This window comes from Pezoporus flaviventris, unplaced genomic scaffold (genome assembly GCF_033815535.1).
Source record: "Pezoporus flaviventris isolate CSIRO_AGI_PZ_B2104156 unplaced genomic scaffold, CSIRO_AGI_Pfla_v1 ptg000057l, whole genome shotgun sequence".
Classification (NCBI taxonomy): Eukaryota; Metazoa; Chordata; class Aves; order Psittaciformes; family Psittacidae; genus Pezoporus; species Pezoporus flaviventris.
In genome coordinates this window covers 255,784-832,499 of record NW_026892605.1, presented here as the reverse complement: position 1 = coordinate 832,499, position 576,716 = coordinate 255,784, and the positions used below count along the sequence as shown (strand labels likewise).

The 576,716-nt window shown below is 38.8% G+C and overlaps 3 protein-coding genes across 7 annotated transcripts; 1 reads left to right on the top strand and 2 right to left on the bottom strand.

Moving 5' to 3' along the window:
* Positions 1-25,369: 25,369 nt before the first annotated feature.
* On the bottom strand, positions 25,370-32,100 carry PLK2 (polo like kinase 2). Its single transcript, XM_061469345.1, has 14 exons — positions 31,833-32,100; positions 31,235-31,342; positions 30,946-31,062; positions 30,615-30,744; positions 30,251-30,338; positions 29,756-29,851; positions 29,337-29,535; positions 29,095-29,242; positions 28,590-28,687; positions 27,813-27,936; positions 27,303-27,543; positions 27,074-27,203; positions 26,875-26,985; positions 25,370-26,760 (listed from the first exon to the last, which is right to left on the bottom strand). The coding sequence occupies exons 1-14, from the start codon at positions 32,049-32,051 to the stop codon at positions 26,569-26,571; spliced, it is 2,001 nt and encodes a 666-aa protein (XP_061325329.1). The 5' UTR covers positions 32,052-32,100; the 3' UTR covers positions 25,370-26,568.
* Positions 32,101-77,106: 45,006 nt separating this feature from the next.
* RAB3C (RAB3C, member RAS oncogene family) lies at positions 77,107-204,180 on the top strand. 2 transcript variants are annotated; one of them, XM_061469373.1, is made up of 5 exons: positions 77,107-77,256; positions 85,425-85,652; positions 127,529-127,647; positions 186,904-187,028; positions 201,854-204,180. In XM_061469373.1, exons 1-5 carry the CDS (start codon positions 77,233-77,235, stop codon positions 202,039-202,041), a joined length of 684 nt encoding a protein of 227 aa, XP_061325357.1. In that variant the 5' UTR covers positions 77,107-77,232; the 3' UTR covers positions 202,042-204,180. The 2 variants fall into 2 exon arrangements, with proteins under 2 accessions (XP_061325357.1, XP_061325358.1); XM_061469374.1 differs by lacking the exon at positions 85,425-85,652 and having other exon boundaries at positions 77,114-77,256.
* A 38,443-nt stretch (positions 204,181-242,623) lies between these two features.
* Positions 242,624-522,754, bottom strand: LOC133277500 (cAMP-specific 3',5'-cyclic phosphodiesterase 4D). 4 transcript variants are annotated; one of them, XM_061469351.1, is made up of 15 exons: positions 521,253-522,754; positions 363,405-363,596; positions 347,615-347,651; positions 342,574-342,647; positions 341,390-341,439; positions 289,090-289,202; positions 255,069-255,162; positions 251,578-251,750; positions 250,478-250,576; positions 250,232-250,396; positions 249,811-249,910; positions 244,975-245,129; positions 244,354-244,476; positions 243,701-243,883; positions 242,624-243,091 (listed from the first exon to the last, which is right to left on the bottom strand). In XM_061469351.1, exons 1-15 carry the CDS (start codon positions 521,297-521,299, stop codon positions 242,681-242,683), a joined length of 2,016 nt encoding a protein of 671 aa, XP_061325335.1. In that variant the 5' UTR covers positions 521,300-522,754; the 3' UTR covers positions 242,624-242,680. The 4 variants fall into 4 exon arrangements, with proteins under 4 accessions (XP_061325335.1, XP_061325334.1, XP_061325333.1 ...); XM_061469350.1 differs by lacking the exon at positions 521,253-522,754 and adding an exon at positions 399,559-399,983; XM_061469349.1 differs by lacking the exon at positions 521,253-522,754 and adding an exon at positions 383,668-383,896.
* Between the last annotated feature and the right edge of the window lie 53,962 nt (positions 522,755-576,716).

Genomic DNA, 576,716 nt, shown 5'->3' with positions numbered 1-576,716 from the left:
TCTGTTAGTGAGTTTATGTTCAGTATCAGCCTACAACATATAATGAAAGAAGTTGTTGTGTATCATGACCATATTCTAAAGAATAAAAGCATAACTATTTTCAATAGCTGAAATTATTATTAGGTCATCCAAGTGAGGAAATGATAAACGCTCTTAGAGAATGTAGCACTCCTTATTTATGCACAAGAGGCACCTGCAAAAAATAAATCCCAATGACCATTTAAAAGCAGGTTTTCCTTTTGACGTCTAAATGCAACTCAGATATGCATTAATTAGAATTATTCTTGTGGTATGAGAAGAAAGAATCCAACAAACCAAACTTGTCTAGATAATCACCCTGCTATATTATTATGTAATAATAAATAGAACTAGAACAACATTTTAAAGGAGACTTTTGCCACAATGAAACCATTGTATTTGGTGTATTTATGCAATTTTTCAAGAAGAATTGTTTCTTTGTCTTTTTTAGACCTAACTTACGCAGAAAATACATGACTAATTGCACTTGTAGGACAATTTCTGCCACCTTCATCTACTTCTATCGGTATGTCTATATGTCTGAATGACAGAAATGTATACTTTTTACTATATGACTTAGAAGACACAGGACAGAAAGCTTAGCCAAAGAGGGATTGAGAAAAAAATCTTGTGTTAAGCAACTATAGCCATCTCCTCACCATGAAAGCATGATGACTACCCACTGCATTTCACACTGGTGACTCCTTTGAGACCATACAGGGTGCTTTTCAATCCAAAATCATTCCAGTCTGCAGTATTTCAGCTCCATGCCTCTAATTGTGGGTGCTATGAGGAGAGACAACATAAAATTATTACTTTCAGTCCTGACTGCAATTTTCACAGCAAGAAATCTCTGAGGTTTCATTACAGAGTCTTTGCGAGCCACCATGGAGGCATTGAGAGCTACAGCGAAGAGGATTTTTTTCCAAGAGCTTTTTCTTTTAAAGGCAAGTTACAACAGATATCTCAGATCCTACCTCCAAATTGCAAGCACTGACTCCCATGCAAGCTAACCACAGTGGAATTCCTGCTGTGGCAATTGCATTCATAACACTTAACCAAGACATGAAATACTGTAAAAAATATTCACTGAAGTTTTAGATTTTTGATTATCCTTGTTTGCTAAGCAAATTATATATTTTTGTTGTCTGCTTCTTTTCTCCATCTGCAATTAGAAGATGTAATGCCAGATGGAGGCAAAAATGTTGCTCTTGCTATATTTCTGATTCAGATGTAACTCATACAAAAATATCTTCAGATTCTGCTCCTAAGAAGTAAATCCAGTTACAAGTTACAGTGGTTTAAGGGAGTTTCCAGCAACATGAACATGTGAAAGCTTAGTTGTGACCTGAAGCCCATCCATCATTTGTGCTTTGCCCCTTAAGGTGAAAGCAAGTAGAGGTAACCTTACGCAGATCTCACTTATATGCCATGTTGGGACTGAAAATGCTGTTAACAAATGGATTATCCAAATAGGTTAATTTTAACTTTGTCCATGAACAGAGAAAAACACTTCTAAACTAAAACACAACTGATAGTACTGCTAGGGGTTCACTGACCCCAATCGCTTGTTCAGCCTGAACAAAACTTTTCTGGTTGATTTTAATGTGCATAAATTTAGACAAGGACATTATCTCCCCACAGTCCCTCACCAGGTACAGAGGTAATCTGGTTTGTGTTTTTATAGTGGAAAAAAAAAAAAAGACAGAAAGAGTGAGCGAAGGAGAATTTATGTCAGCCATCATGATTAACTGCTCATAAGTGTTACATCCACATCTCCATCAGTGTCAAGTGATGGAGTTTAAAGATGTCAGAACAAATTAGTATAAAAGGGGTACTGAAAATGAAGCTTTATTCCAAAAGGCGTGATGGGGGGGGGGGGGGGGCGGGGGGAGAATTAAAGTCATTTAGCAATTGCTTGAGAAAGAAAATCCAGATTTCTTTCCTGCCACATTGTGTTCTGTCTGGCAATACAATGTAACATATTTAGCAACATGTAGGCAATACAACGGCAGGCCACAAAGTACCATGTTATCCTTTCCGTTATGCGTATTTACTTAAACATATATATATGTATATACATATAAAGTCAGAGAAGTAATTTAAGAGAGACACTTGTTTAGCATTTCCCCTTCAAAGAACGCAAGACAAATAGCACATTTTTTAAAACCAATACAGCTGATTTGCAAACTAACTCTGCAAAGAAGCAGGGTCTGTCCCAGCCTTCTTGCTAAAACCTATTAAAGAGTCAGGTGCTAACTGGGCCATTGACGCTGCTGACTGCATAACAATCAGCGAGCATCTCCCTTTGTTTTTTCACCTTTGTTTTATTTTTTGTTATGTTACTGTTCCATAATCACAACTAATCTTCAAAACTGACAAATGTTGCATGAGAATTTATCAATGAACAAGTCTAGGACACTTCCGTGCCAGACAGCTGTTCCTGTGTCTGGGTTTTAACATCATGGCCACATCAACAGATTTAAGGCACTAGCAGAGTGCCAGTTTTACATTTCAGGCTTTGCTGTTGTGCCTTTAGATATGGGTGGCATAGGAGAGAAAGTGTTTCAGAAAAAAAACAAGAGAGAACATTTGTGAATGCTATATCCAAGTGTCCTTGGAACTTCTGTTGAGGGCCTTTCTCCTCCTGCTCAAAATAGGGCATTTTATGTGCTTGCTTTTCCAGATTTTAATCTCTCAGGCTGCAATCCAGCAAACACTCATGCATGTGATTAACTCTGACTACCCACATGTGTGAAGTGCTTGCAGGACGGGGGCTTTAATTTGTTGTGACAATGTCATGGGAAAGGAGCTAAGTGGCAATATGTGAGGAGAGCTGTGTAACTGAGGCCATTAAGAGCAGGCTGTGTTAACCCTGTATTGGGCAAGACTGCTAATGACTCCTTCATCTCCAGTGACCAGTAAGTAGTTCATGTTACACTGTGTTTTGTTTCTGGAGATTCCAGGATCACTATCAAGAAATTCAAAGGAAAAGACAAAGAATCTCATAATTATGAAAATTTTTATTTTGAGGATATTTTTTTCCAAAGGTTTCCTATTATTAGTTGACTTGTGATTTACCTGTGGGAGTGTAATGGCTTTGCTCATCTGTCCAGAATGGAAAAACAGAGACACACTGAGTCTCTGGCATTCCTGAAAATTGTCATGCACATAGTGAAGAGTGTAGCTACTGCGTTTATGCAGCATGGTGATATGGACTCTTTCTCTATCTATGATCCCCTGTGCCAGATGCAGTTGGTCTGCAGATTAGCATGATTCCCTCGTTGTTTGCATCTAGGAGAGAGAGCAGGAAAGAAGTCACAGTGCTGAGTTCTGTCCAATATTCAGAAGAGCTCTGTTTTGAGGTATTTTCCTCACTTTAGTGGCACAACAACATATAACTTGCCATAGGAGTAGCCCTTACAATGAATGTTAAGAGGTATCACAGCAAAATGGAGCAGCCACACACATATCCCAATCAGCCAAAAATGACCATGCTGTCTTATGCTGTAGAGAAGACAAGACCTGATAATTGGCAACCTGACTCAGTTTCAGTCATACCAGTTTACAAAACAATGATTTCTCTGAAGTTCTGCAAGTTTTTTTCCTATGAAATGATATTATTACTGTTTGGCCTATGTTGCAGTTACTGGCTGTGTCACCCTAAAATCTATCACTTTTGTCTCAAGTGAAACTTCAGTATTGCTGTCATCATCTTAAACATTGCAGGACAAAATAATTTTTCATTTTAATCACAATATAGTAAACCTTAGCAGATAAAAGAATAAGCAGAACTTGTAAGAATATACGGAAATATCACTGAGAAATTGAGAGAGAGTGGGTCACAAGCATTTGTTCCCAACCTGCACTAGCACAAGGGACTGTAAACACTATCTTGCTGTTGTAATTTAATGAAAACAATTTAATAAGAGAAAAGAATACAGCTTCTAAAAATAGGAGTAAAACTAATTTGTTTAATAGAAATTGGACAACATAATGCAAACACAATTTTAGCAAGTGGTTGAGTCTCTTATATAACCCCCTGCTTAACTAGACTGTGGGTGCCTGAGGAGATTCTGTAATCATAATGTATAACCAAGTGACTTACCTCCAGTTTTCAGTTCTATGAGCAATTCATCAGCAGTTGGAAATGAAAACTTCCTATGAAATGATTGATTCACTCCAGAGGTGTCCATCACAGAGATATAAAAGATGTAAAGCCAAAAGGGATTTCCAGGTGTCAAACTGTAAACCACTGAGTGATAACATTATTGTGCTTATAATTCTGCACCGAAGATAGTTTTATAAAGCAAGTTCTGTAAGCAATGCAATGGATAAAGTGTTTGCCTATGTTTTCCTGAAATGTGGTTAGAGTCTTCCCAAGGAAGAGCATGCTCTGACTGATGTTCTCAAAGAGTTTTTGCCCTACTAGACATTCAGAAACTGCTATCATCCAGACAGGATTTGCATTTCCTTAATCTCTTATTAGGTGTATGACAGTAGGGTCTATTTAGTCACAAATAGACAACAGAATTTTTCTTCTGGCCACATTCAATGGACTTTTGCCAGATGAAGGACTGTTGTTCTGTTGCAGATTTTCGATAAATAGAATGGGACAATGTTAGTACTGAAAAAGCTTTAGCGCACTTGCATATAAATGCAGAGTCTGTGATGCAAACACATCTGATTTCAAAAAATCAAATAACTTTCTGTTTCAATTCTGAAAGAGTACTGGAGTATATAATTTTTTTTTTTTTGTGGTTGTTTATTTGTTTGTTTGTTGGTATTTAAGTTTGATTACAAAACTAGATTACTTATCCAAAGATTGAAAACCAGGAACCCAGCAGACATGATACATGGTGCCATCTAGGACCAAGTTACAGGTTCTGAACACATTGAAACTTCTTCCTGGTCCAATGCAGTTCAGATACCGTATGCCTGAGAAGATGCAGATCGGCATTAGTATGGTGCTACCTAAGCTAATTTACCTAACTCCTCTGTGACAACTAATTAGGGTGTAGCACTGTGCTGACATTGCAATTCCATATCCAGTTCGGGCATTAGCTAAGATACCTCTGCCTGTCACTGAGTTGCAGGGTGTACACCCTGCAATATCATTTCTAAAGAATGTGATAGTGCGGAACACTATCCTATGCTTAAATTTTAAATCATCAAAGCTCTTAGCATATGCTTAAATTACGAGATTATTTTTTCCCCTGTAGCAGAGCCTTTAATCTCCCAAATATAGAGATGTGAAAAGACCCAGGGAGATGAAACACACTACCACAAATTAGATTCATACCCTCCTTTCTGTTAGCACAAATGGCTTGAATAGCCAGCAATACTTTTCTAATAACACAGGTAAAAGAAGATGGAAAAATATGCCATTTCACATCTTGAAGTTTATGTGGTATACTTTTTTTCCTTTTTACACATTGTCCTTCTAAAAGGAAACCCAGTGGATGCTTACACAGCCTCTAATCAATCCATTGTCAATAGTCACAGAGTCATAGAATAGTTAAAGTTGGAAAGGACCTTAAGATCATCTAGTTCCAACCCCCCTGCTTCAGGCAGGGATACCTCACATTAGACCATGTTCCCCAGGCAACATAACAGGTACCAAGCAAAAAACCAAAATAAGACTAAAAAACCCCATCAAACAAACAAGCAAATAAGCAAAAACACAACGTAAAATCTCTAACAGATTTATGGTTTGTATCAAGGCTTCTGGGTTAAGACTTTTGGGTGTGTTTTGTGAAACATGGACGTTTGCCTCTGTTTTTGTGAAACATACGAAAGTTGTTCTTATAAAGGTGGTCAGAGTCTGAAATTAAATGGTCCCCTGTGGAATATCTTTCAATTTCCATACACCCAAGGCTTTTATTTTCTTCCCACTGGGTTTTTCTGAATATAGGAATTTTAATAGCTTTATACTAAGATGCTAGGTATGTCTCCCCTGCACAAATATGTATACTCAAGACAGCATGCTAACTCAAAAGCAAATAAGGCTGCCTCTATCCTGTTAACTTCTGTACACCTTGGATCATCCCCAGTACCAAGATTTGAAATTAGGTGGCTGAAATTAGCCAGAATTTAAGATCTCTCACTGCCCCAAACACAATGATTGCATCCCATCTGCCTTCTGGGAATGCTCCTTAGACCGCGCTAATTCCCCTGCCATGTTCAGGAATCGTTTGGCTCAGAGTTAGCTGGCTCAGGTTAAAGGTGTGCCCAAGTCTAATGATCTAACAGTACAAACAATTGAGTTTCAGTGCCCAGGAATGCTGTCTAGCACTTTTTAATTGAACTGTATAGAGGAGTCCAACAGTCTACCACTGAGAATACAGACTTCTGGACAGCTGTATTTACTCTGACTGTCTAGCAGGGTTGAGGAGTCTGAACTGAGCTCTGTGGTGCAGACAGAGAACTGTTAATCAAATTGCTCTTTAAAAGTTCCATAAAATGCTGTTGTGTAGATGAGATATGTCCTGTCTTGTTCCAAGCACTAGACACTATTTGAAAGGAAACTGCAAAGACACTGTGGCATGAGTGGCCCCATTACATCTTGCAGTCTCTACCCACAGCCTTCTTTATACGTATAATGCCAGTTGCGGTGTTCTGTTTTACCTGACAGACATTAAAAGTGCTTCTGTAGTACATTACATTAAGAAACCTTGATTTCAGACAGGATCAGGCTCTCTGCAGAGGCTTAGCCATTTATGTATTCTGTGATCATACAGAAGTGGCACAGTGACAGACCAGTCCCGTGGAGATTGTTAAACACCTCAGATAGCTGTATGTTACTACACAGCAGTATAGATTTAGCAGCATGGGCATCTAGATGAACTATTTAAGAGGCCTTTTTGCAAGATTTTCATCCAACAACATTTGCGTAAATACTTCGGTTATCTTTTTGACCTCAATGTTAGTAACAAAGATGAATTTCTGAGTTACATGGTCTCTGCCCTACCACTAACAATGGCCAGCACTAGTTGCTAAAAAAAAATAGGTCTGAGAAACCCCATTACAGACAGTGGAGAAATCTACAGCAGGAAGTTTCATTCCACTCTCAGGCAATTCTTAATTGATCCATATCCTAAAGCAAAACTCTTCTTATGCCCCCTGAAAAACTTACCATCTTCTGCATTTATACAAGTGCCCAGTGGCTTTTGAATTTTTTCCAAGTCTTGGCATCGCTGAATCTTTTTGCAAATAGTTTTCCAGGCTAAATATCTTTTCAGTTTTAATGTATGATGTAACTTTAGCATCATTGGATTTCTCTCCATATGACATGCTCTTTGATTAGGATATAGGACCACAGTTTACTTTCACTCAACTATTCCTATCTGTACTATCTCCCTCTTATTGTTTTCTTACCTCAGTATTGCTGGCATTTTCCAGACTCTAGAAGGAAACTGTTTCAATAATACATACTTGATAGGATATGCCATTTACTCCCTACAACTCTGCATCAAGATTTGGAAATGATCATCTTCTGTGTGGATGTTGCTAGATTTGTAATAATTTAGAAAGTGCTTTGGGTTTTTATCCAGGGTCTTGGGTTCTTCTTTTTTATATATAGTGAGAAATTTCACATTCAGGTGAAAAGAGATCTCTTGTTGGGAAAAATCTAATTTATGTTGTCTAATGTTGTCTAGAAGAACAACTGTAAGAAATAACAATAATTAACAATCAATAATTACTAAAAGATAAATTGGCAAAGATCAGTCATGAGACAACAGAATATGTTACCTCTGTTCACATGCATATTAAATGCAATGTCCGTCTTTGTGCTCTGAATTTCAATCTGAAGCAGAAACAGTATGCTTTTCAAACAAATTACAATTATACGCTCTGCCTAAGAACAAAAAGAAGCCAGGATGTTAGTCCTGCTCTTTTCCTTTTCTTCTCTGCATGCTTGGTGACAGTGAGAGAGGAGGCTGCAAACTCTGCTTGGATATAAACCTTGAAGGACTCTCTGACACAGACAAATAACCTCAAACAACTCCTTCAAAAGAAGTATTTCATACTGTTCTATTCTTACAAATGCCTACTTGAATAGCTATGTTGAACTATTTCTCCAGTTAGAGAAGCTTCTAAATGCCAACTTATTTCCTTTAATTTATCAACCTTATAAAGACCTGTGAAACGAACTTAAGTATAAGATCTGTTAAATGCAATCACAAATATCTGTTGTCCAGAGACCGTGTTACCAGGGAATTTAGCGTGACATGCTAAGATTTAACTTATGGATCTAAACCTGGTCCCTGAGGACTCAGCTGTAGGTACCTTTCATAGCATAGCATTGTATAGCATGTTGTAGCATAGCTGCTTTCTCTACAGAGAAACATCAACAGACCAGTTTTTTGAATAAGGCATTTATGAGGATCAGAATCTGGTCTTCAGTGAATAAAGTTTATAAAAGAGCTGGAAAAATGTACATGGCTCCTGGGCAATGAGCTGCACAGATGTGGAAGATGGTATGCTGCACTAAGGAGTTATGCACTACTGAAGGAGTTTCAACCTTGTCAGCCAAAAGGTGTATCTGCATGTGGATCACTGAAGACAAATTGACAATATTAGTAACAAATTACTATGTTTGTACTTGTTTTTAATCATGCTTCCTTGTCTTTGTCAATAATCATTTTATAGCAAGGCAAGGAATTCTTTATCAAACTGCATAGGGTACAGTACATAAATAGAAGCATCTCTGGCCTGCAGAAATCACTGCAAATTAATGAACGCTTCAGGATTCTTGAAGTGTTAGCCTTTAATCCTGAGAAGAGAAGAAAATGGGTCATCCTTTTCCAATTGTCCTGCAGAGAATAAAATCTGGTGAAATAACATGAGCTTGTTAGTTTCAGTTGATAATTTCTACCCTTTTTACTAATTGTCAAATCAGTCAGCTGAGAAATGCAGTGTTAAGGGTGTAAGAGAACAATGCAATAAGGGAAAAAATCCTGAAAGATATTTTTAGACAGTTTAATACAATGAGGAAAAATGTCACAGTGTGCTGCTGAACAGAAGTTAAAGAAAACATGTCCATCCCCATAGGGTGTTTGAAATATATATCAGGGACACCATATGTGTATTATGTGCAAATCAGATATGGTTTGAAGTGCATCTTACAGAAGCATTTTTTCAAAGCTAATTATCGATCACCAATTTAAAAATACAACACACAAAATTAAATAAACAAGTTAATTGCCCAGCTCTTCATCTAGAGCAGCTAATTTATCCCTGAGCATATGAGACAAAAAAAGCATTACCTCAGATTTGTTATGCTGTTTTAAGAACAGAAAGAAGAAACTGGAAGAATAGACTAGGGACAGTTAATCCTGAGGAAAGGGTAAAGCAGCCAGGTGAAACATTCTGTCAGCCTTGGTGACAGAAAAGGCACTTATTCCCTCTCCCTTTAGTACCAATCTGAAAAGATCTGAAATCAGAGGCCTATGCTGAGATAGAGAGAATTATTTTTTTTGTTTGTTTGTTTGAGGTTTTTTGTTGTATTTCTTCTTTGTTCCTTCATTCTGGCCAGTGATCAGAAGTCATCTCAAAAAGCAGTGTCAAGCAAAACAGTTACTAGGCTGCTTTTGTGGTCTGTTCCCACAGCATCCAACAGACTGGAAGCAGCAGCACAGAACTGGAGCAATACAGGCCCCAGCCTAGATCACAACATCTTGTGGCTACCTTCAAGATGCTTCTCTTGATAGCAGCTGCTAGATGAGTTGGCATGGAGTAGCCCCAGCTGTTCTATAGCTTCTATGCATTAACCTCATTGGGGTTTTTCCACCAGGGCTTCACCTACTGTTTTGCATTGTAAAGGGACTGACATCCCACTGCAGCCAGCCAGGAACTGTGCCCACTGCAGCACTAGAAGGATCAAGGATCTGACATGTGCCACGCTGGTTTCACTGCAAATAAGCAGTGTCCAGACTGTGCTGTTTAAATAAAAGAGTGCATGAATTCCCGTATTAGATATTCACATTGTATTAGCCAGAAGACAGCAGTAAGATGTTCAGTTACTTTGGGGGAGAACAAAAAGTGTATTAACATGTTTATCTGTATACTTTAAAATAAGATCAAATACTCATTAACCATTCATAAAAGAATGTAAATGAAATGAATTTCTCACAGGCAATTTTCAAACACAGGACTTCTCTACTTCAACCAAAACCTTTTGCCATGGTACTATGTTGAGATTAAATATGCATTTAAATTTGTGTTTTCCCAATGCCTCTGCAGAAAAGCAGTTACGTTTTCAGAGTACTTATTTTTTCTTCTCCTTCTAACCCTGCTTCAGACCCTTGTGGCCACTTTTCCATCCTTACACATCAGGTGATATAAGTAGGCTATATTCTGTTCATAGTCTACCTCTCTACAGCGTTTTCTAACAACTTCCTTCCAGTACCAGTTCCTGAAAGCATGGGGTATTTAATAAAATCAGGATTTTTTTCCCCTTTGTAATTTATAAACTATTCAGAATAACATCAGTTCACTGAAAGAATCATGCTGCTTTCTGTGTACTCATCTGAGGGAGCCCATGTTAAGGGAAACAAATTAGCTGTGATACTTATCTAAGAAATATTTCACAGTTTGGACTAATGTCAGTAAAAAAAATATTGAAGGAGTAATCCTATCCTGTTCTTTAAAAGTTTTCCCTTTTTCTATGGCCTCCTTAAACTTGATTTGCACCACTTATATCAGAAGAGGGGTAATCTTCTATAAAGTAAGAAATTACAAAAGGCCTTCCATTTGATAACATGTAATATTCATTTAGATTGCAACTATGGCTATAAAAGGTGCAGGAGAAGACAGTGTAAAATGGATCAGGGAGGGTGGAAAAGTACAATATTGGTACAATATTGCTGATGTAAAAAATTACCTTATCGTGACACTTTTCATCATTCGTGCTGATGTTGGTTTGGCACAGGAGAACTGTCAGATGGATAAATCTGCTCTAAAAAGCTGAAATAAAACATGAGGTGGCTTACATTTACCTAATGAATAACTGTACTTCAGTAGAAAACAAAAAATTCATGGGTTTTAGCAAGAAAATAATCAATGTGTTTGCAGCATTACTGTTGGAGAATGTTAATTTATACAGCATGATAATTCCAAAAGAGCCAGGCTGTTAAATAACAGATGCCTATACTGGACGGTACATTAGAACCATCTGTATCTTCAAAGACAATATGAATTTACAGTAGATTTGACCTTGGAAATATATCACATAACATCCTTTGTTTATGAGTGCAATGCTTTTTATAAAACTCACAGCAGTGCTTATAAAAAGGCTTTGAAATTCCTGACTTTATTACTTCTAAGTACTAAGTAAAATAAATATCAAGCCTTACTCTATGGCAAGAAGCTTGAAAGTCAGTAGCAAGAAGACAAAATTAATATTCTGATCATACAGTGAATGTTTATTTCAAGCTTGAACCACTAAAATTTAAAAATTACATGCAATTTTTTAATTGCTTCAGAAAACCTAATCAGCAAGAAACTTCCAAAGAAGTCTGAAGGTGACAACTCTGAAACAGATTGAAGTGTTAAAATACTGAGCACTGAGTATTTAACACTTAGCTGTTTACCAGAAGTGGGATCCACATTCCCAGGCTAAGCATGAGGACAAGACACCTCCAAAAAGTTCTGCACAATGAGACATAGAAACTTGACAAACTTAACAAGAAGAAATATCAAAGACAAGTGTTAAGATTTATACTTCTGAAGAACCTGGACAACACCCCCAGTCTGTATCAACGTCGTGGCTCTGTTTTTTTAAAGATTGAGAGGTCTGAAACCTCACTTTGAGGCAGTTGCCTACAGCTGCCTTCCTCTCATAACTCTGCCATAGGCTTCCCTCGCTGTGCCAGTAACTCACAGAGCTAAGAAAGACCAGACTGTTGACCATCAGTCCAACACCAGAGATGCTGAAAGTTACATCTATCACAAGTTTATCTTCTGACTTCATCTGCTAACTTTGTACCCACTGAAGGAATACTTTCCTTCACTTTCTAAAAGACATTTTATCCTTCACCAGCAGGAAGGATTTTCAGGTAATACTATGCATTGGATAAGTTTTTACTTCTGCAAACTAGCAAAACCTCTTCTTAATAATACTGTAGCACAGCGAAATGTGTTCTCCACACATAAAAATCCTGGAGGAGTCTGTAACTAGAGAAGGTTGGACAGGCATGCCAGAGAGTAGAGACTATTTCTTGTCCATTAGAGGGATAAGATACGTTACATTGTCTGACTGTCAGGATGGGAAAGAAACCATGCTGGCCACAGTCCAGGAACATTTATGCAGGTCTCCTGTAGGTGGTTATACAATTCATCATGGGATTATGTCTTTGTTGAACATACTGGGAGGGTCCAACATGAATCTGTCAAAGGAAAATAACACTTGACCAACCCGAGTGTCATCTCTGTAGAAATGACTGGCTCTGGATGAGGTGAGTAGCGGATGTTGTTTATCATGGTTTTGGCAAGGCTTTGGTGTGGTTTTCCACAGAACATTTGAGGGTGAATTCTGCGTACGTAGACTGCAAAGTGGCTGAAGAATTGGCTAGTAAGGAGGGTTTTACCATTGCAGTGGTCCATAGTTAGAAGCAGCATTCTATGAAACTCAAATGCATGGAAATACATCCATTTCTGGTTGGGCAATAGAAGAAAGACATTTGGAGCCTTGCCCTTTAAATCTGTTGTATAAAAATAAATAAATGAAAATTAATACATTGTTCAAACACCTTAGACTTCAACAGAGTACTTACATAAATTAGAAATGCAACTGATCATTCCTGACATTGTTTTCTTAATGAAAACTTACACAGTGAAGAAAGGTTTTGCTTTCTCACCCATGAATCTAAGACAGATTTGCATATAAACACCAAAAAGATAACATTAATGTCTAGTATTACTTTGAAAGTACTTCAAACCTGCAAAAAGCCTGTGTTATGAACCTCGCTTACCACCATCACATAAAGAAAGCTTACTTGATAGTGCCATGTTAACCACAACTTACATTTCTTATACTAGATTAGTGTCCTAGGTCATTGCAGAGCAGTTGGTAATTTTAAGTGGTCTGATGCAGCCAGCATGTTTCTACGTGAACTTAAAGAAGTTTCTAAAGAGCCTGAACATAAGAAAACACCAAATAAAGAACAGTTTATGAGTGATCTAAAGGCAAAGTCCCATAAAACCGTTGAGATGTGAGCCAGTGATGGTTACTGAATTCCTACCAAAATCCCCTTGGTACTTTCAAATCTGCATGAGAATTATTCTTGTGTTACAACTTCCTCTTCCAGATAAACAGACTTTCTCAGACCTAAAGTCTAAAAACACTTCTTTACACTACTAATATCATATATATTGCCTATGTTGGGAAATTATCTGAAGTATTCCTACAATTACCTTCCTATCTGGAAAAAAAAATAAAAAATTATTCTGTGGCTGCTTTTATGTCCAATGAGAATATATAAGAATCTATTTCCAAGTGGGGGCAATCCTCTGCAGTTAGACAACTGAGTTAATAGGACGCGTGTACAGTGTCCAGCAAGAAATTCTTCCTATGCCCTCGGAGTACTGGCACAGCAGGGAAAAGTTCTGAGAACTGCCATAAGGGGGCTGGGAAGTGAGGCATGGCACCCATGGCATATCTCCCTAGCCTCACAGGGCATATCGGCAAGTGCTGTGTTCCTTTTCAGCCACAATCTTGTCAACTAATTTTAAAATGCCTCAACTTTCTTCTTCACTATTATACTACCACAGCTTGGTTCCTCATACAAATTGGCTACATTGTTGAGCACATGCTCAAACTTCAATTTAAGCTGTGAATTAACCATCTGACTATCCATACATACCTAGGAAGCTTGCACTGGTGTGCAAAGTACTCACCCAGGTTTTATTTGGATAATGCTATCTACAATAAGTCTAAAAAGCAAACAAAAAACTACAACAAAACCAAAAAAAAACAACAAAGCAAAAAAATAAAAAAAAATACAAAACAAACAAAGTAAAACAAACAAAAAAATAGCAAACAGAAAACCAACCAAACAAACCAAATAGTTTGAAGGAAAGTGAGGGGGCATTGTGCTCCCGCTGTGGGCAGCCTTCTACCCAAGGCACCTATTCATTCTTCACTATTCCTCTATGTTAGCTTCCCTAAATTACCAATAAATGATATTAAAAGGTCACATAAATCATCATAGTCTCTACATCCAGGAAATCGCCATGCAATCCTAATCAAAATTGACAAACCTCAAGGAGAGGAAGGCATCAGAATTTAACTGTTCAGTTTTATTTGTCCATAGCATACCAGGGAACTGACACCTCTCCTTCCCTTTTCCCCCCCTTTCCAGATATATCCTACTTTCATAGATTCACACAAATAGCAGATGGATAGGAGATTTTATTTTTCAGTGTAGCATTAATTATTGCTCTTTCATGGGATAAACAAAAAAGAAATGACACTATATTTTGTGAGTGAGAATAAAAACTGAGATAGAAGAAATAGCTATGTGAATTTTAGTGTGAGCAATTTCAATACAAAATTAATTTCACAAATAGAGGTGTAAACCACAAAAAGAAAATGGGAAATATTTAGCATGTGAAAACTAATGAGTCTTCTAGCTGAGTAGCTGCAGATAAGCCGACAATATGTTAAAAGAAGTGTTAAATCACCTGTAGCACAATGAAAACATTCTTAGATTTTCAAGAGGCAATAATGAATTGGAATGTCTCAATTTTGTTTGTTTAATGAGGCTTCTTCCAGGAACCAGAAATGCTCATCCACTCCTGTAAAACATATTTTCTTTCTAATCTGGATGAAATGCTTACATTCAAGTGTTCTAAAATTCAGCTCTGAGTGACATCACTTTTTTTGTAATTAATAACATTTTAGTTGTAGTATTATAATTTTATATATTGAAGTATATAGTATTTCTAAACCACATACAGCGTGGAAAGATTGTTTAGCTTGTAATCTGCACTGGCACTACTTCTAATACTAGCAAACCAGAGCAAAGAATAAGACTGTGTGGCTGGCAAAAAAAAACCTGTGCTTTCTGAGGAACCCTAGTGAAGTCAAATGAAGGGGAAGCCAAAGGCATGCGCATTCACACCAAAGGTGTGTGATCCCTTTGTAGGCAAGCTGCAAAGACTAAAGAGCACCAAAGTAAGAATCGAGACAGCAAGGAAAGCAGCTGATAAAGAAGCACAGAAAAGATGGGATGTCAGCCATGCTTGTCAGGTTCTACACAGTAACAGTATCTCCTGTATTAAATTATTAGGTCTTAGTATATATATATGTAAAACAACAACACATACACATATTTAAAAAAAAAAAAAGGGCACAAGCGAGAGGACTTTACTCATATTTCTTCAGTAACTGACTGCTTTTCCCAGTGTTTAATACCCAATGTTTCCCTAACTGAAGGAGGTCAAACTGATCCAGAGTTTCCAGAGTTAACTATGTTTCCCATACAATAAACCCAAAGAGTCACACTTGATGTGCATGTACGGTAGCATATGTGCGTTGATATTGACTCACACTTGAACACTTGTAAATGTTTAGCATCTCTGATATAAAAAGAAAATTTCTCTCTATTTTTAAACCACCTTTCTTAAGTTGTCTTAATAAGATAACATTCCCTTGGCAGAAAAAGGAAACGGAGCCATGTTTGGATAGACTAACTTGTGCTTTGACATTGGAAAGAGCAAAATATCTCAGAAGGCTTTGAAAAGAGAGTCAGAAGACCTAGCACAGGAACCAGCAGAGAAAGGAAACTGGGCTTACCTGGAATTTGTACCTGAATATGAACTTATCTTATCAGACAAAACTTTTTATCAGGAATTTTGGACTATTGTCTATTTGAGTTTGGAAGCTCTCCCCATCAGCTACTCATACCAAAAAAAAAAGAAAAAAAAAGAAAAAAAAGAAAAAAAAATGGAAAAAATCAAAGATTAGGAAGGCTGGTAAAAACTAGGAGCATTCATGAGAAAAACAAAGTACAGGCAGCTATCACCAATTTCCATAGCTCAAAAAAGGCAATTATCCTGCCTCAAAGGAGAAGGCAAGTTTTGCATTTCTCCTGAGGGACGCATACTCAGCCACAAGCATCAGGCTCAAAAACCAGCTCTTCACAAGACAGCCTTTGAATCTTTGTTCCAGAGCTCACTAACTTCATATTCAAGCCATGCTACTGGCAGGGGAGTCAGAGGGAGCACACTTCAATGAATGTGTGGTACACCTGAATGCAAATTCACACTTCAGAGGACATGTTTAGAATTGCCTATTTGTTGCAAATGTAAACACTGTGTGAAAACACTCTAGATCTAGAACTGAAGGTTTCAGAGTTGGTGGCAGAGTCAGTATGTTTACACAGATGGACACAGTAGGTGTGATCTCCACTACCCGTTCCAAGCTGACTGAGTGTAAGCCAGTGTCCTGGGTTCAGCAGTAGCAGTTATGTTTGTCCTTCGTGGTAGCTGGTGCAGTGCTGTGTTTTGACTTCCAACCTGGGAACAGTGCTGGTGATACCGATGTTTTCGGTTATTGCTAAGTGATGTTTACCCTGACCAAGGACTTTGTGAGGCTCATGCTCTGCCAGGGAGGAGGGGAAGCTGGGAGGAAGCAGAGACGGGGTGCCTGACCCAGGTTAGCCAAAGAGGTATTCCACACCACAGCATGTCATGGCCGGGGTGGGGGGTAACTGGGAGTTACCCGGAAGGACACGGGCTTCCAGGTGGGACTCATTTCTTGGCCGGTGGTATTGTATTCTCTTCCCTTGTTATTTTCTCTTATCATTGTTGTCGTTGGTGGTAGCGGTGGTGATTTGTGTTGTACATTGGTTGCTGGATTGTTCTTGTCTCAACCTGTGGGAGTTGCACTCTTTCGATCCTCCTCCCCATTCCTCCGGGAGCGGGGAAGAGGAGAGCCCGGGGGGGAGGGGCTCGATTGCTCTCAGCCCGGCACCACTCACTGGGAATGAGTGAACAAGCTGTCTGGCTAGGGTTTAAACCACGACAGCCAGCTCCATCTGCAAGCCATATAGCGGATGTACCCAAGATGTCCTATTTCAGGGTGTATTTGGGTTAAGAGCTATAAGGACCAGAAATGTTTGTTACTGATCAGCTTAGAGTAAAAGGCCCATCTGATTCTGCCTGTGGAGATATGTTCTCAAAAATCATGTCTCTGAACTCAGTCAAGCTTTGTATTCAAGTTAATAGTTTCAGGTTTTAATGGATCTTAGTGGTGTCAGATCAGGCCATATCACCACAGCTGTGTCCGGTTACCCAGGTGTGTGATCCAATGGCCTATGTCTCCTACTTTGCCAATGCCAGCAGTCTCTGTATCTCGGTCCAACATCTGTCTCTGTGTTTTCTCTGCATCATGTCCTCTGCACAGAGTGCCTATCCTGAGTTGTTCTGCAAGGTCAGTGTCTTGAATTCTCTTAAGTTCATTCTCCAGACACGCTCCTTTCACAATACCTTAATAACATCAACAAATAAGACATACGTCCTAATTAGAATAGAACAACAAACAAACCCCCTTAACTGCACTATACCAAGCACCGTCCCTTGCCAAGTGGCCACATAACCCTATTGTTGTTCCTTCTGTCATTCCTCACCACCATATTACTCAATAATTATTCTGTGTCTATAATTAGTTCACACTGCTGCAATACAAGATACTAACTCAGCTCCCTGGGCTTTTCCTTGAAGAAAAAGGTGATTTCCTCATATCAGAAGGATTTATGCAGAGGAGAGCAGCCACTGGTGGCAACTGCTCAGCAAGTCCCTCAGGAGAAGGGATGTCCCTTCTCTTCAGAAAGGTACTTAAACACCCATAGAAATCGTCAGCACTAGCCACATTCCAAAAAGCCTGCTAGCTCAGGCCCTTAGCTAATGAGATCACTGGCAACAAATACAGCTTTCCTTTCTCACTGTGGTTCTCCTGGTATCAGTGGAACTGCTAATGTGATGCAGGTGAATGTGATTTATCCATAAGAAGCACCTAAAGCAATAAGGAGCACCTACTCCATCATTGTTGGGAATCACTTATCATAGAATAAGAAAAAGAATATCCTTTTTACAATGAGAGCAGTAAGTGAAGTTCAGAGAAAATTACAAGACTCCTTTACATTTCTTCATTGTTTTATTCAGAAAAGAAGTAAAACTGTGCTGCAATTTGCTGTGTAGTACCTGAAATACTGAAAGATTTCTTCTAAATTTAACTTAAAACCATGTTATGGATTTACTCACCCATACATAATATTAGGTAGAGTCATTTTACTTGTTCTCTGTGCCTGCTATAATCTTACATTGTAAGAATTCTTGAAAGCATGAAATTTAAAAGACTTGTAGATTTATGGGGTTTTTACATCTGTTCACTACTAGAAAATATTGAATAACTGATCCCTTCCTTCTAGTGAAGTCAGAAAGCCTTTTATAAGCATTATTGAAATTAAAAATAAGAAAATGCTCTGTTGGCTATCAAAGAGGGAATTAATGAAATGTCTAAAGGTCTTCTAAATGGCAGAAAATACACTGATCACATTTTCCTCCATCTTCTAGTTTGCAGAATCCAAATGGGTTAAAACCCAGCATTTATAAACCTCTGCTAGTGAACGTAACTACAATTACAATGTCCAGTACTCTACCTTTGGAAATGGTAGAACAAAGGTTGTTTATACAACATAAACTGATCCCATGATTAAAGGATCACCGTTTGTTTTTCTCAGACCATGGTTTCAGTAAATCCACAGCATAATTCCAATGCTTGTGAAAAGAACTGGGGTTAATTAGAAAATACCATGTCTGTCTACAGGACCTTTTCATGGGTTTGACTGCATTTTTCTTTTCCTCCCCCAAAAGCAAGGACATCGCTATTCTCAAATTCCTCATCCTCCAAGTTTCTACTTTGAGACCTCAGGACCAGATTAGAAGAAACATTGAGCAAGAGAAGGAGCAATTGATACCATTAAGATCTCTGAACATTTGAGAAACACTGGAAAAAGATTTTAAACTGATAAATTCCTTCTGAGCTCTGTCTTACTTTCGCAAAATGGACATACTAATCCCCCTTGTCTGTCAAGCTTGTTGTACATAGCAGTGTGTTAGTATCCAGGAAGAAATTCTGAAGTGGCAAGCCCTGTAGAAGAGCTCCTAATTACTAAACAGATTCCCAAAATGACCTTCAGCATCCAGGTATGAGCTGGGTGGATATAACATTCAAGAAGGAGAACCACACTGTGAGTCACAGAGACAATGATGCTACAGACTCTCATTTTGGGCAAGGCCCCTGTTTCATGTTGCTGAGTTGTTACTCCTTCCAGGTAACTGTATTTCCAGTGTCTGCATGCCTCCTTGAAGTCTATTTATCTCACAAACTGCCTTCCTGTTTGTCTGTTCCAAATATTTCAGATTATCTGAGCTCTGTATGTCAAATTTGTGATATCTAGATACACAGGAAACATTAAGTCTCCAGCTGTGTGGTATATATGCTGTTGCTGTTACTTAGCTACTGTGTTTGGTTTTCCCCCTACTTCTCCAGTTACCCTTGTAAAACAGGAGACAAGAAGCTTAGTCTTTTCTTCTTCATTTTACTTTTCTCATTAAAGGATAGATGGTTACAATGACTTTTTGTGGTACTTCTATACCTGAAACAATCTGAAATGGGAAACCTGAGGCAAAAGAAACAATCTATTATAAAGACATTAAATTATATATAAATTAGAAAATTGAAATTATTTACTTTCCCATTTATGCAGATAATGAGCAATCAAATGAAAGCAGCAATAACCAGAAAGACAGAAAATAAACCATGGTAAAGTACTTGAAAACAGAAAGCTCTTTCTAGTGAAAGTACCATTATGGAACAGGTACATCATACAAAAGTCACAAATCACTGCTAAAAGCTTAGCCTCAGAAAATCAATGGTTGGTTCCAAAAATGCCACTCCTATTCCATGCACCTCAGACAAAACCCACCATATCCCTGGTCCCCCACCCCACATAGTCTCTGACCAGTCAGGAGCTCAGCTTCACGGTGTTTTAGCTGCCATGCCTGTTGTTTAGTCATTTGCCTTCTTCCCTCTGAAGACTTCTAGCAAGGATACCAATTAGTGCAAATGGCTTGTAATTAGCGGTGATTTTTGTAATGTGGATACCTTCTCAGTATGAACAGGAATGAGCCACCAACTCATTTCACATGAGGCAACCATCAGGAGGTAAAGATTTGCAGTTAATAAAGGCCCATGTGAGAACGAAACCAGTGACTCAGAGAAGTAATACATTGTCTTGCAATACTGGTCCCCAGTGCTAGCACCTCTAATCTAACTGGATCATTGTTAATCCTTTGTTTTACTGAGAATGTGAAAATTTTCTAAACACTTACTTCACCTTTAATTTCCTCAGAGATGCATATTGTGTGTAATAACTGTGCTGCCTCCTGACATGGCACCTTCTCCATTACGTGGAGGGGAATTCACTCTCCCTGTGAGCCTCCTGCTTTTGCCTGTCCTGCTCGACTCCCATCTCCTCCTCACAGCACACTGACTGTGTCTACTGCCTTCACTTTCACACTGCTAATCCTCCACTTGACCCACTTCAACACTACTCTCATCTCTCCTACAAGCACATGTGGAAAAGCTAATAATAAGTAACTTCAAGTATCTCCCTTCTGTTTTCAGCTCCATTTAATGTGAAAAGGCTCTAATTTCTCCAGGATTTTGAACTTCTCCACTTGACCAGTTCCCTTCTCTTTTCTTGATTCCTGTTGCTGTCTTTTCTCTGATCACAATGCTTTCTTCCTCCAGTATTTCCCCTCTGGTCCATGACTGCTTTTATCAACAGCACAGAGTGCTGGCTGGCTGTTATCACCCATTACAGTACCAACTCTTAACAGCTTTCTTTGATACTAACTTAGGAGATGCCTGAGCTTCCCTCCCTCCCCCCACTCCTTCCCTTTCAGTGACTGATAATGGGTCTTTTCCTCTGTGGCTTTTATTCACTATAGTTTACTCCTCCAAAGACCCCTCTCTTCTTCCCCTCCCAATGCTGCAATGACCCTAACACATGCAGCAAAGATGGCTGAAAGCAGGCCTCTGGGCCTGCTGCTTGGGCTGGCCTCCTGCTGGCACAACAAGCGTCTCACCTGGCTGTCTCTTTTCTCCCTGCCTCCACTTCCTTCACAACGTGCTTGCTCTGGGAGCCTCTGCCTTCCAGGATCTCCAGGCCTTCCCCCATGTTCTCTTCCCAGGGCTGCCTCCCCTGAGTCATAGCTCTCCAGCACCTTCCCTTCCTCCTGGTGTTATGAGCCCCCTCACTTTTTCCAGAACCCCTCTGTAAACCCACACATTCCCACATACCCTCTTGTGCCGTGACTCACCCTCCCAAGCTAGCCTTCTAATTATTTATAATTAACAATAACAAGAAGGAACTGACATGATGTGGAGATGATCAGATGTGAGGCTGAGAAACTCTCTGTAAATGCTTAGAGAGACAGAAACAGCATCATATACTACTGAATAATCCTATAATCACTCTGTGTACATTCCCCTTTCCATAACCCCTGCCTGACACTATCATGCCTTGCATCCTCTTACGAGGTACCTAACCTCAACTGTAAGCAGAGACCATCCAATTTCATTTCTATAGGTGCGCAGGACTAAGAGAGATCGGGACATCTGAAAATCACAGAATCGTGGGCTAGCTTTTTTCATTCTCTATGTAAAACATCATACACAACTGTTGCAGCCTGTGCTAATATATAATAAAAAGCATTTAAATTACCATGAGCTTGTCTCAGCTGCCTTGGATTCTCTGTACTAAAAAGTCCAGCCTTTCCAGTTCTGTCTACTTACTGTACCTCTCATGCATTTTTTACTGCAGCTTAATGTGATGGCAGGCATGAGAAGCTGGCCTTGAGGATGATAAGCAAATTGGCTTTTTTCCTTAGAAGATTAAACTTGCTTTGATGACATAACCTTGCTTCCTTTCTTCCACTCCCATTAACTATCCTTCTCTGCTGCAGCTTACTTTAGAGTGCACTATACTTCCCCCTTCTCCTCCCATTCAGAACCAGTAGTCTTCATTCACTGGAGCCAGAATCCCACATCAAAAGCCATGCCACTTTCCCTCTTCCAGCGAATGTCAATCCAAAGCCCTAAATCTTGGAACTTTTCAACATTTTTATTTCTAGCAAATGAGGGAAAAAAAACCTTAACACCATAAGTTATAAATTATAGAGGTTACTTTTAAGAGAAGAAATTTTTGTGCACGTCGAAATTCTGTGAATTGTCAGAATTTGCCTATTAATTTGATTCTAATGCCTGTATCTGTGAAATCAGTGTTTGAAACTTAACTGGGAGTGGGTGAGTAAGCATTTCTGGCCTGCCACAAAATAAGGCACTACTACATTCTGGCAAAATCCTGAGGAATTCATTCAGTTCTTCCACTCAGAATCCTTTTGTAAAGTACCTTATTATTTTTTAATCTCTGACTAAAAAGTGTTTAGTAACTCCTTATATGGGCCAGCAGAGTACCAGTAATGCCTCTGTGTAAGGTACTATTGATCTCATCAACTCTTTAATGTTTCCTTCATGGCAATTCAAGGTGTTTCTTCAAATACTAAGTAGAAAAGTGGAGAAAACGGTCAACGAAGACACCACCTTACTTCTGTTCAGATCACATATACATGATACAGACAATGTAAAATGTAGCTTTTTCCCTATGGTTGTACAGTAGGAAAAAAAAAAAACAGGTTCATACTTAGCCCAAATCTATGTCACTATAACAGAATCTTTCAAATCAATTTTGTTTCTATACTGAAAATAATTTACATGGATAAATCCCAGAGCTAAATCTTCACGTTTCCAAACACTGATAAACCATGATATTTGTTTCCAATACTGTATATTTAAATGGAGCTTAACCTCTTAAATTGTGTATATTAGTCTAACATTGTGGCAATTCAATCAAGGATATGTCTGCCACTATTGATGTTAGCAAGGCAGAAAGAATATAAAACTAAACCAAAGACATGCATGATTCTGGCTGTTATGGGCAGCTGAAAGATCATTCTCCAATATATTTTCAGCAGAAATAAAATAGTTTTAAAGTGACTGAATCTCTTTCTAGTTTCCTGAGTAAGCCGGACAATAACAGAAAGTTTGTTCAATGTTGCAATATAACCCTAACACTCAATTTTTTTTTTTTCTCATATATGGTACATGAGGTGATTTAATGAAATTGAATGATTACCAAATGCCCTAGAACACTTGAGTGACTAGTGGCATCACTGGGTAATACATTACATTAACATTGAAGCATGACTTGTTTGAATTGTTTCCTTGACTTGTTTGCTACTGGCAGGTTAGCACACTGGGCTGTTCAAGTACTCACGTATATTTGCAAAAAATGTATTTTAAGATTTGATAAAGATGTTTTGAAGAGTACAAGAGTGTTTTTTTTCTTGGCAATGTTATTTCCTGTGTCCACCAGCAATACCTGAGAAACCTTTGTGACAACTTTCACCTAATCCTTTAATCTCCACATTTTCATTCAAGTACATATGCTTCTAAGCTAAACACTTATGCTGTGTTTGCCGTTGTTTTCAACATAAAAGATTAGAATCACTGTCTGACAAGCATAAAATTCAGACCATATATTTCTCTTGCAAGAGAAGGCAAGACATTTGTTATATAAAGTGGGCAAGCACTTTTCTAATATTAATCTTCCTAAATGCAGAATTACAAAAGGGGTGTTTTGTGACTGGGTAAAGAAGGTCAATTAGAGCACTACCGTGTCTTATTTAAGACAGGATCCACCCTGGGAAAGAATTTCAGACCCTTTGTTCCTGATGCAAGTTCTTCTATTACAAATTTAAAAGCAGCTTTCCCTCCTTGGGCTGAGGAACTAGGGCAAAGTTAATATACTTTGAAATAGATATTTCAGATTAATCTGATCTAAACACCTCTCTCATTTTGTAATATGACAATAAAAAGTGAGGTTGGGATACATAGCACTAACAAGAAAGATAGATTTAGAAAGCTCCAAGCATTCTAGTTCCCCACATATATATTGCATACAAATAACTGATTCCCTTAACTGTATTTGCATGAGGTGCATTACAACTGTCCACAACCAACTAGGATCCTACAACATTTGGATTTGGAGCCTTTACATCCACTGTTAAACATCCTACACTTGAAGTCAATTTATTTGCTTACACTAGACAGAATTTTAGCCATCAAAAGGTAATTCTGGTGCTCAAAGAAATTATAACAGCTGAAGGTTCGTACTTTCTCTAGCACACAGACAAAGAAAGAACTGTTTTTCCCGTTTGAAGAAGCACTATAGTTCAAGTAATTTTTGTGTTTCAAACGCACATGAACTGCATGTTTACTGGTGTCATAAACAAAAAGTGAGATCTTACTTTGTCAGAGAAAAAGGCTTAATAGTGGCTGTATATGTGCAGGAAAATAAGGTAAGTCATGGCCTCCCAGGGATAAAATCAATCATTACCTCTTGAAGAAAGCAGACAGCTGGGAAGCTGAATTCTGCTCACAATAGCAAGTATGTGTTTAACTTCACTGAACTGCCTAGAGTTACATTAATGAACCTATCTGAAGAACTCAATTAGGTGTTCCTGTCTAGACTTGAGAAGTTAATAAATATTACCTAATGCATGGTATTCGTTACAAGCAAAACAATCACATCTATACACACTTACTGCAAGCGGAAGCAATCCAGTGATATCTCCTCTGCTCACTATTTTGGGTTGACATCTGTACTTTGTTTAGTCTGCACTTTATATTTCTATTGACTGTCTGATCCTTGCATTCAGCTACTTTGATTGAAACATGGATAGCAATTGAGGGGTGTCTTTCTGAACAGACCTAATTCAGTTATGCAAAGATTAATCCAAATAAGCAATTGAACTACTTGCTGCTGCATCAGAACAGTTGCTTGAAGACTTCCGTGTTTATGTGGGTCCAGGTGCCACATATTATCTCAAAACAAGCCCAACGCACAAGCACACATTCCTCCCCCTGCCTTCCACCGAGTTGAGTCCTCAATAGTTCCATCTATTTGTAAAGTTTAACTGACAAATGGCATTTCCTTCAGTTTAGGAAAACAATTGCTCTAATAATTGTATATTTAGTAGCAATGGGATTGCACTAAGCAGCAGGCCATTCCTATGGTGCCTTCAGCTATTTTGAACTACTTTATGGAGGATTTATGGAAATACCATAAGTGGTATTTAGTCTTAGCATTAGGTGACCACAACTGTTACTATCAACTTGGTAGAATAAGCCCAAATGAATCCTGGTAGAATAAGCCCAAAGTCAGCCTTTAATCTTCTCACCATTTTGATTTTACTTCACTAGGGTTACCATTTAATCCAGGGTAGAGAGACACATACAATAGAGCACAACGGAGGGCAGCAATAGGCATGGACAATTCATTCTACCATTGAAGTGTCAGAATACTTCAATCCCCATGTGAATATGAGCAGGGCTTCCATGGTAAGCAAGAGAAGGAAGCTTATACAGCTAGTTATCGTAGTTACTGTCCACCAAGTCCCAACCTGAAACAAGGAATTCTATTCAGTCAGTGTAAAACATCAATTCTGGAATGTAATATCTTGAAAAGATCCATACTTTTGTTTTTAACCCCTATGACAACAACCAAGAGTCAAGGCCTACATCATTATGCCATAGGTTCCATCAGCAGTTTGTTTAGGGTTGCTACTACAATTAGCAGCAGCATATTGATGCTTGTGACTACAAGTGTGCATAGGCACGGACAGACTGCTCCATGTTAGACTGTCATTCATACCCTGACCTGTAGCAGACTCTTCAAAAATGGCATAAGGAAGGGAGACCTGCAGATTTTTGGTAACGAAAAGCAAAGCAGGTTAAGTTGTACTGTAAAAAAGAGTGGAGCATGATGCTTCAGATTTCCATTGTCTTTATTTAAAATGCCAAGGTACCAAAAAAAAAAAATTTAAGAAAAAAAAAGTGTAATAAATATTTCACTTTAGGCTGTAATAAATAAAAAAAAAATTAACAAGGAATGCACTTTGCCAGCCACAAGTGTGGGAGTTTTCGAAAAAACAAGGGAAAAAAGATAATATGGCCATAGTTCACAGTTAAGCAGCCAGAAGCTGCTTATTACAGCTATTCCACAATAATGGATATCCCCGTCCCTCCCTTTCCAGATGCATATTCACAGTTTAACTCCACCAGAAATGCTCTCCTACAGAGCAAGCAGTCACACTCTGCTCAGAGTTCAAGTCAAAAATACCTTTAACAAACACGAAGCAAGGAAAACTATGGTCCGAAAAACTCCTTGTCACACCAACTTAGTCCAACAGTAGGTTTAGGCTTCTGTCTAATAGATGTGTGCCCAGCACACTAGGATAGCCAAGTTTTCGTACCACCACACATCCATCATCATCATCATACTAGTTGCTCCAATATCCCCACTGTAGATTTCACAGTGAACAAGAAGGTCCATTTGGTTTAATGAGTCAGTCCCTTCAGTTACATCGCTGAAGCAGCATGTTCAGAGCATATTCCATCCTGTGTTTTAGTTCCAATGAGCATCCAGAAACCAGAAGAGTTGTCAGACGAAACGTTGTGGATATCCTCTCTTCATTGATGTAGGTAAGGAGATACTCCTCACTCTGACTGCAAATGATAATTTTTGTGTGATCATGATAGAAGTTCACCTGTAAAAGAAAAAAGTTTGTTTGCATACTTTCTCCTCAGTTTTTGGCACTTACCTAGTTTTATTGCAATAAGGTATTCCAAAACATTTTATCTGGTGCTGCTACCAAACTTACTTGAAACGTGCCATCATTGAAGAGCATCATTAATGCTTTATCAGATTTAAGCCACTGTAAGAGATAAAGCCTGGGTCTGCGTACATCAGTTAGGCTTGGCAAATCTCCTCCCTAGGGAGGGAAACAGACATTATGTTAAGCATTTAGATCACATTTAGCATATTTTTACAGTTCAAGATCCAGAAGGTGCTGAACTTACATCCATGAGGTTCTCTTCCATATAGTGAGAGAAATACTTCAGTACAGTTACTTGGCTAATGAACTGTTCAGGAGCCTCTGCGGCTGAGAAGACAGAGCACTGGCCTAGCTCAGCATAGTAGTGGACTGTCCTGTAAAAGGAGAAATAGAGTAAGGAGTTAGAGATGACATAAAAGCATTTCATGTTTAAGTCTCCTTAGATGACTTGTCAGTTTTGTAAGCATTCTTACTTTTTGTCTGGCAAAAGGCTCATATGTGCCCCATTGTTGAAAAGGACACCAACAGTGTGATCTGACAGCTGATACCCGAAGCCATACTTGTTAGAGTAGTCCACCCATTTTGTAACCCACTGGAATGATGTTGTCAGCTGTTCTTTGGGAATGCTGTCTGCTTCTGGCATGTTCTCCAGACATCCTCGCAATACCCTTGCGACTGTATCAGCAACACTTCCCATGGTACTATCTTCCAGGCCTGAAAGAAAAGGACTATTAGAGTGACAAGAGCATACAGAGAGCAGGCTTTCGTTCTAAACCTTCCAGTTATCTAGACTGTAATTTTAAGAATTTTAGCCTTTATGGCTTCCCAGTTTAAATTCTTCAAAAATATTGGCTCTAAAATCTACCACATCAAAATAGGGGGTCAGGAGGAAAGCAGTTGTTTATTTCAAGCTGCTAAGTCTGAGACATGAAATAAAGTAAAGGCAGCATTTAGAATTAGAGATTGCATTTTGCTGCACTTACATTCACTGCTACTGCTGCAGCTTCCCAGAGTTCCTCTGACTATCATTCGAATTGAGTCTCCAATCTGCTTAGTTTCTGGCAATGCTCCCGGCTTCGCTACTGTTGTGGTAAGAGGCTGGATCTCCTGGAAGAGATGTCAGACATGTAAACATCAAACATAACACAAGCCAAGGCTTATACACAAGTTTTGCATGGCTTTCCTGTTTCTCAACAAATGACAAATTCCAGGGAAACTGGTATTAATGTTTCCAGCAAGCACAAAGAGCTGCTGTTTGACTGAGTTTCAAGAAGCTGAGCTTAAAGAAACACACCAGGTCTTTCCATTCTTTAGATCTTCAATTTGCATCTTACATGCTAGTAATCAGTTCTCTGCTCTCCTGTCCTAGCAAGAGAACAGCTGTGTGCAGGTCTGAACACCAAATGGTAAGAGTTAGATCTCAGCAATTTGGTCTTTAAGAAGTCCTAGTTAATCATAAACTGAAGCCTTGTATTTCGAATATTGGGAAAGAGCACCTGACAGACAAGTTACCACACAGACAACAATGGAATCTAGGCAGATACTATAATTACTTAAAAGCCAAAATTGATAGTCTCCGTACAAAGGCTACCATTCCTTGGTGAAGCTTGGTTAAGCCCTCTTAAAGCAACTCTGCTAATCATTTAAGCTTGATTATGCTATGTACAGCCCCAGCTCTGATATCCAAGTCAAATATAATTTAATTATAGCCACTCCACCCAACTGTTATTGGATTTGAATTGAACTACACTTGCGTTTACCTCGTCTGTTCTGTGTTTGTGGGGCTGCTGGGTTATCGATGTCTTCTTCAAATCATGTCTGAGCTTGTAGATTTCTTCATCTTCTTTAGCTAGTCTGTCTGTAATACATGAAAAAGAAAACTTTATGCTACATCTGCAAGTGCTGTTCAACTACAGAAAGCCTAACAAATTAATTGCAGAAAGTACATCATCTCCCTTCAGTAGCTTCTTCCAAACCTGCCATAGTTTCTGAGAACAGCAGTGCCATTATACAGACAGGTAAAAGACTACACTTTAAAAGGCATTACAGACTAACAGATGGTCAATATGCAAAAAAGAAGCATTTAATTATGTAAGTTGGTGTAGGCTGCAGGCTACCACCTATACTTATTGATAAAGATGTTGAAACTAACCCATAGAAGCTCTGAGAAATACGAGTGCTCCATTGCTATGTCATAGCTGTACATTACTAGCATGACATTGATGGCGTAGAGATAAGTTTCAAGCATAGCTACAATTCACTTACTATGTGTATCGAAGTATTTAGCTTTATCCTTTTTACCACCAAAGAGAGCAGCAGCTGCCTTTTTGAAGAAATTTTTAGCAGGACTTGACAAATGGAAATCTGGAACGGTGTGACAACAGCTGGCAGAAAGTCTATCAGGTGTAAAGCCCTGTGGAAAAGTTACATGAAAAAATATTTGTTTTACATGACAGTGCATTTTTGGGGTGAATATTTTTTCAGCCAGAACACTAAACAGCACAAACCTGTAAGAAAAATTCATGTCGAATTATCTCATCTAAGCTGGGCCGATCTTCAGGGTTTTTTGACAACATACTAGCTATTAAATGTTTTGCAGGTGCCAAGAGAGATGAAGGCAGGCTGTATCTTGCTTCCCTTATACATCTGTATGTTTCTTTAAGATTTGTGGTCTCAAATGGAGGTCTTCCCAAGAGCATTGTATACCTATTGAAAAGCAAAGGAAACCAATTTTAATTATTTTACATATACACAATACTTTTCTACAACTACAGAAAAGGCTTTGTCTGTTTCTGGAGAATTTCTGCACTTGGGCTACACACACAAGAAGCACTGCAAACTGACGCACTACTGCATCCCCTTTGAACTCTGAGAAGCCTAAGCTCGTGACAGAAATATTTAATTTCAAAGGCAGAGAAGTACTTACATTACACAGCCTAAGGCCCAGATGTCAGATTCACAGCCATGCCCTTGTTTGTTGAGGACTTCTGGAGAGAGGTAATTTGGTGTGCCACATATTGTTCTGCAAATCAAAGAGGCCATAGAGCTGGTTAGTACTTCAGATAGAAAGAGGAAAGAAACTACTTTTCCTAGAGCAGTTTTTCCTCTCAAGCTCAGACAAGAACTTGGAGACTCCTAAAAAGAAGCTGTATCAACGTTAATAGTGTAGACGTGTTTCATGGTGTCTTCATGATACAAGAACAGCAGACTCATCTCTGCACTATTCGTCAGTCAGGTAAACTGCCTCCGGCATTTACTATTATTCAAATGCTCAGAAGAAAGCAGAAATCAAAACCTGTTTTCTAGAATGGGAAATCTTGATCCCAGAAGCAAATATCTTTTGCTATGGAATGGGATTTCTCATTTTTAAATTAATTTAGTATCATTTACTACTAGACTTTATACTTTTTGATGCTCCTACCTCCTCCTGTGCTCCAGTGGTTCCAGCCTAGCTGCCAAGCCAAAGTCACCCAGTTTCAGTTCCATGTTCTCATTAATGAAGAAGTTGCCTAGCAGACAGAGAAATTCCAGTTAGTCCTTTTCTTGCAAGGTAGGAATGCATTTGCCACAGGTGCTGAGTCATACTTTGTTCAAAGCCATAAGCTAGCCAAGATTTTTTTTAAGTATGAATGCTTAGTGTCACCCTTTAAGCACTCTAAGTTTCCACTGTAAAGACAGACTGAGCTGATTCTATTAATTAAGCTATCACCATATAAGTGTAAAGTGGTACAATGTCAACAGGGATACAGGAGTGTATTTTGAAATAGTCAAGGTGCAGAACTTACCTAGTTTAAGATCTCTGTGCAAGATTTCCTGTTCATGAAGATACTTTAGCCCTGACACAATTTGCCTGAGGTAGTATCGTACTTCTGGTTCTGTCAATACCTTCCTCGCTTTTAAGATGTGAGCCATTGACTGCAGAGGAAAAACAAAGGCAGAAACGTCATTGAACATTCACACACAAGATTTACCTTAAGCAAAGATAAATCAATACATGGAGAAACGAGAACTAAAGAAGCCACAAAAAAAAAAACAAAACCTTTTACATATCACACATTTAAATTAGTTGTAGATTCCAGGTAAGTAAATACTGGATTTCTCCCAGTTGATGCTCACCCTTCTACTGCAGTACTCCAGAAGAATGTAAATATTCTCTCGGTCTTCAAAGTAGTGGTAAAACTGCACAACATGTCTATGATTAAGCATTCTGTGCAGCTCAATCTCTTTATCAATCTGAAATGACAAGAAGGAGGGAGAAAGTGTTGTTAGCCTGGTGTCTACAAGGTTGGGCAGACAAGTGTATCAGAACCATTTCAGGAAAAGGGCTGGGAAATCCAGCACACAAAGAGTTGGGGGAGGTAAGAAAGAAGAAAAAAGAAAGAAAGAATCATTCATGCACACACACCTTTTCCCTTTGATGAGGTTTTGCTACTCTGCTATGAGGAATGATTTTTGCAGCATAAACTTTATTTGTTGTCAAATCCGTCATCTCATAGCACTTGGCGAATCCACCCTAGAGAGACACACGAGAAAAAGGCAATTATAGCAGGTATGAAAGAGTCTCACACTTAGTCATTCACCAGCTCACGTATTAGTCAAGGAGCACAACTTCCTTTTCACTGGACAATTCGGTAAAAGACCGAAGGTCTTAGGTTCATCGCCTATCTGAAGGTCCGCGTTGCGCTCCTTGTCGCACTCCCCGCCCGCCGCCCCCCCCCCCCCCAGCCCCGCATGCAACATCAAAGCCATTTCTCTGGCGTCGCCCGAACTGAAAGGCAGAATTCCGCTTGTATTGAGGGCGCAGATGATCCGGACCCGCTGCGTTCGGACGGGGCAGCGCGGGGGCAAACTCATCGGCGGCCAGGCTGGGGCCGGCAGCGCGGCGCACCCTGCCACCAAGGAACACAGCCCCGTCGCACCGCGCTCCGGCAGGGAGGACGGCCAGGACGGGGCACACCGAGGCCGCAGCCCGGGAGGAGGGCACGGTCCACCGTGGCCATTACCTTTCCGAGCACCTTGCCCCGACAATAGCGCTTCCCCGTTGTGGGGTCGGTTATAATCCGGGAGACCTCAGCGGCGGGATGGCCGTGCTGGTGCGGCTGCTCGTCCGCCTTCTTCCTTCGCGACTCGCCACCGGCCGCTCTGCCCACTGCCGCCTCGCAACACTTGGCGCCGCCGCTGCCGCCGCCCGGCGGGTAAGCTATAGTCCTCAGCAGCTCCATCCCCGCGCCTCGCCGGCTCTGCCCGTTCTGCCCGACTTGCTTTGCTTTGCTCTGCTCGGCCCCTTCCTTCCCCTTCCCCTCTACGCACTCCACTCCCGACCCTCTCCCAACGCCGAACAGCGCCCCGGCTCGTCCCTTATATCGCTGACGGCGACTCCGCCCCGGCGCTCCGGGACGGCCCCTGCCGAAGCCCTGCTCCGCCCGCGCTGGCCCAGCCCCGGGGTGGCCAGAGGCAGCTAGGGCAAGCTGGGCTGCCCTCCTGCGTTTTGTAGTGCTCGGTCCTGCCCGACAGTGCTGTGGCGGCGGCAGCGCAGCAGCTCCGCAGGATGGGGCTGAATCGCTCCCGAGCCCTGGGGCAGGTGGCCGCTGCCTTTGGGTCTCCCCGCGGCTGCAGTGGCCGCTGTGCCCCTCAGTGCCCGGCGGCGGAGCTCGGCGAGTGCAGCCTCAGCACAAGGTGTGCTTTCCGGATTCTGCTATTGCTCCGTGTGGAGCAACGGCAGTTCTGACAGATGATCAATGCTGTAGCCCGTATGAGCAGCCCCACTAACAAGTGTCTGTTGCTGCACACGAGGATGGGAAGACAGCTTTCCCACCTATGCCTAAGCAACTCCACCACCGCAGAGAGCCAGGGCCTGTTTTTATCTCAGCATAAAACTGAGGCTCATACACTTAACACAGATAGTACAGGTTATTGGGGTGCATGCCTCAGTGCCAAGGAGCTACTTTGACCCTCGTTCTGCATGGAGAACCTATGTCTAGTGACACCCTCCATAGCTGCCGGACAACAGCCAGCTCCAAAATCTTCTTACAAGCAGAAGCATCCCAAACGCACATAAGTTAATTTTGAAGACCCCTGAAGGCAATTGTAGTCCAGGACCTCTGATGTAGGTATTTGCATACAGACAGTTGTTGAAAAGTGAAGTGTGTGTATGGGAGAAAGTTTTGAAATATGAAATAGTTTTGCATTTCTCCCTTTCTGAAGATGCAAAAATGCTGAAGTTCATTACTTCCTTAATTTGTTGCACATTTCTGAATATTATTTGCTTGCTGGCACACACAAAGAATATTTCATTGCTGGTCAAAAACAAAGTCTAGTTGATTTAATACAAAGACTCTTAGCACATGTAACTGTATAAATTATTTCAGTGTCACTCTCTGAACATCCCTTATTTCAGGTCTTGAAATAACAGCAAAATATACTTATTTTCCTATGTCAACATAAGGGTGAATGCTCTAACAGAAGACCCTCAAAACAGCAAAAGCGCAGAACAACATTTCTCGGCATAGGTATTACATTATGAAGGTAACCGTGCGCAAGTGTCTAATTTATGGGATTATGTACACTGCTACCCATCCACAGTATTTTACTGGACATGGGATCCTGCATTCAGGTGTCTTACTTCCAACCTTTCTCTGCAAAGTCTAGTCAAGTCATGTTAGTATTCCTCGTGTTTAACCATAGAGCTAGAGGTTAAAGAAGGAAAAATTGGCATACACAGACAGTACTCAATCCTCTGCCACTCACCCCTTGGCCATACAAGCATTGGCTTCCCAGGCAAATATCGCTTCCTTATGCAATTTTACTTTCCCCAGATTAGTATGCGTTATTGTGAAATAGGTTACTTAACGTCAACATGATTTCTTGATGCTTTGTTTTCTGTCGGTAAATTGCTTTGGTTTGCTGTGCTGAAAGACGTGTGAAGAAAGAAAAACCACGTTGGATAGACGTACACGTTTTCCCTCCACTGGAAAGAAGTGGTATTGCACATGGCAAAACTCGAATTTAAGAGCAGGCTTTGCCTGGTAAAGGATATGGGGAGGTTGTTAAGATTGCTTTCAGGAGGGCACGAGCACGTGGTTAAAGCTGAATATGCAAAGTGTTCTGCTAGCCAAGACTACGACTCTATTCTCTTTATTCTTTGCTGAAGCAGAGTCTTGAAGCTGTGTTCTCTCTCAGTTACAAAAACACGGAGGCTGCTGAGCTGCCCCATGCAGTTCAGTTATTCTAAGACTGCTTCTCCCAGTTTGGCACAGGTAGTATTTACCAAATACTTGCTGCATGCTGCCAATTTTAGCATACTATTAAAAGGAAAACCTGTTGCAAATATAAGAGTTTTTGACAGCACTCTTAACCCCGATAATAAATTGCGTTTCTGCCTCTCCTGCCTCTGAATTTGCTCCATCTTTTCTTTTCTCTAGTCTTTCTACCATCTTGCAAATTCTGCTTTTCTTTCCAAGTCCAAATATGCACAGCTTATCAAGTAACTCTAGCTCTAGGTACCAAACTCAATATTTTAGTGCTACAAAGGCCTCTAAAAACTTATCTGCTGGCAGTTACATTTCTTACACTGCTTACGTTTCTTAGCTTCTGTGGAGAGCTACTGGGTATTTTGCAATTAATATACTTCACTTTCTCCTTCTAAAGCTGTTCTCTTGGATAAAATAACATCAATACAAAGGCTTGAAACTGACCCTTTCATATCTTGCAAAAGGAAAGCCATCCTAGCCAGTGCACTGTAATCTTCCCCTTTTTCTTCCCATTTACATCAGCAGAGTGCTCAGGTGTACCTGCAGCCTGGACGAGAAGCTCATTTGCAAGCTAGCTAAGATAGCAGCAGCTCTGAAGCCAGATCAGTATGCAGCACTGCAGCTACCCTGCCAAGAAACAGGCCTGAACTCAGGCTTCAGACATACTTTCTGTCCCTGGCCGCAGGAAAAAAAAAAGTAATTCCTTATCCCTACAGCTTCATTTTGGCAGAAGTGCACAGCTTTTTCATAAAAGCCTGATTACTGGGGGTCTGGGAAGCCTGGGTATGCATAAATCCCTGGGTCAGATGAGGAATGGGAATTTGACAGTCCTAAGTGGCCTAATTACAGGCTTGTGGAAAAAAGCTCTTGGCAGGAACCACTCGTTCTTATCTTAGCATTGGGGAAAAAAGGTGTTTCAGGACTTTAATTTCCAGAAATAAATGCATTAAATCCCAGATGTCCAGCTCCCTGCATATTAGAGAGCCTTGAATTTGCCAGGGCAACCAAGTCCGTGAAATCAACACCATATACCTGGCCTCCAGACTGTCTCACAGCTGACCTTCCTTCCTGCCATGACACTAATATATATGCATTTGCATCATCAGTGTTCCAGCCTGAACCAGTTCACAGTGCTCCTTAGTCACACACACCGACAGCCCTGCATCCCTTACTGGGCTCAGGTGGCAGCACACTCTGGCTCGGCGCGCAGAGCTGGCCTTTTACCAGGCTGGTCCCTTCACTTGCTCTCTGCTACCGAAATGTCTGCTCTCGGGCTTCTGTTTAGCTACCGGCAGAGCTGTGATTTTCAGTTAGCCTGTCATGGAGTGCCCTCAGCTGCTGAAGTGAAGTTATGACAATTTGTACGAAAAAGTAAGTGTATTCTACAAGGAGATGGGACAAACTTATGAACCCCACTAATAGCATCATTACTGGAATATGTACCAACTTATGTGGGTGATAAAAATTACACAGCTTATTTCTAGAACATCACCCTACAGGAACTGTTATTAGAATTACACATTTCACAATCCTTTGAGTCTTGTCAGAGGAGAATAATTATGTCTGAAGAAACTAGTGCTAATCTTACTGTGTTTTAGTGATTGACTAAGTCTCATTTCTCCTTTTGACTCCTTCTCTAGCTCACCCCCCTCATTTCGTTCTTCTAGTTTATCCTTTTCAACCCCACCAGCTCCGTAACATCATTTTCCCACCATCCCATATGGGTCGGTGCATGCTCTGCTTTTGTGTTCCACGCTTTCTCTGTTCACCAGGGCACTTGCTGTTCTGCTTCCAATAACGTACTCATTGCATAGTGTGTGGGGTATCTGGCATAGGCTGCTTCACCATATAAAGTTCAAGGCACATGAAAACTGAACTAGATACAGAACTAAACACTGCTCTGATGATCCCGTGCAGTTTCATTGTGCCGCTTCCCCTGTAGGATTTTGTCACAAATTATCCTCACGTACAGGTATGATACAATTTGCGCTCCCTAACTCGCTGCACAGCTAACACAAAGCACTTGTTTCTGCTGTAAGTTGTGTGTCTTCACTTCCCTTCTTTGAAGCTTGGCAAAGTTTACAAAGACTTCAATTCTTCCACAGTTTTATTTGAAGTGATCTACTAATTAAAAAGTAGGTAAACTACCAAAAGCTTAAGGCAATCCTAGGTTTTCACAGAAAAATCTCAAGAAAAGAGGGTGCTTAGCCTAGTGGTCACATAGACTGTGCTAAGTTTTTTGTTTCTTCTGTTGGTGCCACTAGTCTGTTCCCACCCTGTTGGTTCAGTGTGGGTTTGCTGGGGCCAGCAGGAAGGCAGGACTGCAGCTGTGCTGGTTATAGGACCCTGAATTAGGTTCCCAAGGACACAAAACTATTTTCTGGAGTTTAATGAGTACTTACATGGTCAGGATGGATGGATGGCTCTGAAAGATCTGCTGCCAGTGCAAAGACTGAGTATGGGAAATAATATAGCTCCAATCAAGTGTTAGTATCAAATGAAGTCAGAGTCAAAGAGACTCAGATTTCTCTTATCCCTCACTACTCCTACACTCATTCGCTGTGCTGCTTTGGTAGAGTAATGTCTCACATCTTGATTTCAGGCACTAGCCCGTGCACTCAGGAAGTGCAGTAACACCTTCATACAGCACCTACTTCTAACAGTGAAGTCAAACCACAGGTTTGCACACTATGGTTTTTTTCTCATTTTGTTTTTTCACAGCTTGACTTGTATTTCTTGTACATCCCAGGCCAAAACAAAGATTATACTGACCTCAAAGTTAACAGTATTGCAAAAGTAAAGGCCCTGAAGCCTTTGCCTTTACTTCTAAAGTTCGATCAAAATTGTTGTTTTAAACTTTGCAAGGTTAATAGATAATGATGTGTTTGCACAGACAATACTGTCAGATACATGTTTCCCTCAATAAGATTCTCTGCAGCCTCTATTTGAGCCCTTGCAAATGTACTGGAGAGAACCAAGAGTGCCAACTGTATTACCCATCCATAAGAAACAGTTTAACCTAATGACAAACACATGCAAATACTCATGCAGTATCCTGTAGGAATCACACACACCCTTGACTCTGCATTTCAGTGTGAACAGCTCCTAAGTGCTCACTTAGTCAAAGAGTGTCTGTCCATGAGATATTTAGTGAGACAACCTGGTAACCTGCCCATCTTTCTGCCAGCAGCAGCTTTCTCCAGATGCTGCTACTGCTTCTGCTGAAGCACTGGTGATTTTCAGTATGCTGCTGGAACTTGGTGGGACCAGGATTTAAGATATCACGTGCCAGTGAAATAATAGTTATGCCCAGAATTAGCCTGCCTCCCATCTAAAAGATCACTTGGCCCATTATGCAACTGCATCAATCATGCAGAAGGAACAAGGACCTGTGATGGTAAAGCATCATGCCTAGTATTAGACACACTTGGCTTCAAACCTGAGGAACGATCAGAGTAGTGTTTTGTGCCTTGAAAGAGCTATCTATATTCTTTTTCCTTTTTTTTTTTTCCCTGTAGCCCTTTGCAGTGCCCAGATGCCTTAAACATAAAACCTCCTTGTCAAAGGAAATTATGCCAAAGGGTAGTCAGAATCCTCTATATAGAACAAAGAGTTCACTGCTTCAGTCAGTTGGTTTCCTTTCCTGCTCCCCTTTTCCAGTTTCAGTGTTCCGCTACTGCAAAACACAGGACAGGAGAGAGTTTCCTACTGATTAGGCTTCACATTGATTTCCTTTCTATGGGTAGGAAAACAGTTTCCTGAATCCATAGAGTAGAAGTTAGTGTTACTGGTTCTCAGATAACACAAACAACACAGGAACAGAGTTCTGAGATTTATGGGATAAGAGCACATGTCAGAGGTTATCTGTTTCCATGGTGTTTCTTTCAGTCAAGAAAAAACATACCTGTTTTTCATGTACATGGTTCCAGTAACTAGACATGTATAGGCCACATCTGACTATATATTATAAACATGAAGCACAAAAGAGAAGAACAAGTATTTAGGAGATTGAAAGCATTTGCTGCCTTATTTTCTGCAATTAACTAAGCTTGTAGAACAAAATGAGTTAATGTTTTGGCAGGCAGGAGTACAAGTCATTATTTCTATTCCTCAACAGTTGTATATAATATTCAGACTCAGCAAGAGTGATGCATGTCTTATGCATGCCAAGATACAGTAGAACTCTTGGAAGTTACAGTTGAAGGTAGAAGAGTTGATAGTTTATAGAAAACTAAGTTACTGGATAATTACATGCAAGCCAGCACTTCCTTTCAGTGCTGCAGGTACTACAGAGGTTCTTTGCTACCAAAGCAAGACATGCCAGAAGCAATCTTGAACAGAGCAGAAGGCACAACATGACACACATGACATTCAGAGGTTCTGTAGAGAGCTGAGAACCATGCTTTTCAGTAAGCTGTTTTTTGTCTTGCATACATTAGAATTTTTTCTAAATGTACTCTAATTTCATTTTGCTTTATATGTAGATCACTACAGCTTTTCCAGTTAAGAGTAGTTTCTATATTTCTGTAAATATTTAAAAGTGACTGGTGCTATCTTTCATTTACTGGAGACACTTGTCCTGACTGTTAATCTGAAGAGTTGAATCACGTGTTAAGTAAAGTCAGTGTATCAAAAAAGAATCACATGCAAAATGTGGCTTCTAATGAAGGTTAAAGTATCTAGGAAATAAAGACATATATATGCTCTGCTGGCCTTTTTAGGAATCAAAATGAGGGCAAGTAGTGCTTAAGACAGGATGGATAAAAGAAAACATGAAAAAAAGCTTGCCCTAAATAGCTAGGTCTGAAAGTGAAAATCCCTCACTAGATGTTTTTTTTTCCAGCAGCTCCCTTTGATCTTTCTGTTCCACCATCCTTTTCTGATTGAAGCTATTATTAGCATTTGTCACCCAGGGAAGGTAGGTATGCCAGTGCGGTACTTTTCTCTTCCTGACCTTAGCTGCATGATCTTCCAATGGCCAAAGACCTTGAGCAGCTGTTGGACAACTGCTTTTTCAACTAGGGAATCCAGTACCTTGAATAATGCTCCTCATCCGTACAAGGGAAAAAGAACAGGGGAAGGTATTTGTCAAGTGCAAACAAAGCTAGAACTAAGATTGAAAACCTGCTGGCAAAATGACTAAATCCACTAGCTAGAAGGGTAAATATTGCCCTCTGAACAAGGAAAATTTGTCTGGGTACAGCTGCTGACTGCACAGACCAGTCACAGGCTGTGCAATAAAATATACACATGCCTCCCAGCACCATAGCAGACACTTTCCTGCAGAGCTGCATTAAGAGAAGAAATTCAGGAGTACGAAAAAGGAAAATGATAAATCAGTTCCACAGCTAAAAACTGACCCAGGCATTTTGTCCAGCACAGGGGACATTTTGGGGAAACTTTAGCTCTATCTAATCTCTATTTTAAGTCTAAATTTTGAGCACTTCTGGGTTGTGTGTTCTTTAAAGTTGGCCTTTAGTATGCTGCATCACTTGACATGGGGCAGTTGTTTTTAAGTCTTGAGAGCAGTTACTGTTGGCTCATATCAACCACAGGGAATTTATCGTGTAACAAGTACATCACACTGGCTTGTCTAAAGAGTATAGTCGTAGCCCACAGCAGATGCAAAATAATGCAGAAAGATATTGCTCAACTGAACTTACAACATGGTAAGAATGTGAACACAAGTAGCTGTGTTTCTGTGATGCCAAGAGAAGCTGTGGTACCTGGCAAAGAGTGAGCCTTCAGAAAGGAAGTAAAATATTGCAAATATAAGTTTAGCAACAGGATGGGATAGCTCAGCCCACAACATGGATTATTGGAGTTTTGAGATGGAGCTGAGCTAATTTTAACTCTCATTTCAAGTAGAGCAGGCACTTCCTCCAGTGAAAAAGTAGCAGTGACCTTCACAGTGAACTGTGAGGTTTCTTCTATTGCATTTAGCTTCTATTTAGCTTCTATTGCATTTAGCTTTCAAAGTTCCTGCTTCTATTTTAGACTTTGAGAGTGCTAGAAGACCCATTTCTTTTTTTAGATACCTCAACCTGAGTAAATAAAAAATGTTACCTCTCGCTTGTCTGGCTTCTATCTTTAGACACTCATGGCAGAGATAGTGCCTCCAGAAGCTTGCTGTTATATTCTTAGTTAAGTAGTTCATTGCCATTAGCCTTATAGGAAGATCTGAGGATAATGGAATCAGGAAACTTCTGGCTCTAACAGACATGGACAGTTTTCAGTCATCTCCCAAATGGTGACAGGGACTCATGGTTAGGGTTCCAAGTAATACCCAGTTAGTAAGTAAAATGTATGAAAGCAAACCTTCTAAATCACTTCCACAGAAAATAACTATTTTTTTTTTAAAATAGAACTATTCTGTGGCTTGTTGGCTCCTTGGTGATGGTGGTTGTGGTTAGACATACAGTGCTTAACAAAATACCTCTTCTAGAAGAGCAGTGCTGATTGGGAAGGGCAGAAAGAGTGAGCAGCATTAAGAAGTCCTAAGATGAGAAACTGTGGTTCCTGTCCTTTCAGCAGACAGGCTGTTCACATTTGTATGCACTTTGCACAAAACAGGAAAAGGTCACTGAAGTGGGAAACAATGTGGTTGAATGTTGTTTTGTAACTACATTAGAATGCTTTAAAAAGATGCACTAAGATATTAAATATACATGGCCATTCATGGTTGCAAAAATTGTTTTCAAACACACTTCAGTCCCACACAGAGCATTTAATCAAACACCTACTTTCGAGCTGTCCTGAGTTCTGTTAGACTGGTCCCCAAGCATGTCTTTGTGCAGAAAGAAACAAAGCAGACTGCTTAACAATGTCTCTGGCCAAGAAGTGTGCATGCCCAAGTCTATACACATCAAACACTACAGACTTCATTGGACTTTGTCAGACCCAAGCTTACCAGGTTATTCTCCCCTGTCAACTCAATGCATTGAAACATTTGTCACGAGTCTGCCAGCAGAAATCATTCTCCTGCACAGACCTTGCCATGCCTGACAATATTTACTAGTTACTGGAAGACTTGCTCTAACATTGCAAGCACAGGTCTAATTCTGACTCAGAGAAACTCTATTTTCTGATATCACGTTTCCCCATGGATTACCACCGGATAACAGACTTGTCATAGTGATGAACTCAATGCACAGTTTCATCACTGATGAGAGCACAGAACTGACCAAAGGAAAAAATAAAGACCGTATTGTATTCTGCCTGAAGAAACAACAACTGAAAGAACACCAGAAATTTGCATTTGACTGATACGCATTTATTCTGGGTTGAAAAATAAATATAGCTATTAAGACTTTTTTTCTAGAACTGATGGGAGAAAACTGTTCTGTCCCCTAACCTTTACCTGCTTCCCCTATCTGTGACTGTTCTTTTGTTTGGAGGTTGTTTGTTTGTTTGCTTTCTGCTTTTAAACTATCATACATTCTCTGAGTCACTGTGCCCCTCTTATGCGTTTTAGATGAGTGATACACTGTGCTTCACTAGTTTCTTAAACTAAGCTGACCTCCATGAGTCAGTCTCTCAGGCAGCTCTTAAACTGTCCTTCTCAGTCTAAACCCTTTCCAGCAACTGCCTGGGGCAATCTCCCACTTGCATGAATTCAACCAGCTCACTTTGCTCAAGGACAAGTTTGAAAAGAAGCATTTTCAAGTGGAGGGAAAGTAAAACTCTTGAGAAAAACCTCAAAACTGACATTGCAAACATCAGGAAAGAGAACGTGTGAAAGCATACAGAAAATTAACATTGTGGCGAAAGGAACGGAGAGTAACCAAGTTGTACAACCAGTGAGAACAAAACAATGCAGTAAATCCAGAGGAGAGACAGTATTAGAAATTGCTGCTTTGCAAGAAGCTGATGCCAAGCACTAAGCTAGATGAACTGTAAGATTAACAAGTTTGGGATCAGATAGATACGAGTTGTCTTGCCTGAAGTAACTTCTAGGTGCTTTCTCCCTCACTGCTGCCTGAGAAGGAGCAATATATTCAACAATCCTCCTGAGATCCTACATTAAGCAGCATTTACTGAATTACAAGGGGGTTAGAAAGGGAAGAATAGAGAGAGTGCACATCTCAGTTAACAGCAACAGGCTCAGGAACTGGCAAACACCTTGTTCTGTGAACACTAATTGTACAGCTGCTTGTCTGAGGGCATCATTCTGTGCCTCACAGAACAGCCATTTCATCAATGGAACAAAGCAGCGTCTCTGAGGGAGTTGAGATACTCTCCAAATAACAGTTATGAAGACATTCATTTGTTGCATGTTGTCTGAACAGATTTGATTCGTTAGTGTTCAAATTAATCTCGGGGGAAAGGGGATAATAAAAATCTGTCCCCTGTGTTATAATCTTGTGAGAAATTATGAGCAACTCCTTGGTCAGGGACTGCAAACAACAGATTGACTCGGGGAAGTTGTAACGTGTTTATCTATAGTTACATTTTCTTGTATGCATGCCTCATGGCTAAAACCAGTATATTCTCCCCAGACTGAAGAGAGAGCTTTGCACCTGTAGAGACATGCTGACTGATCTGCTCAGGATATCCCAGTTACACTGTACCAGGGCCAGAGAGAGTGTGTGCACGTGCAACTGGGACACAGCTCCACAGACAAGCAGCATGCAAACAATTAATCAGGAAACTCATCCGGCTGTTTGGAGTTAACACAGGCTAAGCTCACTTGCAGGGCAGTGGAAGGATAGGAGGGATCTTCTTGCTGGGTGAAAAATGCTTTTTTACCATTAAACAGGACCCTATTTCAAACAGTATGAGAAGGGGATAACTTAATGATATAAGCTCTCTCCATGACTGTGTTGAGCCCCAGACCAGGTAAACTTCTGGTCCGTTCTTCAGGGATTGAATCTTGAGGGCCACAGCTATGATCCCTGCATCACTCCCCCTCAATCAAACTGGTATACTCTGGCACCAGTTGGCCATTTCACAACTGCTCCACTGAAAATACTTCAGTAGGAAAAAAACCCACATAAGGCAAAGGGGAAGAAAAAGAATACTGAGAGACTCTGCATGTGTTTTTTATCTAAAGGCAAATTTATAGTCCTACCTTTTTCGGGTATGACAATCCCCAAAAGCGTGATTCCCCACTACCCAAGAGAGTGATTCCCACTGATATTTCTGCAGATACCCTCCTAGAAATGATCTCCTTTGGCAGACATAACAGCTTCAAAATGAGCTGAACTGCCATGTCATTGAAGTGTTTCCCGAGAAGAGCATGACCGTTCATCTCCACCTCTAGATGTATGATGCTTAACAATGGTGCCTCCAAACAAGTCCAATAAATACATCCAGCTGCCATTTAAAAAGCCATCATTTCACTTTACCCTTGTGAATTCTGAATATGCAACTAGAAATTCATGCCAGAAAACTTCCACATTTGTGTAAACTCCCCCAGACACAAGGAATTCATCTGTGCTCAGTTCTAAAGAACACGTATCTGTTAATGAAAGCCGTAACTGTAAATGACAGCAAACTGCTGTTCTCCTATTCCATGAGAGGATTCTTTTTTTTCCTGGCAATAAGTGCACAGCACAGAGCCACAGGAATTTTCTAAGAACTGTCTTGCCATAAATCATTCCAAATAGATGTTGAGCACACCTGTGTCAGCCCACCCTCCCCTTCTGCAGCTTATTAGGAAGTGCAGGCACTGCCAGGGTGAGAACACCAGAGGTTTCTCCCTCTTAACACTTCCCGCTGAGCAAGAAAGCCAAAGTACATCTCCCTCCATAATACCAGGATATAGCAAATGAAGGCAAGCAGCTTAAGCAGAGGCCGAGTATTTTCAGTCCCCTGTTTCTGAAATAGAGCCCAATGCTTCTCTTCACTGTGAAGCGCAGACACATGAACAACTCATCAGTCCAGGTCTGGTGCAAGGCCTCCTGGCTTCCTCAAAATGCAAAAAACTTCCTATAGCAGCAGTCAGATCATCCATCTTCAAAACTCTGAATTCAAAACCATTTCAACGCATGAATAAAGACCTTGAGTCCAACTTTTTCTCAAGTCTGTCTATCTAAGTTTAAGTGGAACATGCAATGAAAGGCAGAACATGGCACATTACTCTCAAGAAACACATTGCTTCCTTCCAAACAGTTCCTTTCAACCACTTTCAACCAGCAGAGAGAAAGGTATATTTCTGTCCTCAACAAGTGGCCCATGGTCACGTAATTAATAGTCCCAGTGCCAATAGGTCAGGTATTTCTTTAATTGTAATGCCTTCAAACAGCTCAACTGACGAATTATGTGAACTGTGACTGATGAAAGGCAAAGCAACACAATGATTTATTGTCTTTTCTTAGTTAGTAAAGTTATGTGGACCTTGAAGGATGATTAAAGGAAGTTTTTATTATCAGCAGTGTTAAAAATTGTAACTTGGCATTCCAGGTGCAGTGTTAGCTCATAATTGACTACACTTACCTTTCTTTCTAATAAACAAAATGTAGTAGCAGGCCTAAGCCCTAGTTATGTTTTGAATATCTGCCTGAGCACATTTGGTGCTCAAACAGATCTCAAACATGCAAAATTTAGGGGACCTGAGAAAATATCTGCATGAATAATACTGGCATCAGGAAAACTCTGTACAGATGCAGGTACATGAAATTCAAAAAGGGTAAAAGAAGACGACAGGAGATTAAGAACAAAGCAGTGATACCTGCTAAAAATTTCTAGGTTCCACCTCTCACAGATGTTAGAGAATACCTTTTATGAGAGAGAAACCACTGTTCATAAAGGTTTTTGTTCATGCGACAGTGCTTATGAAAATCAAGTCTGACTAGCGAGAAGCACTCATACTTTAGTAAAAGCAAAGCAACTTGCAGTTCAGTTTTAAACCATATATATGCAGGCTACCACTTCCACCTACTTGTGGAAAAATTCATTAATACTAAGACATACCCAGAGACATACTCAGAGAAGACAGTGTTTAGCAAGAATGGCTCCTCAACTTCTTAAAGGATTCACCCACTGCAAGAATCACTAGATTTTTCTATGCAAGTAACTCTCATAATCCAAAGTAAGCCCATACTTGCTGGGAGATGTCTCAGCAGTAGTGCACAATAAGGATAATGACTTTGTTTTAGAATGTGCAGCGCTGGACTGGTGATCATTTATTCAGAGGCTGTCTTACTAAGGGATATGGCTACTGCTACAGTCTGCATTTTGCTGTTACAAGGCAATTTTAAACCCTTATAAATAGATGTTGTCCTGGAAATGCATAAGCTTTGAAGGATAATCAGCTTCCTTCCAGTTCTTTTCCTGAAGACTCAGTTCCCTCTGCTTCCTCTGACCCCCATGCCCAAGATTTTCTCACCTTTGGAAGAAAAACTACAGACAAGCAAAATACCACGATGAAATACTGTCAAAGTTTCATTTTTCATAGACTTATCTTCTTAAAGCAGTGTCTTCCACACTTACATACTCATCAGCCAGACAAGTATTTCTATACAGGTAAACTATAGCTGCAATAGGTAATAGCATCACTTCCTAAGTTTGAAGGGGTTAAGCATTAAATCGTTACCATGGATTAACATTATTTTTTGATTTAAAAGTTCTTGTCCTAGTATATTATGAAACCAAAAGGGAAGAAAATAGAGCAGGTATTTATCTGGCAGCTAGTTGATTATTTTTTTCTATTCAGGTAAGAAACCAGTAAATAGTTAAAAATATTATGTGCAAGGTCATTTTTCTTAATGAAAGCTCTATTAAATTCACATTGTGTTAGACTTGTTATGTCATTGTTTCTGAGTAATCTAAGTGTTTGAGATTTTCATTCTTTTCAAAGAAGAACTTAGTGAAAAACAAATGTTTATGCTCAAATCGGAAACCTAGATCCAAAGAAAAAGATTGATACACCTATAAAGAGACAGCAGGTTGTATAATCTTAAATGCGTATATTTGCTTTTAAAATATAAAGCTATTGCATGCATTTATTAACAATTATTTCCAAGTTGCATATATTACATCAGTTTCTGAATTCAGCTCATTCAGTCATTCAAGGTACAGAGGTCATTTTGCTCTGCAGTATGTTGCTGGTGGAGCAAGTCCAGAGGAGGCCACGAGGACAATCAGGGGACTGGAGCACCTCCCGTATGAAGACAGGCTGAGAAAGTTGGGGCTGTTCAGCCTGGAGAACAGAAGTTGTGTGGAGACCTCATAGCAGCCTTCCAGTATCTGAAGGGGGCCTACAAGGACACTGGAGAGGGACTCTTCATTAGGGACTGTAGTGACAGGACAAGGGGTAATGGGTTAAAGCTTGAACAGGGGAAGTTTAGATTGGATATAAGGAAGAAGTTCTTTACTGTGAGGGTGGTGAGGCACTGGAATGGGTTGCGCAGGGAGGTTGCGAATGCTCCATCCCTGGCAGTGTTCAAGGCCAGGTTGGACAGAGCCTTGGGTGACATGGCTTAGTGTGAAGTGTCCCTGCCCATGGCAGGGGGGTTGGAACTGATGATCTTAAGGTCTTTTCCAACCCTAACTATTCTATGATTCTATTAGTATCCTCTTTTCCCTTTTCCGTATTTCCCAGGCACAACCACACTGTCCAACTGCCTTTAAGGTATGCTATTTTTGGTATGCAGTAATGCTCAGTAAAAGCAAGAATAGATATTTGTACCCTTTTCTGGCACAGAAAGGCAGCCTGTCTGCTAACATCAGACATCTGTTCCTTTATATTGCCCACAGTTCAAAAGCAGAGCATTAAAGACTGTCAGTGTTGAGTTCAGTGTTTTCAAACACCACTTAAGTCTGCTGGACTACCATGAGAGATGTTTTTTCCTGTGAGGGTGGTGAGGCACTGGAATAGGTTGCCTGGGGAGGCTGTGAATGCTCCATCCCTGGCAGTGTTCAAGACCAGGTTGGACGAGGCCTTGGGTGATATGGTTTAGTGTGAGGTGTCCCTGCCCATGGCAGGGGGGTTGGAACTAGAGGATCTTAAGATCCTTTCCAACCCTAACTATTCTATGATTCTATGATTCTATGTAGCCAGCAGCAGAAGTAATTTTCTGGACATCTCTGGAGAGGACAGTGGATTTAGAGACCCTCTGTCCTGACTCTCCAAGTGAAACTGGAATTGCAAAGGCAGTTGCAAAGGGGTTCTTTTTCAGAATGAGCCTAACATAATCACAGCAGTCAGAATAACTGCCCCTACACTTAATCACTTTAACTGCCTTTTTTTTTTTTTACCCGTGTTTTCCAGACCCTTGGAAAATATTAATATACACAACATCCCTTGCTCATCAAAACACAGAACAACTTTAATACTCATCATTGAACAGGTGCTAAATGAGAAGATGATTACAGTTTCACATGTGCAGTCTTGTTTGTTGCAGTGCATTATAAATGAGAATGAGGTCTGGACCGTAAACATCTGCTTTTGAATGCCCAGTTTTGGTGAGCTATTGAATCCCATGTTTTTCTTCATGCAAACATTAATCAAAGTTCCAGCACCCTGATATTTTTTGTGTTTTTATCAAAAACACGGCAGAAAAAGTGATGCCATTTTAAGAGACTTTTGCTGATCCCAGCATGACAGACCGTTTGGGAAGTCCATCTTTCCCAGGAGGCTGAGCAGAGCAGCCCCTGCTTGCCAGGACCTCCTGGGGGCTGCCACCCCTTCTTGCCCTCCCTCTGCACCTGATGCAGCCAGCACAGAGGCCACTCCAGACGGCACACCTGTGAAGGAAGCTTTCTGTTGTGTCAGTGGCAGAAGAGGAGAAGGAAAAGTAAAGAAAACCTCCTTTGAGCTGTAAGAAGGCAAAAGCAGGAGAGGCACTGTTTTTAGCAGGTAGTTGTTTGGACACTGACACGAGAACCTGTTGTTGTAAGATATGTAGTACTATAAATAGTACATTTTGTTCCTTTTCGGGCTTCACATTGTTTAATATCTGCATTTAAAAATAACATTTTCCAGCTTGTTTACTCAGCTCTTTCCTTCCAGTTTATTCTGTTATTAATTACAATTGGAAGCGATAAAAGCCCAATAGCACAAAGAGCGCTTTGCAGCAGCCAGCCACCCTCCCTTGCATGGTGGATGGTGATGTCCATCAGCTTTCTTTTACACAGAAATAAGAAATAAAACAGAGCAAAGCAGAATCAATGTCTTACCACTAAAGACTGCAACTTGAGTTGTTAAGAAAGAAGGAACAGAAATCCCTTTCTGTAATTTGCAGCAAGAAAAGGTACTTTAGATGAAGTCTATGGAATTACAACATGTACAACACAGCTAATCTGTGTTCTTTCTGTACAGGAGTCAAAATCTCTTAACAACAGCAGTCTAATTCAGTTCAAGGAATTTTCTGTGAAAGTACTGAAGTCAAAGACTTTAAAGGCAAGAATGCCTGATCAGGTGCCACAAAACACTGGCCCTTAGGAGACTACTGAGGGGGGTGCTGTCCCAGGGCTTGCCAGACTTACCTAGGCTTCTCTGCTGATGGCCTGCTGAAACATGCAGGCTTCTCTTTTGAAACTAAATCTTTGACTTCTAAAAAAAAAAAGAGTTTATTCATTAAGGATTAACTAGAGAGAAGACATAGGGGAGGGTCAACTGTAGAAAGCTACCTTTTAGTGATTGCCTTAACAGCATATTGGTGTGCAATCTCAGGTAGACCGACTTACATTTGAGCTGAAACTTTGAAGAAGGAAAGATTGTATCATCTTCCTCAAGCAAGGGAAAAAAAAAAAACCAAACAACCCAAACCCCCTAAAACACCACAAACCAAACCAGACATTTCTGGGGAGGTGAGATGTGGTTATGAAAATTCTAGTCTTACAATTTCTCAAGTGCTTTGTTTCTCACAATATGTGTGGCTGCCAACACCTGGGGTTTTGTTCCATCTTTTGAAGCAGGGTGACTCATAATCTTTAGGAAGAGATGATGTTTGCGTTCAATGTTTGCGTGTACACTGAATGGGAATAAACAAGGTAAAATAAGCCTTTTATCCTTCTGAATAGACTAGATGAGGAAAGCACAGAGAGAAAAATACATGGTGTATTAGTGGCTGTTCCAAAATAGCTTGAGTGGTTTGACTTTTACAGTCTAGGTATAATAGCATAGTTCAAATATGAGTTAACTATTTTGATGATAGAATTAAGAAAAATCAAAGTTATTATGAGATTGCACAAATTTCACAGGGACAAGGTAAAAGACTTTCCACTATCTAAACAAGATTGTGACAAGAAGGAAGCAGGCTTTTTAACTACAAGTAGGAGGGTTATGTGTCTCAAAACTGGATTATCTGCTGACTTCTTCAGAAGCCTATCTGCGAGCAGCCAGAAACCTAGACAGTATTCTGGGCAGCAGAGTGGTACAAGAAGCCCTCCCCATTCCCAAGGATGAGCCTAGAGGCTTGAAAACAATGAATCTTACTATGAGGGAAACAGAGATCTGGCTTTGAGTTTACAGTACTGGTTTTATTCTGCCATCAATATTGCCATTTGGCAGTAGCATTGAGAGAGTTTTCCCAGAATGGCTGAGAGCTACAGAGGCAGTGTCACTGTTTTGCACAGCATCACAAATTATTATCTGTGGATGATGATGTCTAACCTAAGGACAATTACTTTAATGGTGTGTTGTTGCAGGGTAATAGTGGGCAGAGAATCATAGAATGCTTTGAGCTGGAAGGGACCTTCGAAGCTCATCCAGTCCAACACCCCTGCAATGATCAGGGACACCTTCAGCTATATCAGGTTGCTCAGATCCCTGTCGGACCTAACGTTGAATGTTTCCAGGATTGGAGTATCTACTCCCACTCTGGGCAACCTGTTCTAGTGTTTCACCACCATCACAGCAAAAAATCTCTTCCTTAAATCTAGTCTAATCTTCCTTCTTTCAGTTTAAAACCTTTCCCCCTTGTCCTTTCTCTACAGGCCCTACTAAATGCTTTGTCCCCATCTTTCTTCTAAGCCCCCTTTAAGTATTGAAAGGTCACAATAAGGTCTCCCCAGAGCCTTCTCTTCTCCAGGCTGAACAAGCCCAGTTGTCAGTTGTCCAGTTTGTCATCCACCAGTACCCCTAAGTCCTTCTCTGCAGGGGTACTCTCAACCCCTTCTTCCCCAGCCAGCATTGATACCAGGGGTTATCCTAATCCAGGTGCAGAACCTTGCACTTGGCCTTGTTGGACTTCATGAAGTTCACATGGGCCCACTTCTCAAGCTGTCCAGGTCCATCTGAGTGGCAGGAATAGCCATGATTTTGTTTAGGACAGCTTTCACTCAGGTGAGCAGTCTTGCCTGCTCACTCCTTTGGACAACCTCTCCATGTTACAGACGTTGATTCACTGCCTTCGTAAGAGCTCATCTTTTCAGGGAGGAAACCACAGTACATTGAGTCTGTTGTTTAAACTGGACTGCTCCGCTTCCTGCCTTTTGCCTTGTTCAGAGCTCCAGGTTGTGATGAGAAACCCCAGGTATGCTTAATGCAACTTTCTTGTTAACTATTAAGAAGCAGCGAAAATGTTTTTTATTTCTTGTATTTGAAGTTTTTGCTATTGTGAATTTTTTTTCAAATGATGTTACTATTCAAATGGCCTGGTTTAGTTTTGTTTTGATCCTTTAGCAATATCATGTCTTCAAAATCTTACAAAAGAAAAAGAAAACAATGGTATGATATGGTCCTGAAGAGGATTTAAAGTAACTGACTTTACAGCCAGACCTCATTCATATTCCGCTTGCTGGAAGCTGCCAAGGGAAGATAGTCTCTCAGTCTGAGATCTATGTACATTTGTCTGAACTTCTCAGCCAGATTTCAGCAGTTCATTTTCACAGTTACCAGCAGGCATCAACAAAATGAGCTCCTTCCTCTTCTGAGCAGCTAGGCTTAAAAAAATCGGATACACTGGTTATTGCCTTTTACCTGAAAATCAGAACTGAATAAAAAGGACATTCAGGCAGTAAATTATCTACCTAAAAATTACTTTTCTCCACATGAAACCTAATTTAGCCACTGGGGTATTCATCTTAAAACTGCCCAAATTTACACTGAAGTATACTTCATGCTTTATCCAGGTATGTGTGATACAGAGGCATAACTGGAATGTCAGTTTTCATTGTTACTGCTGTAATCTTACACCATGATGCTTGTGTTATCATCACAAGTTGAGAAAGCAGCAGGTAACCTACAGGTTTTTATCAGCAAGCCTAACAGGATCTAAGCATTTTGATTACAAGCTTTCTCACCTAAATCTGTATCTAGCAAAGCATGCTGTCTCCATACAACAAACAAATCAGTGTAGAGAAGGAAGAATCAACAAGTGAAACTGGAAACCTAGCTTTCACTATGATGGTGTTATTCCTTCGAGGTTTGTTTGTATTATGCCAGACTTCTACAGTGCATAATAATTTAGATCCCAGATCAAGAAATGCCAGAGGGTTGGTGTTCATAATGTCCTCCCTGTATGGAATAGAAGATCTCCCAGAACGAAAATCTTTGGCTGGAAAAAGCCAGACCTGAGTGGTCTTACCTGATTAGGTAATGAAAGCTTTATTATCTGCTCTAAACATAAGATGCAGCATACTTTAGTCATGCATTGTCTTTCCTGTAGCAGAATTAGTAAGCTCCTTACCGAAACCTATGTTGTGTAATATTAAAAAAAAATAGATAAATCATCAGAGAAAGATTCATCAGAAGGTTCTGAATCTTGATCTATTTCAAAATATAGGCTGGTTATTAAAGGAGGCTAACTGGAAAATTAAAGGGTAGAATACATGTTGCAGCTGTAACCCTTTCAAACTCTGCAGTTATCCCCAGGGACCCTTTTGTTGGACTTGTGACACTTGATACTCCTCCTTAAGCTATTTCTTCTACCTTCAATGGCAATAGGTGTCCCAAGACCACAGTAACCTTTCCTGAACCTCAGCTCCATCCTAACGCCTGTTTCTGACATTCCTCAGCACCCTGCTCTTGACAAACAGGCCTTTCACAGGCATTTTCACCATGCCAATCAGCTTATAAAGGAAAGGAAAATCATGTTTTGCAGTGCCTGATGACTCAGTTATCTCCCCAGATCATCCAGATGAGATCAGTGCTGTCTCTTTCTGATAGTCCCTTTCTAATAGGGGGAACTGGCTGTTTTACCAGTATTCCCTCCTTACCTCTAAGAGACTGAGGGTGCAAAACCCAGCCCTCCTTTCTAGCATACCCTCAGGCTATACCCTTAGCAGGCTGATCTGCAGCTCTAATGAAGAGGTTTTTTTTTTTCCTCTAAAAAAACCTTGCCGATTGTAAGTATCTATGTCTGAGTTTTATTTGCATGAACAAGCTCCATACAGAGGAAGACTCTGAGCCCACAGGAACCCATGGCTTTGCTGATACAAGATGTACTCCTGATGCAAAGCTCTATGGCTTGCAGAGGCTGTTATTTATTCAGAAGCAGCTTCCACGTCTCTGATTACTTTGAAATCATTGGCAACTATGATGAAAGACAATTGGAGAATATAAAATATTCAGGGTTTTTATTTCCTTCAGGATGTACTTTTTTACTAGACCCAAGTGACCCACCTTTCTTATCAGATTTAGGTTTGCTTCTGTTGCCGGGGAGCTGGAATAACAATTGCAGCTGTCTGATGCAGATCATGAGCCCTTTGCCCTAATCCCAGATGTCTAAATAAATTCTGACACCTTGCAGGAATATTTTTGCAAATAGTGGGCAGGGTAAGTATGCCAGTTATGTACCTTGCTTTTGCTTGGTTTATAGAGAGAAGCAAGTGATATTAAAATGAGCTTCCATTAATTCACCCTGAATTGAAGTTTTCATATTCCCCAGGTTTCCTTACATTTACATCTACAGATGGTACATGCTTGTTGTGCTGCTGAAAGACATAAATAAGATTTTTATCTCCTCATCTTATGGAAGTGTACAAAGAAATATTAGACAAAAGGGTATTATCTGCTTTTGCTGGACAGATTTCAATAAAGCATTTGTAGACTGCCCCAGCTGTGTTTTGGTTTTCTGTTTTTAATAAGATGACAAAGCGGCTCTGATTTAAAATGATGACAAGGACGGATCTGCTCATCTCGTATATCAAATTGTGCAATATAATTTGACCTCCCTTTATCTTGGAGGATGTACTTCAGCTGTGCAGTCCCAAAAGTTCCTTTTGTGTGTGCTCTCCTTCAGGGTAAGGGAAAAATGGAGTGAGTTTCCTCAAGCTTCAGAAACCTTGACAGCGATAAAGACTCGCTTTAATAAGCTGCAATGCAAGCTCTAAGATCTTAAACAAACAGCACTCAGGAAAACATCTAATTCCAGCAAGAGATTATAATGATAAAAAATAAAGCAAAGGAGGAAAATGGGGGAGATGGGAAATAAATAAAAAAGTGGCTGACTAACAAAAGCAAGTACAAAATTATATTCTTTCTTCCTCATATCTAATGTAAGACCAATCACATAAGCATCTACAGTGTCATTTTCTCGTTCCAGCAAACATGTGTAGCATGAAAATCACTGAAATGGGCAGTGATTTAGCCTGAAGACCAGGGACTGAAAGGATGACCAATTACCTCTCATCTTTCACAGAACTGTCCACTCTGTGACAAGAGCAATCCCGGTTTAACACTGCCTTAGCAGCTCTTCCCTTCTAGCCTCAGCTGGTGAGTCCCAAAGATCTTGTTATTTGTCTAGGTTATGGAAAGCTGTAAATAGCTCCTAAGGGTGAAATTAAGGTTGAGAGAGTCAAATAGTGCTATACTGAGTGTATATGCATTCATGATGCCATCTGCAGGGTTCATTTAAAACTTGTGCTTTAAGGTAGACCCGTAGCTGATAACATTGAACTGGAACCCACCTGCAATTAGGAAGTGAATCAACACCACCAAGACTATTCCTTGCAGGTTACTGTCCATCCTATTCATAGACATATACTGCTAATGCTTAAATAGCCTTTCTGTTAGAGTTTCCCTCATGGTTGAAACTGCTGCAGTGTAAGCCCATCATTCCCAAATCCCTTTCTGGTGAATACAGAGAATAATTGCTTACTTTCCTTCTTTTCAGATATTTGAAGAATGTAGTATTGCTTTCCAAACCAAACTTTTTTTTTAATTCCTTTCCTCACACAATGCCTCGATGTCTGTCTGTATCTGCTGCCTGGACTCCTCTGGATACTTTCCAATTTGCCCAGAAGCAAGATCATTGTTTCAGAACAGCAACCAAAGCTTTGCAAGTGTGCCATGCAATGGGAGAACTGTTTGGTATGTCTCCCCAGCTCTAGACATCATATTTTAGCTGATCCTATTTTTCAAAGTATTGCTCGGTTTTTGTATAGTGGTGTTAATCACTCGATGTTCTTTAAACTCTTACTCTTTCACAGAAGTGCAGTACAGTCAGTTATTCCATTTCATAAGTCCATGCTCTTGATTGTTCCTATTTCCATGTGTGGAAATTACTGATTTCTCTTCACTTGTTCCATTCTAGTTTTTCCAGTTGATTCAGTTCAATTTGTTGGGTTTTGGGGTTTTTGTGGTGGGGGAGGTAGGGCAGGGACAGAAACACCTTGCACAGTTTTCACAATTGGTATTTTCAGCAGTTTAACTGGAGAAAAAAAGCCTCTTTCATAACTTTGCTCTCTTGCATTAGGGCAATTAAGTGGCAAAAGCTAGAGAATTCACCACTCAGGGTAATTCTGGGCAGTATCAAGGACAAGGAAGAGACATACACATGGCAGGCTGTGTCTGTGGTGATGTTCCACAGACAAACATGGAGATCACATCTAGGGTTTAGATGGGATCTTTATATTGCAAAATCTCATCCTACCAGTGAAACTACATGGCTTTCTGTATATGTGAAGCATCCCTATCCCATGCCTTCCCTGCAGCTGTGCCTGGGCACTGCCTTAGGGGTGCAGGTTGGCTGAGCTGTGAAGCACACTAATACTTAAACACTTGGGATGGCCAGACCTCATTCCTGTGCTCAAGCTCGTGCTCTAGGTCTGTTGCAAAGATGTAGCTGCAGATCCCTTTGGTGCTTGCTAGCTTGCTGCTGCACTGATAATTTACCATTCAACCTCCCTGATAACCAGGACTAAGCAGCTGAACAGTTGTAACATGGATCCTAGTTTTGGAAGGATAATATCCATCCACAGCACAATCTCTTGTAGGTAGAGATGTGTTTTATGACGGCTTATAAAGTCAGCTTACTATCCTCTGCTAGCCAGGCCTTACAGTGACCGACAATGTGATGGCACCAGAGAGCTTTCTGCTTTGTTCTTAAGTCAATCTAAAGGTTCAACATCAATCCCCTGAAAGCAGACTATTACAGGACATTTTTTTCCTTGCATTTGCAGGTGACTAAAATAGCCCAGAGTGACTTGCTGTAACAGTGCACTTAGCATCCATCAGCCATTAAAAAACCCAGAAATAGTCAGATAGTTATATATCCCCATGCTCTGCCAATAACTGTCACTCCCACAAAGATCCATGATAGTAATTTAGTTACCATAAAGAACACTGTTAATTCAGCAGACATGCAGAGAATAGTACAAAAAACTCTAAGCTGAAATGACAAAAGTGTCAAGACAAACAGGGCTTCCAGAGTGAAAAACTAGCATTTATTAAAATATTTATATATACTTATAGTAATGTATACATGTTAAAATATATGTGTATATGTATATATGCATTTATATATCCTCTATATTTGTAGTCTGAACTCTGAACACAGACAGCAAGGTGAGTCCTAAATATCTGGGCTCATGGATGTAGTCTTATCAAACACATTTTGTAACATTTTGCTTGTGGATTTTTGAAAAGTAGTTGTATTTGTCAATATGAGAATTGTACTGAAACCTTCAGGACTTCACGTCTTGACCAACATAATACATTATTCATCTATGAAGCACATGCTGGTTTTTATCAACAATTACTGTATTCAGCAGGATTCTTCTTGTTTTTAAAAAGGAAAGAGCAGGCCTGAATCAGCCTGACCAAAACATTGATTCATTAGTAGGAACTAATGGTTAAAATTAGCTTGACTTCCTACCTAAAAAACCTTTTGCAACTGAGGTAACCTTTAAAACAAGGTTAGCCTGAAAGATCCTGGTGGCTCAGATACTGTTTTCTTGGTGGGTATGGCTTCTTTGCACACTTTTTTGGGTGCCTTGTCAAACTGCTGCCCTACAGAGAGTGCCAGGTAAGATTGTGTGTGAGTGTCAATGCTAATTTCCCATAATGTCAAAAATAATGGCTAGATATGAGCTCTAATTCTATGCTTTAACCTACAGGGCATTTATATCAGAATTGCTGACTTTTGTATCTTGCAATGATCAGTCCTATGGGTTGTCTCGAAATGAAATGAATGTCGTTGTCTCTTCATATGACACTGTCTACCCTCAAGTAAGGACAGTTCATCTGCCTTTCTTAGATAAATAAACCTATGGTTTATCTATTTGTTGGTTCCCTAATGCTTTGTGTCCCTTGCGTTTTCAGTTTTTCCTATTTTCTTCCTCCCTTCCTAGCAGTGGTCTCAAATCTCGGACAATGGTAAAAATTTTAATAACTTTTTTTAGCTCAGAAAAGGTAATTGAGTCTCCCCTGTCCTAAAAATACAAATACAGATCAGAGAATTTTCCTTAGTGGTGCTTCATTTAGCCCTAACTAGCTTTTGCTTGACCTGCTGGTTTTAAGTAATTTTAAAAAGTCAACAGTGTTGATACTTGCTTTCCACCACTTGGATGTTTTTGTATCTCGTTATCTGTTTAAATGCTTAATTGTTCTTTCTGTTAATCCTGCACTATATCCTGTTTGAGCTTTGCTGACTTCAGCTTCAAACTTCTTTTATCTTGCCTTTCTCTGCTATACTGAAATAATGTGCTACCACCAGAGCACATTATTAGCTCCGTTAGCTGTGTCTGCAGAGTGAAAGTAAATCATCTTACCCTCTCTCTCGATGCTAAATCAATTGGGCATAAGTCAGAAAAACCCCAAACAAAAACTCCAGCATTTTTTTCTGGCATTTCTGAGAAGTAAGGGTTTTCAACTCCTGTGCAGGTGAGTGATGTTAAGTGATGTGCTTGATATAGCAAGACTGTATAAAAGAGACCCATAGATGTATATTATATATTATATACATATAAGGAGATACATATATATATATAATGGGTATAAACTATTTTGTTGGCCTGAAATGGTGCAGGTCAGACTCTGACCATCCGTATCACTCTATCGTATGTGGAATGGCATCAGCATCCAACATTTTAATATCCTTTTGCCAAAGGCTTCTTTGCTCATTAAGACTGTATAAAAGACAACAGGCAGAGAGAAAGTGTCACCTTGAAATGCCTGATGACAGTATTTTGAAAGCCTGTTATTTTTAATATAATATGACTACCAGCCACTAGAGGCCCTCCACGTCTAAGAGACTGGCTGAACCAAGAAGCTGTAAAATATCTGTCTGGTTTAATTTAGTGTACACAGAGGGAAAATATTAAAATTATAAGCCACCTAACTGAAAAGCAATATTCAGAGTGTCTGCGTTAGGCACCTCTGACAGGATTTGATCTCTTCTCAGCTTCTGTGTTTTTCAGAAAAACACCCTTGATATTAAAGTCCCTTTGCTTAGCCACATCTTTTCATTCCTTGCTCTTCTTACTGTTTTCTGAGTTGCTTACACTGAAGTATGGATGCTAATCTTTTAGTCTTTCTGGTGTCAGTGCTCAAGACACCTAGTCTGGAAAGCAGAAGGAGACCATGGGACCAAAGGGGAAGAAACAGAAGCAGGACACATAAGCAGCACTCCCTTATGTCCCTCTCCCATTTGAACAGTCAAAATAAATTAGATTGGATCTGCCAAAAAAGTGTGGACTCAGACCTGCTCATATATATTGTGAGTGCTTAGGCAAAAGCATAAGAGTAATTCTGTGACTCTTCACAATATAATTCTGTGGCAGGGTATTCATAATTTTTTACGTTACTTCTATGCCGGAGCTTCAACCTGCATTAAGGTTTTGCTATGTTTAGTGCTTTTCAACCAGCAACACGTATTGTCAGTTTATGATGCTGCTCCAGCTTTCAACTCTAGAGGGCAGGATTTGAAATGCATTGATATACTGACGAAAGTGGCTGCCAAGAGGAAAATGATCCTTTGCCTTGTGAAAAGACTAATATATTGTGCAAATCTGCTTCCTGAATGCCAGGAGTGCTGAATGCCTGGCCACCTGTGCTGCCATGGCTGTCCTCCTCTTTCAGACAAGTGACAGTGAGGAAAATGTCGTGTTTCTCAGGTCTCACCTGTTTCAGGTTTTTTAGCTATGCAGTGTTTTATGGCTATTAGTTTTTCAATGTTGTAGTCTTTAGTGATGTCATAATATTCATACAGAAATTAAAATAGGATCCAAATTGGAGGGTAAATGACTCTTCAGGATTGTATTTAAGTGAGAGTGGAGTTCTTTCATGAGACTTGCACCTTGCTCAAGACAAAACCAACCCTTTGAAATGGCCCAGCAAAACTTTGAAAGTCATGTAAGATCAGAAGTGTCCTTGAGTTTACTCAGGCCAACAATAAAAAGCAGAAGAGCTATGTGCTGTTGGGAACATTGGAACACATGAAGGATGAAGTAATTTCTCACTGTGCTAACACCACCACAGAGGAAAGCAGATCTGTGTGAAGGAAGGAAGCTAATATTCAGCGGGACAAGAAATACGTTACTCAATAAGACTCTAAAGAGTTGTACCAAGACAACAATACTGTTTGGGGTGGACAGATCCTGACCTGTAAACAGCATGATTAATATGGAGGGCCTGTTAGAGATTACCAGCTTTAGAACTTAATAAAAAGTATTTTGAGATGGAGATGTGCCCAGCTTTGTGTTTTTCTTTAGTCCGTACTTCTTCTTTTCACTTTTAAAAAGTCTATTTTAATAAGAGCTTTTTCTTGTACTTGACTATTAATGAACATCAGGTACTGGCTGATTAGCAAGGAAGGTAAAACGTTTTCTACTTTTGCTAGACGGAGTGGTAGGAATTAAACAGAAACTGCAGAAATTAAACAGAAATACTGGCTGAACAGGAAACAGATTACAAGAGATGAGGCATAACTGTGGACAGTGGGGAAGCTGAAAGAATGCCTGTGCTATATTAATCTTCCTAGAGGTACAAGAAGTAGAAAAAATAGGTGGCTAAGGATATCTGTCAGCATTTGATTTCATTGAGATTAAGATGTATGGAGAGCAGACCTTCCTTAATCTTTCTTTTCTCTTTCCTTTATTACCTTTCCCTCTACACACATGAAATTGTGGAGGGGGAGAGAAAACATTTGTAAAATGTTTGAGCTGCTCTCCAATCTTTTCTCCCAGATGAGGTTGGCAGGGAGGGAGGGAGTGAAAGACTTGAAGGCCTACCAGCATGTCTGCCTTGACTGTGCAGACAGCACAAAGCCCATGGGAACTCAGTGCAAGTGCTGCAGCACTTTGGCTTTAATGTTAAGGCACAGCATCATCTGCATGTGAAACACGTCACGAGCTGAGAAATGTTGGTGTCTGGTCAGGAGCCAGCAAATCCACAGAGATGTCCCAGGGTTTGTACTGCAACGAAAGCAGGGGTAGCTCTGGCCTATATTCTTTGCTTAATCTATCTGTGACCTTCTGAGGGACATTTTCCTGCAAAATCGTGTTGATGTGGCCTGAAGAAAATTCAGTCCCATGGTGATGGAGTGGACTATTTCATTCTGCTTGTGTCATGACAAAACCTGCCTGTGCCTTGTCTCTGACAAGATTTTCCACTGCAGACAGACTCTGCGCTGTGAAAGGAAGCCTGAGATAATTTTCTTCAACCCTTTCCATCTAGGTACTTATGTCCGCCTCCTGAGTGTGTCTTTCTAAGTCCAGCCTAGGGAAGAGGGAACACAGCTCAAGGGTTTCTGAGGCCTTTGCAAAACTCTTCTTTTCTTTGGACTTCGCTCTTTTTAACACAAGTTAAGGTGTGGGTAGAAGACATTTGGGTAGACCAAATTCAGATATAGCATCTGGTCTTTTGCAGAGGCATGTCAGTGTTGGGCAGAAGAACTGGTAAAACTTGCCTTGAGAAGCCCTCTGAGAACTGAGGTGACCACTATCTCATGTGACGCATGAGCTCAAAATAGTTGTTTCATGGCCATCATCAGAGCCAAGAGGAGGGCTCACTCTCTGCAAAGATAAATCTGTATGAATACCTAGTGTTTCATGGACTTCAATTCTTCCAAATCAGTTTGTACAGACATATATAGAGGAATCTTTACAATTTCAAACTCCATGCAATGAGCACAGAAAACATTAATGCATTAAGCACCGCCCCCCCCCCCCCCCAAAAAAAAATAAGGCTGTCTGTGCAATAAAATTCAATCCCTTTATGCGGCTACATTTACGATAATCTTCTCAATTTCAGATTGCATTCATGTCTCATAATTTTGAGATATTTTCTCCCCACAGAGATGGAAAATTTTAGCACAGTTTCACAAACATTAGAAGCTGCTGACAACTGTCTTACAATGGTGGGTGTTTGGCAGTGCTGGGGTAAGCTGTCAGTCCCATTCATTATAATTGCTATGAAGCAGAGTGAGGCCAGCTTCTCCATTTATCTCATTCATTTTTGCCATTGTAAAAGAAAACAAAAGGGATTTCAGGAGTTTGATTATAACAAATTAATAACTCTTTTATCATAATCCTGCCAGACTTTTCCAGGTAACTCCTGCTTTAGACTTCATGCCTTTTGTGAAATCCATGGCTGTTTGGAAGGAAGGAATGGAAAGGCTTTTACTTACAAGCTCCCAGTCTGTATTTCTTGAAATTGCTACAGCTGCTAGAATTGAACTTTGGTAACTCATGTCAGGCTCTTCAACTTATGCTGATGTCTGGTCCTTAAGGCATTTATTTGAAAAGTAATTGTAATTAATATGCTTTCCCTTAGTGCTCAGATGTGCACAGGTTAACAATTACTGAGAATGGCTCGTTACACAACTGTATTCCTGTATTCAGTAACAATAATGATATGCTTCCCCTTTGTTCATAAAACTACAATTTTAATTGAACAGTCTATGAGGAAACATATGTAATGAACATGAACAGTAAAAAAATAGGGCAAAGTCCCCAGTGATCCACAATACCTGTTAAGTAAATGAAGTTGAGTTTGCTGTTGCCAGAATGCAAGCTGGAAAGAAATCTCTGCCACTGCTTTGAAAAATTCTGTGAAAGGAGTTAGGGTTAAATTCTTTTAGGTCAAACAAATGTAAGGATCTCTTTAGCCTATATTTTCATTGTCTAAGTGTTTTGGCTTGCTGAAATTATAGATTCTGGAGTGTTCATGCTTTTGTTTTGTAAGCAAATTCCTTCTCTTAAATAAAAATTTCTTAATCAATGTAAAAAATAAAAGTATTATGCATATGGAAGAGAGCTGATCATCTTTACTTTTCAGAATTTTGTTTGCATACCACCTTAGCATTGTTTAGTGGATGGTCAGACCACTTTACAAGGAGTTTAAGCTTGCTGTTAATTAAACGTTCTTAAAGACACTCTTTTCCACATTAAATGATTGAAAATCATGGACTGTTTTCCTGATAAGTAAATTTCAACCTAGGCTACTATTTATGCCCTATCATGATAGTTGCATTAAACTATTTTTGCAAAGCATTTCTGAGAAAATTATACACAAACAATCGAGTTACTTCATAAGCTTGTCTTAATGAAGATCAGCTAGAGAAATTAAAAGGTATTTGCAGTAGCAAACAGAGTTGCTGAATCTGATTCTCTGTTCCTATAAACTCTGTATGACTGCCTGCACTTGGGCAAACCAAGTGGAATGGGTTACCCTTGAGAGTAATGGTGTGAATGAGTACACACTGTGCAAAGCTGCAAAGAAACGGCAGCCTTTACTGCTGAATGAGACGTCAGATGCAGGCACTTTGCCACTTTCAGGATGGACTTATAGGACTTTTGGTGGTTAAGACTTTTCAAAAGCTGAATACTGAAAGTTGGGTGTCCAGCATAGAGCAGAAGAGCACTTTTATAGTTTATTTTGTGCCCTGGTTTGGATTTCTTGCTTGTCTAATTTAGGGGGCTGGGAGAGAAAGTGTAGTAACAGGATTTTTAAGTTGGTAGGTACTTCTAGACTGCCACATTGCCATGTATTTTAAACACAGATCTGAAACTCGGGTGCAGCCCTTTGATGAATTGTCTAAGGGGAAAAGTCCACTTCAGAAAGCGTTTAGAAAGTGTTAATTGCAAATGTTATCAAATAAGAAACTGGCACATGAAAAAGGGAGGAATGGTCTTTCCAAGTAACGTGGTGTCCTGAAACAAAATGCTTATCTAGAAGACAGGAGATTTAATGGTAGGGTACCTAGTACATCCATATATGATGCTACTCTTTGACCTGATTGCGTAATTTGCATGAATTAATCTATTTATTTATTTTGGCTGTCCCTCTGTCATGGTCCTCCTGGATTTTCTTACTGTTAGAAATGATTCAGAAGTTTTCCTGCATTTCACACCTTTGGATACTGTGGCTAGTTCAGAAACAGGCTTGGAAGACTGGGAGGGTTACAAAGGGCACAAAGAAGGGGGAAGTGAGCACAGAATCAAAAACTCTCAGGTTTGAAATTAACACAGGAGGGAAGTTAACTTGTGTCAGGGTCTGTGGTCAGATGAAAGTTGAGGGAAGAAAATAGTAAGCGTGGAGAGCAGAGATGTGTCTGTGTGGAAGGTCAAGCTGCAAGGGCAAGAATCATTGTTCTACTTAGGTATCAAGTTGCTGCAAAACTAGACAGTTGAAAACAAATGAAGAAAAATGAAATCCCAGCCAGTATAACATTTTAATATGTTAAAATATTTACCCACTTCTGGTTTAATGTGGTCATTTTTCCCTACACATGAAATTTCTGTATTGAGATTCCTTTCTTGGTTCCTTTTAGCTACAACAACATAACTGTCAAAAGGATAAGTGAGAACCAGTTCCAATTTGGTCATAGGGTGTGGAAATGCACACAAAGCTGGGAGCTCTTAACTCTTAAAATTGCACAAAATCTGGTGGACAAATTTAACGATCTGATGTAAAATCGTTGATGTGAAACTATCTATGAATAAAAACTTCAGGACAAATGTTAACATGCGACACTGATCAGAAGATGATCAGAAGTGGCACAGATGTTCATCCCTTTTATTTCTACCCAGCTGTATAGCATAGGATGGATTGGGGAGATTCTGTTTGGATCTTTCCATCACCAAACATGGGGACAGCTGTTTTAAGAAGGAAAGTTAAAAAGCTGCCCAGATTTATATTTAAAGTGTGTGAAGGTGGTGAGGCACTGGAATGGGTTCCCCAGGGAAGCTGTGAATGCTCTGTCCCTGGCAGTGTCCAAGGTCAGGTTGGACAGAACCTTGGGATGCATGGTTTAGTGCGAGGTGTCCCTGCCCATTGCAGGGGGGTTGAAACTAGATGATCTTAAGGTCCTTTCCAACCCCAACTAGTCTATGATTCTATTCTATGATTCTAAATATTGGGGCATATTCTGAAGAAAAAAGTAACATGAGTACTCAAAAGTAATATATGACATGAGGAACGGTACAAAGCTGTTGATGGTCTTACCTAATTGTCATCAGACCCAAGCACTTTGACGCTATATTTTCAAGAGAAGAACATTTGTTGAGTAGCTAAAATGTACTGAACAGTAACAAATACATTAAAATTGTTTTGGATATATGAACCTTTGTTTTAATAAGTGTTTAATTTGAAACAGTGTAAACAAGTTGGATAATGAGATTGAGTCAAATATAATCAGAGGCTATGGGGAATGTTTATTTTCCTTTCTGTGTATTCAGACACTTGCATGCAGCAGTTAACTCCTGCAAAGCCACAGAAGGAGTCCAGTATTAAGAGTGAATCCCGTATGAAACAGACCCCTGTGGCTTCAATGGGCAAGCAACATAAGCAAAGATTAGTTAAGTCTGTAAAATTATCCTACAATGCTGACTATAAGTAAAAGAAAACAAGTCCCAAGCCCATTTCGAAAGAGGCTGTTCAGTAGCAAAGACACGCTGACCTCATCGAAATTAGCAAGAAAACCACTGACTTTTATGGACCTGAAATTCAATGAAGTCTCCAACACTTCAGCTGCTCATCTGAAGTAATTTTTATACTAGTTCAAAAGCAGAATTCCCTATACTTTTGATACACCTTGTTAAGGGAATGATCTATGCAACACAAAAACTACTGTCACTGTACTGACATTGATGATTAAGATCCTGACAAATCTTGTTTCTAGCCTACCTAACTGAAAGAGCCTCTACTAAACAAGGGGCAAACAAGTAGTGTGAGGGAACAGTGCAAATTATTTTTCAAATCCCAGTTAGTTTAATCTAAAAAGAAGAAAGTCATTGCTCCATTTAAATATGGGAGACTAACCCTCTCAACTATACAGTCAGCTTGCAAGTTGCAAACCTCTGAATATTTTATCTGACCACACAGTCAAACTATACTAGCCTATATAAGCCAATTATAGCATAATATAGAATAGTTTGGGTTGCAAGGGAACTTTCCAACCTGACCTTCCAGACTTTCCTGCCACCTCTCTGGGCAACCTTTTCCAGCATTTCACCACTATATAGCCAAGTTGACACCGTTTAGCCTATATAAACTAAGCTGTTCCTCAGCTTATACAGGCAGGATTCTTTGGGTGGAAAGGTGCAAAAAAACCCGAAGAAATAGAAGAGGTCATCAGTGAAAGATAATAAGATTTAAAATACTCATAGATTTTTTTTTCCCCATTTGTCTCAGCTTCTGGAGGAGAAATGTTCAGTGGGGGATATCTTGTAATGACATAATTTATATCTGTTAACACAAGCCAAGAGCTTTGTTTAGCTGCTTATTATTTTCTTGTTCACTGCTCCAACCAGTTTCTCCTCTCAGTTACAAGAGGTCTGCTGAAAGTGATAGTATGTGAGGCTCAGTTGCAGGCATCAAAGGCGTAGTACAGACAACTTAAATATATTTGCTGGACATAATAACATGTGAGAAGTCAATTCTGATTGCTCAGAGGTGAATTATGGGAGGTTGTAGTCATGACCTTGCTTGGTAGTTTGCTGACAGTTAAGTAATGCAGATTCAGACAAATACAGGGTTAAGCTATTTTCTCATTTCTTGCTGGGTTAAGAGCATTTAAAAAGAGACAGTGCATATGAGCCAGCACTGCCCACTTACTTACAACTTTTTTTCTTCTTTTGTAAGAGAGAGTTCTATGCTGTTGACATTGTTTCTCCAGAGAAAGTCTTTGAGAAGGGACTTGTCAGCTTTTCCAGCTTCCGTTTGAAAGTAAATACCAACATTTCCATTAGCAAATACAGAAAGAAATGGTAGGGGAAATGAAGTAGTAAGAGTTGGAGACCAGCCTGAAAGAACTGTACCATGACACCAGCCAGCCCAGAAGCGACATCAGCCTTTACCAGGGTTCTGGGAAAGAGCTGGCAGGAAAGGAATGTGGAGGATATAAAGGCTGTGTTTTAAAGTATCCTAAAGAAACTCAACCTTCCTGCAATCCCTTCATGAGGCTTAAATGATCTTCCATCTCCCTTTTTCAAAACAATTATGTTTTATATACAAAACTATTAGCACTTGTATGTTTATCACAGTGTAATAACTTGACTCTGACTCAAAATGAACACTCCTTTCCTTAACCATCTATATTTATAAGCTTAGCCAAAACTATTCTAAAAGAAAGGAAACACACTTTATTTGTGTACCTAGTAATTAAACATTGGCTGGTCTGAACTTGAAGGCAATGTATATTATGCATAGTTAATGATATTGTCTTTTTTAAATTTATCAAAAATGCCACCCATAAATAGGAAGTAACCTATGATAGCTACATATATATTTCAAAAGATATTGCTCACTAGAAGCTAGCAGTAATCACCACTTTACTAAACTAGTATAAGCATTATTTTAAGTTATTACCTGGAAACACAGACTTTTTTTATGCTTGCTTCCTCTGTGTTTAAGAGATTTTTGATGCTGTCAGTAGTTTGGTCTTACAGGAAAATTGGCTAAGAAAAGTTAAATTTTTAGGAATTGCCTTTTTTATTTCTGACTTTAGAATGGATTCTACAATATACTGCAGAATAAATACAGCACAGCTTCTTGTTATTGTGTAATAGAGAGCTACTAACTTAGACCTCTGTTAGTTAAATTGATATCTGCAATACACAAGATGCGCAACATAAATGTAAATTAAAACCTCCACTGTGTCTGTTCAAGGTAATGTATGTCTGATCTATACGCAATTTTGCTTAGCACAGAAAAAATATTCCATACTGAAGATGCCTTCAGAGTTTAATTCTGTCTGTTCTCAGTGTTTTTACCAAGAAGCAACTGAAGGTGGTTATTAGGGAGAGACCTACAGAAAACCATGAGGAAAGCTTAAAGATCGATAGCTGGTGTCTGACACCATGTAGGTCAAACCTGCTTGAGGACACCATACAAGTCAAAGGTGCGCTAGTAAGTGTGTTTCATTACTAGATGCACTCAACAAGATTACATACATTTACTAGAGCCTGAAATATTGATATAGACTACATACTCAAGCCTTGGAGTACAGAGCTAGGGACTTGTGAAAAGCAGACTACCTCAGACAGCTGAAACCTGCACGAACAGAAAAGTGCATAGTGGGTAACCAGATTTGTTCTTTCATGGAAAAGTGTTGTGAAGTAGAGAGCACTAACATGTTTGCATTTGAATCTGGAATGGTTTTGCTTATGATGTGCAGCACTTACAAACTGTGCCTTGTTGTCAACACCAGCATGGTGACACGTGCTCACCAGCCACTGGGAAATAATGTTTCTTACCTTTCTTGTATTATTCCTCTGCCTTCAACCCCCTACACAAACACAAATAACTTCTGCACAAAGTCATTACAGAAAATCAGTTTCACCTGAGTGTCCACATTTATATGAATTTCCAGTGTCTCAGTTGTTCACGCTGGTGAAATGTGTTTCTCATTCTTCTTTCCATTCAGAGCCTGGCACTTCACCAGTGTACTTTCCTGAGTTGCGGAAGAAGTTCAAGTAGACTTCTTGAAATTCTTCCATGTGACAACCCTCTCTCTTTTGTAAATATTGCTGCTGCAAATCAAATAGAATATGGAGCCATCTTCTACTGAAGAAGAGCAGCAGGTGCCATCTCTGTGATAAACCTTGACTCTAGAAGCTAGGTAAACCAGCCTCTTGAACACTGGCATGGCTGACTCAGGACCTCCTACATACATATAGCATATTGATTAATATATCTGCTTTTCCTCTATATAATTGAAGCTCCTGCTGCCTTTTGTCTTTGCTTCCTGATACATTGCTTTTAGATAGCAACGTTATGTTTGTTTCCTGTGTAAAACCAATTATTCATGCAGTGAAACTATTTGCATTTGAGAGGAACTGCAAAATGCAGTAAGCACATGTGACAGAATACATGGGTACAGGTCTCAGGCAGAAAAATAGGTTCATCAGTCTCATTATTCCCATAAGAAATTAAATCAAAAGGTTTAAAAATACATGGAAGACAAGTTTTGTGCTTGTCACAAGTCACAATTTTGATATTACATTTTTCAGATAAAACAGAAAATATATGTCTTCGTCTTCACGTTCTTTTAGTTAAAAGAAAGGCCATCTGGGTTTAACAGATGACTTCTTTATTCAGTTCAGTTGAAAGGAATTTCTTGCCCTTGCAAGGCCTCTTACAAGCTATTAGAGCTCAGAGGTGTGATGGCAAAAGATCCATGCATGAAAGATACAGTATATGTTTCTCCTTTGAATGCATTTTTCTCCCTCTTTACTAATGTCTGACACTGCAGCTATTTGAACAGTAGAACTCTTGATGTAATGCTTTCTCTGCATGTCCTTAACCAGAGTGTTCATTGCCATTGTTGGTTGACTGAACTTGTCATATATTTCCATAGCTGTCATAGAGCTGGAATGATCTGGGACACTGGATGAATACAAAGAGGTTGACATTACCACAGTACGTATGTTTTTTACTTTACAAGGCTGACGGGTGAGTAATTATGAAGGCAGTCCTAGTGACAAATGAGATTGCCAAGTGACAAATGAGATTGCCAACCACAAATCTACATTTTATATTCTTGAAAGTAGAGCCATATGACCTTGCTTTGTGTTTCTAACCAGATGAGAGTAATAAGATACTAAAATCTGAGGAAGCAGAGAGAGCTTAAGATAAATTCTTCCTTATGCATGTACCTATTCCAAGAACATAAAGAATAATTCACAAACTGGAAGAAATTGCAAACACAAACCACCAGGCCTTGCTGAAATCTAACCAGAATATCTCAGTTGATAAGTTTTAAACTCTGTATGCCATGAAGACTTTTGTTTTCCTTCTGCTATGAAGTGAGACTTTGAAAAATATATATAAAGAAACCCCACAAAACCAGAAAAATACCCAAAACACCAGAAAACAAACATTGCCTAGAATCTTGCATTTTCTTGAAGGAATATTTTTACTTGAAGTTATTTGAACTGGCAAAATATTGTCTGAAAATATACCCCAGAGAATGTTAGCAAACCCAAAAGAAAATTAAAATTGTTCCAGCACAACATTCTCATTCCTCTGCATTTCAATATGGTTACAAGAAATATAGGAACAAGCTTCTCATCGTATAGAGTTCCAACTGCCTAATTGATTTATCTTCTTCAGAAAGTGTATAGGTAGATGCTGCTGCAAGAATAATTGTTGAATCATAATTGATTTTGCCATTATTTGTATCTATATCTGTATCATCTATATCTACATCTATATCTATATCTATATATATCTATATCTATATCTATCTATCTATCTAAGGAAGAAATTCTTTACTGTTAGGGTGGTGAGGCACTGGAATGGGTTGCCCAAGGAGGCTGTGAATGCTCCATCCCTGGTGGTGTTCAAGGCCAGATTGGACGAAGCCTTGGGTGGCATGATTTAGTGTGAGGTGTCCCTGCCCATGGCAGAGGGAGTTGGAACTAGATGATCTTAAAGTCTTTTCCAACCCTAACTATTCTATGATTCTATCTCTCTTTTACTGAATCACATTAAGCACTGTTTTCAAAGAACATAATCTTATTAATTTCCTCAAGATCTTTTCTGTTGTTTTTTTTTTTTAATTCCTCCCAAATCTTGTTTTTTTCCCTCCCTAACACCCTCAACATCAGCACCAATTATGATAGGATAACAATAGTATCATATTTTACAGAAAAGAAAATGGAGACAGAAAGACTTAAAGCCACACAATGAATCAGTGGTAAAGGTAGAACCCAACCCCACTTTCAAACAAATTTCCAAGCACATTCATTCTTCCAGAACATGCAGCTTGGCATTTTGATTGCACTTGTGAGAACTAAACATGTATGCAGATTAGAGTGCCTTAAGCACCCTAGAAATGATGAACAGGGAAGCTGAGTGCTGAGAGTTTCACTGCAGCAAGACAGTGTAAGGAATCCTTCCCTGAGGACTGTCTGTTACTCCTCCTCACTACAGGCTGCTACTGCAGTGGAGAGCTAATGGAATGATTTGCGTGAGTGCCCATCATCAACTGGTCAGAAACTGGCCAGCTCTGTGCAATGTCTTAAAATGACACAATGGTTTCTGTAGTGAATAACACTGTGGAGTCTCTGGCCAGCTGCCAATATTTTGCTTGATACCTTACAGAGAAATCATCACGGTAGAAAGGGGTTTGTTCGCAAAATATGAATCTCTTATATCCCATCGTTATATACTTGCCTTTATAGTCTCACTTTCTACATATTTTGGAGGTTCCAGAGCACGTGGGACAGACCATGCAAACAGCCTGATTGTCTTCCTGATTAATTCCTTCTGTGTGCCAAATGAGCATTCCCCTAGTATTGCCAGCAAAATGAGCTAAACCATGTTACTATGGCTGAGCCTGCGCTTAGATTCAGAGGTTCATGTTGAGTTATTATTTTGGTGATAGGTACAATTTTGCAATGAACAAAAGCAAGAGAAGGAAACAGACATTAAAAATTTGGACATACTCACATATGACAACCCCCCCTTCCCCTCCCCCAGTGCTTTTTCCAAACAGATGAAAAGATATGATAGGAATATAGGTTGTGATGATTTCTCTGGAACAGTTAAAAAGCAATCCTTTAATGGAAAATAATGGTGACCTAATGTTAGGGGCTACTGCCAGCTCCCTTGCATGATAATGTACTGCACATATAACAAGGAAGAAGGTGAAGTGTGGAAGCATTTAGCTTGGAAATAAGGAGTAAAATGGAGGCAGACAATATGTTGTTAATCATATATGGAATCTACCAACCACTCAACATCTCTACCCTGGTGAAAAATGTTACTGGCTGCTTTTACAGACTCCAAGTGATGCTTATGAGCTGATATGACATGTAAGACCAAGCTGGGGCTCCTTATTTGATTCTGAATTTCTCTCAGACTTGAGAGAAGGTGGATGCTTCTAACTGAAAGCTAACGAGATCTACAAGGGATCAGCATCTCACAGAATCACACCCTCACATTTGACCTCTAGAGGCTTATTCTTCATCGGCCTGATGAAACAAGACTGATGTCTGAGTAGGCCTAGTGATTGGCTTTTAAAGTACCTAGGCAGAATAGAAAATCAAGTAATGATTCTTTTTCTTCCTGAGTCAGGCATAGCTAAGGGACCCAAAAATAGCTATTTGGTTGTTTCCTGCCACAACATCCTTTTCTAACACAGCTGCAGAGTATTCATGGGAAGTACTTGATAAAATCACCATGATATCATTAGCAGCAACTGTGTTTCTATCTTGAAATGCTTATTAGATGAGAAAAAACAAGTAAAATTAAATTAGAGCTAGAGGTCAATATATATGTGTATTTTTTTCCTGTTCCCATTCATTTTTACATTTCCATTCATTTTTATATATTTGACTGAAAAAAATGCCATCTGCCTATACACTTTAAACTGTTTCTCCTTTCCACCTTCTTTTTTACTTCAGTCTATAGTTACTGTAGCATAAACTTTCAAAAGAAAATCCAGTGAACTGTAGATGAACCAGCAAACTGTAGCAGTATGTGTGACAGTCATTTCCATTAATTATTGGAAGCTTTATGCTGACATCATACTGAGGGAAGACATACAAAAAAGATGCAAAATTCATTAACACAAAATCCCTAGAAGTCTCATTGACAGTGTGTGTGTGAGATTAAAATAAAAGTTAAGATTATTTCCTTAACCAACCAGCCTTACACCAAGAGTACAAAAAACCCCAGCAAATCAGCTTGTTTGGTCTGAGAGGCCAAACCCCTTTGTTTATGGCTGCTGCTTCCCTTGGTCATTCTGCAGAACTCAACGCAGCCAGATCCCTTACACAGCATTTGCTGTTACGCTGTTTTAACAACTGTTTCAGCAGTGCACAAATGATTTCACAGGAGGAACTGCGTGAAATTCCTGCGAGAGCAGTAGCCCCAGAACCCCTGTCTCTAAGTCATCTGATGGATCTGAGCTGTTGTCAGCACTGGGACACCAGCGTCATCCACTGACCATCCAGCACTGTGACTTGGTATATTATGGATCTGACAAAGCTCTGTTGTTTGTTGTTGTTGTTTTTTTTTTATTGTTGTTGTTTTGTTTTTTTTTTCCCATGTTTAAAAATTTTGATAGTTTAAAAAGTTTGATAGAAACTAATGCAAGATCTTTTTTTTCCATCAGAACTTCCTCTTGTCTATGATGTATCTTGCGATTAATGGTACAGAGCATGAACAGTCAAACAACCTCATATACAGAAAGCTTAGGAAGAGGACGCTTTAAAATGAATGGGAAGCATGCTGCAAAAGCATTACAAAAGCAATTTAATTTGTAATTAAGGTGTATTTTTTACATGACGCAGGCACTGCTACTAAGTATCTCTACAGATTTATGCACAATTCCAAACTTGGGTTTATTTCTATTATTTGAATAACCTTTATAACCTGTTCCATCATGAAGAATATACAGTGCTTTGGTCTTCATCTTGAATGGCATGCAGTTCCTGAGTTTAAAGCCCTTGTTCAGAAAACAGCTGAGCAGACGTTTTCAAGGTTGTTAAAGTTACACTTTGCACCAAAAATTGTGCAGGAAGACTTGAAGTACCTCTTCCACTCCAGGTAGCAGTTTGTCCCTTGCCTGCAGAGACATGCAAATGCACAGTGGTGTGAGTGCTCAGATTAGGTGTTGACTGAAGTCAAGAGTATGAAGCTTTTTTTCTCCAGCCCCAGGACATGTACCAAAGCGAGATACCTACAAAGGCTGATGCATAAAATGCCTGTTTGATCTCCACAGACCCAAGTGAGCTTACTGAAGTCAAGACAGCAGGCTATGCAACAGAAAATTAAAAACAGTGCAAATTTTCCCTCTTCAAAACACCAATGAAACTATTGCACGTAGAACATGAGGATGCAGGAAATGTAATGGCATATCTGGTACTATGACCCCATAGCCATGGCAACAACACTGCAAAGACAGATCACCCAGTACTCATTTCCATCAATGGCAGAAATGTAGTGATTTACACCGGTCCCTTACTCACAGAATTAAAACCTGCATTTCAGTTCTGTGTCACAGTTTTAACGCTTACAGGGTTTAACAAGGATGAGACTGAAAGTATCATCTATTCTAAGAAGAAGTAGAAGGAAAAAAACCCAAAAACTTCACTGACAGGAACCATTTATTTGTCTTTCATTGTAATGCAGACCTGTCAAGTCTCACATGATGAACATCAGACTTGCTCCTTTAGTCACTGCTTTCTCATTCCCCATTGTGGCATCTCCAGTTCATGCATCAGCAGCATCCTGTCATGCTGCCTGATCTGTGAGTCTCATCCGTTGTGATTTTAAGGACTCAGAGAGTCTGGAAAGGTCACAAAACCAAGCATTGGTACAGCAGTGAAGCATCTACATCTGCTGAAAAAGTAGCAACTTCCATGGTTTACCCCATGACAATATTCTATGTAGTTTATCTGTGTTCCAGCCTGAGGAGAAGTCCCCACAGATTTTTTGCAATGGGCATGTACTGTAAAATTAGTGTTTTGAGCAAAAAACAAATTGCATTACAAAGATTGAAAAAAATGTCCTAAAATCACACTGTTCTACATCTAAATAAGGCAGACTGACCATACTAGCTATCTCCTGGGCAGCATGCTCATTCTAAGTTAGCTTTTGTGATAACATATATTATTTGAATGACTATTTGCCATCACCTAAGGCAAATGAAAATTTCTCCTTTTCTCCTTAGTCCAAATTAGCAAATAATAATTAACTTGTTCTGTGCATTCCAAGATCCAGCATTTGATGTGAAAAAATAAAAAATTAAAAAAAAAAAAAAATCACTCCTGCTGAGTCTTAGCAGAAGAAAAGGAGGTAGTATAACCAATGTAACTGAAAACCTGAACCGATGCTCATGACTACTTCTGCAGTTTCTACTGTTCCTGGTTAAAAGAATTAGGTATTTTATTAAACTGTATATTAGCACCTGGTGAAAATAGCTTGTTCATAGTAATTATGTACAGAAGAGAGCTTCAAATACACCATGTTCCAAAAATGTTTACATAATGTAACACAGTGATTAGTGATCAACAGAAAAACCTGCCTCACAAACACAGCACTCTGTGAACAAGGGTATTAAGGAGTATTGTCACAGCATGCCAGTGGACTAAGATGCTTGAGATATAAAACTGTAGTTCTGTCTAGCATTATGGAGTTCAATTCTGGTCGATTTCTTCTCCATACTATCTTCAAAAGCCTCTGAAGGAGACAGCAAGAAAAGGACAAAAATGCTGCCAGAAGACAAATAATAAACAAAATCTGAGGAATTAAAAAAAAAACCTAGTATGGTCTTTCCAACCCGCATGCAAAGTGTCACCATTACTTCTTGCATTTTTATGCCTTTAAAAATTAAGCAAAGAAACAGAAAGGTGCTATTTTTGCGGAGATACTGCTAACTTTGACATTTTTAGTGAAAAAAAAGCTGATCCCTTGCTTTAAAGAACAACATATGACAATCTAAAAACTAATCCTACTTTATGTTCTGTTGATAGTTCCCTGTATGGCGGTTTTAGGTGAGAGGTTGCTTAGAGACTTCAATGCTAAGATAAATGTCAATACAGTAAAAAGATGTGGAGGATGTTTGTCTTGGGATAAATTTGGGAACCCAGCACCAGTTAAGTCTTGCAATTTCTAATACAGTATCTGCAGTAAATCTACTTTAAAAGTTTAATAGAATAATAAACTCAGAGTATATGTTCTCTAAATTCTGAAATAAAAAGCTTCTCCGAGTACTTTAATCCACTGTTTCAAAAATCTATTCAGCTAAAATTTAAACATTACAAAATGAGAACTGTTTCATGAAAAGCTATAGTTTCATATATTCATGATTGCATAGTATATTACTTTGTTAAAAATAAAGCTCCATAAACCAATATTTTAAATAAAAGGGAGATTTCTCTGTTTTTCCCTAATTGCAACTGATAGCAAATATAATGTTCCATGCTTTCAGAGTGAAATGGTTGTTATTCATGATTTTTTTTTGCATGTATCTGTCTAAAAGGAAGAATAAATCACATGGATTAAAAAAATTACTCTTAGCATGCTCATGCATGCATGCACACATACAGGTAGTCTAAAATGTTGAGAAAATTGATGATGTCTACATGCCTGTATTATCAGAAAGAGTAACATTCAGTGTTTCGTGCCAGAAAGAACTGGCTGCAAATATGCATGATGGCATATATCATTCCTTTGAACAAACCTCCACTTAATTCCTATTTTTATGTTATGGTGAGGTAGGTTTAAATAGCTCTAAAGAAATTAAAAATCTGCAGAGCTAGAATGAAATTTCTTCTGACATACACTTTAATCCATATTGATGTCTCTATTATACAATTTGACTATGTCCTAGATCCCAAAGGTGATTTACTTTATACAACACATACCACATACATAGAAGTGGGTAGCCTGCAAGGCAGGCTGTTTTCCTGCTGCCTCAGACACCGCAGCTGCCTTCTCCTGCCCTTCCCTCCCTGCCCAGACAGCATCCAGCTCTCAACCCTTGGGCTGACATCCCAGCATGAGCCACCTCTGCTGCTTACACCCATGGTTCATCTTTACCCTTTCAGGAGTGGACAAAAAGCCAAATCTAAAAGCTGAATGCACCACTATTTATATATTCTGTCATTTAGAAGGAAGGAAGAATTTTAGCTGACTGAAACCAAACTATTAAGTTCCTGATGCCAGATTTAGCAGCCTGACATTAGATGACCCAGGGATTTTTGGGCCCAGCCTGGACTTTCACACATTGTTTACATGCAGGCTATGAAGACACATTCATGTATGAGTATTACTCACAAGTAGGTTACAAGACTGATCTGCTTATTGGCTTGTTTTCAGTATGAGTGAGAAATCCAGGATTTAGTCATGCTGACCTTGCTCTAGGGAGTAATCCTTTCGACTACGGATTAATCCCCATCTGAACTATGGATTGACATTCCCTGTATGAATGAAACTTCCCAAATAGGACCAAACAAATCGAAAGTTTTAAAAAATTCTGAATTATTCCTTTGGCTCTTATTCACGTAAGAATTTGTGTATGATGCACTGTCATAACAGAGTCCTAGATCATATAAGGAACAATTTCAAGTTATTTCACAGGTTGCTGTGTCCTTTAACTCATTTTAGCATTATGAAGTCTTGAAGTCTCTGGTTTAGTTTATGTCTTTAATGCCATTATTCTTGTAACATTAGTACCCCTTATATACAGATTGTTTACAATGGATACCTCATTGCTGGGGAACACAGTTTTATGCCCCATCCCTGGCAGTGTTCAAGACCAGGCTGGACGGGGCTTGGAGCAACCTGGTCTAGTGGAAGGTGTCCCTGCCCATGGCAGGGGGAAATAGATAACCTTTAAGGTCCCTTCCAACCCAAAACATTCTATGATTCTATGGTCCCATATATTTGGGCCCCAAAATGTGTATGGACTATGCATTAGAGGATGGGGTTATGAAAAATATGACGTTATGCCAACAAAGATGTTTAAAACACCTTCTTGGACAATAAAAACCATGCAGAAGATGTGCTTTTTGGCTGCTTTGTTAACATTTCCTCACGATGACCTCCATACTGCCATCAAAATTGAGTACCACTGCCCAGAAGCAGTGACACCATGTCAACGTTGGGCTGCTGCCATTGAACAACCCTGACGCCTGCCTGCTACCGTTTGTCAAAGGCTGGAGAAAAATCAGGTGAGGAAAGCAGGGACAACCAGAGAAGACCAAGAGAAGTCTTGGTGTAGGCAGGGGCTGTCACTACACCACAGAAAAAGCATTAACCAGCAGCCACCATGCCGAAGGGTGCCCGGCCTCGCTCAGCCCCAGGGCTGCCTGTGGGGGAACGGGGACAGAGCCCGTGAGCGCGGAGGACCACTACTCCAGGGCGCCCCCTGCTGGCAGGGAGGAGCGACTCCGCCCCGGGGGTGGTCCAGGAACACAAGGTCGAGACTTGTCCGTGCAGCGCCGGTGCTTCCCGGCCACCACCCCCTCGCTGCCTGCCGTGGTGCAGGCCATGGCCCGGGAGCAGCGACTGTCTGCGGCACTCCTTCGACCGACTTCCGCAGCCCTCGCTGCCTGCCGTGGTGCAGGCCATGGCCCGGGAGCAGCGACTGTCTGCGGCACTCCTTCGAGCAACTCCCGCAGCCCACGCTGCCTGCCGTGCCAGCCGCCGGCATTCGGAAAGGACCCTGCCGGCTCCTCTAGCTCCGTTGCTGCTTTCCGCGCCCCCCATACCGCCACCGTGCCCTGCCCCGCCCGGCGTGTCACTCCGCCACCGCCCTCAGTGGCCCCCACACAAGTTCTCAAAGCGCTCCTCTCGCCCTGCCACCGCCCCCTGTGCCCTCCTCTTTGGCGGTGGTCCGCGGAGTACGCCGGGAGTTGTAGTCCTTCCTTCCAGCCCCGGCGGCTGCGGGCACGGGGGAGTGGGACAGAGGGACTACAGCTCCCCGGGGTAGGCGGGAGAGAGGGGCGGTGCCGGGGAGGAGCGGGGACAGCTCCGGTGCTGATCGCGACGCGGGGTTTCAGCAGAGCCCGGGCTGACGGCGGCGGTGGCTGTTGGCGTACGCGAGCGGGTGGCGGCAGAGCGGGCGGCGGGCCGCGCTCGGCCATGAGGCACGAAGCGCCCATGCAGGTCGGTCAAGGGCCGAGGCCGAGCGACCCGCGAGGGGGGGCGGCAGGCGCAGCGCGGCCGAGAGCCGGGCTCCCGGGGGGACGGAGCAGGAGCCCCTCCGATCTGCAGCGGCATGACAGGGCCGCCGGGCCCGCTGGTGGCCAGGGGGTGTGAGGAGGAGGAGGGTGAGGACGCCCCTTGTGTGAGGGGAGCCGGGAAAGCCGTGTCTGTGCCACCAGCCGGCCGCGAGTGGGTTTCAGTCTCATTCGGGCAGCCTCAACTGTGTTTTACAGACACTGCCCGTTGAGCACTGTTCCCTGGGAATGAGCGGGTGTATCGTGTTGGGGGATGAGGTCCTCCCTGGATGCACAGGAAGTTGCACGGTATCTCCACCTGTTTCTTCAATGAACGGTTATCCTCCTGCGCGAGGCTCATGGCCAGAACTGGGGATAGCAAAGAGATGGCCCCTTTTTAGCAGCTCATTTATATGTAAAAGTATAATACCTCTTAGTACTGGAGAAACAGATGTTGTAGAGATACTGGTTAGGTTATGGAGAGTTTTTAGCAGTTACTACCTTATGGAACAAACCAGTTTACACTGAACTGTACTTCAGTTACTTTTTTGATAGAAGATCAGTCGTGTTACCAGTGAATTGGTAACAATCAATCCCGCTGATTTTAAAGAATGGAAAAAGCGCTTTGCAGGCTGTTGTGATTTAAGTTATAAAGTACAGCTTTCTTAGCTGATATATTTCCTGATGGATGTCTACTCCATCAGTAATAAGATTTCAGCCTGAAGGGAAGATCAACATCTTTTCAATACGCATGCTCAAAAAGAAGTCTGAAATCTTAATTTATCCTAATAAGGACTTGGGTTTGCTTGACTTTGGAGGGAGACCGATAATCTTATAAATCTTTTGCAGAGCGATTGTTCAGATGACACATGCTGAAACCTTTTAACTAAAGAAATGCACTAGAAATAAGCTATTCTTCAGTAAGAAGGTCTTTCAGTTTTCTGATGGGAGAACAACAATAATTAGGATGCAGTTTAAAATACCCAATTCTGCATGCTACATGCATATGTTGGAAATGTTTTTGTGGTATTTGCAACTTATGTACACACGCTTATTGAGGTACTGAAGTGATGCCTAGTACGTATTGGCTTTGGAGAACATTTCATTAAAAGCAAATTCTGCTAATAAAGGATGACAACTACACTTTGGTCACTATTGCATTTGGTGGTTTTGGTGGGTGTTGAACTGATGTTATTAAATAGTTGTGGAAACAAAATGATGGCACAGCATTATAATAAAATCTAAAATCCAGATAGAAAAGAAAAATATATGTACTTGACACATCAGAGAACAGTTTCTTGTTTTTTTTATATAATTAGACAAATCATAAAAAAGTACAGACAGAATTATTGTTAAACATAATGGAAGGAAAGTTGTCAAAAATCACACCCTAAGGGTAAAAAGAGATAGCAGAGTGCTGTAAAAGACCCTAAAATTTCCACTTTTTCAAGGCTGCTGAAATGGCCAAACACTGTCTATTTTTAAGCATATCTCATCCAAAATAATAATCACAAGCATCTGGATTTTTCCAAGATACGAAAATGCAGTCTAGTAGATGAGGCTTAATTTTCTGTTGTTTCTGCATGATTTTTCTTCTTTCTTCTACTTACACTATTCTCAGCATACATTTTGTCTTATTAAAGATTCCAGTAAAACTATATTTATTGGAGATTCTTCTTCTTAAGAGTCCTTTTGTTTTCCAACATTAGCTAATATGGTTGATCCTTGTTCAAATATGATATAGACTGGCTGACCTAATTGCTTGACTTATCTCTTTAAGCTGTCTGATTTCCTATTACATGAAATGAAGTTTCCTTTTTGCACACAACAAATTTATAGATCAGTGTGTTACAGAGCTACCATCTCTGACTTCTAGAACAACAGAAGGAGTGATCAAGTATATGTCTCTTGATCATGACAAAAGCAACTCTGAGAAGAGTTTTTTTTCAAATTTCCATCAAGAAGCAATTAAATAGAAAACTAAAAAGTTAAAGTATTTTAGCAGGATGAGAAAAGGGGCCTGTGTGGTGTCACTGTCTTTATATTTTTATGAATTCTTTGTTTGAAGCTCATGCCATTTCTCTGTAGGCAAGAAGGGCCAACAGTTACAAGAAAGGAAGCCCAGAAAGTCCTTCCAGAAGAGGAGTCACCTGGTATAAAAGTTTGCTGTTGTCATCTGCTGGGTATAATTGGATCTGTGTCAGAGTTTGTAACTACTTTTAATTTTTCTAGCCATGTTTTCAAAAACAGAAGTTAGTCTTAGTAGTTCTTATGGCCATGAAGAGGGCTTTGGGTTAGAAGTCAAAAGCGATGAACTCTCTTTTTCTGAAAAACATGGAAGTCTGTGTGGTTTGTATTCATCTGAATTTATTGAAATGTCTGTGTAGCTCTCAGCAGTTTTCCGTAAGGCTTTCTTGGTACTTTCAGAAGTGAAGGTTCAGTGGGAATTTCTCAGCGATTCATACACTGATTCATTCACTTCAAATTTCACTCCTTAACTGATTTGATTGTAGCATTCTTAAGCTACCCTTTTCGTGGAGAAGGTAAATTTAGGTTAAAGAATGATAAATGTGGGATAATGCTGTAACTCACCAAAAGTAGATTCATCCATATCCACGTGCTAGAGCCTTGCCAAAACTATTCTTTACTGCTGTTCTTTACTGTTGTGTTCTGCAGTCCTGGGCATCTGCCAGCACTGTGGCCACATCCATGCTGCTTCTACTGATACGAAACAAGTAGAGTTTCTTTAAAATGTGTTAGGATTCCACCTCTCTCTATCTTCTTGATATTCCCCAATTTGGCATTTCAGTACACTGCTTATAATAAAACTTTGCGTGTCTAACTTTTCAGACTGGGTTGTGCTGGTTATGCTGAATATGCTTACACATATTCATGAATCTAACCTCATAATACCTTGAAGCAGATAAGCTTCTCTTGGTGCTGCCAAGTACATTGATTCACAAGCTGTGCTCTGCAGATGGCTGGCAATCCGTATATTCCAAATAAGTGGCTGGCACATTGTCCACTGAACTCTTAAGTCTTATGAATTACTAGTTTAATTTATTAAGATGTAGCAGTGTGTGTGACAGTAATTTCTATTAATTACTGGAAATTTAATACTGAGGAAAGACGAACAAATCAGATGCAAAATACATTGACACAAAATCACTAGAAGTCTCATAGACAGTGTGTGTATCTGATAAAAAAAAGTTAAGATTATTTCCTTAACCAACCAGCCTTACACCAAGAGTAGAAAAACCCCAGTAAATCAGCCTGCTTGCTTCACAGGAGGAACTGTGTGAAATTCCTGCGAGAGCAGTAGCCCCAGAACCCCTGTCTCTAGGTCATCTGATGGATCTGAGCTGTTGTCAGCACTGGGTCATCAGCATCATCCACTGACCATCCAGCACTGTGACTTGGTATATTATGGATCTGACAAAGCTCTGGTTTTTTTTTTGTTGTTGTTGTTTTGTTTTTTTTTTCCCATGTTTAAAAATTTCGAGATTTGATAGAAACTAATGCACGATCTTTTTTCCCATCAGAACTTCCTCTTGTCTATGATGTATCTTGCGATTAATGGTACAGAAGAGCATGGACAGTAAATTAATTATTAAATGCTCAGTTAAAAATTAGATGATAAGGATTTGTGAGAATTGGCTGTGGCCTGCATCTGTGGATATTGAGGTATTAATTGAGAGAACACGAGAAGTAAGAGTTGAAGCAGCTTGCTCAAGACATAGAAAAAAAGGAAAGAAAAAAGTCATAGGATACCCCTGAAAGAGTTAGGAATAAACCCCAATCTCTAGATTATTCATCTGGTATACCTTGAAAATAATTGAGCTTTTCATGACTGGGTTATGTTGTCATAGTGTTCTTATAAATACAGAGCATGGTAACATTTTGACTCTGGTGGTGACATCTGATCTGCACATTAAAGACAACTCATGCATCCTACATGTGGTCCAGTGAGTTACAAACATTAAATTTTCCAATTGTATCTCATTGTTTCAATATCCATTTATTATGTTTAACTAACTATATTTTACAAAATGCAAAAAGGTCACTTCACAGAAATTGAGTGTGTAGGAAGTTCAGGTTTTTTTGAAATAAAACACTGTGAAGTGCACAAAGGAGTGAACCTCAATATTTTCAGTTCCAGTTTTTCTTGCCTTTTGCATCATATTCGCCAGGGCAAATTCATCCTGCATTGGGCATTCACAGTGGGGTGTATACATAAGTGCAAACTGAAGTTATGTGCAGCTCAGGGAGCTCATGGCATACTGCTCTACTTAAGTGAGAAAGCTGATCAAATTGATTCTGTCAATGAATGAGGTCCTCTATGGCCATAAAGAGATTAACACAGCCAAGTGTTTTGTTATTATTGTGAAGGTGAACACATACTTTTTCACATTGGTTCTCAACCCTGCCCTGTTTTAACCTGTTCTTTTGAGATCAAGGGAACAGCTGAGCACAAGACTTGAAAAGTACCTGGGTCTGATACAGAAAACTCTGCCTAATGATAAAACTCTTCTATGCCAATAAATAATGGACATTTAGGTATTTCAAGATGTGCTGTAAGCAGGGAAGCCATCCTTTTTTGTCCTTGGACCATATTCTAGCTGTGGACATATCTACTCCTAAATCCTCTAGGAGGCTGGGGGAATTGTACCTGCTCCTAAATTCTCTAGGAGGTGGCCTGAGACTGCCTTTGGTACTGAAATCCTAATGGATGTAAGGATCTGAAATAGGGACTCCTTCTACAAAAAAATAAATATGCAGTATGCTATTGAAAATACTCTTATACATTCTGTCTTCAATTCTACTAAATGAGGACAAAATTTTATGGCAGAGAAAAGTTAATGTGTTTTGCTGAAATTGATGGGTGTTTAATATATGCATTCAATCATATGAGAGAACTTTGTGAAAATAAATGAAAGAGTTTTGCTTTCTTGGAAACAGAATATCATAATGTTAGTGAGGTTGGCATGTTTATTTGGTTCTTGTCCATGTATGTAGTATTTAATTACAGGTATGAACATGTCATTCCTGGTGATTATTTCCAGCATTGTTTCCAAAGGAAGAACATAGCATCAGCACTGTCTTCTTCACGTTTCTTTGCCAAGTGCCTCCATAGTTGGGACAACTCCTGTTAGGGGTGAACTGACATATTAATACATGAGCAGGAGGGCTGCAGTGCATCCCATAGTTACTGGAAGTCAGCAGCTTGCATTTAAAACAGAGAAAACACTGCAGAAATATTCCAGAAGTTCAAGAGGACCAAATATCTTGGGTTTCCCTTACAGTCAGCAAAAAAATAGAGACTCTAGAGTATCATTTAGGGTGGGAGCCTGATATAGGTGATGTGAGTTTGTATTCTGAAGAATCTGTCTTTGTGCTTAGTACACAATGAATAAGTTGGGGAAGTAATAGCAAGGTCTTAACACATGTCCTGAGTTTGATGTTCCTCCAGACTCATGAAGGCACTAGTACTTTTCTAAAAGTCATTTGGGTTTTGGACACAAGAAAGGATCGCTATTGGTAATCTAGGGAGACTGTCTCCCTAGGCTAAAGTGGTCTTTTCAAACATTTTGAATTATTATCAAGAGCTCATGATTTCTCAGGTGGGAGGTACAAAAATTAGTCCTTTCCCATGCCTTTTCTGTGCCTTCTGCCTTCTGTAATAGCCAGGCATGCTTTGAAATAGAAGCTGGCTGCACTTCTGTGTTTAGCTTGTCCATAATTCTGCCTATGACCCTGCAAGTAATGAATCCATAAGCTTATGGCATAGTGAAGATGGTTTTTGGTGGGGTTTTTTTTTTGGGTTGTGTGTGTGTGTTTTTTATTTTTACTACTATTTTTTAAGAACTATTAAGGAAACTATTCCATGGATAATGCACATAAATTTAGAGGAGCACTGAAATCTGTCTGTGGGAAAAATCTGCATTTAAAACCAGCCACAGGAAACAAGTTCTTACTCAGTAAGGCTACATAATGTACAAAATTTACCCAGACTGTTGTTAGAATCCAGGTCTCCTGATTCCTTTCCTGACTGAATCATACTGTTTCTGAAGTAATAGGCATTAAAGTATATGGTGATGATTTGTAAGGCACATAGGACTGAAGGCAGCAATGAAAGTTAAACTCCCTTTTTGTAAACCTTAAGTGAGTTGAAAAAGCTATGTGGGAGGCTTCCTAGGACATCAAAAAATCAAGAAAGGAGATTATTCTTCTTGCTAGAAGTGGTTTCCAACCTCCGGTTTCAGCTGTTGCATTGCAGGTAGGAGCCAGAAGGGCAGCAGAACCGGCTGCTGGGCAAGTGTACAGGTTGCACACTGGCATCCCCAGCCACTTCACAGTCTTTTGGCTGCTGAAATTATTGACTTGTTGCAAACTGTTGCAAACACAATGTCAACATACTCTTACCACTTTATTGCCAGTTGTGATTAGACAGGAATAAGCAGCATTTGATTTTCTTTTTCTCATGTTCTAAGCAAAATATCCCTGAATAGTTTAAAAATGAGGGAGAGTAGTGAAGGTTAACATGATCTCCTTTTGTCTAGAAATCAGAAAGTTATAAAAATAGTGGTGTGTATTCTAGGTAATATTTAGGGTTTTGTTCTAAAACTTCTTTGTTGCATGTCTGTGAAAGTGAATAAGTGCTAAGGCCAATGCAAGTACTCAGGGTGCAAGCACATAGGTACCCAAGACTGCATTTAATCAAGATCTTTAGTCACTACCAAATAAAAGGCTAATTCTGAAATCAAACACTCCCTACTGCATTTTTTATGGAGTACAAGCTTATACTGACTTTTTTTTCTCATAAGCTTGTTATTTCCATTGTCTCCTTCAGGACTTTTTGTCCCCACTTCTATATGCCTCTTCAGTAGCTCAGAGAAGCTGGCATACTGTTATTTGTGCTATGATACAGCAGAATTAGCTCAGAAAATTTATGCCATAATTGAAATTCTGCTGAGAAGGTGGATTATTGTGCAGCCCTCACACTGTTTCCAGCTCACCACTCTGACTGCTCACATGTACTCCGAGATGTCTAGCTTAGAAAGGTTTGAGGTGACCTGCTTTTCTATAAACCTTTGTGTTAGGATATTATGTCTGTCTTCCTGCCTGAAATCAGCATTCAAAAGTGCTGACCTTGGTGTTGCCAAACTCCAAGAATTTAAAATCATGCCAGGCTCCCCAAAAACATGAGATTTTTTCCCAAAAAGCACATGAGGTGAAACACTACCTAGTTCTAAGGTCTTTATTTCTGCCACCTGATTTTTTAACATCCCAGGCAGAATTTTGGTCAGGTTTTAAAGTTAATTTCTGCAACTCTTCTGAAAGCCAGAAGTGTATTTTTTTTATAAATGGAACCTGTGATTTTTGAAGTCCCTAGAGCAAAATAGCCTTGCTGTTAAGCAGTGTTCAGTAATCTGTGCTGATTCAGCTGTTTTATATGGATTAGAAACTGTATTTTAAGGACTCAAATTTGAAAACATTAACAACTGATAGCTCATATTAATTGCAAATTCCAAACTATAAATAGAGTAAAATTGGAAAAAAAAAAAAATTTCAGAGGTATATACCAAACTCACTATTTAATGGCATGATAAACTGAAAACTGGTAAAGGCAAAATACTTTGAATACAGTGATAGGCATTACAAAAGCCAGCAGCATATTTACAGTAAAATAAATGATTCAAGAATTTTATCAAATCTAAAACATGTTAAACTTTTGTTTGGAAAGATATCTCGTGTCATAACACAGCATGCATCTCTTATTTCCTTCTTGTTCAAGTGAAGTATCTTTGCTTGTAATGTCACTGTCTGGCTAATTCATCACATCTTCTGAATGTAGCTCTTTTAATTATATACACAAGAACTCCCCCAGATTTTTAGAATTATTTTTTTAGTACCAGCCACCACGGACGTTTGCATTCTCGTTTGCAACCAGAACTATTACCATGGATACAAGAACCATGAAATTAATCAATCATCTGTGAACTTCTTCTTGAGTTCATTAATATCTGATATCAAAAACTCCAATAAAATCTGAATGTTTCTGGTTTTATACGATACAAGAGACAATAAACAATTTCTTTTCATTTTGAATTACAGATGGCATCCGCTCAAGATTCCAGATATGGCCAGAAAGAAACATCTGACCAGAACTTTGATTACATGTTCAAACTGCTCATTATTGGCAACAGCAGTGTTGGGAAAACCTCCTTTTTGTTCCGATATGCTGATGATTCCTTTACGTCTGCATTTGTAAGCACGGTTGGGATCGATTTCAAAGTAAAAACAGTTTTCAAAAATGAAAAAAGAATTAAGCTACAGATTTGGGTAAGCCAAAACCAATAATTCTATGAACTAAGCAAGCTGTAGCAGTTTGATAGCATTTAAGCTACCATAGGTTTGCATTGAGTATCACAACCTTTATGTATATATATACGTATATATGTATATGGCATAGTAATGAAAAAGCAGTTAATTATTTCCTGTATAATTTTTGTGTCTTGAATAATAGAATATAGACAGTATTTTTTAGGTATTGAAGTACAGTAGAATATATATTCTGAATTAAATTCCATTAAGTAATAGCACAGGTTGACAAATAGAGAGGCAGTGAGGTATAAGCAACTGTGGAATATATAGGCTCTTGAAACTGATACATGGTATTAAAAAGTGCTTTGAAATACCAGTTAGGTATTACATTTCTTACCACAGAAATTATAAATTCACATAGGACCTATGATAGTGTCTGAATAATGGAAGCATAATTTTTGGCCATACTGATCACTGAAACATCTTCCTGCAGTTGGTGAAGAAAATATGTGGAAAGAGAATGTACCAGCTGTGTTGCCCAGATATACAAAACCCCTCATCTCTTGCCTACACCTTAAAGATGATAGAAAGATGCCAACTGTAGGGAAGTGTGATGTCAGCAAATAGGTGTTCCTTTATGTAAACCATCCTCAGAAAGAAAGGATAGCCAAAACTTATTTATGTCAGAGCCACTGATGCTCACATCTCCTAATTCTTGGGTGATAGGGTGATACTCACTTAAAGGAGAGGTGGGGATAGCAGAACATTTAACAATACACGACCTGCAGTTAAAGCTTTAGGTCTTTGACGTTATTTGTGGGTGCATGAAGAGTTTGAGCAATGTTTCCTCAGTGAGGTATTCATAACAGCCGTATTAACCAAGATTTTCTTTTTCTGTGCATGAATACAAGTAATCTAAAAAATTATTTAACAATGGGTAGCCATTAAACCTCAGGAAACCTCAGCTCAAGTATGACGTGTTTGGAACAGCAGGTAAATTATATTAATATGGCAAAAAGTGAATTTCCCAGTTTCCTAGCCTATGTCTCATTCATGTCTCTTTAGGTAGGCTTCAGCCCTTGATATCTCAAATCATTTGTTGTTCTGTGCCCTTAAGGAACTTGAACGCAAACTGCCTTTCAGCATTTTTACGCTTCGATTCTTGCTACTATCATGGGTATAACAGCTACATACTAGGTAACTGTATGTCATATGCATGCTTTCACTGCAATAGCTTGCTAGTTTCGCTGTAGTACTTTAATGCTGGAGATCATGGAGATAAGTTGCATTGACATTAGCTTATAATTTTTTATACTGGAACAATAAAATTGTGTTCACTTTAGTCTTTACAGTTCTTTTAATCAGCAAGTATCCTCTACAATAGATTTTTATGTTCATGTCTCTCCCAGCAAAAGCAGCAGCATTAGTTTACAATGTTGTATTAATGTGATTAGTTTGACAGCATTATATTTCTCATAATGCCTTTCCACAGCAGACTATAAGTATCAGCTTGGCTCAAAATCAGTCTGTTAATTTAAATGTGTTTAGGGCTATCCATGGCATAGGGAGGATGTAGCAACTGTATTCTTGCCAGCTGGAATAAGCTTCCAGTTTTAGCAAAATGGACATTTTGTTGTTTTTTTAATGAAATAATATGCAGAGTCCAATCAGACTCTGACAGTCCTTGCCTGAAGAAACCTGCAATTGAAGTCAGTGTAACAAATACAAGGTCTCATGTCCCTTAGGAGCGATGGAACTCATCATGGAGCTCAGAGCATGGAAGAGACCTTCCTAAAGTCGCCTACCAGCACATAGATTTAGAGACACCTCTTCAGATCTTAGTTTCATGATAAAGTTTTTACCCCCAGTCAGTGCTGCATCTTAGTGTGCTGGGGTTCTTTTCTCTTGGTTTTTCATAAGAATTTTAATGCCAGTTCTTAAAAGACCTCGACATTTCAAATTAACTCCAACTGCAACGGCTCTTTTCTTGCTGTTTGCACTTTTTAGATGGAGCATTCTGCACTGGAGCATCATGCTGCAGTTTTACTTGCTATTAAATTGGTTGACTGTTACACCTCTGGGACCTTAAATAAAATCTGTTGCGTATCTGAGAAAGCTATTCTACTGCTCAGAATCTGAAATAGAGCCCTATTACCCCATCTCGTAAGCTATATCAACAATCATATTCTTAATACGTAGTATTTCTGTATGTAACATCTGTCTATATTACATTATGCTTTATTACTTTTCTTTGATTATGCAGATGTCTTTCTAAAATGAACAGCAGTCCTGCAGTATCCATTCCCATTTCAAACTGCATTTATAAAAGAGCATTTATGTTAGATAAAATATGAAATTGAATGAATCATAGTGAGTGTGATTTGATGATAATTCTGAGTAGAAACATGTAAGAGGCTAACACTTCCTTTAAAATAACTAGTAAATTATGGGGTGACATTGTGATAACTGTTATTCAGCTTATGTGAAATAAAATGTGCTGAAAAATCTCACAGGATGGAATAGTTAGAAGAAACTGTAAGTACAACTCTAAAGTGTGTTGTGAATGACAAGATCAGAACTGTATTATTTTGCCATGTAGTGCACTGAAGAAATACATGGAATGCTGCTGCTCTGCTCTCCTTGCCTGGCAGTAAGATACAGAAATGTGTAAATAGCAATGCTGTTAAGTCACCAAAATTCCCTAGCTAGCAGCACAGTTAATCTAAAATGTCCTGTTGTAATTTTATGCATATTATTCTTGGATAGACATCTAAACTTTGTGATTAATAGCCCTTTCAGTTGGGCATTTTGTGTTCAACTTGAAGCTTGTTGGAGCTTGAAACACTGATTGTCTGAAGAAAAGGTTCTCATGTGCTTGCTAGTGAAGGGTACAGATTTGTTTGAAAGTCATTGTGGGCAATCATGAAGCAGAGTCATTATTTCTTAATAAAATTCACTGCGTGGTTATCACAGATGAACTAGACGGGGTTAACAGATTGAAGTAGGTGATGTCTTACATACTAGGATGCCCTACAGGTCTTTTGTTTGTTTGAGTTTCTTTCTTGCTTTGAGGCAATGTTGTCTTCTTCTTGGATTCAAAGGACCTGAATTGAATTGTCTTCTTTCATTGTTTAAGTCAGGGAGGATGGGGCTACCTTGAGTACTTATATTTTTCCATATCAGAAAGAGCCTGCTGGGAGCACTGTAAAATTTAGTGGGTTTTTTTCTAAGCCAAAGACCTTTTCACAGCATTTCTTACTGAAATTGAGAGAGGTTTGGAGTTCATGTGCTGTATTGATCAATGATAGCACATTACCTTGTCATAGGACCATCAGCTATCCTGAAATTTTGTTTCATAGCAACAAATAATGTAACAATTTTTGTATGGACATTAGGAAGACAGCATATTAACAGGTTGTTACCTTTTAAAGCATAGAAATCTATTTAAAAAAGCATTTTACCTAAAAAGGTATCAATTTCTTAACAGAAACTGTAAGAAATTTTAGAAAGGAATTGTGTCTGTGTGCAGCACATATGTGCATAGGATGGAAGTCCATCAGAGGGCTTTAGGGTGTTTTACAGTATCAAATAATAAATAGCAATACATTTTTCCTCCTTTAGTTTTGACCTAATAATAATAAAGGGATGGATCTGGAAGCCTATAAGATTCTTTCAAACTGCTAGATTTCAAATTATGTTGAATTGAAAAAGCAGTATACTTGGTGTACTTTATTTCTTAGAAATACTGGATTCATTAATCATCAGTTAGTTGTTTTTTTTTTCTCCTAGTTTTTGTAGGTCAGTGTTCTCAACAACAAACACTAAAGATGCACAGCCAAGGGAAAGCCCATTACAGTACAGACAGTATTATAGTGTTCAAATCTCAGTCAGAGAACTGCGAGGAGTTTTTAGTCTTTGTATATCTTGGGGATCTTAGTTACTTCAAGAAGTTGTATATTTTTCTTGAGGAGTTCTTAGTGCTCTCTTTACATTGCCCTGTTTATTCTGTGTTCTGTTTCTTATACCCATTGTATTAAAATTGGACCCGTGGATCCAATTCAGCTCAGCTTTCCATTGTTTTAGGTAAGTAACCAAGAGAAAAATGGATATATTAGATGCATCCATTATAACAATACACATCTTGGAAAACTACGCAATGTATTTCTTGTATAGAGCCAGGGCTCGGTCTTCAGTGTGTCAGATCTTGGCAATGTAAAAGCTGTACTCAGTTCAGGTGGACTTCAGTGCAAAGAGCATATATGCTTTGTGAGACTGGCCATGTTAGCCGGTGAGAGACTTTTAAAATTTATATGCTTTTATTTAAAAAAAGTAGAACTGGGTATTAAAATATTTATGTGACATTACAATTTTATTGCTATAAAAGCACATCTTGAGGTTTTAAAACATTGGCTTTAAACCCAACTGAAAAAAAAGTTGGGTTTTCACTTCAGCACCCTGGCTAGAGAGCCCTGTAGCCTGATCCCATGTGCTGTCTGTTAGACTTGCATGGACCAATGTGATTGCAGACTCCTGGCTTCAGGTAGTTTGGAGAGGAAACTCGAGGTAAAAGCCCTGCAACTTCAACTAGCATTAAATTCCACCATTTTTCTCAATATTCCAATGGTTTTGTGAAAGTATTCTGAAATACTTGGTCAAAGATCTTACTTTTCTTGCAAAGTTCTGTGCTTTAAAAAACCCTCTGTTGCCTACTTCAACAATTTTACTGTGTAGCTTTGCTTGCAATATAGAAATAAGTTCCCTGTGATCAGCTTAGCACTATATTTGCCATCACTGGACTTTAAATATTCTCTGACAAAGAGTCCTGTTATCAGTAAAATGATACATCTCTATTCAGAAGCAAAGATTTAATTGGAAAGAGAAGGTGGCATTTAGCATTGTTAAAAGTTCTAAGAATTATCTCTCTTTTTAAGTGCAAATTTCAATGGAGATTATTTATAAGAAAGTGACTTAGTTTAAAAAACTTTCTAAACTCTTTTTTATAGTGTGTTTTAGGATGTTTTCCTCATCAGACTCCTGGAAAATGCATCCTGCCATTGTTTAGGCAAATAAATCATTGTCCTGCCAGACCTAAGGTGGTTGCAGCTCCCCCTAACCTGTGACCAGGCAGTTTAGTATAACCTTTTCTCGTCTGCCTTTGCCTTCCACATCATGATCTGCAAGCCACCAGCTTTTCCTACATAGGGAAGCATGTATCAGTGGAAGAACTGCCAGGGACTATCATATAGTTGCTTCATAGGCTCTTTAAAAACTGATGATGAGAAAGAGAAAGGAAAGATAGAAAGGTCTTTCATACACCTGTACCAGAATAGCAAGATTTTTGATTTTGTTCAATATGAAGAGGCAGGATGGAAAGGAAAAAGAGAATGGAACAATTTTGCTGTGATATGGGTCTGCAGCAAGAACCTTAACCTTGGACTAACATTGAAAAACAAGCTACCTTAATTGTTCAAGCTCAGTAAAACCTGGAGAAATCTGACAGTGTACTTTAAACTGTGAGATGCAACATATACTTGCTAAGCTATCATTTTAAGAATCAAGACTAAGTCTATTTCTAACATGAAATTAATGTTGACAGCATTTATCAAAGTGAAATCAGCTGTTCTGCCAGGTCCTGTGAACCATTTTAGCAGCACATTTGAGACATCTGTACAGCTGCAGTGACTCTACCCCAAAAAAAAAAAAAAAAAAAAAAAAGGCCCATACAGGCTCTTCACTGCATTTTAATAAGATTTGTGTTGTAGATTAGAGCAAAATGTTGCACTCTTGCTGTGCAGTTGTTACTTTGAAATCAGAGGACCAGAGCCTTGGACGAGAGCCATAATCTAAATATCATGAAAAGAGGGATGTAGAAACAGTATTTAAACCTCACTTTTGCCTTCTCCTGCTGCTCAGTGCAAGCTGTTTCCTTGTGCTGTGGTAGAACAGCTTGAAGCCATTCTGAAATTATGCTGGGTTGAAAGGGGCACAACTGACTGAGGGAGGATGGGGGTCACACAAAAGCAACTAATTTTTATTTAATGCTAACCAATTTACATTATGTTCTGGAAATAAGCTTAAGTGCATTTTGTAAGAAGCCAAGAGCAATAATAGGGTCTGTGTCATGTCAGGATAATGTTTGTAGTAGCTAACACATTGTGGACAGCGCATGCAGCTTTTATATGTGACATAATGACATCAGGCAAAATAGCATCTATATTTATGTTATTTCTTGGTCAGCTAAGAAAAATCAGTTAGAATATTGTTGGATTTTTTGTAATAGAGAAGCTGCTTTTTCCACTTTGCTTTCTTTTAATTGCTATTGAAGGCTAATCTCCTTCAGTCTTTTCTGGATATATTGTTCTCTTGTAATCATCTAGTTTTAACTCATTTTTTTTTATTATTCACTGCTTATAAACAAATTAGTTCATTTTTTCCTGTTATGACCATTTATTGCAGTTTGAGAAATACAGAGAATTCTGCCTCAGTGATTTCAATCAACAACTCAGACGGAAGTTGTGGGTGGTGTAATTTAGCCAACTTGTTTATACTAAAATTAGAATGTTATGTTGGTATAGAGAGTTCTTACTTCTGTGCCCATCATGTTATTATTTAGGTGTATTTCTAAAAATAAAAATAAGTATGTTACAGGAAGAGTGACGGTGGAAAATTTTGCCTTATATAGATTGGATACTATTGATTTTGGTTTTTATTTGGAGGTAAAGCCAACCCTGAGGAAAGGAATATGAAGTAACCGCTCACAGGGATTTCTGGTTTTTCTTTCTAGAGGGTTTGGTCTGTCACACTGGCTAGCAAGGCCTATATCTGTTCAGCTTAATGAATCATTCTAGGATGAGCTGAGCTAAAAAAAAAAAGCCTGTAAGGGTAACGTTATGTACCTCTATATTCACCCATATTAGGACTTGTACTTTCCATAGTGTCCTGAAATCTGGGACTGCTTTTTCCTACCTCTTCTCCAAAAGTTATTAAAATTCTAATCATCATATGAGACTTCTTAACAGTGACAAGTACAATTTACTTCAAGAATAATTTCTTTGAAGAAATCTGTTTGTGGTTAGGGTTCCTAGATTTCAGAGCATACGATCACAAGTGAGATGACTTCAGCTATGCTGTGAACTAGAAATATGAGAGTGAAAGGTGGAAGTATCTCAGTCATTTGGATGTAAATGTAAGATTCTTTAATGGCATGAACAAAAGAAATTCAGGAAATTTCCTGAAGAAGATGGAGTTTAGTAATGAAAGAAGGGCGGGGAAGAAACTAATGGCAAGCTGATTTGAAAGGAGAAGACATCAGAATTAGAATGCATGGTGGAAAGGTTTTAGAACTCCAGTAGTAAGTAAATTTAATATGTAGTAGGTATATGCTAATAAAACTTTCAAATGATAGTAAGTTGAGATGTGTTAACAGCAGGGAAGAGGTTCAGTATATCATACAGAAAAAAATAGTGACTTTCAAGTGTTAAATAATAGAAATGGAATTTGATTTAACATTATGAAATTGGGCATTTGGGGAACAATGACAAGAAACTAGAAGTTACTCAGTTAGCAATGACTGAAGAAAGGCACAATCTGGGTATACAAGAAAAGAAAGCATTCCTACCAACCATCCAATGAAAACCAGTTAATGACTCTTCCATGAGCCTGGTGAAGTATTTCCACAGGAAATGGGATCGTTCCATAATCTACTGCACTGGAGATACTTCATATGGAGAAAACTAAAGCAGAAGACGGGTGCAGAAAAGCCCTCTTGTAATGGGTAGAGTAACTAAAGGAAATAGGAGGAAACAGAAAGCATGACTTTTTTACTATAGAAACAAAGGCAGGACTAGTGCTTTGTTTTTTGACTAAGTAATTTTTATTTCAATAAATATACTTGTTTATGTCCAAAACACATAGTTCTCTCCTGAGAAATGGTTTGAATGGGGAAAATGTGTGGACAGTCCTGTTACATTACATCATTGTTCTGTTAGAAGAAACCTGTCACAAACAGGATTTGGACTGATGGTCTGTATAACAGACAGAAGCATGAATGAATTGCCTTAGAAAGCATGTGTTTAGCTGGGCTGGCAAAAGGCACATGCAGTGTTCTGAAAGCTCCCAATTGTTCCCTCCCCAAACATACAGTGGAAATTAATGATTGTATAATAGCTTGAATATGGCAGTGGTCTTACTTGCAGTCCCTCAAGAACTCTGGTATTTGTTTTGCTTCATGTCTGTGAGCTACCACGCTTCTTCCTGTTACTACTTAGGCTGAGTTTCTCTTGGAAAGTCTATCCATGCAGGTCCTAAGAATGCTTTTTTTTTTTTTTTTTCCACAGCACTGTTATTCAGGCAGTTTAATGAAATGAGGGAGTCACAATTGTGTCATTGGTTGGCTGCATCCCCTAAAAAATTGCTGGTGGAAGTTAGGAAGAATCGTAACAGAGGTGTGACTCAAGAGTGATCAACAGGAAATCGATTTGGTCATCGGCTGGGAGACAAACTCATGAGACAGGAGCTGAGGGTGAACATGTCTGCTGTGTTGCAGGTGTTACAGAATCTATCAAGACAGAAAGACATTAAAAAGGTCATGTAATAGCAAGGGGGGAGGTAGAGTAGCTTTGACTGGGAAATGGAAAGGCTGAGAAAAACAGTATCGTGCTAATTAGAGAGGAAGAGAGAAAGAAATTACGTGATTGAAGCATATGGGAGGAGTCCTGTGAAAATGAACGTCAGACCTGAAGCAAGAGAGTAATTAACAGCCTGAAGGATAAAAAGACCTTATAGAAAAGTCAGATAGTCCAGGAGAAATGCCTCTGTGCGGAAGATAATGAATTCCATTATGATTATCTTAAAAGGTAAGTGGAGGAAACAGTGATTGAAGGTGACATTTATATGTAATATCCTTAATTGGACGTGAGCTCTGGGGATTAAACCCATATATATTTACAACTAAAATCATGGGCACTTTAAGCCTTAATTGAACAGCTAAAACTACCTACAAAAATGTGCTGTTGTAAACTACCTATTCAAAAACCTCGGCTATAGAAAAGGAATGAGCCTGTGATTTTAAAGGTATCGAAAAAAGAAAACCTGAAATCTGTTCATCTACGCTCTCAGTCCCGTACATGTGGACAAGCAATAGAAGTCATTGCTAAAAGAATGCTGCACATGCCAAAAGTTTAGATAAGGGGAGTCTGGGCAAATTTGTGTAAGCGGTACTCACTAAAAATGGCTTTAGACATAGAAGCTACTTCTAGCTCAGGAAATCACACAACTGCATGTGTTTAGAGGTTAGGGGTATGTTAAAAAGAACTATTATGTATGTCCACCTTGCTGTTACATTTTTCCCTCAGCATTTAATCATGAACATTGTTACTGTGGATACTGACTAGATATACTTTTGATCTGACCAAGCAAGATTCTTCATACATAAATGTTTATGTACCCGTAAAACAGGTCAGTTCTTTTCCTTCTTCCAGGAAAAGCTTTCATGCTTTTTATGAAGTTGTATTTCCTAGCTAGAAGAGTGCAAGAAAATTCAGTTACAGACATTTTAATACTCAGGCCTCTGTCATGTACAAATTAGCCATAATACTTTAAAAATAAAAGTATCTAGGGAAATAGGAATTTTAGCTCCCTATCCCTTACAACAAGGTTTTCTGAGAGCTGTCATGTAGTAGTTCATAAGTAATCACAGAAGAAGTTGGAGGTGAGGCATGGCAGGACTGCAGTCTTCTTGCTTCATCTTGTGATGATTAGGAAGGATTAGGAACTGGGTAGATTCCAGGAAATCTTATGGTAGTATTTGTGCTTTGATTCCCATTTTTAAAGGATTGCTAAGCAGCTAAAATTGGTAACTATTTTGTAGTTCTTGATAGTTTGTATAGTATCTTTCTTTTGTTAAATTATAAGATTTCTTTACTTTTTTTTTAAGCCCCACATATGACAGTCTATTTCCTTCTGAATTCCTTTAGAAATCCTAAACCCCAATGAAGTGGTTCTTAACCATTAATACTTGGATCCATGGTGTCCTGTAGGACAGCCAGGCATGGTCTTTAAAATAACTGCAGATTGAAATATAAAATTCAGACTTACACATATAAGCAAGGAAACAAAATGAGGGACTATTAGTAGCTTACATTAACTCAACTTGTATTTAGCTAGAAATAAGACTCTTTTGGGGCATCTTTGAAAAATAAGTTTAGTAATCTTGACTTAGGAAGCCCTATTTTCCCTCTGCAGACAGAAATACTACTATCTTCTACATGATTTGCAATAACTGTTCTCTCTTGAGCTCTTAGTTTCTTTTTTTCTTCTTCCTTTGTATGAGCTAAGGAGTTCACTCTGACCACAGCAGACTTGATTCTTTGGGATTTTCCTTTTTGTGTTGCCAGCTAGGAAGTGAAATTGTATGACTTTCCTTCTCTTTGCATATAAAAAATAAGTAAATGTGTGCAACTTCTTTATAAAAGTGGGAGAAGGTTTTTGGGGAAGACTGGCTTAGGCTTAGGTAAGGAGATTGTTTATTCTGAATGTTATGGAAGGATGCTAGAGGCTGTCTCTGGTGACAATGACTAAAACACTTTCATCTAATATATCTTTTATCTCAGTGTGATCACTGTATAAAGCCAAGTTTCCAGCACACAGTGTTACCACATAAAGGGTCCCAAGCACAAGCAATGACACAGGAGCACATCATGGCAGATGTCATGTAGTAGAAACAGGCAATTTTTTTCTAAGCTATTTAAAAATTTTCTTTTTTCTTTTCCCTTTTGCTTTTTTAACCTGATTTACTTATGTGTGGTACAGTGAGAACGAGTACTCTGTGGATTTTTCTAATTCACAGCCGAACTCCAGATAAACTGAACTCCAGATAAATCTGGATTTTTTTCCTCACTATGTACAGAAGTACTTTGGAAATAGGATAATTCTGCGGCCCAGGAGAATTCACTTCTGGCAGCTGTTTCTTTCAGATTGTGCAGAAAGGAACCTATGTTAATGATTTGCCCAAGTATAACTTTAAACAGGCAAAAATGAGTGTATTTTGCTTGTGAGAATTTGAGTTTTCAAAAGTAGCATTCATCTATGGCTGTTTCCTTTGGAAGCATATAGTTAAATCCACAGGTACACTCCAGTGACACAGGGATATCTTGTTTAGTGTGTTTACAAACATAGTCTACTTAGAATGAATTTATTTTATTTTAACAATTAAATTGGTAGGGTCATCCATATAGCATGCCTTCCATTAATTTGTCTAACTAAATATAACTCCAAATCTAAGTAATATAGGATTTTTTTTTTCCAACTGCCATGTGTATTTTGTCAGTGGTATATGAACAGGGGTTTTAAATGTGGTTGACAGTTTCATAGTTTTTTATCAAGTATAACTTCTAATAATAATAGAACAAATCCTCCTTTATGGCAGGCCATTTCCAAGTCTTGAAGAACCAATGCTGAATTACTGTGATTCATCCTCTTGGTAACCCAAATTGTATCTCCAGGACTGCCAATGTTACAGCATTTTGGAGATTAATAGGCTCTGCTTTCTGTTTCTGGAAGGGATTTTGTAGTCTGGCTTTAAATAAGCTGCAGAGGAAAGAAATGTTTAATAACTTTTAATGTCCTTTAAGATCTTAATTAAACTTTTCCTTCATCAAGAACTGAATCACCTGTAAATCTAGCTAAGCAATTACTCTATAATTTGCATCTCTTGTGAACAAGTATAGCTAAACTCCTTAAAATCAAGTAAGGATTTAGGAAAGATTTTAGCTTAATTTCAGCAAAGAAACAGACGAATTTGACATTTATTAAGTTCAAGAACTAACAGTTTTATCAAGTGCTGTGTCTATTGTGACTGAATCAGCAGCTGTGTTGTAAGAAAGTCAGTCTCTGACTATCAGAATATTTTCTCCTACAAAGCCAAATTGAGTGATGTTTTCTGGACCTATCCTGATAAGATTTCCACTCAGATAAGCTTGTGAACAGAACCTCCAAACTGGTGATGTTTGCTCCTTTGAACAAGAAAGCCTTCAGAAAAGCATACAATAGTAACTTCTTGTTTTATCTGTTCTGAAATTTTAACTGTTTATTAGATTGTCAGTAGATACACATCAGTGTCGTTCCACCAGAATGGAAAGAGCCAAGTTAACAAGCTTGGTAAGGTGGAGATCCAGATTTTATAATGGAAAATGGTGTGGTAGAAGTAACAAAGGGGAACCAGAAACTTAAGATCTTAACTAAGATTCAGTTGTCTGCTTCAAGTCTACCATGGCTTTATAACTGGTGGTCAGGAATATCTATCTTCAGAAAATTATTTATTCTGTCCTAGAATAGGTCTCTCAAGGAAAAATTACCTGTAAAAAAAAAAATCCTTTTTGGATGTGTATGTTGTATTAAACAGAGAAAGAAGTAGGCCTGAAATGTAGTGAAATAGATACTTACATTTTAGATGGCTGAATCCCACCCTTAGCAGGGTTGTCAAAAGTATCCCTTTGACAGCAAGAACAACCAGTGATTGAGAGATTACTCGTGGTTTAGTTATTGATTTTCATTATTTTTGCAAAAATCTGTATGGTGTAAATTAACAACCATCAGCTCACTTCGGACAGGTTGTGACTAACAAATGATATTAAAGAGACAGACACTAACCGACAAATCAGTGTTATGCATGCAGACGCCTCCTTTAGCTGGATGCCATTCTTGAGATGATGCCAGTGGTTAATAACATAAGGCATTTTTTGTTTATTAGAACCATGTTCCTATGTTCTTATTTTGAATTGAATTGTCTGGAGAAGAAAAGGATTTTTTCCTTTTCAGAGAAGGAAAATTAAGATGTGTACTCAAAATATTAGTCAGGAATTTCAGAGCTCAAAGACATGAACTTGCTGGAATTGTTAAATTTTTGAGGGAGGGGATCATAAAGAGAGTGGCCATTAAGGCAGAATTATTAACCAAAACAATAAAGCTTTCAAATCCCACCGTGTGTGTATAGACAGTAGCATCCACTGTATGGAAAAAAAAATTACATTCATGATTTTGTCTAATGTGTCTATGAAGACCAAATGATTGTCTAAATTTTATTGTTCTCAGGGGTCTAGCTCAAAAAACTTTTGTGGCAGAATCCAGAATGTCTGTAAAGCTTCTATACTTTTAGGTCCAGAAAATGTTCCTGATGCTATATTTTTACAAAATGGTGGAGAACTAAGAACAGAACACATACAATTTGTTTTGGGTTCAGGATATATTTTTCAGTCTTTTGAAGACAGGTCATAAATACCTGTTACAAACTAATATATTCAAGATCCTCTGTAAATCTCTAATTGTTTACAGGGAGCTGGTGTTTGTGATGGATGCTTACCATGGAGAGAGAGGCAGCACTTCCTTAAATTTGCTATTTTATCAAACAATTCTAGGCCTGATTATTCATAAGTAAAAAATACTTTTGTTTCAGTCAGTGGCATAATGCCTCATAAAGAACTTGCAAGGAGATAGTATGATTTCTTAAGCCTTTTAAAATGTTTGAATGGCTGTTTTTAAAAATGCTTGTAAAAGTTGTCCTCTTTCCCCAGAATCTTCTGTAAATAGGCATGTTTTCATGTTTGGAAAATAATCATACAGATTTTTCCAATGAGCCAGGCAGCCGAAGGACTCCTGAGGAAAAGCTGAGAATAAGAAAGAAATTTAAAGCAACCTGGCAAGAATTTCCTTATTTTCTCCTGTTACCTGTGGGAGTGAGCAAAAGTCTGCGCTTCATAACTACGGCTTAGGACAAGAATATGTAATTAATCCTCTCAGTGCTCAGTTCTGCTCACCAATCCATTTTCTGATTTGTTTCTGTTTGTCGAAGAACACTGTGTAATGCCTGCTGCAATCCTTTCTGTTAATTATCTGGACTGTAATTTAATTGTCCCTTATATTGTTCTGCATCAGAAATCTTAAACAGAATTTTTTTCCTAAAAGCTAGGCATTTCCCTTGAATGTTGGCCAAGATTTTGCAGCATATGTCCCAGGTAAATGAGCTGCTTGTGAGACTAATCAGTTTGGTTTCTCTTTTTCAATCTGTAATAGGCTTTGGCAGAAATCTGTACTTTCCTGTGTCTTTTCAAAATTATTTCTGGAGCATTTCAAAAGGAAGAGTTATAACTCATTTTTGTGATTTAGCCTTCATGCCAGTAAGCTGCTTACTTGCATGAAAATAAAATGCTTGCCTCTACCATCCATGAGTATGTGTTCAAGAGAAGCTCTGTTATTTGCCTTTGTACTCCTCCTTGCTCTCAGGAGCTTCCAGAACTGAAATCACTTACAAGTGAAAATCCCAACTGTCAGTCTTAGATCTCAGTTCTGTAGTCTTACGTGAGTGATTCCTGGTCACACAAATTAGACTATTGCAAATGAAGATGTTACATAAGCAAATAATGTCTGTGAGATCAGGTCCATATTACTTACCCATTTCAGGTCTGCATTTGCAGTCATTCAGCTTTGAATTTTACCATCAACTTATCTCATTTGAGTAATGGCTAAATATATTTCTGCCTAATAATAACTAATTCCTGGTAGCAGCTGCCTGTTCTCAAATCACATTCTGTACCCATGTGCCTGCAATGCATGCAGTTAATTATGACAGAGGACCTGGAAATATTATTAGAGTCCAAGCACTTAGAGACCCTCATTAACTACATACAGGGCTACCTGTGTTTGGTTTCATTGTCTGCTTAGTGTGATCTGTGTAGTATTGAGTCTGCATAGAGAAAATTCTGAAGAATTAACATAGAGAAAGAAAGCATCTAATTTTCACTCTGTGGAGGACAAGAATGCCTCAGGATCTTCAGAAATAGGAGAAAAATTCATACTGATATCTTAATTTTAGGGTGTGTCATTTCTGATTAAATATCTGAAATATCAATGTTAGATGAATGTATATGTTCCTTCTTGTTACTTGTCTTAAAACTTTATTACATTTTATGAGGTATGTTAATGCTCTTTAGGTTCCCTACTGAGTTTTTGAGAAAGGAAGAAGGAGGAATAATATTAGCTGAGGGATGCACTTATAGACTCAGGAAACCTACTGCTTTTCACAACTGTCATAACTTCAGGACGTGTTAGTCCTCTTGCTTGTACACACATCACCTGCTTATGTAGGGTATGGCTAGGGTGTGACCCTTTTGCATAAAAATAGCTGCTAGGTAGGATGAAATAAAAGAGAACAAACCATATTTAGGAGCAGAAGTATGCTATAGTATTTTTCCCCCTCTTAAAATATTCTCAAATATGAAAGTGTCTCCTCTCTCATTATTGTTTCTTTCTGTGAGTGCCTCATTTTACACTGGATAAGGAGAGCTCTTTTTCAGTTCTTGAAACATGGAATCAACATAACTTTTCCACTGTTACGACATATATCACTGAACCTCTTGTATTATCCTTGTAGTTGCTGGGAACGGGCTTTTGGCAAGAAGTTAAATAGTGGTGTCTTCTCCACAATATTGACAAAGCAACTGAGGCATGGAAGTTGGTCGCAATTTGCCCAGGATTACAGAACAAAGCTGTCATTAATCAGCTTTCCTCTTTGACATTGTTTCCACCCATTGCCGTTAATTTCTCAGAACATCTGTGAAGTAATCAGCATATGGCCTTCCTATGTGATTGCTAATGAGCTCATTAAAAGCTACATAACAAAATTCCAGTTGCATGTGATTTTTACCTTACTTTACACTGGGCTTCTAATTACTTGCAAGCACTGTACGAAATACTGTGGCTTAATAACTTTGCAGTCTTATTCTCTAATGTTATTTGAAAATAGGAATTCAATGGGCAGGGTATGCTTAGCATGGCAGAGAAGTTTGATAACTTTTGCTTAAAGCAACATTTTTCCTCAGGCCTTTGATGTAAAGGACATGCTAGGGCGTAGTTCTAACAGTAAAATAATGGATTCTGTAGAAGTTAGATGTACCTAAAAAGTGTGTAGATCTTGTGCTAACTCTTTGTATAGGGATAGATATCACTTTTAATCCTAAAATTTTGGCTTGCTATCAGAAGAAAATGGGACTATTTAAATAGTGAAGAATTTCTAAATTCCTAAAGATTCCCCACAGAACAGCAGAAGTCACTGAACTGTTTTCATGCTAAAATAGGAACAAATTTTCCTGTCTGTCAGTACTTGAGAAAAATAGCAACTAGGAAACTGGAAAATACCGTTTTTCAGAAAACAGTAATTCTGCATTCATATGTTTTACTTTGTTTTCATGTGTTTCTTTCCCTGCTGCTTTTCAAGACTTCACAGTGAGTGATTCAGTTTAGTTTGACACGCTTACTGTAAGCTAAACATATTTGTTCCTTGTGTTTTCTGTTCGTAAGAGTTAAACTCCACGATCGTAGGAATTATGTGGAACTAACAGCATTAATCATTCCACTTGGATGGATACTGCAAGTAGCTGATTTAGTCTGCTGCATTTTCAGTAACTAGCTCATTAGGTTCCTTCTCCTATCATTGTTTTGATCTTCATCGGATCTCTGCATTTGCAGTGGCTGGATTTTAAATAGAGACCCTAGCATAGGTAAAAGGTCACAACTTTTCATTTTAAAACTAACTCAATTTTTAAGCACATTCTTTGGTTTTACTATAAAGCCCCTCTGTCGCTGGGATGTGGACTGGTGGTCTCTGTGAACTGTGCATGACACAGGTACATTCTTGTCTGTGCAGTCTCCAAGGTGGCAGCAATTGGAGCAAGGCTGGTGTGCAGATGCTTCATTGGAACCGGTGCCTCAGGACATCTTTATGGTGCTCTTGGGCTCGGGACAGCAATGTGCAGAGATTAATGCGAAGTTGCTGACAGCTGGGAAAGAGTTATTTTCATCACCTGATATAAACAGATATCCCTTCTGTATGGGGTAGATAAGGGACACATACTGAAGTTGCTATGGCATCACAGATCCCGTGCAAACTTTCAGGATAGTCAGTGTGATGTAAGTATCCCTGCTTATTCTGTCAAAGGAATTTAAGCTTATTCTGTTAGAGGAATATTATATGCTCCTTGCAAAAATGTGTGGTATTAGTGATATTCCTCCCAAACCAAATCAGTCTGGGCAAGTAGATTCATTATGCATCCATTATCCACACAGAGCTGTAAATGGTTTGGGGTTACTAACCAATTATAAAATGTGCAGTGTCTTGCTTTTCCTAGATATTTTCAAAGAATTTTGGTTACAGCTTCATTATATAAATTTTTTCATGCTGTTTCCAAATTCTTTCATCAGCTGTCCAAGTATAAGGCAGATAGCTTAGGACTTTTTTTTATTTTAGAAAACTCACAGTTTTAGAGTAGGACACTAGATGACCACCTAAGTCTGTGTTATTTGTTTGGTTTTTGTGGACCTACCCTGACCTAGATGAGCACAGAATCTGGTCCAATATTAATTAACACATCAGCTAATATACTTGAAAATTATCTTCCTTATTCCTCATTGCCTCTAAGTAATGAAAAAACCCATGAACATCAAAGTCAATACTTCTCTCTAATGGAGCAATGTGTATTATTTATAAAGGTATCTTCAGATTGAGATAGACTTTCTGAAGGGTCAGTTTCTTGCAATTGTCACAGCTGGGCAATTGTCATGAAATCAGAATTAATTGCTTACGAGTTCAAATTATATTAACAAAACAAGGACAAGGCAAATTTGTCATATCATAAGCCACTGAAACATGTCACTTCTTGGATGTATTTAAATCACTGTATTTCTTGGGACAGTTTAGCACTTGTTGCTGCCTTCACTGGTCAGGCTGTGTGACTGACAAACCTTGCAGTGTCAAGATTCTGTATGCTGGCAACATGAAACCATAAGGATGACAGTCCTAAACAGGATTACTGTTGTGGTGATTTGGTATAAACTACCATGCACAGCAAGTTGTTTTGTGCTGTAACAGAGACTACTCTTGAGACAGCACCTATGTCTGACTTAGATAAGACAAAGACACTCTGCTTTATTTGCCACATCTTAATAATAGTAAGGCTGCCTCTCCAGGCATGATTCTCCGTGAGGGACAAACTAACGACTGTTTCATAAGCAACAGTTATCACACTAACACATTATGCCTCTTCCACTGTGTTTATACCTGAAAAGAAAAGATTTAAATCAGTCATTGTCGGCAGGATGGGAAAACTATACCTACGTACTTGTGTTATAGTTTTCCAGGTGCATCCATTTCAGACCTTTCAGAACTCAAAATGGGATCTGAATAAATGTGCAAACTTGGGCAAGAAGAACATACATAAAACAATAGCAATGTTACTGTGTTGTCAACTGAAATATGCTGCAATATATTTATAGTAATTAAAAATGCTTAAAATCTATGTTAATTTTGGTTTTTTTTTTCAGTGTAGATGAAATTTTTTTTTCTGGTCCTTTGCTTATGCGATTCAGTGGGATTTCAAATCTGAACTACATTATTTACACTTACAGCAGTGTAGTATCAGAAATCAGTTTGCTTTTTTTTTCCTTTTTTTTTATTTTTATTTGGTAATTAAGCATCACCAGAATTCTGAAGATGTTAAACACCTCTGATACCCCTTAAGGCCCAACAACTTCAGTCCATCTTGGGAAAAGAAATTATGATGGAAATTCTTTGGAGAACCTTCTTTCAAAGGAATAGCCAAGTATTAGGCTTCTTGTCTAAGACGGATGGGGAAAGATAAATGCCATGAATTAAAACAGATTAAGCTTCTAATTAGAAGGCAGCCTGGCCAGTACGGCCAAGTTGGAGTGAGTCCAAGAAAAATTAATATGGGGGAGAGAATAAAAGTCAGACTCATTTACCAGCTACAGAGAAAGACAGCTGGGGGTACTTGTATCAGTCTCTTATGGAGCGCACAAGAGACCAAAATCAAAGAACGGTGTTGCCAAATATGCCAGTGGATGAACTTCATCCAGTGTGGGTTGCCTTTTAATGGCCAGAAGAGTCCTTGGAGTTCAAGCGGAACTGGTTTCCTTAGCTATCTTCAAGTTACTGTATCTGTTAACAGATAAATAATTTTACCTTTGGTTAACTTCAGTCACTGTATACAATACACATGTATACATGTTGTGTGGTCTTTAATAATATACATACTACATAGTGATTGACCCTTGATGCTGCTGGAAAATTTATAAAAGAATTCTGTAACACTGGAGACTCTATTAGCAGGAGCAGACCCATCCTTATTAAACTGCACCCATGATACTGTGTTGAGTTCCTTCTGCCTTTCATCTCCGTCAAGATACAAGAATGTTACCAACTTACCAATATCCATTCAGCAGAGGGTCACCAAGGTGCTCAGGGAGATGGAGTTCTTGCCCTGTAAACAGAGTCTGAGGGAGAGACCGAGACTTGATCAGCCTGAAAGAGGAGAGGTTTCAGAGGGACCTCAGAACAACCTTCTCATACCAGTAAGGAGGTGTCAGGCTTTGTGTAAGGGAATGTTTTTTTCACCATCACAACAGTAAAGCAGTAAAACAGGTTGCCCTGAGAGCTTGTACCATCTTAAGTTTGGAAGTTTTCAATATCCAGCTATAGCTCTAAGCAGCCTGGCTTGATCTTGCATCTGACCCTGCATGGAGCTGAGGGCTGGGTTAGATGATCTCCCAAGGATCCTTCCAACCTGGATTATTTTATGACATTACCATTAATTATGAAAGAGAAACTGCATAACTGATCAGTCTGTAGTCATGATTTACTGCAAAAAGTTGCTGCAATGGGATTTGAATTCTTAAGATGCTTAGAATTTCATAATAAATTTCTATGAAACTGGAAATGCAGTTATGCTCTAGTATCTTCTTCACACTTGACTGTAAATTATTTTTCTGGTGTAGTTCTGTTGGCTGATAATAATGTAATTATTTTTTATTATGCTCTCAGCTAACATTGATGTCCCAGCAGTACTGTTGTCTTAGGTATTACTGTGTTATATGAAGAGTATTCTTTTGGATAAAGTGTAGGTATTCTGATTTCTTATGTGCTATGTGTATGTAAAGGAGTTCTGCTATGGTATTTTCCTGTTGTAGGGTGCCAGTATTCCAATGGTGTAGTGGGGAAGAGTGACTAAGGGTATGCCCATAAAGTCAAGTTAAGAGGCAGGATGTATTTGGTCAGGTAGAGCACTGTAGAACTACCTCAATTCTGTGTCCATCCCTGTAGGTATGCTCTGCAAATCAGATTGAAATTGGTGTGCAAAGAGGGGTGAGCCCTGCTTGGTTTATTGCCCAATGGGCCTAATTAAGTTTGCAGTGACATGGCACAGAGAAAAGTTTTCTCTCTGGGACTATATAGTATATACTCCTGACATCCGTGGAATGGGGATGCTGGAAATGATCCTTATGAATCCTTTTGGGATGTGTGAGAAATATTACACCTCAGCCAACTGTTAGTGTAAAATAAAATCAGTAATATGCAGAGAAGCTTCATCAGTTGATTTACACTGCAGTAAAAACAAACAAACACACAAACAAACAAGACCCCCCCAAAAAAACCCCAACAGCCCAGTAAAATTAAGAAAGTAAAGTTAATGAACTAAAATCCACAAAGTAAAATCAGTATTATCAGTTTAACCTCCATCAGTTGATTAATGCCATAGCAAAGCAATACCATCATTTCTGTTTGCTGGCTGGATGACTTAATTGCATATTAAAAGAAAGAAACATTTAAGGATATGTCCGTAAGAGGCAGTTTAAGAGACAGGGTGTATTTGCTCAAGTAGAGCACTGTAGGACTATCTCAGCTCTGGGTCCATCTCAGTAGATATTCTCTGCAAATCAGAATGAAACCAGTATGTGAAGAGGGATGAGCCCTGTCTGGTTTACTGCCTGATAGATCTAATTAAGCTGCACTGACATGGCATGCAAAAAAGTATGTGCAGCTGTTGTGGTTATGTGTGCAAGCTGCAGTAAAAAACAGTTGTGTGCATCTTCATATTAACAAAACAAGTGTGTTCAGAAAACTGTGAGCAGGGAGTGTGCTCTGAACATAGCAAATAGAGCAGATTAAGAACTCAAATTTCTCCACAACAGAACAAAATTAGTAGCTGCTGTTTGAATTGTGACTCAATAATATTTCAGGAGTCCTTCTACATACCCACCAATATCTAAGGTTCCTAGGTGGCAGATTTGTGATTTTGTTGCCAAGCTGCCACTGAACCATGATGCATGTATGTCCTACATGAACAGCATCCTACATGTACAGCATCCAGGGAATCTACTCAGTTATAGGTTATCCTGAGAAAGCCTCTGCTGTGTGCTGCAGTACTAAAGAGTTGGACTTAACTGTTCTTGTCTGAGTCCTCTCCTTTCCCCTACGGGAAGAAAGCAGGGCTCAGAAGCACTTGCAGTGTTTGAAGGGAAGGGGGAACAACCTCTGAATGAGGGATCATGTGCCAGGCTACCAGCAGATGGAAGGAAAAGCAGCATGTGATAGGAAAACAGATAAAGCAGAGGACCAGAAAGAATTGTGGGAGCCAAAGCTTATTGCCCAAATTGGTAAGGTTCATATGTATGTTCCTGTATGTTGTATCATATAGAGGAATCCAACTCCCCATAGGAACCAACTCAAATTATCATCTTAATATTTATCTAAGTTCCGTCTCAGACTACCATCTTATTCATGCTGAGCTGCTTGGATTTTATTATATTAGTAAAATCCATGTAAGGTAAGCGATATGCGAATAAAGTGATAGACAAGACTGTTGGCTTAGACACAAATTGCTTTGTGCGGCTGTCAATCAGCACCCCTAGTTCCTTTTCTGCTGAGCAGCTTTCCAGCTACTCTTCCCCCAAAAAAACAGCCTGACATCTGTGGAAGAGGCAGTGAATGGAGAGCAGAAGCAATTCCATTTGAATTGGATTCTGTTTTAACTTGCTTGTGAATGATTGTTTTCACTATTGTTCCAGATCTGCTTCTCAGTAATTAGCAACTGAGGAAAGTCCTAATCTTTTAATTAATATAGGGATATATTACAGAGTTGAATACTAGCTCTGCATGTGCAGATGGCTATCTTCACTATGAACTGTTATGCTTTATTTTCAGTGGAGAAGCATGGAATAACTCTGCTGGAATATAGATGTTTCTGTGGACCATAAGCTTACAGAAAATGTTGTAGCAGAATGGAAGGTAAAACTAATTATTCATGTTCTGTGAGTGGCTGAGATGAATAGAAATTGGCAGATCCTGAAACTGAAACCCAAGAATGAAGGTCTCAGGGATCGATATTTTTGTCAGCGCAAAACAACAAAACTGGCAAGGGTTTGGATTTCTTAATGCTGAGTAGGAGTACACCACAAACTTTCTCATCCTCCTGACTTTTCTTGACTAGGACTTTCTGGTTGCCACATGTTGGAAAACTGTTCTCTGTGAAGGGTGTGGAAGGAAGAACTGTTGAAGGGAAAGAGCTGGAAATTTTCTTTCTAGTGGAGTAGTGGTTTTGGCTCTCTGCAGTCAGTGTCAGGATCTCCTTCCTGGGCAACAAAGGGAAGGAAATGTTTTCTCTCACAGTGTTGATTTCCTGTAGGATGCAGTAAGAAAGGAATCACAAATCAGATGGATTATAGTTAGGAGATTAAGGAGGAAAATATTTCAAGAAAGATAACGTTACTCTTCTTTTGAGATAGCAAATCTGATTCAAACCACTGAAGAAATAATAGGTTTATTAAACCATAAATTCCTAATGACACACTCCTGTCAGAATTCCCATATTCTGTTTTGGCTTCCCTGTGTTCCCCTGAGACCTATGAGGCATGCGCTTTGCCTTACTAAAGAAACGTCCAGTAGATTCTTTCATCCCATTTTTATGTTAACTTTAGGTTACTTTTCTATAGAGAATATAAAAGGATATGACTTAGCCCAGTTTAAAAAGCTTGTATGCCATTTAAAGAATGTCATTATCAGGCTCTAACTCAACTGTCAGCCATTCAGCTAGGTTCAGTTAGCATCCTTAGCAGCTGACAGCCTTGCAAATCCCTGCCAGCTAAGGACTGGCCTATACTTTTATTGCTCCTGTCTTTAGCTCTGTTCTGATCTGTGTATCAGCTTCTGCACCATATTCTCCCAACCCACTTAGGTCTTACCATCATCTTTGTTCCTGATCTTGTGTTCTGTCATGTTGATGGTGATACCTCTTTCTTAGTCTGACTAACTTCCTTAGTCTTACTTCTGTCATGCCTGCTTCTAGATGCAGACCCTGCATTACTCTATGGTTGGCATTCCTTAGGTTTTTCTTGCCTTCAAACCGTAGCTGACATTGCAGCCAGCTACACCTTTGCTTGTGCTCCTTAGCCAGACTTCTCATAACTCATTTGCTTGACTGCTTAGCTTTTCTTTCTGGTTTGGCCACACTTCTCCTGCTTCGTCTCGAGGTATTATATTTAAGCTGGAGCACACTGATGCTCAACTTTTGCCACCCTAAAGTGCTAGCTTAATTTGTGTTGTAAGTTAGCCTTCCAGTCCCAACTCCAACAGTGAGGACAAAATTCAGAGGATGCTGATGTTTAAAAGATAACAAGGAAGTTGAACAAATTTGTGTGGAGAAGGGCTGTTTACATGCATGTATCTGAATTGACTAGATATTCTCCAAATATGAAATGACTAGATATTCTCCAAATCTTCTTCACAATTTTCTATTTTCACAGCAGCAAGCATGTAAATTTTCCCAATATTTCTTATACAGCTTTATTTTGCAGGCCCAGCAGGATCTGTAGAAGGGAGGCTTTTAATGTGGATGAGCTCTCAGTCATTTTCTGTCCACTTCAGAGCTGATTTTACACCAACATTAGTTTTAACCCTAATTTTGCTGAAGCAGGGAAATGCTCAAGGCTAAAAGATGATAAAACAAGAAATTCCACACTTTTCTCAGGACAGAGTGTGGTTTTCTGGGAAAACAGTGCTGGCTGTAGAGCACTGAGTATTTTACCACTGTTGCCGTCACGCTATTTCATAAGAAAGCACTGATCTTGTATGAACCCTTTTGCTGGATCAAATTTGTTTGATAAATATTTGTAATTCCTTTGTATAAGACAGCTTTATATCGTATTTACCTGAGTCATTCTAACCTTACATTAAACCAATAATGTCTGTCATTGTGCAAATTATATATAATCATGATGTCAAATTAATTTCTGTAAGGGTGCATTCTGGGTAATTCAGCACAAATGTGCCAAGCTGCCTGTTCAGGATCTGGATCATATTTATACTGAAATGTATTCCCACATATTTGTGGAAACATAAATGTCATTAGTAAATATCTCAGAAGTTCCTAAAATATAGCTGAAATATAAAGTTATAGAATCAGAGAATAGTTAGGATTGGAAAGGACCTTAAGATCATCTAGTTCCAACCCCCCTGCCATGGGCAGGGACACCTTACGCTAAACCATATCACCCAAGGCCTCATCCAACCTGGCCTTGAACACTGCCAGGGATAGAGCATTCACAACCTCCCTGGGCAACCCATTCCAGTGCCTCACCACCCTAACAGAAAGAATTCCTTCCTTGTATCCAACCTAAACTTCCCCTGTTTAAGTTTTAACCCGTTACCCCTTGGCCTGTCACTACAGTCCCTAATGACTCCCCAGCATCCCTATAGCCCCCTTTCAGATACTGGAAGGCTGCTATGAGGTCTCCATGCAGCCTTCTCTTCTCCAGGCTGAACAGCCCCAACTTCCTCAGCCTGTCTTCATACGGGAGGTGCTCCAGTCCCCTGATTGTCCTCGTGGCCCTTCTCTGGACTTGTTCCAGCAGTTCCATGTCCTTTTTATGTTGAGGACACCAGAACTGCACACAATACTCCAGGTGAGGTCTCACAAGAGCAGAGCAGAGGGGCAGGATCACCTCCTTCAACCTGCTGGTCATGCTCCTTTTGATGCAGCCCAGGCTAAAATACAGCTGAAAAGTTCTGGCAGAATGCAGTTGCTGTGATAACTACATATATATTCCACAAGTCTTGATAAAACAGACTATATAAACATCAAGCTATAATGAACAAAACTACCTTCCTAGTCATAAGCTCATGGAGGAAAGCAATGGAAATGCATTCGTTTGTTACTATCCTTGGGCCTTGGATAGGTGCAGGGAAGATTGATATTTTCTGTATCAAAGTGTAGTGCAAATTCCTTATCAAGTACAGGGGTTTTCTCTTTTAAAAAAATAAAGGCTGCAGGTGTATATTACTGTCTTAATATTCCTTAGATATAGGTTTCATTCATAGATGGACATATGGAACTTTAGTATTTCAGTAGAGTAACCTTAATATTTAAGCTGAGAATTATGTCGATCTGTTTTCTAGGAAACTGAAACAGCTTTTAGATTTTTGCATAGGAGCTTTTGTGGAAGTGCTGAATTGGAATAAATTATCCACGTTTAATGGAGACAGTCTAAAACATTTCCTCCCCCTTAGTAGGAAGCTATGGGTATATTGCAGCATGAAGAAATAAATCCTTTACCTGAAATATTATTGGTACAAATCCAGGAATACCTCTGTTTTAAAAAATGATTGTTTTAATCTAAACTGCCTGGTATGAAGAAAACTCTGAAACTTTTCTGGTGAATTCAGAGTACAGAGGTGTTTTATGTTTTTCTTGTCAGATGGTTTTATGAAGATATATAATTTTTTAAAAATATTTTAAATTTCTCTGTCATCTGGCCTACCATAGCTATTCTAAAGGAATTCTAAAAGGACATGAAGAGCTGTTTCTTTAGATGTCTGGTGTCAAGGTAATTTCTGTAGTGATTTACACAACAAACAGTAAATAAATGATACTCTTGGCAAAATAGGCAGTTGAACCTTAGTAATGCAAATGATGTTATGCAGCTCCCCCCCCCCCCCCCCCTTGAAAAACATCATTAGGAAAGTAAATAATTAAAATAATAGTGTGCTCTACTGCTAGAACTTGCATTCATTTGAGCTGTCCCTTAAGGACCTAAAAAGACAAACTCCTAAAAGAAAAATAAAAAACAAAGGAGTTGGTGTTGATTCAATTTGTCATAACTGAAATTATTCTGAAGGTGCTATAAACCTAATTTTATAGCCTTTTCGAACTGACTTATCTATTTCATCAGGCTTGATGGCAGTCTTGGTAGAGATGCACATCAATATAGAACCTTTCAATAGCTCATGAAAAGATGCAAAGAAAAGATGTATAGAGGGAAAAACTTTAAGATAAACTAGCTGTGCTATGTTTACAAAGATAAACAAATAATTGACACCACTCCCCCTATCCCCCCACTTTCCCCCCAATTGGTTAGGGGCTCCACAAAGAGAAAAAAAAAAGGACTCTGAAAGGACAGAGGTGAGTGGTCTTTTTTAGTACTGCCAATTGTAGCAGGTTTGGTCAGTTCTTCTTGGACAAATATTGGTTGTATGGTTTAAATCACAACATTTTCACTCTTTGACTAAATGGGAAGTAAATCTCTGGAGTAAATGTTAGGAGAGCTACACAGACAAGAAATAAAATACTCAATGTGAGTGGTGAAAACCTTCACACTAAGAATTCAGAAGGTCAGCCTGGAGGGTGATGAACAAAACTAAGAAAACTTCAGAACCATCTACTCATTCTCTGGGTTTGAAGCACAATTATTTCCTGCAAAGTGTTTGGAAGAAAAAAATACATGATAAATGAAATAGACTACGACATTTGCTTTCCATACAGTTCTCTGCCTAAATACACAATATGGAAAAGTACCTATTTGCAATGATGTAGAAAGAAAGCCATCAATCAGATGAGCCTTAATAGTTGTCTTAGGGTAGATTTTATATAGGAAGAAAAAAGTAGACTGTGAAGTAACTTGCTTTATTTTAGCTGATTTACTTGGCTCTACAAAGAAATTATTTCCAAACCTATCCACCAAGGTCAGAAAGCAATACAAGTCTAACATGAAATAGTAAGAAAATAATATAAATCTAAAATTCTACCTTCTGTACAACTCACTTTGGATGAATATGCTAGACAATCTATTCTAGAAATCTCTGGGAACTGTAATTTTGAACTTTTTACTTTTGCGAATTTGGAAAATACTGCTTTGTGATATCATAGGCTTAGAAGATCTGAAGAAAGAACATTAAATGAGACAGATTAATTCATGGGGACTGTGTTTACAAAATAAACCAAATTCAAGAATATGTAACACAGAATAGAAAGGCCTATTGAATGGCAGAAAAATATGAGTTAAGCCATTCAAGTAACAGATCCATATTTCACTTGAAAAAGACTAATACTGATCAAAACAGATCCATATTTAACTTAAGAAAGACTAATACTGATCAGGTCTGGTACACCTGTCAACAGTATTTAAAAAGAACACTTAGTTCTGTCTTTAAAATTCAGAGTCCATTTGTTTTGGCCCAATACTCTAATAACATTAGACATTCAAATTACTCATGGAGACTGTTGTGAGTTTTACATAAAAATTACATGTTCAGGCTCCCTGTCTTTGAACTTAATTCTGTTGTTCCCATTTGTGAAATATTGCATCTTGATAAGATAGTGAATTACACTGAAGAGGAAGCTGCAAGTACTGTGTAGCAACTTCAGTTTCCAGTGACAAGAGAGACATGCTGAATGAGTATCCCTCAATTGGAAAAATGCTGTTTCCTCAGCATGGTATTTAATTTGTTTGCACCTAGTAATACAAAGGTAACACTTGGACAAGACTGGAAGGGGTGATTTAGCAACTAAGGGCACTGAGAGGCAGTATTTCCTGACCTTGCAATAGCGGTGTAAGTTGCAGATCTGCCAAAGGCATATGAAAAAGAATGGGGGATTGTGATGGATATCAAAGTTCTGTGCTAAGCTGGTCCTTTGTGAGAGTAGCTGCATTTCCTGTAACATTGGCCATGTTTTTCATGTCGAAATAATGTGTGTGCATATCTGTATTGTCACTAAGTCCTTTGTTTTGTTAGTTTCTTGATATTTAAAAGGATTTGAAATATATTTTCTGAATAGTTGTTTGTTTTTTTTTTTTCTTTTCGCAAAGGTTTAGTGCAGGAATGGATTATTGCTCACCTCAGTCACCATTGATACAAATTAAGTAGGTATTTCATGATCTCTAATTTCCAGTGGGGTTCAGCTCTGCAGTTAGTCTATTTAAAAAATAAGCTGTGACTTTCAGTGTGTTGCCCAGGATTGTCAGTTCAAATGTCCAGTTAAAAAAAAGAAGTTCTGGGCCTGGTATTTCATGTTTTAGTAAACATTTAAAATCTTGGTCTCCTTTTAAGTCTTTTTGTTTTAAGTCAGTATCACTGTCAAAAAAATACTCTGCTTTTTTCCTGTTTAAATTAAGGATTGGCTCATTCTGCTTTTATTCTAAGCTGAAATAAACATAGTACAGTACAGTTGCATATGTCAGATATGGGGAAAATATTGCCTGTTTCATATAGAGATTCAGTCCACAGCTCAGTGGCTATCCTCCAGCATATAGATGATGGCACATGCTGTTGGGTTTTACAGCAGAGAGGTTTATCATTACTGTGTTTACTGTTTGTGTTCATATGAACTTATCACACACTCATTTTTTTTGATGTTTCTTTACAGCACAGATTAGAAGCTTTTGCAGTTTGGGGGTTTTACTGTCTTTTTCCTAGTCATTAAGGCAGAGATTCATGAAACACAAAACAATTTTTAATTATTGTTAATATTTTTAAGTTTTCCTCAGATTGTCCTCTAGAATTCACTGTAGTATATATTAAATACTGTGATTCCTAGATTTTAAAACTGGGAGACATCACTATAGGCAGCAGTTTTTTTAAAAAAGCAAATATAAGACAAGTCTAGCTCAGGAATTCCTTCACCTAACCCAGTGAAATGCATTAAAACATCTGCTGGATTTAAGTGGCTTCTATGTTCTCTCTCTGTATGTTGAGTAACCAGTTTATTCCTAGTCTCTTGGAGGTCTTGGTGGTTAAAGAATTTAGCCAGGATGGGAGAATTCAGTGCTCAGTGCTGCCAGGAGTCAGAGCCACTGTTTTCATCTTCATGGAGAAAGTCCAACCTGCAGGCTCTGGAGATAAGTCTTTTCCTTCCATGTCTCTCTGTAAAAGACGTAAGTCCCAGAATCATGGAATGTTTGAGGTTGAAAGGGACCACCACAGGTCATCTAGCCAAAACTCCTGATCAGGCAGAATCACACAGAGCACATTGCTCAGGATTGTGTCCAGACAGCACATCTCTCCAGCCTGTCTAGATGTTTCTGAATGACAGCACAGCACTCCAGGGATCAGCCACTGCCTCAGTTTTGTATGATCAGCAAACTTGCTGAGAGGCAGTCTACCCTTCATCCAAGTCACTGATGAGTAAGTTAAACACTGGACCCAATGCTGACCTTTGGAGGACACCAATAATTAGAGGTCTCCAGCTAGACTCTGTGCCACTGATCACAGCCCTCTGAGACCTGCCATTCAGCCACTTCGCAATCTGCCTCACCGTCCACTTTCCAGACAGCACTTCCTGAGCTTTCCTATCAGGTTGTCGTGGGAGACAGTGTCAACAGCCTTAGAAGTCTTCTCCTACATCTGTCTGTCTCACTTGTAGGATCAAAGTGAATTCCTAAGGCCAAAGACAAGAGAGTTTATTCACTAGGAGAGGGGAGTTGAGATTAGAGCACTTTCCTGAGGAAGTGGGAAACAGTTGTTAGCCATTGGACTGGGCAAGGCACTGAGCCATTTTTTATCCTTCCATTGGTAAGAGCTATAACTGTGAGGTTCCTATATAAAAATGATCATTAACACCATAGCCACCTCAGAACTGTGGTTTTCATTAGAAAAGAGAGGTGGCAATACCTGCAGTACTTCATATTAGTCTTTTTCTGTCATTTTTTCAGTTGCTCAAGGACTCTAGGAGTCAAAATTTTATATAGAAATGGTGACTCCAACCCACCATTATAATTCATCTTAGGCAATAGTAATGATCTTATGGCTTATTTTACCTTTAAGTATCTGACTAATTCTACTAACAGAGGATTCTCTAAACAATATGTTTAAGATTGTATGTAAGTGCTGTGCTGGATCAAATGTTTCATACCACACAGGACTGGAGCAACTCAGGAGATACTTGGCAGTTCCTGGGCTTTAAGAGAGAAATCTTAATCATGTATGTGTGTGATGCTTCTACAAAAACTGGATAATAGCAAATACCATAAGTATTAACAAGTAAATTGCCACAGATCATTAGGAAATATATTTGAATATCCAAATAGCTAATATCTATACTCACAGCTCATACTAAACAAGGGAATGGAATTAAATGGGGAATGGAAAATTTGGCCTTACACTGAATTATCTTCTTTAAATAAAGCCAACACTTCTGTGTTCAACTACTTATTGACTGTGTAGTTCAAATGACCTTACTTATGTTAATGTAATTTATAGATTGCCTTCTGAAAGCATTTGGCAAGTGTTGGGAACAGTATGCAATTCACGATTAGGTTAGCTTCAGAGCACCACTTCATATTACACAATACACACTTTTGCATAGACAACATCCAAATCACAGTTACATTATTGCATTTTATTTGCAGCAGTGCCCATGCTGTGCTTTTTGTTTTCCAGAGGCTTGCTGAACTCTTGCTCTAAGCAGCTCAGTGTGCTACTGACCATAGGCATAGCAAGGAGCAATTTGCAATAGCTGAGTACAAGAGGTCAGAGGCTCATTGTAAGCAGTATAACAGAAGAATATAGCAGAGGACTTAAGTTTAATAAGGCTAAAGGTCTTGGTGCTGAGCTAAGGGAGCCCATGCAAAGTGGAAGCAAACACAGGAGAGACGCAGATGAAAATATAGTAGTGTGGATGAATGAATGGACGAACTGCCATACCTGGTAAGGGTAATTTGGTTGTGCTTTGCTGTTTTGCAATCCACATCTTTTCTCCCTTAGTGCAGTGGCATGTGGTGTACAATCAGAGCTGCAACATCCAACTGATGGAACCCAAACTGACAAATGTTGGGCTGTCATATGTGAGTGGTGGCTGCCAGCTTGGACAAGAGATACTGCGATTGAACAGGGGAACTTTCTTCAGAGCTTAAAACTTGAGATGCTGCACTGCACTGGAGCTGAACAAGGAAGCCTCATCTGCAACAGGTGTAACAAATTCCTCTTAGAATCTTGGAATCACAGGATGGTTTGGATTGGAAGGGATGGTTTGGATTGGAAGGGACCTTAAAGATAACCTAGTCCAATCCTCCTCCTGCAGGCAGGGACACCTTCCACTAAGGTGGATTGCTCAAAGCACCGTCCAGCCTGGCTTTTCTACTGATAGTGCTAGAATTCACACTGCGACGCATCCTCATTACTTGTGGTTGCACAAATAATATCCATTGTTATTTAGTATGTAAAAGTGCATGTTATATTAATCCAACCTATAACCTAACCCATAAATTATATCAGATCAGACAACTCTCAGTTTTCAAAGGATTTTTAAGGATTATTCATTATGTCTTTTTCAAATGAGAAACATATCACGTCAGTTTGCATTTTTTCTTAAGCAGGTACAGGGATCATAACTGCTGTATATTTTAATTCACTACCATACTTTTAAATGAAAATCAAAAGAATTGTTTACACAAGTTGCCGAAAATTGAAAAATTCAACATGAAAATCCTGTATAGGTACAGAAGAGAAGTTTGGATTTTAGAAGTTTGAAGAATATGTAACTTCCTGCAGTATCCATTAACTTTGATGGTACTTTGCATCAAAGAAAATGTAGTACAAAACAAAGTACAAAATGTAATGCAAAACAAAGTACATCCATCTTGGCTAAAATTCCATGTCATACAGATCACATTTTCTTCATACTGAAGGTTCAAAGGGATAAAACGGGAGAAGAATCATTATGTTACCCACATTTATTTGTGCCCCATCAGTAAAGATGACTTTGAAATGAAAAGCATATTTCACTACTTCAGGAAATGTATATCATTTCCAGGTTTAAGTAGTGAGTTCTGTCATCTTCTAAAATTGCTGTTTGTGATGGCAGGTGTTTGGAAAGGACCTGTTTCCCCTCCCTCCCTGCTCCGTTAGCATTAGTTAGATTTAGCAAAATCAACAACTTCTGCTTGAGCTATGTGCTGTGGGCTGAAACATGAGCCCCTGGGAACCCTTGTGGAGCTGACTAATAAACAGCTCCGGCAAACTGTCCTCCTCTTTCTTGCTTCCTTGAAGCGGCAGTCTTTGAGCATGCTTACACATGAAATGATCAGGATTCAGATTATTTTTTTTTAACCCCCTGCCCTGCGCCTGTGTATTTAAAGGTATATCAGAAAAAAACTCCTTTCTGTGGCAAATATTCACTTTGATCTTTGTTTATTCAAGTCTCCTCTTGGGCTGCTGTTCTGTCTTGTCAGTCACAGTAGCATTTTGTCAGCTGATGGATAATAATTCAGTTATGTCTGCACAACTGGAGAGCATGTCTCACAGTTTAATCAAATCAGAGTAGAAATAATCTTCAATTTTTATCTAGGATCAAGGAACACATGGTTGAGTGTCTAATAATGCAATTTACAGTTAATCTGCTGGTCAATGTTATATTCCGTGAAAAGATTACTGGGATTTCTATTCAGGTTGCAGCAGCCAAAGGCAGAGATTGGATGCAGTAAAAATGCATGTCCACCCAAAAAGATGCCTTTTGAAGTGAAAGAGGCCTGGAGAGGCACATTAAGGAACTTGAATTGTTTTAACTCTGCTGGGTACTTCACAGCTGCTCTATCAAGGGATTACTTAACATGGCTTTTGAAATTATTTTAGTCTAATCTGTATGTGAAAAAGATTCATTTGATTGGCTATCATTTGCATTGAACTTTATATTTTCTTTGGTACATAATATATGGAACTGAAATTATTACAATGTCTTAGTACGCTTGCATTTCTGATTCATATTCCTGGCTTTAGGTCTTCCATAAGATAACTCTACTTTTTGTTTATAATTAATGAAATGTAAATGTATATATCGTAGAACAATGTATATACTGTAGAACAATTATGAATAGGTGTATTTTCTTCTCCTCATTCTTTGATGAGGTCAGTCAGGATTTTGGGACTGCAGGCACAAATTTCAGTGGGATGCTGCTGTAGTAGACTATGATGGCTTCAGGAAGCTGCATCTTATTTTTACTGAATTTTTTAATTAGAGAAAAAATAGCACAGTGTATAAATTGAAGAAGAATTGTTGTCATCAAACATTTACTGCTTCAGTAGTCAGTGCATCACTGTTAGCAGGAAAGACCTTTGAAAATTATTTACACTCAATTTGGTTTTAGGCTCTTCCTCTACCGTGTATAAGCCCAGTGTCTGGTTTTGTCGTAGCTGGTGCCTTAATGTAGCTCTGATTATAATTATACTTGCTGCAGATTTCACAGCTGGTCATTCTTCTGCTTCCATTAGACTGTAATTTCCTATTCCTTTATGATGCATTAAGACAGAATAACTCTGATTACTGGAAAAATACCTTTAGTTCGAAAATCACAGCTGAAGAATTACAGTAATTATAGTACATCATATGTGATCTAAATCCTACCTCAAGTAAGTATTTATAACAGCATGTTTTATTTTATTGAAATAATTCCATTCAAAATTTATCAAATAACCTATGGCAATCATTCTGTCTGATAATACATATAAGAATTACAGAATGTTTTTGGGAAGAAAGGCAAATTTCATTCAGGCCTTCTACTTTAACAGGTTAAAAATCTTTTCATTCCATTTTACTTTGGTCTTTGATTTGACCTTCTGATGACATTGCAGTTTCAGGACTGATAGAATTTCTCCACTTTATTTGATCAGGATAAATAATTTTGGATCTTCCTAGAAGATTAATTAGTTTACTAATTATATGGTCTAGGTTTTATGTCTTTAAACATATATTTTGTTACTCGAAAGAAAAAATAAGCACAGATATAATTACAGCTATTACAGCTACGTAAGCAAGATGACTTTTTTCTCTAACTGTATTCTGCTTGAAAATTTAATGTTACTGGGTGCCTCAAGTCTGTCAGTGTTTAAGAAGTATTTGAACAATGCCATTAATAACGATCTGTAGCTTTTGGTCAGCCCTGAAGTGTTTAGGCACTTGGACTAGATGATCATTCTGTGTCCTTTCCAACTGAAATATTCTGTTCTATTCTAATAGATATGGCAATTATGCTTTCTAGTAAGACTGTATTTTTCTCAAAAGTTTGAGTTTAAAACTACAGGTAATCAGAATCACTAAACATGATTATACGTATGCTAAACACATAGCTCATAGCACATGGAGAGACTGGGGAACAAATGGAACAGCAATTTAGCTGAAATTTAATTTAACCAAGACATTTCATGTCAGAACTGCCAAAGAAGAGAATTCAAGGGTAAGGGCACTGTACTTAAAATAATGTAAAATTCATAGATTAATCACACCTGACATATTTAATTTTTATCTATAACTCTTTCTTTAATAATTTACAGTTTCAAATTAGAACAACATAAAGCTCATGATTAGTCGATGTGGGTTAAGCTGTGTCAGCTGTTGAGCCATTTTCAGAGTAAATAAATACTTTCTTGTGAGAATAAACTGTGTTTTCTTAACTTACAAATCTCTCATCAAATAGCAAGACATTAGAAAAGTGTTCTAGCCATAAGCTTTCTATATGCAGCCATGATGCAGAGGTATTTATTCACAAGCAAGAGAACACAGAGGAAGAAAGCAGAGTTTGACAGAGACTCCTGCAAACACAGCTCTCAACAGTTCTGTGTTTGGAGGGAACAGCTCCCTGAAAAGCATGAAGGGGCTGGACTGCTACAGGGGAAAAGATAGGGGTATTCTATGCCTCAGTACAGCACTGGCAAAGTTCTCCAGAAACCACCAGGTGCTTTTTCAGCTAAGTCTTAGAATCTTAAAATACCTGCCTAAGGTATGATATGCAAAGAGCTACCAGAATTTCTTAAAGTATGTTTTATGTCTGCCCCAGAAGACAGCGCCTGGTACAGTCAGAGAAACAGGTTACCTGCAGATCTTCCTACAGAGAATCTTCCAGACAGCTCTAAAGTAGCATTATGTTCCCCAAGGCGGGAGGAATCCCTTAGCACAGACCACACTGTAGTCCAGCACTTTTATTCTGCAGGTTTTCTAAAACACTGAGCTATGCCCATTAGGAGCCCTCATGGAAGTTCTGAATGGAACTGGACTTCAGCGATGGCTGAACTCTTCTAGAAATATTGCATTTATAGTTTCTTGCTTAAAAGAAATGTGGCTTGTTTTGTCTTACAGAGTGCCTCTTTTCTTTTTTATAGGTAACTGAGATTTGAAAACATTTTTATGTAGAAAGGATAATAGTAGTTCTAATGAGCCTTTAAAAGTGTTTTGTAAACTTAATATCCTGCATTTTTTACTCGTGGAAGCTTTGGGAGCTTATTAATATTTAAAAGGAATGTACCCATAAGAGAAACTTCACTGTGGATTTAAATACAGAGGTTTATCACAAGAGAAAGCAGAGTCGGAGAGAGAGAGTTTCTGGCAAGAATGATTGGTTTATGGCTCTAAAAGCTACTTTGTACCACTAATTCATTTTTCTCTTAGAGCTGGAGAGTTACAAAACTATGCTTCAAAAAAAAAGCCCAGAACAAAAATGTGCTAAGCTCCGTGTTGTCACGAGGAAAGAATTATGTTCATAGTTCTCAATAGCTAAGAGGTACTTGTCAGCTAATCAGCAGACAAGGATTTGCATAATATTGTATCTTGATGATATTATTATGCAAATTTCTTCAGTGCAATGAGCCACTAACATAAAGCTGTTTTCAAAATGGCTGGTCAAACTTTTCTCTATCCAATGAGCCCACCTCATCCTGAATAATCAGGGCAGGTTAATTAAACATGAGTAATGAATATCAATAGAGAAAGCCATCTTCAAGATGCAGAATAGGACAGAATGACAAGGGAGAGAGAAAACTGAAAGCTTATTCTTCTTATTTTATGCATAACAAGTTCTAGAGAGAAGTAGTTAATCCAAAATATTTATAAGCATATAATCAGAGTACAGAAATGGGAAGAGGAAGGGCACTCCAACATACCTTGATGTTGTTCTCTGTTTTTGTAGTAATAGTCAGCTTGACTCTGAAGATAAAGCCCAGTGTTTTTGTCTATGCCTGCTAAAAGAAAGGCAAATGCCTTTAAAAACTGATGGAAGATCAGACAAAGATGTAGAAGCTTAGTACAGCTGTAAAAATTCCCCACCAAAAATAAAAACAAAACAACCCAACATACAAACATACAAAAAAACAAACCAACCAACTAACCAGCCAACCAACCAACCAACCAACCAGAAAACACCCCACATTTATCAAAGATACCAAGTGCTTTAAGTCTAGAAGAGCCAGTTTGGAACACTGGTAAGTTGGAAGTACTTCTAGCAGTCACCAAAGCCAACTGAGAAAAAGACTGAAGGACTGTAAAGTGCCTGCTTCATCTATGGATGAAACAGCTCTGCTTCTTATTTTCCTAATAGGCATAAGTCTCACAGCATTAGGATTGACTCTTGCAACCTATCCTCATCTCACTGTATGCATGATGACCACAGATTGTTTAGCATCTACATTACCAAGTCCACTTGTGGAGCTTAACAAGACTTTCTGGCAAGTCTGAAGAGTATCCATAGTGTATTTGAGTTTCAGATTTCTAAGGTTATTGTTATAGAGTTAACATTCCTTTGTGTCCTTTTGACTCAAAAGCAGATTGCTCTGATTCTCTCAGGCTTTGCCAGAATCCAGTGCCAGATATCAGCATTCTAAAATTATTTTGGTTTTAGTAAAAGTTTTATTCTTAATACAGTAATTTCAGACCATACTAAATGCTTTTTGTTTTTTTTTCATCACGGACTGGGACATATTTTTGTCTCTGACTACAAAGATTTTTTAAAAAAGTTTAAAAGTGGCTGTTCTTACAGAATCACAGGACTCTGGGAGCAGGAGCTTTAAAACAAATGATCTAACAGCTGCATTACACAGTATGTCCAAAGATGGGGAAGAAGGAGAATAAGAATTGATCCTCACCTGCAGCAAAGCAGGACAGGGCATGATCTGAGCGAAGACAGGACCCAGAGGAAGCTGCAGCTGATGGTGGGAAAGGAGGGAAGCATGTACTTAAACAGCAGTAGGACTCAAATCCTGTGTCAGGAGTTGAGAGCAGCTGGCATCAAGCTGTGCTGGAGAAAGGAGGCAGGGATACCATGGCTTTCCTAAACTTTGTATTTTAGTAAGGCATGGTGCTGAACTGCAGAGAAGGAACACTTTATGCAAGTCTTAAAAAAAAAGGAGAGAAGAAAGAACAGGAAAAGAGAAAACCAGTAAATTTAAAAGAAAATTAACTTCAGGCACAGTCACCAGTTGCATGGATGGAGCGAGGTAAAGCAAATCTGACAGTAAAGTAGTTTTACAACCCAACTTGGGAGACAAAATTTAGTGCAAGCTCTGCCCCATCTTCTGCTGCCTGGGCAGCCCTCCCAGGCCTCTTTCTAGTAGCCACATTTAGAGTAATGCGTCTCCCCACGGCCCTGGCACCAGCTATTTCCAGGTGGCTCTGTCATGCTCCCATATCCCTTCCGCACAGTGAATGAACTGTCAGCTGTGATTTTGATCAGAGTTCTAAGGCCTAGCATATAGGTCTAGCAGCTGTGTAATGGCAGGCTGAGTAGCTGGCTTTTCATACTCCAAATGTTTTTTTGAAATAGATACATATATTTCTACAAACACGCACACATGCTCAAATGCAGACCCATGTGTATGTGTATATATACATATACGCATATGTATATGTGTGTATATATATATACGCATATGTATATGTGTGTATATATATATATGCATCTATACACACACACACACACACACGTATGTATATACAAGATGGAATTTCAGGAAACCAAAGCCATGAAAAGTCTGGAAAGAGCTACTGATGGGAGATAGATATATAAGCAAAGATGGAGTAGGCAATATGCAGTGTTACATTGTGTGTGCATACGTTAGCTCTAGAAACTGCTTTGAACTGTGTTTTCCATTCCTAGTTGTAAATGTTCATATCTCTGTGTTCCTACATGCCTAGCATTTTCTGTTGGAAGTGCTATTTGTTGAGAAATGGTGCTCCTGGGATAGTCAGCTCCTCTTCCTCCGTGTCCTCCCCTGACCAGTTGCTTCTGCTATAAACCCATGGCTGCTCTTCCTGGGTGGTTAGCAGCAGGCTTCAGGTGGGTTTACGCCTGTCTGCTCCCCATCTCAGGAGGGTTGTTGCAGAGGTTGTCCCTTGCCCCTCTCAGAGCAGCTGTCTTACTGGTTTGTTTGCTTTTCATACTTTTAGCCTTTTTCCCTGTGAGACCCCGGAGATCCCTGATGAAAAGAAGGGAGCTGTCTTTTGTGCTGCCCCAAAAGAGAGTTTAGATTTTCATTCACTTAACTGCCTCGAAGAGAAATAGGAGAAATTAGAGAAATGCAGTCTCTTTGATGGATTATGTAAATAGCCTTTAAGCAGCAAGAGAAGGAAAGAAACAGGGAGCTCATAAAGGAGCAGCAGTTGATTGTTGTTCGAGTTTCATTTACCTTAACAGAGAATTTTGACCCACAAAGTGAGAACTCATCCAATTCACATTTCTAATTTTATCTTTCTGTTTGCTTTGTCTTCAAATATTGTGGATGTAAAACAGATATATAAACACCATCCAAGGTATCCTCTTCTATTGCTGTCAGGTTTTTGGGACATAACACAAGCTGTGTTGTGGTATGAGTAAAACTTGTAACGGGGCGGGAGAGAAGTAGTGCATCTAGAAGGATATTTGTATGTTTAGCATACAGGATAGAAATGTGGAGGCACAGAGTCACTCAAGCATGCTACAAAATAATTTTGCGTTTTACAGACTGAATTCCTTCATACCAAGCTCATTAGAAGTTCTTGCTGCCAAATGCTGTTTTCTTTCACCTTCAAAACTGTCTGCATCAGTAATGAGTAACTCCACTTGGAAGTTATTTACATAAAATATTGTTCTTGTCAGTGATGCTGTGCAAGTCAAGGGTGGGAGGGAGAGCACACACTCAGCAAATGAATTTAAAGGCCTGATTTACCATATTTCTCAAAATTACTGGTATAGGCTAAGCTGGTGTGACAGATACTGGGTGAAATCTAGCAGGAGTTGACTGTAAGGGGGATTTACTTCTGCTGAGTTAGCTCAGCTAAGTGTACTTCGCAAGCTTAAATATTGTTTTCAAGATTACTATCGGAACCTTGGTTTCTCTGTTTTGTATTTTGAGACTTTTCAAGCCCCATAAACTCTTAACTTCATGTGGAGTACAAATTCTTCTTGAGCCTCCTAGGTTATTATTCCTGAGTGTTTCCACTTGCACAGATGGCTGTGACATTGTATCTCTCCGTTCCTCTGGGAGCATTGTTGTCAGCAGCTGGTGCATTCCCCATACACAAATGCCTTCAATAACATGGCAGTTACACAGCAATAATGAGAATCTGTAGGAGATTTCCCATGAGATTATTTAAGGGTTGCTTCAAGGGAGAAGCACGGGACCAAACCTGGTTCATGTGGTTATTATAAAAATGACTAATGTATCCTGGCTTTAAAGTTCATTGTACTGTCAAATTCATAACAAACTCAAATGAAGAGCCAAAGTAATCTAGACTTATCTATCTCATAGTTTTTATACATTTATACATTTTATATTTTATACATTTATAGCTATTTATATACATAAGCATATATATACATGATAACTAGATAGATAGATAGATGAGGAGAGTCATCCAGATACATACCAGATCTCTGTCTTCACCCTGACACAGAAAGAGTTATTTTGCTCTCAATCTACGTCTCTGTCATTCTTATTTCAGTGCATATATATATACGTAATGCCCTATGCAAGATCTTTACTGGTGGGAAAGGTTTAGCAGTCCTTTTAGGTATTGAATTTCTGGAAAAAAAGTGGTTAATTTTTGTAATATGAAATTATACATATCAGGATGTGGAGCATAAAAATGTTTGCAAATATCTAATCTCAGTTATGGGTGGGATAATTAATATAAACAAACAAACAAAATGAAAATGTCCTAGAGACATCAGAGCACACCAAGTGTACAAGTCTGAGTATTCCAAATTCTCGGGACCATGGGCTGTTAACCAGCATGCTGTATGCAATGCTCAGAAACTGGATAATTTCTAAAGTACTATGTCCACTGAACCTTATAACTCTGTGATTTGATATCTGAAATCTAGTGCCTATTAAAAAAAGAGTCACTAAGATAGGATCACCTAACCAGAAGCTGATGGAATTGTGGGAATTTTATTGACAACAGAATTTATGAAAGTGAATATAATATTTGAAAATATTTCTTGCAGCTGCTAAACCCTTTTTGTTTTGTTTTAACTGAGACTAATATTCAATTTCTCCTGACAAATGGTGTTTTGAGACCACTAATGGTCAGAGAAAAGGAGCTGACTTGAGGACATTTATGAATATATTCTAATCAGAATACAAAGGAGATGTTTATGAATATATGGAACACAATTGCTTTGATTACTGATATTTGGGTTCATTTCTTACATGATCATAAACACTTCCCTACATAATTTGTACATTAGACCAATTAGAATTTTTAGTTGCATTCCTATAGCAAGTGAATGGAAAATAATACCAACAGGAATGTAATTATCAATGCTTGAAACTAATAAACTCCACTTTATTCGTGGTCATCCATCTATGCCATGTACTGAAATACCACTTTACAAAATTTTCTTTTTTGTCTGGATTTATCTTCTTTTACACTCATGTTGTATTCCCTGTAGTCAGGACTGCGTAAGCCTGCACTAGCTACCTTTAACTATGTACAGGAAATAATTGCTGTCTTGTATAGGAAGCATCCCTGACTTATGTCTTTATTGCTAGGGCTGTTCACTCTTATCTGCAGACAAGTTTCAGTGGAAATCACCTGCAGCAAAATAAGATTTTCTTCAGTAGCAGTGGGCTCCTGCTTGTCATACCGTTGCATTTCAAACCATATATGTCTCTGACAAAAAAGCAGATAGATACTGCCAAAATTTATTTGAAAATCATATCTTTTCTGTACAGAAAGACTGCATGCTTGCTACAAGCCATATTTTCCTTGTCCCTCCCAGCTTTTTTCTCTAATATCAAATAAGGCAGCAAAACGTGGCAGTAAACCTTATTCCCTTAAAGAAATACAAAGAAATGGTTTTATATGATATTTCTTCTGCTAAGAAATTATTTTATTCAACGTTTCAATGATACCTTTATCTTGCTAGCAGACCTATTGAGAATGAACTTATCTGAGTATTGGAATATACAGTCTTAGTGAAAGAGTTTTAGTACCTTAATATTGAGTAATACCACCGGAAAATCTGGGAGCAGCTATCTGGCCTCCAGACTACAGTTCATATAGGCTTAGCCAGCTCAGAGTATAAAAACAAAAATTTAAGGGTAGTCTGTCCTATCCAGAGAGACATAACCTAACCTTCTGTGAGACATGTTGTCTAACTTCTGCTAGTTTTACATCTTGAATTACTGAAACTACAGTAAGTTTAAGTAGTAGCAGCTGTAATCAAGAATACATTTTTCAAGACTGGATAGAGAGCATCCCTTAGAAGGAAGAACTTGGGGGTTCTAACTGACAAGAAGGATCATGCCTTTCAGTTTCTCTCTGCTCTCACCTCATGACAGAAGGGATATGTCCCTCCTATTATGATCCAGTGCAGAATTCTCCTTTTTCCTGTTATTCCCAGTTTTCTTCCTCTTAATTAGTTTTATGAGTAGAATTGCAGAGTTATACCATATTGTTGTCAGAGTGTTCTTTCTGTTAAAAATAATGAATAAGGATTTGTCAATTATTTGCAACACATAAAAATTCTGTTTGTTATTTCAGGACACAGCTGGTCAAGAGAGGTACAGAACAATTACCACAGCTTACTACCGGGGTGCAATGGGCTTCATTTTAATGTATGACATCACGAACGAAGAATCTTTCAACGCTGTTCAGGATTGGTAAGTAAAACTTGGAATTCATAGTAAGTGGCATAGAGCATATTTGATATCACTCACCTGCTGTGACAGTGCAAGTTGTTTTGGAAAAATTACCTCCAAATGCAGTGCCCAGGTATTCCTATACTCAAATATACACTGGGATTTTTTATGGACAGACAATGAATACTCTAAAATGTGTTGCATATAGTTAATTGTAACCATTGTGTTTTCTGTGATGCTGGCTAATGTGCGTTATTCATACTTCTAAAACCAGCAACATGCTAGTGTGGAGAATAACTGCTAAGACACAAAAAGTGTTTCCATATTTTGTGGGAAAAAATGAGAAACCATTTGTGGGGTTGTCTTTTAATTTAATTTTTCTTTATGTAGTTTTTAACTGTAGCTGGTTATACATTATGTTGCCAGTCTTGTGCCTCAAGCATAAAAATGATGAGCAAGCTTCCTTAGAATAACAGAACCTAAAATGGATGATACTTTTATTACCTTTTATTATGTGGATTTCAAGATGTCTCCATAAAAGTGTGTCATTTCAATCAGACGTGGGTCAGTCAGGATCCAAACAATCTAAGGCTTTTTTAAGTAAAGCTAACCCAAAAGGAAAGCTAGAGTTAACTCCCTTTGCAAGTTATTTTAATATCTAAGAGCCTCCTAGCAGTGCTCTGAGTGATACAAATAGCATTTGTCATGTGTGCTCCACATGCTGTCTTGCATAATGTTCCCATGGGAGAACTGTGTTTGACAGAGGATTTGGTTCAGAGTTTGTGTGATTTGTTCAGTATGCTTCTTTGGCTTTTATTTATTCATTTATTTTAAGATATGCACTACTGTGTACTTCTTTTGGGATGGAAATGGCAGAAATGTGTTTCACACTTAAAGGCAGTGATGCTGCAATACTGGTTTCCAATAGGAACTGTTGCCTAGCCTCAGGCTCTCCAAGAAAAAACTTTCTCTGTTCATGCTCTCCTACTTATTATTGTGGTAGAAAGCATTACTGAATCCATGGAGCACCTTCTCTCTCTACATCTGGAGGGTTTTTTGGTGAGCCTGGTCATTCAACACTCTGAAAATGAGAACTGAGAACCTTAGCTTAATTCTGCTCTACAAGAAATGGGATCTTTGGCTGTATGACTGTACCAAATTGCTCTTGTGAACATCTTTCCATTTACTAGAGAACCAATAAGCTTGCATGACTAGGACAGACCAAACAGCTAGCTTTTGGACAATTAAATGTATCTGAGAGGAGTCTCTGCTTGACACTCAATTGAGGAAAACATGTTTTCTCACTGTGACTTGTTATGCCAAAGGGATGTTCTACACATTTTGTGCATGCTGGAGGCATCATGCTGAGCGCTCGCTGTTACACATTTGTAGTTCACAGCAGTACACAGTACACACAGTACACAGCCATAAACACTGCTCTGTTCAAGAAATAAGACAGAATCCTCTTCCTAACAGGAGATAGCTGAAAGTATTATTCAAAGATGCTGCCATTAAGGTTTAGCAAAGCCAGGGAAATCAAGTAGTGCACCCAGCCTCCCAGCTGAACCTGCAGTTGTAGCTGCCAGCATCACTACTTCCTCGGCCTGCCAACTGAAGCACTTTCTTGGTTTGCCTCTGCTGTTCTTTCTTCATGGGCCAATTCTGTTCAAGCACTGGGTTTACTGGGTAATAATGCCTATCTAGGAGCAGCTGTAATCTGCAGATCTCATTGCCCTGTCCCTGGGCAAACCAGATGGCATGCCATTTATTATCTAGCTTCCTCCAACACAAAGGTTTCTTTATAACAAATGTAAATATGAGTACTTATTATTAATTTTCCCACTTGTTTGTTTTCAAGCCCCCTAGATCTGGTATGGTTGGCACTCTTTGTCCACTGGTAAAGAGTAACTAGGCTTCATAGTAATTAAAAAAAAAAAATTAAAGAGAGAAGAAAATATTTAAAAGCTATGGAGTTCTTAAAAAGGTTTGTGAAATGTGTTTTTTTAATCCTTTTTTATCCAGAAGCTATCCAAACAGTTGGCAGCCACTATAGAAATTCAGTGGACAGGAGGTATTGCATTATTATGTGCTGAGAGTAGTCATCTGCATGATGAAAGGGATGACAGAGAGGCAGAGTGCCTCACTTGTCAGGATGAGACATACATTTACTTGTAATTTTTTTTCTTAATTTCATAAGCTCAGTTGCTGCCCTGCTGCTCTTCCTCTGTTTTGTTCCTCCAATCTCATAGCTGATAATTGATTTTTATTAGCTTATGTGCCAGTCTCGATAGTAATTACAAAACTACAGCATGCTTCTGAACATGAAAGAAGTTAAAGAAAACTCACAATCACAAATGCTGCACAACAGGAAGTATGGCTATGCACATGTATCTATGCAACTGTGAAATATCTGGAGGAAGTGGGAGCTTTTAAGCCTCTCTGGGTATTAAAAAATTCCTTTCTCTGTGATAAATGTGCCTCTGATGGCAGTGCTGCCATTTCATATACATGCACAGTGGATCAAATGCATGCTCAAATCACATCAGCTTCAAGGCTTGATCTAGAAACCATGCTGCAGTCAGGATGATGAATCCACAAGTACCATTTAGATTTGGATAGAAGAGCTTAGTTTAAATGTATGCTGGGATGATTCTTTAAAAGCAGTTAGTTCAAAGTGATTGTACTCATACTGAAAGGCATTTTTTTCAGTCTGAGGTCTGGCAGGTATTCTTCCTTTATATAACAACAAATGGATAGTCGCATTTCTAAATGGCTAGGTCAGCATGAGCCTATTCAGCTATAAGAAATTCTATATCTAATTTTAATATTAACATTTTATATTAAAAAGAAAAATATTATCTGTAACTTTATCAAAACCTATTAGCACCAGTATATATGCAACAGTGTAGTAGCCAGGCATTTGGCTGTCACTCTGAGACTGAGAAAGGCTTTAATCTAAAAGCTTAGCTAAATGACTTGAAGGTCTGATAAATTTCAACCGTACTGCAGACATTTCAGAAAACATTCACATCTTACCTTCCCTAATTAAAATAAAACAACTTTAAAGATTGCAAATGACAGTAACAACAAAAGTAGGGGTTTTTGAGATTCAAAAACCGTTGCATGAGAAATCTTGAGTTGGTACTTTTGATAGTTCTGCTGTATGTACACCCAGTCCCTTCAGTCTCATTCGGCGGATGATGCTAACAATACACTGCAAATGCTCATGTCCTATAGTTGTCCGGTCACTTCAGAACTGCTGCCTTACAGGGTATGATCAATTGACCTGTGCTCTCTGAATAGCTCTGTTCCGTATGTGGTTTCACATGTACTACAACAGATGCTGTTTAGATGAGCCTGCCTAGACAGATATTTCAGACTGACCTACAAAATTGACAGGTACTTAATAATTTTCTACTATTTGCATATTTTTTGTATTATTCTTAGACTTTGTCAGCAGTTAGTCTAGATGTTCAAAAACTCTGATAACATAATTGAAGAGTATTTCTCTTCAATTTCAGGTCAGCCTCTAAATGCATTTCCTCTGTCAAAAATGCCAGTGGCAGTAGTCACAGCACTGAACAGCATTCTGATTTCTAGATACAGATTTTCAGAAGTTCACAAGGACCAACAATTTCTGTTTTTATTCAGGGAGAGCACATGTGTGCTGAAAATCTTGCTGCTAACAGAAACAGCAAGTCAAACATGCTTTGACACAGCAGATCTCCCGTGGAGCTCTGCTCAGATTTTGAAGCTGCCTTTTCCAGGAGTCTCTCTACCTGAGAAATGCAGCTAATACTCTGCAAGTGCAAGGTGTATACCTTGCAGTAGCTTGGTGCATGTTTGTCATGCCGTCCTAAACAAGATGCAGATTTGGAGAACAGATTTATTTTCCGTAAATGGGAACCACTAGGGCATTGTTTTCTGCCTGGCTGAGGTTTAAATTAGAAATAGAGAATAACTAAAAGAGCCCACTTTGCTGAATTCTTCAGACAGTATCCATAAGTTTCAATAATTAGTGCAATTTGATTTTCTTAAAAAACTCATTTTTATTAGATCTGAAGAGGAAATGTGTTGAGAGTGACTCCAGGTCATTTAAGTGTGTATTTGGTTTGGTATAGTTTAATGTCAAAGTGTTTTCATTCATTCCTCTTTTATACTACTACTGCCTGTAGCATTTATGTTTGTTAGCCTTTTTCATCATTACGTTCCACTAGGAGTTGTTATGCTTCCTTTCCTCTTAGTGGTTCAGTCCTCATGAGGTTTTAGCTATATGGCAGTGTACAGTAGAAAGGAGAGCATGAAAGGTTTGCAGCATCTTTGCAAATGCTATCAACTCAGTATGGTGAGTTCTATAGAGTGCCAGGGAAATAAAAACCTCTGAGTTGAAGTTCAGCCTGTTTTTGTAAATACAACCTTTCCAGACTTTAAATGACTGGAGGCAAAGATTTATTTACATGCAGGGCATTTCTAATGCAGTGTCTCTAACTAGGTCAGAAACAGCAGGAATGTAAACCATGATCTAAAATCCTGAAGTTTTATGTTTCAGTTGGAACCCTACACTTGAAACTGTGCAAAGTTTGAAGGCTGGACAGGGACAGAGAGTACATTGTGTATTGTTTGCACTTACTTGAAGTTTCTCCTCTGCACCTGAAAACATTGTTCCAGCTTCAAGTGTTTGGCAATATCTTTATCATTGTCTGGTGACTGCTGAAGGCAATGCTGTGGAGGGCTTCCTTGTGCAGACACTCAGATTTTGAGAGTTCCATATTGCTGAAGGTACAGATTCAGAGATGCTTCCTCGGGGAGTACAAAAGGCTGAAAGAGACAAAGAGGCTTTGAGTTACTGTTACAGTCTGTATTTTCTAAGCCTGTAAAGGTCTACAGAATCACTTCTTCCTGCATTTTTGACTGAAGCCTGTGGGAGCAGGGGCAACAGTATCCTAGGAAAAACTTTGATTGCTCTTGAAAAAATAAAATATATATCAAAAATGATATTATAGTTATTTCTAAATGTCCCCATTGGAAAGGATTATGGTTACACATCTTAAGAAATTCAGAGGGTCTTCCATGGAAGATACTTCTCTGTCATCTTTTTTCACTGGTGTCATCTAAAAAGTTCCCTATCATGAGTCTGCTCAAGGCCATCACTTTTGAGAAGAAATCAGCTAGCAGAAGGTACATAAACTGTCTGTTTTATGAAGGAGACAGTGGCATAGGACACACCAGTTAATTAGTGATTTTAAGAAATCTATTTACTGTTTACGTCTGCATTTCTACAGGAACTATTTGCAGAATTTAGTACTGACCAATATGCTTGGAGCAGCATGAAAATTATGTTAATTTCAAACTAAAGTCCAGAGAATAAGATACTGATCGAGCATCCTTCATGTGTATCTGTAGCACTTGGGATATGGTTAATTGGGAATTGGGTCTGGGTAAAAAAAAAAAAGAAATGAAACAGTAGCCATCTAAGACTACAGTAGCTCCTGAACTGTTGTGTATGAGTTCAACCATTACCAGAAATGGTTGGGTTGTTGTTTTTTTTTTCTTATAATATATAGGGCTGAATTAAATTCTCTTAAAATGAATTCTTAAATTAATTCTTGAATTAAATTCTTGAATTAAAATCTTCTCAAAGTATCATTTGAGATTGTTTAAAGCAGAACCTTAAAGAGTGACTATGTTACAAGCAATTCAAATAACGTGCAGCATTAAGGCTTTTCAAAGTATAAGCATTCACTACAATATGGCATTTGGCAGCTGGATGTGCCAGTATTAGTTGTCATTCTGGCCAATATTGTGGAAAAAATGGTTCCATTTCTTCAAACTATTATCTTGCTCTTTCCTTTTAACACCTTAAGTAAACGATAAGTTAGTAGATATGGCTACAGTGCACTACAATTTTTTTTCTATCATGTCTCTGTTGGCTTTTTTTTGAATTGTCATTAAGAGAAAAAATAAAATTGGAAAATACATTAGCATGTTAATGAGTGAATGTAAGAAGTCCTGAAGGCAAATTAAGTGCGTTAAGTTAATGTCAGCACTGCGACATGCACTTCTAAAGGACATATGTTCTAAAGGTTACCTTCTTCTTGCTTCCACCTCTAAAATTTCTGTCTTATATTTATGCTCAGCACATGCTTGATCTACAGACAGGCTATCTTACCTCTCAATACTGAACTTAATTTTCTCATTTAAGAAAAATCTGTATTTGCTGTATATCAGAGAACAAATCTGGAAAATGCTTCTAGGCAAATTTAATCTCCATCACCCTTTGCCAAAGCATATGACCTAACGTGCAGAGCACAGATGCAAACCATGTATGCCATTTCCTGTATGTGTCCTCAGGAGCTCTGTCCCTTTTGGCTCTCTCTGGACACAAAGTGCATCACGTCCAGTGGCGATCCATGCACAAACTGAGGGAGTCTGCCACGCTGGTGACAGCAACCTCCACACAGCAATGCAGCTTATAGCCAGCTGAGAAAATATTCTGATGGAACATGCTGATATTAAATGTGTTAATTCTGCTTGATATGGATGGACTTAAGCAAAATCCCTGTTCTTTGACACAGTTATAGTTTTCAGCCAATCAGGTGTCAGAAGTTGTGCATTGGTGGATAGCTTCATGTTATTGTTCCAGTTTAAAAAAAAAGAATGAAATGACAATATTGCACAAATTATACTCTGTGAAAATAAAAAGGTGAAATTTTAGGATTAATATTTCAAAATTGCCACAGTTCAGTTGTTGGTTTTTTTTTTATTTGTGTCTTAGTCTTCTATGAAAGGGGACTGGTATTTTATATAGACTTAAGTATAGGAAGCAAAAACACATTTTACAATATGAAATATTGTTAGAAGTTGAAATTTCATAAAATTTACAGTTTTCCCTTTTAATGTCCACTATTGGAAATGGACTTTTGTTATGCACAGAATGACACTAAAATTCTTTCCATTTTTTTTTAACTTTTAATTCCTATAAGAACTAAGTCCAGTGATAAATTGGATATACTTTCTCACTTAAAATAGTATCAAGACATTTATCAAGTTATTCTTAGTGCAACATTAAAACATTTAAAATGCGTTTTAAAATATTTAAGCAAAACTGTGTTACAGGTCAAGTTGCTTAGCCATTTTTCAACCATTGTTTGATACGGAATTCCTTATGCAGTAAATGAGATATGGAAAACACTTCTCTGAGATGACATTTTATCTTTTCCCTCAAAAGTCCGTCATCAAATTTTGACTCACAAATGCTAAACGTGCTAGCTCAAACCACCTATTTCCTTTCCAGTTTCACAGACCCACTACAAAGTCTTCCAGCATGTCCAAAAAACAGTGTCCCGGCATTTCAAACTCGAGGTCAGGCAAATCCCTGGAGGTTGGAGGAGCAGCATATACTGCAACTGAATCTTCCTAAATAAAAATGGTATCCGTGATGATAGGAAAATGTTGCAAATGGAGTGGTTTATGTTTTTAATTACAGGTTTCTTTGATTTTCAGCAGACCACTCATGATGGACCACAAAAAATTTTCAATGTCATCCAAACTATTTATTTGTTGCTTGAAGTTTTGTATGTGCCAGAGAGTGATGTATTAGCTGCTCTTATCAGTGACTGTACCAAATACATGGCTTTAGGTTGGCCTGGAAAACTGTCAGTGACAAAAGAACATGCACCTGTTTTTAAAGTCCTTCCTGATAAAATGTCTGATGTTAGCCTTAAATAGCATAATAGCCTGGACAACATTGATTTGATGAAGATATATTCTTCTCTTTTTCTTTCTACTAAACCTGAATTCAGATATGCATAATATATATGGAAATTCATGCAAATACTTATCCAAGTAGTTTTTGTCTTGAAAACTGTAAACCTATGACTTAAAGTTTCAAACCACATCATAAAATGTTTTAAATAGGTTTAGTACTAAAAAATTATTCATGTATTGTAGCAGTTAATCAAGAAAGAGAGCTGTTAAGTTTTTATGACATTTTTCATTCTTTCCTGTTTCTATGTTCTTAAAACATAGAAAGAAACACACTTGTGGAACAGAAATTATCCATAAGTGGGGTTTGGTCCTATTTGCTCTTGTTCACACTTGCTTTTTTCATGGGGACTAAGCACTTCAGCAGAAAGTCCTACACCCCTTTTGAACTTCCTTCACTATAGATGTGCCATTTTCTTGTATCAGGGTCATATTCAATTGTCCTTAGCAGCATCCAACCGTATTAACACTGCCAGTGGGGAGTCTCATATGAAAAGCAAATACTGCCTGGACAGAATTGTCTCAGAGTGCTCCATGTCTTTTTTTTCCCTCAAATTTGAGATCAGGCAGCAGTCATGAAGTTATTGGCAGCAACCACTCACCCAGGTAGATCATGCCCAGTCACTGCAGGAGTATGCTTCATGAACTCACCAGCAACACTGAGTCACCCTTGACTTCCACTGGACCTAGCTGGCCTAGTAAATGGCTTAAATAACTGCCTGTTCTTCCTTTTCTTTTCAGCTTGCATGGTAGTTGGTTAGAACTGCTGTTGGCCGTAGCTAGACATGACTTAGTCCAGCACCACTGCATGGATTTCATGGTTTGCAGCCTCTGTGTTAGCACTGGCTGCAGACTGGTAACTACATCATGAGTATGACTGCACCTCCTCTACAGCCTCCACCCTACAGATAAGGGCTGCAGTTCTGGGGATTCATTCCTTCTCTTCATGTTAGAGCCATGCAGTAGTAAGGAAGCCCTCATCACTCCTTTCCTAGGCTGTTTTTCCAGGTGACAGTCCTGTCTGATAGGTCTTCTATTTGAGAAAAGTCTTTTATTTGGGAAACATTACAACATAGCAAATCATGCTGGCTACCATCTACATCTGCAAGAGGAGAAGCCTGGCTTAACTATCTCCATACTTCAGTTTTAATTCTCAGGAGCATATGTGGCGGAATTATACTTTAGTGCGTTTCAGCCCATTGCTCTTTATGATCACACAGCAAGAACTAGAACATACCCATTTTGTAGGCTGCTCTCTCCCAGCTAGCAACTGAACTGAACATGAATAATTAATAATAATAGTGCAGATGTGACACTGTGAACATAAACTTGCTTTGTTGGGCTGAAAATTTCATAGTAGAGTTTCATTGCATAGCTGATGAGGCAGTGTACGCATTCAGTCATTTAGAGAACTGTTGTTAAATAAAGGAGTGTCTTCCATTCTGCACCAGATCCTTCTCTTCAGGTGTGGTCACAGACAGTTGTACTGGGGTAGATAGAAGCAAACCAAATGATCAGATTAACATCTAAATGCTGCTGTGCTGAACTGCTGTCCATTAATTATACTAAAATACTCTTAATGAGATGTCGTGGTATTTCAGGTTTGTCTGTTTTTCCTATGATAACACTTCTATTTTTCAAAAACTTAAAGTGGAAAATTCCTCTGAGAGGTCAGTGGTAAGCTGGTGGAGCTTATTAGAAAGATAAAAAAACTTACCATGGTAATATAACCTTATGCTAAAGGAGGTGCATGAAAGACTGATTCCAACATTTAATCTAGGGTGTCTCTTTATCTTATAGAGAGACGCAGCCAGTAGCAAATAAAACAAAACCTGGCATGTTATCATCAGCTCACAATATTTATTTTTGTTGATAACAGATGTCATAAAATCTTGTGTCAATGATAGTTTTTATTGTCTGAACAGTAACTAATACACTTTTTATCTCCCTGTAATTGTGCATGTTGACAAAGTTGCACTGTCACCATTCCTAAATGAAAGCTCTGCTGCCAGCCAACACGTGAGTTTTATCAGTGATTCAGTAATGTCCCTAAACAGTTCCCACTCTCAGCTCAGGTTGTGAAAGATTTGCTTTTCTCTGTACTCTAAATCTGTCATTCTTAACTTCAAAGGAGTTATCATGGCTCTTGCACCAAACTCAAACACCGAGATTCACTGAATTAGATATTCTTTTGGTATTTCAGATTTGCAGTTATCCTGTGGAACAGGATATATGTCAGTAGCACTAAAGGCTGCAGTTTCATTTATATAGCCTAGAGGTTATTTGTTCATAAAACAAACAAAACTGAGACTACAACAAAACTGCTGCAGGTCAGCAGCAAAGCAGTGTACAGCCTTGTGGGCAGGCTGAAGAGGTTTAACTGAGTTCCCTCTCCCTCATTAGCCTCCTCACCACTGTCCGCTTCCTTTCTCATGTTAGCTCCTCTGCTTTTGATTCCTTCTTTTCTCTGCATTTGATTTCAACATGGTTTGTTTAGAGTGTCACGCACTGGCAGCTCTAAAAGGATGATAACTATGTGAGATACAGGCTGTGTGTGGGTGAGTAAAGCAAGTTTTATTGGAATTCAGCCCTCTGATCAAGCAGGGAAAGTTCTGTCAATGTTCTTGTATTGAAACCCAAACTGCAAGGTGACATGGCAATGTAACCAGTAGTAGTGGTTATTTTCAAAGCATAACTTAATGCTATTTAGGTATGGTCTGCAAATGAAACAACCTTTATGGTGTCTTTCATCAGAATATTGTAAGACCTTGACTGTTAAACTAAGACATTCACACTGAATGCTTAATAATGAATGCTTTCTGGTTAGGAAAAAAAAAAAAAAAAAGAGTTCTATTTTTCAGTCCCATTTGTTGTTTGAGCCAATGCCAAATCCACACACATCAGGACACCAGAGTACATCAGGGCATTAACAACTTTTGGAAATTTCAGTTTCTGTTAAGTTGTGAACAGTGACTTAAATGAATTTAAAACTATTTTGGTGGTATATTCCAGCTGGCTGCCAGAGCAGATTGCATGGTGCTTGAAGACCTGCATATTTAAGCTTCTTAGGAAGATCAGAACACAGATATTTTCCAAGCAGACTATGTCTGGTACAAATGCAGCATACCTATAAAAAAAGCATTACAACCTAGCACTGTCTGATCATTACAAAAAAAGTCAAGAAGGAGTTTACAACAAGAAATCTCTTTTCATCGTATACAGGTTTGACCACAGCTGCTACTCCCCAGCACTTATGGTTAGCATAATTAAGACCATTTTATAAGGCCATTTCTGTGACCAAGCTGGTCACGAATTTGTTCTCTTTTCCATCATTATCAGGCCCCAAAGGTCTTCTGAACCAAGTAAACAGACCAAACATTTCTTTTTCCCTTCCCTACTGGCCTCAAGGTTCTTGGGTACCAAGTCAATTAGTCTCTTCTTCACCAGCCTTGAAAGTCCCAGGCACCCTCCCAGCCATGTGGTGGTCCCATCACGAAACAGGGAAGCATAACTATGCCCAGAGCACTGCCCATAAAATTAAGAAGTCATCAGTGGGGAACCTGGGCTGGATGTGCTACTGGACAGTGAGACAGGATGTTCCAGTGGCTAGGGACACCTCCAACGTCATCTGCATCCTCAGATGACTGAATGACTTGTATTGTTTCACATGATTCTCAAGTCTAGATTAAGATTGTTATACTGATAAAGGAAACCATGTATAAAGATCTGACACAGTCTACAGAGGGTTTAAGATTTTAGAAATAAATTCAGGTCTAAATGGTTAGAAATCTAAATGATTTAGAAATCTTTCTGGAGAATAAGTAGGACAGAAAAGCCTGCCTTCTTTTTGGGCCAAGGTTTTGTGTTTTTGTTAAATAGGCTTTAGTGGAAAGCATGCTTCAACACCACTTATTTTTCTCCAAACATCATGTGCTACCCTTGCAGAACTGTCAGTGAAAACAGGGAGCCTTGCAGGTCACAAGCTGCTTATAAAACTCTGCGGAGGGACCAGAGGAGGGATTGTCTTTCTTCTTTAATTACCTTTTGTGCCAACTACCAGATAACTGAGGACCATCTCAGTTCTCAGTGGCTGAAGATGCTGCTGTTTCCTTTGAAACTGCAACAGAAAGATGCAAATTAGCTATGATGCCCCAGTGATATTCTGGTATAACACTATTTCCAACACTTAAGCTAATTTGCTCTACCTAAATTTGGGTATCACTGTCCAATGCTTAGTTCATACGTATGGACTTTAAGTACAAATTACTCCTGCAAAGTCATTGCACTTCTTCCTGTGAGAAATCCTAGCATACTTAGCCTTATCAATTTAGGGATGTTAATTGAAAAGGGTCAGGCAGCGACAGCTCAGTGATCATATGTGACAAGTATTTAATCTAAAGAGTGCTTCAGAAGGAGATCGTGAATAATGGTTGTAGTGGAATTGGGGAGAGGGAATTACAAGGCACTGGATCTGTCCATAACTTCTGGAAACACTGAGTGAAGAAGGAGATGCTGCTACATATCAGGTCAGCTCTAACTCTACTTGGGAAAATAGGTACTTCAATCTGTTTTTAACTCTTTCTTGCTATTATTGGAATTTTTAAAAATGATTCTAAAGTTTTATTCACACATGAAATCACAGGAAGAGTTGTAGCTGTCCAATGTTCATGGCAGGAATGGCTTTTATAAGCTCTCAGCTCCCCTCTGTGTGTAGCAAACATGCTATGCCATGTGTTCACATCATAAAAGGAACATACTCCAGGCAGAATGTATTTTATCTTGAAATACATCCTGTCACTTGCACGCTAACTCTATTTACAGTGCTTTGCTCACAGCAAGTGAAATGAAAGTGCTACATCAATTGAAAACAGTTGATAGGGAATGGCTCACTTGGAAAACCATAATACTGACAAAACTGGTTTCAGGCCCAGTTTGGCAGAGACAAATCTGCATGACCTCCCCAGTTTTTCCATATCTGCTTTTTAAACTATGCCCTTCAGACAGACACTAAGCAGCAAAACTAGCCTCTGTCATAAGAGGTGCTTGTTTTTACTGCTGTTCCTGGAGGGCAAAACTCTGTAGGAAATCCATATTATTGAACAGATGAAATTTGCACTTAGTTATGTGCATACATTAGCAGAGGCAAAATGTAGTAAAGGAAGAAAAAATAAAGAAGAAAAACCCCACATAAATTCTCTTTCTAAACAATTCTGAAGAAAGAACAGAACTCCAGCAGTTTCTAGTGCTAGTAAGTGAAAGCATATTACCCCTCACTTTCTACAAACAAGATTATAGAACTGAGTGTTACAGCCTGTGGGAGAAAAGGAGAGAACAAAATATGAGCCAGCTGGAAATGATGGGGATGCAAACCTTCCTTTGACTGATATTTAATATCAGTCCTTTCAGTTTTGTCAGCTGGGAGAGAATCAGCAAACACATCATGAAGACCCAGTGACAAGTCACCCACAGGAAAAATGCATCTGTGATTAAAAAATGAGAGAGAGACATAGATTAAAATTGCATGTGTGTAAGCTGTGAAAAGTTGGGAGAAATAAGAAATAACACTTTTTATTATATTTTTAGATGCACAAATTGAAATTGGCCATCTTGGCCTCTCTTTTTATTTGGTACAGCCTTTATAATATAAGCTTTCAAGCGACAGATGCTCAACACTTTCTATGGCAGTTGAGGTTATATTTCTAAGCATATTTAAAGACATTTCCTTTATAGATCAAGGAAAATTGATATTGGTAATTTATCTTGAATACAAACACTTAATCATTTTTTATAATCTTCACAGAGTTTTTTTGCCTATGTGTGTATTCACATGAATAGATTACAGAAAATACAAAAGTAACCAAGATTGCCTCTAACTGGAAATTCATACAATATCTGTTAAGAGAGATTTATATTCTGAAAGTCCTGGGTGTTTAAAATGTCATTTCAGTCTTCCTGGAGACTCTTCCCTGTGTTAGTTGTGCAGTCAGAGCTTAGATATATAAACAAAAGCATGCGAACATTGGCTAGGGTTTATCTAATGGCTTTTTGTACTGTCTACCATAGTAAAACAGTCTTCTGGACCCAGTGTGTTACTGGGAAAATAAAATCTAATCTTTTCCTCACATTTAAGTTAAGGTGTCTTCAGTTTTGCCTTCCCAAAGGAGAAAACTTTCAGGGCTCCTACTTTGAAGAAGCTTGGGATAGGAAACAAGCTTTTTTGTAAGACTACGCAAACTGCAAGCCTTGAGCTAAAGATTAATCTGTTTTCATTTCAATTAATGAATTTCTCAGTAGAGTCACACAGGAAAAATTCAGGCAGAGCGTACAAGAGCTGTCCCACCAGCTTGATGTGAAATGTCTCAGGAAGCAGAAGGGAACTGTGCAAAACTGCTGCTCTCTTAAAGAGACCAAAAGTGCTCTCCTGCTCAGCAAACAGGGAGTTCAGGCAGACAGTGAAAATGATATGAGGCCTTGCCTCCTTTTTAGAGGGAGAAAATCCCATATCCACAGGAATGAGGCTTTTAAAGAAGGGATCCGAAAAAAGACATGGGTCCTCCAAGGCATCCATGAAGCAAAGGTGTTTGTCAAGTGTGGTGGTTATATTGGGAAGCAGATATATTGCTAGTAGAGAAAGACTAGAAGGTGATTAGACATCCTTCAGAGCTTTCTTAAAGTCAGTTTCTGCAGTAGGTGGAGGGCAGCAGCTCTTGCTGGGGGGCACAGTCCTCACAGCAGGGCTATCACAGGGCTGCAGGAGGTATCACAGGGACCTGCAAGAACAAGAAAATGACGCTAATCAGAGGGAGCTGGGTGAGGGCTGGGGAATGAGGCAGCATTGATCATCTCCTGCAGTTTGAGCACCTGTCCCCTGATTGTGACTGGGGTGGAGCAGACGGGCTCACGTACCACAATCACAGGAGAACTGCTGCTGGAAGCTTGTCTTTATTTGGAATTCTAGTTATTGATCTTTATTTAATCCGTACATCACCTCATGCTGATTTCTCTCTCTCTGCCTTCTGTACCCTCTAGCCTATTGACATCTTCATTTTTCTTGGTGTTCTTAGTTTTTCTCCTTAGTGCAGGACACCAGCATCTTCTTGAGACTCCTCTTCCAAAACTGGGGTTTATCCCCTCCTCACTAAACTGGCTAAAGGCTTCATGGGAAGGGATAGGGAGAAATGGAAAAGGCTTTTGTTAGGAAGGAGAATGCTGCAGACTGACAGCATTTCATAAAGTAGAAGGAGGCTTGTAAAATGTATTTAAAGAAGTTTTGGAGTGGTTCTCTTTTCACTTAGGTTCTGCCAGAGCCCACTGCTGAACACATACATACCGCCAGAAAGTATCTGAAGCAGCTTTCTTATGTTTCAGCCTGAATTTATGTAATATACAGCTGAAGCTGACTTTTCTGACAGCAAAGGTTATCTTGAGAACAATGCCGCAAAAGACCAAAGAAGGGTGTTTCAATATTGATCTGGTATATTCATAGCATAAAGCTGAAGCTATTAATGACAGTCCTTTCTCCACAACATTGCTTCCTGAGCACTAAGGGCTAGAATGCACTTTCAAAGCATGTTCAGCTTAAACCAGCAGGGAACTATACTATTCAAGAAGCAGTGCTGGAATGGCTTAGAAAGCACAGTTATCCACACAAGTATGGGCAGCACCCTTCTGTAAGAGCTATTCAACCTGAGCATGGCTGGTAACCCACACTGCTTTCTGAAGGAAGAACTTCCAGTGGTTGAGTTCATCCCGTAAGTTACAGAAAGGTCATGAAGGTTAAAGTCTTATGTTAAATTACTGGGTAGGTTAAGGCAGTTTGTATTTTCATGAGGTGTGCAAAGTGAGGACAGCTGGATACTGTCTCCCATGCTCTTCTGTCCTATTACCGTATACAAAAGGAGTACTTATGTTTGATCTTATGGCTTCCAGACTAAAGCTGCCTCATACGCTGCCAGCATATTCCCCAGCCATGGACAGACCTACCTGGCGTATGCCTGTGCCTAGCCAGTCTAGCAGAAGTAGGGGAGCATTTAAGTGTAAAGTTGCACTTTCTGTGCGAGTTGGATTGAAGTGTTAATGTAGAATCCCACAGATGCCGTAGGTCCCTGTCACAGCTTTATTACATGGGTTTTGCCTTTGTAAAGGCAAAGGTCTTCTGATATGCAGCAGTCTCTCCAAAATACAGCATACTGAAACAAGTTTCTAGATTTCATTTTCTTTAATCAAGGAGTGGTGAAAAAGAGTAAAAATAAAGCTTTACAAGCTGCAAAGCCTATCAAGGCAAAATATAATATAGGCTTATTTAGAAAAATACTTGAATCATTAGCTGTCTTATTCTGTAATGGCTAGAACAGTGGTGTTAGAACAGTGTTAGAACAGAAACATAGGGGTTTTGGTATTTATAACATGGGACTCAATTTGAGAGACCAGGTCTACTGGAGGCTGGTGGAGCTGGTTTAATGAAAGAGCTGTTTTGGCAGGAGGCTTGCCAGGCTGGTCAAGAAAGGTTTAAACTAGATGTGTTGGGGGAGGGGGACATCATTCCATCCCAACACTCCCAGTCAGTAGACAACATCTATAATAAATGCTCGGAGCAATGCAGAGATATCCCAGCCGCTCCAGCCAATGAGCCGGCTTCAGTTGGAGCTCGGCTCAGATGCCTCTATACAAATGCCCGTAGCATGGGGAACAAACGAGGAATTAGAGATGTGTGCATGTCTATGGGGGTATGATATAACAGGCATCACAGAAACATGGTGGGATGGCTCCTATGACTGGAGCGTTGGAATGGAAGGTTACAGGCTCTTTAGAAAAGACAGGCCTGGCAGGCGGGGAGGGGGAGTTGCCCTTTATGTTAGGGATAGGCTGGAGAGTATGGAACTCTGTCTGGGGACAGGTGAGCAGTCCACAGAGAGTTTGTGGGTCAGGGTTAAAGGGAATATAGCTATGGGAGACATTACTGTGGGGATCTGTTACAGACCGCCTGATCAAGGAGAACCTGCGGATGAAGCACTCTATAGACAGATGGGAAAAGCCTCACGCTCGCAGGCCCTTGTTCTCATGGGTGACTTCAACCACCCTGACATCTGTTGGAAGGACGGTACGGCCCGGCACAAGCAATCCAGGAGGTTCCTTGATTGTGTAGAAGACAACTTCCTTCTGCAAGTAATAGAGGAGCCGACAAGGAGAGGTGCCATGCTTGACCTCCTGCTCACCAACAGGGAAGGGCTCGTTGGAAATGTGACTCTCCAGGGCAGCCTTGGATGCAGCGATCATGAGATGCTCGAATTTGAGATCCTCAGGACAGTGAGGAGAGTGTGCAGGAAGCTCACTGCCCTGGACTTCAGGAGAGCGGACTTTGGCCTCTTCAGGAACCTGCTTAGTAAGGCTCTATGGGATATAGCCCTAGAGAGCAGGGGGGCCAAAGACTCTTGGTTGATATTCAAGGATTACCTGCTACAAGCTCAGGAGTGTTGCATCCCAGCTAGAAGGAAGTGCAGCAGGAGGGCCAGGAGACCTCCTTGGATGGATAAGGAGCTCCTGAGGAAAATTCAAATGAAAAAAGAGGCTTATAAAAGGTGTAAACAAGGACAGGTGGCCGGGGGAAGAGTACAGGGATGTTGTTCAGGAAGCGAGGGACCAGGTTAGGAAAGCTAAGGCCCAGTTAGAATTAAACTTGGCTAGGGATGTTAAGGATAACAGGAAGGGATTCTACAGGTGCATTGTGAATAGACAGACTAGGGACAACGTGGGCCCTCTCCGGAAGCTCTCAGGAGAACTGGCTACACAGGATTTGGAGAAGGCTGAGGTTCTGAATGACTTCTTTGCCTCTGTCTTCACTGGCAAAGGCTCTGACTGCACCACCCAAGTCTCGGAAGGCAGATGCAGGGACTGTGAGAATGAAGACCTTGCGCCCACTGTAGGAGACCATCTTAAGAACCTGAACGTGCACAAGTCCGTTGGACTTAATGAAATCCATCCACAGGTCCTGAAGAAGGTGGCAAATGAAGTTGCTAAGCCACTGTCCCTCATATTTGAAAAATCATGGCAGTCAGGTGTAGTTCCCAACGACTGGAAAAAGGGAAATATAACCCCCATTTTCAAGAAGGGGAAAATGGATGACCCAGAGACTACAGACCAGTCAGTCTCACCTCTGTGCTTGGCAAAATCTTGGAGCAGATACTCCTGGAAGGCATGCAAATCAAAAATCATACGCATGAAAATTAACTTGGTGACAGCCAGTATGGCTTCACTAAGGGGAAATCCTGCCTGACCAATTTGGTGGCCTTCTATGATGGGGCTACAGAAGTGATGGACAGAGGTAGAGCAGTTGATGTCATCTACCTGGACTTGTGCAAAGAGTTCGACACTGTCCCACACGACATCCTTGTCTCTAAATTAGCGAGACATCAATTTGATGGATGGACCACTCGGTGGATAAAGAACTGGCTGGATGGCCGCACGCAAAGAGTTGTGGTCAATGGCTCAATGTCCAGCTGGAGACCAGTAACGAGTGGTGTCCCTCAGGGATCGGTGTTGGGACCAGTCTTGTTCAACATCTTTGTCGCTGACATGGACAGTGGGATTGAGTGCGCCCTCAGCAAGTTTGCCGATGACACCAAGCTGTGTGTTTCGGTTGATATGCTGGAGGGAAGGAATGCCATCCAGAGGGACCTTGACACGCTTGTGATGTGGGCTGATGCCAACCTCATGAAGTTTAACCATGCCAAGTGCAAGGTCCTACACCTGGGTCAGAACAATCCCAGGCACAGTTACAGGTTGGTCAGAGAAGAGATTCAGAGCAGCCCTGCGGAGAAGGACTTGGGGGTGTTGGTTGACGAGAAACTGAACATGAGCCAGGTTCAGTGTGCGCTCACAGCCCAGAAAGCCAACTGTGTGCTGGGCTGCATCAAAAGGAGCATGACCAGCAGGTCGAAGGAGGTGATCCTGCCCCTCTACTCTGCTCTTGTGAGACCTCACCTGGAGTGTTGTGTTCAGTTCTGGTGTCCTCAACATAAAAAGGACATGGAACTGTTGGAACAAGTCCAGAGGAGGGCCACAGGAATGATCAGGGGACTGGAGCACCTCCCGTATGAAGACAGGCTGAGAAAGCTGGAGCTGTTCAGCCTGGAGAAGAGAAGGCTGCGTGGAGACCTCCTGGTCTTCAGGTACTGGAAGTATCTGAAGGGGGCCTATAGGGATGCTGGGGAGGGACTCTTCATTAGGGACTGTAGTGATAGGACAAGGGGTAACGGGTTAAAACTTTAACAGGGGAAATTTAGATTGGATATAAGGAAGAAATTCTTTCCTGTGAGGGTGGTGAGGCACTGGAATGGGTTGCCCAGGGAGGCTGTGAATGCTCCATCCCTGGTGGTATTCAAGGCCAGGTTGGACAGAGCCTTGGGTGACACGGTTTAGTGTGAGGTGTCCCTGCCCATGGTACAGGGGTTGAAACTAGATGATCTTAAGGTCCTTTCCAACCCTAACTATTCTATGATTTTTTGATTCTATAATGTATGTACACACCCAAAATGTTTCCATATTTCCTGTGCTTATTCACCCTATTAATAGTGCGTTTTTGTAGAGGAGTCATCCTCAGTCTGTCCTAGATTTGGAATTACTTGAACTAAAGATACTGATTTCTATTTTGAAATAAAGGATCTTTACCTAGTAGTGAAAGTCACACGGTGAGGAATGGCATCACAAAGTAACCATTTTCATATTTGGATATATTAAAGGTTTTTTTTTAGGGATCACTGATATGACTTGGCTAAAAACTTTAGGAAATGCAGCACTTCTTTCTGATATGGTAAGATTTGAACAGAAAAACAAGCTTAATAGATTCTGCATGAGAATACTAGGGAGAGAAATTCTCAGAAACACAAGTGTTTGGATTCACTTTTAAGCATTATTAAGTCAGTTAGTCAATATAGATTTAATTACCTTAATTTTTACTGTATTGCTTTGGGGGGGGAGGGGGGTGTTTATGCTGAAGGCACTGTCTCACTTTCCTGGGTATACTTAATTGAAAACTATTGATTCATTTCTTTGGTTGCTCTCCTTTTCGATTTTTTGTTCTTTTTTACAATATCATGCACATAAGAACCTGCTGCAGAGGGAGCTGAAGTCCTCCACACTCTTAAAAGTCAGCTTTAAAATGTCTTTTGCTCTCTCATTTGCAGCTCTAGCTAAGACCATCAAAGATTAAATCAGCCAATCCTTTCTAATTATATGCCTGAAAAACATGGAATATTGCTTATTTAATTTTCAGACATTAATCGGCATTTTTTAGCATTTCTTTTAATTACCATTTCCTAGTGATTTGTTTTACATTAGATTCTGCATTCATAAATAAAAAACAAAGAAACTAAAGGAGTAGAAAGAGAGAATTTTTATAAGGAATATATATATGATTTATTGTGGAGTACCTGGTTTCCATCTCAGCCTTAGCAATGAAGCCTGCTGAGAAAGTCTCAGAGTTTTTCTCAGAATTTAGATAATGTGGAAAGAAGCAAAAAGCATGAAGAAAATAGTATTGAATCTTTTCTGTCAAATCAGGTGACTATTTTGTTGTGGTTTTCTGCTTGTTCTCTGCACACATAACCAATACTTGAGGGACATAGATTATTTCTTCAGGCTTTGGCTTTTGGAGAGAACCATATAATAAAGGAGAAAGCACGTGTGCAAAATAAAAGGCACAGGTCGAATGGCTATAAAGGGGCTTAGGAATGTGAACAGTGAGAACCATGCTTAAGAAGGATAAAGAAAAATATTAAGAATCTTTTCATTTTTTTGAGGGAAGAGAATTGAAAAATAAAGTGGTCCTGATGGGCTTTCATCAGGTCAGTAGTATTGGCTGTACTCATTCCAGCCACTTTCCATTTTGGGAAACTCTCCATAACTTTGCTAATGGCAGGCAAGGGGTGCACATTTTGTGCCAGCTCACCAGGACACAAAAAAGCAGTATTGCTCAGCCTCCAGGCCAGGGGCAACTTAAAGCCAACAGAAGTTGTCGTGTTTAGAAACCACAGGAATCCATTTGATCAGTCGGGGCATATGCCAGGGCTGGCCAAGCTTCTGGACCACCAGTGTCCTTCGCATTGTCAGAAGAGCTTTAGCCCTTCATGGGATGTGGTTCAAGAATATAAACCTGTCAAGTTTTAAATAAATTCCAGACAAATTCTAAGACAAAATGTCATGTTCAAGGTGGAAATATGCCAAAATGTATGCCTCCTGACATGTATAAAACTGTGGAGATGAAAAATGAAAATGAAATAGGCTGAAGCTGAGGTTGTTGCTTCCTTCAGACATTTATTGCTGTGTTTGGTGCATTGATTCATTGCAGCAGCTAATTCATAATATCCACTTATTTAAATAAAATAGCAGGCAATCTTATCTCTGTAACATAGTGAACAGGTGACAAATATGGTATAAAATAGAAACAGAACCAACATCAGAGTGCCTGTTAAGCAAAGCATGTCCAACGGTTGGTGTCTAACACACATGAAAGAAGACAGGGACAAATGATATGTCCAGAGCACTTTATTGTCATTTTTAGATATGTATGACTGTTATAGGAGTACTTGGAAGAGCTACCAGTAGAGTAACATTTTTCAATATTCATACTTGAAGAAATAGTTTCAGCTCTTCAGTTGAAGCAACAACTTCCTCCTGATTTTTGATGTTGCTCATTTCTACTAGGCTATGACCAAAAAAAGGAAAAAAAAAAAAACAAACAAAGAAAGGGGAGAATGGAGTTACAAACACGAAAGTACTAATTTACAAAGGATATGGACGGGTTGCCCAGGGAAGTTGTGAATGCTCCAGCCCTGACAGTGTTTAAGGCCAGGTTGGACAGAGCCTTGGGTAACGTGGTTTAGTGTGAGGTCTCCCTGCCAATGGCAGGGGGGTTGGAACTGATGATCTTAACATCCTTTCCAACTCTAACTATTCTATGATTCTATGTTATCTGCTTTAGGTAAAATATGATCTGTGATGATACATCTGTTGTCGAATGTCCTAGGAAGGAAGGTATTAATCTTCAACTAGACAGATTTGATAAGAATAATGGAAGGATATGAGAATGAGGTCTGTAAAATACATAACTTACACTTGCGTCTTAACACATGAAACAAAAGTCAGACAACTGGACTTCAGGGGCATTATGAACTGCAGAGAGATTATAGCCTAATTGTTGACACTCCATATGAATGATTTTTATAATGGATTTTTAAACTCTATTGTAAGAGTGTCAATAATTATCTGATCTGTACACATCATACACTGAAGAAAGACCTAGAAATAAATCCTCTGAAAATTATTTTCAGCTATGCTTTGCCAGAAATGCGCCCAGCATTTTAAAGACAAGTAGATCCTTCTATATAGGCAGGGAGCATATCCTATCATCAGACCTGCAGCTGGCTACGTTATTGGGCTAGGCAAGTCCTGTTTCTGTGGCCAAACTAAAATAAAATATTTCAGTCAGTCCAAGAATCTTCTCTTTTATCTCAAAAAGATTATTATTACTGAGGTAAGAACTGGGGGGAGAAATATCAGAGTTAAGAAAATATTTTGTTCTCATTTAAAATACCTGAAACTTTGTGGGGAGAAGGACTGTTGTCTTGCAAAGGACTCCATTTTGTTTGGTTTCTATGGGTTGAGGTTCAGAGTTACTGTTACACTTTTTTTGGTATTTTAAATTTTTTCAGACCTTTACAAAGGACCATGATGATGACTTTTAAAAAAATAAATATAATAACACAATCTCAAAAGCTATATTTCAAAGAAAATTCTGGGTTTTATGAGAAATTTTAAAATAAATAAAATCTGGGTATTTGAAATGCTGGTTTAATGTATTTCCTTGCAAGAAACATACCCTACCACAAACAAATCCATCTGTTCTCCCTAGAAATTACTCAAAAATGGATGACTTCAGAAAATATGATCTATACAACAACCTAAAAAATGGCTCTAAAAATCACATTATCACTTAGGTATGATGATATGAACTAACTGTACATTAGGCATGCAGTCCAATCCTATTTTCACAGTATTGCTTTATGCAGTTCACAATTATCTTCTTTCTGTATCAGATTCAGTTGGTGAGGTTTTTTTCTTTCCTTTCTTTCTGTTCATTCCCCAGCTTGGCTTTTCCATGATGTCAAGAACAGAGTAAAATTCACTCAAAATAGTTCAGACTGGATGATAATTGGTATATATACCAGGCTGGCAACTTGGCTGCTTTTAGGATGGGATGTCATGTGTGATGCTGCATTCCATTGTATCACTTAAACATCCAGATGACCTAGGAGGATTCCTAACTTAGTAATATATGGTGCGGTATACATGCTTTCCATCTGTGTTTCTGTGTGTATAATCCCTACATTAATTATCTTCTGTTTTCACTTTCCTATACTCTGAAGTTTAATAGGATATGGCGAGAAAGGCAGATTTAGTCACAGTTGTCCTCTGTTGTTAATGCTCTGCATTAAAGGTCTTATCAGAACTGAATGGCAGTTGTAATAGGCTTAATGGAAAAATACCATGTAAAATGTTGGTTCTTATAAAAATAAAACAAACCTTTGGAGCAGTGAAACAAATCTTTGGAGCAATAAAAGAAGCCTTTGGAGCTGAGGACATGGAAGACAAAATAATGCTACATATCTGATGGGACTTTATTTCAGGTTTGTAAGTTCTATAATAGAATAGGGAATGGCTTGTGTCCATAAACAATTGTGTACCTTTATTCATTAAATAGCTATTGTAAAGAAGATAATATGTTGGCCAAAGTATTTTTAAATGTTCATGAGTACTTCAAATATATTGGAAACAAATTCTTGTCAGGGAGAATATTGCATCTTTCTACTTTTTTCCCCTCTGTTTGTCACTATAAAGGCTTAAAAGCATAAAAGAAACAAAGTAATATATTTAAGCAAATACTCAGTGTTGATAGGAAGACCTTTTTGTACAAACTTTGCCAAAAGTTCTACCTTAAATCCATACACAGCAGTTGGAAATAGGTCAATACCGAGCATCTTGTTTGATTAAAGAATTCAAACCCGTTTCCAAGGTAACCAGTCCCATACTCTATAATATAATCCCTGCCATCCTTACTCCTGTTTTGCAAAGCTGAGTGCTTTTTTCATTTCCTGAGATATAGTTTGTACTTTTACACACAGATGTACATACACACCACATGCTGCTTTCTCACCACAGTGATGAAGGAGACAACAAAGGTAAATAGGAGGTGGTTAATATTTAAACTGTTAGTGTAGGTGTCTCAGTAGCATCTTTCTTAGAGGTATGGTAAGTGGTGCCAAGCAGCACTCGAACAAATACCTCTTACAGGAAAGGCAGATTAATTTTGGATGAATTCCTGGGTACTTGGATGTCAGGTCATGGCAGTCTTCTTTGTTCTCTGCTCTCTACACAACCTAGGAAGGATCCTGTATTTTATAGAGAGTAATGAGGATGTGTCAACAGAGGCAAATGATATTCAATTATACCATTTAATGCATAAAATGTCATCTTATCTGTTGCATTAGGTGGTTGCTCCACACTCCTGATAATAGCATGTAAAAGCAGAACACTTACTTTAGAGTGTTCTCTGCACATTCCGCACACCTTTACACACATTAAAATATTTTCTGCAAAAAGTATGAAAGATAATTCTTTTTTTTTTAATCATTTTTTCTATTGAGACAGTAAGCCTTTGGGAACATTGGAACACAAAATGTATGGGAGGAGAACACGAAAGAGTACAGAGTGAAGGGAGACAATGAAAAAAAGCCTTGCAAAATACCTTTTTTATCTGGAAAAAAAGCATGTACACTGTGAATGTTGCCAGTATTTTACAGAAAACATATCCAATTATAATTTGTTTTGGTTTATTTAAATATTGATAACACAGGCAATTTAGGATTTCCTAAATGGGTCTCAGAGTAAAATAAAACTAAGCAATTGCTGCAACATGGAAACAGCTCATACAACAGGAGATGTATCAAATCTATGCATCACTTTTAACAGAGGACTTAATAATGATGTAAAACACGATCTTCTATGTAATAATCCAATAGTAATGCTCTAGATCTACTATTCTATTAATTATTTAATTCACTGGCACTAATAAAAGAATGTCTTACTGCCTTAAGTAATTCGTAACAGAATTCCCTGCAGTTTTGATGCACATTTTTAGTTTAGCTCTTGAAAATCTAATTTATTATCTGGAGCCCTGTTGTATCACTTTATAGAAGATACTGCCTGTGACAGACAGCATCTCAAGTAAAAGAAATGGGTGAGCCACTAAGTAAATTTCTGACAAAGCCTCCATATATATGTGAATACAGTCTGCTTAAGATAGCCATGCCTTACATTTAATTTGTAACACCAACAATCAACTTAAACTTCAGTTTGAGAGGGTGTTGCAATTGTTCTTCTATTGACAGAGTTAGAGAAGAAAGCCACTGTGATGGGTAAATTTAAGGTTTGCAATTGCTTTAGGTAACTTCAGTAAAGGTAACTTTCTATCTGTAATGGAAGTTCTGCAGAGTTTTAGCACAGGGTGCACAGTTCAAAGAGAAGCAGAGAAATGGATTCATGTTTCTGTTATGAAAGTTGTATACTGTAACAAACTTTTCTGGAAAATTTCTTAATCAGCATAACATACATGATAGGTTTCTGCCTACATCATCAGGAAAGCAAAATGCATCCTTTGTACATGGGCATATATATTTTTAAAGTACATATTTTAAAATATTCCTTACTGATATATCTGTATCCTGTTTGGGTCTTATTTAATTTAGCTCACAAGAGAAGACCTATTAATTGTATTACTTTAAAAACCACTGATTATCTCGATCATACAGAATTTATAGAACCAATGCCACCTTCATGCAGTTCAACAGTGCAAAGTGCGAAGTCGTACACCTGAGTTGGGGCAATCCCAGACACAGCTACAGGCTTGGCAGAGAAGTGATTCAGAGCAGCCCTGCAAAGAAGGACTTAGGAGTGTTGGTCAATGAGAAACTGAACATGAGCTGGCTTCAGTGTGCGCTCGCAGCCTGGAAAGCCAACCATATCCTGGGCTGCATCAAAAGGAGCGTGACCAGCAGGTCGAAGGAGGTGATCCTGCCTCTCTACTCTGCTCTTGTGAGACCTCACCTGGAGTATTGTGTGCAGTTCTGGTGTCCTCAACATAAAAAGGACATGGAACTGTTGGAACAAGTCCAGAGAAGGGCCACAAGGATGATCAGGGGACTGGAGCACCTCCCATATGAAGACAGGCTGAGGAAGTTGGGGCTGTTCAGCCTGGAGAAGAGAAGGCTGCGTGGAGACCTCATAGCAGCCTTCCAGTATCTGAAGGGGGGCTATAGGAATGCTGGGGAGGGACTCTTCATTAGGGACTAACGACAGGACAAGGGTTAATGGGTTGAAACTTAAACAGGGGAAGTTTAGATTGGATATAAGGAAGAAATTCTTTCCTGTTAGTGTGGTGAGGCACTGGAATGGGTTGCCCAGGGAGGTTGTGAATGCTCCATCCCTGGTGGTGTTCAAGGCCAGGTTGGATAGAGCCTTGACTGACACAGTTTAGTGAGAGGTGTCCCTGCCCATGGTAGGGGGGGTTGGAACTAGATGATCTTAAGGTCCTTTCCAACCTAATTATTCTATCTTTGTATGATTCTGTGTTCAGGAAATTCTTAATCTGGGGGAGTTTTGGAGCTCGTCAGTCAATGCTTGTCTTGGTAATTGCTCAGATTACTTCTGGATTGTTTTTACCTTTGATACCTTGTTATATTTCTAGTCCAATGTTAATTTTCTCTCTCTCTTCATATCTAGCATTTTCAAACTCTTAAAAGTCTCTTTACTTTATATAATTATTGCATACTAATCAATGTTCATTTGTCTTTGACCTTCAGACCTGTGTAAATATGGACGATTAAGCAATACGCTCAGTTAGTTATAATACACTCAATCTATCCTAATTTAAATGATTAGTCTAAGACAGTCACCAATGCTCTATTTATAATCAGAGAAGAGAAATAAGAGCCCAGGAGGGGAATTTCATCTACCAGACTTTCACAAGTCATTATACAGTGAATCAACTGCTGTCTGACAGGTCCTGTGCTTTTGCTTTGATTATGGCAGGAGCCATTAGAGTGGATGCCTAGGTTTTCAGGGGCTGAAGTTACTAATGCCAAATCCTAGCCTTGCTGTATTTTGTTTTGGACTTTGGAACACAATTGCTCACTGTTCCACGAAGAAGTCATGTAAAAATACCATGAGATGTTCACGATCAAAATGTCAGGACATGGTATTTAACTAGCTAACTAAACAAGTATGCATTTAGTAGCTATTCATGGATATAGATATTTTGTGTGGGTTTGGGACACAGAGATGTTTCATCCACTTTAACATATCATTTCATTCTTGGAACGTGGACCCTCAATTTATATCAACTATCTTGGTTTTGTCTTTTGTCACAATTTTATTATAGACGGGCTTTGACAGTTTGGGAGATTCAGAGACTCATCATGTTTTCAAATGTGGTGCTGTAATGCATATAAAGGAATTTTCTCTGAAATAGAGTGTACATAGCACATCTGCAAAGCACAAAGGGAAATGCTGATGTATGCCTGGGTGACTTAATAAGAAGTGCAGCCACCCGAAATGCCATAGAAATGGATATTCAGAACCATAGTAAGCCAAGCTTGTCAGCTACATCACTAAGCAAGATGCAGCATGACATCAAAATGCTCCCTGCCAACGGGACTCTGGGAATCCCAGAATAGTGTCTGGTTCATAGCCCTGTTCTAGGTATCGCCCATGCGTCACTGTCAGTGCTTACAGTTCCTCATGGTCTATCCAACTTGACTCCAGCTGAGGTTAATAACTTATTTTTCTTTGTATCTGTTTTTTTAAGTATTAGAATACTGTTATTATGTTACTTCTTCTAACATCCTTTCTAAATTAAAATTATAATCCTTTAATATTTGTTCACAAGTTTCTAAACGTCTGATCTGTCTTGTTTCTGTCCTCAGTAAGCCTCCTACATTATCTTAAAATGTAGGATGCAAAACAGAGGAGAAGTCCTGCAAATACTGAGTAGAATGAATAATCTTTGTACTTTATAACACCTCTTAACTCTGCCAAGAGTCAGATTTGTTTTCTCACTGTGTTACACATACTCAGTTTTCAGTTGCTGCAGACCCAGACTCTTTTTCTTTAGAAACTCCATTTAGTGAGTTATTTCAAAGCTTATATTTATGCATTGGCTCTTTTCTTCCAGAAGGTAACACTTTGCACTTGTCTGTATTAAATTTAATCTCATTGATTCCAGATTGCTCCATCAGTCTATCAAGACCATTTAGAATGCTGATCCCGTTGTCTGAAGCACTTGTACATGCTTCCCTCCAGCTTGGTGTCTTCAGATTTGATTGGTGTCTTCAGATATGATCAGTCTCTTCCTTATTCGGTCATCCAAGTCATTAATACAGCAGCAGATAGAAACGCACTGACAGCCCATGTTCAGGGTGCCTTTCTAGCTTGACAGTGAATCATTCATAACTAATCTGAGGGCAGATTTTAATTTTGTTCAGTTTCTCTTCTGCATATTTCTTTTGCTGCTGTATAGAAAATTCCTTTTACATGTTAATCTTACTAAAATCAAGAGGAATCTCACTGATTTTCTTCTCTGTACCTGTCAGGTTAGTTTGCCTATCAATGAAGGCAACCAAATTGATCTGACATTCTATGTTACTGACTTAGCAATGTCAGTAACCCATCTATGGTGGCTATGTCTTATGAGCTTGTTGTACCTAAGGAGCCAGGAAACTATTCTGGTGTTAGGTATTTCCAGGCGTCAAGTTCACAATTACTTGGCTTCTGCTTTTTTAATGTATTTTAAGCTTTCCAGTTTAATTTAATTTTAATTTCTTGGGACCTGCTCCACGAGTTCTCAAAGATAATTGGTAATAGTTTAGATTACTTCATTTCCTTAATACTGTAGGAAGCATCAGGCTCTGCTGGCTTAAATATGTCTAAATTGCCTGAACATTCATAGAATCATATAATCAACTATGTTGGAAAAGACCTTTAAGATCATCAAATCCAACCATAACCCCAGGACTGCCGACACCACCGGTAAACCATATTCTTCACATAAAAATATGAATGGGTTAAATGCGTGTAGTGAAACTGAATTTTGACTGAGTCTAGACAAAATGGTCATACTTTGTACAGAAGCACTTAGCACAGGGGTAAATCTTGGAGATGACTGACTTCAAAGCCTCTTGCTAAGGGGTATCATAAAATACTGTGTGCATTGAGAGTCGGAAAGACAATGATTCCTTGACTAGCGTGTGTTGCTCACAGTTCTGAGCAGTCATCTGTAGTTCTGCATAACTTTCCATCCATTTTTTATTTAACAAAGATATTTCAGCCAAATGGCTGGAGGAGTTTTACATACCTGTTAGGACAGACTTCAAGTTAATGTCATATCTTTCTTAATCCTACTTAACAGTTCTACATCCTGCAGTTTCTCTGAGTAGGAATGCCATAACGTAAACAAAAACAATTTTGGAAAAAGACTACATATGTTACATCCAAGTACAAATGTCAAAATACCTTAGTCCTCCTACAGAAGATCTGTTTTATTTAAGCATTTGTCTGTTCCCTAATTCTTCATATAATTAGTAGAATCACTTGTAGTGTTAAAACTGAAAAAATAGGGTGGTCTGAGTAAATCCTTTATTTTTATACACAAATAAAACCCCAAAACATTTCCAGCATTCACAAGGAGTGGAACAAGTGTTATTGTAAGTGTTATGGTCTAAAGACGAAAGAAGAGAGTTGTCAATATGCAAAGACATTAATTTTATTTAAGCCACTCAGTGTGCTTGAAAATTGCAGGGAAGGCTTTGAATTGCCTCAGACTACTCAAAATGTAAGCCACAGTAAGGAAGGGTACAAATAGATATGTTTGCAATGCACAATATTGTTACGAATATTTATAAAGGAAAGGATTGGCAAGCTGGAAAAAAAACAACCCATACTTTATCAACTTACACAATCATTAAATAAGAAGGATCTTCTCCCACTATGTAATTTATTTGCTGTAAACTATCCAAAAGTATTCTGTCACTGAACAAATCCCTGCAGGATGGATTTTGTTGCGTTTCTCTGACCCCACAGCTATCTATGTGAGACAGAGGAGGAAGGCACTGATTAACTTCATTCCCTCTAGCTCTTTCATAATAACAAGTTGTTCAAGCTCTCCTTCCTGACATCTTCAGAGAACATCAGGTTTCTGCTGGGTATGGATTCAAAGATTTTTAATCAGCCTGTTCCACTAATCTACAATTATTTGGAAATTTGTCCCTTCAGTGCTTTCTATTTTTGTAAGAACTACTTGACTATGAGAGGGTTAAAAGCATCCCTATTATCTATACTCATCAGAAGGCCTTGATTTAGGTAGTGCTGTACCCAAGAAGACATTTCCACTTTGTTTGATTTAATGGAAAATAATTAGAAGGATAGAATTAATTTCATGTAAAAGACTGAGATCTGGAAAAAATATTCTTAAATACTCTTTTTTGAGGCCTACAATTTTGTGTTACGTGCTTTTCTCAGATAAAATTATTGTTGTTTGGCTTCCATCTGCTACATATTAAATAAAGATGCCTTTTTTAACTCTTTTTTTTCCATCAGTTACCACAAAATAAATGAAGACTTTCATCTTCCGTGTTCATGTGCCCTAAACTCATAACTATCTTGCAGCTAAGACACCTGAAACGCTAGGACAGGCTTTCGTCCAAGTACCACGCATCCATAGTCTGTTCAGTTATTCAGTCCACTATAAGACAACTGAATAATTGTTAGTACTTCTTTGAATATTTAAAAAATAACAACAGTTTTGCAGAAAGAATATCACACGCTTCTGTCAGTGAAACTAATACATTCACTTGTCTGAACCAAAAATAAATACAAATGAAGCCATCATTTGCTTTAGGTGAACAGGACATAAAAGCTGCGATTTCCATATCATACAGTACACTTTTGCTCAAATCTTGTTTATATCTCTTCTACAAAAATAAAAATTTAAATAAACCAACAAACCCCAAAAGAAGGCTGCCTATAAAACCATACACTTCGCAGTAAGTAATTTCTCAGTGTTTTCCTCCATCATTTTATGCATGCAGCCAGCATTTCGCTTGGCTATTCAACTGTTGCAGCATATTGAGCACCAGTTTTCATTAAGCAGATTGCAGTGACACTTGAGGTTTTTCCTAAGTGATTGTAGTTAATTTAGACTTCATTAGAGAAGATGAGTAGTACAGATTGTCCCTTCTAATGTGCATATTTTAAATTTATCTACACTAAATTTTAGCAGCAAGGACTGTCCATTTAAATTCCTTTACTCCTGCAGATATTTTTCAGTCATCTCCCATCCTGATAATCTAACATGGATTTTCCTTGTGTTCTCATTTTACTTGGTTTTTCAGAATGTTATTTTTACTGTTTCACAAAATGCAAGGTATTGCTGCTCTTTTTTCACCAAGTTAAATGTTGGTCTTCTTTTCTTCTTCATCTTGTGTCTCTTAGCCAGCTCCTATCCTGTGATGATAGTGCTTATACTATACTGAACTGCTTTATTTACTACACAAACAGCTGCAATAGCCAGAAACATTACTTTTCTGCCTCAGCTATCTGTAACTGCTCTTCCTCCATATTATTCCTGCTAAACACAACTCAGCAGAACAAAACTCTTACCTGCACCTCAACGATCTTACAGTCCAGTCACAGTTCATCATCAAACAAGCTTGCATATACCGTTGATATAACTACATTATGTTTAGTCTTTTACGTGAAAACTCCAGCAGGAACAGCAAAAATATGACTGGGATTTCCTGTGTCCAAATCCTTAAGCTTCTTTAAAAGTTTCAAACTTTTTAATAGTTCAGACAAACTATCTGGTCAACCATCTGGTTCGTAACTAAGAGGAAAACAAATATGAAACTTTATAGAAAACATTTATGAACTTTTATGAATATTTGAACTGAGTACAATTTTTTCTTCATAATTTTTGTGCAAAAGAAATGCTAGTCTCTTTAACCTTGCAGAATTGCACATAAAATCCTTGAAACTGCAATAAATGTCAAGAGTCCATATTGGTTATATTTTATTACCAAAGCCTCAAATGCTCTGAATTGGGGGTGTGATGGGTGTGGTGTATTTCATGATGCCTGTAAAGGGCCTTACATCATTCTGTCATTATAGCAATAATTAGGAGCAACTTTAAGCATAGGTGCTTTGCTCTTTTAGTATCATTCTTGTATCAGCCCATTACATTCTCATGTCTTCCTCCTGCATCTAGGTCTGGTTTTGGTTTCCTCACTTGGCTCTGTTTTGGCCCCAAAAGTGAGACAGCAACAAACTAATACTATATTGTAATCCCATGTGCTTTTCTGTAACCTGCTGATTTAGTCCTTAGGCTTTTCCTTCAAGCATTTGCAGCTCTCTTTGTTATTGTCAAGTCTGAGGGAATATGTGGTATACTGTTGTGTTGATCAGTATACCTGAATTAAAATAAAAATAAAAATCCCAGGCAAAAAAAGTGAACGTAAAGCTTCAGCAGAAGCATAAGACTTAAAGATATAAGACAGCATGAAGAAACACGGGATAACACTGAAACAGTGAGAATTAGTGTAATAATTTCATTCATAGCATCCCAGCTGGCTATTCATTAAACACAGACATCACTATACAGGTTGTATTTCAGCAGAGATTTAAAGGGAGATAGCATCATGTTGGTTTTTACAAAGGACAGCTTCGGAGAGTATGTGAAGGCTGCTATTAGGATAATGAAACATGATTGGGGTTATCAGTAAGGCTGAGGTGATGGCATCATAAAATAAGGAGAACAGGAGGGGGTTTGTACAGAAGTATTCCAGCCAGAAGGAGTACTATGGGATTTCAGAGAAAAAAAAATGGCAGCTTTCCTCAATTTGTTTTCTTTGGTACTGAAAGAATGAGCCAGATCATGTCAAGATCACCACAAAGTCATAGAATCATAAGGTAGTTAGGGTTGGAAGGGACCTTAAGATCATCTAGTTCCAATCCCCCTGCCATAGGCAGGGACAACTCACCCTAGACAATGTCACCCAAGGTGAAACATGTGGATGTGTGACATCCAAATATCATACAATATGCTGGAGGCCATTAGGAATCCCTGAAAATGGGAGACTTTTTTTTTCTTCTCATGGCTTGTGAGCAGGCTTAGAAAAAGGAATGGTTTAGTATTTGCATCCACTTAGTGTATTTGTGAGAGGTCAAGCTGAACATAGTTCTAACCATTCTGTGGCTATTACAATTGACAGTACAAAAATAGACTTGTAAAATCCATATTGAGGCACTTTAACAACTAACCTTGCTCAATAGAACTCAACATCTGAATTCAAAGCGCAGGAGAGTGTGACTCCAAATTTTAGATGCCCTTTCTCTAAATATTGTTGTCATCAACTCTTGTTAACAGAACAAAATACATTGCAAAAAAAAAACCAAATCAAAATCTGCTAGGATTCTGCCGTTAGTATCTGTCAGTGATTTATATATCGATACTTCATATTACAAGTAAAATACTTCTCTTGTCCTCAGTGTGCAAATTAAAAATTGTGATGTGTAGCTTTTGTTTGACCTCTCTAACTGAGGGTGTTAGACCTCCTGCTCTTCACAGTGGGTCCTCAGGACCACCTGTGCCACTGTACTCCCTGCTGTGGATTTACAGTCAGCAGTAAGACTGTGTGTTAGAATTGGGGTTAGAGCCCAGTTGTCCTGCTGCTTGGAGTCATACACTTAAAAGGGCAGGCAACACTGACAGCTTTACCATGAATGCCTTAGCTAAAAACACGCCCAGAAGGAATGAGCATGCTGCATGCATCAAGTATAATTTGGGGTAAGCTGGTGGTTTACACCATCTTTCAGGGGTCAGGATAGGGGGCATTGTCCTCAGTTTCTTTCTACAGTGGTATAGAGTCAGAGAGTCATAGAATGGTTTGGGTCAGGAAGGACCTTAAGATCATCCAGTTGCAACCTCCCTGCCATGGGCAGGGACACCTCACATGACCATGTCACCAAAAGCTCTGTCCAGCCTGGCCTTGAACACTGCCAGGGATTCACCACTTCTTTGGGCAACCAATTCCCTCACCACACTCACAGTAAAGAACTTCTTCCCTATATTTAACCTGAACTTCCCCTGTTTAAGTTTTAACCCGTTACCCCTTGTCCTATCACTACAGTTCCTAATGAAGAGTCCCTCCCCAGCATCCCTATAGGCCCCCTTCAGATACTGGAAGGCTGCTAGGAGGTCTCCATGCAGCCTTCTCTTCTCCAGGCTGAACAGCCCCAACTTCCTCAGCCTATCTTCATACGGGAGGTGCTCCAGTCCCCTGATCATCCTCGTGGCCCTCCTCTGGACTTGTTCCAACAGTTCCATGTCCTTTTTATGTTGAGGACACCAGAACTGCACACAATACCCCAGGTGAGGTCTCACAAGAGCAGAGTAGAGGGGCAGGATCACCTCCTTCGACCTGCTGGTCATGCTCCTTTTGATGCAGCCCAGGATATGGTTGGTTTCTGGTCTGGTTTCTGGTCTGAGAGTGCACACTGAAGCTGGCTAATGTTAAGTTTCCCATCGACCAATACCCCACATCCTTCTCCTCAGGACTGATATCAATCTAGTCTCCGCCCAGACTGTATTTGTGCTTGAGATTGCCCCACCCCAGATATAGGACCTTGCACTCTGCTTTGTTGTGCTTTGAACGTGTCCAGGTCCATCTGGATAGCATCCCTTGCCTCCAGTATATCAACCAAACCACACAGCTTGGTGTCATCAGCAAACTTGCTGAGGGAACACTCAATCCCACTGTCCATGTTGCAGACAAAGATGTTGAACAAGACCGGTCCCAACACCAACCACTGAGGGACACCATTTGTTACCACTCTCCAGCTGGACACTGAGATTTTGACCACAACTCTCTGTGTGCTGCCACCCAGCCAGTTTCTTATCCACTGAGTGGTCCATCCATCAACTCCATTCTCTCCAGTTTAGAGACAAAGATGTTGTGCAGGACAGTGACAAAGGCCTTGCAGAAGTGCAAATAGACAAGGTCAGTTGCTCTGTCCCTGTCCATCAGTTCCGTAGCCCCATCACAGAAGGCCACCAAATTGGCCAGGCAGGATTTCCCCTTAGTGAAGCCATGCTGGCTGTCACCAAGCACCTTGTTGTTTTTCATGTGCCTTAGCATGCCTTCCAGGAGAATCTGCTCCAAGATTTTGGCAGGTACAGAGGTGAGACTGACTGGTCTGTAGTTCCCTGGGTATTGTGGATGGTCTCTCCCTTCCCCCATTCATTAGCATTTTTACCTGCATGAAAGAAGGGCCACGAGGATGATCAGGGGACTGGAGCACCTCCGATATAAAGACAGGCTGAGAAAGTTGGGGCTGTTCAGCCTGGAGAAGAGAAGGCTGTGTGGAGACCTCATAGCAGCCTTCCAGTATCTGAAGGGGGCCTGTAGGAATGCTGGGGAGGGACTCTTCATTAGAGACTGTAGTGACAGGACAAGGGGTAACGGGTTAAAATTTAAACAGGGGAAATTCAGATTGGATATAAGGAGGAAATTCTTTCCTTTTAGGGTGGTGAGGCACTGGAATGGGTTGCCCAGGGAGGCTGTGAATGCTCTATCCCTGGTGGTGCTCAAAGCCAGGTTGGACAGAGCCTTGGGTGACACGGTTTAGTGTGAGGTGTCCCTGCCTATGGTACGGGGGTTGGAACTAGATGATCTTAAGGTCCTTTCCAGCCCTAACTATTCTATGATTCTATGATTCGAAAAAGTATTATGTATTTTTTTTAAAGCCCTGAACAAAGGTGAGGGATGGAAGCATATAAAAAGATCAATTTTGTATTATTACATTACCTACTGTTTCTCTGCATGAGCGTTTTATAACATAAGTCATTTATTTGATTGCTAGGTATGCTTAAAGGAGTTGGCCAGAAAGCTTTGAACTTCACTGAAGTACAAAAAGCAAGCTGTTCATTTAATCAGCACATTTAATTCATCCTGCTTTGCATGCTGTGCCACACTGTCTTCTTTCCATATAAGGATTCCGTGGTATCTTCCTGCAGCACCCCTGCTTCTCTTCTGAAAGCAGCCAAAGATGGCTTTGTGCATATTGCTTGTGTATGCTATAGGCCCAACTCCTTTTCGGTGTGCAATGTAGCAGCTAGCTCCTTCTCATATATCTCTTCTCTTCAGGTGAGTTGTTTATATTCAAGTTGTTTTGTTGTTTGGTATGGTTTCTTTTTTTACACATTGTCTGAGAGCATGTTCTTAATTTATCTTGCTTTTGTATATTTATTTTTGCTCTGTGTGACTAAGTAGGAAGTGAATCAGCAAACTGAGTTTTGGTTATATTAAGTATTTATATCATTTATAGGGGTCTTCTGCCTTTAGATATTTCTTTTTGTTTAATATTGATTATTCATTAGATTTCTCTTTAAGCAGCCATTGTTTAGAATCCAATGAGGGTTTTCTAATGCTATGCAAAAATTTTAGAAAAACCTTCAAGGCAAAATTGAAGATAAGGATGAAAAATTTTCTAGTTTAGCAAACATATTATATTAACAGAAATACAGCATATTTGTCCTGAGCTTTAATAAGACTGGGGGTATTTGCTTTTTCTCTCAGACTCGCTCACTCACACACAATATATAAATACGTAGCATGCAATTTACAAATTAATAGGACCTTTTATGTCACTTTCAGTGTTCTCTATTTTTTTATCTGATTTACCTTCTTATTCTGAACTGTTTAAGGACAGTGTGGCAATTCAGCCTTCAGAGATTACCTGGCACAAACATTAGAAAAGATACTTGATTATCCCTTAGCATCTGTTCATGCATACCCCACTTAACTGGACAGGTTTTAGATAACTCATAATTTTTATTCAGTCACACCCTCTCTTCCATTCTAAATCTTTCCCCTGACAGATGTCCAGAGCTAAAATTTGTTTGTGAAATGATTGATCTGCTCGCAAATCATCTAATAAACAAATGACTAATGGGAAAATATAATATAGATTTAAACCTTGTCTAAATTCTCTACTTCTGTGTGGAAGACTGAAGCTACCAATGGTCCTTTGGTGGTCATGGGATTGCTATGTGAAGCACTAGGTCCACGGGACTAGCCCTGTTTCTTTGGAAGCTCTCTGCATGCTCCCTAGTGGCTCTATGGCCCTCAAGAAAAAGCAGTGCAGTCGCATTGCAGTTCATTCTGCTTCCCCTCCCAAACCTCCCACATCTGTCCTGTAAGTTGGCTTTGGATTGCATACATTCCTTTATATGGACTATCTGAGAGGTAGTCTTGTGTTCTTTGAACATAAGTCCCAATGAGACTGAGCCACCTGCTTGAAATTTCTTCTTTTTCTTCTTTTTTTTTTTCCCTGTTACTAAGGCACCATTGACCTTCTCTTACCGATTGCTTGATCCCACTGGCAGTTCCCCAGTCTGCAAGTCCACAGTCTACAGTACAAAAAGCCTACTTACAGACACCTCATGTCAGTGATAAGAGCTATTGGTAAATTCTTCATGTTAGATAGCAATATGGAGATGGCCATTTAGCTGTCTTGGGCAAATCTTGGAAAGAAGAATCTACACTCAGACCACACTAAAACTTGGCAGGGCTAGGGACTAACCCTTAAATTCCTTTTGTAACTTTGACCAGCAGCCTTCATACCTATAGGGTTAGACAAGCTCAGAGCAGCCCACATGGCTAAGAAGGCAGTGAGGGCTACCTGAAGGTTTTATATCCACTGATTTCTTGCTCTAGTCCCATCAGATGCTGACAAAGACATGTATAAATGAAGCCAGCTTTGCTGTAACCTTCAATTCAGCTGTGAGCAATAGAGACCTCACTTTAAAATGTTGCTATGCAGAATTTAGATTCAGTGAAACCCAAGAATTTTCCTAGATGAAGACAGCAATGTCCTCTCTTTGTTGTGGGACCTGGTGGTTAGTATTATCAGGCTTTTCAGATACATTACTCCTTCCTTTTAGTCTTTCTTGTCCTGCTGATGAAAACGTGGTTATTTTCCAAATACACTTATAGTCCAACATAAGTGCCACTCACAGACAAACGGTCAGATGAGAAATTCTCCTCCCTGTGGACTTCCGAATAGGCCTTTCTGAGCTACCTCTAGCAGCAGTGAGTAAGGCTGTTAATAGCACTTGTGATTCTGGTTCACTGTGCATACAAGAAGTAGCATTCCTTTTGCCTTACATTGTCAGGAGTTTTAACAGGATTGAAGTTTTACCTTTTTGAGAAAATAATGAATGCTGAGATTCTGCATGGTGAATTGAAGCTTTAGAAATAGGGAATGGAGTACTGCCTCTTGAGTAGTGCTTGCAGGCTTAATATAGATGATCTAAACTCAGTGGAAGAAATGAAGTTTGTTTACTTCAGTATGTTCTCTTTCTTCTTCTTTTCTCTCTACCCCCTCACCCCCAACCCTGATCTCTTTTGTGGCAGTTTGGTTAGTTTGTGGGTTGAAGACAGAATTTGCCTTCTTCTTGAATAGATGTGATTACATTTAGGTGTGTTTAGTGCTTATTTTGCAGCTCATTCTGGGCATAGTTAGGTGGTACATACAGAGCTAATCACTGCAGCATTTAGGATTCTCACAAGGGATTCTTACTGATTGTAAGTGATCCACAGAATCCCATTTTTCTAATTAAGTCAAGAGTCCCTGTCAGTCTCTGATCCATGGCAACTATAGGTCCCTGCACCTGCTGTCCTTCTGTCTCCATACTGGTGTTTTTACATATCTCTAAAGATAAGGAAAAGGCAAAGATGGTCCGACAGCTTGGTCCAGGGTCGGGATTATATTCATAAGCTTTCCACATGATCAAGTAGCATTACATTGGCATTTCTCATCTGCTCAGACTAGGAAATGTGCCTAGACCTCCTCAGAATTCTTTATGTCCATCCGTCAGGTGTTTTTTACCACTTGCCTTGGGGATGCTTGGTTTAGACTGAAACGATATGAAAGAATATGAGGGGAATAATGCTCTGTTCACAGCACAGATGAAAGAAGAGAGATGAAAGAGGTCTTCTGCTCCTTCTGAGAAAGAAATCAGATAGGGAAGACTATAAATGAAAGGAGGAGAGGAAGCTGAATGGCAGGCGATGGTGGCATCTTGCCCCATACTGTAACCCTTCTGTAGTTCTGCAATACACACAGAGATGTCCTCAGAGTCTGCCACAAGCCAAGCCCTGTGTTTTTCCTTCTTGAATTACAAATAGCAAACATGCCTTAAGGGATCAGCCTTATTAGAACTGTTCCATAACAGCAAAGCTTACGTAAGTTCACTAGCTAAATTTTCTCCTGAGTGTTACAGCTCCACAGAAATCTTTTTGGTATAAGTCTGTTTGGATGTTTGCTAGTTCATACCTGTAAACTAGAGGTGTATGGGGAATCTTCACCTGATACTGACTGACAAATCTGTCTATTAGTGAGTTCTGTAACCCTGGAGACCTTGACAACATCCAAAGGTGTGGGTGAGACCCCTCAGAATAAATTCAGCTGATATACTGCAGGGGTCCATATCCAAATGAAATGCATGAGGATCCCTGCTAGTCAATAGCAAGAAACAGACACTTTTCACCCTTTACTCATCTCATTCTAAAGTAGTTGTCTAGAACAGACCAGATAAATTGCACTGAAAAAGAGCTCTGCCAGCCCATCTGTGTCAGAGCTGTGAAGAGTACTGAGTCTTAACCTATCTAGCTCTGCCAAGAGGAAACTTTAATAGGGATGTGGTTATATGGTCAAAAGTTTTACTGCTTTATTTTGATTTGCTATAGAATCATAGTTGGCAGTGCATGATAGTTTATCACATTACAGGGCAAAATACCACTTTGTTTATATAGTTATGTTCACACTGGAAGCACTTTCTAGTAAAGTGCAGTCATTTCCTCTACTCCATGCCTTATAAAGACCTGCTATCCAGCTCATTCATTCATACTTATTTGCAATGGGAGGCCTTCATTTCTGGAACAGTGCGTAGGAAATGTTTTATTTGTTTGATTTTCCAATACGTTATTTCACTCTACATTCTACAATTGGGAATTCCAGCAAATTTAATACAAAGTTTCCTAAAATAGGGACATCCTTTTTCCAGATACTTACCGTATATATGGCAAATATGAATCTGCATCCATGCTCTGGGGACACAGAACAATTACAGTGATGAGTTTTTGATTTTGTGATGCTTGCCCTTACAAACTTCCTACCCAAAGATTATTGTCTACCGAAGCGCTTGTTTTATGCACACAGTTACATCCTCCGAGAGAAGGAGACAGTTTTGTCTACCTGCTGAAGTCAGTGAGGAAGTGTCAATAAGACAACATTAAGCACTTCTTGATTACTGGAGAGGGAGAGAAGCTGTAATCTTAAAAATGTGTTAACTAATGTGGTTTAAATAGTATGCTTTAAAGTGCTCACAGGCAGAGTGAGATGGACTTCAGTTTATAAAAGTTCAGCATGAGCTCTAGGAGAGGTTAGTTTGTATCATATTGAAATGCCACTGTGTTCAGTTTTCAGAAGTGTTAGGAAGTTTTAAATCTAATCTCCAAATTTTTTAATAAAAAGTTATATTCATGCCTACATAAGTTGTCACCATACTCAGGATTTTCTTTTAAATCTGATTTCTGGGGTCAGGGACAAGCACTCTACTTTTGGTTTAAGACTGTGATAAAAAACAAAATTCAAGTAAATAATAGCTAGAACTTGAGAGGCAAATATATATGTATGTATATATCAACACAGTCTTTTTTATTTGTGAATCAGGCAGCGGCATTACTGACATTCTGAACGAATACTCAGCTTTTCATGTTTTATAACCTTTTCTCTTGCTTTTATTTTAATCTTAGAAATAAAATCTATAGTCTAAAGCCTCCTGTCATCCTCTCTGAGTCAGTGGAAACCTGCAATTTACATACTTGCATGGTGAGTCAGCAAGACAATCCTGCCCCCCTGTGCCAGGCAGGATGTAGACACTGAAATGGTTTTTAACTGTTGTCTTTGCCTCCCGGCAGCTCTCACAAAATGAATTTCAATCAGCAGTATCCCAAAAGCAAAGCATGGCCAGACTCATTCACAGTTTACCTTCACGGCCTCAAAGAAACAAAACAAAACAAAACAAGAAGTTACAATTCTACAACTCGTGCTGATCTGTTTAAACAGTATCAGTAAACAGTGAGATTAAGGTAGTTGCCATTTTGTCAGTCCAGTTTCAGGTATCTGTGAAAAAAGGAAGCTCAACTGTTCACATGAAAACTAAGCCACACGTACCCTTGCTCAAAATTTCAGACCTCAAGTCTCTTGTGCTTGCAAGTTCACAGCCACATAGGACATTACCTCCAAAGAGATACTGGTGGAATCATATTTCTGTGCCTGGGGTTCAAGTACAGCTCTGAATGTTTCCTTTGCTTTGCTTCCAGGAGATTACAAGATGCTGATAGGATTTATGCCAGTTCTGGTTTAAAATTTACTATTACAGAAGTAACATATCCTTGATGTTTTACTAAAACAATGCTGTCTATCTTACCAACAAGAAGTAAAATATCTCACATGATAGCCCCAACACGTGGCTTGCAAGCTGGATGAATCCTTAACAAGGACAGTTCATGATAATTTACCACAGGTGGCTTCAATGACCTAGTAAGCTTTTTCAGTGATTAAAATTAGGTCTGATTGTTTTAATCCCTTCATTAAAGCATGAACACAGGCATTTCAGAATACAGTATGTGTGTATATAGGACTGAGTTGTTTGTGAAACATGAGAAAAATAACCCAAAATGAACTAACAAGATCAGACAAAAGAGAAGCAATAGCAGAATTGATTTAAACTTCAAAAAATGAAAGCTAAAACAATGGAGGAAATAAAATCCAAACCACTGGATTTGGGAAGTGAGAGAAACTTGGAAGGCATTCCTGGTGAAAGATGCAGAAAGGGATTAGCAGCCACAAATAGGCAATGAATTTCATAATGAGATATGACAACAAAAAGTCAGGGACAATCCAGAATTCCAGAGAATTGTTTGGTAAGAAGTTCTCTAAAATAGAGACATCCTGTTACCAGATACTTGCCATATGTATTGCAAATATGAATCTGGATTTGCTATTTAAAAGAGAAAAAGGAAAACTAAATAACTGTGTGACCCAGATAAATTATAGCTACGAAACTATCAACATTATTACAAACCAGAATAACTTGACTGCAATTGTAAAAGCTTTGCTACTTCTAAAATGCCATTGCTGTGCAGGTGCATTTTGGGGCTGAAGGCAAGAGGCTAATAGATGATCCAGAAGTGCATAAGAGGCTCTTCAGCAGTAAGCATAGTTCAGTCCAGGGTTCAGGGAGTGTTGCTGGTGCAGTGAAGAGGGAATGTTAGAGAGGAGCATGTGGGACCAAAAGAACTTACTCAGCATTGGTATTGCTTGCTTACCTAAAAGCACATCACTCTGAGAAAGCAAAATAGCGAAGGTGAGGACATATACATATGTGTATCTGTTTCCTTATATATATCTATATGCATATATATAGATATGAATACAAAATGGAAAGAAAAAATATTTTTTAAGTGACAACAATTTTCTCATTCACTTAAACGTGCAACATGCTCAAACAGATGCTGTTGTTGCCTCAGCAAATGACTTAAATACTCCCTTACTTCACAGCTATGTTTTTTAGATAACCAGTTAGGATCAGCTGTATCGATTAGGATCATTAGTCAGAGTTCCAGTGACAGTCAGTGCAATCAGCATAAACTGGTGATAAATAGGATCATTCATCATTATGGAAGCAATAGTCAGGAGATGTGCAAGTGCAGACTGTGTGTTGCCTTCTGTTGTTTCCATTAATATTATTTTCCTGTAAATACTTTTTTCCATTTCATTTCAAGCCCTGTTTTTTATAATTTTGTGCACTGTGCATGTGTAGTACTAGCTTTGAAAGATGATAATTTAATGGTGGTTTCTCAGCAGGGAGAAAATTAAAATGTACCGCCTTTTGTCTGTGTGGTGAGTTGCTAAATCACTTCCCACAGTATGACACAGCTTGCGGCATTATACATGACATAAAAACTCTTCATTAACATGTGACATTTCTGTGTCCCTCTGTGAAAAATGTGTTATGTTATTTGGTCTGTTCATAAGTAAACCTTATTGTAGGCGAAGATTTTGTACTCCTGTGAATAGGAATTAAATACTGAAATGTATATATATATCATGACACAAGATACAAGGAAGTAGGCTGGAAGGTCTCTCTGCCCTCAATATCTAGATCTCTCTGCCCTCAATATCTAGCATGTTATTTGTTGCCTCTTCTCTACTGTCTGTGTAAACATCTGTTCAACTTCTCTAAACAAAAACCTTGGAAAAGAAGTATATACGACTCATCAGAAAATGAATGAAGTACGGTTGACTTTTACATGGAATTTACTTTCTTTTATTAATTCTGCACACCTTCATGCAAAGTCTGCCTTGCTGAGCAGTAGGTCAGAATCTTCCGTACAAGACATCTGCCTCCATGACAAAAAAGCCTCTAGGGTGTGCAATAGTATGGTGGCATATTGTGTATGGGGACCTTACTCTGCCTGAGGCTGTTCTTCAACTTACTGCTGGCTGTTTAAGTGGCAGTTGTGGTGTGCTGGCTGTGCCCATACAAGAAAACACCTCAACTGGTGGGCTTCTCTTCTGAAGAGATGGCCATCAGGGCTCAGGCACAGGAGCTACTGTGGAGAAAGGATATGGAGTATAATACTGACTCTGAGCACAGTTTTATTTATTTATTTATTTATTTATATGTAATAACTGCATAGTTGGGCTTCTGCCACACTGATACTGAAAAGTAGTGTACTTGACAGAAAGGAAGAAAGTAAGATGCAGAGATTGTGCCAAAGATGCAAAAATTAATGACATCTGTAACGTGCTTAATACAAATTAAGTGTGCCCTGCAGGCTCCTGGTCCTTCACTGTAACTCCAAGTAAAAGAGCATACATAAGAATTACAGTTTGAACATTATTATCTTTTGCCCACAAAAGGTAATATGCATTTTGACTACCCTTCTGGCTGAAAATGAACCAGAAATTTGTTAGTGTCACACTAGTCATGCAGCTTCTGCATCACTGATTTATATTCCTCCAACGGAAGGTTAAAGGTGTAGCCTTTCATTGCATGGTGTGCACTCTTTTGCTCTGCACAAGGAAGATGAAGTCTGTCAGAAGGAAGTGGTGAGTCATTGGTATTTTTCTGGTTTCTTCAAGATCAGCTTATTTCACAATCATAAGGCATTTTCCAATTCATTTGCCCTTTAATCCAGACAGAAAACGTAATAATGTCAGTAACAATAACTGACACATCAAATACAGTCAGTACTGTATTTGTACTGGCCAATATTCATATATCACAGCCTGTTGCAAGAATGAAGGGGTTGATATATCCCATTTTTGCTATTACATCCCCTCCTCTCTAGATCCTTTCCCTTGCTGCTTTGTGATACTAAAGGTGGAAGAAACTTATTTTGTTAAATTTTCCTCTTCTTTGTCCCCCTCTAGCCATGTTCAACACTTCTGTGTTGCTAGGTCATCTGAGTCTGTTCTCTTACCGTATGTCAAAAAAACCTTTCAGTGAGCAGATGCTGGTACCATCATTGAAAATGTGCATCACAAACTCAGTATATATCACCTATTCTGAATAGAAGCGGAGAGGCTAGGACACCCCCTAGATTTTAGTCCTTCTGTCAATGAGAGGGACTGAAGTGCAGTTTCCCTGTTGTCACAAATTCATCTACCTAAGCTTTTTGTTTTGATAATTATTTCCTTTATTGATTGCTTTTCTTGGTCTTCACTAATTGCTTCAATAATTATAAAGGGCTTCATGAATGCAAGAGGTGAGAGAATTTGTATTGGCCACAATCGCTGAGCTTTTATGGCCCTCAGCTGGAGTGTGCCAGAATGATGAAATGAATAAAAATAATTTGAGTTTAAAATCTGCAGATATCCAGATCTTCTTCATCAGAAAGGGAGAAAAGATCCTGAGCTATTTCTCAAAGCTCTGTTTCTCAGGGCTTTGTATGCCCCCACCTGCTCACCACTTCAACAAGTATCTGGCAAATGTTAAGGTCTTATTTTTATTATTATTGATGTTATTACTAATTATTTCTAGTATATTTCTTCTATGCCAGTAACCATGGCCATAAAAAGTTTATTATTCAAGTACTCCAGGGCTCTTCTGCCTTGGTTTTGCTCAGAGTGCTTTGTGTTTTTAACCTCAGCACTGTCTTCAAAATCCCAGTCAAAAAGTTGAGCTGGGTTTTTTTGGTTGGTAGGTTCATACATTTTGGATGGCTCGTCTCCCACTAATAGTGGATTATTTATTGGAGAACAGATGGAAAGCCTGAAGCAACCACTTTCCATGCCCCTTCCTGCAGCAGGGTCTGAGCACCAAGTGCAGAGCAGCTGGTACAAAGCCAGCTTCCAAATGGCCATCAAGATTGAGCATTGCAATCATTTAATGTGCTGTATAGAATAATCCTATATGGGCCCCATCTCCATCATATCCCCAAGAAAAGTGGGATAGAGAGAGGAGATGGAAAAACTAGATGGACATTCATAAGGCAAATAACCTATCACGATTGCTGGGAATAATAAGATTTTAGGAGACATATAGGAGGACATGGGGAAGCAAATGGAGCATATGGTACACACAGAATTATGGTAGGATGAGGGAGACCTCAGACTCACTCTATGGGAAAGACGGCTTTAATGGGGAGAGTTCCAGAGGTCGTAACAGAGAGGGAGGGTAGGAAAGGGCTCCTGACACAATCCTATCCCCTAAAAAGATGGCAATAGCAAGCTTTCCCTTGCTATCCCAGTCTGTGTCAAGGGGTGGAGAAGGCTTTGCCATACCTTCCCATATCATAAGATGGGGACTGGGGCAAGGGAGAAAAGATACCCTCAATTACAGAAGGAAAATTATGCCTCTTGAAAATGCTGGAAAGCCAGCCTTCCTGCTCAGAAGTGCATTTGGCACGGTCACTTGCAAATAGAGGGAGGAAGTTCAACTATCAGCACTGAATGCTTTTGGGCACATGTCCAAATTCAGCTGTTTCTTGACGCCCTCACCAGTTACTTAAATAAACGGAGAAAGTTTTAGAAAGGAGTCCACCCCAGATCCTGTCACTGTACTGTGACCTCTGATCAGCTAATGGGCTTTGGAGGCATCATGCTATAGACAGGGATATGACAATCTTAACAGTGAACTCAACAGTAACATCAAGAAATCAAAAAAAAAAAAAGAAACAAGGGTTTTGGTAGAGATTTTGTTAATTTGGTTTTGGGTTGGTTTGGGTTTCATTTTTTTGCTTTGTTTTGTTTTTCTTTGTTTTTCTGGTAAGATGATAATGGTTATAGTTGGACTTGATGATCTCAAAGGTCTTTTCTAACCTAGTGATTATATGATTGATTCCATGATGCACTCCAGTTAATTGTGTACTCCTTTCTGAAACCAGAACGTCAGCAGTACAACATGTTCCTGAACTTGGTGAAATAAACATTGTACTCAGGAGTGTTTTCATTAGGGTGCTTCTCTGCTGTCAGTGCATTTGACTTACTACATAATTCATCTAAAGAGCTCTCTGACACTAGAGCTTTGTACTTCTAGGGATGACAGACATCCTTAGAGGGTTCTAGGTCCAAACAGTGGTGTGTAGATTGCAGCTGTCTCTAAAAGTTCATATTCCTGATATGTTTACTATATGGGCAATTCTCTATAGAATTTATCTGTTTGCTATCCTTGCTGTCTGTGGGTAAGAATATACTAGAGATAATTCCAGGTTAGATTAATGTTTGTTCTGGACATATATGAGTCAGTAAGAAAGTGATCCTCTGGAGATGTATACAGAGTGAACCCTAAGATATACCAACAAGTGAGTTCAACCTGAAACGTATTGAGTATAGCAAGGTGCAGGTTTGGCTTCTGTTGCAGTTTCTCCAGGGTACAATGCTGTGTTACTGTGTGTAGCTGAATTTAAGTCTGAACCCTTATGGGAAAATATATCATGCTGGATCTGACAGCTAGAGAGAGGCAAGGCATGCTGTGCCCCCAGCCAGCACAGAGGCTAAAGATGTACTCCCAGCAGGCATGTGCACACAACATGCTGTCATGTTTTAAGCCCAGCCGGCAACCCAGACCCACACAGCTGATCGCTCACTCCCCCGCCTTCCTCCCCCAGCTCCTGCAGGGATGGCGAGGAGAATCAAAAGAATGTAAGTCCCATGGGTTGAGATAAGAACAGTCCAGTAACTAAGGTATAACACAAATCACTAATGCTACCACCAGTGATAATAATGATAAGGGAAATAACAAGGGAAGAGAATACAGCCGCTCACCACCTGCCGACCGATACCCAGCCCGATCTGAGCAGTGATCTATCCCTTCCAGGTAACTGCCCCCAGTTTATACACTGGGCATGATGTGCTGTGGTAAGGAATACCCCTTTGCCTAGTTTGGGTCAGGTGTCCTGTCTCTGCTTCCTCACAGTTTCCCCTCCTCCCTGGCAGAGCATGAGACTCAGAAAGTCCTTGGTCAGAGTAAACATTAGTGAGCAACAACTGAAAACATCGCTGTTATCAGTGCTGTTCCCTGGCTGAAAGTCAAAAACACAGCACTGCGCCAGTTACTAAGAAGGAGAAAAATGACTGCTGCTGCTGAACCCAGGACAGTATCCACCCTTTATTCCATACCATTCACGTCATGCTCAGATCCCACATTTTTCAACATACCATCATTCTTGTGAGACATATATATATATATATATATACACACACACACAAAGAGAGAGAGAGATCATTACTTAGGGCATAGACCAATCCCTATAAAGCTGCTGAGTTCATCTGGTCCATGATGTCAGGCTCCATCTCCTGTAAGTCTTTCAGAGCAGGAGACTCTCTCTGTGCAGTGTTGGATTGTGGCCTGCTGGTGACACCGCAGAACTCGTCTGGTTTCATCAAAGTTCCTTGTTTGTTGGGATGATGGTCGGAGGGAAGTCAGGGCCAGTCACTGGTGACCTGAAGACATCTGGTTGGTGGACTATAAAAGTGCTACATAGCAGGCAACAGCATACAATTGAGTTCATTGTCCGTTTTCCCCCAAAATCAAATCCCCTTGAGGTACACATCGGACTTCCCCATCTTCCTGCATTACCCACCAAGTATATCTGGGTCCCTGAGCAAAAGCAATCCCACAAGTGGGTTTTCCTTCACCTGAAGCAGGAATAACCCAGACTGTCTTCCCCAGCAAGTTCTTTCTGTGCACCACAGGAACTTTATCCCCTTCTACAGTATGTGAAAGTTCTGACTGGGCTGGGCCAGCCCTGTTGGCAGATCCTCTGGTGTTGACTAACCAGGTGGCTTTTGGTAAATGTGTATCCCAATGTTTGAAAGTCCCACCATCCATTGCTCTCAGTGTAGTTTTTAACAGCCCATTGTACCATTCGATTTTCCCAGAGGCTGGTGCATGGCAGGGGATGTGATATACCCACTCAATGCCATACTCTTTGGCCCAAGTGTCTATAAGGCTGTTTCAGAAATGAGTCCCATTTTCTGACTCAATTCTTTGGGGTGCCATGTCTCCACAAAATCTTTTTCTCAAGGCCCAGGATAGTGTTCTGGGCAGTGGCGTGGGGCACAGCATATGTTTCCAGCCATCCGGTGGGTGCTTCCACCATGGTAAGCACATGCCACTTGCCTTGGCAGGTTGGTGGGAGTGTGATATAGTCAATCTACCAGGCCTCCTTATATTTGCATTTCAGCCATCGTCCTCCATACCAAAGAGGCTTTTAGAAGGATTTGGATTATTTTCCTCCCTTTCTCAGAAACTTCTTCTGCTGTATCACCCCACACAATAATGTCACCAATGTATTGCAAGTGTTCTGGAGCTTGCCCCTGTTCCAGTGCAGTCTGGATCAGTCCATGGCAGATGGTAGGGCTGTGTTTCCACCCCTGGGGCAGTCAGTTCCAAGTGTACTGGACGCCTCTCCAAGTAAAAGCGAACTGTGGCCTGCACTCTGCTGCCAAAGGAATTGAGAAAAATGCATTGGGAATATCAGTTGTGGCATACCACTTGGCTGCCTTTGACTCTAGTTCATACTGAAGTTCTAGCATGTCCGGTACGGCAGCACTCAATGGTGGTGTGACTTCATTCAGGCCATGATAGTCTACTGTTAGTCTCCACTCTCTGTTAGACTTTCACACTGGCCATATGGGGCTGTTAAAGGGTGGGCGGCTACTGCAGATCACTCCTTGCCTCTCCAGTCTATGGATCAGCCTATGGATGGGAATCAGGGAGTCTCGGTTGGTGCAATATTGCAGCCGGTGCACTGTTGTGGTCATGGTTGGCACTTGCTGTTCTTTGACCTTCAGCAACCCCACAACAGAAGGATCCTATGAGAAACCAGGCAAGGTGGACAGTTGCCCAATTTCCTGTCTCCAAAGCAGTGATACCAAAAGCCCATCAGTAGTACCCTCTCCTGAGGTAGTCTATGCCAAGGATGCATGGACTCTCTGGACCAGTCACAATAGGGTGCTTTTGCCACTTCCTCCCAGTCAGGGTGATTTCAGCCTCCAGGACAGTCAACTCTTGGGATCCCCCTGTCACTCCAGAATGGGTTCCACCATGACAGCTTAATGGCATCAGGGTACACTGTGCACTGGTATCTACTAGAGCCTTATACTTCTGTGGGACTGATGTGCAGGGCCATCTGATCCACACAGTCCAGTAAATCCGATTGTCCCCTACCTCCACCTGGCTGGAGGCAGGGCCCCTCTAATAGTCATCACAATATTGGCCACTTACATCTGGTAGACAGGGATTAGTCTTCTTTATCACAGGAGCTGGAGTAAAATCAGCTCTCCCACTCCATCTGGGAACCTGCTCACCAAAGACTGAAGCCGCAGCTTTCATGGGATGTTCATCCTTGACCTTTGTTCTCCTCTTCAATTTATGCACCCGTTCCTCCAGAGCTTAGGTAGGTTTTCCATCCCACTTCCTCATGTATTCTCCGTGGTCCCGCAGGTAAAACCATAGGGTGGCCCGTGGCGTATACCCCCTATATCTTCTCTCTCAAGCAGTAGGATATCTGTTGTTAATAGCTGAGATGTGTGTTGGTACACGAGTAGCTGGATAGATCAGATTGATCGTCTCTCAGTTGTTTGAACTCCTGGGACAGTTTTTCCACACCTGAAATGATGGAAGGGGTGAGATTGTCTTCAAACTCTCGCAGTTTATGAATCATTTCATCCACTGTTAGTGGTACTATGTCATTCCAGGTTACTGCTGCCAAGGAATGGGCATATGATGACGGTGCATTCCATGTAAATTTCCACCACATGGGTCATGTACATTCGACTTCATCTGGATATATGGTTGCATCCCTCGCATCCAGCCTGTGATAGATCATCTCTACAATGGCTGATTCCCTCAGAGAATGGATGCCTTTCCCTAGCGTAGTCCACTTGGCTGAACGACTCATAACATTGTCCTTGTATGGAAACCTTTCTTTCACAGCTGCCAAGAGCCGCCTCCAAAGGCTGAAGGACTGCTTCTCTTTTGCAATTGCTTAGTCAATTCCCCCTTCCCTAGCAAGTGATCCCAGCTGCTTGGCTTCCCTACCTTCTAGTTCGTGACCATCAGCCCCATTGTCCCAGCATCGGAGCAACCAGGTGATGATGTGCTCCCCTGGTTAACAGGTAAAATCTTTTCACATATTCCACAGCTCAGTTGAGGTTTGGGGTTGAGAAGTCACCTCTTCTTCTTCTTCTTCCTCTGATTCACATAATAATAGCTCCTGATCAGATGCTGTCCCATGTAGTAAGCGCATTGTTTCTTCATCTTGCTTCTTCATCTTTCTTGTCTTTTTTTTGCTTTTCCCCTTGTGTACAGGGGCAACCAATATTGGTACGAACTGGACTTCTGATTTAGCTGCAGTGATTATCACTGTGGCTGGAGTGGCTGCAGTATCTATTGCTGGGGTTTGGGCAGCTGCTGTACTTGTAGTTGGGGTTGGTGTAGCTGCTGTGCTTGCAGCTGGAGTTGCTGTGCTGTCTGCTGCAGTCGGAGTCTGAGTAGCTGCTGTACTTGTCGCTGTCGCTAGGGTTGGTGTAGTTGCTGTATTTGGAGTTGGAGTAGCTGCATTGTATGTTGCTTTGCCATCAGATCCAGAGACATTTTTTTCCCTTTGAAGGTGCTGGACGGTCTTGGACAGGACTCTGTAAGCACAGGCCAAGCCCCAGCATGTTGCCATGATTTGTCCCTCTCTGGTATGACCAGGACAACAACACACCTCATTTAAGTGTTTTACAAATTTTGCACTTGTTCAGTGGTGAGGTTCTAAAGCACTGGAGGCGCCCACTGGCCTAGATACTTGCCCATACTATCCCACAGACCCTGACACTCATGACTGTCCAGCCTCGGGGAAAATCTCTTGATCGTCCTATATCATCGTCTAACCCTAGACAAGACCCAAACCCGACTCTGCTGAACTTTCAAGATCAGACAAAATGGTCTTGGGTAAAACACACTCTGTATGCGTGCCAACATGGTGATCCCCATCACAATCAGCAGGCAGATGTCAAGGGTACCCAAAGGCCATTCAAAACCTTCAGAACTCTCAAATGATGCTGTAAATGGTCTGGTGGGGGAGCTGGGAAGGCAAGGGAATGTCTTCTTCACAGGTTGACCACCCAAGGAGGGGAAAAAAGATGTGTAATTGCTAAACACTTCCATTATATACCTTGCAAAGTATAGAGGTGATGACCACACTGGGAACGCAAGCCAGATCAGTTTCATGATCAATGACTCTATTGTATTACAAGTCATTACCATAAAGTACAGTGAAACAAGAACCTTAGCCAAGCCCCCCAGCTGATAAACACACAGCAAATACTGGCTGTAAGTAAGGTACGATATGCTGGAACTGTGAGATCAAGAGCAACAACTTTGAGAGCCTATAAATCAGCATTGTGATGAGTGACTGTTAATCCAAAACAATAAATGCTTATCACAAATACTACTAGGCACACTCCAGTCAGATCTGTCGTTATCTCAACCCTTCGAGTCCCACATTGGGTGCCAAAAAGAACTGTCATGGTTTAAGCCCAGCCAGTAACCCAGACCCCCATAGCCACTCACTCACTCCCCCACCTTCTTCCCCCAGTTTCCGGAGGGATGGGGAGGAGAATCAAAAGAATGTAACTCCCATGGGCTGAGATAAGAGCAGTCTAGTAACTCACGTATAACACAAATCACTACTGCTACCACCAGTAATAATAATGATAAGGAGAATAATGAGGGAAGAGAATACAACCACTCATCACCATCCCGACCCAAGCAGTGATCTAGCCCTTCTGGATAACTGCTCCCAGTTATATACTGGGCATGACGTGCTCTGGTAAGGAGTACCCCTTTGGCTAGCTTGTGTCAGGTGTCCTGTCTCTGCTTCCTCCTGGCTTCCCGTCCTCCCTGGCAGAGCATGAGATTCAGAAAGTCCTTGGTCAGGGTAAACATTACTGAGCAACAATTAAAACCATCAGAGTTATCAGCGTTGTTCCCAGGCTGAAAGTCAAAAACGCAGCACTGCACCAGTTACTAAAAAGGAAAAAAATGACTGCTATGGCTGAACCCAGGACACATGCAAGTATGACTGATGGCTTGGCTTGGCTTCATGAGTGAAGATTTTTGAAGGGCTTTAACCACGCTTACTACAAGCACAATGACCAAGGGCAAGTGAGATATCCAAATCTGATTGGAAAAAAGGCTGCTTAGGCAATCAGGAAGTGTCTGACCATGACTGTCAACTCCTGAGCCAGTTTGAGCTGCCCATGCACTGGTCCGCCCACATGCAGCGTTGGATCTGCAGCTTCCCATGCACCTTGTCACATGCCGTTTAGACCCTCGCCCATCCATACAGAAAAGTGACAGTGAGCCCTTCCAGCCTGCGCAGTGGATTTTTTAGGTGAAGCGCAGCTTCCACAGAACACCTGAGGTTTAACTGCCACAGCCTAGCTAGCTAGGACGGTGACAGCAAAGTCCACAGGTCATAGGTTTTGTAAGAGTGTCCTTCTCGTTGATGCAAGACCATACAAGGCTAGACGAGGTCCATCAGCCTGGGTTTGAAGATAGGAGTTTTCTTTCTCCTATGAGGAAGGCCTGACTTTGCTAACGAAGATTCGGAAAGACCTTTACCCATGCATTCTGAACAAGACTGTCATCTCCTGGGTCAATCACAAGCTGACACAATAGCACAGGCGTCTAGGTGGGTTCTTAGAGGCGTTCAATCATAAGCCCGCAGATGGCAGCCTCGCGCCAGTGGCTCCTCAGCTGAGTGCATGCACCTGGGGTCTGAACCTGCAATTCCTCTCGTACTGAGCAGGATTACTATTGCAACAACACACATATACAACGCATATATATACATATATAAAGGGCCAGGCACACACATCACAGACACACAGGCTGCTCCCACAAACACAAACAGCACCAACAGTCTCGTCCTGCTCCCCTCCCTGGCAAAGCACCATGGAGTTCCGTTACTTCCACATCTGTGTAGACACGTGCGGCATGGGTCCCTCCATCAGCTGGGTTTATATGCTCAGTCTACCCAGTAGCTGCCCCCTAAATCCCATTCTCTCCAGTTGCTGGCACCTGGACATAAAAGACTCCAGTGTGGACCCATGGTGATGGGTTTCATGCTTGGACAGTGGGGCTTGGGCTCTCCTGGGACAGCCCTGTGAGTGGCCTCAGTGTGGTGTCCCTTCTCCTGAGTCCTTAATTTGGGCTGTCATCTGACTTTGTGCCGCTGTGCTCCTCTGGGCTTGTGGATGTGGCCATTTGACAGTTTGATGCCGCCTGAGATAGATCTGGAAGCAGTCAGGGCCAGGATATTGTTTGGGCTCTTCCACTGCCATTGTGTCTCTGAGCTCCTTTGAGCTTTTATCACATAATTTAATGTGAACTGTCTAGTTTCCACAGTGGTAACGTCACACCATTGCTCCTATGTTGTTCTGTGCTAGGCATTTTGGCTTCTAGCATCTCAGCTACCTCAGCGAGCTGGGGCTGCATATTTCTGAACCCTAGTCCATTATGCTGTGCAATTCCTCTTGTAAGCTGCCCACACAAGCACACACAGGCATCCTGACATTGTTGCCAGGCCAATTATTTGAAGCTTTGCATGTTCACATGTGCAGGGTCACACTGCTGCACTCAGGTTAGTCTCCTGCTTTGTAGAAAGTTTTGTTCTTTCATAGTTGGATTCAATCTTCCTGCTAGAACCAATTTCTTTATTAAACTGATTCTTTTATAGGGGTCAAGCAATCATACCTGAGAATAGATCACAGAATCACAGAATCAGGGAATCACAGAATCACAGAATGGTTGAGGCTGGAAGGGACCACCAGAGGTCATCTAGCCCAACCTCCCTGTTCAGACAAGGTCACCTTGAGCACATTGCTCAGGACTATGTCCAGGCAGCTTTTGAATATTCCCAGGGAAGGCAGCTCCACAGCCTCCCTGGGCTCTATTACAATGCTCAGTCACCCTTACAGTAATGAAGTTCTTCCTCATGCTCAGGTGGAACAACCTCTATTTTAGTTTATGCCCACTGCATCTCATCCTGTCACCTGGTGCCACTGAGAAGAGTCTGGCTCCATCCTCTTGGTACCCTCCCTTCAGATACTTACCAACATTGATCAGATCTCCCCTGAGCTGAACAGGTGCAGCTCCCTGAATCATTCTAGTAGCCCTTTGCTGGACTTGCTCCAGGAGCTCCATGTCTGTCTTTTACTGGGGAGTCCAGACCTGGACACAGTACTCCAGGTGTGGCCTCCCCAGGGCTGAGAGGCAGGATCACCTCCCCAGATATGCTGGCAATGCTCTTCCTAATGCAGCCCAGGATACCACTGGCTTTTTTGGCCACTGGTACACATGCTGGCTCAAAGACAGTTGTCCACCAGGACCCCCAGCTTTCTCTCCGCAAAGCTGCTTCCCAGCAAGTCAACCCCTAATGTGCACTGGTGCATGGGGTTATTCCTGCCCAGGTGCAAGACCCTGCACTTGCCCCCTCGGGGGGCATCAGTGGTTAAAGGTCTCCAACTAGATTCTGTGCCACTGATCACAGCCCTCTGAGATCTGCCATTCAGCCAGTTCTCCACCTCACCATCCCCTTGTCCAGCCAGTGCTTTCTGGGCTTTCCTGTGAGGATGTCATGGGAAACAATGTCAAAACCTTTGCTGAAGTCCAGGTAGGCAACATCCACTGCTCTACCCTGATCTATCCAGCCAGTTGAGCCATCTTGGAAGGCAAACAGGTTGGTTAAGCATGATTTCCCCCTGACGAATCTATACTGAGTACTCCTGGTCATCTTCTTGTCTTCCATGTGCTTAGAGATGGCTTCTAGGATGAGCCATTCCACAACCTTTTCAGGGATTAAAGTGAGACTGACTGGCCTGCACATGTAGCCCTTTAAGCTTGTACTTAATCTTTTCCCAAAAGATAATGTGCTGTAATATTACCTACTGCTTCTCTGTCATGAAGATGCATTTCACTATGCTTGGTTGTAACCAGAATTGACATTTCTTTTTTTACTTGAAGGGGTTTAGAGCATGATAATAGTGTCTTTGGTCATTATAATGGTATGTTCACCATTTTAAGCACTGTAATATTCACTTTGAAATTTGTGTGCTGATGAGAGTTGAAGTAACAGTGGATAGCTTTGCCTAGGAAACACTGGTTTTATTCTCTTCTTTAGTAAATGACAGTGTTATAAGTGGCAGCAATACAAAATGTCGTTATATCCTATTAAATTAAAAAGCAGTATTTTCAGAAAAAATATTTTGTTAGTTAACAAGTATTACAAGGCATTTCCTAGGAGCAGATCCAGGTAGCGTGGTAATACTGAAGCAGTGTGCATCCAAACATATGCCAGAGAGAAGAGTTTAATTTTTCCTTTCCTTTAGGGTTCATTCAAACAAAGTAGGATATTTTTGTTCAAAACACAAAACTATGTTTTGAGCAATTTTTTCAGATAGTATTTCATTCCATCAAACAAAATAAAAAAAACCTCCATAGTATCTTTTTCAGTCTTCTGTCATAATAGTCCAAAACTCTTTTGGAGGTTTACGTTTTTTACAGTACTTTAAACCAGCAGTGGAAAATAAAGGACTGTTTAGTTAGCACTCAGCAAATGCTCTTTACTGACAAGGAATACGGCAGAATCGTAGTATGTGGAGAACAAATCTCACATTGATCACTGAAAGTAATGGGTCATTGAACTCTGCATTAATCTGCTCCTCTGGTGTCTATACATTATAAAATTCAAGCATGTTGCTGATTGTCTGCCTATTATGCAACTAGAATGTAAAAGATTTACAGGGTAAATTACTATTGAAATACACCAGGTCACTGAGACTAAACAACTGCTGTATTTAGCTTACTGCAAACATTAGTTTTCCCTTTTCATGTCCTCAGTCTTCCTGAGGCTAAAGTTTTTTACAAGGACAATGGTTTGTGTTTTGGATTAATCAGACACCTTGGTCATTTGAAAGGTCATATATGCAAGGAACAGCAAATTCTCTTTTTTAAATGACCTGTGGAGAATTATGGGAATCAAAATCTGCAGAAGCCATTAATGGAAATGTATGTCTACAAGGAAACATGACAGTGATAATCCTATTAAATTCTTTGAATCTAAGCTCCTACTTATGTGGGGTTGGGTGGGGATACATTTGGCTGGTTTTCATAGTCAGTTGCATTTTTGCAATATGAAAAATGCAAGCCTTTGGAATTGTAATCAAGGACAATCTGATCTCTTGTTGCTTAAAAAAGTCTTCATAACTAGAAGATGAGACATAAGGAAACCAGATCAAAAAAAATCTAAGAATAAAGTAAGTTGCTTTGGGAATAATAAGCATTTGAATGCACATAGTTCAGAGAATGAAAAGTCATGTCTGACTGCAGTAAAATGAAAGGGATTACATTCATGAACAAAGAAACTCATGTAAGGCTCTGGAGCAAGAGTCTGAAAAACAAGGCTGAGTGAATTCTCTTTATACTGGTGTGATTCTTCAGGTTGTATGTCTTCATCAATTTCTTATATTTCACCTTTGCAGAGTACTCACGTAGTTCCTTCTGTAAAGCTTAATATTTTTACTGTGTATTCTGCTTTTGAAATTTTCAATTTCCTCTTGACATAAGAGGAATGAATTGATCCTCAACTCATAACTGTTCAAAGCTAAGCTCTTTTAGAGACCCTAATGGACTAACATCCTCTGACGTTTGAGCTACTCCTATTTGCAAAGTTGCTATGGTGACAAATGAGGTTCTGGTTTAAAAAAAAAAATAGTAATAATTCTTTTTTTGCTTAACTGCAAATTCCAGAAGAACTCAGCATGGTTCCAGAACATTTCTGCCAAAATGAATGCAGGGTGCCCTTTCTTTCTGAGCACTTGTATCTTTAGTGAAATTTAAGTCTACAGGGTGCTTTGGTTACACTATCTTATGATGGCTTACTCAAATTACTATCAACCATATTTAAAATAGCACAGTGTTCATTTCTTAAAGGACAGATCAGGGATTGCTCAAGGTAACAATGTGTAGCACTAAATGCCTGGGGCTTGCTTCAGTTACCTTTTCCTTGTTCTGATGAAGTAAAACAACCCTGAAGACAGTATGATCCTTTACCTTAAATTCCTCTGTCTGGCACTGCAAACCCATCACACATGGCTTAAAGGTGCTTAGACTCATGCCCTGTGGCTCTGGCACGGTGAGCAATGGCACTGGACCCAGGGTTACAAATATAGCTGTAGCAGTTTTTACCCATGTTCATCCCTCTGGTCTGACAGTAAGCAAAGCCAGCTGAGGCAATTTGATCCATTTTCTGTCTCTCAACATCATTAAATTTTTTGTGCATGAAGCATTTTGTAAACAGGGATCTGAATATGTAGTGATAATGGCTGTTACAAGAATGGATCACTAGTGAACTTAGCACCCACACAGACCAGCTTCCAAAGCAGGTGACAGATTTTTGAAGCTGTTTCATATTTTCTCACCTAGGGCCCTGATACACAATAGGATTCCCTTCCAGGGTGATCTCTCCTAAATGTGTAGCAGGTTGGTTTCTATTTCAGTGCAGTTTTTTTAAGTACCCTGTATTGTTCAAAAAGGGGAGAAGTGAGAGATGCTTTAGATAATTTTCTCTCTCAGTTGATCATATGGGGACAGAAGAGATACTAATATTTTACCGTTATTGAGCAGTTGACTGAGCAGCTGACTCAGAGCTTAAAGCCAGACATAGTCACAAGTTCAAGGCAAAGAGTAAATGCTTAGAGTAAGCTTGCTTCACCATGAGTTACCTTCTAGAGCAGGTACTGCTCTCTGTTAGAAGGTGGTAGCCAGCGGCTTCACTCCTGGCTGAGCTTGGAGCCAGGACATGGAGGTTTCCTTTCTGCAGAGCAGGTCTGAGTATCAGCAGAGTGGTGGCAGTCAGCAACTGAGGAGTGCCTTGAGTGTGTTCCCAAGTTGCCCATTAACTGCATTTCATTCAGACTGAAGAAGAGCAGTATTTTACTCTGCACATGGCAGGGGGTTTTAACTGGATGATCTTTAAGGTCCCTTCCAACCCAAACCATTCTATGATTCTAACAGAGCTTTGTACGGTAAGCTGTTTCACCACCACTACTGAAGGTGCCATGGTGTTTCAAGGCCTAAGACAGTCCAATTCACCTGTAGTCATGTTTAGCACTTATATAATTTGAATGGGAGGTAAATCAAAGTTCAAACTCAGCCCATGTCCGTGGCTTAATGTACAGTGTAAACACTGCTGTCATCCATATAGGCCAAAGACCTATATTGGAACACGCTGGAGAGAAACAACAGAAGGAAGACAGAATGGTTTTGAAGTTTTAAAGATAAATTTAGATTCTGATTTTTAAAAAGTGAAAGATGGCAAATGAATAAGCTGTTGATTTTGTTTCAAAGCTCTGTTTTTTTTATTATAAGGTTTGCATTAAAATGTGAAAATTCTTCTAATTGTGTGGGTGAATGTTTCACCTGTTCTTTCTAAAAATAGAGGAAGAATGTTGATGGCAGGAGAAAATATTGAAAAACTGCTTTGTTTTAGCATGCAAAAGTAAAACCTGTGATTATATTATTCCTGAAGTAATAATTCCTGACAGATAATCCTTAATTTATTTGAAATCCATAAATAAACAGAATCATGTTACCCTGGATGTCAAAATCAGTATTGTCTTTTTTGACTTGCAACTATTCTGTTTGAAATTGATTTAAGGGGAATTTGCTTTAGCTTCATTCTCTTCATTCTCTCTCTCTCTCTGTCTTTTTTTTTTAAGGTCAACTCAAATCAAAACATACTCTTGGGATAATGCCCAGGTTATTTTGGTCGGTAACAAGTGTGACATGGAGGATGAACGGGTAATCTTCACTGAGAGAGGCAAACATTTAGCAGAGCAACTTGGTAAGAAATTACAAAAGCTTTATGATTACTTGTGAGAAATCACAAAGTAACATCACTAATTGCTACAGTACTTGTAATGAAATGTTTGTGACACATTCACTGTAAAGGAATAGTCATACACCACCTCCCTTTTGTTTCTGCAGGCTGAGGTCTGAAATGTCCCTGTTGATACCACTAATACTGTAACCTCATTAGAATGGACATGTGTCCAGGGATGACCTTATACAGAGCTGCGACATGTCTGCCATCTAAAAGTGTCCACAAGACCAGTGCTGGCTTAGAGGCCAGGTTAGAATAAAGGCGTATCTGACAAAACATTACTAATTCTGATCCTGATTATGGCCTTTGTGATAACCAGAAAGACTAGGCATGTGTCTGTATATATACAGTATGTTTAGATAGTTATAGATATAGGCAGATGCATCTGAGTGAGGGGAACCCTAAAAAAAAAAAACCTCCAACAAACTAACAAAAAAAAGAAAAGAGGAGAGAGTGTGAACTACACGTCTTTGCAAGATGAGAACATTTAGGTTATGATTACCAGTCATCCAAACCAGAATGACGCCAATATCCAGCTTCTACTGCTAATAGTTCAACTACTGCACATTCACACAGGTGTAAATAATGTGAACCTCTGTTTCATAAAGTCTCTACCTAGGAGGCAGACGTTGTCCACTCAGAAAACTATGGAGCTGTGACATCTCTGTTCTGTTTCTGCCCAGCAGTGGTATTCTTTCATACCACGAAAAGTTCTTGAGGTGACACTGGCCAAACTGCAATGGAAAATCTCCACAGCATCGTCTTAATACTAATACCAACCTTTTTTTTTTCCTTCAAACTTGCTGTCTCTGGAGAGCATTCTCAGCAGGTGTGCAAATCAAACCCTGTCTTCTGTGCTGTACTGGGCATACGTTTATTACTGTTTTTAAAACTGGCAGTGGTAAAGGCTCAGTCTGGTGAACATCAGTGTAACCACAATCTCCTTGTCATTATTCTTATATAGGAGCTTAGGGGAAAGGGTGTTGTAAGAGTAACTGCATGGGAAACTGAGAGAGATGGTGCCTTTTCATAGTATACTACCTCTGCTGGATCTGATCCCATGCTAGTGCTTCTTAGAATAGAATCACAGAATCATAGAATCATTAGGGTTGGAAAGGACCTTAAGATGATCTAGTTCCAACCCCTCTGCCATGGGCAGGGACACCTTACGGTAAATCATATCACCCAAGGCCTCGTCCAACCTGGTCTTGAACACTGCCAGGGATGGAGCATTCACAACCTCCCTGGGCAACCTATTCCAGTGCCTCACCACCCTCACAGGAAAGAATTTCCTTCTTATAACCAATCTAAACTTCCCCGTTTAAGTTTTAACCCGTTACCCCTTGGCCTGTCACTACAGTCTCTAAAGAGTCCTTCCCCAGCATTCCTATAGGCCCCCTTCAGATACTGGAAGGCTGCTAGGAGGTCTCCATGCAGCCTTCTCTTCTCCAGGCTGAACAGCCCCAACTTCCTCAGCCTGTCTTTGTACGGGAGGTGCTCCAGTCCCCTGATCGTCCTCGTGGCCCTTCTCTGGACTTGTTCCAACAGTTCCATGTCCTTTTTATGTTGAGGACACCAGAACTGCACACAATACTCCAAGTGAGGTCTCACAAGAGCAGAGTAGAGGGGCAGGACCACCTCCTTCGACCTGCTGGTCATGCTCCTTTTGTTGCAGCCCAGCACACAGTTGGCTTTCTGGGCTGCAAGCACACACTGCGAGCTCATGTTCATTTTCTCATTAAGCAACACCCCCAAGTCCTTCTCTGCAGGGCTGCTTTGAATCTCTTCTCTGCCCAACCTGTAGCTGTGCCTGGGATTGCTCCGACCCAGGTGTAGGACCCTGCACTTGGCATGGTTAAACTTCATGAGGTTGGCATCAGCCCACCTCACAAGCGCGTTAAGGTCCCTCTGGATGGCATTCCTTCCCTCCAGCATATCAACCGAACCATACAGCTTGGTGTCATCGGCAAACTTGCTGAGGGCGCACTCAATCCCACTGTCTATGTCAGCGACAAAGATGTTGAACAAGACCGGTCACAACACCGATCCCTGAGGGACTCCACTCGTTACTGGTCTCCAGCCGGACATTGAGCCATTGACCACAACTCTTTGTGTGCGGCCATCCAGCCAGTACTGTATCCACCAAGTGTTCCATCCATCAAATTGATGTCGCTCCAATTTAGAGACAAGGATGTCGTGTGGGACAGTGTCAAACGCTGTACGCAAGTCCAGATAGATGACATCAACTGCTCTACCCTTGTTCATCAGTTCTGTAGCCCCATCATAGAAGGCCACCAAATTGGCCAGGCAGGATTTCCCCTTAGTGAAGCCATGCTGGCTGTCACCAATCACCTTGTTGATTTTCATGTGCCTTAGCATGCCTTCCAGGAGAATCTGCTCCAAGATTTTGCCAGGCACAGAGCTGAGACTGACTGGTCTGTGGTTCCCTGGGTCATCTATGTTCCCCTTCTTGAAAATGGGGGTTATATTTCCCTTTTTCCAGTCATCAGGAAATTCACCTGACTGCCATGATTTCTCAAATATGATGGCCAGCAGCTTCGCAACTTCATTCGCCAGCTCCTTCAGGACCCGCAGATGGATCCCATCAGGTCCCATGGACTTGTGCATGTCCAGATTTTTAAGATGGTCTTGAACCAGTTCCTCTCCTACAGTGGGCACAAGGTCTTCATTCTCACAGGCCCTGCATCTGCCTTCCAAGACTTGGGTGGTGCAGTCAGAGCCTTTGCCAGTGAAGACCGAGGCAAAGAAGTCATTAAGAACCTCAGCCTTCTTCAAATCCTGTGTAGCCAGTTCTCCTGCTAGCATCCGGAAGGGGCCTACATTCTCCCTAGTCTGTTTTTTATTTGATATGTACCTGTAGAATCCCTTCCTGTTATCTTTAATACCTCTAGCCAAGTTTAATTCTAACTGGGCCTTAGCTTTCCTAACCTGGTCCCTAGCTTCCTGAACAACATCCCTGTATTCTTCCCAGGCCACCTGTCCTTGCTTACACCTTTTATAAGCCTCTTTTTTCAATTGAATTTTCCTCAGGAGCTCCTTATCCATCCAAGGAGGTCTCCTGGCCCTCTTGCTGCACTTCCTTCTGGTTGTGATGCAACACTCCTGGGCTTGTAGCAGGTGATCCTTGAATATCAACCAACAGTCTTGGGCCCCTCTGCCCTCTAGGGCTATATCCCATGGAACCTTCCGAAGCAGGTTCCTGAAGAGGCCAAAGTCTGCTCTCCTGAAGTCCAGGGCAGTGAGCTTGCTGCACGCTCTTCTCACTGTCCTGAGGATCTCAAATTTGACCATCTCATGATCGCTGCACCCAAGGCTGCCCTGGAGAGTCACATTTCCAACGAGCCCTTCCCTGTTGGTGAGCACGAGGTCAAGCATGGCACCTCTCCTTGTTGGCTGCTATATTATTTCCAGAAGAAAGGTGTCTTCTACACAATCAAGGAACCTCCTGGATTGCTTGTGCCGGGCCGTACCGTCCTTCCAACAGATGTCAGGGTGGTTGAAGTCACCCATGAGAACAAGGGCCTGCGAGCGTGAGGCTTTTCCCATCTGTCTATAGAGTGCTTCATCCGCAGGTTCTCCTTGATCAGGCGGTCTGTAACAGATCCCCACAGTAATGTCTCCCATAGCTATATTCCCTTTAACCCTGACCCACAAACTCTCTGTGGACTGCTCACCTGTCCCCAGACAGAGTTCCATACTCTCCAGCCTATCCCTAACATAATGGGCAACTCCCCCTCCCCGCCTGCCCGGCCTGTCTTTTCTAAAGAGCTGTAACCTTCCATTCCAACACTCCAGTCATAGGAGCCATCCCACCATGTTTCTGCGATGTCTGTTATATCATACCCCCCCTAGACATGCACACATCTCTAATTCCTCTTGTTTGTTCCCCATGCGGGCATTTGTATAGAGGCATCTGAGCCAACTGAAGCCGGCACATTGGCTGGAGCAGCTGGTGTATCTCTACATTGCTCCGAGCATTTATTATAGGTTCTAGCAACTGGCTGGGTGTGTTGAGATGGAATGATGCCCCCCTCCCCCAGCACATCTAGTTTAAAGCCTCCTTGACCAGCCTGGCAAGCCTCCTGCCAAAACTGCTCTTTCCCTTCTGTATCAGACCAGCTCCACCAGCCCCCACTAGACCTGGCCTACAAACTTGGGTCCCGTGTTCAAGACACCCAAACCCCTGAGTATGACACCACCCTTTTAACCATTTATTAACCTGGCCAATCCTCCTAGCTTTTTTTAGGTCCTCCCCTGTATCCTGGATAATTGATGAAAAGATCACCTGAGCTCCAGAGCCCCTAACCACCTCCCCCAGGGCTCTGTAGTCCTTCTTCATGTTCCCCAGGCTACTACTATCTATATCCCTAGCACCCACATGTATCACCAGGAGTAGGTAATAGTCCATGGGACTTTCTAGAGCAGGCAGCCTCTCTGCCACATCCCTGATCTGTGCCCCCGGTAGGCAACACACCTCCCTTGAGACAGGGTCTGGCCGGCAGACAAGTGCTTCTGTCCCTTTCAGTGTAGAGTCCCCTACTACTACGACCCGCCGCTTTTTCCTGGCAGCACCAGTAGAGATCTTTACCAGTGCATCAGCCTGTTTCTGGCTCGAGTGCATTTCCTCATTAGCCCCCTGCAGGACAGCAAAGCGGTTTTGTGTGGGGACAGGGGATTTAGGGGGAAGCCCCTTGCTTTTGGTGTCCTTTTCCTTCTTTTTTTTTTTTTTTGTCACTAATTCCCAGCTTCCCAAGTTAACGGCCTCCTTCTTTCCTTCATGAGGTAGAGGTGAAGCTCGAGGCCCCTGCACAGTTTGGGCCAGGAGCAAGCATTCCTGCTTCCTCTCAGCTTCCCTGACATCTCGCAGCCTACTGACAGCATCCCGCAGCTCAGCCCCTGCTGCAGGAGCACCTCCACCAGGGAGTACCGAGTGCAGCCCTGCCCATTGCGCACCCTCCCCTCACCAGACCAGTGCAGGCACTCTCTACACCCCGAGCTCTGCACTGCAGCCTCCCCTCTCACCGGCTCTGTCTGGGTGCCTACGCCGGCCACCGCCGGGGCAGCCAGAGCAGAGCTCCGGACGGGGCCCTGCTCATACGCCGAGTGCTCAACATCCCGCTAGCGGGCCCGCGCAAACCGCCTCGACCCGCTCTGTTCGCCGCGCTCCCTGGGGCAGGTTTTTACCCAGTCAGGGCTGGTGCCGCTGCTCCTGCCTCCTCCCCCTGTGAGTCCCTGCTCGCTCTGTCAGCTGAGCTGGCGGCTCCTGGGCAGGTCCCGTCGAGGACTTGAGGCTCCCTCGGTGGCTCTTGGTGCTCTGAGTTGAGGCTCCTGGACGCTGATCTCCTTCCCGCCCCACCGCTCCGGTGTTGAAGGCGTCCTCTCTCGAGCTACTCACCTCAGCAATTCTTAACCTATGCATGTTCATAGCTTGCTGATCTTATTTCTTAAAATATTTTTTCTAGTTGTACAACTGTTTGTTCTGGTAAATAATTTAATCAGAATAACATATCTTCCTATCGCATTTATCTAAATACGTATTATGCATAAAAGCTATTGTTATGTCTAAATCAGCATTACGAGTAACAGGTAAAATATACGTTAAAATTACCATAAATTAGTCCTTTAAATGTGACAGAAAAGATTTAACAGCAGGTTATGTCCATAAAAATTGCCAACATTTGTCAAAAACAGAATTTCTAAACCTGTTTCAACAAAACCAAAATAGTTACTATTGTGCCTGCTTTAACAGAGAATAGTTTTCTTTGCAGAAATACCTGTCACATTATATATTCCAATATATATTTCCCTTTGTTAGCATTTCTAATATTTACTTATTTACTAGGAGAAAGGAAAGTGTATTCAGTGGAAAAGAGATCAAAAAAATGTGATTCTATACTTTCACCCCCCATTTAGCCCAGGCACTAAAATGGCTGGCAATAAACATAGATTTGCAATGTAGATTTTGAAGATTTCTTTAATTTTAAAGTGACATAAGTAACCTGAATTTCTATTCCTTAAACTATTTTTCTATGGAAAGATTAATGCAGTGAGTTAACAAGGAATCCCCAAGGTCATGAATTTAGCAAGACAAGAAGGAACTTTGCATGTTGTCAAGAGTCTGCAGCTGTAATAAACAATGCTTGCAAAAATAAAAAAAAGAAAAAAAGGAAGAGTAATGAGCTAGGTATCAGCTAGATATCAAAACTCATGTTTCAAGCTTTAAAGCAAACTTTAACTCCTGAGATTTAGAATTCAGTCTTTACGGGAGCAGATTATCCTCTGTTCCAGTCTCTTCTGTGGGGTTTTCCTTTTTGAGATATATGTTCTGTGGCTATCTCAAGGGCAGATAGCTGTATCAGATAAATTATGGCTCTGATCCAGTATGTTTACTGTGCTCAGACTGCACACACAAATGTTTATATCTTCTCTGTTTAGCTGCAATAATTTATTTAATCTGCTTAGAGATTGTGGGATATGGTGTCAGGAAAAGCAGAACAAGTTTCCCTGAACCAAATTGTCCATGTTGGCCAGTTTGAAGGACACATGTGTTGAACACTTGGGACTGTCTTTTCTTTCTCTGCTAGTTAATTGATAACATCTCTTGTGGATAAGTTTTAAAAATAATAATATAGATTTTTTGTGTCCAGCAAGACATTTCAAGACTGTGAGCCCTTTGAGCACCATGGTCTGAAATGTTTTGCAGCCACAATTACAAGCAAGCACAATGCACGACTGCTGTACAAAGAGCGTGTTTTGAAACACACTGTTCTCAAGTGTGGTTTTATTTTCAGCCCTGGTTTATTTGAAGTCACTGGCAAAAGGAATACATGTACGTTTTGGGCTGGGTTTTCAAAAGGTCAGAAAAAAGCATTGGGCATTTAACTCTCCAGGAATTACAGTGTCCTGTTGAGACCAGCATTATTGGAAAATTGGGCCTCTTTTGTTGCTGCTGACCTCATTTCCTTGAATCTCACTGCTGGCTTAATTCTCAAATGTAGCTCAAAACAAGTAGTTTAGGTCAACCAGCAATGGGCCTCGTTACCTGCCAAAGTCTGTCTAAACTAGTCAAGTATCCTGTCATAATACTAACAGAAGTTCACAAAAAACAGTGGTTAAGAAAACCAGATCTGACCTTGAAGGGAAACTAGTAGAATGTTTATCAAGGCAGAATTTGTCTCCTTTCCACTTTAGTTTTGTTTTTTTTCCTAAGTTTGTTGTTAATGATCTAGGGCATGACATTGGTGATACCATCACTGATCATAGCAGCAAGCAGTAGGTGCCTTGTGTAAGATATAATAGGACAAACATATTGTGATACTTTACCAGGCTGTAGCAAATTATATTCGTGGGTCTCATGAACCAAAGGCAGTATCTTTATATTCAATTGCTCTTTCATGATTTTTAACATGGACTGTCCATTGATGTCTTTGAAACCATATAAAACCTTACCATCCACAATATCTTATAAACATGCAGTTTATCTTCACAAGATTCACAAAGCTATCAAAAACATGATAGCTTTTTTGATGCTTCTTCACTGTTATATTCTGAGAAACAGTGAACAATTATTTGCTGTTACCTGCTCTGTAACATCAGTGGTTTCAGAGACTTTTATCATACCCCTGCTTTTTCTCCAGGCTGAAATTCCCAGACTATTTCATCATTCAAGACACAAAGACCATCTCACACCTTAGCCATTCCTTGTCACCCTATTCAGTATTTTTGTAAGTGGTACAGGCTTTTTTAAGAAATTGATTCATGGCTGATTAACATAGTAACATCATTAAAATAGTAATGAGATTAAAACACACATGATGAAATAAATGCAGTTGAGTCATGTAAGTTTACCTCATAGAGATATCTTACCAAGAAAATACAGAAATGTGACATATCAGCCAGTCGAGAGAACTAATTAATGTAATGTTAATATTGACATGGGAATCATAGCAAACACATTTAAACAATATATTCACTAATAATTACCTAAAAGAGTGTGGAAAGCCCTGTCTCTTCATTGTTTGCTCTGAGCACTATATGCACTGGCCATTGAGAGTAATCCCAGTATAGTCAGTACTCATGTACTTTAAGGCATTTAGTAAAAGAAGCTTGGAACTTACAAGCAAAATATATGCATACTTCCCAGCTGCATTACTCACACAGTTTTCTGACATATTCATCTCATATATCTCAGCTGAGTTCAAAGTTTCATATGTTCATGAAAGTGTGGTGTCATCTGTGAGAACAGAAATAAAACGAATGACTCACAGATGGCATCAGTTTCTTGGTTCCTTTTATTCATGGTCTGTATGATATATTGTGATGTACGTTCTTGCAAAGGATTAGCAGGCAGAGGTGTGCGCAGAGCTTTGAATAGACTAACTGCACATGCAACTGGACAGTTGCGTATATAGTTTGTCACAGAGTTTATGACGTTTTGCTATGCATGAAAATTAGCTGTGTAATTGTATATGTGTTCTTCGGTTGTTCATGTGCTTCTGCACAGCTCGTGTTTGTTATGTGTGTGCTACAGATTAGTTCAACACGCATGAGTTTTTAATTGCAAATATTCCCATTTACAAAGCATATAATCTATTTTAAACGAGGGCCTCTAAGGTTGCTGCAAAAGTACAATACTGCCATAGGTCCAGACCAGCCATAGGTCCAAATTCTTCAAATTAAACCCATTTAGCACCCCAGTAAGCCTGAAAATAGAGTACTTGTTAGTGCTTCTACAGGGTGCAATTTAGCATTTAGCACTTCTTTGTGATCTGACCAAGCCTGCAAGACCAGGCCTGCTGCTGAGATAGGGCAGGAACATGGCTGGTTTCTGAATCCTGCCAGGGCTGATAGACAAGACAGCAGCTCTGCAGCATCAAGACCAGAGTGAACCTTCACTTGGTTGGGGTATAAGCCCTAGGGGTGATGTGTACATTAGGCATTTGTGGGTACACTGGGCATATCAGCCATCTGTGAGCTTAGGCAGCAACTGAGGAGGAATTTTTAGGACGGTAATTTTGGCATCTAAGTCAGGAATCAAGTGGGACTTGGCACCTCAGCACACAACTTACTAGAAGAGCAAGTTCTGTTTTGCCTTCATGGCAGGCTGGAGGCTGTGGTACAGAAGGCAGGGTCACCAGCAAATTGCAGAGAATGGACATATGCTGCACCTAACTTTTCATTAAACATGAAAATAATTGTGTTGTGCAAGAACATGCGTGTTCATAGATCCATCCTTCACTGGTTTTTACCTCTTTTTAAAGGGCAAATATTAGTGCCGGAGGAAGGAGACAGCACTGACAGACTGACATACACCAGAGTCTTGTTTGGAAGAGCAGAGCAGTTAAAAGCGCCTGTCACCAGGATGGCTTTTTACAAGGAGAAAATGCCAACCTGATGTTGCTTTCATGCATTTGGAACTGCATTACAGGAAAGTTACTTAATGAGAAGGAGAAAAAAGGGATTGTGTTTGCTCCACAAACATCTCACGCAAACAAGCAAAAGAAAATCCTTTGGCAGGAGTCTAGTTAATTGCCCAAATGCACCTATTTAAAAGGTATGTGGAAGCCACAATCAAAATCAGTACAACTGGAATTTATATGGAAACCTGCTGTTCTGAAAGAGCAGAAAAGAAGGTGTTCATTAGAACATTACTGCTCCTCAGGTCTGTCCATTCTGCCACAGCTGAGAGTCTGAGAGTCCTCCTTTACCTTTTGTGTGTATATATATATATATATATATATATATTCACACGTATATATAAATTGGCCACCCTAAAGGTTGGATAAATGTCTAAGCATTTCTGTTAACAACCTTTACATTAGTTCTACCCAGAATGGTGCTAAAACATTGCTCTTTGCTGAGGTAATATTAGCAAAGTCCAATTTGGGGGCTTAATGTCATTTTAATACTTTACTAAACATAGGCCAGCCTTTGGGCTTGTTTAGACCACAGAGGTCCCATCCAACTGGTCTACAAGTACTGCTACTACAGAGTAACACCAGGGCACCTAAAGTTGCTGCAGAAGAATAATCCTGCTATAGGTCCAAACCATGTGTGTTGTGCTCATGCTGCACTAGGTACTAGGGTGTTACACAGAGCACAGTGTAACCAGGTCTGCTACCACAGTTGTGGGTGTAGGAGGTACTTTGAAGAACATCAGTAGTCTCTGGCTACTTCCAGCCCAGTTTCCCAGTTGACCTTTGCAATCCTGCCATGTGTGTCTGTCTCTCTTTGAGAAAGCAGTAGAGGTCTCAAATATATTAACAGTTCTGAGGAAGTGGACATCTGAGGAGGGGAGAAAGGGCCTGCACTTGCCTTGACTGACAGCCTGCAGTGTGAATGCAAACTGTTCACAGCAGGCAAGAAGTGCCTACCAGCACCCCGTCAGAACTACCCACAGAATCCAAGAAAATAAAGCAAAATCCAAGAAAATAAATCCAAGAAAATAAAACTCCTCCACTTTATATGCTATGACATTGTTAAATAATTCATTCCCATGGTTTCCTAGATTTTGCCTTTTGTACACCACTGTGTGACAAAGGGAGCAGCTGCTTCTTGCTCTGATGTTTCAGTCTCCTACTACTCAAAATACTGGGTTCAACAGGGCACTGGCAAGAGCAGTGCTAAAAATCATGTTCAGGCTTGTCTTCAAGAAAGGATAGTTATTGCAGGAGCACATCCTTGAGAACATTTGTTAAACCTAACATCAGCGGTGGTAAATAAAGTTGTCTCGGTTTTGGACAACCACTCCGAAACCAGAAGGTCTTCTTAATCAGCTGGTGAAACATGAACATAGTTTGTCTGTATTGACTGTGGAATTGTGCTTAAAATTTGCTGTCTTGTGTGCCCTCTTGATGCACATTTTCTCAGGAAGATGAGAGGGTGCAGAATGTTCTTTGCTCTGCATGCAGGTGTCATTTTTTCTTCTTTATTTTTTGAAAGAACCATAAACAAGAGTTAATGAGCATTGATGAAGGAACCTCTGTGAAGTCAGGACAAACACAAGGCAGGGAGAGAACAAAGTCAGTAATTCATGCTGTTTATGTGTTTCAGGGTGGTTACTACTCTGTGTGCATTATATCTCATCAGATGAACAACAGCACCCTGTTGATGTCTTGGCTGCTGCATGCTGCTGTAGTGCTCTGTAGGGGCTGCTGAGAGCTTGCAAGCTTTCTTTGAGTCAATACTTTGGGAAGAAGATAGATAAGGGAAAGAGACATAGTGTAAGAACAGCAAATGGAAAACTAAATTAAACACAAATAAGGCATTTAAATTAGAACATCCTGAGGCATTTTCCATCCACACTGTTCATATGTTCAGGAAGCACTTTGATATTTTGGATTTAGTCAGTTTTATCTTGTCACAGTTTAAGCCCAGCTGGCAACTAGGTGCCACACAGCTGCTCACTCACTTCACCCTTCGTCCCCAGTGGCATGGGGAGGAAAATCAGAAAAAATGTAAACCCCCATGGGTTGAGATAAGAACAACTTAGAGAGAGGAAGGAATAAACAAGTGATGCACATTACAATTGCTCACCACCAGCTGATGCCCAAATAATTTCCAGTAAGCGATAAGTCCCTCCTTTATCAAATTCCTGCAGTTTATGTACTGAGCATGACATTATATGGTATGGAATACCCCTTTGGCTAGTTTGGGTCAGATGTCCTGTCTCTACTTCCTTCCACTTCTTGTGCACCTCATTGGCAGAGCTGAAAAGTCCTTAATCAGGATAAGCCCTACTTAGCAACAACTAAAAACATCAGTGTGTTATCATTGTTGTTTTCACACTAAACCCAAAACACAGCTGCTAGGAAGAAAATTAACTCCATCCCAGCTGAAATGAGGTTCTCTTCTGCCTTACTTACCCGCTTGCCTCTTGGGCTTTGTCATTTCTTTGCAGTACTCAGCTGTGCTAGGTCTCATCCACATCAAACAGTACAGATCATCACAGGTGGTAGGAACATGGTGTTCTTTGAGCAGAACCCTGGGCATCACCAGATTTCCTCACTCCAGCTTTACAGTGTTATGGAAGATTTTTTTCTCTGTTAATAACGAGCAGTGGAAAAAAAACTGAAGAAAGTATTAAAAGGCAGAGATCTGGGGCCCTCATACACATGCATTTTAAAAGCTTATGGTGTCTAAGCACTATTAGTAAAATAATTGCAAGATGAGTCAGGAGGAGAGGAAAGGTCAAGTTCTACAAAATATTACATAAAATGGAAAACAACCAGAATTCAGCCATTTATTACATGCACACTCTGCTGGGAAAAATGTTCCATATCTCTTTGAGCTTCTGAGATAGAGTTTCTGTTGAACAAACAAATGAAAAATAAACACCACTCTAATTTACTGGGATCTTTTGCATAAGGTAACTGTCAGTGAGGAACTGAATCCCCTGCACAGAGTATTCAGTGGCTGGCTGGGTGGCAACATGAGCTTCTGTTGCAAGGGTCTTTGCAATGATGTCTTCAGCTACATCAAATGAGACTCTGTGAACTCTTGTTCTGCTAATTCTTGTAATCTAGCTAGTCCTACTTGCCCACTACATACCATGATCATTTGGCAGTGATTACTTTAAACTGTATACAAAGCATTTCTTAACTGTCTTCAGTCAAAAGACTGTTCTGTGTGAGCATTTCTGCATCGACAAGAACTGTTTCTACACCACAGATCAACTACAAGTGTCCTACCTATGTGCAGCTGAATCCATTCTACTACAGCAGGAACTGCCTGGGGGAAGCCCACCAGCATAACCCATTCTCTACTTAGGATGTTTATCAGCACATTTAAGCATATAGTTCCTATAATATCATCTATGCACAGCAGAGGCTGACTGGGGGGGGGGGGGGGGGGGGGGGAGTCTCCAGGGCTGCCTACCTGTACAGTTCCTGTAAAGACTATAGCAAATACTTTGTTGTGGAGGCAGCTGGGAGTTCTGTCACTTTCTCACGGGTCAGTGCATTGTCTCACCTATGCAGGGTCTAGCCAGGGAGGCCCTGGATCGCTCAGGTAATTAGTGATTAAATTGATGAGATTTGTATACAGGCATAGCCTGATACTCAGCTACACCACTACTGTGACTGCAGTTTCCTTCTTATATCAAAATCATAACTGAAATTCCAGTGAAACTGAGATTTCACCACAGCTGTAGTGTCTTACTTTATCTGAATAAGTATGTTTGTGCTTGAGCACACTGCATGCCTCTGTTTTACTTGGAGAATGGGTGCCTCTGAGTTTTTCACAGTGTTTTTATGCAGAACATCCTAACTGTGGTAGTGGGGCTCTTTTCTCTATCCTGCCCATGTTACAGTATTTCCTGACATGGCTCTCGTCCCTTCTTTGTGACACATATACCTGTCATATCTACCATTCTGTGATCATCTCATGTGCCTATTATTCTGTCTTATTAACTGTAAAAACTGCTCCCCTCATAAATGTCCTTAAAATTCATTCTTTTTCCTGTCATCTTCTCCAATGCTTTGGTGTGCTATTTCTCAGGCATCCTCTCACTGTCCCTCAAACCTTCTGCCCTTTGGTCCTGCTTGTTCCTCTTTGGAATGGCTGCTTTCCTCCTGCTTCCTGTGAGCTAACACTAACACTTATGGAATTATCTGACTGTGTTGCTGTACTAGAGCTGCAGCCAGGTTTCAACACAGAGCACTGAAAATGTTGAGAATCTTCCTTTCCCCAGGCTATCCCTGAGCATTCTGAACAGTCTTTTCCTGCATGCAGCACAGCAAGTGAAGCTACACTGGCTTTCGCCACTTTCCTTCTAGTTTGGAACAAAGGATTTGTGTAAGCCAACCTTAATTAAAAAGGCGATGTAGATTCAAAGCTCTTTCCAGTATGATGTCTTTAGATGGTCTTTTGTTATGAACAGTTTTCCTGCAAATATTTTGCAAGGAAAGCAAGAACATGGGATGAGCCAGCACTGGCAGAAGGCTGCTGTATTGCAGGCTGATCAGCAAGTTGCAAACCTTGCCCAGAGGAAGGAGGCAGACACGGAAGATTAGACATGGGACAAATGGACATGGAGAAAAGAGCTTAGAAGAACTGGCTCTGTTCCATAAAGGCTTCCAGTGTCCCTTAACCAGGATAGCTCAGATTTTTGCCTTTGGAGTAGTCGTTGGGAATAAATAGCTAAAAAGTCCTTCCATGTAAACTAAGGAAGTTTTCTTCCTTGCATGCATTCGTGTATTTTATTTTCTTTTTAGCTTGGTTTGTGGCACTGGGAGCCCCTTTGCTCCCATGGATTCACCTCTAACATAAGTAGATATCAAATTGCAGCAGTTTTTAATTTTCTTGCTTGTTTCTTTACCTGGTTATTTCTAAGTATAGTTGGGTTTTTTTGGCACCAGGTTAATGGCACAAATGGAAGTGTCTGTTTCCAGCTGAATAATGTTCAGAATAGAGATGGAACAGCAGATTATTCCTTCTCAATGAGTGGGTACATAGGGCATTTCTAAAAAAATAATGCTGTTAAACTGGTGACAATTTTTTAATTAAACTATTTTTAAGTAGAATTTGTCTAAGGGAGTGGTTTTGTCCTGTTCCTGACTGGCTTGATATAAACAAATACCACTAATGTACTTACTTTTTGTTGTGCTACAGTTTTAACTGCTCTTCCAGTACCACTCTCTCTTGCGCATGCTCTCACATTTGCTTTCTGAGTGTGTGTCTGCTTTTCCTTGCCCAGGAGAGGTTTGTATATTTCTTGGAGACCCTGGAATATGCATTGAACATAAACGTGTTGTTTATTTTCTTAGGATTTGAATTTTTTGAAACAAGTGCCAAGGACAACATTAATGTCAAGCAGACATTTGAGCGACTCGTGGATATCATCTGTGACAAGATGTCAGAAAGCCTGGAGATGGATCCAACCATTGCTGCCAGCAAGCAGAACACACAGCTAAAGGACACCCCTCCTCCACAGCAGCCCAACTGCGGCTGTTAATGCAGCTATCAGCAAAGGCAGCTCCAGTGTGTTCAGTGGCCAACAGAGTATTTGTGAATGGTCTATACGCCTTTATTTATACTGTCTTATTAATTTATTTGGGAGAAAAATCTTTTATTTTACATCAGCAGCTGGTGGAGAATGCGTATGGAGGTGTTGGAATGGTTGTTAGTTTGAAAGGATGATCCAGGTTTTAGCATCTGGCTTTTGCATGCAGGATGGCTATTAGTTTCTCTTTTATTTTACTGTTTCACATTACACTTACTTCAGCTGGTGCCATGTTCTCAGACCACATTTGCCTAGAATTGACTCTTGCTTCATCAGTTTCAAATTATATAATTGAATCCTTAGGGCTGTGGCCAGTGTGGCTTACAATACACTTCCTGATGCCACTTGCATTTTCTCCTGACTGAAAATCGATTTAGAAACATTACTTTAGAGACAAAATCCCTCATTCTGTCCAGCTCATTTGTATAAGGGACACTTCCTGGAGTATATTTCCTCGGCAAATCTACACTCATTATGTTACACATCCTGGACGACTGGAAATTGCAGAAGAATTTCCAGAATAGCATTAGAAGTTAGTTCCTGGACCCAAAACCACCAAACTTTCCTGTGAGTATCCAACTGGTTATGGGTATTCAGTGCAGACACTCAGATATTAAGTACTTCATCCTTTTTTTATAGATAGTATGTTTATATTTCCCTGGGAGCTGCATGTGTTATCTAACACCTTTCTGATACTGAACTTAATTTCTCATTCCATCATTACTAAGATTCTGGTAGTACCTACCTAGTACTGGAGGGCTAAGTAGCTCATCTACTTGCATGAGATACTAAACACACAGTTTTATATTACCCCGTGACAGAGTCAAATCCATTATGCTTGGTTGTTCATGGCCAAAAACTGTCTTGTCACATTGCTGTCAAACCTGCCTATTAAGTTTTCAGGAATTTTCTCTCTCATTCAGTCACTGAGACAATAACCACCGAAACACAGGCAACACACTGCCTGTATTCTACTCAGACCTATTGCAAAAGTGCTGCTGGTCTCAGTGAACTGGAGTTTGACCTCACTTTTACTTTGGGGATATTTATTTTGACAGGACAATCAGAGTTTCACAAGATTTTAAAAACTTTAGAAGTAATAAAAATTGTCAAAATTTCTGGTGTTAGCCTGAATACATTCATAAGATCAGCAAAAGGCTGTGAAGATAGCAGAGTAAAATACACAAATGCTTTTTTAATAACATGTCAAAAACAGTCATATTTCACAGTTTTTAAAAGTAGTCCTAGTAATTGGTGGCAGTTTCTTACATTTGTGCCCTGGAGTACTTTGTACAACTCCTTTACTTGCGTCATAATGACTTTTTCTAACTAAACAGCATAATTGAAGAAGCGTTAACTGTTTTATTGTTCCAGTTAGACAGAATTTAGGACAAGGCTGACATTTCTTAAACTGTCTGCAGTGGAAAAAATCAGAAGACAAATTAGAAAAGGAAGTAACACAATGTACTGCAAACTGCTTAAAGCTGCAAAGAAATCCCTCTACGCAAATTACTTTTTTTTAACATAGTTTATATAAATCCTGAAACACACTAGGAGAAAATAGCCACTTTTTTTTACTGATTAAATAACCTATATACACTTTTGACACAGTAACAATGATTTTGAAACAAGGCTTATAGAGCCATGTAAAGTGGATATACCATCAGGGCACTACATTGGCTGCCTAACTTAAATGAATACATGTTCTTTCTTCAGTCTGTGGTTTTAAACCATGTCTGTCCTGTTAGCTAGTTTACTTAAGCATTTGTTTTCCTAGCAGACATGGAGGCTGGTCTTCGTTTATTTACCTCCATGAAGAGAAAGCACTGTTCTCTTTGGGGATGGTGAGCAGCCAGGTAGAAGAGGCATGTGTCATCCCAACTGTAACTTTGTCTCTCTCCAGGGATGCTGCTTTTCTTTCCACCATCTGAGGCAGCATGTTGATAACTGTGCTGAGAGACTTCCATTAATATGTTTTCATTCATTACATACCAGCTGCTTTGGAAAAAGAAGTTATAAGAAGCTGAGGAAACTTTGTGTGAGATGGTAGGAGTTTTCCCATCCTTTTCTTATTATGTGCAGTCGTTGGTGCTGGAGCAGGGAAGTCTTGAGAGAGCAAGTTCAACCCTCAAGTCCTTTAGAAAATGTTTAGGTTGTGTTATTAGTCTGAGCCATCTCAGGCAAGACAAGGAGAGAGGAGAACATAGTCACATCTTACATATGCTTGGGCATATCCTGGGTCATGCAGCATGGCTACAAAGGCAAGTATTCTTCCAGCTTTTCTCTGGGGTGCTTGCTGCAAAATGTTCATCTTCTGTGCACATCATAACAAGGAAAAAAGACTCCAAGATGCATCTTGCTACAGCCACACCTTGCTTATACTGCATTGCAGTGAATTCCAGACCCCACCTGGTGACCATGCAATGAATTCTGGGACATCCATGCCTCTTTATGACCCTGTAGTCTCTAATTAGTGATGGCAATAGCCGTGTTAGCATGTATCTTTTTAAACAATTTGAGTAATAGATAAATAGCTCTTAAATAGGATGAATTAACTGCTTTAATTTTGCATCAAGAGCCTGGGCAGAAGAGGATCAGCAAACTCAAGCAGGGAGAATCTCTCCTTTGCATTTCTGAGACAACCAGCCTTCAACATGTCTCCTGCATGGGATGGGGAAAGCAGCTGCTGGAGTAAAACTGTTCATTAGAGTGCCAGCCATGTGTTGTAAAGAAAAGGCTCATCTGAAGTACAATAGCAGAACCAGTCAGTATTTAAAAACTCCTAGGATCTTTGTATTGGCATTCAGACATGTCATAGACTTCAGAATTAGTCAGATTAACTTGTTAAGTGTTCACATCAAATCCTGGGAGGTTTTCAAGACCAGACTGGCTGAAGCCCTGGGCAAACTGCTCAGACCTCTTAGATGACACTGTTTTGAGCAGGGGGTTGAGGAGGATGACCTGCTGATGTCCCATCAAACACAATTTATCCTATTATCTCTTCATCTGTAATTGAAAAAGTTGGAAGTTTAACTAGAACTTTTCTTAACAATCAGGGTTACCTACTGAAAAGTAGGCTTTGATTTCTGTTACAGGTTGGCTTTTGCAGCCATGTGTCTCACAGCAATATTGAGATTTCTGCTAAAAAATCTGCTCACATGTAGATCATGTACCTCTCAGATGGCCATTGCAGAAACAAAAAAAGACAGGCTTTTAAGTAACTTACTATTCCTTCCCCAGATATTTTAAAGTCTAGTTTGAATGCTGAGGAAACTAGCAGGATTGGGATTTTCATTCTATTAAAAATGGTGTCTTGGCCTTTTTATCAAATGCAAAAGGCCAAAAGCAGCCTGTGCCAGTCTACGCTGGCTTCTCTTGGCTTATGTGGTAGAACTGCAATTTTCTTAAATGCAAGTGAAGTTAGGCTGAATACTTTTGGAAATCCCATCTCTAATCAAGGACCAAAATTTAGTCAATCAATGGCACATTATTTACACATATCTAGTAGTCACTGATTATGAATTTTTGGAGGAGACAAGCAGGATTTGGCTAGAACCCTGATTTATCCACTGGTGCAGCATAGCTCCATCAAGAGAAAGTAACAGGCTAAAAAGCATTGTATTCTAGCAATGGAAGAGGACTGTATGATCAAATTGAAAACGGGGATAAAATAACCAAAACTACTTTCAATCTCATCACAATTCTTGGTGAAAACATACTTGCACGCTGTACTAATTTGTTGTCACTCTCAGGACAGAAATAACACTGAATGTGGTGGAACCTTGGTCCAGACACAGACAGCCTCTTCAGATTTAGGCCAAATGGTGAGATATAGTGGGTGACACACCAACCACGTTAAATTTCCGATTGATTAGATGCCTTTGGGCAGAGGCTTCAGAGCTCCATAGTTCCAGCTGAATTAATACTACGCAACCCATTTTATGAGTTATGACCTGGACTAAAGCTTTTAGCAGCAGGCTAATCCAGTGCATGAGTAATGCACCACCCGTATGCTCTGACAGTGTCTTGCTTGCTGCATGGTCAGCCTAGGGCTCAGGAAATGCTTCAGGAGCACAGAAGCACATGGGACGTGACTGATTCCTGCAGTGCCTCCTGGCACTGATCGATGTGCCGAACAGCTAGCAAGCCGTGCTGTTTGAACCTTCAGATGCATGGTTTATTTCTGATAAGGGTTCATGTTCACAAGTGTTCTGGTCCTTATAGTGTAACTAACTGTATCTTTTGTTGCTGTTGTTTTGTTTTGTGTTTGAAATACATATAAGCTAGCCTGACTTTCTGTCAAAAAATCACTCCTTCTCTCTGAACAGCTGTGTGACTGTTACCTGAAACTGTTTGTTCCTTCTTGCTTATACTTAATATAATGCCTAGAGGAACTACCTGATCAACTGCATCTATGTGGCCTTTCCAGAGCACCAGTCTGAAGGATTAGGTTTTCTGTCCAGTCTGCTCAGCTCTGTATATTCAGCCATACCACCTGCATCTTCTTTATTTTAGGAACTACTTCAGGGTGCACAAAATCTGCTGGAATTTGTTCCTAACTTTGAGAATGCTTTGAGTTTATCATTTTTAGGAAAAAAAAAAAAGGGGCACAAATTCTACATATGGTGATGATGCCTTTGTTTCTCCAATAGCAGATGAATGATGCTGCAGCTGCATTCTAAAAGAAGCCTCCCTCTCAAATTCCACCCGTCCCCAGCTACCCGTTTCAGTATTTCTGAGAAGCAAGTTTTAATACTTGCATTTTTAAGGGCATCAACCAAATTACTGTTCTGCTGATGGGCAGATTCCTCCTTGGCCTGTTTCATATAGACAGACACATGCTGCATGAGCCTAGTTCTTCTTTAGGATAACAGATTTGGGAATATGAGACCATGAGTATGTAGATCCTCATAGATAATTCCTCAAGTGATACAAAGCAACATGTCTTCACTTATGCCAGCAGAGGAGTGAGTTGTGTTGATTTGCACCATTTAATTTTTACCTTCTAATTCTAGATTTTCCAAGGTTCATTGTTTGTCAAGTCTGATTTAAAAAGGCAATTTGTTTCAATTATTTGAATTATTTCTACCAGTTTTCTTTATAAGGGGTGAATGTATTTGACCTTTGCAATATGAGCTTTCTTTTCTTATTTTTTTTTTTTAATTTTTTTTTTTTTTTACTTTGTTTATCAATGGATGTTCATTGAAGCAGAAATTGCAACTACACGTGTATAGTATACATATATACACAGCAGTGCATCTTTGGTGCTTATTCAGTTCCCACTGTTACTTATTTGTGTTCAGTGCAGACTTTCCTAAATGCCACAGTGGAATTCATCTATTTATCTATATTTATTTATAAATTCACATTAGCACCAGAAACCACCTGGGTAACATCTGCAGACCCAAATTAGGTTTATTATCAGTGGTTCCAGCAGATGTAGATGACTTGTCATTTGTAGAATAAGGTACCTCGTATTTGAATGGGGGAGGAAACAAAAGTCCTAATCTTTCAGTGACTTCAGGATCATGCATAACATGCAAAGAAGAAAGCTAGTAATAGCTCACCACTTCTGGTGATAAATTTCCTCAAGTAATTCTGACATGTACCTGCAACTCGTGTTAAATGAAATGTTTGTGCTGTAACTCCTGTTTAATATTTTGTCAGTAATGTCAGATGTGTTGTGGCTCAGTTGTACTGTCAGAATGTGTAACCTATATACTAGTGCTTGTGGAATTCACATCTTAAATGTTGCATGAAAATGTGTTATAAAAATAGTTATGTTTTCTATTTGTTAATACCTCAAAACTGAGGAATTATGGGCCAATAAGTGCAATATTTAACTATTTACTCAGTGTATATAAACTTGTGTGAATGGGAGAAGTGTCATGTATGTGTGATGAGCTGTTGATGATGTCTGTGTGACTTAAGATTTCCAGTAGATATACATGTCTTGTAGTAAAATTTGTATAGTAAACACTTTACAAGTGCAGTGTAAAAATAACCTTAAGTCATTTAAACTATTTTCCATATATGAGCCAGCGGTTAAAGATATTTCTATGTTTACTGCAAGTGCATGTCAATTTTACTTTTAGAGTTGTGTCCTGTTTGAATATTACCATGTTATACCAACACAACTGGGGATAGCTCTTTCAGTAAGGAGATGGCTGTAAACTCTCTACCTATATTTTTAAAGCATGCTCTCTAGAAGCATTAGAAGAACCTTCTATAGCTCAGCAATTATGATGAGTTATTTATTCTTAAAGAATCACTTATATTTTCCTCTGATGGTATTTCATATCTTGTAGCATGTATTCTCTAAACTGACACAGTTAACTCATAATAATTTCCTGAAATATTAAATAGGGGTACTCAGTGCTCTTGCAGATGACTCACAAAACTTCAGTTGATGCCCTGAGTTAATATTTTTAGGAACAGCTTAAAGGTCACAGTGAAAATGGGCCATCACAGTGTACAGTGACCTTAATCAGTCACTTCTGACAGTTAAATTTCTTTACTTTTCTAAAAAAAAAACTTAACTTATTCCTAAAGATGGAAGATATATCCTTAAATATATTGACCCAGACTCTTCACACAGCTGTTCAGTAGCCCTCAATGTTGAAGAACTCTGCTGTTAGCAGTAAACTCTACTGTTAGCAGTAAAGCTGAGGTATAAGCTCTGCAGCCCAGAATCTAGCCATAAAATTAAAAGGAGACACCCCATCATTTCTTTTTCCTTCCCTGTTATCCTTGCATATTTGTAATAGTTCTCTAAGTACGTTACTGTTCAGCAAAATCCTCGGGTACATGTGTCACCTTAAACCCTGACTCACTGATCTGCTATGGGTTCCCAGCTGTGCCCACTGACCCTGCAGAAGGGCAGCTCATTCTGATAATTCTTGCTACATCTCTGGTTTCAAAGGAAAGTGTTATTCGCCTTGGGACTTTGCTAAGTAGAGATGTGCCACTGAGTCAAGGCCAAGGGGCGCAACTCGTTTTGCTTAACAATCCTGACATCAAATTATTTTTGTTAGTACCATATTAAAGGGTACATAAGTAGATTTTCAGTTTTATCTGATGCATTTTTATGACAATGTACAAGGTTGATTTAGGTTTGTTTGGGGTTTTTTTTAGATTAGCTTGGTCAGGAAAAGAATTAAACTCTTAAGGCTCACTGGAAACTAGTACAATGGGTTTCCTTTCCTGTCATCACATAGTTTCTCCGAGAAAGAATAGCCAGATTGCATTAAGTAGCGCAGGATGGTACTTGGAGTAACCTGAGCAGCCCATAAAATTCTCCCCGGTTTTGTATCTTCTGCCATGAAAACTGCAAAATTAGACAGACCAGAGTGAAATCAAAATGTGGAGAGAAATTTGGGATTGCCTAATAAAAAAAAAAAAAGTAATTCTTGGTATCTTTGTAGCTGAGCAGCAGACAAGTAACAGTCACAATAGGATGTGCCACTTAAATACGGATATGCAGACTGCTACAGGGCTGATGATGCCTAACCTAAACTTTCTATTGCTAACTGACCTGAGTGTTCAAGGGCTGGCAGATTATTTTACCTAGCATTTTTATTATTCCTTACAGACATGTGATTACATACGCAAAGAAAAATGCTTGCCTTGAAAATATGTAGCTGTTCTGGCTCCCTCAAGCTAGGTTGCTTACTGACTTGTTCTTGAAGAAAAGTTGAAGTACTTGCTTAGGATACATTGTGAGGGGGTGAGACTCAATCTGTCCCTCCTCCCCCGACCCTTACTGCAATATAGTTACTGTGTTTCTAAAAAATATATTAGTTTAAAATGCTGCTGGGTGACAAATTTTGTGAATCTTCCACATACATCCACGGGAGCTCTTGTCTGAATGTGAAGTACAAGTTTTATCCATGTGCAGAGTTTTAATTCTGTGTGGAACTAGAGACCATGTGTATTCCATTGGATATTCTGTTTGTATGTGACTTCTGTATACCAAGTGGATTTTGTTTGTTTAATTTTTTGTTGGAAGTTTTATTTCTTTTTGTGATTACAATAAATATTCAAGAGACTATATTCATGAATATCTCAATCGTGCTGACATGGTCTTACCCCCCCCTTCCCCATCTATTTCCTTTCACTTACTAAAACCCAGAGAGAATAACTTCAGTTTTGAAAAAATAAAGGACAACAATACTACATCTGCCATAATTAGTTTCATTAATACCCTCTCAGCAGCACTGTTGAGTCGTAGTTCTATCTGAATCCCGCAGAACTCACTAGGAACTTTGCCCTAGAAGACTTTTCCCTAGGAGAAATGCAAGAGAAAGCATTTCCCCACCAAAAGTACACTTGTCTCAGCCTATACAATGACACCTTAAAATGGAGTGAAATTTTTTCTTTTGATGTTTCACTGTATAAACTGTTGAATAGTGTCTGTGCCTTTTGGATGCTGTTACTAGTTGGTCAAGTGATCTTAGCCTGAATGAGCCATTTCAGTCGTGGTGGGTGGTATTTCACACAAACTGTGATGTATCACTGTCCAGGTGCTGCTTTTTTCTAGGTGCAAATACACACCTTTGTGCTAGTTTGAACCCTGCTGTGACTCCTGAATTTATCTTCCTTGCACACACTGTCCTCTGTGCCCCCAGTTCCTGCTCACAGGAGTCCCACAGCTAACTCCTTTAATGCACGTTCCCTCTGATAGCTCTTCTCTGTCTCAGTCAAGTCCCCTGTTCTTCTAGTGTATTTACATGTCATTTACAGAGTAAACATTTCCTGATTAATGCCTAGTTCTCACGCAATACCAAGTGCTTCCTATCTTATTGCTTATGATCCTGTATCTCTTGGCAGGTTTCTGTGCAGCTCACTGCCCTCAAACATTAAACTTCTTTCTGACTCTTGTCATCAAATCACCTCTGAGTATGAAATGCTGTCGTTCCTTCCAGCTTCCAGCAAATGTAGTGTCTTTTCCATCCACCTTCCTTATGCCAGTGCTTTGTGAGATTGGCCCTGATGTACTTGCTGTGCACACAGAAGACAAAAGAATGAAGGATAAGAGGGGGAGGATAAACAGGGAAGAAACATGATTTCTGACAGATAGCTTGGAACAGAAAACTTTTGAATTGCTGTAATTTTTAATATATTTGGACTTCTAACGCATAGGACTAGAGTAGAGAAAAATCACAGATGGCTAGATGAGAATGATGATCTAGGATAAAACATGTCTCAACAGCAGGTGTTTCTTACTCAAAAAAAAACATTTTTATCTTACTTCCAGTCAGAAGTCTGGAGACAGAGACAGGCAGTTCCTAAATAGCAAAGAAAAAGACGTCAGAAAAGATGCAACAAAGGGGAGATGTAAAATGGCACCGAAAAGATTCCCAACTTTCAAGTATGAAAGGGCAAACAGGCAAAAATATTCCAATGAGGTGAAGGTGGATGACTCAGCAATGTGGTCCACCAAAATCAAGAAAGAAACTGTGGGTTTACACCTGATTAATGGGATTCTGTAACTGGCTGAGAAAACTGAGGCAGTTAAGTGAGAGGAGTTTTAACTGGGTTTTGTGCAGATCTGTACAGCTCTCAAGCTGTAAAATTGATGACAAAGATACCTTCAAAAATCTTACGAGCTCTCATGCAAGATCTTGAAGAATGAAACTGTAAGTCAAAAGATTTACAGCTTAACTGGTTGACATCAGGAAAAGATGTGCTTTAAGCCATGGTGAGCTCAGGTAATTGGTGGCAGGCACAGGCAATGTGAAGCTGGTGTGAGGTCCTGTCCTCTGTAATGTCCTAGCCAAGAGGCCTGCCTAAGGTCTGGTTGCAGTGCTTCACTGGAGCTGGAGGAGATGGAGATGCTGGTGAAGTGGTAGGATGAGGAGATGCCCCAGCCAAGTGAGTAACCAAGCCTGAGAGTGGTCTCAAGCAGCTCTGTAATCTGCCACAGTGGGGTGAAAAATGAGATCAAGCATCATAAAAAAAAAAGCCATGGAAGGGCCAAAGCCCACCCAAACCTAATGTTGCGAAGATAAAAACCATCATCTTGGAGAGTTAGAACCTCCAGTATTACACTCTTCACTTTCTAACAGCTGCCCCAAGGGAGGGTATCTGGGGTTTTCCCTAGGCGGGAGCATACTGTCTAAATGATACACTGTCTTTTCTTCATACCCAAGCACATAAAAACAGTTACCTTGGGCAGGCAAATTATCATCACTAATGACTCAGTGCAGCTAGCCCTATACAACTTGGCCATGTATAACATGTGCAAACAGAAGCATGTTCATAGCAGAGCAGCCTTCCTCTGTGACCCGTGGTGGGTTTTCTGAGGCCCCAGGAAGTGCATATGCACTTGATTCAAACCAATGCCTGTGGTTAGAAAATAAGCATACACGTAGCTGTAGAGCATCTGAGGATGCCACACAGGATGTCTGCCTCTCACCAGCCGCTTAAAGTTTTAAAGCTTCAGTAAGGTTTTAGGAATATAATGTCAGGCAGCCAGCAGCTTGGCCTGCTTCTCTTTCAAGAATTTGTACACAAAGAGATACAGCACATGTTCATTTTTACTGTTTTCTGTGACACTCAACAAAGCAAATGAAAGCTCAGACCCTGACCCAACACTAGCAGATGCCTTATGGGTCAGCATAGTGCAGCTTGAGCTGCTCCCCACACTCCCAGCCAGCCTTGCCCTGCAGCAGCTCAGGCAGCATCTGGTGTATGTCTCAGGTGGAACTTGCCTTTGGGCCATCTCTTTATTTCTGTTGTGAGACAACACCAGAAACTGTGTAGAAAATAAAGCCCATTTCAAACTACAGTTTCTCTCTTCAGTGAGCAACAATAGGAAGACAAGTTTTATGATGTCTTCCCAGCATGAGGGCACATAACCCTCAACATGCCACCTGGCAAACCAGAACAGAACCAAGATTTTACTATGTAACTATAGTAAACATGCAACAAATGATACCTTGCATCTGTACAGGATAGAAACACCTGCAAAAGCATTACTGACAAGCTGGTTAAATGGCCTCCTTTCACCTTGAAAGGAGTGGGGACCATCTGTCAGGACGGACGGAGGTAACTGGTGGCCATTTCAAGGCTACAGGAGGTCCCTTAACCCAGCACATACTTAGGATTTCGGACACAGCCTTTCATTTCTTGATTCCTGTGCTTTTGGTCAATAGGCTGGCTGCTATCTACTTTTTTAATACAAGTGCTTTCCATGCCATGGTATTACAGCACATAAGCACCTTGCCCTGGGATGAGAATTCCCCTTCTGCATGTAACTCCCAGTTTTCTTCTATTAATTACTTTCTTGAAATATGAAAGCAGGGATTTTTCCTACTACATTAGGAGATAAGGTCTTCACCATTACATTTTGGGGGGAGCCAGAAAGACAACTTATTAGCCTTCTAAGCCTTCTCTCTTGCATTACCAGTCTTGGCTAAAGGTAGTTCACACCTGCACAGTCCCATAATGCAAAAATCACTAACTCAAAGTGCAGGTGCCTGGCAATTGCTTCCAAAGCAAAATGGAGAAAACATGTTTTGGGAATGTGCTAGCATCCCCCTGCTAGCATCCCATGTTTTGGGAATGTGCTAGACTTTCCCCCTGCTTTGAGCTCACTAGCTGGCTAATTCTAAGTGAACTTTAAGCAGCCTTTGTGTCTCAGTTCTGGGGAGGCAGATGCTTTTTCCTCTATTCACCACTTTTATTCCAAAGAGAAACTGTGACCTTTTAATGCTTGGATTCTCGGAAACAAGCCTTATTTTTTTAAAATCATGTTACATAACCAGAAAAGCCATTCACTGTACCAGGAAAGGTGTGGGTAAATGATGCTCTCAAACAATAAGTCACAGCATATGTGCATGATGATGATTGTGAGAGACAAGCCACAGCAGGAAAAAGCAGCTGGGCCTGGATGGTTTTGACAACCACAGATACTGTGCAAATCCACTTCCAAGTATGAGCAATGGAAACTAAGATCTCGTGGGCAGCCTCTTTTGTTGTTCTCTGTTTGCCTTCAGCCACCCTTTTACGACCCAGCCATGAAGTTTCTGAGCATTGCATTTGTTTGGAAGTTGCTGCTCCAACCCAGAAAGTGGAGAGTCACACAGTTCAGCTAATGATTTCACCTCATAGTGCTGAAAGAAGGTGTGGGAAAAGGGAAAGAGAAAGATGGGTCTACGAGACCTTCACAGAATCTTGGTGTAAAAACAATACTCTTCAGAAACAGGAGTAAAATGAGTAAATCTGGAATAGCCTACTCCCTTTGCCCATTTTGAGGTGCTAGGGCTTCTGGCAAGTCAGAGCCACGATGTGTGCAGTTGGTAAAGATTGACACGGGTCTTACACCCTGGGCTATACATGACTGGGTACAGAGATCACAGGGGTTAGTCACCAGGACTTGCTGCTGCAGCCCCACACTGCTGTGGTCAGCGCGGCCAATCCCCAAATTGGTTAGCTTAATTCAGCATAACATTGAACAAGGCAGAAAGGAAAATTTTGCATGAACCCATCAGCACTCATCAGCACCATGAGGGATGGGCCCAACTCTCATGGTGCTGATGGGTGCTGATGAGCTCATGCAAAATTTTCCTTTCCCCCTTGTCCCTGTGTACTTTTCTTTGCACTGAAATGAAAATCAGATGCCAGAAATGCATTTTAATTGACTGTCACTTCTGGTCTAACAGCAAAAACCTGCCCTTGTGTTACCCAACACCCCATACAGGTGCTACAGCTCAAATCTCTCCCGGCTTCTTCCCAGCCCTTTTTTCCCCAGGTCCCTTGGGACAGAGCAGCAAGTGCCTTTCTGCTCTGCGGTTTTTAATTGCGTTAGATAGCCCTCTAATGTGTGTGTGCCGCAAGCGCACCTAACTGCGCATTGCAGCGGCTCAGGCACCCATTCTGGGACCTGTCACCTGCCAGACAGCAGAGGGCACACACGAGGGGAAAAGTAGCCTTTTAGTGTTGAATTGCCTAAGAGAAGGCAGTTGAGAGCAATCTGAATCAGGAAGTGACATTCCTGACTGCGCCTTCAGGCTAAGGGGTTGCTGCTGGCCTGCTTGTTAGAGTGGCGGTTGTTGCTACCTTTGTACTTGCTATGGGTATTACTGTGATCACCAGACCCCCCACCCACATCCCCACCTTATTCTTGCATACCTGAGTGGAAGACACTTCAAAAGGAGCTGGCCCAGAAACTGCGACTCTAAGTGTCATGTTTGGGGTTTTTAGAAACACCACAGAGACCCGTACTAGAAGGATTCAGGGCAGAGGGTAGAGGGCAGAGGCTGAGGCTGAGGCATGCATGGGGCAAAGTGGTCACCAGAGGGGACCCTGGGCACAGACAAGAGGCCACTCTGGGATATGGAGCTGGAGCTGGGCAGCAGCAGGACAGGTGGCACAGGCATGCAGAGCTGGTAAACACCAAATCAGGAGAACGTGGACTTTAGGAAATACCTGACAAAGAGAGGACAGCAAAGAGGAGGAAAGACATGGAGGAGCTAGCAGAGTGCCCTGCTGATGAGAAGCAAGAGTAGAGTCTCATGGCAGAGCTGCTCAGGACACTGCAGCTGCAAGTGGCTCTGAAGCTGAATGTCACATTGAGATGTTGATAGGGGTGTCTGATTTGATTAAGCAAATGTGTGTAAAATGCTTTCATTAAGACATGACTTTTTTAATTTTACTTAAAAATGAGGACAAAAGAAGCCAAAACACTGTAATCCTTTACAAAGGCTGGGTCTGGGGAAGAAACAATCTGAACCTCATTTGTTCAGTGAAGAAATTTCTTTCTTCAAACACAAATCTTGATTTTTCAGAGCATTTTGCCTTGGGAGCAGTTTTTATCGTGTCAGCTTTCATGGGAAGTAGTTTCCATTTTTAAGCCACTGGCTCCACACCAGGCTGCCACTCAGCCTGGTCGATACATCGAGCTGCCCCACGATGTGAAATTCTCTTTTCCCACCGCTTTGATCTCTGTAGTTGGGCATCAAGCCTGAGCACCAGGGCAGGCTCCATTTTCTGGCTCTGCACTACCCCATTGTTTGCTGCAAGCTGCAGGCCAAGCCGGCATGTGACACGGTCCCTCAGTACAGGATAGAGTGATGCTGAAGAGCATCACTTCATCAAAGGGGCTCAGCGAGCCTGCAGTGCACACTGCTGTGCCAGTGACCACATATAGCTGCTTTCACCTCTCCCCTCTGCCTCAGCGCACAGCTTTGTGGTACAGAGGGTATGCATTACATACTCCAGGAGCAGCCCAGCTCTAAACCCAGAAGGGATTGTGCCCGGTGAACGCTCATTTTGCCCCAGCCCTGTTCCGGTGTTTGCTGCCTCTCGGGCAGCGTGTCGGGGCTAATTCACACCCTCCGAGCTGGCCCGATGCGGGCACCAGAGGGAGCGTCGGAGCTGCTCATCGCCCCAGACCTCAACGGGGCATGGCCGCACCAGGACGGACCCGCAAACCCTTTCCGCCGGCAGGGCTGCTATCCCTCTGTTCTTTGCTGCTGCTTTCATCTGTAATTCCCTGCAGCTTGCCCTCAGGCGTGAGCGCCGCGCTTTGTCTTCCCTCCTTTCTCAGGAGCAGAGGGAGAAGGGCCGAGCTCCGCACGTCGCAAGTGAGCGGCCTCTCTTGGCCACGATGTGGCGACAAGGCTTTTCCTTTAAAGCTTGCAGACATCCGTGTCTGATACCCTTTACCTGTCCGGATCCAAGCCTGGGAAAGGTTTCTTCTGCCCCTTCCCCTTTCCCACGCGGACCCCTTCCTGCTTCGACCGCAGCACGCATTTTGACGGCAGCTGCTAACGCTTTTCAATTCTGTCTTTAATTATAGATTTCAATATTGTTATTCCCCTCATTTCCCAAACTATGAGTCTGACTCCAGGAAAACTGTGAGATAGGCGCCTAGAAGCTATATAATATATTGGCTTCATTCCTTCTATTGTCTGGTGTGTAGGGTTTTTTGTCTGTACTCCAAGTGCGTCTGTGGTGTGTGTTTAGTGCGTTAAAGAGTTGCTGCTTGGGTGAAGGGAAGCAAGAGCAAGGAAAAGAAATAATTTATGCTGTCAGCTCTCCTGTATACATAAAGAAAATTGATCAAAGATGCTCTCCCACCATCCTTCATGGGCACGTTTCTGCCTCTCATGGGAGTCTCTGCCTTCCCATTCAAGCTCAGCACCGCATCGCTCCATCTGCCCTGATGGAGACCCCCATATTACTAGCCTTGCTCTGAGCACCGAGGGCTAGAAACTCCCAGGAGAGTTCATGCCAAGAGACTCTTTAATCATTTCCTACCAGCTTCAAGACAAAACATTATGGTTCCACAGACAGAAGCACCTTAGCTTTGACAAGCTTTGAGGTTTACCCAAAATTCTGTATTTTTTCAGACAGCAAGGTTAGTTGTGCAGTTGCCAACTGTTCCAGGTGGGCTCAAAGGGAGACCCAGACAGGCTTTCCTGTTCAGGTTCTGCAACACAGCCAGAAGGACAGGATGCTGCTACATGGCACCCACAGCCTGTGGTGGCTCAGGCAGGGGCCTGGAAGGCAGAGAAAGCTTCCCACCCACAGCTGCAGAGAGGGGGAAACACACAGCTTTAGAGTGGGTCTGTGATGCACAGTGTACTGTTTGCATGTGCAGAGGTTTCATGTCTGTCTCCACCATTTCTTGTCCCCCTTCTGACCCCGGGGATGGGAGTGGACAGTCAACTTGGTCCCAGTGGGGACATAGGAAACACCTTACTACCCTTGCTTGTAACCTAATGCATCCCACTCTTCAGTGGAGAAAGCATTCTGACATGCCATGGGAAGGGGGTTTGCCAAGATAGCAAACCAAAGAAACCTTACACAGTGTATCAGAAATGCCTTTATCACACTACAAATGGTCTCTTGCCACCTTTGCTTTGGCACATGGCAGGCATGCCCTGCACGAGGCTACAGACTGCAGAAATGGTGCGCTCCAGTGCTAATTCGTATGGTATTATTGCAGTTCACACACTTCCTGGGGTTTCTCTTAAAAGCCTAGCCCTAAGACTACCTCATCAGGATATCTGTGTAGTTTTTACAAACCTGTCACCCAGAAGAAGCCGGGTCCCCTTTGAGCTGTGGTCCTCCACGTGGGCAGTACAGTGCATGGGGATGTGGAGCGATCAAGGACAGAGCAGCACTACCCTGCACTGAGCAACGGCTATGAATGTCTCAGTTCTCCGCATTCTTCCATCTGCCCCAAAGATGTGGGCCACCAGGTTTGGAGGCTTTGAACTGGCATTTAAACTAGCTGGAGGTTTACAACTTTGAGAGAAAGAGCAGATGCTCCTAAATCACAGACCTCCTCCTAAGATACCAGAGCAACTTGTTCCATTCCTGTATGGCAGAAGATGCTGCTTCTCTCCTTGCATCCACCACACCTAAAATATCACACCCTACTGATCCAGAAGGCAGGGTGAGGTCAGATGCTTGATGCTCCTGCCTTCACGAGAGAGCCATGTGGGTTCCCCAGCCCCAGTCTCATGGTGTTGGTAGGGCGGGTGGCCAGGAGCACAAAGGCAGGCTTCATGCAGTGCCTGGTCTTGTCCCATCTTAACCTCTTTTGCAAGCAACACAGAAATATTTCTCAGCAGGGACAGACACAGGGCATGAATCCCAGTGCTGCCTTATGACTCCAGACAGGATGATGATCTAATTTCAGAAGACTTTTGGGGGAAGAACATGTGCTCTCGCTCTTTGTGTGCCAAAGTGGCCAGGAAGGATGGCTGAAGATGCCCTCATGGAGGGCTAAAGGAGGGGAGGATTTATGTTCCATATAAAAATCTACTAAAACTATGGTTTTCTCCCTCCCAGTCTTCCCCATTACTTTATATTTAAAGTTGTGACTCCTTTGTACTCCTTTTTCCCAAGGGAGACAGCCTGGCCCAGCACACAACCACAGACAGCTCTGCCAATGTCTAGATCTGCTGGGGCTGTGCTCCCAGATCTCAACATGCTGCCTTCATATGCCTGCAGCCAGTAATTAGGAGAAATAGTGCAGCTCTAATTTATACAGCAATGACAGCAATCATTGCCCATGAGAGAATGAAGCATTAAAAAATGGAAAGGCAAAACCTAGGAAATGATGGTGGAACAGAGCAACTCACTTGAGGCATGAATTCACTGTGCAGTGGCTTCTCCTGGGGAAGACTGCTGTGACCAGAACAGCCAAGGGACTTGCCATGTCCACTTGCGCCCTCTTATGACCCTGCTGCATCTTGGCCATCAGTTGGTTTTAGTACCAGTCAACGATTTTTTCTCTCTAGGAAAGAGAGCTGTGTTGTAAAAACCTTGCTTCCCTGGTGGGCCAAGAGCATCCTGGGAGAACTCATCCCTGCTCCCAGCATCATTCTGGTTCTGCTTCCCCTTCAGTTTCCACCCACAATCAGTTTCTTGGCTTAAACTAAGAATGAAGACTACTGGTGAGGCCCAAGGAAGCACAGCGGGGCATCAACACAGAGCAGGGCGGCAAAGGTCACAGGTACCTGACAGAGAGAGGCACTTGCAAGTGTAAGGGGTAGCATGGCAGAGGTTGCAAACTTAGACCTTACTGAGATATGCAGCAGTGAACAAAGCCATGTGAGAATTAGGAATTAGCAGGTGCAGAGCAGGTTTTGAAAGTTTGCAGATACTGTGTGACGAGTACCAACAGTAAGAAAAAGGGAAAGAGAAAATGGGAGCTGCTTCAGACCATGAAGGCATCTTAATTTTTGTACAAGGCACCTCTGTAAATACTCCTTTTTGACTGAGAGGAGATGCTGCCCTGCTGATCTTCTGCAAAGGGAAATACAGCTTTTGCAGTCCAGGGAGGGCAGAGTGATAAAGACTGCACACTGCATGACCTGTCATCATCCACGGTCATGTCCTGTGGCTGTCTCAATAGTCCCTACAACAGAACAGACCCCCAGGGATGACACCATGCTCTCATGAGGTCAGCTGCTCCCCTGCTGCTTGCTCTAACACTGAGTGATGGCTAACATAATCCAGGTCCAGGAATCCCAGTAGCCCAGGAGTGACTTTGCACGAAACTCTGCAGCAGAATCCAGCAGTCCCAAGGAGTTAGAGGGCCAAAAATACCTTCTAGAGATCGTAACTACATCCGCAAAGGGAGCATAATCTGCTTCTGCTGTAATGTCTCTGCAGAGAGCCAAAGGGCACAGATGAAATCGTGTAGTGTCCTCAGCAGCAGTCCCTCCCAGGGAAACCCTGAATGGAGAAGAGCCTTACAGGGTGAGAAAGACATTTCGTATCATTTTAGTGGAAAATCACTTCCTTGGGCTCATGGGTTCTGACTGTTAGCTCTCCCACATTCCTTTAAAGCTAGAACACACACTGACATAGAAAGGAAAAAAGAAATGTCTTGGACTTGCCATGACATAATGCTGATTATTTTGCCGGAGCCTTCCAGTTCTTGATGCCCTAACAGATTCCTCCATAACACACCACTTCCAGCAGGTAGTGGTTTCTCACAGAGTTCCAAGTGACCATGATCTCATGACAACTAGAGCATAACTCTCAAAATATAAATTATTTATTTCAAACATCTGATTGCGATCTTCTAAATATTCTACAGTCTCTTTGATTCTCCAGTACATAGGCTGAAGCCTCTTTTTTATTTTGTAGTTTAGGCTTTTGGAGATTCAAGTTTTACCTGTTATATAGCCAGTGTTCACCAACAAATGACACTTTTTTCAGGTTTAAAACAGAAGGAAGTCTTCAGTGAAGATAGCTGTGTTTTTGCTATCAGTTATCATGATGTCTGTCTCTGGAGCAAGTTCACAGTGTGTAACATTTTCACTTTTCAGCAAAGCAAAAAGCCTCCCGAGAGAGGCAGCCTCCTCTCTGCTCTGCTCCTCTGGCTCATCAAACACTTTTCATATAGTCATGGTGCAAACGGAAGTTTCCAGAAAGAGCAATTCTTAGCATAATCTGATGAAGCCAAGTTATTTTCCAAATTTTTAACATTCTTACATGACTTTTTGCTCAATTTGTTGGTTTGGGTTTTTGTTTTTATTAAATTTTGAGTCATCAAAGCAGCACTAATTAAAGTCTACTGTCATTATGTGCTAACAAAGGTTGCCTTGCTCCTGTAAACAGGTCAGAAACTACATGAAAAGAAAAACAGCAGAGTGTATAAATAGAGGTGTTCAGTACAAGACACTGGTAATTATCTAACATAGCACAGCATACCAATGAGTGCATATTAAATATGTGAAGTTTGATTCACCTTTCATGCTCATGTTAAACAAGAACTTTTCAGTAAAATTGCAAAATTTCCTACTGCAAGGTTATTGGCTTGCAGTGCTTTATTTCCAGAAAGGGCTTTTTAATGCTGCTGCATGTAGAATGAAGGCAGGAGTGTGGTGACCAGTAGGTGTGTTACTTGCTTTGGGATACAATAGTGGTATAATGGTTAACCACAAAATGCTTATTAATGTAAATGCTGAAGAGTACTTTAACCTCTTGATTTGCCTGCATCGAGATCTGTGGGTGTGCCTTTGTTGAAGATTTAGGAAAACAAGCGTGCATGGGGGAGAGGAAAGAAGATTAAAAGCTAAGCCCTGAGGAAGAAGCACTGCCAAAGTCTGTGTAAAAACAAATGCACAGAGAGAGAGACCAGTGCAGGTGGGTCTGATGTTATCATATGTGGTTTTGCTTGGTTTGGAGAGGAAGAGGGACTTGAGCAATAGTGAGGAATCACTGCAAGAAGGAGTCTGCAGTGTATGTATTCATAGAATCATAGAATAGTTAGGGTTGGAAAGGACCTTAAGATTCTTTAGTTCCAACTGCCCTGACATGGACAGGGACACCTCACACTAAACCATGTCACCCAAGGCTCTGTCCAGCCTGGTCTTGAGCACTGCCAGGGATGGAGCATTCACAGCTTCCTTGGGCAACCCATTCCAGTGCCTCATTGCCCTCACAGTAAAGAACTTCCTTCTTATATCTAATCTAAACTTCCCCTGTTTAAGTTTTAACCCATTACCCCTTGTCCTACCACTACAGTCTCTAATGAAGAATCCCTCCCCACCATCCTTATAGGCCCCCTTCAGATACTGGAAGGCTGCTATTCAGAGCCTTCAGCTGCTCCTGCTTAGACCAAGGACATTGATATCAGGTCTGCAGCTGTCCAGAGGGGTATCCATGCACCATAACTTCACAAAAGGCTGAAACTATTCGTGTTCTGATATTGTCTCTCCAGTCAACCCAGAGCAACCACAAAAGTACTGCTTTTCAAAGATCAGCTTAGTGTATGTATCAGCTCTACTTTGTCACACAGATAGGATCAGGTACCTCCACCAATCACTTCCTTCCCAAGACCACTTGTATGTATAATTGCCTGTATGTGCTTCACTGTGTTCTTCCCAAGCTCTAACAAGGCTTTCTAAAAACCCACATTGTCACCATGCTGTCCTTTAGGGTCCTCAAAGATCTTTTCCCCATAGAAATGCCCTGTTAGATGTAGGGAAGGTGTTGACCATGAATATATCTTTATACAAATAAACCCTGCTGTTATCAGGCAGAACCATGATAGCTGTACTGAGCGATTCCTCACTCCACATGAAAGCCTGAACATTTGTCCAATGTAGAGACCTTAGGGTTGGGTTTCCTAGTCCTCAGCAGTGTCCTTGTGCCCTTGCTCAGACACCCACAGCTCTCCTGTCATCCCAGCTCAGACAGGGCTTGTGCATATAAGCAAATTTCACTTCTGAAGATGAATAGTAAGAGAATGATTCATAGTGCATCTGGGAAGCCTGTCAGTCCATTTCTGATAAAAAAAAAAATACCCTCTAGAGAAAGAAGAGTCTTCAGAAGAGTCAGTTCTCCAAAAGAAAGATAGAACACTTCAGCATAAGAGAGTACAAGAAAAGTCTTCCAGCTACTTCAATATCACACTGAAAGATTTTTTTTTAAGTCAAACACCACTTTGAGTAATCACATGTGATTCCAAGAGCTGAAAAGGTCAGGTTGCATGATCTAATTACTATCTTCAAGGTCTGTGTGTGGATAAGTTAATGAGGAGGGAGGTGGGAATTTTAGCTCTTTTTAGGTGGATGACTTCAAAGTTGAAACTGCAAAAAATTCCTGCCTCCACTTCTGGTATCTATAACATTTCTGTCACCAGGAATGAGTTTCTTCCCCATGTCACTGGCTTTCACCGGAGGATTCACACATCGTCTGGTTCATATGTGCCACACTAACTACAGCCTGTCTTTAAAATAGGCATTTATGAGTCACCTGTCATTCCACTGTGCTCTGCAAAAACCACACTTTAAAGACGTAAGACAAGGGCAGGAAGAAGCATACTCAAAGCCCCTGAATCATTTCCTCCGATGTTATCATTGTCAGGGAGCCCAAAGGTGCTGCACATTCCTGGAGCAGTGCAGCCTGGTTTAAACACTGTGACCACACCTGAGCATGGGTCAGGGCTACTTTACTTTCCTTTGGGACAACAATTTTGCTCAGAACCTCTGGAAGCAAGAGTCAGATCTCAGGGCAACGTGCCCAGATTCCCACTGCTGCCTGCCGGGCTGGAAAGCCTCACATGTTTTCCTACTGCAGCAGCTGCTAAAACATCGGAATATCTGAAGGGGGATTGGAGGGGAAGAGGGAGAAGAAATCCCCTCATGTGCCCACAAATGTGCAATTTTGTTTCACTGTTCTGTGAAATCCTTCTGGCTTTTAGCTTGTTTTCACATGGTAACATGTTAGAGCACACGCTTTCAGTACTGAGAGAAAAAAAAATCGTGAATGAATTTACTGCCTCAGCTTCCCAAAAGCATGCCTCAATCAGTTTTCCATTGCATGCATTTAAAGCTCTCCATGTTTCCAAAGAGGCCTGCTAGCTTCAGATGGAAGAAAAGCCATGCTTTGGGGGTCTATAACTTTTCTACACATGCCCCCTAGGGCCTGTATAGCAAGATTTTTACTTTAAATTGATGGAATTATGTTAGGATCAGGTGACACTGCCATGCATTATTGCAATGCAATACTGGTGGTGTTGGAGGTGATTCAATAGAAGCAGTGAGCTTACAGTATAATATTCACTCTCTAGTTCCTGTCATTTTCATTAGGAGCCCGGATTTCAAAGGCACATTTATCAGTCTAGTTACAAGACAGTGTGATGAAATTTGCACCTGCATGTGTGGTCCAGGAAGACCAGTGCTTCACTTACACTCTACTTGTAAGCAGTGTTTTGAACAGCTTAGTAATTTGTATTGATTTTGGGGAAGAATCACACCCGTCTTTGATATCAATCAGAAGTGAAGCCACTGTACACATGGTGGTTTACAGTTATCTTGCCAGGTCACAGCATGGATTCAGCCCTAGCCATGGCCTCCTTGGGAATGTCATGAAGATGTCAGCTTCAGATCCCTTTCAGTTTCTGACATCCTAAATGTGCTGGGTGGAGGACAGGGTGCAGGTCAAGCTGAAGAGCTCAAGCTTTTGCAGGAAAATGAACACATAAAACCAAAACATCTTCTTGCTTATGCTTTTTTACAGCATTGAGCCATGCAGAGAGCAAACAGACACTTATGGCTGTGTATTACCTTGACCCTTTTCACCTTTCCCCTCCCCAAAAATCTTTACGGTGCTGGAAGTTGTCAATAGAGCAGCCCCAGGAACAATTTTTGTTTTCATACCAGGATCTTCTCTGTGTGGCTGAATAAGAATCTGGGTAAAGATGCAACGCTGCTACAGGAAGTGAAGTCTGGGGCTGTTGGGGAAAATTATTAGTGAAGTTGGGAATTGGATTTCAGTCCAGAAACCTTAGGAGTTAATTTTATCACACAGAACAAGGGAGCTGGGTCTGGCCAACACTAAGTGTTGCTAACATAAGCAATCCAGGATTATGCTTTGCCTTGGTCAGACTGATAACCATGTGTTGTGGAAAAATGGGGCAAGGGAGTATTGTAATTCTGCCTTGGACAGGCTGGCACAGCTCCCGCTGCTTTATTGGGCACTGCACACATACACCTGAGATCCTCGCATGACCTTGTGCAGGCTAAAGAAGCTATCCATGCTTGCCTCGCCCTGCCACTGCTGCTTCTATTCACAGGTATTTGTATCATTAGGTGTCACAGTGAGAACGCAGACAACCAAACACTGTCTTTTTTTTTAATCCCTATAAAAACTTATCATTTCATGAGCCCCCTTTCTTGACGAACTACACATACCTGACCAGAAGATACAGGTGAGAAAAGGGGTGGGGGACATAGCAGTCATTGCTTCACATGGTTTAGCATCAGCATGTCACCAACACGTCAGGGGACTCAGCAGAGGCAGCAATAGCAGGTGACTCACAGGCGCTGTGTCTGTGCTATTGTACATCCTTGGTTCAGGTAGCATGTTTGCTCATAGGATTTTATGTGTTATGCAAGTGAGATGGGGGATTTGTCAAGGATGAATCTAACTGGGGTTGGCTGTCAGCATGGGATCTCCACCACTTGGTTCACAATCTGCTTCCCTCACTTATTGCTGGGGCTGGGTACAGAGCAGAGAGGCTCTGCATGGACAGTTCCCTGAAATGATGGAGCCCAGAGGTGGAAGTCCTATTTGCAGGTCTGTACAGCTGCATCCATGACAGAGAAGGGCAGATGCCACAGTGTGCATCACCCCTGGAGGAGCACCTGCGCTGGTGTGCGGCTCACTGCATACACATGCCCCAAGGAGCTTGTTTGGCAGTCCATGCCACACAATTCACATCTTAATACATGGACTCTGATCTAGGTCAGCAGTCTTGCTCATTAGGGCACTAGCTGACACAGGCTGCAGGGAGAACTACTTTGCAGTCATTGCTTTTCTACATCCCTAAAGGCAAATAGGTCTTATGACCATCTTCCCCCCTTCCCCCTTTTGCTTTTCATTCCAGCGCAGCAGAAGGAATCTTTTCAGACACAGGATTTCCCAAGGAGTGTCCTCCTCTCTGTCAGGTGTTTTTCTACAGAGTGAGTCACGAGTGTCCTGGACATCTGGTGGCATGATCTCTGCTAGGTTGGTAGCCCCCTGTTCATTTCATCAGTAGAGAACAGCATGCTATTTTCATTACTGTCTCTAATTAAATACTGGCAGGATATCCAGGAGTAGCACTGAGGCACCAAGCCAAATTTGGCTACTAGCACATGTTTTCCCATGTTCCAAGGGAACTCGGGCTGCAGAAGAAGTTTCTTTGGTTGGGAGATGCCTCTATGAGGAGGCATCTCTTACTTCTCCAGGGCCTTTTAGGTCCTCTTCCCTTGCGATGTAGAGATTCCTGTAGGAGCCTACAGCCCTGCTGCCAAGCCAGCCAGTGTCCTGGGTCTCCATTTTCTGCTTGAAGTTCAGACGCTTGAAAGTGATTTCTGCAGTTATTCAGTTGGCCTCATTTGCATTTTGTCTTGGTGTCCATGTAACACTACTTGCCCAGACACAGTCCGTGGACCATTTTGCCAGGCCAGAGGGCTTATCTGACTGCCTGTAGACAGTGCCTTCCCCACAGCACTTCTAAGGAGTCCAAGCTACCTGCCTTAATGACCACATTCCTGGTGCCAGCAGGGCCGGGCTCAGAGGCTCACACCAAGACAGTCCACAGTAAGGCATGGTGTCTGCATGAACGCCTCTTCTTTGCCACTCAACCCCATCTGGTTGGAGCTATCTCTCCAAATACAGTATAAGGAGAGGTAGAATCAATCAGGATTTTGGAATATGGTCCAAGTCTATAGCCTTAGTTTTAATACGTCTCTTTGCAGTTAGTGGTAAACCTCTGCCCTGTCCCTCTTCCAGGCCAAAGCAAACAGCTTTAATGCAGGCAGAAGATGCTGTTGCCCCACCAAACAGATGCAGGCCAGAAAACAGGCTTGAGCTCAGGTTTCACCCCTTTCCAAGTGGACCACCAGCTTCTTGTTCACTTAGAGCCAGCCTTGACAAATTTAGACACTGCTGGGCCTCCTTGAGCCATCCCATAGTTACACCTGGGCACTTTGGGCTGTACTACTTTTTTGTTTGTTTTCACCTTACTCCTATGCTGACATCTGCCTAGACCATCCCTCTATTTTTTGTTCTGGTTGAATTTCTCCAGGTAACAGAGAAGGCTTCTGGGTGTTTCAATGCAGTGTTGTCCTTTGCACTGATGGACCACAGCCCTGTGTTCAGTGAACAACAGAGAGCCCATGTGCATGCACAGTGAACCAATCCCCTCCATCCTGTATGGAGCTGTGGATAGAGTCAGTGTGACCACAGCTACACCCATCTGGGTGGGTAGGAGCATACAACGACAGCATGATATTTACACTGGGCAGGCTTCTATATTCTCTGATGACCATCCTCTCCGCTGTTTGAGAAGCTGCCTGCCCATTTCCTCTCCAGACACAGGGGAAGGGAACGGGCACCCAAACGTTAGTCATTTCAGTGCACATTTCCATGTCTTTGTGCAAATACATGTTCAGTAGTGGTGTCATCAGTGATGCTGGGTTTTGCATTGCAGTGATTGAGTCATGGGCAATGTTCCCTGCAGGTGACTGTGCTGTGGGAGAGGCACATTCCCCAGGGTTACAGCAAGCTGGTCAGGAATCCAACATGCTCAGTACCTACTTCATCCAGTCACCAAAGGGAACCTTGAACCTCCTGATACCTGGAGTAACCAGCTTATGCTCTGATGGGAGAATGGGGCCAAAATCTTTTTGCATAAATGCTGCAAGGGTTTATTTCTAATGCAGCATCAAAGATACGCTTTATGGTTGAAAATGCTTGCTATTGAATTGTTTACCAGGCAGAAATGTCTGAGGAGGATGTTTCTGGGAGAGTGAGTGCCATGAGAAATTTGCTTAGTATGTATTTATTTACCTATATCACTCACTATATGTGTCCATTCCAAACTAGGTAATATGGTAGAGGTGAGTTGCCACATCCTAGCAACAGTAAAAAGAGCAGAACAACATCCTTTGCAGTGCTTAAGCAAGAAAGTTGAAGGTATGAGAGTATCGAGGTGGTGACATCTGAAGTACAAAGAACAAAACCTTCCGAGACCATGGAAAACAAGAACAATTGAATGTCCCAGCCTCAAAGGAAAAGACTCATGTGCACAGCAAAATTGTGAGAGTGAAGGGAGTTATTCAGAGAAAAGGTGAGAGAAGTGATAATGAAATATCATGAATATGATGAAATGCAGTTGAAATACGGATGACAAGCGTATTAGTTCTGCACAGCTGCAAGACAAATAGTTTTGGAGGGAGGGCAGACTAAGGCTGAAGCTCCTCTGGCTCTGCAGATACTTTCAGCCCCTTTCCTCCTCACAGAGGCCAAGTGTTGCTCTGGGGAAGTGATTTTGTTGCAGCCTAGCTACTGGAAGAGGAGGTTATTTAATCCCTTTATGAGTGCCCAACAGGAAAAGGAGTGAAGGTTGGACGGGTAACATGTTTGGGGGAGAGTGCAGAAGCTAGGAAAACGCATATGCTGCCAACAGAGCCACAGACCTTTGTCCATAGAAGAGCCTTGGTGGTACAAAAAAAAGCACTGACACTAAAAGTGCTCCAGCTAATGTGCATTATTTGAGCTAAAGGGAGTTGGAGTCAACAAGGCCTTGAGCTAAAGGGGGTTGAAGTCAACAAGGCCTTGAGCAGCAATACTGGCAGTGAATCCCAGGACAGCAGTGGTAGAGGAGTGTCAGTCCCTTTTACCACAGCCCCTGCAGTAAGTTCCAAGCTCACATGGTGTCCCTACTGACAACCCAGGAATGCACTGATGATTTCAGATGAGCACAGGATTAATTCACTTTTGTCTTTTGACTCATTTGGTAGTTTTTAAGGTGGCCCTATTAAAACTTACTGCCAATGACTTTGTTACGAACAAAAACCAGACATAATCAATGATAGAGTTCTGCAATTCCGTTTTAATCAGATCCTTCTCTGCTCTCCTTCTTTTAATTTAAATTTAAATTAAAAAAAAAAAAAAAAGAAAGAAAGAAAAGATGACACATTATTTTATCGCTCACTCTAGCCCGCATAGCCAGCCTCTGTGCCACTTTGACACTTCTTCTGCAGCTAGGATGAACACACAAACAACGGGACTGTGAGCTTGCTCCATTCCTCTCAACTGAGTGTTAAATTCAATCTACTTTAATCACTAAAATGCCATCACCTGTTTGATCCTTGAGACTTTCCTGACCACCCCCATATGCAATGTATGAGATCCTTTTAAAGTTCAAGGCAGAGTTAGTTCTGCTGAATGATTTCCCCATGGCTCTGTGATTGTGCGCCATTTTAAGGAGCTGTGTCTGAGCTGTGTTCTCAGGTAAAATGAAAGAACATCTTAGCTTGTGTGCACATGTGTATGTGTAACTCCTTAAGGGTCTTAAATCCTTCTTCTAAGGCATGAGCATTTTGCTGCTTGTGTCTGGAGCAAGGGGGATCATGGCTCAGGACTGTGTTCATCCCCCTGCCCCTTTGCAGCAGAGCTGGAGGAGTGAGATCAGCCACAGCAGTGCAGGGTCCTCCACTAGATCTTGCAGAGGTGACAGGCAGAGGTAGTGGGCAGAGGTGAGTTCAGTCAAAGCCTGCAATTTTGTGTTGTAGCTCCCAATAAACACTCATATGTTCCTTCTCGTTGATGCCTTTGCAAGGATGGTCTCTTCTTATAGACAGCCTGACCAGATGTTCGCTCCAAGTACCAGCTTGAATTGCTCCAGGTAGACTCCCTACCCTTGGCACTAATGATCTGTGCAGGGCATCTGTTTTCTGCTTTGTGCAATTGCTCCACAAGAGAAACATGTTCACCTATACACCCATGGAGACCTTCACCTTCCCAGCAGGTAACAAAGGGATATATGTATTCCTTTACATATATATGCTTTTTCACACCAAACATAGATTATTTCATATGTGTTTCACTGATAGAAACGTAATTAGCTTACCTAAGATACTAGTTTAAAGAGCTCTGTAAGCAATAGTGATTTCTGTACTGTAAAAGCCTTTTGGAAAGCTTTAGCACACAGACATGCACAACAAATTCCATGCTCAACTAAAGCTTGCTAGCTGATGCCAAACATCAACCCACTACCTTGACATGGACATTTGCTCAAAGTAAGCAGACATTAACTTCCCTCTGGATTGGCAGAAGTTGCTACTTTAGTCTTGGTGAGAAGAGATGATAAAACAAGTTGTAGAGGGACTAAAATAGGATCCAATCTGCCATGCCCACGGTGAAGCTGTTCACAACTGCTGTTCACCAGAGCATGACTCATTCTATGCAAGCTGTCCGGTAGACATTCCTCCAAGAACTTTTTCCCTCAACATCCCAGAACCATAAGAGTAGGAGGTCCCTCCCTTGCACTATGAACAAGGCATGACCCCTCTCTCAACCTTGCTGAACACAGAGCTTTACCCCTACTTTAAGGGTGCTCCCAGCATCCCTTAGTCTACTGTCTCCCTCTCTGCTCATACACAACCTGGGAAATGATTCCTCAGCCAGGATTATGCCCACCCTGCACTGCTTTGCCCCTTCCATCAGCCCTCTCCAGGAGGTGGCCAGGTTGGAGGTGACAACCAGGCAAGCATTAGACACTAGAAATTCTTCACTATGAGGGTAGTCAGACACTGGCACAGGTTGCCCAGAGAAGCTGCAGCTGCCCCATCCCTGGCAGTGTTCAAGGCCGGGTTGGATGGGGCATTGAGTAATCTGGTATAGTGGAAGATGTCTGCCTATGGCAGGGGATTGGAAATGGATGATATTTAAGGTCCCTTCCAACCCAAACCATTCTATGATTGTACAATTCCATGAAGCAACAGAGCCAGGCACCTTCACAAAGCAGGTCTGGGATGTTGCAGAGTGCCAGGGCTGGGCACTTCATCTTGCTGTAGCCTGCTTCATGAACAAAACTCAGGCTTTTTCAGCTGATAATTAAGGGATCCTCAGAGGCCTCGTGCTTCTCTCTTCTCTAACAAGCATGGTTATGTTACTGCGAAAACCTCGCTGCAGATGTCAAGGTTGTCTTTTCTATCATGTGCTTGTTTTCTCCTCTTAGGGAACATTTGTTTCACCTTACATGGTAGGCCCACCTTTTCTCACACTTCTGGCTACAGCAAGAGGCACAGATTCCGTTTACTTCTTTCACACTCAGCTGTCCTTTACAGACCTTTGGTGTAAGAGCTGCTGTGCGGATCTGCAGACGTGCTCTCCCCTTTGGCTGTGACAGAAAACAATGCAGCGCAGCACCACTTCCCCCCTGTATTAATTATTAATAAAGCTGAACACTGGAGCAGTTCAGCTGAAGCAGCACAAAGGAGAAAGGCATGATTCATGCCCGCTCTCTCTAATGCCTTCAGAGTAATTCCCTGGATTCCCAGTGACCCACAATTAAATCCCCTTTCCCTCCCCCCCCCCCTTTTTTTTTTTAAATCAGAAACAAAACTCTTGCCTGAGAAAATTTTTATTTAGCAGTAGCAGAATGGTCTGTTTATGACTCCATCAGGCCACAGACAAACCAGCCCCACTGTGATACCTGAAATGCAGTATATAAATGTAATATAAAGCCTGCTTCAAAGGTGATTTTTTTCATGTGTTGATCTATTTTTCACAATAATACGTTGCTTTATATTGCATAGAATACGTAGAGACTAGCATGCGCCCAAACCAGCATCACCATCAGCACACAAAATACCATTGTGACAGCTGGAGACCAGCCCAGCAGCTCCTTCATGGCAGTGGGCTATGCAGCCCATGGTCATTGTGCAGCCCATGGTCATGGTGCAGCCAGCAGCACCCCTGCAGTGAGAGTGGGAGCCCACTTCATGCTTCTGTGTAGCTGCTGAGAGGGAAAAAGGGGAAGAACTGGAGTTTCATCTCTATTCTTCCTGAGTCCAGTACAGCAGAGGAAAGCTTGGGTACCACCATGAAGATACCTTATGCCAAAAGGAGCCAAACCCTAATGTCTGTTCCCCAGGAAAAAAGACACTTAGTGCTGCCAGGGAGGGCTGTAACTACAAAGGAGAGCTGCAGGACTCCACAGAGGCGGCAGAAAACTGTTCAAGCATACATAAAATAAACCTCCAGGCTTTTCAGATTGTCTGAGAGTAAAGAGTACCTGTCAAGGGCTTTGGGTTACCTGTCATGAGCACAGATAGCCCAAAGCCTCACCCTGCTCTCCACGCCAATCCCCCCTCCTCACTGCAGCATCGCCATTGCACTCATGGTGATATTTGCTGCTCACCAGGCACGAAGCCCTGAGGATTTTGCCAGACTATCAACCTGCCAGAGAAACATCCTGCATCACCACACACACTTCCTCCAACCTGGCAGCTCATGCAAACAGCCCATCTGGAGCAGATCAGCTCCAGCACTGCCACCGCAGGTGTCCCACAGGAAACAACACTGGGGCCTTGACACCATCCCCACTCGTGGAGCTCCAGGACCAGCAGATCCAACAAAGCAGAAGACCTGAGGCTTGGAACCACCTGAATAAGACACGAAGGCAGAGTCAATCTGCAACAACATATTTTAAAAGGGCATCCCTACTAGTCTCTCTGGACAGTTGCAGGCAGTGAGAAGCGCTGGCAGGTTTTAATACTTACGAAAGTGGGGCTTGCACAGGGAATTTTGGTGGGGATAAAAGGGATAATGCTATCAAATGCTTCTAATGAAGCCCGAGTTTGAGGGCGGCTTTGCCTACCCGCAGGAATAAGAAAACAACCATGACCAGTTCAGTCACAAGTCATGCTGCTGGAGGCTTTTTCAGCTTAGACAGTCTAATGGATAAATTGTTTGTACACTAATGGTGTTCACTAATACTAATTACTGACTGTGGAGGAGGGCACTAGGCAACAGCCTGGGTCTTATGGCTCCCGCAGGACGGCTCCTACAGCCCTGCTGGGGACACTGCCTGGCACCATGTCTGGCCTGGCCTTGCAGTGCTGTCAAAGGCTGCAGATCAGAGGCTGCAGTTTGGTGCAAACAGCATAGCATCTTCCTCCCATTTTGGGAGACTCTTTGAATTTACAGACTGCTCAATCCAATGCTGTCTGGCTTCAAGTGAGGGGCAGTGATGCTCCACAGCAACCCATAGGAGCACAGCAGGTTTCCCTCCTGCTGGCACCACCTGGGAGACTTTTAGGGGTGCATTTCAGCCTCAGGGCACTGGCAGTTTCAGGGGAACCTGTCCCTTTGATGACTGCAGAGCAGCTGGCACCCACCCCGTGTGCTGCATTCAGCAATGAGCAGCTGCTCTGGATAGGTCCAAGCAAGTCTGCTGCAGCACTGTGAGCAAGAGAGCAACTGTGCAGCCCAAACAGGTACATAACTGCCTCAGAACACAGTGGAGTGTTTTTGTTGAGATTTGTAGTTCTTCTATCCTCTCCAGAGCAGCAGAGCGCCTGTGGTTGAGACATTCCTTGAGTGAAGCTTTGTTCCTCCATTCCTCCCATTTCTCCCTCTCTGTCCTCAGTCCTTCCAGCCCCTCCGCTACTTTTCAGCACAAAGGCCCAGGTACCTACAGTAGTGAGGGACTTCAGAGATCAGAGGACACAGCAGGAGGTTGTGTCTCTGCTAAGAAGGGTCAAAACCCTGGGCCAGATTGCAATAACTCCTTTCCAAGCTTTTTCCCTTTTTTCCTATAAATTTTCTTGAAACCTTTTCCTTTTCTCCGATGTGTTTCCCTGAAGGTTTCATACCCGACTTCAAGGCAATCACAGACAGAGGTTTGAAGGGTTTCAGTGAGATCTCATTAGCTAATTGCACCTGAAGGTGACTTACATGAATAATCTTCAGCAAAGCCGGTCGTGTTACAGAAAGAACTTCTAAACAAAACCCCACTAGCACAAATAAAAGAATAAAGCAACCCCCAGCAGACACCCACTGTGAGCTAAGCACGCTCCTACACACAGACACTAATCTGTTCAATTAAATGTAAGTGTACTGGAAGGTGGCACTCACTACCTGCACTTCTCCTCCTTCCACATAGCACCTTGACCCTTTCCACAGGCAGCAGGAGGGCGGGAGGCAGAGCCCCGAAGAAGGGCATCTGCCACTCATTTTATATTTGGAACGCATTGAGCCATCATGCTTCTCTGATTGACAGTACTCACCAGGGAAATGATGCCTCTGGCAAGGACACTTTTCCCTCTGTGGTCCAGGAGAGAGCTGTTAATTGTAAGCGGTCGAGTCCCCGTAGCCCCCCGCCACCACAAAACATAGCGCACTTATCAGCTGCCTGCATGGCTGATCTCTAACTCTGGAACCTATGAGCCAAATTTTACAACATCTAGGGGCCTAAATTTCTAGTAGTTTCACGAAATAAAACCCAGCCAGCTGGAGGAGGAGAACCCCACACGTGCATCTACCCATGCAGGGGGAGGCTCAGCTCGGGTTTTTGACTTTAGGAAACACACCAGCGCTCTGGCATGTGTCCAAAGAACTGCCTCTCCCTCCGGGCAGGGAGCGTTTCCTGCAGCACCGGCAACACAGTGCTCCCTGCTGCAGGGGTTTCAGCATGGGGTCACCCAGGGAGCAAGAAATTGAGGGAAGAGGCCAGGCCTCCCTCCAGTTATTGTTTGTGGGGAGTGTCTAAACACTAAGCACAGGAGGGCAGCTTTGCAGCTCCTGCCTTCCTTAGGGATGGGGGAAAGGTGATACGTGAAACACAAGCTCCAGGAGCTTGTGAGGTCATCCAAGTGCAAAGTATAGCAAATAGCTGTGTGTGGACCTGCAAGACACATGTTTGAAAAGGGACACACACATCTGTGTGCAGCTTAGTTATGCCACAGAGCAGAAAGCAGGAGCCTGACTACATGAACTGCACCCACTCCTTTCTGAGGCAGAGGCATCCCCTGAGGCAGAGGCATCCTCTCTCCTAGCTGGGCACAGCCACACTGACCAACACAGTGAACCATCCCCATCACACTCAGCTATGTGGTGATGGGAGAAGGAAACCAAAACCCAAGCGTATTTTGGAGTAAGAGAAAGAAGCAGACTAGCCCAGTCCTTTTAGATGTCCTCACCCCTCCGGCAGCCTAGTTGATGAAGGCTATTAAAAAAATGGGGTGAGACACACATGCAATTACACCCTGCTGCATTAGTTCAGCTGAGGAAAACAGGGCCAGTTCTGTACTGCTAATGCAGGATGACACTCAACTGCTGTCATGAACAGCACAATGCAATGGTCAGAGCACTGCAGCCCCATTTCTGCTTCCTGGGTGGCTGAAAGACCAAACCCCCACATTGGCATTAGGAAGGACATAACTGCCAGCACCCCTAAATCCAGAGTGTCCTTTCCCTCCTGCAAGCATGTGGGGAAGGACAGTGCAGAAGGTTAACAGAGAATATCAGCTCAGACCGGAGGCTGTTACTAGAAATAGAGACAGACAGAAAGCTTTTTGCCTGCAAATACTTGGCTATTTTGCAATAAATAGCCCTACTGCTTTACGGTTTGACAATTACTGTAATAGGAAACGCACTTTGAAATAGCACTTCCCTCTTTCACCCCACACCCAAATCCCGTCATTTGCAGAAAGGACCAGCTCATTCTCAGGCAGAGCTAAACCAAAGTGGAATGCACAAATCATTAAACACCCTTAAGGGTAGGACCTGTGGCTGTAAGCAGTGTGTGGCTCCCAGCACACACGGCACACTGCTTACTTGTAACAATGATGTGTCCCCGGGTCCTGCTCCCCAGTGAGGTACCTTCAAGCATAAAGAATGAATGAAGACAGCTGATGCAGCTGCTCGGTCCTGCAGCCTGAATTTGTCACACATCAGCATCCACTGAGTTGGCTCCTTTGACAGCAGCTGGCTTTGCTGGCTAGACAAAAAGATAGACTGAGGGACTATGAGATTCCTACCCCCACACGGTCAAACCTTCTCTTGGGTAAGATCTTAACCTGATCTTAACCTTCTCTTGGGTAAGAAAGATAAATAGGTCATGTTCCTGGGATCCTGCTAGACAGCAAGAGTCCAGGTTGTTAATATATTTTTCCATGGCATTTTTTTTCCCCATCAAACTGAATCCCCAAGCATCACTGCCAATCCTGAACACCGTGATTCCAACAAGATCCTTAGCAGTACTGAAGTTTGTTTAGACAGACTTCCATTTACTGCTTTTCAAGCGTTTTTTTTAGCCCTTTTACAGGCACAGATTTGTAAACAACATTTCTCTGTGGCTGCCATCAGCACAGCATCATTGCACATGCACTGTTTCACTTACTCCTTTGGCTAGGACTGCTTCTTTGCTTGCTGCAAGCTTTGTCTTTGTGATATATGCAATAAACAAACACATACAATTTTAAAACCTCACAGAGTGCTTCTGCTCTCCTTCCATGCCATGGCAAAGATCCTAAAACCGAGACTGCTTGATGTGGGACCCTGTAACAAACCCAGGAGATCTGCAGTCAGCTGGATTTTAAAGGTATCTCTACATCAGCTAGTCCTGCTCTTTTCATCAGAGGGGCACGTCTCTGCACTTAAGCTATCCCCTGTATCAAACAGGCTTTGTAGCAGCATTCAAACCAACACCACACTTTAGGAGGTCTACCCCTAGCCACGGTTGGGACAGTCAATGCAAGCCACTAACCATAGGCTGAGAATGTGATGGGCTATGCACAGTTCTTAGTCTGTTCAACACTTCAGCCAGTCAAAGTTTTGAAAACCGAAGTTCATAAGAGATTTGGAGTATTAGTTTTATGGGAAGTTTCAACCACCAGAAGGGACTGAAGTTTTTAAGCCACCTTTGACTCTGCCTAGCTCCATGTAATGATGGCTTATTGGCATTTGCCATAAGCCAAGTCCTACATGCGTGCAACATGTGCCAGCTGTACTTTGATTACTATGTGCTGCATAACCTGTGCTTTCTTTTCCAGCTTCTTCAGATAAAAAATGGTCTCCAATGACAATGAGTATAAATATTGATACTGTACTGAACCTTATGAAATGAGACAGAATCAAACTCCAGGCCCAGGGCTGCCTTTAATGTTATTTTAGTTGGAGGTTATTTCCCTCTGCCCAGGTTTTGTTCCCAATTTGTCTCTGATTTCTGACTGGACTTCCTATCCCCCTTTATTGTCTCTGCAGACAGCTCAACTAGTTTGACAGGAGGAACCTGGGTATTTTCTTCACCCTGCAAGCTGAACTCAACTGAACTAACTAAAGGCTTTTAAGGCTTTTACAACACCTCTGAGCAATTTTTTTTTTTTCCTTTTTTTCCTGGGAAATTAAGCAAAGTTATTCTCAGCTGGTAGAGAAACTGGGCTGGTCATTTCAGTGAACACAGCATGTCCTAGCAGCTGTGACTTTTGCTTGATCTCTCTGCTGCATTGAAAACAAAAGAAACTCCAGCTATTTAGACTATTTGTCTCATTAGGAAATAGAGGAGTCATTTGTTCAAAAATGCATTCAATTCCTAGAGCAGCATCTGGCTGCAGTGAAACACAGGATTCATTTTGGCTTTGCTCTGAAACTTGCCGATTCTGACGTATTTTTGCCATGCACAAAGACTGCTGCCTGAGGATGTAGGAAGCAGTGAGTTAATCTTGCTAGTTTTAGGCTTACCATGTGCGCAGCTGTGGTACCTGAGCTGCTTACTGAAAAGGTTGTAGTACTGCCAACACAAATCTGAGATTTCTTCTTCCCTTTATAATAGCCATGATGTATGTAAACCATTTTCCCATTAGGTCTGCTGGGAATACGTGAGGATGAGCCTGCCAGGAGTGACAGGCACTACCCAGTTTATCTGCCTTCCTGTGCCCAGCAAAGCATTCATCAGCCTCTTCTGCCACCACGGTGTGATTAAAAAGGGTTCTAAGGATGGGTATTCCTTGCAAACTAACTCCAAATCAAAAGAAGGCTCTAAGCAACTTGAGGAAAAAATTGACATAATCTTTTTTGTATTCAATCAGAAACTATTTTCAGTTAAGCAAACAAACAACAAAACCCTCACTCCTCTCACAAGGAGACGTGCATGAAACTCACTTCAGCAGCTGGACCTGCATTAAGACCACTTTCTTACTCAAGACAACTATAATTTATTAACTTTATTTTAAAAAATAATTTATCACCAACTTACTCAGAACCAAGGTTGTCTGGTCAATATTTAACTATGGTACTGGTGGGGTTTTTTTTGGTACCCCAGAGTATTGCTCCTCTAGGCAATCTGTACTCTTTCAATTTCTTTAAACCTGAAGTTTTATTCTCTCAGGATAGTCTGCTTTTGCCACTGAAGACAATGGTAAAATTTCATGAAAACTGAGACCGTATGCCTTTCTATATAACTATACAGCAGCTTTATGGATCAGACTTCTTTATGAAATACTACATTTAATTGACTTTGCTGATTTGCCCCTACATTTATTTTGTATTATCTATGCAAAACAGTATGATGACAATTATTCTGGAAATATGCTATCTCTTCAGATGTCACAACTATGCAATGTATGTAAAAAATATTTCACTTGCAAAAGAAAAATCGATAAAGTAACTAGGCAGAATCAAACCATGCTTTTATTTCCATTGCATATAAAATTTCATATGAAGGTACTGATGTACATTACTATCCCCTATGCAGTAGAGAGGCTAAGAAACGAGTGAAAGAATAGTCATGTGCAATGTTCACACAAGTTGCCACTCTCAAGACATCCCCAAAGAAGAATGAAATTCTAAGAGTAACAAAAAAAAAAATAAAAATTGTTCAGGACTTCTGTTGTTGCAGTATCCATTTTATACCATTATAAACATAAGCAATCAATTTCCTTTGGGCCAGGGCTGCTAAAATCTACAGTTTGTGTCCAAAGGGAGGCTTTGTTTTTCACTGAAAAAGACTTTTTCCTTTCCCAGAGAAGTTGCATGCTACAAGGGCTGGGCATCGCTGGAACGGAGGAGAGGTGTTAACCTCACTCTGACGAAGTCATCAGCTCCAAGTACTCTGGAGCAACATGACAAGTCAAACAAACAGCAAAAGATGCTCAGTCCAACCCGCAAACTTAATTCTAGTGTTATTGAAAGATATAAAGGTTTACCACACTCCTGTAGATCTAAGTGCATTATGCTCTACACACCTGAACAAAGCCTTATATATATTTATATATAATAAAACTTCAGCTGTTTTAACACTAATATTGGTGTTGGAAAGTATTTCGAAAATTAAAGCTGTCTTTTGTTCTGCTTTATGGATTCTGTATATATGTGATAATTTGTGCTACTGAATAAAAAGGGATATTACAGATGACTGTAAAAGTGTACGAGTTATACCCTTATGCATTAAAATCAAGTGCTTATTAGAGATGCTTTCCAAAGCTGTTTCTGTGAAATTCAGTACCGAATACAGCATCAATTTTTATTTTTTTTAAGGAGCAAAAAATGGCTGCAATTATCCCCAGTGATAGGCTGTAAAAGGATAATTGGAGAAGCAATACAATCACATTGCCAGGTGTCTGGAAAACCTTGAACTTCCAGTAGGCTCTTGAATTAAAGCTCATTGTAGTATCATGCATATTAGCTTGTACAGGTAACCCCATCAGTCAGGAACTAAAAATATGGTAGAAATGCCCAGCCCTAGCCCCATGGCTACCTTACTTTCAAATGCAGCAAACAGAAGGAAAATAGTTTTTAAAGTTAAGGCACAGCCCTGGGACCAAAGACCTGCAGCTTTTTTAATCAATACATCTTTACATACTTTATACTTTTCTTGAATCTTCCATAAACAAGCTCTAAGGTGACACTGAATATATTAAGAAGAAACAAACAAAAAAAAGGGAATATGTATAACACAATCATCATTCTCTCGCCAAGAGTTTCCAAAGATAGCAACACCATCCGGAGAAGGATGATGTTATAGTAAGAACTGATAATTTACAGTTAACATTACAGTATATACATTACAATAAATACATGGTTGTAAACAGACAAACAAGACTGTATTACAGGTAAGGTCATTTGGTGAGAAAAACTCATGGCACAAATAAAATAAATAATGGGTTTAGAAAGAACTGTCAAAGCTTTCTGTAAAATCCATTTCAGTCAAGTGTTTTAAACTTCTGAATGCTATTTGTTCTATTTATATTCTTTCATTATCATTTTAATAACACAAAACAATTTAAGAATTCAAATACAGCATTATTAAGTACAGTAACTTGCAAGCTAAAGTGTACTGTTACAAGCAAGGTGAATTTTCTTCCCACACACACATTCAATAGCTACTCACTGCATTTTTTTTTATGGCAAAAATATTCAAAACACATAAAGCCACTTGTAAATTGTTTTGTTTTAAAGCAGTGTACAATGCTAAAACACACTTTGGCAAAAGAGGAAAAAGATTGTACAATGCATTATATCCCCAGTTCTAAGAAACGTTATCTTTTCTCCGATTGTCCGTATACATGGATGCATTTCTCACAATATAATGTCATTCTCTTCATTTACTTTCAATTAGTGCAGATACAAAACGTCTTCAAAAAAACCCTATTGGTATTTCAGAATTCATATTGCTTTTCCATTATTAAGGTTCCAGGCACTCTTGGGGACTGAAAGGACTTTTAAATGGATCAGGTTTAGGAAGAAATGATGGAGAAAAGTCAAAAACTGAGAAAAAAAGCATGAGTTCTCTATATTCTCTTTCCTCCTTCAGTATCTTCTGTGCTAAAGCCCTGTGAGGGCTAAAAAAACTATGATCTGGATATAGAAGAATGCAAAATACATTTAAAAACTAAATTATTAACCAATCACTTTTATTCTAGATCTCAGACACTTAACCGCCCTTCCCCCATATTCGTATCTGCTAACTTATTACAAAATGAATCCAAAGGAGAAATAATGGCTGTTGCTATCTTCTTTTGTTAAGAAATCATCTTCACATTAACATTTTACAAAAATTTTAAAGAGTAGGAGTCTGCTAGCTTCCCTAAGCTACTATTTCCCGTCTTATATGTTCAAACCTGCAAGCAGAGGAAATGACAAATATGAACTCCTACCTCTCTTTAACTTTTCAAGTTACAGAAGCTTTCAGTACCCACCAAACTGAAAAGCAGGATTCCCAGCACAAGCTGGGTAAAGGATGAAAAGGTCTGAGATTGAAATAATGTGGAGTAAACAACTCTCCTGATGCATTACTCATTATTTAAAAACATAAAAAGACAAGACTGACCTGGCTCTTCTTGCAAGACAGACATGAAAAAATAATGCTATCATTACTATTATGTTATACACAGATTAGCAAATGGTTTACTAGATTATTAACACATAAGAAGTCAAGAACGAAACAAAATTTGAAATATTACATTAATGCTTTTTTTTTGCCAGAATAAATATCCCATACATTATATTAGCCTGTTCTGATTTAGCAGTCTACAGATCCCAGCCAAAAACAGTCTGGTAATCACTTTTCAGAGGGAGAAAAATTTTACAGCAGAAGAACTGCTTTTTTATTAAGATGACAATTCATTACCTTTCTTTTCTAAGTCCTTGACTGCAGGACTAGAGCTCTAGTCCTGCAAATCCTAGTCTTAGTGGTCCAACATGGTTTTGGTGGGACCACTTGTTGTAATAAGACAGAATTGGCAGGATCAGGCCACTACAAGGGCAAAATCAAAACATAAGTTCCTGTAATACATTTGGGAAAATTGTGATGAAAAGCAAACACACAAAACAAACTATCACCCTGCAAAAGTTTTATGTAACAAAGGATATTAATGGAATTCACTAATATATAAAATACTTTTACAGCTGAATATTACCGTGAGATTCTAAGGTGCAAAAAATATAAGGAAAGGAGAAAAAGTATCATCCAGTGTAGCACAGATTTGTACTGAAAACTCGCAAGTTACTCTTTGTGAAAAAAAAAAAAAACAAAACAAACAAAAATGAAACCAAAAAAGAAACCAAAAGCAGCCCAACAAAACAAAACAAACAACAACAACAAAAAAGTGGCAGATGAAGTCTGAAAGTGTTTTTCTTTAAATATAATACCTCAGTATAATTAATAATAAAAGCTCTACAAAAGGCCTCTCTTCTACATAATATACAAAATGCAGAGGTTAGTGCAACCCACTGGGCACACTTTTTTCAATCACAATCAGGAAGATTCAAAATCACAAAATTAAAATTTTGCAATTTTCATAGCTCATCTTCCTGTTGGTAACAGAATCATGTTGTGTCTCGTTATTTATGACATTTGTTTTCCAGTAGGAACCTCAGTTTATTTTTGTCTGTTTCCTTTCATGACAAACATCCAATGCTTTGCTTGAATTCAAAAATTATCAAAGCATATTAGCATTCGGTTGACAGCTGCTACTCCTCTGAAAACATTTGCTTTATTTAATCCTACCTGACAAATGGAGAGCTTATGAAGATGTAGTTTATGGATGTTCCCACTCCTGCTTTCTGATGCCATGCAGGTGAAAATTTCTTTTTCAATATTCCTGAGTGCCAAACTGAATCATCAACATCAGTTTTGATCAACAAACATCCCTGGAGATGACACTGAGTTGTGACTACGATTGTAGTCTATGTCATATGACATAGGCTACTGATGACATTCCAAAATCCATTACCCAATTAAAAAAAAAATAAAAAGAGAAAAATGAAAATAAAAAGAGAAAGAAAAGAAAAGAGAAGGGAGAGAGCAAGAGAGAAAGAGACTGCATCCTCCTTGCTACGTGTTAGGAGTATGGTCTTCTACCACACAAGGTTCTGTCTGGTTCTCCTCCTCTTCTACTTCTTCCCCTACTTGCTCATCAAGAGGAATTTCAGTGGATTCTGAATCCTGGGTGCAAAGAGTCTTGGAGTCACTGCAGCTGGTGTCTTCTTCTACTTGACTTCCACTGTCCTTTTCTGTGTCTGACTCACCATCTTCCTCCAGTGTTAGTTCAAACTGGAATTTTTCAGTTTGAGTCTGCTTACTCTCTTCCTGGTCATCAGCTGCAGGAGAAGGACTTTGAGGGATTGTGCTCTGGTACCATTCTCGATTGTCCTCCAGTGTATCTAAGATTTCCTGGGCATCTGGGTGAACAAGATCTGCCCATGTCTCCCACAGAGGATGAACAATATAGTCTATAAAACCCACCTGTTTCAAATAATACAAAATGAGGATAAGCTCTTATTCACAACCGTGCTTTTAAATCACATAAAATATGAGAAATACAGCACTAGTAAGGCACACTAGATATGCTACCCTAAGGTGGCTGAAAGGAAATCATGCTGGTTTTACGTAGTAAATAGGGTCTTTTACATTTACGTTTACATTTTACATTTACATTTCACATTCAAAAGTCTGATTCAGGATATTGGAAAAGGACTTGGAAAGCATTTGCTCTCAAATGAACTGTTCATTCCAAACAACTCCACTGCATTTACTGAGCCAAACTGTTTTGTATTTAATTCTGTTTCTGAAGGAAATCTTAATGAGTGGCTGTACAACAGTCTTTTGACATGTATACTACATTTGACTTATGACAGTGATGGAATCTCTTCAGCAAGGGCACTGTGATGCATTATATTTTCATAGTAAAAAAATCTCAGCTCCCCTTTCTTACTATTCAGGAGCTGAATTAATTTACTAGGAAGAAAAAAAGGATATAGTGCATTCAGAAATCAATCAAAACAAGGCTACAGACCATGATTTTCTGTTAAAATGTCATACTGTGTTATTTAACTACCTACTCAAACCAATTACCTGTGATTTTTCTACAGATGCATTGTGCTTATCACACATGGGACTTATCTCCATTCCCCTCTCTCTTTCCCGATCTCCTTGCCGAAAAAATTCCTCCATAATTCTGTCTGTCCATTGGCGGTAGAGATCAAGTGGCTTAGTTGGATTGCTTAGATCTGCACAGTGCACCATATTCTGAAGAACCTAAAAAAGATTGAACACTGTGGTGTTATTACACTGGAAAAAGAAACAGCTCCATTTACACTTTTGGTGCCTGTGAAACAGAATCTTGAAAATATATGTAGTGCAATATTTATTCTAAACAGCAAAAACTTGGGTATTTAGCTATTTTTCACACTTGCAGTAATAGTCACGAATGACCTCATTTCTGTTGCTTCTGCCTGTATAAGGCACAGAAAATCTTTGAGAAAACAACCAGTCAGGTGCCAATAATTTGAATAGAAGGCCAAAGCCTCATTTAGTCCAGAATTACTCTAGTACCTCATTACTCTCTCAGAGTCACACTACAGGGAGGAGTCACTGTCAAAGGGAGTACAGGGAGTCATGGTGTAAGAAAAGACAGCTGATCTAATCCATGCTGGAGAATGGGCAGGCCAATGTTAACTGAGGATGTAAACTGATATAAGTGACCATTTGCAGGTGAACTTTCTTACCTGAATTCTGTCTGAATAGTTATCAAGAAGTAGGACACCAGAACTGGTCACTTTTTTGGTTTCAACCATGGTTTTTAAATCAGCCAACAGATTCATATGCTTAGACATGTCTGTTGCAAGTACCTTGAAGGAAAAAAACAAATAAACATTACATAAATTACTGATTTTTAAAAATATCTTTAAACACTTAAACAGTTCTGGGGTGAACCCATATTTCCTGTGTCTTCATAGACTATAAAAGTGAGCCACGTATGCCACCAGTGTTGAAAACAGTAAGTTTTCATTTTGGTTATTTCAACAATACGACAATATGATTGTTCAGAATGATGTGATCAGCCTAAATTCATCATCAGATCAGCAGTAAATTTCTGTGGTGGTGAAAGAGTATACATGTCAGGACAAAATCAGCTTGAAGGAGGATAGTGTACGTTCTGAAAAGGTATAGATAGTTGTTGAAACTGAAAACAGAACACACTATTCATGTTAGGATAAGACAATATATAACTTCAAACTTTTACTCGATTGGCTATGGGTCTAATGACATGCAATTTGTCATAAAAGCTTCTGTGCTTTATTCAATTTGCTAGCACTATGCAAGAGGGACTCTCAAACAGAACTCACAATGTCAATGACCATTTTCCTCAATGATTGCCTCTGTTTTTTGCTCAAATTCTGGAAAATGTCACAATTTTCTTCCTGCAGCAGCTTGAAGCCCACAGCTAAATGATGATTCTCCAGTACCGATGAGTCATTGTACATCAAGGCGAGTTCAGAATCTGCAATAACAATTGCAGGGCAGAAAGTTACTATAGTCTGTGCTTCTCTGCAGCCCCTTAAGATTTTTCAAATTTATTACATTCATAAAGATTTACAGAAGAACTTTTAGAAACAGAGTTCTTGTAGTTCACACAGTATCAAAACTTACAGATTAGTAACTGAACATCTCAACAAATAAAGGCAAAGTACTTTGAGGAAAGTAGAGAAAACTCTTTGCAGTGAAGCATGTATACATGTCTGGAGTAGCAATAAAAAATACAAGGAAGGTATTTTTCAGAATGCATTTTTATATCTGCATGAGGTCACATGGAAAATATATGCTTAACTACACCTGAACTAAAACAGATACTGAAGTTTTCTCTTCTCATGCCTTTCTCCACCCCAACTACTAAAATTCCATTGTTTAAGACAAGTTGCAGCTATCCAGCACGCAGACCCAGAAATACACAGCTAAGGCCTTGCTGCAGGTCAGGCACAGAGCACACATCTAGGTTTTCAAACCACATTTTTCTGCAGTTAGCGAGGGCACTCAGATGCCTCACCAATTAAGCCAATGGGTCGTCAGTCCATGACAACTGGATATTTTGAGAGGAGGTTGGTAGGATGGTAACAGCTATGCTTTTTGTCTTTTTCTTGGAAGGTCATGTGGCTTGAAAATGCAAGTAGTGGCCTTGCCTACTGCCACATATTTGAGTGTGGTCAGCACAAGACGCTGTGATGCTGCCTTCTCCAATAGAGTTTTCTTAACTCAGGATGTTATGAGAATAACATACATCTTCCTAGCAACGCTTACGCTAGGCACACAGAGAAGGTCTGCATTGGTCTTCTAGACCTGCTGAAGATCTAGCTCTAACAAATAAAAGCAGCTACAACAACTTTCTGCACAGCTTTGGTTTATACCCAGGGATACCAAAATGTCAGCTTACATATGTTTTAAAACACAGCTTGCAAATGAATCTGCCATAGAAACCAAATACTTTCAATGCAATCACACTTGTCATTTGTGAAACTAATTTCTATTTATTACAGCTGTTCTATTCTAAATCTAGCCATATGTCAGTCTATTCTACTCTGTCCTCTTCTTCAACAGCTTTGTTTTAAAATCCCTCTGGCTCAATGGGGTGCCTCTAAAAGCTCTACTCTTCAGATTTCATTAGTCTCATTATCCATTCTCCTGCTGTCTTAGATCGATCTTTTGAATTAGGAAACCTTTCCTCTACCTTTCCTTATCCTGATGGCAGCAAAACCATAACAGCAAAAGGAAAAAGAAAGTGAATTTGTCAAATGATCTTTCATTTTTCACAGAACATTTACAAAGCTTGCCTACTTACAAATATGTCAGACACCAGTTTATTTTCCTCTCAAAACAGCCTTCTGATGAGCCCCAACTGCAAAACACTAGACACTGCCAAAATACTTTGGAAGAGCTGGAGCTACAGTCAAGAGCTAAAATGTGCCCAACCTTGTAATGGAGGTGAAAATCAAAGAAAATTCCCCCTTAGTAATCTCTGTAACACATTACAAGCTTTTCAAGAGTATTTGTCTGGAAGGTCAGAGTCACACTGATCATATAAGCATCACCTCTGATGCTAATATCTTTGTTTATTCTTTAATACCATTCAAGAGAGATCAGCTTTTCAGACAATTGTGTAACAGACTAAATCCTTAAATAGGGAAATAATATTCAGAAATCACATGCAAGCAATTATAAAAAATAAGCAGAAATATGACAAAATGTACATACTTTAAAGTACCTGTAAGTCTTTCATGCTTTCTAAAAACATATTCTTAATGAAACATCAATACATTGTGTGGTTCACTGGAAAACAAAACTCAGTGGAAGCAAATTATCTTCTACAAGTTAGGAAATCTAGCATTTAAGAGACCTAGGTGGTCTTTATCGGTGTCCCTACAGTTTCCTCCTTGCACACAGGACTCAAAAGGGATAAAATCCCTTTGTCTTTCAGCCTGGCAACAGCAGTTCCAGTTAGTGATGTTACCTGATTAACCGAGAAGCCTTCTCTATCAAAAGCTGAATTGAGAAAAACAAGGCATTTCTTCTAAGGCATTAAATGAGTAGCATCAGAATCATCCCTAACATAGCTGAAGTTCAACTGTCTTCATAGAAGTGAAAGCTTTATGTACCACTACTTGTTCCTTCCAATAGTCGGTCATCCTGCTTAAACTTAAAAAGCTCTGCTGTTTCCTCACAGCACCTCAGAGCCACCAATATATCCCAGTATTCAATCTGTGATTAAACAAATAAAACTTTACTCAAACATTTAGGTATTACACACTTTCATGCACAAGGCTTGATTCACTTCTCTTCCTAGACAATGCTGTTGAACTGTACTGGTTACCAAGAAATCTAAAGTCAATCCCAAGCCTTCTCCATGCAGGTGAGTCATCAAATCGAATTTCACTATAGGGTGGCCCTTAGGCCATTAAGGGAAATAAAATTAGATGCCAGCTAAACTGGAGTAAAGATCTCATTTGAACGTAGAGCAGCAATGAGTCAGAAGAGGAGCTCCCTTCAAACTATACCACTGATTCAGGTCATGTTATTTTAGGACCAGGGCAATAGATTCACCCAAGTGCTGAAATAACAGTATCTAAGAATGTGCAACCAGATGGGCCAAATACACAACCCTAGGTATGCTTCCATTTCTGTAGTTTTTTCTTCTTATGTGCTTGGATTGTTAGTATCCAACTTTTTTAATTCTGGGTCAGTTATAAAAGGAGTTGTCAGACAGCAAAAGTAACATCATATGACAGAACTTGCACTGACCTACAATGTGTTACCCACTTACACTAGTAATATACACCACTGCAACCAAATCAGGTTGCACTGGGGCAAGAAGCCCTTCAGTGTGCCATGGCCAGGTTCAATGAAGCTATAAGTGTTTTCTTCTAATAGAAGACTAAAGAGGTAGGGAGGTTCCTGTAATGCTGCAGAGAACAGCCTTGAGGAATGCAGAACAAGTACACTGGTTTTCAACTTCAGAGATGACATTAGGGTCTCATTTCATTAGGGCTTTTTCCCTGCACATACAGAGTGCCAGCAAGAGACTCACAAAAGAATAAAAATTAAAAAATAAGTTTGCAGGGACAGGCTGAGAAAATTCAGTCCACAACGCATGAGTATGTAGACATCAGAAACTAAGTACAGCAGCCAGGGAGAGACAGAGATGCATCTGCCAGTCTGCTTGCTTCTGAATTTCTTAAAAATGTATGGCTATCCTTGGCTGTATTATATAATTCCAATATAAACACAAACTGTTGTCTTCCTTTTTGGATTTTTATTTAATTGCCCCGCATTTTTCTCCCATTTCTCTCCTGTGTGCAAAGCATTTGACACTGACCCACATGACATCCTTGTCTCTAAATTGGAGAGACATCAATTTGATAGGTGGACCACTCAGTGGACAAAGAACTGGCTGGATGGCCACACACACAGAGTTGTGGTCAATGGCTCAATGTCCAGCTGGAGACCAGTGACAAGTTGCGTCCCTCAGGAATTGGTGTTGGGACCGGTCTTGTTCAACATCTTTGTCGCTGACATGGACAGTGGGATTGAGTGCGCCCTCAGCAAGTTTGCCGATGACACCAAGCTGTGTGGTTCGGTTGATACGCTGGAGGGAAGGAATGCCATCCAGAGGGACCTTGACATGCTTGTGAGGTGGGCTGATGCCAACTTCATGAAGTTTAACCATGACAAGTGCAAGGTCCTACACCTGGGTCAGAGCAATCCCAGGCACAGCTACAGGTTGGGCAGAGAAGAGATTCAGAGCAGCCCTGCGGAGAAGGACTTGGGGGTGTTGGCTGATGAGAAATTTCACATGAGCCAGCTTCAGTGTGCACTCACAGCCCAGAAAGCCAACTGTGTGCTGGGCTGCATCAAAAGTAACGTGACCAGCAGGTCGAAGGAGGTGATCCTGCCCCTCTGCTCTTGTGAGACCTCACGAGAAGAGAGTAGAATTTGGAGCACTGTGTGCAGTTCTGGTGTCCTCAACATAAAAAGGTCATGCTGCATGAAGAAGGCTGCATGGAGACCTCATAGCAGCCTTCCAGTATCTGAAGGGGGCCTATAAGGATGCTGGGGAGGAACTCTTCATTACAGACTGAAGTGATAGGACAAGGGGTAATGGGTTAAAACTTAAAACACAGGAACTTTACATTGGATATAAGGAAGAAGTTCTTTACTGTAAGGGTGGTGAGGCACCGGAATGAGCTGCCAAGGGAAGCTGTGAATGCTCCAACCCTGGTGGTGTTCAAGGCCAGGCTGGACAGAGCCTTGCGTGACATGATTTAGTGTGAGGTGCCCCTGCCCATGACAGGGGTGTTGGAATTAGATGATCTTAAGGTCCTTTCCAACCCTAACTATTCTATGATTCTATGATTTAATGTAAGCCAACTAATTTCCAGGAGAGAGCACATCCAATACACCGGAACAGACCCAGGCTTATAGTTCATATCTTAGTAATTCTTGTTGTAGTGTACTATGTTAATCCTTCATAAAGTTACAAAAAATGAAAATAATATCCAGTTTAAAATACAAACACGTATCTATTTACTAGTAAAGTAACAGCAGCAAACAAGGACTGAACTATGTATTTTTTAGGTGCTATGTGCAGATCTTGCAACAAATTTTTGAGAAAAATCAATGGACATCAAACTTACTTGTATTGATAAGAAACTGGTTTGAAACCCCGGGATGATCTACATCATGTATCGCACTCGCAAAAATGGCTGCAAGAATCTCCAAATCAGTGAACACTGCCTAGAAAATCATGAAACATAAATGGCAATCACTAATCAATGAAAAAAGTGCTTTCAATCTGTACTATAGATCCCTATATTGAGGGAATCCCATTTTAACACTATCTTTCATGAGAAATCTACTAACTGTGGTTAGTGAGAATCCCCCGTGGGAAATAATGACAGAACAGGATGTAAATATCTTTAAGAGAACAGAATTCATGACAAAGTGTTAAGATTTAAAAAAAAAAAAAATATTGCAGAAACTAAGATCTATAATATTTAGTTTAGAAGAGTCTCAGTATGTCCCTTTTTCTCATGCCTGCATCTTTCCCACTTTTACCTCTAATGCTGGTGTTGACAGCAGGACATGGGTTGACTGAACAACATCTGCAGCATGTATGTTGTTGTGATATGCCACATCTGAATGGTAATGGTCTTCCAGGGTCATTAAGTAAGTTATTAATGTGTCCACTGGAATCTTAAATGTTTTTAGCAAGTCCCGTTCCTAGAAAAAGAGAGACAATTAAGATTTCAAAGAACAGGAAAATCACTGAGATAAGCAAAAAGCAGCACATCTGCTACTTGCCTGAAAAATGGTATGCATGATGACTGTCAAAGGTCTGTTTCCAGATAACTCAGCTACTCTGAAAACCTGGAGGCCCCATTTATTCACATCTTCTAGTTCCTAAGGCAGAATCAAGCAACAAACACGTTGAAACGTAACACAGATTCGAATGATTTTTGATTGAAGCAGCTACAAACAGCAGACCCATCAATATTCAGACCTTGTTACTGTGGAAGTCATATGCTAAAGCTTGGATAGGAGGAAAAGCTGATGCTACTAATTTTGTAATACTGGAACCCACAGCTACTAACTTTTCAGCTTTTAATTCACAGGCAAGACTGACTCGTAAGTGGATTGTATCAGGAGTTAAAACACCACACTATCTTGAGTGAGCTGAACTGACACACTTTGCTATCTCACTGCCCAGTGACAACAGAGTTCAGAGAGGAAGATGCGGTTCTGCTGCTGCCTCCCTGGTTCTCAGAAACACCCTTCAAATAAAGGTGAGATTCCTGAAAATACAGGGATAGGCATATTCCAAAATGTTCTAAAATTAAATGAATAATCACTTTATGCCAGTTTTAGATTACTGCCAACTACTTAGCTGCTGGTGCAAAAGTCACAGGGAATGTCACTAAAAATAAAATCAATAAAAACCAAATGAACAGAAAAATACAGCTAAAGAATGAACAATAAAAACCAAATGAACAGAAAAATACAGCTAAAGACCAGACCTTTAAGAATAGCTTTAATTCTATACACCAGTTGTGCCTTTTCAAAAAACATGGGCCTACCATGTATTTTCATTCCTGTAACAGTACATGGTGGTTTTACTCTTCATTCTTCAGATATTATTATGAATAAGCAGCTTTAATAATGCATACACAAATGCTAACTTACATTCCAGATGTAATTCTGTTCATGTGGAAACTAACCTTTATGGCCTAATTCTGATTTTACTTATTATTATTATACTTCACCCAATTTATATTACTTAAAGTAAGACCTTTGGTGCTACAGGTAGAAATCAATGGTTATAAGCAGAGGATAGAATAATACTGACAAGTTCACCCTCCATTTTAATTCAGCCATTTAAATTCAAGGTTTTATATATTCTCTACCTTGGCAAGACTCTCTTCATGATCTGTTTTAACTCCAAATCGGGGAATACTAGAATTAGTTAGGCTGGTGCTGTGCATGAGCTTTTTGACTCCACTGATCTGGGACATCGGCCTCTTCTTTTTCTCTTTCTCCTTCTGTGCCGGAGATGGGATTTCAACTTCATGTTGTTTGTCTTAAAGAATGACAAATAATAATATTTAAAGTATTAAGTACAAATATGTCTGAATTCACCACTGAGTTGTATCTTACGGATATTTTAATTCTTACGAAAACTTTTTTTATGTTTGGAGATTTTGCAACAGGTATTTCACATCAAGAGCAGTAAAACCATGAACAGATAAACAAGACCTATACCTCAGTAAAAGCAGATCTCAATTTCATTAATTGCTTCATTATTTCTGAACTGGCTTTAAATTGGCTGATTTCCACTTCTCCTGTATCCCCCCTAGCACTGTAGGGAGGGTCAAACTTTTCATGATAAAAATGTTACTGCAACTAAACAGAAATCTAAGTACCCGTTTTGCAAGGAGATTCAAAATGTTTTCTTTTCCAGGAAAAATATTCTCTGCAGACCCATTTCAAAACCAATGAAAACAGTATTTCATGTAAACCTTTAGAAAACTTCTTCAGGACTCAAAGGACCCAATATTTGGGGACTGGTCCTGATTGTGCTAAGACTATACAGCTTGGAAAGCCTTTTGCCAGCCACATGTACAAGCACTCTGCATGCAGATGCAGTTTGCGCCAGCAGCACAGTGCATTTCTTCACCTCCCAGCCAGAGTAAGTAATAACAACAAAAGGACTGCTTCCCTAAAACCCAGTGCAATTGCTGTGAGCTTTTGCTTCCATAGCAGTGTCAGCAGCACCACTCCATACACCTCATCAATGTACGTGCCAGCAAAACTTTAGACAAGGATTAAACTGAGAATACATTTAGAATGTTTAGGGAATTGCCTGCTGTTTGCTGCAGAAACAGTACAGGGGTACAGACCACTGCAGATATCTGTAGTCCCCAAAGAAACCCAGGAGAGTGCAACAAAGGACTCTCCTGCCAAACCTCCTAGGAATTTGCATTAATTTTGATTCTTATTCATACTACATTTCAACATAAAAGTTTTAATGACTCCCTCCAAATGATCTCTTCTTTGCTGAAATGCATCAGCATCTTTTCTGGTCCTCAGGAAATAGTCTAGAAAAAAAACAGGAAAATCCAGAAAAGATGTTTCTAATGTAGAAGCCAAGAAAAAACTAAGACTTAAAAAAAATACCTTAGACCAAAAGGAGTACATCTTAAATTAAAAAAAAAAAAATTGGTGTCTTTAAAACATGTCTATTTTTTCCTCCTGCAAATACTAATTTTTAATAAAGACACTGAAACCAGACAAAGGTAGCAAGTCCATCCCTAATTACCAGACTGCTATTGTGTTTGCTTCTTCACGTTTTCTTTTTTTCCACCTTTATTTTTTTTTTTTAAATTACCCTTCAGCAGTCTCATTTACTGGGCACTCCAATCCCAAAGAAATCACAGTGAACAAGAGACTGCGGAAATGTCATCAAGCTTTAGCCTGCAGCACTAAGTTTCCTGATTGCCCCCACCAAGCTCTCCTCATACAGACAATCAAGAAAAGGGGGAGGCGGAGTGCTGCAGCTCTTGGCTGGTGCAAACGGCCAGCAGATGAGGATCAGTGACTCGTGTTCATGCTTTGATGTTTATGGTTTCAGTCATATTCACAAAGTTTAGGCCCATCAAAGGGAGGTTCATAAGCTGAGCTGTCAGACCAACTCAAGTGAAAGGAAGTGTCTGTCTGAATGACTTTAGATCTCCAGAGGAATTCCATGGGACTGCCTCTGCTTTTGTAACTATGAGCACAGAGGGGAAAGGATTGTTCACCCGTCTGAACATCTGGGAAAGACAGCTTGCCATTTTGACCCCAGTTGCGCTATGCTCATTGGAAGGTTCTCTTACATTTGCCATTCATAGGAAAACAGATTAATTACCTGAAAAAAAAACTTTTATATTATTATAGTCAGTGTAGGATCCTTAGTTCTTACACAAGGAATATATTTGTTGTCATTATTAATAACTTCATACATGTCATATAGCCCCCTACTTGGGAAAACAGTTGGGTTGTGGGGTTTTTTTGAAGAACAGAAAAACCTGTTTTCTCATAATATGTTACTAACTTCCAAATATTAGCAAGTCTGTAGATGTTCAGGAGATAAATTATGTATTTAAAAAAACAGCTAACTTGACTCTACAGTTTTCTATGGAAAGAATGTTTTCCCTCTTCACATTGTGGCTCAGAACTTACGTACTTTGCATATATTGAAAATACTCTATTTAAACAATAACTCTGTAGATGAGGTGTTTTTCCACATTGTATTCCTCTTGTACCTACCATTCTAAGTATCCTAGTTTTTTCACATAGCCTCAAAACAGTACCCATAGCTCAGTAACTTAGAAGTGACTGCCTTCCGGGCCTTTTTCTGCTCAAGGCTGATGTCTCATGTGAAAGGCTGACAGATGCATTTCATTACCATGTCAAAATAAGCCTTAAGCTTTCAAGCAAAGGCAAGCAGAAACTGGTATCTCAGGCTTTCCAGCTTAAGTGTGTCATCTTCTAAGGCAGCTGTACACTGTGACTTTCAGGATTCCTGAAAGTGAGCAATAGTGGTTCTCCATGATGGAGGCTAACCCCTTCCTTATTGTCTGAAACCCTGCTGTGCCACAGTGCTCAGGCATGCTACTGCAGTCATGGGTAAATTCAACAGACACAGTAAGTGATCCATTTAGGATACAGTAACAAGCAGGGGGTAAAATGTAGTTTAAAATAACTTCTTATTAAGAGAAAAAAAACGCAAAAATAAGGAGATAAATAAACATGATGTATCTTAACATGTATGACTGGCACTTTTTAAAGTACTTGTTATCCTAATTTAGATGTACTTTTTAAATGCTCATGAGCCACACAGATTCTCCTGGCAGCAGTCTGTTCAGATGTTGACTTAGTCATATTTATCTACCTGTTTATGGGCAAGCATGGAACACCAAAGCATCAGAACTGAGTGCTACAAGATTTTATGAGGTTACTTGTGCTTGTGTGCTTCCAGCACACTGAAACCTCTTTGCAGTAACTTCCATAAGGGAAACAGAGTGGAAGAATTCTTTTAAATATACAATTAAATCATTATAAATTCATTTCTTAATGCAGTAGCAATATAGTAGCTGTAAAATGAAAATACGTATCTGAATATTTATCTAATTACACACACAGAGAAACCACATATACAAACTAATTGAGCTGTAGGGAAATGGATCTAATATGATCTTTCTGCTCAAACACTGAACAATGAAACACACAGTCTCTGAAAAGAGAAATTAATATGGAAAGCTACTTGCTTTTAAGCTCTACCCCAGCCCAGATATTTAAACAAAAAAAGAAAAAAAAAGAAAAAGGGACAAAATATTAACTTCCCTTATAGTCTTACCTAAGAAAGTGTTTGATATATATTCTGAGACCTGGTTGCCTGATCTGCTCATTTCAGATAGGTGGGTTAGCTCCCGGTTCAGCATTCTCTTGAACTGGAAAACAAAACATAGCAAAAAAGCATGAAGTTAGTGATCAAGATGCATTTCAGTCAGGATGGAAAAACACAGTCAATTTGTAATTGGGGAAACGACATGACATGAAGAATACATTCTACATGAAGAGAACTATGAAAGCAGAAAAATAACATGCAGAATTGTTCTACCCTACTAATTATTCAGGAGTGGGACAACATAATTTTATACCTCCTAAAATACTCTACAGTGATTCAATTAGGCACAGGATCCTTCTAGTAACTGAAAACTATAAGACATATGTATACACAAATAATTAACTTTACTGTCTCACAAGTTTCTTATTTTAATTTGGAGAGAAAATACAAACATACTTACATAGGACCATTTCTTTACTATCATTTTCTTATTGTATTTGTAAATTAATTTATTTGTGCATTTTTTTGCTACTCATTTTGTAATTTTTTCAAGTTTGTTTTATCTCTCATCATTAACCTATTCAAATATATTTGACAGCACTGCTCAAAACAATCAAAATATCTTACCGATTACCTACATATCAATATGAATAGAGGTAGGTTTTGTTGCATCTGACTTAAAATTATTACACTGGATCAGCTCAACAACTTGAGCATTGCACAATCTCAGAAAATTGTGAGTATTTTTATGAGGCACTGAAGTATAAAACACCCATCTATGGAAACACCATCCCTTCTAAGTCTGCAGTTCACTCTAGGCACTCTATAGGATAGAAGTGGACATGAAGGTTCGCTGAAACATGTAACTGGATTAGGTACTCATTACTGAGCCTTTCTTGATTCCTCCTAGATTTCAGAGTTAAAGAATATTTTGTGGCATCATGTTAGACAGGTTAATTGCATAATACAGTTCTAGTTATCTTACATGCATTTTCATTTACTATAGCTTCACCTTGGTTATTAATAAATAGAACTCAGCCCTACTTACTAACTTTCAAACAACTACTGCCAGTATAAAGAGTATCCATCACTACTGAATTTCACCTCCCATTATGCTATTCTTTCATTTTATTATTAACAGTTCTGTCACCTTTTTTTCTCTTAACAAAGCCAAATGATTTGTGCTATTTTCAGAGTCATCTTTCACCTTGTTCACCCAGTTATGACTATTCATTACATCAAGCAATAGCTATGCTTAGTATATACCCCTGTAAAAATTCCTCTATGTTGAAAACTGGTAATTTATTCTTCTTCAAAGGAGATAAAGCAGTAGACTAAACATTAACCACCCCCTTTCCATCCCACTGGAATCATCAAAGCCCTTTCTTCAAAGAGGTCTTGCATAGTGAAAGGTGTTATTTTCTTCACAATGTCTTTGTAAGTCACCAATTACCGTATTGCTCACAGTGTGCCAAATAAAAAATACCTTTAATATAACACTCTAACCATTATCCACTGCGTTTTCCTGCCATCTTGACACGCCATCAGCTCAGGAAGCTCCTGAGCTACAAAGACTGAATCCTACTTTAGTCACAAGCCAAAGGCTCAGCTTTGATCTTGGATATAACTGTGCTAGCAAGTGCTCAACACATTTCTGAAAATTAGAACCATACCGCAAATACAGCTACACATACTATGAACTATAGGGCTATACATTCCGCATGAAACCAGCATTAACCTATATACTGAGACCTAATGTTTGTCACCAATGTCAAATGTTAAAAAAAGTCAAGCTTGCCAAACAGTAAAGTGACTGGTCCAAAAATCGTATTTTTAAAAGCCCATCTTTAAACTTTTAACACATACTTAAGTCACTCTTGCATGCTTTTTCTCCTGATCCACAATGGTGAGAAACTGAATTATTTAAGGCAAAAACTGAAGATCTCACAGAATGACTCGTCTCCAGATGGTATGCAGAAGTGTCAGCTTTAAATTAAATATTGTGCATACAAATCTTAATATAATGTAAGAAGTTGATGAAATTGCATTAACTTCCACACGTCATCAGTATATCCATTACCACTCCAATGTTCTCTCTTTCTTAATTTCATACAGCTAGTTCACTGGATACCAACTGAGCAGTCTTGTCTGGCTGTTTCCTAGTAAGCCATTTTAGATGATGCCCAACTTTGCCATGCTGGTTTTGCTGCACAGCAACACCCCTGGGTCATGTACCAGACTTTGGAAAAAGACCATCTAGCCACCAGTGATATGTACTCTTCAGGAAATATCCTTACAAGTTTACAAACTTTGAAAGGAGAACAAATTCATGTTTGTTTGCAGCTACTCAACACAACAAACAGGAAGGATTTTTTTTCTTTTTTCCCCTCTTCCAAATCACAAATTTCACTGCAGGGACAAAGCAGGTTTGTTATTGCATACTGGGAATCATCTCTGGGAATCATCTTATGAACTTCTTGAATTCTTCAAGATTTTCCAACTAAGTACGTATTTTACGGATGTCCACAACAAGTGGAAGATGCACGTCAGTTTCTTGTAACGCTATGATCCCCACTAGTCTGATGCAAACCCTTGACTTTCCATCTCCCATCACTCCTTAAGTCACCAGAACAGAAAAGCTCAACCATCATTACAAAACATGCAGAACAGTCTGTGCTGTTGATGAATATGGGTGCAGAGCGGAACAAGTCCTCCAGCTTTTGCAAGGCCTTCCTGCTAACAGCAAATTCAACAGAAGTCTTTGCCTTCAAAGAAATACAGCAGCATGATTTCCTCACCCTCTTGCACATGTTGCTGATGCCACAGCACCAAGACTTTGACATTTATTTTGAAAGAAAATCTGGACTAAGCAGGAGTTTAGAGAATTTTAATTTTCTAATTATCTGACAAAGCCTTACTACTCTCATACACACTGAAACAGAGGAAGTTGAAGACCAGACAGCAGTTCCTGATGCAGAACACTGATGCTCTTTGAGAACACAAAAAAACACCCAAAAGACATAAACAGTGATCAAGATATTGAGACATTTTTATTGATTATACCCTACTTCAGTGTATGTGTATGTTACTTAACCATCTGATGTTTAATAATTTGGCCTTTGGGGGAAAAAAGTATCTTTTTTGCTAAGAACCTCCCCCCAAAAATAAAACAACCAAAAAACAAAATCAATACCAAAAAACACAATAGAACCAAACCTGAAGCCCTACTTCTTCTTGATTTATTTCTCAAAAACTTCATTTGGGCTCAAGTGCACCTACATATAGTTTCTGCTTCAAAGAGTGTCAACTCTTCACAACTACTTTGTAATGAAATTCTGCCTGTCACATGGGTCTCACAAGACCTTGCAGCAAATCACAGAGAAACTTGTTACATCTGTGAATCAACCTTGCTTCAGTTATCCAGCAAGCACCTTTTAAGTTCTTAAATTTGGCACTTAAATACTTATAATACTGATAATTACTCTTATTATTTATCCTCTCTTTGCACTTTATTCAAAACATATCAAAGAAGACATGAAACCACCTTCTTGCTAACTGTAAATGTAAAGATGGTATTTTAAAAAAGAACTAAAATAAACCACCCCAAAACCCAAACAAAACAAAAAAAAAACCCAAAACTAATCACAATACATGAAAATTCTTGATAATAATAAGATTTATACCATACACACTTTATTTATTGATATCGGCAGCTCAGCATGGGGAGGAAGCAGGTATTTTTGGTGGATCTGTGCATATACTGTATTCTTCCTCAGAAAGAAATATGTTCCCACATTAAGACTAGGCATTGTTAGATTGAAAATGACATATATATCCCTTTGGAATATCACAGTCCTTGACTACAGTCTAGGAAATCCCCCCCCTGGAATTTAAGAGGCTATAAAATGTCCATTAAAGCAATCACACAGCTCTTCGCTGATGAATACTGATGTCACAGCAACACAGCAGCAAAGTATTGTCTAAAAAAGAATCCTAAAAACATTTCCTTAAGCACAATTTTTTTATTCAGTTTGACTCCATCTGGAGTCAATTCATGGCCATGAAAAAGCTTGGACTACATGCTTAATATAAATGAGGTTTACTGATTACACTGTACACACAAAAAAAAAAGTAGAATGTTCTTAAGTTTTTGACTCAGTAACAAGAAGCAGAAGTAAATATGCAGCCCGCAGTTGTGTTGTGAGACAAAGCATGCAGAACCATTTTGGCATGGATGCCCCACCCTGGCAGGGCCTCTTCCACCTAGGCTGCCTGTTCCTGAATGTCTGATGTGCTTCATTCCAAAGACACTCCCACTACAACCTTTGGCACCAGCACAGAAGGTGAAGCTAAGGCTAAAAGATACACCATGGACCAAAAGGCCCCATCTGGTCTGTCCTTCAGTCTGGGTATTGATCAAGCTCCAAGGCCATGCAGGCTGGAACCACAATGGTCAAGAGCATCTGAGCCTTTCATTGTACCAGCTCCCAAACTCACATGGTGATAAAATTCCAGTTTCTGGCTGCCTCTTCTAGGTAACATTTCTAAAAGCTTACATAAATAGAAAACATCCATGGAACATTCATTCAACACCTGGAACATTAAACTTACATGACTGTATTTTGTCATTGCTATATACCTATCAATGTGATTTGAAAAAGATGTTTTGTAACTCAAAAAACAAATAAACTATTATTTTACTGGATGTGAAAAGTTTTGTATTCTACAAAACCAAGAAACTTAAAATAGGACAGCCTTACAAATGAATGTAAGGCTTCTGTCTATATTGCTTATCAATGCAAAGCTTTTTTATTTTAGCATCATTCCTGCTATATAAACAGCAGTCTTGACTGAAGATCTGAGTTGGAAGCTTATATATTTAATTAATATCAAGCTCATGCACTAGTTTTTATACATAAGCCATTGCAAGGTACATTATCTCTAAGCTTTGCATTGTGATAGTGGTGCTTCAAGGAAAGTTAGTGAAAGACAGGGATAAATGTTCCATATGACAACCATTCTCCAAGACATAATTAGACTAAGAGCAAATAAAGTACAGCCTGTATCATACAGAAATATATGTATGGTAAGGGATGTAAACATCTATAATGATCCCTCAGACTAATATATTTCATTATTTCTTAAGAATAAATACTCTAAGGCATTGTTTTGAATGTCACAAAAGGCAGATATTTGCCTCTCAAGAGTTTTTCTATAATGCGTATACTGTGAACTCAAAATGCACTGTACTAAAATTGTGTTAACTAAATTCATTGTGTATAGACAATATCAGAAACTGATATAGAAAACATTTTACCCATGTGTAATCAATTTAAGCTACCATGCTCTCTTCTGAACTTCAACTGGGAAAAATCTATCCATTTTAAAGGCTGAACTGTAAGAGTGAACATTTTTTGAAGATTGCTGATTGAATTTCTCTAATTTAGTAAGCAGGAACATGACACAAGCTGCCTGGAAATGCAGAAAATACTCCATGGTAAATTACAATAAATACCTCACTTTTAACTGAATGGAAAGTAATTTCATCTTATTTTTTGGTAAATGACAAAGAAATCCACCTAGCTAGCATATTGGGATTCAATTCTTTCTCAAATGACTGATCAAAATCCTTAGGAATATAATGTAACAATTCTGCATTAGCAGATAATGGTCACAATGACCTAATTGGATACAATGACCTAATGAGGTGGGGTTATTTCTATTAAGAAAAAATAAAATAAAATTATAAAAGTAGATATTAATACAAAAATGCATACGAGATTGAGTTGTGTTAATATAATTTTTGCATTATTTTTAGTCATTCAATTCAATACTCCCATTATTAGTTCAGGAGAAATCAAAATTATCTTTTAAACGGGATGACTTGGAACAATTATTGCACGTCAAGCATAGGATGATGTTTCTTTTTCCCTCTTTACACACTTGAAGCAGTTATAAAGGCAACATCATTTTTTAAGTACAAGCACTTAACTAGGGCTAAACCCCAAACATGGTTTGGTATTAAGTAAATTTCAGTTCTGTATGTTGACATATTAATTCCTTGGTGCAAAACTTTTCCACGGAAGAAATAAAAGCTTATTTAACTCCATTTTCTAGCACTATTGCAGTTTCGAGCTAGTTCAAAGATGCTCTATATAATAATGTAGATCAATATTAGAAGATTACAGTTTCCAGTGTTTTAATCAATACGGTGTCAGAGAGGCTACAAAAAATGCTGCTGGAACATACTGTTGACAATTTCACATTTCTTCAGCTATTAAAACCAGTATGACTCATGCTTTCACTCATTATCCTCAGCCTCTTTACCCATGCTGTCCCCTATTGCATAGTATTGCAGTTTTGAGGTTTTGTCATTTTTTTTTCTTTTTTTTAATCTTTTAATGTCTAGAAATACAAATTTGCAGCAGCCTTTTTCTAAAAGCAGTTCTAAAACTTTTGAATTTATTTGGCTTTAGACTTGGTCTGATTACCCAGTGAAGCAACATTTTTTTAAAGTCCCAGCACAATTTCTAAGGAAGACTGTGTACTGTGCAGTTCATTCTCATTGCTGATCAAAGGCTTGCTTTTGTTTTTGATTTTTTACTTTACGTTCATAGGACTCATACTGCCCACAAATAATCATGCTATCCAGTGACCATGCAATCATGCACTGTAAATCAAGGTTCTTAAAAGGTAAAACAAAATCCTACCTTTATGTAGCCCCAGGAAACTGAGAGCAAATAGTTTGCCTCAGGCATTTTTTTTTGTTTGTTTTTTTCGATACTACCAATCTAAGCTAATCAGTTCTTTGCTGATACTGCAAAAGACTTCCAAGAAGAAAGATTCCTTCTTTTCTCTCTAATTCTCGCTGCTGATTTTCAGGTTCTCAGCAACTGTGTGCACAGGAGGCGCACCGAAATGAAATCCAACCGCGTGGTCTTCCGATTGTACAAATGCCATTTGTAAAACTCCAAGCATTCAGAGGCAACGCTGAAGAGACATATTGTATGAGCTGAAGAAATATCTGAAGAGCTAGGGATATGCATATTTCCTGAACACCAGCACTTAATGAATAATGTATGTCAAGATGCTCAGCTGCTGGAAAGACTTGCTCTATCAACAGCTACCAAATAAGGACCTGAAGGGGAAGCCACAAACGGTGCCAGTAATCCCTCCCATAGAGCCTAACTAGCAGCCAATAGTATGTCACCCTAAAAGATATAAATCCAAGCCGCTGGCGACATGATGTATGGTAATTTCCCATTGGCCAGCGCTGGGGAGTCTCCTGGGCATAGGGTATTTTTTTATTAAACAGCAAATGCCATTTAATAATGGCATCCCCGCCTGCAGCATTCACACGCCATTCAAAAATAATTGGGTTAAGGTCTCCTCAATTCCAACAGCATTTACCAGCTCTTTTCAACAGTTTCACCATCCAAGCAGTTAAAATTAGTATTGTGTAACCCTCCTCACCGTGGCGGGGGGGCGGGGGGGAACTAGATGATCTTTAAAGTCCCTTCCAACCCAAACCATTCTATGATTCTATACATGTGGATTGCCTAGCAGTTTAAATTTTTCATATGGAAGTGCTTTGGTTTTTTTCTGTTTGTTTGTTTCTTGGGGGAGAGGGTTGTGGTTTTTTTCGGTTTTCTGTTTTGAGGGGTTTTTTTGTGAGGAAAACCCAGCAGAAATGGAGCTATCATGTTTCTTGAGCAGTCTGTGAGGTAGTTAAATGTTTTTGGCTTTTAGATGAAAATGTTTTGGCCATCTGGATTAAAAAAATACCTAGTTAGATCACTGGGCAAGTCTGTCAGTTTCTACTGCTTTTTTATTTTAGGAGATAAAAGCAGTTATTATTAAGACAAAGTCATTCATGTGTCTTAGTACCCAGTAAACAATTTTATATGGAAAAGCGAAATGAGTCCTCAAATCCTCTCTGTATTTATTTAATTTTTGCTCTTTCTTGGCAGGCTAATATAATCAATTAAAGCTATACTTCATAAAAAAAAAGAGATTAATTGAAAGCACAGTGTGTCAGTGAGCTGACTCAGAGCCTTAAATAAAATATCCCACCGTCTGCCATTCAGAGACCAAAACTTACAAAGAACGTGTTATCTTGTACCACTTTATGCAAAGCACATATACAATGGCAGCAAATTTCTAAGTCTTTGTTGCATCAAAAGGGAAAGCTTCCCAATACGATAATGGGCAAACATCTATGGACAAGCTGAATGAGGTGTGGCATTCAGGATTAGCCCACACTTCTGATTCATTAGAAGATGCTGACTGACAGCGGTCATAAAGTAGGTTTGGCTGAAGTGGTTTGTACTTCTCTGGGTGATGCTACACAGCAGTGTCAGCAGTGCCAGTGCTTGAAAAAAAATAGAACCTGCAAAAATCAATAGGGCAAAATATGATATTAACACATTTCTTCCTTACAGGAGAGAAATGTATAGCAATGTGACAAGTCGATACAGTCAACAGATCATCTGCAATTATGTATTTTCATACAGAAAGCATACTGGTTTGCTTAGAATGGGTAACATAAAAACGTCATGAATAAACACATTACTGATGCATTTTCTTTATAATATGCACCCTGGATCTATACAGGTAGATGAATACAGAACAATTACATTTTTAAAACAGACATGGGTGATTAGAGAGCAGGTAGCCAAAAAGGTAGTTCTGGAAAGCTTTTCTCCTGACTCTTCCAGCTCAGCTTTGTAACATTGAACAAAGCTTGTCTATACCTGCGTTGCATTGTTTTCTGGTCATCGGCAAGACAGCACGGCTGCCACTTACACAGCATCTGAACCAATAACTGAAAATGTGCTGCCTTCCTTCACAAGGCAATTTCAAACACAATGTAGAAACTGGTGAAATAAGAGCCCTTACATTTCTGGCTACTTAAGAAGTGAAACATGTCGATATGAAAGTTTGGTTGCAGTAGGTACTACAAACAGATATTGGAAAGCCAAGTTTTTAAATACTTCTCTTTGTTCCTTTAAAGGCAGGTTCCTCCTTGAATTTTAACTGTCCCCAAAAGCACAGAACTTGTTTCAGGTAACGAACATTCAAAATGGCTGCTATGTAAATCACAGTGGTTGTTTAGCATGCATATAAAAAAATCTTCCTAGATTACTTTTTATTCCCCACCACTGTATGAGACAGACACATTCACAAGAATGACTGAATTACAGTTCATTAGTTCAAAGATGGTATTTACAGAGCTATTAGCTAGATAATTTTGATGTAAAAACATTTTCTTCCCGTGTATGATATTTTAGCTGCATATTAACTATACTGATAATAGGAAATTACACCTGATATTGACAATCTATTATTAATTTATATGATTTTTCAAGGACCCACAGCCTCAACCTCATAAAACTAACATTTGCTGTGATACAATTTACTAGTCTGACTTCACTGACTCAGAAAGCAGCCCTCTGACTCCAACTACATATAGAAGTATGACCACAGAAATTTATAGTTGGGAAATTCACACCAGCTCTGATCTATAGGAATAACTTTGGCTGATTTTCATCTTCAATTCCCAGATTGGAATAAGTGAATAATTGGCTTTAGAGAAGGTTATGCTGGATGAGTGCATAGCAAACAGCTGCCATGCACAACTAAATACCTAAAGTAATTAAAATAAGAAAAAAAACAAGATAGAGATAAGTGGAAATCCAGCAATGTGAAAGAGAAGTTCTTGTTTTCATACACACATCACCCATGAAGATAAACATGGGTAAAGAAGAGAGTAATGGCATTTTCTACAATAGTTCCAATCAAGAGACAAATATGGAAATAAAAATGGTATAATTTTAAATTACAGTAACTGAGAAATGAAATAATTCAGAAACAGGGAAGTTTTTTTATGAGCAATTTTGGGTGTTTTGAAAGAATCAAGACAATGACCTTGAAAGGCAGAAAGATGATAAAGTCTCTCTTAATACCCACAGGAAATCTTAGCCATTATTTAATCAACAAGGCTGGACAACTTTCTCCAAAGGAGTTGTGAAAAGAGGTGGCAGAGATCCCAGAAGCTGTGCTGCTCAGCTTCAGTAAAATTTGGAAGACTGCAAAAATTGTTAATTTTGTGCCAATTGAAGTTTGCAAGTAGGAGGGCTCAGTAACTTCAGGTCACCTCACAGAGTATCAGTCCTGGGTAAAATAACAAAAAAGCTAAATGCAAATACTGTGGTCATTTGCTTGATACAGAAGTAAGACATGAGAATGTAATTAATGCCAGTCAGTATTGGTTTATGTCTTTGAACATGTAATATTCTTGGACTGTTGCAGGGCATTTAATTTAGTACCATATAATATTCTGCCACATCACTCCCAGTGTTGAGAGAGGACACATTAAATGGGTTAAGAACCTGACTATCAACCCATTTCTAATAAACATCAACAGGCTGTCTTCATCTAAAGGGGCTGTTTCAAGTCAGGCTCTGAAAGACCTGAGACCACTTTATGAACAGCCCCAACTTTCTCAGCCTGTCTTCATACAGGAGGTGCTCCAGTCCCCTGATCATCCTCGTAGCCTCCTCTGGACTTGTTCCAACAGTTCTATGTCCTTTTCTGGTGTCCTCAACATAAAACGTTGACCTACAGTGACCCCCCAAAATTGGCATCTTCTGTAATGCTAAGTTAAAAGAGAGATACTCTAAACATACCATTCTGGCCACTCTGGTGATGGAATAGGGCATACAGATCTAGTGTGTCTCTTCTCCTAAATGTTACTATATATAGCACATACAAAAGAAGAGATGAAATCCACTGGTGGCTGAGAATGGATAGCTATAATCAGAACACATGCCTAATTCTTTTGAAGGATCCTTAGCTTTAAGGATCCTAACTGTAGTATAATTATGCTGCTTTAAAAAGGCTTTAAGGTAGCCTCTTACTCGTCAGAATTACATTCATTAAACACACTGGAATACCCTAACTGTACCATTTTACAGTTCTTTTTATTTGGGAATATAAAATTCTCATGTATCAAATGTGAGAACTCTATGTTCCTGAAAAGACTGAAATGACAATGTTCATCAGAACTATTTTAGGGAAAATACATAGTAAAACCCAGGAGCTGAGCTGTTTATTAAAGAATTAGGCTCCTTTACTAGTTAAAGGGAAAAAACCCCAACCAAGAAAAACACAACAAACCAACCAACCAAACAAAACAACAACAACAAAAAACCCACAAAAAAACCCCACACAAAACAAAAAAGTACTTTCTGGTAAAATACCTACTTCAGTGTTTGTATTTACTGCCCTCTAGCGATGATAGAAGCAGTAGCTATAAATATCTAGGAACGTATCAAACTTTCTTTAGACAAGAAATTCCACAATGTGATCCTCTCATTTTCAACCACACCACAGCAGGGCTTTTATAGGTATCCTCTGCAACTGCAGTATTTTCAATAGATACTCCTGAGCAATTGCACAAGCAACAAAAATTACACCCTATTTCAACCCTTGTTTTGGAGACCACTTGCAATCTTTAAAGACACAATAATCACCGACAGTTTTCTTAAAGGAATGCTTCTGCATAATGATAGAATTGTATGCATATACTGGTTTCTAAAAAAAACTGCAGTAAATGGAAGATGAATTTCAACAAATGCTTTGCTGTTTGTAATATTCTGGTATTTATTAATATTCTCTTTAATTCAATGCTGTCAAAATTACATAAATCTCAAAAAAAAAGCTACCATTAAAAGCTAATTTAGATCAGAGCAAAGTGGATTTGTGTGATGACTCCTGCAGATTTGACAGCAGATTTGAGGCAGCAGTCACCCTAGCACAAAGCAGTAGTGAAGTGTAGCTCACTACGTTCTCTCTCTATACTGCCTGGCAACCAACAAAATCAAATGTGTAACCACAATCCTATTTCATCTGTTAAATTACTATTGTGAACTTGATATGAACAGAAGGCTTCCTAAGTTTTGAGTTTTGCCCTAAAAATATTGATAAAAAAACACCACCTTTACATGGAGATATATATACTTAAAACACCACCATAAAAACACAATACATAACATGTTTTTATGCATGTGTAAATATCTACAGAATACTGATACAAACATACAACACACCTGCATCACAAAGGGAGCTGTGAAACAAGACCAGAGTTGTTTAGATTTCCAGCCTGGAGATGTTTCAAATAAATATCCTGGGTTAAGGCAGTATTTTTTAAATTTAAAATCATGCCTAGATAACTGCAATGTTAGTAGAAATACCTACTCCATTCAGTTAATTCACCGTATCAGCATATTTCAACAGACATGAAACTGATTTGCTCAACATTTCTCTCTCCATATATAAAAGATGCTGGCACACAAATCAAATGTGTGCTCAGCCTGCACTGGACATGAGCTCGGGAAACTTGGAGCAAAACATGATATTCATATTTTTTATATCTATTTGATATGCACAAGTTTACTGCAATTATGCAAGCTATTTTAATGGCACACATCTCTTACTATTACTCCTCCTACCACCTTTGCAGGGAACAATCTAAACCAAATCTTTCAAAACAGCTCCTGGAAGAAACCACAAAATACCACCATAAAGGGCCCTAACTTGGATTCTTTGTAATGATCAGTTCCCTTACAATACCCAGGCAGCAATTTATTTGTTTTAGAATAATGCACATATTTTATAGAAAATATAATTTGGATGGAAAAAAAATGAAAAGAGAAGTTAGTTAATTGCTATTTTGCTTCCAGGCTGCTCAGACTTTAGTGCAACCAAATCTCAAAACCAAGTAGTTCCATACTTCATCAGTATACCAACTCTAAACCATGCCAGACTCCTTTTAGGAAAAGTTCTCTCTTGGAGAAGCAGAACTAAGACTGGTTACATATAGAAGGGTAAAAACATTTACTCCCCTTCCATTGTTATGTATGTATGTTACTTATCTAGGGCGACATACAGGAGAGTGAGTTAGTCATAACAACTCCCAAAATAAAGAAAAAAACAACCCTAAGAGAAAAATAAAACAGACGTGGGACAAACTAAAAAGATTAGACTTCCTCAAAGCTGCATCCACATCCATTCCTCAGTCACATACTTTTGTCCGTATTTGTCTTAGAGATTGCTGCTGGGGTGGATCTGCTACTGCCATGTCTGGTCTTTACCCTCAATTCTTTCCATTACAAACATCCATTCGAGTATTGGGTGTAACACAGCATAACAGCCAATCCACTGCTATTGCCTTCACTTCTTCCCCTTACCCGCCAAAAAGTCTCATCTTTCCTCTTCACCTCCTTCAGGCAAAGTGCAGTGAGAAAGCTGGGTGGAAACCTCAGCCTCAGATCCAGCTGCACATTTTAACTTATACCACAGTTTGGGTTTCACTGAGCTGCCACTTTTTTGTCATGCTTTGAATCTGGACATTTTCAAACAACATACTGATACCCACGCCCCAATTCCTGAAGTGCAGCATCAGACAAGTTTTGTCAGGGCGATTAATGTATAAAACCAGTTAAGTTTTGCTGTAAGTGGAGTCTCAGAGCTGCTCCTATGCTCCTCAGGAGTAAGCTCCTACACTTGATAGACTCTTTAACATGCCTCACAAAAAGCAAAGAAAAAAATAATCTAACTTGAAAGACCAGTGTGATCTAGTATATACACCTCCTTCACATGGCTGTGCCTACTTCAATGCAGCTGGGCTGAGACTCACAGTCCAAAGGCATTTAAGTAAATGTGTCAGAGGTACTGCAGAGAGACAACACTTCAATAATGGACCTAAAATTATGCAATACCAATGTTGAAGGAATGCTACTGTTAATAAAAACTACTGTGCCATGGAGATACATGTGCACTTAGCTCCAGCTAACCAACCATGCCCTGTGGTACAGAAGTTCTGACAACCTGTGTTACCCCAGCTATCGCAACTACAAATGCCTTTTCCGTAGCTTATTTGCGTTAAGTAAGCTACATCAGTGTTAATGCCTTAAAGGATGCTTGTATTACAGCATAATAACACAGTTTAAGCCTTTTCCAAGACAACTTGTGCTAAATCCATAAAGGTATTCACACTAGAGAAAAGATAAAGGTGATTTCTTCTAATATCAAAATGTTCCTCTGTAAGCAAGTATTTTATCATGCAAGTATCTTGAAAAATGAAATGGATTTTATTTTTAAAATCTAAATTCTAATAATTCACTTCTTAATGCATGGAAAAGATTAGGCTTTAAACCTATCTGACAGTTTTTTATCCCTTTTCCTAGCTCATACCCAGTTAACATTTGCCTAGTTAACACTGGCAGTGACATCTTACAGACTCAGTAGGCAAAAAGTAGAAGTAAAAAATTCCAGCTTGCCACCAATTACAGAGGAATACTGCACTTATTCTGTGATCACTCTGCAGATCTCATGCAATTCTTAGGCTGTTACTCGCAAAAAATTTAAAGATACCCAGAAAGAAAAACTTTTGCAGTTTTCCCCTCCTTTTGTCCTTCATGAGGGTGTTTTGTTTCAACATGTGTCCATTTGGGCTAAGAAATAGGCTTGTAATAAAAGGAATATAAAAAGTAGAACAATCTGTATAACTTGTTTATACGTATAGAGGTATGTATATGTACCCTGCAAGTAAATACCTACCCTGTAAGTATCTGCCACAGCACAGCCACAAAAGGAGTTTGTCTCATGTTACTCATTTTTGCAGACAGCTATGTCTAACAAATGTGCAAATGGTAGCAATATTTCACTCACAGAGCTGTGATAGCACATCCACCCTAAGACTGATATGGTTATACCAGCAAAAACTGAGCTTTATGGGTATTGCCTGTTTCACACAGAATACTGGATTGCTATGTAAGGACAAAAAACTGCTTCACTGGTATCCTGGATTAATCATACTTCTATTGTAATGTGACATTATTTTAATGAGGTGTTCCTCCTGCAGACCTGGCCAACCACGTGCTTTAACAGTTCATCAGAAATCTTGTTGAACGGTTGCCATTTCATACTAAAAAGAAATGAGCCTTTTAATCATCTATTTTAAAGCTCCAGACATGCTTAACACACATACTGTTCTTGTGAAAAAGCAAAAATTAAGTATTACTTTTCTTCTTATATGAAAACCAAATATGAGCCAAATTATTTTCTATACTATTGCTCCATTAAAAAAAAAAACAAACCCAAAACACCAAAAAACACACCCCCCCCAAAAAAAAAAAACAGAAAAACAACAACAAAAAAAACCAAACAACCACCAAAAAAACCAAACAAACCCAGAGGGTAAAAGCCATCCTGTGAAACAAAAGCAATGATACCAACAGACAAAGCCAGAGAACTATGGACCGCAAATTAACAGTGCAGTGAGCTCGGTACAGCTCAGATATAAACACACCCTAACAAGTGCCTGTAAATCATCCATAGATACTAACCTTTCAAAAGCAGACTGCAAGTTGTCTCACACAATTTTACTGGTTCAGGCTCCAGTTTTTATTAAACCATGGCTGTTGTACTTCTAACTAAAGCGCATGTGTCATTGATAGTGTCATAGTGTCACTGTTACTTCAAGGAAGAAACTCAGCAAGGGTTATTCACCAAGTAATATTCCTTCCAATGTGTCCCCCATACCTTTCACTTAGATGCTCTAAACATGCTCTAAATCTACGCAGATTCACAAAAAAAAAAAAAATTACGAAGATCTATCCATCCAGAACAGGAGAAACAGCAGCCTCATCCATTTTAACCTTGTCTCATGCATACAGGGGAAGCACACAAAAATTAATGCTTCTGGGTTTGTCCAAGTGAGCTTCTGGTTTTGTTCAAGTGAGCACTTCATGCAAGTGCCCCTAGGTCAAATTAAGCAAACAGTCACTTAACCCAAGTGGTTCCTCGATTAGACATAGACAGGTGTACTGTGAGGTTGCATTTGTGGGTACACATGAGGGAGATGGAGACAAGATAACAAATCCAGGCCAAAGGCAGCTCTGTAGTTTCCTGAACTGCATACTTATTGTCTGTGTGATTTAAACCTCTCTCACAAGAAGTCTCAGTGTTTGCATGAGGAACCTCGTGGTATATTCATGTCTATCAATACTAGTGATTTGCCTCTTACCCCACTTGGTTGGAGAGCCGTAGATGTCTGCATTCCTGGCTGGGGTTTGGCAGGTTCAGACCTGGCCTCTCTGGGGAGGTGCTGACCAAGTGCTGGTAAGGGCGAGCAACACACCCAGGCCCGGCAGCATATGCTCCTTGCTGTCCCATGCCAACACGGAGGAGTTCCTTTGGGTTTGGCAACCCTGTTTAACTTTGTGCTGGAGCAGCACGGCAAGTGCTCTGACTGTCTCAGCTGAGTCTCAGCTGGGCAGCAACCAACAACTGAAAGGCAGCTGAGTAAACAGACTGTTAGCAATCTTCATCTCTAGCTACCAGAGTTCCCACATAGCCTATCATCCATAATGAATGTAGACAGGAAGGAATATAGAAAGTATTGGACTTGCTCAGGAGAGCATGCTCTTGGAAACAGAGCAGCAAGAACAATGACTGAGAGTCAGGTGATGCAACTGGATGCCTGGTTCTTCCACAAGTGCCTGCTTTTTCCGAGCTCAAGATCGGAGCATCCCGACACGTAGGAAGTCAAGGAAGAGGGCCAGGAGACCTGCAGGGCTAAATAGGGAATTGCTGGGTATGCTCAAGTGGAAGAGGTGAGGTTACAGGTCATGGAAGGAGGGGCTGGCCACTTGGGAGGAATATAAGGCTGCTGCTAGAGGATGTAGGAAGGCAGCTAGGATGACTAAGGCCTCCTTAGAATTAAACCTGGCGAGAAGGGTCAAGGACAGCAAAAAGAGCTTTTTCAAATACATGGCAGACAAAACTAACACCAGAGGCAATGCAGGCCCACTGATGAACGGGATGGGTGCCCTGGTGACAGAAGATACAGAGATGGCAGAGTTACTGAATGCCTTCTTTGTCTCTGTCTACTCTGCTGCAGGCAGTCCTGAAGAGCCCTGTACCCCTGAGACCTTAGATGAAGTCAGGTCAACGGAGCGGTTTGCCTTAGTCGATGAGGAATGGGTTAGAGACCAGTTGAGCAATCCGGACATCCATAAATCCATGGGTCCAGATGGGATGCACCTGCGGGTGCTGAGGGAACTGGCGGAAGTCATTGCTAGACCACTCTCCATCATCTTTACCAAGTCTTGGGAAACGGGAGAGGTGCCTGAGGACTGGAGGAAAGCAAATGTCACTCCAGTCTTCAAAAAGGGCAAGAAGGAGGACCCGCGTAACTATAGACCGGTCAGCCTCACCTCCATCCCTGGGAAAGTGATGGAACACCTTATCCTTGGTGCCATCTTAAGGCATATCAAGGATAAGAGGGTTATGAGGGGCAGTCAACATGGCTTCACCAAGGGGAAATCATGCTTGACCAATCTCTTAGCCTTTTATGAGGAAATAACACGGTGGATGGATGATGGCAGAGTGGTGGATGTGGTCTACCTTGACTTCAGCAAAGCATTTGACACAGTCTCCCACAGCATCCTCACAGCTAAATTGAGGAAGTGTGGGCTGGATGATCAGGTAGTGAGGTGGACTGTGAACTGGCTGAAGGAGAGAAGCCAGAGAGTTGTAGTCTATGGGGCGGAGTCTAGTTGGAGGCCTGTAACTAGTGGAGTGCCTCAAGGGTCAGTACTGGGACCGGTATTCAATATATTAATCAACGATTTAGATGAGGGAATTGAGTGTACTATCAGCAAGTTTGCTGATGACACGAAGCTGGGAGGAGTGGCTGACACGCCAGAAGGCTATGCTGCCATCCAGCGAGACCTGGACAGGCTGGAGAGTTGGGCAGGGAATAACTTGATGAAATATAACAAGGGAAAGTGTAGAGTCCTGCATCTGGGCAGGAACAACCCCAGGTTCCAGTATAGGTTGGGGAACGACCTGTTAGAGAGCAGTGTAGGGGAGAGGGACGTGGGGGTCCTAGTGGACGACAGGATGACCATGAGCCAACACTGTGCCCTTGTGGCCAAGAAGGCCAATGGCATCCTGGGGTGTATTAGAAGGGGGGTGGTTAGTAGGTCGAGAGAGGTCCTCCTTCCCCTCTACTCTGCCCTGGTGAGACCCCATCTGGAATATTGTGTCCAGTTCTGGGCCCCTCAGTTCAAGAAGGACAGGGACCTGCTGGAGAGAGTCCAGTGCAGGGCAACGAAGATGATTAAGGGAGTGGAGCATCTCCCTTATGAGGAAAGACTGAGGGAGCTGGGTCTCTATAGTTTGGAGAAGAGGAGACTGAGGGGTGACCTTATTAGTGTATATAAATATATAAAGGGGGAGTGTCACGAGGATGAAGCCAGGCTCTACTCAGTGGCAAACAATGATAGGACAAGGGGTAATGGGTACAAACTGGAACACAAGAGGTTCCACTTAAACTTGAGAAGAAACTTCTTCTCAGTGAGGGTGACAGAGCACTGGAACAGGCTGCCCAGGGAGGTTGTGGAGTCTCCTTCCCTGGAAACATTCAAAACCCGCCTGGACACATTCCTGTGTAACATTATCTAGGTGTTCCTGCTCTGGCAGGGGGATTGGACTAGATGATCTTTTGAGGTCCCTTCCAATCTCTAGCATACTGTGATACTCTGTCCTCTGTCTACTCTGTCACTCTGTCCTGTGAACATTGTTCCTTCCCACCCCACACCATGGACAGTTGTAAGATGGGGGCATTAACCCAGAACCACTCTCATGCTATGTGGCTCACCTAACCTTCAGGCTGGAGCTGCCTCTCACCTTGCCAGCTCAGAGATCGCAGGCTACAGCCAGGAACCCTACCAACAGCCAGTTTTGCACTATGTTTTAGGAAGGTAGGGAGCTGCTGAAGCACAACTCCTATGCCTATTAGTCTCCAACGCAGTCTCATCACATCAGCTGGAAGGGTTTGTAGAAGCCCTTGCACCTGGGTGAATCTCACTTCTTATGGAATTAAACTATCACCGAACAGAGCAGCAGGATTATCTCTAGTATAAACATATGCATTTTTCATTATCTTTGCATAACTGGCTATCAGGTGAGAGGTATCCTTTAAGTAATTGTCCACCTCTTCTTTTTTCCTTTTATACATTTTTTGCATTATTCACAACTGATTTTTCAAATACAGAAAATGTTTTTTAAGCCAACTTTTCTAGAAGAACAAATAGTACAGAATATACAAAGAGTTATCAAAGTTTTCTTGACACATCAATGAACTCACCCTTCAGTAATGTTACTGTGAGCTGCCCCTCAGAAATCCCAGTTGGACAGAGGGGCAATAAATTGACATTTACAAAGAAACATTTTCATTGCTACATCAGTATTTTTTTTTGAAAATGCTCAAATGCATCTTGTATTTAGCACTTACAGTATGTACTGTAACACCATACAGTAATCACCTTCTGTAAACACTGCTTTTACTCAGGGTTTGTAATTGTCGTGGTTTAAACCCACCCAAATTTAAACTAATATTTTATATTCATCAAGACTTAAATGTACATTAGTAATGAATTAATTAATATGCTTTAGCTTTGATAATTTATATTACTTGTAATCTTAGATAGCAAAGCATTAAGGATAATTTTGTTTGAAAAGTAAGATCTCTGTTTGACCAATGTTTAATCCACCGTCAATCATTTTCTTTTCTGAATCCTAAAGTGCAACAAATCCTGCCACTCATGCAAAATTTGAAACCAAAGGTAGACTAATAAAAAGAAATCATGAAAATAACATCACATACTGGAAACTAATTAGGTTCCACTTAACAGAAGTACCTCATTAGATTGGTATATATTCTCTGAAGAGCTTGTAATATGGATAAAACATATGAAGACATTATTCAAATAAAGGATTATCTACTAACATTTCATTATTACTAGATATTTTATCAAGAAACAAGGTAATTTTTGTATTTCAATCCTCTTAAATAGATACTTTTAAGTCTCCACAAAAAAAAAAATCATTATCTCATGGTTTGAAAAACATGTTAAAAATCAAACAAAATCAATAAGCTCTAAATAGATATGGCAACATCTTAATTTCTGGCTTGCATTTTTATTAGTAAGAAAAAGCTGGGAAATTCTGGCTGCTTTTTGCCTATTTACATACACTGTTTGGAGCAGCTGGAGAAGCTCTGAACAGTACATGAAACACTGGAGGGACCTCTGCAGATGCAAGAAGAACATTGGTCTATTCATTTATGTGGGGGCTCACACATATATAAAAACCCATTTCTGAAGTCTGGACAGAAACATTAAAAAGGCTCACAGTCCACAACAAATTAAACTTCCTCCAGGCCTCCAAAGCCTGTGTTTAACAGTCAGTTCTACTAACTCTTTATCAAAGTGATAACAATGCTAATAAAATGAGCTATGGGATCCATCCATAGCATGATGAAGTACTTGTAAAGTTCTCACTAGCTCCAGTAGGCATTAATTAGATCAAGTTCCAGTTGAATATGAACAAACTGTTCCACATGCTTCAGGCAACGGGAGTAATGCTCTACCTTCCAGCCCCTACAATGCCATACTTTTGCTCAATCACCAAGCCAAGAGAACAAAACTGAAAGGGTTTAACAAGTGTAGTTCACCTGTTTAGGACTGCACAGTTAACAAGGGCATTCATGTATTGCCTCAGCCAATTTCTACTAAAAATGAGATATGATGCAACCTTTGATAACTTCAGTGATTTTAATTTTCATACTCCAAAAGACTGAAATGCCTATTTATATATGCTTAATTTGCTGGTACATGTGTAAAAAAGTGTATTCTTTTTATTCCTGCAGTTCTATTTTATCCCATCAGCACAGTTATATTTTGTATCGTTATACTATTCTTATAACCAATCTAACTTTCACACCTTTGTGAAATAAGTATCTGAATACTTGTTATATTCATGACCACCAAAGAAAAATCATTATTCCCAGATGCCAAGATTTGTTTCTGCACAAGTTTTCCAGAGCACTTTGTCTTCTTGTACTTAAAATTTATTCATTCCATTTTAAAACTCAAGTTCTGTAAGCAGGGATGTACTGAAAGCTGTGCTAGAAATGCCAACCTCTATGTAACAATCAACTGCATTATCTTCACAATGGTGAGTTTTAAAAGTTTTCCTGTAATACCTTCTGAAACCTTCTCAGAAACAACCAAAAAAAGCTGCAGAAAATACCCCAGCTAGAAAATGTGCATATTTGCTTTTACTGATGCAAAGAAAAGAGGAAAAAGCAACTAATGACCAAATTATGAAATGCAATCTTATATGGGTCCAGTATTCAGACATACAAAACTTTGGCTATGCTTCATAGTACAAGAAAAATACAGTCATTTTACTGAGAAATCTGAGCTCTGGGCTTTAAAGTTCATGCAGCCTAAGATATTTTCTATGATTTGGCAAATAATTCATCACATTATTTCAGGAGTGAATGTGATTATTAATTTTCCATATAAACTTTCCAATGCAAGGGAAAAATAATTTAATTTAAAGATGCTCTCACATAATTTAAGATTTTGGGTTTGTTTGTTTGTTGTAAACTGTCTTCTTGCAAGTAGTGCATTTCAGAAAACCTCTGATATGCACATACAGAATAGCTTTGTAAATCCAGCAAAGATACTTTCTGGTTTCTTGTTGAACCACGCTATCCTGCACTGACTCTAAAATGCCACCCTCCTCTCTACTTGTTGCTATGGACACTCCATACGTCAGGCTTGCATTTTTTTGCCCCAGACATGTTTGTTTATGACAGGCCTACGTGCTTCCTATTACAGTGCCTGCATCAGCACGGCATGCATTCACAGCAGCAACAGGAGCTGGCTGTGATCAGCATGCAACACAGGACAGAGATACTGAGAAATCTGAGCATGCTTCCTCCAACACCACAAGGGGGTTGCTTTGATACACATTACATGACATGCAAACAACACAGCCAGAGTTGGCTGAAGTCCTTTTAACTCTGGTTTTCTGTGGCAGGAAAAGCTCAATACAGATAAGCTCATGCTAAAGAGAGAATCCCAGGGAACCACATATTTAGAAAACAAAATATATACTGCATTTTGCAATGTCTCAGGTAGCACTTCTCTGTTGCCCTAGCTCTGTGATGCTGCTATTGAGTATCAAAGAGGCAATCATTCTAACTCATATAACGAAGTTAAACAGATCTTTACAAACCTGCTCATCATTAACTTTCAAATGTAATGCTAGTATTTTATAGCTTGTTTCATTAATTTTACACACTAAACTGAAAACTTTTTGTCTGTTTCATGTGTATTTGTAGGGGAGGTCAGTCCCTTTGTGCACAGGGAAAACATGGCCAAAACCAAAGGTGTGGGAACTCATACTACCCACATATCTCTTCTAAGGTATCAGGGCTTACCCACCATACAGTAGGAAACAAGGTCACCAATGCCACATTTGTGGCAATAAAGCTTACCAACAATAACCAAAGATTCATGATACTACTCACATAGCCAAGAATACAAGCCACCTGAAACCCAGCAGTAGCAATATCATTTGCAGAAGTTCCCAACTAAGCAAAACTTTCTTCTCAAAAAAAAAAAAAACAAAAAAAAAACAAAACAAAACCAACAAACCCACAAAGAAAGAAAAAAGAATCACTAAATCTTTAAAAAATAAAAATTCAAATGTTCCTTGTGTTTGCCATTACACAGTTCAATGAAGTTTGGCAAATTCCAAGCACAAGAAAAATAAATTAACTGCTCAAACAATTGCATGAATAAAAAGTCCATTTTTCTAGTCCATCTTGTCCAGTTTTCATTAAAACATACTCAAATCCACATTGTCTACTTGGCAGCCTACTTTCTAGTTGTTTCTGTTCTGCAAACTCTTGCTCTATTAATGAAACAATACTATCTTGCTATTTCTTTCATTCTTACACTAACCCTTATTGTGCCTTCTGCTCACCACTCTTTTCTGCTGGAGCTGGATTACTTTTTCAGTAAACACTGCTAAAGAGCACAGCCACAATGTCACCTTGCTGTTTAAGCCTTCTTTGTTCAGATTGCCTCTGAAAACTAACAACTGCTTCCATATGTCAGTGAGTACACACGAATCGTATCCTCACTTAGCGAAAGTTACACTGTATTTAGACCACACTTTGAAGCTCTAATGTATTATGAAAATCATTGTTTCTACATATAAGAAACCTTCACGGAGAGCTACCTTTCAGTTTATATTTTACAGCATCTGTTATACACTGATACCTTGAGAAAGAGTAAGAAAAAAGAAACTTCATTTCTAGGCTCTGCAGTTACAGTAACTTTCAGTGCCAACTGTTGCAGTGCTGCCTTCCTGAATATACTCACTGGTTTTAGCATACAACAAGAGAAGAGTATTTTATGATAAAATTCTACCTATCCACTTGGTGGTCCTCCTCTTAAAATCTGAAATGATAATTAAAATATCAGTATTGTTAACCATTCTGTTCTTGGCCGTTACAGTAGGTATGTCTGTTACAACTGTTCATTCTGAATCACAAAAATCAAGTTTATGAGAACAGCAGCAGCTCAACTGGCAGCATAAGGTGGTCTGTAATTCTGGGTGAAACTATTGCATTAAGGCTGCACAGCCAACCTTGGCCATAAGAAGATCAGATGGTCTGGCTTAAATACATTAACACCTGCTTGAACAGGTCCTTTCAATTATGTAAACCAATTCAATTAAAACCCACACATCATTACATCCATCAAAAATGTTCCTGGCCTTATGTATCTGAGGAATTGTTACAAGGTTGTCATTAACCTTGTAATAAATATTAATTTCCTCTACATGTACATATACTTTTTGTTTAAGGTCTAGTTGTTTATTCCAGAACAAAATGAACACTGACTTTGTTTTGATTACTTTATGTGACTGAAAAACTTGCTTGTAAATTTCTTCAAAAAGGCAAACTTCAGCAGGAAAGAAGATTTCACTGGTTTGCATATGGTGCTTTATGAACACAGGCAAGTAAAAGTTACCATTAATACACGAGGCAGAATAGTAGAGGTGCTTGAAAGCCAGCCTGGACGCATGCACATTAAAGTAATTGCTGCCTCATTAACTTTTTTGCCAGTGTCTAGTGTTGATGAGAGTGGACTGCATTCTGATGTTCATGAAACCTGCTAACGATCTTTCCACCTGGAAAAACCTAACTTGCTTTCTCTCCCAAAACAAAACCAACAGCAAAATTGCACAAAAGAGCAGCCTTTTCTATAGCAGGTATGAGTGGAGCATTTATTTAAATGTTGTCTTGCTGAGGGATCTTAAAGAGGCATTCAGTCAGCTCAATCTCATTAGCTAATCATGTATCAGTGGGTTACAACTTAATTAATAGAAGTAGCAAGCTCTTTAAATTTTATTTGTGGATAATCTTGTAAACAGGCCCTGCACATCAGCTTAATTCAGTGTTGCTCTGCTGCTTGTGATTTACAGCATTTTGTCTGCGCAGCTCCGTCTCAACACTCGGAGCAGGCAAGCCGAGCCAACAATAGGCAGAGCTTGCTCTAGCCCAACAGCGTCCCTCTTGGTTGGAGACAAAGCGGCAGTCTCCATCGCAGCACAGCTCCACCACCAGGCACCTAGCAGAGGAGCCACAAGGAAGCTGCAGGTGAACTGCTCAGAAGCGAGCCCCCAGCTCAACAGCGGGTGCTGGCCGCTGTCCTACTCACACGGTTTCAAGGCAGGATGAGTAGCATCACTTTCCATCACGCCTTAGTTTGCTTACATTCTGTTTTGTAGCTACACAGCGGACTTGCTGCAGTTAACTAGAACTAGGACTGATCACTTTCTACTGAGATATGCTCTATTTCTGGGACAGATCCAGGACATATCCATCCATTGCACATGTAATTCTATGCTAGGTCTCCTAAACATGGAAAGTTTTGGCAGATGATACCAAAACCCCTACTTACATAACTGAGACAGGAGAACAGTTTCTTAGCACAGTTTCTTTATGACACAGTGGCTTTTCAGTGAACACCACATTCATTGCACCAGCACTTCATATAATAGCAAAGGCTTCCTCCTATTGGAAAGAAAACTTAGAAAAAAGAAAAAATGGCTACTACTCTCCCAAATGCTTTTTATCTTGCTGCATAACCTTGACTACAGCATGACCTTACAGCATGACCTTGATAATCTTACAACCTTGATTACAGTAGCATGCTACTGTACACACACTGCATGAGTTCTTGGGTCTGAATACTGTCACAAGCAGTCATAAGTATTTAGACAGTTAACATGCCTTTCAGTGGCCATGAATTCCATCTTTATTACTGAGCACAGACTTAAGAAATACTCAGGTCCTTGAATCCTTTTTGAAATAAAACCTTTGGAAAAAGGAAAATTAGGGGTTTTTGTAAATGCCACAAATAGGCACATCTATGTTTGCATTTTAATTTCAAATAATTCAACTACTGGAAAAAAAAGTTGTAATTTACAAATTCTCTATTGACGGTTGAAAGTAAAGTTATTTTCCCCACAGCAAGTCCTAGATACTTACTCCGCAACATTTTGTCCATACTATACGACTATGCTAGAAGAAAAGAATCTTTCATACTGTAGCATTTCCTATAATTAAAGAGCCTACAAAAAGGGCTGTTTGTGAGTTGGTATGGAGCATTTGCTTATACTGATGGAAAAACTTATTCAGTAATTAGTGACTGGAAAGCTATGCACTCCTAGAAGTATCTGCAAAGCTGGAAAGTGTTAAATTGTAGCAACTCTTAGAGAGGCATCATTCCACTTTATGCAGCTCTCACATAAGGACTTTTTAAGCAGCAGGAAATGAGAGATGTAGAAATCAATTATTTAAAAAAAAAAAAATTAATTACAGAATGAATCTGTGAGATTAAGGGCTGCAAACTTGTTTTCGGTCCTTGAAATGACAATGTTCTTTGCATTGACCAGTATGGGTCAACTTTAGGCTCCTTTCCACTGACACAGAGCAGGATGGCCCGTGTTGTGTACTTCCAACTGAGAACAGTGACAACAAACAGAACAGCCTTAGTCTACCACCCAGTTTCGATGTTTCCAAAGCACAAATGCCCGCTCATCATGGCCCAGGGAGGCAAACGTCTGCCATCATTTACCCACACAAGGAGACAGTGCTGCTCACAAAAGAACACCTTGACCCTCATCCACCATGTTTGCTTCTTTCTTAGCAACAGACCTACAGCTCTATCATACCACCAAACTCCCCACTTAATATCTTGGAATCATAGAATGGTTGGGGTTGGAAAGCACCTTAGGATCATCAAGTTCCAACCCCCTGCTATGGGCAGGGATACCACACACTAGATAGACCATGTCACTCAGGGCTCTGTCCAATCTGGTGTTGAACACTGCCACGGATGAAGCATTCACAACCTCCCTGGGCAACCCATTCCAGTGCCTCACCACCCTCACAGTAAAGAACTTCTTCCTTGTATCTAACCTGAACTTCCCCTGTTTAAGCTTAAGCTCATTACCCCTTGTCCTATCACTACAGTCTCTGATGAAGAGTCCCACTCTGGCATCCTTTGGGCCCCCTTCAGATATTGGTAGGCTGCTTAAGAGGTCTCCATGCAGCCTTCTTTTGTCCAGGCTGAACAGCCCCAACTTTCTCAGCCTGTCTTCATACAGGAGGTGCTCCAGCCCCCTGATCATCCTCGTGGCACCAGAACTGCACACAGTGCCCCCAGGTCTCACGAGAGCAGAATAGAGGGGCAGGATCACCTCCTTCGACCTGCTGGTCACGCTCCTTTTGATGCAGCCCAGGATACAGTTGGCTTTCTGGGCTGCAAGCGCACACTGAAGCTGGCTCACATTAAGTTTCTCATTGACCAACAACCCTAAGTCCTTCTCTGCAGGGCTGCTTTGAATCTCTTCTCTGCCCAACCTGTAGCTGTGCCTGGGATTGCCCTTACCCAGGTGTAGGACCTTGCAGTTTGCTTTGTTGAATATTATGAGGTTGACATGGGCCACCTCTCAAGCATGTCAAGGTCCCTCAGGATGCCATCCCTCCATATGCTTTTTCTCATTTAGCAGCAACCAAACAGTGCCTATGGAAGTAGCACACATTTACACAAAACAGATTCAGCCACTGCCAAAATGGCACTAAGACTTCATACACTTGTTTCTGGGAAGATGGAAGTGTTCATAAGCAGTAAAGAGGGGTTTGTGTAAGCCATCTGCACAAGAGCAAGTTCTACACATTATCTCGCTGCAGCATGTCCTTGTGTAATACAGCCAGCAAAGTGCCATGTCCTGGTTATATACATACACACCTCAGTCACCACTGTGGTAACCCAAGGGCAAGTCTGCTGTTCTCCGAAGCATGACTAGTCTTACATGGGAGAAAGTAACGTTAGCATAGGGCACTGCACTCCAGTCCAGAGGTCCTTTTGGGCTGGCTTCAATGCACAAAAAGGGAGAAGTGTGCTTTGGAAGGCAGTCCTTCCTTACCTCCACAATTTTCTTTTCCTTTTCTCTTGTTATGAAGGACAAGAAAAGCAGAGAACCTGCACAAATATGCATGAATTCTAATTCAGGGTCACCAAGTACCAATATCCCTTTACTCAGTATAAACTAATCCTCAATGAATAAAAAAAAAAATCCTGATGCTGCACTCTCTTTTTCTTACCAACAGCTGCCCCTTAATTATAATCTTCACCAAAAGCAGCACTCTAAAGAGCTAACAAAATCCTCGTATTTTCCTAGAAAGATCTGGGAACACAAGAACCAATTAAACCATCACACCAGCCAGCCAAGTGGAAGGCATTGCCAAATGTTATGTAACAGGACTGTCACACAGCAAACTCCAGGTTTTTCATCTGGCTATCCAAACTCTTCAAACCTGACAAGCAAAAGAGAGATGCTGCTTGCTCTGCAACAATTTACTCACAACTAATTTCTCTTTCCTACTGTTACGTTTTCAGCACGTATTTCTCATATGCAACAGGTGAAACCCAAGAGAATGACTAATGTTTAAATCCTCTTAAATGGATATGACAACGTTATCCTGTTTTTTAATGGGAAACAGGTCACTAATCACCGGCTATGGCAGAAGAGGATACAGTTTTACTCTGGCTGAGCTTCCACATTTGGAAAAAATATTGCAAAATTTATGCTCTTTTTGTGTAATTTCTGAAGACAAACTCCTAACCATGCGATGAACCTGTCCCCAAAGGTGGCAGCAAGATCTAAAAAAAAGACAATGCTAAAAACTAGTCTGTTAATAAAACACTGAGCCAGTGTCATGAGCCATGTTTATCAGTTCTAGACTCAGCCTACCTCAGCTCCTGCAAAATCACTAACTACTGCAACAACTGATCTTTTCCAGAGAGAAGGCAAAGATAAAACAGATGAATGGACTCAATTAGGGGTCAGAGCCTGCCGTCAGCTCCATATATTCTGGGCACAGGGAAACCCGGAATGCTGCTGTCAGCCTGAAAGGCTGGAACTGTCTTCTGGCCCCACTCCTGTCACCCCAGTGAGGGTCACATGGGAATGCGGGCAGCAGGACTCTCCCCTGTCCCTCAGAAAACCCAAAGGTAACTCACTACTACTGTTCAAAGCTTGTTAGGGAATTTATAACATGATCTATTATTTGAACTAAAAAATTACTTTAGCCTCATTCTTTTCCCAGATAGCACATTAGTCAGTCCCCCCTTGCCTGTCTGAGCTTTTTAGAACCACAAAGAAGTAAAGGAAAAAATACTTTTTAGCATGGGAAAAAGTGATCACAATAAAGCTTAAACTGGCAAGGGACTTCCAAGAGTGAATGTGAAAGTAACTGAACAGATTTCAAGTTGTCTTTGTTTCCGTCAAATGTGATTTTAGTTTACATTGAATATTTACAGGTAGGTAATTAAAATAAAGTAGCATTAAGATTATTGTTTGAGTGTATGTAATGGGTGACAAGTACAGGACCATAAACACAAACCAAAATCCTGCTAACATTTGTGCAGAGTGTTACATTAGCATTCTTTGGAAGTTAGTTAGTTGATAACATTGATAGTTTGGGCATCTTAAAAGCACTCAAGCTCAGAAAGGTTTTTTAATAGTAACCAGAACTAATGACTGTTTGTAAATACTTCTGCTTTAACCAGTGAGCATTTGCACATACTGGCATGCAAGCTGGATAACCAAAGTTAGTTTATACTTAGGAAATTCCACAGTTAACATGGTCTAACTGGATAAAACCTGATTTTCTTACCTTTGATACAAAAAAAAAAAGAAAGCTTTCTGGCTAACAGGCGTTCACCTAAGTTTGTGGTGGGAAATAAATACCCCATACTTTTTCCAAATTCTTCCTCATTACTGTTTTTCAGCAAACCCTGCAAAAATGCAGTCATCTGCAGTAGACTTAAAACCAAAACAAAAGCAAGATGGAATTGAAACTTTTTGCATGTCTAAAATCAGATACTCAGACACACAAAAGCAACACACTAGAGATGTTTGCACATGATGACAGAAGTGATACTCTTGCACATCGGTTTCATTATAAGTATGCCTTCATGTTTGACTAATCTACAATTAATGTTGTCCAGCAGAAAGTGGTTGCTACTTCTTTATTATTGGCATTCTTCATTTATTGTCTGCCTAAGAATAGCTCTCCGATCCAGAATCAGGGACTTAAACTTGGTACTGTCAAACGACATATTAGAAGAAGATAGTTATTATCCCAGACAACTTAAAATCTATTCATTTTTACTTTAATCTTGTTTGATAGGAAAGAGAAAGGGGGAGGAGGGAATGTTAGTCATTAAAAAAGGCAAATTATTTAAAAAATGCAAAACATTACTCTGCAGCCTCAATATCTTCAGAAAATCTTTGTGCAAGTGTATCAATGGGTACCTATGTTAGAAATCACAATCAGCAAGCTAGGACCCACTTAAAATCTGTTTTTCAACTACACACAATTCAGTTTAGCAGAAACTGATACGAGTTAGCATCTCTGGAAATCACAACTGTTAAACAGAGGCATACAATTATGCCTTGGAATCTTATATTTTCCCAACATGAATTTATTTCTGCTCAAGTAAACATCAGGCAGAAAAACACAATAAAGCTACAGTCCACTGATGTTAGACTATACTAGCAGTACATGGTATAGAAAAATCATAAAGTTTTCAGAAACTTCTGCTTCTAAAAAGAAGCCAGGATTCTCTTGTAAATACCCAATTCGAGAAGCTGGTAATTTAAGAAAACACCAAGTATTACAAATATAACAATATTATAACAAATTCTAATACTTTTAAATACTATGTCTTTTTGAAATCAGATTTGTTTATGAGCTATGCCAACAGGTGCATCACAGACCTATCCACCATTTACTACACTTGCAATGGTTTCACACACTTTGAAATCTTATCAGAGGGATGGCTGGGAAAGGGGACATCATTTGGATATTGCAGTTATCCTGGTATAAATTCAGTAGCTAAGCACTGTGGCTTGCTTCCCACAGTACCAACCTAGGGCATGTTTTCAAATGATTTTGGGGTTTTACTTAATGTCACAACATGCTGGGGCTTATCCAGAGGCTGCTAAGAGTACCCCAAGCCTACTGCTTCAAGCAATTTTAAATGGGGAAAAGAAGGATCTTCTTGTGTACCTGCTTCATCCCACTTGTCATGTAAAGCTTTGAGCTGACATGTCAGACTACTGCTAACTGAGAGCAAGGGGCATTTAAACAAAATAAATACCCTTCAACTGGGATATGCTAACGCAAGTCCTATGCAGGCATTACTAACAGTAAGGGGATTCCACACAGATGCAGTCAATGGCTCATACTGCCTACTCACTGCACAGAGAGGAACTGGAGATAGGGATCACTCCCTAGCCTACTTCAGGTGTTCAGGACACCCAGTCCTGTTTCCTCCCTGGATTTTTTTTTCCCTGTACTATGGCAGCCTTTGCATAAGGGGCAAAAGATCTTACCTAGTGCAGAGCTGAATTCTGGCATCACCCCTTATGCCTCTCACCTATTCACATCTATAAGGAAAACTAACACTAATTAAAATGTTGTTATACATAAATAAAAGGAGGGGGAGATAAATAAGGGAAGTACCTGAGAGGATGGGCTGGGAAACAAAACAAGAAAATCCTCAATGATGCAGGCTAGTTCTTAGTGAAACCCAGAGAAAGGGAATGGGGGAGACAAGGCGAGAAGCCATGTTCTAGACCAATAACACCACTTTTCCTGCTTTTCTTATCTGATTTAACAAGACTTTCTCTGAGGATAGAGAACTGGGTACTCTGGAATATTCACTGCCGTACTGAAGTCTATGTCCTCATTCTTTACCAAAGTTTCTCTCCTTCAGTTTCTCTATAAACTAAAATAATATAGTTTATACATATGCCTCACTGAGATGTCACAGTTCACATTTATATTACAACACGAGGTGTTGTATTAATACCAGGTCAGAACAACCAGAAATAAAATCATTTAGAACAACCTGTTACACACCTACAATTAACATCCTCTGGCATTAAATTCTCTCACATTAGTATACAGACTTGATGGTTTATATTCAGGACTGCTCACAGTAGGTTACTGGCACTGGTTTACTTCTCCTAATTTCTTAAAAAAATCCCAAACAAACAAAACCACTGAAAAATGTCACAGATTTATATACAAGGGTACAGACTCCCCCAAACAGGGGGGGTAAAAGTTTACCTTAAGAAGTAAGTATGACCTGCAAAACCAAACAGCAGCTATTACTTTCCAATATTGTAATTCCGTGCTCTTCCTAAATATTGCAACACGAAACACTAAATAACAATGAAGTGCTTTAGACATATACATCCATATTTGATACATCAAGCAGACTGAGGCAATATAAAAGTTACTGCAATGCAAAAAAAAAAAAAAAAAAAGTTCAGTTCCAATGTAAAGCTTGGCATCATTCTTATTTGCCTTTAAATTAACTACGACAACTAGGCTTGCTGTGCATCCCGCGTCGATCCCTTGTCTGCATGATCTTATGTTGGAAACAAGATGAAAAGCTTTTTTTGAATCACATTTTCTTTTTCATTTGAATAAACGTGTGAAGAATGTTTATCTTGTAACCTATGGCAAAACAATTCTTTAACTAGTTCAAACAAATACAAACAAAACATAGTATCAGATGTAGCACCTTTGTGTTTATTTTACGATGCAAAGCAGTTGCCATGTTTTATTCTAAAAACAGATCCTCTTCAGGTAAAAATCTGAATATACTTGGCAAAACTTAAGACACATAGATTTGTGATTAGTTTATCTTACCTAAAACCAGCTCGCCTTCATTGTTCATAAAACGGACTACCTATCTGTTATACAGACATAATAAATAAACCCTTGAAAAAAAGTTCTTGTGAAATAATGGCTTCACAGACACCACAAGTGAGGGAACTGATAGGCGTTAAACTTGTTAGCAAGGAAAGATCAGGCTCTACATGTAGGTCTGATCTCACTCCATTTGAAAACAAAGTCCCTAGATTCAAACAGTGCTAAAAACAGAGAGACTCCTAAATTCTTGACTTTGTAACTTGCAGGTACATATACAATATGCCCTGAATAATGAAATTTTTCAACCTGGCAATAAAAACTGAGAACACAGTTCTGAGAAGAGGCCAGTGCCAGGTAGGTAAGTCTTAAAGCAGCAATTTAATTGCTGCTAAATGTTTCTAAATAGAAGAAAAGCAGAAGGGTTATTATATTATGGTACTAAACCAAACAAAAGGGCAAACACCTCACATCTTTCTCACATAGTTAAACATGGACTTAAAACAGTAGATATTTGGTAAGGGCAGTCAAAGCAAGATAGCAGAATTTTATGAAGGCATAAACTGAGACAAAACTATCTATTATTTAGATTAGATAATAAGAATAAATTTTTGACCATGAGGGTGTTAAGACACTGGAACAGGCTTCCTGGAGAAGCTGTGGCTGCCCCCTCCCTGACAGTGTTCAAGTCCAGGTTAGACGGGGCTTTTGAGCAACCTAGTATAGTGGAAGATGCCATTGCCTGTGGCAGGGGCTTGGAACTAGGTGAGTTTTAAGGTCCCTTCCAACCGGAACTTTTTTACGATTTTATGATTATTTTCTGACTTTACAAAACATACTAATTGGAACCAAAATGGTTAAAAGGTTCTAAAATATAGATTATCGGCTGCTTCTGCAGACTTAAGACAGGCAAAACCAGCCTATTAAAACTTTCTTTTTGGCTCTTATTGAGCATGTAGCTCCACAAATACTCAGTTGACGACAAATAAAAATTAAATTATGAAGCAAGGCACCAGGTTTATTAGTTCAGCTTTAAAAATTACCTTCAGGAACATAGCAACATATGGTTTGCAAACCAAAATCAAGAAATAAAGTGTACTTACGAATGGACCACGTGCAAATTCATATTTCAGACTGCAAAACACAGAGATCACAGCAGATACCAGCACACAGTCCCTGGCTAGCACGCACCCTCAGCTGACAGCAAAGGCGCACTCTCAGAAACACACCTCTGGGTCTGGGCACCTATCGTGACTACTGTGATGGCCTGTCGTTTCTGAGCGTGTTCTTTTACAGCAAATACTGTTAACATTACTGTTTGCAGCTAAGACTTAGCCTGAAGCTCCCCTTGGATCAAGAACTATATCACCTTTTTGATGCTACTTTCTACACCGTTTTCTAGGAGCAATCCCTAGTTATGAATGGGATGCAGTGAAAAGAAAGAGCAAGTGACAGGATTACCACAAGCCCCCCAAAACGATGTCCTCCTGGTTTTAAATCGAGACACAGAGGGGAACGGTGCATCTTGTCACGATCTGCATCACAACTTGTTTCACAACTTGTGAAACTGGAGAAAACTGCATAAAGCACAGCAAAAGCCCGCCCCTGCACCCGGCTGCGCACAGGGAGCCTGTCACCTCCCGCGGCAAGCTCCTCAGCTCGGTGCTGCCCCGTTTAACGAGCCCCCTCCTGCCGACCCGGGCTGCGCGACGGGGGACCCCCTGGGCTGCGTCTGCGGTCCGCCTTCCCCCCCACCCCGCACACGGAACAGCCGGGGCCGGGGGCTCCCACCTTGTTCGAAGCCATTTCGCTGACGGAGTGCCTGGTCTGCAGGGTCTCCAGCTGGTCGAGGCACCAGTCCAGTTCCTCCAGGGTCTCGCTGGCCAGTTTTTGGTAGGCCTCCTCTGCGAAGAGACAGGGAAAGGCGCACTGAGCTCGCAAGCGTTTCACTGGGCTAACAGCTAGCTCTAGTGGGTCCATGCTCCGCTGCCTGGTGCCCACACACGAGAGCTGCTCCCTCATACTGTCAGCCCGGGCAGCGAGCAGAGCGGCGCAGCGCTCCGTCTCGGAGCCACCGAATCGGCGAGCACCTGCGCAGGCAGAAACTTTGCTCCGGCCGCGCTCGCCGCCCGCCTCCCTTCCCTTCCCTTCCTACCCTCCCTTCTCTTCCTTTCCCTCTCCCGCCCCGGGGCTGCTTCGCCGCCCCCTCGCGGGCAGCGCCAAGCGCCGAGCTCCGCGGGCGCGCACGGCTCCGCGGGTTGGGGTAGGTGAATGAGCGCAGCCAAGAGTCTGCGACCACCGCGCCCCCTGCTTCGGCTGCTTCGGCTGCTCCGGCTGCTTCGCCGCTGGCACAGCTGGCGGGACCCACCGCCTTCCCCGGCACCCCAGGTTTATAGCGAGTCGCCGTCCTTGCACTTGTTTACATACCCTCCCACCGGGGTATCATGGGAATTAATTGGTCCGCATTTACAAAGCGTGGTGAAGATGCAACAACACGTGAGCGCCTGGGATAAGGATGACCCACGAGGTACCAGCTGTTTGCGGAGTGCTCTAGTAACTGCTCTAACCCATGAGTCTCTCTGTATTACTGACTGTATGCACGAAGTATCATATGCTGGCTGCAAGATAAAAAAAGTGCCGACAAAAGTTTTATACCTGGACCCCCCCAGCAACACAATAGGGGATGTGGACCCAATACAAGAAATCATAGTTTAACAAAAATCACTGGAGCTAACGATCTTAAAATCGGCTTTAGTTTCACTTACATTCACTTACAGAAAGACATTCCCATCTTCAACAACTTTTCAACAGTAGGAGATCTGCTGTTGAATAAAATCCCATTTTGCATCTCCAGGGTGCAAGCTTCACCTACAAAGCCTGGCTTTTTTTCTTTTATTTGATTTTTCTGGTGCAGATCAAATGAGGAGAACGTTTCTCCACACTGAACTCAGAGCAAAGTGATTTTCAGCTGTCTTGTAAGCTGGGTACCTGAAACATCAAGTTCTGAAACTCCTGGCATGGATGCTTCTGGATCAGCTGAGTGAAACATAATTCCCAGGTAGAGAAAAGTTCGTTCAGTGGGCTTGTTACTGTCATCTGAAACATCTCCCTTACCTTGTTTCACATCAAAGTAACCTGATTTTCCAAATGTCAGATAAACAAAAAATCAGGCAAATTAGCTAGAACTCCTTTTAAAAACACCCCAGCATGGACTACTATCTAATAGCTCAGTGCATTACTATTCAGCGTTCAGTATACTAGATTTGTATCTGCTCAAAAACTTTGGGATCCTTCAGAGCTGTTAAACTTTGCATACTTGTGGTTATTGGAAAAACGCATCACAATTTTGCATACTGTCCATTCACCCCTGGGAAGAAAGGCAATGCAAGAACAAGAAATCTGTATTGAGATTAATTGGCAGAAAGATTTAAAGACAATTTTGCAGTGCCTGCCTGTATCATGGTTAACCTGTCACTTCAGCACAGACACTAACCGATACTCAACAAAAAAACATCCTCACTGAATTGTGAACACTGTCCTTCAGATGTGTCATACTTACTATAAACAGTATCTGATCCAAAAGAATTCCCTTGGCAAATAAAGTCAGGCTTTTCCAGCCTGTTTATCCATCAAAAGAGAATATGCAACGTTCTGCAACACAGCAGACATCACAGCTCACTAGTTCTTGAACATGGCTAGTTCACTGAAGTCACAGTGTAGATTTCATCAAAATCAGTACTGGAAATAGAAATAACTTTGCTTATAATATGTTTGTAAGTGTACCATGTTAAATGTGGTTAATGTATGCATAGCTATCTTGATGACCTTATAAAACGATTTCATTGAGGATAAAACACATAATAAAGTGAGGTGAAATGAATCTGCATGATGTTATTATGCTGCTAGCCTGCAGCCTGCCCTTCAGCAGTTCTTGAAAATCAGATATGGGATACCTGTGTTTTTATTCACAAGTAAACTTCATCCCTTCTAGTACTTCAGAGAGTAAGAGGATAAGGTTTTTCCAAGAAGTATGAAAACAACAAAATAAACTTGAGGGATACCATAATTAGGTAAAAGTAATATAGGTCTCCAATTATTATTTAGTCTAAAACTTATTTTTCTTGTTATCCATGTAACAATAATCTGTATCTACCAACAGCATCTTCCATTCAGAAATCCTTACCTACTATGCACCTTCCCAGTACATCTCAAAACACATTAGAAAGCAGAATAAATAACTCACAAAGAAGTCCCATCAGTCTTAGGATAACCTGTTTCTCACAATCCATCATTTCCAAATCCCACATTTTCACAGTCTGTGGCTGCTGTGGGGACCCCACTTACCACTCTTACCAAGTAAGCTTCTGACGACCAATGCTAGGGTAAAGCCTTGCTGGACTCAGCCTCTCCTGCTCTTCCGAGAGTTCTGTGGTGGAAGAGCTTGTCAGACCAGCTTAAATAGTGTATTAGATAGCTACCTGGTGTTGTGGAAGGTGTCCCTGACCATGGCAAGGGGGTTGGAACTAAATGATCTTTAAGGTCCCTTCCAAATCAAACCATTTTATGATTCTATGAAATGGAAATTAAAGAGTTTCTAACTGGTGACAAAGTACCCATCAAACAAGCACACCACTTTGCTCCTGCAGTTCTGAATGGCAGAACAACCACAGGAAAGCTTTTTTCTCAACAGTACTGAACTAAATTTGGGCCACACTTTTGTTGTTAACACAGTATGGTAGAAAATGTTGTCGAGGTAACATCTTTTCCAGTATAACACTTGGTCACCTAAGCTAAGAATCAAAAAATAATTATCGACAGTGCAGCCTTGACAGCTTCACAACACTATTCCTGACCTCTGTTATCTCTAAGGTAGCACCCTGTAATTATTCCCAGCCAAGACTCACCTACTGATCAGTTTTTATGGTATAGGTACCTGATGGAAGTTCCCTCCAACCCTCCAGTGATGAAGTCCTAAATCAGATTTATTTCTATTAATAAGAGGGGTTTTTAAAGGTTCTTTTTCTATCTCATTAGGCTTTAATAACAGGTAAATACAGTTTAACACCAGTTACTTTAACAATGTGCATGCTATTTCATATCTGATTTTTACAAAAAAAAAGAAGATATAGCAAATGTTCTCTTTACAGTTCACAGATCAGTACAAACAATTCCACCACATGTAGCTTTTAAGTACAGTGCATAGGGGAAAAAAAAAAAAAAAAAGCAAATGAAAGGCTAGCAGAAAGAAAAAGCTCAGCCATAATCACCTGGCACTGCACACTTATTTTTATTTTAAAGGGTGTTCTACTGTCTGTTCTTATAATAGACTTGATTCTTATCACAGTTCCTAACACAGCCTTCACACCCTTATTCACGAACAATTTCTGTTAAAAATTTTACATGGGGAAAATTACTATATGGCAAGAATTAGGAAGAGTTCCTTCTTACAGGTTCATAATGATTTTCATATATGGTGTCCTATTATTCCCAGAGAACAAAAAGCAATACTAGACTTTTCTACTAAAACTCAAGTGTATTTGTACTAACTTAGCAGCACTTCAAGGAATTTCAGCACAGCAGAAAGAAATAAGTACAGATTCTTCAATGTTGTCTGATCAGTTGATATTATCTGAGTGATGTGAAGCAGCTGAAGAAAAGTTGACTCAGCACATGCACAGCCAAGGCCTTTGATCACTGTGTTGCCTTAAAATTGGATTTTGTTGGGGATAAGACAAGGCCACTGCTGAGCAATGGCATGATCCAGACAGATAGGATTGGCATGTGTTTTATCTTTTGGGGGACAGGCAGCTGGAGGAAGCTCTGGAAATCTCCACCCTACTGAAGGTCTACTGTGAGACTTGGACCCTGGATATTTTCCCTGAATTTTTTGACTGTATTTTTGCTCTTTACCCAGTGTAAAACTCAGAGTTTGGAGTAACAGAATTGCGGGGTGAGGAGTTTCAGTTTATCTTACTACTACAGCATTTAAAAAAAAATCCTGTGGTTTAAACTAAGAATTTTTCTCTAAATGAGGATGTTCCTACTTACAGCCTTAACTGATGGCCTATTGAAGTGACTGACATTTTAGTCAATGCTGGCACCTTCTATTAAACGTAGCCATATTAACAGTAATTCAGTGCAGAAATAGCATCTGTTTTCTCAATCACCCATTTTACAACTGAAAAAAAAATCATTTTTTTTTTTTTAGGTTTTACTGAGGAAAACATACACATTGTGATTTAAAGGCTATCTATGTCTTACTACTGATAAAATGTGATTATGAACGACATTTTTGTTTAACCTGTAGAGATTTGCAGACATCCCTCCACAATCAAAAGTAAAGCAGAATACTCTTGATCAGATTTGGAATGAGCGTCTGCGAAGAGAACTCAGCTGCAGCAGATTTCTCAGAAACTGTTTTGATGGTCCCATTCTGAACATCACTTTCTTCCAGGAAATCTCTCCAAGCTTCCACTTTAGTGAAGAAAAATCCTTTGTACTGTAAGGTTAGTATTAGTAGCCTTGTGCATAGACAGACTGTGTACAAATGACCAGGACTACTCTCCTTCCAGGATGTGATGAGCTGCAGGACTCCCCCCACATATTGTTTTATACAATGCCAGTAGCACTAGCATTAGGCTATGGAAACTGCTTTATCTCCTTGAACAGAGAATGTAGGAACTTCCAGGAAATAATAGGAGCAAAATGATAAAGTCCAGTTATGCACAACTTGTCAAAATACTTGATTACACTTCTGCTATAGAAAAGGACTGTTTAAAGATACACAGAGGCAAAACACACATTAAAAGAGGATCTAGGAAAAAAGGTAGGCTTTTCCCCCAACATTTTGTATTTCTCTCGTGGCCTCAGAGAAATCCACATATGCCATATAACAATGTTTCTATACCCGAAGACTGTACTTCAAGGGCCAAGGTATGAACAACATGCTCATACTCTTACAAAACAAAGTAACAGGAAGACTGCAAATATCTGTGAAGAAGTTGTTGGGGCTCTTGGAATACATCTATTACAGTTAATTCAGAGTAAATAAAGCATTTTCACTCTTTTAAATGTAGAGGAACTGTAGCATTAGGCTCTGAATATGTAGTTCAGTTTCACTGCTTGGGGAGAAGGATGTTACTTGTGCTGGCTTCCTGTTTTTTCTCTGCTAAAAATTTGGTTTACTTCTTGGAAAACACTTTGGTACAAAGTTACATCCTGATATAATTTGTTCTATAGTCTAGAAGTATTTCTGTATTAAGTACTTGCAAACTCAACCATGAAACAGTCTTTTAATGCCGAAGTAGTACAGCAGACTATCAGAGAAGTATCCTTCATTGAAGCCAAGCAGTAAAACACATATTCAGTACATACAGTGTATGCTTTAATGACAGGGCACATTAAAATGGTTGCAGTGTGAATGTTAAAAACCACTCTTTGCTCTTATCAAATATCCAGCAAGGCCAAATGAATGCTGTTCTGCTAGCACACATCCCTACCAAGTGCTGCTCCCTTCCCCTCTGACCACTTTGGCAAAGACTAATACATTCCTTACTCCACTGCCTGTAAGAATCTGCCAGAAGGACCGCTGTCTCTCCCTCACTGTTGAAAGGAAGTAGCCCCTTCCATCAAGCAGTCTAGCTCAAAATAAAGAAAAAGAGGAAAGCTCTTGATTTTCAAGTAGCTCTTGATTTTCAAGTAAAATTGCATGCAATTTTATTGCTTTCTTTTAATGAACAAACTCTGTTTTGAGAAAAGGTCTGTTTCTTTTTTAAATCACTTTTTTACCCCCAGCAGTTGTACTTGCGTTGATTCTACATTCCAAGGCTTGTGAGCAAGGAGTTCAATAATGGATTCATTGCTCAAACTGCTTTCTTACCCTATTTCTTGTACCATACAAAAAATATTTTTCTAGGATAGATGATGCATCCTCAAGATCAGTTCCCCCGGTAGCTGTAAAACATTTTGTGAGGATACTCCTATTGATTCAACATAATGACAGAAGTGATTGATTTTCAAAATAGAACAAAACTAGAGGCAGTGGGCACAAAGTGAAAGACAGGAGGTTCCTGCTGAACATCAGGAAACACTTCTTTATTGCAAGGGTGACAGAGCACTGTCACAGATTGTCCTGAGAGGTTGTGGACTGTCCATCCTTAGAGATGTCCAAAAGCCCTCTAGACATGGTCCTGGGCAATTCAGTCTGGGTGGCCCTGCTTGAGCAGGCGCATGGTACCAGATGACCTCCAGAGGTCCCTGCCAGCTTCCAACAGTCTGTGATTCTGTGATTAAATGAGCAGTTGAAAAAAAATAAAAGACATTTTGGCAAAACGTGGGTCATTCAAATAGCCACACGGTCATATTTGCTATTCTGTAACAGTTTCTGACCCTAGTAGAAGGGCTTACGTTTTCCACATCAGGATTCTGCTGAAGAGCTCAACTCATAAATATTATTCTGGGCATTATGATGAAAACAAGAAACATATCATTGAATTTATATGTGTAAAACTTTGCTGTTAAAAAGAACTATTAACAATTTTGTTTTCCTACATTCTTGGAACATACGATCAATACACAAGTAGCTCAAGTTGTCAAAAACCACTATACGAGCCCATTAAAAATGATTAACCTCACTTTTAAGTAGATAATGCTGGTTTAGTCTGAGATGCCATTAGCTGCTAGACTCAGAGGCTCTGTCACAATACCTTCATTACCAGCTGAAAATTGTTTAGATTAGGCCAAAATGTGAAAATTGGAGACAAACCTGGGAAAGAATTTCACAATCCCCGGTTTTGAGGTCCTCAAAAAATTTATAAATGCATATTCAGAAATCACAGCAGAATAAAATAAAAATAAAGATGTCTACAAGTACCAGAACTAACAAAGTCTGTTTCCCTAAGCATTTGTGTCTCCTGTCTGATTTGGAATCTGAACTTCACAACACCCAGCAGTGCAGCCTGAGCAAACACTATATTAAAAAATTCTAAACACCAAAGTTTAGAAAATGCTTCAGTTAGTTTTTGCCAAGGAAACCTCAATAGAATTCCTGGTGTTTGATAAAATGGGAAAGCTGAATGAGAGCTTTCCAAGAGATGAGGCATACATATTGGCTCTTTTCCATCTAGATCCTCTGGTGTCGAAAAAGAAACTACAAGGTTTTTCTCTTAAAAGCGTTTTCCCTAAAACAGAGTTAGGCTCCTCTATGAAAGCTGCCCATTTTAAATAATTTCTATTTGATAAATTTCGTAAATCTCTACCTCTCTATCAGATTTAAGGGTACAAGTCCAACGGATCTGACAAGATGCACCCGTGGATCTGGAGGGAACAGGTAGATGTCGTTGCCAAGCCATCATCCATCATATTTGAGAGGCCAGGGTAGCCTGGAGAAGTTCCTGGTGACTAGAGAAGGGGAAATATAGCCCCCATTTTTAAAAAGGGAAAGAAGGAAGACCTGGGGAACTACAGACCAGTGTCACCTCAGTGCCCAACAAGATCATAGAACAGATCTTCCTGGAAACTGTTTTAAGGCATATGGACCATAAGTGGGTGATTTGTGACAGCCAGCATTTCTTCACTAAGGGCAAATCATGCCTGACCAATTTGGTGGCCTTCTATGATGGGGCCACAGCATTAGTGGATAAGGGAAGAACAACTGATGTCATCTACCTTGACTTGTGCAAGGCACTGCCCCACATGACTTCCTTGTATCTAAACTGGAGAGGCATTGATTTGATGGATGGACCACTCAGTGGGTAAGGAATTGGCTGGATGGTCACACTCAGAGAGTTGTGGTTAATGGCTCAATGTCCAGTTGGATTCCAGTAACATGTGGTGTCCCTCAGAGGTCAGTCTTGGAACTGATCCTGCTTAACATTTTTGTCAGTGACATGAACAGTGGGATTGAGTGTGCCCTCAGCAAGCTGTGGGGTTCAGTCTACACGCTGTGGAGAAGGAATGTTATTCAGAGGGAGAGGAGGCCACTGTCAACCTCAAGAAGTTCAACAAGGCCAAATGCAAGGCCTGCAACTGCGTCAGAGCAATCCCAAGCACAACTACAGGCTAGGGGAGACTGGATTCAAAGCAGCCTTGAGGAGAAGGACATAGGGGTGTTGGCTGATGAAAAGCTCAGCATGAGCCGGCAGAAAGCCAACTGCATTCTGGGCTGCATCAAAAGGAGTGTGGCCAGCAGGTCAAGGCAGGCGATTCTTGCTTGATCAAGTCCAGAGGAGGCCACAAAGATGATCAGAGGGCTGGAGCACCTCTCCTATAAAGACAAGATGAAAGAGTTTGGCTTGTTCAGCCTGGAGAAGAGAAGGCTCAGGGAAGACCTTGTAATTGCATCTTTCAATACCTAAACGGGGCCTGTAAGAAATCTGAAGATGGACTTTTTACAAGGGCATGTAGTGATAGGACAAGGGGGAATGGCTTTGAATTGAAAGAGAGGAGATTCAGATGAGATATTAGGAAGAAATTCCTTGTCATGATCATGGTGAGACACTGGAACAGGTTGCCCAGAGAAGCTGTGGCTGCCCCATCCCTGGCACTGTTCAAGGCCAGGTTGGATGTGGATTTGAGCAACCTGATCTAGTGGAAGGTGTCCCTGCCTGTGGTAGGAGTGCTGGAACTAGATGGTCTTTAAGGTAATTAATTTATTCTTTGTAACAGGATGTTAGAAGTTCGGCTTGCCCTGTTAGATTTTCTCAGTGGTATATAACCTATTTGCTCCCCTAATGTTATCTTTTCTGTCATTTCAACCAAGGCTTGGTTGCTCCAACCTGAAATTCTTTGTCTAACCAAATTCTTCTATATCTCTTTTTTTCTCCTATTTTTGTCTGGCTTCTGCCTGTCCAGCCACATGCCCCAGCTGCCTCTTTGCCACTTACTATGTAAAGTTCTACACATTTCTTAGGGGTTGTTGAAGAAATAGCTAGTTCTCCCGTATCTTAGAGTGGGCTGGAGAAAGCACTTGCTTAACAGTGGTGGAGGGTGTTTTTCAGGGAGCCTTATCTGCAGGTTGTCCTGTCCATTTCACACCCACTTACCTGTGGTGTATTTACATGGCACAAATGGGCTGCAGTTTTCACACTTCCCCTCTTCCCTAAACTAAGAACACGGGCAACCAAGATGCATCACTTTTAGCTTAAATATTTACTTAGATTTTGATGCTTTTTCTCCAGTCAAGTGATGTTTGAATCAGCCTTTGGGCTAGCAGCACACTCTATATCACTGGACTCTTGTGTCTTAATAAATACAATGAAAAATGTGAATCTGCTGTCTGAATGGATACTTTTGATGGATTATTTACAGCAAGTATGTACTGAATCAGACTCTCACTACACAAAATCTACAGATCACCTACTGCATCTCCTGTAAAATTCCATGCTTATCTCTGACACTGCTGAAGTGCATAATCTTTTTGCCTACAAACTGTAAGACTAAGGAGGTGGATACAGTTAATTTGGTTTTAGTAAAGATAACTATAAAGAGCCTTACTGCTATCATAAATACTTTTATAATCTCTTTTGGTTTAGTGCCACTGCTTGGTAATATATTCAAAATATTATTATAGTAGTGCCCAAGAGCCCCGTTCAGTATTAGATCTCACTAAATAACAGATAGTCCATATAGACCAAAACTCTGGGTCTCCTGCTCTAGTTTGTTAAGCACAATCTCACTGCCTATATATGCTTGGTTTTAAGATAATACTGTTTCCACTGGTTTGATTTTTTGGCCTTTGCAGAGGAAAACACTCCTTTAAGGTACACTTCACTTATTAGATTTATGTGATAGATAAGAAACCTACAGTTGAAACTGAATGAACAGTGTTAGTCACACAATTTCTTTACACTGGACAATGAGTCAATAATTATTACTACTACGCTTCTGTGTCACATTGCCTCAGGATATTATCCTGGAGGCTACTAACCCTTGAGTTGACATCAGAAGTATCAGTGACTGTTTTTGTGGCTGTGAAAAGGACAAGCTGGTAGACAGTTTGTTTTGGATGACAGGTAGGCAACAGACAAATGTCATCCAGCAAAACCACAAGACAGCTCAACCTGCTCCTCCATGTGTCAAGTTGAAAACCTGACACTATGTTAGTCTTCACAGCAAATTTCAGCTCTTTCACAATATGCATTAACAGTTCATTTCCCTAAAACCCACAGAAGGATTTTTTCCCTCATATTTTCTTTTAGAAGTCCTGCGCTAAACGCTTGACATTGGTTTATGCTGTGCCACCCTCTTTCATATTAACTGATGACCTGCTCTTAATTTTTAGGTAGATGAAACAAAAGAGATCAAAAGTAGGGTAAGAACAAAAAGGTTGATGTGAGATACACTACAATAATGATTAATCCACCTCATTCTGGGGCTTTTTTTCTGTTTTTTTTTTTTTTTTGAGAAAGATTGCCCAACGTGTTCTTTTCTCCTTCCATGGATAGATGTCTAAATTAGAAATTATAGGAATTTTTTTTTTCCAGTCTAGAAAATTTTTGAGATTAAAAAACCCCCCAATCAAACCATATATATATCTTATTCTACTGAAGGGTAATGCCAAACTGATTCAAAGCTTTGAGGGTTTTTGTGTTTTGGTTTGTTTTGGTTTGTTGGTTTGTTGTTTGTTTTTGTTTTTTTTTTTTCTGAAATGTAGTAAAAGGAAATATTACCCTAAAATATCCTGATTTTTATGCACCTGTTCTGGAACACAGAGAGTTCAAAATTTCATGCTAGTCAATGCAGGGCTGCTGACTGTTTCTGAAGTGGATCTGTGTCTTGGGTTGGTTGGTTCTTTGGTTTTTTGGTTTGGGGTTTGTTTTTTTTTGTTCTGTTGGTTGGTTTTTTCCCCCTGCTCAAGTTCTTCTGGTAGGTATAAATAATAAAAAAGGAAACTTCTCCCCTCCTAGCTCTGCAAATGATCAGTATCTCGGTGTTTCAACTCTACTTACTTACATAAAGTGCATCTCCAAGAGAAGATGCTGAGATGCATACCACAACCACATTGTTTGAGATCCTGATTCTTCCTCATTACCATGAGGACGGGGGAATATTTCATCCTGGGAATGCCCTTCTATTGCTATTCTCTTAACACTCTCTAAGGGACCTCAGAAATTTTGCTTCAGCGACATTGGTACACTTCCACAAAAGTTTTTTTTTGTTTTGAAAATGATTATTTTCTAGTGAAAAAAAAAAACACAACAAGATTTCTGAACCTCTGAAGACAGTCACCCACCTGGGGGGCTTGTGCAAATTTCCCTTGAGAATGAAGGAGCCTTACCAAGTTCACTAATGATTCCTCATCAGTGCTGCAAAAGGAAACTTGGCACAGTAAAGAATCAAAAACTTGTTTCCCAAAATGTTGGATTTCCTAACAGCAAGAAAAACATTCTGGAATAAAGATCTGTACTTTGTGACTCAATTAATCATTGAAAGCACATCACCCTTCATCCTAGAACACTCATGTATGCAGACACAATTTCAACATGTGAACAGGTTGTCCTCCTGCCAAAGATGAAGTTTGTTAATCATCTTTTAAAGCTATATCTTTACCAGGTGAGCTAGAGTTGTCCCCATTTCAAAACATTATTTCTATAAGACTTTCTCATCTGCATGGGTTTCAAAGAAATACCAGAACATACTTAAAGAAACACAAATAACTGCATTTTTCACTATGATAAATTCTTCCCTCTTTGTACACAAACCTGTGCCTGTCCCAATATCCTACGCAAGAACTGCACTGCCTGTCACAGGATACAAAACCAATCAGAAATCCAAAGAGCTAAGTGAAAAAACATTAAAGTTCTGCAACTCAAAGTATGAATATGAAGCAGCAGAAATATACAGGCATTGCAGTAAAAGAGTAATCAGTTGCCCAATCCTGGGAGATCTTGTAAAAATAACCTGTGGGTTTTCTGCCAGCAGGAGGAGTTTAATCAAAAGAAATGTCTGTTAAACATAGTCAGAAAAAAAAACAGCTTTTCCCTGGTCTCTACTTTTTTATTCTGTTCCATCTTCTACTAATAACCTCTCTAAACAGGTGTTCTTCCAGTAATTACAAAAAATTTCCTAATTAGTAATTTAAAGGACAACTTCTAATTTTGTACATTTATGTAACAGTATTTATCAACATCTACTATAGCAAGCTTGACCTTAATAAAGAATATTGTTGAAAGTAAAAAAAGAGTCATTCAGGACAGCTGCTTATTACCCAGGACATGATAGTCTGGACTGTTGCAGTTGACAGCAAGCCCTTGACAGAAGCACTGTGCAGCATTCTCTGTTTTAAGAGCAACTGGAAACGGACCATTATTACATTTTGAAAGAGGAGCAAAATGCATTTTTTTTAAATACATAATAATAGTGTTGAATCTAATAAGAACGTTAATGCATTAGCTTCCTTTAATAGTGTAAGAGTGGATTAACAAACCATATCTAAATGATATCCATTTGTATTACATTCATTTTGCTCAACACTGACACACAGGAGTGGTGGCATGGCATGTACAGATTGGTACAGTGCACTGCACAACTGCTAACCAAAAGCTATATATAACTGATAACCAAAAGCTTATAGAACCTATCTGAAACTACCAATGTAGTTTAACCATGAATATTTTTTCCCAGGCAAGCCAGCCATGTCTACAACCAACTTCACATCTTGACAAATATATCATAGTAATTTAAACTGCCAGCCATGTGATCGCCTACTAACTACTGTAGCTTAGTGTTGATGTAGACGAGAAGACAACAACTCCTGTTGGTTGTACATTTCCTTTGAGACCAGACAAGTTAAAAATTTGTGGTAAATGGTTTTATTGTGCTTGGCAAAGCTTGCTTAGTCATAAGTTAGAAACAGTTTCAAAAGTACTGGTTGTTTCTTTGCAGCATTAAAGACAATTTTAAATTAATTAAACTTATGTGTGTAATTTGATAAAGTGATGCTGTGCCCAGGCAAGTCACCACTGGCTTTTTTGCTGGCTTTTTTTTTTTTGGCTTGATTTTTTTTGCTTGCTTGTTTGTGGGGTTTTTTGCTTGTTTGTTTCAGAATATACTTAACAACTTTCCATGCTATGGAAAGTTCTCTATGATATTGTGCTTAAGTCACAATTTTTGCTCAGGTCTCAATTTTATTCTTGCTTAGGAACAAAGGAAGCTCACAAAACAACAAGAAAAAGCCTCAAAAAAGAGGCACACAGCAGGCAGCTGTCAAGAGTAAGTAATAGCAGTCAATGCTAAACAGGCTCTCAGAAACTTACATTTATTATACCTTCATTGGTATTTTTGTATTTTGTAATATTTGTTCATTAGTTTTAATTCACAAGCATTTTTGCATTTAACTATATATATATATTTATGGTTTTTTTCCCATGCTAGTCATACTTTCAGAGAACTTTATCATGTGTGATAAAACATTTTTATGCACCTGAGCACATCTGTCCTTCCAAAGCCTGTATCCAGTTAACTGGTGCTCAAACATGGGGCATGGAAAAATGTCCTCAGATTCCGTCTCAGCTCAAATCTGTTCAGTAATAGCTCCTGTCTATAAACTACTAATGTCACCACACTGCTGGCAGAAAAGGTTTAAAGTGCTAACATGCTTGAGCTAAGACAGCTCCAGCTGTTCAAATTGCCAATCTGAGCTAAATTAGCTGACTTTGTCTGGAGCATATTAAGAAGCATACACAGAAATTACTTCACTGGGAAACAAATCTGGGCAGTAACTTTTAGCAGCCTTTAGTAACCTCCCTGACAAGAACCTGAAAGAAGACATCTGCCTATGACTTTAAATGCTTATACTTCACTAAAAGCTCAAAAAGAAAATAAAGACCTGTGTTGCTCCTCAATTCTCAAGTGTCAAGGCTTCAGTTTGAGAACAACTATGTTTGTTTCTTATTTATTCAACAGAAAAATAGTTACTTCTCAAAAGTTCACACAGTGAACATCAGTAACTTTACTATAAAGTTGTTCCTGCGACCCCATAAAAACGTTTCTCTTCTTGCATATTTCGTCTATATTGATAGAACAATTCTTGGTTATATCTGAGACTAGATAGAAACAGTGAACCTCTTTTTTTTTTTTTCAGCAGAATTACTTTTAAAATTCAAAATATTTGTTTGACAAATAATCTCTATGATCCAGAAGAAAAGCATAAAAAACAGGAAATGAAACTTTCTGAGAACTCATCCATGCACTAGACCTTTAGCTACACACAAGGACACATCCTCCATTAGTATAAACGACTGGAAGCAATTCACAAAATACTTTTGGTTTTGGTTGTCTGCCTACATTTAAATCTTTTGGTCAACCTCAACCAAACTTAGCAGAGGAGCAGAGATTTCAAATACTAGATTCTGGCAAGTTGCTTGAAAATAAGTCAACAAATAAAAGATCTTCATTAATGTTTCTACTGAGTAAAGTGGTGTAGAGTGAGTGTACCTGTACAGAATAAAGAAGCTGTAAAGGAGAGAGGGCTATGCATTGGTGGGGAAAACTTTCACTGGAAGTTGTGTATGTTAGAAACAAAAGAACCTAAGAGTTAGAAATAAATCCACAGGAAACCAAGCATTGCTAAGCCTGCTGCTCGCAGAACTATCTGCTTTCTAAAAAAAAAAAGAAAAAGTCTAATTAAAGGTTTTTTTATCTGATCATTTCATATGGTCACTGGAGTCATAAAGATTCTGGATTTTTTTTTCATTTTTTTGCCAAATGAAATCAGTAAGAGTCCTGAATAACCCTTCTTTTTCTCTCTTCTCCTTATAAAATCCAGCTTCAGTATCTTACATGTATATGCCTGCTTCTGTGATAATGTTGGCCATGGTGGTCATACACACATAGTAGGTGCCCAGCTTTCCTCCGAGTTCCAGTGACTTCCTTCACAAAAGAAGGAAGGCAGTCAGGAGGGAAAATGATCTTGTTATTTACAAGCTAACAAAATACAGTAAAGGAAAACATGAGAAAACATGGAACACAGCAGCAGCATTTTCATTTCCATGAGGAAAAGAATTCCTTAGCAGATAAGGTATTTTTTTCATGTACTAGTGCATTTGGTGTTGGAGATGAGCAGCTATGATACAACTCAATTCTTTTAAGTAATAGATACAATAAAACGCAGGAGCTGGCTGTACTTTCTGTACAAAACTGACTGCGCAAGCCATTTCTGTAGTGCTGGTGCTAAGAAGCCAAAAACCAGTGGTAAAGAACAGATGGTATAGCTATCGTATGAAACGTAGCCTTTATTTTAAAAAACAAACCCGAATATCTTACTTAAGTGCTAATTTAAGGTATGAGTGAAGGTAGCTTCTAACAGATCTTCTCATCTGACAATAAAAAGTGGAATAAATTGGAATTTTTAAAACAGTTGTAAAAGGCAGAAAGGAATGGCTTGCCTCTCCCAACAGTTTCTGGGAGAGGCACAGAGAGGCAAGCCATTCCTTTGTATATAAGTATAAAAAAAATGGTATAAAAATATAAAAAGTAAAAGAAAAAAAAAGTATAAATAGTATAAAAGAACACGAAGTTTGTATAGAACCAGAATGTTTTGGGTTGAAAGGGACCTTAAAGGTCATCTGGTGCCAATCCCCTGCCATGGGCAGGGACACCTTCCACTAGACCAGGCTGCTCAAAGCCCCATCCAACCTGGCCTTGAACACTGCCATAAAGACCACAGAAAAAAAATCGAGTACCTTGGCCTTCTCCATATCCCAGCTGACCAGGTCTCCTGCTTCCTTCAGAGGGGGCCTACATTTTCCCTTGTCTTACTTTTATTCCCAATGTATGTATAGATGTTTTTCCCATTGCCCTTAATTTCTGTGGTCAGATTGAGTTCTGTCAGGGCTTTAGCTTTCCTATCCTGATCCCTGGCTGCTTTGATTTTTTTCTCTGTATTCCTCCCAGGCTACCTGTCCTTGCTTCCATCCTCTGTAGACCTCCTTTTTATGCTGGAGTTTGTTTCCAAGAATGGATCAAAGTACTTTGCAGAGGATAGTATAAAGAGAAAAAACCTCTAGTAAGTAAAGATCAAAGCAGAAATGGAAAATAAACAATACAATGTAAAAAAACAAACATAAAACTGAACCATGGAAGCAATCTATAATGTTTCTGTTTTAGTTTGTTTTTTTTTAAGAAGGAAAAAAAACAAATAACAGTTTTAGTCCTGGTAACAAAGTTCACATATGGCCTTCAACATTCCCAATGGTTGCATTTTAAAAACAAAATAAAATGTCTTGAGTTCTGGCAGTCAACACTGTATTTCTCCTGCAGGAATTAGAGCATCAACAGCTGAAGGCAGCTTTACATTTTATTAATGAAATCTGCCCATATAAGGGAAACACACATCTTTCAACTTTTCCCTGCTGAAGAAGAGATACTTTAAAATATTTTTAGTTAAAATGCAGGTGTTGGAAACTAAGATAAATATATTTTTTAAACTATATTATGTGTCCTTTATATTTTAGGGACTGTAGTTTGTTGTTAAACTTCGGCAAAAATGCACTATTGCCAATTTTTCTTTGAGGGAAGAGAGACTGTGTAATGATAGTGATAGTTTAAAATCACCTATTGCGTGAGTTACCAGATACTTTTTAATAGCAGTTATGAAAACAGTGAAATAACAGATTGACAAGGACACAAGAGGATGGGTGAGCGACATTCTTCCAGAGAGAGGCAAATTCAAGCAACTTCCAGTGAGGGCAATCCAAGCTCACAGTATGCTTTTAATTGCAAGGGAAGCTCATGCAGTACACAAAGGACAGAAAGACCTGCAGTCAGTGTACCTCCAAAAGGAAAAGGAAGTGGAAGCTCCAAGGAAAACATGTGAATCCCTTCATTTCCACCTGCTTTGTATCTGCTGGGTATCTGTGCAATAAAGAGTTCATGCTAAAGGTCCTTAAGAGAAAGTACCTGTTGGTTTTGTTGGCAGCATATTCCCAAGCTTCCTTTATGTACTAGAGGCAAGCCTCCCAGAAAAGAGGTTAAAACATACCAAATACAGTTTATGATGAACATTTTATTTGACAGTTTTTAAAACTGTTGTAGTTAATGAAATTCAAATAAGTATATATGAACTGATTGAAAAAGAGTAAGATTAGCTATAAAACAAGAACACAGCTTGGCCCAGCTCAAGAATGAGACAATGGATTTTCAGAAAAAGAAGAAAAAGAGGGAAAGTTAAAAACTGAAAAATACCCATTAGACAATAAAATTTTTCAACAAGAAAAGAACAATAGTTAAAGCCCCAACTTGAGTGAATTCTTGCACAAAAGTCCCACTGACTGCAACAGACCAGACTTTCACTGAAGTGCCACTGCACAGAATTGTCAGGAGTGATGTCAGGAGTGATGAAAAGAGGTGTGAAAATGACAGAGGTGGTTGTGTTTTCTTTTTTTAAGACTTTAAAAATAAGCTGCTACTACCTGACCATTTGTTTACATGTTAAACGACCTTCTTTTTACTGTTTCCAACAACTGCCATCCAGCATGCAACCAATGTTAGCTATGGTTTGATGTAACTCTTTTTTTTTTTTTTTTTCCTAAAAGATATTTAAAAAATACTGTTTTAAAGGCTGGTTTTGGAAAACATACCGTGAGAACTACAGTGTACAGTGTATATTAGTGTGCAGAGCTGCTTCTTGTACCATCTGGAAAATAGCATATCAAACCTTTGTGGCGAGTTTTAGACTTTTGACAATCAAAATTGATTATTTCAAATGGCATGTTTACATAGTAGAAACAAACTTGCAGCAAGCTAGTACAAGTAAAGTAGCTGAACCTTCTGCCATGAGAAATACTAAATCAGGCTTTGATCATTAGGTAAACTCTTTTAACCTCTGTGACATAACCAATGTAGCACTCCAAATTGCATCTTTATCTTAATGGATTTTGTAACCTGTTTCAACCTTGAAGACAGAACAGTGTTCTGCTTTAAATTCCATCTGGCCTAGTGTAAAGGACATTGTTTTTTTTGAGGCAAGAAGAGTGTTTTATACTCGTGGGTATAGTTTTAACACCTTATCCTTTAAGCACAGTAAATCTCTGCAATGGAAAGCAACAGAAAAACAAAGGGCTCCTTCCTAGCTAATAGGTAGGTATCACTTATTGTAATTGTGGCACACTGATTTACTACAGCTGAGGATAGGACCCACAGCTTCATTTGTTTAAACAAATGTAGCAAAATAAACAATCATGAGTAAGAATCTAAATAAATAGGTAAAATTAGTTAAGCAAACATGACAAGCCATGTGTTCCTGTGAGACAAGTGGTCAAGGTAATGAAATGTGCAAGGCAAAATGAGTGTTTTACATAATCTAGTAAATTATCTTGTAATAATACAAATCTTAAAACAGTTCATCCTAAACACAAAATGAGTTTGACAAAGAGAAATGATAGAATATTGGTGGTTTTTAAGAGGAATAATACTTTTTTCCCAAATTGCTTTATTATTATTAATTATTATCATTATTTCCTTAGGAGATCATTTATTTCAACTCAAATGGAGCTGTAGTTCTGAATTTAAAAAAAAAAAAAAGTTCTATACTGTATACACCAAGTCCTAATAAGTTGAATCTTGTATATAGCAAGCTCTAATAAGTCGAATCTTGTACATAGCAAGCCCTAATATAGGAGGTATTGTGCATATTTGACCTCCTCGCTTTATGAAAAGCCATGCACTGGGTCATGCAGTAATTTCCCCGCTTTGTGAGAACAGTACATCCAGCATGCTGAGGCACACATAATCCACATCCTTGCACCTAATTTTGGGTATGTCATGATGTACAATTAGTCGGAAAAGACATAATATTTGCTACCAGCTTGGCAGAATGCCTGTCCTTGGTTCAAGCACTAGTGGCCCTGCTTGATGTGTGTAGGTGGGCAGTGAAATGCTGCTCAGGCTGCCTCGGCGCATCTGGTATGTGGAGACACAGGGTGGGAGAGACTGCGGTGGTCTGCTGGGGAGCTCACAGAGGAGGGTATGTGCAGTGTACAAAATCGCCAATCCGATTTCTTCCTCTGGTCAGGTTCGGTGAAGCCAGACCACGTGCATATCCCAGTCATCAGTGTTGCGCATTTTTTTCCCTCCTGTCAGAGGTGTTTCTCCCACAGAAATCCTGTCCTGGAAAATACTGGACAAAACTCTGGATTTCTTTTGAGGTCAGCTGTTTCATGACCAAATAAAAATGTACTGTGAAAATTGTACTGGAATCACCATTTGCCTTATTCAGAGCTTAGGCCAATTAATAACATGGCTAAATATTTTTTAAAATAAGTAATTTTTTATTTAAGCTTATCAGTCAACTCATGCTGGGTCAACTCTGATAGTATATTATCACCAACAACTTGAACATCACTCAAATAACACTTGAACATCAGGGAAATTAAAAGTGCAGGACTGAAGGGAAGGTTTCATGCTATGGGCTATAGTGGAGATGCTGGCTTAGGTTGTTCTGTTCTTGCTCTGATGACTGTGGTCACTGTTAGCCATAGTCTGAGGAAACATGGCGATGTAGACCAGAGGACCAAACTTGTTACAATTAACTGCAAAACCCTGTTATTTTTAAACTGGCTGAGTTCTCACCAGTTTTTAATGTGCCTTCATAAAGGAATAGCACTGGCACAGGTGAGAAGACAGCTCCAGGGTATGAAAGAACAGCCTGGGACAGAGTATAGATCTCTTGATGGTGACAGTGGCTATAGTTTCATTAGTATTTAAAAATACATATTTTAACTGATAACATACTAATAACAATCATCTTGTTTGCAGGCTTGTAAAAAGAAAGAGTTTGCTATCAAAATACAACTCTGCACCTTCAATGAAATGTACAACACTGAGGGCGCATTTGCTAAGCACTAGGCTCTTGTTTGCCATTGGAATAGTTTTCTAATAAATGGAAACTAGTCAATCCTTATATTAAAAAGTTATCTGTACTCAGACTGATTCTTTAAATGCTAACCCTTTTAGACAGATGCCAATAAATCTTGATATTTAAAGGTGATGTAGCTTAAACAATTATCTTAGGTAAATACCTAAGTAGTTTAAAGGGACTAGGAGAAATAAACTATCCCATAACATATCACAGCACAGTCTAAAAGAATACGCATGGATCAACTGTGGAAGAAGCACATAAAAACTGTTTGAAGACAAGAAGACAAGACAGATTCAAGTAACCAAAGAACTCTCATGTCTCTACGTATTACAGACCTCAGATCTGACCTGGCACAAGCCTGCTTTTGAGGACACTGCTAAAGTTTAATAAACAGCCTGTAGATCAGGATCTATCACTTCTTTAAGCAATCCACACAGTGCACCACAATCACTCTTGCCATCAACCTCCATGTGCCAGGAAACAGATTTTTAGATTTAACAGGAAGCCACAAGAATGATTGGCAGAATACGACAATCATTAGAAAAGCAAATCGAAAGAAAAATTATTCATATTAATTTCCATCTATTCCAAAGAAACCCAAGACTATAGCTGGAAATTATGATCTCTTTCTTAAATGCTGCATGTAGCTCCTTTAATGAATGTACAAGGAGCCAGCCAACAGGAAGCTCAGCTTGCCACTGTAGACTAATGAAATGCTTTGAACTACAGGCATAAGAACACCCAAATTACACACTGCAATACTCACAATATTTGAGCTGCTCCACAATGCAGAAGCCAATTATTCTTGGCAAGCATCCCCATCATGCCTTCCAGCTCCCCATCGTTCACATGTGGAGTAGTGCCACATCAAAAGAACCTAGCTATAAATTCCATAAACCCTTAGACATGAAGACCAAGTGGGAAAAATACTAAACCTCTTGGAGCAAATAAGATTTCAAATAGAGTAAAGTTCATTTGCTCAGAGGTTTTATCAGTAGAGCTCTTTGCAAGAAAGAATAGCTAAAAATTCAGTTCACATAAACTTATGATGCTTATCAGTCTAATGACTTTTTGTTACACTATAGAGCACTAAAAGTGAGGCAATACGAAATACGAATTACGTTAAATGAAAAAAATCTAACTTCTTATGGACTTTTCTTGTACATTTGTATAGAAGCTTGGTCACTAGCTGCTATCAGCTGGATTAATTACACACACTATAAAATTCTTATGAAATTCACAGATGAACTTGAAGTCTCCAGTGTTAGTTACCACAGAACACTTCATTAAGAGACAGTCCGTGACCTAAAATATCCATATTGCAACAGACAGAAAAGCAAAATGGGGTAGAGGGACAAAATGAGTTGTTTGTCTATACTACATACCTTGTTTGTCCCAGAACTGTGGCCAGAAGGTAGGTCTCTGAAGCGCAGTCCTGGATTCCACCCAAGAATCACACTGCCTCAGAAGCAATTAAAAGTGGTTCACAGATTCACTTTCAAAATCTTCTATTTTCCTTCACAAAACAGGAATCATTTTGGGGCACAATTTGACTTCCAGGTCCAGTTACATGAGAATAATTTTAGGGCAAAATTTGACTTGCATCTCAAGTTAATCTAGTAGTGATTAAGAGCTTTTGGAGAAAATAAAAGACATGTCTAACTCAAGTGCTCCATAACACTGCACCACCAAGAGCTGTGATACTTAAATGACAGTCTTCAATGTACTCAAAAGACCAAAATATTATGCGTCAGAAGGGAGGAAGTGTTCCATTTATACCTGCTACAATATATAGGAATATAGGAGCCTTCCAGTTAAGGTAGCTACAGAATCAAAGAATTAAGATCTGCTTGCTTATCATAAAAAAAAAAAAAAGCCTTATTTTTAACAAAACAGTTAAGTTGAAGAAATAATTCTTGAAGGAAGAGAATATCAAAAGAAATACAATCTCCATGGCAATCAGAAGGAACATAAGATTCTTGTTGGCCTGCCTGTGTGCTTACAAAGGCCACAACTTGGTGATACAAATACAATTAGTGGCTCACAAAGGAGTCATCAGCCAGCAGGCCTGCATCAGGCCTGAAAAAAGCTAAGTTTGGGCAAAGTAAAGAAACACATTGGTGCAACATAGATCATTTTAGAGGGGACTGTGCAATTAGCTCTGTCAGAAAAATGAAACTTATAATTGGAAAAGCAAGGAAATCCAGATTATAAACTTTTAATCAATAAAACCAACACAACATAAAGCCTCAGATGCTTGGGCTATGAAGCCAAATGTGACACAGAAGGTAGATGATGAAACGCATTCCTAACAGAAACTTATTCTCTGTTGTTGAATGGAGAAATTCAAAGTGCAAGAAAGCAGTCGATTTTCTGTTTTCTTTTCCTTAAGCTCTAAATTAGCATTTTGTGAGAAATGGATTAAACTCGTTGCAGCAAAATTCCAAATGTTTGCTAATATCTGATTTTATACTTAAATAAACCCCCCAAAACTTCTAGAATACATCACTTCAGCAGGGATTTGCTGTTGGATGGGGTGAGGGCACATTGAAATCAACAGTAAAGCATGAGGCAAAACCCCAGGAGTTTCTTGGAACTGGGCACTGTATCCAGCTAATCCACCACAAATGCAGATCTACCAACTGAAACTGGTCCTGATTCAAATAATTTGCGATAGAAAGTTTTATTATCCTGTTACAGACTGCCAAATTATTCAGTCCTAACACACTAGGGCATACCTAAAGCACATTCCATAGGATTAGTAATTCATATTTTGAATGCTTCTGGAAATTTACAGATAACTGATACCCAGAGCAAAAGGCTGTCATGGGGCAGCACAGAACCACTGCATTTGACATCTTAAGTCCCACAGATGACAGAAGCAATGAAGTATGTCCTTAGTTCCTCACACTCGGTAATGTCCTGACACAAATCAAAGGTTAATCTTCCCAGACTCTTGAATTCACTCACAGGTTCTCTCCCACTTTAATACAAATAAGAGACATTTTGTTTCAGTTATGATTTGAAATAATTCAGATTACTTCTATTTACTATTTTAGATAAAGAAATTCAGCTACTGTCTTTAACAGTCGTTTTTCTTAACATTACACTGAAATTACACCTCTGCTTGCTCCCAAAATTCAGCAATGAGTTTAGGATTCTCTCACCATATTTTGTTCCTGCTTTTTATGTAGACCATTGTTTTATACTTCCTACACATAAATGACAAAGTATTTCACTGCAGTACTCTTGCCAATCCACATTGAGAAGCACTGCAAAGTCTGCCCAGATTAACATCTTTTTATCACTATAAATACACTGGTATAATGACTCAGTTGAAGTCTCCCATATGCATAAACATTCAGAACCACTCACCAAAATTCGTCCCCTATCTGCAGCAACAAAGTGTGTGAAGCCAGTCAATGGTGGGACACTGGAAAAGAATCGACCCCCTTCTTCAGGCTGTTATTTAAAGATCTGATGCCACAAAGTGGTTTACCACTATGCACCTGCATGAATAAATTCAGTCTGCCCTGTCATGTCTTACCAATTCAGTATACAAGCCTCCTTTACACAAACACCTAATTACAAATTTCCATGAACATCCATAAGTAGTTCCTGGCTGAGAACAGTAATTTCTCTTTTGCCTCAATTATTCTCTTCCTTTTAAAAGCATTGTAACTCCCAATTTTTAACCCTTCTTTTGATAAAAGACTGAAATACAAATTCTCACCGAAGAAGTACAAACTATTCTTCAAGTTCCTGCACTCCACCCATATCATGTGCATTAAGGCTTTCATGGAAGGCTATTTCTACTTATTTGTTAACCGACCATAATTAATCAGACAGAAACTATAGCACAAATATACTTTTCTGATCCCACATGGTGCCTCCTCCACTCTGTGAAAAGATTCCTAACAAACCACTGCATGCTGCAATATAATTAAAATTAAAAATCCCACAACAACTATTATGACACTAATGAGATAAAGAATAAGTCAGCCAACATCCTCTGGTAAGAAAGTTGAAAGAGTAAGAAAGAGGATACATGTAATGTCAATAGACTTCAAAGAGAGTGCCAGGTTCAAATGTAAACAAATGTAAAGCAACAGCAATAAAATTTAAATTAGCGGTTTGCACTGATGTCATCTAGCAGTCTGATGTCAGGCCTGAAAGAAAACAAGATGCAGGCAGTGAAGTATGTGTGTCCAAAGTCCGCAAAAGAGGACTGCGTTTTCCGCCCCCCAAAGAAAAAAACAACAAAAAAACAATCAACCAAACAAAAAAAAAAAAAAACAAAACAAAACAAAACACAACAAAACCAACATATCAATCAACCGAATCAAACCAAACCAAAAAAATAAAAGCAGTACACAGGGCAGGATGCTTGTTAATTTTTTAAAGGCTATTATTTTTTAAGTGGCAGTAATTTCAAATATTTTTTTTCTGATTTGTCAATTGGATCTCACCAACACAAAGGGACATTTTTGTTACAGTTAACATAACCCTATGAACATAATGTTAATGGAACAAAGAGCTATTCCTGATTTTATGTTTTCTTTCGGTTGCATTTTTAATGTTCAGTTGAAGTACCTAGAGAAAAAGAATGTTTTATTATTTTATTACAAAGTTGAACAGAAAAGTGACCTTTAAAAACGATAACAACCCTAACAGATGCCTAGCAATTTTTCATTTTTGAAAGTTTTCGGAGCTCTTCAATTATCTTACTGAAAATTCTTAGTAAATCTGTATACTATACTTCTACTTCATACTTCATACCCTGTTTGCTGCTTTTATTTTTGCTGGAAATTATGCAAAAAGTAGAACGACTTACTTGATAAATCTAGTGTTGCACTGCTATCAGAAGTGACAAATAAAAAACAGACATGGAGGCTTTATTCTTACAGTTTTCTTAAATTCAGGGAGAGCGCCACTTAATGACAGCACAGACCTGTTCATTGCTAAACCTTAAAAAAGTCACCAAAGAACCTTAAATTGTACAGCTGGCTAACAACGGGGCATGGGCTTTCTAATTTCCCTCAAAATATTGCCAAAAAGACCCTACATATTATTGTTTATATCGATTAAGTGTAACTCACTTCAGGCTTTAAAACCTACTGCTTTTGCTTCTTATGTTGTTAGCATTGATTTGCAGAATCTAATAGTTCAGGCTTGCGCAGGCAAATCTGGAAAATAAATAGTTCCTGCAATGAACATGTGTTAACCTGTTCCAAGAACATCTACAGCATACAACTTGCCTACTTTGCCTTCCTTGTCTCAGTAGGAGAGCTGTAAAAATCAATCCAATTGCAGTAATGTAAGAGCATCCTTAAGGTACAAAGAAACATTCTTATTAGATGCTGCTAAGAAACAATTTCAGAGCTTGAGAAAGAAGATACCCAGCAGGTGCTGCATGGCAGCAGGAGCTGGTAGCTGAAGTGACCCAGATGATGACTTCCATCAAGACAATTCATAACATAATAAATGTAAAACTCTGGGAAAATATGGATATAGTTCTAAATTTTGCAACTTGTTCCATCTCTGTATGCTCACATTATTCATGACACTTCTCTTCTGGCTATTTCTTTTCCAGTGTGTCAAAAATAAGCTATTTACATTAGGTTTTAAGTACTTTAAAAGCTGTCTCCTCCCGATCTCATTCCTCATTCAGCCCTGAGACATTAATTTCCCTCACTGATCAGGTCACTATGCCTTTGAACTGACAAATCTTCAGTTTTCCTAACTTTTTTTTCACACATGCAGTATCTTGTCTATAAGTTAGCAAAGCTGCTCATCATTTTAATTGAAATCATGCCCCTAAATTCTCCATTGCCACGGTGCATCCAAAATCTTGACGAGAATGAGACTGTTGCTGTTTTGGGTTCATGGTTTCTCATGTGAAATAATGCTGTTATTGTTTTGCCCACCCTCATAATCCATCACTTCATTCTTTTCTTCTAAACCTACCCATCTCTAGCCTTCTGCCTTTACATTATAAACAAAAACATCTTTGAGACATATAACACCAATTACAGATTATCAGTTTAAGCCCTAGCCTTGGCTTGCGGGCTCCTTGGAGGTACCGATAATGAAACGACAATGAAATGTTGGTATTTTCCTCAAGTTTGGTAATGATGAGATATCAGTGTAGACACAATCACCTTCAGAAACACTGAATAATCACATTTTACAAAGTGTGTCATAAGATGCAACTTGTAAACTCTTCTGATACTAAAATATTTACTGCACTTCAGGCTTTAGCCAGTATCAGTGAACTCTGACCCTGCAGACTTTAGTCAGAGGATTAAAATATGACAGCCTAACATCTTTGGTATTTTGATATATTCATACAGAAGGTCAACCTGACCTCACTGCATCTGGCTTTGTAATTCTAATTGTGTAACAGAGGATAAATATTCAATATCCAAATTTAAAAACAGATCTTCTAGGACACTTCTTAAAGTGTCAAGGATGTTTTAGATTTAAGAATCTGCACAAGAAAGAATTGGTGAAGGAAATAATGTTCTGAAATCATGTACATGCCCATTATTTGCCAAAGTTTTCTATGCCAAGAATCTTTTTTTTACAGGGTATTTTAAAAATAGTATGTAGATCATTCACTATAAATGTTAATCCTTTAAGAAAAACTGGGTGTTCTTCTATGAGACTGATTCTGAAAGACCACAAAACAGCATCACGCTGCTGTCTTTTATAACAACATTGATAACAGAGTTGTTGCATCACAAAAAAACATCCAGGATACTTGCAAGAGTCACCAGTTGCAAGAAAGCTGCTCTGCAAACTTCCCTGAAGGTGACTGTGCTACATGTGCTGCCCAGAATGGCCACTGCTTCATGCAGCAGCTCAGGCTGGGGCCAGCAGACCACCAAAGGCCATGCGAAAGGAATAATCTTGTACACCTGATTAATGTTGGCTGACTAGTCCTGTGAAACACAGTCAGGCCTCTGCTTCTGTGACTCATGCCTTTATTACAGTATATATTTCCTGCTTAAATTGATTAGGCTGCAGCATACATACTACCTCATGTATTAATAATGTCCATTTAATCTGCAACTTTATCACTGGGGTGCATTTTATTACATGAAGTGATGTAAATACAACCACTCCCATTCCTGGTAGCTGTTATACCTTTGCGATAGTCACAAAATATACACCTGCATTGTGACATTTTGAGAAAATGTATCAGAAATATGAAACATAAAAGCCAATAATGAATTAATGCTTTGCTATCTAATTCAATAATGCACAAACAACCCACAGTAAATATCACAAACCAAGGCATAATCACTCTAGATTCATTTCAAGAACAGCTCAATTATAGGAACACTACTGTAACAACTGATGTACATTGCAATAGTTCTGATACAGTCTAAGCATTTTACATGGTAAATAAAATAAGATTATCCACCAAATAAAGGAATATGGGTAATTCTGCTTGTAGCTGAGTTATTTCATGGAGCAAAACATCTATGTGAAGGAAATTTGCTGTTAGAGGGTTTAAGGCAAATCTTTTTGGAGAAATACAGAAAGTATCACTGTATTTTTTTTTTTTTTTTTACACATCTGTCTTGTTTCCAAGGGATATTATGGACTACTGAGCAAACAGTATGATATTCATACAGTATCAGATACATGATGTATAGGGTTAAGATGCAAAAAGCTATACAAGAAATTAGGAAGACAGGAAATAAACAAGCTCAAGAGTGTTTTACAATGAGTTATGTGTCCTTAGCAAACATGGTCACATTCTGATTTCAGGGCAACCACTGTTCTCTGAGAAATCAGTTAATTGTTTAAGTGAACTCACCCCTACATCCATAAGGCTGTGGAAGTTCAGGCCTCTTGAGTAGCATTCATTTATAATCCAGTTATAGATTGCCACAGTTATACAGGCACAGACAATTTCTTTTAGCTATGTTTTATAGACTATCTCATAATGCACCCACTTTTCTTTCTGAAAATGGAAACTCTCATATCAGTAATATGTGGATTTTCAGAGGTCATAGTGACACATCCAATGTCAACAGAGAGAAAGCATATTAGTTAAAAGATTTTCTAATCAGATTGCTGACCCTGAGGCTTAGGAGGAGAAATTTTCCTCTTTCCTGAACCTATTGCTGTATATCCCCCTAATTAATGTTTCTCTGGAGCAGTTGAAGGACAGAATTCTCACTCACTGCACAGACTCACAAAATCTTTAGAAATGTAGAACACCTTATGCACCTTTATACAGTGCAGTACATAATCTCAGCCTAAAACAGAGAAATGTGCTAGTTTAAAGATGCTGTCTCACTTGAAGCCTACTTTAAGCATGTATTGGGGAGGGCATTACAATTACCCAACATCAACAAAGGGATAAAAGCCATACATAAGATTAAATAGAACAGCTGCAAATTCGTTGAAGTTATGTCAGAGATGCTGAGATTTGTTTGCAGATAGAAAACCACAACTGATTTTGATTTGGGGATACAAATGAGTTAGGCAAGATTCAGATACAGTAAATACAATATTACTTCTACTGTATGTGAGAGACATCAATCTACTTTCACAACCACACAGGATTTTTAAGGCGACTCCACCAGGAACACAACTTCACAGGAGCGTTTAAAACTACTCTCTCCGTTAAGGATCTAAGTAGCTCCAGAAAACCAGTCCACCACCACGATCACACCGTTATGCACTGGACAACGGGGCTGCAAAACGTAGTGGACCGTACACGTAACACCGTTACTAGTTTTGGTGGTTTGTTTTTTTTTTCCCTGGAAACCTGCTTTCCACACCCGTTTTGTATTACACGTGGTTTAACTGTCCTGTTAAGCGTGGTTGTACCGTCCAGTTCGGCTCGGTGCAACTGCCCACCCTAGCTACAGCAAGGTACCGGGCCACACACCGTGCAGTGAGTGCACTTTGCCGGGTGGCCCGGCGCGGCAGCGCTGCGCTAAGGTGGAGCGGTTCCGCCCGCTGAGGCGAGCGATGCGCGTGTCTCACTTTGAACGCCGCCGCTCGGAGCTGCAGCTCCCCCGCGGCACGGCGGCACTTCTGCTGCTCCGCAGAAGCGGCTCTGCCCTGGCCCCCTCAACCTCACAGTAGCCGCGCAGCCCACCGGCCGGGCCCGGCCCGGCACCACCCCTACGTCGCTCTCCGCTGTTCCTCCCCAGGGCGCTGCAGGCTCGCTGACGTCAATGGCAGGCTTATCGCACCGCCTGCGACTACAGCGCAGCCGGCGAAGGCCGCTCGCGCTGCCGGTCCGGCCGCCGGCAAGATGCGGAATGGAGCCGGTAGCAGACCCGGAGAGCGCCCGCCGCGGGCGCTGGGTAGGGGTTTCTTGTGCCGTGCGCGGTCTTCCCCTCGCCCCCGGCCGGCGGCAGGCGCCACGTCCCGGCTTCTCTCCATCCTGCGCCCCGGCCCGGGAACGGCCCTTCTCAGCTCGCAGCGCTGCGGTCCGGCGGAACACCCCGCGTTTCACTCGGGCACACCACGACAGACCGAGGCGAGCCGGATGACAGCGGCCTCGCAGAGTGCTACTGCCGGCTTCCACACCCCGCTCCCAGCGGAGCCTCGCCAGGGGGAGCCAGGAGGCTGAGGAGAGGGACCCTTCTGGAAGACGGCAGTAACACGGTGAACGCGGCCCGGAGACAGGAGAGGGCTGTTTTCCTAAAGACAGGGAAGGTTTTATAATATGCGGCTTCCAGCTGAAGCGCCAAGTGTAAATCATTAACCCTGAGGTGTCGGTGCCTATCTCATGCCCATCTAAGCGTTGTTCTCAGCACTTTCGTTCTCCTCCGCATTAACACACAATCGCAGCAGGAGGGCGAACAAGACTCGGTGCCTCAAGTTTCTTTTTGCACCGCAGGTGGTGAGTTTTGAGAAATGGCATTCCTACTGGAATGTTTCACTCGGGAACCTAACACTGAGTGCTGAGCTGTGAAAACCTCGTGGAAAGACCTAGCATTTAAAGTACGCATGGCAACGAGGAAGTCCTGCAAAGGCAGGATATGACATTAAACTGCAGATTGTTGTAGAAAACAAAATACACTTTCAGATATTTTAGGAGCTTAAATCCATTCCAAGCCTGGGCTGGTGGGAAGGCAGTCGTGGAGAGGGACAGCAATTAGTTTGTCAGGCTGGTTTGGTGATGACAGGTTAACTGGATTTATACTGAAATCTGCAGCATCCCTGTATTTGAGTGTATTTGGTGTAGCATGTCAGTCTGGCCTGTGCCTCATCAGTGACGATTAATAGTTATCCTCATCAACTGACACAAATGGCTCAAAACGTGTGTCCTCACAAACCACCTTCTCCTGTCTTCATCCCTACTATATATCCATGCATTATCTGTATCTGTATGTACATACACACATCTGAGCTATTCTATGTATACACACACCAAATCTACAATATCCAACAAAATAACTTTTACAAAATTATCACAGTTTATGACCTTGTCTCTAAAGCAAAATTCCCTTTTGAATTAAATACATTAGCATCATTTACACTGTGTTTTTTGTACATGCGGTATCAATCCCCAGATTGTTTCCTTTTTTACAGGTACATGCTTACGTAGTGTTTGAGCACCTATACAGTGTTACTATGCATGACACAAAGCAGTAAGACTCCGCCTTCCCCCCTCGCCCCCCCAAAGAAGCGACTGCCAAACCACATTCAGCCGTAGAAAAGAATTGTTAAAACTCCGTTACTTTTCAGATTTACAGCTGTTGGCCCTGTGTATGAATTTGGCCCATGAAGTGGGAAGCAGTACCTTGATGGGTTTGCAGAGGCAAAGGGTAACAGACTGAAGACCTGCAGACACAGCTGCTATTTGAGGTTTTTCTGCTGTTAATATTGTAAAATGTATACTACACCAATACAGTTACTTTTGCTCTGAAAATCTTACCTTCCAATGGATGCTTATGCACAGATAACGGAATAGAAAAACTGTATGAAGACTATACTGTTCCTTTCCTACTCACAAAGAGCATCGCTCATTTCAGATTTTTTTTTTTTTTTTTTTTGCAATTACATGAATAATTTCTGCCGAAGCTAATAGGACTGAAACAGGTAAGAGAAGTGAACGGAAATCTAGTCACATTTTCTTAATCTGATAATCATATTCCTGGTCATGGTGACAGCTGTCTTTTGCAACAATGGAAGAAAAGGAAAAAATAGAGTGGAGAGTCTGTCCCATATCTACATTATTCAAAACAGGTGATTCTCCTTCAGGAGATCAGACATGTTATAAACATGTCTTGCCGCACCAACAGGTTTAAGCCACAGTTGGTCTTTGCTGAAAATTGACCGAAGTGTTACAAATGGTTTGCAACAACCAGGTTTAATCTGTTCACAGACAGCTCCGTAAAGCCAGGACTAAATTCTGTATTTTCTTAAAATTGGCCTGTTGTTGTCCCTATTCCAGATGTACCAATAAAGGTGCAAGTACAGACAGCATCAGATCTGTCAGTGGAAATAACTGCTACAACACCAAATGGGATGTTGTGGCAGGACTTCCGTCATTCATTCCACCTATATAGCCAGGTCAAAATCCAGTGGTAGCAAAACTGAGAAACTAAGTCTGTGCCAGACCTGAAAAGGTTTAATCAATCCTACGCGCTGAAGTTGGACAGTCTTATCCAGTCTTGAGACTGGACAGTCTAACCAAGGAAGCAACTGAGATGACTGAAATGGAACCCACCTTTCTACTAATTAAAATACATTTTTAAAAAATGATTAAACTTCATGCCTATTGGCTAGTTACAGAATCTTAGAAAGCAATTTTGCCTGAAATGTGGTTATATTGAATGCAATAGTTTTAAGATCCAGTAGAACTGGTAGCTTTGAATGGTGAGCTTTATGCTAGCAGTTCATCACTATAGCTTATGATAAACTCAAATTTGGTGCCAGGAAAATAATATTTTGCTCTTTGTGTACAGATTTAGATTGAAATTCAACAGCTATTGTGAGATCTCTGAGTCTAAACTTATTAAAAAAACATTTTTGATTTAACTTTTTAAAAAGGAGTAAGAATTGTATTTGTCTAGGTTCCAGTTAAGACCATTAGCATAACAGCAAAGCCTGCCAGAAAAGAATTTCTGCACCATAAAAAGTGCCTTGTCTCTGCACTGGTAAGAGTAAATAAAATCCCAATGATTGTGATATTTAGAAAGGTATTCTGAGACCATCTGAAAAGATTATAAAATTTGCCCTTCTTCTTAGTGTATTTTAAAAAAATAGACTTCTAATGCTTTTCTGAGTCTAATCTGAAGTTATTAGAACATTACTGATCTGGCAGATACCTGTGTGGACAAAGTTACTATATGCAGTGTGCCAGGATGTGATATCAATCTATTAAAACATGGAAGTCCAGCAGTTTTAAAGTTTAAAAGCCAGATTTTTTTCTAAGGATTAGTAGCTAGAGTATATGTATTTCCTCAAGTCTAAATTTTTTAGCTGGCTATTTTTGATACATCAAACTATCAGATCCATGCACAAAAACAACCACTGATCCATGCTCTTCACTTGAGGAGTACCTGAAAAATTCCACTCCCATTTACTGTTGTGAGGGACTACAGTCTGCTGTGCTAATATTTCTACTTGATAGGACAGCCTGACATTTATTCTCAGCTACACATTTCAAAATTATTAGTAATACTGAAGCCATTCTTTTGCATTGCAGGAGTTTCTGTAATGGCAAGTGGAAATTGCATTCTTAAAATGTTGCCACATATAGACATAGTGGCCATGAAAGTACATTGAAGAACATTCACTTCATGGAGAAAGCTTTTACAGAGAAACACAAAAAGCAGAACCTCCAGCCATCTCCCTCTAAAGAACAATTTCTATTTCCAGCCTCAGTTAACAGAACAGACTGCTTAGAAAGAATAAATTTAAGAACACCATCTCCTGAATCCTTTTCCTCTGCTAAATAACTTCACATATTAAATGACTGACTGGATGTGGGTAGCTATCTTTTCTATGAAACACTTCATAGGAAAGATTTAGTTTACTATGCCAATTACATAGACTACAGCCTTCTATAAAGAACCTGACTGCCATCTGGTAACAGTCCATCCTCTAGCAACACAACACATAGCCAAGTTTGAGAACTGCTAGAAGCAATCTTGTGTAAAAGGCAAGTGTCTAGTTTGGACTTTACATATGCAATTTGTTTTGTTTAAAGCTATGTGGATGTCATCTACCTGGACTTGTGCAGTGTTCAACACTGTCCCGCATGACATCCTTGTCTCTAAACTGGAGAGACATCGATTTGATAGATGGATTCAGTGGATACAGAACTGGCTGGATGGCTGCACACAAAGAGTTGTGATCAACAGCTCAATATCCAACTGGAGAGCAGTAATGAGTGGTGTCCCTCAGGGATCGGTGTTGGGACCGGTCTTGTTCAACATCTTCGTCACTGACATGGACAGTGGGATTGAGTGCCACCCTTAAGCAAGTTTGCCGATGACACCAAGCTGTGTGGTTCGGTTGACACGCTGGAGGGAAAGAATGCCATCCAGAGGGACCTTGACACGCTTGTGAGGTGGGCTGATGCCAACCTTATGAAGTTTAACCATGGTTAAGGTCCTACAGCTGAGTCAGGGCAATCCCAGGCACAGCTATTCAAGGATCACCTGCTACAAGCTCAGGAGTATTGCATCCCAACTAGAAAGAAGTGCAGCAGGAGGGCCAGGAGACCTCCTTGGATGGATAAGGAGCTGCTGAGGAAAATCTGAATGAAAAAACAGGCTTATAAAAGGTGGAAGCAAGGACAGGAGGCCTGGGAAGAGTACAGGGATGTTGTCTGAGAAGCTAGGGACCAGGTTAGGAAAGCTAAGGCCCAGTTAGAATTAAACTTGACTAGGGACATGAAAGATAACAGGAAGGGATTCTATAGGTACATAGCGAATAAAAGACAGACTAGGGTCAATGTAGGCCGCTGCCGGAAGCTAGCAGGAGAACTGGCTACCCTGGATTTGAAGAAGGATGAGGTTCTTAATGACTTCTTTGCCTCAGTCTTCCCTGGCAAATGCTCTGACCACACCACCCAAGTCTTGGAAGGCAGACACAGGGACTGTGAGAATGAAGACCCTAGGCCCGCTGTAGGAGAGGATCTGGTCTGAGACCATCTTAAGAACCTGAATGTACACAAGTCCATGGGACCTGATGAAATCCTTCCGCGGATCCTGAAGGAGCTGGCAAATGAAGTTGCTAAGCTGCTGGCCACCATATTTGAGAAATCATGGCAGTCAGGTGAAGTTCCCAATGACTGGAAAAAGGGAAATATAGCCCCCATTTTCAAGAAGGGGGAACGGATGACCCGGGGAATTACAGACCAATCAGTCTCACCTCTGTGCCTGGCAAAATCTTGGAGCAGATTCTCCTGGAAGGCATGCTAAGGCACATGAAAACCAATGAGGTGGGTGGTGACAGCCAGCATGGCTTCACTAAGGGGAAATCCTGCCTGACCAATTTGGTGGCCTTCTATGATGGGGCTACAGAACTGATGGACAGGGGTAGAGCAGTTGATGTCATCTACCTAGACTTGTGCAAAGCATTCGACACTGTCCCACATGACATCCTTGTCTCTAAATTGGAGAGACATCAATTTGATGGATGGACCACTCAGTGGATAAAGAACTGGCTGGATGGCCGCACACAAAGAGTTGTGGTCAATGGCTCAATGTCCGGCTGGAGACCAGTAATGAGTGGTGCCCCTCAGGGATCGGTGTTGGGACCGGTCTTGTTTAACATCTTCATCGCTGACATGGACAGTGGGATTGAGTGCGCCCTCAGCAAGTTTGCTGATGACACCAAGCTGTGTGGTTCGGTTGATATGCTGGAGGGAAGGAATGCCATCCAGAGGGACCTTGACACGCTTGTGAGGTGGGCTGATGCCAACCTCATGAAGTTTAACCATGTCAAGCTCAAGGTCCTACACCTGGGTCAGAGCAATCCCAGGCACAGTTACAGGCTGGGCAAAGAAGAGATTCAGAGCAGCCCTGCGGAGAAGGACTTGCGGGTGTTGGTTGATGAGGAAATGAACATGAGCTGGCTCCAATGTGCGCTTGCAGCCCAGAAAGCCAACTGTGTGCTGGGCTGCATCAAAAGGAGCGCGATCAGCAGGTCGAAGGAGGTGATCCTGCCCCTCTACTCTGCTCTTGTGAGACCTCACCTGGAGTATTGTGTGCAGTTCTGGTGTCCTCAACATAGAAAGGACATAGAACTGTTGGAACAAGTCCAGAGAAGAGCCACAAGGATGATCAGGGGACTGGAGCACCTCCCGTATGAAGACAGGCTGAGGAAGTTGGGGCTGTTCAGCCTGGAGAAGAGAAGGCTGCATGGAGACCTCATAGCAGCCTTCCAGTATCTGAAGGGGGCCTGTAGGGATGCTGGGGAGGGACTCTTCATTAGGGACTGTAGTGACAGGACAAGGGGTAACGGGTTAAAACTTAAACAGGGGAAGTTTAGATTGGATATAAGGAGGAAATTCTTTTCCTGTTAGGGTGGTGAGGCACTGGAATGGGTTGCCCAGGGAGGTTGTGAATGCTCCATCCCTGGCAGTGTTTAAGGCCAGGTTGGACGAAGCCTTGGGTGAGATGGTTTAGTGTGAGGTGTCCCTGCCCATGGCAGGGGGGTTGGAACTTGATGATCTTAAGGTCCTTTCCAACCATAACTATTCTATGATTCTACTAATTCTACATTTTATACTTAGGAATGATTAAATTAAAGCACTGCACACAAGGCAAAACCCCAGAATGTTCTAAGTGAGTCTGTTACCCAACAGATAAAAACATTCCTTGATAAACAACAGTTACGAAAGTATTAAAAAGACTGTAGTGCAAAAAGTTGATTTGAGAACTGTTGCTATTTAATGGAGTAAAAGGCATTGAAACATAACTGAACTCAGTATTATAAGTTAAAGGTGCAAAGGTGCTTGGGTCCAGTTCTGCTTTTATAAATGCTTATATATAATCTATTTTTTCAAGTTTTTTCATGTAGCTCTAGAAGTACTCTAATCTCTCTAAGCCTTTGCATCTGCAATTCTTTTTTGTTTTTTTTTTCTGCTGCTGCTGTTGTTTTGTAAAGAGGATGTGAAGGACTATTGTCCTTCGTAAGAATACAAATAACAGTTAATAGATCATAAAGGTATGATCACACATTGCAAGACTGCATTTAAAGAAAGACATGAAAACATTTAAGTAGGAGAAAGCAGGACAGATCATAAGTCATAAGAGGAGTAGAATTAAAACTGAATAGACAAAAAACAGGCATAAGGAGAAGAAAGCACAATAGGGACTTTGTTTTAAGGGAATAAACTGAAGGAAAAAAATGGAAAATAAGAAAGTACAGACATTCATTTTTTAGCAAATTTCTCTGTGGTAACAGAAGCCTTTTCCACCCTCTACAACAGGCTGAACAAATGTAAAAAAAGATATTACATCTTTAATATACCTAGCAGACTATTTCAAGACATATTCAGTCTTCCTGCTTTCCTCATTCCAGTCCAGACTATTATGAGCACACTACGAAGAGTTACTCCATGTGTCACTCTCTGAAATTGGATTTTTAAATGGCTAATCATCAGTGTCAAGAGTATCTTGCAGATGTTAATGGATTTGTCCTCACAGTGAGGTAGGGAGCATGAGGGAGGAAGCCACAAGTGCGTGTGTGATCATGCAAGAAAGTTTAGAACTAATTCCAGGTTTTAGTCTCAGTGCAACACTGATGGTTGTACAACTGATGTGCAACTGATGGTTGTCTGTACAACCATCTTCTAAGGTGCCTTATGTTGCAGCCAAAGGCTTTACTGCTGCTGGCCATAGGCAACCTCTGTCATGCAATTGTGGCAGCACAGTTTCAGAATCATGACGTCCTGCTGAAGGTGCAGAACTCCCAGCTGTGTGCTGAGCTCCATGCTCAGCATCCTGCATCCTGCTGTTTTGACTAAATTGTCTAAGCTTTCCTCTGTGGCCAGACTTAGACAGCAGCCCCAAACAACTTAGCCTACAACCAACAACCCATGAAAATATTTTTCAAGTCCTTTGACTGTTTTGTCTTCTGGGAAACATTACTCTGAATCTTGTACCTTTTTCCTAATAAGAAGATAGAAAACTTTCCAAAACAATTCTAAAACATTATGTCTAAAGTGAAAAATAATTTGCTTGATAATGTTGAGTTACTGATCTTGAATATATTAACAACTGATCGTGTTTATTACATTTTGAAATGCAGATAATAAGCACTGTTAATCTTCACTAGGTTCCTTTTTAACAAGCTGTGGATACTTATGACATAGTAATCTCAGCTAAAGGAAGATGAAACTGGCTCAGCAAACTCCTCCACATATTAAGTATTTTGGACAACAACGTCATTGTTTATTTCAGTTTTTAACACACTTTGCTTGTACTCACTGTCCAGTAGAGTCTGTACAGTTAGATCTTTGGGAATTTTCTGTTTAGTAATAATGTCTTCTCAGCTACAATATGTGTTAGAATTGATGGGGGATTGGTTTGTTTTCTCAGAGACATGAACTTGCTGTGCTGTGCATCTGAGTTTCATGTCTGAATGTAACATCCAAATAGCAATCTGCACTTTGATGTGCAAGACTGTTTCACATGCATGAGAAAACAGCAGCTAAATCTTTAAAATGAATCACTGTTGTTTCAGAAAGGAATCCACCTGAGATAAAGAGGTTAAAAAAAAGTAAAAAGACATTCTGGAGGCATGAAAGCTGAATGTGTGCTTCTGCATTTTAAGTGTTAGGTAGATGAGGGAAATGACATCTGTGTGATATTTTGTGTAATTTTGATTTCTAAGTGTTTTTGAAAGACTCTAAATCTCAAGATCCATGTATCTGTTTAACTGAGATTCCGATAAAACTAGTTTTGCTGGATGAACTCTACTTCCATATTTCAGTCTATAGTTTCATTTTCAGTAATTCTGATTGGCACTTTGTGGGGATTAGATGATGCCAGCATGATGAAAGGCAAGCTCATGAGTTCATATACTTCTTCCCAGTTCCTTAATTTATTTTACAAGTGTGGCTACTGACAAATCTCTTAATCTGTGTATCCTTTTATATGAGATTAAATTACTTCATCATATGGAGGTGTTCCGCTGTAACCTGGGCCATCTTTCTGCCAGTTAAATAACAGGTTTATTTTTGTTGAAACTCGCCAGTTCTGGAATGCAGTGTACCATATGCCTGCTAAGGGTTTTAATGGAAGCTAATGGCTTAGGCAACATTTAATACTTCCATATCTTCAGAAGCCTGTATAAACCCGGCACTACTCTCTTCTGGTTGTGCTGCTTAAGGTAATTTCAAATTCCCAAGGTATCCCACCATTTGGTGCTTAATTCTATCCTTGCAGAAGCCCATTCGTTTTCAGACAAGTATTTAAATAGCTGTGCAGTGAATCAAGTGGAAAACTTATGGACTGAAAAGAAATAAAAGGAATAATAATATAGGTTATTTTTCAGTCTGTTGGGCTTCTTAATTATTTCACCCTGTGTGTACATAGGCAACTTGATATAGCATATTGCAGCGAGTAGTGAGTGGAAAGAAAGGGGTGATGGGCTTCAGGAATTACATGAACTGACCCTTTTGTTAAAAAATACATGTTGAATTTCTACAGAAGTGTAGACACAAAATCTGTAGGCTTTCAGGAAAAAAAAAAAAAAAAGCTCCTGAGGAGTATAAAGATTAAATACAGATACTGCACATGTTTCTGTCAGTTGATTTTCTAATAGGTGTTACAGAGTTTTTATGGTAGGCTTGTATACTTTTAAATGATGATTTAACTCATACCTGTTTCATACCATCAATGTTTCCAAAGGAAATTATATCAATCTAGTTTTAGGAACACTTTTTCTGACATAATCACCAAAGTTTGCTTGAAAGTGGGATTCATGTCCTTTTGCATGATCACTTTTCATTTACCTCTTTAAAACTGAGAAGTGTTTCCAGAACCTTGCAGTAGCAATCAACATCTTGAAATACTGCCTTTGGAAGATGTAATCCAACATCTTCTTAGGAAAAAAGTGGATATTTTTATGGTGTATTTTAACTTTTTGGCTGGATGGAATTGTTATTTTTAGTCAAAGAGCTATAAGCTAATGTGAAAACTTCTATTACATTTTGATTTTGTTCTATGGAATTTTATTCTTTAGAATACTGATGTCAACATTTTTTATATTGCAAAATGAAATGTGGCTCTGGTAGATGTTTTACAATCTGGATCTGCAGGATTGAGCTGTGCTTGGAAAGAATGCTTATAGTACTGGCCTCTCACATCATAACATACAGTTTTCAAAATCAGTGTGTATTAGTAAACCTATGTATACTATGAAGCAGAAATACATATTTATTTTAACAACCAATCTTAAAAGAAATTCTTTGAAAATCTGTGCTGTATTTATAGCCTGCATTTTATAGACAAGACTAACAACATCTTTGGAGCAAAGAGATTTCAAGATAGAACTGGCAAGTATTTCAGCACACCAGGTGTTACCAGGAACATGTATTACTTGGTGAAGCAACGTTTAATCCTTGGAGCATCAACTCCTGTGTTCCAGTGCCATGTTTAGACAATAGCATTTGTAGAACAGAATTGTACCTTTTTTTTTTTTTTTTTTTGGAATGTGTACTTAGGCTACAAGAATCCTTTGTCTTCCTAATGTCTTCTCCCACTATGGCTTACCACTGTACTACATCATACTGCTTACCTGTGACTTCTAAAGAACAAATTGCTTTAGGACTAATACTTCTCTGCCTGTCTCCTTTGTGTCACAGATTTTCAATGCTGAAGATTGAATGGGGAATGACTATATTCAAACAGCCTTTATATCTGAGAAGTCAATTGAGTTTGAGATTCACAAAAAAAGAAACAAAAACAACAAAAAAAAACAACAAACCAAACAAAAAACAGCCAATAAAAAATCAAAAAAAAAAAGCCCCTACTTGAGAAGAAAAGTATTTTTGCAGCTGAAATAGATCATACAGATCCCTTTTTGTCTAGGAAACAGAGAGGAGAATAGAAAAAACAGTTAGTGGGTGGGGTTCATTTGCCATTGCTAATGCTTCTACTTGCCAAGCTCCAGTTAAAAAGAAACAAACCTATCCAAAATTCTGGTTCTGCTTTTTTCGTTAAGAAGTGGGACTCAGAACCAGTAATATTAATAGTAACAACATCCACATAAACAATAATAGTATTAAAGAGTCTTCCTCAAACAAATGTTGATTTCTTTCCCACTATCTGCCTCCCATCATCTGTCAGACCTTTCTGCATCCCATTGATAATACTTAGCTCAGGAATCCAGAGTATGTCAAACTGTTTTCTGATTTTCTCCTTCATTTGTTTGGCAATGACTTCTTCCTGGGCTTTTATTTCTAGTCATATTTGCAGTCCTTCAATTAAAGACTAGTTATTCAACGGCTCCTACAGCCACTAGCATATGGCTTATTTAATAGAAGGGAAATTTTAAAATGCTTGCTAATCCAGTAATCACTTCTGTAATATATTCTGGAGTTATTACCTGTTTCTTTAGCATAGTAATATGTTCTTTAATGGCAAAATTTGCTCATTCAGTTCTAATCCTATGTTGTTGATTATTACCAAGGAAAGAAGCCCTTTATTTTTATATCATCCTATGATTTAAAAGATACTACCTTAATTTACTGTCTATCATTTTTTATCCAATTTAGAATTAGTTCATATTTAATTTACACTTTTAAAGATAAATATCAGTTACAGAAATTAATTTAAAATACTGTATGGGAAAAGAATAATGAATTAGATTGGCAATTTGTTACTAGCATTTTAGTGTAAATATTTGCGAATAATTTTTAATTTTAGTATCAACTAAACATTTATGCATGTGGCCACAGCTGCTTCATTAATTCAGAATACCATCATAATGGGATTAAAAGCAAGACATTCCCAGTTAAAAAAAAAGTCTGCTTCTACATAAGATGGAGCTGAATCTTCTTAACTGTGAGCTGATCAAGGAGTACAATTAAAACAAACCCTAAACAATTTTTTCCAATTTTATTAACAGAAAGCAAGAATAATAGAGCTGTGCAAACCCACCTGCGTACTGTGGCTTGGATTTGATTAGGAAATTCTGGAGAAGTGGTAACTTGGTCTTGAATGTTAAACATCTCAAGCAAAAGCTGTCCAGTAAGAACTGCTGGCTCTTTTAGTGTCTCTTATCATTTCCCCATTTTTGCAATACCCAAAGCAGTCTGGTAATCTCCTTATTTCAGCTACCGCCTGGCAGGTTTTTTGCTATGAAAGACCTTACAATATTTGGGACTGTTAGGCTGTGTACTGCTGATGTCTCTTTTATGAATAGTGACATCAAAGTAATGTCTATTTTATGACTCTTAAGGTCTTACCTAGGTGTCTGGAGGGCTAGGGCCTCCGCAGAGCACTCAAATTGCCTGACCCATCTGCATGCCACCCCTGACTGTAAAGAAAGCCCATGGCTGTTCAGAGGGATTTTGTGAGGTGTCCCTGCCCGTGGCAGGATGGTTGGAATTACATGATCTTTAAGGTCACTTCCAACCCAAACCATTCGGTGACTCTATGATATAGTGAGCCAGCCAACTGGAAGCATGAAACGGAGGAGCATGTCTAAATATGTGACTAAGCCGTGCCCACCAGTTACTTCCATATTTCCCAGTTCCCACCACCAAAGATCTTCTCAGGTGAGTTGGCTAATATAGGAAAAAAAAAAAAGTATTTTTGCATGACAATGGTAGAACTCCTTCCTGGCCTGAGAGCAGATGCCTGAGTTTTAGGCATTCTGATTCTTGAATTTTTTGGCCCTGGTTCCTGAGAAAGTGCAGGTGGCACAAGTGAGTCTTCCTACTGCCAGACCTACGCCTTCCAGCTGAAGATGAGTCACTTTACGAAATGTAATGCAAAATGCATTAGGTCAGAGAATGGGAAAAAGAGGCTGTCTCTGTTGTATGGTGATGAGGTCACTCCTCAAAAAGATTTTGTGTAGGGGGAGGTTCTAGACTGTGAGTACTACTCCTAGGGTAATGTATTGATTTTATCTGAACATGGACTAAAGACTATGTGGAGAAACCTACAGAACTTTGTCTACAAGAGAAGAGCTGTTATTCTTGCTTTTCTCTAGGGTTGTCTGACCCTGGCTTGTGACTGCTCTGATTCACTGCTTTTTCAGGCTCCATACTCAGAAGCCTGCATATAATAGAAGCCAAATTTAGGCACTTTAATGGGTGGTCTCAGTGTAGCCCTTTTTAAATGAACACTCACAAAGTGAATAGGCTTTAATGGACCAGTTTCTTGGTAACCTGTTAATGGAAGAGAGATCTACTTTCAAATCTACCTTTTCAATTGGACAGATGATAATACATCACTGATCAGAGATGTCAGAAGCTGGACGAAGTGTGGAACGAAGGTGCCCTCAGACTGCATCAAACGGTCATACCAGAAGCCACATCTGCACAGTTTTATTTTCTGTATTCATCAACCAACAGGCTGCATTCATAACAAGAATGAAAAGAATGACATAGACAAGAGTTCTATTTTTCTTTCTGATTTTTCTTACCTCAGTCCTACAAACCGAATCACCTTTCACTCTTTTCAGTTTTTCTGCTGTTTTTTACCCATACAGAAAATGCAGTTTGGGGTCACATACAGTCCTCAGCTACCAGTGACCGTAAGTGACATAGCTGAGCTGAAAGGAGAAGAGGAAGCACATGGAGCTTGTCATCCTGTCTATCTTTCCAGTAAAACAGACAGTTTGAGTGAATATAGCAACTTCTGTTGATGCAGAAAAATATGAGACCAATTTAAAGGTGAGAAGAGGAGATCTATGTTGGGTTGCATATCAGATTTTTGATGTGGAGATTGATAATACCTCTCATGTTAGTTTGCTTGTTTTAAACTGATCACTGTTCTGACTCCAAAATGCGTAAGTCTATTTCCAAATCAAGGCTGTGCTATGCTGTAGTCCTAAGGAAGAGTAACCTGAAGTGCTGAATAAAGAGAACAAGCAGAGGTCAGCCCTATGCTGCCTTCCAGTCTATATGCACTTTGATAACGTAACCATATGTTTCCACTGATACAGACTGTTAAGAAATTAAAAATCATACACTTTAGTACTAGTATAGTGACAGTAAATCATTCTTTAAACTGTCTAGGTGATCCTAAGAACTCTTAGGTTTCACATACTTTCACTATACAGAAAGTCTGAATTTTTCAGATTTTTCTGTGGTACTGTAAAGTAATCAAATGTAGAGAGTATTTGTTTTGTACCTCAGTTTTAATCACTTCCTTGAATGTGAGATGATACATGAACAGCTTAAGTTGTCCAAAACCATGTCAATCCTCTTCCTGTTGTTCTGCTTTGAGAAAGTTAATTACTGTTTAACAAACCCACAGAACTTCAAGAAGCATTAGGTAAAGATTTCATTTGGAGTCTCTCATACAGTTAGAAGAATTTTACAACATTAATTAAGGATCTGAAAATCACAGAATCATGAGGGTTGTAAGGAACCTCTGGAGATCACCCAGTCCACTTGCCTGCCACAGCAGGGCCACATAGAGCAGGTTACACAGCAGCAAGTCCAGGTGGGTTTTGAATGTCTTCAGAGAGTGGGACCTCACAACCTCCCTGGGCAGCCTGTACCAGGGCTCTGCCACCCTCAACATAGAGAAGCTCTTCCTCATGTTGAGGTGAAACTTCTTGTGTTTCAATTTATGGCCACTGCACCTCATCCTGTCGCTGGGCACCAGTAAAAAGAGTCTGGCACCATCCTTCAGAGATGGTGCAGAAGAGTCTGGCACCCTCCTTTGAGATATATGTATACATTAATGAGATCTCTCAGTCATCTCTTCTCTAGACTAAACAGGCCCAGCTCCCACAGTCTCCCCTCACAAGAGAAATGCTCCAGACCCCTGATCATCTTTGTGGCCTCCGCTGGACCCTCTCCAGTAGCTCCTTGTCTTTCTTGTACTGAGGAGCCCAGAACTGGACACCGCTTCAAATGAGGCCTCACTAGGGTCAGTAGAGGGGAAGGATCACCTACCTCGACCTGCTGGCCACACTCCTCCTGATGCACCCAGAATACTATGGGCCCTCCTGGCCACAAGGGCGCACTGCTGGCTCACAGTCAATTTATCATCTACCAGTACTCCCAGGTACTTCTCATCTGAACAGCTGTCTCGTAGGTCAGCCCCCAACCTGTACTGGTACTTGGGGTTCTTCCTCCCAGGTGCAGTACCTTACACGTGCCCTTGTTGAACCTCATTGTGTTTCTCTCCACCCAGTTCTCCAGCCCATCAAGGTCCTGCTGAATGGCTGCAGCTCCTTCAGGTGCATCAGTCACTCCCCCCAGCTCCGTATCATCAGCAAACGTGCTGAGGGTACATTCTAGCCCTTCATCCAGGTCATTGATGAACAAATTGAATAGGACCAGACCCAATATTGATCCCTGGGGAACACCACTGACTACAGGCCTCCAACCGGATTCCACTTTGCTGATCACAACCCTCTGAGATCTGCCATTCAGACAGTTTTCAATCCCCCTCGCTGTCCGTTAATCTAACCCACGTTTCCTAAGCTTACCTACAAGGATGTCATGGGAGACATCAAGGTAGAGAGAACATTCAGCAAACCTTCACAGATATATCTGTATCTTGTCAATAACAACCTCTTCCCTAAATCAAGAAAGGGGCCTGAACTGGGGACACAAATACTACTCCCTTTAAGGCAAATACAATTTTATATTTTTTTTTTAACTACCCATTTTAAGCAGGTGTTTTTTCATTATAGCACATGAGAGTGCTGCACAAACTGTGACATACAGAGCTAGTTTTTCATAGAATATAAGCAAATATAGCTTCTATTTCTGAATATCAAATGCCCACAAACTCTGTATATGCAAGAAAAGAAGCAGCTACTTTACCCCTGAAGATGATAAAGTGACTGTGAAAGACTGGGTGAGGAGCAGACTTCTGTCTCTCTGTTTGCCTGCCTTTTTGCTGCACACATTTACTATCGGCAGGATCCACATGAATGAACACCAGGCTGAATGTATGTTGTGTCTTCTATCTCACAGAGCAATATAATCTTGTTTTTATTGTGGAAAAGAAGGTTGTAAATCAGATCATTGTCCTTTTTGCTGACATGACCTAGATAAGGCCTTTAATGATTAATTGAAAAGAGTAGCTGATGTAAATACCTCTGTTTTCCAGATCTGTAATTTTTTTAATACAAAATATTATTGATCATTTAAGAAAACCATATACAGGCCTCTTTTTTTTTTTAAAAAAAAAAAAGTACTTTTTACAATAGTAATGGGGGAGGGTTGATTCAACTTCACTGAAGCTGATGATGGTCAGCCCTTTATTCTGAATGTTTGTTGGAAAATTGGACATTGTTTGTAAACAGAATAGCCAAAACTAGAAAAAAAAACCCTTCTATTCAGGAAGGCACTGTACACCACGTAGACCAGTCATTTAGCTTTTAATCTTAATTTTAATTTCAACTGTCTGTTGCTGTTTCAGCAGTAAAGCCCTGAGATCAATACTTTATGATAACTCTAAAACTGAACATGGATGCAGACCATAAATAAAATTTAATATTATATAATAACAGCTTAATGAAAAATCGCAAAGCCTTTTGAAATTCCATCCCATATGAAAGACTCCTGTTCTTCTGATTGCATTCTTATTTTAGCTATTAGTAAAAAATTTAGTGATCATTCCAAAGAGTGGATTACAGACCAATGTTAATTGTTCCAAGTTATGATAAAATATTTTTTTGGGGGGAGCAAAAGTTTTTCATAACCATTTTTCTCTATGCTTTCAGATTGCCTATCGAGTTTCAAAACCTGGTGCCACTGTGGATGCTTAAAGGCTGTCAGAAGTACGAGCAGCATGAGAAAGTAACAGCTGAAGAGAACAGTTGTCCTTTCACATGGGTCTGTGCCATACAGATGTCTACATAACACAAGCAAAAATTTACTTTTTTTTAAAATATATTACTTCTTTATAGAGGACAGATAAATTCTGAAATGATGTTATCGACATGAAAGAGCAATAGGGTTGCATACATAATAATTAAATTAGTAGCCATGAAAGCAACTAGGATAAATAAGTCAACTCTGAATGCTACAATGTGTCAAGTACTCCAATTTAATATTAAATAGAATATTAGGCCTGTGATGTTATTTTGCAAAAGGCTTTTTGTTTTTGTTTTTTTTTTTTTTTAGGGCAGGAGTTGAGTTGGATCAGAATAACAAAATTATAAATACTTATCTAATTGACAGTGACAAATAGTCCTTACTTGTATGTGCTGTGGTTATCTTCCAAAAAAAAACCAAAACAAACATTTTCAGGACTTCAGTAATATCAACTGCTTAATATATAACCTTCTGCAGAGTTTTTCCTCTCAATTTGTCAGTTCCTCTCTCTTGTTCTACTACTCTTCACATCGCATAAAATCCACATCAAACAACACGATATGCTAATTTTAAGGTCTATCTGAGAAAACAGTTGTAATGAATATGGCTGTCTTCACATAGTTCACATAAAGGGTGAATTTCAAAAGCATTCACAGAAGTTAAAAGGACACATTTAACTGACTCTTAGTAAGAACTCTGTTCCTAAATGCAAGTACTGCACATATTCGCCTAGGAAGTAAACTGAGGTGAACCAAGATGTGTGTGCCATTGATTTCCATGCATACAAAGCACTTGTAATCCTTTAATTCAAGCACTGGTAATGTAAACTGTTGACTGCGAGTCTGCAGATATACATCTGCCAATTTATGAAATAATAAAAGGCATTTACCACAGACTGAAAGATGTGAAAATACTACAGATCACTTTCAAACTTGAAAATGTCTGTGGTATTTACCCTGAAATTAAAATAATCATCTGAGGTGTGTTAAATTTATTCAAAATACCATAGGCGTATGGGTATAAGCACAAGTACAAAGAACAGAATACTTACCTGTCATTCAACATACTGCACAAAGGCCATTTTATCCAAAAATCCCCGTTTAAAACCAGGGATTTAGTTTTTTTCCAGTGCCTTAGGATAGCACCTTTTGCTCAATAAACTTAAGTCAGGATTTCAGAGCATTTTATCTAACCTTTGACAAAAGTTTGGCAGTGCAGTTTACCATAGGAATATTTCTCTGTAATAAGATAAAAATATATTCTGTGGGAAAATTGAGAGTGGGAAGTTCTCATTATAAATGTAATCCTGCTGACTAAATCTAGAGTAGTGACATGTATACTGCAATTACATCTTTAATAGAGCAAGTTTTGTACATCTGCCTAAATCTGGATATGAAATCACATAATCATAAGGTTGGAAAAGGCCTTCAAGATCATTAAGTCCAACCTTTACCCCAGGACTGCCAAGTCCACCACTAAACCATGACACTAAGGGCCTCATCTACATGATTTTTAACACTTCCATGAACAGTGATTCCACCATTCCCTGGGCAGCCTGTTCCAATGCCTGACCACCCTCTCAGTGAAGAAATTTTTCCTAATATCCAGTCAAAACCTCCCCTGGTGCAGTTTGAGTCTGTTTCCTCTTGTCCTATCACTTGTTACTTGTGAGAAGAGACTGAACCCCACCTTGCTGCAACCTCCTTTCAGGTAGTTGTAGAGAGTAATTAAGGTCCCCCTTGAGCCTGGCCACAGTCCACCAACCCAGCCTGTCCAGATCCCTCTGCATAGCCTCCCTGCCCTTCAGCAGATCAACACTCCCACCCAACTTGGTGTCGTCTGCAAATTTACTGATGGTGCTCTCAATCCCCTCATCCACATCATCACTAAAGATATTAAGTAACACTGGTCCTGACATCGAGCCCTGAGGGACACCACTAGTGACCGGTCACCAACTCAGTATGACAACATTTACCACCACTCTTTGGACTCAACCATCCAGCTGGTGAAGAATCCATATATCCAGGCCACGAGCAGCCAGTTTCTCCACTGCTGTAGGAGACAGTGTCAAATGCTTTACTTAAGTCCAAATAAGACAATGTCCACAGCCTTTCCCTCATCAGCCAGACGGGTCACGTTATTGCAGAAGACCAGGTTGGTTAAGCAGGACCTGCCCTTCATGAACCCATGCTGACCGGGCCTGATCCCCCTGTTTTCCTTCATGCGCTGTGTGAACACTCTTAGGATCATCTGCTCCATTCCTTGCCACTGAGCTCAGGCTGATAGGCTTGTAGTTTCTGGGGTCTTCCTTCCTCCCCTTTTTGTAGGGAGGTGTCACACTGGCCAACTCCCAGTCCTCTGGGACCTGCCCACTAGACAAGGGCTGCTGAAAAAATCTAAGGTCTTTAGCACTTTGTGACACTGATAGTGCATTATAAGTTTACTTTTGTTAAAAGTTAAAATATTTTTTATTTTTAAGCTTGTGGTTTTGTAGGCATTAGGATCCCCTTAATCCCATATACCCCCTCCCAAGCTAGTGGCAATTACCCCAGTATTACATGAATTAACATCTGTAATGCACATGCATTTTTTTTTTGTCAGCTCATGTTCTCATGTTTACTTTATCCCCTCCTATGCTCTGGCAGAATCCAAGCCACAGTAAAGAATAAAAGAAATTGGGACATCTATCAGTTTTAAATCTGACACATATCAAGAAAGACTATATGGTTCCTTCTTAGTTCAAATTATTCTGAGTTAGAAATGCAGATATTAGAACTGTAATAACTGAAAGATATCTAATCTTTTAGTAAAAAAGCTTGTTTACTTTTTTTTTACCTTAATCCCTATGTCACAGTTTCATTTTTTTTTAATTTATTTATAATTATATTATTTATAATTCACTTATTTAAAGAAAATTATTATCAACTTGAAATAAAACATCATTCATATCACTGTGTGGAAAGTATGCCTTGTTGTGAGAGGAACCTCTCTTCTGATTGAAATACAGACCACCACGCATGGAAGTACTGTGCAGTGTAAGCAGGGAGTTCTCGCAGGTTGGATTCAGTCATGGCACCTTCAGGGAGCAATTAATCTCCCTCAAAAGAAAACATCTAACATACATTATGTCAGCTTATTCACTCTGACTATAGAGAAAATAGATATCTTAGATGTCTAAAGCAAGTAGGAAAAGTATCATCTAGTCTGTTGTTACATTAAATGCTCTGACTTCCTATCTAATTTGTCTGCAAAAGAACACTCAGCATGCTATAGCATACATGGCTGATACTGAAGATCAAGTATGCCATTGATAATCATTGGCTTTTTTCCACGCAGTTTCCAGAAGAGATTTATGTGGATATACTGAATATAACAGACCATATTCTGATCATCAATATCTACATACTTATTTGAAAAATCACTGTGAATTTTAAGGACACCATGGTTGCCATTGCTTCTAAGAATTTGAACATTTAATTCCGATACTGCTTTACTTCTCAATTCCACAATTTCTTACTTGTTTGCTAATGGATTTTCTCCTTTATGTCTCAGGGCAAATTCTTAAAATAGTAAATGGAAGAATTTTGCTCTTGCTGCTTTAGTCACTTAGCTTTACCAAACCCCTTATTTTCCCTTATGACTTTCCCCGTCTTCTGCAGAAGTTCCCTTTTGCTACATTTTTGCTTTCTGTGATCCTCACTTTCCCCATTTAGAGTCTTCCGAAACACGTTTCTGTTGTTACACAGTTTGTTACAATGGTGATCAGTTCTCCCAGAGATCGCTAGCTGAGCCATCTGGATAATGTGATAGAGCTCTACCTGTCTGGTGTACTGTTCCAGATATTCCGTGACATGAACAGCACGACCAGGAGGATTTCTCAGCAGGAAGGATCTGCACAAGCTACATTTCAAACATCCCCCAGAATGCAGAAAGCTTAGTTGCACCTGTAAGTGTTTTCAGTCATTATGTCAAGAGGAGGGGAAATATTAGTAATACCTCTTCCTTCTTAACACAGTGCTGGAGTGCAACATGTTTTACTAGGTTTTTACATGCATCAGAAAAAGCCTCATACTTCTGTGCTTATGCCATGAAATTTGTTGCTATGAAAATATCAGAAACAGTCTATTACTAAGAATGGCCAATGCTCTTCAGACAAAATAGTATCTAGCCTCAATCTCAACTATCAAAATGAATTGTAGCCATTTTCATGCTTTATAGGGCTTAATATCTTTTTTGTATCATTAAAGTCTTTTAGCCACTTATATCCAATGCACACAGGCCTCAGCTCAACCAGTTCAATGGACAATTTGAGCACAGCTATTCCAGCAGTATCTCTGAGAAATCAGATTAAACTACATTAAATTGAATTATCTTTACTATTATTTGTCTTCTCTAGCTTCCTTTAAATTTCTTGGCACAGAAACATTTTCAAGATTAATCACAGCACTGGCGGCACCACCTTTCTTCTAAACTAAAATTTCAGATGATTTATTGCTTCTAACAGATAGAGTGCACTCTGAGAATTAACTGAAACCTTCAGATCAGGGGGAATTTAAAGAGAGCAGCAGCGTCTTCCAGCAGAGTGTTTCTTGGGTCCCGCTGCCTGAGAAGCTTCTCTGGCTGGAGAGAAGAAGCTGAACTCAGGCAAACAACTGTGGGAAAGCATGTAAGGTAGGCTAGCTGTGTGTTCACATGCATGCATATCTTCTCTCCTGGATATCACATTTTCTTTTACTGTTGGGGATTTTACTGTGTTATAGGCTTTCCAAAGTTAGTCCCCTGGAGTCGAAGAAAGAGCTGTATTTTCCAGTATCTCTATTTCCAGTTAAGGTAACATACTTCTGAATTACTGTGTTGTATGAGACAAATACCATGATTAGAAGAAATAGGCATAACATCTATCAATAACTGAAATGTCTCATGTAAAGCAATTTGAAACTAACGCTCGAAATTACCTGTTAAAGGAATACATTAACAAAGGATTATGATTTTAATTGATCTAAGTATTTATCTGTCTCACGTTCCTATTTATTTAATTACCATGAATTTAAGTATGATTGCAGAACATTCTTAACTAAGGATGTTTTTCTGTTTATAGAACAGATTTAAAGATTTAATTTTCTGTTCCCTGATGAGCCCTACACAAAAATGCTCAGATTACATGATGGGTTTCTAGGAGAATAAAATTGTACAGAACTGCCAAGATGGAGTCTTCTAGAAGAAAATATGGATATTGTATGAATCTAGATGAAAAAAAAAAAACAACAAACCTAACAACCCAACAACAAAAACTAACAATGTTAACATTCCAGAGCCTAAAGACAAAAAATACTGAACATGACAAAGCCACATTTTTCCTCAAAACAGCTGAAGTACTATTTCTTTCTTCTATTATACAGTTAGAAAGATAAGAACTATTTCAAAATTCTGGAAACATTAAGTTTTTGGTTTAAATGATGTTGCCTTTTTAGTCAATATCTATATACTTTCAGCAAGGGTCAAAGCAAATGCTCTTTCACTCTGCCAACATAGAGAATGTAACTACCTGGAACACTACATAGTGTATTAATGCATGGATTAACAGGATGTGAAAAATATGAGGTCAAAAAAAGTGTATTCTCATGCAGATTTCCAAGATCTTCATAATAATAACCAGAAGTGCCACAGGCTATGTAGGTTACGTTTACACTTTCAGAAGTGTTAACATAACCTACAAAGCCAGTCCTGTTTCCAATTTTTTTCTTTATAAATAATAGTGTCTTTTACAAAGGAATTATTTGTCTCTTACACATCTACAAATGTTACAGAGATAAAATTCACAATCCTAAATCAGAAAAGTCAGTTCAGGAAATTTTTCCTTATTGCCTAAGGGCTCATAATACAAGACTTTGCCTCAATATAGCTACAGGACTGTATGACCCAAAAGAAAGATCAATTAATTCCTCATGCCAGTTATTTCTACTACATTTCATTACAAAAACTTACTAATGAAGGTAATCATGACACAGTCACATACTGGTATATAAGGAAAAAGAATTTGGAAAGGATCTAAATTAAAACAAGCATAATAAGACAGAAATCAGAAAATTAATATGATGCAATGTCGAAAGTCACCATGACTAAAATCTTATTTGAAAAAACAGATACAAGGGTATGAAATAACATAAGGTTAGTATTACAAAATACAGTTTTCAGTAAGATTTTTTATAAGTAAATATTAAATTTAGAAACCCATGATGGTTTCACAGAGGAATTTTAGTCATACTAATTCTTACCTGTCAAGCTTGCTTTGTTAATAGATGGCTGGTTACACATTGGTGAACGTCTGTTTAAAAGAAAAAAAGGGTATATGCCTGATAAACACAGAGATGACTGAATCCTTGAAGAATATAATAGAAAATACATTTCCTTGGGAAATTATTTGGGACTGGAATACCCTGGCATTGAAAAAAAAGGGAAAAAAAGTTCTCAGCAGTATTTTAGGAATTTACAAGTTAAAAAACCTACTTTATCATACTTAGAGTTTATACTTAACTTTAAGTTTGATTTACATAGATAGTTATCATTATTCTAACATGGCTTGCACTTGCCACATTCTCTTTCTTGAAATGCCTTTCCTATTATTATTTTTCATTTTATTATTTTGCATATACATTTCACATGTTATTTTGCACATACCTGTCACAACAATCTTTAGGGCAAACAGCTCAGTGGAGTGCTTTGCTCACTGAAGAAAGCTAAAAGTTGCTGGACTGACACAGCTGTGTAGGGATGTGTGGATGACTGCAAGCAGGGTCTACATAGGGTCTGCGTACTCCAGCCAAAGGGGCTGGAAATATCTTTTAGGGGCACTGCATATGCAATGGTGGGAAGTTGATTTTGGAATGCTAAATACTTCTAAGTTCCAGAGGCGCACATTTTGGGTGAGGTAAATGACTACACTACAAAATTTAACAGTGTAACTAATGTTAATGTTAAGTGTGATTCTGTAACATCCTTGGAGAAAGAGCGTATTTATAACATCTCATTTATAATCATGAACCACTGTGAATAGTGGAATGTCATTATTTTGGACAAATTAGGCAGAGCTCTAGGTTCAGATCATGCAAGTAGCTCACAATGAGTGTAGTTGTCTGCTCACTTTGGTTCATTTGCAAGACTCAGACTCTGTCCGAATGATCATCTTTGAATGATCTTTGACATATGACTAATTTATTGAAAATCATGCAAATTGCACAAAACCACTTGCAAGTTTATGCAAGGACAGCAATGCAAGAGCAATTAGTAGGCAAGGGGGCTATTGTCTCAGCTATCAAGAGATTAATAAATTTTACTCATCCACATGTTTTATGCAGGTTTGGTGGCACAGACTGAAATCCCTAACATCAAGTTGTTATTCTTAGTTTACATTCAAACAGTATCACTGCAAAAAGTTCAGTGGCCAAGAATAGACACTCACTTGCTAGGTGCCCGATCTTGTAAATTGGTTAATGCAGCAAAGTTATTCCGTACGGTACGCAGGCTGGCCAGCACCTGGAACAAACAAACCAGTTTCAGTCTACAGTTTATGCATAGGTGAGACTGACATACCTCTGCTGAGCTGTGCTGAAAATAAAAGGAAAGGACATTGCAAAAAAAACTGTAAATTGTTTTCAGAACTGATTTGTCCGAAGTCTTTGATCATTACTTAACAATAACAGGTCTTTAATACAAGGGCAGTATTTTATTTCTTTTTCCCCCATGAACAACTCATAATTTTATGTAAAGGCAAGCTTACTTGAAGAGGAGGAAAGTTTTTCACAGAATACTACTTAGTTCTTTAAAATTACCATAAAAGCATTCATGTTGGGAAAATAATAGCCCATTCAAGACTACTACTTCATGCATAAGAAATGATTACAAAATCTCCATTTGCAGTTCAGCCCACACAGACCTTAAAGGACAAAGGAATAAGATTGTCTAGACTGCCAGGAAAAATAAAAACTGCTCCTTTAAATGGTGCAGTTGATTTGGGTACTTAGTCAGAAGACCAGAGTTAAGAGGAAGGTAGCATCTGAGCAGGCACAAAAGCCTACAAGCTTTTACAAACTTTGCACACTGGAAAGGTAGTATAAATGAGCTACTTCTTTTCTGGGCTTAATTTCATCCAAGACAGCACCTAGTGGAAGCAGCAGATGACTGTCTTCTCATTGTAAGTGGCATAGGCACTCTCTTCTGAAGCTAGCTGGATAAATGCAACAAATTTTGTGCCATGTAAGGATAGTAAGATGCACCTCTCCAACTAGGGAGAGGTAGTTCAGCTTATGTCAGAGAGGAACCACAAGTTGTCTGGAACCAGACTGGGAATGGAAGGAAGCAGCAACACTCTTTAATGATGTGCCTTTGCGGGAGTTGCTCATTGTTGTTTCTCAGCCGAAACTAGGCTGGTTCCCTGGTGAACCCACTGTAGGAATAGCAAAGGTGGAAATGGGAATTTGGGTTCCAGAGCTAGGAGTTGAGGAGGATACAACCATCTTTCCATAGCTGCTTAAGTTTACACATGAGGTAGGAAGGAAGCAGGGGGCTGAAAAGAAAAGAAGTATTTAGTGAAAGCTTGTAACAGACAGAAAATATTCAGGAGATAATAGTGACTGGAAGTGTTCAAGCTACTGTAGGTAGTTCTCAAATGACTTAAGATAATCAAAATACATTTGTTGCATAATTAGACTATTAATTTCATTATGTTTTTCTTTCCAAATATCAGGAGGTAAGCTCACATATTTCTCATTCACCATGAAATAAAAATAATTATATATGCCATCAAATTTGAATGTCCAGGATACACTGACACTACTAAATGTTGTATTTAGGTGTTCAATATACACAGATGGAAATCAGGGATGAACTGATCAGAAGGGGAAAGAAGATCCTGGAGTTCAAAAGTTCAAAAATTAATGCACAAAATACAAAGCAAAACTGCTGCAGTATGGAAAGTATGAAGTAAAAGGACAGGATGAATTGAAGGAGGAAGGAAAGCATAAATGGAATAAAGTTGGAAAGCTGGGCCTATTAAGGTAAGACACACATTTTTAGTTACTGCAGTCCATTTTCAGTTATCTTTGGTCAATCTGCCTGGATTCAGTTTACATGTAGCAGAATGATGAGATGGCTTGCTGTGCTAGTATTATGAGAGAAACATATCTATGTGGCTCCCAGAACAGTCTCAGGCCATGAAAATATGCAGTTGGTTTTCCTGGCTGCAAGTTCCTACTCAGTAAGCCCTGTTGTACTCAAATTTGCTGTATATTTTTTTCAGGTGCATTGAAAACTGGGAACATGTATGAAGGTAACTAACTGACTCCTTGGTGAGTGATCTCAGGTACAGCCATGCCTATTAGCTCTGCTTCTGCTGGACTCTGGAATGAACAACTCAGCACATGCTGTACAGGGCTGTTTCAGAAAGGGTAGCCAGCTAGGTACAATGCCACCTGAAAATATGAACCCTGAGGTATGTGCTGGATCTGAAATCACAGGACACTTAGTATGTGAGGTGCTGGGGCAAGAAGGGTGCAGAGCTGTAAGGTTGTTCAGGGCCACCTATGAGTGGAGGTTAATGAGCTTTGCTGGACCCATGCTTTGGTCCCTGAAGAGCTAAGGGGCAGTCTCTTTAGCCCGCCCGCTACTATGCACATTGAACAGATTTTTCCCCTGTCTGAGGTATTATGAATCTCTCCTTTTTCAGAAAGCAGAGATTCAACTGTTTGGTGTGTATGTCCTTCGATTTGTTCTTCTGGCAGGTGAGATAACTGTAAGTTCAAGGGTGAAATGTCTAGTATCTGCTCAGCATTCCAGCTGCTTTAGCATTCATGCATATATTTTCACAGTTCTGCAAGTGTAAGGCATCCCCACATGCATATCATTGCGGCAACAAAAACTTAGGCCATTGGCTACAGTGGAGCTAAACCACTTGATTTATTGCATACAGATATTAAAATTTATAAAGCTACTATACTATAAGTACATAATATTTCAATTTTTCATTATCATTTGCTTTACGTAAGTTTCTCTGTTCACAGAGGTTTTACTTGTGCTTGACGTTTCTCGAGTTACGATTTGTGAGCAAAAAGCAACCAGTCACCTGCAAACCACTACAGGTTTAATTTCTAAGTAAATAATATTATTCTCAAAATCATTATATACAAATAATTGAAAGTGAATTAAAAAATCAAACCTTTTTAATGATAAAAACCTAGAGAATTCATCTTTAAATTTTAAATCACCCAAATGATTTTATTTTGAAAAGCTAAATTCTATGAGTAATTAAATTACAGCAGTTGCTGTGTTATTACAATCTAGGGAAGTGCAACTAATAATATCCTTGTGATAGATTTTTTTAATTTCAGCTTATAAAATTCCCTTTCTGGTAAAAATAACAAAGTAACTTAGTCCTCAGGCTGGATTCTATGTGGGGGACACATCATGCCAGCCTGCCTCCAGTTTTCAAATGCAGCCACACTGACTAGAAAAAAAGCTAAAACTGGAACTATTACCACCAGGGGGCTCATGATCAGATGAAACAATTCTCCTGATCGATTGAAGTAAATACAGATGGTTTGAAGTAACTGGAACCTGTGTTCTGCGTGTCATGATTTACTGCCACCAGGAAGCCCTAAACAGATTAAAACAGCACTTTTGCTGCTTACAACATAAAAATGCATCTTCATGGTGAAGTATTGCTCTAGGAAGATATTAAAAGTGTAGTTTGTAAGATGCTTAGAGACTGGCACATGGGATCCAGTTTCTGAAGTTCTGACTGAGATCGTAACACTGGTAAACATAAGTCAAAGGGATGGGTCCTGTGCTTAGCTGCATATGCAGTCTGTGAGCAGGCCCCACTGGGAGATAGGATATTGCATATTCAAGTAACTTTAAGGGAAGGGCTACGTTTTTCCTAAGAGTCAGTCAGCTGTCATTTCCCCTCTATTGGGCAGTCTCTCAACTGCATCTCAACTCCTCCTGTCAGGGAATGTGACATGGGATAACCCACCCTCTGAGTGCTCTTTCTCCTGTTCAATACAAATGAAAACAGGTTCATTTAAAACAGTGCTAGCAGGGCTTTGCACTGAAATACTAAAAGCTCTCAAATAATCAGTTATGGCACTTGGGTGCAAATAGCAGTAACATTCAGGTGCTCCTGCTATAATTGCTGAAGCACATCCATCAACACCAATAAGAATATGAAACTGCCCTTGAAACAAATAGGGTGTATTGTCCCAGGGAAAAAAAAAATAAATGGGAGTGTAATATTTGCTGGTTTTCTAGGCATCCTATAACCTACCCTATCTATGTGGCATAATCAGTAATAAAAATTCAGATGACAATGAATATGAACTCATCTATAGTAGATATTATTGGATTGCTTGACCACTATACTATTTGTGTTTTTTTCTGTGCTCAAGATTTAGGGTTATTATGTTTTCTGAGGAACTAAAACCAGAAATGGTTTTATTTTACTTTTTTACTTGCTTTTTCTGTAATTTATTCATTTCCATAACTGTTAAAGTATGGTTACCGTTTGAGAGATCTTAAAGTATTCTTAGAAAAGGCTCTGGCTTAATATTTACTCTGTTCATATATGATGAAGGTATTCTTCATATTAAGGGTTTGATCATAGAGTTTTATAAAGGGTATGTGTTTAAAATATAATTAAATATAAACTATTAAATTAATGTTAATAATTTTAACAACTTTTCACTAGACTAAATCAACCTGCATATTCAGACTGAAGTTGGATACCTTTTTAACAGTTAAGACTGCTTTGTGACCCAAACTTTCTCTTTCCATTTATGTTCAATCACATACAATTTCCAGATTTATTTTTACCCCTGTAGTTACAATATATTAACTTTCATTCCTATTACAGGTTAAAACTCACTATTATGAGTTCAGGAATTTTAACTTTTCATACACAGTAAGACAGCTGTATTGCTAAAAATTGTGGAGTTTTGATCTAAATTATGTAGAATTTTGAACGGATATGTTATAAAACAGAATCTGAATGTAAAAATCAAACAGAGATGGTTTTGCAAAGCAGTGTAAGTATTCTGGGTTATATATATAGTATATAACCCTATTCTGGGTAAAATTTATCTTGCATCTAAAAATTATGTTGCATTGAATGCATAAAAGATGTTCAAAAAGAGAACTTGTAATTACAAAAACTAGGGGAATAACAGAGAACACAGATTCTATGATTCTATGATTCTGTGATTCATCATGGCTGTCTGCTACAGCATTTGAAAAGGTATCAGAGGTGTTTATTTTGTTGTTGCACTTCAACATTTCAGATAATTAAAAAGCATTAAGCAAGAGATAACAAGAGTGGGAGGTTTATGGCTTCTGCTTAGACAGATTTTTACCTATTTCAAGCAAACATGTTATGTAATATTAACAATGGAAAACAATGTATTTGTCTTTTGAATTACAAGATTATATGAGAAATATGGCAGAATTGTGCCTACCTGGGCAAATGGTGTCACAATCAAGTCATCTCCATGTCTGAAAAAAATGAGCAGAGTTGTAAGTTAGGTACTACTGGAAACTTAAGTGACTGCTTTTAACAGAAAGATCAGGTTATACAATGCATCATAGGTAATTCCAGTTTTATTCTTCTGCAGTTTACTCTCTACCCCTGCTTTACGCATTCTTTGAAAAGTAAATATCAACTTAGTTATAGCCCAGCTGCCTGGTGTGTCAGTGGGATGGCCGATGAACCAGAGGGTTTCTACAAGTGCGGGTTGGGCTGGTGATCGACTGCCCAGGATTGATCTGCAGAGATTTCATCCCGAAGGATGGAGGTAAAAACACCAAAAGCAACCCCATGAAGGGCTACCAGCAGATCTGTGAGTGCAGAACGTACAACTGCAGATGGCTGGGCAGTGCATTGCAGTCAAATGAAAACCTTGTAAAACTTTAAAACTGACTCACACTTCTGTAGCTATCGGGGGACGGGGTGTGTGTGACCAAGTGTGTGCCGTTGCTGTGGCAACCTCACCCTCACCACGGATGACGTATGGACAAGGTTCTAGGATGACGCACTGTAGGGCAGAAGCGAGGAAGGCAAAGAGAGGTTCCTTCACTTCAGCACGGAAACCTGCCACTTGAAATGGTTTCCAAAAAATACAGCCTTGAAAATACAAGTAGGCTTGAAGGGCTGTTGAGCTTAAGAGCAGCATCTGTAACACTGAGGATATGGAGTTACATCTCTCCAGGGGACCACATTGATAAAGAAAACGTAAGACTTTTCAGTCACAATATCTAGTATATGGCAGCAATCAAGCTGAAAAGAAATTTTCTGAAAACAAAAATGTCTGTGTTTTTAATTCACCTGTATTTTCCTACAGTAAATTTATTGTGATGAGTTACAAGTTGCAGCTTTCAGCAGATATTACCATTGCTTTGGTGCTATTTCGATGATATTTAAGCATAATGATGCATTTAACAACAGATTTCAAGTCCATGAAAATTTGAACAGAAAAAGGCTTTCTGATAAACAAAGAAATATCATTTGTGTTTGAGCTGCTATACCATCATTCTCATAATCTATATACTGTCCACAAGACAATAACGTTTTTGCAGGTTTTGGAAGAACCTAATAAAAAAGTAGTATGTACAGCCAAAGAGTATGTAAGGACAAAACAAAACTCCCCAGTATTCAAAATTATCATAATGCTTAAATATCTGTGTAACTTTTTATTACCATCTCTTTTATTCCTTTTAGTGGAAATACAAAAGTGGATTTTTACAGATCCTATGGAAGAAGACTGTACTTTTAACACCTTTGCAGGAGTGGTTGGAATAAGGTATTGTTTCAGGTGAAACCACAGTCCCACCCTGGTTGGAAAGTATGTATGCCTGATTCTCACATCAAATTGAAAGAAACGTAGCACCATTGGAGGAACTCAGAGGCTTTAATTGCCCAATGAAGCCAAATCCAATTGGCTGTTGTAGATATCATGAATCAGCCCAGGGCATTAACAGGAGAATTAATGACCACCTGGGTTTAGTACTTCATGCTTTCATTGGCTCATGCAGACATCAGGAAATGCCCATGACTATTATTTCTCATCAGGATTGCTTGATGATTTAGACAGCTACACAAAGGCTTCAGCAGAAGATAAGCCATATCCATCTTTTCCTTTTGTCTCTCACTTATGCAGCCATAGTATGAATATGCATGCTACCTCACTTCAGAAAAATTATGCTGTCTTCAAATTCTGTGAAATGGTATTATCTACTGTGTTGCACCTTGCTTGCCTGTTCCTCAGTAAAATCTGTTACTTTCTTCCCTTTTATAATGAATATTTTTACTTTTTGTGTATAGCTACTCCATTTTCTCTTCTGTTTTGACACTTAAAAGAGGCACAGCTGTCTAGAGCAAGGAATACTGTGTTAATCATCTGACTGACTTCTGCAAAGGTGGAAGAGCCTAAAGCCTCAAGTGAATTGTCAGCCGTCCTCATGCCTTCCCACTCTATCTGTTACTCAGGTTGTTTAGCCAAAAAGCAAACAAAGGATTTCTTAGAAATGAGTTTGTTTTTTGAGCAATCAAATTATACACAGAAACTGTATTTAAAATCAATATGAAAACCCATGTTTTACTGATGTAGTCTAATTCCCACAACTGGAAATTATGAAGGGACAGAAGAGGAAAGGAAAGGGACCTGGAGAGGTAAAGGTTTACATGTAGCAGCAGCACTGGACAAGGAACAAATATGCTATATTGTTTCTACCTGTAAATAAGCTAGATAGAGAAGAGCTAGTTCTTTTTTAGAATTATAAGCATCTGTCAGTGACAAACACTCTTAATGCTCAGCATATGACACAAATGCACCTAGAATTCATCAGCGCTTCAAATTCCCAGGCAATTACTACAACACAGTTATTAACTGTCGAAGTGCAGATTGACAAAATCATGAAAACAGGATGATCCTTAAAATCTCTTCTGTGCTTCCTTATGGGACGTGGTACTTTCTTGCTCTTCTTATTCAGTGCTCCTGTTTGCTACCTCTGGAGTGCTGATGCACTTGTAAGAGGCAACAAGTACATGTTTCTGTGCTTTCTGCTCTGGCATTTGTTTTTGTTTTTTTCTTTTCTATAAAATAACATGACCCCACTCCTTTAATGTTCAACCTTCATTCTACTTGAGCTCTTGCTGGACTGCATTTCATTGGAGAACGCTGATAAAATAGCGTACCTTGTTATTTTTTAGAGGAAACATTATGAAATACTAATTTAATGTACTGAAATCAACCAAGGATTTAATTTTCACTTTTCAAATGCCCCTTATTGTCAAGAGCAACATTTCCAGAAATTATCATTATTTCAGTGAAAGTGTGATACTGAAAGTACGGATATCCACAGCTTTCACAAAGCAGTTTAGCACGCAGCAGACCCACTTGAACAGAAAAGCAATTGCATAACATAGTGAGTAATCTTTAATCCACATTGGGTCAGAAAATCTGGAGAGTGCTCAAAAAGGGTGCAGACATGTCTAAAGTGTCTGTGTTATTTTTTGTATGGAAAAGCAAAAAAAATGTATGATTCAATCAAAATGCCACTAATTGACAGTGTATTACAGTGTAGTAAACACTGTAATGTAAGAATGTCCTGTTTTATTTTCAGATGATAAAGAAACTGATAGACAATTTTGTCTGGATCCTGGATAGGATAGTGCCACACATCTATATGATGAAGAAGTAAGCGGGAATGTAAACCCTGTGCAATATATCGCAAACTTCTAAATGTACTCAAAGCTGTTAAACTTTAAGGTTAGAAGAAATCACTCATAATGTTAAGACTAACTAGAATGCTTGGGATACTTGTTTATATCTTCATTTTTTCAGAGGAAAGACAGATTTGAAAGCAGACTAATTTTCACATGGCCCCAAAATTTAAAATTATCAAATTCCACCATCACCAAGAAAGGCTGCTAAAGCACACAACAGTCCACCTGAGATGAGTCACTGTTACATAAAACACAGGCTAAATTGCCATTAGCAGACCAAGGATTATATAACTCATCACAAGTTATGTACCACATTAAAATGGTGAAGCCTGGCCACTTGCAAATTTTCTCTTTTTTTTCTTCCTAACCTTCCCTATAGAACATGTGTGAACTCACCCCACAGAACCTGTGATGGTCCCCACCCTGGAGAAGAGATCAAAGTGCTATGCTAAGTCACAAGTCAGATGAACATGTTCAGCTGTCGGTTGTCAAATAAAAAGTACAAAGATTCTGCTTCTTTTCCTCAAGACTGTCATTAATTTGTCTCTTCTATCCCAATTTACATTACCTAATTAACTTTGCCCCCACTTAAAGGGAATTTAGAGATTTATGCATGGACCCACAGAGAAGCCCACAGGATGATTAACACAAGGGTAGACAGGGTGACAGCATAACCCATATTTCTTAATTAAGTTGGCATAATTTAATATAATCATATAATAAGTGGACTTCTAGAGAGATATTCTGCAGACCTGCTAGGATACAGTTAAAAAAGAGAGGACATTTTTTTTTCATGTGGTCAGAAAAAGTCAAGATATCCATTAAGGAGAAGTGAGTCCCAGACCTTAGAGATCACTAAAATGTTGAGTCTGCACTTGTCAGCGTATGGCTTTGCAGGTAAGCTACTGAATAAGATTTGTCTTCCTAAATGCCAGAGTAAACTCACATAGAGACTTTCTAGACATGTAAAGAATACCAAGTGAGTGATCTTGAGAACACATATTGCACATATTGCATGTGGGTGACTTAAACAGGATAAATAGGAGCTCTGTCTAAACAGAAGGGGGAAACTGCACAAAACATATTCACACCAAATTGACACATATTTCCTCATGAACAAGATGCAGACAAAATAGGATTCCTAGTTAAATTTGATACAATTTTTTATAACATAAATTATAAGATTAGTGGAAAAAATCTTGATGCTTTGTTAAAAGTTTAAAACATGATCAAATTGGTTTGCACACTCCTCCATTTGAATGAAAATCTCACTTACCTCCCCAGGATAAGTATTGGCTGAGGATGCTGGCCAGGCTTTAAATCAAACTGGCATAGTCTATGTTGGATTCTCTGGCTACAAACTTGGGAGATGGCCTATCTGAAAGAAAGTCTTGCCCCTGGGTAAACACAATCTAAGAGTGCAGCACAGGCTGGGATCTACCCAGCTCCATGGAAAGGGACCTGGGGCTTCTGGTGGACAATAAGATCAATACAAGTGAACAGTGGGCTGCTGTAACAAAGAAAGCCAACAGGATGCTGGTTTATATCAACAAGGGGACTACCAGCAGAGGTAGATATTATCCCACTCCACTCTTAACTTGCCAGGTCACACCTGGAATACTGCGTTCAGTTTTGTCCCTGCTATACAAAATAGATGTGGACAGGCTGGAGAGGGATGAAAGGAGGGCCACTGAGATGATCCAAGGACTGGGAAGCCTGGCTTATGAGGACAGACTGAGAGAAGTGGGTTTGTTCAGCCTTCAGAAAAGAAGGCTCAGGGGAGACCTTCCCACCATGTTCCACTATTTAAAGGGTGTCTGCAAAGAAGATGGGGGCTCCCTTTTTACAAGGAGTCACATGGAAAAGATGAGGGGTAATGGGTACAAGTTAATCCTGGGGAGATTCCGGTTGGACACTAAAGGAAAATTTTTCACAGTGAGAACAATCAACCTCAGGAACAATCTCCTCATGGAAGTGGTGGGTTCACCAGCACTGGACACTGTTAAGATTCAGCTGGACAGGATGCGGAGCCATGTCATCTAGACCATGCATTTGCCAAGAAAGTTTGAACCAGATCGTCATTAAAGCCCTTCCAACATGGTACTCTATGATTCTATGACAAAACTGCCAAATTACTTTGAAAAGCCCTCGGGGACAGTGACTCTTTGGAATCCCTGAACTGTGCTGTACAGTAAGAAATAAGCCTTTTGTCACATTGTCACAAGAATTAACTCCATTTTTACAGAGTTGTATTTGGGCATTTTTTTTATTTTTTTTTTAATGTAGAAACATAGCAAAAATAAAAGCGAGGTAAAATCCATCCAAAGATGAAGATTAGTCACCTCTTTGAATCATAAAAACTATTGCAGCTTCCTTTTCAGTGTAAACATCTAAATTTGGATTAAACATGACATCCACTCATTTCTGTATACAAGGCTGGCTTACCACCCAATAACATACTACAAATACAGCTTAGATAAGACATGTGTTTTGCTTGCACAGATGATGGAACACAAACATGCCATGCAAAAAACACAAATGGAAAAGCAGAGTGAGGTGGTCATTTACCCTAATTGCTTGTTTGGGGTGTTTTGTGGGTTTTGATGTTGGTTTTTATCGTGCCTCAAAAATGTTTTATAGGTGAAGCCAAATAAACACACAATAAATATATGAATTAGGTATGCTGAAAATATATGCACTGCTCATATTCAGATTTTAGCAGGAATGAAAACTGTTTCAAACTGCACTCTGACAAGAGAAATGGAAACATCATATAATGTACTATTCAGCAGAAGCTGTGTCCTAAGGACAGCAAGCAGGAGGGGTGGTTGGCTGCTTCACACAGCTTGCACTTCATCATCATCATCTCCATATGCAGAATCCAAATGGACTGGTTTACAATATTGGGAGTCAGAAATTGCAGTGCTTCAAATAAGCACTCTTCCTGCATAATAAACTGCTTAAGTCATGTCATCTTAATTTCCAAAGACTTCAAAACCAGTTTTCTAGCCCTGATATGGGATAGTTCAGGACTGGCTCCAAAAGCTAAGGCTGACTAGGGGCAAGAGGCACCTCTTAATGTTGTGCCCACATTATAGGGTGTGACAGAAACCAGAAACTGGCTTACAGCTTTGCCTAGATAGGCACTGGGTTCTCAGTGGTTTGCATCTCATTGAAAAGCTGACTGCCATTTGGGGGATGATGAGGCATCTAAGGGAGGGAGTGGGGACTGTGGCACTGTGGGCAGGCTGGGATTTATGGTTGAGAGAGCAAGCAATTGAAATTGTTGTTTGAGTCATGGACTACGGAGGAGGGGGCTGTTTTTCCCAGAGCATTTCTTTATTTCTGAGAACATGTACCTTAAAGGATTTTTACGAAGAGCTACTTGAAACCACTTGTTCTACCACATGGTAGGCAGAAATTAGAAGCCAAATAAAGTAGCGTCTTTATTTAGCGTCTAAACTATTGTCTTAGTGTTCCTGAACACCACATTTTTCTCTTCCTGGTTCTTCTAAACAGCAAAGAGTTTTCCCTAATTAGTCAAAAGTATTTCTGTAATATTGGAAGTTCTGGAGAGTTCAATCTCCTTAATTTCAATTGAGCTTAACCAGATGGAAGAGGATTGGCTCAGAAAAGCTACAGTCCCTGGTAAGTCCATTATTACAGACACAAGAAAGGCTGGTTATTGTCCTCCTTGGACTACCTAACTAAGCAAGTTAGACTTAGGAAGACACAGCAAAGGGAAAAAAAAAATAAAAAATTCTCCAGCATAAATCTTACTAGCAAGTATTTCAGGTGTGTTTCCAAATACCCCAATTATCTTCATATGGTAACAAATCAAGTTATTCCATTATGGCATGTTGATAAAGAAAACAATACTTGGCTGTCCTATGATAAGAGATCAAAAAGACAGCTCAAAACAAGTGTGGATTACTATACATAGCTAATGCACACCAAGATATGCTCTGCATTAATATACCTGGAGCTTTCCAGCTATAGTGGCTATTTTGTACCAGAAAGTACTTTATTATTTTGTGCCAACTTTTCAGCATCTCAGTTCCTGGACATACATTTTATTAGGTTTGAAAGAAGCCTTTGAATACTTAAGAGTCTGCTCTGTTGAAGTCACCTGCCCAGATTACAATATTCCTTCTGTTTGAAATGCATTAGAACCCAAGGTGAGGTGCTTTCAAGCCTTGGAAAGACAGAATCACGATAACCATTGCAGAATAAAGGGTGGGAAATGAACAGTGAATACCAAGGTTTTGGTATTGATTTTTAAATCAGTATTTTCAATTTTAATCCAGGCAGTATTTAGAGGTACTACCTGATTACCTGTGTATCTTGCTGTGCATCGTATCACAGTGCCTGTGCTTTCTGAGCAAACTAGAAACAAGATATTTTGCTGTGTGACAAGGGTAGCTAACTGTGTATTAATGATGGTGATCTGAACCAAGACCCATTGAATCCAGAAACTTCATTCAGGTTTGTTGCATGGGCTAGAACCAGAATCAGCTGACTAACTCAAGGAATGGGAAGTATTACTGTTTTTCCATATTCCCCATAAATATGCTATAGGAATACTATCAGGTCTTTTCCCACCTCCCATGAAAGTATCACAGCACCTTTGGAAGGGCTCAAGTAAGATCAAGACTTCTTGTGACAGACCTAGGTACTTACCTGCTCAGCAAGCTTAAATGTTTTCCAGAGACTGAACTCACACATCTAACGTGGGTAATGTGCCTGAGGAAATTGCATAGATACTGATGCAGTGGGACATCACAGGATGCCAACAGGATGCGCAAAATATAGAAACACAGGACAACTCAAGAAATCATCTGTATCGTATTGCCCCAAACAACCACCAAGCTTCAATTTTTTATCCTACTATAACATAGCAGACAATTTAGATGACAGAATAATAGTGGACAACTGAGCAACTGGCCTGCATTAGGTCTGACAGAATTCAGTCCTAAAGAAAAACAAGAGTATGGATTGGCCACAGTGTTACTCTGTGGTTTTCTGGTTTTCCTCCTAAGATTAGGCAGTCTGACTGTGGGTCACTGCGACAATGGCAAGGGAAAAGAATCTACTGCAGTGCAGCGACTTGGTTTGTGCGTTGAAGGAAGGGCTGGGTTAAGTCAGAAGGATGTAGGACTTCGAACCAGACAAGAGCTTAACTCAGTCAGAAGAGTCCAGAACAATTTAGCAGGGCCATTGTTGGACTTTTCATACAACATGAATCATTATTTAGCTCTAAGCAAGGCTGTAAAACAAACAAGCATCAGTGACTAAGGAATAGGTCTGTCTTCTGCTCAGCTTAGAGAATATTAGTGAGTGGGTGTGCACACATGACTGGAAACAATCAAGTTAGTGAAGCTTAATGAGCTACTATTAATTAGTTTTGACTGCATTAGCTGACACATATAAACTCTTAGCTTGTTGCAAGTGAAAATAAAATGTATTACCTTGAACTCTTTTTAAGCAGCAGACACTTGGCTGCTTGCCTTTCCTTGCCCCATATGCTTAAACACTGAGAACTGATATGATTGTGTTATTTCTGAAGAATAAGAACACATAACTTTCCATGTGAACCTCATACTCATGCAGGTTGAAAGATTTCCTTTCTTTCAAATGAGAGCAGAACTGCTGAGGACAGCTCCTAGGCAAGTTAACTTCCCAGCCCGAATGAGCTTGCTCTCAGCTAGCCACGGAAAGATTGTCTCAGCTTCAACATTTAGAAAAAAGGGTCCAAAAACAAAATCCAAAGATGCCCATATGTATATAAGAATAAATAAGAAGACTTCAAGAAAAACAAGGCAAACCCACCAGAATTTTGGATTGTCCTTTTTCAAGGGGATGAACTCTACAGCTAACACAACATAAGCACCACTGCAAGCATACAGAGCATTGTTTGTGCCCTGAGGGGTGAAAGGACTAATGTTCTTTTGAGTTATGAAATAAATTCAGCCTGTGCATGCAGGTGATCACTGACCTGGAAAAACAGTGTAAACGGCATCCCCAAAACCATTAAAGTCCCTTTCTCCAAACTCCTCCCATCCTTCAGTATTGTGTGCACACATATGCACACACAAAACACACTTATCCTCCTTTCTATCCACTACAGATCTGTGTAGCAAGCCCAGAGATGAATGGTGTGTGGTGTAGCTGAAATTCCAGCTGAGAATCGGTTTTCGCATCATGTTTTTAATAAGATGCCACCATTGACTGAAGAGGTTTAGTAACCCAGTCTGCTCTGTTTAGCACAGGAGCAGTAGCTTGCCATTTCATTTCCAACAGCCATTATTTCCAGAAGAGGGGGAAAAATAGCCTGACACATTAAAAGTGTTTGAAGGGGAAGTGATGTGCTTAACAACTGAGAGTTATATTTGGAAAATTATTATGTTTCAGCATTTGGACATAAAGCCAATAATGATACTGTATTGTCTGAACATAGATGAAATCAATTTGCATTTCATTAAAAAAAATCCTGATTCAATTCAATAATAAAAAGGCATATTAGAACACCTCAGAATTTCCTGAGTTAAAAAGCAGATCAAAAGAAGCCTTCTCAATCCAAAAATGTTCTCTTTTTGTTTATAGCATAACTGCTTTCTTGATCAACAAATTAAGTTAATGCAAACTCTGTATACTTAAATTTAAGCAAAATGGATATTACTGAAGTCTTTGTTTTGTATTCCATTTGTAAAACATCCTAAGCAATTGGAAAGGACACAGTAGTCTTTTTTTAAAATGTTTATAACTTAAAAAGAATTTTGAGGAACTTAGCAATTACTTAGCTTAGTTTAAGCTGCAACCTGGAGATTTATTCAATTTAAAATATCTTAAGACCAAAAAAGCATGAAGCAACCCATGAAGCAAAATATTTTCTTATTTTTCCTAAAGCCATGTAAGTACATTTCTTTCCATAGACAAATACATGTTTCAAGAAATTTTCATTAAAAAAAAATTGTTTCTGAGCTGAAACCAACATTGAAAATGCATCTTCAGAGATTTTTTTTTTAAAGCAGGTAGACTTTGAAGTTTAAATCATAGGATCATAGAATAGTTACAGTTGGAAAGGACATAAAGATCATCTAGTTCCAAACCCCTTGCCATGGGCAGGGGTGCCTCACATTAGACCATGTTGGCCAAGGCTCTGTCTAACCTGGCCTTGAACACTGAATAGTTCTTTTCATCCAGTAATATCTGTGACATGCAATATCACAGATTCTGAGAAATCATCAGGAATTTCCACAGCAGTTTATATAGAAAGAAAGGCAATTATTTCTAATTTTTTAAACTGAGGTCCAAATGAGTCTGCCTAATAATTGCACATCTTTTCTGCTCTCCTAGACTTGATGAGAAGCCTTGAGAGAAAAGGGTTTTTGCTCTGTAACTTCAGATGTGCACAGCATTTTATTAGTAAATCAAAGTCTTCCTGGCTCAGAAAGGATAAACTGTATCATTAATAATTTGGCTTCCTGTAGTGGATAAGAAAACATACCTTCATTTCATGATGGTATATTAAAGGCTCAGGTGAACCTTGTTAACTGTCCAGGCTTGCCCTCTTTGCCTGGAGTACATTTTGAAGTACATTTTGCTTATGAATCTGATCCAGATTGAATAGAATGCAATTTTTAAAAAGCTGAGCAGACCGTTGAGAACTGGGAAACATTTGAGCTAGTTTACCTCAAAAATTCTCTTCTCTGGCAGCCCTTTCTCATGCCAGCTAAAGGGGTATTTCATCCTACTTGTAGCTTCAGGTTGGTATCAGACCTGCCAGTTACTGAGAAATTAGGGAACTCTCTACCTTGGAATTTCCCTTTATTTAAGGTAATTTTGCAGCCAGAATAATTCCATTATTCTTTACTCTTTGCAAAATTACAGATTATTTCCTTTTCTTTTGAAAAAAGAAAAAAACCCACACAAATTATAAATCCCACAATTATTTCTCCAGCAATTGAAGAAGGGGATAATTCATCCTGACAAAACCAGCCAAATCTCTGTATGTCAGTATCTATGTTTATCAAATTACAGAGGCTCTTTTCATTGCAACATAATCCGCATTTAGGTTTTATTATTCAAAGAGATGATTGTTTGTTTGTTTATTTGTTTAATGTAGAGCCAAAGTTTACAGGTACATTCAGGTACAGTCTACAAAGCAGTACATCCTCTAGGAGAAGGCAGGATAATACTGTATTTACTGGGGAAAAATCCTAGGGTAAATTGCATCCTCCTGACATTTCTTTTACCATGGACAGCAGAAGACGGATGCTGCTACCTGTAAAAGGTATTAGCAGAACAGCAGTAGGTTGGCAAGTCTGGGGAATGGGTGTACTGGTGGCCATTCAGCTATTTGGCCGATCACCAGGCCAGTGACACTTCAGTCAGTGTTCTCTAGTGGGCTCTGGTGCTTAAAATATAGAAGCAAGGTCTAATAGAAATTACCAGATTTTATGTAATTATATTAATTAAAGCTTATAGGGGCATTTCATCTGACTGAGGAAACAATGCTGAGCCTCTCTGAAGCCCGTAAGACTTCCCACACCACCTACTGAGTGAGGTACAGTTGGCCAAATCCTAGAAAGACCAGGATGTTACATCTGAGCTGTGTTCTGTGGCCTAGTAGAAATGGGGAAAGCGTAGACTTCCCAAACCTTTTTTCCTTATGTACATTCAGAAGACCTAGTGGAGCTCAGACAGGCTGCTGTAACTGGATTGTTTTGGTCCTCTGGTCTGGTCTGCTACACTCTTGTCTGCTTCGTCAGGATCACAGGGGGGACTAACATGGTTTTCTCCCTTTATAGTGGCAGTTAAAACATGCCCCAGGTAGTGAAATGCTTATTGGCTTCCTTCTAGTGTTCATGAGATTGCTAATGGTCTCATTGAAGAATCCATTCTTAACCTGGTTAGAGACCTGGGTTTTGCTAAAACAGAGATTCTCTGCTAATTCAATCTCCTGCTCCATTAATCAGGGCAGAGATCCCTTAGCAAGAAAGGCATAAAAAGTGTTACTACTTCAGCTTCTGTGCATTTGCAAGTTCTGAGATGCAATAGGACTTCAAGCAGGTGAGTATTATGTAATCAGGCCTCCTCTGCAAGACATCTGCAAAGTTCCCTGCTTTACTGATGTCTTCAAATGTAGACCTGACAATTCTTCCAACACAGCGCTGATGATTTTGCTCATCTTTCAGCTAGTTTGTTCCCTTTGTTGCAATAGTGCTGTTGGGGACTTCAAAGTTTCTATTCTTTATTCTCCTTCCCTTTAAACTTATTTTCCTGTCTCTCATCACAGATCCTGCCCTGTAATTCCTTATAGGGGCTTACTCATCCCCAGTGTATCACTCATTCACTTCTTTTTCTCTTGCACATTGTCATCTCTCTGCTGGAAACCCATTGTCATGCTTCACACACATCTGTGCCCTCCTGCCTTGGACCTTGCATCTTACTGTCTAAACCACCTGCCTCTCTGGTTCACAGCCTTGAACCTCCTCATATCATCTCCATGTCCTGCTTTTTTTCCACTAGGACTGTACTATTGTTTCCAAGAAATAATAATAATAATAATAATAATAATAATAAAGCTATTGATCCCACTCCTTAATTTGTTTTTCTTTTCTTACTATATGTCTGCTTCTGCCTCTTCTAATGCCATAACTGCACCCACATTTGTCCAACTAACCTCCTCTCATGTCAGTGGCCTTGCGCTCATCCCTTTATTCTTTCCAATAGCTAATCTGGCGCCTCACTTTAAAATATACTCAGTATCTCTGATTTTAAAAACTTTCGACCTCCCTCTTCTCTGCCTTTGTTTCTGCTACTTTCCTCACTGAATGCTACTTTCCTCACTTTCAGCTCACTGAATGAAAATCCCTTTGGTTGCTCTGTGAGGTTTACTACTTTGGGCACAGGGACTCATGCTGTCCCTTTGCCTGGGGATAGTGTCTAACTATATTAATTTCTTGGTTATTATCTTATGCTTCATCTTGTTGTTTGTGGCAGAGTCCATCTTTTCGTCTTGGGTTCGCAAAGAATTGAGCACGACCGTGTTCCCTTCCTTGGCTGGAACTGCGCAAATAAATGACACAAGGATGACTTTGGTACTTTAGCACTGCCATCTGCTGGCTGTCTTTTATCACAACATTCCGCATTTGACTAAACTTCAAGTTCTGTTTCATCTGCTGCTACTGAAGTGGAATGTATTACTGTAAATGCCAGAAATCATCATGTTATATTCCTTACAAATACAAGATGCATGCCTTCTGCTTTCTGTTTTGCTTTACAAAGTGAAATATAGAGGTTGGTAACGCAAGCACTGAAGAATGGGGGCTTTCCAGGTTAGACTGTTGTGTAATATTAACTCACCTGCATTACCTGGATGATGTGTATGTTTTGTAATATTTTGTAGCTCATGCTCAACCAACATGCAATACTGAAAATTAACCATGTAGGGAATATGCTAGAGAGAAATAGAATAATTTGTGAGTAATCTAAAATTTGTGTGATACTTGCCCTGATAACTTCCAGCCTCTGTGTCATTTAGGAATGTCCTGAACCAGAGTGGCTTCTCTATTTTAATAATTTTCAGTGGGTTTCCTTTCTATGAGCACATCCAGTTTCTCCTCTTAAAAAAACTTCTTTTTTTTTTTTTTTTTTTTTCCTACCTACTTTTCCCTCTTTCATTCCTTGGTTTTCTTTTACTTCATTTCTGTGAGATAATGAGGCTTATTATAATTAGGCTTACTGATATATGATTAATATTCCATTGTTAAAACAACTTGCCTCTTACATTTCCTAATGTGCTCCCATCCTAAGCAATAGGAGGAATACTTTACCTTCTTAGAACAACAGCTCCTTTGTGACAGGAGACTGTGAATACTTATCCAGACATAAGGAAAAGAATGTTATACACAGATGTGTTTTAAGAAAAAACTGAAAGGAAGAATAGATACAAATATCCAAAGGAAGAAGTATGCTTAGTGTTTCAGTAATTCAATTGTTTATTCAATTTACTGCCATGTGCTGAAATATTACCCAGAATTCTAGGAAATGCAGAAGTGGATTATGAGTTCAAGGATGGAGCACTAATTGAATTCTTAATTGAAATGACTCATCTAAGCAGCACAATGACCTGGATTGTCCCCCTGAAGGTAAAAATTTTTCCAAATGGTATCCTGGCACAGGTGCCGCACTAAAAGCTTCACTGTGGTCCTTCTAAAAGAAAGGCTATTTGTCAGTGGAGAATTTTCTGGGAGGGGGTCACTATTTCCACGTAAAATGCATTTTTATTTATGGCAAAGCAAGATAGATTGGCCATTTTCTTACTCATTTTGTCTCATCCAAAATCAGTCACACTGTGCACAAAGCTTAAAAAGTTCTTCAGTCTACATGCTTAACTGAGGTATGGTCCTAACACAAACCCTCTGTAAAGGCATGAATCTTTCTCATCTTGACACTTACACAGAAAGAGAGCTATAATTAGATGTTCTTATCAACATTTCTAAAAATTATATGTAAGCTGAAAATAGGAGTGTTCATATATAATGACTGCAAATTAAATATCAGGTGAAATTTCACTCATTATAATGAAAAACTTTTTCCTTTGCTGTTTGTACTCTTATTTTTTACAGAGCATATTGATTGGGTGTTGCCTCATTAAAAAATCAGCTTTTAACTTAATACTGAATTTTTTTAACATTTTAGACCTCCTTGCCCCTTGGGGACTCTTACAAGCCTTGTCCTTTATTTTAGTGATTTGTAATTGAACCATAAATTCCTACTTGGCAGTGAAATTTGGAGCAGATAAGGCAAACAAAAAACAAATCTGTTATTCTTAATTTCTACTACTTAGAAGCGTCTAGAAGCTATTATCTAGCATGTTTTCCATGTCTTACAAAAAAACAGAGATTTGCAATTGACTTCCACTACCCATGCAACTTGGGGTACACACATACTTCAAAAATACGACCCACCAGCAGAAAATACACACAACAGAGAAGAACAGTCAGAAAGAATAACTTTCCAAAAGCCTTTTGTTAAAATTTTGCCTTTTACTTAAAAGGGTATCTGAAGTAACCTTTGCTTCTCTCGGATTTTTTAATTTCTGCCATCTGGTAAATCTTTTCTCCAAAAACATAAAAATACCTGGTGAAAATAAATGGAATTGTTTCTAAGAACATTAAGAAGCAGAAATTGAGTTTATATCACTTCTCTTGAAAAGAACTTACTAGCCAGGAAATCAGAGCCCTCCTTAGTGTTTGGACACCATAGTATTAACTGTTTTCACTATTCTGTCAAAGCTAATAAAGTGTGTAAACACACCAAGTACACCCTCATGATATCCTTAGTTTCAGAAAACTGCAAAACCAAGTACAAGCTTCAGTAAAGAAATAAACAAGCAATTATCCATTACTTCAATAGCATAAGTGATTACTGTCTTTGATTTTTAAAGGAAATTTCTGGTGGCTGGAAAAATCACATGACAGGACAAAACATAGGCTAAAAGTATTTTATGTACTTACATATCACTGGCAATGGAGGAGTTCCTGGACATGGACTTTGGAGACAGGTCATAGTCACTGTCTGACCGGTAAAGGAAAGACTCCCTGCGTTGACTATGGACAAAATTTGCCTGAAGAATTAGCCCTGATCCAGGGCTTGTCATGGGATCCAAGGGACTTCGTCCCGATGACGTACCATTGTCTACATCAAAACTGCAAAAAGAAAGAATAAAAAGATTTATGCCATTGACATAAGAATTTTGAAAGTAATAAAAACTTTTCTGACAAATTTATCATTAGGTAATTGCTTCTTGATAAAAATTTGTAAATAAAGACCGGGTCAAGTCCACTGCTAAACCAAAATACACTTTAAAATTGCTGACAACAAAAAAAGAAGAACTCTGAAGGAAAATAAATTTTGTAGAGAAAAATCACTATTAGGAGTACAGGAAACATTATGGATCTCTGCATGCAGAGATCTGTGAGCTCTGCACTTGAAGGAATATGAAGTTTCGTTGTTTTCTTCCTTGGGCCCCAAGTCTCTTGAGCTGGACCCTCCTTATCCTGTCTCCCACTGTTGAGGCAATTAACGGCTCTCTTGTTATTGAGTACCTGACCCTAATATTTCATTACTACCCAAATATTTCAAGAATATATTTTGTCTATCTCAATAAATGAAACTCTGGGGTGGGATTAAGATGTATGTGTGTGCTTGAGCATGTCTGCATGTATTACAGTTGCTATTTTACAAACATATAGAAGAAAAGAATTCTTTGCTCACTGCCAAGCAGCACAACTCCTGTGCCCATTCATGCTTTTGAACTAGGCAGTTTAGATCCAACACTTCTAGTTATTGTGTTTGGTATTAAGAGAGGTAAACAGGCTTATCATTCTGAGGGAACACCGCCGTCATGAGAGGCTGAAGGGCAAGGGGAGAGAGAGAAGGAGAGAGAAGATGCTCTTTCATGTAGTCTGTAATGTTTCCACAAAGGGCTTTTTAAAATCAGTGTAAAGACCTTGAATGGGAGTTTGCAATCAATTAGAAACTATCTTAGGGTTGGCTGTGCTGAGAGGACGTGCTCATGGCAATCCACGTTGCCTAGCAGCCCGACAGCTGCATTTGGTACCATATGGAGTCTTTTCGGAGCATGTGGCTCTGCTTTTAGACTTCATGTGTTGTGGTATGCAATCCCAGAGGTTACAGATGTGTGGATTAGCAAGGTTATGTCTCCATCTGGTGGGATGGAGCACATTTTATCCAGGCAGAAGCAGATTATTTCTGTTTCCCTAGTTGGTTGTGTCTCTCTAAAACCAAAGATCAGTTTAGCTTTACAGCACAGTAGGAAAGATGTGCATGAGACCTTGACTTCTAACTACTTGGGCTTGTTTGCCATACTAATGGGAACTTAAATAATACTGCTACAGCATTTAGGAATGAGGAATAAATAGAGCATCTTTCACACTATTTTTTAAACATGGATCAGTGTTAGCATCACAGTATGCATACATTGAACGCATCTAAAGTACTCATTTTGAAACCAGTATTTTTGTGAAGGACATCCACCAGTTTTCAGTTCTATCTAATGACAGCAGAAGAGAAAATATTCAATATTTGTCAGCTGTTGATTAGACTTCAGACTAGTGCAGGAGTCACAGCAGGTACATGCTGCTTTCCACACCAGCTTGTTTCTTTCTGTTATCTATTAGGGACCCAAGGTTGCAGTGAGGTTGAAGCTTTATGTTTTACTGGTAGCATTCCAATGGCCTTTTTTCCTTTGTTAAATGAACCAATCAAAGAAACACTTATTGCTTATTTTGACAGAGATGTACATTGCCTGGCACAGAATGGACCTTGGTTTCATGTTTTATTCCATTGTTTCATTGTTACTTTGCACATATTCCTGAAACTGCAATCTTTCTGCTGCTCTCGGATGACATAATTTATTATGTATTCACTTTTCACAGTCTGAATGTAGAAAAGCAAAATTTTAACTGTTTAGAAAATGGAATTAGAAAGAAATCAACCAAGCTTAGCAGTTTAATCCTATTTTCACTGTTGTTTCCAGAAAAATTCACTGTCAGCAAATCCTAACACATACACTTCTTCCCAAGTTTGATTTCTTTTGATTATGTCTAAATATTTTTTCTGTGTCCTCAAATGTGCTACTACATAACATGATCTATCTTAAACTACCAAAGCTAACCCATAAGACATCAAATGAGAGTTCTGCCACAGCCTGTGGGGTGCTCTTGGAAAACATTTTCCCTAATTATTATTGCATCTTTGTGATCATTGTGAGATCTGCTCACAAAAACAAAAAAAAAGAGAAAAGAAAGAAAACATACTGGAAATGGCATAATACCATGGATACTACTAGAACATCCTTGCAGCTTCTGCTTTTAATAACCATATTGCCATTACTACTAGCATGACTACTATTATTCATTAGCAAACAGTATCTTTTGACTTTGAATGCCTGACTGTTCCAGGAACACAAAATACAGTATCAATGAAGGGTTTGCAACATCTGTGAGCTCACTTTATCAAATTTTCCTGACACTCCTATTTCATTGCCTAATTATTTCTTTTTTCTTTAAACAGTTGTGAGACTATTCAGACTCCTAAACAATACACAGTTTGTATGTTTTGCTTTTCTATTGAATGCAGGTCTTTCATGCAATTTTAGGTTAAACAGCAGAGGATTGTTTAGTCCTGTGCTCAATAAGACTAACTTCTGCAATGCCAGTATCATTTCAGACATATGTAAAGTACTCTGAAACGTCTAAAGCAAAAATTAAAAGTGGAAGATAAATGAAGGTAAATGTAAGTCTCTAGTACAACAGGAAAATTTTGAATAAGCAGTAACTAATGATTTCATTTAAATTAGACTTAATTATTCATCTGATCATAAGGTATTTTATTGGATTAAAGAAATACATGGTTTGTTTTTTTTTTTCAGGTTTGTTTATTTTTTTTCACCCACCCGTTGTGGACATGATATGAATATCTTATGATCAGTGTTATTTCTCCCAGTCAGAACTTAAGGTTTCTATGAATGCTATCACCGTCAGATTATAAAATAATGATTGATTTTTTTTTTTAATTGAAAGTCTATTAGCTGAAACTGCAGTTTCATCAGCTAGGAGAGTCCCTGTGGCTTGCACCAACAAATAACTACAGGTATGTGCAAGACGTGCACATCGGGGTCGTGACAGGAAATTTATCCTGTGGTACTGGTTGTGTCCACTAGATGGGTGTAGAAAGTAACGAGAAAGATCCAAAGCCACTAGGACTTGGCTCATTCTGCTCAACGAGAATGTCTTTTATGTAAATACGTATCAAGAAAAAAGAAAGTTCAGTTCTACAGTCAAAGGGGGAATGTGAATACGGCACTGGTTTGCCAGAAAAGTATGTTTATATTGAAATGTTTCTAAAATGTTACAGCAGTTAAGTGTCTTGGTTAGCTCCTACTTTCTGAGAACATTGCTTGCATTTTTACATAGAACAATTTAGTAAAAATCTAAATGAACAATGTGTTATTGCACTGAAAAGCAAATAAATTGTTTCTTTGGCCGATTTTTTTTTTTTTTTTTTTTTTTTGCAAGAAATGGAGCTGCTGAGCACACTGCATTAAATGAGGATCAAAATGGGGAATTGAAGAACACGAGTTGTTCTTTCTTGCTGCATACACTGGAAAAAAAAACAAACACACAAACTTTAAGGTACAAGATAAGATAGACTCTTTGATGAGCCTGGGCAGAAATATCAGAAAGTCACCTTTGGTTGATTCGTATTTACCTTTCCACAGCAAGAATATGTTGTGAATTAAAAAGGGCATGTTCACTTACAAAACAAAAGTTGCTCTCTCACTAGTGTGTGTTCCTCAGCCTTCTTCCACTTTGGTGGATGGTGGTCTTTAGAAAGGAAAAAGGAGCATGGAAATTGTTACTTGAAGGCATAGAAACTTATGTTATTGTTTCACAGGCAGAAATTGCCCATTTAGAGACAGGATTTTCCACCGTTGTTTTGCAGCTAGTTTCAGGCACTTTGCACAACACATGCAAACTGAAGCTGCTTTTAGTGACAGGAGCAATTTGACACAGCACTCCACAGAATTTTCTGTGTTCAAAGAGCTTTGCTGCAACTCCACAGATGACAAAGCTATGAAAAGCCAGTGCTAATTCAGCAACTTTTGTGTCTGCATTTTGACAAAATGTTTTATGACATTAGTGGATACTATTTATCTTTAGAGCCTGCCTTATTCAGTGTTCAGTGATGACAAACATGACATGGGATGAAAGTTCAACCTTTTTTCCTTTTTTGGCTACATATTGTGTTTGCATGTCTTGCCCACTGTGCATCATCCAGGCTCTGGATGGAGATGGGGATAAAGGTGTTGAACTCTCTTGAGCAACTTATCTTCCCTGTGCTCCAAACAGGACAAGAAGTAATAACACCACAAAAACCCTTAGGAAGATTATTAGTGATTCACTTCAGACAGTAGTAGGAATCTGTGGCAAGGACAGGAGAGGTTTTGTATCCCAGATCTCTGCAGTACTTCATTGTTCATCAGTTCACAGCTTCTTTACACAGTGAAAGAAACTCTCTGTGGACATGCTTCTGAGTCCTTAAGTAATGCTCTCCTACTCTCTAAAAGAAAAAGGGGAAGATCTGTGTACAAAACATAGCTTTTAGTTACATAAGGAATAATGCTATCATAATGAATATGCACAAGAATTTACAATTAAGCCAGCATAGAAAATCTTAATGTTGGTCTTCCTTGTTACTGAGAGATCAGCAATTTAATCCGGTAGCATCTTGCTGGGGATTTTTGTTTTGTTTTTAGAGAAGTAAGCAAAAGTAGAAAAAGGAAAAAAATAACTTCCACTCCAAAGAGTTTATTAGACTTTTTTAACAACATTAACAGCACTCCTGATATCTCCCTTTCTTTCCATCTTCAGCCTATCCTATATTGGAAACTATGGGGAGGGAGAGTTAGGAGCCAAATTAATTCATCCTCTGGGGACATTGTATCTTTTAAGGCTATCTTTAAGCATTACAGAGAGACAATCAAGTTTTAGAGGAGTAAATTTTGGCCCCCTTCAAAGGATTCCATTGTCCTAGCGTCAAGCAGTTATCTCCTAGGGTCAAGCAGTATCTCCAGCCATCTGTAAGTACTATGATCTACCTATGCATCTCAATGCCCTGACTTCCCTGAAGTCCCTTCAGGGAAGTTTTCACCTGGAAGCACAATGCCACACCATCACACAGAATGAGCTTATTTGGCGTAGCAGCTGTAATTCACTGACGTTATAACTGAAGAGCTGCCCTGTAGCTACTGCCTTTGGGCAGATTCTAATAGAGCAAAGGAAGGTAATAAAACTTTATTTACACCTCAAAGGAAAAAGAAAGCTCTTTGTGGCTTGTACCCCGGGGCCGGAGCCCACCCTGGAAAAGGCAGCCTGTAGGTTCTGGGGAAAGGGGAGGATCGAGCCGACGGTCCCTTCAAATGAAGATTAAAGAGGATAAAAAAGGCAGTGGGCCACGTCAGGTCGTGGGACCTACCTTGGAGGCAGAGAATTACAGGGTGCCTGTTTCTAGGATGGTTCGGTATGAAAGCCCAGAGTAGGGGAAGCTCTTTCGCTGTCAGATGTGATGCAACAGGCAGAGCGTAGTGTGCTCGTAGAGCAATTAAGCAATTAACTGCATTAATTACGGTGTGTCCTGGAGATGTGTGTGTCTCCAGTCAAAGCAGGACAGTTTACAATTTTGTTCTTAGATGTGATGGATTTATCCTGCATTAGTTGGTTTGTTTTTTTGTTTCGTTTTGTTTGTATTTTTGTGGTTTTGTTTTTGTTTCGTTGTGTTTTTTTTAATAAGGACAGACCATTTCAGTTATTGTGGAAATCACAGTCATTATGACCCAATTCTTCAAAAACTATAGAGACTCCTGAAGTCCTATGCCATCAGAAAGCATCTTCTGTGAGGTAGACACAAATTCTATTGCATTAATTTACAGTTCTTAGAGTCTTTTGCAGTGAAAGGAATAAATGAAGACAGAGACAAAAATCTTTTCCTTTGGGAGATTATTTTGATTGATGCATTTTGGTTTATTTTATATGCTAAATATATTCATTGAATTCAGCTGTAAATCTGTCCACAGATTCGGCAGTACACCAAATAATTATAAAATTTTCTTTGTGAAATACTAATTTTAGATACACTTTACATTCATCAAGTAGACGCAACAAGCACTTTTGTTATGTCTTTATTGCCTATCAAGAAATTAATCATTAAATTGAGCCAACAGCTGACTTGGGTATCCCCTTTTTTGTTAGACATAGTTACCTCCAGGTTTAATAAAAAATGATCTAGAATTTTCTTTATCAGAAAGAAACAAGTTGTCACTAATCAACCCCTCCCATAGGCTTCTACTGAAGTTCAGTTGTAAACAAGTTCATATGCAGCATCAGAAAAAAAACTGCAAAAATAAATGAGGAGTGGGGTTGATTGAAGAATAAGGTGGATTGAAGAATGGGGTTGATTGAAGAATAGGGTTGTAAATAAGTAATCTCAAGAATGTTAGGCTTTGTTAGCAACTATAGAGAAAACAAAATTACTAAAATAAGCTCTGCCAGAACCACCTGGTGGTTACTGATATGACAATGATCCTAAAACAAGGTGATGAAGAAATAACCACTGGGGGTCCGAAAGCCCACTACCACATTTTTGTATGCATACAGGAGGCATTGTCTAAGAAGTATGATGTAATGTATGCAATCTAATGAATATGTATGTTTAAGGGCAATATAATCACAGCCTGGTTGATGCCTGGGAGAGACACGCTTGGAGGAGCTATCCCCCCTGTCTCCTGGTGCTGGAATAAAGAATACCTGCTTGTCAACTTAAACTTTTTTGGCAAGTTTGTTCCTGGAGTTTTCTCCGAATCAATCTGGCACCCCAGATGGGACCGTCTCTGCTCGACTGCAGGACCCTCTGCTGAGGACAGGGCTCCCTAGGGCCCTCGGGAATTTTTCCCGGAGGGACCCCTCGACTCATTTGGACCACTGCAGGAGCAGACAAGAACCATCTCATAAAAGGTATTCTTTTCGTTTATATAGTCTGTAAGGTGCAGGGGGCATCTTGCATAAAGTCTAAATTGGTAATTGGAGATTGATAATGAAAAATCAGCAGAGTGAAGAGATCTTGAAATCGAGTCCTTTGGGTGCATTTTGGCACACTGGAAAGCACTTGGAGGGTCTGCTGGGGGGTCGGTAAATAAGAAAACATTGGCAAAATATTGTAACCGATGGTGGCCTTTGTATACTGTGGAAGATCAGGAAAAATGGCCTAAAAATGGAACTCTGAACTATAGTACATTGTTACAATTAATGTTGTTTTGAGGTGGCAAGGGTTGAAGTAATGTATGCAGATATGTTTTTTATTTTAAGAAATCATGCGGAGTGACAGGCCGAATACAAAATTAATATAGCTCCGCCAGATTCCTTAATTTTGGCTTTGGAAAAGGACAGGGAAAAACTGAAAGTTAAGCTGGATATGTTCAGCCTGTGATATTGGGGAAAGATGTTTAAAGTTAAAAAAACAGTAATCAGGAAGATAGGTTGGAAAATCATGTCTCACAGGTACTTCCGAGAGGATCACCCTCTGCATCTGTCTTATCTGATATTGATAAGGAGGAAGAGATTGCCGTCACTGGCAACAAGCGGCACATTCACATTCAGAGTTACGAAGGGGTTAAACCATAAGTGCTGTTGCAGAGGCAGGCATCTGCAGCCTCCTCTGCGGAGCAGGGTGAGCAGCTGCGAAAAAAAAAAAAAGGGAAAACCAAGGGGGAAAGGTGGGGAGCTCGAGCAGCTCCTGTGTTTGAGCATGGGGGGAGGGATGTCGTGCTGAGGTGGGGGAGTGAGCTCGTCTGTGGAACTGGATCGGTGCGCGTGCTATGGGGAGGTTGGACGTCGGAAGTGAGACTGCCCGGGGGGGGGGGGGGGGGGCAGTGCCATGGGGTGGCTCCGGTAACTGAATTGGAACTGGACTGAGAGGGACCTGGGGAATCTACCCGAGCAGATCCACTGGTTAAATTAAAATGAGGAACTAGAGGAAATAAAGTGGAATTTTAGTGGATACAGGAGCAACTTATTCAACGTTAAATCAGAGGAAAAGAATTTGTTACAGATGTGGGAGCTACTGGCCACCAAGAAAAAAAATTAAAAAAAATAAGGAAACAAAAACAAAGAAAAGCATTCTTTCTGAAACCTTTAGAGTATAAATTGGGAAAACAAATAGGAATGCATAAATGCATAAATTTTTATGCATACCAAATCCTCCAAAAAGCTTTATTAGGGCGAGAAGCAACATTTAAAGAAGGCAAAATGGAATTAAGAGTCAAAAATGAACAATTAATTAAAGTTTTGAGTTTATCTTTAATTCAACAGAAAAGCAAACAGGAGGACCTCCCTGAAATAGAAGAAATCTTTAATCGGGTATATCTGGGGGTATGGGCATCTGAAGTTCCAGGTAAGGCAAAAAAATGCTTTGCCTGTTGAAGTAGAAATAAAAGGGGGGCCTGCCCAATTACAATTAAACAATACCCCTTAAAATTGGAGGATCAAAAGGGAAACAAAGAAATAATTTAAAAAAAAATATGGATTATTCATTGAATGTGAATTAGAATATAACACTCCTATCTTGCCATTAAAGAAATCTGATGGGAAAAGTTACAGATTAGTTCAAGATCTCAGAGCAATCAATAAAATTCTGGAGGACATTCATCCAGTAGTATCTAATCTGTATACCTTATCGACTAAATTGAATGCTAATCAGGAGTGGTTTACCGTTCTGGACTTAAAGGATGCATTTTTCTGTCTGCCTCTGGCCAAAGAAAGTAAAAATTTATTTGCTTTTGAATGGGAAAACCCTGAAACAGGAAGAAGGACACAGCTCACATGGACGGTGTTACCTCAGGGATTTAAAAACAGTCCAACCATTTTTGAAAATCAATTGGCACTAGAATTAGAATTATGGGGAGCACCCACCCAGACAGGAACTTTACTATAGTATGTGGATGACCTGTTAACTGCTACCAAAACTGAGAAAGAATGTGTTCAATGGACTGTAGAACTGTTAAACTTTCTGGGGCTAAATGGATAATGGGTATCTAAATTGAAGGCTCAACTAATTCTAACTCGTGTATCTTATTTAGGATGCGAAATAACAGGAGGACAACCAGAACTTGGAGCAGCTAAGGAGGAAGCAATCTGCCAAACACCGTGACCATCTACAGTTAAAGATATCCAGGCATTTCTGTGAATGACAGGATGGTGTCAACTCTGGACCCATGATTATGGTGTTCTGGAAACCCCTACCGAACCATTGACTCACGATTGCTTGGCCACTATAGAGACAGTATATTTGAGCTGACTAGATCTGAAGGAGGAGCCTCTGGAGGGTGCAGATTCCTGGTTCACGGATGACAGCAGCTTTGTTAAAGATGGTAAACAAAGAGCAGGATATGCCATAACTACAACTCATTAACCTCTAACACCTCAGCACAAAAGGCATAAATAAAAGCCTTGACTAGAGCCTTGGAGTTGGCAAAGGACAAGTGGATAAAGGTATGAACTGATTCTAAATATGCCTTTGGTGTAGATCATGCACACGGAACAATTTGGAAAGAACGAGGCCTTTTAAATACCCAGGGAAGACAAATTAAACATGCAGTGGAAATTCTACGATTGTTAGAAGCTGTACAATTACCCAATGAAGTGGCTATCATACATTGTAAAGGATATCAAAGAGTAACTCTGATCAAGAGATTGGAAATAATTTGGCTGATCGTGAGGCTAAATGGGCAGCAGAAAGGGTTGAGGTGATGTCCTTAATTCCTGACAGTAAACTGGTAATTGAGCAAAATAAACTTAGGTAGAAGATATGAAACTAACTGAAGACTTGGGAGGACAGGAAAATGAAAAGGGTTGGATAAAAATAGCTGATGGGCAAGTAGTGATCCCCTATAATCAATTATGGAAGTTGATACAAGAAGAAGAAAACAAAACACACTGGGGAAGTAATGCCTTGTATGAACATTTAAACAAACAGCTCATAGGAAGAAGTTTCTATACCATAGTGCAATTAGTGACAAAACAATGTCAACTATGTCTGAAAAATAACCCTATGACTGAAAACAGGAATCATGTAGGGACAATTGGAAAAGTGAATTATCTGGGACAACAGTGGCAAATAGATTTTTCTGAATTACCTAGAAAAGGAGGTTATCGATATTTGTTGGTATTGACAGATACCTTTTCAGGGTGGTCAGAAGCATTCCCTTGTGGAAAAAATAATGCAACACAAGTAATTGGAACATTGTTAAACGATATAATACCTTGTTTTGGAGTACCAGAAGCAATTTCTTCTGACCGAGGCTCACACTTTAGCACAAAATAGTTACAAGAAATTAGCAGAAAAATTAGAAATTGATTGGCAACTACATGTTCCATGCAGGCCTCAGGCCAGTGGGCAAGTAGAAAAGATGGTTCATCGGATCAAACAACAGACTGATAAAAGATGTCAGGAAATTAATTAATATTGGTACCAAGGTTTACCACTGGCTCTATTAAGAATTCGAACTAAACCTCGGTCAAAAGAGGCTATGCCATGTAAAATTTTATATGGAAGACCATATCAGCCCCAGTTTAAAGGAGAAAGTCTTCTGGAAGTGGGAGAAGGCTATCTCTGAGAGATTCTGGTCAATCTGCGAAAACAATTAAAAGAAAGAAGAGAATACTGGGGACAAGAGCGAGAAGCGTGAATTATCCAACTCACCCTTTTAGATCCAGAGACTGGGTTTATATTAAGAATTTTTCAGGAGATTCTCTACAGGAGAAGTGGAGCAGACCGTACCAGATAATACTGACCACCTTTACAGCAGTGAAGATAAAGGAACAACTTGCTTGGACACATTATTCAAGCACCAGAAACACATCAGAACCAAGAAGAAGTATGGCGCATCGAGTCTTCAGGACCCACACATATCACAGTATCACAGTATGCTAGAGATTGGAAGGGACCTCAAAAGATCATCTAGTCCAATCCCCCTGCCAGAGCAGGAACACCTAGATAATGTTACACAGGAATGTGTCCAGGCGGGTTTTGAATGTCTCCAGGGAAGGAGACTCCACAACCTCCCTGGGCAGCCTGTTCCAGTGTTCCGTCACCCTCACTGAGAAGAAGTTTCTTCTCAAGTTTAAGTGGAACCTCTTGTGTTCCAGTTTGTACCCATTACCCCTTGTCCTATCATTGTTTGCCACTGAGTAGAGCCTGGCTCCATCTTCGTGACACTCCCCCTTTATATATTTATATACACTAATAAGGTCATCCCTCAGTCTCCTCTTCTCTAAACTATAGAGACACAGCTCCCTCAGTCTTTCCTCATAAGGGAGATGCTCCACTCCCTTAATCATCTTAGTTGCCCTGCGCTGGACTCTCTCCAGCAGGTCCCTGTCCTTCTTGAACTGAGGGGCCCAGAACTGGACACAATATTCCAGATGGGGTCTCACCAGGGCAGAGTAGAGGGGAAGGAGGACCTCTCTCGACCTACTAACCACCCCCCTTCTAATACACCCCAGGATGCCATTGGCCTTCTTGGCCACAAGGGCACAGTGTTGGCTCATGGTCATCCTGTCGTCCACTAGGACCCCCAGGTCCCTCTCCCCTACACTGCTCTCTAACAGGTCGTTCCCCAACCTATACTGGAACCTGGGGTTGTTCCTGCCCAGATGCAGGACTCTACACTTTCCCTTGTTATATTTCATCAAGTTATTCCCTGCCCAACTCTCCAGCCTGTCCAGGTCTCGCTGGATGGCAGCACAGCCTTCTGGCGTGTCAGCCACTCCTCCCAGCTTCGTGTCATCAGCAAACTTGCTGATAGTACACTCAATTCCCTCATCTAAATCGTTGATTAATATATTAAATAATACTGGTCCCAGTACTGACACTTGAGGCACTCCACTAGTCACAGGCCTCCAACTAGACTCCGCCCCATAGACTACAACTCTCTGCCTTCTCTCCTTCAGCCAGTTCACAGTCCACCTCACTACCTGATCACCCAGCCCACACTTCCTCAATTTAGCTGTGAGGATGTCGTGGGAGACTGTGTCAAATGCTTTGCTGAAGTCAAGGTAGACCACATCCACCGCTCTGCCATCATCCATCCACCGTGTTATTTCCTCATAAAAGGCTAAGAGATTGGTCAAGCATGATTTCCCCTTGGTGAAGCCATGTTGACTGCCCCTCATAACCCTCTTATCCTTGATATGCCTTAAGATGGCACCAAGGATAAGGTGTTCCATCACTTTCCCAGGGATGGAGGTGAGGCTGACCGGTCTATAGTTACGCGGGTCCTCCTTCTTGCCCTTTTTGAAGACTGGAGTGACATTTGCTTTCCTCCAGTCCTCAGGCACCTCTCCCATTTCCCAAGACTTGGTAAAGATGATGGAGAGTGGTCTAGCAATGACTTCCACCAGTTCCCTCAGCACCCACGGGTGCATCCCATCTGGACCCATGGATTTATGGATGTCCGGATTGCTCAACTGGTCTCTAACCCATTCCTCATTGACTAAGGCAAACCACTCCGTTGACCTGATTTCATCTAAGGTCTCAGGGGTACAGGGCTCTTCAGGACTGCCTGCAGCAGAGTAGACAGAGACAAAGAAGGCATTCAGTAACTCTGCCATCTCTGTGTCTTCTGTCACCAGGGCACCCATCCCGTTCATCAGTGGGCCTACATTGCCTCTGGTGTTAGCTTTGTCTGCCATGTATTTGAAAAAGCTCTTTTTGCTGTCCTTGACCCTTCTCGCCAGGTTTAATTCTAAGGAGGCCTTAGTCATCCTAGCTGCCTTCCTACATCCTCTAGCAGCAGCCTTATATTCCTCCCAAGTGGCCAGCCCCTCCTTCCATGACCTGTAACCTCTCCTCTTCCACTTGAGCATACCGAGCAATTCCCTATTTAGCCATGCAGGCCTCCTGGCTCTCTTCCTTGACTTCCTACATGTCGGGATGCTCCGATCTTGAGCTCAGAAAAAGCAATCCTTGAATGCCAACCAACTATCTTGGGCCCCTTTACCTTCAAGCAGCCCTGCCCATGGGATTTCCCCTAGCAATTGCTTGAAAAGGACAAAGTTTGCCCTGCTAAAGTCCAGGGTTGCAATTCTACTTGCTATTCTACTAGTCCTACCACACAAGATCCTGAACTCCACCATCTCGTGGTCGCTGCAACCAAGGCAGCCCTCAACCCTTACTGCTTCGACCAGATCCTCCTTGTTAGTGAGGATGAGATCCAGCAGCGCTCCTCTCCTGCTTGGCTCATCCACCATTTGCAGGAGGAAGTTATCATCCATACACTGGAGGAACCTCCTGGACTGTGGCTGGGTTGCCGAGTGGTCCTTCCAGCAAACATCAGGGAAGTTAAAATCCCCCACGACGACCACAGCCTGTGACTGTGAGGCCGCTCTCAGGTGCCTGTAGAAGGCCTCGTCAACTTCCTCACCCTGATCCGGTGGTCTGTAACAGACACCCACAACAGTATCGCCCCTGCCAGCCTGCCCCTTAATTCTCACCCACAGACTCTCAACTCGCTCGTCATCTGCCCCTGGACAGAACTCGGTGCATTGTAGTTGCTCCCGCACATAAAGAGCAACCCCACCACCCTTCCTGGCTGGCCTGCCTGTCCTGAAAAGGACATAGCCCTCCATGACTATATTCCAGTCATGTGAGCTGTCCCACCACGTCTCTGTAATTGCCACCAGATCATAGTCTCCTGACTTAACACAGGTTTCTAACTCCTCCTGCTTATTTCCCATGCTGCGCGCATTGGTGTACAGACATTCCAGGGAGCGAGCTGAGAAAAAAAAAGAAAAACAAAAAAAATCATTTGTGTCATTTCCACTGAAGTCATTTCCACTGGATCCACTGCTCATTTCAATATCTTCCTGAAGAACTTCATGAGAGACTACATCGATCATAATTTGGACTTGAATAATAATAGGTGTAGAAGCATGGAATCAAAATCTATATCTGAGATTGATAAAAAATGTTACTAATGTCTTAAACAAGCGTGATTGTTGGATCTGTACTCAGCTACCTAAATCAGGAGAGAGACTGGGTATTCCTTTAATTGGCCTCCCTATCCCATTTAAGACAAATTGGAATAGATTGTTCCTGTATAGATCGAAGTGGAAGAATTACTACTGATCTAAAGCAAATGTGGAAACAAGTTAAAATATTTCGTGAGGTGGCTCAGGACAACACCTCATGGGGATTTGAGGAAATTTGGGAAAAATTAACATCATGGGTACCCAATCTCTCCTGGTTGAGACAGCTGTTTTTTTACTATATTTGTAATAATTGGAATGGTTGTAATTACATGCATAACGGTCCAATGCTCCTTTTGGTGTTGCAAACAACCCATGATGAACTATGACAAATGGAAGAGAAACAAAATTAAGCATCAAATAGAAACAGGGAAATACTTCAGGAAACTTTAAATAAAAATGAAATAACTCAGTTGCAAAAGAATTTGCAATTGGACAAGAAAAAAGGGGGATTGAGGACAAAAGGTTTGTAATAATTAGTCTGCTCAAACATGTTAGCAAAGGAACTCCAACTATATATTTAGCTTCTATCTCATGATTTTCTAGGAAGAATATTGGGAAATGTAACCTATCTCTCAAAACAAACTGCTTCATGTTTTTGTCATGAAGTTTCCAAGCAGGAAGTTTCTCATGACAACTCTTACATATCTGGGATTTTTGCTTTGAACAATCTCTTCATACTCAAATCAAGGTGTACTTTTCATAATAGCACCTCATTATTCTTAATTATACCTTAGTGGTTTATCCATTTGGCGTGCAAGCCTTTGTTGCACCTACTAAATCAATTTGCTTGCTATGCTTAGCCATACCGGGATTCTTTTTCTGATGCCTTTTATTCTTTCCTTGGAGGGGATAATCCCTCACTTGTCAATTTTTATTCTCTGAACTTGGATCTTGCAAATGAATATCCTCCTACTAATGTGATGTTCAGATAACAATGCCAGATTCCAGATCCTCTTACATGAATTTGATGTCTTGATATTTCTTTGAAGCTGAAATAACTGTCTTATTGCAGTATAATAAAAATGCAAACAAAAACTGCAAGAGAAACAAAATGCAAAATATTTTCAAATAAATGTGGTAATCTTTGCAGCCTTCTACTAGGTTTAAGTCACTTTGTATGGTTCTATTGATCTAATAATCCTACCGGGACTAATATCCCCATTTTTAGACAATAGAAAAAGGCCAGTGAAACTGTTCTCCCAGAGATGTCTGGTAAAATCTGTTGCAGGTTGAGGTCTGAATTAGGAACTCTGCATAAAATAATGAAGAATCAGAACTATTTTGAATAATCTGAGGTGAAGAAAGCTGGAAAATAGAGCAAATTAATGCAGACATGAGAAGGGGTATGCAGCAAACCTGCTCCTGAACAGCTGACCAGCCACCTGAGAGCTCCCACTGCTGCAGGCACCTGCCAGACACACTGCAGTTCTGGAAGTGCAGACTCAGATGAACCACTGGTGGTTCTCCACTTTGTTATTGTCATTACTTAATTACAGACTATCTGTCCCCATTCACTTAAATAATTCCATAATGTTGTCTGCACTTATTTTCCCTAAAGTACCCTTTTTTTTCTGTGCCCTAAATATGGAAGTACCTTCAAACTCATTGAAAAAAAACAAAACAAAACCAAAAAAACACCTAATTTCTTCAAGAAATTCTAGAACAACACTGGTTTTCCTTCCAGGGTAAGTTTTGATCCAAGTATCCCCACTATTTTTTTTGTTTTCTGCAGCACTACCTTCTGAGCAGTACTTGGACACTGGGGTGCAAAACCAACTTGCACTGAGTTTGACTATATAGCATGTATTAACTGTAATTCACAGTACTACTGCTTTTCTCTTATTTTAAATGCATTTGAATCAAATATCAAAGCATTTCAAAATGTTTATTTAGGAATTTATAAAAATATGCAAACCATCTATCAAACATCCTGACTGATCCTAAGTAAAATGCAGCTCCCTTAAGATATTAGGGGAACACCTTTCTTTCAGAAAAAAACTAGAATATAAAAATGAATGTAAGACCACAGTTGAGAAGCAGACTGCTGTCAGAGAAGGAAAATCCAATACGCTCTAAGAGCTTAGCCTCCTCCTTCTGTGAATTCACCCAGATGCCATTACCAGAAATGGCTAAATTGCTCATGTATTTCTTTGAATTGGTGGTGTGATAAAGCAAGTATTTGGAAAAAGAGGTAGCTTCTCAGACCTGTAATATTTAAATCAATACCGTAAAGTACTCATGGATAGACCCCACAGGATACAGAAAATAGGTATAAATGTTCCCCAGCGCTAACACTAGTATGCATTAGGAAGCTTCCTGGCAAACACATCCTGCTGAAGACTCATCACTTATATCTACAATGACAATGAACACTCAACACTGTCATAGAAGATACGGTTATGCTTAGTGGCTGAGATCCTTGGCAAAGAGTGCCCCAGTCAGACACTGACAGGAAAAAACAGTGGTGTTTACTCCTGGCTAACCTCCCATCCCAGAGAATACAGCACGGAAAATACAGAGTTTGAAAGAGCCAGGAGGTGTGACACTCATGACAAAAGGAGGTTGCATCCCTCAGCATTATGCAGGTTATAATTTTTTTTCACAATCTTTTGCACAACTGAGCTAAAGCCAACCTGTCTTCATAAAGTGTGTCTCCCAGAAAATAGATAAAGGTTGTGGATAGAAAAGTCTAAAACCAAGAAGGCCTATAGCCCAAACTATAACAACCCTGTCCACAGAAGATAAGATTGTTTCACCAGTACGATGCGCACACACAGATACCTACTAGAAATTAAGGCCAACTTCAGAGGAATGTGGACAGGAGGCAGCTGGACAAGAAACTGCAGTTGTCTCTTTAGGCAAAGAAGTGTTTGCAAACAAGAGCAAAAGTGTTGTTCTAGATTCCCTATGCTAGTGAAAGCTTCATTAAAAGGAGACATAATTGTATTTGACAAGCAAAATTTTTTCTCACTCTGTTGTAACATTCCTGTATTTGCAATAAACAATTGCTGGCAATAAATCACATATGAATTCTACTTCCACAAAAATTCATGTTGGGATATGTTAGCAGCAATTACCACTTAAATCATGGCATGTATTGTTTAAAGCTTAAAAGCTCAAGGTATTAAGAACTTCAGAGATCTAAAATTTTTACACTTTGCTTTTTCAAAATTGTTTCTTTCAAATCGTTTCCACTTCAGTTCTTTCCATTCCAGTTCCTTACATTCTGGGTGTTTGGATTTTTTTTCTTTTTATTGTATTTTTTTTTTTATTTTTTATTGTATTTTTGTACTTAGTTTATGAAATTTAATAAATTTTTAGTTGTTTCCACTTCCCTAGACTTCTACTAAATGTATCAATGTCCACTCTGTGATTTGGGTTCTGGAAATGCCTCCTACAGCTTTGTCACATACAAGCAACAACCTCTAAAGCAAAACAAAAAGGACAGGATCTTGCATTGCAAGAGTGACGAGATTGGAGTATCTTGAGTGTACATGCTCATACTGTATTTTATTTTATGCTTATTGTAGACTCTGAGCACATTCACTGAATACCTGGTACGTCAAGAAATATAATTCTCACCACTAGTGCAGAGCAAATGATAATCTACAATAATGGAACATTTGGACCTTATTTTTTTCAGGTTTTATTGCATTATTTTAATGCTATAACTAATAACATTACTTAAGATAGCTGCCTGATGCTTCCCATTGTAAGACTCTTTTCTTTTACCATTACTAAATTCTGTCCACTGGTGCTGAAATTTTCTTTCTTTTTTCTTTTTTCTTTTTTTTTTTTTTGAGGGAAAATGGTACAACTGTTGATGAGAAAGTGGCAAAGAAATTTGTATTATTTTCATATTTCAAAAAGATCTGGGAGCTATTTTATGAGACATTCTAGTGACTCATCTTTTGCAGCAGAAAATGGAATTTAGCCAAGTGTCTGCAAAATGCATTTTTTGCCTATTCTGTGAAAATCTTTGTAAATTTCAAGAAGTTAGAAGCTTAGGCCAACCTTGAGGAAATCGCCTCAGAAATGTGCATTATGAAAACAAATATTGAGTGATACTGTATTATTTTTAAAAAACCTCCTGCCTTGTTCAGGGTCTAAGAGGTCTCCGCAGAACAAGCCGCTGTCAGTGGTATACTTATTCACTACAGAAGACGGGTAGTGAATCAGGCAAAGGTCAACAGAAAGGTAAAAGTGCTTTTATCATCAGGAACTCGAAATAATATTTGCCAAAGCTGCAGAGCACCTGGTACTGAACTAGTCATGCCAACTCTATCACGTCACTAATTACATGTTCATCATTCTTGAGGTATATGCTTTGAAATGCTATTGCTTGAGCTATGTGGGCATCAGTAGATAAAAATAGAGATTAATTCAAAACATCTGAGAAGCTACTGAATGGATTGAAGACTCATCAGATCCACAATTCTGTCTCTAGTACTGGCCAAAAGCAAATGCCTGTGGAAGAGAGTAAGAAGAAGCGTGTCGTAATGGTATAACCACAGTGTATGCCAGCCCTTCATCAACCCTTCATCAACTCTTTATCAAATTATTTATGAACAGGACTAAACCAAGATTCCTAAGTCAGTAGTAATGTTGGCACTTCCTTCTTTTCTGCTTGAATTTTTAATTGTTACATGGACACGAGGTTAATGTGTATATCTTTGTGTCCATGTTAGAGAGATGGTCTAATCTGTCTAAACTCTTATATCTGCTATTGTCCTCTGATTCTCTTTTTCAGCCTGCTGTCACTATCAGCAGACATTAGTAGCAGACAATCAGAAATTTCAGACAAATGCAGTATTGCAGATTTGCTTTCTAGTGGTTAATATATAGATGAACACACAATGACACCTCTACTGGACAAAATCTGAAAGAAATGAAAAAGTGGGGAAAAAGAAAAAAGGTGAAAGTGATAAAGCACATCTGTTTGCGTAAGTGCAGCAAGGATCACCCAATAAACTACATGATCGTTTACAAGATAACTATAATTACAATATTAGATATTAAGCAGAAATTCTTCCCTGTGAGGGTGGTGAGGCCCTGGCACAGGTTGCCCAGAAAAGCTGTGGATGCCCCATCCCTGGCAGTGCTCAAGGCCAGGCTGGATGGGGCCTTGAGCAACTTGGTCTGGTGGGGAGTGTCCCTGCTCCTGGCACAGGGTTGGAGCTGGATGATCTTTAGGGTCCCTTCCAACCCAAACCATTCTATGATTCTATAATTTTGGTTACAATTCCTGTGAAATTAACTTCATCTTTTGCAAATTCAAGATTATTGGAACATTTCATCCCTAGTCTCATTATGATTAACTAAAACCACTTGTACTCCCGTATCATCTATGAAATTCCTGTAAGTCACTGTAAGATCCCTGTTACGCATGACTGTTGGATTCTGGAAGCAAAAGCTATGAAGCAAAAGCTATAAAACTATGAATCCAGTACTTTGACTATTAACAAAATAAAGAACATATTATAAAGTGTAAAATTACCATACCTATTATGCAACTCTGATTTGGTAGAATACCTAAACAACCAGAAGTTGTTTAGTTCTGGAGTTCTCAAGAACGATTCAAAAATTAACTAGAAACAGAAAAAAACCCACCAGCTGCTACAGTTTTGAAATGCCACACAAACAGCTAGGCTACACATGTCTCACCAGAAATAAGTCTTTCTCTGTGGAGGAATGTGGTAATAGAAATATCAGTTTTCACTCTTTATTTGTAACAAGACATTTTTTCCAATATTAAGCAAACTTGGAAGCAGATTTGATGTACTGGGTTGAAACAGGAACTGAAAAAAAAAAAACCCAACCCAAACTTTTTTATAAATGTGAGTGGTTTGGTAAACCAAAACTTGTAACTGTATTTCAAAACAAGAGCAAACATTCTCCTCCTAAAGCAATACCAAGATGTTCCACTAAATTTATTACTCGTTCTGCCCTATAAGGAAATATGTATCTATAGGACTATCAGTACCTTCAAGGACAGCTCAGGCTTTTCTCATCAACTACAGACTTATCTGTAAGCACAAGATGATTCCAGGGAATGAACTTTGTGCTCCAGTTCGAATTGTGGATTTGGGAGCAGAGCAGACTGATCACTTACTGCTGTGTTTGTCCATCAACCATCCTCCCTGCTGGAACTGTTTCTCTGCTGACATCTCCACTATGCAAAACATGCTGCCTTTTCTCACCCCTTCTGCAAGCCTTCCCTCTGACAACAAAGCATGACATGTTTAAATTATCAAAAGAATTGCAAAGTTTGATCAAATCATAAAAACTGAATGATAGACTTTCTTAGGGTAAAATTATTAAAATCCACCTGTTTACAACTACAAAAAAAAAAAAAGGAAAAAGAAAAGAAAACAAACGCCTAAGTGCATCTTTTGAATTAAGTAATTTCCCACATTCAGGAAAAAAATGTGTATTATTTATTTTACTTCGTGCAAAAAAAGCAGTTTGGCAACTTGACTACAAAAGTCTATTTTCTTGATACCAGTGTCATTACTAAAACTGAGACAGGACATGCCATAATTGCTGGTGCCAAAGAGGTGATTATACCACTCTGAAACACTACAAAATGTGCTATCCGGAAGACCTAGAAGGAGAAATTACAGCACTTATCACCAGTCCTTACAGCTTAAAAAATGTCACTGTTAACACTTGCTTTTGGAACAAGCTTTGTCTCTGACTATTTTCCCCTGACATTTGGCTATTTCATCCTGTTGATTCTAAGAATCAACAATTTTGATAAAAGGTACTTTTCAAGCAGGTGTTTTCAGCAAAACCCAACCTACATGTCCAAAACTCTGCTAAGCTGATCACACACGTGGCTGTATGTTTATGTGCCCTCCCAGCTGGCACCATCGTAGATGCACCATCCATCACTGCGCCTAACCTCTAATTCTGTAGTAGAACTCACTGTCAAAAGTTTTTGGCTCACATAGAGAAACCTGAAGCAGACATGGGGCCCCCTGGCAGCTGAGGGAGGGACACTGCTGTTTTACTGTATAAGCTAATCAGGAAATCCTTTGTTTTGTTCTTTACTTTTGCAGGAATGAATTTGGATAAGAGGGTACAAAAACCTGTTCTTTCACTGGATGAGTCATCCAGAGTGATGAATCATTTTATCCCCTTCTGTGTTTCCATTTCCCTACCTGCAAAATGGGTACTTTGTAAAGTACTAACAGCTCTGGCCATTAAAAAGAAAACATTTCAGAAGAGCTAAAATTGCTATTACAGGGGTAGTATTAAAAGCAATAGAACTACCAGAAACATTGCTTTTCAAGAAACTATCAAACTATCAAAAAAAAGATTTGTGTAGGAAAAAGAGACATTTAGAAATTTTACTGGTTTTCTTCAAAGTAAACATGAAAAAATGAGAAGAACAGAAGAAAAGAAAGACTTGCTTAGTTACTTGTTTTGGTAAATATACTTTTCAAGACTTTCTCATCATAAAAAACTGAGTGAAAGAAGATATTAGACCTGGTATTTCTGTAACATTTGGAAGAAAAATGGAGGGAATAATAGCAACCCTTTTCTCCACCAGTCTCCACTCCCCCCCCCACCTTCCCCCACCAAAAACCAGAAAAAAACACTACACCAAAAATTTATTATAAAAAAATATTATGAAAAAAAGTTTGTAAAAGAAAAAAGAAAATCTTTCTCACTTCAGGCAAGAAGTTGGTTAGATTCTTGTTAAAATGTGGCTTTATTTTCTGTCCACTCTATGTTGGACTTCTCTATCATAATTATGAATTCTCCATTCAGGCAGAAAGGGATGACTTTTTTGTTATTTTTTCCAGAACAAAGAAAAGGAAGAGAAGAAGAAGGGAAAAAAAAAAAAAAAAAGACTACAGCATTAAAAGAAAGGAAAAGAAAAATAAAAGAGAAAGAGAAAGAAAAAAGAAAAAAAGAAAAAGAAAAATAAAAATAAAAGAGAAAGAAAAAGAAAAAGAAAGAAAAAGAAAAAAAGACAAAAAGAGAAATAAAATAAAGAAAAGAAAAGAAAAGAAAAGAAAAAAGAGAAAAGAAAAGAAAAGAAAAGAAAAGAAAAGAAAAGAAAAGAAAAGAAAAGGAAAAGAGAAAAAATATTTCAACCGAAGAAACATTACCGAGGTCTAAAGGAGAGAAACCTGACAGTGGCCAAATACATGCTTGGCATACCCCACTATACAGCCCTGCCAGGACAGCACGTGTGTGAGCGTCTCCTCCTGGTAAGCTCGTTGGTACTTCCGCCTTAAGGAAGCCTGGACAGTACATATTTTCCTGTACTTTTCTTTCTTTACCACTTCCAGCCATGTCTCTTTGCCAGCTGACCAGAACCTGCCCATCCACGAGAAAGACATGCCATTAAAAAGGCAGTCAGCCAAGAAGGCATGTGTACTATTATCTATCTTCTTTGGAATTTTTCTTTGAGGCTAAAAGTTCAGGCAATAAAGACAGAACTTTGTTTATATCTGACCTCCCTAATGAATAACTGAAGTATCACCACTAAAATACCAATGCAGTTTTTGCTAATAAACTTAAATGTCAACATGTAAGTGCAACTTAGAAAGAGTAAGTATAATTTGCAGAATATTTATGAGTTTGTACAATTTCAGAGATTTATACAAGGATGCTTGAGACATGAAGTTTTTGATTAAAACTAAAAAAATCCTCCAGGAGTATTTAAAATAGAGAAGAAAGGAGGGAATATATGTGTTTATACTTCAAACATAAAAGTTGCTACAATTCCCTGACACCTGAGGAAGTGAAATAACCAATGAGAGTATTTATATTTTTTTAATCTTCATGCACTACTATGTTACACAGTAATGTTTGTGATTGTTGCTATTTTCCGTCCTTTATGGAAAGCTGGATTTAATCTATTTTCCGAGCAGCTGCAATGAAGAATATTGCACAAGACCTGACTCTGCAAAGCTGAATTACAGGAAACAGGTCCTTTTCATTTGCTTCAATGAATACAGTGTCTGAGGCTAATTTAACATCAAAAGAAAAGAGGTAACTTTGAAACCAGGTACTGGTCCTGAGCGCACCAGCATACTCTGTACACAGAGATGATACAGCAGTGTCAAAGAGGTTCAGAAGGCTGCTCTCAAAATTGTTGTTCAGCAGAATTATTAAGATAAAATCCATAACCTGATAAGAGAATATATGCACACTTGAAGAGTGGCAAAAGGTGGAATGGACTGTGTGGAGAAACAGGAAGAAACAAAATAAAGAATCTTTATCCTCCAAGCTTATCCTTTTTGACACATAAATATCTATAGCTAACAAAACCCTATTTGCCAATACTTTTCATTAAAGATTGGAGAAAAGGGATGTAGTAATGAACAAAAGTACATTCCAAGAGCTGCTAGCCTTTAGATTTTCTTTTTCAGTTAAAACACTGCAGTGGCTTTTTAATTAAAATTATGATTTTATTATTATTCTATTTTAATAGTCTCTTCCAAGGAGCTCTGAAAGTAACTAGAAAGTCACTTGAAAAAAAACTTTTTCTTAACTTTCTTAGTCTGGATTTCCAATTGGCAATGAATATGCATGCTTTTTACTCATCTAAAAACATGTAATGATACTGAGAGAATAAATATGATGTTATATTTTACTGTTGAAATAAATGTGAGAAAGTTGCAAAGGCAAAATATCAGTAAGACATAAGTTCATCTGACACAGGTGGGACTGCATTTCTGAGGTGGAAAAGCTGTTTGAACAAGATGACAAGCTGTGATAGCTTTACAAAATGTCATTTCCTAGTTATTAATTTCCAGCTTTTTCCAAGAATGGAAATTCCAAGAAGAAAAACACATCGCTTCACAGCTGTGAATGGCCTGCTTGCCAAAAATGCAAATGTAATCACCGCCTGTGAATCAAAGAGAAGTGGTGGCACTGCTGGTAAATATAAGTAAGGACTTCATGGAAACATAGATCTCTAGAGCCGAAAGTCAGATTTGGAAAGGCTATCAGTGCATGTGCATAACAGCAAGGACATCTGTAATAAACTGGCCAGTACAAAGAAGAACGTAGGTGTAAAACAGAAAATCCTTTTAAGAGGCAATTGTGGCATTTGAGTTGCTACAAATGCTAAGGCTTTATAAAGGCTGCTGCCACTACTAGGGGTTCAAAGAATGGTTCCTAAAATTTTTCCAGCTCAAATCTCTGTCCCTCAAATAACAGAAAACACACATCAGAGATTAAGTCACTAATCATAGTGTTAAGAAGCTTAAAAAGAGTGCCTGCATCAATATCAACTGAGTCACTTTGTTGTTTTTTTTTTCAAATTTCCTGGACCCTACATGGCTTTAAATGGACATTTCAGTCATACTGAAACCTAGGCAAATATGGGTCTTCCCTTAATAGTATATAATTCAGAGCAGATGGCACTAGAGGCATTAAAAGAGATTGGCTTGACCAGTTTTTTTTAAGGGGATAAACCAAATAATAAACTCCTGCAGACTAGGCTGGAAAGAGCATAGCTTCTATACCACTAGGCCAGCCACCATTATCTCCATGCTCATTAAATGAAGGACACCTGAACAACTTGCTTTAGAACTGGCATGAAATAGGTTGAACAAGTTATTAATTATACAGCTGTAGTGACTAGCACTGATCACCAGAAAGCTCTGAGCCAGGAGTCCCATTGGCTTGATCCATGTGTTCTCTTACCATGCATTCCAAAAATATTTTATCTTTTAAAAGATCTCTTACGCTGTGTATATTTCCACTCAAACACTGTTTTGTTTTTTTTTCCTGTGTCTATTACTCCTTGATTCTTGTCAGATTTCCTCTATATGTGGGTAGAAATGAAAGATTAATGTCACCAGGACTTGCTGTGATAACAAGAGGGGTAACAGCCTAGTAAACAGCTTTTCTGTTCTTGGGTTCTAAATCACTGATTTCTTTCTCTTGTTTAGCTTATCAGTACATTCTGAACTGCTAGCAACTTAAGGCAGACAAAAGCATCAAATCAGGACTTAGACATAATAAAGAGGGAGAGAAAGTAACTATGTAGTCAGCTTTTTGGATACTGACTGTCAGAGATAGTAGGGTTGCTATCAAAATGTGTACTGAAATATGAGCAGTAATACTGAAACTTTGTTTTTTGGGATACTTTATGTATTATGAGCTGCTGAGAAGGGAAATATTACATTTAAAATTTTACAGGTCTGTTTGTTAAAGCACAAGAAAAGAAATGAAAATTATGAAAGGCGATGTAAAAGTGGATCTACAGTACTGAAGATTTTTGTGGACAAAACAGCCACAATGCTCACCATGCAAGATATAAACCAAAGAACAGCCAGACGGACTTAAGTAGAGGGCCTTTTTCCTTGTCAAAGAAAAGGCACACATCTACTATCTCATTATCTGATACATACAGAGGTTTATAATGTAGAATAATGTCAGAAAAGAAGTCAGGGAAACAGACCACAATGGCTCCTGACACACATCCAATTCCTTTTTTCAGCCCTGATTTATAGAAAGAACACAATCGGGTCTGGTCTGACATTTTCACTAATCTCCAAAAAAATAAATTGTGAAACAGTGGGTATTAAAGAATAGATAAATCCAAACAAACTTAAATATGAAACAAGAGCCAAAATACGAGCCAGGCAGGAAAATGCAATTGCTGTAAATAAGCATTTGCTTAATTTATGGTATAAATTTCTTCCATGTAAGTTAACAAAGGACTTGTTTCCAAGTAAACAAGATGCCACGAATGGTCTAAGCAGAGTCTATTTGAAACAGCAGCTTGTAATCCATGAATTGTTAGACTGCCAGGTGGTTGAATGATTGGCAAGATATAATATTAATAGTAGGAAATGAAATTATTAGAGAATTATAGGATATTTCAACCTCTGTATTCAGTAGTGGCTTAAGAGTAAAATAATGTAAAATTCAAGAAAACAACAAGAAAACCTGAAACTCATTTGGAAGCACTAGCAACCTCTCCCTTAATGTTCCTTTCAGCCTAGCTGCCTAGCTACCAACTAATTTCAAGATGTACTTTACAGAAGCATGTTCAAGTGGAGCAGTCCCTTGTATATTTTCAATTGCTTTCACATCACTGAACATGCTTAGAAGAAAACTTGTGTTACAATGGAAATGGGTAAAGACTTGGGACTTTGGAATCAGCAAGGGATCTCTCCAGGGCCTTAGTTCAATTTACAGTCCAAAAGAATGTACAGCGGGCTTTTTTTCCCTTTCCATTACTGACCTTTTTAGGGTAACTTTGTGTGTTTCTTTTCAGTAGCCAAAATATTGTGCAATAACAGTAATAAGGGACTAATAAGGCCTCTACTCCTGAAAAATGTCTGCTGATGAGTATAACCAGAATAGCTATCAGCAGATATACTGATCTTACCTTTGCTCTTTTGCGACTTTGCATCTTCATTTGTTGCAAATTTTCATTTGTCATAAGTGAACATGCTCCACTTTACCATTATTGACTCTGTCAGAGCTAGCTTAAGTAGTGGTCTTCCAATCTTACTGTAAGAGAAGACCTGCTAATTTTTAAACATGCACATTTATTTCATCATATTTCTGAATACAAAATGGGGCTATACCTGCCTACAATTCTTTTACACAGCTTCAGACTTACCAGACTGAAAATGATGAAAAAATATACACAGGAATTGGAAGAGATCTATCTAGCATTTGTGGAATGGCATTTCAGGCAGACGTCCTTCCTTCATATTTCCTTTTTCCTACGTACTTGCAACCCCAGCAGATAAAGGCTATTACCCTAACATCTTTATGCAAAGCATGAAAAATAAATATACACATGAATCCAGAATAAGAAGTAAATATACAAAACAAAATGATGGGTTTTGTTTTTAAAAAAGTTGCCAACGTCACTTGGCAAAACTTGAAAACCCCATTTGTTTATAGATCACTCTGGGAAGATTTACAGCACAGATTTGCACAGATGTCTGAACATGGAGAGGCTCCCTAACAGTCCCTAGGGAGAGAGCTCAGAGGAAACTGGGAGCACTGGTGTGTCTTAGGATGTCACTCCTGATTTTCTGAACAGCCGTCCAGGCCTATACTGTTTCCTCTGTTGACTACACAGCTCTTTAAAAAACAGATAGCAGATCTTTTTCTCATCTTTTAATTTCTGAAACTTTGAAACAAATTTGTAACTTTTTCTATCATCATTGTCTTTTAAATGTAGTAGCTGAGAATTTCATGACTGTAAGTGATTCATTTATGTAAAAATTACTAGATCTATGCCAAGTCGAAAATAATAGAATCATAGAATAGTTAGGGTTGGAAAGGACCTTAAGATCATCTAGTTCCAACCCTCCTGCCATAGGCAGGGACACCTCACACTAAATCATATCACCCAAGGCCTCGTCCAACCTGGTCTTGAACACTGCCAGGGATGGAACAATCACAACCTCCCTGGGCAACCTATTCCAGTGCCTCACCACCCTCACAGGAAAGAATTTCCTCCTTATACCCAATCTAAACTTCCCCTGTTTGAGTTTGAACCTGTTAACCCTTGTCCTATCACTACAGTCCCTAATCAATAGTACATCCCCCAGCATCCCTATAGCCCCGGATTTGTGATACAGCAATAAGGATATCAGACCTGTAGAAGATGAAAGCTGCAGTAACACAATTATGTGATTGCTCAGTTTCACGCATTTTATATCTGGATGTTTTGAAGGCAAAAACTGAAACCTAGTGATTTTTTTTCCCAATGAAATGAAGTTAACGTTATGAAAATAACAGATTTGTTGCAGTCTCACAGGGGCAAATTTTCATGACATTCAAATGAGGAAGGCTATTTCAAACTCTACTGGAAATGAAGATTTAAAGGCAAATAAGGAGAACACAAAAAATGCAAAAGAAAAACGAGGAGAAGTAAAAGTAAACTAGCTGTGGAATCAGGCCCTAGATAGTAAGGCAAATGTACAGAGGTATGATAAAAGGAAAACAGATGTTGGCTAAGTCAAGGAAACATCACATGTCAAATGACAGCACTGCTCACAAGCTAACTACAGACTTTTCTGAGACTATAAAGATAATTATGAATATAAAGCTCTAAGAAGGATGCTCTTGCACTGTACCTATGTAGGATCCGTGAACTTTCTTTGAAACTTGTTATGTGTACATGTTATGTCTTACACAATTACATGTGGGAATTTTTTCAAAATATTGATAATTAAAAAATACAATTTCACCAAAACTAAAACTTCTTTCTCACACACAAATTATTACTATTATTATTATTATGGATAAATTTCAGAATTATCAAAACTTTCTTCATCAAAATAAACCCTTTTTTCCTAGTCTAACATGATTTTTCTTCAAATATTTAATTGGAAAAATAATTTTAAATTATTAAATTGAACTAAAGCATAATAAAACTACTGAAAAGAGATTTTTCAACTGATCTTTGCAGAATTTGAAGTCTCTGACAAAATAAAAGACAGTTATGCATACTTCTCAAGTAATCTCCCTTTTTTTTTTTAAATGCTTAACATTTTCATAGAAGGGGAAACTTCTTCCTTAATTATCTATACAGGAATGTATTTTGACTTAGTACTTGAGGTTCTGAGTTTTTAAAACAGCACCATGAGGTGCTGTTATAAAACTAGCAAATGAAATGGACAAGAAACAAATATAAGTAATGAGTTCCTCTGTGCTTCTTGAATCTTCAAAACTGAGGTCATAAGCAAAATCAGTTTCTGCCATTTAGTTTCTAAAGCTGAGCAATGTTCTACCTTTTCACACATAACAAGTTTGAAAATGTTTCCTAATTTTCGATGAAAAACATTTAAAAGATCATTTCATGCTATGCCCATGTCATGCACTTATTTAAGTCACACACACATCTTCAAAATATCACCAATGACAACAACTAGAGGAGGTTAGAAATCTACTTACACTTTTTGTAATGTTCTAGTGCCTATTAGTCTGAATTAAAACCCACAGTAGCTGAAATCTTGTGGGAATCTCAGTAATAAAGTTGAGTCATTTGTGCTGTCATTAGAATGATAATGATGACATCACTGTTTAGTGACTTCATGTGTGTCAACTGACCAAAAGTTTCTTTTAATATTACATTCAGCCTAAGCAGTTAGTTTGTTCTTGCTGTTGTGTTTTAAAACATTATATTCTGTACTGGACTGCCTTTGCTTTGTATTAATATTCTCATATTATAAAATATTAAAGTATGTATTCCGCATAAGCTAAGTTAGTTGCATTAGAATGAATTAATCTGATTAAATGTGCACACTGCAGGTGCCCATTTACAAGTTAGATTCCATTTATATGTAAATTTATATATATTATGTATTGTTAATAAACAGTGGAGCTTTTGTTGGTAAGTTCAGTGACCTCAAAAGCACATCTCCTCCTAAGACAGCCATCTCAAATATGTGATGTAAGTCATACCCAGAAAGAAATTCTCTCCACTGACAGCCAGAGGTTACTACCTAAGGTATGGCAGACATCTGTCCTTAGGTGAGCTGAATTCTGTCTGTTGTGCCTTACACTGTAATTGTGCTCAGGAAATTGTGTCAGAAGAATGGTGCCTCTCATCTTGGAAAAAAAAACCATAAAGGAACATTTCAGCCAAGATAAGGGAAGGGAATAAAGGGAGAGGATTTCGATCAAGGCATTTCAACAGTGATCCAGATTTGGGTTACCTCCTGTCCTCAGTTGAATAAGCTGTAAATGGGCTTTTAGTCCTTAAAGCTGAGCTCCCCATGAAGCTTGCTGCCCTTCTTGCTTATGTTATGCTTGGGATAGACACTGAAGTGCCTTGTCTCCACTGCCCTCAGTGTCCAGTTACATTTGAATGGAACTTTGTCCATAACAAGATAATCTACAGATTTGCACAGGGAGGTGTGAGAATAAATTGTGCTTTAAAGACAAGATTATATCTTCAGGAAAATTTGGAGAAGATCATTTGAACACTAAAGTGAGGGGCAGAGAAATACACTGTGTGCTTGCACGTGGTGGAGGAGGGGGAACAACGTATGTTTTTCTGAATACAGCTTGAAAGAGAATGTCTCTGAGGAAGTACCCTTTTCCTGAGTCAAAATTTGCCATTTGTCCTGTTTGGCATGGTTTGCAATATTTTTGTTTATTTAAAGAAACACTGATTATTTTAAGACAGCATTTCCTATCACACTCATGTTAAAGTACTTGGATTTAATGTTTGCAAGTCTAATTAATACTCTCCAAAAAAAAATATTGCAGAGATAAGACTATGCCAAAAGACTGTTTAGGCCAGAAAAAATAGTAAAACTTCTCTGAAATTGCTGACTCAACTTGAAATGGAAGTCAAAAAAACTAGCAGTATACCGGGCATCACCAAGGAAGGTACTGAGAAAAAAAGCAGGTGTAATTTTACTACTGTATAAAAACCTTAGTGTGTCCATGTTGTAAGTAATGGATACTGTTTGGTCTATATATTGCAAGAACACAGTAGTGTTTGAGGAAATCCAATGAACAACAGGTAAAATGATCAAGGGATGGGGCAGAAGCCTATTTAGGAAAATCTAAGGAGGCTAAAATTTTCAGTTGCTATAGGAAAAGTCTGAGGAGGTTATGACCAAGCTCTACAAAATCATGAAGCTGGTGGATAAAGTGAATGCAGAATCTTTCAGCAAACCCCACAGTGACAGAACTAAGAGACACTTGTTGAAACCAGCAGTACATCCATGAAGAAAGTGCTTTCCTACGTAAAATGGTTCTCAGAAGCCTGTGGGAGAAGACAGAATCATCAAATTAAAAGAAGAGACTAGACAAATCACAGGCAACAGGTCCTTAGATGGACTTCGGAGGGAACAGGCAAAGCTGAACCATCTAACACTATGACACTAGTAGATGCTGGTCAATATGATGGAAATGGACCGCAGAAATTGAACAGGCTTTCATTTTTTCCTGTTGCTGAAGATGAAGACAGAATCCTAGGTTAAGCAGGCCATTGGTCAGGGCCAGTAGGACATGTCTTGTTAGAAAATACAATATTTGATCACCTCGAACTCTACCCTTAATTCACTAGATAAAAGAACATTTGTTCCCATTTCATTTTGTAAAAAGAGCACTGTTTAATATATCACACTCTGGTAAGTAGTGTAATGTTGACTATACAGGCTTTATCAGTATCACTAACACTGGCAGAGCAAATAAAAGCATACATACCACCTTGAATTTCTATGGTCATCGTGATTTACGGCCCACACCTCTTATGAAAGCCTCTTTTGCTAAATGAAGTCACATATGAATTACAACAAAGTCAGACTTCATGGACGAAAGGTCATCTCTAACTTGCAGGCTTTGTTCAGCATTCAGAATCCCCCCAATCATACATGTGCTGTTTGCTACTTCAGTGTCTTCATGAGTCTGCACACTGTGCAGCCTTCACAGAACTTTCCCAATGGACTGTATTCAGCATCTCCAACTATTAAAAGGGTAATTGGAAATTATGTGAGGATACAACCTTCTTTTGTTCAAGAATAGTCTCATAAGCTACAGCAACAGGGGACAGGTAATACTGCCAGCACTGACAACAGGCACTTGCCTCCCACAGACAATATTAATACTGGAGAGGAAAAAAGATTAATGCAGTACAGGAATAAAAAGTGGTATGAATGCTGTTAATACTATTCACAGTAATATTTACATGCTGTTCTCTGCCCTGTAGATAAAGATTCCTTCAAAGAACAAGCTGGTTTTGTTCATGATCTACCCTGCACTGGGATTCTAAGTCTGAAAGTCAGCAGATACTTCAAATACAGCTGTGATGCCATTAACTGATAGGTATATGACTCATTCAATAGCATTTATTACATATATCATCTTTACACTGGCAATATGCTTGATAGCACCAAGCAATTAACCAAGGAACTGTTTTGGGATGGCAGTGTGAAGTAGCCACAGCTACCTCCTTGCAGATATCGGCATCAAAAATTTGCGTCACCCTCATGGCAGACTTCTACTTTGTGGTAGTGTTAAGTCAGGAAACCAGTGCAGTTATGTTAGGTTAGCACAGTTGGATCTCATCTCATCCTTCTGTCCTACCTTTTCTGCCGCAGAACAACACTATCTACTGATGTTAAGCCACAAGCATTTTCTTCTCTTCTTTCAATAAATGCTTTATTTAGCAGCTGTATTTTGATCTACATATGAAGGGAACAGTCATGAAAAGTTAATCAAATAGATCAGTTTTGTTCCCCTTACCTATAAATGTGTTACATACTGCGAAAGTCGTACTTGACAACATCCTTCAGCAATTTCCAATCTACTAAACTTCACGATATCCCAGGCAAGGGATATAACCCACTGCTGGAATTAAATAAGAACAGGTGCATTGGTCTACAGAATACCATAATCTGAACCACTGAAGGCCTTTGCTCTTAGGGCACTGGGGAGACTAGGATGTGCCATTTGCAGATCAGCCAACCCTAAGTTCCAAAAAACAGGAAAGCCTGAATTGGCATATGTTACAAAATATAAGTAAAGACATAAGAAGACCAACCCACAAAGTAAACAGATAACTATCAACTCTAGACAGGGCACGCAGCAGGAACTGTGGCAAAAAGCTGACTGTGGTCCTGAGGCTTATTAGTTCTTTGGGCTAATTATCTGTACCGTGAAAAAACAAAGATATCTAGAATCTGATCAGCTACTCCTTTTACAGCCAGTAACCTGTTGTCCAACAACCCTGGCTGATGGCTCTACTTGCCAACAATTCTCCACCTAAACTTCCTCCAAAACAGCGTTTTTTCCGTACGTTCAAATTTTCCTTTCATTACAGAAGGCAAAAAACAAAATAAAATAAAAAAAAACCAAACCGAAACAAACAAAACCAAACCAACACAACAGAAATACGACATGTTCTGTGGAACACTGCTGCTCTACGGTCCAGTGACAGTCAAGGAATTGGAGACACTGAAATGCACATATTCCTGTCTCAGCTAAGGTTTCACCTTTCAGTAGGTTTCCTTGTTACTACCTTGTTACTACCTTGTTATTTCTTCTTACGAATAACTAGACAAATCAATTATCTTCACTGAAAATTCTGTACCATCATTTATCCCTTCCAGACTATTCCCCAGAAATGTTCTCATTCACAATCACACTTCACAATCACATTCTGAATTTAAGGAATGCGTAGGAATGAGTGGCAGAAATGAGCAGCATTAATGTAACAGGTAGTAATCCTTAAATAAGTCACCCTTTTATTTTGCATAAATAACAACCATCTGCTTTTACTTCAGTCACTATAACTGTCAGGAAAAATATTGCAAAGTGCATCAGAAAGAGGTTTGCCTACAGGCCCTACCTATTGTTATGCTAAGCAGCAGCAGCCAGACCCGACTAAGACAATTTTGCAAGGGGAAGCACCAGCACAGCATGGGCTCACCCGCACCTCCTCAAAGCCAGCTGGTGAATTCCTGCACACTACCAGCAGGTGATACCTTTTGGATGCTTTATAATACTGGTATTGAAAAGACTATCATGCTTACACCACGTACCCTGAAGTTACTGCTCAGGGAACTGAGAGTAGAGGTTTCTTTGCCTTAAGCCTCTCCCATCCTCTCAGATGTCTCCATGTATTGGGAGCCTTGTTTCCGTTCTTCATGGGAACTTTGTTCCCACGGGAAACTACACTGCAAGGACATCCTGGGACCTTTTCTCTCCAACTCTTGGAAGAATTGTATGAATTATATCCATACTTCAGTACAAGCCTCTCACTCAAGTAAGGGAGTTACTCTTGAGTTACTCAAGAGAGTACCCTGTGCTCTCTCACGAGCTCTGTGAGAAAAAATTCTTGAGAATTTTCTCACATTCTCCCATCTTCTCCTTCCTCCCAGTTACTCCTACTCCTCCAAAACACAACAAGATATCTGGGTTAACAGATAAAGAAAGGAGAATTACAAGCAGTATCTCTCCCTGAACATCCTGAACATCCATCAGTGCTCCTGACTTCATCACGTTCCTACACATTTTGGTGCTAATACTGCTGTGAGACTGCAGTGTTGCTATCCTGTCCCACAGAACCGCACTGAGCAGCACTGAGACAAACTGGGACAAACTGAGACAAGACTGGGACAAACATACAGAGTCCTGAGTCTGCTGGTTAAGAACACCTATCAAAATCATTCCAGATTTGGAAACCAGTCCTCCTCAGCCCCAACGTAAACGGTTGCTCTGTTGGGCAGCGTCAGTAGGATGGGCTGGCCTGAGCTTCCACCTCGCCCGAGGCAGCAGAAGCTGAGCTCATACAGGACAGCCACCGGCTCCCTCCCTTTCTCTCCTCCCTCTGCACTCCAGTTTTCTCTGGCGTCTGGCTGGGGCAGGGCTTGCCTGGCTTTGCTATCTGCCTCTGGAGAACAACATGTACCTAGTCTAGTCAGCCCCCAAGGATCTCCCCAGGAGCCACCTCCAGCCTCAGGTAGCGTCTGCAAATGTCATGGTGGCAGAAGACTCTCAATTCATGATTAGCAAAACAGGCATTCTCACCTATCACATCAACATTATGACGAAATGCACCAGCAATGAAAGGGAGGCAGGCAGGTATTTTAAACAGAATGCTTGGTAGTCAATCAGCATGCACATACAGTCTATGAGGATTTTTTTCTTTGAAATTATTTCTTTTTCCTTGCAAGTATCAGTGGAAGCAGTAATAAAAGAAATAACTGAAAGTCAGAAGACTTAATCAGAAAGATACTGATTTATTTGCACAGTTATACGTAGTTATTAAGGTATGTAGCTCACTATCTCGGAGACACCCTGCAGATTGTAACACTTTAGCAATATATATTACACTGACATGGTATTACTTTATTATATTTTAAAAAACATAGAGAGCCACTACTTAGTGCAGTTATTTCAGCAAAAGTCTTAGTGGTTTCTGAGAGCAAGTGGGACTACTCTTTAGCTTGAGTAGTGCAGTTATTTTCTTATACTACAAAATGGTGTTAGTAAAGGTAACTGGAAAAAATTAACAACAGCTTTAATGGTAGTACTGACAGGGCTTTAATTCAGAACCAGGACTATTTGAAACATGAACTTTTTAATAGGCAAATGTTCAATTAACTTGATGTATTTCCTCACAAAGGAGCGTCCTTAGTTACTAGTCTATACCACAGTAACACAGAAGCCATTCATTTCTAAGCAAAGGCTATATTTTAAAATACATCATTTTATACCAGTTAAATATAGCCCTGAACAATTAGTCTATTACGTGTTTATTAAAATGATGGTGGTTTTGTTGAAAACACAGAGGAAAAAAATGTGGGAGACATGAAAAGAGAAGAGGGAATTTATTTTGAATACCTAATAGAAACCTGTCATGTTGGTGCCTTTTAAGCTATATAAAGCATTAAGTTCACACAAGAAAAAATAATTAATCTAGAGACAAAACTTTGCTGACTGCTAACTGAAAAAAAATCTGCAAGAAAATCATATGCACAAGTTACTAATACAGACTGCTTCTATTCCTCTGAGCCTCTGAGAGGAGGGGAATGCATGAAGCATTGCACAGCACAGTCTTACACATGCTACTATAAAGTCTGTCTCCTCCCCGGACACTCATCTCTAACAGTCAGTCTATTTATGCAGCAAAACTACATGTAAGTATCCCAAAATAGCTCACACAAACTATAGCTTCATTTTACCCTCCAGCCTCTAGAACTAGAAGCTTTATATTACAACTTTGCTCCTGAAATAAATACTGAAGATAAAGGTACCTGTAAGTGCAAGGACTGAACCTGACTGGTGAATGGGAAAAATGTGTGTAATGGGTTAAAAAAATGTATGTAATGAGTTCTCATTTAAAGAATGCTACGCCAGTGTTGCACAAGGAAAAGCTGATCTTTTTTTTTCCTTACTATTAGTTGTGAAACTCAGCAGCTGAACATCTGTAATAGCCATGCAAAATCTAAGTCAAAATTAAACCCTGTGACTTTCTTGGGACATGCCTTTGTGTCATAATAGGAAGGGGAGTTTGAAAGAAACAAACCAAACGCGTTACCACATTGTGTCGGTAGTCCTTAAGGAGCTGGTAGATCGGGATCTTGGCTTCATAACAATGCTCATTTTGAAAAACTCCTTCAGTAGTTCTAGAAGTCAAACATCAGTTGTCCTGAGAAAGCTTTTTCTCAAAGTACTCCATTTTGAACAAATTTTTAAAATCCTCTGCTTTTTAAACCCCTTGAAGTCCGTCTCCTGTAATAATCCAGGTTGTGAAGGAAGAATTCCAGCACACTGCAACTCCTTCCTTTTTCACGCTGACTTTACTCTAGCTCTGTGCTGTTCGGAAATGACAGTGCTTTTCTCCTCTGTCTTGTATTGCCCTGGGAGGAACTAGTCTATTTTGAATCTATTCTCCCTGCAGGTCACATGGGAGTGAAGGCAGCTGAAAAGAGTCTCTATCTCTTTCTTGCAGTGTGATAACAGGTTTAAAGGTCAAGCTCCCCTTCTTTTTTTTTTTTTCCCCTCTTTTTTTTTTTTTTAAAAACAAAAGAACAATACTGATGCGTAATAAATGAAAGGGAAGGATGAATGTAAGCTACAGTAACATTAGTGAGTTTGCAGGGAATTTCCACTTAGAGACATGCTAGATAAATTAGTCTCTGTGGAGTAAAGAAAGGATCTTTCATTCCAAGTTAATTAAAAGTCTTACCTAGAAACGTAATTCTTCTTTTTTTTTTTTTTTTCTTTTTCCTCTTGATCCCTGCCTAAATACTGTGAATAAGTACTATTATCTAACTTCACAAAACAGAACATATTCCCTGTCTGAAAGACATTCAAAATACTGTGGGGAAGTTAAAAATAAAATTCCTTGTTGACTGTTGAACACATACAGACAGTTATTGTTATAAATCACTGAAGGAAAAAATACCTCAGCTAAAGTACTCTAACATGACGTCCTCTGTAATTCAGAAAGAGATCTTTTCCTGTTACAATAAATACATTAATAATTTATACATTACAAGCAAACTTGCATTTAATTTCTAGCAAAAAAATGTATTTTTTTTTTTAATCAAAAAACTTATAAAAGCTTTGAGAGTTTATTCCCTTTAGGAAATATTAGTGTAAGCATATTTGGCAATTACAGCAGTAGAAGAGGAAAAAAATGCAGAGAAATGGATAGTGAATATACCATTTAAATTATACATTTTGAATTTTCTATGAACTGTTAGAATTGTTTTTTAAATTAAAAGAGCAAAGTTACTGCTCAACAAGTGGTTACATGCATAATAGCCATTCCTTTGTACAGTCTTTACAAGTGTTGCTGTATATTTCTTTTGATGGTAGTGCAACTAGGTTTATAATGAAAGCAAGCACAAAAATTGTATTTATAAAATTTATATAGACTTGACAAAAGGAAGGAAAACATGATAAATATTCTATGTGTTAAAATATAAAAAAACCCACCCAAATAAGAATGAGCATAAATTGTGTAAAGCTCTCTAGAACCTTTGCACTTTATAACTGTACAATAAAATGCATTACCAACTACATTGCGTATCAACAGGAAATATCCTAACTACCCTGGAGGCTTGTGTCTGCCATCTGAATATAAAGTGCTCCACAGGAATGTTAATAAGGTTTCTTGCTAAGTATTCTGTTCTTTGTGTTTCCTGGCACCTATCTCCAAATATCACCTAGTGGTTAATGCAGGACCTTTTGTAAGAGTCCTGTGGAACTATAGAAGTTAACCTCCAAGAGTGGAAAAAGCATCTGTGGTAAATTTAGCTCAAAGTGTCATACAGTCATGGGACCTCTGGTAACAGTTGGATCTGTCACTGTGCAGGTCACACGTCTGTAGGAGTAAACATAAATCAGGCACCATGTTGTGAAACATCTTTATTCCTTAAACAGATGGAATAGGTCATGTAAAAAAACCCAAAATCATATGAAATAGAGGTACTGGTCTATTACAGAATAGCTGGCCATTTTAAAGGTTTTTTATTAAAGATTGCTGGATTAATTATTATGCATAAATATGAACACTATTCCCATACCAATGAAGGAACACAAAGTGAAAGAAAATAAAGCTTTTGACTAAGTGGTTTCACAATAACATGGTGGACTGGAATGTTCAAGTACTACTTCTGCTGTGCCAGACAGTAAATATCTCAGGATTGAGACATCTACTGTATGGCATGGTAAATATCTCAATCCTGAGAACAGTTTGTTCTCAAAAACATATCAGTCCAGATGCTGCCTCTTACATGTAGTTACCAGCAATATAACTAGAAATATAAGTATTCTATATAAATATAAATATACTGTATTCTATATAATAAATATTAGCATTAAATTAGCATTACAGGTTCTTATGTAATTAAGGTGATGTCTTTCAAGGCAGATTCAGAAAAAAAGTCTCCTGGAGATGCAAATCACGAACAGGGGTAGATACTAACACTTACTGCTAAAAATGCTTTCCTTTTTCGTCTTCTTTACCAGCTCCTTAGAAATAAAACCCTGCCCTCCAAGTGCCTGTCAGCTTCGGTTGCTATTATGAAATATGCGTTAATTAGCGACAAGATGACTGCAGTATTGTAGCCATATTCCAATCAGTCAAATCAGAGCCAGTCCTCAGCAACCTTAGAAACACAGGCTTCCTCCAAAAGGAGGGAGAGAGAGCTTAATAGTTGTCCAGGGAATGTTAGTTTTATGTGAAATTCAAAATTTTACATTGGTGAAGCTAAAAAAAGAAAGGACAGTTTGAGAAAATGAGGCATAAAAAGGAGAAACAATAAGCAATCAAAACAACCCTTAATTTTTCATCTGGATTGGTATCTTGCAAGCCATGTGCAAAGCAAAAACCATTTGTCAGTGATTTCTCAGCTCTACTAGTAGGAAAATTTTTTTTTGAGGGAACCTAGGGATTTGATAGTATGGGAAGGACAAACCTTTTCTAGAAAAGTTTCTGGGGAAAGTATTAGATGAACTTTGGCAGTTAGCAGTAGCTTTTAATTCATAGGAAAACCTGCCGTGCTACCATTAGTATCAACGGCAGTTTTATCTAAGATTTAAATAAAGATAAGAGCATACCAGTCCACTGTGCTCATGGAAGATGACGCAGTATTTATTTTAGGCCCCAGGTCTTGGTATAGAGTCAGATAATGTAAACTCTCAATTTCTCATAACTTGAGGAATTAAAAGGGGAGAAATTAAGAGAAATAAAGAGAATAAAGTGTGAAGTGGTCATTCCACTCTGATAGCAATGGAAAATTATGATATCAAGCAATCATTTAAATAGCCCTTAAGAAGTCATCAACAAGAGAAGTAAATGAAACATCTCAAAGACAGAATAAATCACAGTATCAGATCCAACATCATTATAAGAGGTAATTTACATATCAGAAGATGAAAATGTATCTCTGTTAATTGGAAACATTCTTTTTCCCCAGAAAAATATTTTATGAGTGATAGCTACTGCATTTTATATTATTAAATCCAAAATGAAAAGATGAAAATTATGCACAGATATATATCTAAGTCCTATCAAAAAAGATAATATAAGCATATTCATTATTGTACACTACCTGTGTACATGGCTTCATAGATGCACATACAATATAGATAGTACATGAATACAAACATTTATTTGAGATGTGCAACAGACATCTGTGGCATCTGATTTTCACATGTCATTCTGTAACTTCATAAATATTGTATTTCTTTTCCTTTTTGGAATCTTTTCTTTTTCGGGCTGAAGGAATAAAGGCTCTCAAACACAGCTTTTATTAGTATGCCATCATAGTTAAGACAAGTGTTGACTGCATAATGAAAATGAAGAAGAAAAGATTTTAAATTCATGAAAATACTAAAAGATTAAGCCATTCAGTAATGCTAAATACCCTAATGATAAAAAGGAGCAAGAAACACAACAATATTTTTTTATCTGCGTATATGCATCAACTGAGGTTTTGGCTGTATGGTTAAGCTGTTTAATGAAGAAAAGATATAGAAGTAATTAAAACACAAATATCAAAATGTGTGCAGGATTCAACCCACATTGAAGATGTTAGTTACCTTCAAATTAGTAACTAATTTAATTAAACAAGTGTTACATTACACAAAATTGAAAATTAAAATGAAGTAAAAGTATGGCTTAGGCAAAGAGGTGCAGAACTGTCTGTTCTATTCCATTCTTGAGAACATCTTTGTCTTGAGAGTATGGAAAATTTGCTTAAGCATTCTGAGTATTCATACTCATTCATACTGGTCTCCTTGTTAGTAAAACAGGAATAATACCGATCATGGTGCTTGAAAAGCCCCTGGACGTCAAAGGGCAATGTATGCCAGGTTATTGTTGCTGTATGCAAGCTGAAGAAAGATTCACCATCTTCCTTTTTAAGACAAAGTGAAAAGTCCCTGTAGTCTGGTAAGACTTGAGTTTAACACTGAAAGTTAAACCTGCAACAGCTGCTACCACTTGTTTACTGGGGTGAAAAATTCAGGAATTTCTAGCAAATATGCATTGCTTTAGGACACACAGGGACACTGGCAATGTAAGAACAGAAACAGAATCCTGGAAGCCTAACATCAAGCCTTAACATGTCAAGAATGACTGGGCTCTTAAGTATGTTGCTTGGAATGCACAGTAGCAAATGAAAGGTATACAAGAGGCTGCTGCTTCTTCATATGCAATCTTAGTTTCATCATTAATTTATTCCAGATTGGATTATTAAAGTATCTCTAAAAACCTGAGTTGGGCTCATTCACTCAGGATTATCCCTGGCATTGTTTAGCTACTGTTGCATCTGGTCTTGTGCACACTTTGTATTTTTATTGTCTTCATATATGCTTGCTAGTTGACTATATGAAATATAGTTTTCCATATGCAAAGAATATCCACTGAGATGCAAACCCAACCTTTCCAATCTGTAGAAGCACATACTCCACAACAGGAAACATTTTCCCACAGCTAAACACCATACCATTTCATTTTGCTAAACTGTGAGTTGCTCAGTTCATCCTAGTTCATCCACAGCACTAGTTTATCCTCTTACATCCTGTACTGCACAAGACTGAAGGACAGAAAAGATTAACACAATGTTCTTATCTCACCTGCATGGGTTTAAGAACTAGTTAATGCAGGTGTAGGTTCAGCAGAGACATCTTTCAGTAACAAGCATTATGCCCATGAATTAGAGAAGGAAATTTTTGACCCAGCAGACGATTTGATTTTGCCACTGCACACAGTAGGAAATTATTTTAAAAATATTTTGTAGGGTGTTGGGGGAATGCCAGTCAGTTAAACTCTGATGTTTATTTCTAGGTAACAGCATATTCCCTTTTGCCAGGAGTGACTTTATCAAAGAGGAAAAAGGCACACATAACTGTATAAAGTAAAATAACTGCAAAAATATAATAACAATTATAGTCTAGAATTATCAAGAATGTAAAAAAGCAAACCAAAGGGCACAGAAGAAATACAACATATTCCATTACTGTTTCCTTTCTATATTCATCTACATTTAGCTGCCTGGATCAAGCTACCTGACTTATGAATAAATATGGTTTATTTGCTCAGTGATTACAGTGTAAATAAAGTTACAGTGTGCTCTACAGAGGCTTTACCCAGTCTCAAGCACGAAAAACTCCTCATAAGTTGCATGGCAAAGAGGGCCTTATGTGAGGATACCCTATTCTGAAGTGCTTTTTCTGATGATACTCAGTCTTACTGCCCCTTTGAAAATGTCAGGTGCTGCTGCACAAGCTGTACCATGAGCAGCAAACAAGGAATGTATCAGAGAGAGGCCTTACAGTGCCCCACTCCCTCACATAGCAAAGCCAGGTTCTTGATAAATGCTGGGCTTCATACATGTCCTTCTGCCTTTATTCTGGACCAGTTTTCCCTTGATTTGGTCAGTTATGCAGTTAGGGGTTAGCAAATGCAGTACTAACTGACAGTTGCTGGTCCACATAAACTTAGTTGCAGAAATAAAGCTTTATCACATTAGACCTAGTACCTGTGTAAAGCTTCATTGCTAAAGATTCAAAAACAAATATAAAGGAGTAATTTTTGTGAGTAGGAGAATGTTTTTTTTCTGACAAAATTATATTCTTGGCAAACAGTGACAGCTCTTGATATCAGCTATGGATGTGGTCTGTGGTTACATCTAGCATTAAGGATAGACTAAAAGGTACCTGATAATGTTGGACTAATACTGGGTAACAGTGAATAGCCTAAAAATGAATACCACCCCACCGGAAGACTTTGGACTTGAGCTGAGCTAAGGCTACATAGTGTATTGGGCTGGTAAATAAGACATAAAAAATCCTTCCAGATACTCAGCCATGTCTGTCTTTATATATATATATATATATATATATGTATATATATATGTATATATATATGTATATATGTGTATATATATATTTATATGTACACGTATATGTATATAAAACTATAAATATATGGTTTGTATTATAAAACATGGACAAAAATCTATCATTAATAGCAAAACTGTATTCTCCAGCCATACATAGTCTAAAATGAGTATGTTGAGTATGTTTCATTAACGCTTTTGTCTTTTTGGAAGCAGTGAAGCAATCAACCTTTACTATCAGAAGGCCTGTATGAGAACAAATCTTGAGCGTGTATTTGCATCATTGTAATGGTACAGCTCCCTACAAAACCAGAGAGTGGATATCGTCATGTTCTTCACTGGAAACTTGGCATCCACAGGTATTGCACCATGACCCAAATAAGTCAGACACAGATAAGACTCTTGTTTGGGAGAATGACATCATCCATAATTTTAAGTCCTTCAGAAAAAAATGAGTAAGTAAAATTAAATCTATATTATTCACTATGCTACCATCCCTGTCATGAAGAGGAACTACATCTCCAGGGCATTTGTGTTTCAAAAAATCCACTTGTGTTTGTATAAAATTCTCTTTTTTTTACCTCCTGTTTGGTTTTGAGGTATGAAAAACTCAATAAACTTCATCTAGCTGGTACAGGGAGAAGAAAGAAAAATCAAGCATTTTATATGAGCACTCAGAAGTATGAAATTTGCTTCATTTTTAACACAAAACTGTAATTAAAAGAGAAAAGCTATGTGTATAAAAATGCGGCAACTTACTAGACAACATTCTATGAGCACAAATGAAGGTTAAATTGAGAGTACATTACTTGCCATGAATTATTCACTGAGAGCTAAACAGGGCATGCTACGAAAAGAGTTTTGTCACTAGCTTTGAGCTGTTGGAAGGTTGATTGCTGATTTAAACTGATCAGCTAGGCTCCTACAATAGACCACTCTAGTAGATACTTGTTAGGGTAGTCTATTTCCATGATTCAGACATCTATTTTAAGATTGAGAGAAACTGCTCCTCACAGCTGTCTGTTTTTCTGTGGAATATGTCTTCCTGCCTGTTTCATATTAGAAAACTAAATTATGGGCTATGCAAGATGTATTTGATATCTCTTATGGTACCAGACTAAAAACTACAAGCTTCTATAATGTGATTTTTTTCCTCATCATTCTCTTGTACTAGCTGAACTGCTTTTATAGAAATGTAAATTTGAAAACATTTTCATATTTAGCCTAGCATCATACTTGGATTGTGTCCAAGTGAACACAGATGAACACTGTCAAGACATCACCTCTCCAGTCCATAACTAATGTAGTAACTACCGTGATTAAAAAAAGCTACACTTCTGATCTCTTCTTCCTTCTCAGACAGGAGAAAAGTAAAGAGATCAAAGGAATAGACAGTGTATCAGCTATGCCTACCAGATAAAACTTATGTAAGAATAACTTCTGAATACCCAGATATCTGGAAGGGGAGATAGAATGTGTTCTCATGTTCACTCATTCTGAATTATTCCCCAGTTTAGGGCTAATTTATTAGTTTTGTCTTAACTCTTTATTTCATTTTTATCTGTTTGAATTTCTCCTTTTAGATTGACAACATACCAGATATAAGAAAAGCATGTTTCAGAATGAATCTCAAACCAATAGCTACAGTGACTGTTAAATACCACTAGAGATAGCAACAGTCAGAAACTTTATGTTGTTATGGATGTATAAATTGCATAAATTGCACGCAAGCATGTCAGTATTACCAACACAATGCAATACTGGACATGGACAATCTGCATCTTTCCTCTTCGCCCTTCTGTGGGTGAAACAGATACTTTGTGTGTCATAGCTCAACAAATTATATGTTTTTTTTAATAAGAAGCATATTTACATGTCCGACAGCAATTCTGAAACCAGCAAAGTTTTACTTAACACTTACCTAGTGTTTTCCTTTCACATACTCTAATGACAGCTTTCTAATATAGCAACTCAAGCTATTCTCTTTTCTTTATGCTCTCCTTCAGCAGTTGATTAGCAAAGCTATCTCTATTTTTAACCATTGAATTCAATCCAGCTAACTTCCTTCTAGTTGTTTGCTGCTGTGTTAAATGCAGAAGAAAGAATCTTTAATTAGAAAAAGAGGAAAAGCATCAAATCTTTCTTACAGCACCACATTTCATAAAAAATAATTTAATAAAATTAATTTAATAAAAAATAATAAAATCAAAAGAAATAAAAAAAAAATCAATGTGAAATTGGAATGGAAAGTCCTACCTGTTCATTTCCCTTCTGTGATTGACATGTTTGCCAGTCCCCTACTGATGTACTACTTCAGGTAATTTCCAGCGATCAGGGAAAGCAGTTGAAATTGACAAAGAGGCCTAGACATTCCTTTTTGTGCGAAACAGTACCTCTAAAAAAATACAGATAACTAGGCGCCTTTCAACTTGGTATCTTTTTAAAATACCACTTTCTCAAACAGAATAAACCCTAAATATTAAATAGTCACTTCTTTGAAGACATACGAAACTTTCCACTCTTATATATCAAACAACTCATTGAAAGTAACTTTTCCTATAAATAAATTTTCCTTTAGAGGAATATGCTTTTTCAAATAGCATGAAAGCTTTTTAGAAAGGTTAGATTTACACATTCCTTATAAGAAGAGCTATGTGGTCCTGATTGTTACCTGTTGTAAAATAAATTATGTCTCAGTTGTAAAGCAGAAAAGTTAAAAATGTCAATTATGAGTCTTGTCCTCTAAACAGCTATAATTGGGTGGGTATAAACTTCACAGATTTTCAGTATTAATTTCTCTTATATCAATCAATGCTTCAAATCTTGGCCAAATTTCTTTGTTGGTTTTTTTTTCATTCTCCTTGAGCTCTGACTGATTTTGAAGCCAGAAGCTACTCCCTGACTCTTAAGACTTCTTTCACACTCAGCATCCTCTCTTCTTGTATTTCAACTCTGCTGCCCCAACCTAGCTCTTATTTTCTCCTCTCAGTTTTACCCTTTATCATCTCTGAAGCTAATTCCATAGACCTCTGTCTTTGACATCTTCTTATCCACTCTCTTAAATCTATTCTTATATAGTTTTAATCACCAGATTTATGTTGAGGAGCCATTTTGTAGCCTTCTGTATCAAATTCTTGCCTCATTTTACCTAGTCAGGCTTCTCATACCATTTTCTGATATCCCTGTACAAGCAAAATGTTAAACCTGAGCTTTAAATGAGCATTATAGCATAGGGTTTTCTGCAACATTGATAGCACTCTCACTTACTCATGCTGTCCTAAAATGTTTTCAGCCTTGATCCTTCATTTTGGCCAAATGTTGCTAAATATATATATATATATATATATATATAAAATTTGCTATAACTGAGTTTCATTACTTTCACTCAGGTAATATTTCCAAGAATTATTCTGTCCAGAGTCCTAAAACATGATCAGACCCTTACTACCTGTTCCTCACCAGACTTGACTATTACCACCACTTCCTACACAAAAAGACTGCTATGTCTTTGTGGCTCACTACTTCAACAGTCTAATTCTATTTGTATGCTCCTACATATGGCTCCTTTTTATATGAAATTTGTATTTTCTACCTAAATTCAGTTTTCTTTGCTCTAAGACATTTTCATCTCCACTGTATCTATTAGTTTGTTAAACAGCTGCCTTCAGTCTGGCAAAAAAGACTGTTTCAGTAACGGATTTTTGCTTTTTTCTCAAGCATTTTTTGCTTTTCATGCAGACTCTGTGTGCAGGTAAAAAGATCCCATCAAATTTCATAAACCCTCAACCTTCTTTTTTAAACTACTCCTCAAAACATGCTCTTCCTAGAATGGCCACAGACCAGACATGTTTGACAGTGGCTAGAGAACAAAAACTTAAAACTTCTGTTTTGGATAAGCGCCAGTAAAATCCTTGTCTTGCTGTGGTCACAGAGATTTTGCTATTTCAGTATATGCAGAGTTACATTATTTACATTTAGAGTGACTCCAAACACAGCTGAAGTTGCATGTTTACAATTGCATCATATTTCTGACAGAAATCATGTAGTTCTTGGAAGAACATGACTGTGCCACACCTTGAGTCTGTTTTGCACATGCCTGAAATTTGAGACTATTCAAGAAATTAAGAAACAGTTATGCAAGGAGTAATTTACTTGCTTTTTATAAATAATGACCTTGTGCCAATAGAGGTTTATAGTATGCTGTATTGCAAAGGTATATTCAGTAATTTCATAGAAAATTACACTAAAGATAAGTCTTAATTGCAGCAGTTACTATTTGAAATTACTGAAGTATCACACATAACCAATGTGCTCACTACTGGTTGCTCTAGAGACCATCTGGGCTGTATTTCAGTGTGTTAGCATGAAACCTAGAAAAACCAGAGTCAGCCTTTTCATTCTACTGTCAGCATTTTACATGTAACTTTGAAAGGTGGTTTGTTTGGGTTCTGTTACATGTCCAAGGGAAGGTTAAAAACTAAAGCATAACGGCTGCAAAGAGCCTTCTGACTTCTAATTCCCACCTTAAATTACCCATGAAAGTACCACAAAAAAGAAACTTCTCTAAGAATATGTGAAAGTTTACATGAAAAATAATTGATTCATCCATGGAAAAATTCATAAATACTTAGATAAAAATATTTTAATAGAGAAGTTTTTTCTCTGATATTCATAAACAGTTCAGAAAACTGTGTTATATTTGATATTGCAAACATTAAAAGCTACTACTGGCACTAAATACTGGCTGTAATAATATCCTTTAAAAAGTTCCATGCTCACAGGCACATATTTCATAACTCTTCTAACTTGAGCTAATATTCAAAATATACTGCCAGTTTTACAAATCACAGCAAGAAGCATATTTCTGTCTCTGGAATATGAAGTTATAAAATGTTGAAATTTATTTCTGCAGTTTTAGCAACTTGTATATATTTAATAAATTCAGTCCTGTGAAGCCATGTCCAGCTGATCAACACCCGGATAAGGTGACATTTAAGAAGAGAAAAAAGGGCTAAGATTTCTTTGCCCTCTTGTTTCCATCATGTTCTGTTATTTTGAACACAAACACAAATAAATGATTCACTTTTGCCTTTTACAGCTGAAGAAAGGTCTTGGCATGTAAAACATTTCTCGGTTAGGATGCCATTCTTGCAAAGATAAGCATGAGCTACTAGGATGTTTTACCTAAAAAGTTCTCAGTCTAATACATATTGCACTGATGGCAGTTGAAAAACTGACTTCTTCAATGTTTATTTTTAATTGTACTTAGCAGTGTAAATGAATTTAATAACTTTATGATAATTTGAAGCTTAGTTATCTTTCTTGCCAAAAGAAAGTCCTCTGAAGAGTGCATTGGAACACATGGTTGCAACTGCACTATTTTTCCTTCTAGTATAATGGCTTCCAACTCAAGCCCTCTACTGATTACTTGCTTTACGATCCTTGGCCAGATGGTTCAAAAAGTTGTCATTTTGGAGAAAGCACTGGGCAGAAATATTTCTTCTGAAAAGGTTTACACAGAAAGAGATTAAAACACCACTAATTCTGCCAATATTCTTTCTCAGATACTAAGCACAATAAAGACTCAAGAAGTTTTCTAATCTTTAATAAATGTTTAACTATCTAGAAAAAGAGAATAACTGACTTAGAAACAAAAAACCATTCTTTTAACTCAAATGAGAAATCCATTTAAAAGCCATAGTTACTGAAATCATTATTTGAGTCCTCAGTTTTGTACTTCATAAAGGATTCTATGATTCATGTCCATTATCTGAGGATATGTGTATTTCTTTTAATACAGGAGCCCCTGCATGCACAGTACTAGTGAATGAAGCAGTAAGATCTCTGGGTGCCATGCCTGACACAGGCATATGCCAGGCTGCACACCACTGGAGGCTCAGATGTCTCAGGGAGGAGGCTGAGCTCTCAGGAGGGCACAGAGTACCTTCACGTATGCTCATTCACAGCCTTACATTGTTAGGGACAACCGTGTATTTCCAAAATACGGGCCAGCAGCTATTTGTTCCAAAACATTGTCTGCTCTTAGCTTCTAAATGGGCAAGGATATCAGAGCAGTTTGTGTACACAATCCTTTCATCTAAATCAATAATAAAACACTAATATGAATTAGAATGATATGTGTTCTTAATCTAATTCTGTCATTAATTAAACATAGAGGAAAAAAAATAAAATAGCAGTACCTGTGAAGAATAAAAGGGAAACTGTAAAGTGAACAAATAGCAGATCCACAGAGAGCAAAAACAGAGAAATGGCATCTATAACATAGAAGGAGGCCAGTGAGAGAGTAGGGAAAATATGAGATTAAAAAAAAAAGCAATGACTCTGTGGATTCAAAGAATCATAGAATCATAGAATGGTTTGGGTTGGAAAGGACCTTAAGACCATCCAGTTCCAATCCCCTCAAATGGGCAGGGACACCTCACACTAGACCATGAATCCCAAAGTTCTGTCCAACCTGGCCTTGAACTCTGCCAGAGATGGAGCACTTACCACTTCTTTGGGCAGTCTGTTCCAGTGCCTCACCCCTCACAGTAAAGAACTTCTTCCTTGTATTCTATCCAATACAGTGTCCAGTAAAATGATAGTTTTAATTCCTAGGCTTTTCTTTTTAAGATATTGCTAGGTACCTTTTGTTTGATCTGCTGAAGGATGATCCAAGATGGCTGCTGTTTTGTCTGACATTCCTCTATAAAGATGATTCTAGATTGTAGAACTTGTGTGTTTTGACTCGCACGGTTTCTACGACAACATCCAGTGCATGGGACAAAGTATATTACACTGATGAGAAACAAATGTAGGATCTATGGATTTTGATATTTCTGTTGTGAAAGATATCGATTATGGTGGCTCTTGGGATGTGTTGGCTTTCTTAATATATGAAAACACTAAAACTCTGCTTGTCGGCCTGAGAATTTTGCCCATTTCAGCTTTTTTAAAATAAGCTGGAGCAGCTACAATGGAGTAACACAGTATGTTGCTCTTCCCTTGGTAGGTATAAAACTCAAAGAAAACAAATACTACTAGTACTGGGGGGAAAAAAAAAAAGGCATTTTAAAATATGACCTTACAGAACATCTCCAGTAATATTTTACTTGCTTTTCTTCAATCTAGACTTCAGATCTCAGTTCTGGCTCTATTGTTTATTTTCTTAACCATATATTAAATCATCTTGGATCTCTTTCAGGCTCAGCTGATGGACCATTATTTCTGAAGGACTAAGTGCTGCTACAGCAGATGCACCTATTAAGTAAATAAAGTGATATTTAACAGCTCAATACATTTAGTTTGTGCGGCAGATTTTAGATAAATACACCGATTTTACTCCTTTGCAACTGATCTATAAATTCAAGTTGATGATTGCTAATACTGCTTTCCTATGCAACCTGGTCTAGTGTGAGATGTTCCTGCCCATGCCAGCAGGATTCAAACTAGATGATCTTAAGGTCATTTCCAACCCAAACCATTCTATGATTCTATGATTTTGCATTATAACTTCAGCAAATACGATATTTATGTTCTAGGAAAAGAACAAGGCACAGTAAACTGGGTGGTTATTTACACTTGTAGCGAAAAAAAAACACCACCAATAGTATATTGTGCTACTCTTTAAATAAAAATGTCAGTCTGAAGGAAGGCTAAGATAGAAACTTCATGTAGCAAACACAGCCCTATAGTTTTACTTAAAAAATACGATCATCATCACCAACAAAAATAAAATAAACAACGAAGAATGAGCCAAAGCATCTTAATTAACCACGTTTGTATTTGAGTGGACAACTGGAGACCCTCTTCCCATTTCAGGGGAATATCTTTGTTTACATGTGCTTGGCTGTCACTTTTCTCTCCCAACATATAAAACTTGCAGTCAAGATATTTCCATTGATTTTAACAGATCTGGATAATTTATCATACTACGTCACTTCCTTAACAGTCATCTCTGCAAAATAAGTTTAGTTCAGTTAATATGGTTTCACATAACTCTTGGAAAGCATTTTTCCTTCTAAATTTGCTGGTAAAATTAGCAGGAAATTGAATTTTATCACCATTCTTTTTTTTTTCCCCTGAGCACTATTTCATGATTTTTTGCTACTTTATATAAAAAAACCTCACAAAACATGCAAGTCCCAAAGTTGAACCAAATTAAATAGATGTCCAACCAAATTAAAAAGAGTCCATTTCTGAAAAATTTCCCCTGTACTTTGGTCTGACACACTGGAGTGTAACTATAGCGTGCCACAGAAAAGCGTTCATGAACTTGAGTGTGTACCAGATTACAAGTAAAATGTATAGGTCTTTTTTATAGTATATTTGGTTTCTGTCTATTAAACATTGAACAGAGTCCTACAGTTGCACTGCACTCTCTGGTTTAACTAAGCCTCCAGAATTTTTCTTTTTTGGAAAAAACAAATTAAGTACAAGTTTTCTATATGTGCTAAAAATAGAAAGCAGCAATGACAAAACCTTGGCTTCCTCACAGCAAGAATCACAGAATCCCAAGGGTTGGAAGGGACTTCAAAAGATCATCTAGTCCAACCCCCCTGCAAGAGCAGGGTAACCTAGGGTACATCACACAGGAACTTGTCCAGGCAGGCCTTGAATATTTCCAATATAGGAGACTCCACAACCCCCCTGGGCAACCCATTCCAGTGCTCTGTCACTCTCACAGTTAAAAAGTTTTTTCCTGATGTTCACATGGAACCTCCTATGCTCCAGTTTACACCCATTGCCCCCTGTCCTATCACTGGATATCACTGAAAAAAAAACCTAGCTCCATCATCCTGACACTCACCCTTTACATATTTCTAAACACTGATGAGGTCACCCCTCAGTCTCCTCTTCTCCAAGCTAAAGAGACCCAGGTCCCTCAGCCTCTCCTCATAAGGGAGATGTTCCACTCCCTTAATCATCTTTGTGGCTCTGCGCTGGACTCTTTCAAGCAATTCCTTGTCCTTCTTGAACTGAGGGGCCAGAACTGGACACAAAAATCCAGATGCCGCCTCACCAAGGCAGAGTAGAGGGGGAGGAGAACCTCTCTTGACCTACTAACCACACCCTTTCTAATGCATCCTAGGATGCCATTGGCCTTCTTGGCCACAAGGGCACATTGCTGGCTCATGGTCATCCTCCTATCCACCAGGACCCCCAGGTCCCTTTCCCCTTCACTACTGTCCAGCAGGTCAGCCCCCAACCTGTACTGGTACATGGGGTTGTTCTTCCCCAGATGCAAGACTCTACACTTGCCCTTGTTGAATTTCATCAAGTTATTCCCTGCCCAACTCTCCAGCCTGTCCAGGTCTCGCTGAATGGCAACACAGCCTTCTGGTGTGTCAGCCACTCCTCCCAGTTTAGTATCATCAGCGAACTTGCTGAGGGTACATTCAGTTCCCTCATCCAGGTCGTTGATGAAAATATTAAACAGCACTGGTCCCAGCACCGACCCCTGAGGGACTCCACTAGTCACAGACCTCCAGCTGGATTCTGCCCCTTAACCACAACTCTCTGCCTTCTTCCTTTCAATCAGTTCTTGATCCACCTCACTACCTGATCATCAAGCCCACACTTCCTTAGCTTATCTATGAGGATGCTGTGGGAGATAGTATCAAATGCCTTACTGAAATCAAGAAAAACCACATCTACCGCTCTACCATCATCCGGCCACCTAGTTACTTCCTCATAGAAGGATGTAAAGTTGGTCAAACATGACTTCCCCTTGGTAAAGCCATGTTGGCTGCTCTTAATGACCCCCTCATCCTTGATATGTTTAGAGATGGCACCAAGGATAAGGTGTTCCATCACCTTTCCAGGGATGGAGGTAAGGCTGACCGGTCTATAATTACCCGGGTCCTCCTTCTTCCCCTTCTTATAGACTGGCATGACATTTGCCATCCTCCAATCCTCAGGCACCTCTCCCATTTCCCACGACTTGCCAAAGATGATGGAGAGTGGCCCAGCAATGACCTCCGCCAGCTCCCTCAGGACCCGTGGGTGTATTCCATCCGGACCTATCGATTTATAGATGTCCAGATTGCTTAACTGATCCTTAACCCAATCCTCATCTGCCAAAGCAAACTCCTCCTTTATCCTGACTCCTTCTGGGGCTATAAGAATGTGGGTCCCCGGGGGAAAGTCTGCAGGAGTAAAGACAGAGGCAAAGAAGGCAAGAACTAGCTTTCCAAACCATCTCAGAAGGATTTAAGATCAAATGCAAGGTTTCAAGTTGGTATTTTAAATGACCTAAATTTAATACCATTGACTAGATCACTGTGAAGCAGTTAAGAGAAGGAGAAGCTCCAGTAGTACTGGTTTATAAGTGCCTACTGCTTTAAAGTGTACAGACCTAAGGGTACGTGTGGAGCAGAAATTCTGTTTTGGTCTTATAAGTTGATATTCTAACGAATGTCAGCATTTGTAGGCCACTTTGATGATCTGGATAAGGTTGTAAATTAAATTGGTAAATTCAGTTTCCAGTAGCATTAATGGAATTATTATTAAGTGGTATTTCTTTCATTACAAAGGTGGTGTTTAGAGAGCCTTCAAGTTTTTGCATATTTTTTATTTCAATTAATTGATGGAAGCATTAACACATAGCTTACAAATTGTGAATATCAATCAACAAGAATCACAAACAAATCTTTGTTTTTATATTAAATTCACCATGGTAGCGTTGCTTTGAAAACTAAGTTAAATAAACCCTTCTTCATTTACAGTGGCTGTGAGAGATACAAAGCTGATAAGCCACAATGTGAAAGTTTTATGAATATTCTGTGGCACAGAATAAGAATTTTCAGCACTGATCTGCTGTGTTTATCTACAAAACAGCTAGGGTTTTGCCATAAAAATCTTGCCTTGAAAACTGTAATGAAGCTGTTACATGATTCTAATCTAAATCTGCATCAAGATGCTTCTTGTCACTGGCAATTTGGGATGGCTCTGACCTATGCCTAGCCACTACATAAATTATAGGTTATTATATTAACAATTATAATAGGTCAATTTATATTCAGGAAAGGGGAATTTATATCTTGATCTCTTGAGGTCAGTAAGGTGTATCCATGAAGATAACTTAATAGGGCAGACTTTCACTTCCAGGAACTCCTGTTCCTAAGGAGCTGAAAATCTTGTTTTGCTAAAGACAGGTATTACAGATCAAAAGGTTCTAGGCATCTGAAATTTCAGCCCTGAAAAAGGGTGAAATAAAAGAACTGAGCTGCAACATGTAACCAAATCAAAGTTGGATATTAAAGCTACAAAAGTTAATTCTGTGACACCTCTGAATTTTCTGCAATTACCCATTTCTTAATTTCCATCTCTCGATCCGCAGGTGTTGTAACGCCACTGTGTAACCCAACACTTGTAGATGAAAAATAGTATCAGACTATTTTTAGTTTTAACTTAAAGAGATATTGACAAAGCCTAAGCAAATCACTACATTACTAGAAATACACAAAATAAAGACATTTTCTTTACTTTCCTGACAAGTATGAAAATAAAATATTTTCCATAAATAATGTATGAACAAAAGTGTTACTCTACTAATGGCAAATCAAATTATAGTGCTATTATATATACTTAGTGAGTGACACAACAACAAAAGAAGGTAACTAAAGCAGGCAATTTATTTGCCACAAATAAATTTCCCAAACATGGCAGAAATTCTGCAATGACTTCAGTTAAGGAATAGATAATAGCTGTAATGAAAAAGTTATTTAGGTTATACATAATAGAGTATATACACAATAGAATATAAAAATAGAGTATATACTCTATATATACTCTCTATATAAGAATAGATGCATAATAGAAAATAAAAACTTTCTTAAATTACAGATATAAAATTTATTGATGAAAAAAACCTCTTCCCTTAATTATGTAGAGCTGTAGTATCTTTCTAACAGTATACTCATACCTCACTTTCCTAAGATGTCCAGTATAAATCTAAAAATCATGATGCACCGGTTTGGATACAAGCTGTAGGGCTTTAAATGCAGATGCCTAAGAATGCTTTAGATTGCTGCCACAAATTGCTTTACAGTGCTTTACATTATTACCATAACTCCTAAACCAGCTATTTTAAGGCAAGCGACTTTGTAAACCCGAGCCAGCATGAAGAAGCTCTTGTCTTACTGAAACAGTGTGTACTTCAATGCAGTTTTATCCTTTTATAGTAACAGAGTGCATGACATGGAAGCGTGAATTAAATTTTCCAGGACCAAGAAAATATATTGTACCAAAAGGAAATGTTACCTAAACTGCTTAGAAGTACCCTATTAGATAATATTTACAAAAATAATTGTGAACAACTTCCATTTATTTCTCTTTATAAAAGTTAAGAAACTGGCAAACTGCAGCTCCATCAGACAGTTCTGCACTGTAATAAATAATTTTTACTGACATTCACTGACTGCTTTTTATTCTCCTTTATTTAAACTTCTATTAGCTATTTATAACCTGAATCAAAACAACAAATAAATTTAAAATGAATGGACCAAATTATGAAGTATCTACTTGGTCAAAGAACGACTCTTCTTTTGAAAGAGTGAAGAGAGAAAATTTAGCAAATCTGTCAGTGGAAAGAGAGAGCATAGCTTTTCCAAGATTGTCTGCTGCTTTCCTTACATCTTAAAACAGTCCCATTTTACAGCTTGGAAAGCTGCATCTTCAAAGAATATCAGAGAATATGAGGCTGGTGAGTTTTGCATGTTAATAGGAGGTTAATATTTGGTGTATTTAGGAATCCAGACTGAAAACTACGCATGGCATAATTAAAATTTTGTTTCTTTTTATGGTATGGTAGTAGGGATAGCCAAGCAGGAAGAACTGTGACAGAAAAACTTAAGCTCTTGGTGGATCACAGAGGATGAAATTTGGCCTGTATCTTGAAACAGACTTTTAATGAGATCACACTACATTTTGCTAGTGGGCCCAAGTATAATTAGTATACCATCTGAGTCACATCATTAATATTATCTATTAACAGTATTATTCTGACATTAATATGTGGTTGTATTTGCATTATAAAACCATTCTGGCTAGAATTCTTTCTGTTTTCTATGATTCCGAGCAGAGTTTATCAGAAAACAGAACTACGTGTATTTTTATGCCAAATTTGGATAAGCCTTAAAATATGCCATGTTCTAGTATACACTCTATTGTATCATGTGGGAGAGAACTTAGACACTGTGGCCAAGAGGAAACATGGAACAAATAGTTTGCAACTTAAATGCTCATTAAAGCTGCATGATTCCCTCATTAAGGGAACCATGGATGCTGGGGTTAATGTTATCAAATTACATGAACATCTTTATTTTTATTGTTCCTTGCTATTTGAAATAGAAAAATATCTGCAAAAATCAATATTTTGTTTCATAAACCTTACGTGATTAACCACGCATGCAAGTATAATGCAAACTTCTTCCTGAATTTCAGGTGCCAATGATGTTTCTGTTCAGGAGCCCATCACTTCTAGATATCTCACATCTCCAATTCAAAGGACTGTTTTCCTTATACAGTGTTTAAAGAAACTTAATTTTCTTCTCTGCCATGAGCAAAAGTGGATTTCACTTCTGCTGTTTTACAGACATACCCCGGTTTTCAAATTACATATTTTCTGACTGTTCAGCCCCTGGTTCAGTGGAGTGCAAATGATGTTGAAACATTTGGCTTGGCTTCCAAAGCACGATATAAAGCAAATGAACTTTGTTGCTTAAAACAGCTGACTTCTCTGCTTTTCTCATATAATTTTGGTATGACAGTATTTCCATTTTCTTTTTATTTATGAGTAAATGGAGCAAAATGCAGGGAAAAATTATGCACCTGGATAGACACCTAGAAGATGAAACATATTTCACACACTTGAAGAAAACCAAGGAAACATAAGAAAATGTCCACAGCTATTAGTGTCATATGCATGAAGTTAAAAAACCGCATCATTTGCACAGGGCTACATGATACTTTTGCCTTATACCAGAGCTGTCTGAGAAGCAGATTCTGCTCAATATGCAATATTTTATTGGCAATGTTGAGTTCCATGTATTGCCTCATTTCTGCTTGTTAGAAGGAAAACTGAATTTAAATCAAACAGAAGAGACTAGAGGGTTTCTAATTTGGAAAAAAAAAAACCCAACCAAACAACAAACACCCAAACTCAAACCTAACCACAAAACAAACCAACCTTATGTACTGTTCCCTAGACATGCATTCCCTTTAGAAGGGATGAAAGCCTTAGCCATCTATCCATCCTACTTGTGCTCTTTACACCTAAAATGGTCATATACAGAAGCGGATTCACCACTTAAGAAACTGGCAAACTTTTCAACTCCCTGTGTTTTCTCTGTGGGTGAGAGGCTTCCCACAGGAGATCACAGAATTCCCAACAAAGTGGAAAGTCACTGAAGAGTGTCAACCTGCCCAAGTACTTTTGTCTGGTACTAGTACTTCTGTAGCAGCTTATAACAAGGGTTGCCGGAGCAGTCTGGAAAGGGCTTGAGTAAGGAAAAGGTGCCTCCAGATGAAGTGCTATGAGGACACTGAAGTATCTGGTAGTGCTTACTTCTTGGTAACTTCAGATTAAGTTGTATTCCCAGGGTTCCCAGATTAAGTTGTATTCATAGGGTATATTACAGTAAATACAGACATAGCTCAAGCTGGAGTTATTTTTCTATTTATATTTGGCTTTTTGCTTCACCTACATCTGTTATAACCAAGAAAATATGATGTCTCCTATTCTCCATCTGGAGGCAATTATATCCCATTTAAGTAGTTTTGCTTTCTTCCATTTTTGGTTTCTTCACTAGCTAAATAACTTCAGCTAGTGTTAACAGGAATTTATCTGACCCTGCCTGGGAGAGACGATAGATATTCTTAGGCTTTGCTGTTGTTTGCTCTGCTGTGTCATTTTGCTTTTACAACTTCAACAGAAATTTGTACCAAAGCCTGTGAAAGCTAAGCCACTAAATAGCTAAGGATTGACTGGAAATGTTGCAAAGGCAAAATAAATAAATGAAAGCCAAGTTCATGTGGGCAAACAATAACGTGAGTACTGCGTATTCAGCTTCTTCCTCTCAAACTTCTGACAGTTTGCTCACTTTAATGTAGGATACACATATACACTCACATGTGCATACTGTATGTATAATATACATAAATATAATGAGCAACTGTATGAGTATGTTGATAGGAAGCAACTGTACATTAACGGGAAGTATCTGTCTCTTCCTTTTGCTGAGTCCTCCAGTTTCTGTGGTTGCCTGAATTCTGGCAGCTTGCCTGAAGGACTTTCTAACCTCCTAACAAGTGAGGAATCTTGGAGAAGCTATAAAATCCTAAATTGCATTTTATATTTCAGTATCTTTAAAAAAAAAAAAAAAAAAATTCTTCCGATGGAATATTATGTAAAACTGCTATTCACCAAGAAGGATTTTTTTTTTCTTTTAGAAAGGGGAAATTTCAGTGAGATTGAAATTCTACTTCTTGGAATGATCCCTGTTGCCTTCACTCGATACTGTGTCCTTGTAAACTTCTCTCAGAGGAAAGAGAATATGCAGACATGGAACAAGAGAAAAAGTACATAGTAATGGAAGTAAAACCTTTCTAACAGGGTTAAAACCACAGAATACTTAGTCTGGCCAGATGTTTAATGGAATGGAAGGCTTTTGCTCATGACTCAAAATTAGTTAATCAGCAAATCTGTTCAATTACATCGGGGTAATAATAGAAATATTTTTTAAATTGTATTTCCATGAGAATAGGAATATTAGAATTCACCTAGACCATGTGTACTCATCAGAAGCTCTGGGTTTACTTCTAGTCACTACATTAGAAGGAACACTGCAATAGGAGGAGAGGTTAAAAGGTCTGCAACATGAATGATAACACAAAATCTTTTCATGTGAAAGAGGCTCTGAATATATTAGAATATATTATTTAGAAAGCTGATGCATGGGAGTGGTATATAAATATTTAAAACAACAGCTAACCCTTTAGCAAAATAAGGTCACAATACTACTTAAAACCTTCCAAGGCAAAAGACAGTAACAGAATGAAGAAACTCCTGCACATCACAGTGAGCTCACCTGGGGAAGTGAGTATCAAAAGATATTGCTGAAGCCAGAAATTCAGCAATTTTTAAACGAAAAAACTATCAAAATTTGGTGTGAATAGATAAAATATCCAGACTTATTAGAGTAAGAAATACACACAGTAAGGAGAATTCTGGATTCACACATAGGGAACTAGTGAAGTTGTTGAGGAGATTCTACCTCAAGGAAGATTCTACTGCAGCCACCAATTTTTTTATGGTTCTCTCTCAAACTTTTGTTACTGGCTGCTGTCACAGACCAGGAGCTGGGTTACTCTGCATGACCAGCTCTGACATGAAAAATAACAATGCCCCTGCAGCTAAGGACACCAGGCTGGTGTGTGTGCTGGACCCTTTCTAGGTGGGTAGGATTATTTCCCCCCACCCCCAGATCCATGATGGGCGTAAACATATTCTTCAGTGACATAAAATAAGCATTGGTAGGTTAACCCTGCACTGCTTTTCTTCTCTTTAAATGCAGTATCTAGAAATTAATTACAACATTTTGACATGGTACATGCTGAACTAGTGTCAGCTTGTCCCTGATGCATTCGGTATGGGACTGAATGATAGATCTATTTATAGTGCTCCTAGAATTTGTTATACATCAGGGAATTGCAAGTCAGTTATTCCTGACATTAACATAAATATCCATGGGCATCTGAAATTTATAAATCAGAGTATTTTCTGGTGTTAATGGTTAGTGTGATCTTTTTCTGCATCCCAAGGGATGATAATGTCTGCTTTCAGCCCAATCTCAGAGGCCAGCTTTCTGTGGAGATTGTTTCAGCCACAAACAGCAAAGCCCAGGCATTTATTTATTGTAAACTGTACCAAGACATCAAAATTCACTTCACTGTGTATAACCTAACAGTTCTTCATACAGGTTCTGGCTTACATTGTTAGAACTTACTTAAGCATAAATTGAAAAAAACGTGTTGATAAAATCCCAATAGATATACTTCAGTTTTCTTCTTATTTCACACTAGCGAAATCACTTCCAAGACAGCAGCAACAGCAAAAAAAATCCCACATAATATCTGTGGCATTGCCAGGAACTCTGGTAATGCTAGACTAAAACTGAAGTAAGAAACTGACAGACTGAATCTGTCCCACTGTGACAGACTCACTCAGCCTATCTGAGGATCAACTATATGTGAGACATTTAAGGAAAAGCTGAAACATTTGAACATGTGTCCTGGTTTCGGCTGGGGTAGAGTTAGTTTTCTTCCTAGCAGCTGGTGCAGTGCTGTGTTTTGACTTTAGTCTGAAAACAATCCTGATTGATAACACACTGATGTTTTACTTGTTGCTAAGTAGCGCTTACCCTGATCAAGGACTTCTCAGTCTTTCATGCTCTGCCAGTCACACCTGACCTAAACTAGGCAAAGGGATATTCCACACCATAGAACATCATGCTCAGTACATAAACTGGGGGAAGCTGGTTGAGAGGAGATGACTGCTGTTTGGGGCTGACTTGAGCATTGGCCAGCAGGTGGTGAGCAATTGTTTTGTGCATTGTGAGCAGTGGTATTATGCATCCCTTGTCTTTCTTGGGGTTTACTAGTCTCTTTTCATTGTTATTGTTATTATTGTTGTTGTTACTGTCGTTATTATTATTCTAATAATATTTTTCCTCATTTCAGTTATTGCACTGTTCTTATCTCAAGCCATGGCTTTTACCTTCTTTCAGACTCTCTTCCCTGTCCCATCCAAGGACTCTCTAAGCAGTTTTGTCAAGGATGTAAATCTGCAGCAACAACAAGAGTCAATTATGATTCACTTGCACCTGGCTTCCTAGTGCTGCTTAACCTGACTTAACCTACTTAATATGACTTGCTATTTTGCCACTTTGCCGAAGATTTCGAATTAACACCACCAAATGTCTGAATTGGGTATGATGATGTTTTGGCATGCAGATTTATCTAAAACAAGTCTGAGTAAGACTCAAAACATCATTTTAATGGTGAAAGAGACATGGCATATTCTGAATTACAGAATTTCTGATCTGAATATGAAATAAACCATGTGACTCATCATGTTCACTAAAAAAGTTCACACTTATGCACTCAAATATTTTACTTCCAAGACAGTGCTGAATAACTAATCAAAAAAAATAATCCAGTTCCAGCCTGTGGTATTCTAATTCCTAATAAATAAAATGATAAACTTTAACCCATTTTCTATTCCCATTTCATGAAAAGGCTTATAATAACAAAAAACCTCAAACACTACACTCTGCTCACTAAGAAAGCTTTGACATCATTAAGAAATCCCTCTTAGAGAAGGGATTCCTGAAAATTGCACTTTGAGACAAAGATTCCACTTTCCAGCCCAGCTCCCAAGAGCTTAGTGACTTGGAGTACAATTATCTGGCAGGAGGGAATCTGCCTCCTTATGTACTAAATGCCATGAGCAGCTGGCTGCAGAAGCTGTGGCTGTCTTGGCAGTAGCTTCAGCCACATGACCATGCCTCTGGTCCAGGGAAATATGCCAAATGGCAGCCAGAGAAGAAAAACAGACAGAAAACAGAGGAAGGAACAAAAGAAGCTCACATAAAACAACAAAGAACCTTTCTTTCTTTTCCCTATGGAGAGGAAAGTTTCATGGTTACTGTCTCAGGAAATGTATCTTTGTAGGTAACCAAACAAAGAGGTAGTTCTGACAGTGCAGTAATTTGACTAACTGATTAATTTTTTGATTACCCATTTAATGCATGTTATTGCCAGTGTAATTTCTCCGTAACTTTACTTTGGAGCTTACACTCTCTACAAAATTGTCTCCACAAACAGGTTTTACCCAGCAGAGTTTCACTCTGAGTTATTCACAAATCTTTCATTTAAAAAAAACTTAAGGACCAGCCAGCCAATTAGGGCACACCCTGCTGCCTCCAACAGATCTTCTAAGTGGTCCTGAGGACCTGTCATTAAGTCAGTGGTAGGTATGAGTTTAACATCTAGCAGAATTGAGTGTCATATAACATGTTCTTATTCATACATCTCAGTTATGTGCAGGAAATTTTGATACGTGCTTTAGTTCTTCATCCATGTGTGACAGGATTTAGAAGTCACAAAGAAAGCTTTTGTCTCCATCCACTCTTCAGAGGTCTCGGGAGGCTCTGAAGTGTAACTATGCTACTATTAGGACTCAGTCATATATATACATAGATATAGTGGTATTTTCCTGAGCAAAGGCAAATGCAGGAGGAAACATGATTCCTATCTGCATTTCAGGAAATGATGTGTGCGTCAGTTTAGAGAGACTCAAGGCTTTAAAGAGGGGGAAAAAAAAAAAACCAAGGAAAAAAATAAACCACCAAAGGAAAAGAGGTGAGCTTGTCTGTGGGCTCTGGAAGCATAATAAAGATTACATTTTGTTTGTATTGGATTTGAAGAATGTTCATGTAGCAGAGAGTGGGATGGGCACACTTTCCTACAAAACTAAACGGTCCTCTTCCAGCCTGCAAAAATATAATGAAATTGTGAAATGGTTTGGCGGTTTCCTGAGTTTCCTTATCTGGGAAGTACCCACTCATGGCCTTGGCTCTACATCTAATACTGTGAATACTTGCACTTCTGGTGTATAGTGAATCATCAGTGAATTGCTAGTAGTTCTTTTGGTCTGCTTTCCTGGTTTTGCTCAGTCCAATTTGCTGCGGCTGTAAGCTATGGTTTAGTTGATGGGAAGAGCAGAGGAGGAGGGACTCTAAAGTGACTGCACTGCATTCTAGCTTTCCATAGAGAAATTGAATTGTCTCAAGGAATACTTTTTTCCTACTCTGGGAAAACTTGCTTTAGCCTGCCTCTTCCACCTTCTGAACAATGCAAACCTCAGCACTTGCTGATCAGCAAAGAAACTCAAATAACTCTTTGGCTATAAGGGGGCATCAGTGTATCACAAAATCTCCCAGAAATGAAATGTGGAAATTAAAACATAATGATCCATTTAATCAATAGATTCTGAATATCCCACTGAAGAAACATAATGTTTTTGCCTAAAATGTAGCAAAAAAAAAAAAAAAATTAAAAATCATGGCAAACATCACAATTTAAAATAAGATTATGAAGTAGAAAAGCATGGTTTGCTAAACAGTGTTCATCATGGAAAGCCTGGATGGCACTACGAGGTATTCAGTTTTAGAAACCAAAGCTCCTTAACATCACACAGTTGAGTAACGTGAGCAGAACTGTCAGTTGACATAAACAAGGTTATTAAATTACATAGGGACTGAGTACTGTAAAATTCTGTAGTGGATTTCTAAATATAACCTACATTGTGAATGGAGCCATAGCAGTGACATGGCAATATGTATATCAAGGAGTTTTAATCCTCTTCTATCAGAACTTGTTAAATTAAATAGTGACAACAAAAATGGCTTGCATTTAATAACACAACTATGACCCAGTTTTTATAAAATCATCCTCAACCTCATGCTAAAGCTCCTGAAAAACAAACATGCAACATTTTCTCTATGATAAGACAGAATTCACTCACACCTCTGGATTTTAGATGAAAGGTCCTTGCCTTTTTTTTTTTATTAACAAATTTTAAGACAATTATCACTTTGTTAGATTCCAACATTAGACAATTATATTTACATAAATTAATGATAAAAATAATCATATCCTATGCTACTTGAAATGCTACATATCCACATGCTACTTGAAAAATTTTTCCAATCACACAGAAACAATTCCTACTTTCCTGATAAATATTTTCAGCAAAACCTTTAGCAACTCAGAGTCACAATTAATACATTTCCAAATTTTTATGTACTATAATCCTACAGAAGAGTAAAAAAGAGCCACAGTTGCAACTGTTATCACTGTCAATTGCACCATAAGCCAGTGGATGAGGTACCTGTAGGACTTCAAAAAGCGAAATCTCATCTTATTTCTTGGAGATGGACGAGGGATATAGGCTCCAAAAGGATCCCACAGGAAGGCCATTGGCAAAATCAGTTCTAAAATGGTCTAAGAAGTATATCCCTGAGGGGAAGCAGGACAGTTGTGCTGGAGGTGCCCTGCAGTAGTCATGAAGCACTTGTAACAGTGTAAGGGAACGTCCTTTTCCTATGGTATGCTTTGGCAGAGATGTGGCTGGCTGAGAGCACAGGCTAGAAGGGATAACTGGGATTTCCTGCTGCATGAGACTTGTCCTTTGCATGAACGTTTTCTATATTCAGGGCTCTTATCGCATTATTCAAGTGAGAACTCTTATGGTAAACCCTTGGATAGTTATAGCAACTACTAAAGAGCAGAACTGTAAAGCTAAGACAGACTAGAAATAGCCAATGCTCTGATTATTCACTGCTGCCCAGACAAAAGCCTTCAAACCCTTAACAGTCTGTTGAAAGTACTTAAGTATTGTGACATGAACAAACTGCTTTAGCTGACATCAGACAGCTAAGGAATATAAAAAAAAAAACAAAACAAAAAAAAACATAAAAAAGACACACCCCCCAAAAAGACACCCCCCCCCCCCCAAAAAAAAAGAAGCCCAAACCAAAATCTACTATGTCCCCCAATGTGTCCCCCCAGCACAGGAAGCAGCTAGTAAACAGGGAATATAATGGCTACTGAAAACACAGCCACAAACCCCTCAATTGTCTCTTTAATTCTTAACTCTCTTCGAGTGTGTCTTCCTTCCTCATAGTTTCTGAAGAGAATCAATTTATAACTTTAAGTAGCTTTTCTGAAAGGGCCTAATCATCTATGAGAGATTAGCCACTCTAAGAAAGTATGTCTCAGACTTGCAGATAATTTTCAGGCTTCTTTGCAGCTTTTCTCAAAGACATCACTGCCTGTACTGAATTATGGCCAGTGACTTTGAGAACTGACTTCAGTTCCCTGCTAACTGGGGTCATTCCAGTTTGTTGTCTTTTGTTGATTCCTTTGCTGTTCTGGGATTTTTGTTGGGTTTTGTTTGTTTTGTTTTGTTTTGTTTTTTCTTAATCTTTAATCCAAGCCCCCACTCTTGCATGCATCTGTTTCAGTCTAGAGCTAGCAGCACGGGAGGCAAGCACGAGCTTACAATTCAATACTGACACCAACTGAGGTCATGCCACAAGAAGCCACCATTATTTCCTCTACCAACTCTGAATGTGGCTATGATTTCCCAGCAGTATTAAGCAGAGGATTCTCTGGTTCAGGTTATCTTTGAAACAAAGCTAACCCAGATAGTTTTATTCATAAGGAAGTTGATGAATGAGAAATTGAATATTCACCCAGAGCAAGGTTACAACTGAAAATTTAGTATTACTCAGGGCTCTACTGAAAAAGGTCAGAGAATTAGAAAAGTAGATTTCCAGGCATAAAATATGTCTATCAGTCAATTATCTGATGAAATGTATTATTTTCATGGTAAAGGATAGTATGAGAAACTACATTATTCAGAAAAATTATAAATATACTATAACTGGTTATATTTTCTCTCTGAAGAAACCATTTCTCTTCTGTTACACTGACGAACTACAGGGTCAAATGACAGTAAGTCTCTTGACAACATGAAATGAGTTTTGCATATATGGGATTCATAACTGAAGTCACTGTTTCCAGGAAAAAAAGTCACATTAGTTTTGAGCAGTTTAGAGAATAAACTATATAATTAAATTACAAGAATATAGCATCTGATTTCCACAGCAATAGAATTCTGATGACTCCAACAATGACAATGATCATGCCACCAAGTAAGGTGGACCCTGGGTATCGTAAGATACAGTGATCTTCACAATCACGATATCATTAAAATTTGAGTGGCAAAACAGATCAATTTAAAACATACCTAAATGATAATACTGAATGTGTGCATTGCCAAAAATCACTATTTCTTTTCTGGCAAATAAAACCAAGATAGGCTGCATTTTTAAAATTGCATCTTAAACAACTTAATATTGCCAGGTATACTTCTTTTTCACATTCTATTTCTAAAACAGATTTTGTACAACACATTAAGATAGAAACAACATTTGGTTTTATTACTATTTTTTTTTTTAGAAAAAAACCTGAACCAAACATGGTTAATATGAGCTCTCTTTCCTCCTCCTAAGTGCCCTTCTTTCACTATTGCATTAAACCTTCTAATGCAGCCAACCACAATAAGGTCACAGAAATAAGCTTCTTACAAGATTACTAAAGACTAAATTTGTACCTTGATATCAAAAACACTTACTGTCACTATACACTTACATGCAGTAGATCACTGTATCATGACAAATCACAGTGTTTGTTGAAATTCAAGGAAATGAAAGAGAAGACAACTATAATACACCTTGAGTTTTACACAGAAGTTACTAGGCTCTTCCTGCATTTTTTCAGAGAAAAAGAAAAAAACATTTCTAAAAGCACTCAAAGGACATAAAATGATTTGAAGTTGTTATTTTCAGGCAGTATTTTTTTTCAAAATAGCTCAATAGTGTAAGTAAAGTATATAAAGTTTTATATGAAAGAGGTAAAATCAATAACTGCACTCGGTGATAACCCAGACCTCTTATAGAAATGCATACTGTAATAAACAATTATTAACATTATAAATCTATTCAGTGTTGTGATTGCAAATTTTGCTCTACATTTTTGACAGATATTGGGATATCAGCATTTACACTGTTAGCTGGTCAGTGGCACCACTATATCATATCATTATTGATGGCTTCAGGTTTACAGCATGTAGAGTGAAGTATTAAAGAAACATTTCTTTTACTGTTCTCCCAGGTATGTAAACTACACTATCCCAGATAATGTAAATAAACTGTTTTTTTTTCAAACGGTTCATATAAATGAATAGCACAATAATATTTTATGTAATTAAAAATGTGAAACAAACGAATAGTTAACCCACAAAGTCACATGAAATTAGACTCTTTTTTTCAGTTGAAGTCATGTAAGTGTAAAATCTCTTGTAACTAAGCAGGTCTGTTGATAAACAGAAATATCTTTACAGACATGGTTCACTTTCCCAGCTATGTACTGACACATTTTAGAACTCAAAGGGCTAAATTTTATCCCTAAGTAAGTTCCTCTCAACGTGTCCAAAGTTCAAACAATTGCGGCTTTCACGGGGCTGCAGCCAGGAGGCAGTGGTGGCAGTGGTGTTTTTGCAGATATCTCCACTGTACTCCAACCCTGCTCCACACTTTAGGTCATATGATAGGAACTCTCTACAGCATCGGGATGCATGATAGATCATGCTGTTCAACAGCATATGACAGAAGTATAGCCTGGACCCGGGTGCTATGACTCCTAAGAAAGTTTCTTTACATAGCCTCCCCATCATGCCTTGATCTCATTAGTCAGGTGCAACTTCTGACAAACTCCTAGGTCAGCTCCATCAACTGCATTTGACATGTGCCATCCTAAGCAGGTCATGGGATAGATGTTACACTTGTTAGACCATTATGCCAGTGGGCACACGGTCTGCATCTCAACCAACTACCTCTTGAGCAACATGGGAAAGTGGACAGGACCATTGGTTCCTGTTTTGACAGATGAATTAACAGTAGATGTAGGAAAAAGGAAAAAATACACTTGAGGTTACTACTCTGTAAGTTATGGAAAGCGATGGGTCTTTCCTGCATGCTCCCTTTGTGATTCCTGCATAGTGCATCTGTGCTCCAGGCAGCTTTCCCAAATCCACTGCCCTGTTCTACTGTATGCAGTGTTCTACTTTGAGAAAAAGTATGTTACAGGTAGTATGGTGACAATAGCAATATGTTAACTTTGTGGTTTAATTATCAGCAATTGGAGGCTCTGAAAGAGTTCAAACAGGGGTCATTACAGAGGATGGAATGGTTTGTATTAGTATAAGGCATTTTACAGATGCTTCTCCCAGAGCTACTCTTCCTGTTTTCAAACACTGCCTGATGGTTTAGTTGGACATTTCTAAACAAAATGCCGCTAAATATTATGTAGCTAAAATCAAATATTTACTCACTATTTCAAAGAGATGGCTTGCACAATCTGAATTCTAAACAGTTTAATAATATTTATGCAGATTTTATTACAAGATGTTTTTCCAGCTTTCCCCCCCCCCCCCCCCACCATTACCAAGACACGAATGAAAGACAACTGACAAAACAAGAGTTAGGAGTAAATCATTTAAATAAAGGATAAACTTGCATTTTAATTTTTCCCTAGTAGCATTATAGAGTTTCATATGGAGCTACTTCAGTAAAAGTTTACGCTGGAAGGCTAAAAATTCAAAACAACTAGAATTAAATATAATTATTTTCCACTTTTTATTTAGTTGTTAGATGACTTGAAATTGATTTTTGTAAAATTTCTTCTAACTTGTATTTTTCAGATTTTCTGTTCAGAATGTTATACTCCCATAACACAGGTATTTATCGTGAAAGAAGTACCCTGAACACTGAAGTATTCCTTTTCCACCTGAAAAACAGAATCACCCTAGCAGAAAACATCACACCTAATTCTGACTTTGAGTATTAAAAACTGCAGTATGAACTTTCAAACCCTCAAAAGGCAAGTACATTTTGTTCAGTCCTTCATAAGCATCAAAAAAATGAGTGTTCTGACTATTTTGTTAAGCTTAAATAAGATTCCACAAGGACTATTATCTGTCTGCACTGCAAATTCTTTCTGACTGATATTACTTATCATCCCTTGTTGTCTTTATTAATTAATTCTGCATGCCTTGTTTCTGTTTAAAAATATGGCTGCTTTATAGGTGGCTAAATGGGAGTATTTCTGTAAGATCTTTTCACTTGAACAAGTTTCTGAAGTGGTTTGTAGCACTGATAACTATTTCTGAGATTGGACCATTCCTAAGAATACTCTCCTGTAAGAATTTTTTGATGAGCAATAAAGACTGAGTATTGCCTGCACCCCTTCTGTCAAAAGAGAAGCTCTAGAGTGTTTTTCCAATCTATTCTACTACAATTGTGAATTTGTAACAGTTTAATTATCTCCCAGATTCTTATAAAACCATTCAATTTCATGGATGTCATACAGGGTTAAAAGTTATTTAGAAGGAAGACATACAAATACATACACAAAAGCACTCACTCACACATGGATTCTGTAAATAGGAAATAAAAAAAAAAAAAAAGAGCTAAAAACATCATGAAGTATCTGAGTTTTGCTCTTCCAGGAACTTTATAGTAATGTAATTTTTTGCTAGCGCTAGTTTTACAGATTATAACATAACCTGATTTGAGATGCACATAGGACTTTTACTCATCAGTCGTGACCTATTTGTGGCTTCTTATGCATCTGTTGTGTGGAAACTATATTGAAAAGTGGTGGATAATTGAAAGTGAGAGAAAGTTTGGTGCTCTGTTCATTGCTACTAAAGCCATGCAATGAGGCACCAAGCTTTTGCTCAGAAAGTAAAATGAATGTGTCTCTGCTGGGAGCAAATCACATGGATTGCTAAATGTATGTAAGATAAAAAATGTCTGAAAATTTTTCCTAGAGAGTAAAGTACTAATACCAGAGAGCAAGAAGAGAGATGTCAAAACTGTACTGGCCTAAACAGATAGCTCTTTCTTTAACGTACATATAGACAGTACCTACTACAGGTGACAGCATCAAGAAGAGAATATCAGAATTAAAGCCAGGAGAGGCCTGAGCTTAGAATAAGTTGGTTTAGTCATGAAGGAAAGGAAGCTGCTAGATCAGGCAGGAATATTAAGGCTATTGAATTGCATCTAGTCAGGTTTTCCATGGAGTTTGCACAAAGAGATTTTACTGAGGAAGTTTTTTTCTTTGAATTCATTGGGAACTCCTGCAGCCTCTGCAGGCAGATGTTATCCTTGGTGCAGAATTATACGTTCATCTCTGGCCATTACACAAGCACTGCACACTGACCTGCAGCTTAATGAGTTATAAACTACAAAATCCTGCGAAAGCCACAGTTGAAAGTATTGTTTTTTTTAAAAGGTAGCCAGAGTAAATAACACGTGGTATAGAAATTCCTGATAATTTTCCAATAAATTATATGACCTGTTTTTATTCCCCACATGTTCCCCACCCCCCACCCCCCCCTCCCCCCCCCAAAAAATAAAATAGTCTGACAAAGCAAAGAGATACTACTATCCTAATACAGGTTGTGGTCATTACACTGCTTAAGTCAAAGCTCTTTCATTTGTCTATTCTTTCAAAGGATGCTAATATACTTCAAGGACAACCGGTGCCTTAGGAATTACTAAGGAACCTAATTTTAGTGCAAATGAAATTGAAGAGCTTCTGTAAACGATTACTATGCACCTCTGACTCATGTTTGGAGCTTGCTCATTGATAGGTGATTTCACAAATAAGCAAAATGTATATTCAGCAAATTACCTAGGAGAGGTTTCAGTTGTTCCTAGGGACAATCAGTCCTCTGATTCCTCAAAGACCTGTCAGAGAATCATGAATTAGAGTAATTCCTTGCCCTGAACACTTCCAATACTATGTTTTCAGAGGGATTTCAAGAACTGTTTGGCAGGAACCCATTTTATGTCTAGCTGACTGCAACAGAAGTGCCATCAGAGCCACTTAGATTGGAGCTAATTTGAGAAGTCCTGCGTCAGAACAAGGGCAGAAAAGGGACAGCTTTGGATAGCACTGAAATGTGAAAGAATCAAGCTAAGCTTTATAGTCTACATTTTAATTTACTGAATTTACTGTTAACACATATAAGCAATCCTGTTTGCATCCTACATAGTAGCAAGTGATCTTTTGTAAAGATGGAAATAAGGATCCTACTTTAATGCCTGAGCACAAGAAGACAGAATTAACATTGCTAGCATGACTTGGGAAATCTGAGTGTTGAAGTCTTTGCAACTCTGCCTTGCTTGTCAGTGTGACAGTTAAAAGCATTTCTCAATTCTCTTGATGCTCAGATAGGCAAGTTAATCTGTCTTTCAAAGATGACAGACAATATTTATAGTAAGTTCTTAAATACAGACATTTGTGTTACGCATTAAAGTCTTATTCAAAAGAAAGGAATAATTAGAAGAAAGGCATTACAGCTGCCCAGGACCTATGCTAGAGAATTGCCAAACTGTGGATTTGTTTTAGCCTCCATGAAAAATACACCCCATGAAAATGAGTAGAGTGGAATGGTAGCCAACATACCAGACAACAACACTGGAAAACCTGTAAGTGTCAACTGCAAGAAAAGAGTAGAGGTAACTTTCTTGTCTAAAATATGTAAACATTGATTTAAAAAGTAAGCTTCCTCTGAAGTGCCATCATTTTCTTGCATAAATTAACTGAATTTACAAACTACACATTTTGTATTCAAAGAGAACTTCATATGTGAAAATACTTATTATCCAGCTGGATGTAAAAAGAATTTTCTTATTTAACAAAACAGAAGCTGAAGTAGAGAACTTAGCTATTTAACCCAAAACAAAAAGGAAATCAGTACCTGAACTAGGACTGGAATCTTGCTTAACACATGACTCTAATGTAATCAAAGCCTGTCATATCAATAGAATCTTTTAAACAAGGAATTTTACTGTAGTTAGGAAAAAGTATTATATCTTTTATTATTCTTTCAGTATAATTATACACATTAATTTTCTCCTTAGGTCTATGAAAATTAAAATCATAATAATTTATTCCTTTAGCTTTAGTGACTTATTTAATTCCACAATCCTAGCACAAGAATGGCAATATAAGATGACAAGAACAGTTTAATTTAGATTTTGTATACAAAGTACTATCATAAAGTTCCTCACATAAATAATGAGAATTACCTCACGGAAGAGGATGAAATAAAGAAGTGATGCTTGTCACTGCAAGTTACTAAAAAAAAGCTGAGTAGATCCAAAACTAATATTAGATCATTCGTTGTTGCCGGTGACTGAAGAAAATTCAGTATGATGAATTTAGTGAAGATTTTCTTACTCTAATAAAAAATTACACAATACAGAAGCATAATTTTTTTGGTCACTTCATGTTCAGAACCCATCAAATCTACAAATAAAGCTGTAAAGTTATCAAGCAACACAGTCTTGGACCACCTGCTCCAGGAGTCCTTGGTGGAACAGGAGGTTGGTATCAGAGGTGCCTTCCTGCCTGATTCTGAGATGCTGTAAACCTATCCAGCTTCCCATAGGTTTTGGGATCATGAAAGCTATGGGATTTCGGAAGTGCTTTAACTTGCAAAGCATCCCTCTCTCTCTGAAAACATGCTTTCATGCCCTCTAGTGTTCAAAATAATAAAACCTTTTTCTCTCAGAAAATACATCTAAAATAAAAACACATCCTTAACTAGGTCATTCTTCTGATAAAAGAAATAGTTCAGATTCTGATCAAAAGAGAGACAAAGGGATCTGTTTGTTAGATTAGTTGAACTTTTAGTACGACAAAATAAGTAGTACATTCTAACATATAATGGTTTAATGTTTTTTGCTAAAGTAGTGAGCAAAATGCAGCAGTATACTGAGGCAGCTGTTTCTAAATGAAGCAACTTCTGGGTATCTTGCAAGAGAAAATTCACTTGAAATATGCAGTAAGTTGCTTATCCATCAGGAAATTTACAACACACAAGGAATTGAAGCTATAATTCAATGACAAACTACCATAAATGCTTCATTTGCTAAATATAAAGAAAAGAATTCTAAATATTTCTATGAAAATGTCTATGAAATAATTTGTGTACTTTAATAGGACTCAACACTATAAGACTTATTCACAGAAGAGGGTGAACTTTCACATATAGAGGTAAATGATAAAATATCAAACTCTAGATTTACTATCTTGTTTTGTATGATCTCTTAGGGAATACTAGTGACCTATTAAATGCTTTGAAACACTAATTCAGACCCCATTTTAATTGGAAAAAGTGTAATGGTAAGAAAACACGTAAAGAAGAGATACTTATCATAGCTGTCTTCTGTCAAAAAATGAAGAGAAAATCCTTACTGCCACAGAACTATTTTGTCATTCTGATCTAGGGTTCTTTAGCTTGTTTTATCTGTATTTCTGCTTTTGCTCCTCTTTGAATAAATAATTTAAATAATTGCTGGAGCAGGCACAATGAGCTACAGGCTCCTAAGCTAGTACTTGCATTTTCAGTAGTTTGAAGAATTACTCTTCCACTGACTCAGTTATTCAGTTAATATTTAAATATGTTAACCAGATTAGACCAAATCTAGTAGAAGACAACCTTAAACAGAAAACATAAATGCACAAGGTTTATTAGTGTCTAAGAAATCTAAACACAGCGATTCAATTTATTTGAGCAGGAAGACATGGGATTCCCACAAACTGAACTATCTAATCACTAGGGAATTACTTAAGCAGGTCTAACAAACACTAGCTTTGAAGTATTACCAAATATAGACAGAATTTCACACAAAATATACATATAAAATAATCTCTTCTACACCACCAAAAGGTTCATTCAGTGTATGTCTCATCTCTGTCAGTGGCCAAAAGCAGATGACTTTCAAAGAGACTTTTAGAGTAGATAGCACATGGCAATTCTTCCTCTCCATATACTTTTAAAGGACAGTGCATCTGTGTAGAAAGATGCTGAATTACCTGCATTTTGAAAGAAGTATGTTCTCATCTCTCAGAACAAAACACATACAGTCCTTTTCGTACCCAAAATGCCTTAGAACTCTGTAGATATTAAACACTATATCATGTTTGGTCATCCTTTAAATCTGCAGGCTGGTGCAACAGAAGGTTAAAAGGCTCAACTAACTGAAGCTACACTTACTGTGCACTAAAAGCACACAGACCGACACTGCAGATTAGATGTCAGTAATACATTCCTTTTTTATTCCTTTGAAATGGTTTGTTCTCCTAGCCATCACCAGCTATCTGTAGGGTGAGCTCAATTGATCTTCAAGTTACCCTGACAGTATTGACTAGCCTGTTGACTTCAGTAGCTCCAACACCTGTCATACATGCATATATCACTTCTTTATACAGACAGTTGTCCTAACCTGGAACCAAGTCCTTTCCCCTGAATCTCAAGGGCTTAAATCCCTCAGAAAATAGAGCTTAGACTACATTTTTAAGGGAGCAAAATGTCTAGATAGCTTTAAAATTAAGCTGTGTACATCCTAAAATCCTTAACATACTATTCTGTCTCAAATATACGTGATTTTAAGGCAGGAGATATAGCAATAACATACAACAATAGAGGTGATTCCAGAAGCAAAGCTGATTTACCCCTTGTTTTCCCAAATGAAGACTCTTAGTAACTGGGTTTGAAATACAACTTTTTTAAACAGCAAGCATCTGAACTTTATATACACATACCTCTGCAATACTCTGAATTATGAAGAAGGATATTGGGATCATATCCAATACATAATTCTCACCCCAAACACTGACACAAATCCTCATCATGAGTCATAATTCAGAAATCAGTTCAGCAGCTTGGGAATCAGTCCACCAGTAACAGCTCTCGCCCATTAAGAAAGAATCAAATCCTGGGTGCACTAAAGCAAAAATGTATATGTCCAAGTTATTTCACGGCACACAGTTTGGCGGTGTTTTGTGCAAGGGCAGCCGTTTGTCTGTGGCCACTCAATGTCCCTGGGCGTGCAGTATCCTCATCCCAGTGGCATGAGGCATGCTGCCACCTCCCAGCTCCACGAAGTCAGCCCATTATTCCACCAGCCAGGACTGAGAATTTCACTTGCCATGGGGAAAAAAAAAAAAAAAAAGGAGAAAAATCCTCAAAATCAACTAAATTCTTAAAAAAAAAAAAACAAACAAAAAAAGCACATATAGAAATGATGTTTCATGGGAGGTGATACCATTTCAGCCAGTCTGTTATTAAAAAATGAGTGGAAACTGAAGGTTATTTTAAAACAAATATCAGTTTTAGAAAAGGTCCTGAAGTGGACTCAGTCCCTACCTCTCGTGCCCTCACTGAATTGAAGAAAAATACCATCATGCTGTTTTTCATATATTTCCAACAAATATTCAGGATAGTTCTTTTGATAACAAAAATAAGAACTACCACCATTTGGCATGTTACAAGGTCACAAGACAGAGACTACCTGTAGAGAAGTCCGATACAAATATGCATCCGTAATGGACATTTGCTTTTACAGGAACATGTAAACAATGGGTTTGTATGAACATTGTTTTTACTCCAAAAGTTTGGTGTAGAAAGTTGGAGTAGATACAAGAGAAGGATCTCACCAGAATATATTTTTTCTTTCCAGAAAGAAAATATGAGAAAGCACAAATGAGAACACAAGGGGAAAAGGATAAGTAGTACACATTCCCTGAACAGAAAAATATAGTTGATGTACTGGGTAATCTTTGTGAAGAAGCTATTAACCTAGTGCCTGTTTGCATTGTACTTCAGGTTATAAAAACAGATCATATTGTTTTGCATTATGCTGTCTTTTACTTAGTGGTAAAGCAAATTGTGACTTTATAGTAAACATGTTTGTTCCTTAGTTTCACAAGTGAAATTATATAAAATACAGTACATTTGCTGAAGCAGATAAATACAGCCTCCTTGTTCAGAAGCGATTTAGCAGTACTCTTTCATAAGAAGTCAAGGCCCTAGAGAAAAGTAGCATATCAGCCCTGGAGCCAGGTGCATCTGGGTGACCTTTTGAGCACATTGAAGTTTTAATTAAAGCCATGGGAAAAGAGAAGAAAAGGGCTTCACAGAGAATATCATAGAATTCTGAGAAAGTAAGGAAAGGTGGAAATCTACTAGAACTGCAAAACCAGGCAGGAGTTAGGGGACAAGGATGGAGGAAGCAATCTTAAAAAAAAGATGTTAAAAAATGATAAAGAGATGAAAGAGGAAATATGACTAAAGAGAGCTCCAGTTTTAATCCACAAGAAAAAATATATGGGGAAGAGACAGGGGTGATTTCTAGTGATTTTTTTTTTCATCCTCTTTTTTTTTTTTTCTTTCCTAATCATGGAAGAAACTGCTTTATTGCCATGTGCATATTTGAGTCAGAGATAGATGATGTTCTGTATATCCAACACTTTCAGTCAAAAATTACTTTTCTCTCATAAGAAGAGCAGTCTTGGTGAAAACCCATACAAAAAGCTGAGCTCTTTGGCGTGATTTACTGGTGATACGCTATGTGACTTCCGCTGTACTAGCTTTGGAATTAGAGCTAGGATTTTACAACTACATTAACTGTTAAAGGAAATCCTAAGTTTCTATTTTACTCATACTAAAATAGAACAAAACTACCAATACTCTTAAAAACAAAAGTAAAAGGAAAATGCAGATCTGAAAGTTCCCAGCAGTGATCTTCAACTTGGTTTCATAACAGGATTTCTTTTTGCCCTATATGCAAGGTAAGTCAGAACTTTTGTTGCTCAATATTCTGAAGCTATGTAGAAGTTGTGATTATAGTGATTATACAGTGTATTGCAAGGTTACATTTGAATAAAATGTTAAGCACTGTGCTGATTTGCAACATTAGTTGCCGGTACACTAGATCATTTTTACCAGCTCCACAGTTCTGGAGAACAGACAATATTTAGTTGAATGAAAAAAAGATATTTTGGAAATTACTTCAATGATATTTCTGTAAAATGACAGTTGACTGTAACAGATGAAGCTGAGTCATCAGTCAGTCATGGCTGAAATCAGGAAGTGCAGCTGTAGAGTGCATTGATTTCATGTCTGTTAGGCTGTTAAGAAACCTTCAAGACTTTTTACCCTTTCAGATCAGGTTTTGACTCAGTATAGATCATCCAGTATCATTTAATAATTTGATATTCCTTATATGAAAAGGCTTGAATAAGTTCAGATAGCAGGACTCTTGTTTTTTATTAACTCTTCTGCTCATTAGACGCTTAGCTATTTTAAATATTTTCAACCATAAACTTTTCTGATGGATTTGCTTTAAGAATCAGTAGAAATGCATCTGCTGTAATGGACATAAGTAAACAAAGTGTTATTTTCCTAAAATACTCTGTAGAGTTCTTTCCAAAATGTAGGTAGATTTGCTATGTCTATGTACACTATATATTCACTACCTTATTCTAGGAAAAATCTCAAATCTAATAAATTGTCACCACTGTTAGTATTTTGGAGATGTCATGGATTATCCCGACTGTCTGCTATGGGACAGACAATGTCACCACAAGAACAGGTGAAAGCAGAATGGCCCACTGCAGTTTATCAGGACCTAGCCACTTGGCAACTGATGAGACTGCCAAATGAAACTAATCCTGTAAATTCTACTGAGTTTTACCCCACAGCTGTATTGGTATAGCCATTTCTTAACACGAGTAACACTTTTCAACTAACTTCAAAGCTAAAGAGGAAATTAAACTGTCAATTGAGTAGTAATGCTGCAAAATCTCACTAGCTTCTCTTACAGCATCTTGTAAAAAAAGCAACATATTCTGTACAGGACGGTTCTTCTTGATTTGAATGCTACCATGAGTTTTGAAGCCTCTAGTATTGTATACCAGAATAGAGCTTATTTAAAAGATTCTCTTATTTAATTTGTCATATAGTGAAAATGCTTTCAAGAACAGCCATTAGAAGAGTGCCCTGGCTTTTCAAAGTCAAACATACCTGCACTTTTGCATGTGGTTTACCTCCTATAGTCTGGTAACTATGACTGATATTAATTCTTCTATTTTGACAATGATATTACAGTCCATCAGCAAAAGCTTCTTATTTAGATGTAATAATAAATACTATCTTTTAACATAATTGCCTCCACTAATGAATAATTTACATTGAACAATTTAAATGTTCATGAAGAACCACACTGCAAAATATTTCATTAAAATCATCAAACCAGGATAAGAAAAAATACCTTCTTTTCCAAGATTATACTTAGATAAATACTTAAGAGTCAAATTTAATACAATACAGAAATGTTAGTAATATCAGTCAATTGGTTTCTGTGTGGAGAGCAGCACATTACAACCACTTGATGTTTGAAGTCTGATTTCTGGTCTTTTAATTCACCATGCTTTGCATAGCTTTATTTTACAGCCTTACCATTATATCCTTTTCTTCGTAATAGACTACTTTTCACTTAATCAGAACGATGATGTAATACTCACATAAAGTGTTCAGGCAGACCAAATAATTTTATCAGACATTTAGTTTATGTAGTTAATGTATTTTCAAAACTGCCTGCACATGACAGACTGAAGAAAGTATTTCTCATCACACTGGTGTCCCAGACCCTTCACCAGCTTTGTTGCCCTTCTCTGGACACGCTCCAGCACCTCAGTGTCTCCCTTGTAGTGAGTGGCCTGGAACTGAACACAGGATTTGAGGTGAGGTCTCAGCAGTGCCCAGTACAGGGGACAATCGTGACTATTTTCCAAATAATAATCTTGTTGACCAGTTTATCACCCATGTTCAAATTCTTGGTACATCCAGTTCTCAGCCATTCCTTGCACATAAGGGAGTGGGGATAAGGGTTGTTTGGTTTTTGGTTTTTGAAGGGGGGGTAAGGGAATTGGCCTAGGAAGTCTCTGGTTGTTCTAGTTCTGAAATGCAACAGCATGATGGCAGAGACTAATACTGCACTTGAGACTTAGGATGGACCTATACCAGACTAATTAGCATAAAGTTTGCTCTTTCTTATTCAGACAGCATATCCTCGTTGCTGTGATAGACCAGCAGGATAGGCCCCATTACAGCTGTCAGCTTAACGATGGCATGTTTAGTGACGCTCCTGGTATTTCTATGTTTTTGATGATATTTCCTTTGTTATTTTGTGATAGACCCCACACTTCTAACAATTTTATTTTGTGATGCTTAACGGTATTTCTATAAAACCTTAAAAATGCACTTTACAGAAATTCATATCTAGCTTCTCTTTGATAAGTAGCATTTCTTCAAACGACCTTTTTATTTCAGAGAGCTGTCATATTACATGTTTCAGCAAACATCAGTACTAGGCATGTCTACCCCTCTGCACTTAATTTCTCATCATTCAGATAAGAACTTATCTCAACGTTCAACAACTGTGATTGTTATTATCACTAGTTATTAGCTGAGTCACCATAGTACCTTGGAGCCTTCAAAATTAACTAGGACTCCAGTTAGCTATGAAACAAGCATATTCAAATTACAGACAGGTTTTGTACTAATTCAGAGAATTCCAGTGGTCATATCAATCCATATTGATGGCAAAAAGTTGTCTGTATTTATTAAGGTTGATATATATTTTTTCCTTCTTTCTTTTTCTTTTTTTCAGAAAAATATTGCCTTTTTTGAAGTGTCTTTATGTACGCCTTGAAATTCAACAGAAAATCTTCAGGTTTCTAAACTTTCTTGGTTTGCCAAGTTCATAGTTCAGAATTATCTATTTTTGCAGTATCACAGAGGCATAAAATACATTGATAACTGTTTTACAAGTCCATGAAGATATATTAATGATCTATTCTAATATCAGCAACATTTTAGGAACCACTGTTGACAAGTATCAGAACAATATATCTGAGTGATGCTTAAGTGACAAGAAAAAGTTCACTATTTCATTAAAAAACAGTTTGAAGAGAGCATCAAATCATCATCCTATATGCCATTTAGATATTGTTTTGACTAATTACTAGAGCACTTGAGCCAAAGCAAATGAAAGATGCATCTAAGCAGCTGCTGTAATAGAGGATTGCATTTTTTAAGTGAAGTTTTAAGTCCTGCACAAGTTTAGTGAACTAGCAAAGCATAAAACCCTCTTTTTCTTCAAATTATTGTATCACAAAAAAAACCAAATGTGATAATTTACCTATGAAAGAGAGAGGAAAAATATAGTAGGAAAACGGAGCAGCCTCATTAAAAGTGACTGTAATTACAAGCAATCATATGACTTAGAAATTGAATAGGATAGTATTGAAAATCCACTTGAAAATAAAATCCTGCCTTTAAAAAAAAACCACAACACTGCTGTTCTGGTTTTGTTTTCTTTTTTTAAAGGCAACTTAGCAAAATCTTGTCTGTAAGGAGATGAAAAGAAAATTCATTTCCATTTTAGGGCTACTTAAGATAGTCAAAGCAATGTAAGGCAGATTGCAAAGAAGAATGCCTGCAAGAAGTAGTGACACAAGGTTCTGAAGAGTGAAAAAAGATTTAAAAATTTACATTGGAGAAACTAATTTTCTCTATGAACAGAGAAAGCCATGACAGAATGAGCAAATACGACTGAAAGTATCTGTATGGCATAAGAAGCACATCAATATAACTCCCTGAAAATACAGGAGTAAACCAGCAACTGCTGAAGTTAGATTTGTGGCCCAGTATTACTAGTCCTTAATAGCCATTAGTTTGTAACATGAAACCTCACACCCAGGCATCTCAGCAAAGCTGACCTTGTTCCTGAAGCACAGAAGGGCAAATACATATGGAAAGTGTCCTCACATTGTCTTAATACTTCTACTCAAGATGCCAAGAACATATGGATGCAGAATTGGGCAGCTGCAAGCTCAGAGGAGTGTATGTGAAAAAAAAAAATTGGTATATTGTCCAGTCTTCGATTTTGCACATATGCAACTCCTGCAATGTTATTGGGTGATATTTACCCTTATCAAGTCATGAACATGCCCCAAAATGTGAGCATCTGCTTCAGATTTCCTGGCTTTTGTTGATTTGACTCAGTCATAAAGCTATCTAAAGGTACATTTCCATTACTAAATAAAAAAGATAATGACGATGCAGTTGCTGTGCTTATCTGTTTGCCAACATCTGTTGCTTTGTGGCTCCTTCTTATTATTTACTTTTTTGCCAGACATTTGTTAGTTGACATCCAATAAGCTTTTCTAATAGCTATTTGTGCTATCTTTTATTGGAAAGTAATGAAAGATTAACAAAAATACACAATTGTGATACTGTTTACACAAGCCATACATCTTATGATTTATCAGGACTCTCACCAATTAAGGATCTCAGTGGAAAGCTTCCTAACATTTTTACTTCTTGCCAGTGATTTCATTAAAATTGTAAGTGCATTATTTGAGAAAAATATTATGATGGATATTCGCCAGATGACTAGGATAGGATCATATCCTATCTTTTCCATGTGAAGGAAGTTGCAGCTATACAACTGAGTATTGTATCATGTAGAAAATCTTAGCTGGGTTTTTGCATAGTATAAAGGGAAATAAAGGGACAAACTCACAACCACTACTCAGCTCAACCACTTTTTGAAAGCTTGCATCAGCTTTGGCCAAACTTCTAGCCTGAAAAATTAAATGTATTATACAGTGGGCAAACTTTTGATTATTCTGATGCAAGCACTATATACAGTGGTTGCAAACACTACCATCTCTAATTAGTAGAAAGACGTAAAAATTAACTTCCTTCGGAATTTCTTTGGAATTTTGCAGCTAGATTTATGTTACTTAATGCCTCTGCACTGCTTCCTTTAACAAAAGTGTTAGTAGCTGGAAAAAAAAAAAAAAACAAAAAAACAAAAAACCAGTTATCTCTTAGACAAGATTGAGGTGAAATTTGGTTACGTATGTGTAATGTGCTTGGTGGACATAGAGGTAACCTTCCCCATAGCAGTGCTCCTAGTGCTGTGCTCTGTACTGGTAGCTAGAGAGGTACTGATAACACACCAGTGTTTAGGTTACTGCAGAGCAGTATTCGCTCAGCGTCAAGGCTGTCTCTCCTAAATTAACCCCTCACCAAGTAGACCTGGGTGGGCAAGACCTTGGGTTCCATACCATCTGAGATCTGTTCAGCAATAGTAGATAAGAGAAAGGAGGAGGATTTGGAGGAATTTATTATTATGACATTTGCCTTCTGGAACAATCTTTATGGTACTGAAGCCTTACTTCCTGGAAAGTAGTTGGATATTGATGCTGATGGGAAGTAGAGAGTAAAATCTTTTGCTTTCCTTTGCTTCTACACACAACTTCTGCATTTGCTTTATTAAACTGCCTTTATTTTGACCCACAAGGTTTTTTTTCCTTTTTATTTTCTCCCCTCCTGTCCAGCTGAGGAGGGGAGTGATAGAATGGCTTGGTGGGCAGCTGGCATCCAGCCAGGGTCAACCCATCACTGTGTGTTAGAAAGGAGATTCTAATGATCTGATTCTAATTGTCCAGAATGGCCTTAGCTCCAGGAAGCTCTGAAAATCTTTTATCAACCATCTACTTGGATTATATATTAATATTAATTAATTTAAAAGATGTTTTCCTACTAATTTCATGAATACATCCAATTGCTTTTTTGACTCATGCAAACTGTCAAAGTCATAATGTCCTTTGACAAGGATTTCTATAGCTTATGTACATGTTTCAGTTCATAGAAAGGTGCATTCCTTGATCTGTTATAGAACTGTTCCCCAACTTTTTCTGAATGGTGCTTTGTCGCTGACCTGAAGGAGATGCTGAAGAGTCATTATCCAGCCATACCCATCACATTCTTTCTCATACTTGCCATGTTTTGTGTTTGGTTTGTTTTCCTAGGCTGAAATGCCCTAACCTTTGTCCAGTTCCTCAGATTTTCATAAATCTGATAATGCTTGCTATCTTTCTCTGCAGCTTTTTCAACTACACTGCTTTTGAAATTGAGAGAAATCAGAGTAGTTAGGATTCAAAACATGGCCATAACAACAGCTATAGATAATAAAATAGTTTTGGCTGCTTATTCCTTTCCTCATAATCCCTAAGACAATTTTTTTTTTTCTCTGTCTGGTGGTTCTGAGTGCTGAGATAATGTTTTCAGAGAAATATCCATTAAAATACCAAAATTTTGTTCCTGAATGGAACTTGGTAGTCCAGAGCTCTAAAGTTCAAGTTCTTTTTGCTATATGCCTTACTCTGTGTTTAGTTAAATCTGCTACTTTATTAGATATTCAGCACACTGAAATCCTTCCTGAGCCTGTTTCTGTTGGTACAGGAGTAATATAACCACCGTGTTGTCATTTACCAGCCTACAGGTTCTCCCCTAATAGCTGCCTGCACAGCTGCTAACCTATTTAAATTTACACAGTCTATTCCTCCTTTCTAAGCTCTCTGTGCTTATCTGTACTGAATTTCATCTAGGTTTGATCTTGGCTATCTTGCCAAGCCTTTGGAGCTCCCCTCAGATTGTCATTTTGCAAGTACTTCCTATTTCATCACTTCAATCAAGATCTTCACACAAGCTCACTTAATTCACTCTACTTGACATTAAATGTTTGCTCTTTTATGAAAAATCTGTTTAAACCAGCTGGATTGTCAGACTGTACTAATTTAATCTAAAACACATTTAACCAGTTTGCTTGCAAGACTGTCATGGGACAGTGCCATAAGCTTTCCTACAGCTACACAAAATCCTCTGTGTTATCCCTAATACTTGTACAGTTTTCCTGCTAAAGGACAGTATCACAGGGTTGGCCATAATTTTTGTTAATCTACACTGGCTGTCAGGGTTCTTTTCCACTTAATCGTCTACTGGTCACATATAAACTGATTGTATGATAAATCATTAACTACCCTTTTCACAACGAAAACTAAGGCTCAAATATGTGACCAAGCTCAAAAAGTGTCCATTCTTCTGCAAAGCCACAAGGACTAATGTTGTGCATGCTCCTAGGCTATCACAAGCCCCAGGCACAATATTTTAGATTTGATTTCTGACAGACAAAAGACAATGTATTAAATCAGCTAAAAGTTGGAAATAGCAGGAAGTATTTATGCCCAGTAAATTGGAGAGTATGATAATACACAGGGCCAAAACAAGGCAAGGCTGGTTCAGGAATTGATTCACAAATAGATAAAGCATCAATTTAAGTAGACTCATAGAACAGTTAGGGTTGGAAAGGACCTTAAGATCATCAAGTTCCAACCCCCCTGCCATGGGCAGGGACACCTCACACTAATCCATGACACCCAAGGCTCTGTCCAACCTGGTCTTGAACACTGCCAGGGATGGAGCATTCACAGCTTCCCTGGGCAACCTATTCCAGTGCCTCACCACCCTCACAGGAAAGAATTTCCTCCTTATACCCAATCTAAACTTCCCCTGTTTGAGTTTGAACCCGTTAACCCTTGTCCTATCACTACAGTCCCTAATGAATAGTACATCCCCCAGCATCCCTATAGTCCCCCTTCCGACACTGGAAAGCTGCTATGAGGTCTCCACGCAGCCTTCTCTTCTCCAGGCTGAATAGCCCCAAATTTCTCAGCCTGTCTTCATACAGGAGGTGCTCCAGCGCCCTGATAATCCTCGTGGCCCTTCTCTGGACTTGTTCCAACAGTTCCATGTCCTTTTTATGTTGAGGACACCTCCAAGTGAGGTCTCACAAGAGCAGAGTAAAGGGGCAGGATCACCTCCTTCGACCTGCTGGTCACATTCCTTTTGATGCAGCCCAGCACACAGTTGGCTTTCTGGGCTGCGAGTGCACACTGAACCTGGCTCATGTTCATTTTCTCATCAACCAACACCCCCAAGTCTTTCTCTGCAGGGCTGCTCTGAATCTCTTCTTTGCCCAACCTGTAGCTGTGCCTGGGATTGCTCCGACCTGGGTGTAGGACTTTGAGCTTGGCATGGTTAAACTTCATAAGGTTGGCATCAGCCCACCTCACACGTGTGTTGAGGTCCCTCTGGATGGTGTTCCTTCCCTCCAGCATATCAACCAAACCACACAGCTTGATGTCATCGGCAAACTTGCTGAGGGCCCACTCAATCCCACTGTCCATGTCAGTGACAAAGATGTTGAACAAGACCGGTCCCAACACCAATCCCTGAGGGGCACCACTTGTTACTGGTCTCCAGCTGGACATTGAGCCATTGACCACAACTCTTTGTGTGCGGCCATCCAGCCAGTTCTTTATCCACTGAGTGGTCCATCCATCAAATTGATGTCGCTCCAATTTAGAGACAAGGATGTCATGTGGGACAGTGTCGAACGCTTTGCACAAGTCCAGGTAGATGACATCAACTGCTCTACCCCTGTCCATCAGTTCTGTAGCCCCATCACAGAAGGCCACCAAATTGATCAGGCAGGATTTCCCCTTAGTGAAGCCATGCTGGCTGTCACCAAGCACCTTGTTGTTTTTCATGTGCCTTAGCATGCCTTCCAGGAGAATCTGCTCCAAGATTTTGCCAGGCACAGAGGTGAGACTGACTGGTCTGTAGTTCCCCAGGTCACCCATTATCCCCTTCTTGAAAATGGGGGTTATATTTCCCTTTCTCCAGTCGTCAGGAACTTCACCTGACTGCCAGGATTTTTCAAATATGATGGACAGTGGCTTAGCAACTTCATTCACCAGCTCCTTCAGGACGCGTGGATGGATTTCATCAGCTCCCATGGACTTGTGTACATACAGGTTCTTAAGATGGTCTCGAACCAGATCCTCTCCTACAGTGGGCCCAAGGTCTTCAATCTCACAATCCCTGCATCTGCCTTCCAAGACTTGGGTGGTGTGGTCAGAGCATTTGCAAGCGAAGACTGAAGCAAAGAAGTCATTAAGAACCTCAGCCTTCTCCAAATCCAGGGTAGCCAGTTCTCCTTATAGCTTCTGGAAAGGGCCTCCGTTATCCCTCGTTTGTCTTTTATTCGCAATGTACCTATAGAATCCCTTCCTTTTTTCTTTAATATCTTAAAATATCTTAAATATCTTAACTATCAAGAACACAATAGCTGCCTGAAAGCACTGAGATCTTGAGTTATCTGGATTTATTTTGTGACGGCACATCTGTCCAAGCTCTCAGATCTCACTACTGGAGACTGAAGCTAGGGTATTTTTTCTTCATACAAGGCTAAACGGTTGTTACCAAAGATCAGCTGAAACTCAGCCCTGTGCCTCAGACATCAAGATGACTACTGTACAGTTTCTTCGCCTAGCTTTTCCCCCAACCTTTAAGGATAGACCCTTGTTTGCCTTCAGTATTTCTCTTGATCTATTCTACTGCATGAAAATATAGAAAATACTTATAGTTATTTAGCTAGTTTCTTAGGTATTTTCATTTAAAGACACTAAGAAGCATGGCTGTCAACAGTATAAAACTGTATGTTTCTTATAAGCGCTGCTTTCGTTAATGACAGAATTGCCCTAAATGAACCATAATTTTACATTCCTGCTGGTAAAAATGAGAGACTTCAAGTTTCAGCACTTTTGCTGGTGCATCCCCTAGTATGTAACTCTACCATTGGTGTGTTTCCTGTAAAACAAAAGAAGCTAATGAAAACTGGTAGTATGACTTCAGTCATCTTTTTAGTGTCTATATTTGCCTAGTAGTGTTGACAGCTGTAACAATTCACTTTATTGTTGTACTTTGAGATCCTTATCTCTAAAATATATTTCAGAATCTTATTCAGGCTTCTTTCCAAAACAGAATTGATGTAACTTTCAATTTTTAAGTAAATTTTTTTTTTTTACTCCATTGTATGTGAATATTTACTGCAGTTCATTTTATCTTACAAAAATCTTAAAAATTTCTCTAACTTTGCATATATTGCTTTATTACAAGTATACAGAGACACACAAATCTATATGAAAGACGTCTATTTAATTTTTTAGATTATGAAAGTTATAAATACCTTGCCAGTGTCCTCTAGTCATGCCTTCTTGTCCCAATTACAAAATTAACCCAATGAAAGAGAGAAACAAATCCATTAGATGAAATAATTAAAACTGAACTGAAATTTGTACACTTTAACTGGACAATATTATTAAAGTAAATTGTTTTGCTTTTTTGGTTTTATTTTGTCTGTATTTGCACAATATTTTCATAATTTTTTTCCAAGCTAACAGGTATAAAAAACTTCAAAATAAACCTAAAGATTCTACCATTACAATTTGTCATAGGCAATTAGAGTTGAAAAACATACACTAAAAAGCATTCCAGCTAATAAAAGACTATGATGTAAATGTTCTTTTAGTCACAGTTAGATTAAACCTCAATTCAGATACACCACTTTCTAAAGAAGAAACAACAAACAAAACCACAGTAATTAGAGTCTTAGGGACCTCTATACAGCAGCAGTCAATCATCCATGGTTTTTATTTTAAAAGAAATTAGTAAGAACATTTTTAATGATACAAGTTAAGTAGCAGACATGTAATAACATTTTGTTCAAGCCTGTGAGAAGAAAAGCCAGAAGGAATAAAATGCATGGCTTAATGTTTCGGGTTTTATTGGTCTTTGGTCCGGGTTTTTTTTTCCTAGGTTTTCTGCTGTTGGAAATTGGCTACATAATAAATGTTCTAACTAAATTATTATTCTAAATCTATGCCAGTACTGCTCACAGAGAAGCAAATAACACAAATACAAAGCACTTTATTAGCCTCCACATGGAAGTTTATATTGCAGGGATGCAAGGGGAGTGGGTGTCCAGAGAAATAGTTGAGATAACCTGACATTCACAGTGGGAAAGAATGTGTCTTTAACAGAAAGTAGAAAGAACAGCATGGGCAATAAGCAAATTATTGCAGGCACTTTGCCCAGAGAAAGATTACATACTAGGAAGAGGACAAAAGGGATAGAAATCTGAAGGTACTACAAGAGAGGAGTGTGCCAGTGCTCTATGTATAATGTAGTTATGCATCTCCTCTATACAGAAAGGCCAGGAGGTAAGAAGTAAACTCTCGTGCCAGCTGAAAATCATCTGTGATGATGGAAGATGAGGTATGAAAGGGAATGCAAATTTTACCATAAGGAACAGTCTCATAAGTCAGTTGAGATCTTTCTCAGTGCATCACTACAGAATGATATAAGCTGATATAAGCTGATTTGAAAACACCATCACCTACTGAAGCAGCACTTATTTCAAGCATCCTAGAAGTGTTGGAAGTTACAATTTTCAAAATAATCTACCCAATGGAGATCTACAACAGGGCAGACTGAAAGTACATGATACGGTTTTCGTATGATGAAATGACATACAGCAAAACAAAAAGCAGTTTTCAGAGACCATTTTGGACAGAAAGAGCTACTAAAATATTGCACTGCAGCACCTTCTTGTGAAGTGAAGTTGCTCACAGCAACCACAGAACAGAACAGAAATAAATCAAATAGCTAGTCAGGTCCCTGTTTCAGGTAAGCTTGTGCCACAGGTGAAGAAACATTAATGATGGGTTTTAATAAGCAAGTTTCACATTAATACTAGACTAGCCAAGTCTATCAGTCCACCTAATCATTGCACAAGCAGCACATTCTATATATTGTACTTAAAAAAAGTCCCCCCCCCCCCCCCCCCCCCCGCCTATTAGATATAATTTCCCTCAGTATTCTTTTTTCAGAAGAAAAAGGAGGGGTTTATATCTCAATTAGAATAAATATCTTTTCCCCCCACCAATTAGTTTCCAATCAAACCGATTTTCCTTGGAACACAACATGCTTTGTGGCACGGTTCACCATATATTGGGGGTCACTGATTGTTTCATTCTGTTTTTACGGACATGAAGATGTAACTAATAAATACAGGAACATTAGACCAAGTCCTAACTCCCACCACTGTCATTGCAATTGAAGCATTTCCATATACTTGTTATAAAACTGACTCTCTTGGTGATTTGACAAAAAAACCTACTTGTACTCAGATGCAGGCTTATATGAGACACAGGCTTCTTCTTGCTTTTATCAGTAGTATTGCAGTTCTGAAATTTCATCCTATTCCAGAACAGAATCCTAGTGCACAGTGGAAATTTCAAGTGACACAACATTTTAAAATGCTTGCATTTCAGATTAATTGAAATGTATTTGGTTTTAAAAATGTGAAATGATAATTTCTAATTTTTTCTTCTACTAGCCTTTGAAAGCCTCATGATATAAAAATCTAAACCCCAAAATCTCCTTTGAAACAGAAATCTGGCACATTTCTTCCTAAAGACAAAATAGAACCATTGCATAGTCTAATTCAGGTTCTGCCTCTGAAGTTCCAATAATTTCTTTCATTTCCACTATATGAATACTTCCGTGAATTTTAACCCTTTAAAATATTTTAATTATGAGTTCTCTCAAGAGCTCCTGAATAATACCTGGCACTACAAAATTAATAATTTTTTTCTGCTTAGAAATTATTTATCTACTATGTTTTGCATATTCTGCCTTAAATTAATGCACTGAAAAATATGATACATGAACATTTTGTGTATATTTGAAATTAACTTGTGTGTAGCACCTTTTCTCCCTGAAAAAGACAGCAAGGACTTCCAGCAGCATGGAGTACAATCCTGCACTATTGCTTGCGTAGTGAAATGCAGGTAAAGAGCTCTGGAATTGCTTGCTATGTGGAAGATCTTCAACTCCTAATACTATTTTTAATGACTGTATATTTTAACTGATTTGTGTTTGAGTTTGCATGAAAGAAAGGAGAAGAACATACAGCAACAAAATGCATCCCCTTTTATGAAGACCCTGAGACTGAAGTGTCACATGGACTGTAAAAGAGGTTACAATCTACAAAAGACTAATTATTAAACAAGAGAGTCTTCTGTCTGAAAGGCAGTAATACAGTGGCCTCAGACTAGTACGATGTCTTAGAAAGGTCTTGGAGACGGATGTATTACATCCTATTTGGCAGACGCCAGCATTAGGCTCTAAGTTCTTCAAAGACTGTATTACATTCGCCGCTGATAAGACAGTATAAAGGAGAAAATTTCTCTGGCTTACACACAAATGAATCAGTATCGGTAAAAATCAAGAAATCACGTTATTTGTACAACAGCATTTGAATTTCACAGGGTTGGTTTTTTTGTTTTTTTTTTTTTTTTCTCCCCAGTATAGCCACCACCTGTGATGAAGTTACACTGATCTGAACTCACCAAAGACTGGAGTCTACATAATGGCAAACCATTTACAGAACAGAGCAATGTGCTGCTCTAATACTGAAAAACACTGGTTTTTCAAACTATGAACAATTATCAGCATATTCAAGAGGAAAGCAGACTTTGCAAAAATCATGGAGCTCTCTACGCATTTTATATTAAATCAATGAAACCCTAATATTTTAAAAATAGGAAGTTTTCTTGAAATAGTACTCAAAATTTTATTAGTTTGATTAGTTTTTAAATAGCATATTATTTTTAAATTACATTTTCAGAAATATTGTGAAAGGCATTTTTTTTTTTTTTGATTGGAGAGAGAAAGGTTTTATTGAGGGTTTCACATTATTTTTTTTTTTTTTCATTCTCCATCTCAAAATTTGGCTTTTTTAATTTAAAGTCTACATTTAAGCTTGTCATTTCAGTAAAAAGCATTACTTACCATAAAAGCACATACAGGACTTCAGTTTATAAATATTCATTTAACCTAAAACTACTTTTGAGAAGGCAGCTGGAATAAATAATCATTTTTCTTAAGATCAGTTATTTTTTTTTAGAATCTCACTAGTTTACCTCCTACTTGAAAGAGTCTCTACTAAAAACTAATAAAACTAGTAAAACAATAATGATGTATCAGCAGTTTTCTGATCCAACATGGAACTTTACATCTGTTTTTTACACTATGACAGAATTAAGGGAGATTGGAGTTTTTTTGTTTTGTTTTGGTTTGGTTTGGTTTTTTTTAATACAAGAAGTTTCAGTAAGACTTTCAATTCCATACATAAAGGAAGCTTCCTTTCATGGCACAGTTTAATAAAATTGAAGAGAAAGAAATTCTACCACACTGAACAATATGCAAAAAGCTGTATCAGCTCTTTTGTTAAAATATGAAACAAATATATTCCAGATAAAAAGAGAGAAAATATTCCACGTAATGCCTAACATCTGACAAATAGGATTAAGAAATGATTTGTGACTAATGGAACCTCCTAGATATTTTTTTTGCTTGAATATTAGAGATAATAGCCATAGTTTTCTTGTATTAAAAAAGTTAAGTAACATTTCTTCCCTGAAAAAAGTGTCTAATTATTTGTAACTGCAGATACGTACATTATTGTCCTGTATGTAAGGTAAATACGCTGTTCATATATTTGTGTAAAACAAATATAACTTTGTGCTGCTGTATTTATTGCTGTTACCTGGTACTGTATTTTTTCCTTTTTTTTCACTAAACTGTTCTTCCATGATTCAATGCTGAATACAAACACAGCGAAACGGTTCTTTATAGCATGCCCCTTCTCCCCCATCTCTATACACCAGCATAGAAGGTTTAAAGGCAGCAAGCTGTAAACAATGCAAACACTGCTGAAGAATAATAAAGTCTCATACCGTCTCCTCTGTTGTTTAATATCAATTGGCTTGTTAATAGCATAAGGTGATCCGTGAATGTTGGCACTCTGGAATCTAGACACTTTCTCCTGAGTCAGGTGCTCACAGCTAGCTGGTAAACTCATTTTATCCCAGCAGAAGCAGGGTAAGGCTAACAGCCAAAAGATGCATTCCTGAGAAAAGCGGAAACAAAATGCTACATAATTGACTTTGTTGAAGTGTGCCGCTACAAAACAGCCAAACACTCCTGTCACTGGAAAGCAACTGCTCCTCATCTCAGCTGCAGCTGCCACCCTCATGGATGCAGGAAGTTGGCTGCTAATTTCCAACCAGTCATATTCCAAGCAATTACTGATTAAACAAGTGGAAAGTCACTCAGGAACAGGTTCCCCACCCCCGTGGGCACTAATCTTTACTGGTCAAGACAGACCACAAGTGCAGCCTTATCAATTAGGACAAATGTCTAAAAAAGCAACAGACTGAAGTTACTTTGAAGCAGCAGTTGGGCCAGGACAGATACTTTTGCATGTAACAAAAGACCACTGCAGGAGAAGGATCTGCCAAAAAAAGGTTAACTAACTTCTCAGATTCACAGTATGAACTCAGGCTGATTAGATCTGTTCTACCAGTTACTTCAGGATTCAATTCATGTAAAGACATTGATTAACATATATTTTAGGCATTTTTATATTCTGTGCCATGTTTCTTATTGCATACTCCGCAGTTACAAAACAGTAACATGTTACTACTATCAGATTGCAATGCTTTATACTGGATAGCCTCAGCCAATACCATGGGCTTTGATAGACTACAGAACAATATAAGAAAAAGACAGGTGTTCCTTACATTCACAGCCCAAGCAATTGAAAAGAATTTTCTTGGTCTATATACTGTCAGTTCATCTACTAACTAGACCTTGTGTGTGTGTGTGTGTGTGTGTGTGTGTGTGTGTGTGTGTGTGCGTGTAGAGTTTCTTCCCAAAAATATCCTGAATGAGAGAAAATTGACAGATTGCATGAAAATTGTTTGGCAACGTGACAATTTTTTCTGATGAAGATATGGTCTGTCCATAATAAAGAAGTAGTTAAGAATATTCTTTTCATATCCATGGATTGGACAAATCTCCCTCCCTTTTCCCCCTGAATTGTTTTGAAGATAATCCCTTTAGATAGATTTGTTTAACTAACTCTTCTAAATCTTGCTGTTGAGCATTCCCTGACTGCTGAATATCGACAACTATTTACCTCTCAGCAGATAATCAAAAGGATTTAGGGAATATACGTGTTATTTCAATTCTTCTCTCCTTGACTGGTGAAAATTTGACTGTCCTTCCTTACCTTCCAGAGGGTAAATTTCTCCAAAATTTACTGCCAGTTTACTCATAAAAAAGATTATTGCAGGAACGATGAAAAAATTTGCTCACATATTTTTATTAAGTGCTGACTGTACTCTGACTGACTGGCCTGAGAAAGTATGCTATGTGTCTCAACAAGGGTCAGCAAAACAAACGCACAAACAGAAGTCCCTAATGTAAGGGTCATATAATAAAGTTGTGAATAAGAACAAGCTCTTTAAACCACTGCATAGACATATTATGAGTCCATCTATCACATATGGATATAACAAAAATGTTTTTATACAGTACACATCAAACACACATGCTGGAAAGACCCCAAGTTCAAAGAAGTGAGACAAATACTCGCTAACGGTGTATGCTTGGCTTGACTTTGTAATGTTTTGTCATATTCTATCCTTAAATTTGCCTTACAAAGATGAATCTGTTTTTAACATACATTCTTTTAACTCAGCCAATAGACACTTTTGCTAATGAAATGTGGGACTTTATCATGCTGCACTTGAGGACCCTTTTTTTTTTAATTGACTCCTACAGATTTTTCTTCCCTTTATTTCATGAAATGACCCACAGAATCCTTCATGAAAATTATCTATTCTCTCATAAAGCCATTAGAACAGCTGCACTCGGTCCATTCAGCTCAGCACCCCATTTGCAACACTGGCCAAGAACCTTATCATTTATTTGGCATATATACATCCTACTGACAAAACTAGAAAGGTTGTACAGATTGAATTTCAATAATCATATTGTAAGTCTGACATAAAAAATATTTAAGGGCATGAAGTACCTTATAAATGGAAGCAATAAAAAAATCAGGAATTCTTATTAATTTCTGTCTCCAATCATAGATAGTCATTGTCACTTTATATAATGTTACTTATTAAAATACAATAATGACATACTGCTGTAGTTACACAGAATGCTGCTTATTCATCTCTCCAAATGAACATCTTCCTTGAACATCAGCTGCTATTACTATATTTAGAATGCAAGCTAGCAATGCCAATGTTGTTCATTAAACAGGCAAAATATAGACATTTTAGAAATGTTAGGTGCTCTTAATATGCATTACTTCTGTAGCATACTGACTACCAATTTGGCTGTTTAGGATTAGATTTGTATACTCTGTACAGGTTAATAACTTATTTCTGAATCCATTTCACAGAATCATAGAATAGTTAGGGTTGGAAAGGACCTTAAGATCATCTAGTTCCAAACCCCCTGCCATGGGCAGGGACACCTTACACTAATCCATGGCACCCAAGGCTCTGTCCAACCTGGTCTTGAACACTGCCAGGGATGGAGCATTCACAGCTTCCCTGGGCAACCTATTCCAGTGCCTCACCACCCTAACAGGAAAGAACTTCCTCCTTATACCCAATCTAAACTTCCCCTGTTTGAGTTTGAACCCGTTAACCCTTGTCCTATCACTACAGTCCCTAATGAACAGTCCATCCCCAGCATCCCTATAGTCCCCCTTCCAACACTGGAAGGCTGCTATGAGGTCTCCATGCAGCCTTCTCTTCTCCAGGCTGAACAGCCCCAACTTTCTCAGACTATCTTCATACAGGAGGTGCTCCAGCGCCCTGATCATCCTCGTGGTCCTTTTCTGGACTTGCTCCAACAGTTCCATGTCCTTTTTACACTGAGGACACCTCCAAGTGAGGTCTCACAAGAGCAGAGTAGAGGGGCAGGATCACCTCCTTCAATCTGCTGGTCACATTCCTTTTGATGCAGCCCAGCACACGGTTGGCTTTCTGGGCTACGAGTGCACATGGTAGCTGTCTCATGCCCATTTTCTCATCAACCAACACCCCCAAGTCCTTCTCCGCAGGGCTGCTCTGAATCTCTTCTTTGCCCAACCTGTAGCTGTGCCTGGGATTGCTCTGACCCAGGTGTAGGACCTTGCACTTGGCATGTTTAAACTTCATGAGGTTGGCATCAGCCCACCTCACAAGTGTGTTGAGGTCCCTCTGGATGGCATTCCTTCCCTCCAGCATATCAACTGAACTGCACAGCTTGGTGTGGTTCTACATTTCTTAGGTGTGTACCTATGTTCTTTTTATGTGATACTACCTTCATTTATTTCTTATTTTGCCAAAACAAATGTGTATGATGTATTTGCACACTATTCATCAAGGCTAAATTAAAATTTACAATGTGCAGGTGAAAAACTATGTAACCCATAACAGGTTTCCACGGACAACTAATTTTCCAGAAAGACATTTTCAATTAGAAAATGTCAGTTTACAAAGGTTATAATTTCTGGTTAATTTTCAACTTTCATTTGTTGTTTTATCAATAGCTCCATGAATAAACCAAAGAACTATGCTGTCCTCTTTTGCACTGCTATTATCAATATTTTGATTCCCACTGAAACACTACAAAGAGTAGACATCTCACCTCTGCATAAGCTGACCTCCACATTCTGGGGAATTTAAAAATGTACAATATTGATCAAGTAGCATTCATTATCTATTCCCAACTTGATATAATCAGGCTTTCTTAAAACCTTCCTTTAAAACAAAATCCCCACAAATATTGTCCACATGGCTCTCATGCTCCACACAAATCACCCAGGAGAGAAAGAGGAGAGGGAGGTGTTTCCATATTAGTCTAACTAAGGTTATATCGTTTTCTGAAGGCAAAGGAGTCTGAAGTCCCACACTGTCCAAGAAACAGGAGGAGCTTTTGCTCTAAAAAATAGGGTGATGTAACATAATTATGGCACATAGATTGCTGCTGGTCCTATCAAGCTGAGTTCTTGCTCTGAAGAATTTTCACAGTACTTTCTTTACAATGCAGTTTAATATGATCTACCACTCTAAAGTCTTAAGGGTTTCTCTAAGAACCAAAACTTAAACATCTTTTCCTTATGTTTCAATTAGATTCACTTTTAAGGTCCTTAATATTTCACAGTAATCTTGAAGTTAAAGCAGCCTCTCAGAGTTCAGTGTGTGTTATAGTTTTAGCCCAGCCAGCAACTAAGTACCACACAGCTGCTCACTCACTCCTCCCTCCACACCCCCAGTGGGATGCAGAAGGGAATTTAAAAGTAAAATCTGTGGGTTGAGATAAGAATAAAGCATAATAATAACAACAATAATAATAATAGTAGTAATGAAAAGAGATAACAAAAAGAGGGAGGAATAAAACTCAAGAAACAACAACAATAACAATAATAATAGTAGTAGTAGTAGTAATAACAAGAAACCCAAGAAATACTGACAATATTAGTAGCAGCAGTAACGAAAAGGGATATAACACAGGAGAAATAAAACCCGAGAAGCAAAACCAATGCACAATACAATTGCTCCACCTGCTGACCGATGACCAGCCAGTCCCTGAGCAGCGGTCGGCCCTTTCTGGCCGGCTCTCCTCAATTTATACAGTAAGCATGGTGTCAGTCCGAAAGGTAAAACCACAGGGTACACCATGGTGTGTATCTTCTATATACTCTTCTTTAGTGAAAGACTGCTCACTGTTAATAGCTGAGATGCTGGCTCATACCAGTGAGGAGTAGGACCTTCTTTCTTTTTGTTGCTGGAACTTCTGGAGCAGTTTTTCTCACTTTTTGGGCAGTTTTTCCACAGCCAAGACACACGTCTGTAGTCTGTAGAGATTTTCTCTGTATTGCCAGAGTTGGTAAGGCACCTTATCTAGTGTCAGGGGTGCTTCACTTCCTGAGCTCCTTACTGACAATGAGTTAGCATACAATGATGTGGTGCTCCACACAAATTGCTGCCGCATGGTTGTGTATACTGGATTTCATCCAGTGGATGACTGCACATAGTTCATGTTATTAAAAATTATCTCTAGCATAACTAATTCCCTCTGATAGTGGATACCTCCCTCTGTTGCGGTCCACTTGCCTGGGTGACATAAACATCTTCCTTGAAGGGATTCCTTTCTTTCATGCCTGACAGGAATCACCTCCAGAGGCTGAGGGCTTGTGTCCCTTTTCCAATCACCTTGTCACTCATTTCTCAATCTCTTTCTTAGAAAGGGATCCCAGCTGCTTGACTTCTCTACCCTCTAATTCCAAGCTACTGACCCCAATATCCTAGCACTGAAGCATCCAGGTAATGATGTGCTCACCTGAATGACAGCTGAAATCTTTTTGCTTATCCCACAGCTCACTTAGGGATAGGGATCAAGAGGTGGCCTGACTTGTACCTGTGATGGTGCTGCTTCATCCTACTAAACAAGCTGATTTTTGTGTCTGTTTTTTTCTTGTGTTTAGGGGCAACTGATACTGGCACGAGTTTCCTCTCTGGTTTAGCTGCAGTACCTGTTGCAGGGGTTGGAACAGCCACAGTTCCTCTCTTTTTTGCCAGATCTAGAGATCTTCTTTCACCCTTGAGGGTACCAAACAATGTTGAACAGGGCTTGGTAGGTATTTGCCCATACTATCCCCCATACACTGCCACACATATCTATCCAGCCTTTGGGCAGATCCCTGGGTGGCATTCTTAAATAGTTGTTTAACCATAAACAAGACATGGAACATATTCAGCAATATGCTTGTTCCTAGAAATAGGACCATGCTGGTTTTGATACCACAGTGATATTAAAAATATTTTAAATTCTCAAATGTTGCTGTAACTAGCCTGGTGGGGAAGGGGAAGATGTGGGAAGATGCCTCTTCCACAGACTGGATCTCCAAGGAGAAAAGGTTAAAGGTGTGATTATTAGAACCACAGAATGGTTTGCATTGGAAAAGACCTTAAGATCATTTAGTTCCAACCCCTCAAATGGGCAGGGACACCTCCCACTAGACTATGTGGCCCAAGGCTCTGCCCAACCTGTAACAGTTTCTGTAGATGGCTCCTGAAGTATAGAGATGATGGCAGTGTTGAGTACAAATACCAGATTAATTTCATGACAAGCAACTCTTATCTTATCATAAGCCAGGGCTACAAAGTACAATATGACAACCTTGGTCCAGTTCCCATGGGTGACAAACATCACAACAGGGAACACACACAGCAAGTAAAGTATTGCATGATGTAACTTGAAGAACAAGCACACAAACTGCAAGAGCAAATAAATCATTGTGACTAGGAACTATTAAACTAATATAATGAAAGCTCCGAACAAATTTGTTCTAACATGTCTTAGTCAGATTTGTCATTATCTCAATGACATGCCCCATGCTGGGTGCCACAAAGGACTGTTGTGTTTTAAACCCAACCAGCAACTAAGTACCACACAGCAGCTCTCTCACTCCCTTCTCCCCCGGTGACAATCTGCTTTCGCACATGGGGGCACAACTCCTGCATTACTTCATATGGCTTTGTGACAGGTATGCTATTATGATTTTATTTTGAAATGGGTTTATTTCTCTTGCAGGAAGTGTTGGGTAGGCTTTCCTTTCCCTTTTCAAACCACTGAAAATAATTAGTAGTTAGTGGTCCCCTCTTCCTATGTAATGGATGTACCTGTTTTTGTTCTATGACTACTACGGATAAGTTCTGATTTCTATCAAGATAAAACACAACCCACCAACATCTCATAGGAAATCATTCTCTACAAAATGGCTTCATTGTATGAAATGAGTCATCTCTTTCCAGCAGGGTAAGCTGCAGAGCAAGAATTAGGGAAAACTGTAATAAGTATTTGCAAAAATTGCTTCAAAGCCCTCTCAAATTTTATGACAGGTGTTGAAGGTAACAATAATAATGAGGAGAAAAATAAAAATCAAGCCATTATCTCACTTTTGTATTGTAAATAGTCATTCACACATAATCATTTGAAGTGATGTGTAAGTCAATATCATCACAAAACTTTTGAAGCTTTGTAGCAAAGGCTGGTTTTCCCTTCAGCACCTTAATTTTAAAGTCCATTCAAAGCTGTTAAACATGACTTTGCTATAAACTACCAATACAGACTACTTCCTCCTGTGTTATCAGAGCCTTAAACTAGTGAAGAAAATTAATTCTGCTCTGTAGTGTTGATGCTAATCAGAATCTTAAAACTCTATACTTAAAATACTAGAAGTGACCCTTGTTGACATTTGAGTGTTCTCTGTGGCTTGAAGTTAAAACTGAACAGTCATCGATGACACATGATGCCATCTTAGGTATAACTGAAACAGTAAAAAGCCAGACAGAAGTTTCAGGAAAAGTGCATTGGAAGCCCTGAGGCAGAGGTAGGTAGGTTATTTCCTACCTGAATTTGGATGAACTGTAAAAGTCACAATTGCTCTTGTTTTCTGTGACAGTGTAGATCTCACTGTGGACAACTGAAAGACGCGACCCCCTCTGGATGGTGGACAGGAGAAGTGCTAGCATAATCAGTCAGAAAAGACTAATGGCACTCTTACACTTGTCATATGATCCTGTTAACTTTGTGTATTTGACACAGCTGACATCATGTTGCTTGTGGGAAGGTTTTGAGAACTGCTCTATCTCGAAGTTGGCAAAGTCTTGCTTGAATGTATCTGGATCAAGCCTTCATGTCTGATGGGAGTGTTACCACAGCAGGACAGAACTCAAAAAAATCATGTGGAACTTAAAGTCTTTTTATCCATTCCCACAGACCTTGTCATCTTTGAATAATTCAGCTTTTTATCAGAGGCCACAAAGAGGACTCTGCAGAGTATTCTTCTTTTGATCTAATACAGAAAGGCTCAAAGTGAAATTCTGAAGATGTTAGCATTGAATGAGCACCTTGATTTCAGTGGAAATTTGAAGTTGCTTTAGTAACTGAATTCAGTTGATGTTGCTGTGAAGAGTCCTTTAGGGAGACATGGTTACTACTGCACATAAGCCTTTGTACTCTTCCAGTTGAGGAAGGAGCCATCAGGAAAATAGGATAAAAATCTGCAGAGAGGAGTGATGTGAGAATAGTCTGAACAGGGCCAAAACCAGACTGCTCATGACTCATGGGAGGTGACCCTAAGTCTAAGGCAGGAACACACTCTTTGGTGCAAGGAGAAACTCTTAGGTACAAAGTATGTAATAGTTATAGTAACTTTGCATTTGGATGATGCATCTGACCATAATAACATGAAATCAGACCTTGTAGACGGGCACAAGTTAAATGTCTACCCTCTGTAGTCTCTGAATGTCGTAGTTCCTTTCCAGTCCAAGTATATAGATCCACCGACAAAAACTGAGTGTGAAAGACGTGGCCTCATCCAAATACAGTTTTAGAATAGGGGCAGACTTTCTACTGAGAACCCTAGCAACTAAAAAGCACCAGAGCCACCACGGCTTATGTCAGTTCCATTTCAGCGCCAAACTCTTGAAGCAAAAAAGGCTAATATTGAGTAGTAACTAGAGCTTAACTTTGTAGTCAGTATCATGATATCGTATAACAGTGTACAACTACATAACAAAGACCTTAAAATATGATTTTTCACTTTTGAGAAGACTAAAATAATTTGCAGACACAGGACAAGTTTTTATTTTCTGGAAGCCTCCACTGAAAAGCAAGTACTCTCCTGAATATCATTTTTAAGCTTAAAAATATATGAACTATTCTACAATAAATCTCTATAGCAGGAATGAAAAAATATCCAACAGGTATTGCTGTTGTCACTCTGCCACTCTGCGGCCTAATAACAAAACCCATGCAAACATATTAATCACACTGAAGTCTAATAAAATGTACAGCTACACAAGAATAATAAAGAGATTTCTCAAACTAGCTTAGAATGCCTTTCTCTGAAATAAATAAAAATAAAATTAAAGCTGCACCAAGAATTTCATTCTTACCCTTGGCTAGTCTTGTAGCGCACAAGGCTGGGGAGGACAGACAGATTATGTTCTCAAAGGATGGCTGAAACAGGGGAAAAGATGAGGAATAGAGACATGCTGAGAAAACAGAGCAAGAAGGGATTGAGAGACAAGACAGAGATAGGACAGAGAGCAAAAGCAGGGAAGTCTATGGTTATGCCCAGCAATGATGATAGTTCCTGTGGACCTCTGGTGACAGGGTGCAGAGTGGCATGCTGGACTGTGCTTGTTAGTTCAAGGTCCAAACTGGAAGAGGGTAAAGCAGTAGACTGCTTTTCTGAACTCCACAAGGGGATATCCAAACATTTTAGTGAATGGTATCCAACAGCCATAGACATTTATTATGGAGAGTGTAGAAGATACAAAATGCCACAATCTCATTTGTGTTTTAGGTGAAAAAAAAATGTCGTCTTATTATTTACTCAGTGGAGTGATTTAGAAAAATCTATTACAGAATTACTACCTTCAGTCACAAACTCAAAATTAAATAGGAAACCCTAGGTCCCATAATTTTCCTTGAGATTCCTTGTATTTTCTATCTGTGAGAGAGTCACTGCACAAAAGTCAGCTAGCCCCATAGTCCCAACTTATTTGTATTGGGTTTTTTTCAGCAGTCTCTCTACATGGTACTAGGCGCTTTACTACATTCCAAATATGGCAAGTATGAATGTTACCTCATAAGTATCTGATATTATCTTAAACATGTGAGAGTATTTGCCTTCAAACTGAGATACGAACTAAGGTTTTGAGCTTATCGCAGCCGCAACAAGACAAGCCAGGTACATTTTCATTTCTGCTGTCTTCAGCTGTAGCACACACTACCTATGACTTCTCTTTTATTAGCACATTTGTTTCAATACTACAGTCTCTTACACTCCTGTCCCTGCGAGTACCCAGCTTTAATTCCTGGAACAGCCATTAGAAGATGTGTTATTTGCTCTTTTGGAGAAGTTAATAGTTAATTCTGTGTCTGCACCATAATGCAGCAAGTATGGAAATTACCTTCAGTGCATTCAAAATGCATTTGAATCCATTCAAAACCCAGCAGAAGTCCACTGTATAGTATCAACAAAAGTTTTACTTAAAAAATCTAATACTTAAGCTTGTAAGTCAGTAAGACTTTTGCTACTAAACACATGACTTGCTTCCATGCTTTCTCAAACAGAAAGAACAGATGAATATTAAATTGTTTTGACAAAACATGTTAACAAAATATTAGTAGAAGTGGTTAGAACTGTTCGAGGTAAAATGTCAGTATTTAGACCCCCCCAAAAATAAATAAATAATAATTAAAAAAAAACCTAAACCAGGACTGCATTCTACTTCAGCTTGGTCTCCGTTTATGCTATTTCTCAGCACTTGTATGTGCATGAGATACTGTAAGATACTATGCACAAGATATTACCTAAATAATACTATTTGCACAGTTGAATAGCCCTTGCACAAATAAATGGAAGAACTTACCTGAAATATGCCTGTTTCTTTATTTTGCATGGTACAAAAGAAACTCATTCTAGCCTCGATTCCTTTCCTTTTAGGGACCCCTTTCTGAATGGTTCCATTAACTGTGCTCTCAGAATGGTAATACAGGGATTGCATGAGCTAGTTCTCAACAGGCTCCTTGTCAAAGGACTCACAAAACTCAGATTCAACCTTGTTTTCTGTCAGAAAGCATGTGGCACTATGAAATGTGCTTGTGTAAGAAGTGAATGGTTTTCCAAACCTGTATCTCACAGTTGACTTTTACCATGTCATGGGCCTCACTCCTCTCCCCCAAAGAGTGTTTTGAATGAAGAGAAAGAAGTGTAAAGTTGTAGGAATGGATACATAGTTACAATCGTTTTTTTAAGAATGCATATATTTAAATGCACATTAAACCTTTCCCTTCACATGAAATGCATTACTTTGAAGGAAAATATTGTGGGACAGTAAATTTCTTCATGCATCAAAAACTTCATAAGACTGTGCTGATTATTAAAATGCGTTTGTTTGGTTTTTTTCTTTCTCGAATTACGGAGAAAAAAGATTTCTTTTATATCATTGAACAAGAGTTTCCATTCATTGACAAGTCAGAATATGATACATTATTTTATTATCTTCATCAGCAAAATATAGTAATAGTAGATTTTTTTATGAACTTTTAATGAACTTTACTAATAACGAAGTCTTAAGGAGCTTTCTAAATACAGCCGCATAAATTTTGATATGTCAAGAGCACCATACTGCCCTCCACAGGTTGATTTAGTAAATGTACTCTGTACCAAACCTGTTTGCCTGAAGTGTATTATGCCCTACACCCCTGAACTATAACGCCTATTATGAAAAGCTTTAAAATTTGGGGTTTTGTTACAATATTAGACAGTATTTCTCTCCCTAATACACTCAGAATACAGAAGCTTTAAATTCCCAGTATAGAGAAGCTATAGATTCATCAAGAAATAAAACTACATCAAGAACCTCTAAAAAATACAAAATGTGAAAAGAAACAGCATGTGTGGCTTTTGATTTGTTATTGTTGTTCTTTTAAACGTATTTTTTTTTTTCACTTGAAAGAATACTTGCTTTTAAGAGATGGGTTGAATAATTTAACTACTTATTATAGACAAAACCAAGCTGTATTAAAAATAGACATGACAATATCCTATCCTCAGAAAACAGTCATCTTTTAAGGCAATATTCCTCTATGTCTGAACATGTTTCATTATTGAAAGGCTGAACAAGCCATTCTTTACAATGAGGGAAATATTGCCCCTATAGTTTTTAGTTTTAGGCAAGAAAGCTCGTTATCCACCATTTCTATGATTGCAGTAAATATTGTCTAGTTTTTGTCTAGTTTTCTCCTATTTAGCCTTTCCATCCTTCTTCAGGTAAAATCTTTTCTAGAGAGCTATTTTAATTTCCATTTTCAAAACTCTGTCTAGCTCAAAAATAATCTTTTAAGTTTTTGTTAGTGTTTCAGATATGCATGTGCGCACCTTTGTGTGTGTGAATACAAGCACAGGGAAACCTAATTTAGACAGAATACATATATCTATATACTTATATATAGATATATGATATATCTAGATATATATCTATATCTATATATATTTATATATAACATATATAATTATATCTTTATATATAGATAAATATAGAATATTTTGAGGCAAACTAAAATTCATTAAAGATTAAATGAATAATTATTTTTCAGTCGTGCCAGAAAATCTTTAACGGCTACCAAGCCCAAGTCTCGAGTTTTACAACAGAATGTGTACGGATTCCTATGCCACTACCAGCCTGGAGTGATTCACAATTTGACTCTAGTTGCTAGGAAAGACAGGCAGATGGATGAGATCCATCTCTGCCGGTATGGCAGCCTTTAGTGTCATTTCCAGGACCCCTGGGATCCCCCTTCACCATGAAGCTTTCAAACCTCACATTTAGAGAGTCCAGGGGTCCTTATCACATGACATCACCACTTCCAACATCTTTGGCCAGGTCCTGAAAAGCACTGAAGAGCAAGATTCATGTTTCTGCTGCAAAAACCTTCATTTGTGTAATTTCCCTTGTAATTATCTTGCTTTCATTCCCCGTACTCCTCTCTTCCTTTTTTGTCTCTTTGGCCTAGCTAACAACAGTCAATCCTAGCTGGATAAGGGTGCATCCTGCATTCCTGTGACCACAACTATAGTGGAAGATGTCAGTAATGTTGTAAATAGCTTCAGTTCAGCACAGGACAGCCAGATCTTGGAGAAGCTCAGAAGCCATCTGTTTTACCTGAGACTACTTCACCAAATAGTTGTGAGATAAACTATGAAGAACGACAGTTAGTGGCATTTTTTTCTGTCTTTTTCACTTTTTACTTCTGTTTGTTATGGCCTTTTCCTCCTTCAAGGAAAGGAAGATCACATTCTACTTAATAATAAGAGCATCACCACCACTGTAGATACCTTATGTAATCCTTTTCTCAAAAGGTCAATTTTTTCCATCTCTGGTATGATCCAAATAACTGTTAAACAAGAGATTTCTATCATCAGAATTCTCTGGCTATGCTCTGCTCCAACTCTTAAGGAACTAAGTCTTTGTATTAAGAATGTCACCCTGGACCAAGGAAAGGAGGCAGTGCCACCTGCAGTTCATCTGGGCAGCCTGAAAATTCAATAAGCATTTCATTAACAGTTGCTCTAATCAGCTTCTCTCCTCTCCGTAATCCTCTATGACAGTCACATGCCTCCAAAAATAAAGTAGAGGAGCATGCAAACCAAAGTGAATTATTACCAAGTGGCCCTTCATTTTTGTTGTTTTTTTACTTCTTTTCTTGCACCTCAAGACAGTTGAGAGGAATGTTTGTTAGGTTTTCTGTCAGATTGATGGAGAAGAATACAGAGTACTTACCTAGAATACAGAATATTAAGAAAGGAATTATCAGAACATGGAAGCTTACAATTTTTACTTACATCATTATCACATACAGGTATTTACAGAAGAAGTAGAAAAATAGATTGCTTCTATTTAGGTATCAGTGCTAAATTCAGCAGTTCACAAAAAAAATCATGTTACGGTTTCTTTTTTTTCTGTTTTAATGCATTAAGACAGCATAGGAATGCACATCTTACTGGTGTAGTGTATAGCTAACTCTGCCAAGCAGCATAAGTAGCTTTAGATGCTTCTTCAGATCCAGAGGATCAAAACAAGACATACATCCCTCTATGTTACCCTAAAATAACACCATCTATTTCCTTCTCTCATACTTGCTTCAGCGATAAAATTGCTGCAAAACAATTTTTAGAAAAGGAAGAAGATTCCATACATCATACAACTAGTAAAGGGTTTTAGGATAACTGGTTTGACTTTAATTACGTCCTCCTTCCCTCTTTAGCTAAAGAAGCCACAGCTATTAAGTATAAAGCCAGAACATCTGCAATTTTCAAGTAGCCAGATGTTCAAAGGATAGCTTCTGACAAACAGTTGTAGGTTTGCTTGTTAAATTACAGCGCTCATAGCCCTCCACTTCTCCCACCTCAGTAGCAATAATTCATACACTCCTGGGTGTCATGCAGTGTCCCAGCTTTGGCTAGGGGCCCTAGCACTAGGAAGACACTAGAAAGTTGGGCTGCGTAATTGTGTTGGACAGAAGCAAGCCCGGGTTAATGTATTCTCTTTCTCAGTGGGGCTTATTAGCTTGTCTGCCAGGTTGGCTTACATCTCAGGTACTTCAGAGCATTAATGGAGAAGGCATAGGACTTTTCCATTAACACCAGAAAATGGAGGACTGTCTGACTGAGGCCATGGTGAGAAATGCTGAGGAAACTAGATGTGGGTAGCATGGATTAGGGGAGAGATAATTATTGTATTCAACTACCTATAGGGAGGGAGGATATAAGGAGGTAGAGCAAGACTCTTCTCAGTGATTCTAGGAGAAAAATGAAACAGTCACAATTTACATAAAGTACTATTTTGAGTGGATATAAGAAAAAAAAAGTCTTCACAATGATGCTGTTTAAGAACAGAAACCTGCTACCCAAAACTGCCAGGTGCCCAAGCTTATGGAATCTTCATTCCTGGAGATGCTCAAAGCTTCACTGATGAAGGCCCTGGGGAACAATCAAACTTCCAGCTTTCAGCAGAGGATTGCATGAGACAGCTTTGACAGAACCCTTCCAAGCTGTATTATTTTATGATTCAGTGATTCTAACTCTGTAGCTACAACTACAATACAGATTTATAGAATGAGAACAGAAATGAATTCTTTACACCTTCCCCTTTCCTTGACATGACACCATAAATCCATCAGCTGTAGACACCACTCTGTGCCCTCCTCACAACAGGACTGAATTTTGTTTTCTGTCCTTAAAATTAACTGCTTCCTTATTGCCATAATTTTTTGTGTAGCCAGACGCTCTGTAAATAATTGTCTACAATTACTCTACAAATGCATTGCTCTACCTAAGTATTGTTAAACATTTTCTGTTTCATTATGTACCATACTATAAAACAGTTTTGCAACTCAGGAAAGGGAATAAACACTTTCTAAGAAACAGACAGTGTTATCAGTATATTAGTTGTACCTGTTAGATATGTAAATTGATACTTGGTTTTCATAGAATCATAGAATAGTTAGGGTTGGAAAGGACCTTAAGATCACCTAGTTCCAACCCCCCTGCCGTGTGCAGAGACACCTCACACTAAACCATATCACCCAAGGCCTCGTCCAACCTGGTCTTGAACACTGCCAGGGATGGAGCATTCACAACCTCCCTGGGCAACCCATTCCAGTGCCTCAGCACCCTAACAGGAAAGAATTTCCTCCTTATATCCAATCTAAACTTCCCCTGTTTAAGTTTTAACCCATCACCCCTTGTCCTATCACTACAGTCCCTAATGAAGAGTCCCTTCCCAGCATCCCTATCTTTTCTAATACTATTCATTAGAGATTTACCTTTTTAATTCCTAGGAAAACTTTGAAATAGCTGTGCTTTTCTTGATCTGTTTTGTGTCTGTGGATTCTGGGCTAGACCATGTTCTTTCCTAACAGTGTCTGGTGAAAGGAACATTATGGATATGACACATAGGAAAAAACCCAGGGTATAATATTAACTATATTAATGGCAATAACATTTATGGCTGTATTAATTAGAAGAGATTAAGTATGTTATTTCATAATGTCTGTCTATCATTGCCTATTTTGTTTGCCAGCAGTGCTTCCTAATGTTGTATGAGAGGGACAAATACCCTGGAAACATCAGGTAGGGTTGTATTTGTATGTTTTCCAGTCTATAGGGGGAGGGTGGAAAAGATGAGCTTCTCTCATAGTTTAAATGAGCTTCTGTGACTGTTTAAATGTTACATGGACATCTTCATTAGGTCCAAAATTATGCACAACTTTGAAAACAAATTCCATCTTTGCAAATCTATTTTCTTCACATGCAAGACCAGCGTATGTTTGTAATGATCTAATCCTGGCATCGATGGATAGACTTTCAGTGGTGCTGTTGCAGAACTTCTAATTAAAGCCACAGCTGGAGGAAGAATTATGAGGACAAGAAGAAATCTGGAGCAATTTTAGTTCTTCCCCAAAAAACACATTCAAATCCTCTCAGCCTTTTTGTAGAAAGGCTCAATGCCAGATGAAGCAGCATAATTTGCTTCTCTCTAGACTGCAGAATAAAAAGGCTTGCATAATGAGTATTTGAAAAGTGACTGCTATATGGCACTGCCACCACACAGAACATTAGCTGTTCTTGTACTCTTTCCTTCGCTCTTCTTATGAAAAGAGATCAAAGATGCCCACTCTGAAAATAAGCTTTCTCAAATACTGATGTCACACATCAGACAGAGAATGTAGTATATGCATGCTTCTGCTCCAAATCTGGGACAGTGTAACACTGACAGGGGAACTGGCAACAGGGGAGACATTGATGGTCTAATGTCATAGGTGTTTTCATCATGAGAAGAAAATCTTAACTGCTGTCTACAACAGTATTTCTACCATGCAAAACTGTTTTCTTTCCTCTCTCCCTTCCCTTGTACCCTCTCTCCCCACCACCGCATCTTCCCCCCCGCCCCCCCACTTCTCTTTCCCATATACTTTTAGTTCCTTACTTTTTCATAAATTAACTGCCTTTGTACTTGTCCATTTGAGACTTAAAATATTTAGCACTCAAACATGCACATGTTTAGCAAATGTCTATGCCTTTTCGCTTGTTCAGTGGCCCATTTCCTCTACCCTGCCAGCTCACCTCCACAAGGTATCCTATCCTCCTGAGACAGATGATGTTTCCTGGGAGAAGCTGGTAAAATGGAATACCTGAATGCTACTGAGCTGCTTCAGCACAAAGACTCATTTCAATAGGTATTGAAGCAAGTGACTGGATTTTGGACTGAAGTAGCTAAGGAGTGCTCTCAGGCTTCCTCTCTGGCCAAGCTCCAGGTAATTCAGACATTATGAGGAGATGGTAATAAACGCATAGAGAGAGACACATGCCTGTAACTATTTGCAAAATGATCTCCAGCCAATCCTGAAAAAGAAACCAATGAAGATCCTGCAGCTGCAGGAAAGGCAACAAAGGCAAGGACCAAAGAGATTTCCCATCAAAAGAAGCGCAGCAGGGCAGCAGCCCTCCTGTCAAAAGAGCACCCTCAGTAACAACCCCCTGGAAAGCTACAGCAGGCTTCTGTCTTTCTTTGCAGTTGGTACTGCAGCTGCAGCAGATCTGTAGGGATCTGGTGTTACCATGGAGTGACTGAGAGTTTCAGTCTGGCCAACATCTGCTCATTCCACTTGCTCTGATGCCATGGAAATCAGGCCCTTTCAGAAAGACTGTTTCCTGTGACCACCAGGCAAAATAAAGCAGCAATGAGACATGTCTGAGTCTTAAATATGAGCATACCTTAATGCGCTCCCATTTGAAATTTATGCAGGTTTCTAAATCACATAATCTGGAACCATGATGGCCAGAAAATATGTTTTAAAAAGATCATTTAAAGGCTCTCAGAGCAGCTGTCATACTGAATTGCCTTCTTATTGAACCTACCGCTGCTCTGTCCTCTTCACCACTGCAATGTTTCTCCTCACATCCTCCCTAGTATTTAAAGAAAAAGTTTGATAGTTATAATTCCAATAAGCTTCCAATATTTCAATGAAAAACATACCTCTGGAAAACAAGTATCAGCCTGATCTGACAGCTCTTCTTTTAAGATTACATAATATTCATGCATAGCTATCATCAGAATAGCTGGAAGACATGACCAATGTGACATTTGTGATATACTTTGCAGTTTAAATGGGACTGCATTTCAAAGCAAAGCAATATGTGTTATATTTTAACGATTTCTAAGTTTCTATGAAAATGCACATGCTATATTATTCACAGAAGTTATGAAAAATGGTTAATGAAAACCACAAAAGATCAAGATACCACAAATTGCCTTACATTTATTAAAGGCAAAGAACACACACAGAAAGATATGGCTGATCAGGTAATGTTAAGTGTCATCCTCTTCCACTGACATCATCTTTTCTTATTATTACCTATTTATTGATAATGTCTGTATCCTTTTACTATTTACACAGGCAAAAGTAAGAAATTCTACATGAGAAACTGACAGTAATAACTGCTCATAATGGGTGCGGCAATAACTGTTCATAATGGGTCAGACAGCACTTCTCAGGAGTGTGCCTAGCAAGGGGCAAGCAGCTGCATTCAGTTCTAGAGACACTCAGCAAGAAATGACAGACACATAGAGAATCTCTTCCTGTAATTTCTCATTGAATCAATGATGATGATCCATGCTATTTAGCACAACAGACTAAACCTAACAACTGATAACCTAAAACTTCTTTACAATATGAGAAAAACCAACTCACTGTTTAACAAGCATTAACAAACACTTCAAAAGTTTAGGTCATTACACATGACAAGCATACTAGCTCTGCAATCAATATTCCCACCTGTGGCCAGTCAAGTCTTCTTTAAGCCACCCTGATTTCAAGCTGTTAGCAACTCCAGAAAGATTTGTGCCTTGAAGAGGACTGTATTATGGAGCCTTATTCATGTAAGAGCTGCTAAGCATTCTTTAGGATATTTGTAACTATAAATGAAGCACAATAAATTAGTCTGAATACTTTTACAGCACCAGTTTTTGTAGGTAACTATGCAAAAACATAAGCAGAATTCTAGCGGCTTACCACAGGCTTGCTTTTTTTTTTTTCTCCCCCCATTTGTTATGTTTGGTTTTTGGGGTTTTTTTTACATCTCCAGTACAAACTTTAGATTTTGTTAATTTTTCATGACTTAATAGTGCATCAAATTTATTCTCAGTAGCAAAATAACAAAATGTTCTGTTAAGATGCACAACCGTTTGCATAGAATCCAAAATTCATATTGCTTTACATGATGCAGCTATTCAGAGCATAAATCAGTAATATAGCCATACCGACTGGCAAGAAAACACTTACACCTGTATCTGCACCTAATTAATTCAACAGTGACATTCATCATTATCACTTTGGGTAGAGTTAATTATTAGCAACACAGCTATAAATATTTTAACAGCATGTTCTCTAAGAATATTAGAGTTTTGCATAATAAATGTCTTGTAAATACATCGCTTAGATTTATAACATAATAGTTATATTACCATTTATGATCTGTAGGATGACATAGTCTTTGGTGAATGTTACATCTGTATGCAGCATACATTAAAGAGATGCACATTTATGTCTAGATATACTGAATTCAATGAGAAACATGTATTGTTCTTCATCAACAAGATGATTAGTTAGTGCTATAAAAAATTCTGTAAGTTGACTTCTGAGTCCGACAACATACCAAAATTAAACTCTCTAGAGACTATCTAGTCTACAGTAAACTCCTTTGCACCCTATTTTCTTCTTGGATCTGCAATATGCAAACAATTTGAAGTTATACGAAATACTAAGTAATTTGCTTAGAATGGGATAAGAACCAAAAATGTCTTTACACGAAAAAATGTCTATTATCCACATGATTAGTGTAAAGTTACTAATAATTATTATTGTGCCTCTTTACAGGTATACTTAGATAATTTTTAGTCATGCAGAAATCTTACAATGTATTAACAGAATGTAATAATGCATCTTCCCTCTTGATAACAGAATATTACATTGTATTACATTATAATGATGCATGAAGCTTGCCTTAGGCCACAACTGCATTCTATAGTTTTAAAATAAAAGTAAATAACATTTCTTCACCATTTAATCATAGGAGCAAATAATGTAAAATGTAGCATGCACATAGATATAGGCTTCAAAATAACACCACAAAGGACGAACTGAACTAGCAGAAACTACCTTTACATTGACATCTGATTCCTCAATACTTTAAAATTTGTTGTGAAAATAGTTAGATATCTATTTTCTTCTCTGGAGTGTGCCTTTCCTATGAAAGTCTGTGACCGTAAGCCAGAAAATCTGGGTTCAGGTCTTGTTTCTATCCAGCTGGATTGCATAACTTGGGGAAAATCACTCCACTTCCTTGTTCTTTAGTTTGCCCATAAGAGCCTGATAAAAGTATGTTTCTAACAGCTGGCACTTCATTATACAAAAAGGACAACAGTGCCCATTAAAATAAAATGCAGTACTGAAAATCATACAGAGGTTTTCTCTATCAAGTTTTGTCTATCAAGTTTTCTCTATCCACAATTCCCAGGGGAAAAGTGAGCAAACAGCTGGGTGTTACTCAATTGCTGACTGGGGTTAAAGTATGAGAGTTGTCTATTTCAACCCCCTGCAATGGGCAGGGACATATGTAACTAGACCAGGTTGCTCAGACCTGGGCTTGAATGTTTCCAGGGATGAGGCATCTACCACTACTCTGGGCAAATTGTTCACAAAAAATTTCTTCCTTACATCTAGTCTGAATCTCCCCTTTCAGTTTAAAACCATTACCTCTTGTCCTATCACTACAAGCCCTGATAAAATGTCTTCCCCATCTTTCTTAAAAGCTCCCTTTAAGTATTGAAACGCCACAATAATGTCTCCCCAGAGCATTCTCTTCTCCAGCTGACCCACCCCAAAGGCCTAGACAACATCTGTAGTTCTTCCCTTGTCCACTGACGTAGTCGTCTGATGTATATACTGTCCAGTAGTCTTATAGCACTGTATATTTACATACATTACACACATTTATATCAATATATCACTATACATGTGTCTATGTCATTCACTGTCTATATGCAGTAGTGTTTCTGCAATCAGTGTTTCTGACTGCCCCCAACTCCCACAGAACAGAGTGCTGTCTTTTCTTTCCAAGTTCCCTCCAATGAAATGAGCATGATTTGCTCCATTCCTCTGCTTTTTGAAACACTTTCTCCATGCTAAGTGGATGCATTAACAAAAAAAAAGACCTCCAAACCACAAAATCAGACAGGCTGTGTTTGAAAATGCTTGGTAAGATAGTAAGAGTTTTCTATGAAATTAACATTTATTTAATAGCATTTCACTTTCTCTCCCTCAGAGTCTGTGTGATTGCCTCATTGAGCAATCTTTACCATGTCAGGAGGAGCTTTACACAGACATGGCTCTGGCTAGCAGTGAAGGCAACAGCAAGTCCATGGTGGAAAGAAAGGGTCCTATGACATGATTGCTCTGCTGTCAGTAACTCTGCAGTTATCATTAATTTTTCTAGAAAAATCCTTATTTATGCTTCAGATTTACAAATACAAAAGGGTCAGAAATGTTTGAAAAAAATCTGCATTTCCAAAAAATAACAAAAAACAACAGTATTTTTTTTTTCATAGAAACATATTCATTTTGAATAGTGAAAGTTTGATCAAGAGGATTCCAGAGGTCCGTAACTGAATTTCCAGTCAAAATTCATACAGAAAAGTAGTCAAGATATCCCCACAGCAGTGTCTTCTCCAAATAACCCAAAAGTTAGAAAACCTTGCCACTCTTTAAGTTTTTTGAATGCCTGTTTCTCATTGCTTCATATGGTTGTGCTTGAAAAGACCTAAACTATTTATTTTTTTGTTAAAAATTGTCAAAGGCAAAGCTTTCACAAAGAAATAAACAACAAATGTAGATCCCTGAAATACATAGTGATTGGGTCCCTTTTTTCTAACCATTCTTTTTCATATTTCCCTTAGGCAGTGCAAAACAAACAAGTCTCCTAATATTGGTAGCCGCTTTTTTTCCAGGGTGACAAAGACAGTATTTATTTTACCCTCATAAGCTAAGAAGGGACTAACACACATGAGCAGAGTTACGCATGTTTTAACAGTCCACGGGACTAGCTTCTATAATGTTAGCAGAACAGATACAATGTAAAATGCTAACATGTTCAAGCTGATTTTCTTTGAGCAGCATAAGGTTTTTAGACTCCGCTGAAAGAGTATAAAATAATTTTGAGAAAAAGATATTTTATTTATTAATTTATATTCATTGATTTATAAATTATATACTTATAACTTTAGATGTATTCTTATAAGTATTATGTCAGTTTAAATTATGTAAGTATATACATTGAAATATAACTTACCTAAATATATAAGAATAAAGTTTAGAAATATATACTTGTATGTACATTTACAAATACAAATAATTATTTATGCAAACAAAGCCTGGGTTTTGTTTTAGAACACAACATTTGAGGCATATTTACAATTCAATGTTATAAAGCTGTATGAATTTCCAAATTGCATTATGATGACGCAAGAAAGGGCAGTGATGATGGGATACTTCAAAGAAAGGTAAAAAGTATTCATTTCAAGCATGAGGCTAGGCAATAATTACTTCATTTAAATGGAGGGAAGAATTACTTCCAGATCCTATCCTAGAGTAATAAGCAAAAATAAAAGAACGTATAGCCAAGATGACCTTATTTCTGGTATTATCAGATATATTATTTTTATTAAATAATTCCTTAATCTCGCTGATCCTTTTCTGCCCTTGGAGAGATGCCATTTTTTTCCTGAGAACACTGCCATTAAATGCTGCTTATTGTTTGGAGCAACCTCATCTAAATGCTGACAGCAGTTTTCTTTGAGCAGGGGTAAAAAAAAAATACATATATATATATATATATACACACTACTGGGAGTAACTGTAAATTATTTCTCACTTCAGCAATTTTTAAACATAAAAGGCCAGCAGAATTTCAGCACAATGAGGGGGATTCCTAGGTTCTGTTTTATCACTGCCATGAACTTCGTGTAGACATTAACTCATCTTTCAAATAAATGGAAGCCAAGTTAAATAGCTACGGTTCTGGTCTGTTGCTGTTTTATTCTCACCTCATCAGAAGTGAGAAATAGACTTATCCCTAGATTCTTAACAGACAAATGGAGTTCTTAATATATTATTTTTCTATTTTGGAATAAATAACATTATAAAATTACTTCTAATTCATGCACATAATTCCATCAACACTGGGCATGTTTGTACTTGTCAAAGCGGGGATAACCCTGATTTAAGGAGATGCAAATGAAACACCAGAAAAACACAACCAAAAAAGATTAGATACTACAGACAGTATGGTAGACTCATGTAGATAAAAAGTCTACAAGGCCATTACTTATTTTCTTTTTGTTGGCACTGGCTATATTTGCAGTGCCCACACACTGCTTCCATCTACCAACTTTGCCAATTTTTTTTTTTTTTTGTCGTAACTGCTGCTATTCCAGCCATAACTGAGTGCACATATGCACAATTCAAGTTTCATCGCAGAAGTATTGTATCCAAAAAACTAAATGAAGACAAGCTGTCTCAAAGAATAGTCACAGAGAAAAGGATGTTGTTCACCTTAATTTATACCAAGTTGAACATGAATTTCATTCCTGTGTGTATATGTCTAGTGGAAGAATAGCAAAGTTAGGACAGAGCTTTAAGAGTTTTGTGATTTGAAAAACAGAACAGAATAGAGACTCAAAAATACATATTATACATTCTTCATTTTACATTGACTCTCAGGTTGCCTTTACAATTCATAAAATTATAAACGCAGACATCATCTTGACAGAAGAATGCCAACTTCCAAATTGCTTTCAGCATTCCCAGTGCCAGCACTGTCAGGTTTCATCAAAAGCTGTAACCTGCATACACAGCTCCTGACCTCTGTGAGAGCCACAGAATTATTCTTAACTTAAAGCTGACCACAGTAACTTTGTGTTATCAGCACCAGTGACTACCAGAATTCACTCATTTCTAAAATCTTTTCTTTGACCTTATTTTTCAAGGTAATAAAGACAAATTTGTATTCTTACTAATTTTTACTGAAATTCTCAACCAATAAGGCTGAGAATTTTTTTTTTCTTTTTTTTTTAAGTGTTTGGAGTTACTCAGTGCTGTTCAGGGAATTCTTCTCTTGCCACAGAAATGCTAAATATTGTTTTATATTTTTCTGCATACATTTTGTTTAACAGTCTTTAAGACAGATGCCACCTGTGCCCTGAGTAGCACAGTGCCTGTTGCCAAGGAAACAACATTCTCTTGCATCCCTTTCTCTTCCCTCCCCCTCTCCTTATTCCAGTGTCTCAGCATTCCTTGCATCAAGGACAAACAGAAGAAAGTTTCCATGACTGCTGACATACATGAAAACATAACTTCCAATACTTGCATAATGTAGCATAATGCTCCAGTAATATCACAAATTTGGAAGAGTTGTTAGCAAGACTGCAAAATCATAAATTGTGACTTTTCATTAAAACTTTCTTTTGCCATGAATATGGCAATTCAAAAGAATAATCAATAATAAGGGTATTTATAAGCATCACACTACTGCTAAGAGCTGTAGCATACAGACTGTTGATCCTGCTCAGATGTATGCACAAGAGTTGTCTTGCTTGCTCTGAGGAAAAAAGGTCTTTACCGTTAAGTGCCTGCAGCCCAGTGGAAGAACTCATTACATGTATACACAGGTACAAAGATTTTCCTTAACAACATACAGACAAGTCTTAGTAGCCAATTACTTGCAACAAAAAACAAAACCCAATTTAAAGAATAAAGGCAGATCACAGAAAACTCTCCATTCTTATCATGCTGGGTTCTCTATAAAGCTCTTATTTCCTACAAGCTCACTTCTAGATGTCTGGGTACCTAAATGAGAGGTAAGGCAACCTGAGCTGGAGATGATGCTTTAATTCCCAGAGTTAGAGAAGAATACCTACACAATATTATCTGACAGCTTTTTCTTGGGAAACAAAACCAGTTCCATATTAATATAAAAAACAAAAACCAGAAGAGGAGTCCAGGCTCCATTTAGTCACAGAATAAAAGCCAAACACAGAAACAGACTCAGCAATGGGTACTGTTAATCAGCCGCTAGAGAAATCGTGGCTTAACTATTCTCAATATCAACTCAAACAAAAATTGCATCCATTTCTGGCTTCAGGAGACAGAATAGGAACTACAACAAGGTAGTAAATGTTACGTTTTCAAACCTTTCAATGCCATTAAAACATGGAAGGAGACAGAGGTGCCACCAGGTCCTTGGGTGCACCAAGCAGCCATGCCTGCTTTGCCCAGGCTCGCCTCCTCCCCAGCCACCTTCTGCCCTGGTCCTAGCCCCATCCCTGCTGTCCCCAACAATGCTTCCCACATGTGAAACCTCACACCCAGCTTGCCTTAATGACATGCAATACAGGACAACAGTCTGCTGCTCCCCACCACTAATCAGAGACAAGGAAGGGACAGAAGAGTCTTTTAGTATGCAGAAAGGTGATGTTTTCCCAAAATTTTGCTGCAAATGCTTTTAGTACAGAACTGTGTACTTACTGTATTATCAACTTTGTAGAAAACAGATATAACTTACTGCTGTGCCACATATTATGCTCAGTATTTTGTACTTGCAGGTGAGTATACCTTCACTAAAAAAATACAGCATCCCAAATAAGAAAATGCTGCAGTCATAAGGGTCCTAGACCACAATGTCATAATGTGAATCCTTTAAAATAAACATTTAATGCAAATAATTTTTATTTTTGAGGGAATTCTTGAATACATAATAATCAAACTGGGCTACTAACCAAAGGCACATATATGACTCAGTAAAGAGCAGGCAGGTTCCAGAAAAATGGGCTTTGCTGCTCTCTTTCCCAGAAGATCAGTGATGCCTTGTAAGTGATACTCTCAGTGCACTTAATTTCATTGAAAATTTAAAAAATATTGCTCTTTCTGGCAATTATGTTTACAGATACCAGTGGAACCTGTGCAATAGCTAGCTACATAGTTATTTCACATATTGAAGGACATCACTGTACATAATTGTGCCTTGCATCTTGGATCATCATCTATATCACTGAAGAAAGTAAGATTTATATACACAGACTTCTCTAACCCCATTGCTAAAATTTAACTACGAGGGAAGCACTCCTATGTTTGAAGAAGACAGTCCTAATGACTTTCCTAAATTTTTAATAGAAATGATCCTGCATCATGTAACAGCCAAATTTATCACTGTTTTTGCAGGAAACATGCTAAAGCCAAAGTAAGCTACGGGGCTTGCTGTCCTTCAAGATAATGTATTTGAGTTAAAACACACTATTTTGAAGTCAACACATTCCACAGCGATGTAAATGTTTGTACTGAATTTTCAAAAAAATTATGTGCTCCAGAAAGATGTTAAAACCACCCCAGTTACTTCTATTTAGTGAAATAATAGAGAGGAGAAACCTATCATTTTCATTCAAAAATGTACCCTCAATGTACTCTGCTAGTCAAAAAAACCGACAGAATGCTTATTCTTATTGTAATTGTTGCTGAAATTAATTTTTACTATCAGGAAGAGAGTGAAATTGAAAGCTCTTTCTTGTGCCAGCTCTGGAAAATATAATTTCAACAGTGTTCAAATTTTCAAATTAAAATGAATACTTCTTTTACCCCAAAATTTTAATGGGATAACGTGCAAATACACTTAGAGAATGAAATCTCCAATACTTGAGATAGCCACATGCTTTTCAGCAAAGTTTCACATTGATCTAACCAACTCACAATTTAAGCACTTCTAAAAAGACTCAAAAGATGATGGTTATTTTAATATGGAAGAAGCCTCAACAGATCACAAACACCTTATTATAGTGTTAGCAGTGCATTACTACAAGAAAGTAATTTTATTCCCATTTTTGCCCTTTTCAGTACCAGGCAGAGACAATGAATGGATCACAGAGTGGCTGGAAAATATGCAAGTTAAAACTTCTAATGAATCAATGTAGATGCTCCCTGCATATGTTTGGAAATTTGATTATACAAACTGAATATTCTCTATGTTGATTATATTTTTAGTTTATAATATTTTATTCTAAAATGCACTAGGCAACCTAAATACACTTATCTAAGGTTTTTTTATGTCCTTCCATCATTTAAACCCTACAGATAGTCAATTAAAAGGCATTTCAATCTCTCTTACTTTGCAACAAAATCAGGTTACAGCAAAAAATAAACAAGATATTATCCAGCTTAAATTTATTCTTAAAGTCCTTAAAAAGGGCAAAGAACAGGATATTTCAATAATATTTTCATATAAAATAAGTACACATTAATATTTCAAAGAACACTATATTCATGAAGAGTTTCTGTGCTCATGTTTTAGCTAGTTTAAAATAACATGTGAGATCAACACACGTGAGTAAAATTAGCAGTCAGCTGGATTAGAAAAATAGAATACTGTGGTGTTCCTGTTGAATATTTCTACCTTTTTATAAAGTTTTAACAGTTAGGACTAGAATTAATATTTTCATACAGCTCCAGAATAATTAACTCATGCTTCTGTAAGAGGCATTTTGCTCATTTCAGGCAATATTTTTCACAGTCATAGATAACAGAATCATAGAATGAATAGGATTGGAAAGGACCTTAAGATCATCTAGTTCCAACCATGGGCAGGTATGTCTCACAACAGACCATGCTGCCCAAGATTCTGTCCGACCTGGCCTTGAACACTGCCAGGGATAAAGTATTTACCACTTCTCTGGGCAACCTATTCCAGTGCCTCACCACCCTAACAGGAAAGAACTTCTTCTTTATTCTTAACCTGAACTTCCTCTATTTTGGTTTGAAGTCACTAAACCCCTTGTCCTACCCCTACAGTCCTTGACAAATACTCCCTTTCCAGCATCCTTGTAGGCCCCCTTCAGATACTGGAAGGCTGCTCTGAGGTCTCCAAGCAGCTTCTCTTCTCCAGGCTGAACAGCCCCAACTTTCTCAGCCTGTCTTCATATGAGAGGTGCTCCAGCCCCTGATCATCCTTGTGGCCTCCTCTGGACGTGCTCCAACAGCTCCAAGTCCTTCTCATGCTGAGGACACCAGAACTGCACACAATACTGCAGGTGAGGTCTCACAAGAGCAGAGTAGAGGGGCAGGATCACCTCCTTCGACCTGCTGGTCACGCTCCTTTTGATGCAGCCCAGCACACGGTTGGCTTTCTGGGCTGCAAGCGCACACTGAAGCCAGCTCATGTTAAGTTTCCCACCAACCAGCACCCCCAAGTCCTTCTCTGCAGGGCTGCTCTGAATCTCTTCTCTGCCCAACCTGTAGCTGTGCCCGGGATTGCTCTGACCCAGATGTAGGACCTTGCACTTGTCATGGTTAAACTTCATAAGGTTGGCATCAGCCCACCTCACAAGCATGTTGAAGTCCCTCTGGATGGCATTCCTTCCCTCCAGCGTATCAACCAAACCACACAGCTTGGTGTCATCAGCAAACTTGCTGAGGGCACACTCAATCCCACTGTCCATGTCAGTGATGAAGACAAGACCGGTCCCAACAGCGACTCCTGAGGGACACCACTCATTACTGGTCTCCAGCCGGACATTGAGCCATTGACCACAACTCTTTGTGTGCGGCCATCCAGCCAGTTCCTTATCCACCGAGTGGTCCATCCATCAAATTGATGTCTCTCCAGTTTAGAGACAAGGATGTCGTGTGGGACAGTATCGAACGGTTTGCACAAGTCCAGGTAGTACTTTAAAAATATTCAGTGCTCCAACTCTAGCTGCATAAAGGAAGCCCTGCTGTTCTTCTTAGTCTACATTCATATCACTGGTATTTCTTACCAGTAAGACATATTTTATAACATGTTTTACAACACTTAAACTGATGGACTGCTGCATCATGAAGGCATCTGCAGATAGGGTCCTAATGCTTAGTATGACTCAAAGGGCCTTAGGGATGATTCAAGGACATTCTAAGGTTTTCTTCTGTTTCGTTTTTCGGACATGGTGCAAAAAGTAGGTTTTATTCCTCATAATGAAGGCATAATCAAATCACCCCCTGAACAAAAGCTTTTTTATTTTAGATAACCATTATGTGAGATCTTACATCATCTTGACAACAGCCATACGTATCACAACATATGGAAACATATACTATCTGTACCTTAAGTAACATAGTTTCTTTAATTAATGGAAATAACACCAGAGATTGTGAAGTTTGAAGGGACTACTGATCACCTAAACGAACCTCTTGAATAATGCAGATTGTAAAACTGTCCTAAACTAATTTGTTTGAAACAGGACATATCTCTAAAACATGATATTGAAGAATTCATAGCAAACCTTAGTAAATTCACTTAGTAACCACCTATACTATTTAAAATGTAAATATTGTTTCTTCTCCAAATTTGCTAGCTTCAGCTTTCAGATATTCAAAGTTGTTTATTTTTAATATTTATGCCCTTATTAAACTGTTGTTCATTTGTCAGTATGTCTGTTCTGTCACTGGATTACCTTTCAGTTCTTTGTTGGAGAAATAAAATGGATTGAACTCCCTCATTTTGTCAGTACTCTATACTTTTTGCAATTTTAAAACTTTTTACTTTTTCGCGAACGGATTTCTGTCCTGCCTGCTTCTCCAACTAAAGAACAAAAATATTAATTAAATCCTTTTGCTTTCTTAAGATTATGAGGCTGAAAGCTTTAATTTCATACTGTATAAAGTGGATTGCTAAATTGATTTGTCTGATACTGAAAAAACACTTTTAATTCTCTTGGTTTTAGATTCCTCCTTGCATCCTTTCACTTTATTAATTTTCTTCACTGATTAGTTTTATTTTATATACATCGCTATTCACATCCTCTGTTCTTGTCACAATCCATGTACAGTTGTTTCAAATAAATATTTGTCTTGTTTGATCAAGATAATTTTGCTTCCCTTGACTGAATTTTATGGTTTTATTGTGCTAAAAGTAAAAAAAAACCACAACACTGCAGAAAGTTGTCCATACTCAAAGTTGATAATGCACAAGCAATGTCTGAATATAAGCTTTGTAATAAAGATCACTAAGGGTTTTCAGGGCAACTGAAAAGTAAAATATTTTTGCATAGGCTGTCCCTGTGCTAATACATTTAGGATCAAAGGTAGCAAACATCTTCCCTTATCTCAAGACATTTCTCCACTTCAAAGCCCTGGTGTCTTCCTGTTCCAGACATTACATAGTTCTGAAAATACAGGAGAATATAGGCAATACTCAGACAAGACTTGATAAAGGACAAATTATTATTTGGCAAATTAAAGTTGAGTGTGTTTTCTTTTAAAGTTTAATCCCTTTTCCTCCTTTTTCAGACCAGATTCTCGCATAAATCCTTGCTCTGCTACACAAGTTAAACTCTGTTGGACTTACAGAAACAAAGCTTCTTTTGAAATGGTCAGGATCACAGTCTCAGCCTTTCAACTCTCTGTGCACTATCAAGTATATAAACTAAATAAATACAACACTTTTTATCCACACTAACAATTTTTATTTTTTTTTTCAATCCTTCCCTGCAGTAATAAACCTTTTCAGTATAGTTTCTTTCCTTGGTACAGTTCCACATTCCTCAGTCTCGTGGGTTGATAGTAAAGATGTTTTCACAAAACAGCAAGTCTAGCAATTCCAGCAAACCTCGAACGGAAGAGAGATCATCAGGGCATTTAGCAATATCTATTATTGCAACAATACTAGAAAATGTCCACAAACCTAACTAAGAATTGATTTTGCCATCAACATTCTTCCTGGAATACGTTCAAGCAACATTATTAGCATTAGACTGCTGAAAGAGAGCAGGAAATTGCATTTCTTTGCTTCTTGATTGCCTCTTACAAATGTATTATGTAGGTGCGCATAGCATACACACCAATATTCACAGAAAATACCAATATTTACAGAAAGAAATCTAATAATGGGAAGAGAAGGCACAAATATTTAGTATATAAATCAACACATTTTTGAAAAAGGAAATGATTTAAATTGTCTTACATTTAAATTTTCAGGACTAAAGTATTTTCTTCCTTTTGACACATCATTTCTGTTACTAGATCCTTAGGTTAGGTACTAAGGATAACTGGATGTCTCTAAGTGTCTCAAAGGGAAGTTTCCCTTCCACTGGTTTAAAGTACAGACCAGTCCAGGTACTATGACAAGATTAAATAGAGAACTATGTTATTATGAAATGAGTCAGCTCCTGCAGTCAGCCAAGGACAAACTGTGTTGGTGTCTTAGCCTTTAACCACAATTGGTTTTAAATTATAAGGACATAACACCAACATATTATTTTTAAAAAGTAAAGAAATATAAATTCTAATTAATTCAACCTAGTGAAACCACTTCCTGAAATCTTCAATTTCATTTGTATTGACTCTAAGTGCAAAAGTTGCACCTACATCCTTTATAAAATCATTTCTACCATTTATTTTCTGAGCGGTTAGGGCCAAATTACTTTATCTTAATCACTTGCACATCTGTGAAATAGGTATAAAATTTCATAGAAAAAGCTTTATGATAAGGTTGTATTGTTTGCTGTACTCTGAACAAGACTGTCATCTCCTGAATTAGTGAAGACAAGCCTTACTCATAGGAGAAGGAAAACTCCTGTCTTCAAACCCAGGCAGATGGAGCTCGTCTGGCCTTGTAAGGTCTTCCATCTAAGAAAAAGACACTCTTACCAAATCTACGATCTGTGGACTTTCCTGTCACTGTCCTAGCTAGCTAGGCTGTGGCAGTTAAACCTCAGGTGTAAACGGTGGGGCCAGTTCTGCACACGCTGTGCCTCACCTAAAAAGTCCACTGCGCAGGCCCGAAGGGTTTACCCACACTTGTCTGTACGGACAGGTGAGGGTCTAAACGGCAGGTGACAAGGTGCATGGGAAGCTGCAGATCCAACCTTGTATGCAGGCGGACCAGCACAAGGGTAGCTTGAGATTGCCCAAGGAGATGACAGTCCTGGTCAGACACTTTCTGATTGCCTAAGCAGCCTTTTTTCCAGCCAGATTTTCCTATCCCACATGCTCTTGGTCATCGTGCTGTAGTAAGAGTGGGTAAAGCCCTTGCCAAATCTTCGCTCACGAAGCCAAGCCATCGTTTGCTGTAAATAACCACGCAGAATAAATCATCGGAGCATCCTACAGCAGGGGGAGCTCTACAACAAGCTGTATGATGTAAAATCGTACCGAAGTTATAAACAAATTATAAATATACTAGAAGAAAGGAACGCATGGAGGATAGGGACTTGATGAGAGAAAAATGAAGCAAGGTCTGAAAACATTTTCAAAATATATCTGAGATACAGGCAGAAAATAATTGTAACTCAAAATATAATGCTAAATACAGAACATTATTGCATGAACTAAAATTTACTAGAGAATAGCATAAAAGCTGTAAGAGAGTTCCTACTTACAACTATGGCCAGAGGTGCGGAGGAAGTGAAAGTAAAGTCAGCAATAAACATGAAAATCTGTTTTACAGACCTTCTAAAATAAGAGTTTCAGGTAAACAAGCTCTTTCTTGAAAAGGAAAGAATGAATTGTTTCTTGCAAATGAAAAAAAAAAAGTATTTGAAGAGCAAGCATCTTCACTTTCCCAACATGCTTAACACACCATTTTTTTATATCAGTAAGCTACACTAGATTTTGTTGGTGTCTTCGCATTGATTTGCACTTTTAAAATTGGTAATTTAAACATTTATTTTCAAGACTCTTGGTAGCTTTTTTCCAAGCTGTTTTTTTTTTTGTTGCTGTTGTGTTTACTGTCTTGCACACTAATCTTGGCCTCGGGGTCAGACAGTTAAAAACAAAAAGGCCATCTGAATGTTTGTTTGTACAATTAGGTAGATAAATGTGAAATGTGATCAAGTTCTCAAGTGCACAGTCTGGTGAAAGCAAATATTCTATGCAAATTGAAAGTGAGAGCAGCAAATTTGTCTTCAGAAGATGACCACATCTGTCCTACCACTGCAATGTCATCATCCCTGCTTATAGAGCTAAAAGCAATATAGACCTACTGAGAAACTGTATGTATCATACTGTCATAAAAGAAAGGGAAAAAAAAAAAAACAACCAGAATTTTATCAATGCACCTTTTGAAATTAGCAAATACTCACTGGTAACAATTCATCTGCATCAGTATTTGTTTATTTTTCAAAAAACTGTGTGTACTGCACACGATTCTAAAACAGAAAGAAGAAAATGGGGACATGAAGATGAAAGAAATTCTAGAAACAACAGTAACAGAAGGCCTTAAGACTTTTTTATTTGAGAGACAAAGGAAAACAAAATCTGACCTAATGAAATTCCACTTTAACTAGGAAAAAAAACCTCATTTATACATTTCTGGGAAATAAGTAAAATGTACAAAATTGGTGAACTCTATGAACAGCAACAACAATTATGAATAGGAGACACTGTGAACATGTGTGTAAGAGGGTGATGCCATGCAGAATCTATTTACTAATCTTTCTCATCCTAAAAGTAGCATTTCCTAGCCTCAATAGCTGTTAAAACAGGCATGGCCACTAATTCTTTTTCCTTTGGCAAAGGCTGGAAATTATCAGGTATTTCTGAAAAGACCACTCTGTGAACTGCTTTGTGTATGTGGGTGAGGAAAGTCCTTGCATGGACTTTACAGCAAACCAGCTGGCATTTGGAAGCTTATCTGGGTATGCCTCTCCTGGTATGCTCAGCAGTAAAATGGTATCACTGGTTTCTAAAAATATTTGGCATCATTTGATATCCACTATTGCATTTGACTCCATAATAATCTGCAGCAGTGAACTACATAAAGTATGAAACTCCATTTCCTGAATTTCTTTTACAATTTTCTTGAATCTGTAAGTATACAGTGGCTTTGTTTGCTGTTTCTCAAGGATAAGGTAATTGAAAGGCAGATTACATCCTCTGTAGTTTTTTTAATAACTCTGAAAATTACATTTAACTAGCAACCAGAGGCGGTGAGTGAACCCATAATGGTAGAGATTATGGTTTTCCCAATTTCAGAGATTGTAACTGATTTCTGCACAAATCTCAGCTACAAAATTATGACTTTGCAGTTGAGGCTGTAAAGCTTTAGCTTCCTTGATGGAGGTTTCTTCTGCCTGTATGTCCAGTGACTCAGGCAGGATAGCAGGTATCACACCAGGTCATATGTATACACGTTTTACACACTTCCGAAGTCATAGCTGTATTGAACTGCAGAGAGCAGTTCTGTCACTGAGAGATAAGCTACCGCTTTAAAATAGAGTCTACAGAGCCAAAAAGAGACATGACATGAACTATGGGGCTAATATGCAAAACACATGTATTTCCTCCTTAAGAAAGCATACAAAAAAAGCTGTTAATAAAATGAACAAAAAGTAGATACTGCAGGTGCTTAAGCTGACCTGCAGAGAACTTGCTGCGTGGGAGTAAAGGACACAGTTCACTGCTTAACTCTGACACAGAAGTGTGATTAGGGACTGGATTTCCTTAGTATCCTCCCATCTTCCTTCCCATCACCCAATCCCAGCTTCAAGAGAATAAATTCATTGTTTGGAGTAGACAAGTAAATTTGGCTATTAAAAGAATTTATCATCTCAAAAATTTCACATTAGAATAAGAGCAGAAACAATCCCAAAGAGCTACTAAAAATGAAATACTTTATTCCTGTACTGAAGATCAGGATATTCTGAAATTAAAAGCTGGTAAAGAAAGGTGTTACTGCTTGCAGAGCCATGGAGTTAAAGATATCAGAGGAATGGGTAAATTCTATGGGTAAATTCTATTTCCTCTTTTACATAGGGGTAAGAAAATCCTGAAAAAGCAGGATGAAAAAAAAAAAAACCAAACAAAATCAAAACCATGAAAAAGGCTCATGATACATATGTGCCTGAGAGTGCATGCACGTGAAAGAGAGAGAAATTACTACTTTAAAAATTGCATTTACACCTTTTCAGAACATCAAAGGCAAAGGTAAAAAGGAAAATAAACAAGTAACACAACATACATCCTCAGTTGCTCAAGAAAGTTGTATCTGCTAAATAGGTTTAAGAGTGCACCTGAGATAACTTCTTGACCTAATTATCTTTGCTTTCAAGTTTTGGGCTATTTTTCACCAGCATTATTCCAATTAGTTGAATTGTACCAGTTTCTCTGAGATCTTAAATAGACATAAGTGGGAACTAAGACGAAAAACATTTTAATTCATTAGGTAATCCATCAAATGGAAATAAGATGGCCTGGTAAATTGCTAGAAGTTTAAGTTAAGGGTAGGAAATTAAATAATTGTATATTCTTTGGGCCCTTAAGTTCTGTCATAACAGATATTGCAGAGTAATTATGATTAGGCTTACACAAATCTGCTTTTTCATTCTGTCCCAAACAGAGCCCTTCACTGACTTACCTTCACATTAAACATCTAATGAATGCAGTGGCTTCAACGTATACCTTACGCTTTGGTAAAGGGTGCAATACACAGGAGTAACAGCAAGTTTACTTTCTGATCTAAGTTTAAACATTACTTCAGAATGTGATTCTGTGGATCTGACAAATATGAGCCGGTTTCAGATTTTCCTAGGTTTTCGTCTGAAAGTTTGTCTTAGTCTTCTAAGATGTACTGTATTCGAAAGTGACAATAACTTTTGTCACATTTGCCCATGCTTGTATTTATCTATTTTGAGAAGCCTTGTTCAGTTCTAATGAAGAAGCCTAAAATATATTTTATCTACTTACCTCAGCATCAAAGAGAATACTTATAATAAAAGCCATTAAATGCGGCAGAAAGGTAACTGTACATATTCTGAAGGCAGCTGCCCTTTCCAGATCACCACCACCGTATATCTGAGCCTGCCAGATGCTACTGTATGCTTGAACCTGTTACCCCAAGCACACAGAATTGCTGGGGAGAGTACAGATACATGTGCTGCAGGATGCTGCAGGGATGACAGGTTTCCAAGTGGAAAACTGGCACTAAGCAGCATACTCAAAAAATGCCTAAGATCCACTACTGCTATCTTGTTTCAGAGTAGCATGACTTTGAGATGAAGGCCAAAGGTGGTTCACATTGGTTTATTAATTATTTAATATTAATTATTAATTATCGCTGTTATTTTAAATATGCAAGGTTATTCACCTTTGATGCAGGCCTGAAACCACATCAGAGAAGACCTGTTCATAATCAACATAAATCTAAACATTAAATGTAAAATCTAATCAACCTGTCAGCTGAATCTTTATAAATTAGTGTTGAGAAATTCATTAGGTTGATCACAGTTCAAAATAAATCTACATCACAAATTGTGTACCAAATCTGTTTTTTTTTTCTCTATGCTTTTGAGAATATTTAGTTTCTCTGTTGATGTGAATCATTCATAAATAGATCTGTCCTACAGGTATTAGTATCAGAAGTTTAGGAGATTATTAGGAATGTTTTAAAATTCTGCTTCAGCAAGACAGTGAAACATATAAATCACTATCTGAATAATTAAAAAGTCTACTTAGTTTTAAAACTCTAAACACATTTTCTAGCCAAATTATGTAATGCTCTTCTAGCTGCTCTTTCTCAGAAAAGGAGTATGAAAAGACCTACCAAGTTGACACTGAGGAAAATACACAATACGCTGCTCAAACAGTTATCTCCCAGCCAAAGAGCATATTCACACAAGCATATAAAACTAGTACTTAGTGAATCTATCTCCTATATTCCCTAGGGATCAGTGCCAAGAACACAAGAGTCTAGTCTCATAATATAATTATATAGGCTAAAATTTGCTTGTAACACTTGCAGCAACCCAGGTACACATATTACACAAAATATCCAATGAAATCTCTTCATTGCCAGCATTGAAAGTTCTACAGCTAGAAATTACTAATATTTTTAAGATATTATGAACCAAAAGACAAGCAGACAAAAAAAAAGATCTTGTTCACTCAACATAATTATAAAAAAATACAATACAGAGTTATTGTAAAAGCTTGTTAACAACTTTCACTGTTTTAATAACTACTTCAAAGCCCTTTCTCAAAATAATGGTAGGATATTCTATTCTCTCCTTCAATATAAATATAATAGAAGCAGTATCGTACCGTTAGGTATTAGGCCTAAGAATTAAAAAGTATTGGTCAAATAACAATACAGGAAATACTTGGTATAGAATTAGAAGGATCAAATAAAATTTAACCCAATGTGTTTGTGAAGCTAGCTGAAATAGTATCTAAATTGGAAGTGACTTTTTTTGTTAACTGCAGAACAATGGTAAGAGCACAGAGTACTGGAGGGGGCACATAATGCCAATACGTAAAAGAGAAGATGCCAGCTTAACTTCAACAGTAAAGGCAAATTGCTAATGACTTGGTAAGAATTTAGAGGATAGGCTGATAATAAGCAGCCAAAAAAGCTTAAAACTTTGCCAGACCATTATAACTTTCTTTGACAAAGTAATTGGTCAGATACAGATTGAAAGCAGAAGCTGTAAGTTTCATCTATCTTGATTTTAGCAAAACTTTATGTACTGCTTTATGTGATGCACACAGAAAGGACATTGGGATATCTGAACAAGATTCAGCAGCACGTATTATGGACAAAAGTAAGAATAGTTAACAACTTCTATCAAGTTATAAAAGCACATATTACATCCATCAGTCCAGATTGTCTCATGCCAGATGTTTCCATTAGTGACTTGAAGCAAAGCACAAAGTGATAAAAAGTTGTTTTATAGGTAGAAAAGACATGAAGGCATTTACGAGAGAAAAATTAGCATGCAAGTGACCTTGATAATGTGGACATTGAGAATAATCGCATTTAAGACACAAGCGCTGTGTAAAATGTTTTTGGAAAATAATCAGAACTACTTAATGCCAAAGAAGAAATTAATATAATGATACACTGGACTACAACTCAGTTTCATCCAGCAGCAGTCTCAGTGCTGTTGCAGAATAGGAAATTTCACTTTTGGAAATTATTAGCAGAAATTATTATCTACAAGAAATGAGCATTATTTAATTTGAACTGGGAAAGCCTCCAGATTAAACAACGTGCCAATTTGGGGCACAGAAATGTGTAGAACAGTAATTCCCCAACCACCTGGAGCCAGTGAGTCATCACCAACACTCAAAAACTCTGTTTACCACAATATAATTCTGTCACTACACTTTACACTGGAAAATCTACATAAAACCTGTGTTCTGTGTTCTGTGAAGTCCTCTTAGGATAAACTTGTCTAGGCACTAATGTAAAGTGCCCCAATAAGCAAAGATGATACCAAAATCTATACAGAAGAGCCATGATTAATCTCAGCAAGGGAAGACCAGGAAAAAAATGCAACAGCTTTTGATGGCTCCTCTGATAGAGTAAAAAAAAAAGCACCTATTGATTATGAGCTTAGACAAGAAGCCTGCTTAATTTGCAGCTAGGAGAATTTGGCCCGGATACCTTTTTAAAGGTAATGATGGCCAAAAACTGGAATAGATTATCCTGTTCATGGGATATTATATACAACAGGTCAGCCAGGTTACATAAAAATCTTCCTAAATTTGGCTGGGTAGATGTGCTCCTGCATCAAACTATCACATAATGACTACTTCAGATACCTCCATCCTTCTAATTCTGATAGAAATATTAATACCCGTTCCATTCAACTTTCAAAATTATTTTGCAGGCAAGCAATAGAAAAGTTAATTTCTGACTGATAACGTGGATCTATTAAAATCTTAAAGGAACATTTGTAAATTGGATGACAAATGGAGCAAATTATTTAGACAATCAGAAGTTATGGAAGGGGAAATAAATGCTGTTTTCAGATTTATGAATGACAACTGTCAACACTTAGCATTCCTAAGGGATGTCATCAGCATCATTATTTTTCTGAGCTACTGCATACTTTTCTGACCATGCCTACTCTGCTAGCTGCTGAAGAGAACAGCAACAACAAACACAACCTCTAGCTCAAAAACTTTAGACTCTAAAAGGAAAAAGGCAGACAGACAGACCCTGATGAATTAACATAGCCAGGAAAACAAAAAGATAATGAGATAGTACAGTTCAGCATGGGAGGGAGCAGGCATAGCATATCAGAAAGTCAAGTAACAGTTCAGATTTTCAGTATGTTGTGGCACAGAGTGGCATATAGACTTAACTAAGAACCTGTGCAATATTTCTCAATAGAGCAGATTAGCTAACTGACTGAGTGTAAATAGGCTTGGTTTACATTCAACAGTCTTAAAATGGGGGATGGGGGGTTGGTGGGGGTGGGAAGAGAAGCAGGTAAATTATTTTTTCATTTCCATTTGACTGCTTCTGAAAACTAACACCTTTTTTTGGACTCTTTTCAGACTATTCTCATGGAAAATTAAAATACTGACTGCCAAGCAAGGCACTGGAGATTTTGCTTCTTCCCTTCAGTTTAGGTACATAACTTCCTACCTCAAAATCAATAGGCATTAGGCACTTAAGCAGTTCTGCACAGCACTGCACAGCGTAAACACAGAATAAGTTACGCTGAGAAAAAGGACATAGATCTTAACCCCAAACCCATTTATAGATGCGTTAACAGTCTTTATATGAAACTACCTGTCCTTTTACCACTCTCATTTTCTCCTTTATTGCATATTTTTGAGATATGTGCATTGAAGCTTGTGTTTTCATGATGTTTATTAATCAACCAGGCAATAACTTCAGATTTGGCCTAGGTTTACCAAAACAGATAATCTGTCAATTCTCTCAACTATCACTGATATTGAATGGATACCACTTCAAATTCATTATTATATATTAAAGCATCAAAATAAAAAGTAGGGCACAGTGAGAAGGAAGGTAAAAATGTGGCAGATTCAACTACACATAGAAAGCAAACTTATCAGAAAAACATATTTTAATTTCCTCTTTTTGTGTAGAAATAGAGAACTTAAGAATGGTTTAAAATATTCATCTGACCATTGCAAATCTGGTTCAAGAAATGCTCAAAGCCATACTGTTGAAGTTATAAGATTAAGGCATAGTCTAAAAAGTAATGGGGCTAGAAGGTATTGTAAGAAGCAGGAACATAAATAAACTGTGCTTAATTTGGAACATGCTTATACGACTTCCTAAACCCCAGTATTGAAGCACATTACTTTTTTAATCGCAAATACATAGTTTCAGACCTAGATTAAATGTCACATAATTCTTTATGGTTGCAGTAGACTCCTAGACTATGTGTGGATAAAATAGATGAATATGCTACATTTAGACAAAATTATTTTTCAAAATAGAATCTGAAGAAAACAATACAAGATGTTTTAAACTCACAATTCTGTCAGCAAAATGCAAATATAGAGAAAAAGTTCCATTCCAAATACTTTTCCCGCTAATTTAAGAAGAAATATAAATTCATTTAAAAACAGAGGTCTGTGAGACATAATAGAACAATATGAGGAAACTTCCCTTGCACCAACTTACTCATTCTAGGACTACAAAAGGTCTAGAGAACCCAAGCATACATCCTGCATGTGGTTTTCCTTGGCATTATTTACTGCCGGGAATGTTCCTGCCTGCTGTGTAAAGCCTTGCCAGTTTTTGTGCAAAGCACTAAAAACTTCACAGTCACTCTGGTTGGTACTTAGGATGCAGGATTCTGATGGAACTCTTAAAATAATACACAGCATAAAAAGCACAAGGAAAGGACAGCTGCTCTGCAGCCTGCATACTGTTCATCATACAAAAGAACAGGAATATCTAATCCTGCTAAATGGACAAAATATGGCACTTTCTGAAACCACTATAATGCCTACGTTACATATACTTGGACTGTGTAGAAAATCACTGGTGCAGCATGCTATTAAGGGGTCCAAGGCATGAGGTTTGGAATCAGACAATCTTAAGGTCCTTTCCAACACTAAATATTCTATGATGCTGTCATTCTATATCACTAACGATTTTCTCTCAAACCCTTCTTAAAATCCTCATCATTAGGATGTCAATGAGAAAGTCACCAATGGCCTCAGCAGGATCAGGTTTTACCTAATTTCTTTGAAGAACAATTTAAGATATTATTCATTATTATATAATCATAATTTGAAATTGCTAAGGCATTTTGCTGTAAAATTTCACTAACAATGTACTATTCCACCATAATTACAATTGAAATCATATGCATCTTAACGTTTCTGAGTCACAGCAGAAGACAGAGAACAGCAGAACTGAACTTCACAGGTTTACAATTCAAAAACTCTGTAAATATCCCCTCTCTCTTCCACTAATACAGTTAATTTTTTTTCCAGGGCTGCCTTGACATGTCAGGTCCTTCCAAGGAAGGAAAAAAGTTTCTACATAAATACTATGAGAATCTAAATGGGGTCTTTTCAGGCAACAGCACTGTACATGCTTTTTCCTATATGGCTGTTTGGAGCTGTAATTTCAAAACCTCACATTCTTAGGCTATTAGGTAACTACCTCCACGTCAGTTATTCTCTGTTCCAGTGTAAAGGTGACTTCCATGCAAAACAAGTCATCTTCTTAGATTATTTAAAAACCAGAAGTGATTGCTTTCAGGGATTTTCTTATTTAATGAATGAAATCAGACTTGATTTATTTTAAACACTTTTTTTAAAGCCAACTTTACTGTCAATTGTTGCTATAATCTGAAGTGACTTCAGGGTTTTCTCTTCAGATAACTGAACTTTGGGATTTATTTAACAAGCAAACTTGTTGCTAAGTTACTTCGCAAACTGGGCATTTTTATTTCTATCTTTTTCTTGTCCTAGAGACAGCCTTTCAAAATTAATGCAATGCACTCCGTATAATTTACATAATTTATGAACTTTAACAATGTTTCAGAATTTTTAATGCAAAACAAAATACCGTTTCCTCCAGAAAATTTGTATGGATATATTGAAATTCTGCAGGTACTGTTACCTTACTGCAGTTACTATTACATTAATAGAGATTTGTGTGTTCCCATTCAGTCTTATTTCTACTTACCAAGCTCTTGTCTCCTACCAGAAGTTACACTGCATGTGTTTCATTTACCTGTTGGATACTAATCCTTTCCTTGTGCTGAGTTTCAGTACGTAATTTGCTTCTAAAATTCTTCCTTCCATTTAAAAAAAAAAAATTTTAAGAGGGGTGGACAGACAATTAGGTAGATTATAGAAAGTAACTTGTCAATAATAGTTTCAGTTTTCTAACTGCTGCAGATGTGCAAATATAAACATTTCCTGTTATCTTACAGCTTTATACCACACAAAAGTGACATTAATCTGCACATTTTTCTAAAGGCTGAAGTATTTCTGCAAATTTCTGTAGGAATTTCATTGTTCTTTACCACTACACAGCCTGGTAAGACCTCAAATACCTTTCTAAAACTTCAGCTAAGAAAATGACTGTGCAAGGATCTCAACTTTTACCACTCACTTCTAGCTTTCTGGGGAAAACATGAAAAAATGCAATGCAGTGCCAAGCCAGTTTCCTGGCTGCAGCTGCCTGCTGTAGCAAGCAAGCATGGGTGGGTCACAGTGGTGCTCTAGGGTGGGAGCCCTCAGACTGGGGAGGAAGAGGACCAGCTGCTTGGGAAGCAGAGTCTGTTCCAACAGCAGCTCTCCTCTCCTTTCTCACGCAGCCACACACAGAGCTCTTAAGGCTGCATCCGCTCATTTGACAGCGGTATGTCGGAGGATGGCTCTGCGTGGGCCGAGTGGTGACCATCACTATAGAGGCTGACTCTTTTAAACAGCAAGTTTGCTACTCCCAAATCCTTGCTGGCAGTAGCCAGGGAAGCAAGTTCATCTTTGTGGGGCACTCAGCTCAACTCACCAGCCGGAATTTATTACAGTCTTTGTCCTGGAATGACAAATCTCATCTGCACTACTGAGAAGCCTCAAGCATCAACCAAACAGCAAATACAAAGTTTTGCGTGGGGGTTTTGGTTTTGGGGGATTTTTTATTTCTTTCTTTCTTGGTTTTTTGGTTTTGATTTTTTTTTTTTTTTTTTAATCTAGCATGTTTATAGACAATTTTTTTTTTTCATTTTTCATCTGGCAATGGCAAATTGCAAAATCTGAAGGAGAACTTACAGACTGGGGCTTTCCCCCCTCTTTGAGGTTAGAAAAAACACTGCTGCGTGAACCAATTACTTGCCTGTGACGCTAACCCCCTTCACAAATACTTCTGGCAAGCCTTCAAATCCAGCCACAGCGCCCTCATTTTTCAGATTCCCAGGTTCTGTTATTTATTCAGGACAGCTCATTTCAAAAATTAAATGATTGGTAAAGTCAGACGACATTTAGACATTAGAATTCCTTGGATATCGGACATGTAGAAGTGTGTACAAAATGTACAAGTCCAGGGACTGCAGAGGCTATTTGCTCTGACAAGCTCTCTGTCAATGCCAGTTCAGGGGTCTTGTCAAAGCTGGAAATACATTTACCCTTTTTTTATGAGGTGAGCAATAATGCAGCAACAACAGCTTGTAAGATATCCAAAACCTATTACTAAAACTCTTACTAAAACCAGTGAAACTCAACCCAAATTTTGAGTATTTCTGAGTTCTTATTCCCTAGCTTGTAGGGCCATTTCCTTACTAGTGATCTCACATCACAGTTACAAGGCACTTCTTCAGGTGCTATCTGCTGTGGTTTCCCATAAAATATTTTTAATAATGTCACCCTTTCATGTAATTTTTTCTTAATATATGCTTTCAAAGTACTTATCATAATGAGGTTACATATTCTGACTTTGTGTATATAAAATGATTAAGAAATTCCCTAACAGTGTTGCTTAAAGTGCCAATATTTTCTGACTAAAAGCAAAACTATAGATATAATATAATTAAAAAGCTCATCTACACACACACACAAACTGAGGAGAACAGGCATGATAGCAGGAGGGGGAACTGCAACAGTCCAGTCAGAAAAAGGGAGCTGTGGCAGCCTCACATCTATGAAAATACAAAACCTAAGATTATGTGCAAAACTGTGTACATCATTACACTGTATATAAACACTTAAGTGAAAAAATGCTACTTCCTCCCATAAAGCAAAACTCAAAAGAGAAACTATTTTTTTGAGACTAAAAATCAATAGAGTAGAAAGCATTAGCAATAAGCATTCATGGTTTTGACAATTTTAGTATCCATGACTAACTTACTAAGTATGAATTATTTACACTTTTGTTTTGTTTTGTTTTGTTTGTTGTTGTTATTAAAGGAGAAAGAAGAAAAAAAGAATGTGCTGAATCTGATCTTTGGTGGATGCTTTCGTCTGAACTGTAGAGGAGTCTTCTGTCATTAATAGCCAGCTGCACATGCTGATATAATGCCAGACGGGTCCTGCATCATTAAGCATTACTGAAACAAGTTACTGTTTATCAGCTAATGATCCAGGAAAATAAATCCTTGGAAAAATGAAACAGTTTTCTTAAGAGACAAAGTTGTATTTAAGGAGTAACTTGATGGTCATTATTTAATTCCATTAAAAAAGTAAATGCATAAAATGCTACTTTTTTCTGCAAATTATTCATATACGGGAGGGACAAAATCTATTACCAGTCTACATTACATTTAAAGGAAGTTTGTTTGGCAAAACTATCAGCACTGATGATAGTTAACATTCCTTTAGATTTAAGATGTTATTTTCCAGCTATTAATATCTTTGCTTAAAATTATCTATCCAGTCAGAAATTTTTCATGCTTGATACGTATCTCAGGGTAGTTCATTACTGATATAGCATTTTTGTAGAATAAGATTCTGAGCTCCCACCCAATAATGGGGTACCTAAACCCATTCACAGCCTTCACAAATGATCTCTGTAGGTACCTCTCTCAATTTTTGGGGGTACTTAGCTCTGAACTTTGAACGTAAGTTAAGAAAGAGTATTCACAACTGCAAAAGAACAATTTGAACAGCATGTCGATTACATTTTGTACTATTAAAGTACTAGAAATGCTGGATCATTAGTCTCTGGATACTTCAAATTACTTACTCCACATTAGCAGACAATTCATACCTCAATGCCCCATCCGTAGAATGGATCTACCATTATTTCGTCAGTAGGATGACACAACTCACACTTTAATCTTTGTAAAGCACCCAAATTCTTGCCTAAGAAAAATAAATGAAGAAATAGGCCGTTTCAAATCTGGTGCAGGTTTTAAATTATTTATTTTGAGAAAGAAGTGCAGGGATGTCTACTGAACAAGAAATACTGGGCAACTGCCAAGGCAGTGAAGGAATAAGGTGTTCTGAGGAAACTATAGTATTCCTTCATGCATTTGGAACAAGTAACTTGCACATGTAGGAACAACAACTTTAAAGACACCATATGGTGCAATTCACCAAGACTGTAGTGTTTCCTAACTTTTGTATTCTTCAAACATTCTTGTTTTTAACAAGATTATGTTTGTTTTCACATAACCTCATAAACAACAGTTTCGCTTTTTGCTACAAGTGAATTTTATACAGTGCTAAATTTATTCTAACAGCTGCATGCGAAATCATGCCTTAGTGTCTTCTGTAATATTTAATAGGAGGAAATGGGGATTGTATTAGAAAGCCTCTTTGCAACTACTCCATCTGCATGTGCATATGTAACTGGTTATTTCCACATCCCCCATAGTTACACTTCCTGAATAGCTGAGATTTTACAGGCAAGAAATGGGTACGGTACAGCAGGAAAGCTTTTAAAAAATTTTAAAGAGCTATGTGAATAATTAACTCTAAATCAGATTAATAACATTATATCTCACCATACAGAGGTACACAAAGTCAGGATGGACAACAGCTTGTCCTGACATGGCCTTCAAAAGTGGGGGCAAAAGATTTCAGGCTTTATATGTCTACTCCCACCGATACCTTGGTCAGACGGGAAATAAACCAAATGATGTTTTCCCTATAATGTAAATACCAAGACATAAAAAATTAAATGGGAAAATAAAATTTCTAAGGTAAAAATTTTTAAAATGGTGACAGGAAAAAAATACAAACAAAAATATTTATCTTTTCTATCACACATTTGAACACAGACAAATAAAAAAGAACTGTAGGATACCCAGAAATTGTTATTTTTCTCAGATTTTCTCAATGATCTTATCCCAAAGAGGGTAAATCAAGGTTTCAGGCTGACAGACAACTACTAATAGCCTCAAAGACTATTTTTTTCTTTTACATAAGACATAACCACTTTGTCAAAATAGCAAGATCATAAGCAACCTCTTTTTCAGTGAGAAATTGGTAATATCAGCCAACAGTATTCAGATTCCCTTACCAAGTTTTACAAATCTGAGAAACCAGTCGAGACAAAAATATGATTTGAAATAACATAATCTGGTAAAACCTACATTCTAAGAGAAAATAAAAGGTTGTATTCCATAAAGCAGACTGGTGTTACTTGGGGGATTCCATGCCAAAGGATGTTGCAAATGAAAAAGTTTACATAGCTTCCAGAGGAGACTGGACAAATACTTAATGCCGAAAATAATTGGAGGCTGGGAGAGTACTTGTGGTAAGTATCATACTGCGCTTTCTCCTGTGGACATCTCTTTACAGATAATACCAGTATAGAACTACCCCTGGTTTCAATTATTACATTCACTCCTATGGTACCGTTAACACTTAGAAAATATAGCTTGAGTGCATATGATAAACTTGAATAAAACAATTTTATCTCAAAAGAAATGACACATAGCACGATCTAAAGAAATAGAAAAAAGTTTAGCTCCAGGCACCACCACCATTTTGTCCTCTATGTGCGCTACTCTCTGTCTTTGCATTTCCACTCCACCTCTGCTCCTGCATTTAAATTAAACTCTTTGAGGTAGGGATTATTTCATACTATGTCATTTAACGATGAATATCATGAAAAAAACAACCTTGAACTTGATTACAGTCTCTACACTCAACTGTAGTAGTAAAGAACAAGTAAGACATTTATTAAAAACAGACACTGTCAGAGAAAAGTGGTTCTGGTGCTTTCATTTATCTCTCTGTAAATCTGGTGAACAGAAAGGAATGTTATTAACTACCTTACCAAAATGCATTTTGATATTCTCACAGGAAACAGAATATTAAATCATTTACTATTAAAATCAAAATCATCTGGAAAATACAGAAATAAAAGGGATAAAGAAAGAGATGAGGAATAAATAAGGAAATAAAAAGAAAAAAAATCTTATTTTTTTAATGTATGAAGTATTTTGATAATCTATTCATGTAAATATAAAAATGTTTCTAAAATAAGACAGTTCCTGATTTCTTTCTAGTGTCCATCATCCAACTAGGTCATTATAAAACAAAATGAGAATAAGAATCTTAGAACTGCAGATCCAAAGTTTAAATTTCTTAAGACAAGAGAAAATCATTTTCATGCTTATGGAATATGGGTGTTGCACGTTACATATTTCTTTTTTCCTCATAAAGTGACTTCTAATTCCTATAAACAGAGGAAGGTATGTGTTCTATGCTTTGAAAGACTGGGGGGAGAAGGACTGGGGGAAGGGAGGAAGGAAACACTGAAATTCCTGTAGTTTAAATAAGAACTGAAACACACTTTTTGCATTTAGGTTAGAAGCTGTCTTGTATCTTCCTACCTCCATCACTGACAGTCACAGAAAATTAGTATGTCCTCAGGGGAGATCTGGGGGATATTAAAACTTCAGATTTAGCTATGATCTTCCCATATGAATGGTCACAGAAGACAATCTTGTGGCCTACAACTTTTTGTGGTCCTTCCCCAATCTAGATCTAATGTGACTTGTGCAACAGAATCATAACCAATGACAACTGGCGTCAAACATATCAAGCAGGATGCCAAGAATAAGGCAGAATTGAACATAGCTGTCCTTCAGTATTTGAAAATTCTCCATTTATTCATTAAGCTCTGACATGCAGTCCTTTCTGCAAGACACTCTGTGCTTCAGTGCTTCATATCTGCTCATGTCATATTGCATATAGTGGTAATATCCTCTGCTATAAAAAAGCATCAAAATTAAAATAGCAGGTTGACATTACAGATATTTCACTATTTCCTTCAAAGGTGCTATGTTTTATATGAGAATAAACTTTGTTATAGTTTTACCTCTACAACACAAGGGTTGGTTTTTGTTTTTTTGTGTTTGTTGTTGTTGCTTTTTGGCTTTTGTTTTGGCTTGGTTTGGGGGCTTTTTTGATGCTTTGTTTGTTTTTTTTTCTTCAAAAATATACTTGTAAATATGTTGTTTCCAGTTTTATACTATATTGTTTGAAAGTGTTGGCAAATCTTCTCAGGTTTTAGCTTTTCTTTTCACAATAATGAAATAAAGATACAGATAAATGTAAAATAAGCTTAAAACCAGAGAAAGCGTCAGTATTCTGATGACTAACAGGATGATTAATGGAGCACTGAAAAGTGACAGGCTCTTTTCCAAGGATCGTGTCACGTTATTTTTTTAATCCCTCCAACAACAACATTTTGTATAGATCTTACCTTGTGTTCCAAGTTAGCAGTAAAATAAACAAGCAGTGAGAGAAAAACATGGTAGATAGAACTGCACCCCTTAGCACAGTGGGAACATATTGCCACTTTTGAAATTTACAGGCCCCCTCAAATTTTACATTAATGCATTTCTAATGCTAATAACCTTAGCTTCTATCTGTTCAAGAAAACCATAATGCAGGAATTTACTTCACAGTGGAAAAACAAAACAGCTTGAAGAAACATGAATCTCACCTCTTAACAGAAGTTATCAAACTCTGGTTGAGCAAAGACTCTGTTTCCACTACCTACCTATATAAAGTGATAGGTATGAAGCCCTCACAGTGATAGATGAGGGGTAGCACTTTTTTTCTCTATTTTTTTTTTCTGCTTTTATGAATACTGCAAGAAAACCATGTATGACCAAAGATGACAAATACAATTTACGGAAAATTTTAAAAATAATTATTTTCTTACAGCATATTATGCAAGAATAACAAATCATAGAGCAATTCACAATACAAATTGAAACTGCATTACTCTTTCTTTTCTAGTTTTAGCAATATTATATATTGCTAATATCAGTATGCAATATCAACCTTTTCTAGTTGACATGGATGCAGAAGCCTTCCTCACATCTATGTATTGACAAAAGTATCTATACCATTTTCTCAGGGGAGAAAAAAAAATTATAAAAATTACAGCCAGATCCTCCTACCTAAACTCCCAGAAAAACTTCAGCTTCCTGAGTTCCATAGAAGAGTTAGGTAGTCCAATCCAGGTCTATCTTCAAGCAATTTTTCTTCCAACCATTTCTTATTTCAAAGAGACTGTAATATGTGGTGCATCCAAATTAAGCAAAAGGTCTTGGTTTCCCTCTCAAGAAAAAAAAGCCAGCTATATACACAGTTAACAAATTATAATGGTCAGCCTCGAGCTTGATAACCTACAGATTTACATTTGACTACTCCCTCAATCTGTATTCTTATCGATAAGTCATTTTTGTTTATTACCTGGAATGAGTTCTAAGTGAAAAGCTAACCCTGGAGGTTTCTGTGGACTCTTACCTACTGCCTCCCATCTTAAAATATGTGCATTTTAAAAGATCAGGTCAAATCCAAAGTAGCAAATTCTTAGACAAAATTTAGTGAAAAGTCAAATATTTGGATTGGCATAAAACTTTTTGTAAAACAGATCTTAAAGTATTTAAGCCACACTGCATATACAGATTTGTCAAGAATTATTAGTGTATGAAAATAGATGCCAGGGTCAAATTTATACTTTTTTTTTTTAAATATTTATTTTTCATTACTAATCCACAGGGCAGGCTCAACAAAAAAAACACCTCTTATAATAGAGTTACTAAGATTTAATCTATAAGATTAACAATTGGCTCTGAAAAGAGTACATGAAAACAGTGTACCTTAAGAAGCCTGATGAAACACAGATTCACGGGGGAACAATTAATCCAGTATTTTCAGTATGGTATCAGAGACTTTGTTACTGAGCTAACACTATACTTTAAATGGGTATTATTAAAACCATAAAATTTTAGGATATTTAATATCTTGTAAAAAAATGTAGTTTCAAAATTATTCTGAATGTTATTAAACAGACAAGAGTTTGCTTTACAACAATAACTATCCTTTTACAGAGGATATTATTACCATTAATAAGTACACCATAGGTCTGATGAGTGTGTGCCTCAGGTCTTCCATCACACACAGCTAACTGAGTTGAATGTTGGGCTGTGGGGCGTTTTCGGTTTTTTCCTTGCTGCAGTATAGCAGCTAAAGACTAGAGAATCTCAGAGAACACTGCAGCACAGTGTCAGTATGTTATTTCTCCTCTACAGGAGAGAGATCACTTCCAGGCAGTAATGCTAATGGTTCTCAGTATACTGTTAAACACAATAAAATAAGCTGTTATCTTTGGTTCTTATTCCTAAAAGGCAAAATATTTTTCCTCAGAAATTTGTTTTGACATTGAAAAGCCTGCAAACAATCAGTTTACTAATCTTAGGGGGAGAGCTAAAATATAATTCCAGAATATTACATTAAATAAAAAGCTATCTAGACACAATTTTTAAATTTGCATCCTGGAGTTGGGCAGATACCCATTAATAAATATCTTGAGCTAGACAGATATTTAGCAATCTCATCTCTCTTTGACTTCTATCCATATTCTCTAAAATTCGAAATTGATTAATGCCCTGGTTCCAAACATTAACTTCTTGTGCCAGCAAGTGATGATTTATTGGGGTACGGGAAAATGGGGCACCTGGATTATTTTAAATGCCAACCACATGAAGTTCAACAAGGCCAAGTGCAAGGTCCCTCCCCCCCGGGTCAGGGCAATCCCAGGCACAGCTACAGACTGGGCGGAGAAGAGATTCAGAGAAGCCCTTCAGAGAAGGACCTGAGAGTCCTTGGGGGTCACAGCCCAGCAAGCCAACCGTATCCTGGGCTGCATCAAAAGGAGCGTGACCAGCAGGTTGAAGGAGGTGATCCTGCCCCTTTACTCTGCTCTCGTGAGACCTCACTTGGAGTATTGTGTGCAGCTCTGGTGTCCTCAACATAAGAAAAATTCGAACCTGTTTGAGCAAGTCTAGAGGAGGGCCACGAGGATGATCAGGGACTGGAGCACCTCCTGTATGAAGACAGGCTGAGGAAGTTGGGGCTGTTCAGCCTGGAGAAGAGAAGGCTGCGTGGAGACCTCATAGCAGCCTTCCAGTATCTGAAGGGGGCCTACAAGCTTACTGGAGAAGGACTTCTCATCTGGGACTGTAGCAATAGAACAAGGGGTAATGGATTCAAATTTAAACAGGGGAAGTTCAGGTTAGATATAAAGAAGAAGGTCTTTACTGTGAGGGTGGTGAGCAACTGGAATAGGTTGCCCAAAGAAGCTGTGAATGCTCCATCCCTGGAAGTGTTCAAGACCAGGTTAGGCAGAGTCTTGGGTGACATGGTTTAGTGTGAGGCATTCCTAGCCATGACAGGGGGGCTGGAACTGGATGATCTTAAGGTCTTTTACCACCCAACCCATTCTATATTTCTATGATTCTCTGAAATTCCTACTTTTTAACCAAGATTTTTCATTCATGATTTCACTAGATAAAAGTTCCAGATAAGAAAGAAATTGCAGTGAACGGAAAAAGTGAGAGAATCCCACCCCACGTCTCTGTGAATAAGAGGCTAATACTTTCTTAAATGTTTTTTCTTAAATGGCTGTTAATGAGCATAAAGTAGAGACTGTAGGGAAACACAGGAAAACCAAACTAATTGTCATTTTCCCAATCTGTCTCAGTGTGTTCCTCTGTGTTCAATAGTGCCAGTGTTTGGAAAGGCATGACCATGTGTATCCAAAGCTGAGGATAAAGAATGACTGGCCCTTTCAGTGGCAATACATATTTCAATCACCTTAAACAGAAAGAGTTTAATGCCAAAAATATGAACATTAACTTGAACCCTGTAAGCCATTGTTACAGAAAAATAAGTGGGAAGACAGAATGAAACACTAACACTACATGATGTTTAATCACTTTATAGTTATAAAAAAAAACCCCACCTCACTCAAAAAAATCTCAATGTGAAGTCTGAATTCTACAGTTACCTCACACTTACCTCATAGTTTTCAAAGATACTTAAGTAGGTCATTTGAGAACTCTGATGCAGTTTTTTAGTGCAGCTACTAGAAATGAAATAACTATTTGAATTGTCAAAAAATATTTTTGATAGAAGAGAGTATGAAGTATGTTTTTCTCCTACAATTACAGTAGTTTGTGATATACCTTTTGAGATACTTGCTCTCAACAGAAGTCTGTGAGAGACAACAACTATTTTTGTGGTGCTTCTGCAAAGTGATTTTTTAACACTGGCATAATTTTCCCATTAGTCACATTTACTATTTGTTAGAATCTAAGAGAATTTTAGAGAACTTCTGGAGCATGATCATCACATCTAATTCTTTTCATAACTTTTCATAATTAAGCTTTCCCCTAAAACTACCTTGAAGTTTTGAGATTCAATTGTATCCACCGTCTTTCAAACCCTTCAAATTAGAATTCTGTTTAATATTCAGTCAAAACAGATTCATGTCTACTAGAAAGCTTAAGACCATTTGCAGTGGTAGATTTTAATTATGTATTCCTTGTAGCAGTGTAACCTTTTATCCTATTTGCAGATCCAAAAAATTATTCTGTAGTTAATGTGATCAATTATGTTAAATTGTTTGGGCTGTTTGTTTGGGGTTGTTTTTTTTTTTTGTTTATATCTGCTTGACTGCGATGAGTACACCAGACCTTGTTTTTCAAAAAGTTAGTTCAGAAAATCTGCCCATGATTCTCTTTTTAATAAGATGTGAATGTCAAAGTCAAGGGGTTAAATCATGACACAGTAGAATTGAAGTTTAATGGCATTGAAACAGGTGTCTGATGTGTGACAAAGATACCATTAGAACTAGAGAAAGAGGAGAAGAGCAGTCACATGGATCCTTAAGAGTGATACGAGTAACATTACTGAGTATAATAGCTGCTGACGTCTCCATGAAATTAGCTACAGCAGAGCTGGATTATGAGGTACTGAAATAGCACTAAGAGAACACAGAACTGACCTATTAATCACATACAGAGCTGAAAACCCCTACTGGGTACTAAAAGCCTGCTTCTTCTCACCAATGAGAATGTAATTCAACAGAAACTTTCTGATATTTATAGTCACAGCCTAACACAGAAGTAGGGTATTTGAGAGAAAAATCATTAAACAAGTATTTTGAAACTTCTGCTAAAGAAATTACATCTTTATTGAGTTAAAAATAAAAGATGGTAACAGGTATGCTAGCTTATAATGTCTGGAAAATAGTTTCTCAAGAATCCACTACCGTTACAAACCCCTTTTTTATTAGGTTCTAGGAACAGTCATCATGTTTGCAATCTTGTATGTACCATTATCAGTGTTCTATAATGCTTACAGCAAGCTGTGCAGCAAGAACAATATAGGAAAAAATTTAGCAGTTACCAATTTTGTCTTCTGAAGATAAAAGTATGCCATATGAAGTATAAATAACTGATAATATCACCATAAAAGTATTGAAAATAACTGCACAAAGTGAAATAAAATGCAAAATGAGCAACAAATGTAACAACATTACTGAAGAAATTAAAATGGTGAAAGTGTTCTTAAACATGACACACAGTTTATGCTTGGAAAGTTATCTGGAAGTTGTTGAACAGGCATCTTTTAAAACATCAACTGTCCTTTGTCTGTAGTGAGGAAAAGCAAAAACAAAGATATTGCCTAATACACAAGCTAAATCAAAATAGAAACTATTGATATAATTGAATGAGATAGAAAAAAAAAACACTATACCTGTCACTGTACTTCAGATATTATACTACTCTCCTGACAGCATATGCACAAAGGAGCTAAAGTGATATAAAATTTCACCCAAATAAGGCATGAATAATGCAAGAGGAAATTAGCCTGTCAGTGGAAGATATCCAAGTTAGTAGTATCTGTTTGGCATGATAGCAAAAAAGGCTACTATATTTCTTTTAGTTACTTAGCTTATTAGAAATTATTAGAAATCATAAATTTCAGAAAAAAATATATGTATTTTGTCTGGATATACACTTCAATATAGAAAATCTTCAGCAAAAATGATAGAATTGTTAGATCAGTGATGCATATATATTAAGCACATTGTATACTTTATATTGTCTTTAATAGATTATTATATTGAGACTATTTTATAGTGGGATTTCATAAAATTTCAGACTAATAATATTTAAATTACTTAACATAGCAAAATTGAAAGTTATCATCAAAGTTATATTCAATTGTAGGAAGCAGTTGTGCTTGATTGTGTGCTAGTTTTTTGATCCAAATGAGATATGATTCCTGTGTATTAAAAGATTACCATATTACCTAAAAAGGAAAAGGGAAAACAAGTTTGCGAATAACACTGCTGATGTAACTAGATTTTTGATTCAGCTATCTAATTAAACAATTAAAAATCAGTTTGGATTATTCATAAATTATTTTTAATCTGGTTTTCCTACTGAGATGAAAAACTCACTGCAATAAGAAGCTAATGCTAGGGGCCCATCACTTATTAAGCAGTTCTACCATGAGACAATAGGATCTATATAGGTCCTACACCTGGGTCGGAGCAATCCCAGGCACAGCTACAGGCTGGGCAGAGAAGAGATTCAGAGCAGCCCTGCAGAGAAGGACTTGGGGGTGTTGGTCGATGAGAAAATGAACATGAGCCAGCTTCAGTGTGCGCTCGCAGCCCAGAAAGCCAACCGTGTGCTGGGCTGCATCAAAAGGAGCGTGACCAGCAGGTCAAAGGAAGTGATCCTGCCCCTTTACTCTGCTCTTGTGACACCTCACCTGGAGTATTGTGTGCAGTTCTGGTGTCCTCGACATAAAAAGACATGGAACTGTTGGAACAAGTCCAGAGAAGGGGCACGAGGATGATCAGGGGACTGGAGCACCTCCCGTATGAAGATAGGCTGAGGAAGTTGGGGCTGTTCAGCCTGGAGAAGAGAAGGCTGCATGGAGACCTCATTGCAGCCTTCCAGTATCTGAAGGGGGCCTATAAGGATGCTGGAGAGGGACTCTTCGTTAGGGACTGTAGTGATAGGACAAGGGGTAACGGGTTAAAACTTAAACAGGGGAAGTTTAGATTGGATATAAGGAGGAAATTCTTCCCTAAGAGGGTGGTGAGGCACTAGAATAGGTAGCCCAGGGAGGTTGTGAATGCTCCATCCCTGGCAGTGTTCAAGACCAGGTTGGACGAGGCCTTGGGTGATATGATTTAGTGTAAGGTGTCCCTGCCCATGGCAGGGGGGTTGGAACTAGATGATCTTAAGGTCCTTTCCAACCCTAATTATTCTATGATTCTGATTCTATATTTAATTGCTTCTGCTGTTCACAGATTGCCCTATTCACCTTGATATAGAACAATTACTATGGGAGCATTCCATATAAAATATACCAGCTCTGAGTAAAGGACAGAAATAAAGATGCATGATATTACTATGTGGCCTAGCATTTTGAGCATTCTAGACTACAGAATGGGAGGCAAACATAAGTCTCTGCATCCTTGTTGATATTTTGGTAGACAGGATGCCACCAAAACCATAAACTCTCGTTTGACCTTGGGAGGCTGCCCCAACACAGAACTACATCCTCCTGTACATGCTGAAACTATTCACACAATCTAAGCCAAAATTCCTACTGTTATTGACTGAAATCACATTTTCAAAGAATGCCGTATTTACTAAAATCAGCTTAGGTAACTTGGTACAAAAGTTTTCCACTAGTATTAAACCGATTTTCAAAGGTTTAAATGACTTTTCGAATCTCCCTGAATCTATTATTCAATGAATAACATATTTTGTTGATGGTTTCATCAGCCTCACTTTCCTTCTTTTAGTAACCTTAAAAAAGGTAGCTGCTGACTAGCAATTTCAATTTTCAGACAGGTAAATAATATGTTATTCTAAAAGGACAATAATAGTGAAAATAGAGAATCCAAACGGGTATAGAGATTATTTAAAAGATACTTAAGCACTACATCTACACATTATGCATATTCCTTATATTATGTATACAATACAGGAACCATTTGAAATACAGCAGTTGCATCTCTAAAGCAATTCTACCAGATCACTGTTACTCCCAAAGTTTAGTTCTGAGAAATGAGAGCAAGCACTAGCTAATTATTACAGACAAATAGAGCAACTCCCAGAGAATATTTGGATATTTCAGTGGTCTTTCAGAAATACATATGAACATGATTTAAATTCCCGAAGTGTCAAAAACAAACAAAAAAAAGTCTTAAGTGAATTCATTCACCCTGAAGAAACTTAAAAGCAGAAGGAATATTCTGGCTAATATGCTCTAATTGCCCTTCTGTCACAGGTTCCAGATCATACAAACCTTTTCACAGCTATTTTTACATGCAACAGTCAGTTACTTTCATGGGTTTCTCCAGTATAGTACTGGAAGGCTGTTTGAGAGCCTCCCTTTTCTGAAGGAGTTTAGAAGCACTCTAATTTCCAGCCTGGAGGTCCAAGTGGCCAACTAAATTCAATTGACATTTTCTATTTTGCCAACTCAGCTCTAACAGAGGAGTATTAGAAAACACAACAGAACTGTAGCTAAATTTGACTTGCAGATGTTGGTTTAACTTGCACTACTGGTCCAGACTAGGATGGGTACTGTTTAGTATCTTCATCATGACATAGACGGCGGGATTGAGTGAACCCTCAGCAAGTTTGCTGATAACAAGCTTAGTAGTGTGGTTGACATGCATGAGGGATGGGATGCTATCTAGAGGGACCTGGAGAAGCTCAAGAAGCAGGCCCATGTGAACCTCAGGAAGTTCAACAACGCCAAGCACAAGGTCCAGCAACTGGGCTGCGGCAACCACAAATGTCAGTACACACACAGCAATGAAGGGATTGTGAGCAGCCCTGTGGAGAAGTACTTGGGATACTGGTGGATGGAAAACTGGACATGACTCAGCAGTGTGCACTCACAGCCCAGAAATCCAACAGTGTCCTGGGCTGCATGAAAACTAGCATGGCCAACAGGTTGAGGGAGGTGACTCTTAGCCTCTGCTCTCCTATGGTGAGACCACACCTGGAGTACTGTGTCTAGGTCTGGAGTCCTCAGCTCACGAAAGACATCGGCCTATTGCAGCACATACACAAAATTATCAGAGTGCTGAAAAACTCTCCTGTGACTATCTGAAGGGAGCCTACAAGGATGCCAGAGAAGGACCCTTCATCTTAAAACAGGGGAAGTTCAGGTTAAATATAAGGAAGAAGTTCTTTACTGTGAGGGTGGTGAGACATCGGAACAGGTTGCCCAAAGAAGTGGTAAATGCTCCATCCCTGGCGGTGTTCAAGGCCAGTTTGGACAGAGGCTTGGGTGACATGGTCTAGCATGAGGCATCCCTGCCCATGGCAGGGGGCTGGAACTGGATGATCTTAAGGTCCTTTCCAAACCAAACCAGCCTGTGATTCTATGACTCTGATTTAGCCTGGAGTAGGTTTTGGGGAGACCTTACTAGGGCCTTTCAATACTTAAGGGCTTATAAGGGACAGACCTTTTAATAGAACTTTTAGTGATAAGTGGTAATGGTTTTAAACTAAGAGAGGGTAGATTCAAATAAGGAAAAAATATTTTACCATGAAGGTAAAATTTTTAGCACCAACTTGCCCAAAGAGTGGGCAGACACCCTTGTCCTTGGAAATATTCAAGGTCAGGTTGGATAGGGCTTTGAGCAACCTGATCTAGTTGAAGATGATTTCTGTTCTGAACATGCCTGCATGGGTGATGCTTTGACTCTGTTTCTACACAAGTGTACGTAACAGACCGCTTCTTTTTCACAGTACACCTGAATTACAACAGTAAGTTGTTGTATGAAGAATGAAAATCTTAGCCACCTCCAAAACAAGTGACCCACCTGCATATACTCACTTTGAGGGTACCGTAGACAAGAAACACTTTGCTGAGAGCAAGCTCTGCAAGAGCCTTGTCTGGCCAGCTACTAAAAGGAGTTGCATTGCCAGGACACAAAAGTCCTTCCCCCAGGGACAGCACAAACTGAAGGCACTTTCTAACCAACAGTGGTTTATAAAAGAACTTAAGTTTTAAAACTTTGTCTTCTCAAATTTGGCTAAATCAGACAACAGGTTCCAAAGCTATAAGAGGTGGAAACAGATACATATGATCATGTAGGCTGCATTTCTTTAAGAAACCAGGGAAAAAAATCTCACATACAAATAGTTATATATTAAACTGAGAATCACAAAGTACTTCTTCCTGCCCAGTATTCTGTGTCTGCTCCCTTGATTAATACCCAGTAAAATATCTATGAATATATGGAAAGCAAAAGGCATTTTGGCAAAGCAGTGAACTTAAAATTACTATCACAAGTATGTTTACATATTTTATATTTTTCAAGTATCAGTGTCTTTATTTAGTTCCAATCCACTAGTTGGAACAGTATCTTTATCTAGTCCCAGGTCCCACACACAGTGACACCTTCCACTAGGTTGCTCAAAGCCCCATCCAGCCTGGGCTTGAACACTTCCAGGGATGGGGCAGCCATAGGTTCTGTGAGAAACTTGTTCCAGTGCCTCACAACTCTCACAATGAAGAACTTCTTCCTAAAATCTAATCTAAATCTACCCTCCTTCACTTTTAAAACAGTAAAGTATGCAAGGAGGAAAATTGAAAATCTTGCAGTTATCCATCCACTTGTTGGTGATTTTTTTTTTTTTTCCAAATACAGATTCCACTACCTGGCCTCTTTAGAAATTTTCTAAATACAGGTTCTAAAGGTAGAACCCGATACATTGTCACATATTCTATTTCAAGTATTCATTTTCATTCACATCACCTCTCAGAATTATTATTTTATATATATACTGCATAATGAATGAAACAATGGCCTGAATATCCTATCTTAGAGGATTGCCTGCACTGATGATTCAAAAATGTTAATTATGCAAAAAACTCTTAAATTTTTTTATTCATATTAATTTTGCAGGGGACAAGCAATGCTCTAAACCATTAAAATTCTGCTTCTACTTCATGGAACAAGCGAGTGAGCCTCTAGCTGGTACAATCCCTATCTTATTATGACTTAATCTCTGATTCCTGCTTGGTTGCCATAAATAGCCATATATTAGCTCAGCTACAGCTCAGTATGCATACCTTTTTGTGACTGTGGTATTTGCAGTGGCAGTTACTTCACCACAAGCCACATCTACCTGCAAAATGCAACCCTACAGAAAGAAGTATGATTAAGATGTGAGATTATATGGCATACAGAGATTCCGCTCTTGCTAAAATACTGAATAACATATAGTTTAGCAACATATGCTGCAATAATTTAAGCATTACATAATTTAAAACCTGAAAATACTGATTATTTAGATTACCAACATAGCACCTTAACTGTCTTTTTACCCAGCCATAACTTCCTAACAAAGAAAGATGGTCTAACATCCCAAACTAATCCCCCCAGTAAAATCTGCCTAATATTGTAAAGTGTAACATGAATATCTGTGGGCAGGACATTCCAAATACTGTTAGATTAGAAAGGGGGAAAAAAAACCAGCAACCTTTAACTACTTTCCTTCTCTAGGGAATTCCTTGGATTATTATACTTTCATGGGACAGGTCAGACTGGTACAGATATTCCAGGAGACAGACCACTTTCTATGGCAGATATTCAAAGGGCTTAATTACCCGCAAAATTACCACTGTACTTTTATCCTGAAGAGCATTCCAGCAACACTTATGATCGAAATCCCAAACAGCAACAGGGACATAAAATGTGTTCATTGACTGGTAGCCTCCACCAAATCTCCATTTCAAGATCACTGTGTTAAAGTGCAACACAACATTAGTGACAACCAGCAAGAAATGTGTACATTTTAATTTAGTTGAGCATTTTTTACCATGCATTTGTAAGTGTATCTGGATACTGTGACAGGATACTCTGTCTGAAATTCTAAAAGTAGGTATTGATGATATAGAATCATAGAATAGTTAGGGTTGGAAAGGACCTTAAGATCATCTAGTTCCAAACCCCCTGCCATGGGCAGGGACACCTCCCACTAAACCATGCCACCCGCCTCGTTCCTTACTCAAAGATGACTTATCCAAAAAAAGTAATACTGAAAGGTGGTGTTCTTAGATCCACAGACCATGGAAAAAAATTCACAAATGGCCTAAGATGCATAAAGGTCTTAAGACTCTGGCATGTTAAGATGATTTTTAATTGGTATTTGGTCAAAAACATAATTAATAATTAAAGTCCAGATTCACCAAACCAAATTTTCCTGTTAAAATAGCAGTCAAAACCACAGTTAACCTAGTATTCTTAATATGTCTCAAATATTTAGTGGTACAATAAATGAAAATAACACTATAATTAATAATTTGATAACTAAAATCTGCTCACTTCCCTGAAGACATTACTTACCCTCAGGGAATTTAGCTGGATACAAAGGGAAACAAAATTAACTTTTGAAACATTTCTTCCCTAGTATTTAGTCACAAGCATCACTGGGGTATCTGAGCTTCTGTGCTTGATGCTTCTACTGTAGCCAGAAAGGCTATTTCACCTTTAAGGTCCTGTCCAGTTCTGAATCTGCAATTTGTATTACACAAGCTGTATTTATTTCCAGTTTAAAGGAAGTTAAACTCTGAAAACTTCAAACTGTTTCTGAATAACAGAGGGTATGTTGACATCAACAGAAAACAAAACACTCTTGAAAGACTGATGGTTAAAGAACTCGTTCTTTAAAATCTGTTCCAATAGATTTTTACAGAAAAATAAATCCAGTAATCTCTTTTTATCTCAGTAAGGATTACCTGGTTTCCTGAAGGGAACAATCTGTCATCTGTCATATAAAAGTAATAGAATTAAAATGAGACAATATGAAATAATACAATCTAAATCAATTGCTTCAGACAACTGAAAACACAAAGCCTCACTACTTTTGAAGAAAAAACATGAATCTTCCATGTTTTCTGTAAAATTACTAAATAATTTTGTAAGATTAAAAGTTGTGATGTAAGAAGACTGGAGATCCTCCTTTTGAGACATTAACTAAGCTGACTAAAACTAAATGTAACCATTCTGTTCAGATAACAGAATTTGAGGCTTACATATACTCAGTTTCAATACTGCTTTCCAGTGGTTTAGTAGTTTTAATATTCAGACAATTGTTTTAATCAGTCCCCAACAGAAAGAGGGTTATTGTCTAAATAAAACAATATACTAATTTTCTTACTCATCTTTAAAAACAGTAATAAATTCTCAAGGTAATCTACGTGTACCAGTTTAGCCTGTTTTAAAAGTAGAAAAACAAACACCCTTCCTTCTGTTAGTATTTTTACAGGCTTTATAATATAAATGCATCAGACACTAAAAAATGGTTACAAGTTTCCAATGCAAAATTGTTCATTTCTTTTTCAGATGCTATGCTTGGTTCTATCTGCTCCTTTACAACTTTTTATTTTGTGAATTCCATTTTGCTAATTCCATGGAGTAAATCACACAGGGAAAATTACTCCATTTATTTACAGCTACTGACCAGTACCTTTTACTGGGAATAGTCTTGTATTTTTTAAGGTTTCACCAGACAATATTGAATTAACATTAGCATTAAAACTGCCATTTAGCATAGTGGACAAGTGAAACCTAACTGCTTCTGTTTTAATGAGCTGAAACTATAATGAGATGTAAACTATTTTTGCTGACCAACCTTCTTTAGCTTTTAATTGTCAGATTTCAACATTTTTAGTGGGTCTTCTCTTCCCTCCCTCTACTCTTCTCCCTGTTCACAGAAACTATGTTGAAAATACCAAACAAAACAGTAAATCTTAGTGCAAAGACAGGAACAATTTTTTGATTGTCTCTGACTGCCAAGAATGTAGATTTCAACAAAACCTGCTAGTTTACTAGAATATTTAGCACTATCACTTCTTTTCCCAGTAGTAGCCAAATTACCATCCTTAAATGAACCCACGTGTGAATGAAAGACCATACCTACTAAAATCAGTCTGTATCTTACCTGTAGTAATAGATACAGTTATCTTACTACAGTCATCCTAACTTGAGCAGTAAATTTAAATCAGGCCAGAATGTTTAGAAACAATGTAAGTACCCACAAATCTACTTACAACATGCCTTATAAATGAAAAAGCATACATAATAAGTAATATTTAATCAACATGTTTAATGTAACAATAATTTTATGTATTTATTTTTAAGTTGTTGTCTAAGATGTGGAGGTGTAGCATAACTTTTGCTGACTGAAAGTGCATGAGCAGATTAACTCTTCCCAAAGAAGAAAAGATGGCTCTCTGTAAGCAGGTAAGAGTTAAAAGACTGCAAAGGAACTGCCGTGAACACTCAGCAGGTGTTTTATGAGAGAAAGAAGCTTCAATTTAGTTTCTACTGTTGTGACTTGAGTTTCATTGAAGATATAAGTCAGAATTACATCCAGGGAAAGCAAGATTTTCTGCAAGTTTATAGGATCCTTCAAGAAATAACTTGACTAACAGCCTAGAAATGACTGCATAAAAGATGCGCTCTAGTTCTAATGAAAAATATTTTTCAAAGCTTTTCCTGTCCAAATTGAAAAAAAAAAAAAGCATCCAAAGGATACATTTATGAGGTCATATGCTGAGGACAGAAGAACAAAAGGCAGGCCTTGGCAAGAGTACACATTTCAAAAATATAAAAGTTTAATTTTAATCAGTTGCAGTAATATAAAGATTAATACATTAGTGATCTGTAAATGCAGATTAACTGATGTCATTCTGGAGCAACAGATTAAATTTCCACAGCATACTTACCTGTTTAGGATGCCCAAAGAGAGGAACAACAGTTGCTTGTTATCGTTAAACTACCTTGCCTGCACAGAAATTTTCTATGCAAAAGTGCCATAACTATTGTGTAGAACACCATAGAGCACTTCCGTTGTGAGGGATGCAATTTAAATCTACAGATACGTCCCTAACCTACCTATCAGCAGTGTTTCCAGGCTTAGCTGACTACTGAACTTTCAGCTTTTCACATGGAAGCATTACAGAAAGTCAAAGCACTGCTAACATGAATTGTAACCAAACAGACCCTTGCCCTATTTGCAAATAGTAGACATATCTTCATCTCTCAGTGATATTCAGCATGCTGAATGCCAGTTAAGTCCCACCAGTTATATAAAGTGTTAAAAATATAATAGAAAAGGCAACAGATACCTTGAAGTGAAAACTTTGTTTCATTCAGTATTTTACTGTATCTTCCTACACTCATCCTTACTTGGGGAATAAACTTCAGCAATACCTGAAGGAAAGTTAACACCTGTCACTGAGCATAAGAAAACAGAGAATAAGGTGACCTTTCTTACTTAGCAGTACTATGAATATCTATTGGCCACAGAAGATTATGATTAAAAAAAATTCTTTGGTCTTCAAAAGATTTCTTCTTAGTTTAAGAAATTGTGATTTTCCTTCTACAAATTCAGGTTCAAACTCAGATCTCCATGGGAAGAACTGAAATACTCTTCACAGTTACTGTATTAATGTCTTAAGTATAAAATATCTAAAACTTAGTTAAATACTGTGATGAAAAGTGGTTCAGAAAGAAGCTTCTTTTCTCCTCTAAGTATAAAATACACAAAATTTTCCAGAGCAAGCAAATGAGTAAACATCTACATGAAACATTTCGTCCTGGCTTGAGTTAGAAGAGTTACGCCATGAGCATAGCACTGGTCAGATTCAGTTCCCCAAGATACCTTAGTGAGCTGAGATGACTCATCGTGTCCTAAGAACATAATGAAAAGTTTATTTCATACATTAGCATTGAGATCTTCATTTTCCATCAGCTTTCTTCACAGTTATGTATTGTTCTATTCTCACAAAATGGAAGAAGTTGTATAACCATGGAAAGACAAAACCATTTTTCACTGGCTAAAAACCATGTGGGGTTCTATAAAATGTACCAAATAGACCATTTAGTATCATTAGTTTAGAATACTGGCAAAAACAGAAGGCAGAAGCTTATTAACAACTGCATTCATTCAGGGATTTACTAAGGTGCTTTTCAAAAAGGTAGTTAGTCATCAAATTAGTCTCAAGCAAAGGATAACGTATAACTCTTCTATGATTCTAAAAAGTTCTTTACTGTGAGGGTGGTGAGGCACTGAAACAGGTTGTACAGAGAAGTTGTGGGTGTTCAAGGTCAGGTTGGACGGCACTTTGAGAACCCTATACTAGTGGAAGGTGTTCCTGCCTGTGTCAGGGGGGTTGGAACTAGATGATCTTTTAAGGTCCCTTCCAACCCAGACCATTCTATGATTCTGTGAACACAGGTTTTTCACTTCTGATTCCTATGTTAAAGGTAAAAGGCACATGCAATATTTGTTTGCACAATTAGGCAACACAAAATTGAATAACACATGTATTCAGTTTGGCATCAAAAAGCAGATAAAAATGTAATGGAAAAGAAAGCCAGGTTATATAATTCAGTGGTAAATGTTTCTAAAATTGTTTTCAGTGTGAATGGTAGTAAACTGCATATTGTTAATACATAATTTATGTTGCATAGTGTGTAATGTGGTAAGTAGTTACGAAATCCTACTGCTCCTTCTACTATCATCTCAAATGCTTCTCACTATTGCTAGGACTAACTTATCCTCACCCAGGACACCACTTACCCCAACCACTGCATCCCATTAATCAGATGTATTTTGTATTTGCTTTCCTACAATCCAAACTGTTTGAAACAGCTTCAGACAAAATACTTCTTTTTTGTGTACTCCAATCTCAGTTTTATGTGTCCTTTAGAGTGAGTCCATTCAGATTATAGCTACCCTTATCTGCCAGACACAGTTGTGCTTCCATTCGTACTGCTTGGGAACATACATATTTTATAGCTGGTTTTGGCCAGTAGTCAGTTCCTACCTATTACTAACAATGCCAGGAAGGTTCACACACTGGAATTCTCTACACTGCCAAAAGCTTATGAGTTCACAATCAAACCCTGCTCTCAGGGCCATCACTTTTTGACTATTCCTCCCCTAAACCCACATAGACGCCTAACCATGAAAAACACAACAACCATCCCCTTGACTGGTTCCTCAACATTAAAAGCCAGGACATTTGAAAGAATAAACTTTCAGAAGGTTAATTTTTTTTTTTATCCTCCACCCCCCCAACTCTTCCTCCTCATATTCATGTGAGACGAGAAGGAACTAGCACACAAAGGCAAAGTGCATGTCTCTAATGTACAGTAGATACCTTAAAAAAGCAACATCTCTAAAGTAAAGATATCCTTTCCTTTACCTTCATTATCATCCCTCAATGGACATCTGAAAGTGGCACGATGGGAGGTTATACACATATAGAAAACTCTTCTTTGTGCCAATTCCTGTTCACAATAAAACTATTCTTTGTGCCAATTCCTGTTCACAATAGAAAAGGTTGCTATACCTTATAGGCTATACATGGATTTGTGAAGGTTCATAAATAACATAAAAGCTATGACTGCCAACTTAAAACCCTGGCACCCATAAATGCTCCTTACAGACCTACTGTACCATGAATAAGCAAATTTGCCAGCTCTCTGAGAGCTGGGGTGTACTACAGCATGTTAAACTAATTTCCATTCTAAATTAAGATGTGTGATTCAGTAAGCACAAACGTGGGCATAGTATAGGTTGCATTCAGTTAAAATAGTAAACGTAAAACATATAATTATCTTTCATGTATCTTCCCAGCAAACACTTCTGCCGGTCTTTTCTTAGACAATGGGTTCACTTACTGTGGCAGACAGCAAGGGGCTGACAAGGAGCACAGGGGGAAACCAGGTAACTACCACTTAGAGAGGATAAATAAAAATCATTTGGTTTCCTCCAAATGCCTTGCAGCATACTTCAGGACCCACGTTTGAAAACTGCTTAGTCAGAATGTGAACCTTGGGGGTTAAAACATACTTAAAATAATTTCTCCAAGTTATTAAAAACAGAAGTAGGCCAAATTCTTCCAAGACAATGGGAGCAGTCTTCCTGTTAGGTGTGGACTGCAGTACCGTTTCCAACACACTTTGCTAAATAAGCTGCCAAAGATGAGACACATTCAGGACGACATTATTCATCTTTCTAGGTGATGTGGTTTGAAGTTGTCTCTGAGGGGACTTTATGTAGAATAAAATGGTCTTATTGAAAGGTGGAATGACATGTAATTAAAGAAAGATGCGTTCAGAGGAACGCGTGGTTATTAACAGTTCATTAAGCCACCGTCCCAACCACCCAGCCGCCGGCAGAGCCTCGCCCGACAACCCCCTCCCCTCCCCCCCCGCCCGCCCGCCCCCCCTCCGCCTTCTCCTCCGCTATGACGAATCTGCGCTCGCCTCCTGCCATTGGCTTGGCCCAACGACAGCCGCGTGACGACACCGCGGCGGCTGCCCGGCTCCGGGGGCTCGGCTCTGGACCGGCTTCTGAAACTACTTGTAAATGCCATGAGAACAGCGCGGACGGAGAACTTCTCCAACACATTCCCGGGGAAGAGTCCTTCTGAGGTGTCCCTGAAGCCAGCGACAGGCAGAGGCCAACACAGACTGAGCACAAAGCTGTCAAACGAACATGCACACGCACGCCAATTCCACGACTTCAATGCAATTTGTATTAAAGAGGTTCCATAATAGTGCTTCTAACCCAAAAGCTAAAGTTTCCTTTATATATATATAGATAGATATATAGATATATAGATATGAATACATGAGGAGCACTTACGCCTTTGCTAAAAATATTCCTTGAGCATTAATCAAGGCATTAATTCCAACATGAGGAGCAAGACATGACGCAACAACCCAACCACTGGTAGAATTTATAAGCAAGTTAACTCCACTGTACTGCAAGCAAAGTTAAAGGGAAGGCTTTTTAGGTAAGCAAGAACTATAGATGCCTGTGGTTCAGAGGAAACAGATGTTTAATGATGATAAAGGGATTTGAACACTATGTGATCATCTTCAGAATTAGGAACCTATCATACAAATGTATTTCTTAAAGATTACTGAATTACCACATGAATGAGCATTGTTTTCTTGTTTTCAGATCACTTGAATGTACGTAAATATATGAGGTCCTGGACAAACAACACAATACCATAGGGGAAAAAATATGTCTTCATTATTTCCTTCAAGTCAGGCTAAGAACTGAGAAGAAGTGTTCCATTGATACAGGGAGAAAATACATCTCCCTGCTCAAAAGGCTTTTATCATGCAAAAAAATCATGACCATAAGATTTTTTTATGATTTGCCTGTTTTGTAAAGGTGAAAGAGTGCCAAACTCACATTACTTTATCACTGCTCTATCTCTGTAAGATTTTCATTTTTCTGATGGCCTGGTTAGTCCTCATTCGACATCAGTGTAGGCAAAACATAGCATCTGGTAGTTGCCACAGTATTTTGCAAACAAGCATTTTGAGTTTAACAATTTGTAATGTGTACATTGATTACTCACCATATCCATGAATGCCTCCTAAAGGGGAAATTATTCACGTGCATCATGTTCACAGATCTTCCAACATCAGTGTTTTCCTTGTCAGACTGATTTATCTGTTATGGTATTCATAGGTTCATTCCAGAACTGCATGAGCAGTTAACAGCAGGTATTATTGCAAGAATTACTGTAATCCATAAAAATTCCCAGGATCCAAAGAAAGACTTCTTACAGGGTTTTCTAGGTACATGTCCATCCATTTATGCATCGCTTGCTGCTTAAAAACACTAAACTAATCAGTATACAGAAAATGTTATGACAATGCCAACAGCGTGCCTTGATAAAAATCCAAGTGCTTTTGACTGTGAATTAAAGCATCTTCATATGCAGCATTCTGGACAGTTGGAAGAGGTTAGTCAAAACATAGTTTCTTGTCATCTGTGCCAAATCAGTGGTTAGGGGTAGAGGTGTAACTTCAGATTTCTTTCCCATGTTCAGAAATGAATACTGCTTTTTCTTCTTTCTTAGACACATATTCATCAGTAAGCACTTAATGCAGTTTTCCTTTCTTAAAAGCCCAGTGAACAGTGGGATGTTTAATAGCCATGTAGAACAAACCCAAACTTCTCTCAGTATTTGATACTGTGGGTTTGTTTCTTCAACTAAGAAAGAAGGAAGGAAGTATGCTTTTTCCACTCCATAGGACAGAACTACAGTTAGATACCATCACGAGACATGATTATATCATGATCAAATTCATTTTGCTGTCTAACCCCACAAGACTCTCTGCTCCCTTTAAGTAAAATGACTAAGCTATCGACTCTCACTGCAGAACCCCCCTTCTACTTTGATGTTATACTGTATATAAAACCACGTGCAGCGATTTGTAGGTTGCAAAATGAAAGCAAAGCTTTAAGTCCCGTGTTACCTAAGCATTCCTCCTCTGCTGTCCTTTTTTTCCCCCAATTCAGTTCCCAGACAGTAGTTATCACTCCTCGGGATGATTCTTAAGCCCAAACCACAGAGACGGCATATATTTTGAAGCAACGCAGGCAACAGGCTCTTGCTTCCTTTCCCCTGACAGGAATTTCCAGGCTGCCCCCGAGGCTGCCCGTGTCCTCGCCCGGGAGCTGCTCCGGACACTCGCGAGCTGGACGGTCTGGCACTTACTCTGCAGCAGACTAGGCTCGGCTGCGGTGCGGGCTCTGCCTGGCAGAGACAGGCTGTGCTGGCGTCAAGGGGGACCTCTAGGTGGGTTCTCCTGACAGCACATCCTGCCCTGCCTCTCCCACCGCCGGATGGAGAGGACGGACGGGGACACTGGGGAAGAACAAAGCGGGAAACCGTGCCTTGAAGCAGCCTGTTTCTCTTGGGTGACTGAAAGCAAAGAGCGTTCTGCATGCAAGCGCAGAGATCTGCGGGGAAAGATACATGTAGGACACGGAGTTCACTGCATTGATCTCTGCTGAGAATTAAAAGATTTCTGGGCAACCTTTTACACTTTGACGTACTCAGGCCATACATTGTTTGCTTGCCATTCTTTTAAAGTGGTTTATGCTGCATCAAGACTTTTTAAACTTCAAACAACCCCTTGCCCTTTGGGACAGGAAATCCTGCAGTAGAAAAGCCAGCTGCAACTTCAATGACATTAAAACATGTGATAAGAGTGTGTTTGATTAGGGTGTGCATGGACTCGGGAGTAACATGATAAGATACTGCACTGCACATTTTTAAGGATCCTATTTCCTTAAGCTCAGTTCTGTTGCTGTCACAGCTTCTATTCTACAATACCCCAAATTAGCCCTAGTAGTTGATTCCACTCTGGAGGAAGAATAAAATACCAAACTACTTAAATGTACTACTTGAATTGTCACAATGTGTTGACAGAGAAATAGTATTCAATTCAGTAATAAAAAGGGAGCCTCTACTGCTTCACACATTTGTAAATCACTGTACTTTGAAGAATTGAAATATTACAGATTCCAAAATTTAAAGGGGCTCTAGCACCATTTATGAGCTACTGCTATACACAGAAGGCTGGGTTTTCTTTTTTTCAGTTAAATATAACCATGATTGCAGACAGAGGGTTACAAATAGAATGACAATTAGCCTTTTCTCACTGAGAAGTTAAGATAAAGTGTATATAGAGTAAGTATATATGTATATAAAGTATATATAAAGATAAATATTGAGTATAACTTCTGAAAGGACCAGTTAAGTCATTATGCTTTATGATGCTTTATGGTTATGATGCTTTATGTAAAAAGCCTCCTGCTCCCCACTTTGGGAATTTATATCAGAGACATTTGAAAAGAATACAAACAAAACTGTGGAAACTGCAAGGTTATGTGATTAATCTGAATATGAAAGAAGATAACATCTAAATAATCTAGTTGTCTATTGCTTTCTCTAGGCTAGATCCACTTATTATGAAATATTAACTACACCAAATGCTACACAAATCTGCACCATCATTATTATTTCATACTGCACTTACCTAACTGCATACTTGCCTGATCACCCATGGGCACTGACATTTTCAACACTAGACTTACTGAATGCCTTATACTATCTTAAGAAAAAGCTTCTCAACGCTGACTGGTACCTAACACATTTGAAATCCATGAACAAGTCAATTCAGCATGTATATGCCAACTTATCTGTCTTTCTGTAGTGCTAAGTTCAGGTCAAAGAATAGCACCCATTGTCTTGGCTAATTCCATTCAGAAGCAGAGTTGCAGAAGGAGAGTGGGAATATATAAAGTTAACATATAGCATTACAAACTAGTTCAGTAATTCATGGACAAAGTGGAATACACAATATATGCTCTTTCCAGAGCAGGGATAAATTAAACCCAGAGACTTTAATCAGTAAAGAATTTTAGTTATATTTCCAGTATAGGCTGATTTGCAAAATTCTTTCAGTGCAAGCCCATAATAGTTTGCTCATCAGTTCACTTGGGGAAAAAAAAAAAAAGCAGCAGCTAAAAACATTTAGTGACATTAACTTTAGAGGTTTGGTTTCTGGGTGGGGTTTTTTTTTTGGTTTGCTTTTTTTTTTTTTTTATATGACTGGATAAGAATTTTGGTATGTCAGTTCCAATTCAGGTTCACCAAGAGTTCTGTGAAAAGCCTTTCAAGCAAATTTCAGCTCAAGGAAAAAAAAAAAGTAAAAGCATTTCAAAGTATATTTTGCTTTTATTCTTCCCGTGTTCTGCTACCAGAGCGGTGCTCTGACCATAAGAATGGAAGCTCTAGTGCATCTTCCACATTTGTTCAGAATTTAGGCTAGGCATAAAGAAGCCAGAGGGAGAAAGACAGAGGCACAAACAGGAATCTACCAGTGCTGACAGCTCTTCCCTGAGATGGAGTAGTCCCATATTCCAGTCCCTTCTGCAAGGTCTTCTTGAGAATTTTCCACTAAAATGAATAAGGTAATGGACAAAGTATGTTTGTAGCTGGAACCAGATTACCTGAAAGCACGTCTTGCTTCCAAATAATTAGTTACATTGGACTACAGAGCATGAATCTATCCTCTTTCTCTGTCTTACTGGTCTTGGGAATCCTGCATTTCTACACTGCCCAATGAAACATCCAAACAGGGAGGAGTGAGGAGTATGTCGTATAAACCTTGATTTGGATCATCCTATTAACAGTGCAAAACTGAGGACACATTTCCATTTCGTTCTTTGGGGGTAGCAGAGCCAGAGAGAAGATTATCTACATTCTCATGTCTTAATTTTCGCAGTGTTCCTCCCACAGCTCTCAGCTTTTTGATTACTAGTGATATCAGAAAATTCACTTAAGAATTCGCTACGTTCTGTGTCTGTTAAGCTGAATATAGAGTATTTTCTTTGCCTCTTCTCATAGCTGCAAATGCACTAGCAGACACCAGAGGAAGAGTTTACCTTGTGATGGTTTTGGTCATGATCATAGAATTACAGAATAGATTGAGATGGAAAAGACCTTTAAAGGTCACCTAGTCCAACCACACAGCAATGGGTAGGGACATCCTTAACTAGATCAAGTTGCCCAGTACCACATCCAGCCTGATCTTTAATATTTCCAGGGATGGCACTTACACCACCCCTCTGGACAATCTGCTCCAGAGTTTTACCACCCTCATGGTAAAAAAATCTCTTCCTTATGTCTTGTATGAATATCCTCTCCTTGAATTTAAAGCCATTAGCCCTTGTCCAGTCTCTACTGACACTACTACATGATGATCATAAGTGCTAAGAGAGGTAAGAACTGCTATTCTGCCAGTGTCAGACTTTGAATATAGAAAATCAACAAAACCAATCAAAATATATAATATATAAACCAGATAGGTCATGAGAACCAAACAACACTAGGGGCATACAGAACTGCCATTTGTATTCTCAAGAATGAGTGCAAATTATCTGAAGAGATCAGTTTAACTTAGTAATTTTTTTTTTTTTAAGGGAGAAAAAATGTCATTGAATCAAGTATTTTGGTGACAGTACAATAATACACAGAGCAAAACATGTATCTAGGAAGGTAAAGGTAATGCTGACCAGTTGGACCCTCAGGATGGTGGTAAATGACAATAGCTCCTTTTCAAACTGGCAACCAGTGGGGTATATCAACTGTCACAAGTGGGATCCCTCAGGGATGAAAATTGGGCCCAACACTGTTTAATATCTTCATAAGTGATCTGGATGATGGGATCAAGTGTACTCTGGCCAAGTTTTCCAGTGATAGCAAACTGATTGGGAAATTGGACAGTTTGGACAGCAGAGGCACCCTGCAGGACGACCTGGATAGGCTCAAAGAGTGGGCTAACAAGAACTTTATGATGTTCAGCAAGGACAAGTATAAGGTTTTGCACCTGGGTAAGTACAATCCAAGAGTGCAGCACAGGCTGGGATATACTCGGCTGGGTAACAGCTCTGTGGAAAGGGACTTGGGGGTCCTGGTGGAGAGCAAGGTCAGTATGAGTGAACAGTGTGCTGCTGTGGCAAGGAAAGCCAACAGTATGCTGGGTTACATCAAGGGAATCACCAGCAGAGATAGAAAAGTCATTATCCCACTCCACTCTCACTTGTCAGGTCACACCTGGAATATCTGTGTTCAGTTTTGGTCCCTGCTATAAAAAACAGATGTGGACAGGCTGGAGAGGGTCCAGAGAAAGGCCGCAGAGATGATCCAAGGACTGGGAAGCCTGCCCTATGAAGAAAGGGTGAGAGAAGTGGGTTTGTTCAGTCTTGAGAAAAGAAGAAGGAAGGCTCAGGGGAGATTTTATCACCATGTTCCTGTATTTAAAGGGTGTCTACAAAGAAGATGGGGGCTCATTTTTTAGAAAGAGTGACATGAAAAAGATGAGGGGTAATGAAGTTACTCCCGGGGATATTCCAGTTGGACACAAGTGGAAAATTTTTCACAATACAAACAGTCAGCTATTGGAATGATCTCCCCATGGAAGTGGTGGATTCGCCAACATTGGACACTTAAGATTCAGCTGGACAGGGTACTGGGCCATTTCATCTATACCATGCTTTTGACAAGAAAGGCTGGACCAGATGACTTTTGAGGTCCTTTCCAACCTGGTAATCTATGATGCCAAGATTCTGTGAATAGTTGAGCCTGAAATATGTTATCAGTGAGAAGGAGCATTCATTGGGATCAAGTCCAAGGTATGTGATGTAATGCACAAAACATGTACGGTGGAGACAGGTATTTCCAACCTTCAGGAGAAAACAAACAAAAACCAAAAGCAAAACCAACCAAAAAAAAAAAAAAACAACACAAAAACAAACAAAAAGGCAAAACAGGGCATTTTTTTCTTTTTAACCAATAACGAGATTGCCCAAAACAGAAAGAAAGAAACTTGATAAAAACTCGAAAGTTAATACTGATTAATCTCCAATATTATGAAAATATAATGTATATATCTGACAATTCTGCATACGTCGGATTCAGTTCTATATTTGGAGTGTTAGAATCCCTTTGTTATTTATAAATTCTCCATGAAAACCATATAGGTTATAAAATGAATCATAGACTAGTTAGGGTTGGAAAGGACCTTAAGATCATCTAGTTCCAATCCCCCTGCCATGGGCAGGGACACCTTACACTAAGCCATGTCACCCAAACCAAAATGAACTTGGTAATGAAGCAGGAAGAAGGGCATTCCACTGCATACAGTTAATCATCCAAGTGATATGTCTTTAGACACACAACTTTTTAGCTCCACAAACATTATTTTCTGTAAGAACAGTGCAAAAAGTAAAGGCACAAATTAAACTCCTCAGAATCCTCAACAGAGTGAACAGATAAGCTGGATAAGCTCCTTACCACATTTTAGACTGGTTTACTCACAGGCAAGTGTTACGTGAGTCTTTGTCAAACCAAGTAACTCAGCTTTTTGTCCTGTCTTCTTCCTCTACCATCCACCCTGCAGGAAAATTAGCTAACTACTGGACCCCCTTCTGGAGTAAGTAAATTATTCCTTCAGAGAGAAAAACCCGTGCAACTTCAGAAGCAGTTTGCTCCAAGCAGTCCAGATAACAGTAGATTTATTTGTTTCTAGTCTTCCTACAGAGTTTTGTTGCATCCCTATACGCCTTCCACCCTCAGATTTCTTCATGACGAATCATAAGGCAAGCCACATGCATTTTGGTTCCATCCTATAGAAACACCATTCCACTGGGTTCTGACAGAACCTTACATTTTTTTGGACACTTTGAACTGAAAATGACAGAGAAAAATTGTTTCTGTCTACCCAGAGAAGGCCTAAATAAGTGCTCTGCAGTATGGGTACAACCCGCTCCACATAACTTGTGCTCAGGGCTTGAAAGCTTAGAGCCATAATTAGCTAATTGAAATGAATACTGAAAGAGAAAACTTCAAAAATCGTATTTTGAACAACATAGGCTGAAAACACTTTTGAACAGCAATAGTGAATGCTGTTGCTAAAAGCTTGAGGCTATCCCTTAAGAAGAGCTTAGTTATCAAATACATTTTTGTTGTGAAAGTGATGTGCTCAGCTATAAATGTAGCTTAAGCAGAACATTGTCCATCCACGCCCCAGCCCTTTTTGAAGTCCAAAGAATCTTCAGGTCAAGAACTTTAAAAAATTAATATTTGATGTGTCTTCTATTAGCTTCTTGGCCTGTGCTGTCTCTCTCTTTCCACACTTCAATTACAGGAAGAAATGGTTTCAGGTAATCTCATTCTAAAATGTAAGATCTGCTCAGGTGTATCAAAAATAATTAGTTTCCTCATCTCATTTGGTAAGCGTCAGCTCTCACTACACTTTTGCTGTGCCATTTATTTCCTATAATTGACATTAAAAGACCCTTAAATTTTTAACAGAGTTAAACTGGAATAGATGGATTGGTATGGAAAGAAATGCCATTACATCACAGGGAGATATAATGAGGTATCTCAGGGAACTACCTTTTGTTTTTCATTGGAAGAGAAATATTCTTACGCTCCCTGATACTACTGATTAGTGAAGCCTGAAGAAGAATAACTGTCCTCCCTATCTCCCCAGATTAGGCAGCACTGATTTTGCTCACAGACTCATTTCTTCCCTATTGCACCTGATAGGGTTCAGATGCCTTAAAGATGATTCTACTGTTAGAAACTTTAAGTGTATGCAAAAGAAATGTAAATAAGAATTTATCTCTTTTCCTGCCCAGCTACTGACCCACAAATCTCCTGTTCCTTAAGACAAGCAGGAAGAAGAAAAGCAACCAGTCTAGTCCACTGACAGAACAGAGATTTAACATATTAAAATGGTTTTAGTTCTAGCTCATATTCATCAAGTCCTTTTGCTTCCTATGTCCTAGCTGTCTTATTTATGATCAGAAGCAGAATTTGAGCTCTGTGTAAGGAGATAATGTTATTTAACTCATTGCTATGGAATATGTTGCTGGCACTGCATTAGCAGTTTGGATGTACACCTGTTGTGAAACTGGAAATTACTTCTGATAACCACAAATTCTAAAGTTTTATCTCAATGAAAACATTATTACGTATGACTGAAATTCCCAGAAATAGTTTGGCAGAAGTTGGTTAAGAAAACCAATTGTGTGTTTTGATGACTGTAAAACTGAAACATTGAGAAAATGATGACAGGGTTTTTTATTTATACAGTGGTAACAAACTGGAGTCAGATTAAATACACTTCCAGTGAATATTTATGACCTATTCTATAATATGAAGATTATTTTGTATTATTTTTAGTCATATTCTGTTTCAAATAGAACATAGTTCAGAGTACTTGAATATTAATTTACAAGGTGAATGAAATACTACTTGTTCATACTTTGGAAAAAAACAGGGAAATTCAATATATTCCAGTAAATATTAAGTGCACTATGATACAAAATTATATTCATTCTGGAGGAAGAAGCTTAAGGTTAAACAAAGCATATGATTTAAGATAATTCTATTTCTGTAAGTACTTTTTCTTCTATTTAATAAGTGATGCTACAATAGGGATTACTTATTTTGGTCACAACTGGATAAAACTGTTTTCTATTTTCAGAGGTCTTTTCCCAGACCTGGGTACATTAAGAATGTTGAGAAGATGGCATGTGAGCTTACAGGGTGGCATTAACAGTGCTGAAACATTCCTGATATTTCTCCTAACATACCTTATTTTTCTAAAAATTACAGTTTTCTGATGTCCTCAAATACACAGTTCAATCAATTGAATTTCCATTTATGATTTATAATATGGTTTAGAACATTTAAATTATCTTTTTAATCATTTTGTAAAAACTTCATAAAGCTTTGAGTTCTAGATCACCTTATCAGTAGCATTAATGAGTAGATGTCTGTTATGTCTGAAGCTGCTTATTCATGGAAAATATTTCTTGTCACTCTTGAGATGGGGATAGACATATGGCAATCCTTTGCTTTTAAGAAATTGAAATAAGAGGAAATTTAAACTATTTTCTATGTGAGGATTCCTGAAACTTCTTCAGATGCCTAGTGAATTTTGCAGTAACATATTTTCATAGTAAACATTCTAGATCCTCCAGCTTTCTGTCAAATTAGAAACTTTGTTATAGCTTTTCTGAGAAGAAACATGATCCATATTAGTATAATTTCTTTCTGAAATCAGAATGTGAAAACAGGTATTTGAGAGGCAATGTACACTAATGAATGAAAACCATTTTATTTGCCCTGATATACTTGGGTTTTATTGGTTTTAATTTTATTTACGAGTAAAGAATTTCTGTCTGTCTGTAACTTAGTCATCAATAAATGTATTATGTCAAGACCTTCAGGGCCTGCAAAATCAAATAATTTCACTCTTGAGATTATGTCATAAAAAGGGATAGCAATTACAAATGTAAAACAAGTAGTGTTGAGTCACTGAACTTGTCTTTCCCTTGTCATCCTTTCCCTATCCAATGTGGATTGGTCACCCTATCCACATTGGTGTCAACAGACTTTTTATTTTCTTTCAAAGTCTAAAAAAGTTTCAGGACTTAAAAATTCTAAGCATTGCATTACCTCTTACTGAACTACTGCAAGATCTTGTTATCTGATTCTTCTCTATATTGATAGTTTCCTAAACACTGAGTCATATCAATGTGTCACTAGTGCAATGTGTCACTACAAACAGCCAACTGTTTGTAGGGAAGCCATGAGTAAAAATACTAAGTGAAAACCTAGAACCCTAGTAACATTTTACTTGGGAAATAATACTTGCCTTCTGACAGTTCTTTGTTGTCTTCTCTTACTGGCTCCTCACCTGCCATAAAATTCTTTACTGATACTGATATTTCCATTTTAAATAGTGATTTCCTATTTTTAGCCTGTTTAGGATGCTATTTGACAGAGTCCCTTGGGAAACACTACTGAAGGACATAGGGGTCTAGGAAGGCTGGACTTTCTTCAAGAATGAAATCTGTAAAGCATAGGAGCAGGCAATCCCCATGTACTGAAAACTGAGCCAGTGGGAAAGAAGACGAGCCTGGCTGAACTTTTTTTAAGAGAAAGGCAGTGGTACCTGTCTAGATCACTTCCAGTATCTTTAAAAACAAGTAGCACATTTACTATCATACTAGTCCTGATTTATAATCTTATTAACAATCCTTACTGCAAGACAGATTTCCTGTACCAGTTCTCTCAAAGTTCTTCTTCAAAGATCATCCAGTCCCCATACCTTAAGAGCATCAATGTCTGAGGTTTACTTCCATATTGATTGTAGCAACTTAGATTTACTTGCCTTTGTCCTTATTGTCTATCATGATGCTTAAAATATTTTTCATAAATAAAAACTAAGACAAAGGTATTTTCAATTTCCTTTAATTCCCAAACAAATCCTATAGCACAAATCTGTGCTGCTGTTTATTTACATTGCTTTTATAGTTTATGCACCTTTTGTTGTCTGTTGCTTCACTGAATATTTGAAAAAGAAATCAATTGAATTTAGCTTGTCAGACTATCCAAGCCTTACGGTAGTTCACAGATACTTTTGCAACAGGAAATGGCCTCAAGTTGTGCCAGGGGAAGTTTGGATTGGGTATTAGGAAAAATTTCTTCACCAAAAGTGTTACCAAACACTGGACCAGGCTGCACAGCGAAGTGGTGGAGTCACCAACCCTGCAGGCATTTAAAAGGTGTGTATGCATGGCACTTAGGGACATGGTTTAGCAGTGGATTTGGTAGTGTTAGGTTAATGGTGGACTCAATGATCACAAGGTTTTTTTCAAACCTAAGTGATTCTATGACTCTATGGGAAGTAAGTTTCGCATAATGTCAGAATTCCTGGTACTTTTTTCTCTTTTAATAAAGTTGGGTTATTCCTATTCAAGTCCAAGGACTCTTGCAGAAAAGCCCCTTCTACCAGGTAGCTTTCAGCCCCCAAAGTTCTTTTGCACCTCTGCAACACCTTCTTTTTTACTTCCAGTACTTTTTTTTTCAATTCACAGAACTGTAATTTTCCTTCCCCTGTCACTGGATATGCAGATCCCATAGAGCTAATATCTGCACTGACATTGAAGTTATTTTCTAATTGCCTTTCACAAATTTCTAGCATTAAGTAAATGACAATTTGTATTCTAACAAAAATACTTCTATTTTTAAAGTAGATGAGAATACAAGAACTAAAACTCATCATTAAAAATATATTGCAGACAGTGTCTGCTTCTCAAGTGTTAAGAATCAACCCCTAAACTTCTGTTTTCTGAGTGGTAAGGAAACCACATAATTTAATTTGCAGACTGCCCAAATGAAAGATGATTCAAATAGCAGTTTTGTCTCCCAGGTGCAGATGGTAGGAAGAAACTAGTCCTTTTATAGTCTTAAGAGATTCCTACTGTCCCAGGAACCATATACAGATGTTGCTCCAATATATGGATGAAAAATTGTTGTTTGAGCATTTGTTGTTTGTGCTAGAATGTGTATGGACAAGTACACAACGATACACAGTATTATATAGCAACATAGAATCACAGATGTTTAGGGCAACTAAGAAACATGAAAGAGACAAGATCTTTATCTGACATGGTTTACAGTCCTAAATTAAGCAGAAAACAGTGGGAAATTATTATGCATTACATAGGAAGGTGGACTAAAATGTTCTTAACAGAAGCAGAATAATAAGCTGATTACAAAGCACTTAATGAGATTTATTAAAAGATTATGGGCCAATATTCCCAGTATACAAAGCCGTGCTTGGATTCTTTTTAATTTGTTATTTAAAAGAGTACAATAAAGAGCAAACATGTGATGATCTAAGTAGCAAACCTCTCTGGTTTGCAGACTGAAGTACAAATTTGCATGAGTTTACAGCAGCTTTTTCTAAAGATCAAAGTGCAAATCCTACTGTATCTATGGCACTGAAAAATGCTGAGTAACCCAATGCCATCTATGGTGTCAACAACTACCAATGTGATTGTGAATTAACAAGCCCTGAGAAGCCCCCTTGAATAATTCCTCTAATATATATAATCATTGAATAATAGAATAGTTAGGGTTGGAAAGGACCTTAAAATAATCCAGTTCCAACCTCCCTGCCATGGGCAGGTAAACCTCCCACTAAACCATGTCACCCAAGGCTCTGTACAACCTGGCTTTGAACACTGACACGGATGGAGCATTCACAGCTTCTTTGGGCAACCCATTCCAGTGCCTCACCACCCTCACCGTTAAGAACTTCTTCCTTACATTTAACCTAAACTTCCCCATGTTCAAGTTTGAACCCATTACCCCTTGTCCTGTCACAACAGTCCCTAATGATATTAAAAAAGACTATTTGCAATGCCTTAGTAGTAACTAACAAGTGCAATGTAGGCAAAATTTAAGAAAGTTTATTAGAACGATTAATAAACAAAATTGTTACATTTGAAAGTTATTTTTTCCCTAGATACTAATTTTTCAGTTTTCCTCTTTTAACTGCAATTGCTAGAGTACTATTTTCTGATAGTCTGAGAAGTAGCCATAGTTTCATTATAAACAAGTTTTACAAACTTGCTTCTGTCTGTCCTCATATGAAACTCTTCAGCAAGGCTGCACATGGGATAACTTAGCTAAAACAAAGGAGGAAGAGAGCATGCAGTACACTGTGTAGTTTAGGTTGCCAACTAATAAACACGTTATCAAAACGCAATATCTCATTACAAATAAAGCCTGATACCAGCATCTGACTGTGTTGCATCTTCTCACAATGACTCATATTAGTGTATTTTGTCAGGTATTAACATTAAACTAGTTCCTGTACTGGACTAAATAAAATTGTTGTTAGAACATTTCCTACCACTTATTGTTCTACTTCACTGCACTTCATCCAGAGGACTCTCACTCTCTCACTCTCTAGAAAATATCCTGTTGAGGAAAGAATGCTTTTTTTTTTTTTTTTTTTTGGTAATGAAGTTATTCATCTTGCATTTCCCACAGGTCAATCAAAAAATCAAAAACCTTTATGGATCTTTGTTATGAAGAACACAAGCTTACTACTTAAAGAAGGCTCAAAGAATTTCCAGTTTTCTCAAGTGATGTTGGGTTGCAAAAAGTTTGGGAAAAACAGTTGTAAACATGCATTTAAATCAAGGTAAAACTAATTGACATCTTTAGATTGCCACTGATTATTTTTTGACCATTTGAAAGAATATGACGCATTAGTTTTTAAAAATCTAATCTAAATTCAGATTTCTCAAAGGAAAAATTTAAGGGCAAATAAATATTTTTCAAAACTAGGATAACTGCCTAAATTAAGATATGGACATCTGAATTTGTCCTCTAGAAGGCTAGTTATACAGCAGCTACGCTGACCAAATAAGAATTTGGAAATTTCAATAGTTGAAAAATCAGGCAGTTTCTGGCTTCAGTATTGGCATTTCCTTTGCTCCTGAGATATCACTAATGAATTAAAGAAGAAAAACCAAACCACGGTATGAACAAAACCAACACTGTTGTTCTCCATATTTTGCATATCTATTAGCTTTGACTAATACACACTGTACTTGTAACACTAAAATACAGAATATTTTTTTTATACATATACTGGGACAATCCCAGGTTAAATTAGTAGAGAAATCATACCCAACATAAAATGACCAATTGCTACTTAAAGAAGGAGGTGGCTGTTGCAGACTAGTGTGAGTAGTGGTCCATCTGGTAGAAATTATGGCATCTGTATGAAAGGGAATGCTGCCAAAATCCAAGATCACCTGCTCATCCTCTCAGTCTAGTGCTTAGAAAACAATATTCAGAAATGAATATGAAAGTCCCAGTTCTGTTGTTTGAGCAGTAAGTATCTCTTTTTGCTCATCCTTTAGAGAGCTGATAAATGAACATATCGTTTATTTTACTTCTCATATGGAACAAAACTTGAAAAAGAAACCCTGAAAACATCTGTAGATATATAGGCAATAAAATTCACAGGAATATTTCAAATATATTTTGCAATAATTGTTCTAGCAATAACTATTTAAGATAACTATGCATGCATTTATAGCATAAACATATAGCAGAAACTTCACATTTTTCATAGCTGGCAAGAAGTAAAGTTATGTTCATTAGTTGAAACACAGAAGTTCTAAACTGAGACAAGGTGGACTGTAGCAGACATAAATAAAATTATTACACACAAAACTGCTTTTCCTTCAACATAGCAGACCAAATGGAACTTTTGGTGTTAAGTAACATGGAATCTTGGCATATAGGTTTTCTATAATTAATTCAGGATGTTTAAAATTTTAACTTGCAGCCAGTAGTGCAGCTCATCTTGACACAACCAAAGTACATTTCAGATAATTTTAAATACGTTTATTAAAAGGTAGCAGGCAGAAATTGAAATGCATTGAAGCATCATGTCATAATGTTTCCAGTAGTTGAACTGTTCTTACACATTCTATTCTGGGATGCCTCATAGGCTGATTAATATCTTCTGAATCTCCTAGTTACAGTGTTTTTAATTCAGTCTTTATGTATTTCTCCGTGTTAATATTTTAACAGTACACAGCTGTCTTCTGCAGATAAAGTCATATTATACTCCATAATGAGCCATTAATAATGGCTTTCTAAAAAGTTATGCATAAACTCTATAAAAAAGGATGACCAAAATGTTTTCAATATAAAGTTTTTTACTTTACTATTCTACACTACTTATCTGTGCTACACAAAGAAATCACTCCTGGTGAGATTTCAGTCTTAGCTAGGTCTGTCTTACATGATTTTGCAAAGTGTAATTATTCTTTATAAAGTGCTTTAAAGATGTAAAGCTAACCATGAATGCCAACTAGAAATAATATAGTAAAAGCAATAAATCAATGAATTCAACAATAAATTCCTTTGTGATATTTACAGATGAGTTTGAGGGCCAATTGCAATTAAATATTAGACTAAACTATTTTAAAACCATGATGTTTCTCCTGGAAGATCATTTTATGACTCTTCATAAATTTTGTAATGAAGGGAATTTAATATGTAATTTCATATGTAATATGAAAACCTGAAATATATCTTTGAATACACTATGAAACAATGTTTAAAGAGAGTCTCACTAATAACTATGCAATAAAGATTTTCATATAAAAATACATGTAAATAATTACAGAAAATAGTTTAACATTATCAGTTCTTAATGTATTTCTTAATGGAACTGAAGTCTGAACAGAACGGGAACTGTTTATTTTCAAAAATAAGTCATGGAACTGGGATGTCTAATTTTTTCTTTTTTTTTTTTTTTGATAAAATTCAGCTTAATTCAGGTATAAATGCAAGAGGTGTAATTACAGATTTCTGGGACAAAATTACTTGCAACACCTCCTCCCCCAGTATTAAAGGTCTATATTTTTACTGATAAAATGTGAAAAGGTGCCATTCCAGACAACAGAGTTTCTGGAGTTTTAGGTGTGTTTATATGATAACCAGTTTGCAAATGACAAACAATCCTGTAGAAATCCCAAGGTGAGACCTAGAGGACACAGATAAAGCATTTTCTGCTTATTTAAAGATATATATCCAAACTGTACACACTCGCTGAAAGCTGAGTAGTTTTCAAGGTCTCTAGGTACTTCATAGGCACACTCATATGCAGAAATAACTGAAGATACTTCAGCACAATCACGTTCAACACTGTGCCTGGAGCATCTGATAATCAGCTCACAAGCATATGGAAAAGAAAGCATGACAACATTATTCCAGAAAAGCAATTATGTGAAACAGCCAGTGTTTATAGGAAATTACAAACACCTGGACTACTGAAAGTAGAAGCCTTTATCCATGATATGGAAAAGGTTCTAGAACAATTGAACAAAGTATGCAAGAATTCAGTGTCATGGTACATTGCAGCTTGTGGCATATTTGGAAAAATGGACAATATAAAGTGGTTTTCTTCTGCAAGAAAAATAAGCAAATTCTGAGGAAGATGAGCCAGTTCTGGTTTATTGGGCTTTTTTTTGGTTGGTTTTGGAGTGGGTATTTTTCCTTGTGTTTTGTTTTTTAATGCAAAGAGACAAGCAATGCTTCATTGATCAACATTTATACTGAGCTGAAGCATTTCAGCAAGCCCATAGCTCTGAATTAATAATTGCCTTTCAGATACCAGTGAACTACAAAAACATTGCAGTGCCATTTAGAATCATAGAAGTATAGAACAGCCCAGGTTGGAAAGGACCTTGAAAGATCATCTGGTCCAGCCTTTCATGGGAAAGGGAGCCTAGATTTGGTTTAAAGAAAAATAAAAAAAGGAAAAAAAGTTAAAAAAAATGTAAGGGTTGGAAATGCAAAGCAATTTTTTATAACTTTTATTTTTAAGTTTTTCTGAGATTGTCCTCTAGAATTCTCTGTAGGATATATAAAATAGTATGATTTATACATTTTTAAGCTGGGAGAGACCACTATAAGCAGCAGTTTTTCAAAAAAAACAAATGTCAACAAAGTCTAGCTCAGGAATTCCTTCACCTAACCCAATAAAATGTGGTTTAAACACTTGGGTTGTTTATTTGGGTTTGTTGTGTTTTTTTTTTTGTGTACTGGTTTGGGGACATTGTTCTTTGAGGGTTTGTTGTTTTAAGAGGCTTGGTCTAAAAACTTCAGATGTTGGACAGATGTTCACGTTTAAGTGAAAGTTTTTTTAAATTTCTTTACTTGTCTTGCTAACTTTCCGCAGTGATACAATATTGTCACAGTTCTCCATGGCAGGTTAGAAAGAATATACATGTTAAGCATTTTAGCTCTCTGCAGACACTTGTAGTCTTTCCACAGTTAATATTCAGTAATTATTTTAATAATAATCCAATAATCCAATCAGCAAGGTCTGGTTTTGCCCAAAACTGCTAAAAGGGTTCTGAGAGGACGGTGCCAGACTCTTTTCAGTGGTACTCAGCAACAGGACGAGGAGCAATGGCCGTAAACTAAAACATGAGAAGTTTTACCTCAACATGAGGAAGAACTTACATTGAGGGTGACTGAGCACTGGAGCAGGCTGCCCAAGGGGATTGTGGAGTCTCCCTCTCTGGAGGCATTCAAAACCCACCTGGATGTGTTACTGTGTAACCCGCTGTAGGTGGGCCTACCTTGGCAGGGGGGTGGACTGAATGATGTCCAGAGATCCCTCACAACCACAGTGATTCTGTGATTCTTTGTGCCCAAAATTTGATGCAGGCTATTTGTAGTATATGCTGTTCTGTTTGGGTTGTAAATTCAAGCCTGAGCAACAACAAGAAAAAGTTTTGTAGAATAAGAGAAAAGGTTACCAATAAAAATATTTTAGTAGAAATACCTTATTAGTTTCAAAAACAAATCCCTACCTATTTATTCCTTTGATAAGTCAATGACCTGGCCTATAGCAGTCCTATAGATGCCATAAAAATATACGTCAATCCTCTTTTAAACATCCGTGGATTGCACTTTTTCTCAAGTAATGGCATCAAGAACTGGACAATCTTGTGGTTGTGGTCACACCAGCATCTTGAACAGAAATATATATCTACTTATAATCCAGTTTTTACATTGCTAGCATTATCTCTCCTCACTGGAGTGATCATATAGTTCTAACCCCCTTGTTATGGGCAGGTACACATCACACTAAACCATGTCATCCGGGGCCTTGTCCAGCCTGTCCTTGAATGCCGCCAGGGATGGAGCATTCACCACAGCTTTGGGCAGCCTGTTCCAGTGCCTCACCACCCTCACAGTAAAGAACTTCTTCCTTATATCTTACCTGAACTTCCCCTGTTCAAGTTTAAGCCCATTGCCCTTGTCCTGTTGCTACGCTCCCTGATGAGAAGTCCATCTCGGGCACCCGTGTCAGCCCCCTTCAGGTAACTGGAAGGCTGCTATGAGGTCTCCATGCAGCCTTCTCTTCTCCAGGCTGAACAGCCCCAGCTTCCTCAGCCTATCTTCATACGGGAATTGCTCCAGTCCCCTGATCATCCTCGTGGCCCTCCTCTGGACTTGTTCCAACAGTTCCATGTCCTTTTTATGTTGAGGACACCAGAACTGCACACAATACTCCAAGTAGGGTCCCACAAGAGCAGAGTAGAGGGGCGGGATCACCTCTCTCTGCAGCTCTGCAGCCTAGGACACGGTTTCTGGGCTGCAAGTGCACAGTGCTGGCTCAGGTTCAGTTCCTTGACGACTAACAAACTTCAGATAAAAGATTCAAATTTTGAGGTCATCTAGCTCCACAAACTATGCAGCCCCCACATTCATAGTCAGTTTTGATCAAAACACGTACAGGAGGAAACCTGAACTTCCTTAACTACTGATGGCGTTCCTGCTGTGATACTGCCAGCCTCAGGACAGGTTGTGTCCCACACTGCAAAAGAAAAGGTGTCCCATGGAGCCATGATCTCTCCTTGGCTTTTTTTCAGACTGCTCCAATTAGCTCTCTCCAAAATAAAACCAGGATAAAGTCCTGAAGTAGTTCACCCTAAAGATGATTCCCAGCAGGTGATAGCGGACCACACTGTGTCAGGTTTGTTTTCCTTTGACCTACATAATCCTCCAGTGCTACCCTACAGTTTTGATCCCCAGCCATCACTAAATGCCCTTATGTGACAACTCAAGACATAGTAAAAACAACAGTGTGCTGCATTACAGCTCGTGTTACGATTTGTTGTTTCAGACACTTTTGACTGAACAAACATATAAAAAAGAATAATCATCTTGCTGTCACAGCAGTATTACATAGGGCCCAGAGGGATTCAGAGACAAGTGCTGTGCAAAGACAACACATGCCTTCTGGTGTAGAGTCCAGAGCAACTTAGACCACCCTGCACCATTTAATTTATGGGTTAAGCATCATACCCAGGAACTGATGCATTTTGCAGGATAGATGGATGACTTTTCCAGTCTTTATAAAGTTCATGCCATGAGAACAGTCTGAGCAGGAAGCTCTGAAAAGTACTAAGGTCTGGATCCAAAACACACTCAGAAAATTAGGCATTCTGATTACTTAGAATAAAGGTTCTTTGAACACAGACAAGGAAGACTAGCTCCTCTAATTTAGTTGAACAGATTTAAACAAATTATTTAAATATCCAAAATTAATTATGATTTAAATTAGCATCTGGAAATAATTATTTAAATAATTGATTTAAATCTAGGTTTTCATTTGCATTTTTCATGGCATTACCTAAAGAACTGTTCATCTCCTTTAAAAGTTCATACTTATTTTTACTAATTAAGGTGCACTATACCTACATATATTTTAAGTAATTACATAGTTCAGTAGACATTTAATGATTTTCCTAGCTTTTTATAATTTCTTATTATGTTAAAATATTAAATACATTTTTTTTAAATTTAAGGATGACATTTATTCAAGGTTTCTGGAAAGGTGCATTTCTTTTGAAACTAAAATTTAGTTGTAACACAGAAATGTGCTCCTCAGACTGTTTGTTGTTATTAGAGTTATAGAAAAAAATCTACTAATGTTATATATAGATACTTAAAGGAAAATAGTGGTGGATAGTAGTGGTTTTCAACTGGCATGTAAATAATTGAAACTTCTTTTTACCCTTCCTTTTTTTGCAAGAGACTTCTTTGTGTCTCCAGACTTCAGAATCGAGATTCAGCCTTTGGGAGTTTGGGGGAAGGAAAGTAATATCTGGCAAAGCAAGAAAACTTATCAGCTTTTCTATTTCATTATTGAAAAAAGGAAGTTGAATAAAAGAAGTAATTTTTTTTTTTTTTTTTTTTTGCTTTAGGCTGTGAAGAATAAGCTATTGCTCATTTACTTTTCAGCATACTCATTTAGCATCTGCAAGGCTTTGACAGTAAGAATACCCAATGCTGTATTTGCAAAACAAAAGCAAAACCCAAACAAACAAACAAAACCCAGATCAGAATAGCTTGCATTATTTTTACTCATTCTCTACTCATGAAATTATGCTCATGAAACAGAATGGGAGAAACCCATTCATCCACTGAACTCTTAGTAAACAGAAGACTAACAGAAGTAACTATTAGACACAAATACAAAAGGTATAAAGTAAACTAAAAATCATAATCGAGCTGTCTAGGTTCGACTACATGAGATTAGATCTCATCAGATCGTGGAAGCAAAGTAAAAAATAAATGGCATTATCTTGAAATAGAAAGAACATTAGTTGTTAAATTGTAAAACATTCATACAATCTATTAATGTGTCTGAAAGGTTTCCTTTTATAAAATTATAATTTGGAGGGTTGTGATTTACTTTTAACATGACTTTCTACTTAACCAGAATCAAGATGATGTTTTATTCTTGAACTTACGAACTGCAGCATAATTATAAAAGAAATACATATTTAACTTAAGGAATGTTCTCAGAGTTCAGCCACACCAGGCCATATTATTATTATGGGAAAAAACTAACAAGTATAAATCCCAATATTTAACAGAAATTTCACAGTGGTTCTAAAACTCAGAATATGAGAGTATTCTATTTTAACAAACTGTTTATGTAGTTTTTACTTAAATATACCACTTGAACAACCGGACCCAACAACATCTTTCTCAGCTGAATGCATGTGGGAATTCTCCCTTTAAGGAGTTATGATACAACAGATTTTAACAGCAACATTTCAAAATAATAGTTCAAGAGACTTCAATTTACCATTTTTAGAAGTGACATAAAAACTCCATTGGGGAAAATTTAATCCTTATGACAAGACTCAATAAATCAATTTACAAATTTATTTATTTTTTTTTTTTTTTTAAATCTTAGTCCTTGTTTTCAAAAAACTTTTCATAGTCAAATATGTGTTTTAATTAATTTTTGGCCCTTTTTTAATTATTATTTTCACACTCTTTCTGCATTTGGGTGAAGATAAAGTGACCAGTTCCCACTGAGCTGAAACTTACTGCACAGTTTTTAGACTATATTTTGCAGCAGCAGTGTCTCAAGATTTTCAGGTAGCGATTCAGAAAAGTCCTGCATCATTAAAAAACTGTCAAGTATCCCTGTTTATTTAAGACTTTACACATTTCTTAAAAAGTCCTTAAATGCATTCTTAAACATGTTGGCAACAATAATACATAGAATACTAACACCTACAATGCTGAATTGTTCATCTGTTCCCAAGTTTTTGTATGTCAGCCTATGCATTCTGTAAACTTAAAAAAAAATAAATTACATATCAATTATATAATTTAGCAATGGATATATAACTTCACATTTGATTCCAAGAAATTGTATTATTCCTGAATAAATGTAATTGTTTTAAATATTTGTTTTGTCCTCATAAGCTTTTCATTGTTTGCTGCTCAGTTTGAGTTGCAACAGTTTCAAATGAAAAAATAAACTAAAGAAGTAAATAAGAACAACCGTGGAAAGACAGGTTTTAATAAAGTTGCTTCTTCAACTTCTAATTCAGCGGGAGATGGAATAGTAATGAAACTACCCTTTTTAGAGGTTGGGGGGCTTTTTTAATTATTATTTTTATTTTCTATGGACATGGAAAGAGTATTATAATTTGCAATAAAGCATTTCTTGCATCTTCAGTTTTTCTTGGCGTTGTATCAGACTACCAGAATATCAATACGATATCCCTAAAGCTTGAACAAGTCTATTAGTGTTTCATCAGATTTATAAACTGGGATTCTTTTAAAAATTATTCTTTGTATGTTGTTGCCTAAATAAGCCTTTTCTGGGTCTAACCTCTGGGATGAAACAAAAGTAGTTGAAATATCTGGCTACACTTGTAATACTGTTTTCTAGAGCAAATGGCCCCAAGACACCATTTTTAAATCCAAAAGTACACCTAGGAGATGTGTGGCAAAATTTATTTGAACAAATCTGTATTTCTGACATCTTTTACTATCTTAACAAAGGAGAGGGAAACAGGGATTTGTTTCATCAGCTAACATTTCATTGCATAAAATAGTTGATTTCTTGGCCTATTTAATAGTCTCATTTTGTTTCCTATGGTATGCAGCTTCTAACAGTACAAACAGATTTAGAAGGCCATATAGTGGTAAATATATTTAATAGATATTTCAGTTGCTGGGGCAGAAAATGTGTATCCATAGACTTCCCTGCAGTACAGACTTCACTGCAGGTTACTCATTTTGATGACACTGCTTCATATTTTCCATCAACTGATACCCCAGACTGAAGTCGTATGTTTACAAAGTACTTTTTTGATGATCAGGAGACAGAGGAAATACTGATATCAAATGATATTATTTAAATGTTGTATTTTAATCCCTTTTGTTCAGAGATTCTCTGTTTAATATATCTGTGGGCAATTTTTCATCGTATGTTCATGTCATAATGAAGTAAAAGTCACAAAATATATCAATTTCTGTAATGTTATAATCGATGCTGTTAATAAATAAATTTCGTACCAGATTTACAAAGAAAGGGGTATGTTTTCTTTCCTGTTTGCAAAGAACTAAGTATATTTCTTGCTGTTCTTCATCATAAAGATATATTGCACTTTCTTAAACATTTTAGGTATGTAGTGAGGAAAATAGAGTAAAATTAATGAGAAAAAAGTGGCAGATAAAATTGTGTTCTTAAGACAATAATAGGGAGGCTATGCAAAATGGAAAAAGAATTTAAGAAAATAGAATATAAACCAAAAGAATTTTGAGCATTGTCTTTTAAACTGTTAGCTTACAATGATAACTTGCAAAAATAAACTCAAGAAAAACTTGTCCCAAGTACGTTACATAAATTTAATACCAGTTCAGTGTTTGTAGATTAAATGGTCTCCCTCCCATTAGTAACTTTGACAGCCTTCTGTCTTTATCCTTCTGCTGCTTTTTGCTATAAAATTGTTTTAGCTGCTTTCATTCTTCAATGAACCTTGATTATGCTATCCTACATGCCAGCAAAACAGGTTATAAAGAAAAACTAAATAAGAATAAATTAACACTGCACCACAATACATCTATACAGAGAGAAGAATGAAAGCCACCTGCCCAGGCATAAAGCTTGCATTTTTAAATTTTCTAGTGTTCCCACTTTCTAACTAATACTTTTATGTTATGTTTAGTGTTGTAGCCTTTCATGGAATAGTGAAATGATAGAATGCTTTTAAATTTATACAATACAGCCAGATATGATTACAGTGCAGTTTCATCAAGAAGGTGTATTTGGAGCCTTGCAGAAGATTTTGTATTCAAGGATCTTTAACAGGCCATGCCTTTTCAATTGGGCCTTATACTAAGTGAAACCCATGTGTTATTCATATTACCTGTAACTTATAATATGGAAAACATAAACTGTGTGTGGATCAAGGGGCAGAATATACTGATGCTGACCAAAAGACTGCTGTACATCCAGTAGGTAGTGATCCCACATGATCAGTCAGCCTAAGCACAGGCACCAGCCAGTGCTGTGCTGCACAAGTCCTGTGCTGCACATATCCTGGTAGAATAACCTCAGGTAGCTTGATTGTAACAGGGGGACTGTGGGCAGCTTCCACTTGGGGCTGTGATTACACCACCTGCATGGCCTTGCCTTTATCTAACAGCAGAGCAATGATCAGTGTTCATGAGAACAGCGTTTGGAAATAAGAGTTGTTTTCTAGTAGGGAAATTATATAATAATTTAGAAGGACTAAATGGGAGAGCTTGTCTCTATGTGTAGAATCTGTTCTAAAGTACACAACCTGCTGTGGAAAAACACACCTGGGCTCTGTCTGATGCTGTGTGAACAAACTGTGCACAGCATCTGAAGGGATGTAAGGTTTACTTGCTGTTTGTATTCCTCTTCTTCATAGAATCAGCTAGGTTGGAAAAGACCTTTAAGATCATCAAGTCTGACCTTTAGCCCAAGACGGCCAAGTCTGACACCAAACCATGTCACCTCTTCTATGTGGGATTTGAACACTTCCAGGGATGGTGATTCCACCACTTCCCTGGGAAGCCTGTTCCATTGCCTGATTACCCTTTCTTTTTCTGCCTTAATAAAGATGTTATCATGTTAAGCCATTTGTTGTCGGGCCTTTTCTTGATGAGATTCAGAAAGAACCCTGCACTTTCTCTCCCTCTCCTCTTCCCCCACTGTGGCACAGAACAGAGGGAGACACTTACTGTACAGAATTCCACCACTGGCGGTAAAATACTTGTGACATGAGTTGGAAACAGATGATTAACATTCCACAAACCTTGCAGAGTGGTAGCAGACTGGACTTCTCACAGATAAACAGGGTAGCAACTACACAGGACACAGGTGGTCCTAATTTTTACAGAGCAGAGGTCTTTAGCCTGACGTAGGAGCACTGCAGTGCCCTGGAGACTGGGTTCCACGGGGACCTGGCAAGGCAGGGCAGCTGCTTCCAATGGTTTTTGGCTCATGTCCCACACTAGGCATACACGAGGTGCTGCTGAGAGCACATCCATGTGATGTATGTGGACTCTGTGCCACACAGAGGTGATGGCCTTCTGCAGAAGGCAGCTGTAGTCTCTACAGTGGCCATGCTCTGGAGTCAGGTGCTAAGTGTGAGTAATGCTCAGGAAATATTAAATAATAAGGCCTCTAGTGAAAACTGTCTACTAAAACTTGGTCAAATTGTGGGTTGCCAAGGTTATATGTGTTGTGACAACAGCCCTGTCAGCTTCCAGATGTGCCCACTGAAGTCTGCTGCGTTGCCTTGTTGATGGGATAAACCCTGGGGTTTAGAAAGTTTGTGTGTTCAGTTGTTTTGCTAGACTGCCAAACCTTTCTGAGAAGAACAATCAACAGAAGGAAAATGGTATTTTAAACAGTGTAATTACACTAAAATCGAGCAGGATTTGTCAGAAAGAAGAATTTCTTTAGCCAGAGAGCTTTTACAATGCTGAATTTCAGGAAATCTCGGGGTTTTGCTGCAAATATTGGAGGTATTAGAAACTTCTAAACACACGTTTTGTTTGTAATGCTTTGTATAACACCATGGTTAATTCAGACGCAAAACAAATAAAAACAACACAAAAGAAAATTATTGCACAATAGGTTTTATACACATTCTGCTGTTAAAAAAAATCGCTTCACTTTCAGCCGTAGAGTGGGAAGAAACAGCAGGACATCAATTGCATATTTTTCCTCATTTTAATACCTACAGTGTTCTGATTCTGTAAATTCTATATCCCTGAAAACTCAATCCAGCCTACAGTGGTAAGACTAGAGGGAAGGGGTAAGGAAAACACTTGTCAAGCATTAAAGAGGATTAAAAAAAAAATAATCATTTTGCTTTGTTGTCATTCTCTATAAAGTGAGAATCGGACCTGCTGCACTTCAAACAGTGAGGGGCTAAACAGAGTAAGGAAGTGCCAGGTTAGTCCGCAGACTTAGGCTGCCATTGCAGAAACCCAGTGCTTAGTTATTCACTGTTAGAAGAGTCAGGTGTGATGTGAGAAACCCACAGGGAACCCTCAGTGCTGGTGCATGCAGAGTAAGAACTTGAACCTAGGCTTCCTAGAACACAATTAAATACCTTTTTAATCACCTTTATAATGGAAAGCATGAGGGACTAGATGGTCACTGTTGCCTGACTTCATGTTAATAAATTTATGAAGTTATTTTATGGAATACAAAGGAAACATTAAAATCTGGTGTCCCTCCAAAAGGCAGTTCTCATTTTCCAGCTATATCTGGATATCCAGGACCCTAATTTTAACCAGCGAAAGCACAAATGATTTTCTTTTGCCTATCCCTTTTACTCCCACAGAGATGCATATATGTCTCATTTCCTTTTTCCCCTTTTCCAGACAGATTTGTTATTCTTTCCTCCCTGCTGAGGATATCAGACATCAACTAGGCATGCACAGTACTTATGATACTGCAGCATAATGCATGCATAGTCCAGTGCTAAATATCCCCACCAACAGTTCTATGTGTTCAACACTACATTTCACACAGCTTTTTGGAAAATAATGTTAACTGGTGTGCTGACAGTTTCTTTAGGAAGAAATCTAGTCGGGAACACTGTCATATTTTGTTGATCAATCTATGACTAAAACTGTACAGAAAAAAAATGGTAAAATACATTTCAGTATCTATATTCACCTAAAATATCAAGAAGAATTAGAGCAAAAGACTACTCTAGGGAATCAGGTTTTGTTAAACTTCAGATAACCATCCTCTTTGACATTTTAAATACAATATTTTATAGAAAGAACTAAGCAATGCTTATGAAGTAATAGAGCCTATTACTGCAGGACTTTGTCAACGTCTACAAATGAACAAGCATTACTATTGTGTCTGCAAATTTTTTGCCTTCTTGCTTAAAGAGGTGGGCTGGGCTCAGCACAGCTCCTGTAGAAGCTCCTTTGCTGCATCTCATACCCCTGATACAGTCTGCTGCTACTTTATTCCTGCAGAACAAGCTCTCAATATCACACCTGCTTTAGCATGGCCTTCAAACTAATAAATTCAAGAGATCTTTGTATTAGCACATCTCACTAGTGACGTGTACATCACTGCTTGGTAACTTGCTTCAGTGAGCTGATTTATTAGATCGAGAACTGGATTACTGAGAATGATATGCAGACACATGAAAAAGTCAGGATCATCTCTCTGCATCCAATCAATTTCCAAGACAGAGAAGCTTCCTTTCACTGTCTCCAAACACATGCATTTTTGATTGTTACGCAAAGTGAGCACTCACAATCATAGCATTGACATGGGAAGGATGAGGTTCTGGAATTGCCTTTTAAGGTATCTGCAGGCCTGGGGAGAGGCCAGTACTAGATGTGTTCACAATTTTTTCTGTAAAACATAGCTGTCTTACAAAAATATAGACACATAACTTAATTGTAAGTTTAATAAATATAGTTATTGCTAACAAACATGGCTGTTTGAACTCCAGTTGTTCAAATCCAATTGTTTTGAAAAACGTTATTTCTAACTGCTGATTCTAACAAAAAAAGAACAATGTTGAGTTAAAAAGGTTCCTACCGATAATGCATTTTCATGCTTATAACCCCTAAGAATCTAAATCCCTATTTGTTAATTCAGTGCTATGGGCTTTCATGGCTTAAAGCACTATATTTTATAATTAGCTAAGCTATGTCAAATACATGACAAACTTCCAAGGCCAGCCTGAACATAATAAAAAACATGCTGGTATGTTCTTCATTAATATGACAAGAAAGTGGTGACTTTGACTTTATTTGTCAGTGTGCTGAGCTCCAGATTTCCTATTTATAACAAGAACTGTAAGGAGGTATGATGTATGCTGGAATGAAGTTCAGTTCAAGGCATCACTAGCTGAAGATTTTACCAAGGACACTAGGAAAAAAATAAGGTCTCAAAAGCTAAGGCAGCAATTTAAGAAAAGAAAACAAAAGGCATGGCTATATTCCAAACCCACTTTGCAATTATTGATAGGCTTGAAAGATGCTGATGGGAACCACCAGAGCATAATAGCGATGGTGGCCTATATCCCACAACTATAAAAAGCTTTGCTAATTCCAAGGAGTGTTACTGAGCACAAGAGTGCTTGAAAAAAAAGGGCAATTAACAGAAAGAAAATAACAGAGCTAAGAAACTGTGAGTCTCCTACCAGTCTCTTTAGTCTGGTGAATGGTTGATTATAGAGAAGGAAATAGTTCTTTTGGGCACTACTGACAGACACCCCCAGACCACAATTAGCAGCAGGCTGTTGGCCAGGAGAATGCTATGAAAGATTATTTTTATGTTTTATACATATAAACCAAAATAATACTCACAAAATATAATTTTTTTAAACGTGCAGTACATCCTGCGTAGACAGATTTCTCCAAAGAGTTTGCAAACATAGCTACAAAATGCTAGAAATATTGTTATCCAAACAATTTATTGTAATCAGCACAACAACCTGTTGCATACATTCTGTCCTGAAGTGCATTCAGAAAGGATGTCTCATAGAAAGCTGAAAGTAACAAATTGTGCATTGGAACCACTTATATTTTTATTTAATGTTCGTATTGAAACAGCTTTCTGAAATCTTATTTGCATCTGTGTACTATAAAATCATTTTGAAAGTCACAGCTTTTTCCCCACATTGTTTAGAAGATAAAACTAATGTTAGAGCATAAAAAAATCTCTGTTAGCTATTTTAAATATGAGATCTTAAGATATCAGTTAGCTCATGTGTGTGGTTAGCTTATGAACCAAAGCAATAGCTATCTGATTTTCAGAAAAGCTCCATGAAAGGCTTTACTAGTGAAGGAATAGGAATGAATAGATTGAATCTCACTTAAGGGGAAAATAGAGTTTTAAACATTGTATGAATTTTCTAAGATATGATTGTATTGTCCTTATTCAGGAAACAATAGAATATAAATATTTACTAAATTGTTTACATTAACTAGGGCTTTGAAAATTGAAATAGTTTAAATTTTTATAGTAACATTAGGAAAATATTTGTCCTTCAGAACCAACTTACTTCCTAATGAATTTAGCATACAGCAAGTGTGAAGACAACATGCAACATAAACCTGAATTATTTGTAACTTTTATGTACACACTGTAAGACAAAAAGACTAAGACAGTCAATTAGAAAATAGTCAAATAGAAAAGCTTATCTCCAGAAATGACTGCCTTAGGAATACTTGAAGTAGGTGCCCTTTGCACATCCTTAAGAGAATGGAGTCAGCATAACCTGGTGATGAGACCAACTCAAGCACAGTTTTGAGAGAACTCTGCCTGCCCTTTATCTTTGAGACAGGGACCTCAAATGAACCAGAATGACTTTTCATCAGTATTGCTGAACTGCACCACAGGGTGGGTTCTTCCCTTAGAATTCACCCTCAGTCCAGCGACAAACTGCCTGAGCTTCTGCCAGTAATACATTTGAATCATATCCCTAGGAAAAAACTCTCTCCCACACTCTGGTCTGCTCAGGCATTCCTCTCTTTGCTTTACTCAGAATTTGTGTTTCAGTCTCCTGATGCCATAGGCTTCTGGCTCTTCCTTTCTCATCCTGTCCCCTGTTCCACTCGTCCTTCACTGCTCTCTGCAGTGGTGAAAATGCCCTTTCTCCAGAAAGCTTTACCTATTCAGTGTGAAGTGGCTAGAGCAAGGTGAATGTGCAGCATTCATTCCTGCTGTCTGGGTGCAGAACTTAGCACAAATAGGCAGTAAATCACAACCAATAAAACAAATCATCCAAGACATCTGATTTTCTTTAAGGAAGAAAAGAGAACTCTGTTCTTTGCAACTGATGTTACCTAATTAGGTGTCAGATACTGAAATACTGGACAGCTTTTCAAATGTCTCCCATCTATATTGAGAAAAATAATGACATCTAGTGACAAGATAGAAAATCACAGCTCCGTCTTTGCAGGACTGAATACACATTTGCCTCTACACTTGTGGCAGCTATGTGCTCACTGCAGTGTCAAGATTAACTGTTTCTTGTGCTAAAAATCAACAGACATTACAAAGCAAAGATGATTTAAATTATTTGGCTTGGGTCTGTATCCAGCTGCATTTGAAGCACACAGATTTTAATTTCACAAATCAAATGTATTATACACTGACATGTTCAGAAAGCAGTGAACTGTAACATGCACTGGAAAAACTTTTTTTTGCAAAAACTAGCAAAAGCGAGTACTGTTTATATACTCCTGCCTGTCCCCAGTATGGATGCTGTACCAGGAAAATTCAGGTTTGTATTATTCTGATCACTACATAAAGAATAACAGAAGTCTGGTGGCAACACTGTACTTATAGATTAAAACAGATTAGTTCAGGCAATACTAGTCTCTGTAATCTTTTTCAAACAGTTGGGTTTTATTTTTTTCCCCAGAGGGCATTATTTCCCTCCGTGTCATAAACAGTGAATGAATTTCTGGGATATAAAGTTTGTGCTCATGTTTCTGTATGAGAGTTATTAATTTCGATCTCGGCCTACAAATGCCTTTCTATATGATGTATATTCTCCAGCTTTTACTTTACCAACTTGGCAACATAAAGCAAAATATGCACTATTTAGCAGTTCATTTTGTGTTCTATTAACTATGTGATACAAAACAAAGCACTGAACTACATCACATTATTGTAATGTAATTGGCTCTATTGTACCATTCTGGACTCACTACCAGCTGTCCTTGATTGGAAATTCATTATAGAAAACCATAATTCTTATTTTCACACTAGCTACATTTTCTAACATGTTGTATATATCATCTTACAGTTCCTTCCTTCCTTCCTGATAAACTTTAATCTAGAAGGCAGTTTCAGTAATGAGACAGTAATTTAATCCTCTATTTCCTTGTTAAAGAAAGACTGCATATGTTAAACTGGCCCATTTTAGTTCAGGAAAATACTGGACCATATTAGCTCAACATATCCTTTTATCCCAAAGACTCAAGTGCGTATCTGAATTCCATTGGATAATTATGAAATTTAGACATATTTGCAAGTTCTGCTCTGAGTAACAACATAAATAAGAATGTGCTCAAATTTTGTCCTGACCTTAGATCATCTCATGATAATGGAGAATCTGAACTGCCAACTTAGTTCAAGTTTATGATAATGGTAAAATAATATCATAGTAATCCCAATTCCAGTTTGCCTAATAAAAAAAAAAAAAAAAGTATGAGGATTTACAAGCTATATTACTAATTACTATTACAATACTATAAAACCCATCTGGTTTTCTATATAAGAAACAAAATATGAGTTATGAACAAATTCGTAATTGGAACTGCAAAAGGCGCAAATGGCTTATTTAGTCACCCGGTCCATGTGGTTGTTCAGGGTGACAACAGCTATTGTAAATAGAAACACAACCAGATTATATATAGCTGGCCAAATTTTGCATTTCTGAAATAAGTACAATTTTTCATTCATTTCAGAATTCTTCAAGATAAGATATGTAATAATGGTCATCTGAAAAGCATATAAATTTACTCTCTTTCTGTAAAACAGGTTAGCAAAAACAGCAACCACAAAAGCTGGTTATATGCCCACAGTTCAAGGATGCATCTGTCTTCATATTTTAGTCTGGTTTCCACAGCAGAGAAGTCCTGATGCACAAAAAATGCAAAGTAAAACTAGAAGATACGTGCCAGGACTATGTGCTGGTACGTACTCCACCCATGCTTCTAATCTCCCCTTGCCCCATTATGATATCTTATTTGCCAGTTAAAATACAACCTAAGAGGTCTTTGAGGATAACAATCCTTCTAAGCAAAGTCATAACAAACATTGAGGATGTCTACAGTTGCACTGTATAAATCACTGATTAATGTCTTTTATTTCATACACCATCACCAATATTGACAATTTCTTGGTAGAAAGTCCCTAATACCTATGCTGGATGAAGTGAATTTTCCCACCTTCCTCTATACTGAACCTGGAAGACCCAAAGGTATCTGGATATAGACTCTCTTCTACCACTTTCCTTAGAGAGCAGGTCATGCTTTGAAGATATTGGCATATAAATGAGTTTGTGAGTTGTGACTGGTGTATGAATGTCTACCATGGAACCTGCTCTGCAATTAAGTCCAGGAATCTTGAAAACCCAAGCTATGGTATTAAAACTGTGCATGGTCAGACATGCATCAGTTGTCAATAACAATGAAAATTCTCATTTTCAGTCTTGCACCTACCAAATTTTCTTAATTTTCTCTCTATTTCTTAGTATGAAATAGAACTACAACATCTGACAGTATGCTATTGTTTTCAGCTTTTTCAAGCAGCTGAATGTACATACATATAGTCCAGAGAATGATTTGTCAGAATTACTGAAATGTAAATTATGGCTTTGTGGTATTGCTAAGTATTTCAGCTTCCACTCAGGTCTGCAGGTATTGCAGTTATTAAAGACCATAGAAATTTCATCATTATACAATATTCTGTGTATCATTTGGGTTACAATGTATTTAAAGATGTCCTTTTACCCATGCTTTAAATCACAAATACTTATATAAATGATAAAATTACCTATACTTAACAATTTCCAAGCATACAAGAGTATTAAAGTGGTTTGTGACATCTGTTAACTCAAACGTATATTTTAAACTTTCAAATTAAACATCAGTAGCCTTGAATGCTATACAGTGATTATTTTCTTTATAAAAGGCCCTTGATATAGTTTACTAGAATACATCACTAGAGGTCAGAATATTGATTTCTGCAAATTCCAGTCAATCCTGAATGCCATACTTTTCCACTGAACACACTAGTCATATAGCTGAAGGTACATAGCTCATATTCTGTCATAGAAATGTTCCTTAAAAGTCTTCTTTGCATACAAGCTTTGGGAACTTTGGAAGAAAGACTACAGAACTCATTGTACATTTATTGACTTGTTGATGTAAGCCTCGATGCAAGTCTGTGATTTATCTTTTAAGATAGCAGCATTCAAGGTACTTCATCTGCGTTCAGAATTGCAGTAAAGTGAGAGCAATATGCCAGCATTATCTCTTGTTGAAAACACTACAATTAAATAATTTATAGGTTTTCTTTCTCAAGTTCTACACACCCAAAAGTTCCACAGAAGTGCCATGAATATTACCTAGATTTGCACTAATCTAAAACAGCATGCGTCAGAGAAGATAACAGGAGTACAGTTTTGATGTATTCTTATAGTACTCATACAAAATCCAGATAACACAGCAGAAAGATTTTGTTAAACATAATAGCAATTCCTGAGGAGTTAAAAATGTCAAGACATTAAAAGATTTTGTGTGTACTCACTGGACATACGAATTCACAGAAGAGGACAATGCAAACACTCACCAAACTATGTATTTCTTCATGAAAGGTACTTACCTACAAAACAAACAAACAGAAAAAATGCTTTAAAAACCTATAGACACACTTATACATTTTGGCATACTAAAAGATATCAGATGATTACAATATTTTACTCACTTCTACAAAAGGTTCCAGTGAAAACATATTCTTAGACTTACAACTTACACACCATTGGCCATGTATAGTTACAGATACTCTATCAAATTCTCATATTAGCTTTATTTTGAATTTTTCCTTCTGAATGTTGGGGAATTGACGCTCTTGAGGTCCAGAAAGTCTTACAACGTTTTGATACCTACCCTATATTCAAATTTTAGCAGTCAGTTAAAATGTGAAAATATGTTTAAAAAGTACAAGGAGTTAGTAGTACAGAATAAAATAATACAGTAGTAATAGCTGTAAGAAGAAGAATTAGCATATTTATAAACAGATTATTAAAACAGTAGACGTTTATCCTTTTCATATGGTTTTATGCTTTAGTTTCAGATAATGCTATTCTGTAATTCCAAATATTTCTCATATCACTGGTCCAAAAATTGTTCCAATACTACAAATATTTAACACTGAATAACATTGTTTATTCATGGGTCTGACTCTTCAGTCATGTGTTCTTTTTCTTTGGTAGAGTCAAAAACAACATGGCACATAGCTGACTTGGCCAACTTCACAAAAATCAGTCAATAATCAGATTGAAATAATACAAATAAGCCACCATGTGACATATAATGGAGTGCACAAACATAATTAGTCTTGCCCTTTTGAGTCATTTCATGCCATTAAATTATGAGGCATTCTCTTGTTTTCATTCTTTAGGGGTGGTGAGAAAACAACAACAAATCAAATCAGGATAAATTTCTTAACTGACAAGAATTTCTAAGCTGTGAATTTCTTGTTGGTGCTTAGGCAAAGGTCACCAAAATGTGATAGTATTCTACAGTTGTAATTGTGTAAAACAGGCTCCAAAACACTGTATGCATGTGCATACAATGAAAAAAAAAAAAAAAAGGCAAACAATTAAACAAATAATCAAGTTTTACACCCAAGTACTGGCATTAATGCTCATGGTTGGCCCATACCGTGGCCCAACTGCTCTGAAGTGTTTTGTGTTGCTGCATGAAAATGTTTCCATACCTACATGTCTTCAGGCTATAATAAAATCAGTTATTTCCAGTACTCCACAGCAACAAAGACGCCTGAGCATTTGCTAGCTATGAAAAGGTTTCAGTTTCTGTTCAAACTAGAGATAAGAATGAGATTTGATATGAAAGGTCTGTTATGACACCAGCAAATGTAAGACTCTAATTTGTTTCACATCATGGTTTATTGTGAGCAAAGTGTAGTGTCAAGGCCAACATCAAACTGGGATATGTTACATAATCATGAATTAGCAGTGAAGCTGCTACTCCAAGGGTTGTATTGCTGTGCCCAGTAACCTGGTTACAGTAGTAATTGACTTTGCTTTTTCCTTTTCTTTATCTAGGTTCTATAACACAAATGCTCCACTTTTGCCAACCTAGGAATTTTGTGATTCAAGCAAACATGTCCATCTGTGCATGATGTGCATGACAAAGCTGGAAAGATGTGTGTGTATTTTTAGAAAAACCTCTTAGCTTACTGACTCTCCTCATCAGTTGTGATATACAGCCAGAACAGCCGTAAAACCATCAGACAAGGGTGTCTTCTGATAAAGCAAAGACGTTATCCCAAACTCAGCCTCAGAACCACAAATGTATATCTTAGACCATCCAAAACAGTACACAGAACTGCTCAATGCAGTCTCCTTTTATTATAATCATTGTGGTAGCATACACTTGAATTGGAAAGATATTGGAGCTATTTACTCAAGGCTGAAAGACACCTGAGTTTAGGAAGTCTTGGAAAAGGCATTGTAATCAAAAATTTTCCATTTCAGCTATTGAAAAACTGTTGGCCATTGAAAAACTCTTGCAAACAAAATCTTTAAGACAAAAAATGGAAGCTGCAAGAGGTGCAGTTGCCTTCAAAATGTCCTTGCTCCAAGTATTAAACATTGGAGGAAAAAAATCAAAACCATGCTATGAAAGGTTCCTAATACATTTATTTTCTAAATACACTCACAATTTAAATCATCCTTCATGAAGGAAATATCAAGTTGGAATTCCTAATCTATGTCTATTCCATTTACATTAATTTTTGATCTCTTGGCATTACTTTTTGAAAATTATTTAGGTCAAGCTAAAGAATAATGAAATGGAGGTTACGTAAAGTGTGACATTGTTTAATAGAAAAAAAAAATCCTGGAAAGATTGATCTTAGCAACTTCTTCAATGTTTTCCAACATATCAAGCCCCATATGTAAGTCTTAGCAGACTGACAGATGTGTCTGCTGCATGTAGCTGTGGAAATTTCCACCTGTTACAGCGGAAAGCTCATTTTCAGAGACCAAAAGACAATCTGATTGCTCAAATGTATTGCCTCAGTACTTTTTCCTGTCCTGCCTGAGGTCTAAAAGGTAGATCAGAATCAAATTGCATGAAGTGCTCAGTACTGATTACTGAATATATCCACAGATAGCAAAAGTAATTTTATGTTTTTCTTTAAATACCAAAAGAAAAAATAAAATAAAATTGGAGACCCAATCAGGTGTTTGTCAGGCTTGAAATACCATAATAAAATTGACCCTTAACATCTTAAATGAGTATGAAATTACATATCTACCTGATAGTATTCCTATGCCTAGCAGCACTGAAACCTTATAATTACTAATTTAAATATTAAACAATGGTAATTATTAATACTATATACTTCTTTTTTTTTTTTTTTTGGTGGGGGGGTTGTTTTGTGAGTTCAATTTACTGCAATTGAAATAGCTTAAGCGAACGTCTCAGTAAGGAATGGCCATTCTACCTGCACAACAAGCTGTAGGTGTTCTGCCATTCTTCTTTCATATAATTCTAAAGAACGGAGCAGCAAGTATGCTTAAGCATGCTGTGGATTTATAAGATAGCACTGATACTTTCAAAGATTTTAAAATATGACTTTTTGAGGCAAGGAGTACTTTAAAACCATATATTATATAGTTTTATTAAATAAGTATTTAAAATTATTAATAATACAAAGCTGCAAGAAAACTTTCCTTGTTGCTGATAGGGCAGAAAATATTAGCAAATTATCCTTCCATCGTACCAATCCAAGTGTTGTGTTCTTGGTTGTTATCCAATCAACTCTGTTTTTCTTTGTGACTGCTCTATATTTTTCCCTTAAACATGAATCTTAACTTTCATAATTTCTCAAAAACTCAAGAATGTTTGCATTTTTCCTTTTAAGAAACAACATTAACAATAATCCTAAAATTAATTTGGAACATTAACATTCTACAAAGATTATCAGAAATTAAACTAGTTTTGCTAAATTATTCATGTTCATTTTATGGCATTAAAAGGAAATCGGAATAGTTTGCAAACTGCAGTTACTGATTAAGTAGTTGTACTAGGATGACAAAAATCATAAAGAATACAGCCAGAAAGCACCAGTACACATTTTTAATTTTCCTTTACTGTTTTAATTTTAGCTTTGAAAACATTATAATTAATGCTTAAACATAAGAAAACCAGATCTTTACAAACCCTAGTGAGTTTACAACATCAGGAGACACGAATGTGAAAGTCTGCCAACAAAATGACAGACTAACTGTGCAATCTATCAGATATTATGCAACAAAAAAAAAGAGTTTAGTCTACATAAAGGACTAATTCTACTTCATTAAGCTTAGTCTGTCTGCTTTCCTATGAAAAGCAAGTTATTAAATTATTAAAATTATAAAATTATTAATCATTTTAAAATTACAAAAATTATTAAATTATAAAAAATGAAAATATAAAATAATGTAAATGCTTTGCTGGAAAGTTACATGTTCAAGGAGTTACTTCTTCTCAGATTACTTTAGTGAGGGCTTTATAGATTTTATTTATTTATTTTTCCACTTGTTTATAAAATAAGAATTTTCGACAAGCCTAAATCTGACTGCCTGCTTACTGAATTTTCAGTAAAATAAATAGAAGCTGAGCAACTATTACCTAGCCACAGACATGACCCTGCTGTGAAGTCTGCATTATATACCCTCTTTTGAACATTAGAATCTTATGTGCAGGATGTGGTCTCTTACTGTTCCTTTAGTTCTCAGTGTATGCAACTACCTGAAGCAAATTAGGATGGAATAGCTGCTGAATACTGCTGGTACAAAACATGGAGGGTTGTTTGTTTTTTTTTCTATAAAATAATATATAAATCTTATAAGTTCATTCTGATGATACGCATTCAAAGTTGTGAGCATTCTAATGCAAACCTTTTTGTTGCTATTTTCTTCTACTGGAGCTACAGGCAACAGTATCCATCACTTTGTATTCTTAAAAGCAGCAGAAATTAACTATGTCATATACTATCACAGAAGATATATTAATCCAAACAAAGAGCAGAACAGTTAGGCTTTTCTGAAAGCCCACAGGAAGTCCTCTGCTGCTGATTCTATCTTTTCATGCCCAAACCAGATCCTGTTTCTTAAAGAGGGAAAAAAAGAATTTACCAAGTGAACTAAAACATTTTTCTTATTATTTCTATATGACATTTACCATGAAATGAAAAATATTCATAGTCCCCTCCAACAATTACTTTGTAGAAAGTCGCCTAAGCAGGAGAGGATTCTCCTGTAAGAAGTCTAATAACAAGACCATACAGAGCAATACGCATAAACCAATCTTACAGCTTTCTACCAGTGAAATGTAGTAAATGAGCAGGAAGCAGTGGAAATTGTCTCCACTTCAGGAAGGCTCTTGACACTGTCTCCCCTAAAATCCTCACAGAGAATCTGATGAGCCATCAGATGGATGAATAGCAGTGATATAGACTGAAAAGTGGCTGAACACCTGGGTCCAGAGTGTGACGATCAGGGGCATGAAGTCTAGCTGGAGGCCAGTAATTAGCAATGCATCAAAGGGATCAACACTGGATCAAATCCCAGTGCAACATCTTAACAAATGATCTGGATGATGAGGCACAGCGTACCCTCAGCAAATTTGCTGATGACATAACACTGGGAGAAGCGGCTGATATGCCCAAAGGGTCATTCTGGCATCCAACAGGCTGGAGAAATAGGCCAACAGGAACCTCATGCAGTTCTACAAGGAGAAAACCAAAGTCCTGAACCTGGTAAAGAGCAACCCCAGGCACCAGTACATGCTGGAAAGCAGCTTTCCAGAGAAGGCTCTGGGGGTCCTGGTGGGCACAAAGTTGAATGTGAGCCAGCAGCATGCTCTTGTGGCAATGAAGGTTCGTGGTCTCCGGGCTGCATTAGGAAGGCAGTTGAAAGGACCATGGGAGAGGCCCATGCTGGGGCTCTGGTCAGCCCTGATGGTGCCACACCCGGAGTACTGTGTCCAGCAAAAGAGAGATACAGAGCTACTGGAGACACTAACTGGAGTTAGTGGACCAGCAAAGGACCGCTAACAAGATCAAGAGTCTGAAGCATCTCCCACGCAAAGAAAGGCTGGTAGGGCTGGGACTCTTTAGCCTAGAGAAGACAATAGAAGACTCTGGGCCATCTTATCCATTTTCACAAATATCTGGAGAGATGTTAGAAAGAAGATGGAGACGGACTCCTTCCACTTGTGCCCAGCCACAGGTCAAGGGGCAGTGGACACAAACTGAAACTCAAAAGGCTCCCTCTGCACATCTGGAAACAGTTTTACTGTGAGGTTGAGCACAGGCACAGGTTGCCCAGTGAGGTTGTGGAGTCTCCATACTGGACATGGTTCTGGACCTTTAGGTGACCCTGCCTGAGCAGGATTGGAGCAGATGACATCCAGAGGGCTCTTCCAGCCTCCACCATTCTCTATAAAAACAGACTAAACAAGTAAGTCTGATTTACATTTAATAGGGAATAATTTGTTTCCCCTGTGGGAATAGACTAGATAAATTATTACATCCTATATAATGCCTTTTTCACAAGACTTCTTATGCTCAAAGAGCTTATTATTTCTGGCATGTATTTTTAATAGTAATCTTAAATAAATGACTCCAAAAAGCATTATTTCCTTATTTTAGAAGGAAGCACAAGAAAGGATTAAGAAAACCATCATATATTTGCTCTTTAATTTAAAAAAAAAAAAAACACTGATTATTTCCTTCCCCCTTCAATTTATGTCCTGCAGTTTACTCTACACATTAACTGTCTGTTTTATACATCTCCTTTTTCAGATTTTTTTTTCTAGGATATAATTAGTCTGTGGGCTTTTTTGCATTTCTAGAACAGTACCATGACCCTTCTGGTATTTGTATAACAGATGAAAAACATTTGAGAAGGGTAGATAGCATGATCAATCACTTTCACAAGTCTTTTCTTTCTTTGCAATGTTATTGTTATTTCCATCCTTAGGAAGAATCAAACACATTCTGTTGGTTATGTACAAAAAAATGTTATTTTCTCACTCTCTTTCTTTTTCAGCTATGAAATACCAAACCACCAAAGAGATTTTTACCAAAAGGAGTCTGAAAGTCTTTTAAAAATCCCTTTATTTAGACATCTTACATTATACACTTGTATATATGTTTCTCAAAACATGCCTCCTGTAACATCAAATGAATATGGGATAGTAGAAAAAAGAAAGTTCTCAGTATGCTTGGTTTGCTAAACATACCACATTATGGTATGTTTGCTATATAAAGATGTTCCACTTCAGATTCTGTTCTAAATTATCATCTAGACCAACAGGAAGGTGCTTTATTTCAGCCTTAGTATTTCTGTATTAGACTACTTTTAAGTGTATTCAAGGCAAAATATAGTTTAATGAATATCATAAATTTGCAAGGATATAATCTTTCATCTGAAATTATAGCAGAATGATTATTCATAATGGTGGACTAAAATATATATATATGATAATGGATTTGTTTCTAGTCTTTGTTCTGCTAATAATAGGCACTAATTCTCTTATGCAAAGAAAACCAAGTCACAGTTAAGCTTCCTTTAAAGGTTGTAATTAAAACCTATATCATTTCGTGACTCACTTTTTATAACATAGTGCTGGAATACCATAGCTCAACAAAACTGAAACTACCTCTATCAACTATTTGCCTTTGCACCAGTGGTCACAGAGACTTCTTCATAAATAAATCAGCTTTAGGGAGGTAGGACCACACAGGAAAGCTCAAGCAATGGAGCTCAACCGAAAAGATGAGGAGTTCTTCATATTTACCTACCTAGTTCTTTCAGGTAATTGTGAAAAAGCAACTGATGACTTTCTCTCTCTTTTATCTATTTTACTGAGTCATTGTATTATGCTGTTTGTAACAATACATTCTATTACTATTACTAATGCGTTTTATTACTACAACCACCAAACCCCAAACATTCCACAACCTGACATCCTTTGCGGATTAACTTTTAAAACATCTCTAAAGTCACTAATCTTGTCTGTTACATCCCCAAAGTAATTTGAAGACAATATATTTATATGCTTATCAGTGTCTGATCCCCTTGAAATGCCTGCTTCGGTTGCCTGTTTTAACTTATTCAAGATAAATCTGTGAACCTTTATACTGTGGTCTCATTTTCATTGCACTGGTAGCCCAAATGACAAATTGAGCTTTGCTCCAAGCTTCTATCTACAATCACAGAACCCTAGGCGAAGTTCTAGAATGCTATAATTCAAAGTATCTGGCACACCAGGATGTATAAATTAAAGTTGGAGTTTTGCTGGGGCTCAGGCTAGCAAAGTGGTGGTGGTGTGGTTACTTAAAACCTCCTGAAACACAGACAAGTTTCCCTGGGGTAACAAGTTATTATAAGTTTATTGCTCTGTGGTTTTTACTCACATGTTCATTTTTATCATGAAATAGATGTGAAACAATGCAATATAGCTCTTTTCCTTAGTGAAAGGTAAGTTCTCACATCAACTCAGGTACTGCACTTAGGGTGGGTGATGATTTTTTAAACATACCACAATACCTGATCTTGCCTAACACTTTTACCAAGAATCATATTTTTATAATAAAAAAATAAAAAAGGCAAACAAACTAACCCCAAACAAACCTCTCTCTCTTCCTTTTTCCCCCCAGAAAGCTCTTTCTTTCCTTCTGCTTTACTGACCTGCTTCTCCGCCAACACCTGCTCAGTGAGAGATCATAAACTCAGGAAGACTTCAGGTCTGCTACGTGAGTGCAAGAATCACTGCAACCCTCCTGTTTTCTTTCAGCCCTGACTAGTATTTCCCATTTCTGCTTCTTTGTTTCTTAGGACTGAAGACTCACAGAAGTATCACAGATCTGCTTTTTTCAAATTAATTTCTCAGCAGAATAAAAAGAGTGAGGTTAACCCCTACCACATTCTTATCCTTAAAACTGGAGTAGAGGGTCCGTGCAAGCAGCTACTCAGAGGGGCCAGGGAAGCAGTGGCAGAGTAGGACCAAACAACACTGAACACAGACCAACTTCCAAAGAGCTGCACAAAGCACAGCACAACACTCGTATCACAAATGCTGGGTTTGCAGCTAAATTCTGCTATATAGCTTTATATTGTTGGAGTTGCTATTTATGTTAGGGGTAGGCTGTAGAGTATGGAACTTGGTCTGAGGACAGGTGATCAGTTAACGGACTGTCTGTGAGGCAGGGTTAAAGGGAGAACAGTGATGGGAGACATTACTGTGGGGATCTGTTACAGGCTGCCTGATCAAGAGGACTCTGTGGATGAAGCGCTTTATGGACAAATAGGAAAAGCCTCACGCTCACAGGCCCTTGTTCTCATGGGTGACTTCAACCACCCTGACATCTGTTGGAGGGATGGTACAGCCTGGCACAAGCAATCCAGGAGGTTCCTTGATTGTGTGGAAGGCAACTTCCTTCTGCAAGTAATAGAGCAGCCAACAAGGAGAGGTGCCATGCTTGACCTCGTGCTCACCAACAGGGAAGGGCTCGTTGGAAATGTGACGCTCCAGGGCAGCCTTGGATGCAGCGATCATGAGATGGTCAAATTTGAGATCCTCAGGACAGTGAGAAGAGCGTGCAGCAAGCTCACTGCCCTGGACTTCAAAAGAGCAGACTTTGGCCTCTTCAGGAACCTACTTAGGAAGGTTCCATGGGATACAGCCCTAGAGGGCAGGGGGGCCCAAGACTGTTGGTTGATATTCAAGGATCACCTGCTACAAGCTCAGGAGCGTTGCATCCCAACTAGAAGGAAGTGCAGCAGGAGGGCCAGGAGACCTCCTTGGATGGATAAGGAGCTGCAGAGGAAAATTCAAATGAAAAAAGAGGCTTATAATAAGTGGAAGCAAGGACAGGCAGCCTGGGAAGAATACAGGGATGTTGTCTGGGAAGCTAGGGACCAGGTTAGGAAAGCTAAGGCCCAGTTAGAATTAAACTTGGCTAGGGATGTTAAGGATAACAGGAAGAGATTCTATAGGTACATTGTGAATAAAAAAAAAACATATTAGGGACAACATGGGCCCTCTCCAGAAGCTATCAGGAGAACTGGCTACACAGGATTTGGAGAAGGCTGAGGTTCTGAATGACTTCGTCTTGTTCCTCACTGGCAAAGGCTCTGACCACACCATCCAAGTCTTGGAAGGCAGATGCAGGGACTGTAAGAATGAAGACCCTAGGCCCGCTGTAGGAGAGGAACTGGTTCGAGACCATCTTAAGAACCTGGATGTACACAAGTCCTGATAAAATCCATCCACGGGTCCTGAAGGAGCTGGCGAATGAAGTTGCGAAGCCACTGTCCATCCTATCTAAGAAATCATGGCAGTCAGGTGAAGTTCCTGACAACTGGAAAAAGGGAAATAAAACCCCCATTTTCAAGAAGGGGAAAATGGATGACCCAGGGAACTACAGACCAGTCACTCTCACCTCTGTGCCTGCCAAAATCTTGGAGCACATTCTCCTGGAAGGCATGCTAAGGCACATGAAAATCAACAAGGTGCTTGGTGACAGCCAGCATGGCTTCACTAAGGGGAAATCCTGCCTGACCAATTTGGTGGCCTTCTGTGATGGGGCTAAGGAACTGTGTTCAACACTGTCCTGCATGACATCCTTGTCTCTAAACTGGAGAATACATCAATTTGATAGGTGGACCACTTGGTGGATAAAGAACTGGCTGGATGGCCGCACACAAAGAGTTGTGGGCAATCGCTAAATGTCCAGCTGGAGACCAGTAACGAGTGGTGTCCCTCAGGGATCGGTGTTGGGACCGGCCTTGTTCAACATCTTTGTCGCTGACATGGACAGTGGGATTGAGTGCGCCCTCAGCAAGTTTGCCGATGACACCAAGCTGTGTGGTTCGGTTGATACGCTGGAGGGAAGGAATGCCATCCAGAGGGACAAAGCCTTGGGTGACATGGTTTAGTATGAGTTGTCCCTGCCCATGGCAGGGGGGTTGGAACTAGATGATCTTAAGGTCCTTTCCAACCCTAACTATTCTATGATTCTCTGATTCTATATTGTGTACGCATGCTTCAAAGGAGCATTACAATACTGGAACAGGGGGCGTCAGTAACAGACGTGTAAAGCGGGAGACATGCTGCAAATTCCCAGAGTAATTTACTTTACTATAACATGAGCTGAAGTCATAACAGCTCATCAATTGTTAATTTTTAATCAATTGTTAACTCAGACATTCTGGTCTGCTGATGAATTTTTCACATGTAGCCTTTTTTTCAGGACCTCTCAGTCCAGAATATCCTACTTGACATAATCAATATGGATTAAACAGGATATGCAGCAGAAACTGCCACTTTATCTTGCCATTCATTAAAACTTACTTGCAGTGAATATATGCTTTTTAAGTATGTACAAATCTACAGTTCTATGAATCCATAACTCAGGTTGATACATTTCAACCGCTGGTTAAATTTCTCCTGCTTGACATATTTAGGTCATACTCTAATCCAGCTATAGACAGTCAAGTGAAGAGTCTTAATTTGCTAGATAAAAACCCAAATATGCATAAAATATTAACAGAGAAGGTACAACACAATTGATAAAAATAATTTCATAAAGGATATATATATGTATATGAATGTATATATGCATGTATATGCAAAACCACCTGAAATCTTTCTAGGATAAAGTCAGTGAACTAATTTTCATTTTCCAACCTTAAAAATTTATGCAGAATATGGAAGAGTTGTAAAATAATAATTTAAGTGCCTTCTACAGCAACCTAAACACCAAATGTCCCTTTAGAAAGAGGAAATATTTGATGAATATCTTTTCAAGGAAATAAATATGAAGACCAAATAAAGAGTAATACAGAATATCTTTATTGGTCTCCAATCACTTAAATGCTCTCTGAAATTCCTGGGAATGATATTTTCACCTGACAGCATGACACTGCTTCCTTGCTTGGTGGTCTTTAGAATAAAAAAAACCTCCTTTTCGCCATACAGATTTCTGATGCATTTCACACATGCTGAGTTAAAGTACCATGGAAAACAGTGGCATATTTTACATTGTTCTACAATAAAACCATTTTTAGGAAGAAAAAAAGCCAGCAGTGGTCCACTCCCTACGTAATTTTTTGTTTAACATTCCCAATCCGACTACTGAATAACAAACAACAGATTTTTAACAAAGGCACTATAATACTCCACTATCCCAAAAATCATAGCAATGGAATTAGAAATATTCTTGAAAAAAATCTGTTCTGTAATTATTTAATGACCAAGAAAAAAAAGCAACCTAGGCAAAAGGAATCTCATGGTATTTTCATTTATTTTCTGCATTAGAAAAAAAAGGGGTAGTTTTAGCAGTAAGAGAAGAATAAGATTTCCCCAGAAAAGAATAAGATATTCCCAAGCCTCTACAGGTAGCCTTAGAAGTGTTTTATAGTTGTTGTCCCTAGCCCCACCCCAAACCTCTATTAAGTTCTTGGGCATAAACACAAAGAAACTTATATAAGCACATTCAGTATATAAATCAATACAATTAAAAGTGATAAATCAAATCAATCAAGTTACCAAAGTGCAAAATATTTACACCAAACCTTACCAAGTTGTTCAAGTTTCTTGGTAAAGTGTTGTCAGATATCATCTAAGTTACAATGCGCACCATTTATTTTCCTTTTCCTTGTCTCATTTTACTCAATTTTTTGTAAGTAACAAAGAACGCAAAACATGATGTTGTTTCCACCAAAAGCAAAGTGCAAAGCCCTTCAAAAGAAGAATTAGTCAGTATACTCTTGGGACAAGCAATTATGTTAATTCAACAGAATTTGAGGTTGATGCAATACCATCTAGTAGCCAGATAAAAAAATATTCAGAATACAGATTTAGCCAATTCAGGTAAGAAAGTGAAGTTCTTCAGTGGGACTGTTATTACTATTGAAAAGCCTTTTAAAAAAAAGAAGGATTTATTGCCTGTGATACATTCAATTTCCACACTTAGCTACTGATGTATCATTTCAGCCAAAGATGACAGCTCTCAATTGTCAGCAAACGTGCTGAGGAGGCAACCGATCGCTTCATCCAAGTCATTGATGAGTAAGTTAACACTTTGACCCAGTGCTGACCCCTGGGGGGCCACCATAGGAGAAATCGCCAACTAGATTCTGTGCCACTGATCACAGCCCTCGGAGATCTGCCATTCAGCCAGTTCTCCACCTCACCATCCCCTTGTACAGACAGCACTTCCTGAATTTTCCTGTGGGGATGTCATTGGAGACAATGTCAAAACCTTTGCTAAAGTCGAGGTACACAACATCCACTTCTCTCCCCTGACATGACCAGCCAGTTGAGCCATCTTAGAAGGCAAGCAGCTTGGTTAACCATGACTTCCCTTTGATGAATCCACACTAACGACTCCTGATCATCTTATCATAGAATCATAGAATAATTAGGGTTGGAAAGGACCTTAAGATCATCTAGTTCCAACCCCCTGCCATGGGCAGGGACATCTCACACTAGATCATGTTACTCAAGACTCCATCCAACCTGGCCTTGAGCACTGCCAGGGATGGAGCATTCACAGATTCATTGGGCAGCGTGTTCCAGTGCCTCACCACCCTCACACCTGAGAACTTTTTCCTTATATCTAACCTGAACTTCCCCTTCTCGTCTTTCATGTGCTTAGAGATGGCTTCCAGGGTGAGTCACTCAAATTCAATCACCTTTACAGGGATTGATATCAGACTGACTGGCCTGTAGCTCCCAAGGTCCTCCTTGTCCCTTTTGAATATTGGGGTAACATTTGCTTTCTTTCAGACCTTCAGGCACCTCTCCTGGTTGTCATGACCTTTCAAAAAAGATTGAGAGTGGGCTAGCAATGATGTCCGCCAGCTCCCTGGATACTCTGGATTGTCTTCCTTCTTTTAAAAATCTGCCATCATGTTTGCCACCATATGTTTTTGTGGTAATAACACTAATCTTGCTGATAGGTTTGAGTATTAGCTTTACAATTTCATATTTATGTTAGAAATCTTGAGTGAATAACATCTGGACCTGGAAATTTACTGGTTTTGGGGGGGTTGGGGTTGTTTTTTTGTTTTTTTTTTACGTTTTTTGTCTTCTTGAAGGAAGCCTTGAACTGAACATATTTTGAATAATAACTTGCAAAAATCTAACAGTCCAAGACAAACAACACTTTGTTTAGCAAACAGCGTAACATACCAAAGTTTGCCAGGCATGAAACATATCAGTTATTCAGACAGACTATTAGAAACTGCCATTTTGGATGTTGGAGTTAGCTCTATTTTTCAGTAAAATACACTGCTGATTAACAGAAAATGTCTTTTTTTTTTCCAGTATTATATTGAAATGTAGGAGCACTCATCACACTTCAGAAAAAATACACAGTAAGTGGGTTTACCAATGTTTGCCTCCTAAGTACTGTCCTGCTTAGTGCATGTTCTGTTCTGACATATCAAACACAGGAGCAGGGGAGAGCTAAAGCAAGATGCAAATGAATGAGGCCATTTCACTTCAGTTTCCAGGCAACACAGAAAAGTGTAATGACTGCACACTGTGCTGGTCATTGTTCCAAAAGGTGTTACAACTCAGAATTATAGTGGATTTTAATTTTAAGCATTTCTGTTTCTTATATCTCATGCATTATAATCCTTTATTTTTTTTTTTTTTTTTTTTTTTTTCCCTTTTCTTCCTTGCTTGTCATCATGTGTGGAAGACATCTTTGTTCTAAAATACTGTCTGTCAGTATAGCCACTCATTGGAACAAGTCTCTTGGTAAAAGTCTATTACTAAAAATCAAATGATAGCCACTTAATTTTGCTAGGTCTGGAACTTGCTTCTCATTTGATGTGGGTGGATCAGAGAAAGGAGAGAAGGTAGGATTCTGGATGAGGCATCTCGCAGTTTGAACACTGACTGTTTCACAGAAGATTTAATTTAAAGGAGCTTACTTAAACTATACTGAACAATAATAGGCATACTCATCCTGACTTAAAGTAGTCCTTCTTTTTGGTAAACCGTAGCTCCAGAATAAATAAATAATTAAAAACAAATGTTAAAACTGTTTGAGTTATAAAATGAAAATTGAAAGTAATAATTTTATTAGTGATCAGTTATAATTAATTTTATTCATTTTTATTTACTTTCTGGAGTGTTCTTGATCACTCTTGTAGGCATCATACAATCCCCATCAATGGCAACCAGAATTTTTAAAATCTTTAACAAGTTTTACTATTGCAGATCTCCTGCAATTTAACTCTATTCCTATTAAATATTTACTTCTACACAATTGCAATAGGTTTTCAGTCACTAAATATGTGAAACTTGTATTTACATAGTGACATAGGTTATGGTTTGAGACTTATTTAAGGAACAAGCTGTGGCAAGATCAAAGTTGCAATACATGGCTTTGCTTTCTGTTTTCAAAAGCTGCAGCACAAGTAACAAGAGTATTGCAGGGATGGGACATGGGTTAGTGGACTTGGCAGGGCTGGGTTAACAGCTGAACTCGATCCTAAAGGTGTTTTCCAACCAAAATGATTCTATGATTCTATGTCACATTTGCACACCACTACATAAATACATGAATGCATTCATGTACAAACTGCTGTTAAACGACAACACACAAAGCTCCTGCTTTCTCTCCCTAATTACAGTTATAGGATAACAGTGACTGCATCAACAGAACTTATTCCTCAAGCATGCATAATTTTGGGTTCAGCCCATTGGAGGAGGCTTGCTCAGAGCCATGGATGTAGTATCACACCCTCCAGGCAGCAACACTTCATTGCGAAGTGACTTCTCACCTGAGCAAACCCCACAGCACGCAAACTTCTTCTGACAACGTAACATCCACACCCTCACACTGCATGTTCAGACCTGGCTTTTCTCTGGCATCCTTGGTGTCTAACTGCTGAAAGCAGTGCAGTGCAAGGAACAAAAATGTCTCACTGCTCCAGTATTTATGCTCTGTTCAATGGCTGAGCAGAATCAGTTTGCAAGGAAATTGTTTATTTTGCTGTGCTGCTAATTCTATAAATTTTTTCTCCCACCACATAAAACAGAACTTCAACATTCTACGGATAAGTTGGTCAGAAACACGCATACATAGATCATGTTTCCTGAATGAAGGTATTTTTATAGCTGGTTGTTGAGCTTTTAAAAGGGTGGATTATAACTATTAAAAAGAAAAACCAACAAAAAAAAAAACAAAACACAAAACTGTACAACAACATACTATTGTAATTTTTATATATGCAAAAATTGTCTCAGACTAAGGCCAGATTGAACAGTCTTGGGTGACATGGTCTAGGGTGTGGCATCACTGCCCATGGCACGGGGTTGGAACTGGATGATCTTAAGGTCTTTTCCAACCCTAACCAGTCTATGGTTCTATGATTCTAAGATTAACTTCTAGAGCAGGAACAAGCCCATTTCCTTTAATTACATTTCAATCTGTAAATGGCTTACCTGTGCTTTCTCTCTCTCATTTTATATGTTTATGTATTTATTAATTTTTGCCCTTACATTTCATTATTTGACTTTTTTATTATTTTAGTCAAAATACGTTCATGTTACCATTGCATGCATGGCCTTCTGCACTGGCAGCAACAAGCATTCATGCATTTGGGGTTTCTTGTTTAAGATTTTAATGTAATCTTAACAGTATTTACCTTTCTGTTGGACTTGGGATACAGAAAAAGCTTATTTAAAAAAAAAAAAAAACTCTTGCAAAATTAATCCATTATAATTTCTTTTAGAAAAGCTATCATACCATTTTAGCCACCTCTCCCACCATATTTTCCACATTAAGGAAATGGCCAGCATCATGTTAATTTTTTATTTTTTTTTTCTACAGGGTGCAAGAGCAAAGAAGATCTGAACTATATTCAAGTCCCAATATCTAATTTCAGTTTGTTATGTCTAAATTATTTTTGTTTAAAAATAATTTTTTTCTTCATAGTGAAGCAATTTTGAAACAGTTAAAACCTCATGAAAAATTTTTGTGATTCACAGTACTATAATATATGCATTGCCCCAGCTTGAATTTTTCATAAAGAAGCATCTTTGCCACCATACAAATACTCCTGCTTTGCATTGGAAGAAAAACATTTTCTGTTTCCAAAGTCCATATAAAAACTATTTGAATGATAACCTTTTCTTTTACTTTCTTCATCACTTGCCGATGTTTTCAGAGCTGTAGAAACAGAATAATTTCTTCATACAATTTTGGTGAGTGCTCTGCACAAAATTCAGGGGTCTTACAGGCCTACAGGTGTAGAACTAGAACACATGAAGGTCTCAAGAAAGTTATAACCCTTATAGTATCCAAGAGGTATCACACTGCAAAGAAACTGTTTACTTTGTCACCTTGGTCTTAACCCCTTATCTACAGCATAACTCACTACTCACATGATAGACATTTTGTAAAAAGCAATGCCATCAATGACAACTGTGGACTGATTACCACAGTTGTCAGTATGGAAAAATATATATACAAGAAGCAGTATGTAAAATTGAAATTCATTAAAAACGAAAAGAGTAAGCTCTTTAGACTTAAAATTTCCAAATTTAAATTCTTTAACATTTAATTTGTACGCCTATTTTCTGAAGTTGATTTTTGGCTTCATGTCTTCATTTTAGCAGAGAAAATAGACCACTGTTCCTTACAAATTCAACTAGACACCAGCTAGTCACCACACGCCTTCCAGCTGAGTCACTGATAGGTATCCATCATAGAAATATGCCAAATTTAAGAAAGAAGCAGTAGTCAGTAAAACTGTGTTTGGCCAGTTTTCCAGACTTTTTTGACTAAACTGTGTTTGGTCAAAAAACATACATTTTTGAAAATAGGTATGCTTTTACATTTCCTGCTCTTTGTGTGAATCAGACAGAACTTGGCTTTGAACTGCATAGTCAAGGTTAGTGTGGCATATCCCTGAACTGGTAAGTCTGATGACAAGCAAGATAAATGAGTCCAGATATACTTGTCATATTCAACTACATTAATGTTCCAGATCTTTGCTACAGATTACTGGGTAGTCTTATAATTAAGAAGAAATACCCCCTAAAGATTGTACTGGTTTGGTTTCTGCTACAGTTAAAAACTTCAAAACAAGGACCATGTTTTCTGAGGTTCCCACAATACCTAGAATGTTGACACCACAAGAAACTATAAATGGGTATTTAATATTTAGAAGATGAAGAGTGAACTTTCTCTTGATCTGTGAGTAATGTTAGCACTTCATACTTGGAAAGCATTGGAAAAATATTAACAAGACATTCCTGAGATAAATATTATAGTGTTTTATTTCAAGTATTTCAAAATTAAGACAATAGAGTATAAGCAACTCTGCTGAACCCAAGGAATGTGAACTGATGGCAGAGCTATGTTTAAAATCCCAGGGTATTCTGACTCAGTCTCACACTATATCAACAAGGCCATGTATCCCTTTACTTGTATTTGCTTACAAGACTCAGTAACCATAGCACTTATTTTCCTGTTAGCACTGTGAGTGGGAATTTTATTTTTATATTTTGTTAATGCACAAACCTTCTCCTTGAACTGCGAAGCTCTTTCTCTAGAGCTAAATGATTGCTGCACATAACAATCACACAGCAATAATGCTTTATTTCAACAGAGAAAAAGAGATGCATAACTGCATTTGTTTCCCTTGGTGACCTCATACTGACATCACTCTGAGGTCACAGATGTTGACCTAAAAGGAACACTGTCATTTTTAGTCCTGATTTAAGTGGTCCTCCATAGGTTATTTATTTAAGCAATAAAATATTTCTCAAACATTAAAACTGTGCTTTACATTTCATCTTGAAAGATTTAGAGGTACTTAAACTTCATCTACTATGTTGGTCAAGTCACTTGAATTTCTTTCTTGCTCAAAACCGTTTAAGCAGTAAATAATTAACGATTAGATATTATAATTTAGTACTCTATTAAAATAAAGAAATGGAGCAGAAATAGGTATTATAGAAATGCTTGCATCCAAAGATTTTACTCACAGGAGTGAGTCCCAAGCTACCAGTTTAAGCAATATTTACAGAAAAGCTGGACTTTTCTTTTTTGCGGTTACAACCAAGAAAATTAATTATCCATACAATTTTACTTTTCTGGTAGTATTTTTTTTCTCACACTATTAAAAGTGATTTTGTACCATACCACGTTTTAGTCTAAATATGATCCTGATTATTATTCATGAAAGTGCAGTAAGATTCAAGTACCATTATTTTAGAGGTAACAAAGCTCTTGAAAAAGGTAAGATAACTGCAGATTAGTACCCAAATCCCTCATGTAACTATGTATTCATGTAACTATGCCAGGATGAGTATGAAAGCAATTAAGATGTTTGCTAGAGTACTACTGAGAAATTCATTTGCCACTACTGGCAAAGAACACACAAAAGAGGGTTTTGCTAGAGAAAGAGTCATTGTTTCTCACTCTTTAGGCTGGGTGATAATAGGCAAACAACAATGGTGTTCCTGTTCAAGTAATCTGATATTAGATGGTCATTTATAATACTGTATATATCCTGCATTATAACCATTAGTCAACATACTGAGAAATCATCAGTCTCATAGAAGACAGAAAGTGAGTCTGTTTTAGTGCCTTTCAATCAGATTACTTTGATGTAAGCCCCAGTGTTATGATACATGCTTTCCTCCAGCTTTTCTAAGCCTCAGATCTTATTGTTGCTGACTAGGCATTATTGCTACCTGTTCGAGTTTTGCCTCTTACTCTCACACATGTAACTTCATCTGCTCCAAAACAAGCTAGCCTGCTACTTCTAGGTGTTCATCTCAAATTCCTTATATAACACTACTGCTGTTCATGAGGTCTTTAGCTTATTGTCTGCAGAATGTAATCAGACTACTTTGCAAAAGTACTCTGACACAGTAAAATTAGGTGCTTCCACTATAAAATTATTATATGGATAGAATTAATTATGCAAAAGCTAGTAAATATTAGTTACCTTTGCAGAATATAGATGAGCTAAGTCTAGTCCAAGGTTTAAACATTATTAAGAGTTAAATTCCACTTTCTATAACTACTTATTTTAAAGAATGAAGACTGTATCAAAGAAAAAGTAAATTACCTATTCATAACTATGTCATCCTTCTATTGGAGTATATTTTTCCACTTTATATACACTGAAGTCTGCAAGATCCCTTATCTTTTCTGATACCGACTTCATGAACTTTCCAATCAAGTTTTCTAAGCGTAAGTTCTACGTATGCCACCTTATTTGTTGGTAGAGAGAGGATGACCTTTATAATACTAAGGAATTTCCATGTCAAAGTCATTGTTTCTTGTCTTCTGTATAGCTCCCTCTTTGACAACGAAAGCATAATCTTCTATTACCAAGAGGGTGGGGATGAAAACATTAAGTACTGAACAGTTTCAGCTCATAGTACAAGATTACATTCGAAAAATATTATCAAACAACTTTTACAAGGTTACAGCTTTTACAAGGTCACTTCATGTTTTTACCTGCCCTTACCTTCTGTATGTATTTTAACAGTGATATTTCATTGTATACATACAAATAACTGATGATCTTTTTATAAGGCATTTAAACATGAATAGATTTAGTAATTTTTGATGGGTGATGACCTTTGCACTTTGGACATGCAAGTAGCAGCTTGTAGCAAAGCCACAGCACACAAAGCATTTTCTGTTGTGTAAGGTATATTTAAAGTGACTTTGTAATTAAATGCAGCATGTAGTCCAGACAACTAGACAGCTTGAGAATATAAGGAGAATGAAAGATAGAGGCTTTCCTCCCTGGGCTCAGCTGAGATTTTATTTTTACACACACACACACAAACGAAATAAACATCACATCACTTCTGCTCAGCGTATCAATGGCACTTGCAGCAGATGCTCCAGAGACTGAAGGGGTTGTGAAAACCCTTTTCAATGTTGCTTAAACAGAGTCTAGTTTAATTTAAAAATAGAAAAGTCTTAGTAATTAATTAATTTTTAATAATGCATTGAATATTAATTTTAAACTAGTTTTGTTTGAGTTTGAAAAAGAATTGATAAAAAATATTTACTTGTAGTGATACATTCCCAAATGTTCATAAGGCATGTTCTTTAAATTCATGAGCACTGAGATCAAGTTCTATGTTGTAATAAACCCTCTGAAGGGAACAGAGATAAAATCCTTCTCTGAGAAGCTTATGATTATTTTTTTATGATTAAAAAAAAACCCCACAGCTGTTACATGAAGAGCAGGACAATGAGATGTCAGGTATTTTATACTACACAGAAAAAGGAAGTTGGACAATTCATCAAAAATAATCTACAAAGATTCTGAAGATTTATAGTTGTGAAGACGTGTTTTAAATTTTCTGTGTTATATATTTACTTGATAGGAACACTGACAAACTGTATTCTTGCAAAGCACATCTTTTTAGTGGCTGTCATTTTACGAATCATGTTAAGAGATTATGGAATAGGTCATAGAAAAGGTTAGACAATTGTTCTGACAAAATCTGGTGAACATACAAGATTATTACCTGCAAAATACTTAAGCTTTTTCTTACAGAAGATTTTCCATGCAATACAATATAAGTTAATCAAAGTTCTGGAAGAATGGTTGACAAACTACTGACCTTCCTAAGTGGAATAATGGGTATCAGACCACCATTATGAAGACAGAGCAGTGTGCACATTAAGGTCTATCAAGATCACACTGAGATCTTTAAAAAGACTTCCAGATTGGATCAAAATCCCATAAAACAGATAAGAAAAAAAGTTTTGCTAATGTAAAAGGAAAATACAGAGAATAACTTTCAGATAGGGATGCTGAGTATATTGTGAATTTGCTAGGAGAGGAGGCTTAAAGGAAAATAAGTATATATTTAGAACAGCAGTAATGGCAGAATATGTTGTTGGGTCACAAAATATACATATCACATATAATACATAATAAAGTAATTATACTATAAGTTTAATATACTATATTTATTATTCATTGCCACCTATCTGAACAGAATACATGATACTTGATTTGTATCTCACAGTGCAGTAGAACTCCCACCTGCACAGCTCTAGGTGAGCTGGAACAAGGCATTACTCTCAACAATTACTTGCAGCATGCTTCAGCCTTCATGTTATTTCTTAAATTACTAACAAAAATCAGATGATGGGATTTAATTTTTCTTGTAGCCCATTCCACCCTGCCCCAAATCAATATGTGTTTTAATATTTTCTTGGCAAGCTACTGTTGATGAAAAGTTAAAAGCTCAGTGTGTTTCTCAAGGTTACTCCTTGAGGTTAAGAGATTCCTTGCCACAAAAGATTCTTGGTAAGTGATTAATAGCATGCTAAACTTCCAAATCTTAGCTAAGTCATATAGAGGATTAACTGTGCACATATAACCCTTGAGACATTATCTGTTGACCAAGACTGGGACTAGGAGTAGAACTAGCTGCACCGAGATTCCTCTCTGAGAAGGAGTTTAGAAATAACAGAGTCCTTTCTGAACCTCATGACTCAGAAGGTATCCCTAGCAGTTTTTTCTGATGATATCCTCTATGAAGTAACTAATTAAGTGTACCTTGCCACTGAATCTTGTTAAACTACTATCACATTTACCATTGAACTTCATTATACCAATAAAGTACATTGATGCTCCTCTCTTACAAGTGAAATGCATCCATGACACACCCACAGGAGAACTACACAGAAGTCTCCAGACTGTGATTATCACAGTAAGAAATATTCTTAAGTAATCATTTTATAATTGGCATATCTAACTTGGCTCTCAGGTTGCATCCCTTGGAAGAAAGTGATACATAAACACCGTTGAAACACTTGTTTGTAAGTTTCAAATATTTCTTCTGCAGTAAACTATTTTTTATATGGAGAATAGAGTTCATTGTGCAGTCAGTTCTTAGGCGTTTTAATGAACATATTTTTTGATATTGCTGGATTTCCACATTTAATTATGTGGTCTAATCTATTTCCCATGACAGCATGCATTTACACAAGTCATTATTATTCTTTTTGATTATGTAATGAGCTACATGCTATGATTGTAATTAACACCTTTGGAGAATTCAATCTTTGTTATGTCAATGTGCATAATAAAGAAGAGGTCCAAGAGGTAGATGATATTTAAAAATAACTTAGATTTTAGTGCTTATGACTGTGCTTATGAAAGTACAGTAGATTTTAAAGGTTGTTATATCTGCACAGCAAGACTGCTAAATTTTCTGATTCGTCAGTCAGTGAACCTTTCCATCCCCCAACAGAAAACAACATACATCACCTGTGATTGTATACTTCCTCTATAATTCAAAATTATATTTATGGCAATGGCCAAATAAATTGTTTAATTATTTGAATATAAATGGAAGATTCTTATAATATTCAAAAGCATATAAGAGATGCCTACTTTTTCTTAAACTTATTTAATATGGAAATGTATA

Bases quoted from the DNA above. Each gene is read 5' to 3' on its own strand.
- PLK2 (XM_061469345.1), bottom strand. From the start codon at position 32,051: ATGGAGCTGCTGAGGACTATAGCTTACCCGCCGGGCGGCGGCAGCGGC. The intron at 30,745-30,945 runs GTGAGCATCAAC...TTTCCTCTGCAG, and splicing joins TGGAGTACTGCAGTAGAAGG to TCAATGGCTCACATCTTAAA. The intron at 30,339-30,614 runs GTAAGTTCTGCA...TCTGTCTGCTAG, and splicing joins GCACAGAGATCTTAAACTAG to GCAACTTCTTCATTAATGAG.
- RAB3C (XM_061469373.1), top strand. From the start codon at position 77,233: ATGAGGCACGAAGCGCCCATGCAG. The intron at 85,653-127,528 runs GTAAGCCAAAAC...TTGTTATTTCAG, and splicing joins GAATTAAGCTACAGATTTGG to GACACAGCTGGTCAAGAGAG. The intron at 187,029-201,853 runs GTAAGAAATTAC...TTATTTTCTTAG, and splicing joins ACATTTAGCAGAGCAACTTG to GATTTGAATTTTTTGAAACA.
- LOC133277500 (XM_061469349.1), bottom strand. From the start codon at position 383,795: ATGTCATGCTTTGTTGTCAGAGGGAAGGCTTGCAGAAGGGGTGAGAAA. The intron at 289,203-341,389 runs GTAAGAATTAGT...GTCTCTTCGCAG, and splicing joins TAACAAAGCAAGCTTGACAG to AGGAGGCCTACCAAAAACTG. The intron at 244,477-244,974 runs GTGAGTTCTGTT...TTTTCCTTCAAG, and splicing joins GGAAAATGGTCATTGACATT to GTACTTGCAACAGACATGTC.